Source organism: Anopheles funestus, chromosome 2RL (assembly GCF_943734845.2).
Source record: "Anopheles funestus chromosome 2RL, idAnoFuneDA-416_04, whole genome shotgun sequence".
Taxonomy (NCBI): domain Eukaryota; kingdom Metazoa; phylum Arthropoda; class Insecta; order Diptera; family Culicidae; genus Anopheles; species Anopheles funestus.
In genome coordinates, this window is record NC_064598.1 from 92,681,140 (window position 1) to 93,230,059 (window position 548,920).

A 548,920-nucleotide genomic window follows, 5' to 3' on the forward strand; every position below is an offset into this window, starting at 1 on the left:
TCGAATAACTTCTGGCACAGACATCTGAGGGCATGGCCGTCCAAGAAGAAAATGTAGCCATTGGTGCCATCTATCGACCACAGGTTAAAGATTGGCGATTCGTTGGATACCGACCGAGTTATAGGCAAAAGTTGGTGCAAAAATGAGGAAAATTTTCATTTTTTTTGGATTTTTTTGATTTTTTTTATTATTTTTCACTTTTTTTTTATTTCAAGCATTATTTGAGTGAAAAGAAACTCATTGCAACCTATTGGCATTAAAATAAAACAATTTAAATTTTTTTGCAAAATTTCCCAAAAAAAATGGTAGGGGGTAAGCCTTATGAAATTTTCGAGTTGAAAATTTTTTAAAATTTTTTTTCTGATTTTTTATTCTTTTTTGTGTTTAAAGTATTATTTGAGTGAAAAGAAACTTATAGCAACAAATTCCCATCAAAATATATCACATTTAAAATTTTTGCTACATTGCTGAAAAATGAGGAAAATTTTACATTTTCTCAAACAGGGTAAGGAACTTGGTTCCTCGAATAACTTCTGCCACAGACATCTGAGGGCATGGCTGTCCAAGAAGAAAATGTAGCCATTGGTGCCATCTATCGACCACAGGTTAAAGATTGGCGATCCGTTGGATACCGACCGAGTTATAGGCAAAAGTTGGTGCAAAAATGAGGAAAATTTTCATTGTTTTTGGAATTTTTTGATTTTTTTATTATTTTTCACTCTTTTTTTTATTTCAAGCATTATTTGAGTGAAAAGAAACTCATTGCAACCTATTGGCATTAAAATAAAACAATTTAAATTTTTTTGCAAAATTTCCCAAAAAAATCGTAAGGGGTAAGCCTTATGAAATTTTCGAGTTGAAAATTTTTTAAATTTTTTTTTTTTGATTTTTTATTCTTTTTTGTGTTTAAAGCATTATTTGAGTGAAAAGAAACTTATTGCAACAAATTCCCATCAAAATATATCACATTTAAAATTTTTGCTACATTGCTCAAAAATGAGGAAAATTTTACATTTTCTCAAACAGGGTAAGGAACTGGGTTCCTCGAATAACTTCTGGCACAGACATCTGAGAGCATGGCCGTCCAAGAAGAAAATGTAGCCATTGGTGCCATCTATCGACCACAGGTTAAAGATTGGCGATCCGTTGGATACCGACCGAGTTATAGGCAAAAGTTGGTGCAAAAATGAGGAAAATTTTACATTTTCTCAAACAGGGTAAGGAACTTGGTTCCTCGAATAACTTCTGGCACAGACATCTGAGGGCATGGCCGTCCAAGAAGAAAATGTAGCCATTGGTGCCATCTATCGACCACAGGTTAAAGATTGGCGATCCGTTGGATACCGACCGAGTTATAGGCAAAATTTGGTGCAAAAATAAGGAAAATTTTACATTTTCTCAAACAGGGTAAGGAACTTGGTTCCCCGAATAACTTCTGGCACAGACATCTGCGGGCATGGCTGTCCAAGAAGAAAATATAGCCAAGAGTGCCATCTATTGACCACAGATTAAAGATTGGAGATCTGTTGGATACCGACCGAGTTATAGGCAAAATTTGGTGCAAAAATGAGAAAATTTTTACATTTTCTCAAACAGGGTAAGGAACTTGGTTCACCAAATAGCTTCTGGCACAGACATCTGAGGGCATGCCTGTCCAAGAAGAAAATGTAGCCATTGGTGCCATCTATCGACCACAGGTTAAAGATTGGTGATCCGTTGGATACCGACCGAGTTATAGGCAAAATTTGGTGCAAAAATGAGAAAATTTTTACATTTTCTCAAACAGGGTAAGGAACTTGGTTCCCCGAATAACTTCTGGCACAGACATCTGAGGGCATGGCTGTCCAAGAAGAAAATGTAGCCATTGGTGCCATCTATCGACCACAGGTTAAAGATTGGTGATCCGTTGGATACCGACCGAGTTATAGGCAAAAGTTGGTGCAAAAATGAGGAAAATTTTACATTTTCTCAAACAGGGTAAGGAACTTGGTTCCTCGAATAACTTCTGGCACAGACATCTGAGGGCATGGCCGTCCAAGAAGAAAATGTAGCCATTGGTGCCATCTATCGACCACAGGTTAAAGATTGGCGATCCGTTGGATACCGACCGAGTTATAGGCAAAAGTTGGTGCAAAAATGAGGAAAATTTTCATTTTTTTTTTATTTTTTTGATTTTTTTATTATTTTTCACTCTTTTTTTTATTTCAAGCATTATTTGAGTGAAAAGAAACTCATTGCAACCTATTGGCATTAAAATAAAACAATTTAAATTTTTTTGCAAAATTTCCCAAAAAAATCGTAAGGGGTAAGCCTTATGAAATTTTCGAGTTGAAATTTTTTAAAAAAATTTTTCTGATTTTTTATTCTTTTTTGTGTTTAAAGCATTATTTGAGTGAAAAGAAACTTATTGCAACAAATTCCCATCAAAATATATCACATTTAAAATTTTTGCTACATTGCTGAAAAATGAGGAAAATTTTACATTTTCTCAAACAGGGTAAGGAACTTGGTTCCTCGAATAACTTCTGGCACAGACATCTGAGGGCATGGCTGTCCAAGAAGAAAATGTAGCCATTGGTGCCATCTATCGACCACAGGTTACAGATTGGCGATCCGTTGGATACCGACCGAGTTATAGGCAAAAGTTGGTGCAAAAATGAGGAAAATTTTACATTTTCTCAAACAGGGTAAGGAACTTGGTTCCTCGAATAACTTCTGGCACAGACATCTGAGGGCATGGCAGTCCAAGAAGAAAATGTAGCCATTGGTGCCATCTATCGACCACAGGTTAAAGATGGGCGATCCGTTGGATACCGACCGAGTTATAGGCAAAAGTTGGTGCAAAAATGAGGAAAATTTTACATTTTCTCAAACAGGGTAAGGAACTTGGTTCCTCGAATAACTTCTGGCACAGACATCTGAGGGCATGGCCGTCCAAGAAGAAAATGTAGCCATTGGTGCCATCTATCGACCACAGGTTAAAGATTGGCGATCCGTTGGATACCGACCGAGTTATAGGCAAAAGTTGGTGCAAAAATGAGGAAAATTTTCATTTTTTTTGGATTTTTTTGATTTTTTTATTATTTTTCACTCTTTTTTTTATTTCAAGCATTATTTGAGTGAAAAGAAACTCATTGCAACCTATTGGCATTAAAATAAAACAATTTAATTTTTTTTGCAAAATTTCCCAAAAAAATCGTAAGGGGTAAGCCTTATGAAATTTTCGAGTTGAAAATTTTTTTAAAATTTTTTTCTGATTTTTTATTCTTTTTTGTGTTTAAAGCATTATTTGAGTGAAAAGAAACTTATTGCAACAAATTCCCATCAAAATATATCACATTTAAAATTTTTGCTACATTGCTGAAAAATGAGGAAAATTTTACATTTTCTCAAACAGGGTAAGGAACTTGGTTCCTCGAATAACTTCTGGCACAGACATCTGAGGGCATGGCTGTCCAAGAAGAAAATGTAGCCAAGAGTGCCATCTATTGACCACAGATTAAAGATTGGAGATCTGTTGGATACCGACCGAGTTATAGGCAAAATTTGGTGCAAAAATGAGAAAATTTTTACATTTTCTCAAACAGGGTAAGGAACTTGGTTCACCAAATAGCTTCTGGCACAGACATCTGAGGGCATGCCTGTCCAAGAAGAAAATGTAGCCATTGGTGCCATCTATCGACCACAGGTTAAAGATTGGTGATCCGTTGGATACCGACCGAGTTATAGGCAAAATTTGGTGCAAAAATGAGAAAATTTTTACATTTTCTCAAACAGGGTAAGGAACTTGGTTCCCCGAATAACTTCTGGCACAGACATCTGAGGGCATGGCTGTCCAAGAAGAAAATGTAGCCATTGGTGCCATCTATCGACCACAGGTTAAAGATTGGCGATCCGTTGGATACCGACCGAGTTATAGGCAAAAGTTGGTGCAAAAATGAGGAAAATTTTACATTTTCTCAAACAGGGTAAGGAACTTGGTTCCTCGAATAACTTCTGGCACAGACATCTGAGGGCATGGCCGTCCAAGAAGAAAATGTAGCCATTGGTGCCATCTATCGACCACAGGTTAAAGATTGGCGATCCGTTGGATACCGACCGAGTTATAGGCAAAAGTTGGTGCAAAAATGAGGAAAATTTTACATTTTCTCAAACAGGGTAAGGAACTTGGTTCCTCGAATAACTTCTGGCACAGACATCTGAGGGCATGGCCGTCCAAGAAGAAAATGTAGCCATTGGTGCCATCTATCGACCACAGGTTAAAGATTGGCGATTCGTTGGATACCGACCGAGTTATAGGCAAAAGTTGGTGCAAAAATGAGGAAAATTTTCATTTTTTTTGGATTTTTTTGATTTTTTTTATTATTTTTCACTTTTTTTTTATTTCAAGCATTATTTGAGTGAAAAGAAACTCATTGCAACCTATTGGCATTAAAATAAAACAATTTAAATTTTTTTGCAAAATTTCCCAAAAAAAATGGTAGGGGGTAAGCCTTATGAAATTTTCGAGTTGAAAATTTTTTAAAATTTTTTTTCTGATTTTTTATTCTTTTTTGTGTTTAAAGTATTATTTGAGTGAAAAGAAACTTATAGCAACAAATTCCCATCAAAATATATCACATTTAAAATTTTTGCTACATTGCTGAAAAATGAGGAAAATTTTACATTTTCTCAAACAGGGTAAGGAACTTGGTTCCTCGAATAACTTCTGCCACAGACATCTGAGGGCATGGCTGTCCAAGAAGAAAATGTAGCCATTGGTGCCATCTATCGACCACAGGTTAAAGATTGGCGATCCGTTGGATACCGACCGAGTTATAGGCAAAAGTTGGTGCAAAAATGAGGAAAATTTTCATTGTTTTTGGAATTTTTTGATTTTTTTATTATTTTTCACTCTTTTTTTTATTTCAAGCATTATTTGAGTGAAAAGAAACTCATTGCAACCTATTGGCATTAAAATAAAACAATTTAAATTTTTTTGCAAAATTTCCCAAAAAAATCGTAAGGGGTAAGCCTTATGAAATTTTCGAGTTGAAAATTTTTTAAATTTTTTTTTTTTGATTTTTTATTCTTTTTTGTGTTTAAAGCATTATTTGAGTGAAAAGAAACTTATTGCAACAAATTCCCATCAAAATATATCACATTTAAAATTTTTGCTACATTGCTCAAAAATGAGGAAAATTTTACATTTTCTCAAACAGGGTAAGGAACTGGGTTCCTCGAATAACTTCTGGCACAGACATCTGAGAGCATGGCCGTCCAAGAAGAAAATGTAGCCATTGGTGCCATCTATCGACCACAGGTTAAAGATTGGCGATCCGTTGGATACCGACCGAGTTATAGGCAAAAGTTGGTGCAAAAATGAGGAAAATTTTACATTTTCTCAAACAGGGTAAGGAACTTGGTTCCTCGAATAACTTCTGGCACAGACATCTGAGGGCATGGCCGTCCAAGAAGAAAATGTAGCCATTGGTGCCATCTATCGACCACAGGTTAAAGATTGGCGATCCGTTGGATACCGACCGAGTTATAGGCAAAATTTGGTGCAAAAATAAGGAAAATTTTACATTTTCTCAAACAGGGTAAGGAACTTGGTTCCCCGAATAACTTCTGGCACAGACATCTGCGGGCATGGCTGTCCAAGAAGAAAATATAGCCAAGAGTGCCATCTATTGACCACAGATTAAAGATTGGAGATCTGTTGGATACCGACCGAGTTATAGGCAAAATTTGGTGCAAAAATGAGAAAATTTTTACATTTTCTCAAACAGGGTAAGGAACTTGGTTCACCAAATAGCTTCTGGCACAGACATCTGAGGGCATGCCTGTCCAAGAAGAAAATGTAGCCATTGGTGCCATCTATCGACCACAGGTTAAAGATTGGTGATCCGTTGGATACCGACCGAGTTATAGGCAAAATTTGGTGCAAAAATGAGAAAATTTTTACATTTTCTCAAACAGGGTAAGGAACTTGGTTCCCCGAATAACTTCTGGCACAGACATCTGAGGGCATGGCTGTCCAAGAAGAAAATGTAGCCATTGGTGCCATCTATCGACCACAGGTTAAAGATTGGTGATCCGTTGGATACCGACCGAGTTATAGGCAAAAGTTGGTGCAAAAATGAGGAAAATTTTACATTTTCTCAAACAGGGTAAGGAACTTGGTTCCTCGAATAACTTCTGGCACAGACATCTGAGGGCATGGCCGTCCAAGAAGAAAATGTAGCCATTGGTGCCATCTATCGACCACAGGTTAAAGATTGGCGATCCGTTGGATACCGACCGAGTTATAGGCAAAAGTTGGTGCAAAAATGAGGAAAATTTTCATTTTTTTTTTATTTTTTTGATTTTTTTATTATTTTTCACTCTTTTTTTTATTTCAAGCATTATTTGAGTGAAAAGAAACTCATTGCAACCTATTGGCATTAAAATAAAACAATTTAAATTTTTTTGCAAAATTTCCCAAAAAAATCGTAAGGGGTAAGCCTTATGAAATTTTCGAGTTGAAATTTTTTAAAAAAATTTTTCTGATTTTTTATTCTTTTTTGTGTTTAAAGCATTATTTGAGTGAAAAGAAACTTATTGCAACAAATTCCCATCAAAATATATCACATTTAAAATTTTTGCTACATTGCTGAAAAATGAGGAAAATTTTACATTTTCTCAAACAGGGTAAGGAACTTGGTTCCTCGAATAACTTCTGGCACAGACATCTGAGGGCATGGCTGTCCAAGAAGAAAATGTAGCCATTGGTGCCATCTATCGACCACAGGTTACAGATTGGCGATCCGTTGGATACCGACCGAGTTATAGGCAAAAGTTGGTGCAAAAATGAGGAAAATTTTACATTTTCTCAAACAGGGTAAGGAACTTGGTTCCTCGAATAACTTCTGGCACAGACATCTGAGGGCATGGCAGTCCAAGAAGAAAATGTAGCCATTGGTGCCATCTATCGACCACAGGTTAAAGATGGGCGATCCGTTGGATACCGACCGAGTTATAGGCAAAAGTTGGTGCAAAAATGAGGAAAATTTTACATTTTCTCAAACAGGGTAAGGAACTTGGTTCCTCGAATAACTTCTGGCACAGACATCTGAGGGCATGGCCGTCCAAGAAGAAAATGTAGCCATTGGTGCCATCTATCGACCACAGGTTAAAGATTGGCGATCCGTTGGATACCGACCGAGTTATAGGCAAAAGTTGGTGCAAAAATGAGGAAAATTTTCATTTTTTTTGGATTTTTTTGATTTTTTTATTATTTTTCACTCTTTTTTTTATTTCAAGCATTATTTGAGTGAAAAGAAACTCATTGCAACCTATTGGCATTAAAATAAAACAATTTAATTTTTTTTGCAAAATTTCCCAAAAAAATCGTAAGGGGTAAGCCTTATGAAATTTTCGAGTTGAAAATTTTTTTAAAATTTTTTTCTGATTTTTTATTCTTTTTTGTGTTTAAAGCATTATTTGAGTGAAAAGAAACTTATTGCAACAAATTCCCATCAAAATATATCACATTTAAAATTTTTGCTACATTGCTGAAAAATGAGGAAAATTTTACATTTTCTCAAACAGGGTAAGGAACTTGGTTCCTCGAATAACTTCTGGCACAGACATCTGAGGGCATGGCTGTCCAAGAAGAAAATGTAGCCATTGGTGCCATCTATCGACCATAAGTTAAAGATTGGCGATCCGTTGGATACCGACCGAGTTATAGGCAAAATTTGGTGCAAAAATAAGGAAAATTTTACATTTTCTCGAACAGGGTAAGGAACTTGGTTCCCCGAATAACTTCTGGCACAGACATCTGCGGGCATGGCTGTCCAAGAAGAAAATATAGCCAAGAGTGCCATCTATTGACCACAGATTAAAGATTGGAGATCTGTTGGATACCGACCGAGTTATAGGCAAAATTTGGTGCAAAAATGAGAAAATTTTTACATTTTCTCAAACAGGGTAAGGAACTTGGTTCCCCGAATAACTTCTGGCACAGACATCTGAGGGCATGCCTGTCCAAGAAGAAAATGTAGCCATTGGTGCCATCTATCGACCACAGGTTAAAGATTGGTGATCCGTTGGATACCGACCGAGTTATAGGCAAAATTTGGTGCAAAAATGAGAAAATTTTTACATTTTCTCAAACAGGGTAAGGAACTTGGTTCCCCGAATAACTTCTGGCACAGACATCTGAGGGCATGCCTGTCCAAGAAGAAAATGTAGCCATTGGTGCCATCTATCGACCACAGGTTAAAGATTGGCGATCCGTTGGATACCGACCGAGTTATAGGCAAAAGTTGGTGCAAAAATGAGGAAAATTTTACATTTTCTCAAACAGGGTAAGGAACTTGGTTCCTCGAATAACTTCTGGCACAGACATCTGAGGGCATGGCTGTCCAAGAAGAAAATGTAGCCATTGGTGCCATCTATCGACCACAGGTTACAGATTGGCGATCCGTTGGATACCGACCGAGTTATAGGCAAAAGTTGGTGCAAAAATGAGGAAAATTTTACATTTTCTCAAACAGGGTAAGGAACTTGGTTCCTCGAATAACTTCTGGCACAGACATCTGAGGGCATGGCAGTCCAAGAAGAAAATGTAGCCATTGGTGCCATCTATCGACCACAGGTTAAAGATGGGCGATCCGTTGGATACCGACCGAGTTATAGGCAAAAGTTGGTGCAAAAATGAGGAAAATTTTACATTTTCTCAAACAGGGTAAGGAACTTGGTTCCTCGAATAACTTCTGGCACAGACATCTGAGGGCATGGCCGTCCAAGAAGAAAATGTAGCCATTGGTGCCATCTATCGACCACAGGTTAAAGATTGGCGATCCGTTGGATACCGACCGAGTTATAGGCAAAAGTTGGTGCAAAAATGAGGAAAATTTTCATTTTTTTTGGATTTTTTTGATTTTTTTATTATTTTTCACTCTTTTTTTTATTTCAAGCATTATTTGAGTGAAAAGAAACTCATTGCAACCTATTGGCATTAAAATAAAACAATTTAATTTTTTTTGCAAAATTTCCCAAAAAAATCGTAAGGGGTAAGCCTTATGAAATTTTCGAGTTGAAAATTTTTTTAAAATTTTTTTCTGATTTTTTATTCTTTTTTGTGTTTAAAGCATTATTTGAGTGAAAAGAAACTTATTGCAACAAATTCCCATCAAAATATATCACATTTAAAATTTTTGCTACATTGCTGAAAAATGAGGAAAATTTTACATTTTCTCAAACAGGGTAAGGAACTTGGTTCCTCGAATAACTTCTGGCACAGACATCTGAGGGCATGGCTGTCCAAGAAGAAAATGTAGCCATTGGTGCCATCTATCGACCATAAGTTAAAGATTGGCGATCCGTTGGATACCGACCGAGTTATAGGCAAAATTTGGTGCAAAAATAAGGAAAATTTTACATTTTCTCGAACAGGGTAAGGAACTTGGTTCCCCGAATAACTTCTGGCACAGACATCTGCGGGCATGGCTGTCCAAGAAGAAAATATAGCCAAGAGTGCCATCTATTGACCACAGATTAAAGATTGGAGATCTGTTGGATACCGACCGAGTTATAGGCAAAATTTGGTGCAAAAATGAGAAAATTTTTACATTTTCTCAAACAGGGTAAGGAACTTGGTTCCCCGAATAACTTCTGGCACAGACATCTGAGGGCATGCCTGTCCAAGAAGAAAATGTAGCCATTGGTGCCATCTATCGACCACAGGTTAAAGATTGGTGATCCGTTGGATACCGACCGAGTTATAGGCAAAATTTGGTGCAAAAATGAGAAAATTTTTACATTTTCTCAAACAGGGTAAGGAACTTGGTTCCCCGAATAACTTCTGGCACAGACATCTGAGGGCATGCCTGTCCAAGAAGAAAATGTAGCCATTGGTGCCATCTATCGACCACAGGTTAAAGATTGGCGATCCGTTGGATACCGACCGAGTTATAGGCAAAAGTTGGTGCAAAAATGAGGAAAATTTTCATTTTTTTTGGATTTTTTTGATTTTTTTATTATTTTTCACTCTTTTTTTTATTTCAAGCATTATTTGAGTGAAAAGAAACTCATTGCAACCTATTGGCATTAAAATAAAACAATTTAAATTTTTTTGCAAAATTTCCCAAAAAAATCGTAAGGGGTAAGCCTTATGAAATTTTCGAGTTGAAATTTTTTTAAAAATTTTTTCTGATTTTTTATTCTTTTTTGTGTTTAAAGCATTATTTGAGTGAAAAGAAACTTATTGCAACAAATTCCCATCAAAATATATCACATTTAAAATTTTTGCTACATTGCTGAAAAATGAGGAAAATTTTACATTTTCTCAAACAGGGTAAGGAACTTGGTTCCTCCAATAACTTCTGGCACAGACATCTGAGGGCATGGCTGTCCAAGAAGAAAATGTAGCCATTGGTGCCATCTATCGACCACAGGTTAAAGATTGGCGATCCGTTGGATACCGACCGAGTTATAGGCAAAAGTTGGTGCAAAAATGAGGAAAATTTTACATTTTCTCAAACAGGGTAAGGAACTTGGTTCCTCGAATAACTTCTGGCACAGACATCTGAGGGCATGGCCGTCCAAGAAGAAAATGTAGCCATTGGTGCCATCTATCGACCACAGGTTAAAGATTGGCGATCCGTTGGATACCGACCGAGTTATAGGCAAAAGTTGGTGCAAAAATGAGGAAAATTTTCATTTTTTTTTGGATTTTTTTGATTTTTTTATTATTTTTCACTCTTTTTTTTATTTCAAGCATTATTTGAGTGAAAAGAAACTCATTGCAACCTATTGGCATTAAAATAAAACAATTTAATTTTTTTTGCAAAATTTCCCAAAAAAATCGTAAGGGGTAAGCCTTATGAAATTTTCGAGTTGAAAATTTTTTTAAAATTTTTTTCTGATTTTTTATTCTTTTTTGTGTTTAAAGCATTATTTGAGTGAAAAGAAACTTATTGCAACAAATTCCCATCAAAATATATCACATTTAAAATTTTTGCTACATTGCTGAAAAATGAGGAAAATTTTACATTTTCTCAAACAGGGTAAGGAACTTGGTTCCTCGAATAACTTCTGGCACAGACATCTGAGGGCATGGCTGTCCAAGAAGAAAATGTAGCCATTGGTGCCATCTATCGACCATAAGTTAAAGATTGGCGATCCGTTGGATACCGACCGAGCTATAGGCAAAATTTGGTGCAAAAATATGGAAAATTTTACATTTTCTCAAACAGGGTAAGGAACTTGGTTCCCCGAATAACTTCTGGCACAGACATCTGCGGGCATGGCTGTCCAAGAAGAAAATATAGCCAAGAGTGCCATCTATTGACCACAGATTAAAGATTGGAGATCTGTTGGATACCGACCGAGTTATAGGCAAAATTTGGTGCAAAAATGAGAAAATTTTTACATTTTCTCAAACAGGGTAAGGAACTTGGTTCCCCGAATAACTTCTGGCACAGACATCTGAGGGCATGCCTGTCCAAGAAGAAAATGTAGCCATTGGTGCCATCTATCGACCACAGGTTAAAGATTGGTGATCCGTTGGATACCGATCGAGTTATAGGCAAACCTTTCTGCAAAAATGAGCCTTGTGAAATTTTCAAATTTTTAGATTTTTTTTTTGATTATTTTTTATTCTTTTTTTATTTAAAGCATTTTTTGAGGAAAAAGAAACTTATTTCAACAAATTCGCATTAAAATAAATCTATTTAAAAAATTTTGCTCAATTTCCCAAAAAAAGCCCCTTAGGAAATTTTCAAATTTATAGAATTGTTTTTTTGGGAAAAGTCCACGAAATGAGATTGTTTTTCGAATTAACAACCATTCTTCTGTTTTAAAAATAGACATTCACAATAATTATATACAATACGTACGTACTTTAAAAAATAATAAGGCAATCGGTTTTTTTAAACTTTGCAATATTTAATGACACTCAACCGATCTAATTTTTGAATTTGTATTAGCAAAAAAATTCTGAATTGCGTTCGCAAACGCGACAATTGCTAGTGACCAGTTTAGTGACGGGGTTACATGAGAGTTATTACAAAAGTTCATCAATCCAATTGATTAGTCTACGGCTGAGAAACATTCATTAAGACATTGGTATTTAAAATAGCAGCCAACGGAACAGTAGAGACATCGCATTGGAAGAAAAAATTGAAAGTGCAAGTGAATCGATTGCATTGAAACACGTGAGCTTTGCGTTTGACTTTCTTGCGCTATTGCTTGCGTTGAATTGCGCTTTCACGATTCGGGGTGGGGGGGAGAAAACCAACGTGAAAATACAACGTACCTCAGCGGGATTGCAATAGGTAGAAAAAAAACCAGTGAAACCAGTGGGTGGGAAATCACGAATGCGGCCAAAGCTCGCCAGCGTCACTAGCAAGCTTGGAACCGAACTCGAATAGTACTCGGAACGGTGGACACGCTTTTGGCATGCCGGGTTTGCTGTTGTCCTTCAGGCAGGTGGGAACCTTCTCGGCCTACTCGGGACTCTCAGGACACGTTCCCAGTACTACCCAGACCGAGGGCATCGAAATTTGTTAGTAAAAGAATCAACCGTTCGAACGGGAACGCAGCAATTTAGGAGGAACCGGCCAATAGGGCTGCATACGATCGACCAGGCGCTACAGAGCTGATGCGGTATGAACATGCTCGGTAGGAGGTTCGTTTGCAGTGGGGCAATGTTCAAGCACCCTTACATGACTCGTGCAATTGTCATTTTACTCAACGGTTTGTGGTTTAAAGGTTGACAATTGTGTTGAGTTCTAAAAAAGCATTACAAAAGTGATAATTATACTTTTGTTGTTTCATTGTAAGCTAGCCAAAAATATTTCACCCCATTTGGAAATCTTTAAACGCAGTCATAGCTTCTTTATACCTTAAAATAGCGCCTTCGATTACAATACTATGCATCCCCCACATTGGAAAACATTCACCCCGCGTAAAGTTCAACGACCCCAAACCAGGCCGGGTGTGTTGTGCCGCCGAGGGCGAGATTTCTCAGCTGGTCCCAACGCCGACGACAAACTTTTGTTATTATAAACGAGGGTCAGGTACGGGCCGCAATATTATACCAGGCTGGCAGGACTGGTGCCCATGCCGAGACGGGTATCGGTTAGATCGCACTCCCTACTTCATCCCCACTCCACACCCTTTGCGTGGACAGTCTGTGATCGAGACGAGCCCCCAGAAAGAAGCGCACTTTGGAGCTGCTGATGATTGGTTCAGTGTACATAGGGAGGCACGGAGCGAACCACAGTAGGGTGCTGATTTTACCGTGATGTGGAAGATGTTTGTTCAGTTTAAATATCAAGCATATTTTTGGGGGAGTGTAGCAATAATTTAAAGAGGTTAAAAAACAGAAGAAAAAAGTCTTAATACTACGTGTATGTTACGTTCCATCCTTGAATTACTATCGCTTGTACGAATTGTACAAGGTGTAGGCAAAATATGAACTGCTCTGTATGTACCCAGCAATTAGATTTTAATCAAATGCAGCTCGTAACACCCCAGTGAGTAAGAAAGAGACCGCAGATCAGTGTTTTTTGCTGCTGGAAAGAAACAAGGCGTCATGGTTGGGTTTTCATCTATTGCCGGAATGAAACACATGGGTGGAAGATGTGAGCATGAGGTGAAGTACAAACGCGCATAAATGTACTAGCCACCATGAGAGGTAGTCAGCGCGGTGCTGCGTGGTCTCCTGTACTCCTGGTCGATGTAACGTTTTGTTGACGGTACAGCTATAAATCACACGCGAATATGAATGTGCTAATATGACCAGAAGCTGCTATAAGGGTCGCTATGTTACGTTCGAGAGCGCGGTAAAAAAAATAACGAATCTATAATCGAACCAAAAAAACATACAAAGCTACACGCGTACGAAACATGTTTTTCTATTCCCAGTAGCACGTGGTTGCGAACAAACAAACAAACCGCTGATAGCCACAATCGCAGGGCTACTACGATTGCAATCGGTGTGCACTACACACGTTTGTTGTCGCGAAGCGTCACTAAATCGTCGAAAGAAGAGAGAAAAGTGTCCCCAAAGATAACAGGCGTCTAGGGCCGGTGGAGCACGACTCGAGTGACAATCCGGACGACAAAAATTGTTAAGTGAAAGCGAACCTCCCCTTTCTCTCCCCCGCTGCTCCCATTCAGCCCGTGCCCTACATCTTTGTAGGCACACGAACATCTCCAACGAACAGTGTTGAAAAGCGCTTTTGCGCTGCTGCTCTTTCACGTGGGGGTTGACATCGTTTGGGGATGCCGCCTTGGCGCAATTGTTGGGCTGTGCGTCATGTGGCCCCAAAAGCAACACAACACTCTTTCTTCATCTTTTAACCAGCATCGCATCAGCATCAGCACCGAAAACCGTGACGTGAACGTGCGCCATGTAGTCGACGAAAAAGAGGTTTCATTTTTTAATCCATCCATCGCTACCCAGCGCTCATATTTGTGGCCAATGTGAGGAAGATTCCCCATCGGTGTCGTTGGGGAAAACGGTTTACTACTACAGCAACCCCTCCGGTTTTTTGTTTTGCTCCGTACTCGGGTGGGTTTACGATTAGAACGAATCGAAGCAAGCGGTGTGTAGCAGCCACAGATCTCCCCTCCCCAAGATAGGTTGGTTTTTTGTTGGGAAGGAAAAACGATGGCGTGATTCTTAGTGCTTTTCCCCGTTTTCGCGAGTAAAGCGCGGCTTGTGTAATTGTTAAATAGTAAGCGCCGTTACGACCAGGGTCGCATCGTTGCCGGAGGTGAACGCGTTTGTTTCGATTGTGTACGCGTCGCTATGCTCCCACTAGTGGAGGGGTGAGTTGGTGCAATGTTGGGTTGTTGTAAAAGCGAGTGGGGTGAAATATTTTGCGCATACTGGAATTAAATATTTTTTTCAAAAACGACAGAAAGTTAACTGAAATGAAAGGTGCATCACAGGAGGGGAACAATGCTTCTTCAAAAAAATTTTTGAAACGCTCCAATTCAATTCGTAAGCAACGTTTCGTGCAACCCAATCGTTATGTTCCACCTCCAACTGGTGTGTTGGGGTTGTTGAACCAATCGAATTCCTCACCACAGCGCAGATAGAAATGTTCATCGACAACGAAACATGCGCTCTTTCTACACCTTCATGCAATTACAGATGGTACTGGCCCGGTACACTTGCAGCAGAGATTTGGATCTGTTTAATGCAGATTTCGTTATAAAGTTTGCGTTCCAACTGTTGGCATTAATATTGCTTTTTGCCTAATATAATTCTTTACACAGTTTCTTCCTCCTCTAGCTGTGCTATACATTCGCGTAATATATTTTTGCTAAAATAGATAAATTTATTGTAACTAAGTAACAAGAAAAACTCGAATAGTGAGGAACCCAAACAATCGTCTCAACAACAACAATAGTTCCAACCGTGTTGTGAGATGGATTATTCCCCTCTTGCTTTCCTTCTCCATCTCATCAGCCACTCCCATTGAGCGAGTTTTTCCGTCCTCTGTTTTCAACGTCCACAGCAATGGCCGTACCGTACATAGAAGGTAACGGAACATTGGGGGATGGTTTTCTATTCCACCATCCCCCCCAAGCACCAAAGAGTTTTTCCATCCGGTGTGAGATCTTTCGATTCGTGTGTGAACGTGTTGGCAGCCTCCTGTAAACATAGCAACCTGGGAAAAGTTTTATCTCATTCACTGGACCGAGATGCTGGTTCTCACGCATCCAATGCAACATTTCCACAGCATCTCCATGCGTTACGGTATCGCAGAAAAATCTTGTTCTATTATCATCGTTTCACAATTACTATTGCTACTACACTACCATCACGCAACAGTTCCACCAACACACACACACAAACTCCGAAAAGACGCGGTGAAAACATGGATCGATTGGGGATGGGGAGGTTATTCGTTCTTCGCGCGCGCATTCCCTTCCCCATCGTTACCCCTTTTTCGGGGTTGGTTTTTTGTTCCACCAGTGGGGCAAACATTAAGGGGAGCGCACAACCGATACCGCAGTGGGGTCGTTTTCTATTCGTTTCTATCTTTCATACTCACCTTCTTGCTAAATCCATTGCCAGGCACTCATGCAAACGAGCGGGCCGTGTAGTTTGCTTAGAAGGTGATTAGAAAAGCGCGCGCACACTGGCCCTCTGCTTCGTGGATGGTGTATGGCTTCGTTCCACGTTGGTAGATGTTGGGCAAATGTGCGCGTGTTCGTGCAGCGCAGTAGGGGGGTTTTTCTTTACCGTCTATCGATCGGTTTTGCATCGGAGTGTCTCCTTCAGCGATAGAAAACACAGCGCCTAGACGCTGCCAACCCATACACACGCACAAGAGAGTGACGCAATGTGGTGGATTCAAGCGTTAGCACGGTTATGTTGATGATGCGCACTAAGCGGTATACCTCCACAGGAACCTTCGACGCTAGTTGCTGCATTAGAAGGTCGGATCGTCCGAACGTGTGATGGTCGTCGGATTGCTCGACTCCGGCAAGCGGATTTGGTCTTTATAGCAGCCGCTTAGAGCGACGGGATGTACCATCGCGGGGGGGGGCGATTAGTCGGATATTGGACGGATTTGTCTCGTACGCTTCCCGGCTTTTTGTGTGCCGAATAACGGGCTGCTAACGAGTGACAGCCGAGCGGCTAAGGGAACTAACACGCCCGGATAACCGAAGCCGGTTTCAACTGAACTTAATCGGAATCTACCCGGCTGACAGACATTTGCAGTAGGCGCACAGCTGCTGGGTTAGAAATGATTGTCACGCCTTCTCCTAGAGCAGGGCCAATAATTCTTCTTTCTTGGATGCTTCATATTATGGACGCGCTTGCTTTGGTCACAGGTCTAGTGAGGAATAAATAATGTTCAGTTTTGAGCATCAAAAGTACGCAATGTTTCATTCTATCAAATATGAAATGCTTTGAAATTTAAAAAATGTTATTAAACTATTTTAATTTGGCAAGTTTTAGAAATTAAACTCCATTTGTTATGTTTGTAAATTGTCAAATAATCAGAATCACTTAACCGATCGACCATTTCGATTATATTTCGTAGCGAGTTTCAAAGCGAAATTGATATTTATTATTATTATCTTATCTTTCGGTAAAATTGCAAGAAATTATCAAAGATAATTAATGGATAAAATTTTCTGAATTTTGCTATATTTTCCTCTGTAACACTTTTTTATTTTTTACTTTCCACCTACAGTTCCCCCTAAAACGCACGGTGAACAGTTCATGCAAGCTTATTTATCGTTCCCGTTGGTTCAATAGTTCGCATCTTTCCCTTTCGTAATCCGTAATGTGCCTTACATGATGGTTTTTCCGACAGCAGGACAACAACAACAACAATAAAAGAAATTGAGAGAGAGAGTTAGTAACACCGTACCACCAGGGCCGCAGGAGCGATGCTGGCAAGCCCTGCGTATATCGCAGCATGTGTTGAGATCTCCTCTAATCGGTGTTGCCCCCTTTTTTTTCGTTGCTATGGGTTACCGCCGTGCGTCCTGCTTGTAACACGCAACGAAAAGCACACCAGCAGCGTCGATTCACTAACACACGCACACCACCGTACAATCGGTCGGGTGCGACGATTTCATCTCCGCATCTATGCTTGCACTGGTCGTGCACGTGGTCGGGTGGTTTTGTTTTTCATCCACAGGGTGGTACGTTGTTTTATGCTGGAAGGTAGGAAAATTGCATCCAATACACACGCTTATTTTCATCATAAAATTATTATTTTTAGAAAATCAAAAACTTATAACAAGTTAATAAAATTTATTGGTAACGTTTGTTCTTTTCTAAAAATGTTTATTAGGTAAGGGAATAGATTTTGCTACATTTTTTTAGTTTGATTGCAACATTTAGCTACAAACACTGTGCTACCGTGCGCAGCAGTGTGAATCTATCTTCCTGGAACTCATCCTGGTCGATTGACCACATCATTGCCCCACCGAGACCTTCGCTGTTGATATATTCACACTTCAGCCGAATACTTTGCGGGTCATCGTAGCTAACCCATTGATCGCCCGATACCGCGTACGGCACACACTGTTCACTGTCCCATATGCGCCCGGAACTAAACGCGTCCTTCACTTCGTAGTATGCGAGGGTTCCGGCCTCTCCTGTGAATGGTCCCTTACGTCCAGCACCTGTTGCGACTACCCGAGTTCCGCAGCTACCGCTATTGCGCAGTGTAAACGTACGCCCATAGGCAGCTAATCCGACGATCAGCTTCGAACGTGGGGCACCGCCACTTACCCAGTAGCTAACACTTTCCTTCACGTTCAGCTTTTTCTGGTAGTCCGATTCTACCCGTCCCCAAGATAGTGGCGCATTGTGGCCCGTATAGCTGTCCCACGAACCATTATAATCGTACGTCATAAGAAGGATGTAGTCCACGTGGCGGGCGATACCGGCCACGTCATACTCTCGATTCACACCGACGGAAGTGGTTAGGATCAGTCTACCGTGCATCTTGGACGCTAGTGCGGCCAGCAGCTGTACAAAGTTGCCCCGATCGGATGCAGTCGCAGGAAACTCCCAATCGATGTCGACACCATTGAAACCATAGGTATCGCAAAAGTTGACCACATTTCGGGCAAAAGTTTCCCTTAGTTGTGGTCTAGCGGCCACAGTGGAAAACGCATAACCACCATTATTCGCACCACCGACGGATATGAGCGTCTTCAGGCCCGAATTTCGATCGCGCAAACTGTTGAAACGATGCATCGCATCTCCGTCTTCATCCGTACACTCAATTGATCCGCTATGGTCCACTTGGGCAAACGCGTAAAGAGCATGGGTGCAGAGTTGTGGATTAATGTCATCCACATCGCATCTACCCTTGCCATTCCGAAAACGTGCCCACGAACCGTAAAAACCAAAGATGGGTTCTGGGGAAGAAATTTTTCGTAAAAACACCACGTGAACAAACGATAATGGACAGGGGAGATGGTATTTCGTATCACAGTTTCCAAGAAAATGCTTGATTGCGATGACTCACTGTTTCGCATGGTAGCACGTAGTTTAGTAAACGAACAAAGTTGACGTTAAAAAGTACACTACCGAACACCTGAGTTCTTCAGGTGAGACTGTGCCTCAAGACGAGGGGGTGCTGTATATATACGTGCTACGGTTTTGTAAATTTTGTATGAAATAAAATTTATTATCATAAAAGATAATGATAAGACTTTTGTGATGTCATTGTTAAAGATAGAGATCATACTAGCAAAGTGAGTGAAAAACTGACGAAAACACCGGCCAAACCCGTGCAAAAACAAGGATCCTCTGATTGTATATGAGTAGGCTGACAGTGGTTGTGGCGATCTCAAATTCTTGCTCTTGCTCCAGTGGTAAGTGCTCCAGCGCGAGGCTCATAAGGAACTATCGTTGAGCTCTTTTGTTGCGAGTTCATCTTGGACAGAATTACGGTGTTATTTAGCTTTTATCCAATCCCAGCCCAGTCAGGTGCCAGGGTCGATGACCACGTTTTGTTCAAAACCCTTTTCCTTCGAAGTTAGCTAGTTGTTGCGCGTAATTATTTGCCTTCGCGATAAGGTCTTCTAGCTGTGTTATGAGTACGCCAACTGCATCGTTTTTGGGTAGTGTCCCCAATAGATGCTAGCTGACGACTTTGGCTAGTTCTTGCTGGCATGCTCTTCTATCTATTCTATTAATTTTTTCCTCGGCGGACTTTCTGCGGAGGAAATCTGCTTATGGTTTGCAAGCATCAACTCACATTTCGGACATGTGAATTCTTCTAGAGTTTAATTTCAGACACTCCTTGTCACAGCGAGATGTAACAGCTTATCAGTTTTCCGAACATTATATTTTGTTAGTTCATAGCCAACAGTTTTCCATTAGGGTTGGCTTTATATTTGTGTTCCATGATTCACCGTTCGATATGTTGTTATCCGCCTTTCTGTCCTCGTTGCGAGAAGTTGATGCGTTTCACTATAACTCGCCTTTTTTTGGGGGTGTTACTTATCACACGCTGGGCATTCTTTGGAATGACCAGCATGATTTTTATTCACCTTCCAAGAAATACTTCTTCTCTGGAGCCACCAAAAATTAGCTTAACACGTTGACCTCACCCATTTCGTGGGTGATACAAACAATTCCCGGGGGGCCACATCACCCAACTTTTGGGTGATGATAAAAGCGCACAACGTACCGGGTACGAAAGACACTAATACCATGCAGAGCTTGTGAAAGGCGCTAAAGTAACGGATCGTTTCTGAGAAAATAACGATAATGACATAAAATGAGAAGTTTCTTCCCGAACACAATAGGTTTGTCTTCCTTAGAACCATATTGCTGTAAATTTGCGATGCGCTGCGCACCAACACATACGAGTGAGCCGCGGGCGGTTCGCGTGGCCTCACGAAAAATTTCGCTCAAAATTGCTTGGCAGTCAACGTGTTAATCCGAATCTTGGAGAGATTTGTAATTAATCTGCTAAGATATGAACGTAACCTTTTCAAAGATTTCGGTTGCTACATTTCAGGAGAAATGGATTTGTAGCGGAATAGATAAAAGAAAGGGGGATGTGATGTAGCGGAATAGATCCGCATGTATAAACTGACGTGGCAAGTACGAGGAAACTGCCGAAGTAGGAAATAAAATTCACTAGTTCTTTACGAGCCAACACGGTCGGACGTATACCTTATCGCAAAAGTGCAACATCCGAACCAAAGTGAAAGATTCCCCAAAGATTACATTTTCTGAACATTGATAAGCACAATGATAATTAATAATATCATGTGTTTTAACCACCTATTCCACGGAATACAAAAGAAACACGTACATCGGTCAGTTATTCGAATACAGTTTATTGGGGGGGGTTTGAAACACATTTCTATAACAAAACACCAAAAACACAAATGTACATACTAAAAAACACACACACACGCGCGCAAAACTTTACTTGTATTGCATCTTCGCTAGAGAAACTACTTACTTCCCAAAAATAGGACGTCGTTTAACTATGGGCTATTGGTAATAATATCACTACTGATAAGCAGCTATTTCCGGTCAGATCTTAACATAATAGCGTAATGGTACCATTGTCACCACCGACGAGCATCATCCGGTTGAGTGGCAACAGGGCAAAACTCGTCAACACTCCGCGGAATGTTTCGGAGCGGAGTTTGGTGTACGAGTAGGGTGAGTCCGGCTCGATTGCACTGTACACGCCGATCCGGTTTGTCGGTGTGCCTACGATCAATTCCGGTCCATTGTTTACCATGCAGTGGGCCGGTTCGGGACGATTTCTGTAACGAATTCGTAAGCGAGTTATGAAGTAAAACTTGGGATGTTATCTATTCTTTTCGTTCTTGTTCAGGTACATCGGTTAGCCTTACCTCATATGGAACTGCAGATGTCCCGTGTTGGGACTCCACACACCTATCATCTGGTCAAGGCTTGAACTGACAAGCTGACCATCGTTCGGTGCTAATAATTGTAGCAGATCGTTATCGTTCGTCCGCCAAGACGATATGATACCACCCGTTCGCGCATCCAGCACGCCAATGTGGCCGGAGGTAAGTCCAACCGCCACCCAATTTGCGCTTGGTGCGACGGCGATCGTGCGGACTGTGCCGGCGGGCGTTAATGCTACCTTCCACTCGTGACAGTAACTGAAGGTGCGTGCATCAATCAGCTTGACGGTGCTGTCAGCCGTTCCAGCCAACACAAGACAGTTGGGCGAGGGAAAGGTCTTTACCACCGAAACTGGCGAATGTTTCGGCACGTCTAGTTGACCAATTTGGGCACCCACGAATGGATCCCACAGATGTACACCGGAATCACACGAAATCGTTAACCTGTGGGGTGAAAAAAGGGAAAACCGGCACTGATCAGTATCTTGCGGGGAAATCTCCAAACCAACAAAAAGCGAATGCTTACCTAAGCGCTTCAAGGAACGCTAACGAGTGTACCGATTTGCGATGATTCGCGTACGTAAACTGGCAAGAGGATACCTTCGAACCGTCACCTTCACTGCGTAGCGACCAAAGCTTCACCGTTTTGTCCTTCGACGCCGAAATGAAGCTGTTCTCATTGTCCAACGCTAGCACTGCTTTGATCGAGTTCGAATGGCCGGTGTACGTTTGCAGCTTGATCTGCTTCAAATTGAACCGAGTGTCCTTTTCCGATCGTCCAATCTCGTGTTCCCAATAGGCCAGCCAGTTACCGCGCAGATTGCGCGAACTGTTAACATTATCGAGCCGGTACGTAACCAAGCCGAGCAGATCTTTATGCTCTATTCTTCCCGATCCGGTACCGGTGGACGATTCAATACGATTTCCGACGATGTTCGAACCGAAACTGTTGGAGCAGTTCAGTGAATCCATTTGCTCTTCGTCCGTTGCGGTTGTACCCGGGTGCAACGAACCATGATCGCCGGAGGTGTTGCCTCCCGATCGTCCATAATCCATCTGTTCGTGCTCGTGGCAGAGATTCAGAATAAGCGGCAAGTTGGTTACGCAGCGACTCATATCCTGTTGGCCAAGATAATTCAGGAACGGTATGAAGGTAAAATATGCCAGATTTGGCGTAAACACATCCCGTATCTCTTCCATCGCTTTGGCACGGGAATTACCCTGACCGTGGACGTGATCGGTGACACTCCCCAGTACACCCGGCGGTGTAAAGCTTCCAAACGGTGGATCTACTTGCGTCGTTTCCGCGATGATCGAAGAAAAGTGTTCCTGCTGCCGTGCGTACGCTTTGTCAAAGATGAGGAAAAACCGTTGCAATCCCGGTACGCATATGTGTTCGCGCGTCATTTCACGCCCGATGCGCACCGAAATAACGTAAAGAGCATCGATGAGCTTGCGAGAAAGCACGGATCGTGCCAGAAAACCGCTCGGCATGGTATACTTGGAGGATTCGAGCAAACGCACGGCCGGATGCAAAATCTGGCGTAAAAACACCTCCGGTAGTTGCTCCATCACGGTCGAATCGTTGAGGTATGGTATTAGACATTTGAGCAGCTGCAGCGCACTGATAAGTCCTCCTTCTAGCGTTGGTGTAATCCGCTTCCGGCAAAGTGCGATCACCTCGCTAATGTGTGGTAGATATTGCACCAAAATGAAATGTTCCCCAAACAGGGCCGATATTGAGGTTAGACAGTCGATAACGCGTAGGGCTGCTTCATCGCCTACAACACACCCTTCCGTGATGGAAAAATGGTTCAGTCCCGTCGGACCACCGCTGGCTGTCGGCGATGAACGATTCGAATGGGTACCATCGGCACTGGGGAAAAGATTCTCCGCACCGATGTAACAGAGTGTGAGCATCTTCAACAGATTCCGGGAAAGGTAGCGAGCGGTCAGAACCGGACCTAGTCGGTGCGATAACCAGATAATGCTCTCGGAACTCATTTCCGAGATGCGATTCGAACGCGTCTTGTTAGAGTCGGTAGATTTCGAACGGTTCAACAAACTTGTTCCGGCCAAAGATTCACGGCGACCTTCGTTAGCCGTTGAAGCTCCAGCGGTGGCAGGTGTTCCTTCTTTACCTCCCGGCGTAATGTCTGGCGTCTTCGAAAGGAACTCCCCTGAATCGATGCTCTTTTTGCTACCGATTTCACACCCTATCGAGTGGAACTCAATACTTCGCCGGAAGGAAGGTGTCGGAGGTATGGGAATGGTGGGAGACTTTAGCTCACTGCTTTGTCCTGCTGCTATCACATCTTCAAATGCTTCCTCTGCCTGCGAGTGATTCAGTTTCAATTCGAGCTCTTCGTCATCTATGATACGGCGCATTGCATGCTCCACCGCATCGTCATCCTCGAGTGTGATGGTCGATCGTCTCTTTGCCTGTGGATCTTCATCGAACGCAAACATCTGTTCGTTGTCGCGCATTTTCGCCGCACTAGTCGGTGTGTCGACCGACAGCAGTTCCTCCTCGTCTAGCGGATTGTATCCGGGTCGACCAGCGACCGTTGGTGAAATTGTTCGATCGGAACAATTGGGTGATACGAGCGTGTTGGACAAGGATGCAGGATCGGCTTCGTTAGCACCATCTTCAACGGTGGTGGTATTGTGAAGCTTAAAGCTCCGATACGAACGTGACTTGCGGAACTCCCCGCCAAAGGGCCAGACGGGTTCGTGTACGTGATACGATTGGTTAAAGTCACCGTCCCGATAACCACCGACCGCTTCGATAAGGGGCACGACAAAGTGTTCCAGAAAGCAGCGCAACCCAAAGCGTACGATCAACTTGAGCAGGAAACTGTGATGGTACAGCTTGACCGACTTTTTCGACTTGAACGAAGTGTTTCGAGGTGTAAACTTCAGGTACGAGGAGGGTTCTCCTTCGCCGGGAGCCATCATCATCATCATCCCATTGGCACCGAACGCAGCTCCGTCCTTACCTCCACCCGTGCCACCCTGCGGCCTCGATGACCCGACAGCCGTATCCATCTCATCGGAATCGTACAGTGCAAGTATCGGCTGTAGCAAAGATGTCTGCGTCCGCCGAACACCCAGTGTGGTGGCTATTGCATCAAACAAGTTCCAAGCGGCCGGAATCGAGGTGTCATCGTGTAGAATCAACTCAACGATATGGGGCAGAAGTAATTCTACTGCGGAGAACTGTTCCCTGTGTCCGCTAGGTTGTAGCAGTGGATCGGCGAGAGCGACGCAGGCATTTACCTTACATTCGGCGATTAATCGTCGGTACTCGATGCGAGTTCGATCGAGCGCGGCATATCGTGAGCAGCTTTTACCATCACACTCGAAGAATGTTTGCAACTCCAGCAACTGTAGACACTCGTCAAAGGCCCGTAAGGCACGCACCGTCTGATAGAGACGGTGATAGTGCGCTGGAAATGGGATGAGCAGATTTGCAAGCAGTGGTTGCAAGTACTGATGGGGTGTAGGAGGCGGCAGGCCCCGATTGGTCACTCCCGAGAGTTCCGGGTTTTCCTCCAGTCCGAGTAGTTGGCGCACGATCGGAAGCAAACAGGATGGAAGTGCTCTCGGTTCATCGGTAACCAGTCTCGTACAAGCATCCAGCCGCTCGTCGAATTCCTGCCGCAGACAGCTACCCAAAGGTAATAGCTTCGGGGCAAGGAATAATTCCACCACTAGACACCCGACCACTTTGAGATCTTTCGTACGCTGCTGTAGCAACAATTGCTTGAGATTCTGACGGGCGGCGATCGCTTGCTGCTGTAGCGATGGGAATGATTGCCTGGGCATTGCTCCAGGCCGCTCTTTACCTATCGTTCGTTCGTACGTTTCGCTAAAAATTCTGTTCACAAATGCATTGCCGCCGAGCAAGGTTGGTCGTGCGTCCATCCGCGAGCACCAGAGATCATACTCGTCTGGCTGTTTACCCGTTTCGCCACCAATACCCGAGTGGAACACCTTTCGACGAAACGTGCCCAGACTTTCTACAGCCGTCAGTTGAGCGATCGGGTTATAGCTCTTTGGTAGAATAATTGTACCTGGCGATTTGGGCTGCAGGTGGTTAATGTGGTAGCTCGATTCGGACGATTTGAGGACGTGATACTGCTGCTGAAGGTTCTGCGTAGAATGTCGATAGGAAGCCGGCCCGGGACCGGTAGCTGGTGAACGATCGCGTTGCATAGTGGATACGGTAGACGCGCCATCGTTCAACTGGGGATATCTCGTGAGGTCTTCGGTGCTGCGCGTTAGGCGGCGATTTGTTTCATGCTGCAGATGCTGCAATCGGGGAGGTGTTTTACCATTCCAAGCTGTCGGGAACTGCCTTAATGGATGAGGACAGGCGAACAATTGAACTACGCCCCGGTGGCAGAGGTTTTGATGTTTATCAACCAGTGAGAGGCAAACATTCTTGGAACGTATAGCAGCCGTACCGGTCAGTTTGTAACCGAACGTAAGATCTATCCAGTGATGAAGCCGCTCAGACACGTACTGGCTTTCCAGTAGCTCACGATGCTTTAGCACGAAATCTTCCGGGCAACTGGACCAGCTCGGAATTTCCAGATCGGGTAAATCTTCGTGGATGCTTTTAAACACGGACGGATCCGTGAAGAATTCAGGAATGCATTCATCCGGCGTCCACTCGAACAGGCGCTGAATTGTGGCCGGATATTCGGCCGGCACCCAGATCGGGCGGACATGTTTGCAAAGTATAGCTTTTGGCGTTCGGCGTGCCATGTACACGTAGTACGTAATCTCCGACAGTACATCGGACACATGGTGAGGAATAGCGGCCGATGACATGCCTGTGCGGTCGTGCACACCAGACCCGGCCAGCGTTGCTGCAGCTTGAAATGTGAGATCGAGCTGTGCGTCACCTTTGTTGAGGCGAAACTTTGATTTCTTCAAATCGCGCCATGCTTGCCCAGAGCGGGATGAAAAATCGGTCACCCACGGCATGATGTGGTGGTATTCAGCACAACCCACCCGTCGACCGGTCATATTGTTGAGGATGGTAAGGTAGTCGAAGTTTGACAGCTGCCCGTGGCACCACATTTCGCAATACTCCTTCAGCGAGTAGCTCATGGTGAGTTCCTTGGTCATGCTGATGCGCATCAGTCCCGTCGCAGGTACGATATTCGTGATGCTAAGCTCACCGATCTGACGCATCAGCTCTTCGTCGTATTCGAGGAGATTCACTTCCAGGTTTGGCATCACTCGTATCCACAGATTCTCGGTCGTGTAGATGTCCTTCAGACTAACGTCACCCAAATTTAGACCACAATCGTGGAAACTTTTCATCAACTGCAGCAGCTGGTACACGATGAACAAGGGCTTATTGAACGATCGTTCCACGATCGCTGGACTGTAGGTTACACAATCGAGCAAGTTGTTTGCCAGATAGAGATCGTATATAACGTAAAACGCGCCTCCAGTTTCAATGGTCGCGAGCACCGGAAATAGATTCGCATTGCTCAACTGACCGTCCGCACCCGGTGGTATCGAAGGGGTCTGTGGTCCCGCATATTCTTCTTTGCCTGTAATGTTTTGCAACACCGGACAACCAAATGCCCGTGCCAGCACTTCCCGAAAGACGGCATCGTGTGGCAAGGCTGCTGCCTGGCTTGCCGGTGTTCCCGGGGCTGATGCTGTCGATGCCGCTGATGATATGTGATTTCCAGTAGTCCCAGCAATATCACTGGCATTTGGTACTTTTTTGCCATTTGTACTGTGGTTGATAACGGAATGTAGATCGCGCTGTTCGCTGAATGCACTGCTGACGGAATTGCTGGAGTTTGCTCCGGCAGGAATGTTACCGGGTCGAGAGGCGCCATATTTACGGTACGCTGCTTTCCACAGGTTTTTATGATTAGTGTTAGAAACGTACTGTAGCAACTGTGAATAGTGCAGTGGATCTTCGCCATCCCCGGGGCTACCTAAGGGCGAGAGCAGTAGATCGTTCGATCCGGAACCAGTCGTCCCATGCAAATGCTTATTTTTCGGCAGTGGTATCACATTGCAGTTTTGTTTTTTATAAACCTAAAATAAAAAGAAGGAAAAATACAACTGTACCACAAAGCAAACAAAACTCTCATATTTGGGGCATGCTGTCCGTTGTACAATGTTTATGATCGAAAACCGGCATTCACATGTTGCGATTGCGTATGTATGCGTGCGTTGTGATACGCAGTCGCTTCAGTTTGTCGATAAGCGTGGGGGAGGAAAGGAAAGTAGATAAAAGCTTTGTTTTGATACAGCCGCGCGAAACGCACAAAATTGAACCCACGCAAAAGAGGAAAACGGTGTTACGAAACCGTACGGAGTTGAAGTCATAATCGCGCCTAACGGTACAATGGATTTACAGCAAGGAAAATTGCCCAATACGGAAGCAGCTATGGGAGCTCAAGCGTATGAGATTCAGTAGTTTTTTTTTCTACCATTGGTGTATTGGTACTTACGGCTGCATAAATTCTGCTCCATGGTCCCGTTTCGTTTTCCGTTGGCCATTCGAGTGCATCGGCCAGGCCATAGGTGGGAAACTCTTTGGGCACCTTACCTTGGCTGAGGGCATGCAGCCAGGATTTGTGCACCAGCAGCACGAACCGATTCGGGCACTCGGTTTCCCGGATTTGATGCTTCGGAATGGAGAACTCCTGAATGAATACTTCCATGGTGGCCGGAAGGGACCTGAATCTCGAACGGAATGTTTACGACGCGAGGGAAAATCTTGCACTGAGACTAGACATCTTTTTCCGCCTGTTTCGTTGCTGTTCGTTTGTTATTTATCACACCAGCGATATCGTCCACTGCCGCGAAACTACGTCATGTTGGTAAATGAAAGCGCATTTGATATGATGCTTCACACGCGAAACTTTGCACTGGAATGTTTTAAAACGTGAATGTAAGCGCTTTTATTACAACAATACGCCACATTTATGATGCGTGCTTATCTCGGACGATACGAAAAAACAATCATCGATTTTTGTTGGAGGTACATTTTGACGTTTCGCACAGCTGATCGCTGTCAAACGAGCGATTCCGATTTGAAGCGTTTCGTGTTTGAAGCGTTTCAGTGTACCAGACGTCAAGCGTTTGTTTATTCGCAAATCAAATAAACAAAATCAGCTGTTTTCCTGTACAACAACAGATTTGTTTTATTTGGTGGTTTTTATTACTGAAATTGTTAGAATAATCGTTAAAATACTTTAAAATAGTTAAGTGTAAAATGCTACAGAAATATAACTTGAGTTGTGGAAGTTTCACGACGAAATGTCCTTCGAATTAGGTAAGTAAAAAAGATATCAAACAAATTCCCGTACTAACTTATCCTAATTCTTGTGCAGTTTTCCTATATGATTCAAACCGGGAAAATTGTTCGTTTTCCGTTACGGTGCATGAACGTCATGAAAAACACAGGACGTGAAATGGAATGGTTACGGTAAGTTAAGAAATATTTAACAAAAGCAATATGAACATAAACATTTTCTAAGTTAAGAACATATCAAAACAAAGTGTGTATGAAAACAAGAAGGAGGCTGTCCATGACACGAGGGGAAAACCAAATAGCAAGTGGCACGCGCTCCTTATTCTACAGTCTGAGCGGGTTTAATGTGTGGCGTTTGTTCAAACGATACATAAATCATTGTAACGATAAAATGTCTGTTGATTGTAACAAAAATGTGACTTCATAGCCTTGCACGAATCGTTAAACAAGCGTATAACTATCATCCTCAAATCCATCGATCGACACGATCGAAAATAACACGTTCCCATGTCCGTGTTCTGCACGCGTTTCTGTGTATGTATGTCACGGTGTTGATCCTCGTTAGGAGGCAGCCTCTACGATGACAAAACAATCTTTACTCTTCTTATTAATAGCCCATCTTTTCATCCGCTTAATCATTTCCGTAATGTGTTGCGTATAGCCCCATCATGTGTTTTTGTCACTATCCCGTAAGAACTTTCTCTGTGTTATCTGCCAGGCTTCGAAACGAGGCCATAGAGCACGTACAAAGTATGGCGATGGAGGTCGATTCGGTTCAGAATTGTCAAACGGTGTATTCAGGCTAGCCGGATGAGAGAAAGCTAACTCAACCGAGTGATCTCAGTGCGTTATCAGTTAATCGTAGAGTCAATTTTAAGCCCACCAGGCTTACCAATTGTGGTCGGTGGTTCAGAACTGGACTCGAAGCAAACGGCTATTTTAAGACGAGTAAACGGCAGCGTCCGTTTAGCAGTATCGCTACACTTTACCATCCAGGTCGGTCGTCGTAATGTGGCGTGCTAGTTAGGTGTGTTCTCCTTTCTTCCGGTGTCGAAACGAGTGAAAATGTTTAACTATAGCCCGGCCGGACCGTCAGGGGAAAGAGAACCGTTACTGAGTGGCAAACAGCTGTGGCCATCTTTGGGATTGGAAGGAACGAAATTGGATGCTGCATTCAAGGACATTCCGTTGCCACAGGAGCCAGAAGCACCATACCGCAATCCGTGCCTGCAATGGTTATCTCGAGGTAAATTTATATTGAACCACCCCAAACCCTGTAGCAAGGGGAACTCTATTAAGGAGAATGGAATATTCAACACAAAGCGTTAAAGTAAAATGCGAATGAAGACTAACTTTGAGTGGTCCCACCTATTGACAATGATAGTGATAAGCGTTATACAAATAAGAGCCATGTTGAAACAAGTTGACAATGTAATACAACACGGCGTAAAATGTATTTGTGTGCTCTAAAACGCTCGTGTTAAAAAAACGCTTTTTGATAATATATTTATATCAAACATGTTCGATGATCTTCTAATGATCGTACAACAAACCGCTCGACACCACTCTTTCTAAATCTTCCTAAATGTCCACTAGAAGGACGTTTTCTTACTTGTGAATCTGTAGAACACCATGAACGTGACATGCCGTTACTGGCCCAACTGGTTACTGGCGTGTTTATGTGTGTAGCTGCATCTGGTAGAGGATCGTTTCCTCGCACTTTTTTAACATAGTGTTGCACTGCATCATATATCGGGTGTTTAACTGATTAGTATTAAAAAAATGAGACAAGCGCCACATGTTCTGTAGCGGCGGAAGACTCATTTGCATTTGTCGCAATTGACCACGTTCGGCGGCAGCGGTTGAGGAACTAGTTGCAACATTGATCTGTGCTGTTGACCTAGTCGCGAAAGGTAGTGGTGGTATCAACGAACCTGAAATGTGTTTAGAATAATAACATCCACAGTAAATGGTTCGTTACCACTACCGGAGAACGAGATACGTCCACGGTGTGCATTAATATTTTGTTGCGACAAAACAATTCCAGCAAACGGCTCGCTGTGGTAGAGAGAAAAGACAAAAACTTTAAGGGTTTGGCTTGTTACTGCCATTCGGGCGGGTTTTCCTTTCTTTCTGTGCTGCATTTTCACTTCTAACTTTACTTTCCTCCCTACTTGTAGCATTGTAGTAATGGTTGTCCTATTCACCCAAGTGGGTGAATCTCTGGAGAGCTCTTCAAACGAAACCGTAACCTCCGGTGGTAGATTCACCAGTTCCGGCACAGCCCGTTTTGCCGAATGATACCAAGGGTCCTTGGGTGGAAGAACTGCCGCGAAACATCCTTCCTGCAGCCTCTGTGGCACATTTGTGGGTTTGTTACAAACTCACCTAGTAAATAGCCGGTGCATCCTCCCGGGTGCCGTGCGATCCTGGTACGTGGCCGAACGCGTTCATCTTTGAAGTGAAAATATCAAAGGAACCCGGCATTACCCGAGTGTGCCTTTGAAGTGCGTAGTATCTTCTTGTTGGGGCAAATTAATTTCATTCCATTTTCATTAACATCAAACGGTTTTCGGTTTGGTTTCGCTGGTGCTCGGTACGGCAGGGACAGATTTGTTCTTGCTTTTCCGAGAACAACAACGCAGGGAAATGGGACACAGTGCGATGGAAGGACACGGTGCGAACATTGCACGGCTGTCCTATTGTTTGAAGCGCACTGGTCGGGGTTGCGGGTTGAGGGTTGTGCAGAGACAAATGTGGGGTAAATTGTTTTACTGAATAGGACGGCACGAAACAATGTTGGTAACTTGTTGAAACGGGCAGACAAGACAAATATAACAACCGTTTGAAGTGGGATTTTGATGCGGGAAGTTTTAAGGTACACCGAGGTGTAGGAAGAGTACTGTAGAGTACTTATAAAGTAATATCATAAAAATTTTATACCGCTTCTATGGTTCATTTTTTTCTTTTCAAAAGTTTTCTAATTTCGAATGGTTTGTAACGAGGGAAATTTAGATATTTTTATCTAAATGTGTAACAAACAGTAGTATCTCGTATAGTAGAGATACTTCCATCTTCCGTTAACCTTAATACGTTGCAACAGTACCCGATGAATACCAATTACTATCGGAAATAGCCATTGCACTTATGTTCGTTTGCTAAACGAAGGTTACGATTTGACTGCACAATGTTTTAATGTCCGTTTGTGGTGGCGTCGATTGAAATGTTAAAAATAGCATTTATCGGAAGCTTTCGTAACCTTGAACCCGGGCTATGGCAGTACGTACTTATTCACGCAAGTTTTGTTGAGGAATCTGCAATGAGTTCACAAGGATCTGCTGAATAATAAAATGAGTAGAATGAGCTGTAAAAGCTATACACAGATAAGGTTAAGAAAGGAGGAAAGCATCTACAGCTGCCGTTCACATATTCCACTTCATCTTGAAAAGTATCGAGAAAATGTGTAAAGCTTTTCCAGTTCTTATATGGCGCCTTATTTCATTGTTTGAAACTAAAACACTCCATACAGTCGGGAGGTTTTCCGCCACTATAGTAGGAATGTTTTTTATCCGTTGATGGGTTAAAGCTGCCGATATCAGGACATTGATTGATCGTTGCAACGGGGTCCCACTGTGGACTTCCGTTTGAGTCGCAAACACCTTGTGCTACAGGCTAAAGCAACGAAACCAATGCCAATGGATGCCACCCACTCGTCTATGTTTTTGGCGGCAAGATATTGCCACACGAATAGACAATCACAAGACTCGATTCATAGCCTTATCACAGCAAGGAGCCAAAAAGTGTCCCGCATAAATGGACGGTCACTGTGCGATCTACGATAACAAGGAGCGACTCCCGTTTTAGGTGACTAGGCTGCTGATTTGTTGTTCGACATTGAGGAGACGAACAGCTCAAGTTCGACGCGATAACTGACCGAATCTTCTCATCTTGTTCGGAGCAACCATCTTGATTGGTGTTATCGTGATATTTTTTCTTTTTATTTTGTTTTCTTCTGACTTTGCCATTTATTGATTCATACTGCTGAAATGATACCGCAGGAGTTTGTCTTCTCATTTTTACTAGAGATGTCTTACTTGACTCTTAGGCACACATGATAACCGTATCATACTTTCGTGTCGTTTATAATCCATTCACATACCCGGCATTGTTTTGTCACTTTAAAGAGCATTGTTAATTTTTTCTATTTAGAAATCATTTAATTTAATTTAATTTTTTTTTTAAATATTGACTTTTTGTCGCATAATTTTGTAAGAAAAATATTACAATATTACAACAGTGAATGAAACTAGTTTGATACAGTTTTTTCTCCAACACATGCCCACATATTTGCACCATCTGGCCCATCTAGGGAGATGTTTTGAAGGATGCCATACAACAAATTATCATATCAACCCCAACATATGACGAAAGCGTTGTGCGCGCTTGAATGATGCCGTTTTTTTTCGTTGTTTAGTTTTATTATAAAAAAGGCCCATTTTTCTCATGCTTAACTGAAGCTCGTGCGCGGAAGACAAGCTCCCGTATCAATGATGTTGGTCTAATTATGGGTTTTTATCATCGGCACACGGAGTAGGCCACTAGGGAGCATCCATAGGTTCCACGTGTTAGGTAAGGGCGAATGTGGCACAATCTGCGAGATGGCAATGAACTGCACTTTTTTTTTCATTTTCGTCACAAGGAAGCTTTACTACGTGGAGATATAGATAAGAACGTGTGAAGTGGATAGAAAAAGGAAGTCTTTTTTGTGTCGAGTTAGGGGAATGTTTGATGTAAAAATATAAATAATTCTTTATGATAATTTGTGACAAATAAAATGAAGACCTCAGCATCTATCAGCTGCGAAAGGTGTGATCTACATTTGTTACATTCGGCAATGGAATAGTTCATTGTAATTAATAAAGGTAAATTGAACTACATTATCTACCCTGTACGGTATAAATGCTTGGCATACAATTTATTTAGATCAAACAACTCAATATCCCCAACCGGCTGATATCCGATAGTACCAACCAATGTCAACTGTTGACCGATTATTAAACATTATCAATCCTAACCTCGTGGTTACCCTGTAAAGCAAAAAATCAGTCACCCAGAACTGCATCCCATCTCGCGTCCCAATCTGCCCATCATCATTCATCGGGGACACGATGCGCCACAGCACAATGATTGATTTATTGGGATTAAAATCCCGCAAGATTGCAGGAGCGATCGAGTGTGCCCCGTTTTACGACACTATATCGCAAACAGCAACAACCAAACACAAAGACATTGGTGATTTATCAATGACGGAATTGCCACCATAAACCATCAAGTACAGGTTGGGAAGAAGCTAGTTGATTTACGAGTGAGTCTGATCAACTTTTAATTTTTTAACAATTTTCGCTTTCTTTGAGGCGTGTGCGCAAATACAGGGGGGCAGGACGGCACACGGGGCAAAGGGGGGTTTTTCCTGCTGGAGTGTTAAGGAATCTGAATGGGGAATAAGTAGGGGGAGATAAGTGTTAAAGCGCGTCAAAAGGCTTAGAGGACAAGTTAATTAAGCACCTGAATGTTTACAGTCTTCAGGGCCACTCCAGAAGTCAGTGTTCTCGATCGGTTGGTTGTTAGGCTGGCATCTCAAGTGATCACACGGGATTACTCAGCGTGTGATTTTCCGGCATGGGGTTTACTAAAGTTTTCTAATAATTTAAAGTTTTACAACAAAACGCGATTACTGTTGTCCCCTTCAGGCGAGATATTCTGTTTCACACAAAGGCGTTTATTTGTCACAAACAGTCGAACACGAATTTGTTTGCGTACCCGTTTAGACCATTCGATTAACTTAAATGATAGAAAAACAAGCGAGTAATTAAGTTCATTAGAATGTTTTGTAACTGTAGAAGCTTTACCGGTCGATCGCTATCGACCGTTAAACTCTTTCGGTCGGATGGAACCGAAACATTTGTACCGGGTGGCCAATACCACTGGTCGGAATGCCAATACTCGTAGTAGCAGTTCGATAAGCGCTCCCCACTCCATTAGGGGAAAACATACACATGAGAGGCGAACTACGACGACTGTGACTACTGTTGTGTTTACACCTGCGCGAACACACCCCATACAGGCTTTACCATACACGCACACTCGTTTCGATAAGCCAATCCACCTACACCCCCCTTCGATCACACCGTTTCCCCCATCACACTCGCCGTTTACCACCCTGCCCCTATGATGTTACGCACACCAACCCCGCCAACCGGTGATACCGGTGGTCGGTCGGGCCGATACAGAATCGGGTGGTTGCTCAGGTGCCCGGACAATTATTTATGAGCGTTCCGTTCGTGGTTGGCGGTTCAATCGGTTCGCGAACGTCCCCAGTCTAACAGCGGAACCACGAGCTCTTGCGTTCGACTAAACCTTTTTTTTCGGGGGGGAAATAGCAATTTTTTGTGCGAACAACTTTGCACCGTGAGCCGCGTGGTGATCTTCGATCGGGAGTTTTTTTTTGTTCGGGAAAAGGTTGTACCAAAATGTGAATGATCAAAAACGCCGATTAGTGTACTGATTAAGAGAGGCTTTTAAGGGCCAGTGTTGTAAAAAAAAAAGTTCCCAAAGTTTATTCAGTGCTTCAGTGCTGTGATTTACCAACGAAGCTAAGGTGCCGGGCTTCAAAAAAAAAGGGCGAAAGTTTTTGCTCATACTTTACCACACACGTGCATATACCCCTCAAGAGCTCACAAATTCTTGGAGGGCAAAAAACATAGAAGAAAGGAGGTTTAAAGCCAAAGGGCTAATTGAAAAGAGAGAGAGAGAGAGAGAGAGAGAACAGTTTGTGGGTTTTGTTTTTGGCGAAAGTTGGGCGCACTCCGCGTGTACGGGTGCGACACAGTGTGATTTTCTTTACGTCTTTACGGCAAAGGAAAAGCGGTCACCATGTATAGTTCCGGCTGGCAGCAACGGTTATCCCGATGTGAGTAAGCGTATACATATTTTGCTATTTTGTTTAGGTAGAAATTGCAATGAAGTGTGACAGTGGAAGAAACTAATGTCGTTGTGTTTTGTAAAGTGAAACGATTACGGCTTTAAGTAGGTAATTAAAAATTAAACTTCAACTCTATCAGCTTTTCCTTTCCTTTTTTTTTGGATGAAGCTCGAAAAAAAACGAGTAGTTATTGTACAACTTTTGGGCGGTGTTTTGTGTGCCAAAAAGCACTTAGCAGTTAGAAAATGGTGGTGTTAAATATTGCATTAACTCGTTGCCCCTGGACATTCAATCAACCAGCTATTCCCAGTTCGATATATCTTCCTTCCATCGCTTATCTCTCGTCGCATCTTGTGTCCGAACGGTGAGAAGCCACGGATTGTGAAGCATTGCGGTTTACTGGTGCGCTCAATGTCACCATGGTGCCAATGCAATGCAACGAGCATAAAAATGATGTCGTCAGTGATGAACCGCGCGGGCGGTCTGGCTTTTGATGATGATCGCAAATAAATAAATAAATATATATACCCGATCGTCTAACCTCGATCGGTATGCGATCGTTTACGGCACACTTCTAATGCGAAACGATTGCATTGAAGATTAATGAAGGAATTGCACTAATTGAAGTGATGTTTAGTTAATTCCAAAGATGATAATTCAAAAAATCATCCAAACAAGATCGATCGATGACGATCGATCAGAGTGTTGTTGAGTTGATGAGTTGGGTACTACACGTGGGCGTTGAGCTGTAGAAAAATTTGTTTCACACGTGATAAAACCGTAAAATATTTGCCTATTGGTCATGCTCATTCGGTAGCAGCTAATGGGTTACACGTTTCAGAACGACAAGATTCACATGCGGAGATAAGGAAAGTGAAACAAATTGATAAAAACTACTGGAACTATTTTTACTTTTAAACATTTTTTTCAACTTTTTTGTAATTCAATGCTATTCAATGAATTTGCGATTAGGGTATAGTTCTACAATAGAACCATATCTGGTATAAAAAGCTGTCTGCTGTTTATACAATTGTGAGTCTCAAATAGGATTTAAAAAAAAAGACAAAAAACTGCTATAAAGCACAACCAGCAACACACGCAACGAACGCTTGAACTGTTTGCATATCTGATAATTCAAGAACCGAGCCAAAAAAAAAGCCACATTTTCTGCTGTTGGTGTCACCATCGATCGGACGATTGAAACTTTAGCCGCCCGTCGATCAAACGTATGCCGATGGGCACAGAGTGTGTGGGATGGTCCGAAAACTTGTATCATGCGACAAGCGCATTGTTGTCGCGCTGTGAAGATCACGTGCGCGTGTGTACATTTGTGTGTGTGTTTATGTTGCGGTTTTTTTCTTTTTCTTCTCTTTAATGTGCCATTAATCCGCGGGTGTGTGTGTTCGTTTTTTTTTAAATGATTGTATACAATGGAATGCCAAAACGGTGCCGTCATACCGGTCAGTGCCTTTGTGATAAAACTGTCACCGGCACACCAGGAAGCGTTTCGAGAGGAATTTCATGCCACTTAAAAAGCCAATTCCTATTTGATGTGGAATCGCACAAACTTGATTTGATGGGATGCTGTAAAATGTTGTCGGAATTTAACGCAGTTTTTGTTTAAAAAAACAACAACAGAAGATCAAAATGTATCTCAGTGTTAAACGCGGAAAATAATTCATAAATGCTGTTACAACACAACGGGAAGTGAAGGTGGTGTGTTTGATTAAGTATCCCCCGCCGTTTGTCCGCTATCGACCATAATTAACCGGAGATGAGAACCATTGATGCAATGTTACCGATTTGCATGTGAATGCAACTCGATCAATACATAACCGACTGATCGAGTGAGCCTTACTATGCGTTAGACTATCTACATGGTTGCGTTTCCGTGCATTGAATGAATTAAACTCAGCAAAACTCAGTTCGAGTTTTGCGCATAAATGTGGAGCAGTGTGTAATTAAATATTCGCAGAAAATAAACCACCAGTCCCTCAGCGGCAAACGATTGTTTCCAGCAAAGCATTATATCTTTTTCTTCACGCGATGGTACTCTTGCAAATATGGCTACAACACACACCGGAAGACGTTTCACTTTCGTTTTTTTTCCCAGAGTTTCTCCCTTCCAGCTGCAACAATGGCATTGGTAAAATTGAAAACAAAAACGCACGCACGATCCACTGACACAGTGTGGACAGCGTATGGTGGCCGCTGGAATGCATCTACGCCACCGATAGACAGCCGATGAGACCAAGTTCAGGGTCTAGACGAAGGTGATGTGTTTTTCTATTTTGGCAGTACGGTTTGTTGTCTTTTTGCGACTTTTGAAGGTACAACACATATAGGCTTGAAGATATGAAATTGGAAATTTTGCAACAACAAAACAAAATGATTGGAAAATTGTCAACAAGACAAGATCGTCTGTTGCGTGAAACGCCGTATAATAACTAAGGCAAAATTGCCTACCATTAGAAAATTGCTTTGCAAGCAGCAACATTAGATAGACCGCAAATTGTTTTGCTAGCGAATAGATTTTGCTTCAACCAACGGAACAATTCAACTTTATTGTCCAATGGAAATAAATTGTTGGACGGGTTTTTGCGGCGGAAAAGGCAATTTTGCGAAGAGGTAAATAATGTTGTCACTAGGTTCTCTCTAAACTTTAATAAAAATCTACAAAGAAAACACTATTATTTGAAAGTACAAATAGTGTCATTAAATTTTTCATTTAAGACATAATAAAAATACTATAAAAACAGAATGATTATGTTAACAAATCGACTAGCGGAAGAATTTTTAGGTACAATTTTCATTAATAAACATAGTTTTATGTATGTACCGTATGAGCAAATAGAAACAGCTCCCTCAGGTGGGCTTTCCCAGGTAGGATTTGCCTCGAATACCACTGAAGTGAGCTGTAAGTAAATAATGTTAGTGCTAAAGGTCCATAGTTACAGTGAAATCTAGGACAGGGATAACACAATTCAAGTACCACGAGCAAAGTCGATTATCACCAAACAACTCCTTCTTCTGTCGCATAATGTTTGCTTGCGTTCGATCTTATCGCCATAATAAACGAGCAAACACAAGTGGAATTGACACTTGACACTGGGCTAATATTTTGTGTGCGATTTTTTTTCTACTTCCTCTGGCATTTCGCATAAGTGGTCCGTCTGGCCCGTCCACTGGGGATATCTGCATTATTCTTAATGTTCTGGTAAAACCCCCGCATAGAAATCCTATTTGCCGAAGTTCCTCTTGTGTCTCGTGTGACTTATTAAGGTGCCTCACCGTTAATACTTTCGCCACAAGGCCGGGGAGAAGGTAAAATGATCGGTAGATAATATTTGCATGGACAGTTTGTAAACTGTGAGATGTTTATTACTTGTCAAGGGGAAATTCCCAAAAAAAAGACACCCAAAACATCTCACTTTGGTTTATTGATATTTGCATGTTTGTGCTTACGATGGCGTTGAAAGCGGTTCGACGATGGTTGACATTGAACAACAATGGTCATTACGCACGTAATCGCTTTGTTGGCGTTTTTACTTTGTTTTGTTTTCCAGAGATAAATCTCAATCGTAAACTGGAAGTATGCCAATCGTTTGTTAAATTTTGTTTAGCGTGTCCTTTAGATGCTGTTCAGCACTGTCACTCTTTCTCGCTCTCACCTTGGTGAGGTTTATCGCGGTAATTGAATGGTGCATTTCGGCCAGATAGCCGTCTGCCTGATTGACCAACAGTAGCTGGTGAAACATCCGATATAGGATACCCTCGACTCGAGTGACTTCAAAATCTTATCTCAGATTAGAGCAAAGTTGTGATAAGCTATTAAGCACATTAAGGCAGACAGCTGATAGGAACGAGTTATTATGATAGGGTTACTGCCGAGGGTTACCAATTGTGGTAGAATCCATTGATTGATGGTCATATCATCATCCCTCTAGCTACCTGAGGGTGTAATTCAATTTCGTACATACACAATGAGTACCATCCCGAGTGTGGGGCACTGATCGATCGGTAGGCGCTTACACTAGTTGATGAATTTACGACCGCACGCCACGAGAATCGGCAGTGATTATTTGCTGGGGACTGGGAGCGATAAACTACAGCACGCGCTGATTCGTCCCAAACTGTGAGCATTGTGCTTGTGGGAAGCTTGTGTCTGACGGGGGTGGAAAGATCCTACTGTGTACCGTTACACACCTGGACGATGCTGTCTGGGAAGTGATGCATGCTGTTGAGGCGGAAAAAGATGAGAATCAAAATGCGATAATATCCACCAGTGAGTGTGATTAGGAGTGAACAAAGGGTTTCCCCCGTTTTCGATCGCTGATTTGATCGCAATATGGATGGGACTAGGGCACGGTATTTGTTTTGTCCACACTATTCTCATGATTCGAAGTTTTCGCAAAACAAAAGGTATCGCAGCTGACGGTTATTTTCCACTTGGCTGTGAATAAAGCTAAACGATTTAATCAATCACATTCGATGCTAAAGATATTCAGAGTAGAAGAGCATTTCATCTTACTGGTGTGGACAATTAATGTCTTGTAAACGGTTTTCCATTGAGGGTTTATACCTCTTTTTAGGACATCAGTAGTAGAATTGAATTGCAGCCTATTGGCACAACTCTGCGATTTAATAGAACTACACTTCCTGTGTCTAGTCAAATTTAATCCCATTTTGATCTTGGTTGCCAGTTGACATATCATTTTGATAATTGAAGCGGCCTGTAGTGCCACAAAGGGCTCAGTTATGTATCGTCATGTTTGAGACACTAGAAGTCTATCTTCAAGTGATCAGTGATCTTCAAACAGTAACTTCTTGAGAATAAATTGCCGCTTGATGAACTTCGACTAAATGTTCACATGGCCCTTCCAACAAAAAAGGACATCGTTGCTGAAGAATTGAAAAGAAAACCCTTTTAAATAACTACTCCTGAGATTCTACAATGATAACATAGTTAAACATGCGGAGAACAGAAAAAAAAACATCGCTTACAACCTTGTCTGGAAATAAAATGTTTTCAGTTGGTAAAACAAAACTAACATTCAACTCACCTCGAACACCGCTTGTAGCATCAAACTCCTCCTCTCTTAGACCGTGAAGGTTGTGCAGTTTTAGACTTGTACTGAACCTATTTTTCACACATGGTAAAACACATGAACATGTGTTTGATTTCGTCGATATTTGTAAGCAACACGGTATGAATGAATACTCTTTATCAACTCTGACTAAATTATTTGATTTACTGATTATTAATAGTGGCTACAAATGTTCATAATGAATTGGTTCTTGACTTGATTTAATTTGACTTGAAAATTTAATTTTTATGAAAATTTCTTGCCTAATTCTATTTCTTCCACAGTCTTTATCATCCCGCAGCGGGTGATATTGGCGATCATGGGCTTTTTGGCCATCATGAATGCGTACACGATGCGCATCTCCCTATCGATCGCCATCACGGAGATGGTGAACAAGACGGGCGGTTCGACCGAGGACGAGGCTGGCGTCTGTCCAATCGATGACAGTGCCAACCCGGATGATTTCACCGGCGGTGAGTTCGACTGGGACGAAGAGCTGCAGGGTATTATCCTGTCCTCGTTCTACTGGGGTTACGTCATCACACACATCCCCGGTGGCATGCTGGCGGAAAAGTTCGGTGGAAAATGGACGCTCAGTTTGGGCATTTTGTCGACGGCTTTCTTTACGCTCATCACACCGTGGGCAGTAGAACTCGGTGGCTCGACTGCTCTTATCGTGATCCGCGTTATGATGGGACTGGGCGAAGGTACTACATTCCCGGCACTGAGCGCACTGATGGCTACGTGGATCCCGGCAAAGGAGCGCAGTAAGTTAGGCTCGCTGGTGTTCGGTGGTGGACAAGTCGGTACGATTCTTGGCAACTTGCTGTCGGGAGTGCTCCTACACAACATCGATGGCTGGTCGTCGGTGTTTTACTTCTTCGGCGGTATGGGTGTTTTATGGTTTGTGATCTTCGTGAGTATCGTCATAGTTTCGGGATGATCGTTTCGTTTTCGTAATGAGTCTTGATTGTTTCCTTTTTTCCTCCTTATCTTCAGACACTGCTCTGCTACAGCGATCCTGAATCACATCCGTTTATTAGTGAGAAGGAAAAGGCCTATCTGAAACAGGAGTTGGGAACGTTGGAGCGTGATCGTACACTTCCTCCGACACCTTGGCGCTATATCCTCACGAGCGTCCCAATGATGGCGTTGGTTTGTGCCCAGATTGGACACGATTGGGGCTTCTTCATTATGGTTACCGATCTACCGAAGTACATGAGCGATGTGTTGCGGTTCTCCATCAAGGACAATGGGCTGTACTCCTCTCTGCCATATTTGGTCATGTGGATTGTCTCACTATCGACCGGCGTTCTGAGCGATTGGCTTATTACGACTGGACGCATGACTCTCACCTTCGGACGTAAACTGTTCACTACTATTGGTAAGTATTAATCGAACGGAGGAAGTATTTTCAATCAAGATACAATTTTCCCTAGCATTTGTTTTGCATTTCGTAACTCTTGGTATTAGTTTCCTAACAAACTGTTTTGTCTCCATCTTTTCTAGCCTCCATTGGACCGGCCTGTTTCATCGTTGGTGCATCGTACGCTGGCTGCGAGAAGGCAGTGGTCGTTATGCTGTTTACCTTCGCCATGGGTCTCATGGGTACGTTCTACCCCGGCATGAAGGTTAACCCGCTCGATCTGAGTCCAAACTACGCCGGTACGCTGATGGCCATCACGAACGGTATCGGTGCCATTACCGGTATCATCGCTCCGTACGTCGTCGGTGTGATGACACCCAATGTAAGTTACCGTGACCGGATGTCAAGTGTGGTGGTGATGCACGGTCCGAGGTAGAGTACTTTTGAGTTCGGATTTGGTGCGGTCGTTAAATTGTTTCCGTTGGGTGGTAGTTTTGTTGTTGTGTTGTGACTCACCGACCAGTACAGGTGAAAATGTGCTATTCATTAGAGGGATATGACCGTAATATGTTTGTTGCTATTTTGCTGGCTATTTTTAAAGCTAAACAATTTTGCCTTTTTTTCGGCAATCATAATGATGGCTAAAATTATGCCTTCAAATTATAAAACGCTTTAAAATAACTTTGCGAATTGAAGCGAACCGTTTTGAATGACCTTCGAAAATAGTTTTCTTTTCTATCTGTATAATGTTTGTACCTGATTAGCCAACGTAAATTTAGTGTGTGTCGTTAGGCACTTAATGATTTGCGATAATTTACATTTTTTCCGTCCTTATGCTCATAACAAATAGGTGCGTGTTGTTGGTAATGAGCAACGAGACATGAATGTGCGTGCAAACAATTTAAATATTTGCTCTCATTAACAGTTCCAAATTGAACTCAAAACGTATCTATCTGCCAATCATATCTCCTTTGCCCGTGCTATTTGTTTACGCCCCTTACTCATCGGACCATTTCCACTGTTTTTTTTGTAGCACACCCTGGATGAATGGCGAATTGTGTTCTGGATCTCGTTTGCCGTCTTCAACGTCACCAATCTGGTATACGTCATCTGGGCGTCGGGTGAGGTGCAGCCCTGGAACACACCCCATCTGATGAACAAATCGGTCGAGGCGGGCGAGTCCAATGACGATCCGGCCATGGCAAAGAAAAGCGTACAATCTCAAGATGCCATAAAGCAGTAAAGCAGGAAAACTGGAACCCTCATCTATTTCACCCCGAAAACCGAGTGAGGGAAATTCGAGACGTGATGCGTTGCGAAGAACAAAACTGCTTATCGGTTGCGGAAGCAGTCGAGTGAAGCTACCAGGCGATGCCGTAGAAGAATTAAGGCGTATTGTTTTTAAATCTTTTATAAGAAGCGCACAATGCTATTGTGCATGTTGTACGGATTAATAGTTAATCCGACCGTAGGCCACGCGACTGCTCTACTGAAACGTGTAGGTTAATCTGCCTTGATGCCCGGTGCGATAAGATACTGTTCTGTTGAGTTTATTTATACCACTTATCAGCTAGGATACGCGTTAGAATTTACGATTTAGGAGCGTGCATGCAACTGTAACGGGTACGACGAGTACAACGATGGATCATTATGTACAAGGCAGCAAATGCTGGATATCGGGTGCGCAAAGAATCGACACGATGGAGAATGTGCTCCGAGTTTGTACATGAGATGTGTGATTAATAAACATCAATAGCGATTAATGTTCAAAAGGCGCATTTTAGTTTACCACAGCAAACGTGATCGTAGCAACCATCTTATTTTCCTCTTGGTGACGGTTGCTTTTGAAAACCCGAAGACTCGCTTCGAAGTAACCATCGTTCATTAGTTTATCTTTCACAGTTACACAGGCAAGACAGCGAACTTCTTCGGGCCAACATGCTGGAGCTATTGAATGCCTGCATGGCAGGGCGTAAGTAAACCGTTTTCCACTATATCTTCCCATTACCAGAATGGCCGTGGTTTATCCCACCCGGGTTTTTCTTTCTTCAATATGTAGTCTGCTTTTGCCAGAAGCAGCACATCCTGGTCATGATGACGTTCTTCGCCATCTTCAACCAGTATACGATGCGCATCTGTCTGCATCTGGCCATTACCGTGATGACGGGTGATCGGAACGACACGGTGTCGGGTGTCACGATTGCGGACGAGGATCACTACGATTGGGACGAATACGAACAGGGCATAATACTGTCCGCATTCTACTGGGGCTACACGTTGTCCCATTTTGTGAGCGCCTTTGTGGCTGATCGTTATTCGAAGCACCTGCTAGGGCTGAGCGTACTGGTTACAGCGGTACTTACCATTCTGACTCCGCTCGCGATCGATATCGGCGGATCCTGGTTGCTGATTGTGGTGCGTGTCCTCGAGGGCATTGGCGAGGGTGCTACCTTTCCGGTGCTGAGCGCACTCGTCGCCCACTGGATTCCGGCATCGCAGCGTGGTTTCTACGGTTCCTTCATCTTTAGCGGCTGTCAGATCGGAGCACTGGTCGGTGGTATCGGTACCGGGTACTTTATCGAAGCGCACAACACCTGGCGAACAACCTTCTACATATGGGGCACATTTGCAATCATATGGTACATATTCTGGCTGTTTATCGGATTCGAAAGTCCCGAAACGCATCCGTACATTAGCGAAGAGGAACGTTCCGAGCTGGTCGCACAGTTGGCGGAAAGTCGCAAAAGCATGCACTCGTACCCGATTCCGTGGGCTAGAATTCTTACGTCCTGTCCGCTTTGGGGATTGATAGCGGGTCAAATAGGGCACGATTGGGGCACGTATCTAATCATCACCGATCTGCCGAAGTATATGAAAAGCATCCTACACATCTCGGTGAGCGATAATGGGCTCGTCACGTACACGCCCTTCTTCAGCATGTGGCTGTTTTCCATCCTCGGCGGATGGTTGTGCGATGTGCAGATCAAGAAGCAGTGCATGTCACGCACGAATGCACGCAAGCTCTGGACGACAATCGGTTCGATGCTGCCGGCCTTTTTCATGATGGCTGCCTCGTACACGGGCGAGGATAAGGTAATGGTCGTCACGTACTTTGCACTGTGCGTTACCTTTCTCGGTGGTTTCTATCCTGGCGTGAAGGTAAACACGAACGATCTTAGTCCGAACTTTGCTGGTGTGCTAATGGGCATGGTGAACGGAATTGGTGCCATTACGGGTGGGTAGAAGGTTTGTCGTCTTGTGATTTGATTTTATTCGTTCCATTTTCTGTTTCCAGGCATCATTACTCCTTATTTGGCTGGTCTGTTAACTCCAAATGTAAGTACATTTTAACTGTTTAGGAAAGGCAGTAGTTTGTTTTCGTAAATTATCAATTGAAATTGATAAAAGAAAATTTTGTGCTCGACGATGTTCGCTACACTTTGCGCCTTGCGACGTATGCTATCCGCATACTCCAAAGCTTGTGTATCTATGTTTTTCTTTGTAAGCGCCGGAGTTGAATATGTTTTTACTGATGTATTTTTTCCCTCTTTTCAAACTATTTAGCAAACGTTAGAAGAATGGCGTGTTGTATTTTGGATAGCTTTTGCCGTACTCAATATTACCAACGTTATCTTCATTCTGTTCGCATCGGGTGAAATTCAGCCATGGAATTATCCCCGACAGCAGCAACAGTCGTCGTGAATGTCGTGAGGACGCGAACAGAAAACATGAAAGGGACACGAAGAATTCGTCCTGCATCGAAATTCAAAAAAATAACATGGACTGTGTCATGCACTCCTGCTAAAATGTTGAATTAAATTTTCTCTCAACCTTAAACCGTGAGTAAAAATAACTTTTCTTTTCGACGCTGGCGCTGTGTGTGATGCGTTTCAGCGGACAGAGTTGTAGCCTCCATAAAAACAGGGGTATACTGCTAAGGTCGGGTACCAGGCGCACGCTGCAGGGGGCAGGTCGATACAGCACCCCGTATACAGCAATAAAGCGAAAACGAACGGGTGACAACAGCTGCTGCACGGGCAATACACAATACAAAGCCGTCATGCGGTTGCGTCACGCAGAGCCGCCGTCACATGGAGACGCTCATGTGACTCTTATACCAGGGCAGCATGCATCGTAGCAGGCACGCACCAACCCGTAATGGAAGAATGGTAACTCGCAGTTCGCTTTTTTTACCCCCGAATGCTCGCTGCACACAGAAAAGAACGATCGATTTACGATGATGCGATAACAGGGTCCGAAGAAAACGGTGCACGATTAATGATGCTCAATTATCCCGGCGCTGTAGCCAGAACGACAGTCATCATCGTTAGCGTCAGCTGTGCCGGAAGGAGGGCGATTTAATAGGCGACCATCTCTTCGCAGTGTGGACGCACCCGTTCTGCATGGGGCCGTTTGGTTTTGTTTCGCGCCCGTCTTGGACGGGCGTTGATGGCATTGCGATTATCGGTTGCGAGGTTTGACGACAACGACGTTGATGGCTTTGTGGCCGCGTGAAGATTGATGGGTGCCAAGCGTTACGTCAGTCAAAATGACGCATGGTGTATTTCTAACAGGAAACCAGCAGCACGCAATGGTTACTTTCAGACTGACTGACTACGACGACAACAATAGAGATAGAAGGCGCAAGTGTGTGCGCCCGAGTAAGACAGATGGATTCAAACGAAAGAGGAGCGAATGCGATGGTTTGATCGGAATGGGAAAAAGGGGAAAAAGGTTTGTTTTACCGTTTTTCCGCCCTTTACTAGCCCTTTTATGCTGTGGCGTACTTTTTGGATTATTTACATTGTAAGTCATCTGTTCTGTGTCTTTCGTTGGCTTTAATTCCCCGTTTTTTGTTTTGTTAGCTTTAGAAAACGTCGGGGTGTTGTTTTGGGCCGGAAAAGCGGGTGGTTTTCTTTTCATTCAAAAATTTTCTGCAACGGATTTTCTCGAGTGTTGGAAAATTTGGAGTGTCGACGTCGATTTTTTTTATTTTAATATTAAAAAAAAAATTGCAACTAACTTTTATTTTGTATAACAAAGCATAAATGAGGTACTTTGTAGAAAAATGATTTTAAAATAATTTATATAATAGAGCTCTCTGAGATTCCATTTTATCGCTGCTTGCTCACTACTGCTCAAGATTCAAGATACGAAGCACGTGGGAAAATGTGTCTTACAAGCTGTCCACCATCAAACGGTTCGGTTCGTCCTTCGGGTTTTGTCTGTGTGCAGGATTTTGGTTGGTCTTTGCGCAGCGAAGTCTTTGTGTATCGATCTGCCCCGACCCTTGACATCTAAGACGATGCCCGTCCCGTGCATTCGTGCCTTGGAATAAGAACCACCAAAGAAAGCTTCGTGCGCTGAACGGAAACTGCCCATTCGTGGCACATCCCACGCGACAAGATGGAACGGACAAGTGTGAGAAGGGCGACAGGCCGGGGGGATGTGTCACGTGTGGGATGTTGGAGGAAATTGGTTCGAAATACACAGAGGAAAATGAAGATAAATTTTGGTCATCGTCACAAGCCACCTCCAACCATCCTCCAAACCGAAGAGTCCTTGCTGGTCAAAGGATGGTTCGAGGGCAGTGGTGGAAGGAGTGGAAGGGAATGATTGTGTTTTTTCTCGGTTTGTGCTTCTCGATTTTCCCTCGATATTGCGCACCTTTCATCGGCCATGCTAGCCTAGTAGACCGCACTACAATTGGTGTACCACGGTGAAGGCCACAACCGACCGAGATGGAGTGAAATTGAAGCAGCAGGCATATTGGAATTGGCTTCCGCGATAGTACGCGAGCTTTTTTTTCTTCCATGATGAGATTCACCAACGGAAAGGCAATAATAATTTAACAAACTAAAGTTTATTGGTACCGTACCTTAACATTGATGGTGGAAAATAGCAGATTACAACAAACAACCAACACCATCTATCGGTACGTTGATATAACATTAAAACTGAGGATGTAATAAAACGAAGGTTTCGCCGGAAAAGCTGGCTTTAAACCTCGCTCGCTTTCCGGAAAGCCGTTAAAAAAACTCGTAAAAAGACATTTCAGTTTATAGTAGCGCGCTCATGTAATAATCGTAAAAAAAGTTCATACTTTAAATAATGTGCCACAGATCTCTCTCTCTCTCTCTCTCTCTCCCTCTATCGTCCTTTTCTTGTTGTAGCATTGTATTTCCATTTCCAGGGCTGGTGGAAAATGGATCTGAGCGAGTGGGACGGGAGATGATATTGTGGTTGGTACAGTACTGGTAAGCAGTATGTCCCTACAGTGTGCGAAAGGCGTCGGATAAAAACAGATGCTACCACACGCGCATGTCCTGGGGTTGTGCTCTAGCAAAACGGTACTTGTAACGAATGAAGGGCCCTACGGAGGCACCCTCGCGCATACGTTCGCGTGGTGTCAATTTCGTGACCATGCGCATTAGGGTATGGATGGGAAAGCAACAAAATCGTATTCCTCCTCCCGGGGGTTTGCCTGATACTCGGCAACTGTGTCCGTGGTTCTATTCGTTGCTCTAAAAATAACCAACCCCTCCTGTTTGCGGCGCGACACCGAAACCTAAGGATGGAAAACACTTGTTGATCCTTGCCACCGGTCGTCATAGGGGTGGAAAATCAGATCTTGCTCCTGGCCAGTCTGCTCGGTTGGTACCATTTAACGGAAAGCTATTGACTGATGGAAAACTCGCGATTTTCCGCGAATGCAAACAGTCCGGCACGGTCACATTTTCCCGACGCTTGTCACAGAGGGATTGGGAAATTGTTGCGTTAGTACACCCGCATGTACTTTGTGTAATTGTGTTTTCCGCACACGGAAAATCAACCCACTGTCGGACGTTGGTTTTCCACGGATGTTTAGAGAGAGAATTTTCCACCGATTCCTTTATGCCGCGGCGCACATGCGGTCGTGTGGGTTGTATTACCATCCGAGGACACCTGTGAAAAAATCACGATTTTCCACCGATTGCGCGCCAAATGTGGAAGGAAACTCGTGGTGACATGCGCACGGGTACGGGTACGGGTACGGGTGCAATACTTTTCCTCTCTGCTTCGTTGTGATCCGCATCGGAACGGTAAACAACGGTAACGTACACGCTACTTTGTTACAAGGGGAGATTTGTGTTGTAACATACAGATACGAAGAAACAAAAAAAATAAGCATCTGTTTGCGTACGCCTGGTAGGGAAACATCTGGTCTGTTGCTAAGCAAAAGGTTTATCAATCTTAAACTTTTCCAACATTCGAACCCCGTACTCACTATGCTGCTGCACGTGAGAATAGGCAAGGAAAGGCCTTTCGAGATTGTAGAGCCACAAAAGAAGCAGCCGAGAAGGCAGAGTTATAAAAAAATATTTCTATCAAAGTACAAAAAATTATTTAAACCACTGCTTTTGCGGCTCTCACACTCCGGGGGGATTAGATCATTGTACGCCACCTTCAAATCAAAGCAAACAAAGAAAAACGAAAACAACGACGTATCTGGCTGGCGGCAACGGCAGCGGTCTGCGTTTGATTGCTTGCTGTTGCGTTTACCGCTGCGGTTGTCTGTGCTCCTGTTACTCGAGGAAGCAAAGTGGGACTGCCTCAATTCGGACGCTTTACCTTTCGATACACGCCCACATATTAAGGGGGCCGTGGCCAGATGTTTCGCCGCGCGTATCAGGCGGATACACGCGGGATGGATAAGGGAGGAAAACTCAGCCCCTCAGCGTTGGGTTGGTAATTCAACTCCAATGCCAATTGCCCGTTCGGAGCGCCCTGTAGAAGGTTGATGACCATTCGCTTCGGCACCCGGGAGATTGTACTTTGTGCAGGATTTGCTGTTGGAAATGTAAATCCGGAACATACTGGAACAGGCGGTGTGTTTGTAAGCAAAAAAAAACACCCCCCGGGGCAGGGTGGAAAACAGCCACAACCCTTAATGTGATTGTGCGTTGCCGTTTGTTATCGCTCGGTTCTTGCGAATTGGCTTTTGAGCTGCCGGCAGATTCCGGCAATCACATGCACACACACCAAAACGGGTACGCCCCGTGCGAGCGTCGAAGAAGTTTTTGGGTTTGTCGGGTATTGAAAACAGTTTTGACCCGTTCTAATTGAGCTATGCGGTCGAAGCGATAATTTAAAGGGCCGAATTTTTTTTAAATGCATTGATAATGGTCTGCTCGTTATTGACCTAGTCACGTAAAAGTGCCAACCGCATCTTTCCGGTTTTGCGTTACGAAACCTGTCGTTGGCATGGGATTAATTTGTATAGTCGCAATAAAAAAGTCCGCTTCATTCATTGCCATGTCCAAAGTCGTACTTTTTTATGTTGTTTTGCCAATAAAATTTTACTACAGCCGAACGGATTAGCCTGCCCGTTTCGAAGGTGTGGTGTGGTTGGTTGTCACGGTAAAACAGCAGAAACCAGACATGAGAAAGAAGACGAAAGCGCTGGGGCAATCGAGTTGTGTCTCGCCTGCTGCGATGGGAAATATAAACGGGAGGAAACATAATGATAATGATGATGATTGCAGCCAGCCTACTATTCCGCAGGGGGTGAAAAAATACGAAACATGCCCTTGTGTGCGCGCACGAGACAGGTAGCGGGCGAAGCGAACCGAGATGAGCGAGATGTAGCTAACTGTACCGCCTTCCACTTGAAAGTTGCTCTGCCGTGGAATGGCGCGTACGATTAAACCCTTGGACGAGCCGAATGATATTTTGGAGTATTTTCTATTTTGTGTAAGTCTTTTTTTTTAAATAAACAACTTGTGACACGAATGTTCAATAAAAGTACGTTTTTTTGGGTGAAAGAAATAAATATTTAAAATTAAATTATATTTATTTATGAAAGAATCACTTCATTCAGAGACCACCTTTATTCGCTTTCTTGAGGGTTTACGTCGTACACTGGGGCTGGTCTCGTTCGGTAGGTATACCTGCAACGGATGCTGCGATCCTGGCCCGGGCGGCGTGGTCAACTAAAGATAGACAACTTCGGCAAACCCGCTGAGCGTTCCCGGGGCGTGGTGGACCGACACCGTCTTGCGATTCGATGCGTGTTCTTCCGTGGTGACTCTTCCCACAACCCCTGTACTTATAGGAAAAAAAAGAACGTAGCTTAACCTCTTTCTCTCTAACGTGCCACAATTTTCCTGTTTTCATCCGAATTTTCCATTGTACGTAATTACTAACTTTACAAAGGAAAAGTGCCGACAGCCAAAAGCGCACATCCCCAAATCTATTGCCGATGGCGGTTAAATCGTCTACGGCCGTTAGTATGGGATGATACACAAAAAATGCGTTTAAACTACGCGTATGGGATCCGATGCGCAACACCCCAAAAGAGAAGAGCAAATTTCGGGGCCGGGTTGGCAAACTGGCATTCTGTGGGTGTGTATGCCGTTGGAAAAATGGTTCCTCTTTCGTTTTGAATTTCGGAGGGTGCCATTGCCGAAGCATGTTTGGTTGGGTAACGACGGCACGAGCAGGATACGTTTCAATTAGGCAGTAGGCAGTGTTTGATGAGATGGTTGGTTAACCAACTTTGCGAGAGGGTTGGTCTACGCAGTAGGCCGAAAACTGCAACATGAAGCAGCCGATTTGTGGATGACTAGATTGCAAATTGTGACACTGAGCAGGGTGGGAATGGGTACTACATAGTATACAACATACAGTGCTTAACTGTAATTAATATACTTTCATTTATAAAACCCCTTTTTAAAGTATTTTAACGTTTTCAAAATTGTTAAAGGAAAACACTTTAAAAGTTCGATAATTTTGAAATATTTTAAAATACTTTAACGCACTATTCTACATGTCAGGTGCGCTGCCTGATAGCTTTTTGTGTCGAAAGCACCAAACAAACAGCCGGCATAAAAGCGAACAGTTAGGCGGAGCTTGAGCGGCATTACTTTACCGGCATAAATTGCTCCGGCCGGTATTGATTTGATTTGTCCGACACGCAAACACGCTCGGCGCCTTTTGCTCGGTGGCTCGATTATCAAGTTACGTTTGGGAAACGCCTTCCCACTGTTGCAGATACGAGGCGTAGTAAAAGTACATCAAATGATGAAGAACTGAATTTCGCTTCATACTTTAGGCTTCTGGCATTTTATTTAGCGTGTGTTTAATGTGCCTCACACTCGATACAGGGTGCTAAGTACACAGACATCTGATTACTTCTCATGTAAACAGAAAACCCTTGACCTTGACTTACGGCTTCTGTGACACATGTACAAATCAATAAAAATCGTTTCGATATGAAGGAACATACAATTTTATATCTTACCAATTCTGTGTTTACCAACAGTAAGACCCGAGGCCGCGGTAAGGCAAAAAAGACGTTAAAATGTCTCACGAAATGTCAAATTTGTTTGCACGTTTGCTTCCGTCCGTTAATTGCCGAGGTATTCGGCAACAGAGAAGATTACTATTTTCCCCTACTTTGTATCAAAAATGTTTACCCCCAAAAAACAGGGGGAGATTGCACGAACCAATCGAGGGAAATACTTTAAACCATCCTCGCGCACAAACAGCTTCGGTGAAGCGAAAGCTACGCATGGTCGGGAGAAGACGTTAAACATTTGCCAAAAATTGCGACCAAAGCTAAACAGACGCTTTCCGACGTCGGGTAGCCTACGCGCTGTGCTGCCACCGTGGTAACATTTCGCCTTGATCAACCTGTATTCATTCGCACACGGACACGGCCCACACCGATGACCGAGACGGATCGAGGTGGTTTTTTGATAGGGAAATTCGTGCAGATCATGCACGCGGATAAAAAGTAGATACGCAGCACACCACCGCGACGCCCTACGACGCCCTTTCTAGGTGGTGTAGGGAGGTTCTTTCGACGGACAACCACAGCCCAGCGTGGAAATGTGTAAACACGTAACGCACCCCGCCCGAAACGTTTGGCAGAATGAGAGCTACACCGTCGAGTAGTTTTTGTCTGCTGGGGGTTTTGTGTGTTTGCTGTGTGCTGTAGCACGTGTTTTTAAGCTTGTAGGTGTGGCCATCGGGCACGTGCGTCGTCCTCTACCGGCATGCTGGCGCCCTGATGAATTGGGGTACAAATTTCGACACACACAAAAGTACGATTGCGCTGTTCGATAGTAGCGTTTTTGCGAATGGTGGTTGTCTTGGAAACGGCGTCGTGCGAAAGATGATAGCTTTGATGTTGTATTGTGTGTGTCTTCCATTTCTTTGCTTCGATGAAGAAAAAACTGAAAACTTTTTTACCTGGCTGCAGGTAGGAAAAGAACCACGAAAGGGCCTTTCTGTTGCTTGCCCAGTGGAAAGGCGTATGGAAAGGCGAAAGAAGAAGGAAAGATCGAAAGTGTAAACCTCGATGAAGAACCATGAAAAAACACAGGCGCGCGTCGTGCTTGTGGATGCTGCGACCCTGGTGCAAATGTCAAAAAACATTGAACGGGTTACGGAAGATCGTGTGTAGCCTTCGATTGCGACACCATCCACAAATCAACAACAAAGGGGAATTTTTTTGCACACACCACGATTGCTTTGATTGAATCAGGAAATTGGGGAAAATTGCAACCAACCCCCGGGGCTGTAGTGTCAATCAACTCCCATATTTACCTTTCGTCGTGCTACGAAATCTGGGGGTGTTCGGCTTTTCCCACCGCTATGCACACACACACACACCAGAAGAAGGGGTTTTTTCACGTTCCTCCCTCCATGGGGAGTGTATCATCTTCGAAACAGCGGGATGTCTCCACTGGGGGAGCTACAACGGTGCGCTCTGATTGGCTAAGATGATCCAATTTGCCCAAACGGTGCCGTTTAACCCTTTTGTTTTGGGCTCACTATGGGGCCAGGATCGAAGGCTTTCCAGCAGGTAGCTGCGTTTCTGTGTGCCGTTCGGTTCGGTAGGTTCGGTGTGTGTGGGCGCCACCTGCCAGCAGACGTTGTTGCGAGTGGAAAAGCAGAAAGGGAACCTTCGCCTAACGAGCAGAAAAACCCGAACGAAGGCTTCGAACGAAAAACACAGCAGCCTACGCTAAAATGAACTGTCCAACAGTCAGTCGAAGCTGCTGATTCCGCTGAAGGCCTAGTAGGGGAAGGCTTTTGATCTCGTGGTTTGCTGACGTTGTGGTTTGCTCTGAATAATCCGTAATGGGCTTCAAAAAAGCCCAAAGCCCATGTTTCATGGGCATAATTGATAAGTTACTGGAGGGAAGTTTCATAAATTGTAATATCGAGTTGGGGAATTCGCACTGCCGTTTCCTTATACACACTCGGAACCCAAACATAGAAAAATGTTTTGAAAACAGATAAAGATTGTTAATATTTTGTCTAAAAAATAACGAAAAATCAAGAGAAAACAAAATGTATTTCTTTTATCGCTTTGTCGTCTTTAAAGAAACTTATCAATCCATCCCCAGCCTACGACGTTGGAAGCCTACGAATGAAAGCTTCACTGGTAGGTGTATCGGGCTTTACCTTGTTTATACCAACCAGGTATGCGCAGGTACACGAACAGGCTCCAGTGCCGTTTGCTTGCCAGGGGATGGAACCACCACCACCAGGTGTCTAATTGTTTTCGACCTCCTGACGAGCCTCCGAGCCTGGCACTATGGTGGAGCGGAGTTTACCTGATTTGTACAAAATCGGACAGGTGCAAAAAGCCGAACCAAATCTGTTTTTTTCCCGATTCCATCGAACCGAGGTCGGCATTTCCCGTTATGCTTGTCTTCAGTCTCATTCGTGGAAGGGGAGACACAGCACACCGACCGGGGGAACTCCTCCTTTCCGATCGAAACAACGGCACGTCATGAGAGACACGACGTGCTATGCGCACACACTGGTTTTGATGAAGCTCCCCACTAAAAACATGGCAACATCCCCTAATACCAACCCCCCACCCCGATACAAAGCGCACATTGCACACCCTCTGGTACGTTCAAATTCAATTGAAGAAACAAAAGTGGCAAAGTGGGAAAAAACGGTAACCCCCCCGTACGTATGGTATCCGCGTCGGATCGACTTTCATACGCAGCTGCATTGAGTCATTGCGCGCGCGAGCTCATTGCGTGTGTGGTACAGCGACAGAACACCCCTTTTCCCCCTCGCAACAACCAGCAGTGTGTGGTAATACCGACAGGTGCTGGGGATCGGAATGGCCACAATATGGCAACGTTTTCGACCGAGCTACTAAGAAGTTGCAGCCCCACAACGACAAAAGCATTTAAAGACCTCGGCAAGTGGAATTTAAGAGGTCTCGCTAATGGGATAGCAGCTTACGCAGGAGGATGACGCTACACGCCGGTCGGCGTTTTTCACACACGCGCCGTTTGCCGCGTCACGCTCGACCGTCGTGTATCTGTTTGCGGTTGTGTGGGTGCGATCGGACCATAGCGCGGAGCGTTGTTTTTGGGCGCGAAATGTATACGCGCTCGCGCCACACGTGGTACCGCCACAGTGAGCAGAGCGCTGCGTGCTTGATACTTTTGAATCAGCAATTGGGAACAAGAAACAAAAGCCATTTAAACCGTAGACACATCGCGTGCGGACAAGTTAAATTTGATGCTGTTTGAAATATATTTTCGAAAAAAATTGTAAAAAAAAACGAATTCAAGAAAATTGAGAAATAAGTCTAAAAAATAATATTAATAATAATAAAATATTGCAGTTAAATTTTTAATTCTAAATATAAATTAAAATGTTGAATGACGACGAGTTTTCATTCTACGTAATAACAGTACGTATACGCCCATTTAAATATTCGCATCTCCGTTTCACCATAGCAACCGAGAGCACAGCACAGAGGCAAGATGAGTGAAAACACGGCCAAACAAATGTGAGACGAAATGAAACGTCGAACAAAAAAAAACCATCGTAAAGACGGTCCCCTAGCAACGGCAGATAAGTAACAGGACGGAGTGGTAAGATAATGTTGATCTCACTATATTCAAGCGCATAACAAAACGGGCTGGTACCCTGGTAGTAAGTTCACTTTGGGATGCTGTTTGGCTTCATCTCGTGTTCCACTGAACCAGATTCACAGTGGCACAGCATCCCACGAGCCGCTCGAATCGGAGGCTGGGTGTGAGCGAATTGCTGTGTTTCGTTCGTGCCGCCCGTGAAAGGGGAAGTGAGTTGCATCGTCGTGCTGCCGGCATTCTAAGACGGTGAGCGAGTGAGTGAAACGGCTGGTGAATCGAGTCGAAAGTCGAATCCCATTTTCTTTCACGGGGCATTTTCTCCTTCTACCGGGCGCGCTGGCATAAATTCGAAGGGAGGGAAACAACGGCGTGTTTTACGTAGTAAACACGACACCGTACTTTAAGCGCTAACCGGTGCAACCGAACCTGCCTTCAACTTCATCTTCTTTGCAACCAGGTTCGGGTTTGTGAGTTGCAGCAGACCAGGAACGCATCTACCATGGGTTGCATCGTACGATCGCGAAACCGCCTCTTTGTCGTTACTCTCGCAAAACTACATACATTCCACCTTCTATTTTCCCACCTTTTCGGTGGCAGTAAGCGTTGCAGCACGCGGTGCAGTACGTTCCGTGCGCATGCAGTTCTGGTACTCGATGTAAAGCGGAGGGTACAGTTACTTTAACTGCCCAGACGACATTAACCACCCCATGGGTCAGTGGCATGAGAGTTGTAATGCATCCTCTCCTTTGCTGTTTGTAGGTGGTTTAGTTCGGTTGGTGTTACATTACCTGCTGGGTTTGGTTTAAACGTCTTGATTTCGATAAAGAAAGAGCGAGAGAGAAAGCGATCGAGTACGATCATTTTCCTGCAAAGTGCATTGTGATGCAGTTGCGCAGCAATGCAGCCGCATGTTGGATGTTAGTTGTGTATAGATGGCGCGAAATCGCTTCATTTTGTGATGATCAGAGGTTTTTTTTATTATTAGCTTAGGGATGGTCAGGCCGTATATTTTCTGATCAGAGGTTTGATAATTTTGAAACAATGCTCATTAACTTTCGTTGTTTATGAATTCTGTCTTTGGGGAGCACAAAAATAGTGACTTATCCTTTACACTATGTGGAATTTGTTCAATATGGATTTGATTCTATACGAAGATTTCCCAATTGATTACACAGTCTGTCATGTTCAACAGCTTTCCACAGAATCGATTTCATCTTGCAAGAGCTCGAGGAAAGGTGTCAACATTGCTTATCTACCGCTACATGTTGCACTTCAACCTGAAAAGAATCGAGAAATGATGAAAACATAACCTAATGAACTAGAAACCACTGTAATAAGATTGACTCAGTATTAATCCTCCTTAATTTTTTTAAATTTAATTTGATTTATCTTTTAAGTAAAAAAAACAAATTCTTCCTTTAGCGTTGATTTTCAGCACTGTATATTTACTGCCATTTTTTTCGTTGTAATGTCCTACACATAAAAAAGAATACAATCATCCTGTTGCCCTACCAAGAGCATGCGCCATTGATAGCAAAAATTTTTGTTCACGCTTGCATACTTAAAAAAAACGGAAGAGCGACAACCAAAATAACACGGTAGCTGGATGATTTTTTCCCCTACAAAAATGTGCTTGTTTCATGCCTGAAAGCGATAACGCTTGATAACCGTTATACTGGCGACCCGATGACGGGGGTGGATAAAAAAGAAAGGAAAAATGCCATGATAAACCCACGCGGCTTCTGTTTGTTGTGGTGGTTTAGTAAGGGGGGTGGATGGGGGAGGGGGGTTTGCTTTTTTTGTTATTACGTTCTATCCTGTGCGTGTGTATGCTTCTGCTCCTTTTTTTCTGCCCTAACGTGGGAACATTATTTTTCGCATGCGGTCTTGGTAGGACACGTGTAGCGTTCGTAAAAGAATTGGACAAAAATTGCACTCCTCTGCGCGTGTTCTTTCTTCTGTTCTGTGTCTGGCGTGTCCAGAGGGTGCCCTCGGGTGGAGGTTAAAGGGTAATTTCACTCATATTCGTCCGCATCGGGTATAGGTAAAGTGGAAAATCTACCCACCAGATTATAGCGTGGAAGTGAAAGTGAAATAAAAAAAATGGTCAAAGACTCACGCGCCAAAGCAGCAATATTTGGAAGATGAGATAAACACGTGAGAAAATGCAGAAAAAACACCTCGAATGATGTAAACGATAAGGAAAACAACATTCAAAAAGCACACGCAGCAAAAACGGCTATGGTACAGCAAGCATTGGAAAAACGCGAGAACAAATAAATGGAGAAATGAAAAGAAATCCTCAACAAGCGAAGGGCTCTGTATCAACCAGGGCTGGGGACGGGATGGAGCTCGAACGAAGACTAACATACACGTAAAAGATGATCGCCGATTGCCGTTTTTGGTCTTCCGTGTATGCAGGTTTCTCACAGGATCGCAGCATAAGGCAGAGGGATCCAAGAAGGCGCAGTCTCTTCTCTCTTTCGGTGTGTACCATCCGGTTGCTTTGGAAACCTCTTCCAGTGCTTTTGTGGGCTGGAGCATATTGCTTCTTTTCTTTCCCATCAGCATCCAAGTATGAAGCAATCGTGAGGTTGCTATATGAGATTGGGCCACCTCTCTTGGTGGGCTTCTTTTTTTTTCCTTTCCATCTACCAAACCAGCTCATTTTATCTCTCTTTCCTTTTCTCGCTCTCTCTCTCTTTCTTTCCAAGCTAATTTTTCTTTCTGTTTTCCCCTCGAGTCGTACTGGAAGGGAATGGGATGATTTTCCCTCCCAATCCTCGCCGAACCGTCGGTGCACGCTGATGCGCATCTTCATATCCCTTCCCAGTTCTCACTACCGAGCGACTGCCGAGCCATACAGGGGAATCTGTAATTTATTTTGAATATTTTGAAATGTACTTTCGATGAAGAAGCCATGCACATGGAGAGGCAGACCTGAGAGATCTGCTTCGGTGGTGTTTTTTTTCTTAGTTTTTTAATTCGCATCTTGTTCCCTCTCGGTCGGAAGATCAGAAAAAAACGGAAGAGTGCAATTGCATGCGGTTCACCACATGTGTAGCACGACACATGAGTTTGTGGCGGGAAAACGTTTCAAATAAAGGGCGCGCATTTTGTACGCGCTCCACACACAAATGTGCCGTCTTGGTGCACGTGGTGCATGTACGTGGGAAGATCGATTTTGCTCGGTTCGTTTCACTGTAGTTGTGGGCTTTGATGCCCGCGGTCGAAACGAACGTCACGAATGGAATAGTGTCGCATGCATCGGGAAGTGCAACACACACGGCGTGGTCTTCGTCTTACAATTCAATTCACTCGCCGCCCGCTCAAGGATACTCGCGCCAAACCAGCGCCTACTTTTGCCTGCAAAAGAGGGTGTTGTTCAGGAGGCACGGCCTCCTTTCTTACATCTCTGCGCTGACGTTTCTTTTCGGGCGGATCGGAGACATTTTACGCTTGTGTGAAAGCGAAGCATCTTTCAAACGAAATGTTCGTTCCTGTCGGGAAGCCCTTTTCCGGGCGAAGGGCCCTTTGTTGTTTCGATACGCCCGAAATAGGGCGTGTTTCAAAAGTGTATCATACGAACAGGATCGCAGCCACCGTGGAAGGTAGCATTTGGAAGGGCTTCTTTTTTGGGTTGGGTGCGCGCGTGTAAATCAATCCTCCCGTACCCGATCCTTTCCCAACCCTGCACAAACCGGTGCCCGGGATACGTTTCACAGCTTCAGAAACCCAAAAACGGTTTTCTGGTTTTGTTTGCGTTTTTCACTGTCGTTTTCAATGTTGTGTTGTGCTTCCCTGTATCCCATGCACGAGAAGGCTCCAGAGGTTTGCAATAATAGGATGTGGAAGAGGCTCAGAAAACAACCGGTTTTATCGGTGGTGGTTGTCCTTAAACGGTTTTTTTTCTGTATCGTGTATTTTTCTTTCTTTCTTTGTTTGGGCTTTTGCTTTGAGACTGCAACCAGTTGCATGTTGCATGCTGCAACCAAACACAAGAAAAATGCAAAAGTAAAGGAATCAAAAAGGGATGATTTTTTTTAATGTTTGCATAAAACATCTTACATTATTGTCTACTATTTACTCTCTCACCATCGATGAAAATATGAAGTTGTAACGTAGGTATATTTTTGTCAACTTATTACGACAATGCCTCACCCTTTAATGCCAAACAGTTTCGCCTCATACTTTCGCTCGCACCCTGGAAACACCCTCGAAAAAATCAACAAACGCCCCCCTTACAAACAAGCAGGTTGGGCAATACCTTTGCCCCGGTATGTTATGTCCGCAGTTCCGATTGCACGTCGAATATGGGGTGGAACTATGTATGCGCTACCGATACATGCGGTACGGATTGTCGATGGGTATGGAATGTCAGGATGCGCAGTGGAATGCTTTTGAATCGATGAGCCTTAACAACGCCAACGTAAGGTGAAAATTTTCTTTCTCCCAAGCTTGTTTGAGATCGCACTTTACGTTCGGCAGTTTGCAGTGTGTGTGTTTGTGCGATTGTTTGTCAATTAGTTCCGTAACGAAATCAGCCACTGCACACGATGTGTATCGGACGGGAGACAGTTTTACTGCGCGCAGGAGTTGAATGTAACGCATTCGACTGTGAATCAGTATTAATTTGTGGTGCTTTTGCGGTACAACCAAACGGGAACTAGTGGTTTAGAGAGAAATGTTTTAAATTAAGTAAAAGCGTGCGATATAACTGTACATTAAACATTCGTGAGTTCATACACAACAAGTGCAACAGTTAGCCAACATCGATCGAGATTCATTATTTAGCTAAAATAATTGTGAGAAAAATACTTCATACTTGATTTTGGTGCTGCTGAATAAAATGTAAATGTACTGTGCAATATGTCCGGTAAAGGTGACGATGAGTCAACAGGAAATAGTGACAAAGATTGGGAAATATTTGACGTACTGTGCGGCGAAGAGGTAATGCATGTTTTATTAGCGACAGATGCAAAAATGTTGCTTAGGAAGATGTTGTTTTTTTGTAATGTGTGATGAATGTGAACCAAAGGGAACAACGGACTGAGTTATTATAAATCTTTTAAAAACTGTAATGAATAAATGAAACAAATGTGACTTTAAGAAAGTTGTAATTAGTCTATTGTCTTGCAAGCAATTTAATGTTAATAACCCTGTATGTGTTTATAGGGGTTTTCGAGTTAAAGAATTAAAGTTAGAGCTATTTTTGGATGTTTTTCTAGTTGAAGTGGAATAGGTCGAGGAAGATGTGGAAAATAAAGTGTGTCATGTCCAGTGAGGATGAGAAAAAGTTGGGACTTTTCATTTTCGGCAGGATTACCTAACGAAAAAAGTGAAAAGGATACAATTTTCGCATACAATGGTAAAACACTTAAATTCTAGGAGCTAATGTCACGCAGCTTTTCCCTGAACAACTCATTAAAAAGCCCAAAAATTAATTAATTAGCGATTAGCTGAGCCAAAAGCACGAGAAAGGAGGAACGATCTTCCTCTACATGTAATTCACTTCTACTTGAAAGTAATCTAGAAATGGTTAACATTTTTACCAAGTCTTCCCAAAAACCCTGTCTTTCAACATTTGAGGTACGAAATCCAAACAACAAACAACTGATGGAGACAGTACGGTATATGCATGTTACCATGGAAATGGCAGCTTGTTAGGTTACTTTTCGCCACACCTGCAACACCAGCACGCGGTAATCGATCGCGGAATGGAATGCAAAAAAAGGGGTTGTTTGCGGGTCGAAAGCAGGAAACCACCCATTCCGACACACGATATCACATCGTTTCGGGAACACAACAAACCTTCCCTTAATGCTCCCGTGTGGCAAGCAGCGCGAGAACAATGCCTTTCGGGACGCAAGTAAAAATCCGATAATATGAATCAAACTTTACTCCCGGGGCTACCGCCGTTCCTTCATGGCTTCAAATTGGCGCAATCTAGAACGCGAGTTTCTGGAACCAAACACGGTGGCGGTGGTTTGACGGGTGGAAGGAAAAACACCTCCTCTCGCCCCGCATCCACGTTCTACCTCTTTATTGAGGATTCGTTTTTGTGGAAAATTGAGGATTCGTTTTTCTTCAACATCGGAACGTCGTGCGAATGGTACGTGCACTTTGGTCCGGAGTCCCATTTCATTGGGGACGTGCGAAGCAATTGCTGCACTAGTCAATTTTCCACGTTGGTTGGTGCAGTGTGGCTAACGGTTATCGGGCCGTCATCTTGTTACGGAAGTGTTCAAAAGTGCATCGGACTTTTGTGCAAACACCCCCTGTTGTTTGGGTAGTAAAAATTGTGTCACTAGAAAAAAAGAAGCCAGAGAACCCAAAAATTCTAACACAAGGTGTTCTTGATAAGAATGAGCAGTTTCCAGCTTGAATGTGTTTGTGTGGCGTGGCAAACGAAATGAATGCATCGGAAGGACGACCCGGAATAAAAGCGGAAGTCGATTCGAGTTCGAAAGCGAAAGTGACACTGGACGTGGAATGTGGTGCATGTGTTGTTACGGTTAAGAAATTGTGATAGAATCGTTTGTTTTGGTTTTTTTTTGGTGGCCAAGTTACAGTAAGTGAAAATTGAAACGTTTCTTTACTAGCGTGTGATCTTTTTAAGGACGCGGAAAGGAAAGTCGTTTTTCCGTGAAGTGTCTCTTAAAATGCGAGCTAAGTAAATTAGTTCTGATTGCGTGATGAAGCCGTACATCTTAATGGAATTGCTTGAAAAAGCATGTTTTATAGTTTCTGAAATAGATTTAGTATAATTGAATATAAAGGCCTCTCGATAAATCCATGAAAACGTCAACTAAAATGATTATTAAATCGAAAGCAATGATTCAGTTGAATACAGAACAGAATCAAGCATTAATAGGCAACCCCAAAAACAATCATTTCTCACTAACGAATTCTATTGCTCTGATCGACGTATTTATTGTCATTGAAGCGGGGGAGTTAGTAGAATTCGCCAGACAGACACAGGCCTCCAAAAAGTCGGTCATTTGCTAAGCAAAAAAAAAAGGAAACAACCATCCCTAAGCCGATAACAACGAAAACGACACGGCTGTGTTGAAGCGTCGGGTAGGACACGTAAGAAGAGGTGCCAAAAATGAGGTCAAACGTAGGAAAACGCGAGTGCTCCACAACCAACCACGAGCAAATGATAAACAAATAAAAATTCGTTACGTCCTGATTCTGCTAGCACGATGACTAGGACTCCTTTTTCTACGCAGCCCTTCCAATGTCAGCAGCAGGTTCACTTCCGGTAGTTGTTTAATGTGGAAGTGGAAACCGAACCATGCATTTGTGGTGGGTAAGGATCTCTGTATGCCGTCGGTTACGAGGTCTAGAACGAAGCGAAATGTGTTGTTCGTATGCTTATTAATGCTTGTGGCTTGAACTTGTCCGTAAAGAAATTGAGGTCGTATATGTTTTACTGATGCAACTTCTCTGTATCTCCCCTATTCCTTTGGTTGAATCATCCAGAACATGCCAAAACATCACACTTCACACTCTCCGGTGCATCACCATCATCACGTGAGTAGGGTGACTTATTGTGAGTGAGAAAAGAACTGTATCTAATGACGAATTCTTCCAATATTAGCCACCTCCATCTTGCAATGATCACTTGGCGCATTCGATCGATCTGGCCACGACGCTCCGGAGTGAGCTGGCCGCATCGACGTACAAGCGCGATCGGCTTATGGCCGAACTGTCGGACGTGAAGAGTTCGCTGTGTGCTAAGGAAGGTGAATGCGAATCGCTTCGTGCCCAAAGTGCCCGCCAAACGTCACTGATCGGTTCGCTGCAGCAACGACTTGCAGCGGCCGAACAGCGTGAGAAGACACTGCACAGCCGCAGTGAAACGGTTGTACACACGCTGCACCGTGACAAGGGACACCTGGAGGATAAGATAAAGGAGCTGAGCGGCAAGCTACACCGACTGCAGTGTGAGCTAACGAAGGAGGAAGGACTACGCGATCAGGCACGCTGTCAGTTGCAAGATTTGGTCCGTCGGTTGTGTTTGGTGCTTGGGGTGGACGTGTGCGATGGAGCACACCTGACGCCGGAATGTGTACTCGCGAAGACGGGCGAAACGGTGACGGAAGTACAGAGACTTCGGGCAAAGTTGGCCGGTACCTGTGAGAACCTTTCGTCGACGGAATCCGAACTGCTGAGCACGAAAGCTGCCGCATCGGCAGAGAAGACACGTCTACACAGCCAAATCGAGGCACTCCAGTCACTGTCCCAAGGGTTGGAAGGTCGTTGTCGGCAGGCGGAACGTGATCTACAGGTGACGCGCGATCGGTTGGCTGAATGTGAAGTAAATGGTGATAAGCTGAGAGGTAAAGCGTGAAAAGAAATAACTTCCCATCGCGTTGGAGTAGCTTATTGTCACATTTTGTACTTTCCACAGAGGAGTTGCGAGGATTTGAGTCACGTTGCTGTCGATTGCAAAACAGCTACGATCGATTGCAAACCGAGCGACTGCAGTTCCTGCGTACGATCGCCACGATCGTGGGAGTGAGTGAACCGTGCGAGAATAATTTGCGCGATAAAATCCGGGACCTGACCAACCACAACCAGGCGCTACACGACGTAAGGATGTGGTGAAGGAGGCGTGTGATTGGAGGTGTTTGCATTGGATTAACGTTGTTCCGTGTTGTACCGTTTGCAGCAAGTGTCGCAGCTACGTGACCAACATCATCAGGAGGCTGCTAAGCATCGTGAGCACCAGGAGTCCAGTGCCTGTCGGTTGAAGAGCGAGGAGCAACACCGGATGAATTTGGAGGAGAGACTGGAAAAAGCTTGCCATGAGCTGCAACATTTCCGTTCGGAGCACACGACGGTAAGCAAGATGACATTTCTGGATGCAAGATGTCTTGTTGAAACTATAATTGGTTTGCCGTTTCAGTTGAGTGAATATTTGTTGCGTCTAGCGAGGGCACTCTGTTGGAGTGAATGCACGGAACCACCGGCTCCTGGTAGTGACACGACGATCCTCAGCGAAACATTGCTCGAGCGTGCTGAACGTCTCGCAAATCATCATGAGAATCATGTTCATGGGACGTGTGATAAGGTAAGAGGTTGATCAACCTAAGACACCTTCAAGCGCTAGGGTCAATCACCATGCTGGCTCAACTATTGTTACAGAACTGTTGGGAGGCTATCAACCATCACCATCATCATCATCACACTTCGCATTCCCATTCGGCGACAAAGTTACGCCGAGAACGTTCCTGCACCGATCTACCCCTGAAGGAAGTATGTCTTACGGAGCGTTTGTTGTCCATTTTGTGTTCGCAATGCATCTCTCATTGTTCATCTCATTTGTAGAGCTCCACACTGTACCATATGCAACGGAAGGTGCGCGTACTGAAGGAACAGATTCAGCGACGCGATCTTCATCTCGAGCTGCTTAGGCGCAAGATCGCACTGCTGGAGGATAATGCCAGGGGGAAAGCCACACTACAAGTACGCACCCAGTTCAGCACACAGACATTCATTTGCAAAATCGAACGCAAGCACATGCTTTTATTTCTTAGATGGTTGGCACTTTCGTATGGGGAGAGATGTACAGTTCCTGTTTGTTGTTGTCTTTCATTTTTGCAGACCGAGCGTGATGAGGCAATGCATAAGGCGAGAAAGAACTCGAAGCAAGCCGAACGAACCACCCAGCAGCTGGCGGAAGTAAAGGCACAGCTGGCGGAAGTTAAGATGCAGCTGACGGAAGCTTCCGAGTATAAGATTACGGCGCTCGAGCGAGGTCGGAAGTGTGATGAACTGCAATCGCGGCTGTGCGATTTGGAGACGGAGCGGGAACGATTGGTAGGACACCTGGCGGCGTACAAATCGCGTGCCAGGTCAGCAGTAGAATCGTCACACGATCGGCGTGTACGAGATGAGCATGCGCTGTCGGTAGGTTGTTTGCTGCTGAAAATAATTTCCTTGCTGCTTGAGGTGAATTTGCCTTCTTTCCCTTTTTGCAGCATCTGCGAGAGGAGCTGTCTCGTGTGAAATCGCAGCTGGCCGACACGAACCATCGATTATCGCAGCTGCAGGTCTTCCGGACGTCGGTTGCCAAGCTGCTGCACGTGTCGGACTGTGCGGATTCGGACATACTGCAGAAATTGCAATCGGTGTGCAGCAGCCACGGTCATCATCATCAGCATCATCGGCACCATAGTGCATCGAATCTGTCGCGCCGGTATGATTCCTCATCGCCGACTGGGGATACGGCGCACATCTCACGCTATGACGACATGCTGGCGGGTGGCGGCAGTGGAGGTGTTGGCGTCGGGTCACAGTCCATCGGTTGCCGACCGCTCAGCTCCAGCCCGGTACACAACCGGCGATACATTGATTCCGGCTTCAACGATCACGATCATCATTTCGATGATGATTTCGATTTTCATAAGAAATATTAGCACACAGGGAAAAATCCCACCCTAGCCACCGGAACGTGTGTTCGACGACGAGACGATGTTGCGGTTTCACCACTGCCAGCAAAAAAAAGACGTTCGGAAAATGTGTTTGAATGTATGCAACAGGAAATAAAGCAAAGTTATATTGTTTGGCACACGTGTGCGTTTTTCATGGAAAAGGAAGAAGGGAACGACAGTGGCGGATTCAAGCGGACTAAGCGGCCGAGAAGGGGCCCCGTGCTCGCCATGGTCTATCAGAACTATTTTTTCAACACAAGCATTTCAAAGGTTCCCCGTAAAGGGCACCGCGTGTTCGCTAAGGGCCGCCACTGCATACATGCATGTGTGTGTGTAAGACGAGCATTTTTCAATTCACAGATAGGTAGCGCTGACGGCTCCTTTGAAATATTTCACGATTGATGTTTCGCTTGTTTCGTGGCGAATGAAATATTTCATTCCAATCGCCGTTTTTCCAACAACAATGAAAAATTTAAAATTCTTGAAGAAATTTGAATTTTTCGTGTCATGGCCGTTGGCGGGAACGCACTATGCGCGTGTGTGGACATTTTGTAGGTATCGAAATTGTCCTGGAACCCTTTTTTGAAGATATTATCATACTGGAACGAATGTAAAAACCCCTTCGAAGCGTAAATAGACGGTTCAAATTATTCTAAAGTAATGTAAACATATGCACTAATCATCCCTTTATCGTATTCACTACTACCTTCGAATGTGCTTACACATTTTCAAATACAAAGTCTTCTTCGTGTTGCAACATCCATCATTGCCAAAAATGCAACACGACCGCTACAAAAAAACTGCACTCCAAAAGGAACACACACGAGAATGCTTTCGTCAAAAACCTGTTCTGTTTGCTTTTTTCTCTCACCACCACCTTCCAAGCAGCCAGAAGAAAGAATGACACACGTGTTGGGATAGTTTTTCTCGTGTAAAGGAAGAACTCCAGCACAAAAAAAGCTCTTCATCACCACCAGCAAACACGGCGTTCCGGGCGATCAGTTTGAGGGAAAAATGATACGACCACCGATACGTTGCTACGGCCAGCCAGAAAGATAACCGAAACTCTTCCCTCGGGCCATGCAGTGCAGCAATCGCCCAATCGAGGGCAAAAAGCACAGCCTTTCCAAAACAACACAACGGGGAATGCATTTCTCGCCGTTGCAGGTGGCCCCGAACAAATCGGCGGTCATGTTCAGGGTGATTCAGGTTTCGCACGGTGCAGTGAGCGATGCACGCTATGAAGAAAACGCATGACGTGCTGGGCTCTGGAGGCCATTGTCCTCGAATCGAATTGGCATGGTCACGTGGTTGGTTCTGATATGTGCCGACACGAGATCTCAACAAATTTGACAACAAATGCTTTTTCAAACACTGCTACGGGGTTTTGAGATGTGATTTAATCTCGCAAACCCGCGTCGTGTCGTTCAACCGATAGCTCAAACCAAACATCGAACTAACGGAAGAAGCAGAAGAAGAGGAAAAAACAAAAGTTCCAAAATATGGCAAAAAACTTACTGCACCATCACCGCACAATGCAAAAGAAACGACATAAAAACTCACTTCAGCATATTAAACCCGATGAAGCGAACGGTTTCCTTCGATAGTCTGGATCGGTAATGGAAACGGTTTTTTTTTTTTGCTCGTCTTGATGCTGCCACTCCAACCGTGGAGTGGAGGGATGGTAAAGCCCGGTACCCGGACGAACCTGTCGATAGCAACATTTGTGCCATGTGCCTCGGCAAAACAATCGCCATACGATGACGCCTTTGCCACCCGCTTAACTTCGATCACAACAACAACATTCGCGTCGTAGCATTTTTCATAAGAAAGTTTTATCTCAGCCCTAAACGTGGTGGTTGGGGGTTCGGTTTTGTGGTACCACCCGCAGCAGCAGCAGCAACAGCACAACTTGCCTTCACGTGACTGCCCGGCACCAGAATGACAGTGTTGAGCAATTCAGCATCTTTTGTGGCTTTTAAAACTGATCGATTCGGAAGGGTGCGGATGATCGAAACGGGAAAACAGTTGTGGTTCATTTTTTTGACCTCAGTTTTCCTGTTTTTTTTTTTGAGAATACTCTCTGTTGTCGATATTGTTTTGCAACTAAAATGAAAAGAAAACAAACCGATATAAAATAGTTTTTATTTTAGCTGTCTTCGGGATTTTTTCTCTCTTCTTCAAAGTATTTTTACTACCAGCTGTACGAAAAACGGAACGACACACTGTACCAGGAGGGGTTGTGCATCGTTTCGTCTAGCCTGGTAACCGGTTCCATGACACTTTCATTCAAGGGGCATACACACGCTCTTCTATCATCAGGTTCAGCTCTCCCCATCTGTCGGAGGTGGTTTATTGACCGTAGTGTGTTCCAACTTGCGGGATAGGTTTCTTACTTTTTACATATGATTTCATACAGCAGCTTTTTGTTGTGTTGAATTTTTGCATTGTATGCATTTCTGATTCCGAACCGTTATATCGTTTAAAAAAAGTACAAAATAAAACGCGGAAAGATCACAATAATTACAAAATGGTACCTCGGATGCAATAAAGAAATTTGTTTTGTTCGTATGATGTCAGAATCCTGCAATAGAAGGAATTGCTTCTTCTTTTCTTGAAGGATTTTTCCTTTCTTCGAGGGGTTTTTCTTTAGTTTTCAAAAAATATAGTTTAATATTTTCTTCTTCCCTAAGTTTTCCCAATGTTTTCATTTTCCATTGGAATTCCATAAGTTTTTTATTGAGATTGTCCTCAGTGTTTAGCAATTTTGTTGTATTTTCTTGGAACATTTTGAAGTTTTTCCTGTTATTCCCGCTTTCCCTGTGTGTTTTCACCTGTATTCCCGTTTTTTGTGCGTATTCAAGCAAAGTTCTTTGAAAATCAAAAATAAAACTGCCTCGTACCCATTGAAAGAAACAGAGCAAACTTTATCAAAATCTAAATTAAATCATTCGGCTCCATAATATTACTCACCATCGTTTAAATTCTGCAGCAGATCACATTCCACACATTCCTGCAAAAGTTTCCTCTTGCAATGCGATAAAATCACATTCCATATGGCTCGTGTTACACGCTATCTGGCAGCAACAAAAAGAAAAAAAATGTTTGCCATTTGATTAATTCCAACTCTCGGCCATTTCCACAAACAAACTGCACAGTGCCACTTGAAGCGCAGCACTAGCTCACTGATTGAAACATAATACGATAGTGGCTTAGGCTGCAAAATCATTTCACACCCTTGCGCCACCCAAAATGCATAGAAGAAAAACACGCGTGACGGCTAATAACATCTAGTTGAATCAAGATCACAACCGCTAAATCCTTTCTCGCGTCATGTTGTGGTCCCAGCGGCAAGAAGCTGATGCAGGTAGAGGATCAATACACCGCCCGGCGAAAGAAATTGAAAGTGAATTTAATAAGAAAATAATAAAACCATGCCCACCGTCACCCAAGTGTGTTTCGCTTACGTAAGCACTTTCTCGCTCTCGATCGAAGCTGACGACGCATGTCCACCATGTTGGGTTCGCTTATCGCATCGCGTTTTTCCGAGTGGATAGAGAAACGAGTTCGGGTGGAAACGCGGTCAGAGCGGTGAAGGTAAAGGGATTGTCCTGGCTTGATCGTTCGATTGATTTTGCTCGATAGATAAGGATGCTTGCGAATTCGAACGCTGGTGAATGTAAATGAGCCACCACATACTACCACGAAACTCGGGTACGGTTTTTACACCTTGGCCCGGGCTATGATTTCGGTTTTGTTTTTTATTCGGTCGAGTTTGTTTGAAGCTGGCATTTGTTATTGTTTTTGATTAATTGAATGACAGTTCGTTCGAGTGCGTTCACTTTCTCCACTCTCGCGCATCGCTCGCATTTCGCGTCGTAGTAGCACACGCTTGATTTTTCGTACCCACACATACTCATGCGCAGCCTCCTTTTCCCAACCCGCGGGTACTGATGCTTGAAATGATTGACGTTCGGTGTTTAAGCTTTTTTTTATTTTATCATCATCACATTTCCAGTACAAGTGCCTAATAAATCTGAAGCGTACGATAATGAACGGGCCCATGCGAGGAACAACAATTGGAGTCGGAACCAAAACAACAATCCGGCTTAGAAGGAAAGAAATGAAGAAAGCAGCGTATGCTAATGATGCCTCATCTGCGAGCAAGCGCATGTGTTCGGGACGTTCGTGTACACAATGTTGTACACATTGCGCTCTACAAGTCTGGCGTCCGGATGCGTCAACTCGCCCGCGTTGCGCTGGATCTAGGATAATGAGGCTAACTAATGCTTATTGCGGTTTGCGTTTTGTTGCTCAGCTTAGAGCATTGCGCAATGGCAAGCTTTCGGGGGCCCACTATCGCGATTGACTCACGGCTAATGAGACGTGGAAGAGCCACTGAATTTTTTTCCTGTCTAAAGTTTTCGTCCGCGATGCCAATCGGAATAATGGCACAGAGAAGCCAGGTGACAGGTGCTGAATTCGTAACAAGAGCAGATCGCTGTTGTTGTTTGTGGACAAAAAAAAAGCCAGATAAGTATAGAGCTAGACATGAAGCACATAAACTTCGTAACGCGTAATGTCACATGTGATTGATAATCTGGAATTGTGGCGTGTGTCGGGTTGTGGTTGTGTGCTTTTGTATGGTTTCGGTTGCTGCTTCCATGGCCACGGTGGATGTTGTAATAGTTTCGTGGAAGCAAAAGAAAGGATGTGGGAAGAGATGCTTTTCGGATGGATTGAATTCGAATTTCGATTCCTATTTTGTGTGGCAAAAGATGCTTCTGTCTATTTGCTGGTAACACAATACGCAATGTACTGAATAAAATCTTTCAATATCCTTTTAAGAGACCATATACAGATATTAAGAATGGTTGGTAAAAAACTCAAATAAATTCACCGACAAAGAACGAAGGACTCCAACGGTTTTTGTCGAAACAAATCACCACAAATTCAACCTTTTTCACAGCGTCTTATACTCTTAACTGTGAAACTCTCTAGTGTTTTCATCAAAAGTATTAAAAAAAACTTCAAAGATTGGAGCTGTGTATCTTCATACCCTCAGTGACTTGAGTTACTCTGAAAAGCTGGATTTCAATGAGTGAAATTCTTCGGTCTCCTCGAGATTTGAACCTAGGTCGAGGTCCTATGGAATACTGATGTCAACAGTTAGTCGGCTCAGAAGAACTTCATATTGAAGGATATGTATGTAAAAAGCCGAATTGTCATAATGCGTAATAAATGTCACAAATCTTAATATTACAAAATGTAATTCAAATGTAATCATACAAACCTTGTCGAAAAATGTCCCATAAATGAAGCATGCTAATAAGAAAAGGGAAAACATCTGCAGAAACACATTCCTCTTTTGTCATTCGTGTGATTCTTCCGGGAAGAGGATGTGAAAATAAGATCGTAACAGAAGTGTCTACAAAAAAGAACATCTATAAAGAAGCATGAAACTTTACTTTTCTACGCACTGAATGCAGGAAGAAGCCATTTTTTCCACCGATTTTATCAACACCACGCATAAGAAATATTCCTCATCAAACAGCGACAACCTCAAGCCGAGAATGTTGAACGTTTCGAAATTTATCACCAGAGCCGACAATAGTCCTCGACAATGACGTTGCCTTCCTTTCCTGGGTTGAGTGGCTGTTTGGCCGAAAGACACTACGGTGGAACAGTAAAACAACCAGCACCAAAAGGGCAAAGAAGAGCATCAAAAATTACAGACACTTAATTCTCTCCCATGCCTTTCTGCGACCGGTTACAGGTTGCTGCGGAATATGTTCGGTGAAAGATTGGACTCCATCGTTGTACACCGTCCACTTTTTCTTGCCTTGCCAACGGTTGCAAAACACTGGGAACAGCCAGTTGCAGCACCTTTCGCACATGCAATCCTCCCTTCAACAAAGGGACTCCCGGAAGAAAAGGAATCGTTTTGGGATTGCTAGGGCGTCCGGCAAGCTGTAGCAGGACCCAACAGGATGGAAATGCGAGTGTTACATTGACCGTTCCGATGATGGTGCAGCAAAATTTCTCCTCATTTTTTATACTTTCTGGGCTTTTTCACTGCTGTAAAATGGGAGGACGGGGAATTTGCGGCAGACAGCCAAAAGGACCGGAGAGTGTGGTCTTTTGTTAACAATTATCAACCATCAAACTGTAACCGGATCGTTGGGGCCGGTGCCTACGCAGCCAACGACGCACGTCGAGTGTCGTCGTCTGGGACTGCCAAATGAGCTGTGGATGAAGAAAGGGATTGCATGTGCGCTATCTATAGTGCTGCTATCAAAGTGGTTCACAGTTCAACACCGCGGATTTGGTGGAAAAATGGTTGTGGGTAAATTAAAAATTTAAATTACTTTCCCATGTTTCAGGACAACGCGAGTTCGGATCCGAATTTGCAGATGAAGTTCAAGGAACGTTTACTTCAAGTGAATTGATTTTGCTACAAAAAGTTCAACGGTCCAAAAAATCATTACATAATTAAAATATTTATGAAGTTTATTTAATTATTAGGTTATTTAATGAAGATTTTTATGAGAAACTAGCTTACCCGGCAAACCTAGTTTTGCCCTTAAACATGCGTTTTGTAATTAAAGCAAACATTTTGAGCGTTCAATCTTGATTCGTGTGGTATTATTAGACTGGCGATTACAGAATATCGTTGATCAATTGAAAATTCTTAGATTATTGCCATTCTTAATCCAAATGATAGTCCCAATTAAAGCAATTTTTCTTCTTTTGTGGCTCTTCTTCTTCTTTTCTGCTATTTCAGGAGGCATTTCTGGCTTTCCTTGACAAATGGGATTTAATACCAGGTCCTTCCGTGTAAGGCGCCGATTCCACATATACCATTGAGCCTCAAATCACTACACATCATTTTTTAATTATTCACACACTCGTTTTTACTTATTTATGCTTTACTCACTTTATGCTTTAATGAATTAAATTGCACAAATAAATCGTCATGTGTACCTACTTTGATTGATTTATTCGTTAGAACTTTTTTATTTCAGTAGTGTTCAACATTATTCGTGTTGAAAAAATGGCTATGCCTACTTGATAACTCCCGTATGAAAATCAGAAAAGAACTCATAATATTGGCCAGAGGCCACCTAGCCAAACGAACTATAGCGCTAAACCTATTCTCATACCTAACGAACGTTCAGCGAAAATTTCATACAAATCGGTTCAGCCGTTTAAGAGGAGTTTGCACACTAACACCGCGACACGAGAATTTTATATATATAGCAGATAATGTAATGAAATGGAAATGGTTATATTTTTATACAAAAGACTCAATAATTCAACGTAATTATAGTTTTCATCACGATCTTGCTGATGATAATAAGGATATAATTGTTTCCATAAATACTATTAAAAAAAAAAACAAAATGAGACAACATAGTTTAAGACACTCGTACGAAGAAGAAGATACTCAAGAGATAAAAATAATATTGATCATTACTTTTATTATTATATTTAATTTAACATCATGGTAAATATCGGTTACCATACTGACCGAGTTAGTCATACGGCCTGGCCGTCCTAAGTGAAATAAAAAAAATATATATTGACCGAGTTGTAACAAAAACAAAACCCTTCTGCATAAATTATTATGAACTTCATTTACTAACTTTACCAAAGTATACCAGCTGTGCAAACATGTCGCTCTTCTGCTACATGAACATGATTTCTACTGTTCTGCACTTCACTTCGTAGTTGCTTTTCTAAAATTGAAATGCAAAAACCACTCTCCCACACCCGTTTTCTGGCCTTCTGGTCGACCGACTGGCGGTAGTCCAGTGCAATATGGTGGATAAAAATGTTTATAGATTTTTGCATTATTTTTCCACCTCGTTGCAACGCGAGGTTTCATTAGGTTTGACGTTTGCAAAGAAACAGAAAATGGTTGGTTACATTGTGAATTTAAAATATTCAACGGACTCGGCGCGTCAAAGGGCTAAGGACTAGCTCTTACGGCCACAGCTGCAAACACAAACCCTTCCCCTCGGTGTTGACTTCAATTAGAAATTGATTCAAAATGCAGAACCTGACTGCCACGAAACAGAAGATTGCATCGGATTTCTGCCGCTATTTGCATGCATATTCAATATCTGCATCAGCGCTGTGTAACAACGCTGTCAATATTTGTCCACAGTCTACATTTCTGCCAGCTACGATGTTCTTTTATTATTTTCTTCTCACTGTGTTACAAACATCCCAGTCCCCAGTATCGGGCAGAGAAAAGAAAGAAATCACACTTCTCCTTTTTTTGATTCCACTCACAACAACAACTGGTGAAAGGATCAGATGAAACAATGAGGAATGCATTCTCTTGCTAGCTGTCGCAAAGGAAATAAGTTGATCCTTTCACCATCGCCATCCATCCACGAGGAGACGAAGTGGCGCAAAAGGTCCTTAAAAATGAACAAGCATAATCCCTTCCCGAAGACGGGGTTTGCCTTAATGATCGGTTTCACTGAGGATAACCGCAAGTATTGGTCACGTCAAGCAGCGTAATCTCAACATCCTCCCCCCGGTGGGACGGGTACCATCGATCGGAAAGCTGTAGGGAAAATGGAAAATAATATCACCCATCGCCTTGAAGGACATACATGCTTCGTTGGCTGAAGAGTTCCGGATTCGCTATTTTGCTGTTTACCCGGGGAAATGTTTCGCTTAGCGTACGAATACGGATTGCATTCCTGGTTGCTAGTTCGGTTTTGCAATCACGGAGAATGTTTCATAACCTGCATCGAGCAAACAGAAGGATTGTGCGGAATTTGCATTTTTCATTATCGATAGCATCGCTTCCGTAAAGATTCGCATGAGAAAATGTAGAACACCCAAACCCATGTGTGTAGACTAGGATAAAGCAATCCGGTAAGAAGACGTTTTGGTTTGTTGTTAGACGACTTTCTTACAGAACCCATCATGTGAACGTATCTCCAAATTCAAGATGCACTTGACATGGGAATACATGGGAATGCATGTGCAACACACGTGACGTGTTGTGAGAGAAACGGTAAGCTATCCTTGCCCGGTTAGTTTGATTGTGTTTGCCTTTTTCCTCATACGTTGCACGAAACATCAGGATGTGTTGCTTCTTTTTATGATCCGATTAGACGAGCAGAGTTTCGGGGAGGTTCGTAATACAAAACAAAGAATTCGTCTACATTCGCTCGCTGATCCAGGAAATCTTGGCGTAATTGGAACTGGCAGCATAACAGCAATTTGGGAACATTTTCCAATTATTTTGCTGGAATGGTGGAAAGAATGGTTTGTACCGAGAGAAAAAAAACGCACAATAAAACCGATGGATGCATCTTGGAACGGAAATGAAAACGTTTGGTAAAGAATGGAAAGATGTGGGGCAAAGAGTTTGATGAGATTTTTATTTTCTCGCTGTATAAAAAAGTAAAAACAGTTTTATCAACTGAATATCTTCCATCGTCCAAAAACGATGTGCTTTCTCTTCCCTTTAACTGTTTAACTTAGCTGCATTTACTATTTATCTGTTGCGTTCTCACATGGCGAACCTACTTTAATGGTCCGCTGGGACTTGCTGGAGCGATAAATTGTTTTAAAATGTTAACAAAGGGATGGAAAATAGACTTCCCTTTCGAATAAGGTAAGGTGCAGAAAAGAGATGCAATTGTTAATTGTTTAATTAAGGCCGGAAAATTCGGTCAATGCAAAAGTAAATTTTTAATTGAAATGGTAGTGTTTCAAACGATCTTCGTTTAAAAATTAATAAAGGTACATTGTTCAAGAATTGCTAAGCCTAACGTCGATAAGAAAATGCTACCAACAACTAGAGCAATATTACGCCTTCCTTCATGCTGCAAACCCATTCAGCTTGATGCAATCGATAATACCGGTTCTTCCCGTGCTGCAAGGTAAATTATACGAGACAGAAATTAATCACTTTAAGCGTGACTGTCTCGGGGATCGCCAGACGATCTAGCCAGTTCTTCACCCAGTTGGATGCTGTAATGCAATTTCGTACAACGTGACGCTGAACCGCTGTAGTGGTTGGATGCCTGGTGATGGATTACCCTAATGGTTTGATACGATAATTTAACAACCTGTTTGTGATCCATCAGCTGAAGCGGTAGATTAAATTGACAGCTTACAGGGATATAATCTCGATATTGAAATAATGCAGAAAGAAAATTGTGACTTTGCCCGGGCAGCTCATCTTTAAAGTGGAAATGTTATTAAATTAAGTAAGATGCTGTTCAAAGATAGATCAAACGTACAGAGAGTACATTGCATGTGCAAAACATTGTTGCCTGTTGTGTGATAGATAGATTTATCATTCTTTGGCATTTTAGTTTGATGTATTGGTGTTGTAGATAAGAAAGACACAGTTTCTTCTATCATTATCTCTATCAAACTCAATCTACAAATAATTCTTTAGAGCTATAAAACATTTCTCTTATAAAGATTCGCTTTGTTCTGCTCTTCATTAATATGGCATTTAACCTATTAGCTTACATACATATTGATTATTTACGTTTTATTGTCGCACACACTTTCTTAAGCACAGTTCACGCATAAATATTAAACAATTTTAATCATTCTTCAGGAAAATCCCCACTTCCTTCTGATACGCTTATTGATAGCAGCAGCATCCAACCTCAACAACGGTGGTGGTAAGTAAGCACTTTTTGCACCAATTTCCATAGGATATAAAATTCGATTAGCATAATGTTATAATAATCATAAACCATGAATATTAATGTGGTGCGTTTTTGGCACGGTTTGGACGTGGAAGAACCGTTCCCGAAGCTGTTTAGGCGCTGCGCGGATAATCTCCGTTCGAGCTGTTGAACTTCGGAGGAAGATTTTGATTTAGTAACAACAGTTTGACTACTTTTTGGCCGAAGGGAAACTAGACCGGGAAGTCCGAAACATTCCTCCCTGTGTGCTAATATCATCCATGGATGATTCTGTACGTATGCAATTGCAACGATGTCGATGTTTTGCTGAAGGGCGGACTGTACGAAATCAACATGTTAGCTGATAGCTGATAAGGATTGCTTGCGTATTTATGCAAATGGCAGTGAGCTGCTTTCCGACTGGATGGTTTAATTAAAGCTAAACATTCTCGTTACTATCGGTGGTTCAATGCCTAGCGGCAGTAGCGGCACGTGGTTTTGACATCCTTTTCGGTTGGAAGATGTTGACTTGCGAGAGAATATCACGTGAATACTGAATTCATCGAAGCATCTACAAACCAATGAATCTGTGGTTTTAAAAACACTTGCTTTTGATTGTTTAAATGTGATTCTGTTTAAGTTACCTCATGCCATTTAATGTCCAACTCACATAAATCAAACATTTAACAATACATAATCGTACAAACCGCTCCAAAGAACCTCCATGAGCTACTTCCCCTGAGCTAGGCGCCACTGATCGTTTTTCAATCGACAAAAGTGATCTGCAAATGCCATCACAGTTAACACACGGTCGCGAGATGAAAACTGATTTCAATTGCCGACCGACTCCGGACTGGCCAGTCGTCAAATTAAAGCAAACGGCAATTTGTGCGTTTGACCCCGGTTGCGATACGAGTGATATGATGGAATTAATAAAAACTGAAGACCTTCATTATTCCAGACCCCCGTTGTCGGAGACCACTCGGTGCTCTTGAACCGCCCTCGTTTGGGGAACACTTCCCGCTGCGCTGTCTGTCTTTCGCACGGCAATATTACAAGTACCGACAGACCGCGTGTTATTAAATGTTACTGAAAATGATGATGGGTAAGTTGCACTGAGGAGGGAACCAGACGTGATCCATGGTTCGTTATCGTTCGCTTCACGACAGAACTCATTGTCAATCTGTTTGCATCTCATGACGATCCACGCGACAAGCGATGCAGCAAACGGAGCATTCCCCGGTTACAGTGTCTAATCCAGCGGTTTTGCTGATTATTATGAGCTGACAAGGGGATCCTCAGTACAAACGGCAAGTCTTTTCCTTCCCATCTCATTCCTCAATTTAAGTTGAAAATCGTCACCGAGAAGGACGAACCGGTTGCGGAGAAGATCTATGGTTCTTATCCCAACGCATCTTGAAAGTTAATTTCGTGCAGCACCGCACACACGATATCGAGGGGTTTTTGTTTTGGTACTTCCCTTTGGCCAAAGGAGGGAATGTTCGGAGGACAAGAAATGGAAGAAACAGCTTCCCGTACAACATCATGACGTGCCACTTGGGGAGGTAATTTTGAGGCTGTGTTGCGGGTTTATTTGCCGCCCCTTCGTTCCCGTTGAATGTGGGGGGGTTTTGTTGGTTAGTAATTTTAGGATGTATCAGCGAGCATATCGTTCGCCTGACGGTATGTGAAGCAAATTAATGCGCAGCCATGAACCTTGTTAATAGCAGGTTGCGGGTTTTAACGGAATTTGTGCTGCGTGTGGAATTGTCCTTAGGATGCTCATTAAAAATTGCCAGTTTTCTGCATACGGGGGGTAATTATTTCAGTGTTTTTAAAAAGAAGGATTCTTTTTTTCACACGAAAATTGAAATTCCATAGCTTTCCATTGTTGTGATGTGCAGCTGAGTGAAATTATTAAATAAAAAAAACGTGGCATAGCAATGCGTTTAAGAATTTATAACACAAACGCATCTGATGTTGGAAAACAAATTCTGTTGCAAAATAAATATTAGTTATTTATGCAAAACAAAAAGCCATTGACGAAACATATTTTTTACGAAAACATTAACTGATTTCAATTAAATAAAAAATTAGAATAAATGAGAAACATATTTTAAAGGTATGTTTTAATTAGAATAGTATTTTTAAATTGTTGATTTTAGGTAATTTGGTTTAATTTTTTAACGTACCTTTTTGTTTACTTTACTTCGCACAAAGACTAAGCGCAGGAGAGACCGTAAAGTTTCACTGCGGGGAGTAAAATGCAATCAGAGAAATGGAAGAGAACCGCTGCTTTTATGCACTCTCTTTTTCTCTGTTTATTAGAGCGCGGGAAGCAAATACAATTTTATTTTTTTTTTTACATATTTTTTATAATGAAAAATGTTGCCAAAAATTAAATACTATTCATTTCACTTAAATATTATAAGTATTAAATAATTTAAAAAAATTTCCTTCAAGTAACGTTTTATAAACATACGGCTCAACATATGCTCATTTTATGTACAGCCTAGTAAGCTCTCGCTCACGGTTTATGTTCCAAACTCACTCACGCTCACTGTTATTTTTCGCTCTCACTCATTATCTTTCGCTCTCGCTCGCTTTATGCGCTCCCCAGCAAACAACAACATTGCAGCTTCCAGACGCTCCAAAACATGCACCGGAAAAGAAGCATCCCCATCACTCTTGGTGCGGACGCCCAGTACTTCGGACGCGTTACCTTTTGCTGGCTTGTGTGTACGAGTTCGTGCTTGGCTTTAGCATTTCTTCGACACTTCGTTTGAGTGTTCGGTTTTCGTTGTTGTGCAAAAACAACTTTTTGAAATAGTTCATCATTACCATCAAACCCAAGAGTAATTTGTGAGAAGTTTAAAGATCGACGAAGATAGAAGTGTGTGTGTGTACGAAAACGTGACTCGAGTGGGGGAAATAATTTAATCGTATAAGTAGTGATCTTATCGGCATAAAAAGCCTATTTTTGTGAGTGATTGAATAAAATATTTTCCGGTGGTTTTATTCGTGCCAAAGCTTTTATAAAGTGTAAACAACCCGTTAGTGGTAACGATTAAATGAAAAAAGAAGCTGATAAAAAGTGTTCGAATACAAAACATCCACATCAAGGCTTCATTTTAATCGAGTGTTTTTGTGACGGCCTCAAATAAAAAAACAACGCAAGAAGGCAACATTATTTGGTGTCCCGTGCCGCGTTTTGTGATGTGAAGATCGAATATAAAACAAAACCCCCAAAAAACGGCTACCGGCACGTATCCAAGCTTCCCGGTACGAAAGATTTTCCGCAGTTAGGTGGCCGTTGGCTTTTTTTTTGCTGTGACACGTGAAATATTATTGATTTCTTTTGTGCGAGTACGCAACCCATAAAAAAGAAAGATTCCATCACAGTTTGAAATGAATAAATAGCGTAAATAAATTGGCCTACCGACGCTCCCAGTAGTACCATAAATTTGACCCGCCCAAGCCATTTCCGACACTGGGTAAGAGATAAGAGAATACGGTCCCCCCGGTTAAGGACCTTCAGCGGTTGAACGGTGAGGGAAAGAATTTTCCGAAAGCGTGTGGCTATGTGTGAATAAAATTGATTCCGTTCAAAAGATATTGTGTGCATTGTGAGGAGCTTTTTTTAAGTGGTGAAAATATTGCACTTTTTGACGTAATCTCCGTGAGGCTGATGGGTGCATGTAAACAATAGAGTCCTGGTTGGAAGTTGAAACAACGAATTAAAAGAAAGGGAAAATCCTTTAAAAGGTAAATATGCTCGAATAAATTGAATACAATTTCCCATTTGATTGAAAACTTGTTGGAAAACTTAGCATGATTGCATTCGGCGACGTCAAAGTGGACATAACACTGGATGTAGTTAGATTTCAAAGTTCCTGCTTTATGTCCAATGTTTCTAATCCAAAATTTATTGCTCGTAAATGTTGGCAAAACTCCTCAATACTCCTAATACTCGTATCGCGCCACATTATAGCACCGAAATGGGAAGCTACCTACCGCACCTAGAACTATCATTAACTCAAACATATTGGACGTTTGAGTGATTTACAACGATACTATGGTTCTTTTGCGCGCAAAACTTCCCAACCTTTGCGTTAGAAAGAATCGTGTAGAAAGATCTGAGAATGAAGGAGGAACCTTCCCGCCCGCGTATCGTATTGTGTAGCGCTAGAACCTGGGCTCGGTCCGTAAGGCTTTGGGTCGTAAAATCTGTGGTAAAAGTTTTAAGGTTTGCGGTTGTCGAGTCTCGTCGGATGCTTCTGGCGGATCTGGTGTCGCTTTGCGTGCGCCAGCATTGCAGGAGGATTAAAACGGTACATTGCGCGCCTGACGCCATTAAGAAGTATGGGGCGACATATTGGAGAGGTTAAATCATCTATCTTCGCGGAAACATCGTGCACGAGCTGCTTCTCAGGACGTGTGTAGTGTTGTTGGTGGCTGCTGGAAGAGCGGTTGTAAAACTTTATTTGCTTTCGAAATGGCGTCAGTGAAAAACATTCATCCGCGTGCACGTGCGCTCTACGGTTTTGAAGGGAAGCGCGAGAGAGAGAACAAGAAGTGAAGGCCGGTTGACGGCGGTTAATTTATTTATTGACCGATTCCTGATCCGGTCGCGACTCCGCTCGTCGTAATTGAGTTTCAATCTCAGCTTTTTACATCACTCAAACGACCGAACTTATGGATGACTCAGTGCCTGATGGTGCTTTACGTGTGCTCGTAAAAGGGCCAACACACGAGCTGGTAGCAGCAACAAGCAAGGAGAAGGCAAAAAAGGGTGTTGCTATTTACTGCGTTTTTTTGGGCCATTCGAGCAGATGAATTGCCAAATCGTGCTGCAAAGGTTGTTCAAAAATCGATCCACGAAAAGAATCGAACGCGGTAACAAAAATCGATTGACCGATTGAAGTGCACTATTTGAGCGTTTCATTTCCGCCGGCCGTAGCCGTTAGAAGTTTACCCTCCAGCTTTACTGCGCGGTTTAATGATCGCGATCGCGATCGACACCGCAGCGCACGTGGTGAACCGAAATGGAATATATTATCTGACAAAACAACAACACCCGACCAATACCGCCTGGAGGTTATGAACGTTGAAGCACTGTCGACGACCACGTCGAAGGTTGACATTGAGCAGGTTCCAACGGTGGTAGCCGTGGCAAGTGCCTACCCAAGGGAAGGGCTTTTAAAAATAATAATAAAAAATATAATAACGATGAAGGGGAAACGGGTAAACAGCGTAAACACATGTGAAACTCCTGAGAACGCTCGGTCTCACGTGACTGTGTGCTGATGTCAGCGAAATGTACGTAGATTGTACATTATTCTCGGGTGCACGCTAATGTCCGGTAAAGGGTAGTGCTATGTCTCCTACTCCCTTATGCCTAGTGCTCCATTGCTCCAACGGGAAACTGTTCCGTTAGATTCCCGTTCACATTAGCATCTTCAAAGATCTGGAAAAGATCTACACGTTGGTTTGCGGTGACTAAGAGACAATGAAGCAAAAGGGCAAGCAATCAACGGTTCATCTTTCATACCGTGCTGGGGCGAGCTTGTCAGACATTTTAATTGACCGGTTCCAAGCAAACCGGTGGTTTCGGGTACTTCCCGCTTTCCATCCGTTGTCGGCGACTTCAGTGTTCTGGCAACGAACGTCCCTACGGGTACGTAGGGCTCCCACAATCCTATTAATTGGCTTTAATTTAATCCGAATTCGTAGCCCTCGTGTGCAATGCTTAACTCGCGCGTCATTTCAGGCTCCCAACGAAGCATTATTCTACGGTGTGATCACCATGCTCACATCACGCTAAACACATCGTCTGCAAGAAGGGAAAAAAATAATCCCTCCACAATGGTGACCCACAAACATTATGCTGCAAGCTTAGCTTGCCGTGCCATCGCTTGTGTGTGTTTCGAGTCGATCGATTTGGCAAGTTGCACGAAGCTCCACGATCGCTTCAGTGTTGGAGATGATTCTTGCCGCGTGACAGATGACAGCTACCGAAGGTCTACCGTAGTAATAGCGAGATATGAAAAAAATATACAAGCTGCGGTGCCAAAAAAGGTTAATTTAATAAGGGATGATTCAACGATTACGTAACGCTGAAATTGTGAATTTTTTACACTCTCCATCGCTATCGTAACAAAACGTAACGCTGGAGATATCATCCCTGAATTATTTATGTTATAGTTTGGAGGACTCACCTTCCCCAACAGAATTTATAAAAAATTTGTTTAAATTTCTAGATCATAGAAGTCATGTGTTCCATAGCTGACATTGTTCACGGAATTATTAAAAATCCAGAATTATTTTGAAACGCTTCTCCCGTCTCTGTAACAAATCGTAACGGTGACACCCCTACCAGCGTTACGTAATAGTGGAATGGTCCCTAACGTAGATCATGGTCTGGCTACCGTCAACCGGCCTCACAGGAATCAATAGACGGGCGAGTTTGCTCAACAACTGTGCTGACCTCAGATCACCGATTTGACGATCGCACACACAGCATCATTTCAGAAGTTGTTCATCATTAACGATTTCCGATACGGTGTCGATTGTTGGAAGAGAAGGATGGAATTTGATGGAGTTTCGATTACATCGTAGATTCTATACGGTGGTTTGTCAAGGTGGTTTTTAGGTTGAAGATGTCCGAATGGTGCAATAGGATGACCGTGATGTCCTCACGAACTCCATCGTGGTAAGAGTCCCATAGACCTCTTGAGTTGCTTAGCGACAAAGTGTTTGCATGAGCTCATATATCGTTTTTTTTGTTGGACGAGTGGCGTTGAGCAGTCATCGAGCCTGGGAAAGGAATCTGCTTCGTGGCGGTTCGAAAGTAAGCGTTCCCATTCGATAGTTTCGTAGTTTGCCGTAGTTACCAATCGCTATTAGAGTCGTCAGGTGATGGTCTTGTTGTTAGCAAATGCAAGAACGCGAATGCTTCAAACAATTCGCGCATGTAGCAAACAAATCAATTTTCACTTTCATTCGAACATACTCACCGATAGCAAATTCGATGGTGTATGGGGGGATAGATGAATGATAGATTGGCCCTCCGGGCATATTGGTGGATGTTTTTGTTTTTTCGCTGCTGATGTGCGATTTTCCATTTATGAGTTTTCGTGTATCTTCCACTCACCACCGGAGGGTGGATGGAATTCAGCAAAGTAAAAGTTTAACTCTGTCGCACACGGTTTCCTGCCAAAAACGGTAAGGTACTGCTGCCTGTACCCGCCGCTCGTATGATTTTGAAGGGCATCTAATTGATTGATTGCCAGTCGCTGGAGGCCATTTTGGGAACGGGGGTGGTTTTTGGGTGATGGTGGGCGATTTCAATGCGCAAAAATGTTTAACGAAGAAAACACAAACTGTTTACAATTTGTTACTCTGTATCGATTGATTGCAATGTCAGTGAAACAGCTTAAATTCGCACGAAGTGGAAAGAAATTTAACTTGAAAATGTTTGGAAAGTAATCAACAAAATTTTTCCCCACAATAATGACTCACGTTGATTGGTATTGGTTGTCATCAAAACATTTTTCGATTGCCAATTATTTGAACCCAAATGTCAATAACGCGCGTAGGCGTTAGGTGTTTTGTTTCTCACGAATCGTTCGTGACGTGCACGTAAACTCATTTGCACTGTTTGTGGTAAACACTAGGACCAAAACATAACATTGCTCTCGCTTATTAGATTTTGCGTCTGAAAAGCACAAACAGGTCCCCCTTTGTGAAATGTGTTTAATTAATTCATTCTAAATTTACGCTCCGCACCACATATTGGTATTTGTTCGCCGTTTGGTGCGAAAAAGGGAGTTCAGTAAACAATGGCAATATTCTGGAACCCTTTAACAAAGGGCAACGTGTGTGTGTGTGTTGCATTTTGGCAGCTAGAACGAATACGATCCTTTCGCATCTTTCAGCCATGGCCATACGTAATAAATAACGCGCACCTAATGATGATAAACATTCGAAGTATTTTCATGTACACATAATTTATCACAATTAGTGTTGTTGGATCAGGTAGCAAAGGATCGGGCTGATGAACGGTGAAGATGCTGCTTGAAAATGTTATCCCGATAAGGAGAGTAAAGTAAGTGCTCGAATAAAACCCTACAATACCCCAACAGTGCAGTGGTGCCCTTTACGTTGGTTCGGAAGTCCCTTTTTGATAGATGGTCCGTGTGGATGGTTATGGGAAAATGTTAAAACCCTGAATCCTGTCATCCATTTTGCACGATTGATGGTCCTGTTAAACACTCCGAAGCATGAAGAAGCGATGAATTACACTGGTCTTTACGAGCTTTGGTTACGCTTCGATATTCATCTCTCTCTCTCTCGTTTAATATTAATAGTCGTGGTTTAAGAGCAGAGATAGAAACTGTAAGATAATCGTTGATATAATATTTATGAAATGTAGGCGAAATAATGATGGATCTATAAACTTGTGCAACGTTTTGAAAAGCCGATACGTACCTATTGTCATTAAGAAAGTTGTCGAAAAGCTCTAGCAGGCGTTCGTTAATGTAAAAATCCATGACCCCGCATATCCCGGGGCTAATCTCCACACCTGAATATGGGCACAGACATCAGCTTGGACACCGCACAAATTCCAAACTCCCTCGGTGAAGTTAGCAAAACAAAACGAATCGAGCCAAAATAAAAAAAAGGATCACGCTGTTGACCCGCTGGCACCGTTCCGAGGTTTGCAGTGTGGTCGGGTGTGGCGTGACCTCTCTTCGATCGCGATCACGAGCTTTTATTACCGTCCCTCCAGCGCGCAAATTGCGTCCCCGTACGTTCACGCCGCAGGGAAAACGGAAACAATAACAATCAAAACACTCTGTCGGTTGTTGTTTTTCTTTGCGTGTTTTCGATTTCTTTCCACTATTCGAAGTGCACACAAGTGCGCCAGCATTTGGAAATGTACAATTGCTTTGCTAAACGGCACACCTGAAATGGATCCGATAAAGGTTTTAATTCGTTGCTCTGTGGTTGTTGGTTGCATTGTGCCGCAAAATTGGGACTGTTTCACGCACCTTTTTCGCTTATTAGACAATCCACATTTCAAACTGCCTATTTAAGAGGTGAGAACTGAAACGATCATAACCTGCGTGGTGATCACATGAACATGGTGCGTGGAGCTAAAGACGGGGTCGGTTTCAGAGGTTTATTTTCCTTTTTTTACGGTCACCGGCACACAATTGGTCAACCTTGAGGTTCGAAGGGCAAACATTCTCGCACTCGTACGGACGGTTCCTTCACGCCGCTCGGTCGGAATGTACAACCCTCAGCAAATTTTGTGAAGAAAGGTGAACGAAACCGAGGACAGACAAAAGCCACCTCCGTAACTAGAGGGTCGAAGCGTAACATGTAACGCATTATTTTTTTCTTTCTACTCCCAAAACCTTACATGTTGTTGTTTTTTTCCGCTTCACGTGTCTACCTTCGCAGGTCCCCGTCTAATGGTATGTTCGTAGACCCAGCACACGGACACTACAATTATTATCAACGTAACCCAACTTCGCGATGATGATGTCATGCGATGGAAAGTGGAAGATGGGACAGGGACAACAAGCATCTTTCGAACAAGTCACGGCATTTATACAAAAAAGCCTCATCCGATCAAAACCTCTAAGGTCAACAATAATCCGTACGAGAACCTGGCTATGGATGCTGAAGCAGCAAAGCTTTGGAAGTTGATTTTGTTGATTGAAGCAGGATTATTTGAGACCTTTTAAAAATACAATCCACCAGTATGAGTCATCTGTAATGCTCTTTGAGATACAAAGCTTCTTTTAAAAAACTGAATTATTTATGAATGTGAGATGTGCTTCAGCCAACAAGAAATTTGAAAAATAAGAATGTTAAATTGAAAAATAATAACTTTGATGTCACTACGTCGTGTGTTGCACTAATTGGAATGGCAAAACTTCATTTGAATAAAAGTCTGCGCAGATATCTTTTTCAAACTTCAAATAACTCCATATCGTACAAACGGCAAAGAAACGGCTCACACACGTTCGCACGTGCTTGTTAGTGAGATTTGACACTTTTCTTTTGGCGCCTGCTTTTGCTGCCTCACTATTCCACACTAACGAGCTACAACCATTGCTTTTGCGACATGTCACAGTTCGATCTTTATCCATGTCACCAGCACGTCCTGGCGGTGATGATGTCAATCGATTTCCTTTCATCGATTTTTATTTCAAATCTTGCTTCAGGCAAACCGAAAGTCCTGATATGAAATATCACCACAAAGTGAGTTTCACCCCCTATAGGCAAAGAAAATAAAAACCACATAGAAAGTGTGTCCCTAATGAATGCTGTACAAATCGAAAAAAGGGTTTCATTATATTTTTTCCCGCAAAAGATTTTAAATGATATTTCAATCAAAATTGCATATTTGTACGATCGTTCGTACTCTTTGCTTGTATGCGTTCTTGTTGCACAACGTGTGTTGCGCGTCGCAATTCGTGAGTGCCATTTCTTCACGCAACGTCAAACGCAGGATAAACCATGACGGGGTGAACGTGAGTGGAATGCATTATTTAAAAAAATGCATTCAAGAACGAATGTCTGGGCAGCATTTTTTTTGTTTCGTCTCACAGTTTGGGAATCGTCATCTGTTGCATTTGCTCGGTAAACGACCGACAAATTTCAAAGGACACAGGAATGTTTGGCTTTTTTGGGGGAAAAAAGTTTTTTTTGCAGATCGCATATTTTTATCTCGATTTTTAACGTGTTTTTGTACGTTTCATTCGCTATCGTCATTGCGCACAGTGTCTGGTGCCCGATAGCGTACTGTAGCCGTTCGATCGGGGCAAGGTTTTTAATTCTGTTAGTGCTATCTTGCGTCTGGCATCATGGTTACATTTCCGATACGCATCCACGATACGCAACTGTGCAAGGGATCATTCCGCCGTGTACCAACCCCGAGCCGAGATGCATCGTCCCGGGCGAGATGCATATTTTGTTCGCGTTTTACTACTTTTGCCGCGCGTCCGTTCATTAACTGGCGGCAAAATAATTGAATACTGCTGGTACTGGTGGCTGGACTCGTGACAATTGAGGCTGTTTTTCTTTCCATGTGCCACTTCACCACTGAATAGCCACAAAGTTGATGATTCATTCCTCTGTTCGGGTTGGGAAGCTTTACTGTGCTGCCTATTTGTTATACCACCAGCTCTCGATTATGCACACAGTTTTTTTTTACTTAATTTTTTCTATGTATCACAGTGACGCACAGACACTGGGTATGCGAAAAGTTCAAAGGGAACGATATAAATCATTCGCTCGCTCGCAGCCAGTCGTCAACAAAACCGCGCTGCATCCTGGAATGTCATTACGGGCCGCACAGGACGTGAGGCGGCTCAGGATCGGGCAGGCTTTATGCCAACATCAGGAGTATCGTCACGTGCTGGCGTCTGGTTCCCGTGAAGTTTACTTGCAGAAAGGTTAGACGATTCGGTTCCAAGGATGGTGGTGGATCATGACGCTGACAATGGGTTTCGATGATGGTGATACACGATGCCGCCGCTGAAAGTACCTCCTCTTAGGGCGATTGTTTTCGTGTTGGATACGTCGGTCACGTTGCGGCTGCAAAATCGTTTGTCGAGTAATTGCGTAACATTCGCGTGTGTGGGTTTTATTTTGTAGACGCATTCGAAGTTTGGAGTAGGTTTTGTTTCAAACCACAAAGATTCACGTCTATTTGCATAATTGCTTACTATGGTACGGAGACTAATTGAAGAGATATTTAGAAAATATTTCTTACTTGTTTGGAATATTTCATTCAAAATTTGAGAGACCTCAAATTCTTCCTTCTTCTTCATATTTTTCGTTTTGACACTAAAACCTCAGAAATCCTTGGTATACTAATATTTCTAGCCTTCCCGGACTCAATTTACCGGTAGATGGGATTTTGAGATTTTGTTCCTATCCTGTCGTGTGAAAGATCAATGCTGATACCACTCAACCATCGAGCAGTTCCACTCATACGAATGCAAAAATCAAATAAAGCTCTTGTAAACAGTAATATGCCTCATAAAGACGCATCGAGAGACATAAGCTTCACCGGTAAGGAGAAACTGGACCCAACAATAGACTAAACATGCACGCATAACAAATGACTTCCACCAACGTACGATCCCTTCTCCATGTCTGCGACTGATTGATTGCTCACGTTCATCCACCGGGAGACTTCACAAACATTCTCCTTCGCTGGAACGTGCCACTTTCCTTATCATTCAACCATTTTTCCTTCATGTTTTTTTGGTCCGTACAGTATCGCACAAAGAGTTGCATTGGATCGAACGTCTCTTTCTTTCCCCTCTTCAAGTTCTGCGGTTGCATAAATCGGTTATGCACCAACATTCACCTTGCCTTCTAGCTGGTAACATTTCTTTCCCATTTAATTTTTCCACCCTGTTATTGGTAAGTGACTGAAGGCAGGAAATAATTGAACACGAACATGGAGTTGCATTTCGCTTGGTGGAAGCTTGAATTAGGAATTGAGTGTTACTTACGGAAACGCGATCAATCGATAGTACTCAGAACCAAAGCTGAGGTTGCTCAGAGACTTCACCACATTGTCTGGAACTGCTGAAAGTAGCTCACTTGACCACTTCGCCAAAAAACCGTGCCCTACCCTGCGGGCAAAATAGCTCGGTTTTAGCATGTTGCCTCTGTTACTCCTACACGAAAAAATTTTGTATTCGTGTAGGAGTAACAGAGGCAGCATGCTAAAACTGAGCTATTTTGGCCGCAGGGTATCACCGGTGTAGTCACAATGAATCTCAAGTGTACTTCCAGCACACAAGCAGATGCAAGTACGTCCGCTAATGGGAAATGTTCTGGAATGATTCTTGGCCGTTTTTTCTGCTTCTTATTGAAGAAGATTGCAAGAACTATTTTTCAACAGGACATCTTGAAAGCATCAGTGAACCGTGATGCTTCACTGAAACTCGAGTGTACGAAAAGAGAAAGCGAGCTTTTTGTCCGATAAGGCATAAATGAAGGATGAGAAGGATTTATGGGTTGGTTGACAAGGTTTTTTTCACCTTTCTCTTGAAAGCTTTTTTCCCCGCTCCGTCAAGGGTTCGCCTATTGCGACGATGTCCTTGTCGTCCACTTGGATCGTTGATGGGACAACTCGGCAAACCTAACAAGACGCAGTGAACACTCGTTAGTGGACCAGCTCTGGGCCATTACGATGCTGTTAATAGTGTATCGTGATGCATACCAAATAATGATATCAGAATATTTGCAATGCGATGATCCAAATCATCGAAAATGCATCGAAACGAAGCACTTACAGTGATCGTCTTTTTGCAAATTGTGTTGCACGGCGAGACACTTCAATAATTTAAAAAAAACATGACTCAGTGATGTTTACCAAGCAAATATAGCAAAGACAAATACGTTTGGGTGTGTATTTTGATAATATTAACACTTATTTTCTTCACCACGAAACATACCACTCAGTGCAAATACTGAGTTTTGGAGCAAATACCTTAAATTTATGACTCAGTTCTTTTTACTTTAACATTCATGCTCATGGAAGCAGAAACTCTTCTTCGCTACAGTTTCAAATGAACGAAGCGTTAATGATGAGTTACAGCAACAAACACACAGAAAAAAGCAAAACTGTGTGAATATTAATTTTCATAATACATACCGGTTTTGCGTTGGCTTCTGGCAAACTTTGAAACCGAAACAACAGAAGAAAGGAAAGGAAAAAAGCTCCCTTTTAAGGCACTTCTTTTTTTTTGCATAAAAAAAACATCTCAATAGCGGCAAGCTGTTCGACGTAATTGCTTCACCTTGCCGAAGGTGAACAGTGCCACATTTGAAGAAGCTACCGAGCGCGCGGTAAAGCACGTGTTGATGAGTGTTTCCCTGCGATGATGTCAATTCAGCTGTTGGACGCCCTGGGATGGAAAGACAAACACTTTACTCACGCTGGTGCTGGGCGCTCCTATACATCGGTCTCAAATATTTGTCAGCAGTGTTCCATCTTAAAAGAATGGTTAGGCCGGTATGTCGTTTTCAAAATTTGCTGTGTAAAAGATCGCAAAATAACAGTTGTAACTGAGTTGTTTGCGTTGTTTCATTTTTGTAAGGCGTAGCTAATCAAATACGGGCTTGAAATAGCTTTAAAATGGGGTTCTTTACGCTAAATTTACTTGACAATATTGTGGAACCTTTTTCACTGACATCTTCATGCAGCTAGGTTTCTACTGAACCTCCACAGAAAAAAAAGGTTTCTTACTTTTAAGCCGTTTGTTGGACATTTTTACAACAATGGTAATGTCGCTTCCTTTCCTTCTGTACAATCCACGACGGTTCGGTAGCATTCTTCGATAATCCTGCCTTTAGGTCAGTCGGCTTATTTATTCGGCAATCCTTTTACGAGGCAAAGGTTTCCCCCTATCCCTACGAATGTTTGGTACGTGCCATGTTTTAGTATGACATTTATTTGCGTCGCAAGGACAATCAAGTTCCACGAGTTTCCCGGAGCCCAAAAGCTGAGGTAATAATGATAGTCGAAAGGGAAATGTGATCTGGAAATAAATCGTTGCGATGTTTCGCTGGGTTTTCTCTCGGTTCCGTACAATGCCAAATAGAATATGGGTATTATTTAAGCATTTATTTCACGAAGGATTGCAATAAACTCGACTGAACATGGGAGGTCCGAAAAGCCGAACTCTGAACCCTCTTATTCAACGCATTAGTAAATTCGTACTCCTCTGTTTCAATCCACTTCCACCACACAAAAAAAACACCAAAAACTTAGCCAGAACAAGCGGGGGAAGCAAACGAATGAACGACAAAAAAAAATCTTCTTGACAGCTTCTGGACCCACAATTTGTCGATAATCCATTCCGTTTCCGACCGTGCACGAAACAATCGGCTTAATGAAGTAAAACTTTTCCATACCTGCACCGTTCCACTGCGTTTGTGCGCCCACCGTGCCATTTGCCTTAACCTTATTAACGGTACCAAGTCGCGTGCTGTGTGGAGCTGTTGTGTGTTTTCCTTTGTTTTCCCGGCTTTTTTACCATCTACCTACCTCGCTTCCAGCGCGGTTAGGAGACCACCCCTAACGGTTTGCCAATATCCGGATATTGCCAATTACTTCATTTTTCACCCGAAACCCAATAAAACTCTCGATCGATTTGCCAGTGCGGCGGGTGGGTAAGCTTGCAGGCAGGAAAATGGTAGACGACCACCATTCGGTGAGCTGCCGCATACACGTTCACGACCTTCAACCACCAATCCACCCGGTCGGTGGCAGTAACGGTGTTTTTCCACCACGATAATGTGGTGCGCGGTCGATGAAAATTGGTTTCGATTTGTCATGTTAATAATCCTCCTGCCGTTGGGGTTTTGGTGGACAGCAAAACAGAAGGTAGGAAAAAGGCTGAAAGAGGAGGGTGTGTTGAGAAAAAAAAAACGAGTTGGCTTTGGCGGGAAAATTTCGTTCCCAATCGTACCGGTCGCGATGATATACGAGCTGGTGTGCAGCTGCACGTTTTTGCAATCGATTTGATTGTATTAGATACGAGCAAAATGGAGAGAGCGAGATAAGATTTATCTCGTCGCCAAGAGGCGTAGGGATGGGAAAATAATGGGATCTTATCGAACGACAAAGAGCTAAAGGGCAAATAAACCGTAATGGTGTATCGAAGTGATCACGGAAGCGATCAAGTTTAAGCGAAACATTTCATTACGAATTCGTACGAATGAAAGATACATTATTTGATAAGTTTTGAAATTAGGAATTCTAGGAGCTTTTTGCTCAAGCTTCAACAATTAATAGCAGCTCGTATTGTAGGCTTATCAATGTGCCGTGAAGGGTTAATGTAGTTACTATCCAAAACTCCATTATCACCAACTCCACTACAACCTTCATACATCCCCGAAAAGCCCATGCAAAACAATTGATAAATGTTCCCCATGTTTTAATAGCTTTCTGAAGTGAAACAATTCGATGGCCTTAGGATCTAACCATCGATCGGTAAAATGGATGCACTGTAAGCGTTCGCAACTTCGCTAAATTCTGTTTTGCTTGTTCGAAAAGAGCTACGGAAAGGGAACCGTGGAACGGGGAGAAAAGGAGCGAGGTAAAACAAACAAATAAATCCATTCAACAATCTCCGCTGGAAACGACGATTGCAAGGATTTGTGCTTGCGGGGATACAAAATATGTCAACGGCAGTCAGCGCCCTCTGGGGAAGATTTTTGGCAAAACGGTTCTTATGGGGTAGTCTTTTCCGGGGACGCTTCGGGCGGAGTTAGTGCGAGTGAGTGTTACTGATGCCGGTGCTCATTCGGTGGCCTTGGTTCACTTGCCAAAGGCTATAAATTTGGTGTTGCGTCAACTTGCTAGATTCTTCCCAGCGTAACACACCCTAAATGTGTTCTTAACTTGGTGGTCGAGGTTGGAACAATCCCCAATCGGGAGGTGGAAGAATGTTTGTTTATTACACCTCCCATGGGGAAAACCGACCCAATTCGAAGGACCCAACAGGCGCTGTCTTTGACGCAAAGTACGGCACAAGCACACCGGCTGTTCATTTACGTTTCTTCTGCAAGGGTTTTTGGAAAACTGAAGCCTAAAGAATAGGACATGCTTTACGCACCGATAGTAGCTGTTATTTGCACACCCCGACACGAAGGCACCGCTACTTATCGGGCAGATTTTCCGGCAGAAAGATAATTAAATTTCCACACTAAAGCTGTTGCTGTGCTTGTCGAAAAGCATTTTGCGCCAATCGCGTAAACTAAATCAACTTGAAGCATGGCAACGGTGCCCCATTCATTCGCCGAACGCGTCCCCTGGAAACGATCAGATCGTTCGGGAAGCGTCTGTCCCGAATTTCCGAACAGCAGACCCATCCCCGGTGGGGTGTAAGATGCTATCGTCCATTTGCTTTTGACAGCTCACGGCGATGAAAACTCACCGAAACACGATTGACATTTTCACGTCCCCAACAGTGTGAAGTGTTAAAAAGGGACCGCGTGGACCGATCGTACCGAACGAACCGGAATCGAATCAAACCAATTCCATTTTAGTTGATGTTACACGGATTGCTATAATAGCTAGGGGGAAGCAAGTTTGCAAAATATATTAAATAGATAAGAAACATTTTCGACTCCATTAAAGCGTAGCAAAACGTGAGGAAAATTCATGGCTAAAATGTTTGCACAAGCATTGCGAAATGTTTTCACGCCAGTTTTACACAAAAGCCACAAACACAAGCTTCCTGAAAGCTCACTCGATACAAACTCACTGCTATCGCTTTCCCACAGTGTAATGGAGATTTTATTTTTCTACATGGCGTGGTGTCCCTTGATCATCGATCGGGGTGGATGTGTGACAGTGAGTGGAAAATAAATTGAAATTTATATTGGAAAAATAAATCCTCCCGGTTTCGTCAAGTGCAGTGCCGCATGCCGTCACTTGTCTCTTCCATTGCGATGGGAAGCGTGCTTGTTAAAATTGCTTCGGGTACATCTTTTTAGCAAAAAGATAGTCCATCATTTTCTACCATTTCCTTCAATCGAACACCGCCGTGATGGGACAGATATTTTCTTTCTGGTTTTTTGCAAAGGAAAACAACCCAAGGCAAGTGGATTGCATGTCGGTGTAGTTTCAAAAATAACATATTTATTTCAGCTCAATTTCGATCCTTATGGTAGCTGAACGTGAAGTGGCGGCACTTGGACATAAATAAGGACAGCCTGGTGGGTGGAACTGGAAAATGGGACGAGCTAAGCGGAATTACGGAAATGGAATTTTCGGGAGAGAAATGTAAGAGCGCGTGTACCGGCAATCGACTAATCTGATAAAGATAAACAGACAAAAGCGGATCAAAACCTGGAGTAAGTTGGTGGCTGGAGGTGAGAGGATGAGGAGGGGTTTAAACAGTCTGTGGAAGAATCAATTAGTGATTATGGACTTATGTTACGAAATGCTAAAGGAAATCAGTGTTGAAAAACAAGGCGATTTTCGAACGTCGAAAGTAATTTTCCACAACCAAAAAAAAAGCACATTTCAATCAACTCGCGCTCCAACGGAAACGCCCAATAGGCATAAATAAACGAACCAGCCATTCCCGACGATCCGGCGATGGCCTTCGTCAGCCACGTCCTGCTGTTCGCGGCCGTAATCTTCTCACAACCGTGCTTTGCAACATGCCGCACGAATGCCGACGATTGAAATTAATTGGATAAATTTTGCACATAATTAGTAAATTTATCTTACCACGCGTGGCTACTTCACTTTCCCCGGCTTCACTTCGCTGTCGCTTTCAGTGTCGTCCTTTTTTGTTGGGATTGGGGCTACGAAACGGTCCTTCTACGCAATCTGCGGCCCCCAAACCATTGAACGATAAACACAAAAAAAGCTTTTTTTTCAATTCATAATCCTACTTCAGCCCTGGCAACTTTGTTGTATCGTTGGTTTTTTTTGGGTATTTTTGTTGATTATTTTCTTTTGGCCATCTGAAATCGAAGTTCGATTAAGGTTGCTAGAATGGGGTACGGTAATCGCAAACACGGACGAAAGAAGTAAGTACGGAAATTAATTAAATTCGCGAAACAATTTTATCGTGCTACAAAATTTGGCGAAATTGCAACAAGATTGGATATTCCTGGCTGCATTTTGTTTTCGATCACAATCACGAAAACTTTCACATCTTTATCCTGCTTGCCGTTTTACATAATGTGTGTGATTTTAAAAATTAATAACATATCATAAAACAATAAATTTAACCAACATGCAAATAAAACAAAGCGGGGAATTTCTCTTCAGTGATGCGGGAGGCACGAAACGATGCACAAAAGCATTTGCTTACATTCCAGCCAGCATGAATGATGTTTCGCTGCTATACGTTGGCAATAATCATACACACTCGAGTCGTTCATTAAACGATCCCACAAATCTTGTACGGTTCGGTTTATATGCTATGGGAGATCCTTCGGAAACGGCCCTTTTCCGAAGCGCAGTGAAAGAAGTGCCTTACAATAAAAAGGGGAAAGTTTCATTAACCCTCGCCACATTGCCTTACGTAATTGAGCGTTCGTGCAGGAAAGCCTCCACTACAAAGGAGCAGCCGTTTCATACAGTAGAAACGCTTTATAGTCGCGTAAATCCCACCCAACGACTCTATCAGCGTGAGTGGTCTTCGGTGTAAAGCCACCAAAAGGCAGAGGCGTTTCGATGCACAAAACAGGCTTAGGCAGAAGCAGCTCTAGCAGCACCAGACGGATCAAACACAAACAAAACCTCAATTCATTAGCGCTCCCATGCGTGCGTGCGTCAAGCGTTGTTTTAAAAACCAACATTAACTTTAACGCGTACAGTTTCAATCCACACTGTGGCACGCATCGGACCATGAACCTTGATCGTGAACCTCGAACTTTGAAGTTCGAGCCAGAGACAAACGATGCACTCGCTGCTAAATTCCTTCGGCCCGTGATACGTTGGTGTGATTAGTCACGGCGAAACCATCGAGCCGGTTTCCTTGCCGCTTGACCAGACGAGACCATAATCTTCTTACACCGTTTCGATGTTCAGTGGTTTCGCGCGCGTATGGCTGCGCATTGCATTGCAAAACCCCGGCCGGCACACAGAACGCTTCCCTTGCTCACGGTCATCTTCGACCGAGGAGGGGCCCCAATCTTATCTGACTTCTGGACTGTTTTGCTTGCGAACTAACTCCCAAGCACACTCGCAGGGTGCGACTGCATCCAACCGGACGAACCTGGAAACTATAAATTTTAACTGTTATTTCCATGATATTCTTTGCAGTGTGTGGAGCTTCGTTTTTCTCTTTTTCCGCTTTACATCACACGCGGAGTTGTGTTTTTTTTAGCTTTTGCACCATACTCTTATACGTCCTCTTTTAATTTAGAGCCATTTGGAACGGTTTGACCATGTGTCGGGATCGTCGTGGTAATCCTGACAGTGGCAGTGGCAAGAGAAACCCACGGTGCAACTCGTGAAAGATTTATAAGGTCTTAAAAGTTTCATAATTTATGACTAACGTCGACAGCTTGTGAGCACTGGGGAACACACACATACATGGCTAAAAACGGGAGATGGAGTATGTTAGTGGGAAGAGCATTATTTCGCCGACTGATCCTTAAGGCTCACATAATTAGTTTTACAATAGAGAGCTAAAGAACCCGGAGAAATGAATTAGTAATGAGAAAAAAATGCTGTATATGGGATTAGCAGCGAGAGAATTTAATTTGAATTCTGAATGCATTTTAGACGCATCCATTTCTGATGATAGTTTCCAATAAAAAGTTAAGTATAACACAGTATAACAGTAAAGAAAATGATTACTGAGAACTTCAATGGTTAAATCTCATCCCACTTTTGTTGACTTCAATGGAAGTTCTTTATTCGATGACTAAAGTACAAGTGTTGAGTTTCTTTTGGTAGTTCTTGTTCCACACAAAAACATCTTCCAAAACAGTCTCTACTTAGTGCAGAACAAGGATAAGGATCAACTGCAAGTGTTGCACTCGTTATACGAGTCTTTTCAAGCTCGATTAAAACCACACAAAAGAACTACGAAGAAAGAATTGAGGAGTAATACACAGAAAAAAAGAGAACTTCTTCCTGTAAAACGAACTTCACTTCCAGGCCGGAAGCTGTTGAAACTTTCCGTCGAAAGAGCTTCCTTTTATGCACCGTAAAAGGAGTGAAACTATCGCTAGGAGTGAAATCCCCCCAAAAAACAAGTCAGGAAGACAACCGGCAGAGGAACGGAAAGGTGTCAAAAACTCTGCACACTCCGGTTTGCACAGTTTTCGATTTCCGCATCGGAAACACTTTCGATGAAAGTGGTGACGAAGTGGCAAAGTGTTTTCATCGCTACATTTCTGGACATGGTGTAGCGGTTCCCCCAAAAAACACCTTGCGAACATTGGGGATCACATGTTAAGGGCATGTTAAGACGGCACACAAACACAGGGGATGGGGCCGAATCCGGTCGGACATAACGCTTGTTCACTTTCACTGCCCATTGCCCATTGCCGGGTGGCGATTGGATTACGTTTGGATTACGGTTTGGATGACGCGTTGGCAAAAAAACCTGTAAGTTCTGCAAATGTTTGTAAGACATAAAAGGATTGCCTTTGCGACTACGATAAGCAAGGTGTTTCCATTCCCGTAACGAAAAGAAATCGAACCAAACATTCACACTTTGCATCTTCGAACGTCAACCACAGCTCAGGACATGATGCTGCTGCAACATAATTTCCATACAATGGTTCAGAGTTGCCTTTACTTCGCCACCTATGGTTTGCCAGTTTACCATACATGATGGCCTGTCCCTTAGCTTCTCCTTTCTTTCGCTGCTCTCCATCCCCTTCTTGGTGCGGAATTACATTTATCGGACATTGAACTCAACACCCGGGGAAATGCCTTTCTGCAAGCGCACTGCTGTTAAAATATTCGTCGTCCTGGCCATAAAACCAATTACTTCATTTTTCTTTTGCACCACACCAAGCGCCAGCCACGAATGGTGCACAGGTAATGGAGCCGGCGGAATGGACGGGCTCTCAGAATTCCTTTCCCGGTTGGCTGGATGTTCAGTGGAGTCATGTTGAAATTCTTGTTGCCCAACAGCCCTGCATTATACGGCCGTTAATTGCATTCCTGTCCGTCCCGAATGGCAGGTATGTCCATCGCGGTACGTCAAACACAGCCAAAGAGATCTTCGTGTGTGAAGGGCAACGTTTTTTTTTGTTTTGGTATCATTTTCTATTTTTTTTAGAACAAAAGTCGAAATTGTACAACCAAAAAGCATAACAAAACTGGTGTAAATCTTTTGTTGATACAGTAAAGGGACTATTTTTTGGGATAGGTTGAAATAGCATGACTCTCTCTTATCACATAGACTACTGAACTCACAACAAAGAGAAGTAGGATTGGTTGTGTTGGGTTTGGTTTGGCTGACATGTTTCTGTTTTATATTTTACGAGCAAATTTATTACCGAACATAAATTCCATCGCCATGCCAATGTCCTACTCTTTGTCTAGTGGAGCTTTTGTTTGTCTACTTCAATGTACACAAACATTCAAATGAGCGCTGATGTCATGGGAGGATGCTTTTATGCTACTTTGTATTTGAATTATTATTTAGACATTGCAATTTAATAAATTGGTAAAAAAATATCTTCATAGCTACAGTAACTCTAGTTACAGTATGAAAGGAGATAATTGTACAATTGTCACGTGGGATGAAGCAAGATTTACATAACAATCATAAATATTCCGTTCAGTTTTGGGTCCTATTTTAACACCAACGCCAAGAATAAGTTCTTTGAGTGATGAGTATTCTTTCTTTGGAAAAAGAAGAAACAAATCCCAACAATCAAGCAAATCGTAAAAAGCTTTTTCCTTTCCATGGCCTAACAAAACAGTAGCACCATGACAAGGCTGGCATTCATTATCTTGTCGAAGAAGCAGCTTGATGGCAGAAAATTACACACGGCCACGCACCGTGAAGCTCTGTCCCATGATCTCCAATACGGGCACGGTTCGCCGGTACAGCGCTGTCCCGAAAAGTTAAACCGATTGTTGCTCTCTCGTTCCGTGGTGCCATTCCGAAATCATTTCTTGATGGTTGTGCCTTGGTTTTTGGGTCTCGGAATTCCAAAACCCCAAACGAATAGCCAGCGATTCTCAACGTGATGACCCGGTGTGCGAAAGGTAAGAATTTTTTCGAACACAGCTGAGCCCAAAAGCACCAGTTTGACCAGTTTTGCTTTGTGCTCCCATCCTTCACGATGCCAACGATGGTTTGCCAATTTCTTAACACTCCTTTTGCTTTGTTTGTTGTCGGCGAATGCTGTTCGTTTTTTTTTTCATTGCCAATTCTTCCTTTATCTCAGTAACATATTCTGCACATAATCAACCAACAAAAAAACAAGAAGCTTCAGTGAAGAATTTTTGTAAAAACCGGATCAACTGGTTCGGTAAAAAGAAGTGCACAAAGTCGCTTTTGAAGAATCACGCATGAATCGAGAAAATCTTTTCCCGGGAATTCAACTTCGAAAAGTCGGAATATCTCAAGAGCCTCATGCTCGGCAATAAAGAAAGGAACTTTTGTGAAAAAGGATGCATTTCAAAGGTAAAGAAAGGTTTACTGATAGTTTGTATCTCTTCAGTCCAAAAAAAGAGTTACTCCATCGCACGGAATATAAGGATATTTTTACGATGGAAAGTTGATACTCCCTCGGAACTAGCATCTGCTCAATCGTGCGTATCATTTTTCGTTTCCAACGTATGGAATAGCTACAGGGAGCTCCAGCTGGTGATAGTACCATTTGGCAAATTTTCGTTACAAATATGCTCATCATGATAAGTCTTCGCCGAAATGGTTTTGGTTTCAAATGTTCTGAGTGTGTTTCGAGCAGCGAATGTAGTCCTTTCAATGGGAAGACATGTGTTGCGTATTGGTTGGATACCATTTAGGTACGATTGTCATGAATTTTCAAATGAAATGGCTCCTAATGGAAGATGGAGGATGGGTAGAAACTTCATTGAAAGTTTGCGTACATTTCGGAAAAGGAAGAACCTGAGTTCTTTAGTAATTTCTGAAGGTATTTTGAAGTTCTTCTTTCACCAAAAACCAAATTATTTATTTTCTTATTTTATTTCAACCTGATTTTAAACTTCTTACTTAAATTACATAAACACTTATGCTTTGTTTGTTACTTTCTGTTTTGTAACATTCACAACACCAAACACCAAACCGTTATCATAAATAAATCCTTCCCAGCACTATCGTGGGTAAGATTATCGGAGGCCTAAGATAGTCGAACGTCTTTCTTTATTCAAATGAACTTCCCCAGCTGCAGATGAAGACGAACCCGCTGCGTTCCGCTTGGGTTCAAGAGGGCAAAAGAAATCATTGACCCGGAGCAGGTTCTTGGACGATCTCGTCCACCATCGCAATTTGCAGTTCTTTCTGTCTTTTTGCATAACGTTTCCACATTCCCTTCAGCAAGAACCCTTCACCGCCGCTACCGTCGTTTGATCATTTTGCTGTCTGTTTTGCCTTTCCATCTTTTATGAATTCGAAATCGTTGTTGCGAGAATGGCACCAATGGGTTCTTCATTCCCTGGCGGGCGTTGAGGCGACAAATCCACCCGGAGGTTCGATTTTTCACACTTGCTCCAGCAGCCCGGTGAAAGAGGGTGCAACCGCTTTTTGTGTGTGAGTGTTGCCTTTCTTCCATTTTCCTCTCTTGTTTGCTGATAGCAATCTCGCTATCCGGGTGCAAACTTTGGAGGCTTTTGTGTACAGCAAAACTGTTGGTTGAGACTTCCTCCCGGAAAATGGAGGCGCCTTTTTTGCGGCCCGAGAGACCGGGCTGGTGTTAATATTTTATGTTTTTGCTCCGTCCGCTTTTGTCTTGCGTATCGATGCTTGTGGCAGCTGGTTGGAGGTTGTTGGCAGCTTCGCACGCATAAATATGGCCAGCACAAACACAGTGAACGGCGAGGAAGCGTCTGCTTCTGTGTTGTGTGCGTTCGTGAATGTATTTATTTACAGTTTAAAGAGGAACTTTTTATCGTTACCACGAGAGTTTTGAGAACAACAATAATTATTATCACAATTTAAACATAAAATAAAAATAAAATAAAAATACTATATTACTTTTTATATAATTTTTAGTTATCCTTAATTTTCTAAAATAATCTTTACTAAACACATTTCTTTTCTTCTTCATTTGTTCTAGGTTTTATAAACGAATCGAAACACCGCCACACTCCTGAATAGTCAAAGGTACTAATAATTGTTTTTAATGCGTTTAATGTTAGCTGTGTTCAACAATTCCTCTTCAACACACCCGCCGCTGAGCGCATTCCAGAGTGTGCGTCTGTCGACAGCTTCGAATTAGCAAAGCATCGCATCGGAATCGATTGACCGAACACAGTATTAACCCTACCACATTATCGTGTGTCCATGGAACCACACACGTTCGCTTTCCGATGCACGATGATGAACCCACTCAGCCGAGCTAATTTAAATGATAAATAACGATCATCAATTGATTTACATACCGCAACATAGCGTTGCGTCGGTTTTGGTTGATTACACGGCAACAAAATTACACCGTAAGTCAATTGGAAGTAATTGAAACACTCACTTTAGACTACCCATTAAGATAGACACAAACATGAGCGCAACATCGCAATGCATTACGAGGATCATCCACCGTCAGGTGATCCCCGACACCGACGACTAGTGTGGGCGAACGGGGCGCGCGTATGGACAATGGAAAAACGGCAATGTGCTAAAATGTTGATTTTTCCGCGGTTGGTCAAACAAAACAGACAGCAGTGAGCGAGATGGGAAGAAGAAAATGGCCGAACACGAACAGCACATATCGTATTAATTATGCTAATGGAATTGCATCCTTCCCGAGCGCTCTTGCATATAGCGCGATAGGCTATAAATACATTGATTATTGTTGCGCTGAAATGTTGTTTGCATAAATTGTACCGATTCCATTCTTCCCCCTGGTAAACGTGTGAGCTCCTGGTTCGCTCGAGCATACACTTAATTGAAATCGAATCGTCATATTGAAGAATCCTTCCGGTTTCCGTTCGGAGTGGCCGTACCGTACGGTGGTGTTATGTGGTCTGCTTTTAATGTGATTGAAACGCCTCCCGACGGGAGTCCAACTCTTGTGGTGTCAGGTGTCGCAAAATTGAACGCACATTTAATGATTGAAATCACAACGAGTAAATAACAAAAAGCAAGTTCATATAAATGGCTGCAATGCAGCTTCGATCAATGCGTTTCTTTCGACTGCTGACAGCAGTGTACATTGCTTTGCGATTGCTAAACCATAACCACGAACGGCATTGGAGTCCAGTTTTTTTTTTGTCAACTTTGATGTGTCCCTCATGTGGTGTCATATAATTAATGTCAAATTTACTCATTCATGTTTCGGGTTAAATCAGTGGCAGAAAAAGAAGGTCTCCTTTAAGAAAAAAAACGACGCTACGCGTGACTGACCTTAAGACAAACATTTGCCATTGAAATTTCAAAGTTTTTAAAAAAAAAAAGCAACCTTCACACATAAGTTGACTCTTTTTTTGGAGACAAAGACCCACTTACGAAATATAATTGTTGCAATTAAATGTTTGTTTTACCAAACTCCATATTTGTGTCCTATTGTCACATGGAAGAAACATCCGGTTGTCTTCCACCGGGAAAGGTGATGATGACGTCCAGGATGTTTCATTTTCCACGAGTGTCGAAAGGTAACATTTCGGTTACGCACGAGGTATCTCCTCCGGTTGCTTGCACTGTTTGCCGTTCCAAAAACAGTAAACACATCTCAACACGCTCGTAACACTGCGCATATCAACCCACCATCGAGGCGTTAACCGGAGCCTCATCACGTGTGCAGTTTGTTGTTCACTGACTTGCGACTTCGTGTTTCTCCGTCATGAGCTGTTGCTAATTTGCAGCATTTAACCGGGAGTCATATTATCTCTGGCACACTTTTTCGTTTCCCTTTTTTTGTTGTTGTTGTTGATCTCAAACGCTAAAATGAGGCATGAAGTGTGATAACTGAACGATGAAGAGATCAACCGTCTACAGTAAAAGCGGATGGGCAAACATGCAATGCACGTCACATTGTTGCGCGTCCAACGGAAAATGCTTCATGAAGTGGAAATGTAAATGAAAGTGTCACATGATTTCACAAATATGTCACTTTTCTCCAGTCGCATGCAAATTAAATAAAATTGTTTAATAGACTTAATAACTTCTTCGTGTACGGCAGCAATAAAACTTAACCAGGAATTGGAAATTTTGCCCATATTGATTACATTCAAAACGAATTTCAAATTGTACGTTGGAAAATTGTCTCCTCCTTTCACAATCGTTGAAGGTGTAGTAAATCATTTGCCTGACGCAGCTGGCAACCGGATTGCGGCGGCTGCAGTTGCACCGAAAACGACCGTCCAGACGTTCATGAACTATTGGCCGGTATCTTTAACACGTATGCTTCATTCTTCAATTCAACGCTTTCTACAAACCGATGTACACCGGAGATGACACCGCTGCTTATATTGCCACCGGCGACAGATGTTGGAGCCTCGAGAGGCATCGTTTCCCGCCCGAAGATTGATGGACACGGTGGGCATTTATCACCATTTTCCCATTTCGTACGGTGGCCATGGAACAACATATGCCTTGCAAAAAAAAGTTAGGCTCCGAAAGAAACCACTATATTGGGGTTTGTCTTTACACCGTATACATCCAGGTCAGACAGAAGACAATGCCATAAAACATAACGATATCTTCGCCGAGCTATAAAAAGGGGACGGGTGGAATTTATGATCGGTAAAGATTCGAAGAGTTTTCAATGCTTTTCCGATTTGCATTCTCTTCATTTGTTGATGCACGTTTCCCTGGGGCGGATACGTGTCGGTTTGTTGCGGAAAATGAGCACATATGGAAATTATGCTATAATGCATAACGATGAACATTATTGTGTATTTGTTCTCCGGCTGTGTGACCGTTTGAAGACTGACGCTACATCATGGTGGGAATGATTCAAGACGAACGCGCCTCTAGACAATAGTTAGCATGCAAGCAAGAAGAATGAAGATTCATAGAAGAATTCGTGTTCTCTTTACGGTTGTCATAGCTTCCTCGAAATCCCGAGAAAATGATCAAAAAAGGCATAAAAATTAATCAACCAAATGAACGAACGCGTAACGTTAATCCAACTGCTTTCTGTCAAGTTTTCCTTCCTCTTTATATTATTTTCAGTTTGCCAAATCCCGTTGGGGAGGAGAATTTTTTATTTCTTCGCTGTCAAGAACGAAACAATAAATGCTGATTGATCCCCATCGATTGATTGCAGTTTTTCCGCTGCGCAAAACAAACAAAACGCAGATTCGATACGAGATCAATGAAATGTTTACGCTAGCGTTCCGGCGTGTCCAGTTCATGTAAACATGCAAAAAGAAAACAAAGCTTTGCTGTTCTCTGGGTGTGTGCTTTTTTAAACATTATGTAAAACAAAAAGCAAAATCCCTTTGTAACCAAGTGTAGCGTTTCATGCGCTTCTTCGCTGACATTGATGAATGTATTATTTTTTTTCGGCTACCGCGGTTAAATGCAGGGTGTAATCCGATCGAGTAAAAATATTTATTCAATAATCATTCGGTAGAAGAAAACAAAAACTCCCCTGAAATGTATCCAACAGGAGCGAGTTTAATTAAATCAAGCGAAAACTCGAACACGGCCGACGGAAACTCGGTTTCACATTAAGCGTGATTCATTTCAATAAGCACCACTTTAAGTACGAGCTGATAAAATTACACGAGAATATGATAAAAAAAAAAACAATTCACACTCATTGTACATAAACAGATTAAAATTATTGGCCTGGAAAGAATAACCCCTTCTGCTGGTTTTGCGCGCCACAATTCCAAAACGGGACGGGAATATCCGAATGGCGTAATTAATGTCACGTTTGCCACGAAGGTACAGCGGGATGTGTCTTATGTTATAATGGCACACCAGCGAATGGCACGTTTTTATGATCATTTTATTAACGATCGTACCATTTCCTACTTAATGTGAGTGTGAGTGTGTGTTAATAATGTTTCAATGAGCATAGCGAGCGATTTTAATTTTAAGCTATCGTTCGTTATGGTGTGAGATAATTCGTATAAATGTTACTTTTGGCCAGTGGAAATGATTAAACATTTTTGTAAAGGAATATAGTATTTGCCAAGTAGTTAAGTTCCAAGATTAATATAAAAAAATGTATAATTTAGCTACTGTTTTCTATGACATAGTTTTAAGCCTCTTTCAACAACACATAAAACAGTCTACTTCAAAAAATTGTTTTTCGGTAATTGTAACCTTCCAACACGCAACAAACAAATCTGAGCTGCCTGAATACGGCACAGGAAGCTTACAAAAAGATGCAACGTTAAAAAAACAATGATGCTGTATGACAATAAAACCATTTTGAAGGGAAATTTCGAAACAAAAAACTTAAAACATACTGGAGGTTGATGGCCGAATGCATGTTTTCGATGTACCATTGCTCGGGACAAAAATTGAGTGTCATGTTTTAGCACCATGTAAAGCATAATTCCACTCACCTACCCTCACTCTCCCGATTGCACTCTGTGGCAGATCGTTCAAATCGATTGAATGCACCCCGATGCAGACGATGTACAGCGCGATACAGCGATGAGAGAAAATGGTATCGTTTCATCATCATCAATGCCATATGATACAATGAACCCTTCCAAACATGTACCCTCGTAAAGGGGATCACGGTTCGTCTCCTATCCACCCTGAGGCTGTATCCGGGTCAGAGGGCCACACACCGCCACACACACACGCACGTGTGTAGGTGAGTTGTGATTAATGCTCACTAATGCAGCATAATTCGCACATTTGCAGTGTCTGTGCTACTGTTGCATGATGGTCTAAAAGCTTAACAAGAATAAAGGCACATGGCGCATAAAGATAGTTGCGTCGTGTGAAAACACGTGGAAAACCTAATGGCGAACAAAGCAGGGATGGAGGGCGAGAGAAGACAGACCCATATGCAGAAGTAATGACGTGTGCTAAATTTGCAAAAAAAGCAGAAAATAAAACTTTGCGAAGAAATTAAAACCGTAACAGCTGCTGGCTGCTGGGTTTTCTTTTGTTTTTGTTTTCGTTTCAAACTTGCATCTGCTTTGCATAGTTGCGGTGTTTTATTTCTATTCCTCGGTTTCTTCCAGCGAGATGTAATTGCGATCCAATTTTTGCTTCCCCTTGAGCTCATTTACGCGTTGATTCGCAAGTTCTAATATTTCACTTTTTTTATCACAACCAAGCTTAATGAAGCAACGGGAATGAGTTTTTAAACACACTGGTGTGCTTTGCTTTATCTTCTTTCTTACATGCGAAGAATAACTCGTCTGATTATTCTCACGGTGCAATGTGTGCTATTTCTGTATTTTACTAGAACCTGGTATACGGGCTAATGTTACTGCTTACAGCTGCTCAGTTTAGCTGTGATGCAGTAATGCTTACAATCATCAAAGGGAAGAAACACATACTGCAGCGCCATACGGAGCAAATGGTAACATAACCATCGCATATTCCACCATCCAATTCCAGCACATCCGCGTACTTGGTGCGTTTTTTCTCTTCTTTTTCCACTTATATTGATACTTCAGCAAGAGGTTAGATACACTTTTATCGCTGCAATAGTGCAGCAGCGCGTAGTAAACGATTTTAAACTCTTCATACAGCGAGAAACGAGAGGCGCAAGACGCAAAAAAACAGCGCCAATCATAAATTGCACACATTGAAACAATGGGAAAATGCTTACGTTTTCGAGCGACTACGTGTCAAACGGCTGGCGGGACGAGTTTTGTCCGGGGTGTGCAGGTGAAAAATGAACCGCAACAATGGGTAAAACCTTCGCACACGGTGCAGCTGCACCGGTGGTGCATTATGTTCGCTTCCCAATCCGTCAAGTGGCACTTGCATAAAATCCATTACCACACGCTGGGTGCGTTTGGCCACATTGCTGTCTGCAGCGACCGAAGGATGTTCTGCCATTTTTTTTTGTTCAATTGCCGCGCGGGCAGCGATCCGTATGCGGGTTTTTGTTAGTAGTAATTGCTAACGCGTTACATTGCATCATCACAGTCGGGTCGCGCCAACTACTACTGCATATCGAACATCATAAGTTTCACCAAAAGTTTTAACCTCCCCCCAAACGGAAGCTTTTCGAATTCCAGCCAGAGTGTAGCAAAAACCGAACCACGGATGGTACGCGTTGAAAAGTGGTTAAGCAGCAGCAGCAAAGTACACGAGCAAACTACAAGAAAAAAGAACAAAAATGGAGCAATGATGGAGCATAGAACAAAATATACACAAACACAACTTACCCTAGACGATGTTCTGTACGACGGGGTAACCTCGTCTTGTTTGGTGCTTGCTGTCGATTGGAAACTGCTCACAGGCACTTTCGACACATCGTTGTGTACGATGGTCGTAAAAAACGGTTGGCCATTGATGATGGCAAGCATTCTAGTGAAGTTATATTGGCAACATGTTGATATCGATTGGATTCGAGGTCTAGCGGTCGTGTACGGTTGAAGGTAAGAAGAACAGAATGGAAACTTTTAACGTCCATAGTGTAAGCATGTTGAGTTAAAAGTGTTCCAACATTTTATTTCTTATATGAGACTTGGCTTTAATCACATTTGCCGGCAAAGTGGGGTATTATGCACAGTAATTAAACCATCCCAAAAATGACCCCGTCCCAAAGTCATGCTGCAACGAGCGTAAAGTTTCGCTTTTTTTGGAAACGCTTCTACAATAAAACCATAACCGGAACAAAAGTGCTTCTGCTTCCTCTTCCTCTTAATGGTTGTGTTTCAATCGATGCAGCCATTCAATTTATGGTCTCTGGCCGGTTTTAGTTTTCACGCGCCTGCCAATTTCGATCCACCGACAAACCTTTTATGGATCATTCTATCTAATTAGGTAGCACCGTTCAGTACCGGTGCGTCATTAGAAGCGGTGGTTGTCGGTGGCAGTGGTTCGTCGTTCAAGGCCAGCACCTAAAAATAGTTCACATCTTCTTCATAGCATCAGTATGGATCAGGCCCGATCATGGAACGAACGAAAGTCGGCTTAGAACTGGTCGGAAAAACTTCCCTTAACGTGTGTTGCATTGGGAACTTTTTCCCTCCATTTCCCGAAAATGGGAAGGAGAGCAAAATAACATCACAATCTGACCACCTGTTTTCTAATGCTGGTGCAGTGATGCTATTGCCGGTAATGCGTAGAAAAAGCCACAACTAATTAATTACCTCTCCTCTAATTACACGAGATTTTAGTTGGTCAGCGGACGAGCAGGCCAGTCGACTAACCAAGCGAGAAAAACCCAATAAAAAACACCCAACATAACAAAAGGTTTGGTCCCGTCCTAAGGGCACGGGAATAAACATGGGAATTAAAACTAACGCTTACCTTTTCTTTATGGCGAATGTTGCTCGTAGCACCGAAGTTCGTCCCCCGGTTCTGGTAATGATTTTTCTCCGCATTATTTTACTTACCACAACAACAGCCGCCGGGTTAAGGCATCTTCTGTTTGGGGTGAAACTAAAATGGTACGGAATATATAAAAAAACCAACAACGGATGGATTAAAAGAAAATTTTTCACGGCAAGGAATTATGCGCTTATTCGGTAAAAATGGGATTTTTCTGGTAAGAACGCACACGCACAGGATATTAGACGGAGCTTTTCGGTAAGGTTAGCAACCATCGCAAGCTTTTACTGTTCTTAGAGATGCAGATAGGGGATTAGACGAACAAGAGAAGTAAACACGGATTGCGGATTGTAGTGCTGTTTAGGTAATTAAATTTTTCGCAGCAGAAATTCAGAGCGAAGCCGCGCTCTATAATCATTGCAAAAGTGTTTGATGAAATAAAAGTTTTGCTGCATAAAAAGTATCTTCAAAATAACACACTTTGAGAGAGAATAATGGGATTTTTTTCTTAAATAAACGGTATGAAAACATCGACTGGAAAACACGGAAGTTCTTCCGTTTAGCATAAAAACATTAAAAAAATGATTGAAGAAGACTTTTCTTTAGTCGAAAGCAACTACAAACCGGCAGACATACTGGCCTAGAATCGAGAGTACCTTCAATTCTTCAGCTCAAAAAAATCCACTAAATTCAATTTTGACGTTTTCCCTTCCAATCTCCATCCCAGTGCGAGTGCAATCAAACGGATTTATTTTGTCTCCATCAACGAAATTCCAATTTTCCGACTATTAACAAATCCCAAACCGCCACACCTGACCTGGGCAGAAACCGCTCACCACGGATCGGTTAACGGGTGGTTAAGCGTGGAAATTGGTACGCGGGAAGAAAAATTATTACTTTTCGGCCTGAACCGGATGGGGGAAAGTGTTTCAAGCTGTTTGTAGGAATGTTTCTCCCCGCCCAAAAAGGGGATGAAGAAAATTCACCGCGTCCAGAGCTTCTAGACATGGGAAACAATGTTAATTTGTGGTGCTTGATCCAGTTAACAACATTCCCGTGGTGGTGACCCTTCACCGTTTGTGCAGAAAAATAACTAGAATTCGCCAGATTCCTTCTCGTTGGTAAGCCATTGATTAAATTTCGCAACGATGCCGAGAAAGTTTATTTCATCTGCCGGATGGACATCGGTTGTGGAATGCAAGGAAAGTATTGCGACCACAAAACTGGGCATTCAGGTGCGTTCAAGAAATGGTCAACCAAACTCTCTTTCTTTCCCTTTTCCTAGGGCTTATTTCGTCGGTCCCCACTGGATCTTTGATTGGAGGCAATAAAATCTATCGAAAGATTTGTTAGCACATCGTTTGGTAAATTCGTCCTACGCCTTCAATGCCCAAGAGGGTTGTACCATTCAACCCCTAAAAAAACGGTTGAATGGTTTCCGACAAAAAATTCACCGCTTGACACTGCTAGTGACCCTATCGGCCGATTACTCAATCATCCTTTTCCGTATCGATTTCCAGCATCATCGTTTCCCATCGGGTTAAAATGGTCGTACGTGACCATTTCTTAGCTTCCTGTGCGGTATAGACACGCGAGAGAACTGCTCAATTTTAACAAGAAATGTTGGAAAACAAAACCAAAAAAAAACCAGCCCTTTGGGATCCACGCCGTGGAAAACGACCTTAGGTAATAACTTTGTGACCACCAAAAAGCTCTATCGAAAACACTTCCGAAACATTCTTCCATTACTGACCTGTTCGTGAGACGGTGGCCGCACGCCACCGAACCACATATTCACTTGTTACGTCAAACGTCGTCTAATGGTGAACCTTTCGCTTTCGCTTCAAAGTTGAGGCCTCTCGCAACATAATCGGTTTCGGTTGCATTACCATTTCCGATCCGTCGCTATCGATAAGAAAGTGTGTGAAACAGAGCTAACGGTTGTAGCCATCCTTTGTGTTATGTTGTCTATCAGGGTCTTTTCTTTTTTCTTCTCTGCTGATAAATAATTTTGTAATCATCCTAAATACCACAACAAAGCTTTATGCCGTTGTGAGGATGAAATCGATCGGCGATGGAATTGATTGAGAAGAGCGAGATTGTGGAGAAAAAAAACTTCGTCTGCATAAAACCTATTTTTCCCCTCCATCTCTTGCGGAAGCTTCCAATCGGAATCGGAACCGGGAAGCATCAGCATAAAGCGCTGGGATTATTCAATTTTCACACCCAACTCTCCCGGTTGGGTCCCGGTGGGAGAAAACAGGTTTTTGGGGAATTGTATCTGCCTTGCCGAAAACTGTGTCTGCCGTTGGTTACGATTCAAATATTTAACAGCCCCAAAAAACATCGATCGAAACCCGTTGACGGTGATGATGTAAGCTGTGGATATGTGTGCTTTCCGGACATAGATTATAGGTTTACGTAAAAACGAATTGCTTGCCTCCGTATGGTTCCAACTCGGTTTGAAATGTGCGTAATGCATGTTAGTACAATTTGTTCAACGAAATAAATACTATTTTACTCGATCACACTATTTATAGCACCAGGAAAGCATGTTTAGTGGTGCAGCAGCGTTAAGCTGACAACTCGTTCCAAAAATAAGTTACTTTCCGCTAGAATAGTAACATTTTCCAGGACACTGGTTACGTTTTACGACGATGCACAGTGGAGGAACTGAACTTTCGAAACTATTTTTAGCACATATAGAACACAGGGTTTTTGAGTTTAATTGGTAAATTTTGGAGCTAGTTTCGGATTCTTTTCAAGTGTAAAAGGAGTGAGTTGGAGTAGTTGAGGAATGCTTTTCACTTTCTGAAACTTATTCAAAACGATATTGATTCTGCGTAAAGTTTTCTCTACTGACACATCAGTCATGTCGGAAAACTTTTCAATTGTAAGATACGTGATATCTTTCTTTACAGGGACATCTTTATCTGAGAAAATCAGATCCATTTCTGAATTCTGTCAAAATTCTCCAAGAATCTGGAGAAATATCTGGAATTCTACACACCTTCTGAATATCGCTCTAGTAGAAATCTTAATTCAAAATCAACTTTTTATGAGCAAGATCCAGGAATAACTACCCACTAAAATCGAAAACCATCTTTAACCTCCTATCCAAAAATATCACCAATTTTACTTTTTCAATTTGAAACCCCTGTTTATACAAGTTTGGAGAAAAAAAAAACTGTACAATTTGTTAACTCGTAGGATGGAAAATAGAACATGAGCTAAAATTCCCTACAGGATAGACAATCAATTAGAAACAACCGGTTGAAATGGCCCGCATTAAATTATTCACCAAAAACCCGAATCGAATGTTTTACCAAGCGTCGAACGCTTCACACAAATATTAGCATACGCAGTGAATGTCGCATACGTGTAGAACACTTGCGCAAACAAGGTGACGTTCTTATCGGTCGACCCAATCACGTCCCACTGCCGGTGCCACACAGTTACTGCTGCGGACAATTACTTGTACTACGTTCTGGCCACATCCTGTGTACGGTACGTCCCAGGAGTTCATTAATGGACCGAAGTCATAATCTCTAACCGACCTCCCCGGCACTGATTCCGGTGTTATCCAATTGGTGCATTAATTTACGATATTTACCTAAGGACCTTTGCCTTCTATTTGTTTGCCGGGATGGACCTAGAGAAATGCTGTTGGACATTCCAGTTCTTGTGGAGTTCCGAGAAGCCGTACCACGGTGTGTGGACACATCTTGCTAACGTTCTGCTGGTCATTTGCAGTACACCGTCGCACTGTCGACCGTACGATAGGCAAAACACCAGGAACCATTACGCTTTCATGTAGCACTCATTACCTCATGGAGGTAGGGGCTTGCACCGCATAGATAGTCATGGTGCATACTTCCGTTTAATATCTTGTGGCACAGTGTTTCCACTCCACTGCCCTTTTACAGTCGCCGGTTCCGAAATGGTTCGGTCAGTGGATTTTCGGTAAAGCTCGCTCGACCGAACCTTCGACCACATTCCTTCTTCGCTTCCATTTCGGTGCTATAAGATTCAAAGATTCAACGTGCTGTCGGAAGGACTCCTACCCCGTATCGTTCCGTTTTGCCGTTTCACGGAACCAACTTTTATCATTAGCCAAGACAAACAAGCGTGTCATTGCTGCCAACCGAGGTGCCCTTTAGCTTCAGGTTGAGGTTAAGCTAGTCTTTGCATAGCTTCTCAGGTCGGAGAACCGGAAGTAACACCAAGAAAGTAACGATACTTTCACGGTGAATAGGAGCTGACTTTACTGCCGATTAAGATGACAGCTGACAGTGTAATTGCATTAGAATGTGCTACGGGATGAGCTACATGAAAACCAATCTGCTTTTAGTATCTCAATAATGTTTTGACAAAAAAAAGGAAACAAACTTCATCTTTTTGTATTTTTAAGCACAATTTCCAGCAAAAACTTATGGAAAATAAATCAACATCAAGATGTACTTTGCTGTGCCATATGAACAAATAGTGCCCCTTCGCTTCTGGGAGCAGCAAAAAAACCCAATAAACCACACCCTAAACCACCAGGACTCTCACATACATTACCGCACACATAAGGCTAATAATGATAATAAACGTAAATCCTGCCAGCGGCATACAACGTTCATTTTCCTGCCGAAATGTTTCCCCATAAACATTTCCGACAGGTCTTACACTTCGATGCTTCCGGTTCACGTCCGGTAGAGAGGCCTTCACTTTTGCCATCCTCTGACTGAGCCCAATCCGTCCTGGGGGTTGGTTGACATTTTCCTGACCTCCCAACTTCCCCTATTCACCTCCATTTTCTGAACGGAAAAAGGGTAATAGCCATAAAAATACTGACATGAAAAAAATCAAACAGTCTTCTAACCCTCACCCACCACTGAGGGTGACTGACACTGGCTCGAGTGCAGCCAAATGCACCGTATGTATGTTTGTGTGTCGGCATTGTATGCCACAGAGAGAAAGAGAGAGAGAGCAGAGCAACACACTTCATAAAGCAAACAAAACCAAGCCCCATCAGTGCCGACCGTTCTGGGCCGGGAGGTTCTTTTTAGGTGAAATTATTCATGAGCATAAATTTCCATGATATGTGATAACTGCATGGAGAGGCGAAGCACTAACTAACCTTCCCTGTGCTTTGCATAACCCGGTCATGCGGTGGAAAATGCTTGGTTAGGACAAACGCACACCTCGCACATTTGTATTCTTGCCACCCTTTTCCCCTTTTTGGGTTGGAAACGCTTCCACAATAAAGCAAAATAGAACCACCTCATCGGGAAACACATCGGTTCCCGGCTTGGTGAATGGCGTGAGGGAAAAGTATACTTTCTTTCCTGGCCATTTAAACATCACACACACACACACATGCGGTAAACCACACCTTATCTGACACACGGGACCGATGAGTCTGGAAAAAGGGATGGCAAACGCTTGACCTGCTTCCGGGTACCGATCGTCCAAGGGCAACATTCACGCACCGCACGCAGAACCGGCAAACGCATAATAACCACCGAGGGAATCTGGTTGTGGCCGCCCGGCAAAATGCTTTATTATATGCTAATTTATCGGAACTCCCATGGAAACTTCCGAAAGGTGGTAAAAAAAAACGGAACCGAGAGTCCGAGCTTTATATAACACACCGGGTGCTAGAAGTCGGTCAGGTCAACTTCCCGGCAAGATCTGAGCTTGCACACAAAGCTACCACCCGCCGAGTGAGTACTAAGTCGCATAAGAAAAGTGCAACCCTTTTGTAGCGGGAAGCTGACTGTATCGGACGGTTGCAACTCCCCGAGACAAGGTTGCAAGCGCAACTAACGCCTGTTGGTCTGGAAGAGGTACGGTTGCATTGTTTGCTATTTATTACCCACTGTGCCCCCTTCAGGGAAACACTGGGAACTGTGTCATTGTGGCACCGTTTTGCCTTTTTGCGGTCAAATAAAATGAGGGTGGTAGTCTGGTATAGGGTTGCCGCCCTCTCGGTTCTACGCTTGGCAAAATATAGAACACGTACCAAAAACTCACCCATCTCCGGAAATTGGGTAAATTAGAACCGTGCGTTCGAATGTCAACTCACAAAACATGCCAGTGTGGCTTGGGAGGTTTTGAAGTCGAAATGAAACCTATGCTCGAGCGAGTGGTACGAAAATAGAGACAAACTTGCCGCACCGGTATCGTGTGCATTGTTCCGATAAGAAGATGGACATGGTCGGCCAGCCTTGACATGATTTATGCTTTTTTGTGCTTCTCTTTTTTGAGACGGGGGGAGACATGATTTCAGCCTCAAACGCACCAACGTCATTCAGTGTTCAGAGCAAGTCATGGTCCAGCATAACCAGTGTAGCTGCGAATGGACACGGTAGGAAAAGCGGATGGCATATCAATCAATGCTAATGTGGTACAAGAATTATTCACGAACGAAGTATCTTTTCCATTAGCGTCCATTATCGGAACGTTGGCTGAATGGTTTAGCGCATGATATCGAGTGTTCCAAAACCCAATATACTGTGCCGGACAGTGCCGGTTGAAGCATATTTCGATCGTTTTATTGCCATGACGATGATAAGCGATTAGCAGCTAGCCACACGAATCGATACCATCCGGCGAAATGAGTAGCTGCAGGTCATCTAAAGTAAAAATAGAAACTAACCTAAAATTAGACATAAATGTGGCTTAGCAGTTCTATACAAAATCTACGCTTAATGGTAAATAGTAGGATATTAATTAATATCGTAACGTTATACAGATCAATTTCACACGAGAAATGCATTCCTTTGCAGTGCGTCGTCTTGAGGAATTCATGTTGAACACTACAGCGACCTATCAGTCATTTTGTCTAGGTGCTGGGCAACGAGCGCTGACAAAAAGGTGAAAAATTTGTCAAAACGGAGCTTTTGTCACTTTTTTGAGCTTTTGACAAAATTTTATTTTGTGAAAAATCCACGAAAAATGTTGACAAGAATGGTGACAAAAAGTTGACAAAATTTTGACGTTCGCTCAAAACGTAAACAAGCGCGCTTTAAAGAATTGCAGACCACTGCGGTGTTCTCTTTTGTTAAATTAACTGTATTTCATCCCTGTAAGGACACAGACCATCTTAATCAATTAATTTGTAGCCAAAATCACTGTAAAACTGCTTCCATCGCGTTGAATTTTCGTGTACGTTGAAGATGATGAAGATTTTGTCTATCATGGGTTGCTATGTTTTGTCAAAGTGTACAAATGTATGCACGGCCACGAGAAAAACTATTTTTCGCAGTTGACAAGCTGATTTTGTCACTTGAAAAATTTGTCACCTTTTTGTCAGCGCTCGTTGCCCAGCACCTTCTGATTTGACATTTTGTAAATAAAAGTAATGCGAACAAAGGTTGGCAGTAATAATTATAGATCTTTAAAATGAATATTAAAAGTATGATTTCTTAGAATCGGAAAAAAATATATTTTGCCACTTTGCTCGAATCAAGTTTAAGAGCCGAGTTTTTCGAAATTCACTCTTCCTTTTTTCTGATTCACATAATTTGATGAGTTTTCACACGATGAACACTTCATTTCCTCAGTTGTTGAAATAAGCTTTCGCCGAAATGAAAGAAATAAATTAACTTTTTAAAATGAGCTTTAAACCCTGTAAAGATATTTACCTATAGAATTGCAACTTTTTCATATTACTTTTAAGGCGTCAAATAGTTTAAAAAATATTGTAAACTTTGAGAATAAAAAAAAATGGTGGTGCGGAAAATGAAATATTCGCCGTCAAACATTAAAAGCGTAATTTTAATTGGACCGACTGAAGTTGCACATTTGCTAACGCTGGTCGTTCTAGTGTTAAATGCATCTTTCACACCACGTGCGCGTAGTTTTATATTCGCCATCAACCGAAATGGTTGTTGTTTGCCAATTCGCAAACATGTCCTTATCCTTTGTGCTTCCCTTTGGAAATCTGTGCAAAGAGAACTTTTTTTCCCCCACCGAATAGCCAACAAGTCATTTCGTGAATCAACGAAACTGTACCCAACTCTATGTCCTTTGTGTCTTCTTAGTGAGATGAAGTTAACAGCTCGGTTCATTCCGGTTTTTGGTTCGCGCTCAGTGAAGCGTTAGAGTACAAAATGCGCGTCGCAGTGTAGGATAAAGTGTGCTAATTACATTTCAGTACACCAACCGTGATATTCGCCTTATCGAAGGTGTCCTACTGCGCACGGGAGCTGTTACTTTCGTACCTTTTTCCCCATTTCTTTCGTAGCTACTTCGGTGGCGGTGGTTTGGTGGAAGCCGCTGAAATTAACTGCATTAAACTTCAACTACGCTGGAGCGCATAAATTTAATTACACTTCTATTACAGTTTGTTTGCGTGGCGGGCAGTAGGGAGCAAGCAGAGACAACCCCTGCGAGCTGTTTTGCAGTGTTTTAATCCTCCCTCGACCGTCGACCGTACAAACCGTGTGCCGCAGCAGCGCTCTATCGATGTTCGATCTTATCCTGAAGTTTCACGCTGGTTCACGGCGATAAGACTTCGCACCCGTTGGCTCAAAAACAGCAGGAATGGAGGATGATGGTTCTTCGCGTTGGTGGTAGTTTTCCACCGGTTTTTTTGTATCTTTCGCAAGGTGTTTCTCTACAGAAACAAGACGAGAGAAAGAAAAACGTGACAGCATGCACGATGCTGCAACGACATCACAACTTGCTCCAACCAGCCCTGGGAGGGAGGCTGGGGCAAACGCTGACTGCCTTATTGCGGTGACATGAAAGTGGGCAACGTAATTTTGTTGCCACAGGTTTCCCCTTGGTTACCATATTTTATCGTTATTAATTTTGCGTCCCGAAAAACCTTCGCCTGTGCCATGGAGGGGTTTTTGTAGCCCTCGGGCGCGCGTATCGACGCGTTGTCAGTTCGTTGCGTGTAGTTTTGTTTCCTCTATTTCTCTGTCGCTTTGTGGTTGTAAAATTAAATCGATGTCTTGTGAACATGTTGTTTTTTCTTCACGCGCGTTTCACACATATGGTTGAGTTTTGGGGCGTTGGTGTATTTTTCTTTTCTTCTTTCGCAAAAGCATTGCTTTAGCATTTCAATTTGAATGGATTCGCTTCGATGCAAAAGCGAACGGGTGGTATAGCATTTACAGTACACACACACATCGCACGTATAAATGTGTTCAAACATCAATCACTGGGCGAAATTCGCCACGAACAATCGTGTACTAAATGTCACGAGATAAAACGAAAAAAAAACACAACTTCAAAAAAACCCACCAAGGAGTGCCATTTTGGCGCAAGAAATGATGATTTGCAAGTCTTCCCTGTCAGGGCAAAAAAAAAGTTCCACCACTTGCTCGAAGGGAAAGTGCCCTTTGGGTCCCTTGACAGTTTTGCTGTTCGCCCAATGTTGCCGGTTTCCGTACCCGGGGCTTCCCGATGGTGAAGTTGCCCTTTCCAAGCCAATCTTCAAAAGCTTCCAGCTTTTAGTTCGTGAAATGGTTTTCGATTTACGTAACGCTGGGAAGAAGCTACATGAGTTTGCACTCGAGGTGTGACTTAAGTTTTTCAAACAACCAAAAACCCGGTGCCAAAAACTTTTGCTCCATGTCGTTACCTCTCTAGCAAAACACCATCGTTACACTCTTCGTGGTACGACACGTACAGCTAGATTTGTTAATGAATGCTTTTGAAGTGTTTGTAAATTTGTACCACGGGGTGGACTATCTCGTCCGGAAAATGATTTTAATTTGTAGGTGATTTCTTTTTTTTCACTCTCTCGCGTGCGTCATAGCTACGCGCATTGCATCTTAATAAAGCTATTTGAGGGCCGTGAAATTTGAACCGCCACGTACCCGCTGGTATCATTCCCCTGGGAATAGGTCTTGTATTGGATGAAATCTCTCCTCCAAGTTCCATCGTGTCACGCTAGGGAAAAGAAAATGACAACAGAACAGTGAATAGAACGTTAGCGTACGTGACTAATAGACGACACTTCAAAAATTGCAAAACCACTTCCTTTCGAGGATCCGTGGTACAACGTGCCGTATACGGGCGGCGCATCAGCTAACCATCACGATAAGGCAAAATTTGTCCGTATATGCATGCCGGGAATGCATGTGCAGTTTGGCAGAGCGGCGTGTACAGAAGTGTCACTTGCCGTTGCCTGAGGGCTGAAGTGCGCACTACTGAGCAGGCAACTAAATGCAATCGATCGGATGAAGTAGTGCACGTGAAAAAATAAAATATGCTGTCAGCGGTTCTCGAAACAGCGACAGACAGGAGCAGAATAAAACCCCATGCCCCTCCCGAACTGCAGCTTATAATCCGGCGCTGTCATCGGTTTATGGTGTGATTTTTGCTATCCGTAATATGGTTGCAGAATTAAAATATTTCCAAAACACCGGTTGATGGATTGGTTGCAATCGTTCGGACAGACGTGATGGATATCCATCATGCGGAATTTCGTCGTGGGATTTTATATTATCGTTTTAAAATCGGAAACCTTGCAGGGTTTTCGATTATATAATTGGCATGTCTATCGTGATATTGTTTTGTTTTTTTCGGGCATATAATTAACAACTTTTTGTGACACAAGTTGTGGTTGGCAACACTGCTGAAGAGAAAAATGTATTGCATCTATCGAAACCATAGCAACAGTGTTGCCAGCAACAACATTTGTCTGACGCTTAATTGTTCCTTTTAAAAAGTAATCGTCATCTTCTGTACAACTTAAAAACTTGTTGAAAATGTCAATTATATGCTCGAATAAAACAACTTGACGATCATGTCCATTATACCCTGGAAAACCCTGTATTTTTTTAACACTTAATCCAACAATCCTATTAAATGTGTGTGCGGTTTTCATAAATGTTCACCGGAATAAGGCTTTACTTTCCCGTTTTTTTTATATCCATACCCAATTAGGCGTCGGGATTGGATAAAACTGGACATTTTTTACGAAATATGTGCTGCCAAACTAATTGGCTCATGCATGAAAGGCTCATGCAAAAAAAAAGAAATTCGCTCAATTGATTGAAATATGTATAAAATAAACGTGATTTAATGGTTGTGATTATATTTTAATTAAAAAAATGTATTTTATTAGCAAAGATTGATTAAATAGCTGCATTAATAGGCTACTAACCACCACCACTTAATGAATTGATAAAATCAAACAAACTGTTTCCATTTAACTGTGTGCAAAACGAATTTAAAATTTAAATTTCGTCACTAAAATAAAAACGATAACATTATCAGTTGATTGGACAACTTCTCTTCTCTTTTTTTTGTTTGTTGGCTGATGTTATCTATTATAGAACGTATAACGCACGAATGTGCACGATCGAATGAAAAGTGCATCCGATGAAATACTACCGCCCGGGCAAGGAAACTGGCAAAGAACACACCTTTTACGGTACACTGGCTGTCATCGGTTTGTGTCACACATCTGAATGCCACATTCTGTCGTCTGCCCGGTGCCGGTAATTGAATTGCATTTTCACTTTGAACTGAAGCGTAGACAAACAGACTAGACTAGACCGGACAGCGTGATGCAGACTGCAGCACGGTTGGTTCGCTTCCGTTCGCCAGCTTCCGGTTGCTTGCACACGCGGCGTTGACAGTCGATCGGAAGGCGAACCTAATGAAAAAAAAAACGTCAGCATCCAGTCTAGAGCATTGCCGAGATCGACTTGAGTGGCTTCCACGTGCGTAGGACGTGCTGGTAGGAAAATGTGCCTTTACTTTCCTTGCCTCTGTTTCGCACCGGGAGTTGGGTTGTTTGAATTTTGTGTTGCTCTTTTTTTGCTTGTTTGAAAACAGTTTGCCGGCGAAGTTGCTTCTTGAGCACTGGGTGATTTGGTTTTGCTGGATTACGACGACCCGGAATAATCTCACCTTATAGAACGGGAAGGGGGCTGCTGCCGAGACATTGATTTAATTAACTTATCCGACACTTTCATTCTGCCGCTTGCGTTCAAACACCTTCTGCTAGATTACATAGCGTTTGTGCTTGGTTAACTTCTATCTTCCCTTTCTGCTTCCATGCACCGCGTTTGACCTCACGGAGCTTTCGTCGAACAATCGTCGTACGTGGATTTTTGGCCTAACAGTCGGGGAACCATTCCATTGGGTCACGTTTGCAATCAATTCGGAAGTAAATTAGCGTCAACTTGCATCCAGAGCTGATCGAACTTTATCAAACTCCATAGTCGTGCCGGGTCGTATCTGGCCGTATACAAATGAACGGTGAAATGCACCACCAACCATAGTCGAAACTGTTTGTTGGCACGTAGGAAGGCTTTTTGGAATGGAAATCCCTGCCGGCAGGGATCTTGTGAAAGATCCCATTCTCACGCCAACTGTGTGACCATTTGGAAGCATTGTGGCCACCTACGAAGATGCTGCAGACGATTGGCAATTGAATTAGTCTAATCTGGAACGCCATGCAATGCGTCGCGACAAGTACGGCAGACGGTTTGCAACATTGAATGTTCGCGTATGGTACTTTGGATTGATCACACTCCTTCAAGGAGCTATTAACATTATCAACTGGTTTTCCCCATGTTGCGAGTCGAGAAGGGTGAAGTTAAACTTACTCCCATGAAGAGTGACATATCCTCCCTGTGGGTGGGTTGCGTAGGTTCAACAAATGATCTTCCTGCAAAGGGAATATCGTTGCCAATCGCTCTGCTGCCATACTGATGCAGACCACCCTTAGGAGTGGGGTTGGAATTCAATTTTCCTTATGATGGAATACGCATAAATGTATCGTCGGGAAGTGAATGGAGTCGCTCCATTAGTCGAGCGAAAGAGAGAGAGATGCATGCATGGAATGGAGAAGATTTGAGGCAATTAAAAATAAAAAAAACCTTCCTTCTGTACCGGCATAAGGGGCTATGCAGTTCATGAAAACAAATTAACATGTCCCACCATTAATTAATGTAAATGAACGTTTGCTTTACCGTGAACCGTATGTGTGGTACGAGTGCAAGGCAGAGAACTAATGGCATTAATGTTAACTTTTAATTAATTTAAAGGCGGAAAAATGGGCTGCTCATGGAAAAGAATTTAATTTTTAGGAATTTTTATTAGAACAAAAAATTCACTTAAAATGAAAGAAAATTTATTTAAAAAAAAATTTATACAAGCAAGTCACGTTGGCACACATTTCTCAATCATTCCAGTTTTTTTTCTTTTCCCAAAAAGAATGATCATCAGCACCATAACTCACGGTTTCTGCAAAAAAATTGTCGTTCAAATTAAAAAGTATTTGGGAATGTATATGTATGTGTGTGTGTGTGTGTGCGTTGATTATAAACCGTCCAAACTGTTCGCCTTTGTTTAAAGGGCCATGAGAAAATGGGGACCGGAAAACTGCTGTTTCTACCGTTCCTGCAATCGGTGGTACCGAGTTGATGGATGAAAATCGTTCATCATGTGAAAGCAATTCCGCTTTACCAAGGACCCGGAAGCATAAGGGCATGCTGCTGAAGAAAGTGGAGCAGAGAGCACAAAGCATCAACTGCACACGAAGCGCTGAGCTTTAAAATAGCTTCTGTGGTTGTGTGTGTGTGTGTATGTACCGGTGGTTTGGTAAACAAAAAAAACGAAAAAAAAGCCATACACAAGACGCAAGGTTTCAACATCATGAACTCAAATGATGATGTAAAAGCGCCAAGAAAAGGAACAGGATGTTTCCTTCCAAGAAATGATCCACCCGCCGTACAGAGCGCGGTTTCATTCTAAACTCCTTTTTTCGCCTGGAAGCAGTGGAAACTTCAATGCGCTGAAGGAGAACAAATTTGCGGTTGATGGTTTAAAGGTGGCTGCGCTGCACACTTTAGCCACCGGTTGGTTGAGCACGGGTCGAAAGTATGCAATGCGACGACCGAAGGTGGCAGATGAGTTGTTCACTTTTGTTACTGTTGTTGCGTTTCCTTTGCATCCAGAAACTCGAACCCTATCAAAACCGCACTATTTGTCCACGAGTCCACGATGGGTTTGTCCTAGTTTCAGTTGATTAATCATTTTATTTCTTCCCTGGCCCTCGCTACAAACCGATTGGACGATCAACAACATACGCTTCGGCATTCGTGGAGCACCGGTGCTTCAGTGCTTCCAGCAAAAGGATAACAGACACTGTTGTCGTTTCTGTTTGGCAGGGAATGGAGTTTTTATGTTGATCCTCTCCATTTCAGTGAAATGATGCAAAACGAATGTTTTTCTTTCTGATTCACTGGACGCTGGTCCTGTCGTTGGGTAAACTCAGGGTAAAATCGTAACAGTCACATTGTTTTGCTTATCGTTACAAAGCTTCCACTGAACGTTTCACCTTTAATACGAACTTTAATACGTTGGATCTCTATTTCATACGATAAAACAAGAAATTTAAAGGGAAAAATAATTCTACCTTCCATTTGTCTGGAAGGAAAATTTCATCTTTATGATAAAAAATAAACAACGATTAAGGCAGGTGGAAAACCCTTAACCAAGGCTGAATTGCAAATGCCTGCAATCCAGTCGATGAAAACCTTTTCTTCGCCCAGGTGACAAGGCCATTGACAAGGGTCCGCTTCGCTCGGTTCATAAAGGTATCCACAATGGGTGTGGGTGGAGAAACTTTATCTAATCAGTATGATAGAACTTAACTCCGGTAAAACGTTCCCCAACCTCCAAACAGTCTTTCTTCCAAACATAAACAATCCGATGACGCTTTACGCTGTGATGGAACAAGCGTATTCTCGATGGCGTTTGGGGCTATTGCTTCTTATCAGTTACCCAGCAGACAGGGGTAAAGTTAGCGTCTATCGCTGTTCTTTTTTTATAGAAATCAACTTTAATGCTTTGTTCAATTTGTATTAATGTGATTTTTTTCTTGAAGACAATATTTTAGACAATATTGATCGTTTCATTTAGGGAGTAATAAAACTTAATGTTGTGTAATATATAGATGATGTCTATATATGATGATGTAGGCAATCACACTACGATTTGGTTAGATATTATTCGAACCTACACAATATAACCTTGCAGTTTATCAAGTTTGCACACGAAAAATGCTAGCACGGAAGTACTCGTCACTCAAGCATTTCAGTCGAATTTCGCACTAACACGCGTGTAATTGCGCTGCAATGTTGAGTCTTATCGGCGGTCTATCGCTATCACAAATACGCCCTTAAAGCGACAGTATTTACCGGTGTTCATTCGTTTCGGGGTTATACATCGATAGCTGTTGTAGTTCCCTGGTGAGCTTGTCTAACGGTGCACGTATTTCTTGAAGTTACCAATCGTCCGTCGATGTGATCTCGCTGATTCGAACGCTGCCAACGCTAGGAGGAATAAACATGAGAAAACTATTGCCAAAACCACCGCATGTAATGAGATGCGATGAAGGCATCGTGCAAAAAAAAGAAATTCCCTCGACACTAACTAATGCTTTTTCTTGTCTTTTCTTCCCCACAGATGACACACCTCCAGCGGCACCGGTTGGAGTCAGTGAGTGACCACAGCGGTCCGTCCAGCTCGTCGAGCAAGTCGGACAGTTCGGACGGTTCCGCCTCGGAGATATGCGAGGTAATGCAGGAATGGTCCCTGGACGGTAGTGATCCCCAGTCACATCCGATGCAGCTGCACCATCCGAACAACCATCAGCACCTACTCCATCATCAGCATCACCATCATCACCATCATCATCACAACCATCATCGCCATCAGCCACACCAACGTACGCTTCTTACGACTCACGAACATCTTCAACATCAGCAGCCACAGCAGCAACAGCAGCATCTCGGTGGACTCATCTCGCCGAACTCGAGCTACACCCAGGAGGACGTTGACGAGCAGGATGACGATCTCGAGTACAGCAAGCACGACCTCATCAGTCTGGACAACGGCATCATCACCGACTACGAGCGGGCACAGGTCGAGAGCTTCTTCAGCGGACTCGGTACCGAGGTGAGTACAGCACGTCGATAAATCAATTGAGTGGCCGAAGTGTGATGATGATGATGTCAGCGGCATCGACCGTACCGAGGCGATAATTGGAACATGTGCATGTCCGCTTGACAGTGTGCCGATTGCACGGAAAAGGGCAGAAATTAATGTCATGTGCATTCGAGCAGCCGCCGATTGATAGTTGGTTTAATGGACTCATCGTCGTAAACTAGCCAGCTCGCCCAGTCCGTTCAAGTTGATGGGACATTGTAGTTGCTTGGAGTTATGTGTGGCGTAAAATTTAATGTAAAATTTGCTCAAAAAAAGGAAAGTTGGTTCTTTAGCTCCTTTTAATTACTGACGAGGACACAATGAGCGACTATCAACACCAAAAAATATTTGTAATTGACTATTTATATTATCTTATCAATTACTATCTAGCGAAAAGAATTATGATCCATAAAGTTGTCCTACTTAAATGCATAAATTCTGCAAATAGTAGTGCGTCACGCTGTGTTTTCTAACAAAGCACAGTCGGAAGAACGTTTGCAAAAGTATGCTTATCGATGTTGGCCGGAAGCAACGGGGGTCGAGAGGAATACTTACTCAAGTCAAGCAGAAGGTGTCAACAAACAATTATCCCTTCCCGTTTTGAAGACTGTCACACAATAAGCAACAGTGAGTCATTAGTGTACCGTGCACCCTACTGCCCGCAAAATAAACACGCAAGACTTTATGGCCCCATATGGAAGCGTTCGAATTTTCTTAACCGGCGGCAAAATTAGTGACAATTATTATTGCCACATCGTGAGTCAAAGCCGTTTCTCGTTGTACTGAAACACTGAATCCGGGTCACGTGTTACCAGTGGGAATGAACGGAATCGATGAACCTTCCGCGGAAGAACTATTCGTTGCTGTCACGTACAACAAAAGCAAACCCATCAGTTCGCTCGTTCGCATTGAATCCTTTGGTAATATGGTTCGAGTGTCCAAAGTTGAGTGTCACGAATCTGCACATCTCTTCCCGATGGCCGTTTGACATGCCGCAGGGAAACGAAAAGCTTCATGCGAATAATCACGATCGAATGACAGCAAAACGAGCATCGGGAAGAATGCTATATGCGGCGAGGGTTTGTGAGAACAAAAACTAATATACACAAACCCTCGAATATCTGTGACGCACGCAACGTCATGGGCAACGTGATTTTCCGAAAAAAGTACCCATCATCATCCGGAAAGGGAAGGTGATGAACTACGTGCACGCTACGGTGGATACACGATCCCGGCTTCAAGCGTCAAGCGGAGCGTTATACGCGTAGCTCGTACAAGAGCTGGAGAAACTCAGTAAAAGTCAGCAAAAAGTTCGACTACTTTGATATTCTCACTGATGCTGCTGCTGCTGCGGTATGTCATCGTCGGGACGTCACAGTGATTGGGTCGTTGTTGTTTTTTTTTTCTCTTCCCATTCGCAACGGTTTGTTATTGTTGTGTGATGCCCTTTTTGCTGAGTATAGTTCGAATTCCCTCCCTAGGGGAGGATTTACTTAAATGCGAAATATGTTTATACGCTTTTTTTTATTATGACACTTACGTTCTCCAACAGCCTTTGCTGAAGAAGTAGCGTCGAAAGGCAGCGCCTGACAAACAGAGCTGGTCTCGCGCTTTCTTTCGCCAAAAGAGGATTCTGCCAGGAAAGCACATTAAGAAAAACATTCGACGCAGACGGAGCACAAACAACGATGCCTCCCGAGATCGGCAAACAGTCTGCGCAACAGACACTTCCATCCATGCACAGTAAAACCCCCTGAGGGCAACAAAGAAAAGGTGATTTTGCATCTTAAATCGAAAAGTTATCATCTGTTAATGATGATTTGTGGCTTCGAAACGTCTTTACTGCCAGATGGCGTTGTTGAGAGTTTTTTTTTTGTTGCAAACTCCTTCGCCATTCCGTGGCCTTTTCGGGCCAATAATGATCGATACAGTTTGGAGGTGCATGGAGAATATGCTTCAGGCATTGCATAGAGACAAAAAAACGGCATACACCTCGTGCGACTAACAAAGAACGTCCACAGCAGGGCACGACGGTTCGCTGATAGTCTGAAGATGATCGCTGATTGCGTTTTTTTGGGGAAGATGAAGAAATTTTTTGCCAGCACAAAGACAACAGCTTCGAACGGAAAATGATGGAGAACTGTGGAAAGGGACACTGATTTTATACAACCCCATAGGGAACCAATCAAGCGATTGAATGTTTGCCGAATCATCTTGCGTTACTTTTGTATTGCTGAAGAAAAGATGACATACAAACATGCTAACAACATCCATGTATTTACTGCAGATAAATTCGGATTTAACTTGATTTGCAAAGTTCTTAAATTTTAATCCATGTAACGCCTATAAAATGATCTTTAGGGCAAATAAATTTTGTCGTTTATTAGGACACAAACTGGACGATCCAACAGAATGCTCACTAAGAGAAATTAAGTTCACATCTTTACAATGCGCTCTATTTAATTGATCACCATTAAGCGAAACGGACGACTTAATGAATTGGTTACTGCTTTTAGTCAACACTGTCGTAAAACCACTTCCATTACGATGAATGAATGGTGGGACAAGAAAAAAATGATGCGACCTAACTGAAGTAAAGCATCATAACAATTTTGCTCGTTTCTCTTCATACTCTCGCGAGCTTCGTCTTTTTTCGCCTGGTCCAAACAACCACCATAACGACCATCCCAGTGGAGTCATCCAGTAAGGTTATGCGGCATGTTTTTGGAAAATGAAACCAGCAGCATCAACCCACTACCCTACCCCTACTAATCAGCACGCGTAATTCATTTGCACTTGCCGTGCTTTGCTTCATTATAAAGTCTTCAAATTGGTGAACAAACAAAACTCCTCAAAAGATAGCATTACTTTTCTCGGTGGTCCTTTTTTTTGCTCCACCCCATGGAAACAAAATGTGCCATTATTAGCATTTGAAAATGGTGCAAAAATGTACATACGAGCCGGCGTGGAAGGTGCACTCCCGTGGGGTAGAGCATGTTTTACACCGTAAAAGCATCCGGAGAACGTCCTAAATCTGCGGCAGCAATCGTTCACGGCCACAGTGTGTGGTTTGTGGTATGTTGGTCGGTTGGCAGGAAACACGCCTGCTACAAATAAAGTACCATAAAAAAGGTCAAAATGGCTAAACTTTATCAAACACATTTAGCATAAACTTTTCGCCCGTGGCTGCTGTTCTGACTTTTACCTTATGGTGTAACACATCCTTCGCGGTGGTTTGCCTGGTTGGCTGTAAAAAGGAACACACTGGGATACCACTCCATCATGCCTGAACAGTTCCAATCATTCAGGGTTGAAGTTTTGCAGGACAAAATGAAGCAAAAAGAAGCAGTCAAATGCTAGCAAAAAAGATGCAAAAAACACGTACCAAGTTGGTGGAATTTACTGACGGAAGAGTTCCTAGTACTAGGACTACCAACGAGTTCCAAGAAGAACTAGGCTCCCGTCCACTATTAACATATGCTGTACGAGAAGGCAACTCTTCGTCGATCTAAATTGCAAATAAAATCCTCAATACGATTTGCAACGTCTCCTGTGCCATACGCTTCCGGTTGAATGGTGCTTCTATTATGAAAAATGAGGAACTATAACATCCCAACGCCCCAAAAGAAGACTCATCGTTTCGTTCACTCTAACCCGACCATGCATGAATAATAATTTGCAAACATTTTACCATGCCATTTTTCTTTTTCGTTTCACGTGTTTTTCCTTCAACGTGCGAAGGTGTACGTTAGCTCTTCGTTGGCCAATCTGTACGAGCGCGTCGGTAAGGAGGACTGGCGTTTAGTGTTTACTGGCATTCCGGTGCTGCTACACGACAAAGGCAGCACACGGTCCCGCTGCACACCGAGGGTGTCGTTCGTGCTGGCCGAGCGTGGTACGTGCTTCGCCCTCTGGAAGGATACCATCGACAACCTGTCCGACTACAAGGTAGCAGCGGCCGCCTTCCATACGATGTGTCTATCAGCAGGTAACGCGTCTCTTTGCCCCCCTTTTCGCCCTGATGCACGCTGACGGCTAATTTGTGTCTTTATCATTCGCAGATCATCGAAAAGTGATCGGTTTCAGCTTCGATTCGAACCAGGCGGCCCGTGAAATGTGGGTCCGGGTAGAGGAGCTGACGAGCAATCCGGAAAACATTGCCCTGTCGGCACCGGGCAGAAAGCGCAAGACACAGAAGCGTCCGAAGCCGATCGTGCTCCCGCCGAAGTCACAAATTTCGCAACCGTGCCAGTTCAACCACGTTACCAGCGTTACGACCGGTGACACGCAGCGTTACTTCAGCCTGCAGGCGTTCGTTTCGGCACCGATGAAACACCGCAGCCCTTAGGAAGGTTAATCAGGCGGGATGCAATCGGAACAAATACCGAACGATCTTTTGAGACAATCTCAAAAAACAAACGCATGCAAAATCTTGCTTCTCACGTTTATCCATGACACGAATAGTGATGTGTCCGGAAGTAGGAGTTTATTTTCAAACTCGCATACATTTCGTAGCTAATCGTTTGCGTCCTCAACGGTTTTTTTTTTCTACGCGTGATTAACCTCTAAGGACGGTGTGCAATCAAAGGGGTATGGATTTTAGTTAAGCCTAGAGAAAGGAGTTAAAATGCTGCTAAGTAATGTAACGATTGTATAACATTCAACTACATCGCAATGGCGAACGTGCGTACGAGAAAGATAGAGTGTAAGATTTGTGGAAGAAGAGAAGAAATATTTTAGAATCAGAACTACAGCAATTCTTCCCTCAAAGAGAATTCAGGTTATTCAACTCAATTATGATCAATGGTTTTATCTATACTAGACTTAAGATTCACATCTCTTCATGTAACACAGGAACAAAACAAAACATATACCCCCTTTTCAGCAGCAAACGATTGCATCCGTACCATACGAATCGATCTTGCGCTAATGCTGAAAACTAGACTGCAGTGCCACATTTTGTAGATGCTTAAGTGATTAGTTTTAAGGGATGTAGCACTAACCAGAAACAGGAAACTTTGCTGGAAGGAATGGGTACCATCGGTTAACCATATTTAAATACCACCACCATCCGCGGCCGGGTATCTGATTGGAAGAAATGGTCAGTTTGAATTAAATGTATGTCTGTGATAAACGAAAATAAGACACATGAGACATCATCATACGATGTGAACGCTGGTCGACCAGCGACCAGCAGAAATTGGTATGGGAAACGTGTAACGAGGAAAATAATCCACAAACTGTTTGTTGTTAGCACATAGATGATGATTCTTATTTCACATTTTCAATACATATAAACTCTACTTAAACACATCCCACATTTGGCTTGCACTTGCGCCCCTTGCCAAAGCATTGATTACAGTACATTCCTGTACGATGTGGTTTTGTATTTGATTAAACTGTCACGCATATTAATCAATGCAAGCATTCTAAACTGTTGTAATGTCTATTAACGATCATGCTATCCAACGTGTACAGAACAGAAGCCCATTGAATGTAGACAGCATTCAGCACATCACAATGAATGAGCCTCACGATGAGTCGAATCGTTTGCGATGCGAGTTTATATTGATAAATGTATTTCGGTAGGATGCTGAGCAACAGTTCCAACGTGCTGTAAATATTTGCAATCAACCTTATGTGTAGTTTGGAAAATAAATTTCAATTTTATCAAACGATTAGATTGCTGTTGTACATAATTCTTTATTCTTTGCGAAGGTGCAGTACCAGAAAATATCACACTGCTGCCCCAAGAAACCGTTCACGACATTCAAATTTTGATTTGAAATGTTTCAATGGCTGAAATATTTCAACACACTTTGCCCAGACGACAAAATGGCATGCAAGTGTGTCTCAGGAATGTCTCAAGAGACGTGGCTCGTTAAGAGCTGTTTTCTGGGCGTATTCAGAAGTACTGTCTCGTCAAGTTTATTTATATTTCACCTTTTTCTAGTTTTTTCACCTCAAGCAATAAAAGATATGAAACAAAACAGTAGTATTAAGTTGCTGCTTATTTCCTGTGAGATACATCAAATCATTAGTTTTTAATCTATCCGGGGACATGGTGGAACAAAAGTCTAGGAAGCTAGTACACCAAGAAGATCGATTTGTTGGTCGAATGGTTATAAAAAGGATTTCAAATCAATTCGATCTCCTCAAAAACAGATCTTATAATAAGAAATCATAGAACGCATTATCAGTCCGCCTGGAAGAAAAAAGGGAAATATCACACGATCCAACAACTCACACGAGTATGACATTTGCGTGCCACATTCCGATCCATCACCTATCCCATCCGCAGCTGTAAAAAGAAGTGCACCGTCGCCATTAGAAGCAGTGGATGAAGGTGGACAACGACAAAGGAACGAGATTCGGTAGGAGATCAATCGAACGCAACAAGCCACCAGGTGCAACTTTCAGTTTTTATGTCCCATCCCCTTGTCCGTTCCGCCGTATCTGTGATCGTTTTATTCGTGCGGAATGGTGAGAGAATGAAAGCGAAATTTTCACGCCACGTTCCCTTTAAGAGAGTGACATCACTGCCTTATCGGTACGGTCTATTCATCAATCTGTCATCGATCGATCGGAGCAGGTCCTAGTCACCGGTTACAAACCACGAACGATGATGGACAACTGGCAATGTCCCATAGCGCACCGGCAGTTACAAGCCAGGGTGGAACAATCCAGAAAAAAAGGAAATGAAAAAAAGGTGCACACGGGACACTGCCACAGTTATCACCGGCAAACCTGGTGACAGTCCGTACATGGTGATGCCGGTTAACTTCGCGCTTAGATCATGCGTCTTATATCGGTATCGGTGTACTACTCATCTGAGGGATGGACGATTTTACGTAAGGCATCCCGGGGGGCCAGTGGTATTGGGCGGGAAAACACCCACTTTTCCAAATTCCAAGAACTGTATCGATGGGTATGTACAGCCCACGAAACCGGGAGTCGGTCAGCCGCCTCCATAATGGGTTGCTGCATCCAACTAACACCACAACACCCGGTTTTGGTCTGGTTTTCGCCCGTATGATATGATGTGACACTGTGCGCATCAGGCACAGCAATCATCATCACATAAAACACGCGGGTTTTTACGTTGGTGGCGGAGCAGCATTCGGTCAATAACATCTACGAGGCCTCGCGTGCACATGCGACCGTTTGTTGAAAGTTTAGCAAAATATAGCCCTTAATAGGGTGTCTCCTATGTGTGCAATTAATTTACACAACAAACCAGACTGGGGCCATATTGCCGCATGGACAACAAAACAGAGGAAGGATCCTTATTGCGAACACTGTCAATTTTTTGCGTAAAACCGTTTGTTGTATTGTGTCTAAACGATTTAATATATTCAAGATTTGCCCAGGATCAGTTTAAATGTCACAATCAAATGTTAGTATGTAGATTGCGTAATTTTTAATTTGTACCCTTCCAGAAAATGATTTTAATTTCAAACCCGCTCTTTTCTACATACAATCCGATCGGTCGCATTGAAAGTTTCGTCGGTAACTTAACACCAGCAGCGGCGTGAATCACCGATCCGATCTGTTGCTAAAACAAATCCCAAAACAGACCCCCGGGATCGTCTTTTGCTTTCATAGTCAAGCAAAATGATTCGGCATACGTTGGTGGCCAATGATAAGACGATGTACTCCTTGTCAGCCGAACAGTGTTCGACGCTATCCGCAAGCTGGAAATGTGACGCGTCTATTAAATTAAGTCTTAAATTTAGACCATCTTCAATTGACTCAGACGAACTGCGTACACGTGATGTTACCCCGGTCCATGGCGGGAAGAGCGGGCCGGAATTGTCGTTCCAATTATATACTACCGATACGAACGACACGAGCTCCAGTGGAGAAGAATACACACCCGTGGGAGTCATTTTGCGCGGAGTATCAGAAATAGCTCCAGATTCTGTAACCCTTTCCGTCCTTCCCGGGTGTACACACATACCCCGGCCATCAATTCTGGAGTTCAATCGATGTTCACAGAAGTGGACGCATCGCACCGCCAATCGGAAGCGGTTTGATGCGGTCAAAAGCGGCTTTAACCCGGTCCGAGTTGGGGATATGGCGGACAGACGAACTCATACATTCATTCATGGGCAGCAAGCGAAGAGGAAGCGATTGCAAAAAAAGCGATCGGCGCCTGACCTTTTTTTTTCGGACAACCCGTAGTGACTCCATCGCGCTCGTCAGGGTCTTCTCGGGATTGTGCATTAGTATGGAGCGTGCCCCCTTTTTGAATGTGCTGTGACTGTGTTGTTGGGCAGAGCGCCTTTCCGGAATTTGCATGATCCTCGACAGAATGGTAGGATTATTTGCGTGCGCAAAATTATCTTGATGGGGTTGGCATTTCTATGGAGCACGAATTTATTATGCACTGGGGAGGTGTGGTTCTGAAAAATTGGTGTGGGGAGGTGTGGTTCTGTATCTTTATCTAAATCTTTAATCAAACCATATACCCTCAAGGAATTTAGATTAAATTAAAAAAAACAGAATCATTAAGCAACATAAAAAGATGTTTAAAGGATTCTACTACTGAATATTGATTTGCAAGTATCAAGCAGCTTCCATTCCTATCAATGATTCAAAGAGATGTTGATCAATCGTTCGATGACTCTGCGAGAATTGGGAGCCGTACCCGAAATAGAATCGTGTGCAGAATTGACATGATTAAAATTGGTGATTCTACCCAAACGAAAGGGCCCAATGCCTCAGCGTAGCATCACGAATAAGTTGCTAAACGGTTTGCATACGTTTTATTGATCGGACGCCACTCTGACTTTTGGCAATGATGGCGACCGATTTTCTTGACCATCATCATCATATTCCTGCACATCCGCGTGAGCGCATGAGTAAGCGCGTTCCATGCGCTGTTATCCACTTGGAGAAATTCAGTACTTTGGTGTGTATTCCGGTAAATCAGCAATCTGGCAGCGGAGGTTTGTTCAACGGCAATAATCGCCCCCAGTGTGGACGAAGGCACGTGAGGAGCAGCGTGAGAGCGATGCGCATATTGGCCACATTCATGTGCGAGTTGTGAGCGATGAAAGTGAAGAAATAACTACGCTTGACACTAATGGCAAATGACAAGGGCCCTTCTCATCGGTTCCGTACCGGCGGCCACCAGACAAGTACCGTAACGTGCAATATGCGCAACACGCATCAACACTGTCACTATAAGCTTACGTGCCGCAATCGGTCTATCAGGGAATACGCATGCGCTTCCGGAACTGATCGCCGGGAAGGTATATTAAAGTTCTTCGAGGACGTGCTGGTAATGCATAAGCGAATACCATCGTTGCCCCAAACGCTAGAAACGTGAAAGAGAAAGTGCTGCTGTAGAAGGAGTTTGTGTCGGGTTTTAAATTAACATTCCATTACGCAATGGTTGGATGGTCTTGCCCGTTAGACAGGACGAGGTAGTGAAATCTAGAAGAACTGGCCAAGAGAAAGGGAAATTTCATTCCAGATCGGTAACGTTTCCGGTATTCCATTTCAAATGCATACCGTTATAGATTGAAAGTTGGGGACATTGGATTGCTTAATGTCGCTCCATGTGCAAGATGCCCATGGAAGTGAAGTCATCACCGGAAGTCATCGCACCAAGTTTGAAGTAGTGTGTCAATCTCGTAACACTGTCAGAAACAGTCTGGAAAAATCGTTCAACGGAACTGTCCAGAACTTCAGAACTCCAAGCGCCAGAACATTCGAACGATTAATTTCCAAGTCTAAATACAAGTATAAAATAAATCTCATTTAGAAATGCAGATGTTTCCATGTGCATTGCCTGAAGAGAACAGCATGAATAATCATGCCAAGAAACAAACAGCTTGCTCAACTATATGCATCGCCACTGCCTCAATGCCTAATGAACTTCCCAAGGACGCTCCGATGTCTGATGGATCGTCGTATTTCGCGAGTATCGCAACCACCACAGCAGGATCGCGGGTTTTTGCCTACCAAATGGGTCAAACAGAGTGGAGCAAGAGTAGTAGGGACCATGTTACACTCTTGGTCCGTGCGTTATAATTGCGCCCTTTTGCTCCACCTCCCACCTTTGCAGCGAGTTGTTATCAAATGCCCGGTTTGCTCTAAAGACTGTTGTTTGTAATTCTTTCATCCGCCTTTTTTTCGTTGTACTTCCTGCAGCATCGACACCTTCGGCCCACTGTTCCGGTTGTGTCAGATGTGATGCCACGTTTCAGTGATAATGGGTCGAGCATCTATTTTCCAGGAATTTACTACCAATCCTACCACCTACCGTACCATTCATGGTCAACGTACCCAAAAACGTTATTATCAGTCCACTGATAACAGATATCACTTGAGGTGAGGTGTGCGAATGATGGTAGTGAATTGGTGGTCCATCGTTTCCGGTGGCTAAAAAGCACTGGGGAAATTCAAACGTAGACTAGTAGCCAGCTATTCGTCCAAAGTTCCTTTACCTTCTGCTCAGCATTCTGACATGTGTATCGATTCGACAGCAGACCCAGCTGGGGTTGAAATTATGATTAATGATGATGCCACTAACCAGCCTCTTCTCAGTAAATGGCGCGAATAGCTTCATTGCAAGCTATTCATTCAAAATGAGAGTTCGCTGTCGCTCTATCTCTCCGTATTGATCCTTCCATCTCTCGGCGGAACGTTATCAGTGGCCGTGCGCGTGAGTTTTCATCCCTTGTCAGCGCTGCGCTGTGTAAGTAGGTTCATTGCCAAGAGCACCACAAACTGGAGCATCAACCACTGTCCGCTGTTTCGGTGGGTGTCCACATCCAGTGTGAGAAATCTATCAATTATTTCCTACCCGGATTTTCATCTCACGCTTCTCTCTGGCTCCATGCTGTTCTGCAAGAATTGTTAATCATTGAGAGATCATTCAGTGACGGCAGCATTACGGATCTTCTTGAAGTCACCCAGCTTCAGGATGTACGGTTCCCCTGCACACTAAACTAGGGTCATTTTGCTCTCGCTCTGGCCAGAGCACGCATCTCAGAACGCGGAGCGTTCCGGCTCTCGCACCAAACGGTCCAGGCATCCCTTGGACCACTACTAGTGGAGCCGCGATCGCAATGATCATCATTCATATATGCACCGTCCGCACCGTTGGAGCACTGCCCACTGTACCCGCTTGCTGATGGATTCCCGTCGCTCAGCCCGCAACGGGTGAGATGGTGTCCAGCGCACCCGGCAGTACACTTACACCAGCGCAAGCCGTATAAATTCTGATCAACCGACATCTCGCAATTTAGTTGCAGTCCGATATTTCGTACGAACGATTGAAGACGATTTGCTACGAGCACGGTCTTGTCTTGATTGTTCTGCTTGTCTTGCATCAGGTGGCTGTGCTGTGGGTGAAACACTGTGTGTCAAAGATTGTGCGCCCGTATCAAGGTCCGTGTGACGTGCCCAATTCATTGCACAGCGTCCTGGGATCAGTGAACCGACTCCCTACAGCAAAACTAAGTTCCCGTATCGCGATACCGTGTGCGTGTGTGTTTTGTGGCTGTGTCATTCTGGTGTGTTTTGTCAGAACGGATGTTCGCTTTCGCGTGGGTCTACTGTGTCCGAGTAAGATCCCCGTGCTCCAGGTGATCGTGTGTGCGAGTAACAGTCGACCGGAAGCGGCCACGACAAAACCCAAACCAGCTCCAGTGATACAGTGAACAGTTCCGTCTGTCCGACTGGTTACCAGCGCACTGCAAGTGATCCCCAGATACGCCCATCGTTCCCATTATGCACAGGCTGATAGTGCTGCTACTGCTGCTGGCACTGCAAATAGCGCGCCATCGTGCGGCCGGAAATGGTACGGTTCTACTCTCGCTTTGCTCGTTTTTAGTTCACGCTTACGTTTCACGCTTACGCGGGTTCACTCAAAAGTGGGTGTGTTCGAGAATGTTTGTAGTCGCAGCGCCGAATCTCGTACCCGTGTGGTGCCTCGGACGTCACGACTCGTTCGTACGGCCCGGAGAGTCGTCCCGGTCGTTTGTTAGACGGTACAGTTCAGGAAATGCAACAGAGCGCAGGCATCCATTTATCCAATTGCGCATTGCCTCCGGTTGTGGACGGTGGCATGATGCTGAGCAATTTCACTGCAACACCCACCAGTTGCAGCGCCATTCGTTTCGAGCCGTATGTACCCGGGGTACGATCGGCAAGATGCGTCGTGCCCGCACCGCAACCTCTTGTGTGCTGGTTGAATCCACACTAGAACTTAGAACTCGACCCGTCAAGATCAATCAGTACACGTGCGTGCCTTAAGTAAAGCATCATCATTTACCGTAAACATTCTCTGTCCGTTCGGGGAATCCAACGCTGCGCCGGACTCCCCTTCCAGGACGTCCTTGCTAGGCACATACTAGACACAACAGAAGAACAGAAATCTCATCGTGGCAAACGCTGGTTTGTTCGCACCACGTTCCCGAAACAGCTGGTTGCTAAGTGAGAGCGTGAGTGTGCGCTGCGCTTGCGATGATTTGTCGGACGGAACAGGCTAACGGCGCGAAATAATCAAATAACAGCGACCGCGCCACTGCGTCTCCGGCTATTCGTGCTACCGTTCTCTCGTTCCGAACAGGGCAGTGACGAAATCGGTGACGATGAAGCTGCCGCAAGCGCTCGAATGGCGGTGGGCCAACTTCCCGTACCGATCGCCTGCCAAGCGACAAAGTATCGCACACCTTTCGCTACACGGGTTTTTGTGTAGCTGTGTGAGAACCTCTTACACCGGCAGCATCCAGTCATCCGGACAGCGTTGCCGTTCCGGACGACGACGACGACGGTGTTGGCGATGACCAGAAGCAACCACGCTAAGGTCAAATGAAAAACAATTTATGTAAAATCGCAATTGAAATGTTTAAACATAACAAAGAAAAGAAAAGTGTTGCACATAGCGGCCCGATGATAGGGGTATGTGTGATGGACAAGCGATGAATGGTGTACGTGATAGCGGGGGCAAACCATGCCTTCAATTAGTGGCCATTTTTTTTATAAAGTGATCTCCTACACGTACGAGCGCCATCCACCAGAACTCGGAGGGGGATTGTGAAATACTAAAGCATGAGTGTACACGATCAAACAATTTCTCATATGGGACATCCTGAGCAACTTTATCCACTGCAACAAAGTAATCCACACATCAGCATTTACTGTACATCGTTTGCTGTACATCGTGACTTGCGAAAGTACACCAATGATGGATCTTCTTGGTGTACATTTCTTGAAGCTTCGTTTTGTCTACACGAAATCAAAAATCGCTTGTGATAACATCTTGACGCAAGCGCCTATTGGGCATGCGAAGGTTGAAAAAAACTGTAGCTGTTACTCAAGCAGCTTACTTACCTTTTTGCTGACACTCAACCAAGCGGTATTTACACGCCTGCTGACCTTCGATCCGAGTGCGATCTGCAATCAGCGTATCAAATATGTTTTGCTTTACCACAAATGCTACCCATCAGTGGGACTGGACTGTAAACAGGGCACACGTTTTCCCTCGGGTTTTTTTTCATCTGTTTGCTCCAAGTTGGACTTTTCCATCCAGTTTGCTCAGTAAAACCAAGCAAACTATATTTCCATAAAATTTTAAAAAAGTCCAACAATTTGGATAATTCTTTCTTTCCTTGAATACGTTCTCGCGTGATCGTTGAACGCAGGCAATCTTTTAAAGCGCAATATCAGTTCTATTCCGACAATTTCTCATTACAGCGGTTGAACGTAACTGCATCGTACCGCTGAAGCCAGACTGGTCCTACTCATCACCGCTGATATTCACAAAGAACGGTGTACTGATCTCGCCCGAAAATGACAGCCAGGACACGGATGAGATAATGCTAGCCACCGGTGATGAGGTGGTACTTTCCTGCTCACCCAACTATTTCCGCGAATTCTCCTCCGAAAAGGTACTGTGGGCTCGATGCAAGAAGGATAAAACGTTTGGTAAGTAGCTAAGTTTCCTCAGGAATAGCAACAGTCTACTAAACCGGGAGCGTTCCTTTTCTCCATTCACCCGTACAGTGGTCAACGAGATGGACAAGAACTTTGTGTCGGCTTTGGCGTGTAAGGAGCGTCCGATCGAGGAAATCATTGTGGCGGTGCGTGGCTGTCCGGCAACTTTGCGCTCGATCGAGTACGGCTTTACCAATCCGGTCACCAACAAATCGTACATCCTGGGCGAGGCATGCTATGACGTCAAGATCGGACGGACTCATTTCATCCACACGAAAGTAAAGTCCGGCACTAACAGCATCGAACAGCTGGCACTCAAAGTAAAGGACAACGCGACTTACTTCCACGGTTACCATCCGACGCAACGGTACAAGGTGGATCTCAGCAAAGCGCTCAACATAAACGATCAGGCCGAACGTTTCCGGCCCGTGTTTGGGGTGAAAAATGCACCCAAAATCGAGTCCCGCCGATACATCAACGAAGCGCTGCTTACCCACCGACAGTATCTTTCAGTATTAAAGATGGCCTGGAACTACCAGATCGTGAAGGATCGCGATCTGTTGCTGAACCTCGACCGGTTACTGCAGGACATTCGCGCACTTGAGGTGTCCGAGGTAGAGATTTACACCGGGGCACACGGCGTCATGACGCTGCATGACAAGCACAACCAGAGTGCGGAGGTGTACTTGGTGCGCGAGAACCGTTTCCCGGTACCGAAGTTACACTGGACGGTGGTACGCTCCCAGGAGCGAGCCGTTGCATTTGCCATCTATGGCAAATCGCCACAGACCGAGCAGGAGCGCGAGAGGCGAACCTTCTGTACGAGCCTGTGCGAGCAGATCTCATGGCTGAAGAAGCTTCACGAAAACGATGCGTGGCAGGATGCTCGTGCCGGGTACGTACTTTGCTGTGAGTTGGAGGATTTCCGACGTACGGTGAAGGAGATACCGCCGATCAGTGGCGTCAAGGCGATGCTCGTTTAACGTCCTCACAACTCACTGTTTTTGGGGTTTGGTAACCAACCCGACAACCACCAAGAATAAGGCAGCTTAGTTCAAAACGACTCGCACCGTCGTCTCGCCCGAGGATCACGCTCACGTAAAGATCGTAGCCGCATAACATCGGAACGGAAGCGGTGAGCTTTGGCCGGAACGATAGACGAGCTTTTGGGTATGCTCGGAACTGCTACAACTATCGCACTATCGGCTGCTGCTAGTACTTCCACAGCTACCACAACTACTACTACTTCTTCTGAAGTCTCTCCGACACTGCTCGAAGCTGGGGTCGGCATTGTGATTTTAATTCTTTTTTTTGTGTGTAATGTTTTAAATTAAAACTTTAGCTGTTAGAATGTAGTATTTTTATTAAAACAAAAAAACCCCACAACACATGAACAAAACAACTGATTGCGCAAATAAAAAGTACAATTCGTTTAATGTACTTGAAATGTAAATAATTCGTATCGAAATTATTTAAGTGAGACCTATCGACCGGTAAGTACACTTATATACATAAATTTGATAAAAATAAACGTTTTAAGACCAAGTTAAGTATTTTGATCGGAAAAGGTTGTCCTCAAAATTTTCAAAATGTTCTAGTTTGTCGAAGTACTGGAAGTTTTTGAACTCTTAAACTCAATAGTTTATACTGATAGCTCATAGTAGAGGATTTTTTGTTGTTCCCACCAAATGCATTTCATAACCGTTTGGAGTTCTCCAACATGCTAAATATCACAGCGTATTTGATGCTATTACGTTTGAACCGTGTCAAGAGAATCGTGAAAATGCACATGATTACATAAATTTACGTCAAAAAAAAAACCCCCGGGAATTCTCATTGGATTTACTTTTATAAATGTGGGAGTCCATGCATGTGACTCCCCTTCTGAACTGATTTCATGACCTAATCTACTTCCGTTGCCAACCAGCAAAATCTTGATGCAACTCTATCCAAATGGCATCACGTGTGACATTCTCGATAGAGATTACTCGGCCATCTCGATCGGCTAAAAAATTTCCAAAACTAGTCAAAGCACTAAATGAAAGCGTGTTTTGGCACCCGATATGAAGCGTATACCTACACATAATATCATCCAACCGGGCTAATAATCTATTTTGGCCAACCGTGGGTAGAAAGCGATCCTCGTTGGTTTTGTTCGTCTTGTCACTTTTTCACTTCATTACGTGATCGGCATTCTACACCGGTTTTGATGAAGGTGCCGGTGAGATATGCAAATGTCACCGGTCCGGCAAACGGTCGACGATCGCATTTAGCAGTAACCGTTTCACCACCAATACGTCGGCACATGTGCTGCATAATGTCTTTCCCCGCCAATACGGTTGTTGCGGATGGGATGCATCGAATTGGGTGAGTTTATTGAATATTTTGCAGCAGGACGCTTCTTCGTGTTGAGCTTCCCGGTCGATGACCAAAAGGCCAAAGAAAGTGATCGCTGGAAACTATTTCACCTACCACCCAACCACAAAACGGTCACCAGTGTTTGAACTTTCATAGATTTATGCAAAAATGTTCCTCCACGCTGTCTCTCTGCAAATCGCTGAAGGTGTTTTTTAGCTTGTGCGTGTTGTGTCCCAGAAAGGACTATTGCATTTTTTTTTCAACCCACAAAGAGAAGATGGTGCATTGTTTCACGTACCGATTTTCCCTTTCTACAAAGGTTCCAACATGTGACCAATCAAATAACAACCCTCGGCTGTCAGTGATTCGTCAGTAAAATTATAGTGACAAGCTTTCATTTCATTGCGACAAACGATTGGCTCGCTTGGGTAAAGTGTTTCTTGAGCGCACCGGTGTATTCCTTTTGCCATCAACCGGACATACATAAGAAGTATTGTAAAATTTGCATACTAAGCACGTAATAAACGCTCTTGACACGTCAGGTGAATCCGAGCGATAGTGCATGGGAGCATAACGTTATACAAGCTCGTTTCGTAAGCTTGTGCGTTGTAAGATGTTTGCACATCAATTCCGGATCATCATAAAGTGCAAGAGACGGGCGAGTAAGCATATCTGACACGATACAATTTGCAGCCAATGTAGATATTCATCAAAAGATGCATTGAGTTGCTATTGACGATTCTTTTTCTTTCCCAAAATAGTCAGGCACTGTTCAGACAAAGCTCCAACAGCGGGAAGAAGTATCATCGCTCAATGTTCAAACAGGTGTATACATAAATTCATACCACATTAGCTAGCTGCAGTCACTATTCGTGTGAATGAATGATGGGAAAATCCATCATAATGAGGTAACTGAGCCACAATTGGTCTTTTTTACTATGCACATTTAACCCCAAACCAAATGTTGATTGATAAGTAAAAGTGTAAAGTGAGCAGTTGGTTTAGTTTAAAGTTGTCACAATTAAATTATTTTTTAACAAAATATTGAAGTTTTTGATCTCTTTTCGGTAGAATGAGGATATAAAAATTTTATGTCAAATGTACACTCGCTGTCACCGATGCCTCACTTCCGACCTGATCGTGACAGTGTTTTCAAGCACTTCAGGTTACCGGGGCTTCAGGTAAAGGTTAACTAGCGCGATTGAACTCCGATCGGTCCATTTTCGGCATTTCGTTCAAGATCCGTTCCGTCGGGGTTATGGCCCACAACGGAACATGAAGAAAACACAGCAAGGGTACTACGTGCCATGTGGTGTAGTATGTGTTTATATCTACAACCCTTGAAGATGATTGGTAAACGCTGGGAACCATCTCTTTCGCCTCAAGGTGTTTGGGAAGGCTCGATAAACGATCACGCGTGATCGTTCATCACCCACACACCCACCACACTGTCTCACGCATGTTATAGGCTAAAAAAGCATAGCAAAAAAAAATCAAGAGGCGCAAGTCGTCAACAATTCGCGAGCAAAAGCGATTTCTGCGCGGGCTGGGCGTTTTCGTGCCCGTCATGACCCGATCGTGAGTCGATCGGTTTGAAGATGATGCAGACACGCACCGACACGCGGGGGTTTGGCTGTTTTTTTATGTAGCCTTACTGCGCAAACGCACCATGGTTGGTGGGTTAGAAAATGCGAATAATACACTTGTGGCACAGACACCAAGGGTGACGGGTGCGACGAGATCGCGAACAGTGCGAAACAATCGCGCACAAAACAACGATCGGCAGTAAACCGATTACTCTATAAACACGGCCACGAGATGGGGGCCGCGGATAGCAGATAGAAACGTCAAACTCGGCTGCGACAACGACAAAAGAGCCGGGCCACAAGCCGGGCGAAAACGGCCATAAAAGAAACACAAAAAACCCCCATTCCGATCCAAACCCTTTACTGTCCTAGGTCCACCGCCCTGTCGCCCTGTCAGCTGCGACATTCAGCGAGAATCGCGAACGAGAGCGAAACACGCGCGGCTCAAGACAAATGGAAGATGACAGCAATAGCTGCGGCGGCGACAAAAGACACCAACGAAAGAGAGTGAAGGAAAGCGACTGTGAACGCGCGAAACGCAAACACAGAGAAAGCCTGCGAAAGATGTGATTGATAAGTTGATAGAAAGCCGTAATTAGAAGCACATAAAAACGGGAATATTATCTAGGGAAATATGCCAAATATCCTGTTAACTGTTATTGCTTACATATCAAAATTAAATAACGTAAGGAGCACACACAGAAGTAAAAAGATCAGTTTCATGATTTTTAAAGAAAACCAATATCAATTACCTCAGTCATCGGAGACCTCAAAAATGGTCTTTTCCCATTTAGAAAAAGGATTGTTCCTCAGTTACGCTCAAATTTGCCAGTAGGCAAAGAGAAATTACACGAAAGAGACAAGAGAAAGATGATCGTTTCAGTAGACAAACTGAACCCACTGACGCTTCTTAAAAAATCATACTGAAATCAACACAAAAAATGCTTATAAAATTTAACAACATTTACACTTATTGCTTAACAAAGATACCTGCTTGGTAAAGCAAAAACACACCACGTGTTCGAAACACATTAGAAACCATTCAGACCTTTTCCACAAACTGATCATGCCGCGAGAGCGCGAAAGAAAATGAAAACGGTGTGGGCATCCCCACACGCCACCGTAATGCTGTCTCCCCGCCAAATGGGAAACGGGGCCCGTTTAAGCACACTCCGGGCAGTGGGAATGAGACGGAAAGCTGCACCACACGCAATGCCGGTGTTGGCCTAACCTGGGGAAGGGGTAAACACAACCACCAACCACCAGCGCTCAGCAGCAAAAACGGCGACGGCAGCCGATGATGATCATGATTTAAAATTTAATTCATTTTCAAATCAAGCGATCATTCGATCTGCAACAGCATAACAATACGCAAGCAGACACTTTTCCTGTCGATCGGCCGAAAAGGGGGCAAGAAAAGGAAGCAAGAAAGGATAAAACGACGCGCTAAGGACGGGTGTGCGAATATTCGCGTGCGTGCGTTTTTTTGTACGTTTTTCCTCGAGTGTCCTGTGGATATTGATGTGTGATGGTTTAAGTTGTTTTTCCATTTTGCAAGTGCTAGGTTTTGGCAGCTAAAAAACGAAAAGAAAATAGGTTAGTTTTATTGAATCGTGCCCATATCAAGATGATGAAATTGACGTGCATTATTTGTTTTATGGCTTTTCGGAGTGTTTATTTATGATGTTTTGATAAAATGAAACGAAAACGGAGTGGTGTGCATTTGAGTGCTGGAAGGGAGATGATTTTTCCTACCTTGGGAAATTGCTTTCGTGTATCTAGAGCCAGTTGAAACTCAAACTTGGTGACTTTATTGTGACTGTAAAAAAACTTTTAATTGTGATTTGTGGATGGAACGAACTGTTCAGTGGAAGGAAAATGTAATTAATTAATAAAAGACAATTCCGATTGTTGTGTCTGATAAAATGTTTTTCCTTTTTGTGTGTTGTGCTAAGTTTGTACTTCGAAAATATTACGTCTTTTGGTTGCTAATTTCACAAAAGTAATGCAACTAAATTCAGGGAAAAATAAACTATTTGTTTGTACGAAACTGTCTACTGCAGATAAATTAAACTGACGGTGTCCTATGTGATCTATAAGTTAACATCAATCGTACGCCTATCCCTGATCCAGTGCAAAACACAAGTAAAAGTGAAAACAAAAAAACCAAACGAAACAATTGTGTTCTTCGCGGGTCCAGCATAAGACGAAGCAAAAACTAAATTGAAAAAAAATACAGATCGACACGGCACATAAAAACGTTTCATGTCATGTTTCACGTGGAGGAGAAAAAAAATCGTCATCCACGTACCGCCGAAAAAAAACGCCAAACCGGCCCAGCCTATAAGGCACCGCTAGGTGATTTTTCTTGCCAACCGTTCGATTCCGGTTTGCAAGCCGTTAAAGGTTTGCTTTTGCAGATCGAACCTTCAAAAATCATTCCGGGAACTTCTTGGTTGTGCAAAAAAAAAAACAGGAGCTCAATAAAACTGGTAAAAAGGGGCCAAAAAAACAGCAAAGGGTTGTCAACGTGTAGCAGCGGATGGTTATTGATGTATTAATTACAATTCACTGATTGAGCGCGGTAATGTTGGTGTAGGCATAGTGAATGAATAATGTTGCGCCAAGCGATGCATCCCCCAGGCAGGGAATTGTGTGAAGAAGTTCATCAGTAGAGCAGTAGAAGATAAAAAAAAAATTGTGTAAAAATGAGAATCTGTAGCAGTAACCTTTGAGCTAGCAAAGACACATAAGAGTACTAAAACATAAATGAAATACGAAAGTGAACACAAATCTGAACAAATGTCAAAAATATTGGACGATCGCAGGGAGCATGACAATTATCTCTCAGTACAGTACGAAAACAATACGAAAACTCCTACAAACAATCGTGTGCATCGTTCATAATCGATCGTGTTTTCCTTCAGGACAAGCAACACGTGTTTATGGTCGAGACTTTCCTCTACCATCGGTCTGTGTGCCTGCCTGATGCGTGTGTGATGTGTGAACGGATTTTTTTTTTGTTTTGGAGTTTGTTCTTTTTATGTTTCATTCGCCCAACACTACTCACGAACCATGTGCCAACAAATGATCTACAATTCGGAAACGATCGTTAAGCGCCCTCGCTTTACTTGAGGAAAAATAACAAACAAAACAACAAAAAACAACCCTTCGAACCCGCTGTCGTTGACGAAAGTGGTCTTGAGAAAATATTGATTTCGGTCAAGTTCAAAGTGACTTTTAATGAAGTGATTGTTTTTTTTTCACCAGTTCTCTCTCTCTCTCTCGTTTTTCTTTTCTCGCCCTTTCATCTCACTTTCATTTGTCGCCATTCATTCTCGCTCTTTTGCACTTCCCGCCTGCAGTTAATCTTTTTTTTCCAGCCGAATGCATATGATCCCTAAATAGGGTTTAACATGAGCTCCACTTTTTCCTTACATCCTCCGCAATGCGTGATCGACTGTTTACTTATTTTCCTTTTTGCTTTTGTTACTTCTTTTCCACCGCGTCTCGCCACACCTCGCCCCAATCGACCTCGTGATGGTTTATTTGTCCACGGATTTCGTGACTTCCTTACTCGGCCAGTGTGTCACCCGTAGTTGAGGAACGGCTTTGAACGTTATGCGTTACCGTCAGCGAAAACTGGATACATTAGCCGAGCGAAGTGAATTCCCATAAGGTGCACCCGTGCAGCCGTTACAGTAACGCAGCAGTTAGCAGCTAATTATTTTTAAGGTGAGTTAAAATTAAATCGTTAAGTGTTTTAAATGTGTACTTTACAGGGGTTTTAAATATGATTATAAAAACAATCATATTAAATTTTATTGTATTTAATATTTCAAAAATATTTCTTCTGATCGAAAACATTCTTAGAGGGGTTTAGAGTTCAAGTGGCAATTTGTGATACTTTAATACTTTATCTCAAAAATTCTGCATTACATTAGGATACATCGGATGTTTGTCATTTGCGTAATATTTACTAGACAAAAACAAACCATTCGCTCTTCAATGTGGAAAACAACGAAGATGGAAAACTGTACAAAACCATCTCGTAACTAACGTAACCAACTCATTAGACATCAACCTTCCCATCTCATCCGGTCTGCCGTGGTGGAAAACCTGATAACCGTCCATTTTAGCACGCCCAGCCAACGTTCGGTAATCGAACGATCCTCGTCTCCGCTCATATTACAGCTAATTTAGGGCTCTTTAGTGTTTACCCCATTGCAGTCGGTTAGAGGCCAGCATCATGTAGTCACTTTTCTCCGCTAGGGAAAAGAAGAAAAACAACAAGTGTTTGCAAGTTTGTTGCCTTCCGCACACAAAACCCCCTCTTTCGTATCGAACTCTATTAATCATCTCTTTGACCCGGCAAAGAGGCTTCCGGCATCAGTGTACGGGTCGCCCATTTGGGCGAGGAAAACTCTTCCCTCGTATCGGTTGCCTCATCCGAACGTGAAAGAAAGCCTGCCGACCGATTAACTCTAATCAGCTTGGAACGAATTTACACCACAGGTGATTTGATTATCCGATATGTTTTGATCCATTATTGGCCCACCCTCACACACAAACACCCTAGGTAGCTAAGGGAGGTAAAAACACCTACCCCTAGCCAGTGATTTGCGCGTGCGAAATGAAAACTTTTACTTTCATTCAATTACGAGTCGATAGAGAACAAAAAAAAAAGCTAAAACATTCAAACACACACTCTACCGGTGTTGGAGGGTGGTTAAGTAGATGGCGCTTTGTTGTTGTTGTTTGAAGGGTTTTTAACACTACTTTTGTTGGGTGTGAATAATTTAACCATCTGCATCGAAGATCAGCCCTTTTACGTAATATTGATTAATGTTCGGTGTTGGTGTGTTTAAAGTGTTTCATTTTTATTTTTCCGCCATATTCACCCGAACTGCACTGACCATTAAGTGGGTTTGCTGTAAGGAAATGCAAATCGATTGATCGTCGAGAGCTTTGCACAACACCTTTTGGATGCTGCCAAGGAGCTATTTAAACATCGTTTGCTATTAGAAAATTAAGCACAGGGCGCTTTTGTAATCGAAATGTACAACCGCAGGTGGTAAACATTGTGCAACAAAGTGCGGGACAGTGCACGATAATCGATCATAAGCACGAAAAAGCTCATCCAGCTGAAAAACACTCCAAATCGCAAACGATGAGTGATAAAGCGACTGCAGCGCTTGAAATGAGAAACCAACGAAAGTGTTTTGAACATAAATTGAGGCCACCAATTGATACGATAGCTTCGATCGCAATCGGATTGCTTACTCCATTAAGTCTAATATGTTTATTTTCTACACTCTTCTGTGCATAGATTAACACAATAAGCGCCGTAAATCACAACTGCGATGCGCCGCAACCGAGTGTGGCCGTGTGCTGTGTTGCTGATTGTTGTCTGCGCGGAAGCGACCGATGCTCACGGGCATGGTAGCGTGGAAACGTTGCTAGCGCATGACATTACATCGAACGAAGCACCGAGGGATGATTTCAATAACGGTAAGTAAAACAAACTTTATTGTTTTTTTTTTCCTCTCAAGTGAGCGATAGATTAAGAGACACTTTTGTACTAATAAAACAACTTTCTTGTGATGGAGTGCTGATGGCTTGACAGCGCTTGAAAATATAGTAGAACCATAATAATAACAACATAGGTATTAATTGCATTGAAAAGTTGTTGCATTTATGAAGTTTTAGGTATCAGAAATATATAATAACGAAGTTACGGCCCAACCAATCAACGAATTTCCAAGCAAAAATTTTTGAAGTTCAAACACATTTTTCTGCAAATCGGTTCCCATGATTTGCCGAAGACTCGTGTTTAACTTAACATTTTTTATCAGATGTTCTTTACATAATTCAATAACGGTACTTTTATTTTTTATTCAACTACTTTTAAAACATCACAAAAAAGACTCTATTTTCTGACTTGGTTTAAATAATTGCTAGAAAAAATAATCTAGTGAGACGGGGAATAGAAAATTTGGCTTGTTTAATACGAATAAAATCCTTTTTAAACATCCATTTAATCGCACAACACAATGCTCCATACAACCTGCGGCAGAAAGTAACAGTTTAATCGATCTATTTTTATGGCAAAAGCTCAAACGGTCTCACTCAAAACCCCGTGCCTAATCCGCACATGGGCAGATCAGGGTGGGCTTCACGATCATCGGAAACCAACCTACCAGGCTCGAGCATACAATGTTGCTCGGCTACAGGGACAGCCGATATCGGTTAAAACCTCTCGGCAAAGACCATTTTGTACAGCTGAAGGCAACATTTCGGCCCGTGTGCTGCTCAACTGATAAAGAAAATAGAGGCGCCCTCGGTCCGTCCGGTCAGCCGAGAGATTCGTTTCGCACATTCACTGCCATGGCCAGGGCCACGGTCACCGCGGACCGTGGCACGGTTCGGGGCAAGTACCCGGGCTAGGCCCATTTTGGGAGAGTTGAACTCACCGTTCGGGTCTTAAGGTCTTGGCATACGTACGCTGAGCGCTCGGCACGGGATCTGGTTCCCAGGCTGGATTGCGATTGGACTGTACAGCGCTGGCACAGCCCATTCTGTGCGGCAGCGGCTGGGTGTCGTGATAATCAACTAAAATATTTTATTGATTTCATTAGTGAAACTACCCCAGCCAGCAAATGGCGACACTATCGACGGACGGTGTCGTTCGTTTTCCCAGCGCTGAGCGATTGCTTTAGATGGCGAGCTTTCGGGATTCGCAAACCCACGGGTACAGACTTGTTTATGCTACTTAACCATTTATGTGCTTTCTGTTTGTACTTCATTCACACCGTACAGTCGAGCAGATCGACTACGGACGGGCGGTGATTGCGACATGTGGACATGATCTGCTGCATGTCTCAATGGTTGATAGCCACGGGCCATCGTGTGTATCATACGTGCGCTTCCCAATGTTGTACATGAATGGGCCGATAACCGCCCATTGCTGCATGACCACGGCTGAAACGATCGAACCAAGCGTTCTTCATTGCGCTGCGTATAATGCAGGCCAAAAAGGGACGGGCAAAAGTTGAATGAAGTCGAGTAGTAAACATGGATCATAAGAAAAACAGAAGAAAAACAAGAATTTTCCTTCATTAGACTGTGAATGTTTCGCCGAGTGAGCACCACAAAACAAAAGACAGCAACAGTTGAACAAGCGACGAACCCTTCATATTAAATGCACATCGAACATAATTTTTTTTCATGTTTTCTACATTACATAGAATTTATTTTTGCATGAAGAAACTTAAATTGAGAACGTTTTAATAAGTTATTGCTCCAATATTAAAGATATTTTGGTACTTAAGGTTTTAATTCGCTGAGGAAAACATATAAACTGCACCACAAAACAAAAGACATCAACAGTTGAACAAGCGACGAACCCTTCATCTATTTCACAAAAAAGAATCCAAAACCTTCATTTAACAATTTCTTTAAGGTAGGAAATAAAACATTAAAGAAAATAAACGTATATTCCCATGAAAATGCTCATACACATAAATCACATTATGTGGCCACTATTTTCCTAAGAGTGAGCTGGCTAATAGAGAGCAGCAAAGCTTCACCATTCATCACGTTCCTTAAGATGGGTTGCTTTTTTGCCAACTTATCACTCCGGGATAAATGTCTACATTACCGGTTGTGTTTCGACAGACCACAAGCTTTCCGCGTACGATAAACCACCAGGCACCAAAAACCATTGGAACACCCAGCCATGCTCATAGCTGATTGTCACTTTCTATCTGCAGCATCCTTCTTGCATCACCTCCACCACCTTGCCCTTGACGCGGAACCAACTGTTCGGTCGGGAAGATTTATCATTCAACTATCATTTAACAGTGGCCATAATTCGCTCATTACGTGCCGCCCGTGTACCAATGGCACTGATCAATTGTGTTCCGTTTGTCTTCTGCGGCAAACGGCCACGGCCACGATGGTTGATACTTGCGGAAGTACATCGCATTCACAGAGTGCGCGAAGGAGAAAAACAAGCGTTCCGCGCAGTAAGAAGCTTGCGAGGCAACCAGGGAAGCATCCAGCAGAAGCACTGGATGCAATAAAATGGAGAAGAAACGACCAATTAGGTAACACTGCCAACCGACAAGGCGATCGGTTTTTCCTTGCTTTTCTTGCTGGGCCTCTTTCGTCCACAACAAAGAGAAACGTCCCGACAAAGGGAGAAGACACTTTTAAAAATAAACATCCTCTGCTCCATGCCGCTTCCAAACCAACTGGTGATGATGGGAATAATGCATTTCCCAAACATCCAGCAGCAGAATGGCACACACGGCGGCAGGACGGTAACTTCCCAAGACTGAAGACACAAGCGTGTGCCTCAATGAAAGGGCGACGTGATTGACTGCAAGAAAAGTGATCGCCCATTCGTGGAGCACCTGGGGAGTGAATGACTGAGTTGCGAAAGGGAAACGGTTGGAGCATGGTAATTGAACATACTTCACTGGTGGCGGATCCCCAAACATTCAACATGACCACGAACCAGTAGCCACGAAAAGGCGGTAAAGTTCAATGGTTCATACCGCACCCTAGCCATGACCTAGGGTGGTTGTATGAAGGGCGAGCAAGAAGTTGAAAGTGGAAATCTATCCATTCGAGGGCCCAACAGGGTCCGCACAGTGCGTTTTAAACATTATAACATTAAGTACGGTTCACTTAAAACATATTCAAATTATTATCATTATCGTCTTACGAATATCTTCATATACCTTCTCAAAAGCTTCATTTTTTCCCTAATATTTTGACAAATTTTCTCGCAACACTTACTCAAACAGCTGCTCAAATTGCTGCTCACTGTAGTGTGTTGCAGACGAGTTCAACAGCCTTTGCCGTGGCTTATGGCGATGGTGGCACACTTCCGAAGGTTAGGATCATGAAGTACTCAAGATCGCTTACCAACCGGCTCCCAAACAGGTGCAGTTGCGCAGTTCACCATCTGCGGTGCAATACGAACTGGCGTGAGGATCGTGTTGTGTGTGTGTGTGTGTTTTTATTGGCCATTGTTGTCTCCCAGCGTGTCAAACCCCTGTGCCTACCACCGAACGGCTTCCATAAACGAGACTTTCCATCGCAAGTACTTGATGTATGATCACATCGTTAGAGAAAAAAAAGGTGGCGAGTTTGTCGTTGCTTATACATTTTCCGTTGCTTCTTCATCATTTCTTCTGATCGAATGTTTAAAATTTTCATCAAGAGACCACACTCAATCGGGTTCGGGTTTTCACATCTATTGCTCGCAAGAAGAGCAGCATCTTTGAAAAACTTTTTGGTTTAAAATCCGACGTGGAATGTTCCATTTCGTACATACCTAAAAATCTGTATTGAAACGCCATTGACAGCGATATTAAAGAGGAGATTAAAAGCATTTTTATCATTCAATTCAAACAAGAAAACTCCACGATTCAGGGGAGCATGAAAACAAATAAAAGATTCTCAAGTACCGAGGTACCCTAAACGTTAAGTCTCAAGGTCTTTTCGTCCAGACAGATCATCCAGTGAACTTATTTTAAGCACACGTTAAAGTTTAGTCGTACGCTTTCACTTCCATTCTTCATCGCATCCTAATAAAACCAATGACAATGGAAGTTCGGAATAGGGAGCAGTAACGACTGATGGTCTTAATTAGGTGCAGGAACCGTTTAATTGGTGCGTAATGAATTCGTGCAAATCGGGCAGGTAATGAAGAAGTATGATTATTATAGAGACAAAACAAAGCCTCGTATTGAAGCCACAGCATGATAGTGACACCTGAACGCATTGTACTGAGCATTGTGTCTAATGAATTTAAGACTTATTGTTTGCAACGTTAGTTATCGTGACGTTTTCGATCAAATGTAAATGTTTAATTACCTATTCGCTGTTGCCAAATGCATCTGTTGCAAGGCACAAATGAGTTCTATCGTAACTAACCACCACATATCTTATCGACTTCCAACAGATTTAGCTCGAAACTTTCACTCGCCACGGTTGGAATACAACGAATGGTTGCCGGTAGGACGAGGTGATCCACTGAAGAATGATCCAACGTACGACTACAGTCCACCGGTGTTGGACCGAGTGCGCTACTGGTCAGACGGCGCAAAGGATAAAACATCCGGCAACGACATCCTGCTGTTGGGCGTGCCGTCAAAAAAGACGATCGGCGTCACCAAGGAATGGAACAGTTTGCCCGTGCGCCGTAATTACTACTCGGCGGCACATCAACATCATGCGGTTGCAGGTCCGAATCAATTGCCCCATACCGTACTGATGCCACCACCGCTTAACAACTATCCTGCCGGGATAGAAGGGGCTGGATTCTGGGGTGGTAGTACTTCCGCCTCTCAACGAGTCGATACACAACCGGGAGATGGTTTCAAATACCGTCCTGCAAGCTCCTATCAAGGACAATTCGCTGGTAAGATGTGGCACTGCGATTCCTTTACATTTTCCACCATATAAATACTTTTCGTTTTCTTCACCTTTTCCACAGCTGGCAAGCCACATCCGGAGCCACCCATTTCTCAACCCATTACGGCACAATTTCATCATCATCATCAACCACAGCTGCAGGGTGGTAGTGGGTTCAACCGCCAACAACAACCGTACGTCACGACGATTCGTCTAACAACCCCGGCCGGTGACACTGTAAAGCGACCGCTACTGAAGACAATTCTACAAAATGAGCATTCCTATCCGTTCACTAAAACCGCTATGAGCAGTACGGTGACCGAGTACACTTCCGGTGGGTTCTACGATGCACAAAATATCAACGCCATGGCCCAAACGATCTTTCATCCTCCGCAAACCACTGAGTACCTTCAATCGCAACCGCTGCAGCAAAGCATTAATACGGCCCCGAAATTAAATAAAGATATTCGTACCCAACATGTCACGCATGCCGGTCCGTTTGTAACACCAGTAAGTACTCACCTGCCAACTATGATGTCGACAACGACCACGCGAAGCCCGACAATGACGGTACCGAGCACATCCAGCACAACACACACTATGGTAACGACACAGCCTACTCCACCAGCCATGACGACCGATTCGATTTTTTCACACTACAAACAACCAGCGACTCCGGAACGTTGGTCACCGTACCTTATCATCGAGGGCCACTCCAAGGTTAAAACCTATGGTTTAAACACAAACGATACACTAATGCAACTGCCGCGTATGGTTCCGGTTGCTAGCACGAAAGATCCGATCGTACGTCATGTGGTTAACCGGGATCCGGAAACCGGAGCCGAACTGCGCGTAACGCACATCGCTACTAAACGCCCTCCAGTGTACGAGGTGCACACGGAAGCGGGTCCTCGACCTGTGAAAAACAATGACTTAGTAAAGCTGCAACAAGATGGTGGGCCAATCAACACACTACTCACACTGCTCGATGAAGCTTCCTATGACGATATGCTGAAGGTGGAAGGAACCGCAGAAAACGCACTGGATGGTAGTGCGGCCACTTCCGCCAGTAAGGATAGCAAAACGCGTCGAAATGTTCGCGTCACGAGACAAATTTACCGGCTCGAACGGCCATGATGCGCCGGTACGACGCGATAGATACAAAGCTATCCTTTTGCACCCCTTTTCCCCAAATGCGACACAAGCAGCACAATCTCAATGGCCATATACTTACTGCAAAGATAGAACTACTTTCACTATTACTGCACATGAAATAAATCGAACAAAACAAAACCATAGTTTAGAAAACCGACGCCACCGACCGCGGTGATAACAGAGAGATCAACACAAACTAAACGTCATCGTCTCGTTACTGCGCTTAGTATGCGCTTGATTAGCCAGTTACGAGTTTTATCTGCACAAAGATCATCTGTAAATAGTATGCGTAATGTTAGGTTATATTTTTTTTTACTGACAAGTAGATAAGTCGATTTGTGAATAATGTACGTATTAAACGTGAAACAATAGAAATAGAAACACCATAAACACATTTTGAAGGCATTTACAGCTGAATATTTATTTTCTCTCATTCAAAACCGGGACCGGGACTTGAACGCGGAGAAGATGTTGCCTTTTGTACCGATATCCGAACTCTAAGCTTAACTTTCCTCTGTATGATAATGAAGAGCCTAATGTCTAAAATTTACTTTCTATTTTGTTTAAGAGTATCCGTTCTTTTTCTGCTTTAAAGAACGTGGGATGCCTTCTAGAAAAAAAAACCCATTTCATTATCAGATCGGACACGATGGAAGCGGGTTTAATGTTTTAGTTTTCCTTTTCAATAAAATAAAAGCCTTAAATCGATCTACACAATTTGCAATCTTGTCTCTGTGCCCTACTCGAGGCCTAAGTAATCTAGAGCGCTAATACGAACGCACGCCGTAGGTGTCCCATAGCGGAACGGGGCGTAAAATGTAGAACACGGATATTGTATAAAGTGAGCGCCTTCCGCGAACAATCCCTGACGAGTAACTGTATGAATTGCAAAATGCTTCTCGCCAATTATTTGGGATGTGTTCGCCGGGCGCCTGTCAATGATTGTTAGGATTTTTTCTCGGCTGCCGTCAGCAGCGGTGGCGGTGGTCCAGGTGCCGACGCGGCTGCTCCGGTTCCAGCGGACGGTGCCGCCGCTCATAACTTTCGCAGATCCAGCACAAACACACTGCCGTCACTGGCACTGGCGCCAACTTTGCTACCGCGCGAGTTCCAACACACCTCAAATATACCGCCGGTACCCTTGTAGCTGTGTACCAGCTGTCCGCTCTGGGTGCTCCAGATGTGGACACACTTGTCAAAACTACCCGACGCAAGGAATTTGCCGTCCGGGCTGAATGCGACCGAGTACACCGGTTCCGTGTGTTTCGTGAGCGTGTGAATGCAAACGCCACGCTCAACGTCCCAAAGACGAACAGTCGAATCGAAGGAAGCACTAGCGAGAATGAGGTTCATGTTCGGATTCTGCGTACCCGTACCCGTCGGTGACCATTTGATGGTGTATATCTCTTTCGAATGAGCCTAAAAGGAGGAAAAGAGCAGTGATGCATTAAACGCATATGGGTCTGCCGAAACGAATCCTATCCTATCCTACCTGTAGATCATGCACGCAAGTGTCTTGCTTCATCGACCAAATCTTCAGCGTCATGTCGTCGGAACAGGAAGCCAACAGCTGTCCTTGAGGATCCCATTTGATAGCATTTACCTCATTCTGTAACAGAGAGTTTCAATTAGTATTACTGACGATCGTTCTCACATGCGAACGGCCATTATTACCGTGTGTCCCTGGAACGATTTGATGGGTTTGTCTACGCCCAGCTTGCACACGTGAATGCATTGATCTGTGCTGCAACTGGCAAACGATTGATTCGACTGCCAGTCTACATCCAGTGCGGGTGCTGAGTGGAAGCTAAACTGCTGCGTGCACTGACCGGTGGCGGCATCCCAGATGATGGTTGTTTTGTCCACACCAGCGGAAAGAATGTAGTTACCCCGCTTGTTCCACTTCAGGGCAAATATGGGCCCTTTATGCTGACCGAGTGTGCTTGCCAGCAGCCCATCTGTGCGCCAAATACGAGCATATCCGTCATATGAACCCGTTGCCAGCAGCGTACCGTCACAGTTCCAATCGAGTGACGTTACGTCCTTATTGCTCGGTACCTCCGTACCGCCCTTCTGGATGCAGTGACGCAATACGAGTTGATTCGGATTGGCCGGATTATCGGACATATCCCAAATGCGCGCTGTGCTATCGCCTGACCCACTGGCCAGCAAATCTGTGCTGGGGTTCCAAGCACAGATGAACACTTCACTCTCGTGTCCGCGAAGAACCGTCGCCTTCGAGGCGGGTATCTCGATGCTTTGGTCCACTTCCATCGTTTCGACTGGTGCTGGTGTTGTGGACGCGGTAGTGGTCGTAGTCGGCGGTGGAGCAGCAGGTTCCTCAGTCGTACCGTTTGTTTCCGGTGGTTCGGTTTTCGTTGCTTGCTTTTGCTGGTTTTGCATATTCTGCCGGTTTGCAACGACCTCCGGCATGACGGCATCGATGAGACTCAAACTTTCGCCCAATCGCTGCTCGGTGCCATCCTCACCTATGCTGATTTCGGCCTCCGTGTATTGCAAACCTTTCTGCAGAATACTTAGCAGGGCCGCCGGTGGCACAAGCGCACCATTGATGTTGCTTTGTGAGATGTGCGATTCGATTCCGAACGTGTACGCGGAATGAGAAAATCCTGCAAGAGAGTGAAACAGAATTGAAAAACTGCACGCATGATCGTACATCATTTTGTTTATGTTGCGTGCCACCTACCAGACTCCTGCAAATAGCGGTAAACCAGGAAGTTCACCTCATCGCTCGAGAAACTCATCTTGCGCTAGATGTGTTTTGCTTGATCGGATGTATAAATCCACCCGAACACAACTGCTTTTGGTGTTGTATATTATGCGCTACGTATAGCTGGAGCGTTTGGAGCCGTATTCACAACACAAATTCACAATAATCTACGCTGGAATGCGATTTGTTTTTACTTGCAATAGTTGTTTTTTTTTTTTAACTCCCATTGACAGCCGACCCAAGCTATCGTAGCGTCTAGCAGGGACACACACCTTTGGACAGAATCATAAAATTGAACTTATTGGATCAACATTTTTATGTAAAAATGTGCTGAAAAATAGAAGCAATAATCAGTTATGACGTTAATAATAAAAATTTCACAATAAATGAGCGTTTTAATAGAAAATACCCGTACGACAATGGAAAACTCTTGGGAGTTTGCTTGCATAGCTGTCAGAATGACAAGAAAAACAAATTCTTGTAGTGATGGGCAAGAAAAAAGTTGTAATTATAAAATGTGAATTTGTCGCTTCGGGGGAGTGTTATGAGCAAATGAGAATAGTTTTTACGATTAATGTTTCGCTGAAAATATGTAATAATACCTACATTTATTCATTAAAATTACGAAAAATTTAAATGCACAAAAACAAGAAAATATCTTGCTGAAAGCATGCTCGTTAATACTTTCTTAGCGCGCTGTCAAAAGCTGAAGTGTGCTTGGCTAGCGGAACCTGTCCCGTAAACTTCCTCTTTTGTGAATTGTCGTGAAACTGTGCAGTGTTCTCCTCCGAGCTAAGGTCAATTTTTGACGACTTGCACGGTTTTATTGAAAAGAAACCCCTTAAATAATGGCTCTTAACAAAGCTGAACTAGCCTGTGTTTACTCGGCACTGATTCTGGTCGACGATGATGTTGCCGTAACGGTAAGTTACCGGGTTTTCAACATTCCTCGCTCACCGATGTGTGGTGCGTGTGTGCGTGTGTGAATATCATAGCTAAATTACAATCAAAATTAGTATTTTTATTCACCGAATTGTGTCGAAATAGTGAAAAAATGAATCAATGAATGCAGAGATACTGCGTACATAGTACTCAATGGTACAGCGGGGTTTCGTTTGCCACATAGCACATTACGGTTCGGGCTGTTTTCTAGGTTATGGTTTCGATAGAATGTTTACATCGTGTGTTTCTTGTTTTCTCTTTGTAAACTTACAGGACGAGAAGATTGCGACTATCCTGAAGGCCGCCAACGTTGAAATCGAGCCGTACTGGCCTGGTCTGTTCGCCAAGGCTCTGGAAGGCATCGATGTCAAGAGCCTGATCACTAGCATCGGCTCCGGTGTCGGCTCTGGTGGTGGTGCCCCGGCTGCTGCCGGTGCCGGAGGTGCTGCTGCCCCGGCTGCCGCTGAAAAGAAGGAGGAGAAGAAGGAAGAGGAGCCAGAGGAATCCGATGATGACATGGGATTCGGTAAGCGAAACAAATGTGGTCTGTGTTCACGCGAACCCGTCCTAACCCGGCATTGTTTCTGTTTTCACAGGTCTCTTCGGTTAGATCTTTCTCGCCGTGCTGGAACGTACAATGCAAAAGAGAGTTCCATCTCTTTTTACTGTACCGGTATTTGTACAACTATTCTGTACACATATGAATAAAACATTGATATAAATACCTAAAATGACGACCCCGGTCTCGTGTTGGCTCAATGAAGAGTATTCGAAAAGAACCCCGCATTTGATTCCGCGATCGCCAATAACGATGTTTCTCAGTTGTATAAACATTCAACATAAACGTGTCAAACGAAGTACTTACGATTACACTCGTTCATGTTTACTGGACGGACACATTTTATTACTCCTATATATTTGCAACATGCTCCAAACATCGGTCACGGAAATACTCAGCGCGCTTTCTGTTTTCGTTTTTAGATGCCGAAAAATATTTAGACAATTTCTCGCTTCCATATGAAGCCTTTTGACTACTCTTGGTGTCTTCTTCATCCTCAAATTCCATGTCGTAGGCTTTCTTTTCCAGCGCGTTGCTCGCAGTAGACCAGCTAAATCGAACCAGCCGTGGAAACCCAAACACAAGATCAATTTCACCCAGAAACTGCTTCGTTATCGGATCGCCTGGATATCCGCTACCGAATGAGTTTTCTTTCTCGTTCGGTCGTTCGCGGAACTTCCACACTTTCAACGCGTGATCACGCGTAACTTTCGCCGCAATACTTGCCGCCGATACGATCGGATAGGTACTATCGGCTTTCTTAGCGACAGTTATTTTAAACTTGGGAAAGATGGCCTTCAGCTTGGCTTGATATTTCTCCGGCGGACCAACCGTGTCCACGTAAACCTCTGCAATGTTTACCCCTGCTTCAATCGCGGCGTTAATCAACCCAATAGCAGAATCCATAGATACTTCGTTAAGCGAATGTTTCGTCCTTCTCAGCATACTCATCGAGATCACGTTGGGTGATATAGCTTCAACGGCCCATCCAAGTGCTTCCACAGCGTAATCCTTCCTGTTCATCTCGTCGAATATTTGATCTCTTTTTTCCTCAGTCAGCTGCTTGGAATCGGCAAATCCCAGTTGCTTTAGGATGTCCTTTTTCGACAGAGGACAAAACGCAATACCATACACCATGGGACCTACGAAAAAGGCACACATTATTGCGCATACTAATTTAATATAACTCTAACTCTTTCATCTTACCAAGAACTGGTCCACGGCCGGCTTCATCCACCCCCAGCATACAAGGCTCGTCCTTGCAGAGCTGTGGGATGTCTGAAACGTATACGAAGTTTTTGGCATTATCCTGTTCTAAAATATACGGTCCCAGCGTGTCCAAACTATTTATGCCGAGCGGTTTCGTTTCAGTTTCGCTTTCAATTTCTTGTTTCACTTTGGTATCCATTTTAAGGGCTAAAACGGCGGAGCTTTTGCTGTGAACTACGAACCGAACTCGCAACGATTTGCCGCGCAAAGTCTGAAAACAGCGTTGGAAGTGTTGCCAGTTGTTGCATATACAACAGCTGTTTCGAACACAAACAATTTGAATGCATTCCAAAATAACACAAATCGTCCCTATACTGTATATAATTGTTGATAAATGTGTAACAGTTTTCTACATATCGTGTAGATATGTTGTGAAGTGAATATTTGAACATAAATTCAAAGTTTTTACATTTTGTTCATGTAACGGATTTGGCAGCAGGGCGTTTGTTGTGACATCGTCTGACAACGCAGTCTCAAAACAGTTTGACGTTGACGTGGAACAAATATTTCGGTGGTTTCTTTTCTATCCTTCGGATTACGTGTGGAAAATCAAATCTGCTCAAAACTATCTTCCCATCATCAACATATTCAGTGCATTAGCCAGCGTCTGCTCATCTTTGTAGCCCTCTGCCATGGCCGATTGGGATGAAATCAAACGTTTGGCGGCCGACTTCCAAAAGGCCCAACTTTCCACTAGTCTACAAAGGTGAACCAGCGTTTTGATGTGGCAGAACAGTTGGAAACATTCCTTTCACCACAGTTTTTTCTACTTTACGCTTCTTCTTATTGCAGACTGTCGGAAAGAAATTGCATCGAGATTGTAAAATTACTGATCGACAAAGGGCTCATCGATGTGATCTACACCAACGATGGCAAAGAGTACCTTACGCAAGATCATCTACAGCAGGAAGTGAAGGATGAGCTGTACGTTCGTGGCGGTCGTGTTAATTTGATCGAGCTGGCCAAGGTTTTGAATGTAGATTTTGTAAAGATTGAGTACATTGCAAAGCGGCTATCAGATCGTAATCCTGAGCTGCATCTGCTGCTTGGTCAACTAATCGATGCGTCCTACATACAGCGTGTGGCATCAGAAATCAACCAGAAGCTGGTCCAGTACGGTGAAATTAATATAGGACAGCTGACTATCACGTACGATCTGCCGACCGATTTCATCCTGAACCAGATAGTGTTGGAAAACTTGCACAAAATCATTTTCGCCAAACAGGATCCAACAAATGCGCACATCTTCTTCACGCAATCGTACATCATGCGCAACAAGGCCAAAATTCGTGGTGCGCTTGCCGCGATTACAAAACCTACACCAGTTTCCGTCATTCTTAATCTTACGGATGTACCCGCGCGCATACTTTACATGTCACTGAAAGAATTGTCCTCGCTCGGTTCGCTCACCGTTCAATCACCGGCCGGGCAATACATACCGCACGTATACGAACGTATGCAGGCCGAGTACGTGAAGGATTATTTCCAGCAAAACGGATACATAACGAACGACGCCGTTACGAAGTTGGGAGTGTCGGATGTTCGATCATTTGTCCGGTCCCGATTGCCGGAAGAGAAGCTGTTTTATATGAAGAACTGCATTGTCAGTAACCGGCTAATCGAACGTGTCACGTACGCTATGGATGCTTGCATAAGCACCAATTCGTATCTGGACATGTCGACCATTCTGCCTCCGGCGTTAAGCAACGATAATATGGAAGAAATTCTTACGCACGTACTGACGCCCGCGATACGCAAACAGACGTACGTTTTCGGGACGGTAGTACTGACGATAAACTTTATGGATGAGTGCGTCAAAGGTTGCCAGGAGTTGGTGAATGAGCATGCGAAACGTGCTGTGGAGAGTGGCAACTATCAGAAGTACATGGCGGAGAAAATGATGCAACATCAGGATGTGGATCAATTTGCGACGGATGAAGGAAAGGTGGACAAACGTGAAGAACGGCGCAAAAAGGCCGCCACTGGAAAGGGTGGTGGTGGTGCGCAGGGACGTGAGACGAAAACAAAATCTACCAAGAAACATGCCCGTGGCAACAAGGGCAATGCGATGGATTCGGATGATGATGCAGATATGCAGTCCGGTGCAGGAGGAAAGAAGGGTGGAAAGGAACCGCACATTGAACTGATAAGCGTGAAGGAGATTGCCAAGGTGGTGGAAAAAGCCCTCGAACCCGAAGGTCTGGAGATGCTCGACAAGGACCTGGCACATCATTATTACCCGTAAGTGAGCTTGTTTGCGCGTTGTAAGAAATAAATTCTACAAGAATCTCATTTGAAATTTTGTGTATCTTCACAGAATCCTTAGCAAACAGGCACTGGCAAAGGCGCATGAGTTGTATGAGCAGTCGCTCCAGAAGAACAATCAAAATCGCCGCCAAACGCATGCCAGCATCCAGGAGAAGCTGAACACGCTCTACAACGATATCCGGCTGTACGAGAAAGGTTTGAAGCTGTTCCCATCCGATGTACAGGGCCAGCTGTTGAAGTATCTGCTTAAAACGTACGGCACGGACGTTTGCAACGAAATATGCCTATACGTGGCGGCCGAATGTAATCTGAACACCAACTTTAATGCTCCACTAACGGCCGAACAGCGCACAAAGATTGCGAACGACAGCAGTGCGGAGTATCGGGCCCCGCTGCAGACGCTCTGCAAATCGCTCACTACGAGCGAAACCGTGGAAGACTTCCTGGAGAAAACGGACAAAGCGATGCAGGCGTGCAGCATGATGTTGAAAAAGATTGACAAGAAAAAGGATAGGTATGTGCCTTGCGTACGACGGGGTATCCGTTGATTACGGTCAATTAAGTAGATAACGAATTTTAATTTACCACACTCGCGTCGATCCGATGGGATGTTTCGATATCGATCGTGCGGCGTTCCATAGCGTTTATGTTGCTAAATTGAACATTAATTAAGTTAAATTAGTCGCTGGGAGCGTAACATGATTGATGCGCCTTAGCAGTGCAGCGTGGCATCACATTGGATCGTTTTCTGTGTAGAGTTTAAAAAATGTGTTTCGTTGTTTTTTATTGATTTATGATTGTTTCGCAACCACTTTCCGCCCGATTGCTCTAGAAATTTGATTCTCTGCCACAAACATGGACTACTGGAGCAGCTTACGAACTGTACCGATCCGGCATTGGTACTTCATTTGGCCGTACTGATTATCTTCACCATCTCTACACAAACGATGCTTCACGCTTCAGGGCGTCATGTGTCCGCCATTTTAAGCTTCCTGCAGACGGTGCTGACGGCGGAAGATTCGAAAACGTTCACTAACTACCATGGTACGTAGAAACATTGTAAATGTTTTTTTGAATACAAACAATACATTAATATATCCTCCAATTGATCTCTAGATCTTGTACTGAAGCTGCTAAGTACGGAGAGTGCTACCTCGGAGGAAAGCAAGTCAAATGCGGAAGATATTACCAAGCAGCTGAGCGAGCTGATACCGGCTGTGAAGAACATTGCCAGCAGCTTCAAGAAAGCGGGAGTAACCGCAGTAGAATAGGCGACACGCTCGGGTATGATTTGTGGTGAGGGAGGAAAAAAAGATAAACCGGAGTCATTAATTAATTCGATTGGGTCTCGCTTTGGCAGTATTCGCCTCTTTCCGGTTCAATAAAGCTACGCTTGTTAATTGTTTCACTTAATTAATTAACGAGATCTGATACAGTTGCGTAAATCATACAATGGAGGTATGAATGAGAAACACTCCTTACGTTTGAAAGTTGCCACACCGCTCATTCGTGAGTCGCAGTAACGAACTAAAGCGCGAATGCATGTATTATTATTGAACGTTTCTATCAAATGGTAAATAATTACAGTATTTACAATGATATGAGAATGCAGTAACCAGAGGCATGCATCGTGCCGATCGGGTAATATCGATGCAACGTGACACAAACCGGACATTTGTCTGCAAAATGTTTGCGTTCTAATCTCGTACGTCTTACAAACAGCGAACTAAAAAGTTTTATCGACGAATTGCGGTCACGTCTCTCACTCTCTCTCTCCTCCATTACCACAACACCCGTGTGGTCAAAGCGCCTTGCGCTCTATGCTTTTGTAAGCAAATTAACGCGTACGAATTGATTCACAAGTCGTTGTGTACTATTATGCCGCTAAATGGTGGTTCAATGGATCTAGAGCAAGAGTGGGTGAAACTGTAGCCTAGAAGAGCACCACCCCAAAAAAAACCCAGATGGGCAAAATTGACGACAGTATCGCATCATGTACCGTTTGGATCGGAACTAACCGTATGTATGTCCGGCGTAAGGGTGAATCCAGTGTGTTCCGTCTTTCGGGTGTTGGTGTGCAATGGCTTCTGGTTTTTTTTTCTTTGCTGCTTGTTGCGCTCTAGACACTTTCTTAAAAGTGTGAAAACTGATACCGCTTCACCTAATTGAGACACTCAGGCACAATCTTCGCCATTTGCCATCACGTGGAAGAACGTTCCTTAATTCATGCCAGGGAACGGGAAAGAGATGGAAGTCGATCCTCACCGCTATTCGTACCGTCCATGTTTGCCGGCTGATTCAATCGGAAGCAAATGTTACATCAGTTTTCTGTTAGAAGCACACACCGAGGAGCGCAGGGTCAAATGTGAATCCCCCTGGCAGGGGTGTCTGAAAGCCGAACCGGCATGGCCGGTATGGCATTTTAATACTGTTGCCTAGTGTTAGTGGATGTACTATGGTATCTTGACGGAGTGTTTCGCTTTTTCGTGTGCAAAGCTTTGTATATTGTTGTACCCCTTTTTTACGGTTGCCAAGGAAATTCAACGCAGCAACCCAACAATCCGGTCGTTGCGAACTGCATTGTGTGTGTTTGTGAGTAGTTTGAACAGCAGGTATGAATGTCAAGAATTGGTTCGCATTCGTTTATCAGATCCCTGCACGTGGACCACGCGTCCCGTCGACACGATTGCACTCTGTATACGTAACGAAATTCCCAAACTCGAAACGAACACCGTCCATGAGTGGACCCACCCGGTTATTCAAGCGCATTTTTGTCGGTACTGTTGTTGTTACTGTTATTTGGTTGGTGATAAGATTTTCCGACGATAAGATTAGTGGTCGTGGCTCCACTAGGATTTCCCATTAATGAAGGTGCGTAATGAGAATCAAAGAGGGCCGATACTATACACCGTTTTTGGGTTGATAAAACCGATCCGGTCCGGTGCTCCGGTGTATATTCATTCAGTGCCGTATTGGAACGATGATGGTCGTTATCGTGTGTGCTGTTTTCTTTGCCGGTTTTCCCACACACACACACACACACACACAGTGTACGTCTCGGCGTAGCTAGCGTACTGAAATCGGTTGATTCAGTTTTCACGGTCACTTGCATGTAGGCGCCAGGAGGGGCCACTACACGTGATTTTGGAATTAAAAATAGAAGCTTCCCGGTTTTGCGCAACCGAACACGCCAACGCATCGATTTACCACTGAACGTGTGTGTGTGTAAAATAAGAGTGAACGGTTAGTATGAGTGAAGCGAATTTTACAGGCTTCTGAAAACACTCGAGCACGAACCAACTTTCAGCAAACATTTATCCCTAGTGTCCTGCACCCTGCATGCGGTACGAAAGTCAAGACCGCGTGTTCTGTGTGTATCGTGTTGCGCGCCCAGTTCAATCGATAATAATAGCACGCGACCAGTAGTGTCAATGAAAACTCCCATACATATGCCACGCTGCTCGCGACAGTAGTGAATCAAAATCGTGCGTAGTACGTCAGCGGCGCCGGCCACTTGCATAATATCGAATCCGTACCGGGTCCTGTATGTGTGCGGTGTTTGGTAATAACCGATAAGCATAGTGTAGTACGCGGCATTTTTCTGTTGCTCGGTGTGTGTGTGTGAGAACGTAAACAAAAGGGTGACGTTAACGTTCAGATTCAAATCGCTGACGTGCGTACCAACGTGCTCGGGTTGCTTGGATATATCGTCGATCTCTAGATCTTTTTTCTACCGTTTTCCAGGTGCAACTAGATGTGAAATCAAGAATTCGCCAGTTTCGTGTGTCTGTTTTAGAACAAAAAATTAGTCACTAGAGATCGTACGTTGATCGATGCAGGTCGACTGATAGATCCTTCTGTAGCTTCACGTGTGTTCATCACGTTGTAAGTTTCTCTCATCACATGTCAGATATCTAATGTACGTGATTAGGATAACCGGGGCAATATTTGAAGACCGTCTCTTGTGGTCGTCCAAATGATTTATGCGTTACGATAAGCGTAAGTTAAAACAAATGCATGACTGTCTTAAGAAATTATTGTGCAAGAATTCAAGATTATTGTGCAAGAAAACCGCCAAAGAGTTCGCTTGTAGAAAAATAGGTTAAAATTCATATCATACCGCAGTTTCAACAAATGTTTGTTTTGCTATTGCGAGGTAAATATTTCATATTTCAAGAAGTTTACTTTTTAGTGAATTTGCAGAAGAACTGTTGTTGTTTGGTATATTCCATAGATGATAAACATGGGTTTGATAACATACTTCAAATAAGGAAATCTTTTAAAAACATTAAAAAAATCCCACCCCTAAACCAACAGTAATTCATTTTTGAAATTGGAATTATCACGAAGTTTGTTCATTTGTTGATTTGCTGTCAGCCTTATGGTCACACCCCCTATTAGAACGGGAAGGAAATGTGATCCCTTGCACTTTTATCAACCTCTTCTTCTTGTACGTTTGTGGGTTAAAAATACATTTCTTAAATATTCACTCCATTTGCTACCGTTTTGCGTCCACAACGACCACTATACTGGCAAACACGGTAAAGAAACGTAAACAAAAAAAAAACATAACAAAAAAACATTATGACCTCAGCGAAACATGACTCGCCCAAGGTATCTGCTGCGGGTGGTGGCGGTTGTTTTCGAGAGATGTCGGTTTACGCACGTGTTTCTTTGGTTTTCGCGCCATTACTACGAACGGTTCTTGGTGTGTAGGAAACAACAAACAGACAAGGCAATCGAGCGGGGGACATTCCTTCCTGTGCAAATTTAAACTCGAAGGGAACGGAAAACCGTGCCTCCCAGTTGATGTCCGCTCTCGTTAGCTGCGAAAGTAATTCACGTGGAAGCACAACAAAACTAAAACGATCCGGAGCACTCTCGCGATGAAAGAGATAGTACAGGGATGGATAAGTGTCGAGTAGAATTCCGATCATGTACGAGCAGATGTGTTCCATCGGTTTACTAAAAGAGAATTGCGACTTATTAAAAAAAAATATCATTAGTTTTTAATTTCGGATTTGAACAAGTTTTTTTTTTATTCCAATAAGGACGGCCAGGCCGTATGACTTGATTTGAACAAGTTTAATTTAAAAACTTCTTGCAAATAAGATAATAATTCGTATGACATCACAGGTTATGTATGGGAAAATGGCTAATTATATTTTATCTGTATTTGCCATAGAAATTAATATTATCTTATCCTTTTTCATTAATTAATGATACTCAGGGCTTTACTGTTTGTCTGTTAAAATATTACGATATCTTGGTTCGTTATCATCTATTACATAAATACATCATTTCCTTCCGTCTTCCGTACACTTATCATCCCGATTGTGGACCGGAACTCATGTCTGCCCAGTAGTGCTTCGGCAAAACGAACGCACCCGATCGACCGCGTGTGCTGCGTTCGCGCGCGCTTCTATTCGTATAGTAGTAACTCAACGCTAACCGCACACACATGGCCGATACTCGATGCGACGACGACCGCACGCGTACCGCTGATGGTATGCGAGCAACCGGCTGAGATTCTACTTTCTTCTACTTCTATTTAAAGCTGCTGCCGGGACATGCTCCGATCGCATAACGGCACCATCGCTTCACTTGCGCTCTGGTCGTTGTCGTCGTCGTCGTCGTCGTTAACGGCAGAAGCGGACTACACTCGGTACGACGGTGGACCACCGGTAGACTACCGACAACTGCACACGCTACATCCCACATCAACTCCAACGCTTGACCTGTCCGGCAGCAACGACGAGACACGGGTACCGATCGGCGGTGGTGCTAAAGCCTGTCACTGTGTGACAATGTCCTACAACCGGACGGTACACTGCATAGTGTCGTCGAGTGCGTGATCACCGTGGTCAGTGAGAGTGAATTTCCCAGGCTGTTGATAACTGGCCCTTTGCGCGGGTCAAGTGAAACTATCGATCAAGCATAGACGTGTGTGATTACGATCAAGGCGATCAGTACCTTATCAGTGTCAGTTGGGATTGAGGTGGTGCTAAAGTGAGGGATAAGCACGTTTTTGGAGTACCCGGACACGCGCCACGGAACTGACCCGATATGACCGAGAACTCGAGAATCGTTAAAGATAGTGTGGCGCCAGTGATCGTCAAGGGTGCAGCAGCGAACGGACACCATGCACAGCTGAACGGTGGCCATGCTGCACTCGGGAAGGATGGCAAAAAGGTAGCAGTGCCACTGCTGGAAGCGGATGGCCACGCAGTCCATGAACCACCGGACGGTGGTACCCGGGCATGGCTCGTAATGATCGGTGCCTTCCTCTGCAATGGTGTCCTGTTCGGTGTGATCAACACGTACAGCGTCGTGTACCTGAGCCTTCAGAAGCAACTTCAGGAGATCGGTGATAATGAAGCGTCCAGCAAAGCAGGTAAGTCTGTACGCACCGTGCCACGTGTTTCGAACGCAAATCGATGGAGACGGATGGTGATTCATGTGGTGAAGTAATTTTTCCCGTTATCGGTTTGTGCAGTTTTTTTTTTGCGGTACTGGGCCACAGGTATTTTGTTTGTAAAATGACGCACCGCACAAATACGGGAGTACCGTGGGTAATGGGTGGCGCGTATCGAAAATAACCACCGCCCGTCACACCGTGCCAGCATGGGCATTGGCGTCTCGAACCGTTGTTTGGTTGCTGATGGTTGGAAAGTTGGCAAGGGCAAGGTTGGCTGGCTTGTTTCTCTTTATACCTTCTTCCCACCTTCTGCTGCTTGTTATGGTGTTATTGGGGCGCTTTAGACGACACGATCTGATGCAATTATTTGGTCGACTTTCATCAAATCAGCTTTCATTATTTTGGGCTGATTAACGTTAGCTAATTTGGTTGCGATTCCCGTTTTTCGTCTTTCGGCAAATGATTTGACCTGTGTCTCGTCTGCATCCATGTCTAGACCGGGAATGGACCATTACGGAGGGAAGATTCCCAAAGCGAACCCAAATAAACAAAAACATATCACGCATCGCTATGGTCTTTGTCTTGGCTGGTGGGTGATAAGCGCAAACCGATCGTTTGGACGACCGGTCCAAGCGCTTATTGTGAGGTAAACCTTCAAACTGATTATGCTACACAGACATTACACAATGGTTCCTTGCCGATAGGAGGAAGTGCCGCTGGTAGGAAAGATTGAACGAACAGTGCAGGTCGTTGTAACACTTTCACAAATGTGATGCTGCACCAAGTTGAACGACCGGAATAGTTAAGTTTTTGGGAGCGTTAAAAATCACCAAATAATAATTACATCTTCACGAGCGTAACTAATCGGTTGGCAAAACAAGCACTATTTACCTCGCCCCTTGGTGACAAACAAGCGAATTAAGGGATGGATTGTATTTATTGTCACTCACTTCTCGAAGGTACTCAACTACTCAGTGGGAGTAGTATTTATGGCACACTTAGAAGGTATTAAAAGCGGGCTTTAAACGATCCCGGTCTCCCGAGCTCACTCCCGACCTTATCAACTCATCCTCCACCTGGATTGTTATTGCTGTGGTGCGCGAAATTATATGCAAATATAATTCGCATCACATTAAAACACACCTGATAGCAGAAGGCACACCTCCACCCGGGGTTCGGTCCTTGGAACCTTGAAGCGTTTGATGTAAACAACTCGCTGTCTGGGGGGGGCGGGAGATCCCACCAAACTGGACGCCTGTTGCTATGGAAAGGTACACCTCTTCATGACGATTATTGCACTAATGCAGCCCTCTCCGGCCCGATCACTATCTGATAGGACAGCCTGAAGAATGTGCTACGATATGAGCTTGGCAAGCTTTGTTTGTGTGGCTTGGTCGAGTAGGTTAGAGACACGCGGCCACTTTGAATACTCGAGACTCGAGACTTGACGGCAAAATGTTTGTTGGATGGATGGTAATCGAAACGCCATCATCGCGATCATCGTGTCGCGTCGATTGACAGTCGATCGATCATCATCCATATTTGCAGTTTGCAGTTCGCCGGTCAGCACAATTGTATCGCGCACAATTGCATTCAAGCTCCTTTTGGGGCTTATTGGAAACAAATATACGTTCGGCTAGAACTGATATAAAAGCAAATGCAAAAGAAAACAACTTTTTGCTTTACTTGCCCCCATCTCAGCAACTTCGTCCATCTTTATTATCATCGTCCAACCGGTAGCTGGTGGTGGGGAGAAAAATAAAGAAAAACACCAACCCGATTGCGTGAAGCGAGCGAGCCCCCGAAAAAATTGTTTGTTTCGCGCATCAAAACACACGGCGGATGAGGTGGTTTGCGCACGCAGTGAACATGCGACAAGATGAATGTTTGTCTCGGGTAAAGAAGAAAGGATACTGTGTTTTTCCTATGATGTTTCCACCCCGAATGTATTACACAAACACACACACACACGCATACAAGCGACAACATAAGCGCAAAAAACATTGCAAACCGATCATTAAAAATAGATTCCTCACGATTTTGCGTCTCAAAACACTTTTGCGAGAGGGTGACGGGGGTGGGCAATGAGACCGGAATAGTGTGAAGAAAAGTAAGCTCAACACTTCAATCACAATCATTACTACATGGTTGTCAATTTTTAGCTTCCACTTTTGTCACACTTTTTACTTTGAGTTTGGCTTATCAGACGCTTGAAACAATGAATCTTTGCCCGCGTGACGCGCACTGGCGGTTTCGAAGGGGTTTTTTCATGCTTTGTGACCACTTCAGGATAAGCCGATGACGCTCAGGACACGAAATCAGCTAGGCGCAGATCCGCTCGCACACTCAATTGCTAAATAACGCACTGAAAGGCAAAAAATACAGGCTTCTTGACACGTGCCAATCATTCTCCTGGTGATTTCGATTTGACCGTCAATGCGGTCATGGGCCATTGACGCTCATCAGGTGTGTCTCCGTAGAACTCGCCTTTTTTGGTTATTAAGCAATACTTTAATTTTGGACAAAATAAAAATGTGTCTCTCAATACAGTTGGAAGCTTGTCGCATGCTGGTTGGCCGGAGGGCGAAACAAAATTCTTCCCTCTTGTGTCGCTAATAAAAAGCATCCGTAACGCGACGTATCAATTGGTGGCGGTTTTGTCTTGAGAACCTTGGGACGAACGATCTCCCCTTTGTTGCCGATTCATCGATACGATAGCATCCGCCATCCCGCGAGCGTACATGGGACAGTTCAATTGATAGATTATTCGTTTGACCGATTCCTACTACTATCGGTCAATGTGGAGTAAATTTAGCTCACGGCAGCTTGTCGTTGGGACAATTGTGTCTGATCACTTCCAAATTTAGTGATCACACACAGCTTCGTTAGCGGGGCATAAATGTTTAGACGCAAAACTGGGGAACAATTTCGTAAGGTTCGTAGGTTAAGCCTCGCACAGCATAACTTGCAAACAAACCATTTTGGACAAGACAATTTAACATAAAACAAACGCCGGCAGACAAGAACTATGGTCACGTTCTAACAAGTAACGCTTTGTGAAAAATGTGTTTTTCCCCAAACAAATGTGTCACACCCTCTCTTTGACCGTCTGAGCACGCACCACACAGTCAGGCCAGAGTTACTGAGCTAGCCGTTAAAGTAAGTTGCAACCTTGTAAATTTGCAAAGAATGCATATGCGTTGCTGTTGCTTTTGCTATTTGCTTAAGCCTGGTGACGATTTGCTTTGGTAGCTGGGAGCCTAAACATGTTTGATCTTTTAAATAATTCATTGCGCTGTACGCAAGGTGCGCAGAGGAGGGCAGCTCATTTGCAGTGTCGTTTACTGCGTACTTAGTCACGTATTTTTTTTTAGCTTGAAACAACTCATTTCGCTCATTTGCTCACTTCCTACATGCCTGTAAAGGTGCCGGTCAGGTTGGTATTTAAAGTAAACAAACGATGCTGGAATGCCGCTGCAAGTAGCGGGGCACATTCTTGGGCGCTTGTGTTTTAGTGGGAGACATTATCAGCTGTTGAGGGATTGTGGTGAGGTTGAACGGATTGAACGGTTATGTGGGATTTTACGATTAACTGGCAGCATTGAATGACTAAGTTACGGTGGTTTTGAAGAACGTTCATTGTTAGACAGGACAAACTCAACAAAAAAACAGGCGTTAAGAATAGATCCTTTTGGAAATTCGAGGATCTCTTGAGTCTGCTGGAAAAGTATATCTTGGGGACTTCGTCTTTTGTTGCAGTACAATCTCAAGAGTTTTGGCCTGCTATTACTGGCGTTCCTAGGCATTATCCGTAGCAGAATCGTCAATCTTGCATACTGGAGTTTGGTCATGATGGCCATCTCCACATTCGAGACACCTTATCTACCCATCAGTATCTTGGGGAAGATCTCTAATATTTATGTAGATTTTTATCCTCTTGGTTCGAAATCCTCAATGATTTGCTACATCCTTATCCATCGTGGATCTTTCGTCATTAGCTCGATCGTGATAGCTGTTATATATGGGATACATATATGCAAAGTTGTTTCTTACAAACACAAAGAAGTTTATCCATCTTTATACATAGATCACGGTTGTACAAGAACTTTTGAAGCTTGTACCATTAAAGTCCTCAGTATTAGAATAATTCTTCCTACAAAATAGTATTCATTCATGATTACGTACCTTCATACTACGCATTCTCGCTTATCACAGCATTTCAGCAATTGCGAAAGACATGTGACGCGACATTCACTCTTAGCAACGTAAGCAAATACGCGTTGAATGGGTTTTGTTTGTTGAAAGAAAATTTTGTCACCACTTCCGTTTCGTTACGCAGTTTTTGTAACGACCGAGTGTCGTCAACATTCGTTATCCATCGACCATCACCACCGATGTGGACATGGTCTTACAAGTTGACCATATTTATAGCTAACCGTTTCTGACGTACTACACCTTTCTACCTACGGTAGCATTTTTCCACCCTCCGATGTATGGCTTCTAGCAGAAAGTGTTGGAGAACTTGATGGTTCTCAGTAACAACCTCAAAAACCGCAACTCCTAATGGCAAAACTTGCTCACTGCAACCGTGGCAGTCATGGCACTCAGTCATTCGCAAAGCACGGGAAGCTTTAGCACGCAGTCGCTCAACAAGATAATCGTTTTGTTGAAAGAATACATATTACACACAGCTCATTTTACACCTTTTATGACTGGAGTCAGTGCAGTCAGTCAGTCGATGTGAAGAAGAGATAGCAGTCAATGGTTAAGCCGATCGAATAGCTCCCGGGGGTTTGGTTGGTTGGTTCGATGGATTATGTTTCATTTCCGTCTAGCCGGTGGGAAACGGTAGAAGTAATTCTATCATTCACATATTTGCCACTAACTCGAACAATGCGGCGATACCCTCCGGGTGGCATATGTTTGGATGAAAAATAGGAAAAGACAAACATACTGTAGGGAGAGGAATCCTTACATACTTTACGGTCGCTGTGTTTAGCCGCTAGGTGTAGCGGACTCCCCGTCCCCGGTACGGTTTAGTTGATTTCAAATCCAATTACGTTACCAATAAATCATAACATAATTTCGTATCGTGCTTCGGTGACAGGGAACGAGTTGAGCACGAAAAACATTGACGTTAACACGTTTCCTTTAACATGTTTGTCGAGGAACACGTGTTCAAACTAAACGTTCCCATTAAGCCGTGAAGATCAAATAAATGGAATCGTTTAAGACAAGTCAACGAACTTTGTACGCTTTTAATTTGTAAGTTAAATTTGTAAAAGGAACCTTTTATTTTTTCTGATTATAGTTTGATTTAAAAAGTCGTTATTTAAAAAGAAATAGTAAAACTTAACGAAACTTAACGAAAGTAGTATATGGAAACGATGGTTTAGTAAATTAATGCTACATGATCGAACATTGTACTACGTAGCATTGTAACAAAAGGAAAGTATAATCAAGTGATAATAATGTAGCACATGAACCTTTGCCACAGAGCCATTGTTATTGAGAGCAATTAAATAGTTATGCGCGATTAGCCTGCGATACGGGGATCTGTACCCGAAGATCAACGTTAGAATGCTTGCCGATGTTTGCATTGAGTGGTGTTCTACTTCAACAAACAAACCACTTTTCCGGCTTTGGTTTCGTTTTGTTGCTTTGATGTAATATAAACCGGCTGTAAACAAAGCGTATATATGGGACACTCAGTAAAGGGGTGTCGGAAGCTAACGGTAGCGCTTTCTTCCTTTCGTTAATTAAATATTTTATTTTCACTTTTCTTTTTTCTCTAGCACTCGTCGGTTCGTTAACGATTGGTACGACTTTTCTCCTATCGCCGGTATCCGGCATCCTGACCGACAAGATTGGACTGCGGCGTACTACCTTCATTGGCGGTTTGCTAACATGCAGCGGTATGTTCGTGTCGTCCTTCTTTACGGACAATGTTACCGCGCTGTGCTTCACGTACGGTATCATGTTCGGACTGGGTGCCGCATTAGCCTACACACCTTCGCTTGCCATCCTTGGCCATTATTTCAAACGCTACCTCGGGCTGGTCAATGGTGTTGTAACGGCTGGTTCGAGTGTTTTCACCGCCATCATGCCCGTCTGCCTAAATTATCTGGTGGAACATATGGGACTTAAAACGTCGTTCCGGATTCTAGCGATCATCTCGAGCTTTGTCATCTTTTGTGCGCTACTGTACAAACCACTGCAACCGCCACCACCGCCACCGAAGGTGAAACCGGGCCGCTCTGCTGTCAATACCTTTCTGCGCTCGTTCATCAACTTTGACAACTGGAAGAAGCGAAAGTACATCATCTGGGCGGTATCGATCCCTATCGCACTGTTCGGATACTTTGTCCCGTACGTCCATATGGGCAAGTTCGTGCGAGATAATTTCCCGGACAAGGGTGAAAATTTGCCCGTCATGTGCATCGGCATTACGTCGGGATTGGGGCGACTCCTCTTTGGCTTTATTGCCGATATGCCACGTGTCAACCGGGTGCTGCTGCAGCAGATGTCGTTTGTGATGATCGGTACATTGACGATGTGTTTACCGGCGACCGATTCGTTCCCGCTTTTGCTAGCCATCACACTCGCCATGGGTTTGTTCGACGGGTGTTTCATCTCGCTGCTCGGACCGATTGCGTACGATATCTGTGGACCACGCGGTGCTACGCAAGCGATCGGTTTTCTGCTCGGCATGTGCTCGCTGCCACTGACGCTCGGACCGCCCGTTGCCGGTATGCTGTACGATCAGACGGGATCGTACCGGTTGCCATTCATACTGGCCGGCATTCCACCACTGTTCGGTGCTAGCACGATGTTCCTTATCCGATGCGTCAAGGATGAAGATCCCAAACAGCAAACGATGGTGACGGAACCGAAGCTGGAACCGTTGGCCCATGCGGCCTGGGACAGTGGTAAGTCGAGATGGTATATTAAATATGTTTACATACTAAATTTCCCACACCTTTTCAGAAAACCCAACCGACGGCAAACCAATGAACGGACAGCTGCATCACGAGCGCCGAGCAACGCTTGCCAGTTCAGGTATTAATGCAAAATCTCCACTACTCACTCATGCTTCTGTGTCGTCCCTGATACTGGAAGCCTACATTGCCGACAATCCGGTGTTTCGGCTGTACACCGAACGCAAATATTGCTACAGTATCCTTTAGTTCGCCTTTTAGACCGGCTTCCAGTGTACAGAACGTCTTCATATTCGTGTGCTAACCAAACAAACAAAAAAAACACGAAACACACGCATACAGCGTGACTAGATTAGTAGCATTCATCGTTTCGTAGCGCTTTCATCAATGTCCGCACTTGGCTAATCTTTTCGCTCTAATGATTTGCCTTTGTTGCTTTTTTTTTTTGCACATCACTTAGACCCAATCTGTTTAGCTGCTTTTTTGCGGAACCGTTTTTTGGCCAATAGTTGTGTTGTCTACCGTTTTTAATTGGTACTTTAATAGTTTTTGCTTTGTCGCCCTGGTGATTAGAGCGTTATCGGTTAGTTGTGTTTTTGGTCAGAATGTTTCCGGTACGAACGATCGTTTAATGAACAGTTTGGGTTTCCGAATGCATCGTGATCTTCTCGTGATCGTCGCCAATCTCCAGCATTCACAATGGGTGCCTGCAGCGATAAGACCATTCGCCTGATTTTGTGCGAACGTGTCAGTATTATGTATGATCTTTCAAGCTATGCAAGCTGAGCAAAAAAAAAAATGATGCCAGATGCATCCTTAAACGCCTACCAATGTAGATAACCGTATGCAGATACGAGAATGCGGCCAACCAGACGACCATGAGCAATAATTGTGGCGGTTGCAAAGTGAAATAGTAGGAAGCACCGAAGCAAACGGTGTTTTTTTTTGCACACATAGTAGATTCCTGTAAATAAACCATGCACCAGTAATAATGGCTATAATTCTTCCCTGCGGACCTTCCCTAACATAATCTCCCGCCACTGTTTAATGCTTTATCTGTTTACTCTGCTTTCTATCTCCGCTTTTGTGTGTGTGCTTTTAGATTTTGGGATTTTTCTTTTCTAATTGGTGTTGTGTGTTTCTTTTTTTCAATGTTTTTGTTTTGCTTTACATTTTCGGTGCGGTATCTCGCATCGCGCTTTTGCTGTACTTATTTTTTTGTTTTTCTGTTGTTTGTTATTGTTGTTTTGTTTGCAAACATTCTCAACCAGTTGATAACCTTATTTTAATCACCTTCACTTTTCGGATGAATTTTATTCCAGAATCACTTACAGCGGAAAAGAATGAAACGGGTTAGGCCCGGGGTAGGTGTTTGTTTGTAAGTGCGTTCACGATCAGGCAACATCTGGTCCGATTCCGCGTGAAAGCAAGGACTACCGCATACAAAAATGAAACACGGTCGGACTCACATAGACAAGCAGTTTTGTAAGTGGTATAGACCAGGATCGCTCCTTACTTTAGGGAAGAATCAACTAGTACGTGTTTCATCGTTGTTTTTTAATTTCGTGTAGATAGTTTACGACTAGATAGCGAAAGCCAGACAAAAACAAAACCAAAAAAACACGGTAAAGATCAATGCGGTCACAATCGGGCGTGTTGGCTAGAAACTGCCGGCGAAAGTAAAATTCATACACAAACACACATACACACCACCTACGTACATACGTACATAGTCTCAAACAGCCAATGTTGGTTGGGGACGGCATAGCCGGACAAACTGTATCGCAAAGCAGCATTTCGTGAAGAATACACACTGTCCAGGTACAGAGTTACGCTTTTGTACAATATTTATGTTTTAGTAAATAGGATGTTATTCTTTAACAGGAAGAGAGTTTTTTTTTGTTGTTTTAGGAAATAGAGGAACAAAATTCGATGCAATGAATGCAGCACGAAGAGTGCCGGGAGAGATGAAAATAAAAATCGAATCTTAAGCTATTGTACGATGCGTCTCCATTGTTGGAATGTAATTATTTTACCAATCCGAAACAATTAACTCTAGAACTACCAAGTGCCAGAACTACCAACTCTAGAACTACCAAATTAAATTTAGCTTATGATTGCTTAAATATTTTTAGAAAACATCACTAAACCATAAACAGTTGAGAAGAATTTTTTAAATTCTTCAACCGTTATCGAAAACGCTTCGCGAAGGGTTGAAACGCTTCGAAGTGAAAGGTTCCAAAGTTTTGCAATAGATGGCGCCACCGTCAATGGCTTGAATCACGTATCCACAGTTCCGTAGGTGCATCATATCAGAAAAATATAAAGCAAATATCTAAAAAAAAGGGAAACATTTTGTGTTTTCTTTCAGTAACATGATGTAAGCAAGTGGAAACAGAGTTTGAATGTTAAATAAAAGTTTCTATAATTCAATGTAGTGCAACATTCAGCAAAAAAACAATCACAAATCACAAACCATTTGCAAACTGTGTTTTCCAAATGTGTTCAACGTAATCATCTGCGGTTATTACGGACAGCAAACTTACACCCAGTGTGTGAGATTTCCATCCGCAAGCCTGACGGACTTGGTAACGGGAAACGACATGAAGGGTTTGTAAATAAGTTGTAAATGACAAGTAAAATTAACTCTCTGCGTACCATCGGCACGACATTTGGTTCAACCAATGACCGTTTGAATGTCTTTTATTTTGTTTTGTAAGTTCTTTCGTTTTGTCAGCTTTGTTTGGCATGTTTTCTTTCCCGCTAACTCCCAGCCGAACTAGCAAAGGGTCGAAAACTGGTCCAGTGGAAATCTTCCTTTCTACGCTCTAGTTGAAGTCTCTCCCATCCATGGCCATGTTGCATGCGTTACGCTTCACCTTGCGTTGTATACTAACTTTTGGGTTTTTGATTCTTCTGTTTCATGTTTCATGTTCCGCATGCCGACATTCTCATGTTTCATTATAGTTGCCTAAGTATCCTGTAATACTCCGGCCCGTTTTGGGGGTTGCTGCTTCAAAAGTGTGTGTGTGTTTATGGGTGTTTTAATTTGTATATGTTTTTCTTGCCCTTCCTAAGCGAACAATGTGTGTATTGTGTGCGGTGTGGAGTGTGTTTTGGTTGTTTTGCAAATATTGAAAACGCTTGTGTTTCTCTCTTTATCCCTCCGTTGTAACGTTTTCCTTTAGACAACTCTAATATGTTTACAGCTTGTTTGTTTGTTGTTGTTTTTTTCTCTGTTTTGTTTGTGTTGCATTTAATCATTTATTTTTAAACCACTTGTTACCAATATAAAGATTCATTTACTACGATAGTATATACTATGGTGAAATGGTTTCTTCCACGTCGATAAATATGCAGTTCGCGATTGTTGATAGTGTGCTATACTTTTTGCCTCTTGTTTGTTTCACCGTAACGTTTAGCTGGTAGTCATATATAAGTGTATAATTTGTATGATTAAAGGGTTTTTTTTCTTACGATGCCTAAAAATTATTTACCTCTGAGCCAGTTTCTTGTCATGTTATCATGTGAGCGCGGTTTGTGCGAACCGCGCCATTTTTTTTTAATTTTAATTAGATGGAGCAGTTTTGGATGCTTACGATCAATACACTTAACGTTCAATTAGCCTCTATATTAGAATACACTTACGACCAGTGTAATGTAATGTCGCTGCGATTAGCGGTTGGTTGTACATTTATGCGCTTTGTTTGTGCTGTGTAAGTATATATGTATACCGTAATATATTAATGGATTAAACATTCTCTTCATCATCATCATTATCATCAATGTGTCTGTGCCTCATTTCACAGTATGTGATGTATAGTAGTGTTTATATAGATATGAGTCTACAACGAGCAATACAATGGATGTCTTCTGCAATGGTAGCCATTCAACGTTTAGTAAGTGAGTAGTAGAGCAAATACGATATATGTAATAATCGCTTCCTTAGCAGGTTAAGCAAGAAATGGTTTCCCCTTTAACCCTGCTGGTGTGGTACTGATGAAACGAATATATCCACCGAATGTCACGACAGTAACGAATGTCCAAGCGGACGAACCTTCCAATGAGCGTCATACATGATGCACAGAGATGCACCTTAATATACGGCCCAATGCAATATGCAGCTGGTCTCTCCATTAGCCCAAAACAGCGGTGCGGTGCAACTTAGAGAAGCGATGAAACGTAATGCAGATGTCACTGTCGTGCCATACGCATATGGGAACGGAATGGTTGTAGTAGATAAAATAGCGCTTTACGATGTGCCTCATCAAGATGATTTTTCTGCTCTCTCTAAACATCTTTTGCTTGCATGTGAATGGAATGCTTAGTTGCGTTTACAATAATGCGGTACAGTACAATAATAATTAACACGTGGTACATTGATTGGTAGTAGTTTCCGGTATCTCGTGAGCCTTTGGTATGTGTTCGACGGGTTGGTCCTGGTTTCAAAAAATGTTTGCGAAGTGCTTTTATCCGTGGCCGGTGCTTCAAGCGGCCGCCTGAATCGTTCCTCCTTGCTGGTGGCCTGTGTTCGATGGTGTTGCCTGTGGCACGCTACGCTTTTTCTTCGACACCATGAAGCGTTTCTGCGGCATGTATCCTTTTAGAATGTGAAGGGGTTTAAAAGAAAAAAAAACATTTGTTAGAACAATTGTCTTCATAATTGGATTTAAATTTAACTATGAAATAATGAAATTCAATTCTTCACTTTAAAGAAGTAATTCTGATATTTCTCATGAAGTAAAGGCTTTTTCTTTCTTCTATGTATACTCACCATTCATTGAGCCAATGTTTTTGCCATCGTTAAGCGCACCCAGAGCGTCCAGATCAGCCATCGGAATACCCATATAGTCGACCGAAGGTTCCGTCCAGCCGTTCATCCACTCACCGGCATCATCGTACGCGTAACCATCCGCTGGCAGTGTTCCACCGTGTGCACCGAGCAGTTGCTCCAGGGCGAGCGGTAGTGCAACATCCGGATACATACCGTTCGGGGCATAAGCCAGCACATCGTTCGTTTGCTCGTCCGGAATGTAGTCGGACAATGGTCGGTAGGGATCGCGCGCATCCATCAGGGCAAGCAGTGAAAACACTTCGGCCGGTGACAACTTACCCGAGCTACGCTTCAGGCTGTAGGACATATGGGAACAAAAAAGCAGAAAAGAATGCAATCGTCTCCGTAGTGACGCTCGTTATTAAGTTTGGAAATGCGTGCGAACCAATTTCGTACACAGTTTATAATTAATTATTAATCCCTCTCTCTCCATCCCCAAAGGATCAAAAGAATCTTTTGGGCCGGGGGCTGGAATTTTCAGCCAGGATATGTGCGAATGTTAAATAGCATCACGTCACGAACAGACCCCCCAAAACAAAACGTTGCAAGAATTAAGTTTTAAGTGTTTAAGTGTAAGTGTTCATTTTGTGTATTTATTCCATTCAAGTTCGACATAATCAATATTATATGCCAGTGGAAATTAATTACCTGCATTGTAATGTAATCATCAGCAAGCAGATTGATTCACACAGAATGAAAAGGTCTCTTCTGTAACCTTTGAGGGAAAAATCTATTTAAAAAAATTCATACCATATGGAAAAATCTCCAACAACCTTAACCACCGTCACCGATTCATCGATTTACTCCACACAGGTAAGCTTCGTTCTTCTTATCCACGCGCAAAAAAAACCTATTTTCAATGGACTTTCGGTTCGATTGAAAATCTCCGATAAAAATGTCATCCTTTGTCGAGGGAAAAACGGGAAGCAAGACACACCATTCCTAGCGTGCGGCTAAAAATCCAATAGCCTTTTTCCGAAATGAACATTTAATTCGATTGCCGTTGTTGGAGTGTGTTTCAATAATGGAATCCTGAAGCGTTATCATGGCGTGTTACGGTGGCTACCGAGCTAGGACACGAAATGTGTACCATAATTCAATTCCAAGATTCCCGCTTGGAAGCACCCAGAGTGGTCAGAAAGGCGGCGGGTGGTATGGGATCATTCGTCTTCGAGCAAGTAACAAGAAGCTGCGTGTCGGCTTTTCGTACCGTGTCCCCCCAAAACATAAGGTAGCTTGTATGAGCACCTGTTTGATTAGTCGATACGATCATTTGATTCGTTAGTGGCAAACTAATGGTTCGAATCTGTTCGCTCAAGTGTGCTTAAAGCTGGAAGTTGATTCCAGTCTTAATTAGGAGCAGTTGTACAGTGTTCGTAAACAGGCAAAGATCAGGGTGTGAGATGCACGTTCTCACCTTCTTGACACCTTCTTGGTGTGTGATATAATTGATGCAGCAACACCTTGGCAACCAGAAGGTTGTCCGTGTTAACACGGACAATCTTAGCAAATCGCACTAAAAAAGGGGTTTGGGTTTGCAGCGTGTCGAAAAGGAAAACGACCTCTTTGCACTAACAAACTTCTTCTACCAAACAACCCTTTCCGTTACGATAACATGTCTTTTATGATATCTAATTACTACGGTAGAAGTGGGTGGAATGATTTCTTTTTGTTTTCAGATAAACAAACATTCTTCTTATTGCTAGTGTGGGAGACAATATTCGAGAAAAGTAAGTACCATCCCATGGTGTCCGATGGTTGCTGTTCATTAGTGTGATGACAAGTGTGATTCTTCCGGAACGCACAGAAGACACCGTTGGTCGTAAGCTAGCTGGCCGTCTAGTCGGCAAAGGTCGTAGTTTTCGGGTAGCAAATTCATGTTTCTCTATTTGCTTTATCAGAAGCACTAATTAAGGAAAGGTAGCCGAACCGTATCGGTTGCGACAGTAGGATAACAATCCGACAATCCGGAATAACAGATAGATGTGTGTTGCTTACGGGACACAATTTGACCTCAAAAAAAAGGTGAGGAAAGAAAGTTAAATTTTAATTATGTGTTGTTTTACAGGTACGATTTACTGGACGGTATTGTTGAGTAAGAATTTTGCGTTATAATGAATTGGAATATAGTGTCAGCACTATCAGGAATTCCGAAATTTTTTACCAATACAAGGAAAAATATTGAAATTGAAAGAAGGAATTCTTGAAAGGAAATAACACCCTTTTTTCATGTACTCTTGAATTTGTATACGTTCATATAAAAATACTGTATGTCTAAAAAACTAAGCAATTAATCTTCTAAAAAATCGTCTGAGTTTGTATCTTTCGTCAGAAGCATAATTATTAAATTTTCGGTTATTCGAAATATTTGCCCATTAAGATACATCCAAAACAGAAAATCAGCGAAGAGTGTAATTTAATTGATAAATATTTCGGTAACAAAAACAAAATAATTCCTTTAATAATGTAATTATGTTCTAAATCTGCAAAGCTAGCCCAACATATGGCACCACTTCCGAAAGTATCTGACATGCATTCAAGAGTAATTGCACTGTAAACCCCTTGCGGGTATGCAATCACACCGATCCGGCCATCATCAGGACAATCGCTTACACAAAAACCACACCATCGGTCTGGCCAACCATCCGACGAGTGTCCCATTAACGGCTTCACTTATCAACAGATTGATGAAACCCAATTACCCGAACGTGCGATATCAACCAGTCGCATCAAGAGTGGAAATCCTTGCTCGTCCTTGTGGGCCGTGTACGACGTCAAAGCACTGTTTTATGGTCCCGTGGGACACTATGCTTTCTCTCCTTCATCGGAGGTACGTTTCGAATATGCATACAAGATGTGCGGTGTTGGAGGAATTGGTTGTTATTCAATTAAAAAATCACTTCCCAAGCGCCACCATATTCCAGCAGAATTGCTGCTGCCGAGCCTATGTGCATCGACCCAGGCTGACACAATATGAATACAGAAAAGGCAAATTCACATTCTTACGAATAATTTAACACTATGGTATGGCTTTCCCGATGGTATGCTTTCCGATTTGTCGGTTGAGGCAACAGATAGGGCCAACTTTTTTTTTGGGTGTCCCAACCCTCAAAAACACACCTTCTGCTGTGAGGTTAATTTTTTCTCTGGCAGATTTTTGTTTACCTTCGCTTGGTTTTTGAGGTATTGCCTTAGTGCCGTTTGCGAAATACCGTTGAACGCATACGAAAACGAGTCGGCCATGAAATTTGGAAAGTTTACAGCGACACAAGAAAAACGATCCGACGAAAGGCGTCTTTTTTGCTGGAAAAACTTGCTCGGAAAACAAAAGAGAAATTGAAAACGTAAAAAGGAAAATTCCCCCGAAAAAAAAAACAAAAACCTCCAACTAACGAACGTTGCACTAAGCAAAAAACAAAACTCAACCAATTCCGTTAACATTTATCACCACTTCGCTAATCCGGTAATGTTAAGAAAGTGCGTCACAGAACACGATAAAAAAGATGGTTCATTTTGCTGCTTATGCACCAGAGGTGAATCGATTTTCTTCCCAAGCTGGTTGTGCTCTCGACACGGTTTTGTGATAAATATAAACCGCGTGATGCTGAATTAAGCGTCCATTTGCTTAAGCACAACCGATGAATTAATTTTAGTAACAAATGTTTAATTGCCTAGGAGAAAAGAAAGTGTAAGGATGCAAAATTAAATTGAAAGATATGTCTTTTATTTTTAATAAAACATTACTAATAATTTAATTATTTAAAACAATCGCACAAAGAGCAAATATTTTAGCTTTTCTCTTCTACAATAGATGCTGCAAAGTGATTACTTTTTCATGTTTTAAAATATAAAACAATTCTCACCGTACATCTTCTTGGCTGTTATTCATATTACTCCCAACAGTATACAGTTCGAAGGAGAAAGAAAAATATGAAAATCCACCTTTAATCTTTAATTTACCATACACAAACAACACACGCCCAAAATCGCGATGAACCGTTGAAGCCCGAAATTAGACTCCAGGATTTGCTATTTTCACAACAACTTTTACGGCAAGCGAAAGCAAAAACCCCACCGATAGGGAGCAAAAACTAAGATGTACAACATTTTATCAAAGTGGCTACTAATTGAATTCTTCCATAGCGACCTTCAGTGCGCAAACTAAACGCCTTTCACGCCGGGGTTAGTAGCAAAATCGGGTTTTTGGAGTTTTGTTGTGCATGAAATGTTTAAGTTTCAAGCAACATTAAGCAATTCCTTACCTTTACCTAATCTAGGTTATCGTTAGAGCAACAGGAACCTGTTTTTGGAAACGGTTTAACTTGTGTAAAGGGACCAAGTTTTGCCAATCGCTTTCAAGGTTAGTTCCCTGTTCCGCAATGAAAATGGTGACGCAAAATTGAACGAAGGTTGTCGTTTAGTTTTTTTCCCCTTTCTTCACCTGTCACATCACGTACGGGGGAAGAGCTTTCGCCGTGTGCCTTTCTGTCACTACTTCCCCCGGCAAACCTGTTGCTTCTAATTACATAATTTACGCGCTCACTACCGTCGTAATCGAGTTGGTGCGCTAGTTCGAGCGCTAATGGCCCTAGCCTAGCTGCCTCCGGTAGTACGAATTACCATTCCATCATTATCATTTCCATCCCTTGTCATCAGCACGATCATCATCGGAGGAGTTTTCCTTCTGCCGACACTGAATTCCTGAATGCAGCAACGGGACGAAAGCGCTTGGAGTCCATTCGCACGGGAAACGGCATCGACCAGGCAAATAGATAATTAACTAACTCGCTAATTAGAAATGATATATTTCCCAGGTGGATGAATAATTAGGCCTTCCCGTTCTTCGAAGCGAAGAAGAACTCACAGTCCTATTTGGTGCGTTCGGAGTTACGTGTGTGTTTGACGAACGATTTGCTCGGAAAGCAAGGAAGTAGAAAGGGTTTCCGCTTAGTGTTAAGATGCGCTTTTCTCTTCGTAAATTATTCGCTTCGTAATCCCAAAAGCAAACCAAACGACCGAAGAAAACCGGCAAACGATCGAGTGCCCTCGAATTGAACTGTTGGGCGTTGATGGGTATCATAATTTACGATCGATTCGAGCTGAATGGTGGTAAACGATGGATGTAAATATTTGTGTGCCACTTGACTGTGTGAGCTTTTGCTGCTCCGGGGAACTTTCCTTCCGACCCGGGGGAAGCAAACGATGGACAGTGGACTAATCCTATTTGTGAGTGAACTTACACTTTGTCTGCTCTGTGGGTCGTTTGGTTGCATAGCGAAAGAAGAAGCGTATGGTACAATGAAATCGGGTGGCAATTACCTTACTGGAAAATGGGAACCGCTTTAGAAGATTAAAACCCTGCAGCTCGGGGAGGGTAAGTTTTGCTTCTGCAATTATTTAGATGAATAAATTTAAATAAAGTAATTTTAAATTTGCTTAAATTTATTCTAACAGTTGAAGATATGGAAAAAAATCATTAAAGAGCTTTAAATAAACATCCCATCTACTCGGTTGGTCGACACCAGCTGGATGGTTTAACGTATCCGGTAGCATAAAAGTGTGCAACCAGACGGCCAGCCTGCCAACACTTCCCGTCACAGGCGGTATACATTATGTGACATCATAAAAGCATAATGCATAACACTGCACCCCAAAAGACACCCGAGAGTGTGGAGCATTGGTTTGACACCGTACTCAAGCTAGCGACAGCAGCCGTAGGACGGTATGGAAAAGGAATTGTTGTGCAGGAAAATAACCCCCGGCCGGATGGTAAGAGGAAAAATGCATTTACTTTTTTACTTTACTCCACTGTGAACGACTTATGACGTGAGAAGGAAAGGGTGGAAAAAACGAAAAAACGGAGTGCCTTTCTCCTTAGTTTGTTACGTTCCTTGGTACGGTGAGCTATTCGAACCAGCGTACCAAGGGTGCTGACCGGTAGGGAAAAACGGGAAACCGGGCATCTACTCGTAGCTTGTGGTTGGTTGCTTTGTTGATTTCCCCAGAGCACAAGGGAAGGATGTTGGTGTGTGCCCGTCGCCAAATAAAAGCTCTCACTGTCACTGTTGCGATTTGAATTTTTGGGGTGGCAAAGAAAGAAAAAAGTGCAACAGAAGTAACGGGTTTCGACTGCTGAAATGGGGTTAGCGTGACAGGAAGGATGCAGGTGCGGATAAGCAAACGTAATCTACGCCAAACAACGGTGTCTAATTTTGTCCAAATTCCAACAAACGAGCTACACGATTATGAAACATGAAGAAAAGAAAAAAACTATTATCATTGCTACTAAAAAAACATTTTCTATACTTCAAACAGAAACTGTAAAACAGCATCCAGAAAGAAGGATAATTTGCAGGTAAAAAAGGTAAAACAAAGACATAAAAACCGGGTCGTACATGTCTCGCAAAATGATAACTCCGAGCAAGGAAATGGATAATAATACGAGAGTATGTCGTAAAACAATGAAAAGCAACCAGCTGGAAGATATGTAAATGTATTTCATTGTTAAACGAACGAAAACGTGTTTGAACCATTTGATTCAATCGGAAATAATTGTCTCCTTTTCTTCCGGGAACATTCAATCCTCATTCAAACATAGCTTTGCTTGTTCGCTGCAGATCCATCCATGTATGTGGAATAAAAATGGATGAATGCGTACTATTAATATTTCCAATCAATTACACACTCACACAACTATAAAAAAACTAATGTCAGGTGAACGATCGCTTTCTTTTTACACGGCTACATAAGTGCGTCAATAAAGCGTATTGTTCGATGGAGACGCACGGTTGTTTGTAAAACTTCCCCCAAACCATGATGGAGGCGCCCAGTGTTTCTGCTCACTACTATTAGAATTTTGCCGATAATTGTACTTTCTTTGCCGCCGTTTTTTCTGTGTGCAGACATCCGGGAATATTTTGCATATCTTTAACGGACGCCAGCGAAGTAACTAATGGAACAGTTCCCATCCGCCTGTCGTTCGCAGCAGACTAGTTTGTTTGTTAATTTGTACCGTCTGCTTCGGACTGCGTGTTTTCGTAACTTGCTTTTGTCTAATGAATTCAAATGTAGTTTGTAATTATCACCCGTTTAGTGTGGGCTTGAGGGGTTTTGTTTTGTGCGAAACGTACCATTGTTTGACGTTCGTTTGTGCTTCAAATTTAGCTTTAAGCGTGTTTTGTTTTCTTAGCCGCTGGAAAAATAAGTTTTTCCACGTGAATATTTCTGTGTGGAACAGAATGGAATGGATGTAAAAATCAGTCATCCGTATCTTAATGGGGTAATATAAACGAGCAAGAGACGCTGGAAATTGATTTCCCAAACAACGATTGCGCTGACGACGGTAGAGACCCTGATGACGACGATCGTCATTCAATGTGTACTCTTACGATATCGGCATACTGTCGGCGATCCTAACATACTGACTGATGCTAAAAATGTCTGGTATTCGTGTTGTGTACACGGAGAAAACCTTCGCACCGGTAAAATTCTCCTAAAACCTTCATCCCTTGCAGGGATATCAGGAATCGAATTTTTGTATTGGTTTTTATGTAAACCGCAACATGCGGTTGACGGTGTGCTGCTTTGTAGGGGCGAAATTCTCACTAAAATCTTTGCCATATAAGCTGCACCCGTAGTCATGCTTAGTTCGATGTATAAAACCACCATGGCTAACAACTTCGTGTGGGATAAAACGATAGCGACTTCAATAATAAAAAAACAACGAGCAAAATCGGACGATTTTGGGATCGATTCGACCCGCAGTCTTTAAATTCTTTCACTGCCAGCTGTTGCTGTGAGTGTTGCTACCATCGAAAAGGCCACTGCCACTGTGGAATGCAAAAGCGTACGTCATCTCATGGAAACTGTTGCTGTGCCCTTGCTTTTAAACACACGTGCCGAGAAGCAGTTCCTTGTGCAAACGATTCTTCCCGAAGCAAATGGTAGAAGCTGGGGAACAAAACATTCGCTTACGCCACTCAAACCGCTCGTAGTTTGCAAAGGATCTGTAAAACCCCCGAAACAGAACGACGATAAAGCCGCATTACGGTATTCTGCATGCAGCCACATCTCGGATGTGTGTCTTTGAGTGGAGAGGGAGCAAAAAAAGAACAACGAAAACAAATGGAAACGGCTGCAAGCGAATGGAGCGAAGACAAGAATTTGATTTTATGGAACCTCCGTTACACAATTCGTTTGCATTTGGGAGCAATATTTAAAAAGCGTCACGCATTTGCAAGCGACACTCTCGGTCCGGGGCTAGGCATGACGGTAGTCGGCTCGTACGGCGCTGATGCCGATTCTTCTGCACGGTAACTACAGCCACAGTGTGGAAGGTTAAACACGAATGGAACACAGAAAATGGTGCAGCGCACAACTTTCGAGTGGCAGTTATCGTTGATTTCGGGCGGTTAGACCATTCGCACGATGGATTAGAAATCCGGTGACGAGAGGATAAAAAGTTTTAAATCTTCAGTGTGGAACCGTTTCGTACGCATACACTCGTACGTGTTGTTTTGGAAGCGTTTTTTTAGCTTTTTATTTTGAATTTGTACGAAACGCTAAGCCTAATCTGTTTGCTAGGAAAAAAATTGTACAGTGGGTAGGAAATTAGTACAAATGTTGGGATACAATTTTTATTATCAGGGATTAAAAGTTTTTATTAACTGTAACCAAACATAGTGATAGTAGAATTCAATAAAATGATTCCAATTGAAGTTAGTACTCTTTTTGGATTCATTAGGAGAACTGAGATGCTGGGAAAGTGAGGGCAAATAAGAGCTATCAGCGAAAATGAAACAACATGAGGAAAATTAGACTCATTTTTGTGTTTTATCTTTTAAAGCAGCTTGAAAATAAAGTGCTTTATGGACAGATTAATAGAGAGCGTTCATGAAAATCTCATGAATCCTTTGAGTTTACAAGTCAAAATTCTCGAACTTTTCAAAGCATATTCTCAACTATCACTTTTGTAAAATCTGTAGCAGATGCAGCACTTTTTTAGTTCCCAAACAGCAAATTTGTCAAATTGGAAATGTCTTACAAAACATTAAGAATATTTTTTTAAAAATAAATTCCAATGGAGACGCCTGGTACCGCATGATAAAATCGTATTTAAAAAAAATATAGTTTGTTTGTATAAGTAAGTTTGTAAAATCTGTAGCAGATTTCAGCACTTTTTTAGTTTCCTAACACCAAATTTGTCAAATTTGAAATGTCTTATAAAACATTAAGAATATTTTTTTTAAATAAATTCCAATGGAGACGCCTGGTACCGCATGATAAAATCATATTTAAAAAAAAACATTTGTATAAACTGATAGTTCATATGTTACATTATATTGTAATACAAGTAAGACGATCCCGCTTATCTTTAGAAAGTTTAATTTTGAAAATATATTTAAAAATGTATAAAAAATTTCTTATCTAATCTTATCTAAACTGCTCACCTTTGTAGCGAATGGTAATAAAAATTGTTTTTTTAAACATTGAAGAATAATAAAAACACGAACCATAGTCCAGGTAATTACCTTGACTTAAATGTGCCCAAAGGAAACTTATTCTTCAATTGTCTTACTTAAAAAATTGTAGCTTTAAGTTGCCACTTCACGCCATCATGGTTAATGTGTTATAAGATCAACAACACCAACAGGCGTTAATTGTAGCAATAAAAAAATTTTACTACATGGTTACAGTGCCATCGGAAGCAAACGACGTAATCTAAATATCGTTTGCATTGATTGATTCTAAACAATTGCGCATAAAAGTCGGCACTTCAAACTGTTGCAGACGCCGATTATTTGCATCAATTTGCATCACTTATCCGCTGTTCGGTTGTGTACGGAACTGGCGTCGTAATGATGCTTCAACGTGATCCAAACTCGTGCTCGTTTGGTTGTTTTCATGCCCACGAATAGAAAAATTGGTTTCGTGGCACACCACAGGACAAGATTGTGAACTTTACAGTATCTTTTCTTTCCTTTTTTTTGGAGTACCGTTTCCTCGCATCAGTAAACATAGTGTTTCCATTGCACGTCCCGAAGCGGACGACATGTTGCGGGAAGGTCGAATGTCGGCACACTTCATCTCCAACTGAGAGCTTGGCCGGAAGATTATTAATATTAATGTGATCCGTCTCCGAACCCCACGGTGGACCTGTTCGGCGGCGGTTCTGCATATCATTGGAAGTATTGGACACGGGATGATAATATGTTTTGCTTCCTTCAAATGCAGCATAAATCAGACTTTTCTGGCGAATTTGTTCAATGGGGCATATAAAATATTTTAAAAAAGAAAAAAACATTCGACAGCTAGCAAACAGTGTCCCCTGCTGTTAACAGGGGCGGTCAAGAGCAGTGTGCAAAATGTTACGTTCGGTTGGATTTGTCCGTAGGACATTTGACACATTTTGCTTCGTCAAAAAAAAATGAATCTCTCTGGAATGATTGACGTCAGCTCAACGTATAATGACACACATCCGTAGCAGGGCGAGGATGGTCGTTGCTGGAAAATGATAATTTTTAGTCCCATTTTCAACCTTCGACGAACTAAAGCATCATCGTAACCTTGTTTTTCGACGACTGAACCCTGACTGTGTAAATGGACCATTAGAAATGTATGCATTTTTGTGGTACTTCTTCATATAAATGCAATCGCATCGCAATCCTCTGCATTTCAGACACAAAAGCTTTAAATTGCTTTATCGTTAAACCTCCATCATCGGACAGCATCAAATTATTATCGATGCCTAAGCTTGAGCCGTGTTCGAAATCAATTCACAGTAGGCACGAGAAAAACAGAGAAAAAAACTCAAAAACCCATCGGGAAATGGAAAATCATCATTCTTCCTGCTATTCCGAAAAGCTTCTTGGCTGAGTGTGGATTTAAGGGCTTTTAATGAAATCGAAAGGTACGATGACGCTTGGGAATTATGTTTGACGATTGTTGGACCCGTTTCGTTGTATTTGTTACCGATTGTGTTTCTTTCTTTTCGTCCTCTCCCCCCCCCACCATGCGGAGCAAACACAAGACGTTTTGTTGACAAATGGTACACCGTATCAAGAGGGCGTCTGTATTATTTGTTCCTGCTGGGTGACGTTAGCCACAGCAGTTTCGTGGTCTCTACCGATGGATGTGGTTGGACCACGGAAAACAGGACCAAAACCCAAACAGGGCTGGTTGATTGTATAAACATCTATTACTGGTTTGTCGTTCACTTAAGGTAAATCTATCGATTTTGTTTCAAATCAATGTTCAAACAGCTAAACGATATTGGAAACCGCTCATTGGTTGGATATTTTTATCGCGGGTAGTTTGTTTTATTATGGTTTATTGCGTACTTCAGGTGACTTCTTGTTGAATTATTATTGCATTCTACTCGCATTCCACTACATTTATTTGATGGAATTGCGAGGAAAATCTTTATACCTCAATGTTTCAGAAAAAAGTCTGCAGATGTAACTAGTTTTTTGTCCGTAAAAGACAACTGTTAGTATTGTCGATTTAATCCATTTAGTAAGGAATTAAACAAGAATAAGAATAGCACATAATTTTCGAAGGAAATACTCCATTAGGAATAAACAAACTAAAGCTTACAGGTTATCCGAAAGAGTCCACAGGGGAATAATTAATTTTGTAAAGCTAATATCGTGCAATAAAATAAACTCCACTTCCGAATGGTATTCAACTAATTGGAAGCAATCCATCTTTTGCGCCGACTGCAACTTTGGCGCGGTAACCCAACGCCTGTCTAACTATTGTTGGAAATTCGTTTAAAACTTTCCTTCCGTAAGATAAATACTCGCACACCCCCTGGAACTTACCGCATTAGGCGGGAGTGAGATTTTCCGTTCACCGCCGTTGCCAAAGTGCGCTTCTTTCGTTCACCGTAGCCACCGTTGCCAGATGCTCCACCGTGCATACGTACCGGATACCCACCGGACACGGTTCTACCGACAAACAGGGGATTGTACGAGAGTGGCCGATTCAGCAGGCTCTGCAGCACATCATACGTCCGCTGCTGTTGCTGCTGCTGTGAGCCGTACCGATCGAGAGGGCCTGGCTCAATGGGTGCATCGAACAGTTCCATCGGATACGGCATGCCCGGCAACGGTACACCTACATCCTCCCAGACACCATTCTGTGGGATCGAGTTACCGGAAAAGTCGTTCCGAAGTTCGGTCTCCCGGTAGAGCAGCGGGTTCACTGTGAAGTAGAGGGAAAGTAGGGAATTGAGGGCGAGTTTCATTCTAAAGGAAATGATGCGATGCAGAATGAGGTTGAATTGCATGGCTTGAAGTTTTCGGTGCTAACTGTCCTTCCAATCTTGTACGTACCTCCACGTTTCTGAGGGTTCGATGGACCCGACCGGTCGTCACCGTACGACGCATCATCCGTGGTCAGCTGATTTTGCCCCGGGGAAGCCGTCACATCACGATGGCCTGTGAATGAATCGATGCAAGGTACATGGAAGAGATATGATTTAGTTTGCTTTATCAAGAAGTAACAGTTTTCTTGTCAATCACAATAGGTAAAGAATTTATGTAAAAAATGATATGAAAATAAACCCTTAATAATTACTTATTAAAGTTTTAATTAGGTCGCTATATACTGATAACAGTCGTATTATTTTACGTAGAACAAAACAACCAAACCAATACCGTGACTTTTGCTGGTTCATTCAGACAACGAAATGCTCAGATTTATATTAAGATTGGCTGCATCCAGAGAGAAAATTCTGTTGCCTTCTGTTTCTGCTGCAGGCCCAATGAATATTTAATGTAATATTTTATCGTAGGGCCTAGAGGGAGGAGCAGAGCCCAAGAGCAGTGAGCTCGTGGCTGCTGAGGCAGCAGGGCAACAAAGGTGTTTGCACGGTAAGCGTCCATTATTTTATACAAACACCAAGGCAACACTGTACCGTGATGGAAGTTGTTTTTGAGCAGGTTATATTGTCTTCGTGATCTTATCTTAAAGGATTAAATTTAGGACACAATAAAATTAAATTCATTACACAATTATGCTACGATAAAATGTAAATCTGCGGAAGATAAGAGTTGATAAGCACACTAGATAACAGGCAGCTGGTACGGTGGTCTTTGAGTAAATTATTTTGACAACATTGGACTGAGATTTTAATCTGATTGGTATATTTGTTGGTAAGTGTAATTATTGATAACAATTTGAAACAAATCAAACAACAAAAAATGTTATCGGATCGACAATAAAATTATAAGAATGTTTTATTTTTGTAGTAAAAATTGTGTTTTTAATTAACATTTAAAAGTTTATTGATCTCTAAAACAGCCATATTAGAATGTTACAATTTTATTTCCAAAGTAAAAAAATTCTCAAACCCCAAATTTACGTTCGCATTTTTAAATCATTTCCTTTTCAAATTTCTATTGCGTGTGGATTTTAATGCTCTGGTTCCGGTACTGGTTCCGGATCCGGTTCCGGTTCGTTCTGCTCCGGAGTAGGAGGAACGGGTGTGGTAGCGTCTGGAACAGGAATCTGTTTGGCATTACACACCATCTCCAACTGCATCTGAGCCAACTGCAGGGCGGACATGAGCAGCTGTTCACCCATCGTCATGCAGCTGACATAGTTCATGCGAACACTGTCAAGCGAGACGGTGAAGCCGGCAATAGCGTCCAGCAACTCGCTACCGATGTGTGTGGGATAATCTTCCAGCCGGAACATGCGGTTCTCGAGCTTCGCGATAATGCTTTGCGGGTCGAAGAAAATGTTTTCATCACGGAACTCCTCAAACAGACCGACACCGACGTAAGCCGCCTCATCCATATCGAGCCGCTCGTAGAAAGCCTTTACGGTGGACACGAGCGTATCGCCGGCAGTCGTAATGCAGGTACTGTAGGACACACCGGCCAGGTTCATGTTCACATCGGCACTTTGGCGCACAAAGCTCAAGCACTGCTGATCGACCGAGAGCGGTTGACCGTTGATCTGGGTCAGCAAGGCTTCCTCCTGCCGAATGGACGTCCCAAGGAAGGTACTCTTAATCATGATGATGTCCCGGTGGAAGTCGTAGATCTTCGCCGAGCTCGATAGACGAGCTTCCGAGATCGTGTTGATCACATAGTCCTGGATCTGCCTGTACAGTGGATGCACTTGGTACAGCTTATCAATCACCGCCACCGTTTGGGGACGCTGAGCCAGGGCAACCTGTAATGTGAAGAATGTTGGAAGAATTGTCTCAACATTCCTTCAATGCGCCCTAAAGACACGACTACTTACGCCAGCCAGAAGTAGCACCAAAATGAGCTTCATATCGATATCAAAATCTTGTCGTGACTTGGTACAACGACGAATGGACCACTCCGAATAACTTCCACACCGTACCTACACTGGCCCTTTATACGGTGGCACCAGGTTCCGGGTTTTCGGTACGCTAAATCAGCGATCATAACTTTATCACACCCTTCCCTATACCGAATGCTATGCTTATCGAGTTTGATTTAATCTTTGCATTTTCAGATTTTTATTGTCGTCTCCGATAAAACATTACAAACGTCTCAATCGATGCGTCGGCCCTAGTGGGTCACTTTTGGGGTCGCACTGTCGCAACGTCTGTTGTAGCTTGCGCGTATCACGCACGTAGATTATTTGCAATTGCACAAGGTCATGCTGGTCCGGGTAGTGATTGTCCCCGAATGTCTGCTAATCCTTCAACCACGCAGGAAGTTCCGGATTATGGTTGTTGCAAGTGAGAGTAAATGGCGCGTGTTGCAAAAAACACACAATTTCTGATATTCTGAGGGTAATATTGTGACACTTTATGGTAGCACGTTCATCCCCGTGTTACCGTGGGTGCTTTCAACTGTCGAACTGTCCCTGCTTATTTTGCAACATTCTATACGAAAGAACAATAACTTACAACCGGGAGGACACATTGGGACATGAAGGAAATGTTCGAAATTCAATTTCTCACCTGTTTTTAAAAGTGTATTTCGTGTTCCCCAGCAAAACCACAACTCACGCCCATGAGTATAAACCAATCAATCACACTTTGTGTATTGTGGGGAACTAGTCCACCATTCCATTCGCTTTTTTTCCTATGAACCATATGTGTCAGTACGTCCGACCATCTATATCTCCTTTACAAACTTTACGGAGTGAAAGGTGTAAAAAAAATAACAGACAGACACACAGGTATGTTTCGGTTTTTTTTGTGCACATACATGAGTTTAAACCCTGAGTGGCTCTAAGACCGGTGGGAATCATATCCTTGAAACCAGTGAAAAGTTTTCCGTTTGCCCAAAAACCCCATTCAACAAGCAACAGCTGGTAGCATTAACGGTGGATAAAATAGATCAAATGGAACTCTTTAAACTTTGTTCTCTTTCTCAGGTGGGGAGTTTTGTGAAGGTTTTTCAAGAAGTTTTTGTTCCCCCTTTGCTTGGTTAGCATCTTTCTTTGCTTGCGTGTTACCATTAGCTAAAAGCATTGCTTATTGTGGGAGGCTTCAAAGAATTGTCGTGCCGATTTTATTTATGATATGATCAAATTGTTCGTTAACATAATATTTAACGTAAAATGGTTATTGACAGAATAAATCCATTTCTGGCACATTACGCGAAGCACTCCTGACGAACGCCAAAAAGGTTTACACAGCGAGAGTTGTGGAGGGATTCAGCTCTTCCAACTGTCCTTGGCACACTTGGACGACCTGAATACGCGCTATTTCGAGTGCGTTTCGAAGCAGTTCCGTTCCACTTTCCAAACATCCATCGTAGCCAGTTTTCACCTGCTTCAGTTCCTGCTCGAACTTTACTGTCAGATCGAAAAGTTCCGTTGCAATGAAGGTTGGATTTTCGCGCAGTTGTTCCAGCTTTTCATTCAGCTTCTGCATTAGACTTTCCGGTGCGTGGAAGATGTTCTCGCCACGGAATGCGCCAAACAGATCACTACCGGTGTACTGTGTTTCATCCTGCTGAATTGTCTGGTAAAACTCTTGCACAACGTCAGCCAATGAGTCGTCCACACGTACGATGCAGTTGGTGTACGAAACGCCAACCAGGTTCACGTTCATGTCGACACTGTTGCGCACGAATCCAAGACAGGTCCTGTCGACCGATTCTGCCTGAAGGTCCAGAATCGTAAGTACACCCTGTTCCTCCTGGATCGTATTGCGAACGTACTGATCCTTCGAGCTGATGATGTCGGTATGGAAGTTGAAGATCACCTCGGAACTGTTCAACCGTGCCTCCGTTAGCTGGTTAATGACGAAATCTTGAATTTCTCGGTAGCGTGGCTGCAGCTCCTTCAGCACGTTCATCACCTCGATCGAGGGATCACGCTGACCGAGTGCCAAACCGAACGAGGCAAGTAACAGAACAAACACTACTTTCGCAGCCATTTTGAGAGTGGAAAACTCGTGTGTTGCAAGTGGAAAGCACTAGGATGTACGAAGGCTTCTGATGTCCAGTTGGATTGTAACTTACTGCAACGTCTACTGCTCATTTTATAGTCAAATATTGTTCGTCTCCAGCGATTCATGTGAATTATCATGATTTCCCATGGGAGCATTGAATTGCATTTCTTTGTGCAATGTTTAATCAATCAGCTCCTGAGGGACGTTGCATCTGAATGAGACATCCCGGCTGGAGGGCATCAGTTATCAGTTCATTAGACAGATCGCGACAGGTGGGTGCTCTTTTCTGGGTCAGCTTGTGCTTCCGTATCGGTCTAATGTGAGTGATTTGCATTGACAGGTGACGCTCTGTTGAGAAAGGTCCAGGTGATGATGGCCCGCGTTGATTCACACGCTCGCGTATAGTTCAACAAACACTCGTCCGTGTGCTGCAATTAGCGCGGACCTCTCGTGGGCATTGTTTTCGAAACGTCAAGCTAATCGATCATTTACGATTGCCGGGATATTGGAGCGAGTTCGTAATAGGAGAACCTTCATCGACACCTTTCAATCTTCACACCACTCCGCATGTCCGCAGCTTCGCTCTGTCCATTACGAGTGGCGGCGATAATGATAAGGCACCAGCTGTGAATCACCGGAACTAGGTTTAAGCTGTCGTGATTCGCAATCGTGGTCGTTAAAGCCTGCGGTCGCTACTTTCGCGGTACGATTAAAGGATCAAAGCGGTTTCAGTGGCCTTATCGGTTTACAATAAACCGTGCATATCAGTTTGAAGAATTCCTAAAACGCACTTTACATAGTTACGTGACTATAATTAGACCACATCCACAGACGGTTCTATTTTTAAGTTTGTTTTTTCCCCCAATTTATTTGTTTGTCGTCTGAGATTACATTACTTGCAGAAATTCTTTCCACATCTGAACATCTGGACAGTATTTATAATAGAGTAGACAAAAACGAGCGATTTCTCTCAAACTATGAAACTTGCATTCCTCAAGATAATCCCCATGATCATGTTCTCGGTGTGCATAGTTTATCGGAGTCGCGGACTTTTAAATTCTGGGTCAGTGAAAATTACTTTCTCGTCTGTACTTTGTCAAACGTTTCAACAGCTTCCTGCCCAACTCCTTGCACTCACAGCGTGTAAACCAGAGGCACACGAATCCTTCCCAGTATCGGCACCACAGCAAACGGTGTGGCTGGTAAGCACATTACTTTTGAAATTGGGAAAGTTTGTACCGTGAACCAAAATTCTTACAATGACAAATAAAAAAAAGCGAAAACCCGCAGAAACCAACAAGCCGGAGAAAAGGAAATACTAAATAAAAAGTGATCCAAACTCAAACGGCATGTCACGCAGTGTCCTTTACTCGCGATTCTTCGTCAGTCGCTTGAGTCAACGTTATACAAGAGTCCGGTGGGAGAATTGTCCACCAAGGAAGAGGTAAAGAAAATTTGTGGTTTTGTGGGATGGTGAATTGTTGATTGTTTTTTCTGGTTTGTGTTTGTTTGCTGTTAGGAAAGGCGATTAGAATTGGTACTGAGTATGAGGCTTGCGAAAATTACCATAAGAAAGCTTCATCCGATTAAGAACCGTGAGTGAAACTATTGGATGTATAAGTCATAAAATTCTTCTACAAAATAAATGTCTCTAAGCTAGTTGTGATTTTCAAACAACATACAACAAAACGCATAAAAAGATTCTTCAAGGACGTTTGTAATTTAAGATTGTTTGTGAGATTATTTCGACAAATGTAAATCCTACTCTTCAACTACACATCCCATTGCGAAGATACACGCACCAGTAGTGTCGTCCACTTCAAAACTTCACATGCGTCAACAGACTGTTGACTGTTGACGAACAAAGCTAAAACATCACCGTCGCTAAAACTTTCTCCATAACAATCGATCGAGCAAACACACGATAAAAATGCCGCGCACTTCACCGAACGCGATTGTCCCCAGTTGTTAGGATTTCGATTCCGCGAATCCGATTGTGCGATACTTTGGCAATGAATGAAAACGGATCTAGGTACGTGCAACTTGACGGCACGTTTTGGCTCGCGCAAGTCCCTGGTACTGATGGCTTTGTAACGTGATGGACATACATTCCTTGTCCAGTTGTTCGAGTGGAGTTCGAGGGATTCTGAACGAAAAAGCACCGATTAACGATGATGACGAAGGATGATGTCTTGAACCGCTTGAAGCGGTGGCGCTCTCTGAACCAGTGTACTGTATATCCCCATCGACAGGGTGTTTAGAAGGAAGATGACCCCATACGTCCCCGACGAGTACCATAAAGCGGTGTAAATCACCGAACTATTGATAGGCCGTGATCTAATCTGATGGGGTTTTGGGTTTGAGTGTTTGCATGTGTGTGATCGGTTGTTATCATGACGATGCAGGGACAGGCACTGTCACCGGTTACGATGCTATCGATTTTAGACCATATGCTCGCACCCGGGCCAGGCATCAATCATGCTTCACTTAACTTCTAATTATGCAAACGTGCAATTTATGAGAATGGTTGCGTAAAAACCACCCTCTCCTCCGTTATCATCTAGCACCGGTGGGTAATACGATAACGGCATGTCAGTAAAGATCGGTAGAAAAACTTCTCTCCGTCTGCAACCTGTGGCATTTCGATGATTTCAATCGTGCTATGGTTTGATTAGAAATTGGTATGCTGGTGTGAGAGTTACCCAGGGTAAGTAATAATGCTTGCCATACCACCACCAACCGGAACGAAGGTGTCCAACGCGCGTGGACAGCACTCGAGGGCTAACTCGTCGAAACGAGCGCGCGATAGTAGAGGATGATGAAGTACTTGAAAACTAATTCCAACTTGGTATAAAAACTTCTGACCTTCCCGATGCCAACAGACAGTTCCATCCCTACGGTAGATACTAACGGCTCGGCCATCCGGACGAAGTAGAATAAAACATAGGAGAAAAATCGTCTTTCAACAAATTCTTCAAAATGAAAACGTTTTCCCTGACGGTTGCCCTGTTCCTGGGAGTTCTGAGCGTAAGTTATTCTTCCGGCACGTCTGGAACGCTGGCACCGGTGAGCTAACCTTACTTGTGGTTTATCTTTTGGTGCAGGTCACGCTAGCACAACGCGAAACTTCGCTGCGGGTCATTGATGCGCTGCGTGAACTACATCCCGCCTACAGGGAACTGCGCGACGTGGTTGTAAATGCAGTGGCCGGTGCAAAGCTCAACAGCTCCGAGGTGGTGTACAAGTTCAACGTGGACATTGCATCACGCAAGGAATCGTTCATGCAGACGGCCATTAAGGCGGAAGCGAACGTGTTGCGGCAGGTGAACGGACAAAGCATCAGCGTCGATACGAGCTGTCTTGGCTTTCTGCGCCAAAGTGTGGACGTTAACATGAATCTGGCCGGTGTTTCTTTCACCAACTGTCTCAACAACGTCGATGCTTCACTTTCGACGGAAATCACCCGCGTGTACAATGAGCTGCAGGTGAACGAAACGTCCTTCGTGAATCTGAGCGTGTACGATGTGTTCCGCGGCCAGAACGTGTTCGTCAATCCGCAAACGATCGTTGATCGATTGGTGGAAAAGCTTTCCTCACTGCAGCAAGCTCCCGCTGAACTGACCGAACAGCTCTCCCAGCTGGTCGATGCGTTCGAAGGACGTCTGGGAGATGTACGAGCGGCGTACACTAGCTGTCTGACCATGAACGATCAGCTACTACAGACCACACTTAACACGGTACTGCAGCAGTTGCAGCAGATCTGTTTAGGAGCGTTGCTACCAGCTGCGTCCACTGCCGAACCGACTGAAGCGACGGAAGAACCGGCACCAACTGAACCGGCCACAGAACCGGAGGTTGAGACAGAATCGGAAACTGCACCAACGGAAGGGGAAGAAACGGAAGTTCCGACTGAGGTTCAACCGGAACCTTCTACACCAGGAGCGGTTTATGCCAATGTGTTGTAAGACATGATCAGTGCATCGAAAGTTTGACTTGCTAATAAAGATGGTCTTATTTTGTAAATCAATGCTCAGTATGGCTTTTATTTATTATTGGTGTAAATTTAAAGTTGTTTTATTTTTACAACAGGTTGAACTAATAGTTGATAGCTACATAGGATTGTCGTCCTGATGGTTATGAGGTAACGCATAAAGACCATTTCTTTCAAGGCAGTACTGACTGTCCATATCCGGGTAAATAAATGGCAAAAATAGCCAGAATAGCCTGTATTGACAAACTGAGATCTTATAAATTCTTAAGACCTGAAAGAAGAAGGAAGCTAGACATGTTGGAGCGAATGTTATTGGAGCTAACCTTTGATATTTTCAATTATTTGCAAAATTTCAAACGCTTGAAGTTGTTCATTGTCAATGTGAAAGTTTCAAAACAAGTAATCCTTATTTTTCCTACTCCATACTTGTTTTACTTGTCTATAAGACTAAAAGTAATCAATTCAATAAGTCAGTACTCCTAAAAACAAGTGATAAAATTTTCAAGCTAATCGACTCACAAGTGTTTCAGAAATTGAGGGTTTTACAACTCGTTGTCTTGAGAAAAATCAGGAAATTTTTGCATTGTAACTGGTCTTTGCATTGTAACTTTGTTATTTCTTGATATTTAAATTTTTAGTTTTGACCAGAAATGATTTTTTTAACTTCGAAGATAATATTTCTTCTAATCTGTATACATCCTATTGATTTAATTTACTCAGCTCGTCCTGGCTTCAATTTATCCTCTAACCTCTTGAAATTTTAAGCCTTTAAAGCCAACCCACTGCTGCTCAATGCGAATGCCTAATTTATCATGCAAACATTATTTGCTCATGACATCATGCATTCCAACCAAAAGTGCAGTTTAATGATGTTTTTTTCTGCTATGCATTGTAAATATAACACTTCACTAGCAGATAGCCCAAAATCTTCAACACCTCCACCGAAAATGAGCGATGCATTCCAACGTATGATTGAACGTTGTCTTCCGCTTTATCGATCAACTTTGCATACGATTCGTTTGTTTGCCATTGTCACGCTTGCTGTTGCAAACACTTGACCGTCCTTAGGTAGTAGTAGGTACAAAAAATACCCTTCTTCAAGTACACACATTTATCCCCTTTTTGGCCGAAAAGGTGAACTTCCGATCCATTACTACTTCACCCGGGGATCGGGTACGCTGCTTATCGTGACGGTGCTTTCTTAATGCTGGCCACACGATAGCATCAGCTTGATAAGAGTTGGTGAGCATGCATCACTTGAACCTGAACCGTTTTGAGATAGTGAAAAAGTAGCCCCCGATGGGAGTGGATGCGGCTGAGGAAACAATATAAAACGTTCGGACGTAGTCGGGCGCTGGTTCATTCGCTAACTGCGCTCCCTGGGGAAGGTAGAAGTCACCACAACTTGGGAAAGGTTTATCACCATCAGCTGGCAAACAAAATGAAGGCACTGCTCCTGCTAGCACTGCTGTCCGTGACTATTTCGGTGAGTTGAGTTGCTTTTTTTTTTGTTTGTTTGGAGTACGTGAAAGTGGATTCGTTTGACGATCCATTGTCCTTATCGCAGGCTATCGTAGCTGATCGTGACGAGGCGCTCAGTGTGTTCACACAGCTAAAACGCGTCAAGAAGGGCCGTTTGTTCGGTGCGCAAGATGATTTCGTTTCGCTCGTACAGTCCGAGCTGCTGCTGGCCGAGGAGGAGTACGTGCGTTCTTCCATCACGGGAGAATCATCCATCCTGCAGGAGTTGGCTACCGCCGAAGCTCAAGCAAGTGGTCCAAACTGTGTAGACTTTATCCGTCAGAAGACGGCACTCATGCTGAATCTGGCCGGTGTATCGTACACTTCCTGTCTGCACCAAGTGGACGATGCACTGTACGCGAAGCTGTCGAAGGCTACGGATGGAGCGGTATCGCGCGACCAGTACGACCAGGCCAACGTGTTGAATGCGTTCCGGGGTGAGAATATCTTCGTCGATCCGGCGCGCATTCGCAGCAAGCTGCAGGAGCGTATGCGCGCCACACTTAAGCTACCGTCGATGAGTGCGGAATCGGTGAGGGAGATCCGTGAGGAGCTGGGCGAAGTGAAGGAACAGTTTGTTGTGTGCATGAAAGAGGCACGGGCTGGATTGGATACGTCACTGGAAGGTACCTCGAAGCAGTATCAGATTGTGTGTGCGAAAAAGCATGAATAAGATACGGAAGATGATCTAATAAACAGTACGCGCTTTTGTTTGTTGATTGAATATAATAAATTATTGACCAAAAGTGTCTGATTTTCATAATAACAATGCGTTCCATTGATCCAGAGATCAAAATAATTTTTATGGAAATTTTTTCGCGATAATTTACGTCGCGAATTTGCACGTGATCTCATTGCTCCTGTAGTTAAATGTGACCGTAATACCATTGTCGTGTACATTGAGAAATCCAATCTTATCTGGAGAAAACATGTTGTAAACACCAGGAAAATACGAAACAAACAACATATGGCAAGGGTTGTTCAATGAATAAATTCCCATTCATAAGTGAAGCTTATATTTGGAAAACATTTAAAAAAAAGGTTAACAGCGATAAGTTCATGTGGTGTCCTTCCGGTTATGTAATTTATACTTCTTTCCTAGTAAATGACACCAAAATGGATACCGAATTCTCGGAAATTTAATACACATTATTCAGTCCGCAAGTGGTTTAGCTAACAAGTTGGTAACAATGCTTCATGGCGAATAAATCAAAACCCCCAAACCAAATACCGGAAGATGCAAGAAAACAGATAAACCTTTACATGGGAATTGTGGTTTGTTCTTGTGCAGAAAGGCAAAATAAAAAGATAATGAATGTTAGTTTAAGACGAATAAATTATAAATAAACTTATACAAACAGTGTACCACACGGTGTTATGGGGTATAAAAGATGTTTTCTTGTTGCCCGAAATATCCAGTTTGTTGATCATCGTAGAAACCCCTGGTTAACACCATGAAGAGCTTCATCGTTCTACTGGCCATCGGCATCGTTGCCGCTGGTCGTCCAGAAACGGAGGACGTCATCATAACCTTCAAGAAGCTTCTGCCACTTTATAACTCCAGTTTAGACGAAGCCCAAACGGTCATCAATACCGTCAAGAGTGACGTCATGCATCAGTTGGCCCAAGTACATCTAGGGATTATTGACAAAAAGGAGGCATTTGTGCAGATTGTGATCGAGCGTGAGGAAACCATACATCAGGTGATCGGTGCTCAGAGGACGGCCGACAATCTGTGTCTAAGCTTTGTGAACGCTAGCAGTGAGATGAACGTGAACTTGGCGGGTGTATCCTTTACCAACTGCATCAATAAAGCGGATGAAGCGATAAATGGCAACCTTGCGTCGTACTACGGCTATATAAATACTATGGAGCAGCAGGTTTCGTGGATACGCCTGCTTGACGTATTCCAGGGCCACAATGTGTTTCACAGTCCGCAACCTATCATCGATAAATTGCATGCCAAGATGAACCTGTTGATGAACAACAATGGAACAGCATCGAGACTAGAGAATGTAACCGAACAAGTGTATAATGATCTGAGTTTCATCCAGAATAACTATAATGCTTGCATGCAAGAGGCTTTCAATCTGTTTGAACAAGGCGTCAACATGTGTCAGATGCAAATGCAGTTGATTTGTGGAGCCGACTTGAGTGTACAGAACTAACAGGATATTCCCAACAGGACAGTTACATAAAATCACGACTAAAATGGGTGTATCCTCAATTTCTGCAATCGATGCAGTATTCAGGATATGTATTATTCAGATAATAATAAACATGAATTCATCAACCATGGAGTTTACATCATAATTTTACGCTTGTTCTCCTTACTAAGCAACATTCTTTCTTTACTTCCAAACAATTCTTTACTAGCCAGTAAATCCCTCGACCAAATCCCATATAAATTGATCGATGGGATCTCTGTTTAAGGTCTCAATTGTTCATGACGAAATAAAGTCTTGGTGTTTAATAAAACAAAAAAGCAAAGTGATCATTCTTTATCAACAAAACAAAGGACAATAAATTCTACATCATATGATTTAATTTTTTTTAGTACATCAAAGCTGGGAGATTCTTCAATTTCTGCTTTCGATGCAGTAGCCACAATGTGCAGTAATTTTTATTCATAAAGAACGGCCTGGCCGTATTGCTAAGGTGCAGTAATTAGTAGTGAATAAAAAATGAAATCAAAATCTGTGGAATTTACTGTATCTTTGGGATCTTTCCTTGGGTTCTAGATTGTACATAACAAATTCCTGTCTTGGGAAAATTCGGTACCAAAAAGGCAAAGGTATGCCTCGTCATTGGCAAGTAAAAGGTCACAAACAATATCTAGAAAATATATTTTTGTATTAAAAACAAAACTATATCAGAGAGTAAATTTTCAAAAAGTTTTTTAAACACATTTGAACGAATTCTCATTGTTTTCCATTTCGGCAAAAGTAAAGCAAACAATGCAAATTTTGCCTTCCAAGCATACTGTACTTGTTGACATGATCGTCTTAATCCGCACATCCGTCAGTGAGATAAATCCTTCTTTCCGGCTTATGCTAATCTTATCTGAGCTCGTCTCGCCGGGATGGAAATGATGCGTTGAACCGTTGCTATCATACATATTTGGCAGTATTTGAGGTACCAAGTGCCAGTGATCGTTTGACCGTTAAGTTGTCTAAGTGTGTGGACAACAGAACTTCCAAAAGTATAGAGATGAAGTTACTTATTCTGGCAGTGCTAGCAGTGATCGGTGCAAGCCATGCAGCTCGCCCCGGTGCCAATGAGGTGATCGATACGTTCAGGTCAATCGTTCCACGGTACATCGATACGATTGCTGAAGATCAGCAGCAAATATTCGCGCTGGAACACGAAGAAACGCAAGCGTTAACCCAATTCCACTCCGATATTGTACGCACAAAGGAAACGTTCGTCAAATCCGTCACACTGCAGGAAGATCAGCTGAACGGTTTGATGAGGGGTCAGAACACATCCGTTGCCGATGGGCAGTGCATGCAATTCGTCCAGAGAGCTACTAACGAAACAGTCAACGTGATCGGTGTGGCATATACTACGTGCATTAACGAGGCCGATGAATCATTGGGTAATGTCACTGCGTCGTACTACGGCAGTATCGGAGCACTGGAACAAGCGTCCACCAATCTACGACTGCTGGATGTATTCCGGGGCGACAATGTGTTTTACACACCGTACAATATTGTGAATAAACTGCACCAGAAGGAAGCGGATTTGTTACAGAACAGACCACCATTAGCAGCTGAGCTGGAGACACAAAAACAGGGCTTCGAGGCAGATTTGATGGAGATCCTTAACAGATACATTGTGTGCATGACCACTGCAGAAATGTCCTTTCGAACCTACATCGATCTGGCTCGCCAGCAGTTGAGCTACATTTGCGGTGCAAACCTCAACATTGTCGAGAACTAAAGAGGTATCCGAAACAGAAGAATGATTATAATAATTTGAAGCATATTTTAATAAACACAAATCCTTGAGAGGTATGTTTCTCGCACATTCCTCAAATCGAGGGTCGGTCGATGTACTTTAACCGTTTTCTAAAGAGGTTTCATGTTCCAGTGTTAGACCGAAGGTGAAACGCATTTATCTGCAATTAAATTTGTGTTCCTGATACGAGCGACCCTCCCGTGTGTTGGGTGGTTTCATCCTAAGCAAACAACCGACGTGCCCGGGAGAGCCACGTTTTAAAGGGTGTCGGGATGCAGGTCAAATGGCAAACCGCTCCGAAACAAGACGACTAGATGGGCGGCCATCTTCTACTGTGTCCTACTATTTGCTCGTACAGTCACCCCCTATCATTGTGCAAACTGTTCGCATACGCGTTTGTTGCGTGAGATTACGCCATGAGAAAGATAAAACGCGAACTGAATTTATGCTAGTTTCGACCGAAACAGGGCTAGATCAAAAGATCACAAGTTTCTAAAGAAACATGGCGGAGATGTTGCGGTACGATTAGTTCCATCCATGCTGGTGAAAAGTGCGGCATGGACAGTTAAAATGGAGAGAAGTTGATTAGAACAGAGCGGGCACTATTAGCTTTAAAAGAGATGTATTAATGTTTTATTAGAGTCTTCAAGATATACAAGTAACATCTATGTTTAACCTTCAAATGTTATTTGAGCAGAATAATAAGAAACTTTTATCTAAACATATCCGAAACGTGTGTTCACATCGTTTCTACACTTTTTAGTCATGTTTTTCATTCTCAGAATGACCAGCTTCATGCTACACCGGCTAAACTGATGGTCCTATATGAACACTTCCAGTTCTGGGTAAAGGAGCGAAAAAAAAGTTATTAGGTCCGAGATTTGACGGTTAACTGCTCAACATCCGGCCGCAGATAAGTTTGCCACCGGGTTCCCGGGAGTGAAGGATGGAAACAATCTGATGTCCATTAACGGAACGGACCGAAGTAGTATCGTAAATTAAATTTTATTATTTCATTACCTTTTCGCTTCTACTCCACACAACTTCATGCAGCCGATTCAACGAGATATCAAGGGTGTGCTGTTAGCTTATCATGCTGCTAGCAACCTGTTGTTAAGGATCTGTCTCTCTTTTTGCCAGTATCGACCCTCTTCTCGCACCGTATCGTAAAGTGACCGGATTGAGCGCATCCCACACGATTGGGGACAGGATTCTCCATGTTTATAGATTCTGTGCGGTGAATCATTACGGTTCAACGGTGCTATACACGCAGCACGGGACACCCTCGGCAGGAACGGTCAACGTCATAAACCACGAACGGTTTCGTCCATCGTTCAACCTCAAGCTAATATGTTTCCTGTTCCGTCCGAGTAGCAAAAAAAAAACCACTGCAGGCATGCACTTTGCGTTACGGAATTCCCTCATAATCTGTCCAATCTTTCCAGCACTGATGACGGGAAAGCAACGCGATTCACTGCTGAAATGGTTCAAAAAGTGACCAGGGCAAAAAAAATATTGCACACACACACACCACTCGGTACACGAGTGGCCTACGGCAAATGGAAGTTACAGGGACCCGGTGTGAACCGTAATTGAGTTTACCAAACCGCGATGAAATTTTGGGGCTGATTGTAATTTCCTTTACCCTATGTACAATTTTGGTGCCGCATTCCATGTGGCAATTGTGGTGATGAATTTCAATTTCTGACTTCTTTTGCGTAAGTGAAGAGAGTTTTGTTAGCTGGAGTAACAAGCAAAAATACACAAATACACAAGGCCAGATGTATGTGTTTTTTTTCTCGGTAAAAATACCTCGATTGGACACTATTCTAGCCGTGTTGTAATCAAATGCAGGTCAACATCGTTCCTTTATGCTTCAAAATCATCACTCACCTAGAAGGCCAGTAATGTTTCCCATATGCTGTATCTGGAACATCTGTCTCAACTCAAACCATTGCAGCTCGAGTCAGGTAACGTGACAGGTTACTCACCGTCGCTCCGACGACTAATGAAAGCTGAGTCAAAGTGTCACGAACCGACCGGACAACCGGTTTTGGGGGAGGGAAAACGGTTACACGGCAAAATGTGATACTGTTTCCGTTGCTTTACAACGTCTCAAGATTTCACACGTGGTCAAGTGGGAATGGACATACATAGGCCGAACGAAACAAAGGTGTCTGGAACAGGCTTTCAGTGTGCGTAATGGCAAAGCCTGGTGTAACAAGTGTCCTCTATCAAACTACCTCTAGTTACTACCTCAAGACGTCACCAGATCACCATGCCATCCACATGGGACGGGAGCCACAACGTGTGCAAAATGCAATTTTCTTGTAGTGGATTGTTGCGAAAATATGCTCTCGTTGTTTCAGGGGGACATTTTGCTGTTTTCTTATCATCTCGTGCACCGGAAGCGATCCGACGAGTATCTCCGTCGTCGCCTTTGGAAGGCAAATATTATTCCAGTGTCATTTGCCGTCGCTTTCAATTATTGCATTATAGGAGAAAATCATAATTCATCTGCGGACAGCTGTCCGCGTGACCACTTACCGTTGGCTTCCTTCGAGCCCGCCAACACGGAGGACGGAACGGCACTGACCGTGGCCAGCGACACCAGGATTGCTAGTGCCGCCGCCCGGCCGATGGCCAGGTTTGCTTTGGCGATCGGTCGCATCAGTTCAAACGAAAAACCGGTAAAACCTTTTGCACAGCACTGACACTTTTACGTTTCACCCTGAAGAAAATACAATCAGAATTACAAAAAAAAAAAAAATACTCACGTAAAATCATAAACTAACAGTAACATATCTAAAATTGAACTACAAAAACGCTAAACTAGAAAGAAAACTACAGAACGGGTGCGTTAAATCACTTTTAAAAAAACGGCTCACATGTAAAATTCACTTTATCCTTTTCTTCACCCACGGGATTAGAACAGCGTGGAAACAATTGCTGACTGAGTTGCCTGACTGGTAGCAGCACTGGATCTAGTGTGACGGAGTCACACACGGTGTCTCCGACGGTATTCGAAGTCAACTGGTGGAAAAACACCGTTCAACTGATTTTTCCCGGCACATTTTCTTTTGATATATACTTTTCCGGACGCACTCACACAGGCGCGCGCAATACGCACATGCTATCGGAACACATGACAACGGGAAGCTTGGCCGCGCGCGTATGTGAAGGATATTTTTAGCAGAAAAGCTCCAGAAAGCGAAACATATGTGCAGCTTTCACGAAAGCTGTGTTTGGTGGGTGGTTTCTGTGAAACTGTGCAAATTAATGTGGGGAAAAACGGCGTTAAAAACCAAAACAATCCAACATGATCATAAAAATATATTTAAAACACAATAACTTTCGGAACAAAAAGAGAAGATGTTGGATCAGCAGCGCTGGCTCGACCACAGTGCGATGAGTGCGGCAGTCAAACCCTGCATGTCAAACTACGATTTGACACTGTCAATATCAACAACAATCAACACTCCCAGTTCATTTGTGCGATTGTGTAGAAGAAAATCAAGGATGTGCGGTCGACAGAAAAGCGTGGTTTTTTGGATTGGTTTCGCTTTGTTTTTTGGCACAATTGGCTTAAGTCTAAGCGCTTCCAACGATCCCTACACAATTCTAGATGTACATAAACGAGCATCAGTGCAGGAGATACGCCGTGCATACAAACAATTGGCCAAAGAATGGTGAGTGCTGTCCATGGAAAAATCGATTCTTTGGTGGGCTTCATATTTTATCTCCTGAAATTACTGGCCTTTTTTTCTTACAGGCATCCCGATAAATCGAACCATCCTGAAGCGGAAACGAAATTTGTGGAAATCAAACAAGCCTACGAATTGTTATCCGACTCGGATCGTAGACTTGCCTACGACCAGTACGGAATAACGAATGAGGATGCAGTGCTGGAACGAAATCGGCCAGACTATAGCAATTATGGTCGCTTTCAGGATCCTTTCGAGCAGTTTTACGGTGCACATAGCTTCAACTTTCATGATCAAGATATAGGCTTGTATCATCGACTTTCCATCACTACCAAATATTACGAAACGAACATTTTGCCGAAAAGTCGCACGACTCCGCATATATTGATGTTTTACGCTGATTGGTGCTTTGCATGCATGAAAGCGGCAAACTCTTTTAAAAAGCTAATCGACACGCTCGAGCCGTACGGAGTGGTTTTTGCCACTGTGAATGCTGGTCACGAAGAGCAACTTGTACGGAAAGTCGGGGTACACTCGCTACCATGCGTCATTATGGTATTAGATGGTCATAATTACGTTTACAAGGACAGCGTTTTTAATGCACAGCATGTGGTAGATTTCATACGGCAAAAGCTGCCATACAAACTGTTAACGCCAGTAACAGACAGTACGCTTGATACCTTTTTGGGCGGTTGGGCAGATAACCGTGTTCGTGCTCTTATTCTAGAACCGAGAGCACAGCCCCGATTGCGTTATCTTATAATTGCATATTACTTTCGTGAACGTGTTGCATTTGGTTTCGTGCAACTAAACTTCAACAACACCGCAAACATTCAGGCAAAGTTTAAAGCTCATTCCGCTCTTGATACCTTGCTGCTGTTCAATGAATATCCATCACAACCGATCGCCTCAATTACCATGTCGGATATACCAACCACGACGCTGAACAATATTATATCGCACAACAAATTTCTTGTGTTTCCACGTCTATCTTCGCAAGACATGCTGGATAGCGTTTGTCCGGCGGAATGGAACCGACCCCGGAAGAGACTGTGCGTTGTACTAGTAACTGAAAATACGAACCTGCATGATGGAGCTCGCACCGTTATGCGTAAAGTAGCGCTTGAATCGCTATTTAGTCGTGAGAGAGTACGATTTGCATACATATATCAAGAAAAACAAAACGATTTTATCGGCGCGCTTTCTAAGCACAATCAGCCGAAAGATACTCTTTTGCAAATTGTCATCTTCTGGCGTCGAGATACGAAACAAGTTCGGTACGAATGGATACATGAGATTGTTCTGCCTGTCGATAAAACACTGGAGAATGATACACAAGAGCAATACTTCAATCAAACGAAGCAAAAGATGGATACTATCATTCATCGATTGCTACGCTCGTCGGAAGCATTGACCTATGAAACCGAAGTGAAGGTAATTTACTGAATTAACTGCGAATATTTCAACTGTACACTCATTTAACGTTGTCTTTACAGGCGCTTTTAGATGAACATGCCGAACATGCGGTGATGCGAATGTTAAACCGTATATTGCTGGCCTTAGAATATATGGTGGACAATTTAGGACAGGAGCACATTCTACCAGCAATATCTGTTATCGGAACAGTAGCATTTATTCTTATCATTGGATATGTAATGTCTTACCTACTACATTTGGAAGAGGAAGACATACAACTGAAGAGCAAACATGTGAACAATTCTAACGGTAAGCAACTTTATGAAAATTTATTCGTCAATTATTATAAAAAATATGGCAAATAATCGTTCAATGTTATCTGCTTTAAATGTTTGATTTTTTCAGGAAAACCTGTGGGGTATGTGCCGGAGCTTCGATTACATGAACTGCGAGCAGAAAAATATAATGGATTGGTTAGACTTCTTAAGCCCGGTTGCCGTACCATAGTATTACTTACAGATTTGCAATCAAGATCGAAATTGATTCCTGCATTTCATAAAGCTGTATGGCCGTATCGGAAGTATGGTTTCTTCTGATTGGCTTTTTTGTCAAACTATATTAACGCTATTTTGGCTATTTTGCAGGAACAAAACACTAATGTTTGCCCACATGCAGATTGAAAAGGGCATTGCTTGGTATGCAGAATTATTACGTTTGTCGCTGTCAGAATCACGCGAGATGGATATCAATCCACGAAATTGTATTGGTACAGTCATTGCTTTAAATGGACATCGTAAATATTTCTGCATGTATCATGCCAAGCATCCAGAGTCGAATCGTGGAGCAAAGGTAATGTAGACGAAACATATCTATAACAATTGTTTCTATAACAGTTTTCATTCTATTTCTAGCGCATGATAAAAATAACTCGTCATCTTAGTTCGATACCGTCTGATCCCGAAGCGGGAGCATTCCTCGGTATGGATAGCTCCGATTCCGAAGCCTCCATGCCAGACATATACGAACCAAAGATTCTTCTTGAGGAAAATCTGCTGGACGGTTTGCCAAACTGGCTTGATCGTTTGTTCGAAGGGACTACACATCGATATTTCATCAACTATTGGCCAGATTTTACTTCGAAATGAGTGCAATCGAAATAACTAGTTGCGAATGTTTGGTATGTCCCCAGTTGGATTGTTAGTTTGGTTAAAGATGTAATCGTATTACAGCTTTGCACACTGTAACGGTCAGTTTTTAGCGGGGAAACAAACAATTCGCAAGGCTAAAAGACGATATCCATGATCTAATGCTCCGTTCATCGTTGTTTATCGTTTGGCAGTTTGTTATTTATGTTGTAACATTGTTTTTCTAGAAAAAAGAGCACCCAAAGCAACGATGCTAATGGGTTTGACCTAACAAATCACAAACTGTAGGATAAAATAATATGCAGATTGATCTATGTTGGTAGAAAATTATCATCTTTCACTTGTTCATCCATTCAGCAGGAATTTTCATCATCTTAAAAAGGCTTTGGATTTATTAAGAAAAAAAAGTCCTTAAGAATAGGACTTGAACATCATGGCAGTTTATCGGATCTATCGGAGTAGCATTAGCTCTAAACATAGCTAAACTATCGATATTCCAACTGTAAGGTTAAGCTCTCAATAGCTCTAAACATAGCTAAACTATCGATATTCCAACTGTAAGGTTAAGCTCTCAATCATACGTTAGGGCTAGACTACAGTCAGAGCTTGCTGATCTAGTCAATATTTTGTTTTAGATATGTGGTAAAAGAGACATGCGTGAAGCAAACAGCAAAACCATCTACCAAATATCCCAGCTAACAATTTTCTGATAAACAAATGCTTTTAAGACCGAAAATACATGGGGCTTATCAGCCTTACGCAATTCGTTTCCCAATCTTTAAAATTGTACCGTAATTTCAATAAACAAAATAAACGAAAAACTTTTAAAAATGATCCCTCTTGAAGAGGATAGAATTTTTGCTGATTTTATAAACGCATCTTGGCCACGTACGCCCAACTGTCAAAATGAAATCCAAGATGTCCATGTCAACATTGGCTATTACGAGGCGAATTGCTTCAAGAAACCTTGGGTTGGCACTTATTTTGCTGAACAGAAAGTGAAGTCAATTAGAACCGAATCGGTGCAAACAACAACTGCTTTCGAATAGTTCCGTATCTCTGCAAAAAGAATAGTTAGTTGATTTGTTTATAGTATTGGTTTGCAATGACGGCAATATTTCCACGTCGCGTTGCTTGAGAAACGGACGGTGGAGAATACCTGGTCGGAACAACAACACACATTTTGTTACCGTGAAAGCTGCCACCGTGTATTGCTCAAAGCCATTGCCATAGCACGGCAGGATGGAGGACGGCTTGTGGTAAGTGAGCGACGTCCCGGTACATTGAAGACGGGTTCGTGCCGTGGCACTGAACCGCTCGATGTGATAAGCGGGTATGATAAGCGAACCCCTTGCTGTTGACTCACTAGCCAACTCGCTGTCTTGTGGTGTCCGCATTCTTGTGACACCTTTCCGATCGCGCGTGTGCACACATATGTGTGGGTGTGTGTTTGCTTTCGTCATCTTTTTTTTCTGCTCTCCCCATGGACAGGTTGATTGAGCTCGAATCGGCGCTACAGGATGATTGCACGGTGGACGACATTTACGCAATATGCCACGGCAAGGCACTGCCGGAAGCTTTGCGACTCGACGTGTGGCAAGTGTGCCTGGGAGTGCGCAACAAAACGGACCAGCTGGCACAGTTCAACGAGATCTACGATTTGCCCTTCCAGGCACAGTTGCGTTCGGATTGCGAAGATTTTGTCAACAAGCTTGGCAATGAGGACGAGGACAAAGTGTCGGTCGTTTGCGATCTCGAATCGATACTCACGTTTTACTGCAAAAACCGCAACCTTGTGTACGAGGCAAACAATGGCTGGGTGGAATTGATGCTGCCGCTGCTCTCGCTGAAGCTGATCCGTTCGGATACGTACAACCTGTTCGAAGCGATCCGTGATACGTACATTCCCAAGGGCTGCACCAAGAACGGTACGGTGTTCAATGTGTTTCGGTTGCTGCTGTTGTACCACGATCCGGAGCTGTGCACCATCCTGGACACGAAGCGCATTACCCCGGACTGTTATGCGATGGGATGGTTCCAGACGCTGTTTGCGTCCACCTGCACGCTACCGGTCGTACTGTCCATGTGGGATCTGTACTTCCAGCAGTCAGATCCATTCCTGGTGTTCTTCCTCAGTTTGATCGTGCTGATCAATCAGCGCGATCAAATACTTGCGATGAAATCATCCACTAAGGAGGATCTCATCAGCTTTCTAGTCAACATGCCCTGCAATATCGAGGCGGACGATGTGCTCGATTTCTGTTCGCTCGCCCAGTATTACTCCGTGAAAACGCCTGCCTCCTTCAAGCGGGATCTGCTGCAGGTGCTGTTCGGTGCACAGCGAGGAAACAGCAAGCCGGAGGGTTCGGTCGTTTCGCAAGCCCTCTGCCTGCCAGTATCGGTTAACGAGCTCATCGAGAACGCTTCGATACAGAACCCCCATCCGGAAGCGGTACGGTTCTTTCTGGTCGATTGCCGTCCAGCGGAACAGTACAATTCCGGTCACCTTTCCACAGCGTTCCATCTCGATAGCAATCTGATGCTACAGGAACCGGAAGCATTCCAAACGGCTGTGCAAGGATTACTTCGCTCACAGCGCAATGCCATCGATGCCAATTCCAATGCAGGTGGAGAGCACCTGTGCTTTCTCGGGTCCGGCCGGCTAGAGGAGGATCAGTACACACACATGGTGGTGGCTTCCTTTTTGCAGAAAAATACCAAATACGTTTCGCTGCTGACTGGTGGGTACGAAGCGATACACGAATATTTTGGCGAAAGCATGGTTGATTGTCTGGAGGATCACGATCCGCTAAAGTGCTTGCTGTGCAACAAGGACCAGCTAAGGTACGGAGGTAAGGGAGGCGCAAATAACAACAACCAGAAAGCGCTAAACAGTGGTGCCAACAGTGCTAGCAGCAGTGCAACGAACAGTCTCAAACGAGGCAATCAACGATCTGGTCACTCGACCAACAATAATGGCACCGCTGGTGATCGGAAGTCAACGATCGATCTGTTCAGCAAATTGTCGCTGGCGATGAAAACCAAATCTGCCGAGGTGAAGGAAAAGCTTATTGACTACATTTCCAACCCGAATGCAACCGAGCCAGGATCTAGCCGCACCGGTAACGGTAGTGAGAAGCACGTTTCACGGAACGATCGTAACGGTAAGCGATACCGAAACGTTCCGCCAGTGTTTAGCATCGGCGAAGATCATGAAGAGGACGACGAGCTAAACTCAGCCGCTAGCGAATCATCGTCGGTGGCGCGGGGCGCTAAAACGAACTCGCAGCAGCAATCCGATCCGGCGGAGGAGATCGTTTCGATACAGAGCTTCCTGAAGGGTCCGGATGTGATACGGCACTTCAAGTGCCAGGAGGTTCATTTGAACGGCTATATGTACGACAGCTACCTGCTGGTAACGGCGACCCATATGATCGTGCTACGCGAGCTGGAAACACGTCGCGATCGGGCACGCATAATTGTACGACGGTTGCTGCAGAGCATCGTAAAAATTACCGCCAAAAAACGACATCGGGATCTGATCACGTTCAAGTACGGCTACCCAGAGGAAGAGAATCTTGTCATCACGGATATGGATCGGTTTCTGATACCGAACGCAAGCGAAGTGACCGATCTAATATCGCGCCACATTATTAAGCAGACGTGAACCTAAACTGGCAGCGAGGGCTGCTGGTCCGTCCCTATCGACAACAGTGTGTCCTCTTCGGATAGATTTAGCGTTTTGTTACCGCCCACTCCCACATTAGCCATCATCATCTCAGTGCTGTAGGCAAGAAGTCATCCAACCTGTCGTATGATTATCGTTGTTAAATTCGTTGATTTTTTTTTTATTTGTTTTATTTTTAATCGGGTTTTGCTCCTTAAACACACACTGTTAGTGATGCTTATTTTATACTACTTACGCATTCTAAGTCCGTCGTCATATATGCACCAATGTCCGTTACTTACCATGTGTAGAAGACACGATCGTGCTGTTTGTAGCGTTTTGTATAGATGCACTTGTATGGAATAGCTTGGCGAAGTTTTAATCTTGGTTTCCTTACAATTTCCTTCGAGGAGTATTATTTATAAGAAAAGTGTGAACTGAATCCGAGATTTCCAATGATTCCCGTAGTAGTGAGATGTGACAACAAAAGAGCGCAAAAGCTGGTGTATAGAAATAAACCGTAAACCAAAAGTTTTCCTCCCCCGTCGTGCAGGTAGCCAAGCAAGTGGGTGTTGTTACTTAAATTTTAAAACCAAAGAATTGTGTACTGATTTTTTACTGAAATGATACGCATCCGAACAAGTCAGAACATCAATGAAATGTGTATAATGGCATTGAATGTACCGGTTTTAGTTTATCATTTGAATACGTGGATTTATTTCAAAAGTGCTAGGTGCACTGGTCCTTCTAATATGACCTATGTGAAGATGCGCTATCATTTTGTTGGTTCCGTTTTGGACTCAAAGAATTTTTCATGTAATAAAATGTTTTTAAAAATTGTTCATAGAGAAAATACGAAAAAACTGTAAATTTAATTGAAAATCGATTAAATTTACAAGCGATGGCCGTTGGGCCAACCACTGTGATACCGAGCGACTTGTCAAAATCAGTTGAAAAACAAAAAGTCGTGGGAAATCTTTGTTTTTTTCTGCTTGTTCGCTTGCTTTCGGGTAAAGGCTGATTTTCCTACCAAAAACTAGAACAATTTCATTGAAAATATACATTCGTTTGTAACAATTGTCGTGGGATGTTTGTGAAACTGGTAATGAAAGAGTGCAAACAAAGTTTAAAGTAAGGTGCCGTAGGAAAAACCGTTGAGAGAAATTTTTCTCAGTGAAAGTGGCGCGTGTGTTCGTCGTCGCTTGTAGGAAGTGGAGCATTCGCTGGTGAACTATTTATGTTTTCTGCTAGATTTCCCTGGTGCATCTTCCCTCGTCGGATGCATGTATCGAAGGTGCCGCTTAACGCATATGGGTCTGTGAAAAATCAATAACACAATCACACCTCCAGTTCTCCCACTGCGGTGCATTGGTTGAAGCCTGACGAAGGAATTAAGCAAAGTAAAAAAAGAAACAGTTTGTTTTCATCTGAGGAGGTGATAATTTTGATAACAAACATCCAGTCCATCACATCCCTCACTCCGAGACGCTCGACTCCCTATCCGCTGTGGAACACAGGTGAGCCTTTTTATCTTGTTGCTACGCTTAATTTCGCTCTGTTATTTTTCTGCACGACCATTATTTTTTTCACCCTTCGCTTCGCTTTTAAGTGGCCAATGTTGTTGCTATCAATGGATGGAACGAAATAATATGCCCCAACTTCACACTCCCAAAAACAGGCGACAACAGCGGTAGCTATTGCAGGGTCACGATTTCAACAGTTTAGCTGTGTCAGTCTATTTGAACGGTGATTATTTGCCGACCCAGCAGCTGTGCCGGCAGCGGTTAGTATGGTAAAGTTGTCACTCGACCAGCCGAGGAGAAAAATTTGCACAAAAAGGAAGCAACGTTGTTAGCAGCAGAGGTCCCTTAACGGACGGATAGTTAGTGCAAATTAGAAGGTATATTTTTAGTGTTTCCACCTTGTATGTTTTGAAGCTGATATTTCTGGGCTGTTTAGTTGGTAATAGATAATTTATGCGTTGGTTATCTGGAACATCTATACAAAGCCACAGCCAGCAAGACTATTTTCAGTGCCGATGGATGCACTTTGAGCGGAGTAAAAATAAGCCAGACGGTTTATCTATTCGCACGTGTGAGCATCATTGGCTTCTAATCTTTCCATGTAAAGCTTTTTGATGCCTGCTTTACAGTGGACACGTTTTGTAGATCTTCCCGCAGTGACCGATAACGCGTTTGTCTGTGAAGCGTATCGCACAACACGACAAGCTCGCGTGGAATCTGTTGCAAAAGTGGGCAGATATATTCTATCGCTTGCTCGCTAAAGTTAAAAGGAAACGTTTTAATATACTTTAACCTCTTTCTTCGGGTTGTATCATTAAAACAACAATCTGCCACCTTGGGTATGTAGAGTCGTCTCTCCGAAGGTGGAAGTGTACCTTGTGTGTCTGAACACTTGCTTTTACCTGATTTGAATAGTTCACCGTTCCTGACATCCGATTCCATGCCGATCGTAAGGGAAATGATATGCGTGCGTGTTGATTTACCCTTGGCGTTGGCCCTTAGTCCAACCGGGAACTGGGGAGGATTTCTTTTGTCCCGGGTCAGCAGAAAGAAGCATTACACTACACCCCATACGTTGATAGCTAATTAACCGCTTTGAATAGTCATGATGCTGCTCGCTTTACATCGCTTTATTCTAACTAATGAAACTTTTTCTGTTGTTTCAGGTCAGCGTTATCCAAACGGACGGATTATCATTCAGGAAGACGAACCATTTCTTTCCTTCGCAAAGTGCGTAAAGACACACACACACAATGAAGCCGTACGACAATGGCACATTCGCACCACGACATTTTGTTTCCGAATGGGAGGACAACGTAGTGTTTGATGCGGACGATCCTGACTTTTCCGTCGGAGGTGCCGGTGCGACGAACGTATTAATGCGTTCAACAACCGGATCGCAGCAGCTGGCCCGGCAACTTGTATCCACAAACCTGACACGATCGGTTACTACCTACTACGGGCTTAACTCTGCCTCGGTTGTGTCGAATTTGAACCAACTAATGAAAGGTAAGTGAACGAAGAAATGCAAAACCAAATTTGACCTAGATTTATCGTTTAAAATGAATTTAATTCGACCCGTGCAACCATTGTTAACAAAAGCTAAAACTAGGATATTAGGTTGATCGCGGTGTTAATTTGAAAGTTTTTGTTTATTTAGATCGCTTACTGTTTATCTCGCAGTACTATTTTAAGCTCAGTCGAACGGTATTAGAATCATGCTGGTTGGTGTGAAATGTCGTAGCTTGATGGTGAAGGAAATATTGATGTAATAATTTAGCAAACTCTTTATCGATGATCGCTAATCTATGCATTTTGGTACATAATCAAACGTACATCCAGTACAGTCGATTGGGAGGTTTTGCAAAGATCCGTATCAGAGAGTAAATAAATATTGTGATAAACAGCGCCCTTCGCTAGCGCTTCGAAATGTAGTGACGTCCTTTCCACACTAATTGTTCACTGGCCCAGTTCCTGTTTATGGACTGTGGCATGCAAAACATTGACAAACTATTAGTTCGTCCAGCCGGCCATCCCCACAATAACATAAAACTGGAGCAAACAAGTCTGTTTTTTTTCCAACTGTTTGTTGGTGATGCGGCTAACGTCCTTCCTTGAACGGCATCTGTACGCGTACTTGGCTGCATGCATGAGTGCGTGTGGGTTGTTGTCTTTCTTGTGCACCATTTCTTTTCTTGACCGATTATGGTATGCTTTATCTGACCGGTGACACTTGGTAGCGCTCGGTTGAGCTGTGGACCTGTTGATCGTATTCATTCGGCACCGGTTCCTAATCGGGATCGTCAACAGAAATAAGGAACTTGTTTTTGAAGATTTGCAGCTTCGCTGTTACTTTGCTCGGTAAACACAGTGGAACATACATATAATAATCCGTATTACAAACACAATCGTACGATCGATCGTTGCTGAATGTCTTGGGTTCGTATTTTTTTAGTAACTTGAATTTTTTTTATTTTGTTCTGCTGGTAGTTTTAATTTAGTTACACAAATTTTAAAATATTTAACAAAAAATAACATGTTCATATTGGTTTTTTGAAGCGTTTGTGAAGTGATTTCACTCCCGTACACAACTTTTCTTGTAAAAAATAAGGCACGGCTCGTGTGTAAACCGCATGCGGCTGTTGTTTGTTTGCTTATCCCCGGCTTGTTACTTACCACCGTGCTGTGGGCTTTAGGGAGTGAAGAGGTGGGCGGGCATGATGCAAACATAATCTAATCGACAGGACGAAGGTTCGAGGCCGCATCGAGATGGCCCCTTCGGGCAGATGAAAAGAGGTGATGAACACGGCACTGATGTGTTTATTCGCATATGCCCTCCCCAATATGATGGGGTCCACCGGGTATTGCCGTCGAGCAATTGATTGCTCTCGGTAACGGCTATGGTACGAGCCTCCTTCCTGATTATGATGATGGCACATATTGCGGTATGTGTGCCGGGGGGCATATTTTCCACCCCGTCCCTTTGATACCCAAAGTTTAATCCGACAGCGTGCTTTGCGATGTGATGTTTTCTTTTTCGTTGTGCGGAAGAGGTCAGTAAAGGTTCCGCAGCCTCGTAAACAAGCAGGTATCTCGTGTTGTCATTTTTATTATTACCATCCCATATCGGACCACCCCCAATCGACAATTAGCTCTTTTGCATGTGTGAGTAGTTTTTAGTTTTCCTTCTTCATCTTATCTGTTTAACTGTTATTCATTCTCCTCATCGTCACCGGTTGATGAAGCTGGGCTCGCGACTTTGCACACGCGGTGACGTCTTTCGTGATATGATCTGTTTACGAATCGTACATAACCTACGCAAACAGCTTCCCCCAGCTAGTGGTAGAGTACTAGAGCACTTTGCGGCACATTCGTCCATATGATTCGTTGCAATTCACTTTCAAAGATGAACCGATTGACAAGAATAGGTATTGAAAGGGTCTATTTTTTTGCTTCCATCCGTTCGAAGATAAGATTTCGATCGATATTCCACCATCGTGTGATATGAATGACTCAGGATGACGCAATTTCTCTGTCCCGGTGGCGTCTCCATCGCGTAGGTAGGTTAAGGGGTTAGATGATGAATTAAGTTTATCATTCTCTTATTGTCAGCAGTATGGGTGTGTTTTATCACGTTTTGATTAAATTTTCAACTCTAATCAGAAAGAATTTATGGCACGTCCATATTGTACAAATAAGTGCGTTTTTCACACTTGAAACCAACTACGCACCAATGTGTTTGGCTAAACAGATGTGTATGTTAAAGAATAACATGTTTTTGCTAGCTTGTTTTCCCCAATTTGCGCATTGTTTAATGATTCACAGTTTCGGGGCATATTTTTTTAAAAGTGTTTATTGGAAAGACAATAAAAAACGAAAATTTCAATTCAATTGAAACAAGAAAACAATCGTTGGGGAAATCATATTGAAGGAATTCAGAACTTCAGAGCAATGAAACTATGAAACTCAAACCAAATTTGTGTTCCAGTGTGTCTACAGTTTCGGGGCGTGATACGTTTATTTTTCTTTGTTCAATAATATGATTCAAAAACAAACCATCATTAGTCATCAATAAAGTTACAGATGCTCTTACCCAGAGCAATAAGTTTCGTGTTAAAAAAATTAAGCAATAAATCACGCCTAACATGAAGTTATTTTTCGATGGTACATTTGACATCAATCAACATAGTGCGATAATTAAGGGATTCCTTTAACGATTAATTCTACCCCACTAACCATCCTACTAACAAACGCCCAATGGAACGGAAAATCACGTTCCATTAGCATAGCCGTTGCGACAAAAAACCCGTCGATCGTTGAATTGATCATGAACTCCCTCGGCGCAAGCTTTCGATAAATTCACGTTCAATAGTCGTTGCTAGAAATTAACATATTATGGGTTTTTTGTTGGTAGTTTCATCACGCCGGATTCATCATCCAAAACCCGTTTCGGCGACGTTTCGAATTCTTGGTTCACGAATCATTGGTCCAACTGAAAGGGATGGGTTGCAAAATTCCCCCCTCGTATGAAAACAAACATCACGTGACCGTTTCGAGCTGGCGGTGAAATTTTATCCCACCTCCCAATCGGTATGTTCCCCCGGGACGTGCGAAACACGTGGAACAGGTTTTTGAACAATTGATATTCTACGGTTGATATCTACGGGTACCTTTACGGGAATTGGTAGGTGACCGTGACTGGTATTGGGCCGCAATGCGGAAGGAACACATACGTGGAAGAAATGCAATTTACGGTGGGTTGGGAAATGTGGCCTTGCCTGAGTGCCTGTCTGTTGGTCTGAATGTCCCATAAGTGGCGTTTGATGTCTTGTCGTGTCGATCAAGACGCGGTGATGCCGCCGGATGTTTGTGGTCGGGAAATTCCTCTCTCCCACCCATCCACTGCAGATCACCTTATCACGATTACCCGTGTCGGTTCTATGCGTCCCGGGAAAGACCTTCCGGCCTGTGTCCACGGTTTGCCCACTGTAAACAAAAGCGATGTTGCACAGACGTTCGCCTGGTTGATGCGGCATTAACCGGTTCCGACCAGTTTGATGACCGGATCGGGTTTGCTTACCCACTGTTTCGCCGCATAACAATGTTGTTCTGCACGCATTCATATCACAAGATGAGACGTTCGTAATGAAAGTTAATCTGTATTTATGTTTACTTCGCTGCTAGTCGCCGGGCGTTGGGGTTGGATTTCCCGGTCAAAATAAAATTCGGGCTTCATCCTTTGCATTGACGCAAGTGACGTCAATTTACATCCAAAAATTGCGTTGTTGATTAGTTTCGTTAGTTAAGGGGCGAGGGGAGACGATCAACCTTCGTCCGGGTCAATCTACATATGACGTCGCACGCGTAAACATGCGTCCCCACTCACGCACAGTGGACACTCAGCTCACGGGTAGGTGTTTGCAGTTTGTCTCCCCCTCTCTCTCTCTCACATCGGATTATCCACCGCTTATTGTCTTTGTGGGATCCGTTTTTGGGCGAGTGATATTGCAATGGCGCGAAGGTTGGTCTGAGGTGCGCATTGACAATGTGTTTCAATTGATAATGTCCAGCTTATGCTAAATTGGGGGTCACAGCGATAGCTAGGTATCAACCTTGGCCGTATGGCCGGTCAGTAAGGGTGTCTTTCTGCAATCGCCGTCAGGGTTGTGGACACTTGCCGGGGGATTCCCATCCTGCAGGAGGTGGTTGCGATCTTCGACATTCGGGCGCGCGTGCACAACATTTTGAAACAAACAAATCGATGTGATAATATCTACAACAGTTGATTTTGATTTTGACTTGTACTAATAAGTGGGCCGGCTCTTGTCTGGTCTCGTGCTGTTGTTTACTTTTGTTAGAAGTGGTACAGGAATTTCCGCTTGGTGCGAGACCATTCTTAGCCATCAGAAATTGTTGTGTCAGGGGACTTTTTGTTGTTTGTTGTTCTAAACGACGCAATCATAATGCATTATCAGGCCAAGATGTAGCTCGTTACGGTAACAGAATTTAGTCACACGCAAAACACGTTTGAAGGATTTTTACGTCAAAACCTTCGCTAGTTCGTTCATCCGTGTCCCCGTTTGCTAAATGAACGACAGCGAGCATGATTCATAAAACTAACGATTTGTGAGATAAATCCAACCTATCATTGTGTACACATCGGTGACCAATCTCAGTGCCGGGTGGTGATATCCGTCCGTGCCGTGTAATGTCGCCACGAGGAATTAGCACCATGTAAATGGTTTCTTCATGATGGGTGCTGTTCTTAGAAAGATGAGCTACAGTGCTTTAGTAAATAGTAGTAATATTCAATTCGAATATCTTCGATTGATTGTTTTTAGACGAAGTACATTCATGTCTGTTTTACTACTTTTGCCAGTGATTATCAGTATATTCAGCGTTACGATAGTTTACATGCATGTTCATGTTTATTAAATAGAAGAAATTTCTATTTTGTTTCCAATTCGCAAATAATGCAAAACAACTTGTGCGCGAGGGTTTGGGAAATAAAAAATTGTTTGCAAACAATTCAACCTTTCGATCGATCGGTCGGACCATTCTTCGCAACCAAACGCCTGGCATGTAGCGTGCCACGAGACGAAACACGCTATCGGGTGAACCGATTGCATCAGCAAGTGTACTCACTTGCACCGGCTGTTTTGCGGCGTTCGCGTGCGTTGATGCCAGGATGCCAATCTCCACCGTGCGCGATCCCTCTCCGCTCCGGGATGAACTATCCGGGCACCAGTGTACTTAGCGATAGAGATGAATCTCTTGTCCACAGGCGGACAGTGAAGGAATGCAAAGGAAGGCAAACAAACAAGGAACGGAACAGCATGAAATGCTGGCGTGTAATGTTCGTGATGCACACCAAGTGTGCAAGTGTCGGTGGAAAAGTACGGAACAGCAGGTCTGTGTCAAGCATAATCTGCTGGCATTGGGCGGTGACGGATGGTCAATTATCTGCCAATCGCATCGCTCGACCGTACTGCAGCAACAGGTGTCAACTACGGCCACGCGGATGATCATCAGCCCGGTGCGATCTAGTCCGTACAGGTTTTGTTGGAAAAACGCTCCTGTTTAACTGAGCTGCACTGAGCTGTGAGCTTAAGGAATCTTTTGAAAACAATCATTCATATGAATCTTCAGTGAGAAGTCAGGAGTCGAATCCTCAAAGAGGAGATCCTCATAGACTTATGAATCTATGAAGATTCTTGAATCTTCAAGTCATTCCTTCAGCTCCAAGGTTAATTCAGATTCGTGAATATGAAACAGATTCTCCCAACACTACTTTGGAGAAATGATCCTCACATCGTATAAGTATTACATTGTGTAAAATTATTTTTAAAATACAATATATAGCTTCACTTTCTGTCGATCGCCAGTTGTTGTAGTTTTTCTGTTTTAGTGCGACAAGCTGCCCGATGTCCCCAACCGAGAATCATGGTGGTGCTGTGTGAAAAATAAATGCCAAACAAATGCCTGACCGAGGTGTGAAGTCTCGAATTGGGCGGGGATGATATACATTTAACGATCCAACAGTACGGTGCCTCTGTGTATGGCGTAGCGTGACAGCCGGACGCGCGGGCCATTGTGATAAATGATTTTTCGTGTGCCTAGCAACGGTGTGATTTGGTAACATGCAATGGGTGGTTTTTTTATGTTTTGTTTGTTTCACTTTTAGGGTGTATCGGTTCTACAAATCCCCTAGTACCAACACACACACTAGAGACGAAACACATTCCTCTGTAATGCGTGTGGGAAGCGAATGTCAGCCGCCACATACCAGGCACCTTATCAGCCGTTGAAGAAGCTGCACGCGTTAACGCCTATGTATTTAAACAAAACATTTTAAATCAGATGCATTAACAGCATTTCCTGCTGGTATGTGTGATGGGGCTGGGCCACGGTTTGCTCTATATTATCAGTTACTCTGTAGGGTGGCTGGTGATTTCTTAGTATATTATCTTACCCCAAAGGCTAGCTTTTATATTTATCTGCTCGATATAGCGGCAGTTACCAAAAGGTTTTCTCTTCCCTTTCACACCCTTCCGTCCTCGTGGCGTGTGTTGGTTGCATTTTACAGCTGATTACTATTAATCCGCCTCGACACGAATGTTGGGTTTTGTGTGCCATTTTTTTTGCTACCTTTGACAGTTCTCATCCAACGGGCTCATCGGTGTTGTGCGAAGTCCGAAGGATGATTTTTTCTCCCTTTTTGCTATGGCCTATTGCAGTTGAACGTTGTTGCCAGTTCGCGATAGCGTAGCTTTAACGTGATTTTTTTTCACAGGATAAGAAAAAAAGTTGATTATACTGTTCGATTTTTTTGTTGTTTTTGTTGCCAACCATCATTTTGGCCGCGTGGGTGAGTTTGCATTTGCCGGTGTCATCCATCGTGAGATTATATTTTTTTTGAGGGAATTTATTTTCTCTTTTCAAGTCTTAAACTTCCGCTGGCCAATTTCTTTTCCTTCAAACTGCAACTGGTAATGATATTTTTTAAGGGCAAAAGGTTATCGGGCTTGAGAAGGTTCGATTTTAGATATCAGTTAAGGTTACAAGAAAGAGCCATGACTCGATTTTTTATTTGTTTGTAATCTTCTTTTGTGAGGATCATCTGTTTTGCTTTTACTACTTTATTTTTATTTTGTTTTCAAATAATTTTGTTTATGTCTTGTAAACTTCGTATGCCATTTGCCAACATCGTAAAATTACCGTAAAGTTATCGTGTAATGTTATCCGTAATCCTCTTAATGAATAGCGATCCGATCATGCGATCGTGTCGATTTCATGATGTATTTTTTTGTATTGAAACATCACAATGAACTCCCCATCCAGGCACCATTCCCTTGAATGTGTCCCCAGGGCTCAATTATCGGTCACGTGTGAAAGAAATCGTTACAAACGGGCAATTGATGGTAAAAACATGCTACCTTCAGCATGTTGTTTTCAGTATAGGTGCTGTGGTGTCTTAAAGTGAACAAAAAAGTAAAAGGTTTAGATGGAATGGAGAAGGTTTGAATTTTTTCCCCCTTTCAGTTTGCATGTGCAGTATTCGTGTTTGAAGCTTTTTTTAAAGGTTTTGGCACCTTCAATGGCACCGGGGAATCTGTGGGTGGCTGTGAAAAGGCAAGATAAATTTCGACCTCCATTACGCTACGGAACAACCGCATGTCATCGTTAGAATAATGGAAAAAGTTAACGAAAAAGTTGCAATGCAATTACTATCCTAATTACTATACTATTACTAATTACCCCCCTGAAGGTTGTTTTAATGAATCTTATGCGATCCTGGTTATATAATTTCGTAAAATTACACCAATGACCGCTTGAATCTGACTCCTGCTCGAGGCCAATTGTATGCAAATCGTTAGGCGCAAATCTTCCCGTACATCTTCCCGAGCGGTTTGGAAGCGATGTGATCGACGTGACACGATAAAACATCACCTTGATATGACAGTTTTTCTTTTCCTTCGTTACTCCCACAAATCCACCCGCAATCGAGATCCGGGCGCCCAAGTGGAAAAGCAGGTTGGACAGCAAAACCAATCCAAGCCGGTGCACACCGATGAGGCTGCACGCGATTTGCATAATCCTCACGTTGGTCGTCACATGCGCGAAAAGGGTTTTCTTTATGTTTGCCGCTTTCCACGTGCGCACCCCCTCGGTACAAGATTTCATATTTTCACTCGCCACACACCACCACACATTCCTCCTCCTACTATTGTTCTGTCACAAAGAGTTACACGCAAAACTGCGCACACACCGTTTTGATGATCGTCTGTTAAGTTGTTTTTTTTGTTGTATTCCACTTCCACACTTCACCATCGATTTCGATCACGCCGAACAGTGGATCACGATTGATTCGCAATAAAAATGAATGATTAAGAAACACATTCAACTGCAAGTCTTCCTCCCAGCCACAGGATCGCTCGGCGAAGCGGGGAACCGCATCTGTTTGGAACCGCTTAAAGTCTTTAGCTCTTTCTTTTGCGCGTGACCGGCAAGAAATAAACTCTAAACAGTCACCTTTGTTTGAACAGTTTTGTAGCCGCATTTTGCTGGTCTTTTAGCGCACACTTTCTGTATGTTGTTTATTGATTTTGTACCGAAAACCTGCGGTCACACACGATTTGCGTCATCGTACGAACCGGTGGTCGAACCATCGCGACTGAACTGGAAGTTGTCACAGCTACGTATGGATTATTTAATTGCTTTTCAGAATGAGTTAGTAGATTAATGAAAAAGGTGTAAAGTGTGTGCGCCGAAGCAGTGTCGCAAACTCTAGACTTCAAACCGTTGGTAAAATCTGAACGTAAAAAAATCTACGTACGATAAGACGAAATTTAACGTAGATTAAGGAAAAAATATAGATACTGTTCTAGTACCAACAGTGCAGGTTTCCGCCGATTTACTAAGCAGAGCATCCTGGAGATCAAGTAACGATTCTATCAAGAACAAGTAAAGATCTTTAATTTCATAGAGTTTTGAATTTTGGATCTAATATGGAGGAGAAATTTTACTTACGCATTTCTGGCAACGCAATTAAATTTGGTTTGCGTTCGAATTTCCTTCCCTCTCAGTCGTTACAGCAAATTTCCGGAATCAATTAAAACACGGTATTATGGTTACCGTTCTGAAATCCGGACACAACAACATCCGAATTCGTCGAATACTAACCATCTCGGTTCCAGATGTTTGTGCTGTTTGCAGAATTCGGTCATCGGTAATATTAATTTCCCAATGTATTTTGCGCTTCCCTCCGCAGAGGAATGACTGAGCATCTTGTGGAAAAATTTAATTCCCGCTAAATGCTTACTTCGAGACGAAAAACGGCGACAGTACGACGCTCACTTTTCTCAAACAAATCTTACCTCGCCGGAACATGGTCAGCGATGGTACCGTCACGGGATGGCATATGGCATTTGCCACCTACACAAGGCATACAATGGCACTACACATAAATCGTGGGCAGTAGTAGAATGTGTGTTTGTGTTGGTTGTACTATCAACAATTGATTCAAGCACACGCGCCGAACGTTCGTCTAATCACTTTGGGTGTCAGTGGGAATCATGCAATTGAAGGCATCCGGACGACACGCAGCGAGAGGACGGAAGTACGTGTGCGAGATTCCCCAAGCTCCGAAAGGCATGGCGAATGGAAGCACGAGGATGTGCAACTGGTTACTATAAATATAGACCAATTCGATGTGGTGGCAAGTCCAAAAGGCAGTTTACGCGTTCAGAGATTAACTGATTCACCTTATCATCCAATGCGGATGAATGCATTTGTCGCGATAGTAATATGTGAGTGCACACGTTTTATTCTAATCTCAACGGATGGAGTTTTGTGTTTTGAATAATTTCCACCGTGAAGCAAGAAGTTTAGATCTTATCCAAATACCAGTGTACTCAATGGAATCGTTATGTTTTATATTTAGAATACTAGCATTTAAGAACGTATCTTGTAGATGGACTTCATGACTTTTTTTCCATCTGGTGAACTTGATTTTGAAATTGGACTTCCTGTTTATTTCTCTTGCTATATACATCCCGGATCAGCTGGCATTTTAGACAACAAAGTAAGAGAAAGCACGCAACAATAACATTAAAAAAGGCTAAACTTTGGCAGTTTGGCCGCGAATTCGTCACGGTCACATGACAGTGTAGTGTGTGGCTGTAGTCCATCTTGGTACACACATCTCCGCATTCATGACGCACAGGAGCTCGCTACATCACATCGCACATCATCTGACACTGTCCGAACGATGGTCCCGACTGAGGTGACGGCTACCAGCTCCGTAATGATGCTGAGTATTTTTAAACTTATCGGTTCGTAGCGCAACTACCCCTATCCGCCTGTCTGTGCTATTTTTGTACCCTCGTGGAAGGATAAACACAGAGTATGGGAAGGCAAGATGACGGACAGTCAGTAGTACGGAGTACTATATACCGTCCTATGTCCGTCAACCAAGGGCATAATTTGTGAGACGCTTCTACCCCTTTTTTGCTAGTTGTATTGGCACAGACAACCGTAATGGTACAATGAAGAATGCGTCGTTCTTAATGAGTTACAACAGAGCGAAACAATACCCTTGTCCATCATTCGGCATATTAAGCACACGGCGGAGAAAGTGTCTGAAATTTGTTTCAGACGTGCGACTTATGATAGCTTATGGGAATAATCCCAGTGTCTCAGTAGCCGCCAATGTCAGACGGTGATAAATGTCCAGACTAGATACTCTACAAAGGGGGCGCCTTTGGCGGAAATGCGAAAATTATGCCATTCGAATTCAATACGCTAGCCGACAGGTGATGTGTGAATCGGTTAGTGAAGGTATTCTCTAAGCAGACGACTACAAAAAAAAACAACGCACTGCACATTGACGCCTGCTGGCATGTTGCATTCTGTGCTATTATTAGCGGCGGCACTGAGCTATTACTGACGGCAATGTCCATCCATCGTAATAACGCGCCATAACGCGTGGTAACGATCGGGGTGTGACAAGGAGCGCCATTCCAGCTTCCTCCGAGCTCAGGTGGATAGAATGATCATTGAGAGGCAACAGTTTGCAGTACTCAGTTCAGAAATTCTAAAAATGCATTTTGATGCGAATTGTTGTATATGGCTATTCTACGCAACGAGCTCATGTTGACGCAATGGTTAGAAGTTATTTCTTTACGTCTTTTCCAAAGGCTTTTAGTATTACGTAAAAATAACTGAGTCTACCTATTTAAATGTACACCAAACACCATTTTGCAGTACACGTCTCCATCTTAATCTTCTGCTTAATGTAAAACCATTCGTACGACATCTATTCCCGGAAAAGGTGAATCGAGCGCGTCGAAAGACATTCCCTCCCGGTTCGATTTGGTGCGACGCCGAAGCTATTGGTGATTGATTGACATTTAATGTTGTGTCGCGCCAAGCTCCGGAGGCGTCGGGGACACTAAATCGCCATGTCCCAGCTGTGTGCGTTCGAGCTGATTTGAAAGTGTACCATTTACCATTAGACGACCGAGCTTACTGCGGCTAGCGACTCGCTACTTGTCGCCACGGCGCGCCAGATTGTGCTTTAAGCATCCTCATTCCGACGAGGTGGTGGAACCGATGCAAGATTTATGGAACTCAGGTGCACGGGAAGGTTTAATTTGCACTCGACCGTTTGCTTTTCTGTCGGTGCGCGCCAGATGCAAAGAAAGTGTCCTAGTATCTACCTACACGCGCCATACGTGTGTGCCGCCGGTGCGTGTGTATCCCTCTTATGCGAATAGTGTTTTACAGGAATCGGTTGTAGCTACACATTTGCCTTCCTACAGCGGTTGATGCATTTTACATCATCTCATCTGCAGCGCAGCGGAGTTTCCTTATTGACCGTTCACTACGATTACCCTCGTGGCCGGGGTGTGTAGGAAGACACGAACCTAGCGAGTGAAGTACCGATACTTACGTTCACCCTTCCAAAACAAATGCCGAAGCCACAAAGCTGTGTTCCAGAGCATAGCAATCATTCAGCGTTCGATTCCCCGTTGCTCCCCGTGTTTTATGGGGATTTTAGCGACCCGAGATTAACACAACTGCGCTACTTTGTATGAAGTAGTAGCCCACATCGGTTGGGTAACGGTTCGGGTTTATCCACGGTGAGTTGTGCAACCCAGTTGCATAAGTGAGAAGGCTTAAGTCGTTTCTGTTTAATAATTGCTAAATATGTTTATATTTGAATGCAGTTTGTTAGTACCATATTTTTATTGGTGCTTCATGTCTAAACATAGCATGATCAGTGTACATATGTCATAAAAGGTTAGTAATCTTACGTCTAACCTGTAAAGACGCTTGATCTCTAAAACGATCGACAGCATTTAGGGTACTTCCTTTCGCGTTCCGCTCCTCCAACGCTCACCTGAATGTAAGACGGCGATAAGACATTAACACACGTCGACATTGGTCAATTAAAACATTCAATACCGAAGCGACACTCACGTGCCACGCTTCAACTAACTCAGCCACATATCTCGTTGGGGCAAGTGCAACGATCCTCACGCTTACCGATTGCTCTGAGCTTCCATCAAACACAAGTGCGGCTGTATTCCAGGCCTGGTAGGAATGTTGCAGATACTCATTATACGGATGTAACAACTCCGCGAGAGTTGATCACGTTCCCAGGGGATGATGATCTTCCGTTCCGCCCTTGAGTGGGATTATGGAATTTTTTGGGATTCACAACCTATATGTGTCTGTTGACAGTGAACTACTGATTGAAGGTTGTGCGAGTTCTCGCCGAGCAGTTCTAATTAATAGCCTAGTAATAGCGTGTACTGTCTGGTGTTGTAGTTACATCACCGACAGCTTAACAATAGGTGTCATCGAATGTACTGGGAAAGAAGGTAGCATTTATCTAACCGTTGTCGAGAATGTGTTCGAAGTATTGATTTGCTGATAACTTAGCACGATGAACTTTAAGAATGTAAATTTCCAAATGAATACAATTTATTGAGGAATTTTCAAATTGTTGAGTAATCGGAAATCTTCTTCCTGCAACGACAGAAAACGAGAGCTACGAATGGGAAATTTTTCAATGCTTAATGAATTCCAAAGTAACTTCCAGCCGTACCGAGCGAAGAAGAAGCACATCCTCCGGTTTCGGGGGAGATAACCACTATGAGGTAACTTCGTGAGGAAATACACTATCGAACGCTGATGCAAGAAGCTTTGTGGAAGTTCGTTACACACCAGCGAATAAATGTTTAATTCGAAATCTACAGCAGCCGCAGCAGTAGCAGCAAGAAAACACACGACAATACGAGAGTAGAGTTCGTTATGTGTGTTACTTTTTCCGGTGGGTTGACGCCTTCCGAAATTATAATGGCCACGAGGAAGGAAGCCCACGTTCCTGCGTGCGGAAAGCGATTGAAAGTGGTATGAAAGTGACAGTGTGATGCTTCAACGGAGAAGCAGCCACCACACTAGTTCGGTGCTCAATTGACCGTTTGCTATACACATGCCGGTCGCTGTAAAGGATATCGGGCACGTTATTGCGTTTATGAGATGTTGAACTGTCTTACAAAACGAAATGCCACGGCAAATTGTGGGCCCTCACACTCACCTGTCGATAGTGACGGTTTTGCTTGTATATTTGTTCGTTTTTCTACTTGCGCTTTTCGTAACAAAATCCCAACTATTGCGCAGATGCCGTGCAACAATTAGTTCGTACGCTCGCTGAAGTATTGAAATTCTCGTGCTCTTGGCGAAATACTTTTCTTGGGCCAAACAATTAATCGACAAAAGCTAACTAGTTCGAGCATCGTTTTATTTGGCAAGTCTCATCCAAAGGAGGGTTAATTTGTGAGGAGATTAAAAATGGAACCCCGTACCGTAATCGTGCTCGTCTCAATTTCATTCACCGAAACGAACCCTCTTGGCGTCAGTTTGGGTACGTTACGAGATAGTAACGGCGACAAATCGCGTGACGGCGCCGGCCGGGAACTAACAGCTGCCAATACACATTGGCGACACGGTGCTGTATGACGCCCCCCTTTTTAAATGTGGTTAAGAATCACAATTTGCTCGGACATGGTGAATTCCGACAGAATAGAAGCGTCAATCTGATTGCCTTATAATGAGCTAGGAAGCGGTTAGACACAGTGATCATCATCTCGCGGTGAAAGTGATCATGATGACCGCAGCGAATATTGCGCGTAACTTTAATGCGCGTCCACGCGCGATCATGATCGTCGCGTGGCTTACTCGCTCTCAGGGTCACTTATTGTAATTGTTGCTGTAGGTCTAGTCGTAGCTAGGAAGAGGATCGTATCGTGTCTGGTGTTTTGTTCTTCCAGGAACGGTACATCCAGACGGTAGCAAGTATGTAATCCGATACGAGCAAGCAAGAATACCACGCGTGGAGACATTGCTCCAGTACCTCGAAACTCTTAACCAGGCCACGAGAATTGTTTTCCGCTGCATCGTTCTGCCGCAAGAAAGAGAGGAAGCTACATCCCCAATCTCAGTACCAACTTTGCCCAGAAAAATCCAGTCAAAACAAATCGGAATTTGATAACTAGCGAAGCATCAGCAACAACTCCCCTCATGGTTGGACGGTGTGAAATCATTCGCCGTACCGCGTGCAAGGGTCGTGTCTCGCTCTCTATCACAACCGTTGGTCAACTGCACACTGAAGCGAATGTGTACTGCCCATAACTGCCGGATGATCAAGTGACAGAGGCATTGGTTGTCTCGATCATGTTCTGCGCGGTACATGTAGTTTTGTGTAGTGGCGTTCAGGGGCGTTGAATCATTTCATGCTGCGTGGCCTCGTTTCATTTTCCAGGCGCACACTTACCCTCTCGGATTGCGGTACTATGCATGGTCAGAGATCATGAACCTGAGGGAGGGGGGCAGCGGGTTTGGGTAATCACAAGCAGAGGGAAGGTGAACTCTGATTACGCGTGATGATACTGACTCTTAATGTGACATTTGTCCTTTAGCGATGATTTTCATTTGCTGGCGGGAATGTTACAGTTTATTTTTAGCGTTTTGTTTTTTTTTTTTTTATTTTGGTTTAGTGTGGCTTACACTATTTGTTTCCAAGCGGTCCGAATGGGACAGCCCTGTGCTGTATGTGTTAAACGGCGCCGGTTCCACACGACAAGAATGGGTCTCAAATCCCATCCGAGCCGTCCCACTGTAGCAAGGACTGACTAACCGGCTAATTGGCTAAGGTGACCTCTTAGGTCGTAAGGCTAAGTGGAGGAGAGTCCGAATAAGATTTGATACCTGTTCCTATCGTGTGGAAACATCGTCGCTATCACATGCACCATCTCTGGGGCCCTCCCTGGGCCGGTAATTAATTTGTTGCAGTTGAAATGGATCATCTGTTTTAATTTTCATTTCAAATGGGCCATACTTTCCCCGGTTGGGGCAAACAACCTGTACTGACACATGATAGCAATCGAATAAAAAAAAAAGAAGAAAGACTTCTTAAAATAATCTGGGCCACAAAAATTTAATAATGCGACATTGCAACAGCTGCCATCGATGGGATTAAATATCTTGTGTTGCTGACATATATAAAATTGGTTAAACAAAATGCACACGTGCTATCCAACAAACCAGCTTCTAGTACGCTGCAACCGAGTGTTTTTGTTACACGATATATATTTTTTCTTTACACATTCGCACTCGAAAAACTAACAAACCACCTTCGAACAGAGTGTTCGTGAGCGGTTCATTCTTCGGGTCCTCGAAAGGTAACCGCACGATCACCTTCTCACCGGTATAATGTGTTGTGCAGTATCCGTGGCGTATTTATTTACCAGGATGAAAATGGAAGGTCGACGTTGTACACGTGCCGCACCGGCCCATCAAAACTGCCCGATGCGTGTATGGTGATGCATTCGTGTGGATGGTGCTTTTTTCTTGCAGTTTGTTTTTCGCCAGTTCGCTCAATCGGTGTGGAAAATTAATTTCTCCATCCAACTTCAGCAAACTTACCGAGTTGCCGAGTTGGTCGGGTTCGGGCGAACACCGATAATCAGCGCGACTGCTTTCTAGCTGTTGGAAACTTCTTCCGCAGTGCGCTTTCGCCAGCAACGGGGATCGTTCGTTCAACTTCGACAACGACGCAAAACGATTCATTCGTTGGCTGCAAATTGGTTAGCCAAAAGGTTAAACACCGCTCACCAAAACCATTTCCAAGGGATGAAATTACCCCTTCGGTGAGGGAATATTGTTTGCGTGCAACAAGCATTTGACATTTGTGCGATTTTTTGGACGAACTTTGTTTCCTGTTTTGGATGTTGTTGGAATTGTGCTACTTGAAATGGCCGGGCTTAGCGATTCTGTAGAGCATTCCGTATTCTTAATCCACGAACAATGCGTTTACTGATATTAGCTTCTAAAGGCAAAATTTCCACAATCAATAGACGTCAAGTGCTTAGTTGAGGCGAATATCCCAGGAATTTATTGCAACTTTGTCGATCACACAACAATGTGTGACGGTGGTTGAAGACTTAACAATGTTGTGTTTATTTAACGGAGTGGAGATACTTTTCAAATGTATTTACTCCCTTTTGGAACAAAATAATGTTGTTGATATTTCCACTGAAAGCGCTTTAATGATCTCAACCATTATGTGTGTATAAAATTCGCTTATTGTACACACAAAGCAACCACCCTGATCGATCGTACGATCGGTTACTTCATACTCTTTTGATGCTTTGATAGCACAATGTGTCGTATGTTGCGATCGATCGAGCGATCGTCTGTTTGATCGTCTCTCATACGCGCTGCGCATTTTACACGCGTCAACAGATCTATGTTCCGGCGGTAGGACGGCTGTCTCGCCTTCAACGGAACTGACGATCTGTCAGTCGTACCGAATCCGAATCGGTTTGCATCCCAAAACAAACATTGACCCGCTTCGATGCAGAAAAGGGCCGCTTCCCGTTCCAATTTCCCTTTGGGAGATGTGCCCTCTTGTGTAAGTGTGAGTGACTATGACACCACCCATTGAGATTGCGAGCCGGATGAAGAAGCATTCGCAAAATTGCACCTTGCGACGATGGTGGTGACTCGTGATGTGATGTGTGTTGGCACTCGAGCTGCGTCATCAATTGCTTGGCCAGAGAGGATACACTCTGACGCGCGCCCTTGTCACTTGGGCAACCAATTTCTTTTAACATGCAGGCACAACCATTTCCATTCATTCCATACATCTTTCAACCATTATCAGCATAAGATAGAATAGTACGGTTGTTTGGATGGTATCGATTTTTGGGGAATCTGTACCAGATATGATGCTCGATAAGAATCATACACTTTAATTAAAAATTATCAATGAAATATTAGAGAACTTTCAATGCGCACTCAAATGGTGAAATTGAAGCCATTTATGGATAATTTTCAAGATGAATTTCGCAGTTTCGAGACAGATGTGGAATCCTTCTCAATATCTTGATTTACTGCACGAAGATTTCCCTGAGTGAGTTTATTCAATTTGGTCACAGAATCGATTTCAATTTGGGAAAGCTCGAAAAAGGCAGAAAGTACCTAATCGTAACTCTATTCTTTTTTACTTATTCCAGTTCATCTTGAAATGTATCCAGAATTGGCTCAAACTTTACTATTTCAACTTGTTTGTTTAAATTCTTCAATATTTTGCTTTGCATCCGGAATACTTTTCACTGCTTTAATACTTCATTATTCTAATTGCAACTGGCTTTTAGTTTTATTTCCTATCTATCCTTCATGTTGTATAAAATCATTTATAATTAAATTTATAATTACTTTATGACGCGCGTTTTAGAAGAACAAAACACAATTGCAGACACCTACGCAGTGGGCGAGAAACCGAAAAATCAGACGATCACGATCTATGTCCTTATTTATCGCCTAATGCTTACTTTCTATCGAAAACACGCTTTCCAGTCCGCTCGTACCATCATCCACTTCCCCTGCATGCACGACATCATGGCCCGAGAGGGTGAATCCGAGTGTTTTTCACAACCCCGCGGGTTTCCCAAAAGTCAACCCCCTTTTTGCCAACGGGAGGCCACTAGAGCGTACTCGCGTATTTACTTCAACACAAACACAGACACAGGTTTACGCGGGTGTTCTCTCGCATTCACCCTCGACATGTTCCCTTCGCCAGAAACCTCCTTCACATCACAAAAGGGGGGGTGAGTTGTGGTCTCTCTCGTTCAGTGTCTATCGCTCAAACGTTTCTTTATGCGTTTGGTTTTTTTTTCTTCTTTACCTTCTCAAGCGCCAAGCCTCCCTCTATCTCGTCGGTTTGTGTGATTGGGGTGGTGGTGTTGCCTGAGGGGTTGCGAAGAAGCGGGCGCCTGTGGTGGGCCCCATTCGCACGCGATATTATGGCGCGCTGATGTGGTGTTTGTGTGCTTGCGCGCATTCGAGTTCGTCGCTAGTTTATAAATACGATGCTTCGGTAGGAGCCGATCGTCAGTCGTTGTTCGTTTGTACAACCGTACGGAGCAAAGTTACAATTCACCGCATTCTAAGCGTAGTAACCTTTGAGTTTCTTCAAACTCCCTTTGGAAATACAACTACCCCGGTCTAGTGTAACCAGCCTATGCGTAAAAAGCGTTCAAGTTAAAGAACACCCGCCTGTGTGTCACTGTGATTATTGTTTCGTGCCTTTAAACGCGTGAAGAAAGTGGTGGCCTTTGAAGCAAAACGCCCAGCAAACAGTCCAAAAACTCAGTGCCTATTCGTTGCTCGGAACATCAGCTGATTTCGAATGTGCTACAGTTGACTCTCGTGGTGCAACAAGTGCAGAAACGCAGTGTGAAACCGTGACAGATTTATTGTTGGCAAGAGTGTAAAGTAAACTTCACAACCACAAAGTGGTGAATGAGTTGGTGAAAAAAAGAAATATAACATAAACATTCTGTCGAGCGACCAGTACGAAAGCTAACGTCAGCATCATTCATCCGTCGCCCGTCGTCGTCGAGCGGAATTTTGTTTTGAAATGTAAGTTGAGCAAGATGCACACACGGCACACCACAGATGAAAGCCTCATAAAGCTTTGGGCGGGGGAAAGTGAAGCAATTGACGCAAATGGATGTAGGCATGCGGTTCTGCAGTTTGTTTTAAGGGTGAACGGTAGCGAAACTACCGATGAGAAGAATTGGGGAAAGTTGTGACGGACGGACGGTTCCTATTGGGAGGGGACGATTTGTGCTGCACTTGCAGCGATAGGTCAATGCCGCCGAATGTGGACGGAGTCATTGGAAACATTTGTTAAAACAGTACACGGCGCGTACTTGTGCGGTCAACAGTATTGGAAACAAGTACTAGAAAACCCACGGTTAAATGATGTACTTGAGAGCAACAATTAGCACCCACAAGGAGACGGAAAAAGGGGCCTGTTCATTGCTCCTATTCGTGACACGAATTCCTTGAGTGTGCGTTCTCGCGCAAGAGGACAGAACGAATAATTCCTACCTTAATAGTTGATCGATCTTGATCGCAGCATTGATCACCGTATGGAGCACGAACGAGAACCAACTGTGGAGAACCATTTGTTGAAGGTGGAAATACAAAATATCGTATTCAAACCACAAAAGCGTACAAACCTCAATTCCATCTCCAGTTGGACGTTTTTTTTCCAATATCCGGTGCCCCGTCGCACTCAATTTCCCGCCCAAATCCGGTGGCCAACCGACCGTATCCGATCGATGGCGGATCATACCGATGCAATCTTGCCCGATCGAGACGCGCTGGAAACATTTCAATCAGTGGCAATTTAGCGACACTGTCCCACTCTTTTGGCCGTTCCCAACGTCGACGATGCTTCGATTGGCGCCATCCCGCGATTTGGTGCTGGTGGAACCATGTTTTCCGTTTTGCGTGCAACTCGCTGCACGCGGTTGGAGGTGTTTGTTGAGTTTATTGCGGGATAATTGAGTTTCAACCAGTTGACACTGGCCCGCACCGGGAACCCATTTGATTGACGAACTAATTTAATGCGCCAGGAACTAGGTTGATCTTTTACACAAACGGTCGGGAAAATATGACGTCGAGTGGCGTCGACTAGGGAAGTCAGCGGGCATTACGCTTCCCAGGATCTCTGGCAGTTGGTGAACACCTCAAAGGTCCTGGGTCCTTCATTCCATCCTTGACACTATTATTGGGGTGGTGTTTTTGATTTTGGGGTTTGTCATTGTTGAATCAAGTCGTAAAAAGAGGAACCAAGGACAATATTTACTGACGTACAAAGCTTGCTGCCGTCAGCGGTGGTACGGTCGCCAACAAAGTAGAAGGCAAATGTCTCCAATCGAACAAACTTTGACTGGAACTTTGAACCCGATGAAACAAAGGGAAAACACTAGAAGTAATAGATGTGTGGAGGTCATGATTTTTGTTTCTTATGCAAAGCAAACTTTTTCATTCGTTATCTTCACGATATCTTCTGGTAACTTCTAACCAGTAAATTAGTTTATAATTATATGAGGCAGACTACCATCTCACTCCTTTTTCTCTTAGCATTCAACTGATGTAAGAATGCAGCTGAAATGGTTTCTTTTTCTATTTGCAAATGTTTCTCTGCGGGTGAAGTTTTGTTTATTTTTTTTTTCGTGGCACCAAACCGTTGCGCTTTCCATCGTGGCGATCGGTAAAAATAGCTACCATCTATACTTTCACCGTTAAGAGCTAAATCACAGCGACCAAAGAGGCAACGGCGGGGAGAAAGAAGTGAACATTAGCACGGGATGAAATTTGTTTTGTTGCACAAAGTTGGTTGGTGCACAAAAAACCATACACACATAGAAACATGAAAAGGGAGAGTGCAAAAATTGGTCTACCATTAGGAGGGTGCCTTTCGTGATCATTTCTTCGCAAAAAAGGGGGTGTAATCGATGGAGAGATTGTCCGAGGGAAGATGCATTTATGTAACACGAATTGCTTTCAAATGCTTTTTTTTATTTTTGCCTTGGCTAACATAACATGGGGGTTCGGCCTCTTCAATTTGGCGTAAATTGAAATACAATTCTGTAGAAAATTGAATTAATCCATCATCCCTTCAAAGCGCATTTGCAAAACGGATGCAACATTTGCCCCCGATCGGATCGCTTGTGTCACGAAAGTAGGTCAGACAGAGTGATTTAGAAAGATCATCGTCACCGCGTCATGATCGTCCTCCTTTGCAGCTAGGTAAAAAGACATCCCATCCTACTGTCCTCCATCCTAGATCGGAAAAAATGCTTTCGCTCTGCGTCAGAAATGGATGTTATTGCGATGCGATCCATAGTCAATAGCTGCTGAAATGAAGCCATATGTGCAACAAGGCCACGGCGTCATAAGATCGGTCACCACAATGTACCATGTACCGGGGGGCGTGCGGAGAAATCGACGTACAATATTCGAAGTGACATCCACCGGTGGCCTGCACAAAAGGTCGGTTGGATAAAGCGATTTTCCACTACTAATTTTCCATCATCACCGGTACGGTCAGCTAAACAGGACACGGTCGCACACGCCGAATGAGCTATTATAAAGTCCACGGAATGGTGTCGTTGCCGTTTCTTACGTTGCACTTCATTTTGTGGATGTTTTATTAAAGGAAATGGATGTATATATTCGCTGCGAGGGCGATGGAAAACCAAACATCGACAGCGGTTGCGGAATACCATGTGTCTGTGTTGTGTACGCGGTACGCAACGAGGAAATGGCCGCGAACAATCCACCACTCCATCAACCAACCATCGCTACTAGTAGCACCAGCAGCCTGTTGTGGTTAAAAAGGTGTTAGATGGACTGCTCCGTCTGCGAAGCCTAACTGCCCTTGAACCATCGGTGCGACCCACTTTCCGCTTGGTGGTGGTATGGCATGTGCTGGTTACAGCAACCGAACACCACCACCCAAGGTGTGAGCATCGCGATGTGTAAATCCATTTGGCTTCGATTAAGATATGGGTTCGACGAGAGCCAGAGTAAGAGAAGAACGGTTCGAAGTACGATCAGTTCGACAAAAGGGCTTAATAAAGGCTTAGACAGGGGGAGAAGCTAAAAGCAGGGAGAAGTACACACTAATATCCGGGAAGATTTCTTGAGTGGATAGAAAGCGAGCTGGAATAAGCATATCAGCATGTGACGTAACGAAGGTCATCGTGCCATTGGCTCGCTCGGTTAGTGCAGGAACCATTGCGTAATATTGCGACCGTCAGCTAATCAACTTCTGGAAAGAACGATCGTTCAAGCGTGCAGCGCACCACCGTTCAATGAAGGAGAGAGACGCGTAGTTGTAGTGCGCCGTGACAATTGTTCCTCGGACCGGTGCGTCGCTGAGCGAACCAGAACACGACCAGTAGGGCTTGTATTACAGACTGCAATTGCCACTAAACTCACTGCTGCATCGTTAGCGTGTGTATGGTTGTGTGTGCTAGAAGCAACTCTACTTGCACATGCCACTAGCTCAGATAAGTGATGATGACAAATATTTAACGCGGAACTACCGTGTGCACCTTAATCGAATTCAATCACGACCATTCTCGGACTCGCACTCGGTATGATTTCCCTCCTCACCGGGTCTTCACGTGCTATGGTGGTGATCTCGATTGAGAGCGCTTCTGAGATTGGGCTGTGGTGGAGTCGATCTAGAAGAAGCGGTTGATAAGAACGCTTCCGAAAATTGGATGATGTAATAGAGCAAGAATAGCGATCAGGAGCGATCACCCGCGCTGTAGAGAATCCTTGGAGTTTGTGGCGAAGAACAAAATCACGCATCAGCTGACGGGAGGCATATATGCTTTATCTCTCACAAGTGTTTACAGCAATTCCGTTGTTTTACCCTAGTGGCCCAAAGACGAATGGAAGACACTCGCGTGTATGGTGGTGGTAATTCACGACATTCGCGATTACAGGGTCAAATGATTATAAGAAGCGCGAAGCTAAGTAGAGCTTTCAAGAGATTATACATCCGCATTCGGTAAACGTTTCCTTCCCTTAGCATCGTTATTGAGTGGGTGCAAGAGTGTTAGTCATGTAAACTTTGAGAAAATCAATATACGGCGTCTCCAAGAAGGCACGCGCGTTAAAAGATACAGCAAGGCGGGGTGAAAATCGTGCGAACAAGTTAGTCAATAAGATACTATCCTATGACCGACTAACACCAATATCGGGTATCCGGCTATTTTCCTGGGAAGCCTTTGAAGGTAGGCGCAGGGTTGTTTGACTGACCGGATGTGGATACAGAGGAAGGATGGAAGCAATGACAGGAATGTCACGCTGCAGTTTGATGATAGCATTCAGCGTGACTAATCCCAGTGACATCAGCATACGTCTAGACGGCACCTTCTACGAATAAGGTTATCTGTCTCTTGCCACGCTACCAGGGAGATTTACGCAGGAGTTTTACAAATCTTTCCTAAAGCAGAAAACTTTAGTAATTGGAAACCCCGTATGATAAACCGTTTGATCGGATTGAATCCATTATTAATAGTTTGTTTTTCGTGTTCCGTTTCTTTTTCATCACAGTATCTTCGAGTGCAAAGCTATCAGCAATCAGTAACAGCAGCAGTATGTCGGTGGCCAGCGTACAAGCACCTCATCTAGCGGATTTGTGCAGCTCACTGAGGTAAGTTCAGGGATAGGGAACAAAGACCTCGGATTTTGTATGGGTTTTTCCCCACGAAATATGTTGTTAAATCCACTTGAAAGGTTCATTTTTTTTTTACGTGCAACCATCAAAACGTTAATGGTTTGGTGTATGGAGCACTTTTTTTTTGCTTCACTTACATTCCATCACGTCTGTAGCTTCTGCTGCGGGTAGGCGCTGGAAGATTGGACAGGTTTATGGAGGATATTACCGTCAAAGTGGTTTATTTTTAGCAAAATGCTCATCTCTTAAACCATGCTGTTAATCTCGGTTAACACCAGCTGGTGGCAACAAGTGGCAATTTAAAGTAGGAACGGTAGACCGTGTTTCGTTAGAAATTGAGTTTAATTTTAGTTGCCAATTCTTTGTTGTGAAGGCTTCTTCATTCATAAATCCTTTTCTAAAACAAACACAAGAAACAAAATTTTAATCTCACATGTAAACCTTTAATTTAATCACATCTTAAAATAGAAGATTGGTGACGTCTACCGATATCGTCGCGTAAATATATAAACTCCTTACGATCTACGATCGATTTGTCCACAAACTTCTCACCCCCAAACATATGACGTAGTTGTTTGAATGGATGGGGGTTATGTTTGTCGTTTGTCGTGTTCATTCAAAGAAGAGGAGGTTTGTTTTGTAGCTCTTGGTTGTTGTGATGCGTCGTAGAGGAATACAAGTTCGCGCGTAGTAGGACGATTTGAATCGTCAAATCATTTCTTCCGACGTCATGTGATGTGGCGTTTACGCAAGTTTCCAAGTGGTCATTGAATGAACGTTTCTTTTTTTCTTTCTTCCTTTTTTTCTACAGTCGTACCAGTTTGAGCATGTCGTCGTCACTGTCGGATCTAGTCGGCAGCCCATCGCTTGGTGCCGTGTTCGACTTCCACTCGTCGGATGCAGTGCTAACGATCGAGGAACTGCGCGAGCAGCTTGGCTCATGCTATACCTGCGGTGTGTCCTGGACCGAGGATCAGGTATCGCTCGATTGCAGTGAATGCGGTGGCTACAGCCTAGAGCGACCGTGCCTTATCTGCGAAGGCATCTGCGGTCAGCTGTGGAAGCGTGATTTCACCATGGTAGGTGTTACTATTTCGCCACCCTCGTCACACCATACAGTCCCCGTCTGAACCTGTGCTAACACGTGTGTTTTCGTTTATTTTTCTCTCTCTACAGAGCCACGCCTGCGGTAAATCACGCTGGCAGGGTGTGTGCACCAAGTTCCCGGCACAGATGATTCAGCTGCAGTCATCCGCACCGCTCAGCAGTTGTGCCAGTTTCGGTAGCCATCATCAGCTTACCGGTTGTGCTGCGGCTGCCAACAATGGTGCCAGCACCGCCAGCCAGCAACATTTCCTACAGCAAGAACTATGCGCCCGGCTCGAGAAGCTTTCCGCGAATGCGCATTCGTAAAGTGTTGGGGTCCGGTCCTTTCCGGTATACGGTTCCGGATTGCACAATTTGCAGGCTTCTTAGGTGTTAAAGCAGGAAGAAGATATACCCCCCGACGGAGGCATCCGTTAGATGGTAGTAACCTCTTCAGTTTAGCGTAGCATTATTTTCCTCGAATAGTGAATGTTGGAATGTTCCGCTTTCAAGACTTCACCAACGTGCATATGAGTTCCTACTGATATTGATTATCAACTGGCATTGTAACACACAGCGGAAGAGTAAGAGAGACAGAGGAATATAGGGAAAACGCATGCTTAACATAGTCAAAATGGTTTGAAATCGCATTTGATGTATAATACTGTATCCTGCTTTTGATTGATTTCCTCAGACCGTTCGGACGTACAAGATTTCATCACTAAGGCACCTTTTTTCGAACGTTTTAATGTGCAGCCAATATCAGATAGCTTCATCCAAAATTATTAGTCAAACATCATTGCACCCCTTCTAAACCATGTGATAGAATTCGCTCAAACAATGATTAAAATCAGTGGTGAACCAAAAGTCGAAACAAGAGGAAACTTCTATCCATACCAGCATGTATCGTACGTTATTAGCTTAAATGAGAGGAATGTTTTTCTGTGAAAAACATTAAATTTATTATATCGCTAGGATAAGGGAAACACCATAGTGTAATTGAATAGGATGTGCGCGGCTCGACGCATCAGACACTGAGGCACTAATTGAATGTAAACATTCTAAGAATTAGAGTTTATCCGTGGCAGCGGGCAATGATTCTCTTTGAAATTGCTCGACACTACCAAATTGGCGCTGGAAAGCAGATATCTCGGAAACGTAGCGAAAGTAGGGAAGTAAAGTTTGATATTAAACGAGTTATCCAACCGGTCGGGTTTCCGTGGTAACGGGCCACCGTTTACACAGCCCCAAGGAGCAGAGTTCTTATTTGGTAGTTTAACGTCTATTTACATCAGTTGTTGCACTATCCTGCAACAAACCTAGCAGCTTAACTAGACTTAAGGTGTTCTTATTAAGAGAGGAACCATACACGGTCGAATGTTATAATGTTTTGTGTTTATTTGTGGTTTGATGAGATGGAAAAGTAACGGAATCGGAAAATCGCAAACAATAAAACAAACTATACTAAAATGTGCGTTTGTCCTCTGTATAAATGAGCGGTTGGTGTTAGATTGAATGATGATATTGATTACTTTTAATCGATTCTATTCCAACTCGTGTTGGGTGAAATTGCTTCTTGGCAATTTGATCGTTGAGATCATTGGGGTGAAATTGGATGTTTTAATTATTAACCGATCATATGTTGGGCAACAAGAATGTTGTAAATTCCTTTCGAGTCCTGCACAACGAACCATTTTTGGGAAGAAAAGCAATACAGCCAGTCCAGCCAGTACGAATAAATTGCATTTCGTTCAAATATCGGTTTAGCAAAGATTTTGCAGGTGTGCAGTTTGAGACCTAGATGGCGCTAGCATCACACGCTCCCATCATACTTTTGCTGCATGGACGCTCAACGCTTCAGTATTTGATTTGACGGTTATTAGGCAAAAAAATAACAATTTGGATTTTATCAATTTTGTTTAGTTTAACTGGGCAAACTGAGTCGATAACTTAATAGTGATTATTTTCCCTTTAGAGGGTTAAAGGGAGGGAGTTAAATAAAATTGAATCCTTTTGACTGTTTTATGATAATTTCTATCACGTTTATTTTGTTTTGTTTATGTTCGTGTTTGTATTCGATCTATTTTAAGTACGAAATCGTCATTTATCACATTTTCTTACGTTCGCTTAAACACTATCAGCTCTCCCATTTCCCGATGGTTCTTCGCTTTCTGTAGAAGACAACAGTGACTTGCCACGCGTTTCTGGTAGAAACAGTGTAATTACAATGGCTCCAACAAAACAAACCATCGCGATTCCTCCCATAGTACCCGCCAGTCCAACCGTGTCAAGCAAAACAGGGAATAGCTTAAAGACAGTGAAGAAAAAGGTATGAAAGTTAAAATGGTAGAGTTCATTTTGAGGCAATTGTCTAACGTACCTTCAGTATTATGAACGCGGACAGAGCAACGCTCGTCATGCAGATTGTGCTGCCAATGTTTCTTATCTGCAGTCGCATTCAAGCATGAAATGGAGAGTTGGAAACAAAAGTAAACAAATAAGAATGCATAAGCAAACGTGTCCGATGATGGTATGAAATAGAAGCGGGAAGCTGTGCACGCTACGGTGCATGCAAGCGGTCGCGCACCCGTGTCGAATAAATCGTCGTGAGAATGAAAGCGCAGCGAAGACATTCATCCATGCGAAATGACATCCAGACGATATAATAATACAAATGGAGAGGCAAAAACTGCACCAACAAACAAACAAAATAAACACATACACAGAAAGCAGAAATAATAAACATGCACCAGGGATACCGAACGGGCGCGGACGACAAACTGCGACATAACCTAACCGCAGCGTCCACCACATCGCAATCGTTCATCCCATCTTCCAGCGAAACGAAGAATGTCGATGAACGATGCGCGATAGCCGAATGCCAATGTCAAGGTTAAGGCTATTTAGATAAACCAACACGCGTGTGAGAACGACACGAACGACAGACACAAGCACAAGCGTACAGGGCAAGATGCGAACTTCCATGCAAGAATCCGCCAAGTCACTGTGCGGGCGATCGTCGATCATATGAAGAGCTACGGAGGATGGTTTTTGGTGGTGTTTTTTGGTTAGTTGGTTGATAGAAAAATTGATCCGACCTTCGACGGTAACACCTCGGCCATCACGACGAACGGCACGGTAAGCAATCCGATGGAAGCTAGCAGGATGCTAACCGAAAGGCTACAGATGGGCAGGAACTGACTAACAGCTGTTGGTATACCCTCCTGAGGGGATGAGATGGATGGCAGGAAAAACTGCACATAACCTGCTAGTGTAAGGTATCCGACGGCCACACCAAGGCTAGACACGATCAACAGGATCTTGCGTCCTATCCGATCGACAAGTACCAGTGAGAGGATCGTTCCGAGCAGCTGTACCGTGGCAAGGACAATGGAGGATAGCGAAGCAGGAAGGATAGCGTGTTGTCCAGTGGCTGATGGTGAGCCGGCCAGCTCAAAGATACTGCTGGCATAGGTAATAAGGGCTAGTGTGCCACTGCATTGAGTAAGTAGCATAAGAAGCATCCCCATCGCTAGACCCCGGCGGGCTGGTTTCGTGACTGCAAGAGACGAAAAAGGACATATGAATATTAGAAACTGCGCTTGTTTTTTTTTGCGTGAAAGTGGGATATCGTGGTCATGTCAGGAGAGTACCACCGTACAACCAAGCAATTAGAAGTAAAAAATTAAAATTATTTTGTCTTTGAAAGCAAACTTTTGAAACATCTTCTGCCTTAAGTAGGTAAATGTTAGTTCTACAAAGGATACAAATTATTGAAACTTAAACCTACAGTTACACAGTTCTCTCCATTGCGGTCAATTTTACTGCGTCCCTATCGTTATGTAACGTCAGGAATTCAAGACGTAGAAAAAAAATGACACAAACCCGATAGGTGAAGAAATGGTTCGATATGACGAATGGGAGATGCCACGTTCCGATTCGCTTCACGCTGCAACAACCAAACTTCGCACCGTCCGATATGTAATCAATCTACATTCTACCTATTTTTTTTGTCTTCACCCCGAGGTGTTCCGATAACGGAACACTTCCAAAACGCATCACTATCGCATCACCGTTGGAAGCGGGTTGAATGTGCATTATGTGTGGTGCATGCTATACTCTTCGCTGTGCCGCAAGTTACGACCGCAAGGTGTGTTACGGTGATGATGCAATTTGGCACTCGTATCAAACCCCGGTAATCGGGTGTGATTGGTGTAAAGATTGAACCTGACTGAAACGCACAAAAGTAAGAGAAGAATTATCATTTTTTTCTGCAGTCTTGAGTTGGACGAATCGATTGCATTCCGCACCATCTAGAGTAACTGCGTGTAGTGTAGGTGAAATTTGCAACACCTGCACACCGGTACCGCTATCGGACAGTGAAGGGATCACGCTAGCTGTGCGGCATATAGAGACGTAACATAACGAAAAAAAAAAAACAACAGTTGAGAGTGATTTGTTTGTGTCCGACACGGCAGTTTGTTATCTCTCAAGGTCAGGTTTGTTGTATTTCTGAGTAGGTGTCCCTATCAAACACGAACGTACCCGAGGTACAGGATAACGATAACAAACATGCAGCATGTTGTGTGGGAGTGGGGAAGACCTCCACGATGTAATCGATTCAGTGATTTAATTGATTCTTTGCTTGAAATAGCATTTGTTTGCCTTTGAAGCTTCCAATAAACACGCACCAAATGGTGTAACACGTGTAACTCATCCCGTTGTACACATTGTACGTGGAATTATTACGATATTCCTTACACATTTTCGGGCCGTCAATTAGTATGCCTAACGCGATACAGAACTCATCTTATCTACAGCCTTAATTGGTGCAAATATTTGTCCTATAAACTTATGCGTGTCACGTTGAAGTTAAAGTATGTCCAGACTCACCGAAATCTTTCCACGATAGAGCAGCATCCGGAGCCGTCCTTTCGCGCTCTATCACATCCTTTAGCTGCTGGAACTCGTTCCGAAAGGAGTCAGACTTGTCAAAGTGTCCTCGCACCCCACGGTAAAACATGAGCGATCGTTCTGCCCTCTCGTTCCGGTGGGCACGCAGTAAACAGGCCGGTGTTTCTGGTAGAAATATTACAGCAAGTGTGAAGAGTACCGGCAGTGTTAGCACTACCAGCGGAAACGTGCCAAACGGTACGAGTGTGCCGAGTATAAATGCCAGGACGGTACCAAGATTAAAGCAGACGGGAAGCAGTGATCCAAGCATGCCACGAATGCGCGAATCCGCAATATCCGCTACAAAGAGTGGTACGATTCGTATGATGCCACCACCGGCTACACCGGCTAAAACGCGTCCAATGCACAACTGTACAACATCCCTTCCGAAGATCACAAACAGCCAGAAAGCCTGCGAAGAAGCGAGACATCGAACAGTCCGTTATTATTGGTAGATGAAGAATTATGTTTGAGGATCAGCTCACATACCACATGCGGGATCGCAATACACTGCAATGCCTTACGTTTGCCTATCCGGTCAGCAAGTGAGCCGTACAGTGCCACTCCAATCATTCCACCGATGCAGAGTGATGAACCCAACCAGGAAGTCTCTTCAACCGTCATCGGTCCTCCGGTAAGATGCGTATCGTTTGATCGTAAATATTCCAGCGATGGTGACACCCACCCCAGTGTGAAGCCATGAGCAAGTGCGATGAGATTAGCTATGAATGAAACAAAAAAAAACATTCTCGTTTAGAAAAACAGTGTTTGTAGCGTCTAGAAAGAGCTTGTTAACAAACTTACCGACGAACGTTCCCAGAAACTGATTGCCTATCGACAACAAGGATAGTGGAGTCTGCATTCCGTCGGTGTCCTAAGCTGCTACACCTCTGCATCGACATAGATCACAGTAGGCAATGCTGTACGTTACCAGCTTACCTACTACGATGCGGTGGCGGTAACGCTCGCTAGACGAAACTGCCATAAACTGGCATCGCCTATCAAAACCAAACAACTGAATCCCATCTGCCGTTTGCCAGAGATGCCGGATGGGTTAGATGGGTTGATGCTTATCTACCATGGCAAAAGCATTCTCTCAAACAACGGCACGTGTCCGTGGTTAAATTGCAAAGGATTCCCTGGTGTAAACAGGAACGAGAAAGTACGCGGACGGCCAAGAAAGGTTGTTTAGTAGTAGTGTGTGGCTCATTCAACAAAAAGGTGTCCAAATTTAACACTCCCATGGAAAAGTACGCAACTGTATATCTGATGATAAGATGGATAACTCACTGTAGAATGAGAATTAACTTCTCACTGCTCATCCAAAGGGCCTGGTATACAGAGAAGTGAGTTTGTCTTGAAAGATAAGATAGGTTTTCCATAAGATATTCCTGTTTAAGATGTCTAACCACCTTGGTTAAAATGAATACCACATTAACGCCTGAGTCTCTGTATGCCCTGGTAGGAATACTTGCATTGTCCGCAATCCAGATGTCTAACCCTACTAGAACGAATCAGGGATTCCCTGGGAAAGTATCTTCAAACTTCAAACTCCCTTCAGGCATTCGATTTGTCTAAATCGTTAGTGTGATTTTGGTCGTGTTTAGTGATCGTTTTCGAAAAGGTAACTGAAATCACTAGAACCTCACCAGAATAATAAGACGAAGCTTTATTAAGTTACTCATTTACCACACCAAAAGTTTAGTTTATTTTCTCCTTATTTCATGAGATCCTTAAATTATAATAATAAGTTTCTATCAGGAAGAATCCCACAAAGATTCGTCACCATTACACACTTTGTGAGGAAATGAGATTTTTCCCTTTTGTTTCTGGTACGATCAGTGCGATAACTGCAACGCCAGCAAAAGATATGCCTGCGTACAGTCCCAACATACCGTACAGATTGATCAGTTCCACCATGATGGGAAATATCTGAAGACGAAGAGCAATATGAATGGTTATTTGGTTGGAGAGATAACATTACATTGCGTTACCTTTAGACTGATGAATGAAAATATCGTAATCGAAACCATGCTTAAGGTGTTGCCAGCATTGCATATCTGTTGATAAAAAGTTTCGCAAACTAAGTATTTTTCAGTGACACTTTTAATGCAATTTCCTTCCTTACCTTTGGTGGTAACAATTCCGGTAGCACGAAGAAAGGAATACTACACAGCCCTATGGAGAAGAGGTACACCGTTGCCGATAGGCTTACGATGGGGAACCAGCTGTACTGCAGCAGCCAGCTTGAACCATCGATCGTAAGCCAGTTAAACAAAGCCAGCAAGAAAAGCCCTAACCCGGTACCGAAGGTGGAAATAATAAGCAAAACTTTCCGTCCGGCTAGATCAACAAACACGAACGATGACAGTGTGCCAACGATCTGGATCGCACCCATAATAATGGCGGACGTGTTTGGGCTTAAAGTCGATCCGACACTAGCAAAGATGGAGGCTGCGTACGTAAGGATCGCGAAGATGCCACAGAACTGATTGATGAACATTAGAAACACGCCGATAAAGATGCCCAGTTTCGCTTCGCGTGATTCTGTGAATGAAGATCGCATTGTAAGACATTCGAATGGGGAGAAATCAAACAAAGGAAGCTTACGAAAGTCGGCCAAAGTAACGCGAGAGTTCTGTCCGGCGTTGTGTTCGATGAATTTCTCCATATTGTCAAACTCCTGTCGAAAAGCAGTGGTCTTTTCTGCCGCTGTTTGAATGCCCCGGTAGAACATGAAGCACCGTTCGGCTTCGGAAGCTTTTCCCATCTTCAGACAAGTTTGAGGGGTATCAGGAACGAAACACATCAGCACAGTGAAGAGCAAGGGAAGCGTCAGCATGGTGAGGGCCACTGTATGATACGACAACACATTGCCGATAACGTACATCAGCAAGATCCCTCCGTTGCCGGTAAGTGCCAAGAAGGAGCCTAGAATACCTCGAATTCTACAAGAAGAATGTGTATCTTTTTAATACCCGCATGTTCTGAGGATTCTCTCGTACTAACTTCTTATCGGATATGTCCGCAATAAATAGTGGAAAAACAACAATAATTCCACCACCAGAAAGACCCGCGAGGAGTCGGGCAAGGTACAGCTGATGAACGGAAGTAGCTACGTACGTAATGATCCAAAATGCCTGTCCGCAAAAAAAGACAAAAGGAAAAAGGTGACGATCATTTTACTGCGAAGATTCTAACACACCGGATACTTACAGAGTGAGGTATTACAAGTGCCTGTAGAGTTCGTTTGATGCCAATCTTTTCCACCAAGTACCCGTACAGGAATGCACCAAAGAGTGCACCGAGGCAAAGAATCGATCCAATCCATGATCCTTGTTCAACCGTAACGGGGCCACTCTCGAGAAGGTTTTGCTCCGTGGACATCAGCACGGGCAAATATGGGGATACCCATCCTAATGCAGCTCCATGCGAGAGGTTGATCAAGTTCACTAGAAAACGCAAGTTGCCATCATGGCGGTACACTTTCAATAGGCGCACTAGGTGCAACAGTACTCACTAACACCGGTGGCAAATATTTGGTTTCGAACACCCTTGCTAGAAGTCATTGTGGTCTGATCGATTCTTGTCGAAAGAGAAACCTACATTTGGCCAACGCCTACGACAACGGATGATGGGCAGCTTGCAAATCTGACTGTGCCTTGTCCGGTCTTGTTCACAATGCCTTAACTTATTTTCCATTGCAAACGCCCAGCTCTTCCCTTTCCGGGAGCATCACTCTGCCGGGAGATGGCATTGTTTGATAAGCGTAAATCAATCCACATTAAGCTGTGGGCGGCATCTGGCCGATTCGCCATGCCCGCTGTATAGTAAACAATGTCACACCAGTCGCGTGTTGATCTGCGAATGTCTGCCGGCTGGTTTGGTAGTTGCTGAGCAGCTGTACCAAAATAGATAACCTGTGACGTCGCCAGTGACGTTGACCCAAACTGGACAATACCGGTTGCTGGAGTGTAATGAGCATGAGTAGACGAGATGAGCTTCAGTAAGCTCCATTCATTGTCATACTGATCATCTGCTCAGCGGGTGGGAAATGAAGTTATAATCGTAACTGGTGATAAGACAGGAAGTGATTAGCGCGTATTGTGAAACTCGCAACCATTGTGAAGGTTAAGGCAAAACGTTTCAATCATGCACGTGTGAATGACATACTGTAGTTCTTTTACGGCATTCAATGACGTTCAATATTATCCAAGAGAAAAAGTGATAGATCAATCTTTACAATGAATAGTACTAGAAATTAATTTTATTAGGAATAAAATTTACAATCTCAACAGAAAGAAAATATAGAACGCATTATTTGTACTGTGCTTGAATGACATAAAAATTAAGAATCATCGTTTGGTTTCGCTTTGTATGTTTAAGTTTTTCCCCTTTGTTTCGGGTATAAGGAAGATGATCACGAACACACCGACTGCACAAACAGCCGAAGATATCCAAACCGTACCATGGATGTGGATGGTCTCCATCAGAATGGGGTACAGCTTGACGCAAACGAACGCAAACATGCACAGCAATGTGGCGCTAATGGTGCTTCCGATACTGCGCAGCTAAAAATGTATGAAGAAATAAACGTAAACGATCGCTCAAAAAAACCATTGTCCACTGATCGGATCTTACTTTCGCTGGCATCACTTCCGGTACGATAAAGAAAGGAACATTAGTAATACCGATAGCGGCTAGGAAGAGTGTTAATGACAGTGCCAACACTGGCAACCATTCGACACCCTGCAGATCATAGCCGTTGACGAGGAGATACGAGTGAACCCCAAGTACGGCTAGTGCCAACCCGACGCCTGATGCAGATAGAAGCAGCAATATCTTCCGGCCCACACGATCGATGACGGTAAAGGAGGTGATATTGCCACAAATATTAATCACAGCAACAAGAACTAGTGCCACGTTCGGGTCTATCCCCGTACCGGACATCTGGAAGATTGTGCCGGCATACGTGAGGATGGCGAAGATGCCACTGAATTGATTCAGTGCCATCACAAACACACCTATGAAGAGGCCTCGTTTCGCTTCCGGTGTAGCTGTAACGGTAGAAGAAACGAAAGAAATTGAACGCAAAAAAGCGTGAAAGACAAGTTGTTGTGAGTTCTTACTGAAATCAGCCCAACAGATTCGGGACTGTGTGCTTTCCGTTAGGATAAAGCTTCGCATTTCGTCAAACTCCGTTGTGAACTCAACCGTACGGTGACGTTCGTCGGGTATGTTCCGATAGAACATGAGGGACTGTTCCGCCTCTAGTAGCCGACCCTTGCGCAACAAGCAATATGGCGTTTCTGGTAGAAAGCTCACGAGAATTAGGTACCCTACCGGTGCTACAAGCATGATCTTCGGTATGACATAGTACGGCAGATAGTTCCCTGCTGCGTAGATGAACACAAGCCCAATATTGATGAAAATTATCGTCAGCGATCCTAACGTTCCACGAATCCTGGAAGAAAAGAGTAAGGATCGGTCAAGGCAGGGATGTGTTGGACTAAGTGCCAAAAAGCTTACTTCTTATCCGCAATGTCAGCAATGTACAGTGGTATAACACTGACCACACCACCTCCAGTAAGACCACTGCAGAAGCGTGCCCCATAGATATACCACACATTGTCACCGATAAGAATTAAAGTCCACAGGACGATGTGTGGCACGGGTATAAGCAGTAAAGCCACCTTCTTGCCGAAGTACGTATGGATGAGGGCAAACAATATCGTGCCGATCGTACCACCGATGCAGAGAGTGGCCCCAATCCAGGACGCTTCCTCCACTGTCACTGGTCCACTTGGCAGCGGTGTATCCGGAGATCGCAACAACGGAATGATCGGTGCAGGCCATCCAACCGTCACTCCATAGCTGGCCGTGATGATGTGAACTGTCGAGAGAGAGAGAGAGACAAAAGAACCAATCACACCGTATCGTATTGGGACGAAAATTGAAACATCCTTCCGAAGGTTTACAACCATACTTCTAAGCACTGCCAGCAGCTGGTTAACATTTTCACGGGCCCAAAAACTTGTCCGCCGTGGCACAATTTGTTGCTCCTCCACCATGGTCAGTAAGGACTTTGCATTGTTTACGGTTCGCGATCACAATCAAAACAAAAACCCCACCGTCTCGGGTGTTTCGGGGTTAGAAACTTTGACAATTATCTAACCGATTCTAATATTAAACGCGCGCCGCATGCGACTAACCGATTGGCGCATGCGCTCCATGGTATGCCTATGTCCAATTCACGTCCCGACCGCGCTGTCAAACGGTTTATTGACGGACTTTTAATCGGGTGTTCCATTTGTTTGAATTTGTTTGAATTAAAAGAAAAGGGAAGCTGTGTGGAACGTCGTTTTTTGACGTCTTCCAATGGAGAAGTTCACGATTGGGCAAACGATCGAGTCTGGCTGTCTGTGATCGTACCATTCGCGGGTAACTTTGATCGCAAAACATCACAACTTAACATACACGGACGTACAGTGTACGTTACAACAATTGGCCAGCGAACCGTTTCTATCTGCATGACAAGTGTGAGCTGAGTTTCCATGTCTCGGATGAATAATGCACTCGTCCATCCGAATTATGCATCGTGTCCTCGCTGGAGTATATAGACGACTGACACTGAACGATGTAAATCGTGTCCTCATTGAATGGAAAAGCTTGAATTTGTGTAAAATTTTGCGACTGGCCATTACCATTTCAGATTCGGTTATTGCGCTTTCTTTCCACTGGTGACATTGTTGCCGGTGCCAGACCGAGGTTTAGCTAATTATCTACCGCACAACTGGGAGATTCAACGCTTCACGAGTCGGGGAAGAAGATGCTCTTGGAGTTGTGTAAATAAAGCACACAACCCCGGGCACTCGGGATACACGGGTTGCGAGTGTCTAATGAACAGATCACACAGACCGGGGAAACGATTCTAAATGGCGGAACAGAACGTGAAGTGAAATGAACGCAAGGGAAGAAACGAAAAGGGGAAAAAAAAGATGGAGAAGCAAATTGAATGATAAAGCGTAAGCAAAGTTCGAAACCGAACCGTGGTCTCTTCCGGTTGAGTTAGAAGAGCTTTTTCTAATGCAAATGATTGTTTGTGCGACGGTGGACACTGCGACAGACTGGACCGGGTTCGTCGCGCTCGTTCGACGTCATTCGCATGCAGCTTATCACCCGCGTGTCCCGGCCCTGTCGGCCGAGTGTTCTAGCGGGGCAGCGGGTCTATTTGTCCATTTATTATAAACTGTTTGCCAAAGCGCGTTCACTTTGGTACTTGTGCTTAATACACACGCACACACTGTCTCTTTCGTTTTCTCTCTCTCTCTCGATCGCGTATTTGCATTCTTTGTCGCGCAAGAATGGCTCAGCTAGAACGAACGATCGTGGCTGACTGATCTGGACACCCGGGAGTCCCGGGTGGCAAAGACAGGTTCGCACCTTGCCGATTGGCTTAGAGTTCATTTTGTCGTTTCCTTTTTTTCTCTCTTTCTCCTTTCATTGGTTCTACGATGGATTCTACCGCCGCCTCCGTCATCCGTGCAGGTGCCCTGGTATATTGGTTCTAAGCGGCGGCCAGCCTCTGACTAACTCACCACCCAACACCATGGAACGGGGAAGGGAAGAGACAGTTCAATGAACCGCGTGTGACTGCGACCGCAAAACCTACCACCCCCATCACCACCCTCCATTGTAGTGGGTGGAGTGCGTCATCACTCCAACGTATACGACGAATCCGATATTGTCGCGACTGCCCGATCGCTTACTTACCGGCCGCGATGGCAGCGAACTGTTTCCAGTATCGGCGTGATAGAAATTCCAAAAACATGCTGCAATTATGATGAGGCGCGGATGGGTTCGGACCCAAACACGACGGACACACGGAGAACTTGCGCTTGGGGCACGCACCGTTGCGATACTGACCCACACCTGGACGGATGGGTTACGCTTCCGGCACGCTTCCAACACAAGGGTGTCAACGGGCGGGGTAGCATCAGGCCACTTGGGATGGATGAGGATTTTATCTTTATTGTATCATCTTGCGCCCGAATCGGGCCACCGGCCGTGATTTACGATCGACAAGATTTGTTCTTACCGACTGGATGTCCCAGATAAGCACGGTTAGTGTTTATAACGCCAGTAAGAATTGTACAGGAAAGCTTCAGTTCGTGTCTTGCCAGGTGAAAAAAAGCGAAACTAAAAACAAGAGTCTGCCTTTAGCTTTTAATTGCAAAACAAGAATTCATTAAAAAATAGATTAAAGACAAGAAGGGAATTGGATACCAGGCTCAAATCAGGGATCAAATGTGTCAAAGACTGTTTTCAGAGGTGAATTTATCAATTACTAGTTGTGCTTCTTTCGTACTTCTTTCCTAGTTTTGTTCAAACAGAAAACGTCACATAGGATCAAAGTAAATTTACGTGGTGAGATATTCTACAATCGGAAGAAGGGCCTGAGATTAAAACAGTAGTCTTGTTTCTGGCATTCAGTCACCATGAAAATGTATGAAAAATGAACTCTTCGTTCCCGGTTGTATGATCAAGCAGTTGACCCAATGTAGAAGTACCAGAACAAGATTAACATCGCCCAAAGAGCCCATAAAGGGCGACTGAAGATTATTGAAAAATATCCTTCCAATTGGTAAAGAATAACATATTACCAAAGATCTCTATTACTTTCCAATGTCACTGTTCTGCCAACTATTTATTACGTAAAAACAAGGGATTGGTCTAAATTTTTATTAAGATGAATTTGATTTTTTTTTACATAATTGCTTTAATTTTTGTTTATCTCGCTTCACATTCGTTGAAATCTTTTTCAGCTCGGGTTCCAAACCTTCCAAAAAATCGTCATTTCAAGCATCAAGAGCTGGCTCTCTAGTAGAGATGAGAATAACAACTCTTTTTAGTGAGTCAACTCAGAGTGAATGAGTCGTTATTAGAAGTCAGTTCATTTAACGACTCATTTCGGAGAATACTTTACTTATTATCTTTCGTCGGTTGTGGGGCCCCATCAACAAATTTATAATTAATAATTACGGCTTCGGCTAAAAATTTGAAAATTTCCTAAGGCTATAGCCTTAGATTTTTTTTTGGGAAATTAAGCAAAATTTAAAAAAGTGATATATTTTAATGCTACAATAAGTTTCTTTTCATTTAAATAATGCTTTAAATTAGAAAAATAATAAAAAATCAGAAAAAAAATTTAAAAAAAATTTCAACTCGAAAATTTCATAAGGCTTACCCCTTACGTTTTTTTTTTGGGAAATTTTGCAAAAAAAATAAAATTGATTTATTTTAATGCCAATTGGTTGCAATGTGTTTCTTTTCACTCAAGTAATGCTTTAAATAAAAAAAAGGGTGAAAAATAATAAAAAAATCAAAAAATTCAAAAAAATTAAAATTTACTAAGGCTTATTTTAGCAGCAAGTTTTGCCTATAACTCGGTCGGTATCCAACGGATCGCCAATCTTTAACCTGTGATCGATAGATGGCATCAATGGCTACATTTTCTTCTTGGACAGCCATGCTCCCAGGTGTCCGTGCCGGAAGTTATTCGAGGAAACAAGTTCCATACCCTGTTTGAGAAAATGTAAAATTTTTCTCATTTTTGCACCAAGTTTTGCCTATAACTCGGTCGGTATCCAACGGATCGCCAATCTTTAACCTGTGGTCGATAGATGGCACCAATGGCTACATTTTCTTCTTGGACGGCCATGCTCTCAGGTGTCCATGCCGGAAGTTATTCGAGGAACCAAGTTCCTTACCCTGTTGGAGAAAATGTAAAATTTTCCTCATTTTTGCAGCAATGTAGCAAAAATTTTAAATGTGATATATTTTGATGGGAATTTGTTGCAATGTGTTTCTTTTCACTCAAATAATGCTTTAAATTACAAAAATATTAAAAAATCAGAAAAAAATTTTAAAAAAATTTTCAACTCGAAAATTTCATAAGTCTTACCCCTTACGTTTTTTTTAGGAATTTTGCAAAAAAATTGAAATTGATTTATTTTAATGCCAATTGGTTGCAATGTGTTTCTTTTCACTCAAGTAATGCTTTAAATAAAAAAAGAGTGAAAAATAATAAAAAAATCAAAAAATTCAAAAACGTGAAAATTTGCTAAGGCTCATTTTTGCACTAAGTTTTGCCTGTAATTCGGTCGGTATCCAACGGATCGCCAATCTTTAAACTGTGGTCGATAGATGACACCAATGGCTACATTTTCTTCTTGGACAGCCATGCTCTCAGGTGTCCGTGCCGGAAGTTATTCGAGGAACCAAGTTCCTTACCCTGTTTGAGAAAATGTAAAATTTTCCTCATTTTTGCAGCAAGTTTTGCCTATAACTCGGTCGGTATCCAACGGATCGTCAATCTTTAACCTGTGGTCGATAGATGGCACCAATGACTACATTTTCTTCTTGGACAGCCATGCTCTCAGGTGTCCGTGCCGGAAGTTATTCGAGGAACCAAGTTCCTTACCCTGTTTGAGAAAATGTAAAATTTTCCTCATTTTTGAGCAATTCAGCAAAATTTAAAAAAATGATTTATTTTAATGCGAATTTGTTGCAAAGTGTTTCTTTTCACTCAAATAATGTTTTAAATTAGAAAAATAATAAAAAATCAGAAAAAAATTTAAAAAAAAATTTCAACTCGAAAATTCATAAGGCTTACCCCTTACGTTTTTTTTGGGAAATTTTGCAAAAAAAATTAAATTGATTTATTTTAATGCCAATTAGTTGCAATGAGTTTCTTTTCACTCAAGTAATGCTTTAAATAAAAAAAGAGTGAAAAATAATAAAAAAAATCAAAAAAATCTATAAATTTGAAAATTTCCTAAGGCTATAGCATTAGCTTTTTTAAGCAATTTAGCAAAATTTAAAAAAGTGATATATTTTAATGCGAATTTGTTGAAATACGTGTCTGCTTACTCAAAAAATGCTTTAAATTAAAAACAGAATAAAAATATTAAAAAAAAATAGTCGTCCAAATAGAAGTCGAAAAATCTGAAAATTTCCTTAGGATATAGCGTTAGCTTTTTTTGGGCAATTTAATAATTTTGAGTAATTCAATGAAGGAAAAGATAAAAAACCTTCTTTCACTATCGATCAATTCGTGACGCTCTTCAATAGATTTATTCAGCTAAAACACATCGAGCGTTAATTACTTACCTTAAAATTGTTACCATTCACCGACCGATTTCTTTCACGCTAAACACCCTTCAAGCATGACGAACCATCTTACAACGCCATTGTTCTATTTTAGTTTATTGGTGTATAACTTTATTTCTTGCCCGCAATGTACACAGGCACAGGTTAACAAATAGTCTTTATTAAAGCTTAGTAAAAAGGTTTTGCAAAATGCTGCTCCTACCTGTCTACCTTTCCTATCTTTTCCGCCCTACAGTATATGTATCCCCGGCTTATCTTTCCCCCAATTCTCAAACGCACGTTCCCTACCAAAGGGCTAGTGATTTGTTTATTTTTTATTTGTTTGTTCCAATTGTGTTCACTTTCAATCTCCTAAATGCTTCGCTAGCTACTACTTAATTATTGTACCGTATCGTATCATATAGTTTTGATTCTAGAATATGTGTGTGTTTTTTTTCTTCTTCTTCTTTCTTGTGGTTGCCAACAGAACATCAACAACGCATACTTTTAGCGCTTAGGACTCGTTATGCGACATCCGCATGAGTGAGTTTTTGTGTGTGTGTGTTTTTTTTATATTCATATGTTGGTTTTGCTGGTTTACACACACGACTTCGGTTCAGATATAAAGAAAAGTATGCTTATGTCATGAAAAAGTGTATAATACAATTCAAGATGCTTCAGGAGGTAATGCATAAAAGGGTATAAAACATAACGAAAACAAACGCTTCTTGTAAAAAAAAAAACACATACGCAAACGCGTACGGAAGCATTCACACGTGCGCGTGCATTCGGTCGCACGTTAGGCCGTGTGTCAGACGGGCGTCGGGGCGACATCCTTGTGGCCTGCCTTCTTGCCACCGTTCAGAGATTCGGAGATCTGCTCGAAGCTCTTGCCCTTCGTTTCCGGCATGCAGGTAAGGACGAAGGTGGCGGAAGCGACGCAGCAGCAGGAGAAGAACCACATGCACGCGTACATCCCGAGCTGCTCGACCGCGATCGGGAAGTACTTGACGACTAGGTACGCGACGCCGGAAAACTCCAGCAGGCAGAAGGTGACGACCGAGCCGCGGATCTTCGGGTCCAGGATCTCGGTCATGATGATGAATGGCACAATACCGATACCGATGGCATTGATGAAGACTAGCGCGGACATGCTGGCGACCGGTACCCACCGGAACCAGTCCACCTCGACGTGCATCTCCTGGAGGAAGGTGTACGTACCCATCGTGATGGTACAGACGGCACAGCCGAGCGTTGACACAACCAGCAGCACCCGGCGGCCCGCCTTCTCGACCGTCATCGTTGAGACGTACGAACCGATCAGCTGCAACGTAGCGACCACGATGGATGACATCGCCGGACTGAGGTTCGACTGGGACTCCTGGAAGATGGTGGCCGTGTACGTGATGAGCGGTATCGAACCGGAACCGGCCGGGAACATGATCACTATTACGCAGATCAGGATCGGCTTCCAGCGCGATCGCGTCACTAGAGAAAAGCGCCCGTGAAAGGATGGGAAAAGAAAAGCAGACAAAGCAAAAGAAGAAACAACCAATAAATCTGTGCTCGTACTCGGCAATAGACCTGGATAGTCTGAGCTTGACAGCGGGTATGATCGGGACGGACTTACGGAAATCTTTGATGTGTATCTGATTGGAGTCCTTCTTCTTGAGCGGACCAACATTATGGATGTCCTTAAAGCGTGCCACTTCAGCGGTAAATTGTGATGTTTCACTTTCCGGTTCCTCTCCGCGATAGAACCGCAGCGCCTTTATCGCTTTCTGGAAAGAGTAGAACAAAATGGACACCGTAAAGAATTAGGCGAGGGGAAAAAACAGACAGCGGAAATGGGAGGTTATATGTTTTTGTTGTTGTCGCTCCAGACGTCCATTAAATAGTGTTTGCAGGGCTTATACACTAACCTATATAAAGATTAGTTACATTATCTTAGGTTGCGGCACTGTTTGACTTGTACCATTTTTTCCTTATTACTATTGATAAGAAGTAACAGTAATCTTTTTCGTCCTACAATGGATGAGATTGGTAACGAATCGTTGAAGAATGTTGCGAACGAACGGGCGTCGTTAACCTTTCCGACCTGACCACGCCAAGACGTATTCTAATGAGACATATTCGGGCATCTCTATCTCATGCAAGTTGTCGTTAATTTTTTTTTTCTTACTTCAAACGGATCTACCAAAAACTTTTTTTGGGGTTTATTCATGCAAAAGATTATATAATGTTCCGTTCCACTATCAGCCCTCGAGATGAGTCTTTTCGTGGAGGAACAGTAAATATTTATTTCGTAGGTCAGTGGCCCGCAAATGTGACATAACGAAGGGATGACCACCCTTTGGTTTTTTGCTCTGCTAGGCGGTACTATAAAAGCACACTCAACTCGTGTTGATTCGATTGATTCACTATGGGTTAGTAACAAGCAATAAATTTTCAGGAGGAAGTGAAACGACCGGTTATAAATTTTTGAGGAAAAAACTATTACAAGATTATGTGGCAGGAAGTATTAAACAAAACAAATGTTGTTAAAACCCACAGTTCCTTTATTCTTTACATTATGAACAAACTGTCACTGTGTAGTCAGTCAGATAAGGAATTACTGTCAATCGGATTTCTTAAAGAAATTTTGAAGATCATTATATGATAAATAATCGTATTTAAAAAAGCGAAAATTTCACCACAAAATGGAAAAATATTTCGCATTACGAAAAGAAGAGCCCAGCTACAGTGAACACAGGTCACTTCATCTCAACTGTTTTATTTTCCTTCTATCCCCAGATTAGCTTATCGCGTCACCACTTACCTCCTTCTTCTTCTTGACAAACAGATACTGTGGAGATTCTGGCAAGAAGCAGCAACCGAGCGAGTAAACCACGCACAGTAGCAGCGCCAGGTACGTCACGGCCCAGCAATTAACGTAGTGAGATATGATGAAACCGAGCAGGATTCCAAAATTGCATGAGATGGCGAGCATCGTACCAAGTGTTCCTCGTATTCTGTGATTTAAAATTTTATAAAAAAGAGATGATTTAAATCTACATGATCAAGTGTGCTTGATCATTGCAAATCCCTTACCTATCTTCCGATATTTCCGACACGAACAATGGCACTATGGACAACGTTCCACCGCCGGCAAATCCACCGAAAATGCGGGACGCATAGATGACGGACAGTTTGGTAGCGAATGGCATGACGGCCCAGCTGATCAGCTGTGTAACACCGATCAGCATCAGTGCCGACTTTCGGCCAGCAATTTCCGCTACCCAGCCACACACCAACGGTGCCAACATGCAGCCGATCGTACCGATCGAACCGACCGTGCCCTGTTCCTCGCTGCTGATCTTACCCGTCACCAGTGGCGTCTCGTCCGAGGACATCAGGATTAGGTTGGGCGAGAGCCATCCTATCGACAGACCGTAGATAAGTGTGGCGAGATTCGCTGTGAAAGAGATGCAGGAAGGAATCTATTAGTGATTAGTGTTCTAACGGCGGGATCGCAAGACCCCCAACAAGAAAGACGATCACAATTGTTTTGAATATGAAATCAAGGCGAGTGTGTTAACAGGTTTGGACTTTTTTTTCAATTCGTATCCTTCAAATTCGAGGTCACCTGTTCCCTTTTTTTAGCTGTGTGAATGGAAAAGGTTGTACATCGCTAGTTGTTAGCCCTATTTAGCGTTATGGGGGCGCGTGTTTTTTTTTCACTTCTCTCGCTCCCCTTAGGCAGGTTTTGTCGGGACGGATTGATAACGCGCTATCATTTTGCCCTTGAGTCGCAAGTACGCGGGTGTGAGAAACTGGGCAAACGGCTTTCAAGGGTTTACCCCTTAGCCTTTTGCGTGTGCATGTGGTGGTTAGCATTCCTGGCTGGCTATTCCAAGAAATACGCAACTATCTCGCACGTTTGTACACGGTTGGCAAGGCTGTTGACGCAATTCGGGCTGATTAATATTGATTCTTTGACGGTTTCCGCGGTATGTGCGTGTACCTTGGTGTGGTTTTAATGGTACCGTATCCACAGCTCCGGAAGACGATGTTAATGTTCTACATAGCAAAAGCCCTGCTCGAATCATCTTCGTTTCGAATCAATGCCTATCACACTGATTAGTGCCTTTACCGCGATGACCCCGGTTCAACGCCAATCGCGCTATCACCAGGCACCGAAGTGTGAATTCATCCATTTCGCCTCCAATTCCACGTAAGAGTTGCGCCTTCCGTCGGTGCGCATTCTTGGAAAGGAAAAACGTTTGAGGATAATTGAGTTATGTGTCGGTGGGACTGTCATAAGTGGACCCAAAAGCGAGAACATTCAATCGGTTGCATACCGGCCTCGGGTGCATTCAAATGCACTCCGCATTAAAGGAGATCACTCCGTTTTACTGCGCAGTATTGCGCGCTCTAGAAAGGTCTGGCCAGGGGTTTCACTTTTAGGCCGGTGCAAGTTGATTTAACGAGACGCTAAGCCGGGTGTTGTTGGCATCTTGGTCGTTCATCCGCAGCAAGCGTGACTTGATAAGGCGAATAAACATATAAAAATGATCGACAAACATACAGTCGGGCACGCACTGGAAGAAAGGGTCGGTGGGTTTCGGGTGTCCTTTCCAAGTTAGTGTGAAATGTGCAGCGGCTGTGTTTCGGGGGGCAAATATTTTTTTTTTCTCTTCCCCGCACCATGTTTACCGAGCAGTGTACGCTAATCAAAATGCAAACAATCAGCGTGGCAAACGTTGATCGACCATATCACGGCTGGATGATGGTACCGTTTTGCTAAGGTAGCGCTGATAGTGAAGGCCCAAACCAGGCCATCGTGTCTGTCTGGATATTGTTTTGTAAATTCTGTCTGAAAGAAAACAGACACCCTGGGCCTGGAGATACGTCGGATCGATAGCATAGCGTAGTCGACCGATTGAACTTTCATTTACGTGCTATTGTTTTGCAAAACGACCATAACGTAGGGCGAAATGGAAAGAAAGGCAATGTCCTCTGATTCATGCAGCTGCCATCCAAAATCCTCTCAAGTACCGGACTGGAATTTCCAGCAGCCACTTAGTGGCTGACTCATAAACCCGTCCCGTTTCGATAGTGATCGCATAAAATTGAAACATTCCAACCAAGGTAAACAAACGATTACGGTACATCTTCCCAGAGGAGGTGAGAATAAAAATCTCTTGCACTTATGGTAACGCATCGAAACAACGAGCAAAACCAGTTGTGCTCAGTAGATGCAAATAATCCTTTTTCAAAAGAGAAATGTAAATAATGATGTAGCAGTTTTTACGCCGGCCGGAGATCATTTTTGGAGCGATCCAACATTTGACAGTTGCGCATTTGCGCAAGTGGAGCTTGTTTGGCGCGCGGTTTGCGCATTACGCACCTCGCGCAAACACTCAACCGGGGCACTCGCGAGTTTTCTTATCTAGTAGGTGAGCTAAACGTTAGTAAGAAGAGACCGGCGAGAGATATAGAGAGAAGTGGAAATTGAGAGCAAAAAAGAAAGAGAGAGAGAGAGAGGGTGAGAGAGATAAAATAGGGGTTGTGTTGGTGTTTGAAGAAATTAATGATGTGAATGATTTTGAGATGAATCGATGAAGAGCTGTGGTGTTTTCATTTCATCGAGGAATGTAAAGACACAGGGTAGCTCAGCTGTCCACAGTGGAGGAGCAGTTTAGAAGTAAAGAGTATAATCACTAAGGGAGTATAGACTAATGTGTCTATGGGGAGGATGGTTCAATCGTGCATATGTGAGCCGAAGGACAGAGAGGTATCCACTTGAGGTTTTGGTTTTGTTACCACCAACAACCACTTAACCGTACCAACCCTGGCTGACCTCAACACCACGCTGTGTCACTCTGCCCACCGTTTTGTGGTCGTGTGTACGCCGCGTTATCTTTGTGATGGTAGTGATGAGTTCGTCAGAACTAGGCCATCGGTAACGTTCGATCAGAGCAGCTGTTTGTGGGAAGAGGTGGATATTGCAAGGGGTGATCGGAGGCAGAAAACAAGGGACCCACCGCAAGGTGCGTCGTCGATGAGGTCGATTTTTTGGATGTGTTACTGCCTGGCATTTTTTTTTGTCGTAAGTGTGTCTGGTAGGGAGTCAAAAATACTACCAAAACGTAACAAAAAACCATATATGACGAATGGCAAACAAAAGACCTCCTCACTGTTGGGTTCGTCTCGGCGTCGAACTCGTCATACATGTCACTTCGATTTTTTGTTGTTGTGTGGTTCAGTATGTTGTAAAGTAAAATATACCACCCACACCCTTACCATGAAAAGAAGAAAAAAAATCACACATAGAAGGAAACACAAAATATTTGGCCGACATTTTGGGTTTATCAGCAATAATTTAACAACACCACAGAAATAGAACAAAACCAACCCCCACCCCCTGGTCGGGTACGTAGACCCGAAAACGTAGTGGGTAGTGGGTATTTGTTTGACAGGGTGCGTCTGATCGGTGTGTTTCCCCGATTACTCCTCGCGTGGGGTTACGTCTTGCATTGCCTGCCTGCACAAAGATGTTTACGCGCCTCCGAACAACGACGTCAGCCATGTGCTCGGACGGAATTTCGTACGGAATGCAACATGCAACAGGAATACGCAAAGTACGGTGGCAAACACGCAAAACCGGGAGGAAAACAAAGCAAAAGGGAAACCGTACGCGTACGGTCAGGACGGGTCTGGTTTAGTACGGGTTTTGTGCGCAGAAACCGATTTGCGTTAGCAGCTGTGTGCGGCATCACTTATTTGCTTGGACTGGCGAATTTTCTACCAAATTGAATAACAACGGTTCGGCGACTTGAAAACTATTGTACCCGTTTTGCGTACTTGGCTCCCGATTCGTCTACGACTACGGGTTCGCACCATATCTAGGAAGATCTGAAGAGTTGCCGGTTCCATCAAACGCACCGTTTAATACCCGGTGTGGGCAATTGTTAGGCGTCGAAACCGATCGATTGAACCAATCAAAGGCAAGCGTTTTGAGCGTGCGGGCTAACAATCTGTGCTGGGGAGAACAATTGGCAAGTGTCAAGTGTGCTTGATGGGTTGGTTCCATTTAGTTTTTTTTTTCGGTGGCTTTTGCGTGAATAAAACGAACCCTAAAACCGTACGAATAACTGGAGAAATAGCAGATGAAAGTGAAACGGTAACGAGACGCACTTCAGTACGCCGCTGTGGGTTGAACAAGAGGCTTGTAAGTTGCCGGGTGTTTAGCAGGCTAGCATAAACAGAGAAGGAGAGCGCGTTGAAGATCGAGTGGGAAGCATAATTTAAATATGTCACGGGCATAGGTGAGAAGCGAAGGCCGCTGGACCTAGTTTCGCGCTAATGAGTCAGCCGCAGGGCTACATGGAGTCACCTTTGCTGAATGCGTTTCTCGAGTGTGCAGCCAGCAAGCAAACGGTCCAATGGCAGATGAATGACGAAGCTGAAGCTACAATGTAGTGAGGTTGGTAACGTTAACGACATCTTAAGGGGGACTTCTTTACCCGCGTGTCATCGATCGTACGATGAGGATTAATGCAAGTTTGATTAACTTGCGCACCCGTGGGTGATCGCCTGATGATTGACGTTGTAAACATATTAATTGTAGTCGTTTAGGCACAGGACTTTCGACATGATGGTTTCACACTTCTACGCATATGCCAGAGGGTAAAAGTGCTTGACTTGTTTTATTAGTTGCACTCAACTTGAGAGACCCAGCAGAAGGTTTTGTACCTTGAACGTACTGGTATATTAGACAGATCGCTAAATCTTCCAGCATCAGCTAAACTCAATGGGCACGTGACTTAATGAGAATTATTACCGATGCGAACCGGTTGGGATCCGAAATTGGGAAAGAGTCGAGATAAAATGTTGTCTGACTATGAAAGGAAACTTGGTGATATTTTTTTTTTTGTGTGTTTGTGAATGTGATTTCAAAAAGAGCTGCAAAAAGCCGCTTATAAGAGACATCCGTTCGGTATGGCAAGTAGACATCGGAGACAGATCGTAGACAGGAGGGGTTTTAACATGTAAATCCAAACCGTCTGCGGAGAAATCTGCAAACGAAGTGAAGGGGAGAACCGGAAACCTGGAGCAGCTACCATCGTCACCACCGTTTACTACTACCCGTTCGTCAACGACCTGATCGACGTGTGAAGCGCGGGGAGGAAGGTGAAACGATGAAGGTGTGCAGAGAAATCGAACACAGCGCACGATCGTATGGTCACGAGACTCGACGTTATTCATAATTCTCTGGGCCTTCGAATGATTGGTAGTACTGTCACACCACTACCACTGGCGACTGCTCGCTACTACTACCTGTAGCGGCCTGACAAGTCAGAAGTCGTTCGCCAGAGTGGTTGCGCCTACATGATCACGAGTTTGAAGTCGATCAGTCGAAAAGCCGGCGGGCCGTAGACTGCCATTCGGGAGTTGGGAGGCCCACACTCGTGAACCAGTTTGCAATTTAGTAATAATAATTTCACTTTTGTTCCACTGCCACGCCGCGGCATGGGAAGAAAGTTTTGCGATTGCTCAAGTTGTGTTCAAGATTTGCTTAGCAAAACACAGCAAAGTCTTACAGGGCTGCGCTAGGTTAAATGGGAAGCCGGACAGCTTGCACAAACAGTGCTAGCTATCGGAATTTCGTTTCCAAACCGATCGTATGTACAGTTAGGATTCGAAGTGACGGTGGCTGTGATTTGGTTGGCTGCGCGGTCAGTGTCCATCCTGTGGAAAATGCAAATTTAAGCTTCAAGCTCTACAGATAAACGCATACGGACTTCCAAATGAGGAACAGTACCATAAGACCCGCTGCGAGGAGGAGGAGGAGGCACCCGAGACCGGTGCTGTAGTTTGTTGAAACGGTGACAATTTATGCGTGGCAAGTCAACACATACGCCGGCGCACTCGCGCTTGTGACTGTCAAACTATGCTGTCCGTTGATCATCCGGTGTGCCATCCCAGCACGGACGATGCAGACGTTGATCCGATGCCGGCAAGACGCGGTTTGTCAGAATGTGTACCTTCGCGCGTAGTGGTGATCTTCATGCTTTTTCGGTGAAGATGTCACGATAGCTGACGGACCCATTTGCCACAGGAGAACGGTGTTGTCATGAAGCGGGGAGTTGGTTCGCGTTTTTATTTCGCCCTCAAGTGTCTAAGTTGTAAAACAAACTTGTTGTGCATCGCGTACTTGCAAATAAGAGATAAGAGCGGCAATGTGACTGAAAAAGGGTGAAGGTTGCAAAAAACAAACCGCACCGTGTGGGACATAGGGTGTGCTACCAATGGACATAATGGTTTTACGGGTTTTGTGTTTATGGTGAGCGAAATTTGCATTTTACGGCTTATCTATAACAGCTAAAGTGCTTTTTTTGGGAACGCTTCACAAGATCAGGTGTATTGTGTTTGGAGGGATCAAATGGAGTTAGCTGTTTCGTCTCAGAACTTAACTCAAATTTATTTCTGACTACGGGCAGTGCAAGATGACAAAGCAAACAACGTACAGAGCAAAGGAGGAACATTTTTGTCCAATTAATTGACATCCATTAGCTGGGTGTGAAAAGGAGAGATGCGAATACCAAAAAAAAACCACAACTCGACTGCTTGCAGCGAATCGTGCACGTTAACCACAAAACGGTAGTCTGGAATTTGCCCAACGTGACCCAAAGTGAAGATGCAAAGCGTGCATAGGCACAGCAAGCGAAGAGATGAGAGCAACGGTCTCTTGCCGTGATCTCTGGAAGGCTCGTTAGCTTGCTACGAACTGTACTCTAGAATCGCAGGCCAGCATGTGATACGAGCTGTTTGTTTAATGGCACAAAATGGACGTTGATTTTAGGAAATGTGCGGTGCACTGACCACATTAGGGAATGTCGGACGGTTTGTTGGATGCTAATTGATTATTACCGATCGACCCGAAATGCACCGACAGGCTCTAGCAAAGATGCAAACCATTGTCAAGAGCATTGGTTGCAAATTATCTTGGGGAGTTTTCTTGGGAACGGGGACGACACTCGGCGAATTCGATCGCAATTGACTCGTCTTCACAAAAACCGCAGCAACCGTGTCTCGTGGAAGAGTTTAATGATAAGCAATTTCAACACCGTACTCCCGTACTCCACACAAACCACGAATGGAAGGATTGATTGTTATAATTAGTTATAAAATGTCTTCCTTCTACATTGCTGAAAAGTAGCTCTCGGGTGAGGGATGATAGGTTGTGAAGGGAGTACGGAGCAACCAGACACTTTGTCTTTTTTTTTTTGTTTAAAGAAGATCGTGCCGCCGTATACGATCAAGTCAAGCGGCCGAACAGCGCCACAAGATGTATCTCTCTCTCTGCTTAGGTTTCTTGCCCGGTTTCAACCTGTCCATCGGCGAGATCACCTTGAGGAATTGGGGGGGAGATCGAGAAGGCGTTTGTAATTCCTTTTTATTTTGTGTGTGGCATTATATTTTTTTTTTGTTTCGATGTTCGTTCTTTGCTAGCGTTTTGCTCGTACAGCAGTACGCTTCGTTTGATATGTGTGTGCCTCATAAATGAGCCCACAGGAACAACGGGGTAATTCGTGCACGGTCTCGAACATCCATCCATGTATATTTTTTTGTTCTCCTCCTTTTCTGTGGCCGTTGCGTGTACTTCGGTCTTCGGTTCGGCCACAAATCGAGCATCCTTTTATCCTGCCATGAGTGATTATGGGAATGGGACGGGAGTTGCTGGCGGGTGAAGTAGATTGGGAGGGAAAGATGTATTCTGTCGGCAGGAGCGCATATTTTCGCAAGTTCAATGAAATATACGCACCGACCGGTGTGCGAAGGTCAACCTGAAGGTGAAATTACTCCTGCAGGTTAGCAATACAGGCGGGAGAGGCACAATGAAAAAAAAAAACATAACCGAAACAAAACGGAGCATTATTTTGGACAAGAAGATTCAACCAACGGGGATGTGATCCCCCCAACAAGAGGAGGTGGCCCGAAACAAAAAACCAAACAAAAAAAAGACACGCAGAAGATGGCAATTTTGTTAGGCGGGAGGTTGTTTTATATTCCAATGTTCTCCCGAACGTGCCAGGACAAGTTGTGTAAAGGATTGTTGTGTGTGTGTGTTTTTTTTTATTTTCACGCTCTGTATCTTTCTCTCCTTTGTACATTAATAAACCGGGTAGAACGGAAACACGAGATCACACCGCAAATAACGACAAATCGCGAAATCGCACAGCGGTTGGTTTCGTTTTCGGCGTAAATATTTGCGTTGTTTCGTTGTACCGGCTTCATGTAATGGAGTTGCCGCAGAGTGGTGGAGTTGGTAACTGAGAAACAGCACAAAAATGGCATCTGAGCTAATACGTATACGACACGCCGTACGAAGTGATCGAGGACGACGGGTTACGATCGTGTCGCGACAACCCCCCCACTACACATGCACATACAGAGACAGGATCTCCTGAGACACCCTGAGAAGGATGAATGGTGCCATCTTTGGCATTTTTCATTAACGCCTTCACAGTACGCGTGCGACATCGATTCCGTGCATGGTTGGCCCCGTTTCGAGTGGTCTTAAAAATCGATTCCGTCGCGTACGGGCTATTGGCCGGCAAGCACCTGAATCCTGCGGGCTTTTTTTTTGGTGGGTCCCTCCCAATGTGTAGCTCTGTTGTGGTACGAAGCGTTACCTTGGCAACTTTGGCTTGGTACCCACGGGTTTAATGACCACCGAAAATGTAACTTCAAGTTGGGTGTGAACACTGGTTGCTACTAAAGCCATTAATACATCAACCACAGACGGTGAAACAAACGCGTTGTTTGTCTGGCAGCGGAAGCTTTATGCGTGAATAATTTATTTCCAGGTTAACTGTTTGTGGGTTAAAGGGGTCGAATAAACGTATAGGGAACCAAATTCAATGAAACCGTTTGCTCAGGTTTTTTCCATTTCATTTAAGAGCCGTTCTGTCTGTTTAGCTGGCGCATTACATCATTTTGGTGAGATCTTGACCGCTTTTTTTCGAAAATTAAAAGAGAAAAAAATTGCGGCGAAAAAAATGGAAGCTTTGCTTGAAGCTTCCATACCTCCTCATGGCTGCGAAGCTTGACAGCTGCAACGAATTGCAGTGTGTCTCGCTATGGCGCATCTTCATCGTGAAGGTCTACCGGTATTCATCTTGTCTGGCCACAGGACAAAAGTCGTCGTTGCCATCGAACATTCATAACCGGATACTCTTCTTTGTGTTTTAACATTTCTGATACACCACTGCATAAATGGAACCCGAGGCCCACGGCGGTACGGGGGCAGACGAGTCGCGAATAAATGCGTGTTCACGTAGCGCCGGCGCGGACCGGAACCAAATCCGACAAATTTTATACACCAAAAAAAAAACACCCCACAACCACACACGTACGTCAGACAGCGCTACGAAGCTGCGTTTAATTTTCGTTGCCTGAATGTTGATATTTTTTTTGGTTTGTTTTGTTTTTGGATAAATTTATTTTGGCAGACTTGAATTTTAATCAGCACACCTGATTTAATTTCCAATCAGCATGCCGAGCAGGAACGGTGTGTGTGTGCGTCGGACAATGTTTGGAAACTTTCAACCCGAAAGCGTTGAAGCTCACTACACCAAAAAACGTGGATGGAGACATGTGCGTATGCAGCATTATGTACACATGTGCGATGTGACGATGAGCCGTATTTTGGTGGAGTAGTTCTGGTGGGGAGGGGAAGGAGAGAGGGCGCAGGGTAATGGAAAGCGTAAGGAGGGAAAGCTCCCAATATGGTGGCGAAGAAACCAGCCTCTCCTGCTGGTTGGTTTTATATTTTGATTTAAAGTTTTCGCGCACAGCCGCCACACCACACCAGCGAAACGAAACCGAAAGGAGAATATTTATGAGACAAAGTGTGGTGTGGGGGTAATAGTGGAGGAAGGGAAGCGAAGGAGGAGACAGTGAAAAATTTATGGAGCTCATCGGTAGCCCGGTCTGTTCGAGGTTGGGGGCTTCTTGTATAATTCTTGTATTAAAACGCAATCAGCCGATGTCCGATTTATATGCCGTTTCGGTTTTTTTAGATTTGTTTTATTATTCGTGCTTTATTACCATTATTTATTATATCGCCCGGTGCGGTTGGTTAACACCAGTGTACGCGGGCTGCAATATAAATGCCGGTGGTTCCCTGGTTTGCTCAGAGGTTGGCAATAATATACGTAAGTTCCTAACGTACTGTAGTGTGATACAGACCGATCGCTACTGATTGCCCAATCAGTAGCCTAATAATTCATGTTCACAGCGTGCGTGATGTATGAATAATTGCATTATATTACCACGAAAGGTTATTTTTGGGTGTACAGCAGCAGGACATTAGACTTGCACAAACGTAGGAGGTTGATCCTCGATGTCGTCGGTTGATCGCATTCCAGCGCGATGGGAGAAAACCAGCGTGCACCGGTTTCGCACAGAACCTTAGCCCACATTCGGTGGTAAGCTAAAAGGAAAAGTTTTGTTGCACATTCGGGTCGAGCCGAGCCGACACGGTACAAACACCCTTTACGTACGTTCCTTTTCATTTGGGGAGGTTCCGGTGCAGTGCAGGAGAACCTTTCCCGGTCGAAATAGTAGGTCGCGTGCGGGGTGGAAAAAAAAACGGGTTCCCCGTACGTATCCGTTCGTGGGTTTTCGCTGTTGCAAATCGAGCATGTGGCGAAAAATGGTCGTCGCGGCTAGTTTGACCCAGCAGCCACCGATCTACAGCCCGATTTCACAAATCTTAAACCCAACTCCTTCCCTGCTAGTGTCTGCCTTGTGCCTGTGACTTGCAGTTGCAAACGTTCGCTTTCTTACCGACCAATGCCGGGGTTTCGCGCACTGAAAGTACTAACTTTGACCCAATAAAGTGCAGTTCTGTGTTCGGTCGGTTTTTTTTTTGAATCAGATCGAAGTCGCGATCCGTGAAGGAGACGTCGAAAAACGAGATCTACTGGGGTTTGGTCAGGTATATGTCGTTGGCGTGCAGTGGATAGGGAGAATATTGGAGATTCCTTGGTGGACTTTGGACAAGAAGTCTGATGCCCCGCTGGACACACTGACAGATCGATTGTATGGTAAATAGTGCCGGGCTGTGGATATGTAGACGGTTACACCAAACTGCTCCAAATCGTACTTGGAGATAGATGGTGGAGTGATATCGCAGAAAGTAGTAGATATGTACAGAAAAGAGAAGAATTAGGAGGGCATTCAAACTAAAACTCACCGCTTTTGCCAAAGGGGATTGCAAGTCACTTAGACGCGCCAATACACGTGCAATGGAGATACAGTGCAATATATTAACTTTCGGTTAATTGAGCCTCCAACGATTTCAACGGCTCCAATGTATGGAGGCCAGCTGTCTGGTGTAGGTAGACTGCCCCGTTCGCAATCTTTATGTCGCCTTTGGCAGTGCGGTGAGTGTGTGTGGCCTTAGGAAGCCGGTGCTGATGGTCGTCAGGTGGTAGGTTTCGGAAATCTGGAGACATCTACCAACTTCAGGTGGCATAAACGCAAGCCCCGCAGATTGGATCATGCCGCACCGATTGGTGTGGATGTCGAAATTACCGGTTTTCTGTTTGTTTGCTTGCGTTTTGCCATGATCTGATCGTTGGAACCAGTCTACGGCTGGCTGGATATCTGCACCTCACCCTCACCCACAAAAATCCTCAACCTCGCGCTTCTCACTCCCCCTCCCCACCACCGAAGTGATGGTCGAGAAGATTGTTTATTTGGAATCCCTCTAGATCTCACCCGGCTTAAGAAACTGGTTGCGATCGTGTCGGTGTGTTGTGCGAGACAGAAACAAGTTTTGCCTTTTGGCGAAATTTGTGTATCCATCATTGAAGGTAATCGTTAGGATCTTGGTGTGTTAGCACCAGGCTGATATTGCTGTAGAATTTGTACGAGTGCCTTGCAGTTGGTGCTCCAAAACCTCCAAATTTGTCTATCACCACGTGACCTTTCCGGTTTGCCGTAGTACCTGAAGCCCGTGAGCGGAAGGTAGGAACGAATGGGGCGATGGGTCTTCACCGCTCATCAATTGGTACCGCCGAACGGAAGCAATTCCACCGCGGCTAAACGAAATAATTAAACCCATCCGCGAGTATTTGCTTCCTCACTCGAATGGCCATCAAAAACCATGTGGATAGAGATAGAGCAGCCATACGAAGGTGGTGTAAAGACGGACAGGTTACACACAACAACAAAAAACAGAATAGATGACGATTGCTGATCAAATGATGATTGTTTCGATCTTATGACTTCCATATCCTCTAGCTGCTTTCGATTTCCTTCTCCACATGGATCCGTAGCGTAAGGGGTAAGGTAGCCGGAAGGGAGGGTGGGAGGGTTGACCGCCTGCTATCCATTCAACACTTCCTACCTTGGTCGTCTTCCTTCTTAACGATTTCATATACATTTATGCGTATGAGCACATACTCCTTTTGATTTCCTTCTTGCACCGTTCGTCCACCACTTCCTGCTTCGCCCCCGTTCCCCAACCACGAATCTCTTTTATACGCATCTCGCTTTTTCTACTGCTCTCATCTGTGTGTTAAGTGCCGTCCTCTTCCGTCCTCCCTTGGCGCACCGTGTTTCCTTTCGCTATCCGCGAGTCACGGTGTTTTGCTTTTGCTTTCGTCAGTCGCTGTTTGTTTCGTTTTGCTTGCCCCTTCTTTCTACCCCGTTCGTGCGTATCTTTATTTGTTATGCTTTTTTTTCCTCCCTCTTCTCGCATCTTCTCTTATTTCTCGTCTTTTAAATTGTACTTTTTTTCCTCTCTCCTATCCTCCCGCTGCGCTCGACCTTCCCGTGCGCTTCGTGTGATGCTGTGAGGCGCACACACTTTGCGCAAAAGGGCTCGGTCGACGACGGTCCACGGTGGATGACGGAGGAGTCGGCGATGATCATGACGCGCGATGATCGCGATGATGATCGTTCGCTTTCCACGATCGCTCTTTGCATGCCGTCCGACCGGCCGGGTTCGCTTTTCTCTAGTTCGCTTTTCCTTTCTATTTCGCTTCCTTCACTTTCTGACCTTCAAATCCAGGTGGTGGGATCAACCGTGCCATGACCCAAAGGCAATTTAGCCTATTTCTAGGGGATTTATCTGTTATTTATTTGTCGTTTCTTCCGCACACCGTCCCGGCGATCTATGTTGCTGTTTGCGTTGTTGTTATCTCGCTTCTTCTGCTCCCTCATTGCTGGTGTAGCTTGTTGTGGTTTTTTTTTTGTTTTGTTTTTCTGTTATACACGTGTGGCAATTACCACCATTGGTAACATCTTGTGTATGTGTGAACCTTTTTACTTTTTTAGTTTGCTTGCTCATATTGCTTCCACACTTGGCTATTACATTCGAATGATTGATTTTTTGGTTGTTTTTATTTACCACCATTTGAGCAAGTGTAATAGTCTAGTCTTCTATTTTACTTGACTCTCTCTCTTCCTTCTTTTTATTCGTTAACTTGCACTCGTTGAAGACTTTCGTTTTCTTGCTGTATTACCGTCACGAAGGTAAACTGTGTATAAATCGTAATTTTAACATCATTTGCATTCCTTCGACTGTCTTTCTTATCGATGTATTGTTCGCGGTTTTCTTCTTCCTACGCTGCCCAAAAACATTCCAAAACAATTGCGTACCAAAATGTGTTCGATTATTACGTGATCGGTTGTAAAAACGGCTACCGAATGTTGTTTACATTGATTTAAAGAAACAAAAAAAAAATGCTCCAAAAAAATTGTTCAATTCGCCAACAGGAACACAAAATTAGCTTCACCTTCACCGTCGTTAGTATGCATAGTGCGGTTAGTGGTTGGTGTGTAAGTAGGGGTGTGTGTTTGTGGGGGGTAAAAAATGTTTTCCAAAATTTACCCCCTCTAGGGTGTAACTTAATGCACCTGCAGTATGAAAGTGTGTGTGTGTGTGTGTGTGTGTCTGTAAAGCATTATTTGAGACATGCCACCTTCCAGTATGACAGAGCAGCAAGAAGAAAAAAAAGGTACACATTACCCAAAGTACAGGGTGCACATTTTCTTCGTTGAATGTGCATCCCTACTCCTATCGCATCCCTTCCATCCAATATCCAAACCCCACCAAACGGTACGATCGAGTGCGGCAATTGCTTGCGGCATGCGCGTTGCACCCGAAAGTGTATTTGGTGATATGACAGAAAATTGATACCCGTTCACCCGGCCGTAGTCGGTTCGTTACGGGAATGTCTCCCCCGTTAACCAGCCCGCTTCTCCTCTCCCTCGTCCCACCGTGCCTTCTTAAAAAAGCGTTTTCGATCGTGTAATTTTTTTCTTGCGTTATTTGAAGCGCCGTGGCGCAATTACGCATCATTGCTGCATGTCCAGTAGGTGCGCTTCCTGGAAAAGTGGTAAGAAACCCGGGCTGGGATTCGCAGTTTTTGTTTACCCAGAATATGGTCCGTTCGATCCCTCTTGGCTTCGATTGGTCGAGGTAATTTTCTTTCTCCCTTTTTTTTTTTTGGTTTGAACTTGCATTTTAGTTTGAATGGCAACGGTACAGCGCCATTTGGCGCTTTTTGGATATCGGGTCTCTGCCGAAGGGTTCGAGGCTGTGCCCTTGTGTAAGCTGACACCTTAGTTTCAAGGGAATCGGAAATGCAACGGGAGCTGATCGTTGCTGATTTGTGGACATTGTGAATGGGTGCATAATGCAACGTTCCGTACGAGGAAAATTGACAGCAAGCGTTCAAGATTGTCGATCCGTACATGACAAAATGTTGAAATTTGATCTGTTTGCTTTTTAATCAAAATGTTTACTATTTATAATTTGATCTTCGATATTTAATCGCATTTATATCGGTAAGGATCTAACAAATGAACGATCAACAAGCTTTTGTATATTAGAATGTAGAATTTCTTGAAGAATTGCTAACTGATAGACTTTGATTATTATTTAACTATTTTTTTACACCGTTTGTCAGTATTTGACAAGATTCTTCCATATCTTCTTTCATAAGATTTTCAAATGTTGGGTCTTGGATGATATTTAACAAATTACCATTGGGTACTGCAAACATGTTTTTTTCCAAATTCTTCCAGAAAAGGAATACAGGCATAAAAATTTCGATGTATGTTCAACATATTTTTCCAAATAGTCTTGAATGTGTAGACTTTATCGTAAAAATATACTCAAAGAAATAAGAAGAGTAATAATCGTTTTAAAAATATCAAAAATTGCCTTCTTTATAGCTTATTAGTGCATATCTCTTCTTAATTGTTTAGCGTTCCAACAAGGACGAGATCTGTGTATAATTTGAGATATAAGACACATACACCAACATCGGTACCATAGCAAGTTATACCTTCGAAATCCTTCTCCTGACACCGTCCCATAACACAGTCCCACACTTCCAGTTCTGGCTCACATATGTGCTCGTACGATTTTATTTATATCTTCATATATATTCCACTGACGATCCGGGTGCGCAAGGGTGCTCATGTAGGTGAGTTTCTGTAAAACCTGTTTCAATTTTATTTGTCGCTTTTCAATCTTAACGTCCCCGGCCTACCAAGCGTGTCTGGTGTTGTTGGTTTTAAGAACTTGTGTCTTGTTTGCAGCGCATTAGGGGTTTTGCTATAAAGACGACGCACCTTCGCGTATGCATTTCGTGTGCGAGATCGTTCGATCGAGATGCTCTAAATGACCGTAAACCGATCTGCTCCCTATCGATTGTTACAAAATTATTCTTGTAGAATATTGGTCTCAAAAATAATAGTTAGAACAAATTAAAAAAAAATTGGGACATAAATTTAAGCACCAGTAGGATGTGAAGCAATGGTTGACATTCTCGCCCCGGAACGTCTGCCTTACGCACGCACAAATTAATGACAGTTTTACTGGTTTGTTCAAGTGTGCGTGCGATGTGGTTTTTGGTAGCTTAAATTAAGTGAATTATTGACCGTTCTCGCACTTCCAGCCGTACGTTGGCAATGTATGTTCTTCATCAATTTTCGTGTTAAGCTACTATAACAACCGCCTATCCTTCAGCGGAGTACTTCATTAACCGAGTGCCATTAGCTGTTAGCCGTTGTGGACTGTTTCTTCCTCTCTCTTCTTTTTCAGACTCTTCGGTCGTTGATATCAATAAGCGCGGAGTGCGTTAAGTGCGTGCGCATGTTACAGTGAGCGATTGTGGTGACAAATGTTGTCCCACTCCACAACAAATAGAACTCTACGTAACTGATCACGATCATGCTAGTTTGGCCGTACCCATTCATGCGTTTGACACTGCTTGTCAACGAAGCAATCGTCATGCGGCGTTGATCAATTTCAATGATCGAAGCAATCGAACCATCGATTCGAACGCATTTCAATATCGATGGAAAGCTTCATTGAACTATCGCCTAAATAGAAGCATGAAACGAGTATGGGCCATTTGAGGGTGATGGACAAGAGGGAGGAAGGGTGAGTGTGTTGGCTTCATCGCTAGGCGACCTATTTCGTTGCGATCGACGATGATGCAAAAACGCAAAAAAGGGAGAGTTGCCAGATGAATGAAAGTGCGAGTGAAAACCGAAAGTGGTTCCAATCTAGAACATTAGACTGGCGTAACTTAATGCGCACGCATTCTGGTTTGTTTTGCCTGAGGGCAGAGCACAACTATTTGTACGATAATTTGAGGCTGAGACTAACTTTGAAGTCATCTAATTTAACATTTAATAATTTAAACATTTTAAAGTCCATATTAATTTATTTTAATTGAAAATGTATTAAAAAAAAACAAATATTAGAAACTTACCACAGTACGTTGCTAGATACTGATTTCGGACACCTTTCGCGACCATTTTTGTGCCGTTTTTTTTGACGTCGGTTTCGATGAAAGTAGAGTTACACGATCGTGCGTTAGGCTTCTATTTTTTACACTCCCGTCCGGTCACCTTCCGGCACTTCAATTCCTAATTTTTGTTAAACACCAAGCAAAAGGAACGTTTCCACTCAACATTCCTACCGAATACACTCTCACTGCACAACTCGGTCCTTCTGCTAAATGCAACGAACGCAACAGCAACAAGAAAATGCAGTACTGGCTTAGACGCAATCACCCAAAAAAAAAAACCCCGAATGGGCGGGGGGGAAATTATTTTCGGAGGTTTTTTCCAAACTTCACTTGGTGAAGTTTGAAGCTTCCCACAATAAAACTCACTTTCACTATCGAACACACTCTCACACAACCGCGCGCGCGCGGGCCACAGGTTGACACCAATTCGCGGCTTTTTTTTTGGGGCTATTTTTGCGTGGCCGCAACACACAAAAAAAAAGCCGATGCACCGATCCGACACGATGATGGAACAATCTCCCACCAGCAGGGCTCCCCACTTACCCACCCAGGTGGCCCTTTTGCTTTGGTTTTATTTTTATTTATTTTTTTAATTTGAGGGTGGAAAACCAGAAACGAGAGCGAGGTTGTGTTTTGCCCGATGGCAAAGCAAAGTCGAACTTATGCAACGTCTGTCCGTGCACGCACATGCACAAAAAGGGGGTTTGCAACCCTCAACGCTGGTTGCACTCACGCACGTGGAGCAATGTAAACGTTTTACCGGCCCAAGAACGCGTGCAGTTTGGTTGCGGTTTTTGTTCTGAAGACACAACTAACTTCTTTCCTTTGGAGTAAAATTTCACTTTCACTTTCACTTCACTAGCGTGCAATTAGTAAGTTGTTGGTGGCGGAATAGTTTTAAAGAATTGATAAGTTTTTTTAATTATCACACTTCTCAGCATCCGTACGATGAATTGTGCCTTCTGTGCGTTTTCGGGACGCGAGCGCCAAACGAACGTTCGCCGCCTTGGTCGCCGAGTCTGAAAACGAGACTGAGGACGGTAAGTCTTGGTCGCCAATGAAGGCGACGCACTGGTACACGACCCACGGAATTGCGTCGGCCGCGGTCGGTCGGTCGGTCTGCGCTGTAATGCTCACCGCGAAGCCCAATGTGAGCTGGCTGGCTGGTGAGAGGGCCAGTGAGAGAGCCAAATCGTTTGACAGCTCACAACGATCGTCCGGTTTTGTTTCCCGCCCGCTCGGTAAGGACGATATTTTTTTGTTGCGTTTTATATACCGTCACGCACGGATGCACGCACGGAGTTTGCAGTTTGTACACCACCCGTCACGAGCACCAACCGGCCATTAACGTTTTGCTGAGGACACAAACGGAAATGGGTAAATAATCTCGATTCACTCACTCGCCGGTCACTCGCGTTTTGCCGCTCGCGATCGCTTACAGCCTGAGTGTTTTGCTGCCGGCTTGTAACACACTCTCGCTTGTACAGTCACGTTCACGACAACACTGCGTTTTGATTGCGTGTATGTTTTAATTGTTACTTTTATTTGTTTTTTCCCCTTTATCCTTGTGTTTTTCACTTGCGTGTACGCAACACCATACGTACCCGATGGATGTATTGTGCTGAATGTCTAAGGAAAAAATGAACTTCTACACACGCCACCAGCAAACGGTGCTGTTCGTTTACGATTCCTTTCGGTTTTCGCGATCGTGGCCGCTCGAAGGACGGATGCCGACTGCGATCGTACGCGACCGTGCAGGGACAAATGTAGGCCCACAGGCCCACCGTTTCCTTCGCCGGTTCCTTTGCTCCCGGCACCGAATTACCCGCGGTAACTCCCGCGTTTGCGTCTCTGCCTGGATGCTTCAGTTGATACGGCCCGAGACTGCTGCTATTGCTGATAATCTTGCCCGCTGCTGCGGCTAATGAAGATGATGTGTGGTGTGCTTTTTTTGCTCCTCTCGCTGATGTTTTGTTGTAACATTATTTACCACCTCCGTCATCTTCCCGTATCACTTGCACGTGTGTGTGTTTGTGTGTGTGAGAGTGTTTGGAAGGTTGTTTTTTGTTTACGTTTTACGCCACACTATCTGGCGGGCAGCTTACAGCTGCGGGATGATCAAGTCGCGGCCCGAATGCAACGCGATTATTTTTCGTGTCTGTTCTGTGCTAAGCAAAACGTGTAAAGCAACACTGACACGGCATGACGATCATAAACACCAAAAACCCAGCGTAAGGAACCCACCCCGGGGGCGAATGTATTTTTTCCGTTGTTCGTGTGCGTTGCGTTTACTACATTAGTTTGTTTTATTTCTCTCATCCGAACTCGAACTAAACCTCCCACCCTCGCTTACGGTGGTTGATTGGTTGAGCACATTGTTGCTGTTTAGTGCGGTTTCGTCGATCACTTCTCGATCGTGGCAGATCGACAGTTGGTTTTTTATTTCTTTGTTGGGAGAAACGTACACAACACCACACGTTTCCTGCACCACTGCTACTGATCGATTTTCCTTCTGTTCGAACTTGCACTTTTCTTTTGGTTTCACTCTCTTTCGGGGATTACGCGACGCACAACGTCCCAAAAACGTAACCGCGACGACGACCAGCTCTATATCCGCACCGTTTCTCTATCGCTCGTGGACTGAAGCAAGCAGGAAAAAAATTGTGCCAACCCACGAATGCGATATGGACCGGGTTCGGTTGCGCAGCTCAGCGGCACTTTGTGTATTTCTTCTCCAAGTACACACACGCGGCCTTACACGGGCGCGCGCGCGCGCGCCGCCGCTTACACGGACAATTGCGCGGTTTCTCTCGCGTTTCCGTTCACGGCTCTCGCGTGCTCATACGCAACATACACGCACGTTTTTTTGTGTGTGGCTGGAGCGTGCGATAGTGACGGGCGTGAAGAGAGCTCGACGCTGCGAGAGCGACGAGAATCGTGGAGAATCGTACCGTGTGGATGATGATGGCGATGATGGAGTCGCTCCGGTTGTGTTGCCGCACAGTAGACAAAGTAACTCACGGCGGGCATTTTACTGCACAGTACGAGGGGTGGGTTCCGGGGGGGTAGTTTTGTTGTGGGGGAGGCGGTGGATACTAGATCGAGCAGAAGTGCGGCCGGGTGGGTTTTTGGGGAGAAACTTTGTTCGCTCTAGCCAGCATCTATCATGATGAAAAGTGAACGTGGAGAAGTCACAGCGACGCGTGAAGTGTTGTGGTATTACTGCTGTGACGTCATCGGCAATGCGTTCTTCCACCACCCATCGTGATGGGGTGGGCGATCTGTAACAAGGGAGGTGAATGAAGAACTAGGGTAATAATTCAGTCACTGTAAATGGTGATAACAGAGTGATATGTGATAGGGTGCGTATGATATGGAGGATGGTCGTACTTTCCCTTTCATACGCATTGGTACCAGTTACACATTGGAATTTAAAAAAAAATTTTGGACACCATTTTGCTAAACATTGTTTTGAGAAAATGCCTGCGAACTTTCTTCCTAATTTTTTTAATGATTTATTTAACTGAAATTAATTGTTTTTGTTTTGTTATTTTGTAGTTGTTTATTTTGCCTGTTGGTAAGCTCCCTTCCATCTTAGCTTCCAGTTTATAATTTCCCAAAAAATCAGAGAAACCCCCATTTAGCTGTTGCGCACCGGAAGCCGATTGTGGTCTAAATCTTCATTGCTTTCCACAATCAAAGCGGTACCGCTTTACAACATCGCCATACGATTTTTTTTGTCTATTTCACTAATAATCTTCAAAATATTTACCGCAAAACGTAGTTCGTTTTGCAATATGTATGAATGATCATTGAAAGAATCCATTAATCGAACTCAGTGTGTTTGTTTTCGTCAAACTTATCAACACAAAATGACAACATTTACAAAAACGAGCAAAGTGAAATAAAGCACGGGTGCGGTTTTTCCCTTTTTTAAAGTTCTTAAGTTCGTTTTGATACAATGCCGTACATTGTGTATTCCGAACAAGAATTCCCCAATCCAACCATAATCAGGGTGTTCGTCGTATTGGTTTTTGGTTGTTTTTCATGTCGACCGGAACCGATAATGGTAAAGACGGTTGGTGGATTAATTGAGAATATTTAATCTACAGCCGAAATGCAACTACGCCCAGGTTGTGCGATCGTTCCAGTTGATCAACCGTTGAGTAGAAATAATGAGCTAAAATAAAAAAAAAAACAACCATCTAATTAAATTGCTCATGTCTTCTGATTGTCTTCAGTGTGTACTGTTTTTATTTCTTTCTAGTGCATTTAGTAAAAAAACGATCATTTATAGCTTGCAATTGTTATGCTAGATGGTTTAAGAAACAAATAAATCACTGTCATTCAATATTTGATTAGGAACAGTGATGAAAGAGGAAAGGGAAATTAATTAATTGTATGATAGCATTCTGCACCTTAATGAGATGGGTTTAAAAGATGATTGCTCTATGCTTTTTAATTCAATCATTTTTCAGAGTTTTTTTTTTAAATAATTTTCTTTCTCAACAAATTATTTGTGTTTTTGTCTAAAGCAGATTCTAAGCTATTACACAACGTAACCTAATCGACATTGCCCTTTTCGCACATTCAAATCTTCCGACCGTTCAATCACAGTTTTAAATTTAACGCTGTCACCCGTCTGGAGGGACAATTTGTGGCTTATCAATTCAATCACCGGCAATTAGAATATCGTTAGAAAAACGAAACCAAATCGTCTGCTGTCCCTCAGGTCTCAAGAATTGTCTCCGTCTCTAATGTTCGATCATCAAAACGGGTTGAATTCGTTCATTGTGCCGTTCCGATAATTCTGATGATCGATGCACACACGCACGGGGGCATCTACACATACCATCGACGATAGTTGCATCGTTGCAGCCACGGTCTGGTGAAATCACGTATCGAAAACATAAAAATGTTTGCCTCGCAACAAAACCTGGAAACACGGGTGTGGTCTATTCGGGTACGAGCCATTGCCATCCGAATGCACAGTGTCTGTGAGGCATCAGTTCAGTTCAGTCAATCGAAAATAGAATGCACTTGCAGCTGGTCGTATTGCAGCAGACGGGCGTCACTGGTGAGTTCCCCTAGGGGGGGAAGGGTAGTAGTAGGGGAACGATATGGTAGACGACCTAATGTCAGCGAATGGTTTCCAATAAAAGACCCATCGTCGGGGTGTCATATGTTTGCAACATTTTAACTCAACCCCAACCAATTGCCAGACCAATCGGGTCGGAATCGGTGGAACTGACAAAACTAATAATCATCAATACAAATTTGCATACTTTTGTCTTCCTTCGTACACCTTCTCGTGGTACCGATGTGATAACATTAGACGATGAATAGAGGATTGTGTAATGGTAAGAAATAAATTGGTAGCAATGTTTAAAACAGATGACAAATATTTCTTATCTCATAACAAAAACATTAACAAAAGCAGAAAAGCTTCCACCAAACCACCGCACAAGCTTTGTTTGGTGATGTATTTTTCTTTTGTTGTTTTGTCTGTAATTTATGACGTCTGGAAGCAACTGTTGGCATGCAGCCAAAACTAGGACACGGAATTCATTACCCATCCTTGCGTGCACTTACCTTCAAGATGCGTTGCTCTATATTACATCTTGCTGTCTCACTCTGTACGCACACACCATCGAACATGGTTTACTGTATGTAGCAAAGAGCATTTTTAACGCTTTTCTCTAACGCACTACACTGTTTTTTCGTTAATTCTGTGCGCCTTTAGGCGGACAAACTGTTTTGCAATTGTTTTGGGCCATCGATTGCATTGTTTACAGCATCCCGAAAACTATAACAGAACTTTCACTAACAGATAATGCAGACGAATGTTTACGTTTGTCTGGTGTGGATTGTTTTTGGTTGGAAGTACAGGACTTGTAAACGATTTTCTTTCACATTTGACAGTTCGTGAGTGGCACCGTACGTGAAATGTGTTTGCGAGTGTACACGTTTAAATAAACCACTAAGGGAGTGTTCGATTGTGTCCGACGATGAAAATGTTAAAACATGTTTTTCCTGTTTGAAGGTAAAGTTGGCATATTACCAATATAAAAAAGAAGTTATGATAAAATAAAATTAAAAGACTTATTTTATTACACACAAATAAACCATTTTCAAATTAATAAACGAAAGTGAACGAGGTAATGAGTTACTTGCAGAAAAAACGCATGCGCATTTCCATTCGCATCTCTCGCACGTAACTCGCACATTTTGTTTGGACGCTCATCCCTCGTGCATGGGGAAGATCATGATAGAGAAAGAACAAAAAGCATTTTCTCCGTTTTGAACGGTGCCCGGGGTTTTACCCTTAAAGTCACCCTTTCCTAATGTGCTTCGAAAATGTGCGCCAAAGTGACCCGCTTGTGATTTTTGCTTGCTGCGGTCGTCAACATCAGCCGGTCATCGTCGGTTGGCCTCGTTTTTGGTCCCATTTTGCTTTCGTCCGTTCGTTGAACGTAGGGCAAAACACAATATGACACACATGTGTACGTACGGTGAGCAGGCAGAAAGTAACGTAACAAAAGTTACCCTACCATCGTATATTCCGTCGTCTTCTAGCGATTCGATTTGACTAAAATATGAAGAATTTGTAAGTGGTTTACTTTTTTTTTCTTTCGTTCGGTTGTCACCGGCAACGTGACGTTCGCCGATAAAGCTACAGTTGCAAGCGAAGAAAATGATCTCCATGATGCGCAAGACTAAAAGGCAGACACGGTAATTGCTCTTTTGCTGAAAAGAAGAAAAGGAATAATAAAGTAAAAACAATTTCTTTGGTTGTAATTTTTTTTCTCAAAAATACTTCGGCTCAACCTTGGGTCGATGGAGGCGGATGGTCGTTCATTGCCAGCTGCTGGTCGAAAGTGCGAAATTATTCCAACGAGAAAATGAAAGCTCAATTGCCAACAGTATCACGTATTTATCACTACAATCTGTTGCCCTTAAGCCCCTGTCAATGTTTGGACCTTGTCTTCGCAGTATAAGGCGTGCCGAATGACGCCGGGCAGTACTTAATGGAAAGCATTACAAAGCTCACTACTGCTACATTGTTAGCTATGGCCAGTGGAGAACCTTTTTACTTTATTGCTTGAATATTGTTTAGCTACAAATCATTACAATATAAAAAGTTTAGTTTACTTTCAATTTATCTTGTAACATTGTACCGAATGAGCAATTTTACCTGCTCGCTGATAGAGGAAGTAAACTACAATTGAAATACGACACCCATTGTGCTACACTACGCAAGCCTTTCCGTCGTGCGAATCACCATTCGTATCACGTGTCCCAAGCGGTCGTGGGCTTTAAGCGAATTAAGTACTCATTACCGGACAATGAATTTGTTGTAAGACGGTGTACGGGCGCTGGTAAAATAATGCCCATTTTTTCTCACTTGCCCTCCAGGCGATGAAACAGCAGAAACGCATCAAATGGTAATTAACGAAATGTTGAAACGTGTTACGGCGAACCATCCGTGTGGTGGACAAAGTGCATAAAGTCTTTGCTGAAATTGTTTCTTTTATGTGAGCTCTTTAAAGCTAAAAATCTATTACACGAAATGTTTATGTTTTCATTCACTTTTACGAGTTTGTTTAGTGTTACGGCGGTAAATATTACGAATTATATTTACAACTTTTGTGGTTTTTTGTCGCACCGGTTTTTGTTTGTCTATTTTTCCATCATGTATTGAATTTCTTGAAAGGTTTTTCCTTTTGTTTCCGGCATACAAAGCAACACGAACAGCGTACCGATGAGGGAGCTAATGGCAAAAAACATCAATATGCCGTACATGCCTAATAGAATGCTCAATGTAGAGAAGTACTGTAAAAGGAGAAAAAAATAATTAAGTAATGTATTAATTTTTAAGCAAGAATAGCTTATCTTCACCTTTAACGCGATGAACGCAAATGTCCAGTTGATCGCCATGCAAAAGGTCGTAGCGAAACCTTTGATCTGGAAGGTAATCAATTCGTGTGAAAATACAAACGAAATTCAATGAACAATTGCGAGGCAACGCCATCCCCTATACATCATACCTGCTGTGGCATGATTTCTGCCAGCACGACAAACGGCATCGTACCGAGACCGACCGTGCCAATAAAAACGATAACGGAAAAGCATACCAACGGCAACCAACCGAACGCCGTCAGATCGTAGCCCATCTGCTGACCGTAACAATAGGCAGCAAAGACACTCTGTCCGAGCGTTAAACCGACGGACGAGATAAGTAGCAGTATCTGGCAGGGGTTTTTGGGGATCGGTTGAGAATGAAACAAAAATACTAGAAATTGCTTTTGGGACTAGCATCATCATTTCTTCCCAGGATAAGGAACGAACATGACTCGCCCCCTTCAGGAAGATGGGACACATTGGATCTACATACCTTTCGCCCAATACGGTCAACTAGCAGTGTGCAGACGTAGCATCCGATGAGCTGAATCAAACCGACCACAATCACGGATAGGCTGGCCGGCACACTAAGCACCGAACCGGACTCGGCAAACACCGACTGTGCATAGTTCATCATGTAGAAGCAACCGCAAAACTGATTTAGCGCCATCAGTGTCACGCAGATCAGCATAGCGCGTCGGGCATGTCTGCTCACTAAAATGGGGGAATGCAAGTTTTGAGCAAGAAAAACGGAAACCTAGTTTTAATATCCGGTTGAGGCAGTATAAGCATAAAAAAGAGAAAGCAAGAGAGAACGAGAAGGAAAAAAGCACAGAAATAGGATATTGGGAATTTTAACTGAAATCGCTCCATGATAGCACGCCGGTAGGATCCTTTGCCAAGGTTTGGCCAGAATGCATGCGTTGCAGCAGTTGAAGTTCACGGATGTATTCGTCCTCCCCGGCCGTATCCTTTTCCGACCGGATGCCACGAAAGAAGCGTAACGACTGTTCGGCAGCCTGAAGAGATAGCAACGGAGATGAGAAAGATGGATGAATCACCCGGCTACGGCGGAAGTGAGTTAATAAGCTTACCTCAAGCTTTTGCATCCTGGCAAGGTGTGAAGGTGTTTCGGGCAGGAAACAAAAGCTTCCGAGAAAGAAGAGCGGAATACCGACGGAAACCCATGGGATGGTGTGATAATGCAGGAAAGCACCAGCGAGATATGCTAACTCCACACCGACACAACAGGCCAGAATTAGCAAGGAGGATAGAGTGCCTCGATGGCTGTAGGGAGAGAAGAAACAGGAGAAAAAAAATGCAGAAAGTTATGATTTAATTCCCCCCGATAAGACGAACATATTTATCCAATTTCCCTTCAACGGGAATATAATTTCCAATCCCCTACCTTGTGCACGCTATCTCCGATACGTAGAGTGGCGTTACGACAAACTCTATGCCACCCGCAAGACCGCCGAGAAAACGAGCGCCCATCAGATAGCTCGGATGATCGGCTACGATGACCAGCATCCAGCACACCACCAACGGTATGCCAGCTACCCAGGCCGTCCACTTTCGCCCGATCTGTGCCACCATCGTACCGCCAACGAGCGTGCCAACGATACCGCCGAGACAGAGTGCTCCACCGATCCAGGACGCTTGGTACTGCGTGATGGCGCCATACTCGAGCAGACTTTCGGTAGGCGCCTGGAGTGTGGGCAGTGCAGCTGAAGACCATCCACTGATCATACCATAGCTAACACCGAGTAGATTCACTGCGACGAGAAGGTAAAGAGGACACGATAAGTTCTTTAAACACGGCAGCTATAAAGGAGAAGATGCTCGGGTAGAGAGTCAACAAACAATGGCGTAGACAACAACTTATCAAGCATTAATTTACTGTTTGTGACCGTGTCTCTCACTCAATGTCATGTTACCTAGCAACGGACGAGAGGCGAAAGCTTCCACTACCAAACATATGCACACTTTGCGGATGAACAATCATTTGTACGAAGAAGATCCACTGTGTGTGTTGCCTGGTTTTGAGTACTCCTCCAAAAAAATGGACATATCTTCCAATTGCCAAGGCTTCCAAGGGAGCGTTCAGGATAAATAATTAAAATGCAAATCAATCCCTGGACTTGAAGCCAAACAGCTTCAATCAAATGCATCTCGTGCTCGGCAAAAGCTGCCAGTAGCAATCACACACACATACACACATTCAGGGTCGATCCGTAAGCACGGGCAGAGGAAATGTTTTCCACTTTTGTGTACGTAGTGCATGATGCTTTCCGGCATTACTATTAGTCCAGGCGGATGGCAAACTGCAACTTGCACTTGCCGTGTATGTGCTTTATGAAACTTTTATCCGGGTTTTGCTACGGAGATCGGGTACCACTGATATTAAACGATGCATAAGTAAGCAAATTGGTTTATTTATACCCTCTTTGCTGCAGGGATGCAGCGAGGTGTTTTTTTCTGTCCGTGCTTAAGAGGCTGATGCAAAACAAGGCAGCTCGTTAAAAGGAGGTATCTTTAATGAAATCTTTCTCTATCGTATGAATAATGTAGATTGGTTTTAAAGGAAGGGTTTTATCTACGCTTTCTGGTTTGTGTTTACTAGTATTAAATAGTAAAAATGTACTATTTTGTAGCGTTGGGAATATCTTATTCAGATGCATGGACCTTGACCAGGACCTTTACAATTAACTTTCATGAATATCTAAAAAATTCATAACGATTAACCAAAATGGGGAGATCTTTGAACATTTGTGAACTAGTAACACAAAATTCGTGTTTTTGAAAATGTGTTACAAGACGTTTAGTTAAATTGCTCTATATTGATGTAATCTAGAAGTACTTCAGATTTTTCAAAGATTCACTAATGTTTTCATGAGTCAATTCATGATTCAAATGACTGTTTATCACAGAAGACTCGTATCACAGAACTAGTGTATTATTTTTAAGGCTAAATTTGCACAGCTATTTTACACCACTCGCCCTAAATAGCACCATTTGCCACGACGACTTTTGACGGCTGTGCAAAATTTATAGCACTCTCCATGTGCACTTTCAAAATAGCGCACTGGCTTCAAAATGCACCGATTTCAATTCATACCGGTTCCCGAAACATGAGTCGTATATGGCACATTACACAGCCCATTAAATCACAAATTGTTCCTGTCATATCCTGGAACCGGGATGGGGTGCCCGATATACTTGCTTTCAGTTGCTAACTACCTAAAACGGTGGCCATATATTGCCGCAGCACACCCACACGCCCCATCGCACGGATTGTCACACGGTAATGAGCTCGGCCTGCTCGGCTATCCTGACGCGCGCTCGCGGGCTACACACTGTCACTGAACGCTGTGGACGATGCTGTCCCATCTTCTTTTGGGTGCTCTCCGGGTTTATCTGGTTGTGTTTGCTCTGATAAACAGCTGCCGGCCGGAGGGCTCGGGTTCACAACCACGCGCGGTTCGTGCGTCCAGTTTACACTGTCTTTGGGTTTTGATTTATTCGCCTGGGAGCCGGACACGACATCAGCCATCCGTCAGACGATGGCCGGCGGTGGTGAGTGTTAAACAATTTCGGTAGAGTGTCATCATACGTTTCATGGGCTGGATTCATCCGGGTGCATCATGCACAGAAAGTTTACGGAGTGTCTTTCGGCTATAATGAGGCGAGGATTTCGTTTAAATCCGGTAGACAACAGAAAGCTCTACCTCGCCTTGGTATCTGTGTATTATTTTACATGAAAAGTGAAATATACCGCTTTTAGTGTAGGTGGATAGACCATGAGCGGTGTATTAGACATTTGTAAAATGTTTTCAGCGGATTAGCACGAAAATTACTGGTTGAGGAATATTAAGAGTCTTCGTTTGTTGTATTCTAACTATTCCTTCATCAAACTGGATGTGTTGTGGATTACATTTTGTTTAACTGTAATATTATAAAATTTAAAATTTCATTTTTACTACAAAACTTTTGCTTTACTACATCAATTATTATAATTCAAATATTAAACCCAATTGAGTCGCCCTGTAGTCGTACCTTCGCTAGCGCGTAATAGCGTCCTCTAGCGGCGAATAGCGAATGTTCGTAATATTTGGGTTTTCACTTGTTGACTACGCGTATTTAAATTATTTTGTGTATTTGTCAATATAGGTGCGAAATAAAAGTTCAATAAATTGGATTTACTTCAGTTAAAATTAATTTATTCAAGAAATATATCCTGAGAAAAACTTGTGCAAAAAAAAAACATGATAAAAGTGTTTCACTGACCTAGTTTAAACCTAAACAATAGCCATATTCACCATTTAACAATAATGTATGGAAATGGATTCCACGAAATAGTTAATTACTGCAGTTCAGCTTACGGTCACTAGTGTCCCACGTTAGCTGCTACTACCGATGTGGTCAAATTTGCCGTCTCCAATCAATTCCGGCATCGGAAGGCAACCTTCCGACTCCATGCATGACCGCTTGCTATCAGCAATAACACTAAAACATAATTAATTATGCTAGCGAGAAAGGCGCGTTAAGGGCTAATTTTTATGATGCTTTTTCGATGTTCGTGTCTTCATACGGCGGGTTAAAGGGGAGACAGCTTCCACCCGCTGGTGCCCCGGTCGGTGATCCCGTTTTCCGGCTTCGAAACACTTGGAGATGGTTTCTATAGCTGGCGTTCGGGTCATACGAAACTCTTATCATCACGGAAGTGTGCTGTTTGCAAGGATGATTTATGAGTACGTTAGTATCCGTGTACATGTGTTTTAGTGTGCTCGGGTTGGGCGTATTAACTCGACATCGGTGAAAGAACGGTTAGAACGTGTGATGTTTTTTTCTTCTTCTCTACCGTATGAAGATTTGATTAGCTTAGAATGGCACGAGTTAACGCGAGGGATTATGAATGAATTCTTTTTTGTTGCTTAAGAGTAGTAGCGATTATGTAGAGATCATACAAAAATGTTTTTATTAACAAATATCACTTTAATGTGTATGTTGAAAATTATTGCGATGAGTCAGTACAGTAAGAACGGTCACTGACACTGAATGGATAGAGTATTTTTAAGTGATTTCTATGATTTATTTCGATATAAATTAAAAGCCTTAAAACGTGACAAGTAAAAGCATAGAAAATTTCTTCAAAACATTCCACATAAATTGATGTCGTGTAAAACACTGGGCGCCTCCTTTTCGGTTGTCACTAACCACCGCTTGGACGCGTGCCTTCCCTGCACGGTTGTTTGTCCAGTACGCGTGTACCAGTGTGGTAGCGCTCTCGAGCATATCAATAGCCTCCCGGGCGACGACAAAGATGAAAGCCAAAACCGTACACAGGTCAAACGTTTATCATCGAGATTAAATCCACCACAATGTTCATTGGTTTTGTGGTGCTCGTTGCGCATTCCGGTGGATGCGTTCCCTTCTTATCCATCGCCATGCGGTGGTACTGGTATTTTCTAAGCGCACAACAAATAGTTTGTACGATACAAATAAACGGATCGCAGTTGCAAAAGCGTAAGGAATACCGCCCATCCGAAGGTTTGCATGGATTATGAATTCCGATTCCGGCTGGTGCTTTGATCCTTGGCATCGTTTATCACGATGACATCGTGGTGTTGGTGGGGCGGTGGAAAAGAAGAGGCCCGTTGTTTTAGCTCCGGTAATGGTGATGGGATGAAACATCTCCACCGTCCAATTTCTACGAAAGCTTCTGCAATGTAGTTGAACTGTTGGCCGCTGGTTGTTCCGCCTTCCACTTTGCTCCATTCTGTGCAATATCGAATTGTATCAATATCAGCAGGTACGTTGCAAGCGAACCAACGATCTGTGCCGGGCGGGGCGTCACAAATAGAAACAATTACCGATGGTAAATATATTTTACCTACCAAACCCTGGGTACAACATAGCGAAGGAACGAAGGTTCTCTGGAGGATGTAATACTCACATTAAACATTAGCCCATGATCGATGGTGAATAGGCCACCGGCGGTAAATTCGATACGCTGCTGTTGCAACTGCAGCGAAAGTATACGCACCTGTTGTAATGGTAAACAGCACACGTGCGTACACACGTGCGTATAGTTAGCAAAAACGGTTCTCTCGGTTCGATTAGTGTTGCGAAACGCTCCGTGCGTGCTCGTTATTAGTTTTAATGCAAGCGATTATAAATTATGATGCTTTACATTCTATTTAGTGGTAATATGATCCGATTACCGGTCCGGGAAGGAGATAGATTGAGTGACAAAAATGTTTAATTAAAAAACAAAATTACGTTCGTTCAGCTTCCACGAAAAATATTTGTTTCTCGTTAATGTTGTGTTCAACTCCGTCTTTTAGAGAATCATTTTGTCACTACTTGTTTCTTGAATAATTTTTTTGCTTGCAATCGAAATACTTTTACTAGACCTAATCAGCCACCTCATCATGAATCCATCACCTAATTAATAAATCTTTTAAAAAGAACAATTTATCCACTCTCAAAATATTCAGGAGTTTTCATAGACTCACGAATCCTCAATGATTCATGAATCTCTCAGAAATTTTGATTTTATGCATTTTTTTAAGTGTTTAACTTCATAAAAATTAATATTCTTATACAGATTGGATGATGAAGGAAAACTTTATTTTAAAAACAATTAAAGGAACCTCGTAAAAGGCTGCTAATTTTAAACGTTTACCACACTGCAAGTTCTATGTTTGTTGTCCTCGTCCATTAATGTAAGTTACACAGAAAACTACTCCAAAATAAGCTGTTAACAAAGTGCTGCCCCATAATTGGTGGTCCGTTTCCGCATGAGCTACATGCATCCGTTTCGCTACGTATGTCGTTGGCAGTGAAAAAACTATAAACGTTTCATTCCAGTACCCTGAACCACCCACCCACCCAAGTCTAAGAAATAAACGATTGCATGCCATCGGAGAGGAGCAGGGAAATTATGACCATTCATTAGCCAAAGCTAAAGCGAGGCAGCGTAAACTACTCTTCCGAGCCAAGCCGACATCCGGTGAACCGGCAACCGTTTGCACAAATGGTCGGCCTAGCGGGCAGTCCCAATATTGACCACAAATCATCGCCATCCCGTGTGAAACAATTCATTCCAACCCACCCGGGGTTCTTGGAGGGAGTGGGGGCGACCACGGTGGGAAGTTCCGGTACGCCGTGTACGCAACACCCAGCACCAGCGTACGCCCAAACAAAAAGACGGATATCGAATCAATTTACCGGAAAGTTGCAACAATGGGGCGTTACATAATTCATAACACATTCGTGCGTGCGTACATTCTAATGCAAATTGCGTACCGCGACCGCACACCGAATGCATCGTAGCAATGTGCATCGTAGCAAACACTCAAAACACTGGCGCATGGAAGGTGCAGCTGAATCGGTTAGATCGGGTTGAGTGCGTACAGCGATTCTAACCGGACGAACCGTACGATACGGACCCAAAATATGCCCCCAAACACCGAACGGATACATGAACATGTGTGCGTGTGTGAGTGGTGGTGTGAGGATGAAGCAGAAACGGAAAACTCCCTTCTGGTGCCCTTTCCCTTTTCCCAACAACCCAACCTGACCAGTTTTCGGGCCGGGTTTTCCATATCCGGGTCAGCTGGAATAGCATATTAAAAGCATAACTTTTCCTCCTGAGTGACAATTGCACTGCATGGGGTAAGGTTTGGGGGTTGAGCATGGAGAAAGGGAGTCGATGCAATGCACCATTAACAAAATCACAAAACTAACAAAAAAAACCACCCATTCCACTAGAAGCGAACGAATTTCTACGCACCAACTCAAGCTTACCATCGATTTCGTGTCAGGACAATTTGTTTTCCAGCCCAGTCCATGTATGAGGCTACCTATTTTTTGTGACTATGACATACAGAGGGAGGGAGAAAAAGAGAGAAACAAAAGAGAGAGAAGAACGGTAATGAAACGAACGACAATAAACCTTCAAAAGCTGTACAAGGATCACAGGCAAAAAAATGGTTCCATTTTTTCCAGGGTGATACATTCGAGGTAAAAGATTTTATGTGCTGCAATTTCAGTTACCAAAAACTACTAAACCTTTAAATGTATACAGTATACAAAGCAAGCAAAACACAAAAAAAAACAAACCAAACAACAACGCGATTTGTGACCGCGGGAAATGATCGTGTGATCAATAAAGAAGAGCAGAAATAAGTTAAATAAAACAACTTATTCTACAAATAAATGCACACACCAAAAAAAATCACATTTTATATCAATAACCCTTTTTTCTACTTTCGGATGCTTTTCCATCCCTGAACTATCTGATGGAAGCAGCAAAAAAAAAAGAAGCGGGGAGAGCAGTGTGGAACTACTTAATTTGTCATTGAAATGCAAACGAAATTCACAATCACCTTTGTTGTGCACGGTGCAAACAACAATCTGCTCTGCTGATTTATTATTCACGTACTTATTCATTATAATAATAATAATAAAAAAGTGTTATCATTATTATTACTGCTATTGGGTCAAGCATAAATCGGGACGATCATTATCGGAACGAATGCATTCATTCTGACGGTAAAAAGTGATGCTGAACATAACAGGAAAGTGTAAATATGGCATCAAGGTTGTAGCACGAAAAGTTCTCGTATCGCTTTAATATGCAACTGTTTGGTGACTGATGTTTTTGGAAGAGTGATTTGAGGAAAAACAAATTTTTCGCACCGTGACTGAAATGTAAGCCTGAAAAGCTTAGTTAAAATAGTTTACAGTATTTAGCAACCCATCCGAACGTGCTTAGATTTTCTTTTATGCAACACATTTTCATCCAGTAGCTACTAGAGTGGCGTTTGTTCCATGGTGTGCAAAAGTGTCAAATTGTGCTCTGGGCATTCTGTTTTACAAATCTAATAGACTTCCATGGTAGGATGTTTGGTGTTTTACGGCTCGATCGAGAACTGTGTGTGCGTCTGTTTGCAAGCTTAGAACATGCAGCTGTGCCCGAAATCGAAAGCGAACATTGAATGTGTGCAACCATTTGTACCGGGTGTCACTTAATTAGCATATCTTTTGCAAAGCATCGTAACAACGTTCTGTCGGGTGTGTAGAATATAGTAGCATTTAGTCCCCGAAAGATGAGAGCTTGCCAGTGTGGTTGCAGTGATTTGTACATTCGTGTGCATTTGAGTACGGTATCGTGCTGTTTTTTTGTTGTTTGTTTTTTTTTTTAAAATGCTAGATCATAGTGAAAAATGCATCACACTGGTTGCTGGTACGAATGCTGCCTCTACTAACCATCCATCATTGGGTTGGAGGAAGGGCACAAGGATTAGAACCAAAATTCCAAAAATAAAAACATAACCGAAACCAAGGTGGATCTGTGTTGAATGTTTTTCCTCAATTACCTCGTTTTTTGCCGAATTACACACGTTGCAGATGCGCAGGATGCGAAATGTCGATATGAATGCCCACGAGAGTGTGCTCAAAACTGCCCAGAAGGTTAGCATCAGTTCGCTCACCGTTGCCCACCGACCCATCCAGAGCATTCTGCAAAAGGGTGCGTTCGAGAGAGAGAGATAGAGAGAGAGAGAAAGAGAGAAAGAAAGGAAAGGTTTTAAGTTTCACGCAGTTCGGTGGTCAGTTTTCACGCGCTTCGAAACACGTATGGGAGCTTTTGTTTGTGGCTGTTATTTCGGTGGTAAAAGGGATGCCCGAAAAACGGTTGCAAATGGGTAGGCGCTGCGCATGAGAGAATGTTACGCATACCGCATACGATTCGAGTGTAAACGAGTAGAAGCAAATGAAAATGGTAAATAAAAATGTAAATACAGGGAATACAATCAATTGCCGGGTATGAATGTGAGCTGATTGAATGCACGGAAAAGATATGGATTTTATTGTAACAGAGAACATTTAAAAAAAACAACGATTTAGTGCCGAACCGTTTAGTAACAAATGTTTCAAATGTTGGAAACAATTTTACATAAAGTTTTAAAAATTGGTAAATTTAAAATTCCACTTGTCAATTGAATGAAGCATTTTATTTCCTTTTTTCCATAAATTGTAGCTTCTTTTCAAATATGAAGGTCGTATATAAGTAAGGATAATCTTAAGGTCAACTTAAAATGGGGAGCTTAACCATGTTGTTAAATTCCTAACGGAGGATAAATGTCCTTTTTTCTAGTTAATACGAATTGTTTACAAAAAAAATTACTTCACTTCTGTTGAGAACGACCGCACCTCGACCCGACGATCTAAACGAGATGCGTAGGAGGAATGTGCGTGCGCTGATCGAGATCCGGTTAAGGGAAAAAGTATACGTCGACGATTCTACTCAACAATAAAAAGCTAATTACCCTCACATCAGCAAGTACTGTGAGATAGTTTGATTCAAGTGAACTTGTTCCATCCACCTGCAAAGTGTTCGTGCGTAAATAATCCTAGCAATGGATCAGAAAACGGTTACCAACGAAGAGGCTGTATCATCCCGGGACGCGGTGCCTACGACGCAACGTGAATCCGTCAGTAAAAGAGAGGTCAGCGACGTTGAGGATGCTGTGGTACGAACGAGAGCAGTAGCAGCGAGAGTGGAGAAGTTCGAGAAAGGCGAACTGGCGGAAGCGACGCACACAGCTAAGCAACGGAATGCACGTGGTGCGAGCCAGCCGAAACCTATTCGCCAGGAGAGCGACTGCAAAAAGCAGTCAAGTAAAGACAAAGGCATCAAGGCGCTTGAGGCAAAGCATGCAACTGAGATGCTAGAAAAGGAGAATGAGATCGAGAGCTTGCGCTTAGAGCTCGAGAGAATGAAGCAGCATGAGATCGGCGCTACTAACGATCGTTACCAGCGTTCATCGAGAGCAGCCGCGTGGTTACTCGATGACACTAGTAGTACCGCGAGTGAACATTTGTCGTGTAGAAATCGCATGCTTTTAGATAGTGATAGTGAAACGGAGCCAGAAGAGAAGCCCCTCACTCGTCGCCAGGTATCCGCTCGCAAATTACTGCAAAAACCGTTACCCGTGTTTAGTGGTGTCCCCGAGGACTGGCCGATGTTCATCAGATGCTTTGAGGATACGACGAAAGCGTGTGGGTTTTCTAACCTCGAAAATCTGCAACGTTTGCGGGATAGCCTTCGCGGAGATGCACTGGAAGCAGTAAGAGGAAGATTAGCGCTGGCCGATTCCGTGCCGGACATCATCGAAGAGTTGCGAAATCTTTTTGGCAGACCGCGGCGAATTTTAAAATCATTGCTGCGTAAAGTGCGTGCGGTACCTACTCCTGATGCTGATCGTTTGGAGTCGTTTATAAGCTTCGGCATTGCTGTGAAGCAATTAGTAAGCCATATAGTGGGAGCTGAATTGAAGGAGCATCTGGATAATCCAATGCTGGTCGAGGAACTGGAGGACAAGCTGCCGGGAAGCTACCAGCTGGAATGGGTGCGTTTTAGAAGGCACAGACGTGGAAAGGCGCTGAAGGTGTTTGCGGATTACCTAAGTGAGCTGATTGTAGACATCACGGAAGTTAAAGACTTTGGCGCCAGCAAGCTGCATAGAGGAGTCGTTCGGTCGGAAAAGCGAACGAGTATGCACCATCACTCCGTAGAGGTCCCAGAAGTAAAAGCATGCTACGTTTGCCAAAGTACATCGCACAAGGTAAGAACGTGTAACGTATTTAAAAACCTTTCAGTGGCGACACGGCTTGAATACGTGGAGAAAAACAACTTGTGCATCAATTGCCTGAACAACCACGGGGAAACAGTGTGCCGATTTAAGCGTGCTTGTGGCGTTGACAATTGTCGAGAAAACCATCACCCTTTGCTGCATCGGGTACCGACGCGTGCGGAAGCAGAGTGTAACGCCCAACGCAGCAAAAATGATGCGACGATTTTTAGGACCATTCCGGTTACATTGTCAGTAGGCGACCGAGAGTACAAGACGCTCGCCTTTCTTGACGAAGGAGCTTCGGCTACGTTCATCGAAGAAGTAGTGGCGGATGAACTTAACGTAAAGGGAGTGACCGAACCGCTTGTAATAACTTGGTGTGCAGATGTTGAACGAGGCGAAGAAAAGTCAAGGAAGGTGGATATCGTTCTTTCAACGAATGGCTCGGGAAAGAAGTTTCTACTGAAGGGGGCACGAACCGTGACAAAATTAGTGCTACCTTCACAAAACGGATCCTATCGAGAGTTGCAGCACCGCTATCCACACCTAAAGGATGTACCAGTGGAAGATGCGGAAAATTTGCCAGTGAGGATCCTACTTGGCTTGGATAATATCGACCTTTTCGCGCCGCTTAAATCTAAAATTGGGCAGCCAGGAGAACCAATCGCGGTGAAGAGCAAGATCGGCTGGACCATCTATGGGCCAAAAAACTTGGTAAGCGATGAAACGAGAGAACTCATTAATTACCACACTATCCTTTCAGTCACCAACGAAGAGCTGCACGACGTCCTGCGAGCGCAATACACACTCGATGACGTTGGTACAAATGGTCAACTGCCAGTATCAACGGCTGATCGCAGAGCAGATGAAATAATGCAAGCTACTACGGTACGAATTGGTGACAGATTTGAGACAGGATTGCTGTGGAAATCTCACGTCAGGAAATTCCCACCAAGTTTTGAAATGGCAAAAAGACGACTAGATGGCTTGAAACGTAAGATGGCTAAGGATAAGGAAGTCGCCAAAGCGGTCCAGAAAATGATTCTTGATTACGAAGAAAAAGGGTACGCGCACAAGTTGACTCAACAGGAACTAGATGAGACCGATCCTGCCGCGGTATGGTACCTTCCACTAAATGTGGTAAAGAATCCCAACAAACCTGGGAAGTTAAGGTTAGTTTGGGACGCAGCTGCAACGGTTAAAGGTGTGTCCTTAAACTCGGAGCTATTGAAAGGACCAGATATGCTTTGTTCGTTACCATCTGTACTCTGTCCTTTTCGAGAAGGCCGCATTGGGTTTGGTGGAGACATAAAGGAAATGTATCACCAAATAGTCATACGAAAAGAAGATAGGCAAGCACAACGATTCCTGTTCCCTGATCCAACGACTGGTGACCCTCTGATGTACGTAATGGATGTTGCTACATTCGGATCGACATGCTCCCCGTGCTCGGCACAGTTCGTCAAAAACAAAAACGCCGACGAGCTCTCCAGCGTATTCCCCGAAGCTTGCGAAGCAATTAAGCATCGACACTACGTCGATGATTATTACGACAGTACAGATACGGTGGAAGAAGCGGTGCATTTAGCAAAACAAGTGTCGTATGTGCATTCGAAGGGAGGTTTCCACATGAGAAATTGGGTCAGTAACGGAGAGCGTTTTAGTGAGGAAATGGGAGAAAAAAGCCCAGCTGATGCGATCAGTTTCAAACAGAAGTTGGCAGAAGGTACGGCAACGTTTGATCGAGTATTGGGAATAAGGTGGAATGTAAAGGACGACACATTTCAGTTCACGCCTCCTACTAAGGCCCTTGAGTATGATCATCCTACGAAGCGAATGGTAGTAAGTTGCGTTATGTCGCTATTCGACCCGATGGGATATCTCTCCCCATTTCTGGTGCTAGGAAAGATACTGGTTCAGATGTTGTGGAGAACTGGCTGCGATTGGGATGAAAAAATCGATCATGCGAGTTTAAGTAAATGGGAAGGCTGGAGGCAACAAATGCAAAAGATCGAAGCTGTAAAAATTCCTCGTGCATATTTTGGAGCTGCGTCATCAAAACAGATACTAGAGCTTCAACTACATATCTTCACTGATGCCAGTGAGACAGCATATGGCTGTGTAGCATACTTTAGGGCAGTGTTTGCAGACAAAGTTAAATGTGCCCTGGTGATGAGTCGCTCGAAGGTTGCCCCTATTAAACAAAGAACAATTCCACAGTTGGAACTATGTGCTGCTGTGCTTGGAGCTAGGTTGGCGAGAACAGTAAGAAGCATGCATAGGCTTACCATTGACAAGCAAGTGATCTGGTGCGATTCACGGACAGTATTATCGTGGTAACGTTCTGACCAACGTCGATACAAACCTTATGTTGCATTCCGAATAGGTGAAATTTTAGAAATTTCAAATGTGATGGATTGGCGGTGGATTCCCTCAGGCCAAAATGTAGCGGATTCACTAACCAAACAAAGTAAGGAATGGTGTTTTAAACCAGATTCAGCATGGTTAAAAGGACCAGCGTTTTTGTACGATAGTGAGAAAGAATGGTCAGAGCAGCCGACTATTGACATGAACACAGCAGAAGAATTAAGGGCATCGTTTATGTAGTACGAAATAGTAATACCGACGCCTCTAATAGACCTGACTAGGATATCCAGACGGACAGTGCTTGTGCGTACAATTGCTTGCGTGTTGCGGGTTATTTCTAATTGCAAAAAGAAGCGAGATAAGAACGAAATAGAGACTGTGACAGCAACTAACGCACAACAGAAAAATACTGGCGATTTAGAACAATGTAGTGAAAGTGCCGTTAAGAAGAGACGAATATTATATATCTAAATGTGCATTAATAAGGTTAATAAGAATAAGAGGTTAACGGGCAACATGTAATTTAGCGGTCGTAGGGATTTAGTAACACTAGGTGGTAAAACCACACCAGGATTACGAGTGGGGGTGTTGAGAACGACCGCACCTCGACCCGACGATCTAAACGAGATGCGTAGGAGGAATGTGCGTGCGCTGATCGAGATCCGGTTAAGGGAAAAAGTGTGCGTAGAAACGGATCCGGTCTTGTCAGTAGCTAAGCAATCGTTGGTGAGGAAGATACTAGCTTAAAAAAAAACAAACTTAAGCACAAAAATAAAGTTGATTTATTTAAAAAAAGTATACGTCGACGATTCTACTCAACAACTTCCGTTAAATGATAAGAGTATTTCAATTCCAAAGCAATTAATTTCTAGTTTACTACTTTTTTGTATGCTTCAGTATTTCATAGCACTTATTCATTAGCATTTCGTCGAACGTGAAAAAAAAGTAATACTTTACTCTGGTTCCTTAATCCTTAAAAAATGAACCTTAATTAAATATGTTAAACAATTTTATTTCCTTCAAATAGAGAAGAAATAAAGGCAAGCAATTTATTAGCGTTTGTTCGAGAAAGCAAACAATCAATTGAGCAATAAAGCATGAAGGAATGCGGATAAATAATCACATTCGGGTCTGTATGTGTGTTAAATGGCTCATACCACGTATTCGTAATTCTCAGCAAAGAATTCGCCCACAAAAGAGGACCATTTTGTTTTTGGTTTGTTTTTCGTGCATCACTTTTACACACGAGCCGGGTTGGAGTTTTAATCGCCGAACTATTATGCACGGTTTTAATGATCAACAGTCAGCGGGATGCAACTCGTTTTCCAGTAAAAGCTAGTGCAAATGAAGCCAAGCGATACAAAAAAAAAAACGAAAACAAATGTATAAAAGAACAAAACCATTACGTACCGAAAAAGTTTCATCGTGCAGTAGTAGAGCAGCGTCGTGAGCGTTACGAACAGCGTCATCAGGATGAAAATCAACTGCGCCCCGTACGCTTTATTAATATGCAGCGATAATAAATGCAAATGTGTGTATAAATTTTTTATGTCATTAATTATTTTCATGCTGATGTGTTCGCACGCTTTCGATTGTGAATTCATCAGGCTGGCAACGAGCAGCGGAAATTGGCCCGACAGTGTACCAGCGGGCGCCGGCACCGTGCCGGGGGCTTTTGCCAACCGTGATGGAGGCGCCTGGTTGACCGTAATTATTTTATGCTGCTGCTGTTTGATTTTATGCCATCGCCGATCGGCCCGGGGGATCGATGGTACGTTTGGAACATTCGCAACGGATGGTGGCGTTTGGCGTCGTTCGGTGTAGGGATTTGTGTTGATACCCGAATCGGTTAGCGATTGATGGGCCCGTGGGTATGATGAAGTGATTTCGGCCAGAAACTCCACGGAGTGGCCGGTCGCGGTTGTTTTCCCATTGCGTCCGGTGCACTTCTCAAGCCGAAAACGGTCGTAATGGGTTTGCTCTTCTTCGCTGGTGTACGTGCTCAGCTCGACCAGCAGCTCGTTCATCAGCTGGAGACGATTTTTAATCAACTGCACAAAGGCCACGTACTGAATTTCGACCGCCGAGCTCGTCAGCATGGTGATGAAGCACTGGAAGATGCAGTACTCGGACGCTGGTATAAAGTCGCTCATGTACATGATGCAGTTGTGGTACTCGGACACACCGATGGCGAGAAAGATGAATGCCGCCTGTAGGCAGATAAATCTATCGACAGGAAGTGTGGCTCATTGTTTTATTACAGTACAATAGAAAGGCCAATGAGTGCGAATCGCACGGCGGAATGTTTAGTGCATTATTGGATTAAATCATTCTATGAACTGTTTTTTTTTTTGTACAGCACCAAACAACTTACCTGCACCATTGGGCGTGATTCGGCACCAGTGACAACCGTTGGACAATCTGTTCGTCAACCAGCAGCACGCCGGTAACGATGGCGGCCAGTGAGCGTTGGGTCGCAAGGGCAACCGTATGCAGCAACCAGAACAATACCAACCCCGAATACCGGTTGTAGATGTCGATTACTATCGAAACAAAATTTGCTTCCACCTGTTGCTGGGTGGCTGATGTGGGTCGATTCTCGTCCGGTTCCTCGCTCGCCGTAATGCCGTAAGCATCCGTATAGTTAATGTACAGATGAAACGCACTGTACCCCGTAACGATGGCGAACACGTACAGTACACTCCATCGCGTAAACACCGAACCACCGTTGACCGGCACGGCAAACGGCCACAAGGCGAACGTGCAGGAAAGGATGTGAAGCGGTCGAAAGCAGCGTAGAAATTGTTGCCGTGAGCTGTGTGGTGAAGCCGCTGTCAAGGAATTCCCGTTGCTTCGAATCGCATCCGTATCCATCGGGATAGTGGCTAAGGAAGATCCTTCAAGACACTTTTGCAATGGTAAGATATTTTGATAAATTTTATTGACACACTAAACAGAGCGCACACTCAACACACGCGGAATCACGCGTAAGATTCACAACAGTTGGATGGAAAATATTTTTCTCACCCCGTTAGCAGTAGCTAAAACCCATTTTCTACCAGTACCAAATATGATTAATGCTCTCGGTTGATGGTTGGCAATTATCCTCAAAGTGAAGTGTTCATAATTGAGTATAGCTAACGTGTTGCTCAGACAGTTGGAATGAATTACGCTTTCGGGGTGGTTTATTAATGCATGTTAAGTGTTAATTTGATTCTGTTGTACCACCACTGAGCACACTGATTGTAGTAGGAAAAGCTATTATTGTCTTATTACTTTATTTAATTCTTCTCCTTAATAATATGAGCTTTCATTCCATTCAATGTAACTGGAAGCAAACATTCAAACACTCGGAACAATCTTAAGTGATAGCAGTAAAGCATGTGAAGCCTTTGCACCTATCTTTAGCACACGATTGGTCACATAATGATGTTTCCCGAGGCGTTTATTGAACGCATTCCCATTCATGAGCGGCATGGCCTTCTTATAGGTGGTTTCGTGCGTGATGATTATAATCATGAATTGCATAAATTTCCCATTCACTGATCACTTCACAACGGTGGCCGTACTTCTCGGCCGGCCAGAGCAGCATATGCATTTAAATCGAGTAATTAAAGGGCAATGGGAATGTGCAATGGGATCTTTTTCTTTTGTTTAACTCGGTTGTCTGTGTCTGTGAGAGGATCTGCCGTAATAACTGTCGCTTAATCACCGTTAAACGATTGATCGAACTGAATCAGTATGATTAGATAGGTTGTGGTGGCACCAATAATCTGTGAGCAGAATAGATATATAAAGTGGGAAACGTTATCTAAGCATAGTTTGTAGTACATAAAAGGCGTGAAAGTACCGCATGGAGCAGTGTCAGATCTACGGTGAACAGTCCTCCACAGGAGATGGACGTTTTGAGATTCAAAAACACTATCTGTTGTTGAGAAATCTGCAAAGAAAAAATTCTAACCGATGAAATGGTCAAGGGATGCGACTGTAATTTACCAGCCGAAAGTGGTTCCTTTGGTTCATCCCATAAGCGATAGGCGGTCGAAGCAGATGAACAGTCGCGCGTGCCTGTGATGGGACAGTGATAACGAAAGTAAACGAAGTAGGAACATTCGATCACTTCACCCAGTAAGAAAATATGAAGGATTTTATCTTTAAGCATCGCTTAAATCGAAGTTCCTTAGCGGTATAATTTCAGTAATTATACAGCGCAGCTTAACAGAATTTAGATTCTCTTATACGGCGATGTTTAGAGCCAAGTGTCATGCTAAAAGAGCGCTACTTAAGCGCTGTTTAAGCAGAAAGTAGAATTGGAGAAAAAAAAGTTTATTTCTTCTTTTTCCCTCTCCTCTCTCTAATCTCTCTTCTCTCTTTTTCTTTGATAAATCAGCTCTCTTCATATCAATTATGACTAACTGCGCCTTATCTCTTCATTTCAGTATTATACTTTGAGAGACTAACAGATTTACACTATTGGAGGCTATCGAGAATTGAACTCTGTCTATCTAATCCAAATGTTAAACTCTAGATGGTCTAACGGTATGAGCTATTAAACTATGATGGAAGACCTTTGCTAAAGGACCAATAAGTGAAATGGACGGCTAGTTCAATCTGTTGATTGCTATTAGCTAGAACTCCAAGTATAACACAAGCTTAAAGGCGCTAACGGGATGCTCTGCAGTAGCACACTAGCAACTGGATGCTGTTAGGTAGAACTCAAAGTATAACACAAGCTTTCAGATGCTAGAGCTAGAATCGGAGGAGAAGTTTTAGAGTGGGTAAGCTTGTATTCTGCTCGGATGAGGTATTTTAGAGACAATAAGCCGCTGTTTCACCAGAAAAGCTGATTTTTTCTTACTGGGCACCTACCTCCTCCACCGTGGTATGACTGAAGTAACAGAGCGCAAACATTTCCATCACAAACCAAACGATCCAGTACACCGTTTCGAGAAAGTCCTCCGTGCTATCGCCTTGTTCAACGTTTGCTTCCGCATACCTAATCCCGAAGCAACAAACATAAGCATGAACCAATTGCATTGATAACCTTTTTTTTGCAACATACCGTACAGACACCATGCATGTATTGTACCCCAGCTCAACCAGTGTGATAAACTGGAAAAGCAGTAGAATTGTGTTTTGTACCCCGAAGCATTGATTGAGCAACCCGACAGCGCTCAGCAGTTGCTGGTGGATGTCTACGAGATGACGGATGGATTCGAAAGCTGATTCACTGCCGCGTGCTAGATGTGGGTGCAGCTGCAGCAGCCAACCGTTTAGCAGCCTTAAGCGGTCTCTGATTAGCAGCGCATATGCTACAAACTGTAGCTCGCTGATGACGCATAGTGTTTGCGGTATGATGCAGAGCAGCAAGCAGTTGGACGAAAAGGGTGAGCCACTGTCCTGTATGTACATGAGACAGTTGCTGATCTCCAATGTTGCCTTTACACCAACACTTAGGATGAGCATTAGGAGAACATTCCTGCATAGTAAAAGTACCGGTTAGTTGATAAGGTGTTGTGGCGTCTATTATGAATTCTACCCACCGCAACCAAACAGCATTGGTGATCGCAGGTCGTTTCAAGCCTAATTGCTCCACAGCTTGTATCATCACCGGTATATGGTGATCAATCTGCACCAGCAGTTGAATCAATCGATTCAGTGCTGGCTGTCGGAATAACGACACGGTTACGAGACTCAGCACCAAGATGCAGCCAATGTATTGATTCTTCAAGTCGATCGCCACACGCACCAAGTTCGAATCGGTCAGCTTGCTTGATTGGCTTAGTGACGATAGGATATGATAGGAAACGTAACCCAGACAGCAGCCAACCGCATGCAGCAGACCAACGATGGAGAACTCTAACGTCTTTACATTTGCTCGCTTAAAAAGCCAATCGCCGGATAGGTTGCTAACGCTCTTTCGCACGGTAACGCAACCAAAGCACTGTTTCAGCGGTACATAGGTGAAAGCATTTAAGCAGCACACTTTCGAGACGAGATAGAGCGGTATAATGGCGGTTTGTAAATTTATATTCCATGCACAAGCTTTACGATTGGCCATTACTGTGACGGATTTATGCATCAGCAACAGTGATTTCTAATGCTTTCGGGTTGGTGTTACATAGGTGTTGGAATAAGTCGTTTCTCCCTAATAGTCATAATTACCGAATATCATTTATATGACAAGAAATCACTTGTCACTTCATTTGAATAATATTAATCGTTTTTTACTTTATCGTTCATTAAAGCATTTTCGAAATAGCTGCATGGAAGTGAAATTTCCTGTTCCGGGAATAGTCTGTATAGTAAGTCCTGAGGAACGGTCTAGTTGAGAATCGTTCCAATGTTGGATAACGCTTGGCACAACACATATGATTCATTCACATTCTTATCTCGCGTATGGTAGTCGGTTCAGGGCAGCTGTTTCGGAGGTCTTAAGGTATCGTTTCTCCGTTCTGATGTAGCAAACACAGTTCTGATTGGGCAGTGTTCGGGTGTGGTTCTGTGGTTGTGCTTCATCATGAAAGCAAAGTGTGTTGTTTGCTTAGTCTTACTGTAAGTAGACTTTTGTGTGGAAAGTGCAGTTTACTTGGTCTGAAACTCAAACATTTCCATTACTCAGGTGGCTGATGGCTAGCGCTTTGGCGTATGAGAAAATTCATTACTACTGTGAAGAAAAGGATCATTACAGTAGCGAAGCGATTTTTTCCAGTGTAATTATTAGTGGCGGAACAATCCCTGAGTTTTCATGTGACTCTTATTATCAGCATATAACACAAGCAACATTTAATATGTCCAATATGGAAGAACTACCCAAACAGCTGTTTGACACATTCACTTACATAAAAATTGCAAACTTCACTCGCAGCGGCATCAAACATGTGAGTCGTTACAGTCTTGAACGGGCCAGTTCTTTGCAAACTCTGGATCTATCTCGAAATGCATTGTACGAGTTAACGGCGTATTGCTTTTCCGGAGCGGTAAACCTTATCGAAATCTTGTTGCCGTACAACAATATTAGCTCGATTGATAATACGGCCTTCAATTCGTTGGATAATTTGGCGGTTCTTGAGTTAACTGATAATAAACTCCACTCATTGGACAGCAAAGTTTTCGGCTCGCTTGCATCGTTACAAACCATTTATCTGGACTACAACGAGCTACAGGTAATAGAACGCGGCCTCTTCTCCAGCAATGTGAAGCTGCAAAATATTCTTCTGCAAAACAATCGCATCAGCGTGGTCGAAGAAGGGGCACTTGCAACTCACTCACCTTCACTTTTAAGTATTCTTTCACTAAGTAACAATAACCTCACAAAACTGAATCTGAAAGGAGTAAATGTAAGAAAGCTTAATCTGGCCAACAATAGGCTCGAGGAAATTTATCTTTCACAATGGATGGAATCAGTTTTCGCACAGCACAATAACATCTCGAGCATTTTCATGGACAACTCGTCGAGCATGAGCCTCAAGACGCTCAATTTGGAAAATAACTCTATAACGTCCTTGGAATCGATTCAACATTTAGATTCGCTCGTAAATCTCTATCTATCCAACAATCGGATTGGCCCATTGAACCTCACGAGTCTTACGAAGTTTACCAAGCTCGAACATCTTGGACTGGAGCGAACGTTCATTTCGAACTTACAACATGGTACCTTCGCACAGCAGCAATCGCTTAAATGGTTAGATTTGAGTGACAACAATTTGGATCATTTCGATTTCGACATTCTAACTTCCTCCACCACACTGCAGACAATCTATCTCGATGGTAACCGGCTGAAGTCGCTGAATTTTGAACATCTCAAGAAAACATTCCCATCACTTGTGGAGATTGGTGTCTCCGATAATAACTGGAACTGTTCATATTTGACTCAGCTTGTACGTTACTGCAACGAGCATTCAATTGCAGTCTTCAAGTACAAATCGTCAGTGTTGAATCAGACGAATGTGAAGGGTATCTATTGCTACGACGATAAGAACCCTCTTGCCAACTGGAATACCACAATGCAGCAGATGCAAAAACTGCATCCACATCTTCACAACTCATCGGAGGACAGCGCATTGCAGACGTTGCTCCAAAGTGTCCTGGAGGATGTGCGTCATTTCAGCGATCGCCATGAAGAAGTTACGAATCAAACCACCAAACTTGATGGGGCCGTGTTTGATCTTACCAAGAATCAGTTCAATCTGCAGAAGGATCTCAACAGCTTGCGGCAGTCACTGTACGACATCCAGTTATCATTGCTGTCGAACCGGACGAACGGTAGTGCCGGTGTTAATAACGATGAGCTTCGACGCATGATCGAGACGGCGAACAATTTAACGCTCGACAAACAAGAACTGAGTGCTAAAACGCTCGAGTTTAAGATCTACGAGCAGACGTTCAAAGTGGATAAGGCGTTGGAGCTTGCGAAGGAAAACACTGATAAAATCGCGCTCCTAGCGAAACGAGACTGGATCAGCAACTCTGGTTCTGGCGGTGTTGGCTTACTGGCGCAAGATAGACAGCAACAGCAACAGCTTGTACAACAAAGTAATGCACATGGCAGCGGAGGAAGCGGTGACCATGGCCTGATCCTTGCATTAGTGATTATGGTGGTTATAATGTGCCTCATGATGGGTGTGATTGTGTTTGGCTTTTTCAAATTTAATCGCCGTTCGTTTAACATCGAACGCCATCGTTATACGAACAGAGACAGTAATCTTGTGACAATCATTAATGACGATATGTGATTTGTTTATTCTAAAAACCCGTCGAAAGAGGATAACGATTTGGATCAAATGCTTTAATAATATCAATAAATGTATAAGGTCAACGAAGCCTAGTTAATCTTAAGGTGTTTGATCAAAATAAATAAGTAAACATGAATCTAGCAACAAATATTCTCGTAAAAACATACTTTTTTGAGTAAACGTCATCTTTTTGTTTAGCGACTTATGATAGTGTTGGGTCTACGGTATAGCGGATGGGCGCTACTGATGACAAACTTTCGAAAAGTGCTGGAGTCTTCTGGATTGCAGAACTCCTCTACCACATTGAGATCGCCACCGTCAACTGATACCCTACTTACGAGTCGCGATCTATCACAGTGCCTCCGGCAAACAGGTACTTGATCTTCGCCGCATTGATTCTCAATCCAAGGCTATCGGCCTCGTGTTTCAGTCGGATGTACGCGTCGCATATCGCCGCAGATGCCCGTCTGATGAAGTCGGTGTCATCCGCGAAGCAGAAAAATTGGAGAGAACGGGTAAAAATCGTGTCCTGGATGTCGAAGCACGCGCTCCGCGCAACACCTTCCAGAGCGATGTTATACAGCAAACAGGAGAGTCCGTTTCCTTGCCTCAGACTCCGGTGCCATTCGAACGATTCCTACAGCATGTTCGACACTATTACTTTGTACTGCTCCCCATCCACTGTGGCCTTCAACAGCCGTACGAGCCTGCCTCTAATAAATCCAGCTTCGTGGATTTCGACGATATCTGTGCAAGGTTCTGTGGTTTACTAACCACCCTTTTGAATGTAATTGCACCCGTCGATAAAGCTCGTGACGTACTAAACGAAACTAGAAATAATTTATCGACATTTTTATCTCGCACATGCAGCCCGGTTCAGGGCAGCCGGTTCTAAAGCCATAGTGAACCGAATATTCGCCTCTGATGTAGCAAACACAGTTCTAATTGGGCGGTGTTCGTGCTTGGTCCTGTGGTTGTGTTTCATTATGAAAACAAATTGTGCTATTTGCTTTGCATTACTGTAAGTAAAAATTGTGTGGAAAGTGCAATTTACTTGGGCTGGAACATATACACTTTCTTTTTTACTCAGGTGGCATGTGGTTGCTGCAGTACAGTATCAGACGGTACAATATCGTTGTTCGAATGAGAGTTTCAATTCAAAAGCTGTATTTTCTGATATAAGTATTAATGGCTCGATAATACCCCAGTTTTCATGTGATAGTGGAGACGATATAGAGGAAATATCGTTTGAAAACTGCTCCGTGGAAGAAATGCCTAAGCAACTATTTGACACATTCACTGATCTACAGAGCGCAAATCTCGATCATTGCTTTATCCATTATGTAAAACGTTACAGTCTCGAAAATGCCATTTCACTTAAATTTCTGGATCTATCACGGAACGCATTGATCGAGTTAACGGCGAATTGCTTTTCCGGAGCGGTAAACCTTATCGAACTCTTATTGTCGCACAACAACATAAGGGCGATTGATAATACGGCCTTCAATTCGTTGGATAATTTGGCGGTTCTTCAGTTAACTGATAATAAACTCCACTCATTGGGCAGCAAAGTTTTCGGCTCGCTTGCATCATTACAAACCATTTATCTGGACTTCAACGAGCTACAGGTAATAGAACGCGGCCTCTTCTCCAACAATGTTCAGCTGCAAACTATCGTTCTGCGAAACAATCACAACAGCGTGGTCGAAGAAGGGGTCTTTAATGCCGAAACGTGTGAAGCACCCAAATTGCATATGTTATACTTAAACGAAAATAACCTCACAAATCTGAATCTGAAAGGAGTAAATGTAAGAAAGCTTAATCTGGCTAACAATAGGCTCGAGAAAATTTTTCTTTCACCATGGATGGAGTACGTTTACGCGGCGCACAACAGAATATCTAATATTTTAATGGACAACTCGTCGAACATTAATCTCACGACTCTTGTCTTGAGAAATAATTCTATCACGTCTTTGGAATCGCTTCAACATTTAGATTCGCTCGTAAATCTCTATCTATCCAACAATCGGATTGGCCCATTGAACCTCACGAGCCTTGCAAAGTTCACCAAGCTCGAACATCTTGGACTGGAGCGGACGTTCATTTCGAACTTACAACATGGTACCTTCGCACAGCAGCAATCGCTTAAATGGTTAGATTTGAGTGACAACAATTTGGATCGCTTCGATTTCGACATTCTAACTTCCTCTACCGAACTGCAGAAAATCTATCTCGATGGTAACCGGCTGCAGTCGCTGAATTTTGAACACCTCAAGAAAACATTCCCATCACTTGTGGAGATTGGTTTCTCCGATAACAACTGGAACTGTTCATATTTGACTCAGCTTGTACGTTACTGCACCGAGCATTCAATTGCAGTCTTCAAGTACAAATCGTCAGTGTTGAATCAGACGAATGTGAAGGGTATCTATTGCTACGACGATAAGAACCCTCTTGCCAACTGGAATACCACAATGCAGCAGATGCAAAAACTGCATCCCCATCTTCACAACTCATCGGAGGACAGCGCATTGCAGACGTTGCTCCAAAGTGTCCTGGAGGATGTGCGTCGTTTCAGCGATCGCCATGAAGAAGTTACGAATCAAACCACCAAACTTGATGGAGCCGTGTTTGATCTTACCAAGAATCAGTTCAATCTGCAGAAGGATCTCAACAGCTTACGGCAATCACTGTACGACATCCAGTTATCATTGCTGTCGAACCGGACGAATGGTAGTGCACGAATCGTTGCACATATACGCGGAGGCAGCTGTGATCATGGGTTGATCGTTACATTGGTGGTAATGACGTGTATGATTATTGGAGTGACTGTGTTAGGTTGTTTAAAATTAAATTACCGTTTGTTTAACATCGAACGAAATCGTTATGCGGTCAGAGACAGTCGTCTGGTAGCTTTCATCAATGGCAATATTTGACCTCTTTATCGGTCTAATAAGGAATATAAAACTAGGAGGCCTTATATAGATAGCTAAATGATTGAAAATTCAATGGTTATTGATTTTTTCTTAGTTATTCCATGATGTGTTAAATATATTTAGGAAAACGCTTGTTCTTAACAGTGTTCATGGGTTATTCTTTATTGGAGCTGAGAAAGAATCAAAATAAATTGGTTTGATTGGATAGCATCATTCAGCTAAAGTTGTGCCAATGGATCAGATTCTATATATTCTGTTACGTTGTAGAAATGTCCAGTAAGCGAGAAGCGAGAAGAGCCATTATTGTTACTGACGGGAACAAATCGGACTACGGTCCGCCGTACTGAGTTGACTACGCGAAGAATAGTCAACTTGAAACTTCTTGCGCAAGTTTCTATTACCTTCCTGGTTACAGCGGGATCGACGTTAGGCTTTCTTCCTGGATTAACCAGGATTAGTGTCTAACGTAAGATCGGGTGGATTGTAACCTTTTCCGTAAATGGCCTTAGATCGGTTCCGACAAATAGGCTTTGTATTGAATTAATCAATATAAGTATCTATCCGTAGAGAACCGTTCAACTGCCAAACAGAAAGACTCGTTGGTTTGAAAGTTAGATAACAAGTGAAAGTTTATTGAAAATATTCCAGCTTATATATTAACAATGTGTAGTGGTATTAGTTCTCATTCTACACGCCGTAAGTGTGTGTTAATTTCAAGAACGTAAGGGTAAATTCCTAGTTTTACCTCCTAGTGTCAGTTTAGGATTCTTTAACGCGATCCGATTCGGCCTTTTTTGGTTAATTGCACCGAGCGCATAGACGTATGTTTTTCTTGTCTATTGTCAAACTATTTCGGGTAATCGATTGTTAAAGATATCAAGGCTCGAACAAGCCGTCCTTTGTAACGTGTTTATTACTTGCTCGCCTATCGCAAATGTGTTGGTGTTAGATCGCGTTGATCTTTTCCTATTTTCTTCTGTTTTTATCCTAAATAAACACATGGCTAGGGTTCTGTTTTGGTACCCTATCCTAAACCTTTTTAGTTTGTTGCATCCAAGTAATTGAATGCCGATACTATTGAAAGCAAGTCATTGTGCTGCACATGCATTCCTTTCCCTGGGGTTGAACGCACTTGAGTCGGTTATTCTTATTTTACATTTTAGAGCTCCTTCGCATGACCTACGCAACGCGTGATTTAATTATTGTAGAACAGACCTTTCTATTGTTCTTTGTTTAATTTGGTCTAACCCACAACCACATATGCCATTTTTTGATGGCTTATGCCAGCTGTGCATTAATCTTGTACGCCTCATGCCTTGTGAAATTGAATCGTTCTCTTTCTTAGGATAGATCGAATTTTCTTACGCGTACGCTGCGAACTTTGTCGCGTCCGTAACAATTATCGTTTGTTGAAATTATATGCTTGTTTTTTGTTCTTTATTCCGTTGTTGTGATTTACGTAAACAATGGGAAACATTATGTAAACAAGAACGATCACTACAAAGGCGAAGTTGTATGCAAAATCGAATAATCATCGGATTTTGAGGGGCGATAATTTGAAACAACTTACTCTACCGACTGGAATGTAATTGCAATCTTTGCTAAAAGTTGCGACATAATAAACGAAAGCGGAAATAATTTAACCCGGTTCAGGGCAGCTGCTTCTAAAGTCGTAGTGAACCAGTTCTTCGCTTTGATGCAGTGAACACAGTTTTCGTTGAGCAGTGTTCGGGTGTGGTTCTGTGGTTGTGTTTCATCATGAAAGCAAAGTGTGTTGTTTGCTTAGTCTTACTGTAAGTAGACTTTTGTGTGGAAAGTGCAATTAAATTGGTCTGAAGCTTATAAATTTCCATTGCTCAGGTGTTGGACGGTTGGCGCATTAGGATATTCGTCGATACGCTGTCAAAGTGAGGGCTATTACAGTTCAAAAGCGACTTTTTCCGGTGTAATTATTAAAGGTGCAGAAACTCCGCAGTTTTCATGTAACAATGGCTACACAATACATCAAATATCGTTTGAAAACTCCTCCGTGGAAGAACTACCCAAACAGCTGTTTGATACATTTAATTACATACAAATTGCAAACCTCACTCGCAGCGGCATCAAACATGTGAGTCGTTACAGTCTTGAACGGGCCAGTTCTTTGCAAACTCTGGATCTATCGCGAAACGAATTGAACGAGTTAACGGCGAATTGCTTTTCCGGAGCCAGAGCGCTTACCAAACTCATTTTATCACACAACAATATAAGCTCGATTGATAGTATGGCCTTCAATTCGCTAATTAATTTAGCAGCCCTTCTGTTGACTGGAAATAAGCTTCACTCATTGGACAGCAAAGTTTTCGGCTCGCTTGCATCATTACAAACCATTTATCTGGACTTCAACGAGCTACAGGTAATAGAACGCGGCCTCTTCTCCAGCAATGTAAAGCTGCAAAATATTCTTCTGCAAAACAATCGCATCAGCGTGGTCGAAGAAGGGGCACTTGAAACGCACTCACCATCAGTTTTAAGTATTCTTTCACTAAGTAACAATAACCTCACAAAACTGAATCTGAAAGGGGTAAATGCGAAGAAACTGTATCTGGCCAATAATAAGCTTGAGGAAATTTATCTTTCACAATGGATGGAATCAGTTTACGCGCAGCACAATAACATCTCGAGCATTTTCATTGACAACTCGTCGAGCATGAGCCTCAAGACGCTCGATTTGGAAAATAACTCTATCACGTCATTTGAATCGATTCAACATTTAGATTCGCTCGTAAATCTCTATCTATCCAACAATCGGATTGGTCCATTGAACCTCACGAGTCTTACGAAGTTTACCAAGCTCGAACATCTTGGACTGGAGCGAACGTTCATTTCGAACTTACAACATGGTACATTCGCACAGCAGCAATCGCTTAAATGGTTAGATTTGACCTACAATAACCTGGATCGCTTCGATTTCGACATTCTAACTTCCTCTACCGAACTGCAGAAAATCTATCTCGATGGTAACCGGCTTAAGTCGCTGAATTTTGAACACCTCAAGAAAACATTCCCATCACTTGTAGAGATTGGTTTCTCCGATAACAACTGGAACTGTTCATATTTGGTTCAGCTTGTACGTTACTGCACCGATCATTCAATCGCGCTGTTCAAGTATCAGGTGACCGTACATAATCAAACGAATGTGAAGGGTATCTATTGCTACGACGATAAAAACCCTCTTGCCAACTGGAATACCACAATGCAGCAGTTGGAAATACTGCATCCCCATCTTCACAACTCATCGGAGGACAGCGCATTGCAGACGTTGCTCCAAAGTGTCCTGGAGGATGTGCGTCGTTTCAGCGATCGCCATGAAGAAGTTACGAATCAAACCACCAAACTTGATGGGGCCGTGTTTGATCTTACCAAGAATCAGTTCAATCTGCAGAAGGATCTCAACAGCTTGCGGCAATCACTGTACGACATCCAGTTATCATTGCTGTCGAACCGGACGAACGGTAGTGCCGGTGTAAATAACGATGAGCTTCGACGCATGATCGAGACGGCGAACAATTTAACGCTCGACAAACAAGAACTGAGTGCTAAAACGCTCGAGTTTAAGATCTACGAGCAGACGTTCAAAGTGGATAAGGCGCTGGAGCTTGCAAAGGAAAACACTGATAAAATCACGCTGCTTGGGAAGCGAGTCGAGCAGTGGATCAGCAACACCGTTGGCTCTGGTGGTGTTAGTTTACTGGCGCAAGATAGACAGCAACAGCAACAGCTTGTACAACAGGGCGCTGTGCATGCAACCGGAGGTGGCGGTGACCACGGACTGATGATTGCAATGTTGGTTATGATGTGCCTCATGGTGGGTGTGATTATGTTTGGCTTTTTCAAATTCAACCGCCTTGCGATAAACGTCGAACGAAATCGTTATGCGAACAGAGAGAGTCTGGCAGCGATGATCAACAACGATATTTGACTTGTTCTTCTTTGTACTGTGTAAGAGGAATAAGATTTTAACATTAATTTTTAATTATTATAATAAATGACCACATACCTAAGCAATTTTAAACGAGTGTTAGTTGTTTGACCTTAAAACCTATTAAATTCTTTCTCTTCAAACACACTGTCCAATAGACTCTCTAGTTGTCATTCCGAAAAGTAAAGCTAGATATCAGGAAATTTATCGTATAGATAGTATCGTGCATGAAATGTTCCGATAAAAGTTTTTAGGATATATGGGAAGTAACATTTCGAAATGATATAAATTGTTCCAAACTGATCAGGAACCGTCCACTTATTGCCGTCTGTTAGGCAGTACAACGTACTATAAATGCCACAGTCGACTTTTAAATTACACTGCCAAGTGCCAAGGCTAGAGACCGTTAGCAAAAACGACTCGCTTCTCTTGCCTGAAACTTTCACACATTTTGTCGGTTTTAATCAATTTATACCTGCCGGTGGTGGTACTTTCCGTAAACTGTCGCGTACACTGGTGCACAACGTCATAATCTAATTATGCGGTAATGTTATCGGAAGATTTTAGGTGATAAAGTTTCACCTCGCTGCAAAATTGGTAACGTGTGGCGTGTGCGAAGACGCTGGTTTCCTTCCTTGTTTTAATTATTTCATGAGGTTTGGTGTGGTTCGCTTTGAGAACGCTCTTAGATGCAACCGTGCGAAGCAGGAAGGATGTTAATAATTGACTTTTCAATTTATGAAGATACTTCTGACTTGCATTATGATATATTTCGGTTGTGTGTCTAGTTTGTAATGGATACGTATTAAAACAATCCTGGACGAAGTGAAAATAATTTTTCTCTATATCATTAAAAGGTGCTCGAATTTTTAACGTTTTTTTTTATTTTTACTCCCTTACACACATATTTACATTTAATTTTGCATCGTTGTTACCAAAAATGTAGTTTTTTTGCACAAAAATACATACCTCATACGTCATCGTTACGGTGCGTGGAATCCGTACCACAGTGCATATAGTGCGCCGCTATGAGAGAAGTTTATAGGATGCCCTTTTTACTTGACCATAAATTATGCTCACAGTTACTTAGTGCTAAGTGCTTGGCTGTTTTTGTGTACCGCATGGGTGCAGCGTAAAGGTGCTCTAAGGTTAGGACACGAAAATAGTAACATTTTCCTTATTTGAAAAGTTTCCAAAAAAGTGCATTTGGTTTCTGTTATACTACTATAAGGTGACCATTTCAACGGTTGTTGATGTTTAGGTTTAACGAAAATTTAAATATTAAATTCATGCCATATAAAATACTTGTCCGGATAGTCAGTCCTTGCTACATGGGAACGAGTCCAGATGGGATTTGATTCCCGGTCCTGCCGTGTGGACTGGCGCCGTTTATCACATACACCACCGGGCGCTTAAAAACAAATAAAACATAAACCCTTGAAATTGAAACAATATTCATTCCAAACAATTGCTATTAATACGATACGCTGGAAGTACTGGCCAAAGTGGGTCAATAGTACACCAATATGAGCATAGAAGTGGTGAGTGTTATTTCAAGTCATGCCCTTTCGAATATAGCCATTCAACTAACCGTTCCCTGCTTAGCAGAAGGATCTTTTCAAGCTGATTCCCCGTTACAAACAGAAAAACACGTTTCGTATCGGAAAATCAAGGTAATGCTGCTTTTGCTCCCAACGGTATCGGAAATAGTAAGCACATCGAAAGAAATTGAAGCTCGTTCATAATGGATTTATAAAGTGTACGATCCCATCCTTTTGCGTTGCTTCTTGCGAGAGTTTCCATTCCGGTGGCGAACCATACGGCCCCCGGTATGGTTGTAGCCCGTGCGTGATTCGGTGCGGAAAAAGAGATGTCAGTCTAGCAAGTTCCGCTACACGGCAGAAAGATTTGGCAAGCGTGGTATCGTGGTGGTATTGTTACAATAAATAGTACAACGATGCAGAAGATATCGATGAGATGGATCGAAAACCCAGAACTGCCGGTGGCCGCTACTTGAATCGTTCGTGTGCGATTGATTCGGCATGCAACGTTGCACACGGAGCGGTACGTAATCATTCACGCGGAACTGTGCAACTGTGTGATGCAGCCAAAGGGATTTCCCATACGTATACCGGTATCGATTTCGTGGAGTGCATTTTTATCGACTTGATACGCATATGGCGGATGTTGTAGAATTGCAAACCATGGAAGAGTTCTAGGTATGGGGCTCAAAATTGAATATTATGGTAATATGTGCACGTAACAGGTAGAGAACATGGCAAAAGTTGTAACTTTCTGTTGGGTCTACAGGACTTGGGTGGTGTGTCAGGTTTACATCGAATGGTAAAATCAATCCTCTGCACGGGACAGTTTAAGATGACAAGTTTACAGTATAAGACATTGTATTTCAATCAGGCACGTCTGAGAAAACAAGACAACACAATATTATTCCCCAGTATATGATATACCCATGATTCTTTCTAATATTTACAACAATCATCTATTTCTTCCTATATATCCCAGCAGCAACAAGGTTCTATACCTCAAAATTCATGTATTTTTATATCCTTTATCTTTACATACTTTGTTATTGGTAGACAAGTTGACACTATTTAAATTGTTTTCGGAGCCATTTAGTATAAATTCCTGGAATGCGAAGATACGCTGTGTCAAATTTATTGATTTGTCTGGAGTACCACAAGGAAGTTATTATATTTTTAAATCCTTGTACCGATGGTCTACCATCGGATGGACAATACGGCAAAAGCCGTAATCATGTAATAAAAAAAATACCGATGGTCTACCAATTGGACATTTGCTTTATGCAGACGATATCAAACTGTTACTTCCCATATCTTCGACAATTGATAAATGTACACTTCAAGCTTACCAGGACTCTTTCTCCTCGTGATGTGTGCCCCTTAATAGAAATGCTACTCAATATCCTTTGGACGCCCGATTGTATGCAAACTTATGCCAAAATACTCTTTATTAAACTCCCCTATTGAGATAGTATCTATAATAGAGGACCACTTCAGTTAATAGTTTTAGTTATAAGTAATTTTGAAGAAAACATCTGTTATGCCTAGGTGTGGAAATTTTTAAATTGTCACAGCTTCGAAGCAAAAAATTTGTTTGCGTAACATATGTCCACCATATATCAATTCACAGTATCGTTCTTCTAACAGCGGAACACATTTTTATTGGTTGTGTGTTTTGTTTTTGCTTTAAGTCTAGACAAGAAATTACCCAATTTCCGACCCATTTCCGGTAGCCTCTTTTTCGGAGAGTCACATTTTCGTGTCCCTGTAAATTGCATTTTGCTCCAACCCCCCTCTTCACTTTAATCAAAATGAAGTAGAGGAAAAAAGAGAATCACCGCCCTTCAATGGGGAAGGAAATCATCCATATGTTTTGATTGGGAACGATTGTTCCGCAACAAGCTGTTCGGGAAAGTAGCGTAAACAACAACGAAAAAAGTGAAACACTAAACGCGTAACAGCAGAACATGCTCCTTAGGCTGTCCCTTACAACTTGCACGTGTTACGGTTGCCTGCTTATACCAGTACGCCTAAGGGAATATGTATATTGTTCTTAATATTTGGCTTGTTCATCGTCCTTAATCCCCAACCAAACCAACCATGGTTGAAGGTGTAGGAGCCAAAACCTTCCCAAAATAAAGCCCAGTCACGAAGGGATGATGTGCAAGTGTCCCGGAGGTTTTTTTTTTACCATCGTTACATCCAATGTTCTTTGCACTCACCTCCTAATCGACCAGACCGACACAAAGCGAACCATCATCCGAAGGTACTGCGACTATCGATTGTAGCTTCAATGTTCAATCTAGATATTGGCAATCGAGCGAGAGTGTCTATCCGGCGGCTTTTGGAACGGGATGAATCTCACCTTTTGTTTAATTTAGAAATGGTAATTTCAACCCTCCGGCCAGTGGCACAAGGTACGGATGGAAGTGAAAACAAAACAGCGAAAGCCGTCGTGTGCGGGGAATATTAAAGCTGTGATCAAAAGCCGAACGTATGTTTATGCAAGCGGATACACCTATCGGTATTCGCTAGTGTGAGTCGGCTAGACCTAGACACTGAACCAATTTCCGCCCAATTTGACCCGTAAGCACACTTCAGACCGCCACGGATTATCTTTCGGCCATAATCATCGAATCTAATTAATTCGGGTTATTCATTTATCCCGCCGGAGTTGGCTGGTAGTTCCGGTAATGGTCTCTTAAAACCTCTCCAGCCACAATACGTTAAGCCACCGCAGCAGCGCCAATCGCTTAAAGTACCTTTAAACTTCTCGCTACAAGCGTATGTGAAACAAAAAACAGATGAGAGGATTTTACGAAGCAAGAAGGTAGTTTTAGTTCATTCAAGTATTCAACTTGGTTACGAGGATGAAACGTTGCCAGAGTTACTTAAAATTGATTTTCTCCTCTCCACACCACAGCATATGTGGTGCGAGTGAAGCAGCCGTTAAGTTTTGGGTCATAAAAATGAGGATTTCGAAAGCCACCAACCATATCTGGCTGAATTAGATGGCGAGACTGCTGGATGCAGCTGCTTTCGTGTGTTAGGATTAGGCAATGCTCTTGTGTTAAGTTCGGTCCGGTTACGGTACATCATTGTTCCGCAGTCTGTCGTCGTCCGGCAAACAAAAGCGCACTCTCCCCCAAACAGTGTGATATGGCATAAGGCACGAACGTACCGAAAAATCCCTTTTCTTTCAGCTATTATAATTTATCATAATCAGGTTTTACGACTGTTTGTGGAAAAAGGTACCTTGCATCCTTTTGTTCTGCAACTCCGCTGAGAGATACGCTGGACGCTACCACATTCTCATTACTCACAGCAAGCGGAATGGAGATGTATGGTCTGTTGGAGTTTTGGTATTTTTGGGGTGAGTGTCTGAACCACTGGAGCACATTACACTGGACGCACTTTTCTGACGAGCTCGTTAACTACATCAACACTCTTATAAATGGAGAAACATTTTTGATTGGTGCGATTTGCGTGAATGGAATAAAGGATTTTCCATGCACGACTGATCGGATGTAACATGTCCCAATCAGACGTTCGGCAACATACGGCACATCAGTGGTAGTTCACACCTGAACGACATCAAATGCTGTCCAGACGTGGCCTCATAACAGCGATTTGATGCAGCACAGATTGATCATCACTTACGTTCAAAGTCAATGATTTATATCACTCGAAAATTATTAACGAAATATTCCAAAAATCGATAAATTTTAGTGGTTAACAAATAAAAAACTATCTCACCTATCTGCGTCCATTGTAAAATCAATCAAAAATGTCATTTTATTTTCAATTACCAAGCTGGGATATTCGAAAAATAACACAGACACACAAAAAAAAAACCAGATACTTTCCGAACGACCGGCATGCAATCAACATTAATCACGTTTATTGAATTGCATCTGCAACGTGCAAAGATTATCATCGCAAAACCTCATCTCCTCCGAGCGAGACTGGTTCGAATGGTAACCAAAATAAAACAAAACAAAACAAAAAGCGGGAGAAGAAAACTGCTACAAACGAATACAATTTTCAATTTCCGGTCGATTATCTGCGATGCGATGGCATTTGATTCGGTACGGCTTTTTACCATTCATAGGTGAAGCGGAATCGAAGCAGATAAAATAATATCACAAATTGAAAGATTATCAACCGCAATGAAAAAAAAAGAAGTGGTGTTTCGGGACGGATCGGAGCAACAGCAGCGTGGAGGCTGTGAGTAAAAGCCGATACGATTGTTGGCTGATAATAAAATAAGGTCACACTAGACGCGCGAGTGTGTGCGAAATCCAGTTTGAAAATGTTCCTCTTTGCTATTGGATGCAACAAAAGGGTAGAGAAAAAATTAAATATAATAGCAATAATTCCCTGCACAATTCATATTCAATATGGTGTTCACGATCATTTATTTGATCGTGGAAATTTCGACATTTGATGTTACGATAAATTTTCATGATCTTGATAAACGGACGATTGAATAACTCGAAAGGCTTTTTTATTGTAACTTTAAACATAGCTACTTTAAATACAGAAACCTTAACGACACAAAAATCACCTGAAAAAGAGTTTCTAAGCAACATTCCCATCGGCTAATGGTCGATGTGGAGGTGAAAAATTGCTTTTTGGCACTTTGACTATCTACCTCTTACGGCATTGAACCCATCGAACACCTATCCTGATCTTGGTAATGTTCGAAAGGAAAACTCTTTCCTTCGCTCTTCCCAACAAAAAAGAAAAGATGCCCAACGTTTCAGTATCACTTTAAATCTGTCCCATCCAGAGCATTGTAAGTGCCAACGCTATTTAAGCACCGCAAAAGCTGATTAAAACTAGAATTTCGGCTCGTGTGTATGTGTGTGTGATATTTTTTCTCCCCTATTTTTATGTTGCATTTGCTGTATGCTTCTTATGTCGCTTTCGTGTGAATTATGCCTCATTCAAAAGAGCAGCTATGCGAAGTGAAAGACGGGCGGAAAATTAGCGGCAGTGTCAACAAAAGGTACAAAATATGTTTTCACCAGCACCATTCGCTGGTGCTGCTGAAAAGCTTACCGAAAAAGGTGAAGGCATCTGGTACGCAAGCAGTGACTCTCCGGGTGTGAGTATGTGCTACGAAAAATAGTTCGTAGAATATATCACTTGCCAAGAAAAAAAATAACCTCCAGCAAACATAAGACTTCATCCAAACCGTTGCACTGCGTACAGTGGAGAGAATAGTGGAGGAAAAGTTTGGAAGAAAATTCATCAGTACGGCCCAAGCCCTGGATGTGAGTTGTTCTATTTGCAGGTTGAGTCAGCTAAGTTTGAAAAGAGGTTGGAAAAAATAAAGCTCTTGCCTCTGCAGGTGAAATTAAACCAGCCATTCCTTTTTTTCCCACGATCCGGAGTCCACACAAACCGGAGTCCGACAACCGTGCACGGCTGAAGTACGGCAGCTGAATCCTACCTTCTTTGCTGAAGATGGGTATGTCTGCAGGAAGTGCGCGATGACTTTCCAAGATGAATTTATGGCCAGACATGCGAGACAGTTATCAAACACTGTGAGCGAATAATGGCCGAAAGCGTTTTTTGTATTTTTTTTTTTTTGGGGAAAGTGGCTGAAAAGCAAAATGGAACCAGTTGTGTTTGAAAGTGGAACTGATGCTTAGGCTTTACCGGATGGAACGGGTTGGAAAATCGATAACGATGAAATATTATAAAAAACTGTCTAATATTATTAAACGATGTTTTGGTTGTTGAACAGAAGTAGGTTACCTTTACATTAAGAATAGCTTTTTGAAGAAACAAATAAAATATTATTTTTAAATATTGAACTTATTTAAATTAACCAATTTCCTGACGTTCAAAAATGTAATTCGTCGAAAGTAAAAAATCATAAATATTATTTTTACGATTTTTCATTTTCTTATTAACTGCACATTTAATATCACCAATTTCCTGACGTTCAAAGATGTAATTCGTCGAAAGCTATTTTCCATTTTCTTATTAACTGCATATCGATTGCGTACGGTACCAATCTTCAAAGCAAATCTCTTTTTGTTTTTGCAGAACTATCACTTTCAAACCACTTAAAGCTTGAACGGATCGAATGAAAGATACGGTGAAACAACCTCAAAGCCAACCGGCCGGAATGACATCACGCTTCGGACAAAACTACATTCCAATGCGATCCATGCCCGGCAGCAAAAAGGTTCTGTGCCCGGGTATCCGTCCGTGGAATAGTGCGCAACTTTTCAACCGACAAAAAGAAACACATTTTCATTATGATGTCAACCCACCGTACGCCACCATGAATAGCAAACAAGGGTGCGGACAGCAGCAGCAGCTGGCATGTTGATGACACGGACTTGCAAGGGTCCTTGGGAAAATACGGCCCGACCAGACAACAAAGTGAGAATATTTCAATCAACCGGGTTGCGTAAAAGATGAAAAATTCTTCCACGAAACTGGTTAAAGTATGGCAAGCTGCAAGGAATGCTACTAATACAATTGGCTGGCATGCGGAAATGATAGTTCGTAGTCTAACAGATACAAATGAATATTGGTAAACAAAAACAAAAAAAAACAACACTAAGTCCGGATGCATCAAGCACGAACCAGTGACCATTGCAGTGGAAAATGAAGAATTTAAGTTGAATTGAGAACAGAGTAAAAACAAAACATAAAATTGTACAGGATAGGCTACAGTTCGTAATATAACTATAAGATCATTCGATTTTCTTTTTGATAATATAAAAAAAACTGGAAGGAGATCCCAAGGCAGTTGGAATTAATCAGCGTTAATCTCGACCATACGGCATTACCGTAATAAAAATAAGTAAAATAATAAATGAGTTGTCCTTTCACGGTTCATCCGTAGGCAACAGAGAAAGTGAAAGAATTTGTTAGGTTTATTTTGTACAATAACAACTTGTCTTATAACCGAGTATTCCCGGGATAAGGTAAAATACAAGGAGGAAATGTCTTGTGAAAAATGTACTTCTTCAACTTCAGAGGCTGACAATACAGCCGAAGCCATAATAATTAATTGTAAATAAATATATAAATAAATAAACAACTTGTCTTATAGCTACGTCTAGCGCTGTACTACTTGAAACTACTACCGAAGCGATTGCCGTTCACAAATGAGAAAGAATTGGAAAAGGAAATCACAACAGTGATGAAGTAACAAAGGAGTTATTTGTTTACTTTAATAATTTCCGCAATCTCTTTTTTTTCTTTCAGGCATATTTTGCATGTTTGGTTGTACACGAGGCTTGCAAAAATAAACACATTAAATAAAAATTTTATTCGCTTATCCGTCCATCTTTCCAAAGCTGAACCGCTTTCCGCATTTGCTTTCCTTTGGCGGCAGTGTGTAGCGCAATGAAGCAAGAATGAGCCCATGAATAAACATAATCACGAGTTTATCTTGCCTATATTTGGGCGTGATAAAATTATCATTTCCCCCTTTTTCATCGCAATGCCCTGTGGGACTGAGAGAAACAAGCGGAATGTTTGTTTGTTTGCTGTGTCGCAGGACGTTTTTCAGCGTCTACAACCCTGTCCCGGGCTTTCCAAGGTTCGAGGTGAGAGGCCCTGGTGAAGCAACCATAACCGAAATTGATTATTAGTGTTCGAAACGCTTGCACGTCCTGAAAGACACCCGAGCGTAAGAATCAAAAGAACCCGCCCAACTGTAAAACTAAACCATCTTAAAACAACAACACAATCGCGTGATAAAAGCTGATGGGAACATATCTTGTCGTGCGGAAATCCGCAAACATTCTTTAGATGCGGAAGCATCAAAAATAGCACATGCTGTACACCGCTGGGGAACGCTTGATAGTCCCCATTTGGCGACGGCAACTGGGGTCGAATGACGATCAATGTTTGTGAAACGTATCAATGAAGGTTTGGCCAACACGACTGTGACACTTTACAGCAGCAGTTGTATGAAGTAATATTTAGTGATACGAAATGTGTCCCCTAAACCCCTTTCTTCCCTTGGTCGATTGCTGTGACACTTTTGGGACGGTCCCGCATTGGGAAAAACCGGGAAAATGGGTTCGAAAAATTTCGGAGTGAAGATGTTGACTTTTCATCTTAACTATCATAGTGGAGTGGAACATTGAGTGAAAGATTCCCGGGTTCTTTTCAGGCCTTTTTGTTTGCGGAAATTCTCATGCGAGTGTCACGGTTATGAAATGATACTTTAGATGTTTACAAAGCACACAGCAATACCTGAAGCAGAACAAAATGCTTCAAATAGGAATTTTACACTGTTCGACATTAGGATCCCTCACACAAGGCACTTTTTGTTCGAACAAATACGACCTTCACAAACCATAACTGGTGTGATTAGAAAATGTTAATGGGAACTATTGATCGTTTTTGGGATGGTGGAATGGGAATACTTTTGGAAGTAAATTAGAGAAGAGTATAATCACTCTTTTCAATTGAGAGTTGAAAAAGAGCGAAAGAGGGATTATTTGAATTGAATCTTTTGTTCACTCTTTTTATAATAAACTTTGTGTTTCAACTCAATCACTGTCTCAAGATCTAAAGAGTAATGAAATCATACATTAACCTACTTCGTATTCCGTTGAAACAATACGTTTACATTCACTCGTATAGTGTGACCACATCTCTAAGGCAAATAATTTTATTAATCATCTCATTAACGATATACTATTAAATATTATAGTTTCCTCTAATTATCCCATAGAGCAAAGCACGCATTTCTCAGACCAAATTGTTAAAAAGGGCGCATTTGAATGCCATCCTTCACCATGTGGACCACTATCGGTCCACCGGATCGTTTAAATTGGAACAATTGAAGAAATCCCGTAGCCCAATACTTCAACCGCACCTATAACATCGTGCGTCAAAACTGTTCCAAAAAACGAAGTGATACTTTACAGCAAAAAAAAGTTCACCAACCTCATTACTAGGTAACGATAGTTGTGGGAACTTTTAATTGAATCCATAAATTTTCTTCCCAACCTTACCAGCATTCAACACTTTGCGAATGAGCCCGGGACCATATTTCGACCGATGGAACTGATGAAATGTTTCACCCGAACGATGCAGATGGATTTCACCGTGGATGGAAGTTGTTGTAGTGGAAGACTACATTTGCTACAGTCTGCTAAAGACGACGGCACCGTACAGGCTGCTGATGAGTGTAGTGTTCCGTTCCCAAAACGTGATAAAATCGGTTTAGTTTCCTTCAGCAGTATGGACATCTTAAGCAACTTTACTAAATCTAGCAATTGAATAAAATTTCACTGTAATAAGAGCTCTTTCGTAATACAGTTGTTTGTTTGTTTTTGTGGAGGACAACACGGATATTATTCTGATTAAAATAAATTACTTTTATGTGCCCTGCTTTTAACCAAACTTAGCTTGCGTTACTATTTGAAGTGGAGAGTTTCCATTAAATTCTATTTACATCTGAGATTCAAATGCATCTTTACCTCTGGGAGTTTAAACACAAACTTCCCGTACACACAGGTAGAGAGAGATCATGCCCCAAGGAATATCGCTCGTTGCCAGTTCTCCAAATTCTAACTTCTCGCCCGTGTTGCATTTCCGTGCCGTACTTTTATTTCACCCAAAAAAAAGGGGTGATAAACTTTTTTCCCACATTTTACACCCAGCGATGGAACGGTGAAAATTATTCTACGCAAAATGAAAACTAAAACCAACCCGACCAAATCGCTTGCCCGGGAATGGAAGTTTAGTAGTGTATTCTGGTGCTAGTGCATAAATAACTGCACCTGACTTCATTTTGGTAATGGTAAAATAAAATGGGAAGATGGCCTAGGGGACCTTAGTGTCCTACGGCAGCCACCAGCACGTGTAAATGGTTATGCAAAACAGTGCGAAGGTTAGTATTGATTGTGAGGTTACTGACGGTAGTACAGCAAGCGAACGAAACATGTTTGCAAAGTGTAACAAAAAGTATACTTTCGTTACAATAAATGAAAATCCCCAGTGACAGTGACAGTGAATACGGCAGCTGTTATTTTGTTTCTCGCTCGCTTTCGACTTTGTTCTACAACAGTAGAAACATAAAAATCCGCCCGATAAATCATTGACAATCACATTTTTTTGGATAGTAAGAACAATTATTAAACCGTTTGAATTTTTTCTCTTATCAATGTTCCTTCGCCCCCCGGCAGCATGGACTGACTATCCTGCTACGTGGTAAAATAAGTCTTGATACGGCCAGGCCGTTCTAACCGAGCAAAAAAAAAGTTCCTTCTGAACTTGATTTCCGATTTTTTTTTGTCATGACTCGAACAAAACGCCATCTTAAACAAAACGATCAGCCCCGTGCCAGATTGGCATCAATCGAATGTTTTGTTTGAACTTAATTAAACTTCAGCTTAACCTTCATCACAGCTGCGACAGAGTGATTGTAAAAGGCTTTAAAGAGCAAAAAAAAACTTTCTCAAAAGCTTCTGCAACCAATGTTGGTTGATTTTCTAACCATTGCCCCAAACGCATAAATGTGCAAAACAAAGCGAAAGATGAAGAGTTTTTTTTTCTTACTCCTCCACCAAACAATTCACAAATGTTAGGAATTAATTAAAAATTTCAAAGAAAACTCATTTATCAATTAACACCAGACGAAAGTTTCATCGGCTTTTGCCTGAAAGAAACGGCTAGGCAAAGCTCGTTGATTTTATAGACAAAAAAGCGGGTTTACTGTTTGTCGTGGCACATGCACGATTTGCGCTAATTAAATGTAAAACTTCAAACACAGTTTTTCTTAAATTACAATAACTTGGAAAGGACATACGTAAATGGAAAAAAAGATTACCTAATGTTTCCTTTATAAATCACTTGTTTATTAATCCTCATAATAGCTCTTTCTCTTTATACAATGCATCAAACTAACGCATTAGTGTCGCTCTTTTGATATTCTTAAGAAACTATTACTGCGCATAAGCTTTAGAAAACCATCCGAGAAAGCACTATTGTGTGAGCTACAAGGGCATGGAAAATTGTGCGACTCATTCCATCGTCTATCTGGAAAGGTTTTGCTTCCTTCCTTGCAACTAATAGATTAATAAACGGTTTGACCCTGATTTGATCAAGAAATTATGTTATGATGCCTGCTGCGGAACTGTACACCCGCAAACTATCAATCATCATCTATCCGCCTGCCGGAAGTGTGTCTGTTTTGTTTCGCGACACGCGGCCCAACCCGTAACAACGTTCGAAGGAGTCAATTTTTCATCCATCCACCTCACACCCAAATGGTTGGCCTTTAGATTTCGTTACGTATTGAAATGAAAATTCAATTAGTGTAAGACGGTTGGCGAGAACCAAACTCACATCGAGAAAGGGCAATTGTGCACATAAAGTCTTAAAATTCGACCCCGGATTCGATCGGTCGATCGGAACCGCACACTGTCGAGCAGCACAGTGCGAACGACACCGCGAAAGTTGTCACGTCATGCGAAATTTTAGAAGCTGTGTGGCTAATCTTCAATGGCCTACAGTGCCGTAAGGAAGTGGCAGATTCGTGCAGTGAACGGAACTCACAAATTACCTCACCACAGCTTCGAACTGTTTTGTGTGCCACGCAGGACGTCCGAGGGTGGGCTAAAATTAACATCCATTATCGAGAGTTTCGGGCACTACGATGATGCAGCTCGTTTCATTATCGGATTCCGAGGAAAAATTACTTAATTTGTCTTACTTGGAGAACTTTTCATAAATCATCTTTCGTGATAAATCATAGCATCCGTGTGCGTTGGTTTCAAGCTACGAGCCCGTCACCACAGAAGCTAATGAAATATTGATTTTCTACGAATTTACAGATTCCTATCAATGTATGAATATTGTTTCTGTTGAAATGTAAAGAGAAATAAAACATGTTAAAAAAATGAACATAAAATATCGTAAAATATATGAAGTTAATTATTGCTTTTATAAACTTCGAAACCGAAATAGAATAAACACTTCCTAGCAAAAAACGAAAACTAGACTAGAATTCTTCGGAGTTTTTCTCTCATCAGAACAGCGACAGTACAGTGCTTAAGTTCGTTGACTGATGGTCTATCCCACCCATCGTCGATGACGATGCCCATGATGGGGACATTTATTTTCATCCACTGTTTGCTCAGCAGACGTTTTGCACGTGGGACTGCACACAAACGCACAATCTCGGCATGATTTAATGCGGCCGCCATATCTCATTTTACAATGATTGAGCTGTTGCCTGTTTATTGATAAATCAAACAGCTTCCCAAACCGACTCAAATAACATCATCGCCTGGTGACAAGCGTGCTAGATTTTGGCTTTTGTTAAAGGTCTTAATCAGTGCAGGTTCAATAAAAGTTGAATGTTGTTTTTTTTTTAAATCTTTTACTTAAGCTCTTGTAAAGCAGTTGAGCGAAAGCTTTTTTTAATAATAGGATAGACTTTCCAAAAAACAAAAATAATAATCTCAAATGCATAAATACATTTATTCCATCAATCTTGGCTTGAGATTCAACAAGCCAACATTGAACGCCTTACGATTGCCAAAAACGGTCAACGCGGAAACAAACTGGACAGAATCGAACGCAGCACGAAAAGGCCCCCAAATATGGCTAGCACAACATGAAGCTAATAAGAAAACTTTTCCGATCGATTTTACGCGTCGTATATCATTTAAGGGCTTACTGGCTAAGGAAAGCAAACAACGCAAACAAAGTTTTCTTGTTTCTTTTTTCTTTATGTGTTCCTACATTCGAACAAATTAATCAAACATGCTAAGGTTGAAGGAACCAACCAGAGAATGTAATAAAAAAAGGCAACTACATTATGAGACCTTATAGCAAATAACTTCCGTTAAATTTCGTTCGAATAGCTGTTGCTGCAAGCAAATGAAAGAAAGAAAAAAACATATTTAATCTCTGGCCACTCGTTCGCATCTATTAGGGAAACTGGTTCGTGGGATTGATTAAACAATACGGTGAATAAAACTCGCAAAACGTCGTTACAATGTGATGAATTTATAGATCCAATCTGGTCTTTACCGCTTTGGAGCAACAGTAATTGCAAATGGTGGACATACGGTTTAAAATATGCGAATATCATTTGCACAGCTAATGATGATGGATCGCTATTGATAATTGGAATCGTTAGCTAATTTTTAATTTATGTATATACGTTTTTGCCTGACATGTGCGTTTTCCCTTATTTTTTTTTTTGAAAATGGTTTTTCATTGTTGTGCTTATTGTCTATAATGAGTCAACAAACGATGATAGGTAACGCTTAATTTTAATTAAAACAAGCAACAAATCAATTGAAGTGGAATATTGTCACAATGCAAAAATTATCCATCATTCAAGAGCGGGGAATTGAATGATTTGTAGTATTTTTTTTTTTTGGTGCACATGAATGCTTTTGCGTCTGATGGGCGAATTTTTTTTTAATAACACACCGTCTGGTATTTAAATTATACAGAAAAGCTATAAAGCAACAAAAAAGGACATGTTTTTACGCATCGAAAAAAAAAATATTCAAACCAGCACAAGTCGTTACACCGGTTTAAATGCTACTTAAGAAACAATTTGTTGCTACGGTTGAAAAACTTTCGTTTTAAAATTACCTCACAAAGACCATGGGTAATGAAAGTCTCATGTGTTCAAATTTTCTTACGCACAAAATACGCCCAAAAGCACGTTTTTCTTGCGTCGTCGAATTGCTTTACCGTACACATGCTCACATACGCTTCACCCGGTAGGTTTGCAGGCGTTTAGCTTTATAATTGTGCAAACAAAAAGCAGGTATTCTATGCTAAAACTTTGGCCATCCAGTTTCCATGTACGTATGGAAACGACACAACCGGTGAGCCACCGGCATGGTGCCTGGTATTGCTTGGTTGGAATGTTTCTGGCTGGCAAACATTTCCGCTCAAGGCACATTCGCAGAATATTCGATATCCTTCGGCACGCATATGCGTACGTGGCTGTATGCGAATGGACACATTTTGGACGCATCCATATGCAGACACCGGGGGAATAGCAGTCGACGATTTACGCACTCAGCAAGATGGTTGTCTTCCATTAACATAAATACGATTCCTTTTTTTCTCATTCCTTTTGCGTAAAGCATTTCCTTTCGAAGCGCGTTTCGTAGATCGTTTGTTTTGGTGAATGCTTTTGTCAACATTAAATGAGTCAGACTGTTTCTGACAGGTTGCTTTCATCTTGAAAATGTTTCCTTTTTCATTAAAGTTTCTATTTAATTTTAGGGATCATTCTATCAGGATCTATTAGGTACCACTGGAAGGCGCGAAGAGGTGTTATCGCCAACGTTACGATTTGTTACGATGGAAGGGGGTCAAAAGCTCCCAATTTTTCATAAAGTAATAGTTAAATCATTCCTTAAGTATCTTTTAATGCTCGATGTTCAATAATGCAAACTTTTAATGATGTGTTGCTTTTCGTCAAAATAATGTTTATCGTCACCTTAAACGTGAACACTGTACTTTGTCCTAAGCAAACTATGAAACCATAAACTCATCTTCATCATATAGTGCAGATCATTACTGGCCAATATTCTAACGGACGATGATGGCTCTGAAGATGCATACGTCGGTAAGGATGTGTTCTGGCGTTTATTAATTAACCTTTCAGGTGCGTGCTTACAACACCGTTCATACAACCTTGCAATTTCTATGCTACGGTTTTAATCAAAAACCCACATCTCCACGTACCGTACTGCGTATTTCCTTTCGTAAAAAAGGTTTAGCATCCGGAAATAACTAGAACGGATGATAATGAAATGTGGCTCATTCGTCGTTACAACCCTTGCCGCTATAACTTCACAACAGTGCGTTTTGAAAGCTACCGTTGCGTTTCGTGTCCGGAAATCGATGGAATATAGCACAGATTATGCCCGATATGGACCAAACCAGTCGTCCATTGTTGAGCGAACTTGGAATAGGTTCTGGTCGCGTTGACATGTTGCAAGAAAATCCTTTTTCCATCCCTTCCGGCATCCTCTTGATTTTGGTCCCTGATTCCTAGTGCCCAAAACCTTGGGCAATGCGGTGCGTAACGTGACACAGTCGCAAGGTAAGATTTATCACCACCAGCAGTAGTCCTTTTCACCTGCTTACGGGATGCGGGTTAAGCGTAGGGATCGGTTTAATTTGTCGTGCAACAAATTTCACCGAAGGGATCTGGATCGTGGTATCCTCTACTCGCCTATCGTCCGTGGCTCAGGTGACATTCATTCGTCAGCAATGATAAATCCTTCCGGGGCTGGAAAAGGACAACAATGGCTTTGTGTTTTGTATTGGATGAAACCGCAACGGGACTGTATGTGTGTACGTTGTTGTGATTTCTACCAAGAAGATATAGGACCCAAAAAATGTTAGAAAGGTAATTGAGAGTCAAAATAAAACATGGGACAATACATAGTTTCCAAACGAAAGAAGAAAATATCTTATAAATTTTTAATATAATCTAAAGAATAAGAAGTTTTAAATTTCATAACGTTTCTTGATCATAAAGGATCACAAAACGTCTGACAGGTATAAGGTTTGATGGTGAAATTGATGAGGATTAAGCTTTAATGGAATATCTTCTCGAAACTTTGTTTCCAAGAAGAATCACCATCAGAAGCAGCAGCAGAATCACCAGCAATATTTTCCGGAAATCCCATTGCATTCGTTCCCGGAACATGTTCATTGTGCGTCTGAATGATGTCTATACTTACCATTCATGATGTGCAAACTCATCAAACTCATAATGTACATTCATTCGAATTGCTTCCCTTTCCAGGAATAATCACTAATCAGCTAATATCATTGCTTCTAGCCGATTCGCAGTGTGTTTGAAGAATCCTAAATTATCACAATACACGGAATTGCGCATTCGCTATTTTCCCCCGCCTTGATTTTACATCCATGACCTGACAAGTGTTTTGACCGGTCACTTTTCACTTCACACAGGTTGCCACTGTGGCTCAGGTCGTACTGGATCACATTCGACTCCTCATCAAAAACCGAATCGATGATGCTTGACGAAAGGTCAGGTACTTCTGTGGTGAATTGATACAGCGAGTTTGTTCGTATGTTGTTCGTAGCAAGGCGAATGGTTTAATCCCGAGAGACACACATGACCCCAACCCCCAAACAGAAGAATGTATTTATTCGTCGAAATATATTCCATCAGGCGGGCAGATTTGAGATTGACTGTTGATGTTTGCAAGCCATTATCGGAAATCAATCGAACATGTGTCGTTCGAGGGTTTTTTTCTTGCGAAATAGCAGGGACTGAATTCTAACGTACATGGGTCATGGTTAACGGATCTACACGATGCGTGACCCAATAGCACTTTTGTAATGAAGTCTCGCCCACGTTGCACCTTTTTGACCTTTGATGGAACAAGACAGATGTCGAAAAACGGACACGTCTAAACGGTGAACAGGGAGGGGATAAGTTTTCACTTAAAGAACACACGTAATGCATATGATATTAGGGAGCTGCAATCAAGGAATAGGAATCCTTACACCTTACAGTAAGGGTAAGCGGTTTTGGTAACTTTTCAAAAACTCCATCGAAAAGCCCTTCAATATCCGATTGGTAGAAACTACACAAACGAGCAGGAAATGTTTAAACAAAACCAATTACAAATAAAATTAAAGTTTCACACAGCACATCGGCAGCAGTTTGATCCGGCATCAACGATCGTATCGAAGCCACAAAGCAATAGAGCGTCAATTCTCTCACTCATTTCTCGTCGATTCACTTTCCAGTTTTTGTAGTTACCACAAGTTACCAGCTTTCCAACTATTTGCTATGGTTCCATCGTTCGTCCTTTCATCTCAATCTGCGGCTGGTGTTCTTTGATTGGCTTTTCATGACCACCTTTTGTGCATTGGCTGCTGCAGACCGCAGTTGTGTCTGTTCCGGTCCATCTCGCTTCCTTCTTTCATTGATATGGGGTCTATTGAAAGGATTTCCTGTCAACCTTCATCGAAACGGTAGCGAATTGATGTGTCTATTTTTTTTAACTTTACCTTCCCAAAAACACGTAACACGTTTTGATGACATCTGGCCGATACCACGAACCGACGACACAACACATTTTTAGGTGAGAACGTGTGGCTTTTTATTGCCGTTGCGCTTGGGAAAGCAGACAAGAAGTAAGCGAAGAATCGTGAACAGTCTGCAGTTTTTTGTTTCGCTTACGAACATCACCCAACACCATTACTATCATAATCAACTTCATCGTTATCATCATCATTTAGCGTCTCAATTGTGGATGTCAATCGAAGTCCTCGAGAAAAAAAAAACGATTCGTCGACAAGAACGGTTCCTCAGCGAGGTTTGAGCAGCAAGATTTATTGCTTCAATCAAAGAATGTTTTGAGAAATATTGGTTCTGAAAGGTGTGAAATATAATTATTGTTTTATGTTTTGTTGACTTAATTTCAATCATCATATGGATTGTAAAAGTCAGTTTCCGACTTGAGTTTCTCGATGAAAACACACACATCAGACTTCAATTTTTCGCACATTCGCAAAACCAAATGGAATATATTTTCAATGGTGAGATCGTCCAGACAAGTGGGAAATTGGAGCATAATGGATTTATGGCACGAAACCCCGCTGCTTTCGTTTGGCTGCTTCAGATGTCGTGCAGAATGGTACATTCTTCTGGAACAGTCAGATCGATAGCCTTCACATCGATCGACCGTGGCGAAAAGGTACAAATTTCTGGGAAAATCTCGACTCATTCATCACATACGCATCGCACAAACGTGTTCAGGGAAAACCTTGAAAATGGAGACCGATGCCGATCGATGATTGAGATTCGTGCGATGATACAGCATTTGGTAGGATTCGTTTGCGTGCATGGTCGTACGGTCACAGCATGAGCCGTAGATGATTGAAGCAAAACGAATCATATTGAGATGAATTTAGGGGTACAATTGTCCAACGTAGCCCCACCACCCCCCCCCCCCCCCCTGGTCGGCTGGGATTCGTTTAATGGTAATACGAGAGTAACACGACAGGGCCATGTTTGGTTTTATCAACCTACACGACAGTCTGTGGAATTGGACGTAAATATTGTGATTGAAAAAGACGTGTAACAGGAAAGGTGAAACGTTCGAAATGCTCTGACGGGATTCGCAATATTGTTGAGAGGAAATATTCCAGCAACTTATTTTCCAGATATTGAGTAACGAAACAAGTTGATTGCTTAAGTGAAAACCTTCCACTCATGCAGTTGAGTCGCCTTTGTGTGTATTGTGCCGAATAGCGATTAAAGTGTGTGGAAAGAATTATACAGAAATGAAGAAATAGGACTCCGAACGAATGCGTTGATTTTTTGTACAGGAAGAAACAAATCAAATATATCACCCGAAACCCTCACACGCAACTTCCGCTCTACAACAACTGTGTGAGGTTTGGCCAGGAAACTAATCGTTATCGTTCTGCCGTCTACACTAATCCTGCTTATTTTCGGTTGACAATAAACTCGAATCCCATTGCACCAGCAATCCGAAACCGGCTTGAAGATGGCAAAACATCTTTACCTTCACATGTTTGCACAAGTGGGCAGTATACTGTCTTCTGTTTGTTTTTGTCCTACGAAGAAGCACCCTCCTTCTACCATTCGCATTGCGTCCTGCTTTTATTGACAGGAAAGCGTAATCATTCCCGCTAGAGAGGAACACTCTACCCCACCACAGCTGGGTCTCATAATCAGAGTGCCGAATCTTCCCTTTATTGATGCTATCAAAAATATCCAGCCTCAACAAACAACCACTTGAGCCATCGTAGTAGTGTCCTCACTTCGTTTTTCCGTACCCTTACCGGACCGAATAAATAGTGTCAAGCTCCGGGAAAAGGAAAGAATGCCCCAGTGCACGGGAAAATGGCGCAATTTATTTCAATAACAGCATTGCTTCCGGTAGCTTTCGGTCCGGGATGGGGTGGTGATTGTACTGTTGTGAGGACCGTGTCTTATGGGAGGTAGCAAACTAGGGAGTAGAAATGAGGCTGCTGGTTTATTTGCCATCTTGTTTCTATCTACGGTACTACAGCCTATACCCATTGACTACGCTAACGGCGCACATAAAAGCCACCCAACACAAAAGCAAACATGATAACGAACGGAATTCGTGTTTCCAATTGTTAAAATATTAACTTTTCAACATTATGGCCATGAAACGGTTCGACCCGGAAGTAGTGTGTGAGTGTGTGCCATTGAAGCAAAAGGTACCGAATGAAACCTTTCGCTCGATTGTATCGAACGATCGTTCGATATAGGGGAAGGGAGAAGAAGATAGCGTCTAATGATGGGACAAGACTTTAAAGGTACTTTCCGTTGTAGACGACGAAGAACTTTCTTGAAGTTTTCAAGTACTTTCAATTTGCAATGAGCCGAAAGGTATGTGGATTTATTTAACCTTAGAAAAGTCGCACCATAAGAAGCGGGAAAAAAGTTTTCGAACGTTCAAATAGTAAAAGTAAAACTCCAAGAAACTAGAGATGAGAATAACAACTCTGTTTAGTGCATCAACTCATAGTGAATGAGTCGTTATAAGGAGTCAGCTCGTTCAACGACTCATTTCGGAGTCATAAACCCGGCCTAAACATCTAAGTTCAGAGACGTGTGTACAAAAATTTATAAATTGAAGTTTTTTAATGCGAATTGGTTTAAATAAGTTTCTTTTCACTCAAGAAATGTTATAATTTGAAAAAAGAATACAAAATCAGAAAATTTTTTTAAAAAAATTCAACTCGAAAATTTCATAAGGCTTACCCCTTACGATTTTTTTGGGAAATTTTGCAAAATAAATAAAATTGATTTATTTTAATGCCAATTGGTTGCAATGTGTTTCTTTTCACTCAAGTAATGATTTTAATAAAAAAAAGAGTGAAAAATAATAAAAAAATCAAAAAATTCAAAAAAATGAAAATTTACTAAGGCTCATTTTTGCACCAAGTTCTGCCTATAACTCGGTCGGTATCCAACGGATTGCCAATCTTTATCCTGTGGTCGATAGATGGCAACCTTGGCTACATTTTCTTCTTGGACAGCCATGCTCTCAGGTGTCCGTGCCGGAAGTTATTCGAGGAACCAAGTTCCTTACCCTGTTTGAGAAAATGTAAAATTTTCCTCAATTTTGCACCAAGTTTTGCCTATAACTCGGTCAGTATTCAACGGATCGCCAATCTTCAACATGTGGTCGATAGGTGGCATCAATGGCTACATTTTCTTCTTGGACGGCCATGGTCTCAGGTGTCCGTGTCGGAAGTTATTCGAGGAACCAAGTTCCTTACCCTGTTTGAGAAAATGTAAAATTTTCCTCATTTTTGAGCAATTCAGCAAAACTTTTAAATGTGATATATTTTAATGCAAATTGGTTTAAATAAGTTTCTTTTCACTCAAATAATGCTTTAAATTAGAAAAATAATACAAAATCAGAAAAAAAATTTAAAAAAATTTTCAACTCGAAAATTTCATAAGGCTTACCCCTTACGTTTTTTTTTTGGGAAATTTTGAAAAAAAATAAAATTGATTTATTTTAATGCCAATTGGTTGCAATGTGTTTCTTTTCACTCAAGTAATGCTTTTAATAAAAAAAAGAGTGAAAAATAATAAAAAAATCAAAAAATTCAAGAAAATGAAAATTTACTAAGGCTCATTTTTGCACCAAGTTTTGCCTATAACTCGGTCAGTATCCAACGGATCGCCAATCTTTATCCTGTGGTCGATAGATGGCACCAATGGCTACATTTTCTTCTTGGACAGCCATGCTCTCAGGTGTCCGTGCCGGAAGTTATTCGAGGAACCAAGTTCCTTACCCTGTTTGAAAAAATGTAAAATTTTCCTCATTTTTGAGCAATTTAGCAAAATTTATAAATGTGATATATTTTAATGCGAATTTGTTGCAATGTGTTTCTTTTCACTCAAATAATGCTTTAAATTAGAAAAATAATAAAAAATCAGAAAAAAATTTTAAAAAAATTTTCAACTCGAAAATTTCATAAGGCTTACCCCTTACGATTTTTTTGGGAAATTTTGCAAAAAAAATAAAATTGATTTATTTTAATGCCAATTGGTTGCAATGTGTTTCTTTTCACTCAAGTAATGATTTTAATAAAAAAAGGGTGAAAAATAATAAAAAAATCAAAAAATTCAAAAAAATGAAAATTTACTAAGGCTCATTTTTGCACCAAGTTTTGCCTATAACTCGGTTGATATCCAACGAATCGCCAATCTTTATCCTGTGGTCGATAGATGACATCCCTGGCTACATTTTCTTCTTGGACAGCCATGCCCGCAGATGTCTGTGCCAGAAGTTATTCGAGGAACCAAGTTCCTTACCCTGTTTGAGAAAATGTAAAATTTTCTTCATTTTTGAACAATGTAGCAAAATTTTTAAATGTGATATATTTTAATGCGAATTTGTTGCAATGTGTTTCTTTTCACTCAAATAATGCTTTAAGTAAAAAAAATAAAAAAATAATAAAAACTGCTATAAAATGGCCAATCCCTTAGCAGAGGCGGATCCCGTTTCATGTCCTTGCCGATCCGACTAGCCCGCTTGTTCGCTTTTACATGTTTGATAGTTAGGCAGAGCGAGAAGTATATTCATTTGGCTAGTTTTGGGTATTGTACACATGTATTCCGTTTCAACTCATGTGTATCAAACTCATCATTTTTGCTTCAACTCACTTGCACATTTTCGTTTCAACTCACGTATTTATTCTTTTTGCAACTCGGCTCACCACGGCTACATGCTCACACTCATGAGTGAGTAAGTGAAAAAAGAGTTGCTAAAACTCCTCGTGGCGAGTGAACGAAACTCATTCAATACAACGTTTCAACTCACTATCTCACTCTTACTCACTTTGCACACCTCTACAAGAAACGATGACCCTGGGATATTTATAATGTTTGTTTGGTTCGTTGAATGAAATTTGTTTATTTATCTGTCGAACAAACTACACAAACAATTTTTTCCTTTTGGTTTTCCATTTTGTGTATCGCTTGTAAACGGATATTGGATACAAGGAGAAGGAATTCATATTGATTTAACGTCTCATTCTCATTCATTAAAAAGGGTTGTTATTGCTTGCATTTACAAGGGGATTACTACTGTAAAAGGTAATCTACTTACAACGGGTTTTATCCATTCCTGTGCTTCAGTCGATGCACGAAAAACTTGTCCTGTTTCTTTTTTCTTTGTGTAAAATGTATATAAAAAAATAAAATATTACGTTCGTCGCCGGAATAAATTGTATTTTGTCTGATATAAGTCACACACTTGTCACTGCCAATGCAAATTTCGTAATAGAACTTTCATTAAAAATAAAGCTGCCATTATCAAATGCTATCAATGCCTTTGGAATGTCTTCGGATCATTAGAATTAGAATTTTTAGTTTGTATTGCAAATTCCATTGCTTTCTTCCTTGGACATCGGCTTACTGTAACTCCATTAGTTTCGCCCAATCCCAATCTTTAATCCCAAAACTACTGGGCAGCATTAGGAGTTCATTAACAGTTTATTATCTGGTGACATTGGTATGAAAGACTTCTGCAAATTTGATACAAGCACACAGCTTAATCCATATCCCAGGAACTCAAAGGCTTCAATAGCATGATTTTGTTCCACGAAACGCTTATGATTATAACATTTCAAAGTACTCGTTATGTGGAAAATATGCTTAAAAGGGTATTCATTAGAGAATTGAGTTTATCAATATATAAAGTACGTTACTTGGAGTTAGTTTGTTGAAAATAATTTAGAAGACTAATTTTTTTCTTCATACCGAAATTAATATGCTAAACATTGTTTCGACATTATTATTATTTAAACTGTATCATCGACATATCATACATCATAGGATTAGTTATGACATTGTTATCGTGTCAAAACTGTCCGTTTTGCGTGTTCTAACCCCATCTTATATCGATCGATTCGGAAATGAATTCTAGGAAGGAATAATACAAACACGATCCCAACCGGTATATATCCCAGCACAGCTTTGTTACGCCCAGTGCTATGCTTTGTTTGAAGTAACGAACCTTTTCCGCAAGCTATTTAATTTTCCTGTTTACCTAAAACGTCCCCCGGTAACTGGTTAGAGAAAAAAACGAACCGTATCAATGGTCATTTGTGGTTGGCCTTAAACGGAACGCAAATAGTATGCGTACACCCGCACCCGAAACCTTTCTACGGCAGTGGACGAAATTCAATCGACCGATGGGTACCTTTTTTCGATCAACCATGACAACCTTTTCTGCCATCGAACGGAGACGAATGGTCCGGTATGTGTATCCGTTGTGCGTAATCCTTTAGTTTACTTAGTACGAATTTCAATACGCCTGAGGCAAAGCGTGATACGAGTCTTACAGATTGTTCAAAGTAAATGGCACCAACGTTCCTTTGCGAGAATAGTTAATTAGCAAAGAGACATTTTAATCCCAATCGATAATATTTTAAATAAGAATGAATATTTGTCTTAATATCTTCGACCTATAAACAAACTCTTTCAATATCCACTTTCAAACCCAAACTTTTGATCGGTCGCATCCAAGACGAACAAAACTAATTTTGCAAAGTTTTTTGAACTCACCTCGGCGTCATTCGGGCGTCGCTTCACAAGTAACAATCGATACCCTTTCACGTGTGAGTGTGTCCTTTCTCCCATCACTCTGTCCTTAATGACGTATGGCGTTCCGTTCGTAATCGAAAAATCATTGATCGTGCCAATCTCCGTGCGATGGCGATTCAAATGCTTGTGAGCGCAAACGAAAGCACAGACTAGCAAAAAAAAAAAGTACGTCAACAGTACGACAGGGTTTCGTCTCGGATGGCACGACCAAAAGCAACACCAACAAACGTCCAATATATGGGGAACGTTCTTTGTTACAAGTTTTCAACTTTCCCTTCCAAGCACGATGTTTCAGGGTGGTAAAGAAACGATGTAAAACCATTCATCGCAAACGCCTTTGCCATCCATGATCAATGAGCTTGAGCGTGCTTCGCAATCGACATCGGCCAACAGCATCCTTCCGACGACTGGTGACGGAATCGATCGGAGCGCATTAAATATGCAAAAGGCAAAGGCAGCGTTTAACCTTGCGTTGAGCTTTCATTTTGTAAACCCCGGGTGGTGAGGGGAGGGGAAGGTGGAATCGATTCTAAGGGGTGAGTTGGAAACTGGTGAAGTACTCCTACTCGGGGCAATTCCGGTGCCTCGTTTCGTTCGACAAGCCGCACGACAAGTGTTTTCGGATTAGCGCTCCGGCGCTCCGGAGAACCACTCGTTTAACCTTGGGGCAGAATAAATATGGTAGCGTCTTATGCCTTTTGCCGGATTTCAAGTATCAAGCAAAGAGGCAGCGCACACACACACACCGACGAAGAAAAAAAAACCCCCGACGCAAAACAGATCGCATCCTTCCATCGTATGAAGTTCGCTTTAGATTGCAGGAGTTTAGAGCTAACGAGTGGAACGGAGCTTTCAGTTAGTCCAAAGCGAGAGCACTCACAACCGATTAAGACGGCACCAAGTGGCGTACCCGATCTTGTGAAGCATTAAAGACCATTGAGCAATACGAGGAAGAAGACAACCAAAAAAAAAGATAGCAAGAAAGATAATAGCAAATTACAATAGAAACATCAATGCGCTACCGTAATATTCGCTTTTTTGTGTGTGTAACAAATTTCCTCCATAAAGACGATTTATGCCACTAGCATGGATGCCAGGCTACTGCTTTCAGCACAAACTAATCATTCTGTGGGAGAGTGCGGGGTTACTTTTTTTCGGCACGAATAAAACGATGTACGTAATTAGCTTTGGTCGACAAGAATCAATGCAGTTTACCAGATAAGTGGCCATTCTTTATGGAGGGTTGTATTTATTAGTGATTTAGATTAACTTGGTATCTTACAGTATGGGCGCTGAAACTGAAAACTTTTTTCATATGGAACCTTATGTACAGGGTGTACCACATAGTGAGATCCAAAATTTCTTTGTAGAATAACTTGATAACTAAAGGATTTTGTGGATTTATATTTTATTGAACCACGACAAAATTGGACTAATTTTTTGTTGTTCCTAAGTGTCTTGTTAATTGGCATAAACCTTTAGTTTAAGGCATGTCTACAGAGAAAAGCGCGTCGGAAGTCAGTGGAACAGCTTCGCAAATCGATAACTTGATAACCTCAGCTGACTGAATCTATCCCTCTGTTTATTCTGCCGCCTTACTAACGTAAACATCTGGTCGAAATCCGCAAGATAGAACAATACTGTATTTAAGTTTAAGACGCTTTTGTACAGCTATGAAGATATTAGATGAGTATAAATAATCAAATGCATCCAATTATGATGAAAGCATTAGCGAAAAAAACTGCATTTACCGACACATACGGAAACATGAGAAATAAATAGACAGCCTAATAAAAGATTCTCTATTTCTGTCACTTTTTATGAAGGTGTTGCCAGTCCCGAAAACCTCAACAATACCGTCATAAATTAAAATAAGCATAGAATATGCAATAACTCTAAACATAGCCCGCGCCAGGTACGTACCATCGTAGATGCTTTTCTGACCCGCTCTCTGCCACTGGTAGAAAATAAAACGTCACAACCCCAGTCACACTGTCATAAAATGGTTGTCCCAACATCAAATTAATTTTCACGAAAGCTTGCACTTTGCGTCCGCACGACTGATTCATTGACATTTTTGTTTTGCTGTGTTTGTTTGCCCTTTCTTACGGGCTGACTATACTCCGTACATTTGCGAATGCGAAACGTGAAATGAACCGGGCAATTTAATTTCTCTCCCCATTCGTCGGCCCGCACCGCGAAGCCCGTGTCCGTGATTTTTGTTGTTGCCATTGCTCGCGAACCACTCAACCGTCTCTGTGTGGGCTGTGCCTGCCGTGGTGAAATTTGTTCCCCTAACATATATTCTTGCCACCATTACTAACATATATTCTTGCCACCATTTCTAACACATTTAATTAAGCGTACCCGAAACGGAGCACCCGGGCCAGTCCCGTGCCAGTTTCGATGGCATAAAACCACCATTTATGAGCGCGAATCATTCTGTCCGCTTCGGTGGCAATTTTGTTTTGTTTTCTGCCCCAGTTGGTGTGACGCAATCAAAATGGCTAGCGGTGTCACTGAGCAGTGAAACAACTACGGCCAACCCACGGTCGAGCCTGTTGAGATTTGTATCCCAAGAAAAGTGCGATTTGAAGGGAGAAACGGAAAACCGGGGAAACCATCGTGAGCTGCTTTATGGAAATCTGCCGGCGACGTTTTGTGCTGTGACTTTCACACGGGTTCTTCATTTTTTATTTATTATTTATACTCTCGCTCCTGGAACGACACTCGTAGGCGCAATCGTTACAGCGCCAAAGGTAGCACACCTTCCGTCCATGGAGTTTGTGGTTTCGTTCGTACGAAGACCCAGGTTTTTGCGTTTTATGTTTCCTGGTACCGTGAGAAGAATGTGAAGCCTGCAAATAAATTGTTTAAAGCTAGCATTAGTTAAGAGTAACAGCAACATTCGCGCTGACTTCGGTGCGAACATGTTTGCATTCGTGGAAACAAACTTTCCGAAACGTGTGGTTTGGAACATTAACTCAATGTCCATGAGCCTACCTATTATTCCATCGCTAGATGGCTTTGAACCGGTTGATAAGGTCTTCCTGCGAATGAAAAGAATCTGAACCTGTATAATGGCTTGATTCCGAAAAATTGCTCGGTTCAGCTAATATGTAGCACTGTGTAAAGCTTGAAGAGTGAAGTGTTTCTGATGAATTGCCCTGCGCTTACTGGTGCCATTTGAACCATCAGTAAATTTCATCCGATGAGTGTTCTCAGTAAAGCAATTGGATTGCTTTTTTTTTTGGGTAAACGATCAACATTAAGCGCATGTTAACGTGTTTTCATTTCTGGCTAAATTATTATTTCCATAAAGACTATTGCTTCTTTCTAAAAGGGCAATAATGTTAATTATTTCGCCTTAAAGCTTTTCACAATTCCCGCGTGTCGGTTATTTTTCAAATCAGATTCAAAGTTCAGCACATGATGTTTCATTTCTAATTCAAACGATTTGTTTTTTATGCTTCAAACCGGACTATACCAACGAGTGTCCAGGTGCCAATCAGGGGAATTTCCTCCTGAATGGATATCGCATCATTCACATATTCCATACACAACTGACTAGCAATCATACGCGCGCAACCATCAGACTAAACAAATCTCTCAGTCAATTGAACCGGAGACCTTCGTTTCGGTGGGTAATTGGAGAATCCAATGCCTGCCCTACGGTAACACTGCTACTGGCAGACGCCTAAACTTTATCGCTTGCTTAGCAAAAGCCGGTTCAGAATCAAACTGGAAAGCTCATAGAGGAGCATCAGCGTGAACGGACGGTACTAATCAATGAACGAAAAGGAGTGTGAGCGAGAGATAGAGAGGGACAGGAAGCGAACCAAGCATCGTCCGGGAAGTTAGAACTTGTTGAAGCTATCCTCTTTGAGTACGAAGTTTCCATTTCTGCCAGCAGCTTCGAACTGACGCGTCTAATCCAATTGGATATGCCGGGAGTACATTACGAGCCTGGCGCAAAAATTGGCCTTCCCCCCGCTTTTTTTTTTTTTGACTAGGTTTGCTGCAAAAGCAGAAGATCCTGGTACCCATTTTTAGCCCCCGTCAGCATTATTGAGCATCGGCCGTAATAGCAATAGTAGTAGTAGTTCCGCGATTCGATAGGGCCTTCCGTGTCCGAAAATTAGGCCACGCGGTGACTGCTGACATGACGTGCGCATTCGATAGCGAGTACCAACTGTCCATCTGTCGCCTTTCGCCGTAGCAGGCACATCGTCTTTGGTTTCCGGTCGGCAGATCCCGGAGCCACTTTCTACCGATGTCAGCTGAACGGTTGACTCCAGTCGAGCGAAACTATACCCGGGTACCCGGGTGGAATGAGACTCGGCAAGGGGATTACACATTTGAGCACGTTTTTCTTTTTGTGTCGTTGTTGTTGCTCCGTTTTTCTTTTCTCCACTTTTTGGGGGTGCTGATGTTTCCTGCCCAGAACACAAACCACACAGGCCACACGGACGAACGGGAGAGTGCCGAGAACAATGCGATCCGTTGCCTGGTGCTGTCGAAATGAAATGCGAAATATTGCTCAGTGAGGCGGAAACCGTCAAACAGTGATTTATTTCACGAGCTACGTCTGTGTGGCGCTTGGGCCCGGTTTTGGGCTGTTTGGCCCATATTTTCATGCTTACTGCCGAAGTGTTTGTTGACCATCGTTATGAATTGTAAGTGTCGATCTCGGGATGGGGATTTCTTTCCTTTTTTTTTTGCTTTCACTTTTTTTCGTTCTACCATCTCGCCTCCGGGAATGACGATGTGGTTTCACCCAAACAATTTCGTTAAATTGGACTCACGTGGGAAATATGGTAACGGTTGAGCCGCACAGGCAACAGCATCCTTGTAGCTGTATGTTATGATGAACAACTGTGTGATAAGTTTATTACAAGATCACACTTGCTGTAAAACTTTATACAATACCTGTTTTTTACTATTACACGCTCTTGATATTATTATTATTATCAGTTTTATTTGATCATGTTGGAAATGTGCTTTTGTTTTTTATAGATTTTATTGATTTTGATGGATTTATTGAAATGCAAATAAATCGGCATTTCAAGCCACATCGACTTCACTGCACGTATTAACCTCATGTTATCAAACTTATAATAACATGAACACTGACATTGAATAGGAAAATGATGTATTTCTATGGTCGCGTTGATGTCATACATAGCTTCTATTGAATAGAAGCAACCCAACAATAATTGTCATAGGATTATTACATATATTTATTCAAGCTATACAAGCTTTTCACGATACCCAGTTCTAGATAAAGGCAATAAACCCATAAAGTTTAAAAAAAATTAATAAACCTAATAAACTTGATCAGATGGAGGCACCTAGTACTTTTAATATTCATTTCTTCAATTTTTAATGTTTTTAAAGTTTCAAGAACTAGAATTGGTGCGCACTCATAAAATGGTTTTCATTTCTTCCGAAACAAATTCAAAACAGAACAAATGTTCGTACAGACGATCAAATGGAGACGCCTAGTACTTTTAATATAATTTTTTTTTCTTTTTATTGCTTTTTATTCAAATACGAATGAGCAGGTCGAGTCAAAAATATTGAATGTTTAAATTTTTTTCCTTCATTATGTTTATGTAACCTTAAAGTTTCTCAATTCCATTCAAAACAGGATAGAACAACACACTAGTTCTGAAACACTAGATCAGATGGAGGCGCCTAGTACTTTTAATATTTATTTCTCCTGTGATTAATGTTTTTAATATTTTAATAATTTTAATTTTTATGTCCCATAAAGTTTTCCATTCCTTTCAGAACAGACTGTGACTTGATGCAAATGTTTGAAATAAACAAAACTAATAGCTTCTATTTGCTTCAACCCTACTGGCAAGACTAACACGTGCTACAGTGCACTCGCACACGAACCATTTCCATCAGCTGACGCTCACTCACATATTTAGTACAACGGTTCCGAGCACGCATTCGTGTCACTCTCCGTTCCTTCCTTCGTGTATTCGGGAAATTTCAGCTGTTTATCACAGAACTCTTTTAGTACAATATCGGCACTCAGCGGCAATTTCCACTCGAGCACTAGAGCACACATTTAGAAAAATGCGCGGGACTTGTCCTGAGTTCCACGATGAGTTCCCCATGCATGTCTGGACTGGTACCTCGGCAATACTGCTTTAGCGCAGTCAACATCAGTGCAAATCGAGCGGTTTCTGTCGATGTTTGCAAATTCGGCTTCCACGTGGAACGTTCGTTTCGGATACCTTTCACAGTAAACGGACGGTTGTTTTTTTTGCTTTTCCCTCGTCTCGGTTATCGGTTGCGGAAAGCGGTTACCATTCGAGTTACATCAAACCAGAAAGGAGTGTCGTGCGCGAATTTTGACTAGTGCTTGTGTAACACGTTGTACCGTTGTGCGGCGAAAGTGATCAGGTGCTCTTCTTTGATTGATGTTGGATTACCGCATTTTGCGTAATATCGTGGTGAAAGTGGATCCCAAAAGCAGTTCGATTGATGGAAACAAATTGTGGAAATACTTTAAGCCGATAAGCAATTGTTAGCGGCAGTGTGTGCTCGTCATTGGTTCCACGTACGATTGAAGGATTTATTGAAGGAATAAACATGTGTGATTGTGATAGTGTGGTAAACGGCAATACAATCAACAATATCTATATTTAAAAATCACATGAAAAGGGTGAAATTTTTGTGGAAATCTTAACAGAGTATTATAAATTATTATAAAAGAATTAGTTCCATCAAAAGATGCGCTAACGAGTTGTTGATTACTAATCAATGGTTGTGCTGAGTAAATAAATTTGTACGCGACAAGACCGTTCAGCTTTTATTGATTGCTTTCAACAGCAGTATTGTTATGTTAATGATCAGCCGACGAAAGTGTGTACATCAAACGGAGTTAAAAGCAAAGAAGTAAAGCATCTCAAAAACCTTCCAAGGTAAATCAGTTTAGTAACTTTCCATTTGTGTAAATGTATTTAAACCCTCATTCCAAGAAAGGCCCTCCAATGGACATTAAATTCCAAACTTGATCTGTTATTGAACCTTATGTATTTCGTTTAAATTAGCATATTTTCGACGAATTTTACGCCCCTATTTACGCTTTCCCTATCCACCTTAAATATCATTCGATCTTGTCGGATCGGAAAACTACAAGTTGGTTGGAAAGAGCAAATTGATTATGTTATGTTAATGTGGTCACGTACTCAATAAGAGTTTCTATTGATGATTCTCCCTCGGCAAAAGGACAATTCGTACGATCGGTTTGCGTGAGTATGTGTGTTCCAGTTTCAAACCTACTTGATACTAGGTGTCGCCAGTTTGGCGCTCTTTACACCTAGAAAAGGGACGCACGTAGGTGTTATGATTGAATTCCAAATGGTTGTTGTACGAATGAGTATGAAGTTATGGAAATGGTGTAAATAGAATTTGCATAAATTATCCAACGATAAAGCGCAGCCTGATAAGCTGATTTTATTGATAAATATTTGGTGGTTTATATTTATTAACCACTTATCGATTGAATTAACTAGTTGTAAATTGTATTTTTGTAAAATTTAAAAACAATAAACAAAACAATTTATCTATTAAATAATCCAAAAGATCTTCGTTTCAACCGTGTGCAGGTCTTCATGCAAACCGTTCTTTAAGATTAAATATTCCCGAACCAAAACCCATCTACGAGTAATCGATACTCTCAATCGATAAGTTCGAAATCCTTTACCACTCTTACGCGTTTGTCTATCACATTCCATTTAAATGAACTTGCCATGTGTTTGTTTTCGATCCACTTCCCAATGCGTATAGCACGAGCACAGATTGTACAGCTCGTGTGTGCGTATATGGCTGTCTGTATGCGGATGTTTTCCCGCTCGAATTACGTGTGTAGCGACGTATGAGCACCAGCTGACTGTTTCCACTGTTTCCCATCGGAAAGCACGAATCAATGTGGGCATGTCTCCCCAGCAGGCGTCCTTGATGATGCGTACAAGATGAATGTGGGATAAAAAGCAACTTCTGCAACAACAGCATAACAGCATCGAAAAATCGCCGGCAGTCTACATTGCAGTCATATGCAAATTGGGTACGATGAGAACCGTGTACGGACGAAATCCTGCACACAATCCGGTGTACAATGTGGTCGCATGTGGATCGTAGCATCTCGCCTTAGTAACGGACGCGGCGCTCGGATTACAGACCACTAGCGAACCGCACCGCAGGTATGACAGTTGTTGCCTGCTGCGTCGCTGAAACGGATGTTGTTTAATCATTTCGCTCGTACGTTCTAATCTTTAATTCATCGAGTCGAGTTGAGTAAGTGGATGAAAAATGCGACAGAACGGTGCTGTGCGGGGGGGTTTTTTTAACATCACTCCGTTAATCAAATTGTAACGAGTCATTTTCATCAAAGGTTTTTCCATAGAAGTGATTCTACTTCTACTCTATTCCAAAACTCACACGGTTACTTAGATAATAGGATACGAGAAAACGATTATTACAATAATAAGCTTTAGCATTAGAATACAAGGAAATGGCTTAACCAAATCGAAGCACAAGGATGTCGTAATTTTTGCGCCATTTTACTATAAAAACAGCATCAGTAAAATCGAGTATACATGCGATCAGAGTTGAAGTTTGACACCCATAAAAGACGATTTCTTGAATTTTGAATTTTTCATAAAGTAAATGGTATTTAATTACATAAAACTTATAAACAGTTGTTCGGTTGTCACAGTTGCTTGTGTTTTCCAATCATCTTTAAGGAAAACAAATTGATAACTTCACTCCATCCCTTAAGGTAAAGTGAAAAGTTCACTCAACGCAACTACTAACATGGCTTAAAGATTAAATCTAAAGCCAACTCGATGGTATTAGTGTATCAATCCCGTTACGTTTGCTGTTAAACACAAACAGCTTCAGTCTTGTATCTGTCACTGAAACAGGAAGTCGAAAACGGTACTTTACACGTTCGCAAAACCAACTTCCCAAAAGTTTGAAAACTCCTTTTTTCTATCTCTCTCCCCTAAGCATACTTTAAATCTTTCCCACGGTAAGAAAAAACCTTGTTTGTGTCCAAACACCGCACTGCTCGAAGGGAAAAAACATAACTCCAGGGTTTAAAAGTTGAAGCAAACGGTTATTCTACAGACAAATAAATGCGCCAACCGGAGCTGATTCGTGCGATAAAATCAACAACTTATTTCGATTATTGCTTTCCCACTGAATCCGCATGTATGCATGGGGTTGGGGTGTATTGCTCTTGGCAGTGATAACATTTCAAAGTTTTTTTTCCCTTAAAAAACAAAAATCAAACACACCGACCCGCCTCCGAGCAATGCGTTTTACAACAATAACGACGATGGGAGAAAGTTTACTATAAAAAGTACTAATTTAGAGCTAACGCTTATCGGGCACTGTTGTCATAAGGTGCAAATGGTACTCTCGGGGGAAATGAAGATACGACCGCACCCTCTGTAAAGTCAAAGGTCAGGCTTAGCGAACGCCTTAGCAAATGCGAACTTTCCATCGCGGCATGCCGAGTACCATCTCAAGCGGATATTTATACGAATTTTTGTGATGTTTGGTTCTGCATTTTTCTTCGAGTGGCAAAAAAGGGGCAACAAACAAAAAAAACCTTCCCAAGAAAGTTGTGCGAAAACAAAGCCATTGAAATTTGCGACATAGTGCCCTTGACGGTAGTGCCATTTGCTTCCGACTTTCGGTTAATGTTTATGCTGAAAAGTTGTCTAATTGTATAAGACGAGCTGTATCCTTCTTTCACGGATCCTCGTATGATCAAGACCGTTACACGAGGGGAAGAAAAAAAATCAGTCTTAGCAACCAATAATCCAACCTCGCAAAAAGCAGGCAAAGTCAACTGAACCGGCGAGCGCCACGATGCCAAAACTTCATAAACAAAATTAAACCAAACTTGTTTTCATCGATGCTTTCGCGCACGAAGATGAGAAGCGAACAGCTTATCGCGTTTATATCCATTTCTGCCAAAGCTCTGATTAATTCAGCGCCGCAGAAACTTTGGTTCTGTGATTGCTTGTTTTGGTGCAGAGATTTCCACCACGGTTTGCCTTTCGTACTTCTCGGTAAATGTTGTGCCTGGAGTGCTTTCCAGCTGAACGCTTTCACCTTCATGGTTTCACTGTAGATTTGTACTTTATAATTTATTCAAGGACTTTTTTTCGTTTGCTTCTACTAACTCGTTTCTGTTCTTGTTCTTGGATTGTAATGATTAATTCTGCATCTTGCTACCTGTGAAGACTCGTTTGATGGGAGATGGAACCGTTTCAAAAACAACTTGTTTACAAATTCTAGCTCAAAATAGATGTTTTCCACTCCTTTTTTCATCTACTTTATAAATTAGTTTTTTAAATAATGAAACATTGATGATAGACAATATTCCATTTACAAATGATTTATTTCCCTTTTTCTAATTTCAGAAACAGTCGACCAAAGGTGTTTCGTGCTTAAATTTCAACCACATCAATGGATTAAAATTACACACCATCCGGAATTGTAATGTTTGTGGTAAATAGTGCAATCTGCGATGCTGGTAAAATTATTCCATTCAGTGGTTACATTTACCGGTGATAAAGTCCACAGTGCGACAGGTCGATAACGTGCTATTTGTGAGCTTCATTTAGTGGTTTTTTTGGAGTTGGTAAAATGAATGACCGTACAGTGCCGAATCGAAGATAAAAATGCAGAATATCATCATAGGTGGATTATTCGTACTGGCAAATCTGCATTTTAACCATCACAACGCAATGGGTAAGTGACAACAAGCCAACCCAAAGTAAGCAGAACCTTTCAAATATCATCGATAATTCAAACTGGCCGGGTGTTTCATTTCCATAAATTGATCATTCAAAGAGCATACTTTTCAACTGCGGCTTATCAATGTTCATCCAGTTTTCTATACAACTTCAGGGCACGATGGGTCATCAACCACATTTCCAATGAAGGCTCGGTCGCTTTATTATCACCAATGATAGGATCTAAAATCCATTAGCCAGTAACAAAACGACGTTAATGTGAATTCGATTGAATTTGGAAGGGGATTTCAAATGTAAATTGAAGGATGTTATCTCATCCACTAGTGTCAGATGTTTTTCAACATTTCAATAATGAACATAATTATAAAGTCGACATGTTTTTTTTCGTGAAATAGGATAAAGATACAACCGGATTGTTTGTGAGTTTATGGAATTGCGTGTATATGCACATTATTAAATTTTGAATGTACATAACAGTCAAGTATAAAACATAAGCTTTTTCATATTTGGATAATCATTTTTAAAAGTTTTTCTTGGTTAAATGATGTTTCTAAATGGCTACTTAATACTTGATTAAAGTATGTCTAAGAAGAAAGAAATGTTCAGCATGACCTCGTTAAGCCAAGAAGAGAGAGCGAGAGTGGAAATCTACCAACAGTTGCTAAAAAAGCAAAAACGTTACCCCCTAAATTCTAATGTCTTCATACACCACTTCGGACCAACTGTTACCATTGGACATTTCCTTCATTTTACTCACCTCATCAATGTGCAAATTGAGCGTTGCAATTGACCATCGGACCATGGAACGATTTGATCTGTTTTCGTACAGCAAATAGTTAACTATAACAACCGGAGTTTATTTTACTATGTAAAATTAAAAATCTTACCACATCATCTGTCTGTAAACGCAAAAAATAGCATTTGCCGGATGTGAATCAGTATAAAATAAATAAATAAAACTCTACACTACAGACGCAAATATAAATAAATGCACCGACGAAGTTTCACGCTCCCGAGTTTACACTGCATCATAAATTCCATCCGTGTCTCGTTTCCGGATGGACTGAATTTCCTGCTACCATCATGTCAGTTGGCGAGTACTCTTCAAGCGTCAAGTGTTATTTTACCAGCAACAGCAGCAGTAGCAAAGCCAAACAATCCGCCTGCAAGGGGACTTCCCAATGCTGGGTGCGAACGAATGCCAAGAAGCAAGTGGCTCAAAGCTCAAAAGTACATCCTTCACCTTCACGAGGAGTGCATTTCATTCAAGCCCATCGAGCCCGACAGGCTAAGCTCGGTAGTGCCGAGTTTGCTGCATCGTCTGCGACCGTGGTAAATGGGTTTCGTCTGCTGCGTCAAATGCTGTGCCCTTACCCGAAATGAGGGCTAAATGGCACACCAAACGTCAGCGAGTGGTAAGAAGTTGCCTTTCTGAGAGGAAGCAACGGTTAAACCCTTTTGCGGCAGGTCCTGTACCTTCCCGTACCATCCCTTTGGTGGATTTATTGCAGCAGAATACGGAGCGGAGACTACGAGAGCCATCCGTCACGGGACATTAACATGCTTCGTCTCAAGCATCGTCTGACGAGGATTTTGCATATCAGTGCTGCAAGATGAGCAAATGCCGAGGCAGACTTTACAAGACTTTACTTTTTTGTTTAGCCTTAAATACACGCAATGACATGAAACTGTTGGTGACACATGCTGTGAATGGCTCGTAAGCTGGGAGATGCAATAACAAAAAAAAATCTTTCCAAAATTACTTCCTAGTGGAATGGTTTCGTTGGGTAGATTGATCCATAGGCTTCCTGTATTTTACATAATCGACAGAAGCAACAAAAAAAAACACAATCACTCGTTGAGGTTTTAAGGGTTGCTATTTTTCCGTAAAATCATAACAGAAAACTATTTTTAAAAAGCTCTCAGGCAGGGCTAACTTCATTTTGAATATCCAATCAGCTAAAAGCAATCAGGAGCTCAGCGAAGCATTATAATGCGCGATGCTCATGCAGACATCAACTGCAGGACATTTCATTATAGTATGGGTCTACCACAAATCGATATTACAAACAGATAACGAAGTAAAATGATTTTGCTCCGTATAAGGAGAAAGAAAAACTGAGCAATAGAAACGATAAAATTTCCTAAAATGGTCAAATATGTGGTAGTTTCCTCAGCCAACCTCTTCAAAAACATGGAGCGAAGACAATTAGTTGTTATCAATCTTCATCGCGATGGGCAACCATGGGCATCATGATTGGTGCTGCTGTACGCAATGGCTTGGAAAATTAATCAATTAATTTTATCAATCAATCTAATCTTGTTGCTTCGAGATATTTGCTTACAAAAACAAACCGTTTTTTTTTGCTAGGATCGTTCAGATGTAGATTTTTGGGACGAATATCAATTGCTGTTGATAATCATCAATCAACAAGCAATTATCGATTGACTGAACGAAATTAAAGCTTATTGAAGCTTAATTGAGAAGCTTTTGATGGAATTTTTTGCTATCAGTAAAATTTCCAGTCATTGGTTATCTGTGGGCTATCAGTAAATCACTGGAAAGAGCGTTATTTTCCTGGTGGTGATTGCAAAACATAAATTTAATCAACTTGAATTACGTCTGCCAGCCAAAAAAAGGGAAAATCTTTCAAACATACGCCCGGTGCGGTTCAAGTCAAGTTGTCGAGTTACAAAAAATGGCATGTGATAAAACACACTGCCCAATCAAGCATGTAAAAATAGAAGAAATAGCAGAAATGTCCATAATTCCACTCGATGAAATGCAGAAGCAGGTCCTAAATTGTTCTTCTTCCCTAACCTGGGCATGCGGACAATGTACGATACTACCATTTCATGTTTGCCTATTAAGTGGTTTATGACCTACAAGAAATAAAATTCCACAGCACGAAACATAACTTACAGTCTGTCTGCATAGAAAGTGAAGCCCGAGGAAAATATTAGACGAACAAAAGAGCAAGTTTGTGCGGAATGTGTGCGTCTCAATAAAGTCTGATATTGGGTGTAATCAAACCAAAGGGTGTAAGGAGACCATTAAATGGGCGTTTTTGTTTGTTTGTTTTTATTTACCATGGAAGAAGGGATGAAATTTTTGCTGGGAAAATATAAAAACACTGCACAAATGGTATCTTGATAACGAAGGTAAATAAATATTATAAAGAACAGCTATCGAATGTCAAGTTTTTTTGTAAAAAATGTTTAGGTTTCAACATTTTTTCTTTAAATGATGTATACAAGCTTATAACAGCAACCATTATGACTACAGTCGATCAATAAATGTGGTCCTTAGAAGAATGTTCTACACGCTCAATTTTCTCAGAACTAATGAGGAGTTTGAGTAACTTACACCAAGTTCATCAACCAATAAAATCGTTTGCTGACCTTGTTTAACATCCACAAACAAACACTTTTCGCACAAGATTTACTAGTCACATCTGGGCAAAGTTTCAAACCAAGTACGAATAAGACGGTAAAGCTGAGTGCTGGAAACCATTTGCCCTCCGTCCGACGGTTGTGGTGGACATTTATCCGGATATGGAAGATGCTCACGGGCATTAACAGCAAGAAGCGACGTGGGAGCGTTGAATATGGGTTCGGAAATAATAAACTTTTCCGTACGCAAGCATCAAGCCAAGGGTCTAATTTGGCCCCCTAGTTAAGCTCAAACATGAGCAAAATAAATTGCTCTCCAACGATGCTCCCCCTGAGGGAGGGATGGACACCGTTTGGCAGTGTTCCAGAGCGTTCCGGCAAAGCAAGGATAATTAAATTTGTGAGTACACTTTGCGTTGGGCAAGATGCAGCGTCGGTTTTTTTGTTGTTGTTGGTCGGGCCGGATCGAACAGACAGGCGGCGTGTTAGTTTGATTAATATGATTGCAAAAGGACGCATAATCACATTGTTGAAATGGCAACATAGTCACACATGGAGCATGGGTTTGTAATTGTTTAAAAAAAAGTAAATTAAATGGATCATCCAACAGGCAAGGAAAATATTAATGTAAAACAGGCTCACCAAGTGCGAAGACCTTTTTCCTTTTCTTCTTTTTTTTGCTCAAACTTTATTAAAACCAATTTCGTTTAACGATTTCTCGGTACAAATAAACCGTAATCAACACGTGTTGTTTCAAGCTGTGTGTCATGTCAAGATGTCAATGGCAAACCTACCCAAAGTTGAACCCTGTTAGGGTGGGACACAATCATACGATTATATTGTTATTTTTTTCTCCTTTTTTCCATACGAGATTTCGGGATGAGAAATCATTTCGCTTTACCCATGGAAGGCTTTGCAAAGCATCAATTCCCCTTATAATAGAATCCATTTTGCAATCATTCGTGGCACACGTACGTTCCACTTGTCATTCGCAGAAAACATTATTGGTACCCTCACGCCCACTCAAACACACACATATACTCCCACGAACCTACCTATAATCCAATTGCTCGAAGCCTCCAAATCCTAACGAGTCCTATCACGCCACTCGAGGGATCGTTTTTTTTTAATGACCTTTTGTCAAAAGTCACTGTTTTTTTTTCGTTGGTGCGTATCTCATTTTCATCTCTCTTTTCGCAGGTGTAGCTAATCATCTGCCGGCACCGCAGGAAAACAGAATCATCAAAAAATTTTCCCCCCATCCGTACTTTGACTTCGATGTGCCTCGGAACATAACGACCCGCGTCGGCCAGACGGCTTTCATCAACTGTCGGGTCGAGCAAATGGGTGACAAATCGGTGAGTATGGGGTTTTGCATCTTGCGAGTTTTTGGGTGGGAAGCGAGGGCGACAGATGTATCAAATGTGTGGGTTTTACGGGTGAAATTAATTTCATTTCCAAGTGTTAGGAATTATGACATGAAAAGTAGGGCCAGCAATACGTTATGGATGAAGAACAGCAATAATATTTGCGTGACATGTTAATTACAAAAACTTTCACTGGAAGGTTGTTTACTAAATGACTCAAAAGCTTTTTAAAGCTTATAGCTTAAAGCTCAAAAGATACATTGAGTTGCGGTATTACATTAACGCAAATGATACTTCAAACAAAAACTCATCTCTGGCACGTGTATCATGTCAAGTGCAACGCTACTTTCCAAAATCAAAAAAGGGCCTCCACACGTGCCAGCTCTAGATTGTAATTAATCATATGCATGAATCTCATTCACTGCTATCACCATAGCGCCACGGCTGGTTGTGAAGCGAATTTACAATTCAAATTCTTTACCAAAATTATCCACCAAAAAGGAACCGTAAATAAACGACTTTGCCTACCGCTATTTTCCACTTGAATCACTTCCTTATTCCCCAGTGATTGGTTTGGGCTAAGGCGGCGGGGGAAATTTATCAACTCTTATAAACACATCAATCATCACGCGGCACGTATTTATCTGTCAGAACAGGGTGTAGGCGGCCCAGTGCCAAAAAAGAAAAACGCACACCTCCATCTTGTTTCGCTTTAAGAAACAACTCACAACATACAGGACAGTAGTACTCACACCATCACTCCAGGGCTGGTGATTTGCATTCGGTTCTATTCGCGCACGACTGTGCAAATAAAATTCAATAAACGGTTTTGGGCCCCTGATTTACCTAGCCACCGTCCCGCGGGTCTTGTTTGTCGATGCGAGTTGTTTGTTTCGCCCTTTTGGGGATGCTTTGTGTATGTTTCTATTCCTCTCTAGCTTCACGTTCAATTTGTTCCCATTTTGTTCTCGGTCACCCTTGATTTTCACATTCGCTTTGAAACTCTGAATGGCATTGAAATAACAAATACAAAATAAAAACACGTTTCCGGGCCAACAGGTCTCCTGGATCAGGAAACGAGATCTACACATCCTCTCAGCAGGGACCGCCGTCTACACATCGGATGAGCGATTTCAGGTGAGTGTGGGTAACGCAGTCGCATTATGTTTAATTTTACGGTGGTTGTTTATCTGAATTTTCCATCAGATGTTTATTGTGAAGAATCGTGCAACAAAGTTACTGAGCTGAAAAAAATCTGTTAGAAGTGAGATGGAAAAGATGAAGAACTAAACGAGGAATTGCGCTTATTTCAAATCCGACTCTAATTTTAACAAATTTTTAAACTAAAATAGTAACGTCCAACAATAGTAAGGAAAACCAATTAGTTCCACTTGTATAACGTACACCGTATTGAACATCATCTCGAAGTGTCCACCTACGAATAAGTTAATTAAGATTTTTGTTAAACGCCTTTGGCTTTTCCAGATGAATGTTTTTTTTTATTGATGTTCCAAGAAGAACATTTGTATTGACCAAAACTAGAAAGTCCAAAGACGCTGAATATTTTAAGAAGTCAAAAACAACAATTCCATTTAACCAATTATCTTTTAGTACAAAACTTAGTTCCAACCATGATTTCTGACTGCAAATATACATTCCTTTCGCTTCAACTATCGTTATCCTACTATCTTAGGTGATACGTTCCGATAAGGCGGAAAATTGGACGCTGCAAATAAAGTTCGCCCAGCAGCGAGATTCCGGCATATACGAGTGTCAGGTAAACACCGAACCAAAGATGTCAATGGCATTTCGACTGAACGTTGTGGGTAAGGAATCGATTTTTATTGAAAACTCTCTCTCCCGCACGTGATTGAATAATAATTTCCTCTGAACGCTTTTACCCATTTCCAGAGGCTAAAGCGATTATCCTCGGACCAACGGACCTATACGTAAAAATGGGCAGCATTGTGACGCTTACATGCATCATTAGCCAGGGACCACATGATCTAGGGACAATATACTGGTACAGAGGTAAGATAGGTCATGATCTTCAGTGATCTTATTATTGCGCAACATCTCATTCACCGATTCAATTCGCCGTGAAAACCCAATAAAAGTTTCCACTCTACCGTATGCTAATTAATTTCAATTCCCATTCTTTCACCCATGGCAGGGTCAAATCTTGTGCAACCCATCGAGTTGCATCCCAACGATCCTTCATTAGCATATCCACATCGAATATCGGTTGAGCTGAAGTGGACCGAGGCACTCACGTCACGGTAAGCATCCTCACCTACTGGCGTTGGGTCGCGGGGATCAAAAACCCTTTTTCCGAATAATATGTTTCCCCATTTTGCTGTCATCTGCTTCTCCCACAATCAATCATGCCACCGGCAATTGTTCGTCGACCATAATCTCGTTCGCTGTATAGCCGACTCAACCACACTTACATACTTAAATTGCCGCATTAAAATGGGGTTTATTTGTGTATGTTTCAGGCTGAAAATTCTCGATGCCAAGCTGTCCGATTCGGGGAATTACACGTGTCTGCCAACGTCAGCGGATGGAACCAGCGTGATGGTGCATGTGATAAATGGTAAGCTTAATTACAAAGCTGTCTTATTTGCTTACTACCGATAGCAATGTTTCCAAACCCCAAATTTTACATATTAACATTCTTCAGTAAAAGTTTTTTTTCTGTCTCTCAATGAGAGAAGTATGTGTTGTATTTTAACACGATTATAGTGCGTCAATTAAATTTGATCGAAATAAAAACCATTTTGTTTATCGAGCAAATGACAGTAAATTACGCAAAGGGTGCAAATGAAAATGCAATTGAACTGTTCGTTATGTACAGAACGTTTTCGGTTGGCAAATTGGGGAAAACCAACCCAGTGTGGAATGCTGAGCATCGATGCAGTAATTGAGTGATGTTGATATTCGGTAAATTAAATACTTAATTCCAAATGCCAAATGCGAACTGCGGTTTTTGTCCAACGCACCAATTGGCTTTTTGGGAATGAATTTCAGTCACGTTTAAATTACAATCGTGAAGGAATGCAAGTGGCTTTGGACAAAACGTTTCGTTAACAATTTCCGAGTAGTGCCACATTTGTTCAAATAAAATTAGTTAATTTCAATTTACAAATTGGTTTGCTAAAGGGTTTTTGTTTCCGGGAATGAAAGTGTAAATGTTTTATTGACGAAATACGAGCAAAACTTGAAACCTGTCTCTATTTTGCTTTTTAAAATATCATTTCTTGTCTTGTTTAAAACACATAAATAAACGTAAAAACTGACAGTGTTTGTTTCTCAAAACAAACGTGAAATGGTTCTCTAAAGACAATGAGTAGAGTATTAAAACAGAAAAGAATTATTTTGATGATCCATCATTCTGAGATGAAAGCTACAAAGTGTGCACTTCTCGTTCACCTCCCCAAAATGCCAGCTGCTAAGACCATGAAGATGGGTTTTTGTTCACGGTTGTCTTCGGTCGACCCCCGGCCCAACGGTACGGAACCGGTCTGAAAAGATGATAATATCTTTTGTAGTTAATACAGCGAAGTGGAAAGGTGAACTTGCACCGAAAAGGATCGTTCCAACTTCCTAATAAAAGTGGTCGGGTGAGGTCGCGAAACGTTGAGGCACCGGTGGCAAGGCTTTATTATGATGATGTGCTGTTAAGCAGCATCCCGTGTTAGTCCGCGCTGATGCAACACGGGAAGGAACGAATTCTGCACCGACGAGTTGGGTGGCTTACACAAGTAGTGCGCAAGAAAAAGAAACATAATTGTTATCTCTCTGTTCAGTGAAGAACACATGCCGACTGCCGAGTGCAAGACGAAGAAAAATGCCACGAAAACTAGCTGCTGAACCAGAAATGTTCATTTTCGTGTAGCGTTGAGCATGGTCTTTAACATGGGTTTTTGTATTTTTTGTTTTATTCTTTTTGCTTTATCTCAACACTCTTTAGCAAGCGAGAGGCGCAAGTCTTAACGCACTCGCAACACTAAATGATTTTCGTTTATGGAAATGGTGCTTCCATACGGTGAGGTTTGTTACTCGAAGAGAGAAAGCTGTATAAGCCGAAACAGCATGGTATGAAAATCCTTCGCAACTAAAATCCGTGCTACAGCGTGTTTGTGCTAATGTAGTCGGGTGGACAATGTAATCGTACCGGGTGTAATGCAGCAGGTCGCAGATGCAACATTAATGCGAAAGGATATGACAACGTCATAAAAATGTGGCCATTTCCACAGCAGCGTTTTTGGTGGAGCAAAAATAGCATTATGAGGCAAACATTTACATTTGCTACAACAATATTCTTTTTTGTTACATTTTGGGAGAGGTTGAAATGGAAAAAAATTCAATTTCTCATAATGCTAATTTTCAACAACTGGAAACGTCTTCGAAAATATTTTACAGTGGACGCAGCTTAATAAATACTGCGGAAAAATACAATGAAATCAAACAGTTTCGTTTGAAACGGAAAAAGTGCCAATCGAACTTCTTTTCCAACTTTTGTTATTAGCCATTTTTATTGCTTTTTCAGTTTACATAGTCTGCTCAACTACTGATATTCCTTGTCTAAATAAAACATTAGTTTTCAACGTCTTTTGAGTGTACTTTGACAATCGATATCAACGCTTGTTGTCGTGGTTTACTGTAAACTGAGCGAAATCATTCAAAACCATCATTCGTTTCGCTTGCAAACACACGAAACAGTCAGCCTTTGTTCTCATGCAGATTGATGATCGTCTTATACAGCTCGATTCCATCGATGCAACGAACTGAGGGAAAGTTATCAGTGTAAACCTACACAGCATTCCATGGACGGATATTTTCCTTCCAAAATACGACACAAAAAGCGTTTTATCTTACTCGTTGTGCAAATGAAAATTTGTTTTCGATTATGTTTTTTTCCCTCAACCTCAAATCCAGGAAAAATGTTTGTCCCACGGCATACAGAACGGGCACTGCTTTCATCACATCTTCACTATCTTTGTGTTTTTTTCGTTCCCTTCCCCAGGCGAGCATCCGGCGGCGATGCAACGTGGCTGTGCTACGACCGCAAACAAAGATCAACACCGGAGCGTACAGCTGCTAACGGCGACGATGCTGATGGTGGTATTGCTAACGCTCGTTTGGCATCGAACCGATCTCAACACCTTCGTCAAACCGCGGGCGATAGATTTTCAACACCCATCGCGACCCATCCCGTGCACGTTGGCCGTGTGTAAGATGATAACGGACCGTCCCGTCGGCACACCAGCATCTTCGTCCAGCGCGTAATGCAAGCGTGCCGGAGTGTGTCCGGACGGGTGCGAGACCGAAAAGAGACCGAAGGGTGCATTTTGCAATTGCAACGGAAAACCCAGGTGCTACACATTATTCACGGTAATGCTGCAATCACGGTACGGTGGTAAAACCGCAGACAACCCGCCACACAATGATTGCTTCACAGCGAGCCAAGAAAGAAAAAAAATGCTTGTACACCGTACAAACTGTTGTTAACGATCGATGAATGCGTTTAAAAAGTGATGATACTTCCATACAATTGACAGTAAGACACTCCCTTCGGGGTATGGAACAAAGTAAAAAAACAAACACACCGAAGACATTCACCGATAAAAAGAAATCAATTCAGCAACTAAAACCCGAACACCGAACGCAGTATACAAAGCAAAGTAACACTTGGGTCCTCCGGCTGAACAATGTTTCAAAAAGGCAAAGGTAAAAGAGAAAAAAAGGGAAACGTTCGTTTTTCCGGATGGACCCAGGTGTGGGTGCAACACGAATAGAACAAGTAAGTGTAACATTCAAACGAAAGCAAACCAACAAACCTTTCTCCCAGTCCTTTCTTCCCACATTGTCTTAGCGAGTGCACCGGAGTGGGTTATACAGTACCGTACACACGTTTTGCGAACCTTTGTGCAAGAGTTAGTTTTTAATAAAAACCACAACCATAGCATCGCCCTCGAAAGGTTCCAAGTGGTAGGCGCCAAGTTAAGGGCCCGATCGCGTTCGGTTTGGAATGTTTTAATGTGTTAAAAGTGACTGAAAAAACATGGCAAGCAATGGAGTGAAACACAAAGATTGTGCTTAAATCTGAAAAGGAATAGAGGAAAGCTTCAAGGAAGTTTTTACTTTATGTAAGGTGAGCGATCGAGTTGATTTTATCAGAAAGGTGTATGTTGTGAAAGGGAAAATAATGTGTATGATTAATGTGAATAATATTTCCATCAACGACTTTACGTTACATTCTACTAGATCAATGAGATGGAAAAGAAGATGAAAAATAAAAAGTGAGTGAAATATCCCGTTCGATTCATTAGAACCTAGTTCATCTAAAAAAACACATCATTTGAATGCATAAGAGACGCCGGATCGGTCGGTTTGGGTTGAGAACAGTTAAAAACATGATGGCATAAGTGTAGATACAAAACAAAAAATCGTTAGATAGCAGAAGGAAACTCTGCGTCATGAAGAAGGGTACAATTAAGAGATAAAAACAAAAGAAAACAACAATTTACAGAAAGAATGTAATTTTATTTCATCGAATCAACCGTCTCACTATTAACTTCATCCAGATAGGGGTAGAAAATGAGTGAAATTATTTAAGAGAAAACATACAAAAACCATCGACCGCACGGCTTCGACATTAGAAGAAACGACATTCAAGCGTGTACAATTCGAAACTTCATTAGGATTGATAACGGACCTTTGAAGGGGCAAGCGTCAGTAGGCGCTCTTCCTTCCTCTTGCACCCCGTACACCTTACTTCCCTCCTCTTTCCCCCCACAGACTCCCAGAAACCCTACCGTATAGAGAAATTTTTGTGAAGAACATCAGATCCAGAGATCTTACTTTAGGACGAGTTGCGTGGAATGCGATGGGCGGTAGCAGCATTAAAGCTATTTATTTGGGAAAATAAACTTTGAGATTATCTCAAAAACCAGACAAACACAGAAGATGAATGCTAATGCCAACATACTGATGATGATGGTGGTGGTTTTGTTGACTTTTATATTTTCCCTGCTTTTTGCATATCACCAGGTAAATGCTTCGCGAAAGAAACTCTTATCCCATCCCATTGGTATTTATTGTACTGCAGGTTTTGGCGACTTGTTTTTTTCTTCAGTTGTTGGGGTTATCTTCACTTTGTTCTTTTATTACCACAGAAACCTTTTGTTGATTCCAATGATAAACTGATTTGTACTCTTGGACTCACTTTTCGGAAAACTCGACCAAAGTTCCCACGGGCATAACGATGACCTTACGCGATAGCAAATAGATGAAGGTTTTGTGTGTTTGGCGAGGTGCGATAAGTCCCGCAGATTTGTCTGGGAACGCACAGTTGCTTGAGTTTCAATTATCAAAAAAAAAACTTTGCTGAAATTGTCTTTTTTTTGCGAGAAAACATGTTTTAAGATTAAGGCTGCCTGAACAAAAAAACCAAAACCAAAGGCTCCGTTTTCTTTTAAGGATTTCTTCCAAGTTTTGTATCTCAAACAATCACTCACGGTGGACATAGTGTTTCTCTTTTCGTCAGCAGCAATTGTCAGCAAAAATTGTTGCAACATTATTTGAGACTTTTATCAAAGAGCCAGATTTTCCCTTATAACGCAAATCACTCAAAATTACTCTTGATTGGCTAAGGTTTTGAGTTCCGAAAAAGTGCTCAACCGTCGTGGCCGCGTGCAGCTCAACGTGATTGTAATCTTATATTAATTAGGAATGAAGATTTTTCGTCACGTTATAGTCCATTAAAAACTATTTTAAATTAAGTATTTTTATCTTGAAGGACTTTGTTTCTGTTTTGTCCTTTCATATAGGAAAAACAAGACAACAAATTTGCTATTTGACCTAAATTAATGTCACCTTTTATGGCTGCTTTTGAATACGAATGTGTGTGCGATGCATTCGTTTCTCGATTGCCAAAACTCAGACTAGCCCCATTATGACGTAATTTTGATGATTATTCTTCTCCAACCTGCCTGGATATGCGGTAAATGTTGAAGCGACTTCGTTATTTTAAGCAGGCCTACTGAATAACGCTTGGCTAGTTGGCTGATTGTCCTAATAACCTTCCACTGCAACATTCGCTACATCCGTACGGGCACAGAACCGTGCCAAAACAACATCCATACAATAACGCTTACAGCATCCAACGCATGGTGGGCAACGCTCACCATTTGTACGCTTCCAAAGCAGGCAAGATAAATCTTACCCGACGAATGACACGGGAACGAACAATGACCACTTTGTTCCCCTTTTTGAAAGCGATCAGGAAAAGGTTGCTTGTGGAAGTGTGTCTTGGTTTTTTTCTTCTTCCCCTTTTCTCCTGTTTGCACAAAACATCCCAACGATGGACAGCAGCGAGTGAACGGAGGTCACGAAATAACCTAGAAATAACTATAACTGCTCACCTTAATTGCTTGCTGTAGTGCGACAGACCATCCTTCGTCCCGTTCTGCATTGTACGCTACCATACAAAACCTTCGGAATGGGATGTTTTTGAAGTATAATGTTATTGTTCGGGTGCAAACGAATGATCTTTGATCTGAGCCATGGTCACAGACATGGGCCGGAAAATGGGAACAATGTTTGCTTGCGCCCGGAGCAACCCGCGTCCGGGAACGGTACCAACCCAATAAGCAACGAGCTTTTTCCTTTTTCAAACGAGCTTCTACACACTAAAGAGCCGCTTCCTACGGGGTTTTGAAACGTGACCACGAAGAATGCAACGCTGCGCTTGATTGCGAACGTTACGTTTGTTGCTTTGATCGTGCGGTACCAGGCGTCTCCATTTTAGGGGAGTTAATTTCAAGCACTGAAAAAACACAGCAAACCACCTCTCTCTTTCGTACGTTGTGAAAAAAAGATGCATTTCCCATCATTGCTTTATAGTTTTGACCTTGAAAGGAAAAGAAGTTTTCATTGTTTTAAGCATAATTATGTGGAAACACACACATGCGAATAATTAAAATAATTACAATGTTATGGTTTTCTATGCATTGTACTTAACTCAGATAGATAATGTACTTCTTTACACGCACTCAAGAAGACTGAAATATTTAAATGTTTTACCCTGTGTCTGTTTGATTTAGCCCTTTCTTTTCGGAATTGAATTTTTCATCATATTTCGGTCAGTGCCTATTTGGTCCTTTCATTTCTATTTTAAACCTTGACACGGTACGATGACATGTCTGTATAGACTGCTCTGTCCAATCTTGACACAAATCCTACCACATTTAGGTTCCGCTGTGTACTCGCGTTGGCACACTGCCTAATGGCTAGTAGAAGGGCCAGTTTCGTCGGTTGATAAAGTCCAATGACCCGTTTGCTTTTGTTACGTTCGTTTAATTTTGTTGGCACAATTTAATTCATCAAAGCATAAAAAGGATATTTTTTTTTGTAAAATATACTGAATTAAAAATATTACCTAATTTAAAATAATATTTTAAAAGCCATTCGACTATTGTAAAAGCTTTATGCTGCTCTTTGCTGACCAAAAACCTACACGCACAAAAAAGGCACTCTCTTTTCATTATCGTAAGAGCGTATCGGAGCGATAAAAATAAACCACGTTTTTTCACAATCTGATCCATCCATCTCGGCTTCCATTAGTATATCCGTACGCTTTCATCAATTGAGTTAACTGTGAGCTCGGTTCCTGGTCATCAAACATGCCGGGAGGAGATAATTTTTTAGTGTAAAAACGCTAGAGAAATTTTGTTTCAAAAATGTTTGATTTTTAGTTTTTCCTTTACCGAAGCATATTTTCAACTAGCTCAGCTAATCGGAAAGAAATTGATGCCAAAAAGGATACTCATATTGCATGCACTTGTTTACGATCGTCAACATGTTTGTTCCATTCCTTTGTGAAATGTTTGTCTTACACGTGCAATGTCTAACCGGAAATCGAAATAAACTGAAACAGAAACCAATGACTTCCCGACACAAAACACTTCACCCAGCGCAAGAATGAAAACAAAGCTCCCAACAGTATGTAAGTATCCAACCGGGCAAGTATACATGGCACCTACTATTTGTCAACTTGGCACACACCAACACTCGACTCTCACTCCTTTTTGCTGGAAAGTTATAGCCTTTGCATATTTGATGATACGAGATCGCTACGGATACGGCTCAGGAGCCCGTATCGAGATTGATTGGGACATCGGTAGAAGATAGCCATGAGCAACACATTGACGGTACGCCCTGATACGCCCTGGTACGAATCTGATTTTAACACAACCCAAATATCTTCCTGGATTATGTACCATTCGGGCTTAAAATTCCTATCACCAACTATGCCAGCATCACCGGCAGATTCAATCAGCATTCCCTTGTGCTGATTCAAGGAATGAGACGTTCCGTTGTGGAAAGACCCATATGGCTTAAGAAGCATGGAAATATCTTGAACAAACCGTGAAACACCACACAACCGTACACATACACACGGTCCATATTCTATGCACTAGTAATGAAAGGTCATAAATCATTCCCAAAAAAGGGGTTAAATCGATATTTTGCCTCATCGTTTCTGGGACCCGTATGTCCGAACGCGTACGGAGTAAAAAGGGAGAAAATATTGATTCTACCGTTACCATCCATACGATACTTCATCAAATCCGAATTCGGTAGCAAGTTTTTAGGGGTAAAAGTTCGCAACAAGCATTGGGCAAAACTTAGCCCTTTTTGCTAAAATTCTGCTGACGAAATCATGCTGGTGAAGAAACACAAAAGATTACTTCAAAATGGAGTATTGATTTTGCCAATCAGTGATTTGTTTCGCCACACGATTGGAACTCTGTAGTTACAGCATCCTTTTTCCTTTTTGCTCCTCTGAATTACCTTCAGCAGCAAGCAAGCAAATTTTAAAGAATTGTTCAAACAAAACATAAGAAAATCGAAACAGTTGGACGAAACCTGGACGGGGGAAAAGAATCTTGAACAAGAATTTCTACCTGTGCGCAAACTTTGCGCCGGGTCAAAGTTAGCATCGGGTTGGAAAAGTTTGGAACGTCTCTTACATGCATCGTTCCCACCGACGTTACACCACCGATAAGAAACTATGCGGTTCGAGTTTTTCGGTTCGTATTCGAAAAGCAGACATTTTAAACGTTTTAAAAAATGTGCACGTGTCTGCAATCGGCAGTTTTACGATGGTTTCGTGAATTTCGTGAACCATAAACTATCCACAGTAACATTAATGCATGATCGATTCCCTTTTTACTTGTAGCTCTTACTTCCCGGACGGACGGAATGAAAAATGGTGCAGACGGCGTGGTTAGTGTAGAAAAGCTGCAACGAAATGTTGCACTACAATAAATCAGTTGTTCATTTTAACTGCGCTGATGAATGGATATGGGCGCGTGGAAGAGGAGTTTGTTTTATTTGTGTGTGTTTTAAGTTTCAAAGCAATGTTGAACTGCATGTATGTGAAATTTGTTTGTGACTTATGGCGATGATCCCCCTCTGAACCTTACAATGGTTCGATGATCGATATGATCTCGCGACATTCAATTTTTAATCATTTAAATCTCACGAATAGATGTTTAAAGCAAGAAAATAATGAGTATTTCGTATAGCAAACAATGTCGACGGGTATTCCATCAATCACAGCACATATTTGTTTTTTTCTATGCTTAATTTCAGGTGTTTCTAAAAGAGATAGGAATAAAAACTCCTTTTAGTGAGTCAACTCAGAGTGAATGAGTCGTTATTAGGAGTCAGCTCGTTTAACGATTCATTTTGGAGTCATAAAAAACCCGGCATAGACGTAGAAGTAAAGGTTCGGTCATTTTCGGTTAAATAAAAAAACGAGTAAAAATTTATAAAAAAAAGAAAAAATATAAAAATTTGATAATTTCATAAGGCTCAGTTTTGCACCAAGTTTTGCCTATAACTCGGTCGGTATTCAACGGATCGCCAATCTTTATCATGTGGTCGATAGATGCCACCCTTGGCTACATTTTCTTCTTGGACGGACATGCCCTCAGATATTTGTAGCAGAAGTGATTCCAGGAACCAAGTTCCTTACGCTGATTGAGAAAATGTAAAATTTTCCTCATTTTTGCATCTTGTTTTGCCTATAACTCGGTCGGTATCCAACGGATCGCCAATCGTTTAACTGTGGTCGATAGATGGTACCAATGGCTATATTTTCTTCTTGGACCGCCATGCTCTCAGCTGTCCGTGCCAGAAGTTATTCGAGGAACCAAGTTCCTTACCCTGTTTGAGAAAATGTAAAATTTTCCTCATTTTTGCACCAAGTTTTGCCTATAACTCGGTCGGTATCCAACGGATCGCCAATCTTTAACCTGTGGTCGATAGATGGCACCAATGGCTACATTTTCTTCTTGGACGGCCATGCCCTCAGATGTCTGTGCCAGAAATTATTCGAGGAACCAAGTTCCTTATCCTGTTTGAAAAAATGTAAAATTTTCTTCATTTTTGAGCAATTTAGCAAAATTTTTAAATGTGATAAATTTTCATGCAAATTTGTTGCAACGTGTTTCTTTTCACTCAAATAATGCTTTAAATTAAAAAAATAATAAAAAATCAGAAAAAAATTTAAAAAAAATTTCAGCTCGAAAATTTCGTAAGGCTTACCCCTTACGATTTTTTTGGGAAATTTTGCAAAAAAAATGAAATTGATTTATTTTAATGCCAATTGGTTGCAATGTGTTTCTTTTCACTCCAGTAATGCTTCAAATAAAAAAAGAGTGAAAAATAATAAAATAAATCAAAAGATTAAAAAAAATAAAACTAAGGCTCATTTTTGCACCAAGTTTTGCCTATAACTCGGTCGGTATCCAACGGATCGCCAATCTTTAACCTGTGGTCGATAGATGGCACCAATGGCTACATTTTCTTCTTGGACGGCCATGCCCTCAGATGTCTGTGGCAGAAGTTATTCGAGGAACCAAGTTCCTTACCCTGTTTGAGAAAATGTTAAATTTTCCTCATTTTTGCATCAAGTTTTGCCTATAACTCGGTCGATATCCAACGAATCGCCAATCTTTAACCTGTGGTCGATAGATGGCACCAATGGCTACATTTTCTTCTTGGACGGCCATGCCCTCAGAAGTCTGTGGCAGAAGTTATTCGAGGAACCAAGTTCCTTACCCTGTTTGAAAAAATGTAAAATTTTCCTCATTTTTGAGCAATTTAGTAAAATTTTTAAATGTCATATATGTTCATGCAAATTTGTTGCAATGTGTTTCTTTTCACTCAAATAATGCTTTAAATTAAAAAAATAATAAAAAATCAGAAAAAAATTTTAAAAAAATTTTCAGCTCGAAAATTTCATAAGGCTTACCCCTTACGATTTTTTTTGGGAAATTTTGCAAAAAAAATGAAATTGATTTATTTTAATGCCAATTGGTTGCAATGTGTTTCTTTTCACTCCAGTAATGCTTCAAATAAAAAAAAGAGTGAAAAATAATAAAAAAATCAAAAGATTAAAAAAATAAAACTAAGGCTCATTTTTGCACCAAGTTTTGCATATAACTCGGTCGGTATCCAACGGATCGCCGATCTTTAACCTGTGGTCGATAGATGGCACCAATGGCTACATTTTCTTCTTGGACGGCCATGCCCTCAGATGTCTGTGGCAGAAGTTATTCGAGGAACCAAGTTCCTTACCCTGTTTGAGAAAATGTAAAATTTTCCTCATTTTTGCAGCAAGTTTTGCCTATAACTCGGTTGATATCCAACAAATCGCCAATCTTTAACCTGTGGTCGATAGATGGCACCAATGGCTACATTTTCTTCTTGGACGGATATGCCCTCAGATGTCTGTGGCAGAAGTTATTCGAGGAACCAAGTTCCTTACCCTGTTTGAGAAAATGTAAAATTTTCCTCATTTTTGCATCAAGTTTTGCCTATAACTCGGTCGGTATCCAACGAATCGCCAATCTTTAACCTGTGGTCGATAGATGGCACCAATGGCTACATTTTCTTCTTGGACGGCCATGCCCTCAGATGTCTGTGCCAGAAGTTATTCGAGGAACCAAGTTCCTTACCCTGTTTGAAAAAATGTAAAATTTTCCTCATTTTTGCATCAAGTTTTGCCTATAACTCGGTCGGTATCCAACGGATCGCCAATCTTTAACCTGTGGTCAATAGATGGCACCAATGGCTACATTTTCTTCTTGGACGGCCATGCCCTCAGATGTCTGTGGCAGAAGTTATTCGAGGAACCAAGTTCCTTACCCTGTTTGAAAAAATGTAAAATTTTCCTCATTTTTGCATCAAGTTTTGCCTATAACTCGGTCGGTATCCAACGGATCGCCAATCTTTAACCTGTGGTCGATAGATGGCACCAATGGCTACATTTTCTTCTTGGACGGATATGCCCTCAGATGTCTGTGGCAGAAGTTATTCGAGGAACCAAGTTCCTTACCCTGTTTGAAAAAATGTAAAATTTTCCTCATTTTTGAGCAATTTAGCAAAATTTTTAAATGTCATATATTTTGATGCAAATTTGTTGCAATGTGTTTCTTTTCACTCAAATAATGCTATAAATTAAAAAAATAATAAAAAATCAGAAAAAAATTTTAAAATAAATTTTCAGCTCGAAAATTTCATAAGGCTTACCCCTTACGATTTTTTTGGGAAATTTTGCAAAAAAAATGAAATTGATTTATTTTAATGCCAATTGGTTGCAATGTGTTTCTTTTCACTCCAGTAATGCTTCAAATAAAAAAAATAGTGAAAAATAATAACAAAATCAAAAGATAAAAAAAATAAAACTAAGGCTCATTTTTGCATCAAGTTTTGCCTATAACTCGGTCGGTATCCAACGGATCGCCAATCTTTAACCTGTGGTCGATAGATGGCACCAATGGCTACATTTACTTCTTGGACGGATATGCCCTCAGATGTCTGTGGCAGAAGTTATTCGAGGAACCAAGTTCCTTACCCTGTTTGAGAAAATGTAAAATTTTCCTCATTTTTGCATCAAGTTTTGCCTATAACTCGGTCGGTATCCAACGAATCGCCAATCTTTAACCTGTGGTCGATAGATGGCACCAATGGCTACATTTTCTTCTTGGACGGCCATGCCCTCAGATGTCTGTGCCAGAAGTTATTCGAGGAACCAAGTTCCTTACCCTGTTTGAAAAAATGTAAAATTTTCCTCATTTTTGCATCAAGTTTTGCCTATAACTCGGTCGGTATCCAACGGATCGCCAATCTTTAACCTGTGGTCGATAGATGGTACCAATGGCTATATTTTCTTCTTGGACAGCCATGCTCTCAGCTGTCCGTGCCAGAAGTTATTCGAGGAACCAAGTTCCTTACCCTATTTGAGAAAATGTAAAATTTTCCTCATTTTTGCACCAAGTTTTGCCTATAACTCGGTCGGTATCCAACGGATCGCCAATCTTTAACCTGTGGTCGATAGATGGCACCAATGGCTACATTTTCTTCTTGGACGGCCATGCCCTCAGATGTCTGTGGCAGAAGTTATTCGAGGAACCAAGTTCCTTACCCTGTTTGAAAAAATGTAAAATTTTCCTCATTTTTGAGCAATTTAGCAAAATTTTTAAATGTCATATATTTTCATGCAAATTTGTTGCAATGTGTTTCTTTTCACTCAAATAATGCTTTAAATTAAAAAAATAATAAAAAATCAGAAAAAAATTTTAAAAAAAATTTTCAGCTCGAAAATTTCATAAGGCTTACCCCTTACGATTTTTTTGGGAAATTTTGCAAAAAAAATGAAATTGATTTATTTTAATGCCAATTGGTTGCAATGTGTTTCTTTTCACTCTAGTAATGCTTCAAATAAAAAAAATAGTGAAAAATAATAAAAAAATCAAAAGATTAAAAAAAATAAAACTAAGGCTCATTTTTGCACCAAGTTTTGCCTATAACTCGGTCGGTATCCAACGAATCGCCAATCTTTAACCTGTGGTCGATAGATGGCACCAATGGCTACATTTTCTTCTTGGACGGCCATGCCCTCAGATGTCTGTGGCAGAAGTTATTCGAGGAACCAAGTTCCTTACCCTGTTTGAAAAAATGTAAAATTTTCCTCATTTTTGAGCAATTTAGCAAAATTTTTAAATGTCATATATTTTCATGCAAATTTGTTGCAATGTGTTTCTTTTCACTCAAATAATGCTTTAAATTAAAAAAATAATAAAAAATCAGAAAAAAAATTTAAAAAAAATTTCAGCTCGAAAATTTCATAAGGCTTACCCCTTACGATTTTTTTGGGAAATTTTGCAAAAAAAATGAAATTGATTTATTTTAATGCCAATTGGTTGCAATGTGTTTCTTTTCACTCCAGTAATGCTTCAAATAAAAAAAATAGTGAAAAATAATAAAAAAATCAAAAGATAAAAAAAATAAAACTAAGGCTCATTTTTGCATCAAGTTTTGCCTATAACTCGGTCGGTATCCAACGGATCGCCAATCTTTAACCTGTGGTCGATAGATGGCACCAATGGCTACATTTACTTCTTGGACGGATATGCCCTCAGATGTCTGTGGCAGAAGTTATTCGAGGAACCAAGTTCCTTACCCTGTTTGAGAAAATGTAAAATTTTCCTCATTTTTGCATCAAGTTTTGCCTATAACTCGGTCGGTATCCAACGAATCGCCAATCTTTAACCTGTGGTCGATAGATGGCACCAATGGCTACATTTTCTTCTTGGACAGCCATGCCCTCAGATGTCTGTGGCAGAAGTTATTCGAGGAACCAAGTTCCTTACCCTGTTTGAAAAAATGTAAAATTTTCCTCATTTTTGCATCAAGTTTTGCCTATAACTCGGTCGGTATCCAACGGATCGCCAATCTTTAACCTGTGGTCGATAGATGGCACCAATGGCTACATTTTCTTCTTGGACGGCCATGCCCTCAGATGTCTGTGGCAGAAGTTATTCGAGGAACCAAGTTCCTTACCCTGTTTGAAAAAATGTAAAATTTTCCTCATTTTTGAGCAATTCAGCAAAATTTTTAAATGTCATATATTTTCATGCGAATTTGTTGCAACGTGTTTCTTTTCACTCAAATAATGCTTTAAATTAAAAAAATAATAAAAAATCAGAAAAAAAATTTAAAAAAATTTTCAGCTCGAAAATTTCATAAGGCTTACCCCTTACGATTTTTTTTGGGAAATTTTGCAAAAAAAATGAAATTGATTTATTTTAATGCCAATTGGTTGCAATGTGTTTCTTTTCACTCAAATAATGCTATAAATTAAAAAAATAATAAAAAATCAGAAAAAAATTTTAAAAAAATTTTCAGCTCGAAAATTTCATAAGGCTTACCCCTTACGATTTTTTTTGGGAAATTTTGCAAAAAAAATGAAATTGATTTATTTTAATGCCAATTGGTTGCAATGTGTTTCTTTTCACTCCAGTAATGCTTCAAATAAAAAAAAGAGTGAAAAATAATAAAAAAATCAAAAGATTAAAAAAATAAAACTAAGGCTCATTTTTGCACCAAGTTTTGCATATATCTCGGTCGGTATCCAACGGATCGCCGATCTTTAACCTGTGGTCGATAGATGGCACCAATGGCTACATTTTCTTCTTGGACGGCCATGCCCTCAGATGTCTGTGGCAGAAGTTATTCGAGGAACCAAGTTCCTTACCCTGTTTGAGAAAATGTAAAATTTTCCTCATTTTTGCAGCAAGTTTTGCCTATAACTCGGTTGATATCCAACAAATCGCCAATCTTTAACCTGTGGTCGATAGATGGCACCAATGGCTACATTTTCTTCTTGGACGGCCATGCCCTCAGATGTCTGTGGCAGAAGTTATTCGAGGAACCAAGTTCCTTACCCTGTTTGAGAAAATGTAAAATTTTCCTCATTTTTGCACCAAGTTTTGCCTATATCTCGGTCGGTATCCAACGGATCGCCGATCTTTAACCTGTGGTCGATAGATGGCACCAATGGCTACATTTTCTTCTTGGACGGCCATGCCCTCAGATGTCTGTGGCAGAAGTTATTCGAGGAACCAAGTTCCTTACCCTGTTTGAGAAAATGTAAAATTTTCCTCATTTTTGCAGCAAGTTTTGCCTATAACTCGGTTGATATCCAACGAATCGCCAATCTTCACCCTGTGGTCGATAGATGACACCAATGGCTACATTTTCTTCTTGGACGGATATGCCCTCAGATGTCTGTGGCAGAAGTTATTCGAGGAACCAAGTTCCTTACCCTGTTTGAGAAAATGTAAAATTTTCCTCATTTTTGCACCAAGTTTTGCCTATAACTCGGTTGATATCCAACGAATCGCCAATCTTTAACCTGTGGTCGATAGATGGCACCAATGGCTACATTTTCTTCTTGGACGGCCATGTCCTCAGATGTCTGTGGCAGAAGTTATTCGAGGAACCAAGTTCCTTACCCTGTTTGAAAAAATGTAAAATTTTCCTCATTTTTGAGCAATTTAGCAAAATTTTTAAATGTCATATATTTTCATGCAAATTTGTTGCAATGTGTTTCTTTTCACTCAAATAATGCTTTGAATTAAAAAAATAATAAAAAATCAGAAAAAAATTTAAAAATAATTTCAGCTCGAAAATTTCATAAGGCTTACCCCTTACGATTTTTTTGGGAAATTTTGCAAAAAAAAATGAAATTGATTTATTTTAATGCCAATTGGTTGCAATGTGTTTCTTTTCACTCCAGTAATGCTTCAAATAAAAAAAATTGTGAAAAATAATAAAAAAATCAAAAGATTAAAAGAAATAAAACTAAGGCTCATTTTTGCACCAAGTTTTGCCTATATCTCGGTCGGTATCCAACGGATCGCCAATCTTTAACCTGTGGTCGATAGATGGCACCAATGGCTACATTTTCTTATTGGACGGATATGCCCTCAGATGTCTGTGGCAGAAGTTATTCGAGGAACCAAGTTCCTTACCCTGTTTGAGAAAATGTAAAATTTTCCTCATTTTTGCATCATGTTTTGCCTATAACTCGGTCGGTATCCAACGGATCGCCAATCTTTAACCTGTGGTAGATAGATGGCACCAATGGCTACATTTTCTTCTTGGACGGATATGCCCTCAGGTGTCCGTGCCGGAAGTTATTCGAGGAACCAAGTTCCTTACCCTGTTTGAAAAAATGTAAAATTTTCCTCATTTTTGCACCAAGTTTTGCCTATAACTCGGTCGGTATCCAACAGATCGCCAATCTTTAACCTCTGGTCGATAGATGGCACCAATGGCTACATTTTCTTCTTGGACGGCCATGCCCTCAGATGTCTGTGGCAGAAGTTATTCGAGGAACCAAGTTCCTTACCCTGTTTGAAAAAATGTAAAATTTTCCTCATTTTTGAGCAATTTAGCAAAATTTTTAAATGTCATATATTTTGATGCAAATTTGTTGCAATGTGTTTCTTTTCACTCAAATAATGCTTTAAATTAAAATAATAATAAAAAATCAGAAAAAAAATTTAAAAAAATTTTCAGCTCGAAAATTTCATAAGGCTTACCCCTTACGATTTTTTTGGGAAATTTTGCAAAAAAAAATGAAATTGATTTATTTTAATGCCAATTGGTTGCAATGTGTTTCTTTTCACTCCAGTAATGCTTCAAATAAAAAAAATTGTGAAAAATAATAAAAAAATCAAAAGATTAAAAAAAATAAAACTAAGGCTCATTTTTGCACCAAGTTTTGCCTATATCTCGGTCGGTATCCAACGGATCGCCGATCTTTAACCTGTGGTCGATAGATGGCACCAATGGCTACATTTTCTTCTTGGACAGCCATGCTCTCAGGTGTTCGTGCCGGAAGTTATTCGAGGAACCAAGTTCCTTACCCTGTTTGAGAAAATGTAAAATTTTCCTCATTTTTGCACCAAGTTTTGCCTATAACTCGGTTGATATCCAACGAATCGCCAATCTTCACCCTGTGGTCGATAGATGACACCAATGGCTACATTTTCTTCTTGGACGGATATGCCCTCAGATGTCTGTGGCAGAAGTTATTCGAGGAACCAAGTTCCTTACCCTGTTTGAGAAAATGTAAAATTTTCCTCATTTTTGCAGCAAGTTTTGCCTATAACTCGGTTGATATCCAACGAATCGCCAATCTTTAACCTGTGGTCGATAGATGGCACCAATGGCTACATTTTCTTCTTGGACGGATATGCCCTCAGATGTCTGTGACAGAAGTTATTCGAGGAACCAAGTTCCTTACCCTGTTTGAGAAAATGTAAAATTTTCCTCATTTTTGCACCAAGTTTTGCCTATATCTCGGTCGGTATCCAACGGATCGCCGATTTTTAACCTGTGGTCGATAGATGGCACCAATGGCTACATTTTCTTCTTGGACGGCCATGCCCTCAGATGTCTGTGGCAGAAGTTATTCGAGGAACCAAGTTCCTTACCCTGTTTGAGAAAATGTAAAATTTTCCTCATTTTTGCAGCAAGTTTTGCCTATAACTCGGTTGATATCCATCGAATCGCCAATCTTTAACCTGTGGTCGATAGATGGCACCAATGGCTACATTTTCTTCTTGGACGGATATGCCCTCAGATGTCTGTGGCAGAAGTTATTCGAGGAACCAAGTTCCTTACCCTGTTTGAGAAAATGTAAAATTTTCCTCATTTTTGCAGCAAGTTTTGCCTATAACTCGGTTGATATCCAACGAATCGCCAATCTTCAACCTGTGGTCGATAGATGGCACCAATGGCTACATTTTCTTCTTGGACGGATATGCCCTCAGATGTCTGTGGCAGAAGTTATTCGAGGAACCAAGTTCCTTACCCTGTTTGAAAAAATGTAAAATTTTCCTCATTTTTGAGCAATTTAGCAAAATTTTTAAATGTCATATATTTTCATGCAAATTTGTTGCAATGTGTTTCTTTTCACTCAAATAATGCTTTGAATTAAAAAAATAATAAAAAATCAGAAAAAAATTTAAAAATAATTTCAGCTCGAAAATTTCATAAGGCTTACCCCTTACGATTTTTTTGGGAAATTTTGCAAAAAAAATGAAATTGATTTATTTTAATGCCAATTGGTTGCAATGTGTTTCTTTTCACTCCAGTAATGCTTCAAATAAAAAAAATTGTGAAAAATAATAAAAAAATCAAAAGATTAAAAGAAATAAAACTAAGGCTCATTTTTGCACCAAGTTTTGCCTATATCTCGGTCGGTATCCAACGGATCGCCGATCTTTAACCTGTGGTCGATAGATGGCACCAATGGCTACATTTTCTTCTTGGACAGCCATGCTCTCAGGTGTTCGTGCCGGAAGTTATTCGAGGAACCAAGTTCCTTACCCTGTTTGAGAAAATGTAAAATTTTCCTCATTTTTGCAGCAAGTTTTGCCTATAACTCGGTTGATATCCAACGAATCGCCAATCTTCACCCTGTGGTCGATAGATGACACCAATGGCTACATTTTCTTCTTGGACGGATATGCCCTCAGATGTCTGTGGCAGAAATTATTCGAGGAACCAAGTTCCTTACCCTGTTTGAAAAAATGTAAAATTTTCCTCATTTTTGCAGCAAGTTTTGCCTATATCTCGGTTGATATCCAACGAATCGCCAATCTTCAACATGTGGTCGATAGATGGCACCAATGGCTACATTTTCTTCTTGGACGGATATGCCCTCAGATGTCTGTGGCAGAAGTTATTCGAGGAACCAAGTTCCTTACCCTGTTTGAAAAAATGTAAAATTTTCCTCATTTTTGAGCAATTTAGCAAAATTTTTAAATGTCATATATTTTCATGCAAATTTGTTGCAATGTGTTTCTTTTCACTCAAATAATGCTTTAAATTAAAAAAATAATAAAAAATCAGAAAAAAATTTTAAAAAAAATTTTCAGCTCGAAAATTTCATAAGGCTTACCCCTTACGATTTTTTTGGGAAATTTTGCAAAAAAAATGAAATTGATTTATTTTAATGCCAATTGGTTGCAATGTGTTTCTTTTCACTCTAGTAATGCTTCAAATAAAAAAAATAGTGAAAAATAATAAAAAAATCAAAAGATTAAAAAAAATAAAACTAAGGCTCATTTTTGCACCAAGTTTTGCCTATAACTCGGTCGGTATCCAACGGATCGCCAATCTTTAACCTGTGGTCGATAGATGGCACCAATGGCTACATTTTCTTATTGGACGGCCATGCCCTCAGATGTCTGTGGCAGAAGTTATTCGAGGAACCAAGATCCTTACCCTGTTTGAGAAAATGTAAAATTTTCCTCATTTTTGCATCAAGTTTTGCCTATAACTCGGTCGGTATCCAACGAATCGCCAATCTTTAACCTGTGGTCGATAGATGGCACCAATGGCTACATTTTCTTCTTGGACGGCCATGCCCTCAGATGTCTGTGGCAGAAGTTATTCGAGGAACCAAGTTCCTTACCCTGTTTGAAAAAATGTAAAATTTTCCTCATTTTTGAGCAATTTAGCAAAATTTTTAAATGTCATATATTTTGATGCAAATTTGTTGCAATGTGTTTCTTTTCACTCAAATAATGCTTTGAATTAAAAAAATAATAAAAAATCAGAAAAAAAATTTAAAAAAAATTTCAGCTCGAAAATTTCATAAGGCTTACCCCTTACGATTTTTTTGGGAAATTTTGCAAAAAAAATGAAATTGATTTATTTAAATGCCAATCGGTTGCAATGTGTTTCTTTTCACTCCAGTAATGCTTCAAATAAAAAAAATAGTGAAAAATAATAAAAAAATCAAAAGATTAAAAAAAATAAAACTAAGGCTCATTTTTGCATCAAGTTTTGCCTATAACTCGGTCGGTATCCAACGGATCGCCGATCTTTAACCTGTGGTCGATAGATGGCACCAATGGCTACATTTTCTTCTTGGACGGCCATGTCCTCAGATGTCTGTGGCAGAAGTTATTCGAGGAACCAAGTTCCTTACCCTGTTTGAGAAAATGTAAAATTTTCCTCATTTTTGCATCATGTTTTGCCTATAACTCGGTCGGTATCCAACGGATCGCCAATCTTTAACCTGTGGTCGATAGATGGCACCAATGGCTACATTTTCTTATTGGACGGATATGCCCTCAGGTGTCCGTGCCGGAAGTTATTCGAGGAATCAAGTTCCTTACCCTGTTTGAAAAAATGTAAAATTTACCTCATTTTTGCAGCAAGTTTTGCCTATAACTCGGTCGGTATCCAACAGATCGCCAATCTTTAACCTGTGGTCGATAGATGGCACCAATGGCTACATTTTCTTCTTGGACGGCCATGCCCTCAGATATCTGTGGCAGAAGTTATTCGAGGAACCAAGTTCCTTACCCTGTTTGAGAAAATGTAAAATTTTCCTCATTTTTGCACCAAGTTTTGCCTATAACTCGGTTGATATCCAACGAATCGCCAATCTTCAACCTGTGGTCGATAGATGGCACCAATGGCTACATTTTCTTCTTGGACGGCCATGCCCTCAGATGTCTGTGGCAGAAGTTATTCGAGGAACCAAGTTCCTTACCCTGTTTGAGAAAATGTAAAATTTTCCTCATTTTTGCACCAAGTTTTGCCTATAACTCGGTTGATATCCAACGAATCGCCAATCTTCAACCTGTGGTCGATAGATGGCACTAATGGCTACATTTTCTTCTTGGACGGATATGCCCTCAGATGTCTGTGGCAGAAGTTATTCGAGGAACCAAGTTCCTTACCCTGTTTGAAAAAATGTAAAATTTTCCTCATTTTTGAGCAATTTAGCAAAATTTATAAATGTCATATATTTTGATGCAAATTTGTTGCAATGTGTTTCTTTTCACTCAAATAATGCTTTGAATTAAAAAAATAATAAAAAATCAGAAAAAAATTTAAAAATAATTTCAGCTCGAAAATTTCATAAGGCTTACCCCTTACGATTTTTTTGGGAAATTTTGCAAAAAAAAATGAAATTGATTTATTTTAATGCCAATTGGTTGCAATGTGTTTCTTTTCACTCCAGTAATGCTTCAAATAAAAAAAATTGTGAAAAATAATAAAAAAATCAAAAGATTAAAAGAAATAAAACTAAGGCTCATTTTTGCACCAAGTTTTGCCTATATCTCGGTCGGTATCCAACGGATCGCCGATCTTTAACCTGTGGTCGATAGATGGCACCAATGGCTACATTTTCTTCTTGGACAGCCATGCTCTCAGGTGTTCGTGCCGGAAGTTATTCGAGGAACCAAGTTCCTTACCCTGTTTGAGAAAATGTAAAATTTTCCTCATTTTTGCAGCAAGTTTTGCCTATAACTCGGTTGATATCCAACGAATCGCCAATCTTCACCCTGTGGTCGATAGATGACACCAATGGCTACATTTTCTTATTGGACGGATATGCCCTCAGATGTCTGTGGCAGAAATTATTCGAGGAACCAAGTTCCTTACCCTGTTTGAGAAAATGTAAAATTTTCCTCATTTTTGCAGCAAGTTTTGCCTATAACTCGGTCGGTATCCAACGAATCGCCAATCTTTAACCTGTGGTCGATAGATGGCACCAATGGCTACATTTTCTTCTTGGACGGCCATGCCCTCAGATGTCTGTGGCAGAAGTTATTCGAGGAACCAAGTTCCTTACCCTGTTTGAAAAAATGTAAAATTTTCCTCATTTTTGAGCAATTTAGCAAAATTTTTAAATGTCATATATTTTCATGCAAATTTGTTGCAATGTGTTTCTTTTCACTCAAATAATGCTTTAAATTAAAATAATAATAAAAAATCAGAAAAAAAATTTAAAAAAATTTTCAGCTCGAAAATTTCATAAGGCTTACCCCTTACGATTTTTTTGGGAAATTTTGCAAAAAAAATGAAATTGATTTATTTAAATGCCAATCGGTTGCAATGTGTTTCTTTTCACTCCAGTAATGCTTCAAATAAAAAAAATTGTGAAAAATAATAAAAAAATCAAAAGATTAAAAAAATAAAACTAAGGCTCATTTTTGCATCAAGTTTTGCCTATAACTCGGTCGGTATCCAACGGATCGCCAATCTTTAATCTGTGGTCGATAGATGACACCAATGGCTACATTTTCTTTTTGGAAGGCCATGCCCTCAGATGTCTGTGGCAGAAGTTATTCGAGGAACCAAGTTCCTTACCCTGTTTGAAAAAATGTAAAATTTTCCTCATTTTTGCACCAAGTTTTGCCTATAACTCGGTCGGTATCCAACGGATCGCCAATCTTTAACCTGTGGTCGATAGATGGCACCAATGGCTACATTTTCTTCTTGGACGGCCATGCCCTCAGATGTCTGTGGCAGAAGTTATTCGAGGAACCAAGTTCCTTACCCTGTTTGAAAAAATGTAAAATTTTTCTCATTTTTGAGCAATTCAGCAAAATTTTTAAATGTCATATATTTTCATGCAAATTTGTTGCAATGTGTTTCTTTTCACTCAAATAATGCTTTAAATTAAAAAAATAATAAAAAATCAGAAAAAAAATTTAAAAAAATTTTCAGCTCAAAAATTTCATAAGGCTTACCCCTTACGATTTTTTTGGGAAATTTTGCTAAAAAAATGAAATTGATTTATTTTAATGCCAATTGGTTGCAATGTGTTTCTTTTCACTCTAGTAATGCTTCAAATAAAAAAAGAGTGAAAAATAATAAAAAAATCAAAAGATTAAAAAAATAAAACTAAGGCTCATTTTTGCACCAAGTTTTGCCTATATCTCGGTCGGTATCCAACGGATCGCCGATCTTTAACCTGTGGTCGATAGATGGCACCAATGGCTACATTTTCTTCTTGGACCGCCATGCCCTCAGATGTCTGTGGCAGAAGTTATTCGAGGAACCAAGTTCCTTACCCTGTTTGAGAAAATGTAAAATTTTCCTCATTTTTGCAGCAAGTTTTGCCTATAACTCGGTTGATATCCAACGAATCGCCAATCTTCAACCTGTGGTCGATAGATGGCACCAATGGCTACATTTTCTTCTTGGACGGCCATGCCCTCAGATGTCTGTGGCAGAAGTTATTCGAGGAACCAAGTTCCTTACCCTGTTTGAAAAAATGTAAAATTTTCCTCATTTTTGAGCAATTTAGCAAAATTTTTAAATGTCATATATTTTCATGCAAATTTGTTGCAATGTGTTTCTTTTCACTCAAATAATGCTTTAAATTAAAATAATAATAAAAAATCAGAAAAAAAATTTAAAAAAATTTTCAGCTCGAAAATTTCATAAGGCTTACCCCTTACGATTTTTTTGGGAAATTTTGCAAAAAAAATGAAATTGATTTATTTAAATGCCAATCGGTTGCAATGTGTTTCTTTTCACTCCAGTAATGCTTCAAATAAAAAAAATTGTGAAAAATAATAAAAAAATCAAAAGATTAAAAAAATAAAACTAAGGCTCATTTTTGCATCAAGTTTTGCCTATAACTCGGTCGGTATCCAACGGATCGCCAATCTTTAATCTGTGGTCGATAGATGACACCAATGGCTACATTTTCTTCTTGGACCGCCATGCCCTCAGATGTCTGTGGCAGAAGTTATTCGAGGAACCAAGTTCCTTACCCTGTTTGAGAAAATGTAAAATTTTCCTCATTTTTGCAGCAAGTTTTGCCTATAACTCGGTTGATATCCAACGAATCGCCAATCTTCAACCTGTGGTCGATAGATGGCACCAATGGCTACATTTTCTTCTTGGACGGCCATGCCCTCAAATGTCTGTGGCAGAAGTTATTCGAGGAACCAAGTTCCTTACCCTGTTTGAAAAAATGTAAAATTTTCCTCATTTTTGAGCAATTCAGCAAAATTTTTAAATGTCATATATTTTCATGCAAATTTGTTGCAATGTGTTTCTTTTCACTCAAATAATGCTTTAAATTAAAAAAATAATAAAAAATCAGAAAAAAAATTTAAAAAAATTTTCAGCTCAAAAATTTCATAAGGCTTATTTCATAGGCCTTACGATTTTTTTGGGAAATTTTGCTAAAAAAATGAAATTGATTTATTTTAATGCCAATTGGTTGCAATGTGTTTCTTTTCACTCTAGTAATGCTTCAAATAAAAAAAGAGTGAAAAATAATAAAAAAATCAAAAGATTAAAAAAATAAAACTAAGGCTCATTTTTGCACCAAGTTTTGCCTATATCTCGGTCGGTATCCAACGGATCGCCGATCTTTAACCTGTGGTCGATAGATGGCACCAATGGCTACATTTTCTTCTTGGACCGCCATGCCCTCAGATGTCTGTGGCAGAAGTTATTCGAGGAACCAAGTTCCTTACCCTGTTTGAGAAAATGTAAAATTTTCCTCATTTTTGCAACAAGTTTTGCCTATAACTCGGTTGATATCCAACGAATCGCCAATCTTCAACCTGTGGTCGATAGATGGCACCAATGGCTACATTTTCTTCTTGGACGGATATGCCCTCAGATGTCTGTGGCAGAAGTTATTCGAGGAACCAAGTTCCTTACCCTGTTTGAAAAAATGTAAAATTTTCCTCATTTTTGAGCAATTTAGCAAAATTTTTAAATGTCATATATTTTCATGCAAATTTGTTGCAATGTGTTTCTTTTCACTCAAATATTGCTTTAAATTAAAAAAATAATAAAAAATCAGAAAAAAATTTAAAAAAAATTTTAGCTCGAAAATTTCATGAGGCTTACCCCTTACGATTTTTTTGGGAAATTTTGCAAAAAAAATGAAATTGATTTATTTTAATGCCAATTGGTTGCAATGTGTTTCTTTTCACTCCAGTAATGCTTCAAATAAAAAAAATTGTGAAAAATAATAAAAAAATCAAAAGATTAAAAGAAATAAAACTAAGGCTCATTTTTGCACCAAGTTTTGCCTATATCTCGGTCGGTATCCAACGGATCGCCGATCTTTAACCTGTGGTCGATAGATGGCACCAATGGCTACATTTTCTTCTTGGACGGCCATGCTCTCAGGTGTTCGTGCCGGAAGTTATTCGAGGAACCAAGTTCCTTACCCTGTTTGAGAAAATGTAAAATTTTCCTCATTTTTGCACCAAGTTTTGCCTATAACTCGGTTGATATCCAACGAATCGCCAATCTTCACCCTGTGGTCGATAGATGACACCAATGGCTACATTTTCTTCTTGGACGGCCATGCCCTCAGATGTCTGTGGCAGAAGTTATTCGAGGAACCAAGTTCCTTACCCTGTTTGAAAAAATGTAAAATTTTCCTCATTTTTGAGCAATTTAGCAAAATTTTTAAATGTCATATATTTTCATGCAAATTTGTTGCAATGTGTTTCTTTTCACTCAAATAATGCTTTAAATTAAAAAAATAATAAAAAATCAGAAAAAAATTTTCAGCTCAAAAATTTCATAAGGCTTACCCCTTACGATTATTTGGGAAATTTTGCAAAAAAAAATGAAATTGATTTATTTTAATGCCAATTGGTTGCAATGTGTTTCTTTTCACTCCAGTAATGCTTCAAATAAAAAAAAAGAGTGAAAAATAATAAAAAAATCAAAAGATTAAAAAAATAAAACTAAGACTCATTTTTGCATCAAGTTTTGCCTATAACTCGGTCGGTATCCAACGGATCGCCAATCTTTAACCTGTGGTCGATAGATGGCACCCTTGGCTACATTTTCTTCTTGGACATCCATGCTCTCAGGTGTCTGTGCCGGAAGTTACTCGAGGAACCTAGCTCCTTACCCTGTTTGAGAAAATGTAAAATTTTCCTCATTTTTGAACAATTTAGCAAAATTTATAAATTGATGTATTTTAATGCGAATTTGTTGCAATAAGTTTCTTTTCACTCAAATAATGCTTTAAATAAGAAAGGATAAGAAGATAAGAAGAGAAAGAATAAAAGGATAAGAAAGGATTAAAAAAAAATTAAAAAAAATGTATATTTGCCAATCTCCTAAGACTTTGGCCTTAGTTTTTTTTTGGGAAATTTAACAAAGTTTTAAAAATTGATTTAGTATAATGCAAGTTTGTTGAAATAAGTTTTTTCACTTAAGTTATACTTTAAACAAGAAAAGAATTAAAAATAATAAAAAAAATCTGTAAAATTGGCAATCGCCTATGGCTTAACCCATGTGTAGCAAACATTTCGTTTCAACTCATTTTTGTTTCAACTCACTCCCACATTTTCGTTTCAATTTACGTAATTACTCTTTTTGCAACTCGACTTGCCACGGCTACATGCTTACACTCATGAGTGAGTAAATGAAAAAGAGTCGATAAAACTCCTCGTGATGAGTGAACGAAACTCGTTCAATACAACGTTTCAACTCACTATCTCACTCTTACTCACTCTGCACATCTCTAGTTTCTACTTTCACCAGGAAATAATAGATTCCAGATGATCCAACTAAAATCAAATTTATTTGGTCAAATTTTAAATCGCTTATCATGAACTTATTTCTGTTAAAATTCGAACAGAAGCGTTTCAGATTACTGCTGCCAATAAATTAACTAGCTCGATAGAGCTTCCATTTGTTTGTTTGCGGTCCAATTGAAGTCAATTAGTTGAAAAGCTTTAAAACGTTCAAAAATGCATAAATCACAACAGATCATTTAAAATAATTTAATAACATTAACCAAGCAAAAAATTTTGACATTTCCTTTCTGCGTTACATTTACATTAAACTTCCCACGCCCAGAAAGGTTTGGTCGAATTAAACCCTAAAAAAATAAAATAGCACCACTACGGGTTTGCTAGCTAAGGATCACAAGGGTTTCATTCGATTGTCTTCTAAAAGATGTAGATTGTGAAATTAAAAAGCCTCGCAATTGCAAGCCTGTTGACTGTCATTAGGTTTAACGAGAAAGATTATAATTATTTATTCAACTTCTTCAAGCCCACAATGCCTAAATGGAGCGAAGCAAACCGCCATTGGTTTGATAACTGTTGCTGTGATAGTCATTCTAAATGCGTCCCTTGCTTCTAATTACTGAAAAGCTCTTGAAGTATGGATTAAAAATTTAACAATTACTTTCAGCAATGACCGCGAAAGAAAATAGCTTCCATTTTGTGCGTAAAATATTCTATTTACAAACCCTTTCGGTTTTGATAATAGTTTGTAATAGAAATTATTTTAAATTAAAACAACTAACTTAACGGCCCGATATCAAGCCGTGCCTTCGTGTCGGTGGTATATTATATCAGTTTTTTTTGCATCAAGCAACTTGATTGAAATTCGTTGCATTCTACAGTCATCATTCGGATCGACTTGCATCTACTGCAGTAGTTAACAGAGCGAACAAAATAACAACCCGTCGTCCTATATACATTTTCAATTAAGAGTTCTCCCCATGAAAGGTTGTGTAATTTAGTAGAAACTTTAACAATTTCGTCAATTTCCACACTTCAACACTGTCTACACTCGATCCTTTCGGTGTAATAGTAATTCGGTGCTGTATTCGCAACATACTAGAAATCACGTACGAATAACAATGGTGCAAGTTGCTGATGGAAGTCGTGGAAAGTAGCTCGTTTAGAGTTGCAGTACAGCGAAGCTTTGAAAAACCTTACACAAAATACGGAAACGGTAAGAAACATTTAATCTACACGAAACTAAGCGGTACGTTATTCAAACATTATTTGTTGATACAAACTAATTAAAATATTTTAATCTAATAAGTGTGATAGTGTAACCAAACTCGTCAAGTCTTTCTTGTCCAATAAGCTTCCTTTTTAAATGAACTAAGATCTTATATTAGTTCCTGCCTTACAACACCTAGTACACAGTATCATAAATTCTTTCGTTTATTTTGATATCTTCTCAAATCAAAGTAACGTCAACGATTCACTACAAACCCGCTTGGAGAAGCATCAGTTGGGGGTCTATTTTTTTTGCTCCACTTTTGCATTTCAACAACTCCACAGACATCAACGTACGACGTGAGTGTGATTTGTAGTTACAATCCAAACAAAGGCTAACGATAGTTTAACACTGCACCAGACTCACTTTCGCCAGCAACTCGTTTTGCATGTCCTTGCATAATCCCACTCACTTCACCGGTTTTGCAAATTCACCGAACTCGACAGATAGCAGACGGTGGCTGTACGATAGCGCCCGAAAACACTTTCGCTCCATTCGCTGGTGATCGAATTCTTGCTTCATACATATACCAGGAGCGATCATACAATCCCGGGGTGGCTTCCACCACTACTGCGCTGGAAGTATTGATTTTGTCCGCTTGTCAGTATATCGTCACACTTTCCACCTCACTCTGTTTTCTGTCAGAATGCCGTTTCATCGATCGCTTTCCCTTAGGCGAGTTGTGATTGTGAAAGTTTTGCCGAACGGATTGTACGGTACGTGTGAAACCGGAGGTGCTCTAGAGAAGGTTATATTCGAGTGAAATCGCTCACTATCGAAAAACTCTGAAAAACCCCCACACGAAATCCCGATAGCAGAGCTGTGCAATTGTGGCACAGTTGGAACCGGTATTTCCCTGGATGAAAATTAAGCCCACAACTGATCTCGGTACTGATACGGTTTCACCGATTCCATTCCGATGAAACGTTTTCTATTGATTTCGCGATACATTTTCTTCGTCACTAAGCTTACCAACACCACACACACACACACACACACACACACCGTAGAGAGATTGGGTAGCCATTTTCCGACAAATTGTATAAAAAGTTAAACGATTTCAATTCACGTACACTTACCTTCCATTTTGCTTAACGCTTCCCAATCATTAACAATTTCGGTCAATTGCCGGATCGACAATAGCTTTTGAATTTGTGCATGCCGTTCGATACTTCGGGCACGATTTGAGCATAAACTATTGTTTTCTTAACCATCAGCGAGATCGATGTTGTTTTTGCTTTTTGTTTTCCTTTTAAGATATTTCTCAATAAAAGCCTTCATCAAACGTTGCCCGTTAAACGGTTTCTGTCTTTTTGTTTTTCCTTCCCGTAAGCGTAAGCGAGAAGTGAATGGTATAAATTCCTTCCTAACAATCTAGCAAAATCTCCGTACTTGCTACTTAATTTTAATTTACTCGTTAAAAGCATCGTCTCACGATGGACAATAAATCACCAGGATTTGCAAAGGATTTGTTTCGGGGCCTTTCGCTTTACGCCGAAACGCATGAGCCTGTTTACGGTGAAGAATTGTTTTTACGGGGGTGGGAAAGCAAAAACCTAAATTCTTCACAGTTCGAACCTTTTTGGTCGTGATAAATTGGAAGCTGGTTTTCTGGGGTTTATTTCTGATAGGTTCGCATTGCATAAGCAGAAAAGAAAATTTATCAATAAAACCAAAAGCACAAAGGATTGATTTAATTTTGTTTTAAAAATTCATTGAGCTAAGCGAATGTTCCGAATTTCTAACAAGTTGAAATGGAATTTCAATTACCTTGCCAACAGAAAAAAGGAATAGCAAAACCAACCACCGTATAAAGTAAAATCTTATCAACGCAACGATACACCCTAATGACTATAATTTCATAAGCCATCGACATTTTGATGGCGTCTGGTGCGGACGGACGATAAGGGGAAAAATTGATGCTAACAAATATGTGTAACGTCCCACTTCGGCGTATTATGGTTCAAGTGTTGTGTATGAAATCGTATCACAACATACCGATTGTTGTCATTTTGCCTTTTGATTCTATGCTCTCTCTCTCGAAGAGCGTCTTATCATCACGGCCCCAAAAAGAACTCGATGACACTGCAGCCATATTCACTGCATGCGTACAATACTGGAACCACAAAACAGGCACACAAGTTGTGCACTACCTCTTCTCTTGCTTTTTCATCCCTTTTTTCTGTCCCTCCTTTCCATTTCCGCAGCTCTTTTGTGCGGTGGTTACGATGTGCAACAGCAGCTCACAGCATCAAATTGCCCTTTCGGGCGGGAGGCAACCATCTTCCCATCAATGGCACGTTGAAGCCATCTTTTGTCAGCAGTTTTTGCAGCTGCACTGTAAAAAAAGGGCTTCACAAATGAAGAGCGTCTGGAACAGTAGCCTCGGTAGCTGCACGTCACGTGGATTTTATCATGTCATTTTGTAAAAGGAGGGAAAACCCAACGGGGCTATTTAGCGCTCATTTTATAACCACGCTTCTTCCAAACGTTTCATCACAGTCACAATACCCGTGGAGTGTTGAGTACTTTTGCCTTTTTTGTTGTTTTGGGGACAAACTTTACTATGGAAATGCATGATGAGAGGAGTTATTATAATAACGCATAAAAAATATCGTGTACTATATTTTATCGATCCATTGCACATATCGAGTCTGACGGAGCTACATCGAAATTGATTTTCTACTCAAACTCACAGTCATCTGCTTTGTTACACCGGTGAGGTTTCCAATGCATAATAATTCACCACATATGCAGCCAACAATGCAAATGCAATTCATGCAATGAGTTCAATGCTAGGAAGAAAAATATTTCACTAGAGAAGTATTTTCATAATTCTCAGTTGAGCTCCCACTGGGAAACTGATTGGAAAAGTATTCTACGTTTTGTGCTGATAAATGAGAAAATTCTATTCAGTTAACACTTTTAAACTGGTCTTCATAACAATTGTGATATCTTTAACGTTGGAACGTGTCCCGTATAGCATCAAAATTATATTATTGCCTCGTGTTTTAAGGCAAATAAAAACGATTGACATTACAACTATTTCTAGAAATTTTAAAACAATCTTTTGAAATATTTCCAACTCCCTGAAGGAGTTAAATTCTCCCTTAAAGCAACAAACATTCCTTTGGAGCTTTGATTGGCACGCTTCAAACTATTCTGTGCTGTGGTTGAATTTCCGGTCGACAAATGGAAAAGTTGAAACGGCTCAAAAATACAAACCGATCTTTACACCACTGTCCGTCAAGCGTGAGAGCAGCAACCACGAGTGTGTGGTCATTCTCAAACACCGACCGCCTGTTTCCGGTGAGGGTTTTTCGGATTGGTTTGGCTATACTTTCAAATTGCGTACATGTGTCAGGAATGTCGAGAAACAAGCAAACATCATGAATGAGCGTTACATTCGTTACGGTAAACGTTTCCTTCCAAACCTGTCGCTTGTCGAAATTATAAAATGAAAGATTCAATGGGCACAAGCTTACGCTTGCCTTAAAGCTTAATTATTCGTGAACACCGGTTTGCTCCATCACCTTTTTAAATGTGAATGGATATTTAAAACATGGATTTAATTTTATCCCATCGCGTAAGCTGACTTTGAACGCACTACTATTTCCTTTCCCCGGCATCCATAAGGAAAGTCCTTTCTATTCGCGCTTAGCATAATTTCGTCTTCCCGTGAGGTTTTTGCGCGAATTGTAAGCCTTCATCAACGTCAAACTGACCCGTCTGATCTGCCATATTTTACCCGCCAGTTAGTGTTAGTGCTATTCCTAGCGGGAAACCCTTTCAACTAGGTGCAAATAAAACAGTTAGTGTAAAAAGATTTTCCCCGGGGCGGGGAAGAATCGGTAAGGATGGGACGAAGCGAAGAATATCCTCAGGTTGATTACGGTTAGATGTTCATCGCGCGGAATTTAATGAGATTATATTAACGCTAAAGGATTTAATCTCTTTGATTTTTGCCGGTGAAATCCCTGTAGACTAGACAGACAGAATCGGTTCGCTTTTTTTTTGTTTAGTTTGCCTCATTGGGAAAATGATTTTACTTTTTTTGTTTTTCTTATCTTCTTTTGGTGATTCTTGACATAAAATCGACCGAACTTTTACCTGTTCAACAGGGTAGCCTAATATTGGTGCCTCTTGTGGTACCATAAAAAAGGATAGTATTTTTTTGCGATCCAATGGATCGATATGTTTTTGAAAAGCACCTATTTTTTCATGAATTCATAAGAGGGTTTCAGCAATGATGGAGGGAACAAAATAAAAACTCAGCACAATTTGTGATAAAATCTGATTTTTTTTAGGAAATATACAAAAAATCTTTCAAATAATATGCTACGTAGGTGACGTTGACCAACAAGGCGCTAATCGATAAACACAATGAAAACGGAACCAATCAAGAACAGGAATATAAAATAAGTAAACTTTAATCAACGTGGCACGGTTGATCGCCATAACTTACTGCAAGCGTTTAATCTGCAAACGTTAAATATTGCCCTAATGATGTTGATAATTATAGCCATAACCTTTAACGTGCACTGAACTTACTTCCTAGGCAATTTAAACTTACTCAAAACGTTTGCCCACGCGCTTACACACAAACCCTCCGTACTCGATCGTGTAGCAACGTCAAACGGAAAACTTCATTAATCATTTCGTGTGCGCTAGCTTGCTGCCACGCTCACCCGAGCATAGATATTAACATCAATAATTTCCGGACAAATTGCGCTTTGCAAACTCTTCACCCTTCTGTCGACAGCTTCCCACCAGCCTGGCTGGTTTGCCCAGTTATTCAATGATTCGCAACGCTAGAAAGGTCAGCTGGTTGTTAGTGCATTAATCATAAGCTTTTAATTTTGTGAAGCTAAATTAACAATCATACGAAATACCCGCGGTACGTACTTTTCTCATTACAGTGTCTTCCAATATTGTGTTGTAAAAATTTATAAAAAAATAACAGCTAAATTAGCTGTTACTTTTAACATCTCAGTTACTATTTTGTTAATGAACTAACATTTTTTTAAACGAAAGCAGTATGAACATTAAACGATAAGTGCCTCATTGTGACCTAATGCACTCCGTATTGCCATTTTGCTTTAATTAACCCTCTTTGTCGACACTCCAAAACATGATGGATTTCAATTTACTCGGGTTCTGCATCAAACGCCCACACACTTTCATCTTATCCTCGCAAACCGCACAGTCTGAAACCGTAATCAACCGCGCGAACCCCTTTCACGGTGCACTCGGAGAAATCACCTTTCTGCCAAGCCTTCCGTACGGTTAGCGATACCGGGATCCATTAAGCTCCCGTTACAACACTTACCGCCTGACACCTGCCAGAGGTTTTGAGCGTGAAATTTTTCCACGGTAAACCACACAGTATCGAACCAGCCTTCCGATTCTCGTAGCGTTTGTGTTTGAGTGCGCCCTACCCTTTACAGCGTGGAAGTTGAAAGTTAAATCCGATTGTGTTCAATTAACCTCAATATGTTGGCGTAACACTCGATGTCGAGTTAACGTCTTTCGGAAATGCTTTAAACTTTAAGAGGACAATCAATAACAAAAAAAGTTTAATAAAGGTACACTTCTGTGACTTGTATTATTTGAACTCACTTAACCTGAAGGAAAACTACGTTGAAGTTTTAATTTTTATTTTTCAAACATTCTTCTCTTTTATACTGTTTTTTTTCTTCTTATTGGAGTAAGAAACTCCCAGGATCCGTTTGTATCCCGAGAGACTCATCGAAATAACGGACAGCCTTCCACGAAGTCTCCACGCTTAAAGGGAAAATAAAGATACAGTGGTCTCTTAAAAACGCATCTTCCCAAAACTCGACGGCTCAGCGATAGAGCGAACGACCGAAAAAACAAAACAAAAAACACGCGTACCAATGTACGCGCCTCACCGACCGAAGCTCATGAAAAGGGCATAAAATAACAGTAGCAATAACGGGTGGATAATAAAAACCCCAACATAAAACACCGAGCAACTGCTACGCATTAAAGGGTTACGCTTTTTGCTGACGCACCGAAGTACCGGTTCCATTCCCAGTTTTTCTCTTAGTACAGCGAGGATTATGCTTTCTTGAAGCAAAGCGAACGGTGGGAGTGGAAGAGAAGACTTCACTGTCTTACACACTTTCGTTCTCTCCACCACCAACCAGCACGAAGCTTCTTTGTCTTGTGGGATAATTTCTTGCAACGCCTTTCTCTCCGCTAAGTACTGCCGTCGTTGCTCTGGGACACGGAATTTATGTATCGGCGTAGTGGTCTGATAGAAGATGCTAAGGTACGGCTAAGCACTAACTGACTGTTGGTTTGGTGCCGTTTCAATGCCCGTCTCGATGACTTAAAGGGGTTTCCGCAAAGGCTGAAAGCTGTCATTTAATGGCCATATCACAGCCAAAGTCTGCTGGCATTGGCAAATGTGGTGTGTTTTTGTGTGCGTTTTTTTCTCTCCTCCCCGTGACATGGTGGCAAAGCCTAACCTCTGTTTCAATTTCGGATGTCAAGGGCAACGAACTGGATCTGTAAGTGCAGCGTAGTCTGACAGAGGAAATAATGAACGCACAGGAACAATGAACCACCAAACGAACTGGTTTTTGTCTGTTTCGGAATGGAAGCGTATACTGACGAGTGGAAATATTTGGCATGAGAAGAAAAAAAAACAAAGGTATTCTCGGTACTTGTGTTGTGCTGTATTGAATATGATTGTGCACCATATTATACCATTCTTTGTAAATTTTACATTCAATGCTCATTTATGCTTCGTGTTTCTATTCAATGCGATGTACATAAATTTCTGTTTTTGCTTCTTTTGCTGAGCCTGAATTGTTTTGCCTGGAAAATCAGACGAAACCATCATTATGGAGGAAAAAAATTCTTCAAAATTACCAACAATTTTTCGATTGCCCAAGTTTACAAAGGAAAATTTCTTTTACAAATGAAAAAGGGATAATTCACTGTCTGATGACTATTAGGTAACGCAAAAATACGAATTTATGACTCCCTTCATCCGTATCGTAGCAAAACGTAACGCTGGAAGCATCTCTCCTCTAGTATTTACGCAATAGTTTGACGATTTGGCCGGAGAATTGATTCCCACATCCATCATATGGATATTGATTTACCTTTAGAAGATTTAAAATTATGCAATCTGTCAATAGGTATGAGGTATGACTAGACATAGGCACAAAAGTAGATATTCATTTTGAAGTATCATTCGGCCACATTCAACCCACCAATTCAACTGCTATAAATTGCAAATGAAAGATAAAGTTTAGACAACTTTGCATCCTTTTTTCCCCCTATGTCGGCAAAATTTACAAACAAACCCGTAGTAACCATTCGTACGGGGCTCATAACATTCATGAACGAACATCAAATATTGAAAATTATTTTTTTCCATCTCATTTAACATTTTGCGAACATATGCCTCAACCTCAATGTGCCGCTTGTTTACACACACTCACTATCAAACCCATCGAGCACAAAATCGTGCAAAAATCAACAAGTCACACCAATCGTACATTCCAATAGGCGCATCCAAATCCATACAGAGCCTTTACTGCTTTTGTTGTAAAGTCTTCTCCCCTTTTGCCTAATAAGGGCAAAACCTCCCACCTTTAGCCATAAAGATACGTGGCGTTTGTTTGTTGTATTTCTTTCCTTGCCCTTGAGCGTTCCATGGAAATCATTTTCCGAACCTTTCATGCGAAAGGAAATTACTTTTAAAGCTGATCTTTGTTTTTTTGGCGCACACAAGAATACGACACCCTTGGCAAACATCCGATAAAGAAAGAATACCAAATTTATCTATCGGAGCACCTTTATGTCAAGAGTTTCTTTCGCTGAGCTTTTGTTTTTTTCTTGGGATTGTTTTTTTATTATTGTGAGTAAAATGTCATAAATTTTCGAGTCAACAGGTATGTAAATCAAACCTCCAGCGAATATACAGCATGTTTTTGATTTCTTTTTCAAGTTTTCGCGAAGATCTATTGTTAAACGTATTTTACAAGGGAATTCCTTTCTTTTTTCAGAATCAATTCAGAGGAAATTTACAAGAACACATGTAATTTGAGAAACTTGGCATTTAACTATAATCATCAACTTTGCAAATGGATTTCCCTGTAAAAAATACAATTTTAGCTATTTTAAGTTGAATTTAAGTTGAATATCTACTCGTCTAATCTCCCAGGCTTTACTTAAACGTGCAATTCAATTGATTAGAAGCGAATTCGCTGAACTCTCTCTGTGTGGAAAACCGAAACGGACTGATTCGTCCAGATGCTGCATCTTGTCGCAACCGGTCAGCAAATGACGTTCGCTTATAAGCAGCTGTTACCACTCATTGCAGTGCTTTTGCAACTGGCAGACTAATTAGCAGCACCACAGAGCATGTACACAATTTACCGGATGAAAAGCAATCATTAAATTTGCATCAACCGGCCCAAGCAACATGAAGGCATGCACACGCTGATTTAAAACATAGTCGCTAATGCATCTACATTGATGTCTATCGAGGACACCGTCTAGGGTGTATGTACAGTGTGCTTAGCACGTGTGCTTCGAAACGACGACAATGGCCGTGAAAGGACGTTTCATTACGAGATACAATGTATCCGATGGGTTATTAATTTGAATTGATTATGTTAGTAGGTTTTTTTTGGTTGAACCATCAATTTATCAATAGAATAGGGCTGATATAGAACTAATCATAATTTTAAAAACAAAAACAAGAAAAACCATCCCATGATGGCTAAACATAGCTCAACGAACGATCGTTGCTTACGTATGCTTCGTGTCGTATGTTATCACATCCCAACACACACACAATCACTTTTTTACTTTACTTTGTAGAACTTTCCCTACAAAACAAAAACGATTTCAATTCTACCGGTTGTCGGTATCAAACAAAAAGGTTCGAGCAAGAAGGAAAGTGTTCAATTTATTCCTACCCGGAGAGCTTTCAATTCAAAACGTGCAGATAGTGCCCGGTTGCATGCGTTTTGTTGGCTGTTTGACAACAGCTTGTGCTTGTGTCGCTTTCGATGCCTCATTTCTCCTCAATTACCAAACCCACTCGAGGTGCTCGGCAAAAGGTGCACAAGAATGGAAAGCGTTGCTTTTTTTTCTCCCCACATTACTAAGTTTACCAATTGAACGAACCCTCACGTTCAATTGCCTGAGAATGGCATTCCGTTTTGCAGAAGAAGGGATAATAATCATCGAAACAGGACTTGCGTGTAAGATTTCTGCTCACAGCGCTTCGACACTACCGTTTTTGTGACACCGTATTAAAGGCGAAGGTGAAAAGTTTGCTACAGCCTGCATGTTGTCACGTACGGTATGTGAGAGAAGGAAAAAAAGGATATTCTAAATAAAATCGAGTTTCGAAACTTTGCTCTAACCCTTTTGCCGTACGTGAACAGTACCTTGAGTAGCGACTAAATGTGTATTTTGGGGGAAAAATAATTAAAACGCCCCTCAAATTAATAAATGAGACTTTGTTGGTTTGGGGCAATAGGTGTATTTACTTACGAGCGAAGAAAAAGCTTCTTATTTATATGAGAAACACGTCGGAAAACCTACGCAGTATGACACCATGCAGGACATCAAGAGTTGTTGATGTTATTACTAAACTTTTCGATATATTAATTCCTGTTCCAACTGCCCATATTGTCCACAAGAAAAAAAAAACAAATGAAATTTTACTAAAAAATGTTTATTTAATTCAACGTTTAGCATTTTATTAGCATAAAAGAGCATATTTTCAATATATTCCACTTCACCTCACCTTTGAACGGTGAGAAATTTTGCACCTTATAGAGGAATAAATTTTCCTCTTGAAGAAATTACGATAACGCGTCGGCAACAAATCCTTCTCGGTGAAAAATGATTACACCGAAGAAATCGTATTTACCCGGCACTAAAGCAGAAGGCCTGGTCAGAGCGTCTTTCGCAACACTTTTGCTTACTGCAAGGAAAGCCTAGCGCAAAACCAAACGAATGAGTCTTATTTATGCTAATGGTTAGCCATGCAAGGTCAAACAAACGTCTTAACATAACGCACAGTACGTCCATCTATCAGGGCTGCCTGTCGCTTCCGGATTTGAAGCAGAACGTACCATTCCCAGTTGCATTCCACTTCCACACACACACAAAACAGGTCGGGTTCGTCCCGGTATATGGGGTGCTTTACGCATGTTTTATCCTACCGTAGTTCCGGAACCTTTCCCCGGGAAGGGGTGCCGGTGCGTCAAAAATGAGCATCCATCTTGTCGGTCGTCGAGTTCCAGCGAACCGTGTCCAAACTTGCCCAAGGGTACTTTCTTTATCCTCTGGGCGTATGCCTTTGCCAGTGGTCGCTATTACTTTCTTACCATGCATTAAACCATGGCGCTAGGGTTGGAATTTAAACAGAGAAATAGAAACACAGTGCAAGTAACATAACGTACCCGGGAAGTGTGTGGAAGCTTTCGGCAAGAAACACAAACCAAATGAAGATAAACTAGCATTGGTTGCGCTGACCAAAACAACGGAGAAATTACTAACCACACACAAACACACGGTAAGAGTTGGCAAACGGTTGGGGAGTGGATTTATCTCTATGCTGCTTCTTCCGGAATGAGTCACAGAGTGACTCGCAATTATTCCACAAAACTCATTTCATGGTAACGTGCACGAGGTTTTTTGGAGGCTTTTTCCTGGTCTTTCTGGGACACTAGAATATTTTTTCTTTCGATGTAAGTTTCATATCAGTACTCTGGCAATAGTAGAAATATTATTCTTGGTGTTGAACATCAAACAAAAAAATCTTATCAAGAAATTCCTTTTCCCTTTTGCGAATGACGTATTGTAAAACAAAAGCGTTCTTTTTTAGGGCTTCGTAAATTTTTCATATTAAACTTATCGAAAAGCAGCATGATGTGCAATCAAGTTACAGTTCCTACAAACAATGTGATGAATTTAATCGAAAGCAGAATCAAAAGAGTTCCTACAAAACTTCCCAAGAAGTATGTACGAATCAATTGACAGCGTGCGTTTTGCAAATAGTTTTACAGCATCACATGCAAAAATGCCAGCTGCTTCATGCTGCCTTTAACAGATTCTCAAGAAAAACTTTACCACGGTCGGATGCATATGTGGAACGCCATCCATATGGGGCTTCACGCGACAGAGTAGTTTTGATGAAAAGTTGTGTGTTGGGTGCTTTTGTTGGGAACCATTTATATGAATGCTTTCATGTGAAACTCAATACATTGAACAAACAATTCCTGTAATTTTGTTCAATTATTGTTAATCGAATTGCTTTGTAATATAATAATATTAATTTTATAATTATTAATTCTACAGATTCTACGACCCTTGTGTGATAAAAAATATCGTAATAAAAATCTCATTAAACTCAGCTATTTAGTATGAAAAGCTGTATCAGTCCTTTCTTGAAAATACAACAATTATTTTAGGCTCGTTGCGGCTCGTTCGAAAAACAAACTGATTAATAATGCAATCATTTCGACCCTATCCCCTGCTCAATGATACTCCTCCAATGAAGGGAAGCCCAAACTTTACCAAAAACTTGCAACATAATAGTACTCGGCCCCTCTGGTTCGTCCATAAATCGGTCTCGCATCGGGAAATAAATTTGTAGTTCAATCAAAACTTTCCACCGAACTATCGTTACCTCGTAATGAGGTCCGGAAACTTTGAGCTGATGAAATATCACCACCAAACAAAGCTGGCCAACCCGAACAGAGCGTAGAACCGCCATGTCGATGTCGTGTAAGAAATGAACGGCAAGCTGATGAAATGTGCCCTCGTTCCCCCAAAAGTCTTGGGAAACATGATGTACGAGCATTTCATTTATAGTTTAACCTGCCATGTGGCAACAAAGGAAGAGTTCTTGGGCGGTGTGGTTTTTCTCCCCCACCCCTTTTTTCCGAGCTGACATTATGCATACCAAGATGGCTAACTTATCCCGCAAATGTTACTTTCGAGAGACATTCAAACTGCAGCTGCTTGTTAACTTTAGCTTGTTGATGGTGCCATTATGCAGCCGTGAAGCGAACGGAAAGATTGTCTTCATGATTGATTATTCAAGAGCATCCTTAAGGGTCATTTATTCACCAACCTATCATTATGGGTTGGAAGATTTCATTCCAAGACAGCATTTAAAATAGCTAAACAAATGGTCAAAATCTTGTAAAATTGATTGAAATCAAAATTGTTATAAAATTTGCTCACCAAAATGGAAGATTTTCTCATTGCTTTCCAATCGTTGACACAGTTTTTCCGCAATCAATTCATGGTTCCACCAAAAACGCATAAAATGTATCGAAATGCTTTAAGGTTCCTTCCTGCCGGAATACGCTTTTCGGCTACCTTCCGTTATTATCAAAACCAACCTTAAAATACACCTGGACAATGTGGTAAGGAAAAAATGTTTCAATTCACCTTTTTTCCGGAGCCCCAAAAATCCAAAAGCCACCAACCATAATCCGTCGCTGAAAAGTGGAGGTCAAACGTTAAACTTGTCCCCTCTAGACGATGTGGTGCGAACTTCAATAAAAACACACAGGAAAAGCTCAAGTTTTACGTTTCCATTTTTGGCGTGTGGTTGCCACCGCATCTGAAAGCCGCTATCATCGAGAGGGCCATTTATGACATCCGACCAAGCCCTGCCCGAAGATGCACGGTCGCTTCTTGAACCGTGGGGAGACCCATCTTCCGCTGGGTACCAAACGCCACATCCGTTACGGGCAGTGTGCCGGGACACACTTCATAAGCCGTTTATGATCCGGTGAGTCCCATCGGCTCCATTTCAATGCGTGCATTCGTGTTCGCATTGTGTACCATATAGGTAGCACCTTAAGGGACCGCCATTGCCCCAAAAACCAGAACAGCCAGCCAAGAAACTCTCTTCTTTGGTAGCTAATATATTGCGGTGGATGCGCGTGTGGATGGGTGTTGGAACTTTTTATCGGATGCTAAAGGCAAAGGACCGTCGAACCGTCGAACAGTTTGCCCGAAGGATCCAGAATAAAAAAAAACCCACGGACAGTTCGTTTGTTACTGTGTTGCTTTATGTTTGTGGGGAAACGATTCACTCAGCACAACTTGCCGCTAAAATGCATAAAAAAACATCCACGAAAGTCTCGCTTTCGTCGAATGGCCACATATATTTTTTTAACGTTTGCCAGAATGACATTTTTCCGAATCTTACATTCCTTTCAATGTTCTGCACGCTCGTTCGTTACTGGCGCTGTTTACTGCCCAACTGCACAACAGTTCTCTGTCAGCACACCCGACCGTAAAGATGCCGGGTTGATATTTTGACCAAACCAAACCAAAATCCATAGGAAACCCAAAAGAAAAAACAAACAGAGTTATCCTGATTTTCCCCTTTTTTCCCCCAAAAAAGGACACTGCCAAAAACGGTGCCTAGTCTATCGGAAATAAGACCAGATTGGGAATAAATAATGGCTTTCTTCAGGTCAATTATTCGTCGCCGGGAGAAAAAAAACCCCCGTCCCGGGTAGATATGGTGACGACGGGGAACCCGTTCCTTTCGCTCGTAAACATCACTATCAAATAGCCCATAACACTTGGCTGGCGGAAGTGTTGTTGCTGTTTGCTGGACGATAGGAAAACTTTGTCCCATTTGGTTACACTGCACTGCACAATTTGCCGCAAAAAAAGGGGTAAGACATTATCTTTTTTACACACACACACTGTAACGCCACTAACCACTAGGTCAAGGTTCAATATATTTTGCTGATGCCAAATCCAACTGAGGTTGTCCGCGCTGAGAACGAACGGATGAGCTTTAAGGTAAGGGCTACCCTATTCCTTGATTCTATCGGATCGGTTAGGTGCTCCATCAAAATGGTTATGTTTTTCCGTTCGAAACTCACTAAACCTTTCTCCCCCGGCTCAATCCACTTGTCACCATAAACTGTGTAAACAAAAAGCATACATACGCAGGTGAGACGCTTCAAACAAACACCTTTGTTGATTTTATACGCTTTCGGGTTTTCCGTCCTGATGTTGTCCGACGAACCGAGGTATTAACTTCACCGTACGGCTTACTGGTGCAAACAAGAACTGACAGTTTTATCACGGGGAAACCATAGAACCGTGCCGAAGGTGTCATAAGCATCTTGTAGGATGTTTATTTTTGTTATTTCCCGCGCCGGGGATCTGGAACAGGCTACCATACAAGCTGTCGTTTGATTTATATTAATACCTCTTGGTCACATTGTAAGAAATATTATTATTTTTTTTTAAATTAATAGTTTTGTAACGTTTTGTATATATGATTTATGCTTTATCAAAGTAAAAAAAACAACCAAAAATATTTTAAATAATAGCTAAATGAAATTACTTACTAATTACAACTTAAAACAAACAAAAGCCTGACAACAACTTGTTCAAACATTTTTTTGTCTTTGTGCTAGAAAGTATTCAAAACTTTCTCTTTCATTCCGCATAGATAGAAAGCTTCTTGCGAGAAAGCACAGCAAATTAAAGCACTCAACCACTTGTGCCCTTCAAGTTCATTTATTTGTCCTTAGTAAAACCACATCTTCTTCGCCCGTTTGATGCATCTTTCGCGACCGTACTGTACACAGTTCCGTACCGTAATGTAACAATGCAACAACATGGTAAAAGTTGGGTTTGAAAATTCCTCGTTTACTTGTTGTGCCTTTTTGTTTTTTGCCTTGTGAAGCAATGTCATACTCAAAATGCTTTCACCGAGCGCACCGGCTCAACCGGGGGGAGGCTCTCGTTCAATAAAAAGCCGGCTGCACATCGATCTCGGCACTGGCAGAAGGAAGAGTGGAAAAGTTTTTACGTAAAACAAGGTAAAACCGTCAACGTCGTTACCGAAACACATTGTCTTTCCCTTAAGGTGCGTTAATTCGGTTGGATAACGTTGTTTTGTACGATGGAAACCACTTTCGCCCAAAAACGATGGTTTGGTAATTCGTTAAAGCCCGCTTATACTGCTGCACGAAAGGCGTTTCCATAAAGTTTTGCACCGAGGTAAGTAGAATTTATTTAGTCATATTAAATAATTTACCATCACTCTTTGGGATTTGTCTCTTACAATTTTTTTGTAAGATCTACTAGACAAGAAATAGTTATTTATTGCAAAAAACAGATGTAATTGATCATCGGATTTCAAATAGATTAATCAACTCTACAGAGGGTTAAATTACTGTATGAAAAAAAAACTACAACATTCCGATAAGATAAAAAAAACAGACTCAGATTAAACTATCAGCAACAAAACGAAGGAAAAGAGTAAACAATCCCAAATGACCGTACCAAAATGTGTCTGCCCCGTAAAGATCAGATTTCAATCGACATTCCCTTTGGAATAACCCACACACACACACGCCCTGATAAAGAAATTCTCATGTTTTTGTGTGTTTGCTCCCGAAATCGACACTGTTTGGTTGCCGGGTGAAATGGTGGACATATTCCCTTGTCGGTCAATAATGGCCAATTACGAGATAACCAACATCAAGCAACTTCTACTCATGGAAACATGGGGGGAAAAACACGTACTCCGTTGTGGCATGATGCAGGGTTTTCGATTGCAAATGGCAGTTTAAGTATTTGCTGGATTATTTACTATTTGAACTGAACTATTTAGAGATTCCTGTCAGAAGAATCATTAGACTCTTTGTTCAGAATGAATTTTGTATTGAACAACATATTCAATAAATGGAAAAATTGCGTTAATTTAAACGCATTCAAGTTCAACTTTAAAACTTAAACTCGAAAACCCTGTGAGATTCTCAAATAATATAGTGGAATGTTTATTCTAGAGTGGGAAGTACAACTTCTTCATTATCAGGATGCTTTCGTTAGTTTTACATTTGCCTGGGCTTTCCACGAGGTAAAATTACAACCAAACAAATTTACAATTAAATTACATTACAAACAATGATTTGATAAATTATTTCATAGCGATTTGATTAGAAACGAATTTACTAAAAATAACATCATTTCATAAGAATTCTTTGAAACCAAAGTAACATCATTATCATGGTCTGAATCAAAGTATCGATACAGTTTCCACCTCATTGCGTACAACATTCTGCCTCCTCGTATAAAATGCACCTGCTATATTAAGAATATTAAAAGGTTAACAAAACAAAGTACAAACAAACAAACCGCATCACAAAGCATCGTGCTTCGACTGTAATGGAACCCGGTATCGTTTAACCAAACGAAATGTATCCACTCGTACATTCGTACATTAGGTTAAGCTTTCTCCATTACACCCGGCCGGGTTTTCAATTTTCAGCATCACAAACGAACGAACAGCCGATGCGACAATAAAAAGCAAGCAGCTTCATTTTCTAACGTAAACGCCCGGCCGAATCCTTGCAGCACGATGATGATGATGATGATGATGGTAGCATTAGAAGGCAATCGTTTATGAACAGCAAAGCAGTGGGGCAACAGCGCTAAATCCCTCAACGCTCGCTGTGCATTTGATCATTCGCTTAACGAGCTGAGCAGTGTCTCGAAAGCGCGATTCTTGACGCCCTCGGATGACCCGATACCCTTACTTGAGCCTCACCAAAGTGGACACACTTTGACACGGGAGAGCATAAGAGAGAGGATGAAGAAGGGCAACGAGGAGGGAGGGGGAGGGGGAGATGCGAAGGGACAGAGTGAAACACCCATCAAGGGAAGAGCGCCATCATCAAATGCGACCCTTCCCCACATCCCCCACACAAAGAAAACAACCCAGAAGGGATAAAGGGAACAAAACTCCAATTGTTTGTGTTGTGTTGGAAGGGGCGGGAGGGGGTGGAAGTTTTCCAGTTTTTCCACCCCACAAACCCTTGAGCAATGTTACCACACCAGCACAGCGGATCTCCCCTTGCGATCCCCTTGGAGTTGGACCGAAAAAACCGTCCAAAAACAGTTGGTGTGACGAACGTAATTGAAATTTTCTTCCGAATGAAAATGGACGCCAAATTTGGTGGACAAACTTGTGCGCGCAGTGAGCAAAACGGAAGCAAAACCAAACAAACTACGCAATCTAACCTCCCTTGATGGAGCAAGTTTTCGTACTGACGACTGTTGCGACGAATGAGAAATGGTTTTGCGAGTAGAAGAAAAAAAATTACGATTTGCAATTACCACTGTGAGTATCGTCATATGTTTGAAGAAAAATCTCTGCTTCGTGTAGTTGAAGAGTGGAAATTATGGAAGTTGTTTTCAAATTGCTTCAATTCCTCAACTTATATTAGAATCGTCGAAACTAGTTTTTAATTTTTTCCCCGATTTACATTTACATTTACTTTATATTTCAGATTCTTTTTCATAAGCGAACAAATTGTTTGGAACGAAAAAAAATCCCCAACCTTGCATTTATAATGCAAGGATCATAACTTTAAATGATCATACCATTCTCGGCACCATAATGATCTTTATAAATCCCTTTTCAACGTTACCATCGTTACTAACCATTCTCTTCGCGCTCTCAAAACAAACAAAAAAAACAACAACCAACTCTCCGATTACTCATGAAACAATCTTATCACTGGACTTGTTAGCGACACTGGCATAGTTTTCATTTCACAGCTTCACTTTTTAAAAGCCGCTTTTTATAGCCTCCCGCAACATCCGGGATGGTTTTGCCCAGTTTGCTCCAATTTCGAGCAAAATGTGCTTCCCCCGGCATTATCAAAAGCCAAACACTCGGTTTCTCTTGCTCGGAACAAATAACAAAACAGTTAAAAAACAAAACAAAAAATCCGCTAAAGTAGAATCAACGACAACCGAACCGTCGCTAAGAAGTGTAAAAATGACAACTCCTTGCCGAACGCTTGACAGACGCTTTAAATTGGCTGTAAGGAAAAGGCCCCAAAAAGGAAAATGGTTTGTTCGGCAAAGGGTCCTGGATTTGACACAGCACGAGAAAAACAAGACACTTAAAAGGAACTAACGGGAGTGGCGTAGAGAACAAAAAACAAGTTCTAAGCCCGTTCTGGTTCACACCATCCAGAAACTTACTTGTCTTACCGTGGTTTGGGTGAGCAAAAACAGACTAATAACGGAAATTCTCCGCAGCATCATAAATGTTTATTAACGTAGCGCCACACTTACGTGTGAGCCTATCGTTCTGTTTAATAAATTTTTAGCTGATCGCTCGTATCGCGCACATTTCACGGTAGGATACTAAGTGGGCGGAAGGGCTTGTCCTGTTTGTTTGTTTTTTTTTCACAGTATATGAGATGTGTCATGTTTTTTTTGTTCACAACCATAACAACGGGTGGTTGGAAGAGGTTTAGAACCAATAATTGAACACGAGTGTACACGTGCCCACAACCTGCTTCCTTTCGTTTGGTGAAATCGAAAGCTAAGAATTCAATAAACATAATACCGTAACATTCCGTAACACCTTCATAGTTCAATCACCCTAACGAGGGTGCAGTTGAAAGTGTCGCTGGCACGTCCTGAAGAAGGAAGAAAGAGTCGCCTACCAAATGGTGCACGCATACGAACGTACGTAATTTCGTCGCCTGGCGGCATGCTGATTCGTGTGTACAAATTTTGTTGAATAAAATAAAATATAACACACTTACAATGTCTACCCTGTGAAGTGGTAGCAAAATAGTTTCGTTCTTTTTGATTTTGTCTCACATTTTAAAGGCAGGATAACGTCAGGCACGTCTATATAACGAGAGAGAGAGAGAGAAAGAGACGTCTCGAACTAGAACTCTTTTGAAGCGTTCCATTCACTGATGAGAATTTGCAACATCCGAAGTCGAAGGATTCCTGTGTGTTTTTTCCCTCTTCTTAATTTACATAAGCCAGAAAGGATATCCGCCATGACGAAGGAAAATGTGATTCTTAACACATGCAAACTTCTTTTGCATACCAAATTGTACTCATTCGGATGACAATAACATTCCCCCTGGTGAGGAATATGTGTTCTGAATTAACTTTTCCTACTATAATATCGATTAACCAATGCACATGGCAAAAGAGACCATCAGCTGCAAACACAATAGTTTGAATAGATACGTTTCATACATATTTAAATGGAAGCAATCCGTTAGTGACAAAATGCATGTCAATCCGTGTCAGCCATTTACCTTGAAACAACAGTTTAAAAATGAAACGATAACTGACGGAGGAACTGCCATGGGAACGAACCATTAGCTCAGCTTAATTATTCACACGATTTTCTGCTTTAAATGACGTGCAGGTAAAGGATTTTGAGAGTATTCCACGAAGAAAGTTTAGTAGTTTCAATTCACTTGAAACCCTCAATTATGAGCTAATCGTTTATTCTGTCTAGTTGAATACTCTCAGAATTAATTCATTGGAGACATCTTTTTTAAGCTTACTACGTTTAATGTAAATGGCCATTTGATTTCATTCCACAGCAATTTGTAATCTCCATAGTTATCCGCGTTAAAAAAGCCGCGGAATGTGAAATGATTGAATTGCTGTGCGATGATGCAAATTCCTGTCGCGTCGGATAGCTGACCTTCCCGCACGTGATGGCATTACCGAAGTTATATCTGTCGTTCTGTTATATCAACGGTCCTCCAAGAAAGCTCGTCGCCGGATGCTGCTGACTCGGAACTACGATTCCGACATAGCTTCCGAAACAGGTCGCACACATGTATGTAGTGGGCTACGTTTATCCAGCAAGATGGCCAAACGCCTTATTAAGCTAAGGCTATAGCCTTAGGAAATTTTAAAATTGATACAATTTTTTTATTTTTTTTATTCTTTTTTATTATTTTTTATTATGTAAAGCATTATCTAAGTGAAAACACGCTTTTTTGAGCAAATTCGCATTAATAAAAAGCATATTATAAAATTTTGCTAAATTACTCATAAAAAAGCTAAGCTAGCCTAAAGATATTTCAAATTTATAGAATTTTGTAAAAATAAATATTTTTTTTTACTCTTTCTTTTATTTAAAACATTATTTGAGTGAAAAGAAACTAATTTCAACAAATTCGCGTTAAAAAAATTCAATTTAAATTTTTTTGCAAAATTACTCAAAAAAAACGTAAGGGGTAAGCCTTATGAAATTTTCGAGTTGAAAATTTTTTTAAATTTTTTTCTGATTTTTTATTCTTTTTTTAATTAAAAGCAATATTTGAGTGAAAAGAAACACATTGCAACAATTTCGCATTAAAACAAATCACATTTAAAAATTTTGCTACATTGTTCAAAAAAGAGGAAAATTTTACATTTTGTCAAACAGGGTAAGGAACTTGGTTCCTCGAATAACTTCTGCCACAGACATCTGAGGGCATGGCCGTCCAAGAAGAAAATGTAGCCATTGGTGCCATCTATCGACCACAAGTTAAAGATTGGCGTTGGATACCGACCGTGATACCGAAAGTGGCGATCCGTTGGATACCGACCGAGTTATAGGCAAAACTTGGTGCAAAAATGAGCCTTAGTCAATTTTCATTTTTTTGATTTTTTTGATTTTTTATTATTTTTCACTCTTTTTTTTATTTAAAGCATTACTTGAGTGAAAAGAAACACATTGCAACCAATTGGCATTAAAATAAATCAATTTCATTTTTTTTGCAAAATTTTCCAAAAAAAACGTAAGGGGTAAGCCTTATGAAATTTTCGAGTTGAAAATTCTTTAAAATTTTTTTCTGATTTTTTATTCTTTTTTTAGTTTAATCTTTCTATAACCATTAATTCATCTATAACCGTTAATTTAATCTAGTTAACGGCAGTACAGACAAAACAAAATGGTTTTCGTCTACCTTTAATCGAGATGTCACTCCATAGCAACCGCCCTTAAAAACAACGACACTCAGTTGCTTGCGTGGGAAAATTGTTTTTCACGGCCATGGGCTGAAGAAAAATGGATGTGTCCCAGTAAAAAAACGTTTGGCATGTTGCGGCAGCACGAAGCACTCGCACAGAACGAATGCAATTCGAGTGTGTACGCTGAGTTACTGAGGCACTCAACCGTCAAGGGCGACGAGTGTTGTACTAAAACCGAATGCGATTCACTCAAAGGGTGTTGCTGAGAGGATCGTTCTATTAAAGATTAAATAATGTCATCTGCATCTATCATCTGTCACACATTGTTCGTTTTCTGGTTATAGCTTGCATCAAACAAACATAACTTCATGGTAAAAATAACCTTAATGCTGGGTTTAAATAAAAAAAAAAAACATGAAAAGCCGGTTTTGTTTTCCATTTACTCGATCTTGTGTTACGAACAAATTGGGTACACAGGCTAACGATAATTGAAGTACTACGTGAGATTGATTGAGGTTTTAATGAGAATTCTTTGACAGGTGCGTAACAAGATTGGTTGCATAGTTGCGTGCAATATTAACATGTTTTAAAATTCCTTTTTCGGGTATTTCAATTCGTGTGAAACCCCAATGGAAATAATACACCAAACCTGGGACAGGCTGTCCAATTAAAACAAATCAATTAAATGCATTCACGAAAATTGGTTCAATTACAACTGACAGTTATTTAACCATGTAAAATTCATCTATTGGTATATTTTTTGCACCAGTACAATCAATTATAACACAAAACGATCCAAAAGCCCTCTCCACGAACACAAACACACTAACAAACGCATTAATGACATAATTCCGAATGCTCAGTTATTACACTTAAATACAAAATTTACTATTTCCACATTCTCGTTCACGCCTTGTCCTGCTTAAGATTTTGTTTATGCTCCACACCAAAAATCCTCATCATCGCCCCGATGCTAACGACAGGATAGAATTTCGTAATGTTTCCTGAAAGCTTCCCACGACCGGGATGGTTCATTTGCCCTTCGCATCGTAGACACTGGTAGGTTTCTCGTGCTAAGAAACTCGCCACTTTATCTACCACTTTCTGGACCATAATCCTCCAAGCTCTAATTACGGGTTCGTTTAGGGAGCAATAACCGAAGGATTATCTCGGGCGACAAACGACAACCCATCGATTCGAATGTAGTTGACATTGAAACGAGGAATGAAGCCACTGCGTGGGTTCATTAAAACTCCAAAGAAAGTAGGAAGCGAGTGAAAGGGAAAACCGAGCGAATGCAATAAAGTAAACGGCACAGTGCTTGCTGGAGGCAATCGAACGGAAGCAAACACCACTACATATCTAAAGGGAACATATTTAAATTTGGACTCGTTTCATTTTGGGGAGAACCGAATGATGGTAGGGCGCCTAATTTTGAAGCTCAAACGCGCTGGGGATGAGGATGTATCGCATCATTGACTCGGAGACAATCTTGTTGACCTTTCACAATACAATTGTCCCAAATTTATTGAGGTAAAATGAAAAGCTACACACACTACTTTCTAGCATCAATTCGAGCTTTTCATAATCGATTATTCAACTGAAATATTAACCTGTTTCTCTGCCTCATAAAAAATTTTCCCCATTACAATATCCTCGCTGTGTTTGATGAGAACCATTCCAATAAATTACTTCCCCGATTGTGTCTTTCATCAGTAAACTAAATTCCATTCTAGAAAACTCTGTTCACAAAATACCAATTTAACTATATTTTCTGTACTGAGCAAACAACGCGACCGGTTCGGATCTGCAACAAATAAAAGAAAACAAAAGCAAGAAAAAAATACCCCACGTAGATGGCAGCACAAAAATCATAAAAATTGTCACGCAGAATCCTTGCCACGTGGCCCGGTTGGGCGAACAGTAATAACAGCAACACAAGCCAGCCTGGAAACCGATGTGGAAGTAACTGTCGAAGAGAAATGTTTGTCGCATTCCGACAGCCATTACAATTAATCTTCGACCGCGGTACGTCCTGTCCCGTTTTTTGGGCACAGCTGGTGCGTCAGTTGGGAAGAGTGTGAATAAACCGAAACGGCAAAAGCGTGTTCCCGAATTCGGTTCGGAACTTCTCTGTTTGGAATCAACACGGGCACCACGGTTTACTAACGGTGGGTGACAGTGGCCGACAGTGGGCGCTTTCTACTTTCTTTTTTTTTTGTTTTAGGGTGTTCTGGTTTTTAGAAGTGATTCGGTTTTGCTTTCCATTTGTTGGTGGGTTTTTCTTTTCTTCTTGGACAAACAACTTATTATTGCCATTGGTGACGCCTATTCCTTCTATCGCTCGTAAAGGTAAGAGTTTACGCTTAGGTGTCGAATGAGTGAACTATATTTATTGAATCTCACCATATAGCAAATACTAAACCATGCTTAGTAGCATCATTTTCGAAACCAATACATTAACAAACTATTTGCCAAAAAGAAAAAAAGATCATTCCGACTTCCATCAGACAGGCACTTACTACTCGGTGGCGCCTACCATTTTTAATGACTTCTCGGTAGTTCAAATCTATCCTCCGTTTGTGCTGAGGTATGTTTTCCTTTGTAGTTTTTGGCGAACCGTATCCATTTCCTACGAACGTCTAGACAGTTTGGTCAACCGAAAATCTAAGAAAACATTATCCTTTCTATCCCCGTGAGATGAAAGCTTTACCTGGTTGTGTGCAACCTGATAACTTGAAAAGGAATACTTCGCTCTAACTGAAACAAAATACCGAAAAAATGAAAAAAAATCGGTGGCATGTGATCCTAAACCCCCACTTCAATTTCCCATTCCTCAAAACAATACAGCCAAAAAGCGAAGAACCGGTACCTTCTCGCACTCGCCCTCGCAAAACATAAAAAAAACAGCTACTGCCCAAATGAGATTCCAAAAATGGCCAATCCGCTTAAGCCGAAATGCCGCCCAGTTTCGTTTGTGGCAACTTCGGCCCCCGTACTTTGTGCACGTTTCGTTTTGTTTCGTTAAGCGTAATTTATGACAACCCGGAGGACATTGTCCTGACATCCATCGTGGAAATACGGTGGGTTGGGAAAGTAAGCGCCATACAAAACAAAACAAAAAAGCAGGTTGCATATACGCAGGGACAAGAAGAACGGGAGAGGGGTTCATACACCGAAAATGCTGCTTGCGAGTGGTAACCGGACTCGGTTTGCGGCTCACTAAAGGTTGCCCAAACTAAATCAGAACCCGGCACCGCCTGGGGGCTGGAGAGCGAAACAGAGGAATGGGAGTATCGTTTTCGAAGGGGAGGGTTAAAAAACAAAACCACCAGAGCTGCTTAAACAAACGGACAGTTAAAGGAAGCACACCCAACCACCGGGGGATTTCAAGTGCGAAAGGCACACAGACCTAACAAAAAAATGACGACAAACGAAAGGGCTATGCAGGTTGGGAGGAACAAGAAAACAAAAAAAAGCAAACCAGCCCGCCAGCGAGCATGATATGGCAAATAGAAAACCTTTTTTCCCGGTGTGCCACTTGTTTCCCCCTTTTACCGTACCGCGACTTGCCGTTTTAGGCTTGTGTGAGGTCGTAGGGAAAAACGAAGAGAGAACGCCCGCCCGGTGTGTTCGGCTTCACGTAAATCTGAAACCATTTTTCAAACCCATGGCCCCGTTGCTCCATTAATGGTTTTCAGCACTTAGGCGTGCCGTGCCCGTGCCTTTGTCCCGTGTTAGCGTCACTAGCGTCAGCGGCCATACCCCAGAAACCACCAAAGCGCAAGTATAAACGCATATAAACGACCACACTGTGAAGGCGGCTAAGGTAATCAGCAGGACGTAGAAAAAGGGGATTAAGGACGAAACGGTTGAATGTGGCCATAACCAACCGAGGGACGACATACACACACACCGTGCGGGTAAAATCAAGAGGATTGTGTTTTCCTTCTTCAGCTACCCCTTTTTTCTCCACTGGCTAGAAGTTACTCCCTCTATCCCTTACACCTTCGAATAACTAATGCAACCGCAATGCTAAACAAACCCCAAGTAGACATTCCCCCTTTCCAAACGCAAGCAAAAGGGAAAGGAATCGAACCGAAAGACGTATTTTTCGCCAAGGAAGCCAAACTCGGCTAGTTTCGACTTGACTACACGCAGCATGTACCGCATCTCACAACAACAACAACGAAATAACCAGGCTATCCGCTTATCCGGCATCGAATGTTTACCTTCTCAACCCCCGGCTTTGTGGAAAATGCGAAACGAGAAAACGAAATGCACGGGACAGTGAATAACCCACAACCGAACAGACACACACACCTTTCACTTTGTTGAATGGACCGTTAAAAGGCTGCTCGATGCCTTTCCACGTAAGACATTAGCTGGGCTGGTAAGAAGACCTTTCCTTTCGTACGCTTAGCTACCTGTTCTATTCTTGACGCCGTTTCGCACGTAGTCAACCGCAAAAACGGCAACCGGGGCGTATGGAATGGGGTGGATGGTGTTTCTGTTATCAAGCGGAACCGGAGAACAAAATGCGTTAACCTCATTTACATTTCCACTGCTTCGTGTTATTGTTGCACAGCGTTTAAAAAGCATATTGATTTCTGAGGTGCGTTTGTCTCTTCTTAATAAGTGTTTCTTGTTTACTTTTGAATATAAATGCTTATTTACAAGCGTATAAAGAGGGAGGGTTTTAATTAATCTTTAATTATTTGATTAGCTTAAATATTAATTTAACCACACAGGATTAACTTCGTATTACATATACATATTAAACACATTTGGGCCACTTCAAGCAGGAGCGAATCATACCACGCCTTACCGGATTTCATCTTTTCTTGAAAACAATCATATCAACACGAGCACACAAATTTCTGGTGAATCTGGCTGTCCTAACAGAATTTTACACATAAAGGTATATTAGACAATACATAATACAGATTGTAGATCAAACAACTTGTAATGAGTGTGAAACGATCAACGGTGATTTGTAAGTTTCTCACCTGCCTCACACCGCTGCTGTTCACAAAAGTTAAAAGGTAATTTTTAGTCAATAAAATAAAACAGTCAATAGATGTAGTTGTAGTGTTGAATTTAGTAGCTCTTATAAAAGAGCTGAGTGAGTCAGAAATGTGAGTGATGAGCACGAGGTAGATCAAAGTTCAAACAAATGTGACGAACGTTTGGAATCTGTTCTGATCTCTGATGTCTGATCTAAATTATATTTAACAAAATCAAAGTTAGAAAGGTTCCCAACGGTAGGCATTATATAGAGTGAACAAGAAATGAACGCATGAACAAGAAATAAGACAAAATCTGAACTTTTCCGAAACCAAAATAAGCATGTATCACTGTACCCAAACATTGATTATATTCGATTTATGTAAAACCAGCGCATTATGTGAACATTTATTTTGCCGTTAAGCTCATCGAACACAACCCCGTATTGCATAAGCATGCGTAACATTTTGCCTTCAAAGCAGCTAAACACAACGTACGCCTTAATTGCTCCACTCGAGAACACAATAGCAAACGAAAGATGTACGAAAATTAGCTTTTAATGAACATCCTACGTGTTGTCGATGAGACGGGCTACCAAGAATTTCATTACGGTGCTTCGGGCGAAATGTTAAACAATCTATTGATTGTACCACACTTTGCCGCGTCAAAGCATTACACCCAACCCCCATCGATTCTGGGACGCACCAATATGGTTATATCGTGTGTATGTCTTTTGTGTCTTACGAAGTTTAATTATCTGTTAAAAATGGCACCACCGTTCATCTGGTGGTACAATCGCGTTAAGATGTTTAAGATACCCGGCGGCGTTAAGGTCGCATCGAGAAGTGCACGGAACTAATGAAGACATTTAATAGAATTTTCAACGGAATTATGTTTTCCCGATTCTTGTTGCGCCGTTTTTGATGAACGAAGATTACGATTCTACGGCTCTGAAATAAAACCAAAACCCACTTATTGATTGTGTGAGCATTCCCCAAAGAAAGAAAAAGAACACACACGATATCATGCTAAAGGGTGATTGGGAATTGTGCATCTGCCGCTTCTTTGGTTTGTAGCTTATTTAAGCTTCATATCATTAGGTGAATATCTATACCGATCTAATCTTCCAATCATCCCCTAAAACAAGCGAAGAAAGGAACTAACTTTAATAGATGGAAATCATCTCACAAAACGAAACGTGGATTTTCTTCACTATTGAATAATTCATTTTGAATCCATATAGCAAAACTAACCCAAAAATCTCGCGCCACAGCGAGAGTGCGTGAAACAAATGACCCTTTTAGGTTGAATCGGAGCAGACGGATATTTTATCGAAAAATCGAATCCTTTTTAGAGGGCCTAAGGTACATTATTCTTACAAAAAAAAACAAACCACTTTAAGTATACAAATATTCGGCAAAGATTTGAATAGGAAACAAAAATATAAATATGCATTCGCTTCCTAAAAGACTTTTTCCTTTGGGATTTGAATATTCACATCAGCCTTAAAAAACGGAATTACTTAAACTATTTTTTTAAATTCATTTTTTAAAGGTAGCTTGTTAAACATTAAATAAGGTAAAGAATGATTTTTCCCTTTCCATTTCCAGCCAAACAAACAAACATTTAAGCTCTGCTTTTCACCTTGCCAACCACAATGAATTGTTTAAAGCGCAGTCAAACTATAAAACAATTTTTAACGTACAAAAAGTATTTAAAAAACTACAACCCTTTACCACCGTTTCACCGTTTAAAGCTACAGTTGACACGAAGCACCAAAAACTCATCAACTGACAATCGTGTTTTATATGACATCATGAAACTGACAGTTTTCTCGTGAGAACGAACTAACGAAAAAACGAAAACAAAAAACACGCACAAATCCTTTCACGCCCACTAAATGAAAATAAGTTTCCACAAAGCGTCACGGGAGTTGAAAAGTTTTGCGTGTGAAAAAAAACCTCCCGTTTTGATGGCGGTGAAAAATAAAACTTCACCATGGGCATGGGTTGTTTCTTTGCTCGTGCGAAAAATTAAAACAAAGTTCAACACGGGCTACGCTTTAGTAATACCTGAAGGCAAGGGTTTACACTTCCATCCTTTGGAACCATCGAGGGTGAAAATTTTGCTGCGTTAAACTTTCTTGCACCATATTTCCCTTCGGGTTGCTTTTATGTGTCTTCAGACGTGTGGCGCATGCAAAAACACGTTACGATAGTTTGTTTTTAAATGAAAAACAAGTTTTGTAAAGTTTCTAGCTAGCAAAAGTTTGATTATTTTAATGCTACAACAAATCTTACAGAACTCCCATCCATAAACAAATCTATTCGCCCCATCAAAACTTCTTATCAATTGACACATTTATTCGCGCGTGCCCAACTTCTACGTACAGCCGCCATTCACATACAGACATCAGCGGCCAGACATCAAACACCGTACGATGGACATGACTGCCGCTCATTATCTTCGACAAAGTGATCAACAGTAATTAACCTCTCCCGTTCGCTCACTTTCAGCAAACTTATTTGTTTGTGCGTCAAAAAGTTTGCGCTTCAAACCTGTTGATAGTTGCTAGCGAATGGGTGTGTGGGCAAAGTTAAACACAAGTTTTGCAATTATCTGCGCAAAGCTTTTCTTCCAAGTAGGCGTGAAATCAATTAACGTCCATTGTAATTGATTTGTGCAACGTGTTTTCTCCTACGCCCTGTATGCTTTTGAAGAAAGTTTTGAGATATTTTCCTAATCTACACGCTTACAGCGAACGTTCAGTTTAAACCGATTCGGAATCTTCTTTATTAAAGTAAGCTCCAACCATGTACGATCAGTGAAGATTTTCAGTGCCTATTTTTAACCACCCATGGTTCCATTTTCACCACCGTACTCCACTGCCCAGCAAGAGTGACCAAAAACGCATTCAATCATCTCCACCCGACTGTTCCGTCGGATCTGACGAGGGACGTAGTTAATTTCCCTTTTTGAATTCCATTTCCTTTACTGTGAACTGCCGGTCGAACCGAACGAAATGAAGCCTGATTAGAATGGGCAGTTGAATGAAAGAGAAGTGTTGTGGGTTTCGTGTTCGTTAGCTGAGTGGTTGAATGATTTGTTGTCTACTTCATGTTCCTTTTGCTGGGGAGATTTAATCAAGCCACTGTGTCACAGCCAATATCAATAGAATTCTGATTCCAAAAAACGTATTGAATTTAATTCTTACAATTTTACAGGATATTCTGAGAGGAAATCTTTCACGAACTAGTTTTATTATGCATGATGTTAACAAGCATCTTCAGCTAGTGCTCCCAAAAATTCCCAGCTGGAGAAATTAACTTTTGAAACAAATCATCTTCAAAGTAAGCACCATGCTTCATACCCATCTCGAGCTGCAAATGACGTTATCTTAACCATTTAACTGACAGCTAAATTGCACTATTCTTGCTATCATTTGCTGTCCCCATTATCTCCGTGCACAGGTGCTGCAATTGAATGCAACTGTCAGTAAAGCGTTTTACTTCGTCAAAACCCAAAGAGTATGTTCCAGTTTTTGTTTGTTTGTTTTTTTCTTTGCGAACCCAACCGAGAAAAGATGCTTCAGCACAGTACATCTCCCTCGACGGATCAATTATAAAGATTAAACTGATTGAATTCGACGATAAATGCTGACGGAACAGCCGGGTAAGGCGAAGAAAAGGCATTAAAAATCAATTCCCATTGCTGGTGCAGCCAGCTGGATACCGGCTGTAGATGATTACTTTGAAGCTTTGAAGATTGTTTTCAGATTTTATCTTTACCATTCTAGCTGTACGGTTCATTTGGCATGGTACTGACAGGTTTGCTTGTTGAGGCGTTCTGCTAAATGTAAAATGTAGATATATTTACCACCCCCCCCCCCCCCCCCCCTCCCCCTTCATACCGACGGACCTTTGTAAACCATTATCAAAGGGATAACTTGAGGTATTATTTTCAATTTAAACTCGATCCAACTACCTACTACCAGAGTAAAATTATTTCTCCGTTGTTTTCCGCTCTTTTTTCATCCATTTGACAACCGTTTAGAGTATGATTGTGTAATAACAAATCCAGTTCAATGCGATGCACCTTTTCACCATACGAAACGTTTCGACCGGAACCATTTTGCAGTACCAGCAAAACAATCATTCTGCGTTCCACTGTGCCGATAACTTTGCCGTTAATTTCTCGTGTAACATACATTCCACTTTCCGTTTGCAATATAACAGCGACACAGTTTTAGAGCTCAGCTCTTCACACAACATGAAATCCGTTCGAATCCGCTACCTCCGTTCGCTCAGCCGTGTACAGAATTTTGATGACTTTTTGGGCCAATTTTTCGCTGCTAAAATGTCGCTAACTCTACGCTCATCAATTGTGCATAGGGCAGTTAAAAAGTGCAATCACTTCGGTAGCAAACAAAACACCACTCACTCGCGTCCACAGCCGTGTTGGAGGAAATTTTCAAAAAAAAAGAAGGTAACACGGTATGTATTTTCCACCTCCAGTTTCGTCCTCTAGAAACACACACACACATACACCCTTAAACCATCCAACCATGGTGACCCATTTCGTATTTTGTCAGATGGTGGATTAATGGAAATGGTTTCCTTCGGTCGTACGGTGCAAAGGATGACGCTAAAATGCCTTTCTCTACCATAGCCCATAACCGATGGTGCGAAATGTTTGTGGCATGCAATGTGCCACACGGGTGCCTATTTTTTTCGTGGTGGGTCGTCCGGACCGCTGTAACGAATTCGTTACGAGCCGTACCGCAGTTCGGCTAACAATTCACTATGGGTGTGGGGTAGGTTTTTTTTCGTTGCTATCAAATCCTTTCAAGCTCTTGCCCAAAAAAAACGAAAACTCCCCTTTTGGTCAGGTATGTTAGTGTCACAGTAAACGCACAGTATGCAGCTGCATCGACCGAACATGAAGGCGAGTAAAAGTGCACCAAATCCATAAAGATTTTTTCATCAAATTTTAACCACCCCTAAAATCCGCCCAATTGCTTGATCAGACACATCACTTGCAGACACAAAAAAAAGCAATACCGAGCATCACTGAGTTATGAAGAATTTTAAATAATTTGTTTGAATTTTGTATAATACATTTCATGTAAAAACTAACAATAGTCTGAACATTGCATCAAAACTCTTTACAATTGCATCAAAAAGATACAAAAAGAATGGTTTCAACGGAATACATACTAAAATGTGGAGCAATAATGTAGGTTTGCTTCAATAAACACAAATCCATAATTCTTCCAATCCATTACCCTTTATATTTATTACAACGTCAACAAGCTGATCATATTTATGATACTTTCATATGTAGCTTAAAAATAAACGCACAAAATCGCAAACCAATATCAGAAACAAAACGCAATTAGCAAACTATGTACTGATTGTCAAACAAATGTTTCCCCTTTCACAAACAAAACCCCCTTTTCAACAATGCACCCTTTCACATTTCTGAACACAATGCTTTACTAACTTGCACTAAATTTTAGAAGTAATGCGCTTCGGAATAAGCAAAATTTATGTGGCTGATTTCTGCTTACTGCGAAACGTGTAACGAATAAAAGTTATATATTTGTGTTTTATACATTTCCGCTCTTTGCCCGTTTCAAGCAATACAACCAAACCGCAACTTATGATGAAAAGTGAAATGTGAATTTATATAATTTCTGCTATTTACCTGGGAAAAATGTTTTCCGCGGAGCAAAAATTTTTATACTTTTACAGGAAAATATAGAAAAAAATTAACTTTTTTGACAAAAAATTCTATAAAAATTCGAAATATACAAATTGCTCAGAAATCGAATTGTAATGGAGACGCCTGGTGCTTCACAAATGAAATAATTATTGTAGCAGTCACAGTAATTCCTTTGTTTGACAGTAAAAAATAATCAAACGTTGATTCTTAATTATATTCAAATTTAAACACTTGTGTACCTAAAATTAGTAATAATTTGACAAAAACATGATAATAATGAACAACTTGTAACATAATTCTCACAAAATTGTCTGTGAATGGAGGCGCCTGGTGCGTCATAAATGTAACAATTGCTAATGTTTGGATTTTTCCTATATATTTTAAATTAAGATGCGTAAGTCTTAAATCAATATCTGTTAAATATTTGAGCACATTCCAGTGATGAATTGGTATCAGGTAATGCTAAAGGATCTGCTCGAAACTATTGATCAGCTGTTGATGTTGAACGATCGTAAACGAGAAATTTCCTGAAAACTATCTTAAAACTTGCTATAAATTTATATTAACAATTGTCGAGCAGCTGAATGAAACTTTCGTAGGGGAAACAATTCAATACAAAATACACAGACTATTCAATGAACAAAAAACTAATGATATATAATGCTGGACAAATGAATATTAACACGTCTATAATTTTGTTGTTTTATTTAAACAATTCCTTTGCATGACAAATCGACCCTAGCGCTTAATCTTGCCACCTAGCATTTAAGCATAAAATCTACCCTTGTCATGGTTATTTCATATGAAACTAAAAAATGGTGTGTCCCATGAACCACATGACACCCGGAACCATCCTCGTAAAATGTAAGAAAAAAAACGACCAACTTCGAATCGAATCATGCGTTATGGCACCGATCGCATGATTAGCGATATCTTGGGTACAACCCATATTTTTTTTTGCTATTGTTGACAGTTCAAACGTGGCAGTGGTTTTTCTCCGGTACAATTCCAACGCTCCACTGGTTTCGTGATGATGAAATATGCTAATGGTATTTTCGACCCAAAAAAGCCAAACCCCAACACTTACCCATCGACGGGAACGTCTCGATACGGGGCGTATCCTTTACAGCCGACACCGCAAAACATTCGGGCATCTTTTTTTTATTTCTTTTTATTTTCGAACCCACTGCAAACCAGCAGCTGGTGGTTCCTGGTTTTCCGATCGATTGCCGACAGTGCAAGCATTATTCAAATTCAAACGCACCAAACGGCACCCAAAACGATCGTACACCGATTCAGTCCCGCTGACCACACCACAAACAGACACACACACAGCCAAACTGTCTGAGCGCCCATTCATTCAGCCCTGGCAGAATGGAATGTGGCCTGAAATTGATTTCGTACCGATCGATGGTGTACCGGCCGGGAAGCGGCAGTAGCAGGTGCTAATGCGTTCTCTTTTTTGTTATCACACCCCATTCCGTAATGTCGTTTTGGAAAGTTGCAGATGTAAGGTGTAAAATCGTCGAGATGAAACTCGAAATGCGGTAATCCGATTAAAAGTTGATCTTCCTTGCTTTTATGCCTTTTGGAAGTGAATGGTCGCCGGCTGCTGGCGAACAAGATGTGAAGGAAGTGAGTAACGAATCTTCGTACAGGTGAAAGTTGATTATGGCAGAATGAGAGCTAAATGAAGCAATCAAATGCTTTCGGTGCGAAACGCTTTGCAGAATTATAACACCTTTTGTAGTACGTGGATAATACACATTCATACATCATGTGGAAGATATTTTTTTATTAGTAAACGCTTAACACTTAACGCTCCTTTCTCTTATTTAAAACAGTTGTAAAAATCGAAGATTATAATTCTCGTATAATACCTCCTGCGCAACCATTTACCGCAAATAGGGTAAAACTTTTTTTTACAACACCAAGCAAAACTTTAAATCTTCCCTTTTACTGTTCTCCACAGTTGCTCCAACCTCACGCACGTATGAAGCAAACTTTTTACGATAGTTCATCTGTAACCCTATTTACACCTTCGACATATTGGAAGGTGGCTAATAATGGTGCAAAAAGTAGAATCAGACTGAAGCAGTGATGCTTGCACACAAACAAAAAAATACGATCAACATATGCTTTCTGCTAAACATGTTTTCCAAGCCACTTACTTGTTTTCCCACGGGATTGCTAATCATCGCATCTCGGGAAAGTTTCGTCCAGTCCAGAAGGGTTTAGATACCGAACGAAGCATAAAATCCCATCCAATCCATGTACCGGAAAGTTAAGCCATCTCTCCACAGTCATCCTTTCTATAGATACTAGACTAACTCAAAATAGAGAAAAAAACAACAAACATGTCCTCATCATCCTTTTCACTCCTCCGAACTACTGTGTGACTTTGAGTGGGTGATTTTTTACACCGTTTTTTCTTTCTCACAGCAAAATATTATACCATCACCTTTCAACTTCAACCGAACGAATCGACACACGAAAGCGGACACGACGTTTTGCTAAAGTTAATGCTGTAATTGAAAGTGGATAATGGATTGAACTTTTGCTGCTGTCCAAAACCCGTCCGTTTTAGACCGCAAAACCCAAACCCCATTCGTGGAATGTTCCATCGTTCTTCGGTCACGTCAAGCAATTCAGTTTTGTTTGTATTGCACCGTTCACCAACCTATTAATGGTGTTGTTGTTGAGACCGTGAGAATCGGTGTTTTATGAACGAACTCACGCCTTTGGACACTCCCATCTCATGCGTCATTGGCTAGTGTCGGGTGGTCTGCAAAACCCGCAAACGAAAACATATTTAATTACGCTTAAGCAAGGTGTTTCTTTTTTTCTGCTGATATCCTTGTAAAAGTTGCAAAACTGTACTTCAACTCAGCGAAGAAGAAAGTGCTTCGTTTTGCTTCGTTTTTTGCCTGCAAATGGGAAACTTTAGGTTCGAAGAAACGGAGGCCAAAACATTCGAACACTCGAGCTGTTTGGTTTACGTCGTTTTTTGTGTTTTGTAACCTGTACAAGAAAACATCTCAGACATGAAGATGAAAATCCTGCAATAATTGAACTGCAGTAATTTTTCCCGTATCCTAAACATGTTGTAAGGGATGATTCATCAATTACGTAACGCCTTCCTCACTGTCGTAAATAAATAATAAAATTAATAAATTATAAATTACTAATATTAAAGGTTCCAAAAATTGATTGAGAAGATAAAACATAAAGATAATTGAATTTTAAAATAAAATATTGCCCTCTTTATATTACTGTTAATTTATTACTAAAAGCTTTAAGCAGCTTCCCAGGAGTCTCGTATAGTAGAAATAAACTTAAATAATCATCATTGCCCTACACACGAACGAAAAAAACAGCCCCCAAAATGGCGACCTTAATGTGAAGCCTCAGTCAGTAGTTCAACCTCCACGTGGACCACAATCGAAAGGCAACTGCCCCCACACTAGCACGTGCAACGAGATGAACGATTTCGGGGCGGTTTCCCTGTTTACGATTCATTTGCATTTAAATTGCCCATGTTTCTTAGCCCAAACCATCTTCCCCAACCCCCTTCCAAAAACCCGGTCTCACGAAGTCATCTATTCATCCATCCATCGTTTGGTGAAGCGTCTTCGTTGGGCCGTGGTGTGAATTATTGCCGTACCGCAACGATTACCACCGCCATAGGAAACCATCCATGCCGTCAAGTGGCGCTTGGTTTGGGAAATTCTGCAGATAGCAATCATCGCCACAATCGCCCATTAGCTCGAGCAAACAAACCAGCGGCACTAAATAATTTCAGATAAATGAGAAAGATGTCTCGCGCTTGGTTTGGTGCTCGCTACTGTCCGGTGCCGATTGTGGCTCTTGCTGGAATACTGAACCATGTTTCTTAATGTAATTTCCCCAATGGTTGATGGTCGGGCCGAAATGATGCACACCCGAAAGCTGAGGAATACTGCTTGCCTATCGGCGATGAATTGACTTCTCATCTATCTGCCCATTCATTCCGCCGCCGGCATGTGGCTGTAAGCTGCAAAAAGGCTCATCGTGTATCACTGACCTCATCATCATTATGACGAGCAACACTGACAGGCTCCCGTCGGATGAGTGGGAAGTCTTGTCGATGGCATCGCTACATGTGTTCACGGTAGTCTGCTTATGACCCGACGTACAGGAGTGGATGCCCGTTAGCGAATTCGTCATGGTTGTACGCCGAAATCATTAAAGTTGTTTGGTGCTTCTTTATCTTTCTTTTTTGTGAAAGTTTGTTGCCCGACAATCTTCAGTAAACAAATCATTAATATATGCTAATTAACTTTTCGTAAGGCGTCTGTAATAAACATATTTTTATATTGATAAAACAAACAGTGTTTAATGTATTTTTCAATTTTAGATAAAAATAAATCAAGTAATGAATAATGTTTGCCTCAAAGGCAGACTTTTAAACACACTTTTTGTTAGCTTTTGATCTTCGGTAGATCGTTAAAAGGAGTTCCAGAGTTCGTTTTCCATAATGACCATGGCCCCCATCTCCCTGTGACTTTTGGCCTTTAACGGACAAGATCAAATGCAATGCGAGTTTCCACTGCACTTCCATGGGATTTCCCTAGCGCATTTTCTTTTACCATGCGACCCAGAAATGGCCCAAAACTCACAGGATACAGGCACGAGCTTAAGGTAACGTAACTCCCGTACCAATCAGACCACTGCTCAAATTGCAATTCCCTACAGTCGCAACAGTCGTCATTCGTTTGCCGTCGTTCGTCATCTGTACAACCCCTGCGCTCAACGAGATACAACGACTGGACGACCTTAAAATGCAATTACAATTTGTGAGCTGAATGACGTTGGAAAAACGTTTAGCAAATGTGATGTATTTAATTCCAGCTGTTTGGAAAATGCGAATTTTATTGAATATAATGCAAACATCTTGCAAAGCATGTCTCTTACGTTTGGAATGTGAAAAAACCCAAAGTGATACATCCGATTTGAAGTAGCCTCTTCTGTAACACCTTCTTTTAATGCTCTGATAGCAATGGATAATCAAACTTACCTGGTCTAGCTCTACCATGGGGCTGCATAGCAGCTTAATTAATTTCAATACATTAATCGCAACGTAAAACCACTCGAGTACAACAACCCTCGTCAAAATTCCTTCAAACTGTTGCTGTGTACAATTTTTCCGGTGGTCTGAAAAGGGAAAAACGGTGTTAATGAAACTGTTCTTATGCTTTGCCGCTTCTGGTTTCTGCATGGCCGCTCGAACCCGTAACTGATTTTGGTGCTGCTGATGAATGGAAAACTTTTTTTTTGCTCGATTCCTTTCCTTCCATGCATAATACATTTGACACCCGCAATTTCATTATTTGAGCTTTTCGGTTAAACTTTTGCCTTTCAATATCTTTTTTCCTTCATCCGTTTATTGCTAGAGAATGTGGTGTAGAACCCAACAAAAAGAAAAGAAAATAGGCTAAACTATTCGCGAAAAACAAACACAGCCTGTTTCAGCACGATTTTCATCCCTGCCATTTCCATTAAGTGTTGTACATTTGCGGTTTTCCATCGCACCATTGGGGTTGGGGTGTAGCAATTCGCTAAAATTTCTATGAAACTAGCCGCCATTTAGCGAAGATGAATGCTCCCACAGTGAAACCATAGTGAACCGGTATCCAAGGGATTCCGTACACGGTAAGCTGCGCCGAGACTGCGCCTTCCCATTACACAGTCCAGTTGAGTCCATTCTTCCATGCTGATCGGGCTAAACATTGTCGTCCCATTTTGCTACCGCAGCTGAGCGGAATGTGAATGAATCAAGTGAATAATTTATGTCCGTTGACGTTCGACTCGACACTTACCAACCATCGCCATAATCCGGCTGGAACGGGGAACACAAACCATCAAGCGCGAATGCATATTTACACGCACACGCATACGCTGGCCCAAATTGTTTTCGTATTCTTCATCAGTGGAGACCATTTTTGCGTGAAGGAAATACTAGTGTACGGTGGTGACCCACGTAAACAACCGACCGCACATACACACACAAAACAACATCGCGTGACGCTTGGACCTCCGAAAGAAGAACAAAAAAACAACCACTTGAAAATGAAATTAAGGATCCGGCAAATAATTTGGATAAATTATGGGCGATATAAATTAAATTGAATGTCGAAGAAAGCTGTCGTTTCACAAATTAAAAACCTTTTCTAACAACCGTTCCCTTTTGCACGATGAACGCAGAATGAAGTGCCGTGCGTGAACCTAAACCAAACAGCGGGAAAAAAATAAACACCCAAAAAAAAACCCCCAAAAAATGCACACACCACATTTATCAGCCAGCACAACGGCACGTCTTGCTAAAGTTGAAGGGATTTTTTTGTTGGTTTGCTCCCCTTTACCCAACATCCCCCGATGATGGGTGCCGGAACGGACTGCGGAAAATCAGTAAATCAAAAACAAATCGTACCAGCAAGGATGCAACGAAGCGGGACGATCGTCATTGGCTGGCGATAGCCGGTTGGATTTACGCTTCATCGGCAGCGAGTTTAAAAATGGTTGGCAGCACTAGATATTCATACCATCGTCCAGAAATCATCATTAAATATAAATGAATGACAGCAAATTATCCATCCAACCGTCGGTTGTCGAATATTAGGAACGGGGAGCGGGGATACCAACAACATTTTGCCTACGGTTAGAAGCATAATTTAGCTCAAGTTTAATTAATTGCCACAACGGCTATACATTACGGGGATGCGCCAAAAACGGCGACCAACGAATGGCTCCATCGATCTAACGGTTGGTGCTTAAATTAACTAAAAGTGTTTTAATGAGATACGGTTTATGTAGAACAGAGCTAAGCAATTTAAAAAAAAATATATCCGTAATATCTTTCACCTAATTAAAGTAACTCATAATCAAACATTTAGATGCTGCTACACATGGAAACTATACTTTCACTTGATTTTTTACCAAAAATTTAATTTCTACGTTACACAACCCAGGGCAGCTTTATACAAACCTCAAAGCAACAGTTTCCTTCCGGTATTGCGCCTTTTCTCGTCTAAAATGCTTAACACCGTGTCATGTAATGCGCACCAGTGTTTCAAACAAATCCATCCAACAGGCTTACTCGTACCATTAAATCAGACGAAAATGTGTGATTTGTTTAACTTTCTCCAACGCCGAACGATCCTAACCAAACCGGGAAAGGTTACGTTTCTGCAAAATCTTCTGCTCGTAGTAGAAAACTTTCTACAACAACCAAGCTTCACATGGGCGGATTGTCACCGAGCGACTCTCGTACCGTTCGTCCCTTTCTCGTCCCAGCTAATCGAGACCTGGTAAGTTAAATAATAATCTTTGCTCGAAGTTTAACTTACAGCCGACTTTAGTTTACCTTACCCAAAATAAACGTTCCTGTCTTTCGCTCTCCCTCTGGCTGATGTGAAACGGTCGTATCCTTTTTAGGGGTGAACGATTGTACCGAAGGCTTATTACAAACTCTCCTACTCGTAGTACGCCCGGTGAGCTCTTATGTTCTATAGCTTTTGCATTTCCGGTTCTTTCGAAACACATACACACACACACGTACACTGAAAAATAAAAAGAAAGCAAAAAAGCGTAAAAGAAAACCCAAACACGATGAGACGATCCAGAAAGTTAAATTTTGTACCATCCCCCTCCGGTGCAGTAATAAGAAGGCCCGGTACAAGAAGAGCAAACTTTTCGCTTCTCGACAACAAAGTTGGCCACCGAAATTTGCCAACATTCTACCACACACCCGGGGAAAAGCATAAATTGGCTTTCCCTCTCCTGCTACGGGTAACTCGCAGTGCTGCAGTGATTTCGTAAGGCCGCAGCACTGCAGCCTCGTCCGTGCCCGTAGCCGGACTTTCACGGTTTCACTTCCGGTATGGCTGGTAAATTAAATTTTCAGCCCTGTTTGCATACACTCTGCAGACGTGTAGTGTGTACGCTGGCTGCCGTGATGTGCTCGGATGTTTATGATAAAGCGTCGTCCGTCGCTTCCACCGACTCTATTTGGTTTTGGAGCAGGGGGTGGACGAGGCGCATTTATAATACCTGCCTCGGGGCGACCCGGGACTGCTGTCGACAGGACCTGCCGTCAATTTGACGCCAACTTTAGCAACATTCAATTTTCAAGCGCCAACCAGCTTTGCAATCAGCCCGCGTGTGTTTGCACGCTTCGCTGCTGTATTAATTAACGGTAGCAGCCGGCACTGTTGCGTGCCGTTGTTCGTTTATTAAAACCAATTTATTGGACAACGATAGGTTTATCGTGTGCTGCTGCAGGAAATTGAATATCTAAAAATTAATTGATTATGATGCAGTCGCTGTCACCTACAAATTCGTTGATTTATACGTTAAGATATTGGCATAAATGTCATCATCAACACGTGTTTGGTATATGTCGTTGCTACCTTTTTCTATACTTCACGTAACTTCATTTCAAAAACTTCTTTATTATCGAACTGTTCTGATCTATTATACTAGGTTTTTATCGGAAAGCAATGTTTCATTTTTCTAAAGTTTCTTACTGCAAGAAGCAAAAAGCTGCGACAAAAGATGAATGGAATCACTCCTCAACCACCGAACCTGCAAATTCCAGCTCCACTACGAGCCAAACCATTTTTGCCGAATCCGGTGGATCAGCTCAATGTCATTTCGTCTGGACAGCGACAAGATAAGAAAATTCAATTCTTTCTCCCATTCTTCTTCCCGCCGAAATACGCTTGTTTCAGCCCATTGGAAGAGGGATTCTACAGTGCGGCTAAAAAAGCATCCAAAACGACAACGAAAGTGGCGACATTGAATAGAAACAAGACAAGCCCAAGCGAACGACTTGATTGAATTAAAGAGTTGAGCATGATTTTATCGGACTTCAAAAGAAATTACACTTTTCCAATATCAACAATTTAATCAACGAAGAAACTTGCCCCGGTTGCTAAAGCTCGACGCCGAACACGCACTACAGCGCTACAGCGGCCACCCCCTTTTGTTGCTATTCTTCGTCGAACCATGGAAGGCTAACTTTCGCACAAAACTCGACGACTCTATTCGGGGAAAAGCCCTTGCGGGCGTTCTACCCGGAAATGGTCGAATAAAATCACCCCGTGCACGAGCGCGAACACACAAAGCAAAATGCAAAGGGTAAGAGAGAGTGAGAGAGAGAGAGAGAGTAATGAGTGTAATTATCCACTAAAGAAAGCTTATCTTGAGAAACACTAATGATAGCACCGCTAAAGTGGCGGAAGTGAGTCAGAATCGCTAAGAAGCTTCTTCTCAGAAAGTTTCCAAAGTTTCAATGTGGCTCCCTTTTTGTGTTTTCCACTCTAAAGTGGTTGCTTTTCTTTGGCCAATTCACATCGCCACTTACAAGTTTATTTTGTGGTGCCGAAACTCACTTTCCACCGTACCTGTTACAAGCTTTTCGATCGATGAATTTCTGGCTGAAATATGTTTTCACATTGTTTTACTACAGACGGAACGGGCTCAAATACTCCAAACCTTTCCCGGTCGTTGAAACTGAAATTACAAAAACCACCCGCATTCCCGCAACGAATACAAACAAAAGCTTCCCTGCGCTAAAGAGCTGAAAAAGAAACGAAATGATTTCGCATATAAATCACACTCCTTTATCGAAAATCGTAATTTGTCCAGCGGGATCAACGACTCAGCTTACCGCTTCTTTGTTGTCCTCCACCTTATGATCAAACACTGAGTGGCAGATACCCTGTACCAGCTCATCCCCTCTACCAACTCCAGCCGTGACGCCATTTTTCGAGGATGGAAAAACAAACGCTCGTTTATTTTAAATTTTTGCTGCCTTACAATGTCGACTGTGTTGACTGTAGCCGGGTCGTTTCCCGATAGTGCTGACACCAATCTCCCGCCATGCCATGAAACCGGGAATCGATTCGAATTTTCAAGTAGATATCAGCCGATTCCAACCGCCCTGAGCGCCACCAGGCGTCTCCATCGGAGCGTCACTATTATGATTAATAGTTGCTATCTGTCCTTTGCCTTCGGTTTGTTTGTGCGCAGTGTGTGCAGAAGCGTAAAAACAGTCAAAGCGGTGGTTGCAACAAAAAGAAGGGGGAAAAATGGACTACCAAACGTTAATCCGGGCACACCAATTCGTCGTTACAAATTCGAGGTCGACAGACTATTCCCGGAGCGTCCCTCCAGGACAGAAAAGAGGAAAATAATCTGTACCTTGACATCGACCGATACCATTCACGGTGCTGCTAAAAGTCAATCCTGACATAGATGATGATGGTCATGATGATGACGATGATGATGATGATGATGACGATAACTCTCGATGCTCAAAGAAACCGACCAACTATTACGGTTTTCTTGGTATTTGCTGCATCGAACAGCGACTAGCTTAACTTTGCCCCCTTCTTCTTCATTCGCACACAAAATTGAGTGCCTCTAGGGCAACGAGTTCATAGTCTGTTTCCTTTCTAGCTCACTACCTTTCCCCCCATAACTTCATACCGCGCGCATTACGCCAATACAACCGAAACTTATGGTTTCATTCACCAACGGGGAACACATTTCGATCGTCTCGGTGAAGTAAAATCGGCGACAGAATCTGGTGAAAATCGGCTGCAAACCTATTGTGGTGACATGTTCCAGTACCCGCCACGTACATCCACTCCCCTCTCCTCCACCTTCTCCCCTTTCCCATCAACTAAACTTGACCGAGATTCCAAGCTTCGTACGTATCGCTTTGCTCCCGTGGTACACCATTTCGCTGCAAGCAGCTGGTAATGGCGAAGAAGATGCGGGCGATCATAAAAAGCCAATCAAAAGAATGTTGAAGATTTGTTGCAAACGTATAAGAAGCTTGTTTCGAACGAGTCATCGGTGCGAAAGTGAACGGCAAATGGTCAGGATTTTCTTTTTTCTTTTTTTGCTGCTTCTTCAGATGAAAAGGTATCAATTCAAGAGAGGGCTGTGTAGCCGAACCAGTTTTTTGCTCCACTGCTTGACCACTTCAAAGCAGTTGTTTCGAATGGAGTTGATAGAGAGCGGTACTGATACAGCCCTTGCTGCGGTGGAAAAGCTCATATATGTTTTATTACATTTTGATTTGATTAGTGCCATCAGCAGCAAACGGGTTTCATAAAAGCTCAACGAAGAAGCGTTTTCTTACTCAAAACCTAATATAATTTCAAAGCTTCAAGAAAGAAGACAGCCCGTTTGATTGTACCCGGAGTTAATTCATTCATTACATTAAGGCGGTAGTACACGTTGCAAGTATCAATACATATTTTTACTGAAGACATTGTTTGGAATTCATAGAAATTTCTACCTACCCTGTTCCTGAGTTAAAGGGCGGAAAAGTGAAGCCGTTTAGCAGCGTAACGAGCGAGGAATCACAACTTATTTATTCCCATAGACACCATGTTTTTCTAACAATCGAAATGGTGAAATAGATAATTCAATAACAAATCATTTAATTTTTTTTCAGGTTTAAGCTTTAAAATTTCATGATTTTTTGCCAGCTCCAAAAATCACAACTACTTTCCACCAGAGTGCACCATTCCTTTTAAAATAACTTGAGAATCTCTTAAGATGTTTTAGTTATACTATTCATGAATTGTTTTCTAAAATACATTAGGAAACATAACTTTATTTATTCATGTCATTCCCATCAATACCACAAAAATCTATTTTTAGTATATTTTCTCCCTGCAACAATTCTATTCATTCCACGAAAGAATGGCGGAAATGTCAATCATTCTCGATCATCGCTTATTCGCGCAGACAATTATACTCTCAATTAAGTATGGATTAACAACAATCGGTGAGGGGGGGGGGGGGGGTTTCTTTCCATTCTAAATCTCCATTTCAGCTTCACTTCACAACAGTGGAACGAAACGTGAATGCTTCTTTGCATACTTTTCTCGTAACCGACCAAAGGAGGGAGAAGTAGCTAAACACCATATTTCACCACAAAAGCTCAAATTTCGAAAGAAAACCATCAATGCAGTGAAATGCGGAACCGACACAGAGCACCATATTCCTGGAAGAGGATAATAGAAATTTCACCCCAAAAGCGAACCCCAAGACGCGTAATGGGATTGAATCTCAATCAACCGCTCACGCGATGCGACAAGAAACCATGAAATCCCTACGACCCAGCCCAGATACGAGCGTTTTGGACGACAACGGTTCCACTTTCACTGGCGTGGTTTTTTTTCTCCCTTTCTGAAGACGCCTTCAAACCCATCCGCTTTTCGCTCGGTGAACTATGAAAAATGGCAAAACATCGAATTCTACTTACGAGTGTACCCGATCGGTACGGAAGGAACCTTCAACATTCCGTGTGCCGTTGACATGTAACCCGAACCGCGTCCCAACTGTCCAACTGCCTGCCTTGTCGTGATTTGGCCAACCGTGAATGGTATGCGCTGGACATTCGGCTGATTGCGATCGGATTACCGTAATGGCAAAATGCAATGAACGGGAATGGGAGAAAAATTAAGCCCTGTGTTTCCCCGCGACCGAAACCCCGTGGACGGATTACATCGGCTTACAGTAGCCGGCAATGTCCTCAACTAGCCGCCCGAAAGCCGCATCGGCGTTCGGCGAACCGGTCCGGAACACGCGCGTGCTTTTACCACAAGGTTTATCGTGTTTGACGACAGCAAATTCATCTTGCTCTCACCCATCCTGACCGATTCCGCTTGATTTTGGATGGTGAAAAATGAATGAATCACTACTTCTCCAGATCGATGGGAAATGATGGTTGCGTTAGAATTGTTTCCCGACTTCTGGGTGAACCTACTTTCAAGGCGGATGCATCACCACTAGCACACCACATTTAAAGTGGCTACCAATGCCAAATGGAAATGGAAAAGACTTGTAGCCATGAATCTTTGCTTGCGAATATGTTGCGGAAGCTTCCACCATCAAGTTCACCCGTTCACCAGCAGCTACCCAATTCACACCTAAATCAGTCGGACATTAGCGACCATTTCCCCGAAGGAAACAACTCCCTTCACGTACCATTGTGCGTACCCTAATCAATGTCCAGGTTCGGGTTTGACCCGGTTTGCTGGTATATTTCACGCCTTTCAAACTTCCCAAAGTTCACACTCACGTTCACCATCATGAAACAGCATCCGAGCATCCTTGTAAAAGCTCTGTCTAATGAATATTTTTCTCCCATCGCCTAGCAAACAAAAAATAGACAGAAAACAAATCGGCAGCTAATAAATGGGGGAAAAATTTTCGCTACCAAATTAGGGTACCATTTGCCCATTAGGTGGAGTTTTAATGAGATTGAGGTGGGTGTAAATGGTTTTAATCTTTGGTGAATTCGGACTAAATGATCCCGACCATCGATGGAGAGAAGGTAGAAAATGTAGCCACCAAATAGACAACCGGAAACAGAGCGTATTTCTTTCCGCTTCATTTGTTTCCTTTTTTTTGCTCGTGGGTAAAGTTAGTTGGATGTACAAAATTTATTTGCTTTCGAATGCAACGCATCCAGTTAAGAAAGTGAAGTTAATTTTAAATAATAAAAAAAATCCCTTGAAAAAAACATTACGTAACAATTTAAAGTCATTTTCTTTCGGACATTTTAATGGGTTCTCTCAACTGCTCTTCTGATGTGGGAAAGCGCTATACAACCTATAAAGCTTCGAATGTAAAATATAAAACTAGACCCAAAGACCAACACATGTTTGAGTTAATGGATTTCTGCCTGGTACAAAAGTGAAAAAAAACAAACTTTCCATTATACCACGGGGGATTCAAGTTCTAATCACAAGTGCTAATTTTATTTCTACTTTTATCCACCCTTCGACTCATCCAGAAGAAGATCACCATAATAAGGCCAAATGTGAGCCACTCGTACACTAGCGCAAAACCCTGCACTGTCAAGAGCCGAAATAAAACTGTCCATTTTAAATCCCTCTATTAAAACCTGACATGCTTCGTCCTCGTTCACCCTCGTTGGTAGCTTCTGCCGGTCGGTGTCGGTCCCGGGGTCATGCTCCCGGTGCAACTCTCCTACATAAACATCAAGCTTTAAGCATTGTATCAGCTGGCTCCCACCCGTTTGCTTTACAATTCGCCACCGTGTCCAGATGCATCCGAACGACCGGTGTGGGGAACGACGCTTACTAGCCCGTAATGTAAAGCACATTTTTTGTCCATTTTTATGGGCAATACTGCTCACCGACAGTTCGCAAGCAAAGTCTACTTTCGGCATGAAATTGTGCCACAACGTCACGGGTGTGGTATTCTCCGGCGAAAGAGATTTAATGGCCAATGAGCTGTGTAGTCAATGTAGTCGAGGTGGCTTTACGCTGTAGATGTACCGATTTTCTGCTTCTCTGATTTTTCTCCCAGAAGCTTTAAACACTTGTCAATATGCGCTATGGTGACGGTGGTGCAGTGACGTTTATTGAGTTTTTTTTACGTTTCTTTACACTAAAGCATGTCTCACGCATCGTTTCTGTTGACAATACGTGATGATATTGTACCAACGGCACTAACACCGAGCAAAAAGGATATGCTTCATTAAACCCTCATTTTTACGTTACATGCACTTCATGCTGTGGATAACCGCGTGCTTGAGCGTAAATTAATTTCGGTCACAGTTTGTATTGTGATCCCTGCACCGACCCATATAATGGATGTGGGTGCATTCCACTCTAAAATAATTGCAACAGAATGGAATGGTTACAGTGCATTGTATGACAATAAGCGTATTGTTAAGATAAATTAAGATTAAATACAACGATAATTTAAACAACAGTGTAAGAGAAGAAGCTGCGCTAAGGAGATGGCAAAAACGTGGCAAAAACCAAATTGTTAATGGCATCACTAGCGATCTTGCTATGAAATACTGACCTACGCAGGGGTGACGTACAGTTTTGAAGTCGTCTAAAAATTTAACAATCTTCTGTCAAAGATCACCACCGTCAACAAGGTTAATGTTGAGATACGCGCTAGGATGCTAGGCATCTAACCATTCTTTCTACAGTCTAAGGAACTCAAAACAGCTGATCGTAGCTGGGATTATACCACATTACAAGGACTCTGTCCAAAACTTTTTGAGAGGAAGATACTCAGAAGGATTTTTGACAAAATATGTGTGGAAGGACAATGCAGAATTCGAATCGCATTCGAATAGCACCGGACGACCCAGTCCATAAAGTTCTTTTAGGTCGGTTCTCGTGAACAGAGGAATTCCAGTTCCACAGGACAAAGCCGAGATTCAAATCCTATCTGGACCGAAAATATTTGAACCATTCCTTTTTCATTTTCCCAGATTTTTGTAATCGACATCGTTTTTATCGATCTATTCTTTCTTCTATTTTCCATACTCAAAACCAAGTGGCCATATAGTTATGTTACGCACTGTATTTGAACTGTTTACATTCGCTCTAAACTACTAAAAGGAATGCAAATAAAATATGTGCTCTAAATACGAATTGTTTGTGATTTATTTTACCTATCAGCGATATCAAATGAATCAGTTTCGTGGAATTAGAAAGAATCACTGTGTGTATCTACAAACAGTCAATTTCCAACTCGCAATTGCGTAAATAAGCAATTCTATTATCTAAATTATTCACTCAACCGATAATGGTATTTCAAAATCAGTCTACAAATACATCCATTCGGCAGTCGATACCTTTCCACATCATTGTTCACCTGCCAAAACCAACCTATTACATTTTATACAACTCGTAAACCTTTTGCTAAACATGCTCCCGTCAATAATAAATTTCCTTGTCATGTCAAAACGAAAACGATCATATTAAATTGCCACAGAATGTCACCGGGCTGGCCGGTAGAATCGGCAATCGAGCAAATCTAAATCATTTATCGAGCAAGACGATCCCATTTATCACTCACCGGTGCGGGATCTACGTTTCGAAGGGAACTTACGGATTCCATTGTGAGATCGTGCGGCTAGTTTTGCCGATTTGGGGACCACTTCATGCTTGGGTAACATTTTGGGGCCAAAAAAAAGGAAACCACAGAGCAAGCTGTTGATTTTCTGATAACGATTCGTTCATAAATGTCACGCCAAACGGATCGATGAATGTGACAAACCGCACGAAATATCCGTCCGTCTTTTAATGGTGAAGCCCTGCATGCTTCTGTAAACAACTGTAACACAAAGTTTCGTCCTAATCCAACATTTGTAATAAAATCTTTCCCACCTGCTAGAGCGATTAGTGGCCTAATCGATTGCCACCAACGGTGCTAATTCTGTGCTGCGAACGAATGTTTGGGTTGTAAAAAATAAAATGAACTAAAATCGCTCAAGGCTCCCGGAAGGGCCGGCCGGGTATTGAAATTAATAGGCGACATAAAGCTCATGGAATGCAAACATTTTGCTACAAAATCCCACATCTTGCTACTTTCCACCAACTGTAAACACGCAATGCTACTCGTCCGATTTACTCATAAAATGTTGCTCCCAGCACCACACAAACTGGTAGAACTTTGGTGCTAGAAAGAGCAAGGAACAAAACACGCAAAGTGAATTGTTATTTTCACAACTTTTTTATTCTGGGCAACACGCAGCATGTGGGTTTTTCGCTCCTCACACACATCGGATGGTTCGCCATTAATCATTGGGCCAAGCAATCCCACAGGGATGATGCTTTGCTGTTTTCATTCATCCGATTTTTGCATCTTTTTTCTCTTTCTCTCTCTCTCTCTCTGTGTTCGCTTCTTTTAAACAAGACATGTTTACATAAAGAATGTCTTAAGAAATTATTCACTTTCATACACGCACAGACGACTTCACAATGGTCGCAAAAAAATAGCCAAGGTTCGGCTTCTCCACACTCCACACTGGATCGGTAAGGTGACTCCACTCATGATGGAAATCACGACTCAACCAAATCCCCCAGGAATGGTACCCATGGCCGCGAAGGTCAACTCGTATGAGGCACATTAATCATGAGCTTTTGCCTCCACTCGGAAACAGATAATTCTCAACCATCCCATCCACTTAGCATATTACAAGCGCACGGTTATGAAGCCGTGGCCCTAAGTGATACTTTGGCGAGGATGTAATATATATCCCGCACATCCTTCAACCAGCCGTGGGTAGATGAAGCGTTGAAAGATCACTGCGAATGTAAGGGCATATGTGAGGTAGCCAAAAAAAAAGAACGGAAACGAGAATCTTCTCCCCTTAATACATCCATTTATTCATTTATTTATTCGCTGACACAGCTCTTCGGTTTTCTCGCAAGTTTTGTTGATTTAAAAACGGTCCTCCAGGTGCTGTTGGAACTGCTGGAAAACATTGGCTACCTTAACATCTCCTGACAGTCATTTTTCTTCGCTCAACGTGTGCGCTCGTTACGCTCTCTCTTTCATGCTCAAGCGCTTCTCCAAATAAACACCTTTAAGATTCTATGGGGAACCGCTATAAGCTGACGGGGACAACAACAAATATAAATGATCACGGTGGAAACTTTCAGCAAGATTTGAAATGTACCATATGCTTGGCCGTATATTTTAACCATTAGCGTTAAGCTTACTAAATAATCATAGATTGGAAACATTCGTATGACGCTTTTCGTTCCTTTCAGTTATTACTATCAAACGGCTCACACTTCAGTGCGCATTTGAAATCATTTCTTTGAGAAATTTCCACCTTCAAAAATATAATTTTTCAAAAGACAATGCCAGACAACAGTACCAGTTCCGGTAGGAAACCTTTCCAGTAGCACAAATCACAAAACGCAAGTATCGTCTAAAGCTTGTTTTCGTTGTTCAAATGATCGTTTGAAGAATACAAGCAAAACGGGAAAAGCCGCTTCCCGAAAAGCTACCGAAATAATGTCCCTCGCCCTCTGTAAGGGACGGGCATGATTTATGAACTGCAGCACAAACATTTCCCTTGTGTGGAAAAGAGCAACCGCATTCGTTGAGCGATCCGTGCAACAATGTAACGTTGCCTTTGAGGTTTTTTTGCGGGGGGAGAAATGAAGATTCATTACCTGCCATGTACCGCGTCATCATTCCAGGACCATCGCCTGTGTTGCAACTTGCACACATTCCCTGTCACTGCTCACATCATTCACATCACAATACGAATGTTCCGAAAGCCAAGTCAATGTCGGTGTGTTGTGTGCTGAATGCAAAAAAAGACAGCCCTCACCCCCACCACCTCACCCCCAAATCCCCACGTGTGATGATGCATTGTCAGGCGCCGCCATTATTAATAGTAAGCCTTGACATTTACTGCCCCGACGTTGCGGTTAGGATTAGCAGCACAAACCCGAGCTCCTTGCCACAAAACCCGGCTACGGATATTCGATACCTTCGTCTGCCAGTAGCAAACGGGATGCACTTGTACGCTAGTTTGCACAGCACCACAACAAAGCCACCAAACCATTTCATTCCGTCACTCTGTTTAAGGGCAGCATTGCCAAGAGCTTTCACAAACCGATGACTGAATTCTGTAGCAACCTTACACCCCGAAGTAATGTGATGTAGTTGGCTGCTTCAACATGTCAGGGAAATATTACCAAACACACCGAAACCTTTCTGCACCCGATCTGCATGTAAGCGGCATTTTCAACAACTTAATCATGAAATCAAACCCTCCATCGTAAGTATTACCAAATATAACCATCCATCATCCAGTGGCTCCCATCGCGAAAACAGCTCCAAATGCATGTACTGTGACTTTCCATCATTTTCTAACATCTCCCACACCCCGTGACAAATGGTGCACTTTCTGCCACAAGGGCACCCGTCTGGTGGGAAATGAATCGTGTGCCAGTGTTAGTGTGAAACGGTTCATGCACTTTTCACACTTACCCTACGATATGGTTGCACGCGATGTTAAAGATGTCGTTTTTCTTAGTACTTTTTTTTGTTTTCTCTTTGTTTCATCTTGCATTGCATCGTTGTAAATAGTGAATGTGAAAAAATACATAAAATTTTGCTAAATTACACAAAAAACAAAAAGCTAAGACTATAGCCTTAGGAAATTTTCAAATTTGTAAAAATTTTTGATTACTTTTTATTCTTATTTTTTTATTTAAAGCATTATTTGAGTGAAAAGAAACTTAGTTCAACCAATTGGCATTAAAATATATCAATTTTATTTTTTTTCAAAATTACTCAAAAAAATCGTAAGGGGTAAGCCTTATGAAATTTTCGAGTTGAAAATTTTTTTAAATTTTTTTTCTGATTTTTTATTATTTTTCTAATTTAAAGCATTATTTGAGTGAAAAGAAACTTATTGCAACAAATTCGCATTAAAATATATCACATTTAAAAATTTTGCTACATTGTTCAAAAAATAAGGAAAATTTTACATTTTCTCAAACAGGGTAAGGAACTTGGTTCCTCGAATAACTTCTGGCACAGACATCTGAGGGCATGGCCGTCCAAGAAGAAAATGTAGCCATTGGTGCCATCTATCGACCACAGGATAAAGATTGGTGATCCGTTGGATATCAACCGAGTTATAGGCAAAACTTGCAACAAAAATGAGGAAAATTTTACATTTTGTCAAACAGGGTAAGGAACTTGGTTCCTCGAATAACTTTTGCCACAGACATCTGAGGGCATGGCCGTCAAAGAAGAAAATGTAGCCATTGGTGCCATCTATCGACCACAGGATAAAGATTGGCAATCCGTTGGATACAGACCGAGTTATAGGCAAAACTTGCTGCAAAAATGAGCCTTAGTAAATTTTCATTTTGTTGAATTTTTTGATTTTTTTATTATTTTTCACTCTTTTTTTTATTAAAAGCATTACTTTAGTGAAAAGAAACACATTGCAACCAATTGGCATTAAAATAAATCAATTTGATTTTTTTGCAAAATTTCCCAAAAAAAACGTAAGGGGTAAGCCTTATGAAATTTTCGAGTTGAAAATTTTTTTAATTTTTTTTCTGATTTTTTATAATTTTTATAATTTAAAGCATTATTTGAGTGAAAAAAAACTTATTGCAACAAATTCGCATTCAAACAAATCACATTTAAAAATTTTGCTACATTGTTCAAAAATGAGGAAAATTTTACATTTTGTCAAACAGGGTAAAGAACTTGGTTCCTCGAATAACTTCTGGCACAGACATCAGAGGACATGGCCGCCAAAGAAGAAAATGTAGCCATTGGTGCCATCTATCGACCACAGGATAAAGATTGGTGATCCGTTGGATACTGACTGAGTTATAGGCAAAATTTGCTGCAAAAATGAGGAAAATTTTATATTTTGTCAAACAGGGTAAGGAACTTGGTTCCTCGAATAACTTCTGGCACAGACATCTGAGGACATGGCCGTACAAAAAGAAAATGTAGCCATTGGTGCCATCTATCGACCACAAGTTAAAGATTGGCAATCCGTTGGATACCGACCGAGTTATAGGCAAAACTTGGTGCAAAAACGAGCCTTAGTAAATTTTCATTTTGTTGAATTTTTTGATTTTTTTATTATTTTTCACTCTTTTTTTTATTAAAAGCATTACTTTAGTGAAAAGAAACACATTGCAACCAATTGGCATTAAAATAAATCAATTTAATTTTTTTTGCAAATTTTCCCAAAAAAAACGTAAGGGGTAAGCCTTATGAAATTTTCGAGTTGAAAATTTTTTTAAATTTTTTTTCTGATTTTTTATTATTTTTCTAATTTAAAGCATTATTTGAGTGAAAAGAAACTTATTGCAACAAATTCGCATTAAAATATATCACATTTAAGAATTTTGCTACATTGTTCAAAAATGAGGAAAATTTTACATTTTGTCAAACAGGGTAAGGAACTTGGTTCCTCGAATAACTTCTGGCACAGACATCAGAGGACATGGCCGTCCAAGAAGAAAATGTAGCCATTGGTGCCATCTATCGACCACAGGATAAAGATTGGTGATCCGTTGGATACCGACCGAGTTATAGGCAAAACTTGCAACAAAAATGAGGAAAATTTTACATGTTGTCAAACAGGGTAAGGAACTTGGTTCCTCGAATAACTTTTGCCACAGACATCTGAGGGCATGGCCGTCAAAGAAGAAAATGTAGCCATTGGTGCCATCTATCGACCACAGGATAAAGATTGGCAATCCGTTGGATACAGACCGAGTTATAGGCAAAATTTGCTGCAAAAATGAGCCTTAGTAAATTTTCATTTTGTTGAATTTTTTGATTTTTTTATTGTTTTTCACTCTTTTTTTTATTTAAAGCATTACTTTAGTGAAAAGAAACACATTGCAACCAATTGGCATTAAAATAAATCAATTTGATTTTTTTGCAAAATTTCCCAAAAAAAAACGTAAGGGGTAAGCCTTATGAAATTTTCGAGTTGAAAATTTTTTTAAATTTTTTTTCTGATTTTTCATTATTTTTATAATTTAAAGCATTATTTGAGTGAAAAAAAACTTATTGCAACAAATTCGCATTAAAACAAATCACATATAAAAATTTTGCTACATTGTTCAAAAAAGAGGAAAATTTTACATTTTGTCAAACAGGGTAAGGAACTTGGTTCCTCGAATAACTTCTGGCACAGACATCTGAGGACATGGCCGTCCAAGAAGAAAATGTAGCCATTGGTGCCATCTATCGACCACAGAATAAAGATTGGTGATCCGTTGGATACCGACCGAGTTATAGGTAAAACTTGGTGCAAAAATGAGGAAAATTTTACATTTTCTCAAACAGGGTAAGGAACTTGGTTCCTAGAATAACATCCGGCACGGACACTTGAGAGCATGGCTGTCCAAGAACAAAATGTAGCCATTGGTGCCATCTATCGACCACAGGTTGAAGATTGGCGATTCGTTGGATATCAACCGAGTTATAGGCAAAACTTGGTGCAAAAATGAGGAAAATTTTACATTTTCTCAAACAGGGTAAGGAACATGGTTCCTAGAATAACATCCGGCACGGACACTTGAGAGCATGGCTGTCCAAGAACAAAATGTAGCCATTGGTGCCATCTATCGAGCACAGGTTAAAGATTGGCGATCCGTTGGATACCGACCGAGGTATAGGCAAAACTTGGTGCAAAAATGAGCCTTAGTAAATTTTAATTTTTTTTATTTTGTTGATTTTTTTATTATTTTTCACTCTTTTTTTATTTAAAGCATTACTTGAGTGAAAAGAAACACATTGCAACCAATTGGCATTAAAATAAATCAGTTTTTTTTTTTCAAAATTACTAAAAAAACGTAAGGGGTAAGGCTTATGAAATTTTCGAGTTGAATTTTGTTTTTAAATTTTTTTTTCTGATTTTTTATTCTTTTTTTAATTTAAATCATTTTTTGAGTGAAAAGAAACTTATTTCAACAAATTCGCATTCAAATAAATCAATTTACAAAATTTTGCTAAATTTCCCAAAAAAAAATGCTAAGCTAAGGCGCAGTCCTTGCTTGTCCTTGGGACTTTTAACACATTTCTATTCAATACATGAAACATCCTTCTAAGAGGTTGCGAGTGTGTTAAAATCCAATAAAACGCTTTCTATTTTCTATCACCCGAGCGCATCAGTTCCACAAGCAACAGGCTCATGCGACGTGCCAACCCACAATAAATCGTAGATTGTCATCGTTCGCCTCTGCATGCGAGCGAACCGACTTTAATGTCACGATCACATCGTACCCGTTTCCCGGTTTTCCAGTGTAATGGATGTGTGCCGAGGTTTGGCCACAGAAAGCTCAAGCAACAATAACAACAACAAGTTGCAAGATCGAAGAAATGAAACCACACTAATAAACCATCAACCAAAACCGTTGCTACTACGGGCGGTTTAAAAGGCAAGGAAAACCAAAAAAACCCGTACCCACCGAACATACCGGTTTACCGCCGAGATAAAGTTCCACCCGGCCCGGTAGGCTGCCACCGTCCGGTTGGATCATGTGTTTATTTATGTTACGCTGCGGGAACATTATAAGCCCCGGGGCAAATGCATTTATTTATGAAATATTGCCCGTCCACCATACACACACACACACTACACTGGGCTGGGTTGTGAATGCGGGGGAAAGTGAAAGGATTCACGTCGGGTTTTTGCAAAACAGTACCGTGCAGTGCCCAATTCGCACTGGGTATTATGATGTCTGATTTTTTTTTTTGCTGTTTGGCCCCAAAACGCATGCCGAGTGCAACTTGCGTCGCCCTCCATTTCCGGTCTGCGTTTTTGTCCACATTAACAACAAAAATGTTAAAAACGAACCCTCACACCCGGGCGTAGTGCGATCTCTTTCGCTCTGCGAAACTGCAGGAACTCGAAAATAAAAAGATATATTACAAAATACGAAAACACCATAAATTACGCCACACTCAGCAGTTCCCATTTTTTGTTGTTGCTCGTGTTTTATTTTAGTTGGAACGACATTTTTCTGCAGCACGAGATACTAACTGCTTCCGTGCGGCATCTTGTGATCGGAGCTTTGCGCCAGCATATACATAAAACGATACCATGCGAGACTAGCAACACATGCACATGTAGTTCCTTCGAGATGCCCGACCGGCCACCCAACAAGGGACGACCCACGTTTCGCCTTGAGGAATGCACGTGGATCGCACACTCCTACCGTGCCTTCCAATTCCCAAAGTTCGTGGCGATGGCTTTCCGAAATTTGCACCATGCCGAATGGGATGAGTACGGCAAGCTGCACATACGACCGGTGGCTTCCCACAAAAAAGGGGCGTAAATTGTAGCTCATTGCGATGCATTGAAAGTGACGATGAAGCCATTTGCGTCGAACCGGTCGGTACGTGTGAATCGCGCAAGGAATGTTACGGCAGCCCGCGTTCCGTAGTCAAATTTATTCAGCGCTCATCGTACTTTGCCCACCGGCAAAAATGTTTACCAGTATTTAAATGAACTGCCGTACTTTACTCCAACCGGTATGCAGTCGGAGCTGCACGTTGGAAGCTTCGTGGAGAAGCGCGCTTTGTTTCGGTTTCTTTATTCTGCTGACTAACAACAAGAAGCTGCGAGGAATGCAGAATGTGTTAAAACAATACTAGTCAACACACGATGATGTGCAATGTGTACACAGAAAAGCTATAATGTTTTCGGAGATGTTTTCTCGGTCTTACGTGAATAGTTTTAGCGGGATGTCAGTAAACCCGGAAGTGTTATAATGTTGTTCTTTTGGTATTAAAATAAATTTAATTTGGATTTTATTTTTTAAAGTTAAAAGTTTTTATCTGCACATCAAATTCAACAGCACAAAATTTAAACAAAGTACAATAAAAAACATTCTATTGAAGTATGTGTAATAAATATTACAAGCAGACAAGCGTGACACACTTTTGCAGTCAATGGGTTTTATTTTTTTGTATCTCTACGCATAAAACACTACGCCTGTTTTGCTTTTCAAACATCCTGGTCGCAATATTAATATCCGTGCAACTGAGTGTCATGCAGTTTTCAAATGTTGCACTTTACAACTGTTCGTGAAGAGTGACATTCAAACATAGTTCAAAGCTAAAGCTTAAGCTATGCAATCCCTAGCCCTATGCAATCGTTCCACCAATTTGGAGATCAAAGCAACTGTTAAACCTCGCATCCAATATGTTTCACATAACTTCACTAGAAATGGTCCAAAATAATTCTCGAATACGACACGAAATATGAACTGCATCTGCAAGTATTTTGTGTTACCCCTGTTGGACATGAGATAACCCATTGTGCAACGCAGACGAACTAATGTAATATCATTCTTCTAACTACTTCCGATCTAGTGTGTTGCATAATCTAGACGTGTGTTAATAAACCGAGTTGTGTGACGAGTAGAATAGTGCTCTCTGCGTGCTGATTCTTTAACGAAAATTCTAACAGGTTATGGGCCTGCGCACACCGCTTTATCTACTGTAAATCCTTTTGCTGTCGAAAATGGAGGGAAGCCGATTCAACATAACAAAGCTGAATAACAGCAATTACAACAGTTGGCGTTTTAAGGTGGAGTTGTTACTCGTCCGTGAGGAGCTTTGGCGCTTCGTAGAACCGGGTGTCAAACCGGATAGCGAATTGCAGGCTACATGGGACGCTGGTGTTCTAAAATCCAGGGCGACAATCGGTTTGCTGATAGAGGACAACCAACACGGGTTAATTCGTGCTTCGAGGACGGCACGTGAGGCTTGGTTGTCGCTACAGAACCATCATCGCAAAACAACTCTAACCTCAAAAGTTTCACTTCTAAAAAGGATTTGTGATAAGCGATACTCGGATGGCGAAGATATGGTCGAACACATATTCAAAATGGAAGATTTGTTCGAGCAGCTGCGAAATGCTGGACAGGAGTTGCCAGAAAACCTCAGGGTCGCGATGATTCTGCGGAGTCTGCCAAATTCCTTCGCCACACTCTCCACCGCATTGGAGGCTCGCGGAGACGACGATCTCACAATGGAGCTCGTGAAGAGTAAGCTGATCGATGAGGCCGATAAGCAACGCGAGGTAACAACGGATTCCGTGCTGGAGGTTGGCATCGGACGACATAGCAAGCCGAGGAAGCCGATCGTGTGTTACCATTGCAACAAGACGGGCCACAAGAAGCCGAATTGTCCACAATTGGTTCGAGCGTCTGACAGAAGCAGCAGCCGTGGCAAACCACAGAAGAAGGACCACAGTGTATCATTCGCGTTTGCAGGGGTAAGTGAAACGGATGATAAAAGCAAAATTTGGGTTGTAGATTCTGGTGCATCCAGCCACACCGTTGCAGACCGGGATTGTTTCAGAGAATTAAGAAGCAGTGATGTAAAATCGGTGAGGCTGGCAGATGGAAAACAGGCTCCAGTACTAGGCAAGGGTACCGCGATGGTAACACTACTGAACGAGAATGGAGAGCCCAGGGAGGTTACATTAAGCGACGCTTTATACACACCAAGTTTAACTCTCAACCTGCTTTCGGTGTCGCAAATTATCCAGAGAGGTGCTACAGTGACATTCGACGATCGAATAGGATGTCGAATCACGGTAGGAAAAGAGACCGTTGCCTGTGCATATCCAGTTAATGGCCTATATGTTCTGAAGCAACCCTGTAGGGCCGTGTTGGCGACTCAAAGCCACCACAACATGGACTGTGAGCACGTATGGCACAAAAGATTCGGGCACCGTGAGATGAGAGCAATTGACCGTCTGGCCAGAGAAAACCTTGTCACCGGATACAAAATGGTACACTGCGGCGTTGATGAACCCTGTGAATGCTGCATGAAATGTAAAAGCGTGCGTACTCCTTTTCCGAAGGAATCTCTATCATCGACGAAGGCTCCGATGGATCTAGTACACACAGATGTCTGTGGGCCTGTCGAAACACCTTCCGTAACCGGATATCGATACTTTATGACTGTGATCGACGATTATTCTCGGTATTGTGTTCTTTATTTCTTAAAACACAAATCAGACGTTGCTGGTAAAATCGAGGAGTACGTATCGATGGTAAAGAATATTTTCGGTCGTAACCCGAAAATTATCAGATCGGATCAAGGAGGAGAATACCGTGGGCACAAACTGAAAGAATTTTATAAACGTCACGGCATACAGGCGCAGTATACCGCAGGATACAGTCCTCAGCAAAATGGAGTGGCAGAACGGAAGAACCGTTATCTCGTCGAAATGGTGAGATGTTTACTTGCTGATGCTAATATGCACCAATGGTACTGGGCGGAGGCTCTAAACACCGCAGTCTACCTCCAAAATATTTTACCTACAAAAGCAGTAAAGCGGTCACCATTCGAGTTGTGGCATGGAATTAAGCCAAATGTCAAGCACCTCAAGGTATTCGGTTGCAGCGCCTGGGTACATATACCGAAAGAAAAGCGCAACAAACTCTCCTCTACCGCAAAACGACTCACGTTTGTGGGGTACTCACCGGATCATAAAGCATACAGATTTGTTGACCAGGAAACGCGACAGATTATTGTTAGCCGGGATGTTCGTTTTGTCGAAAATTCTCATTTTAGCGCTAACAGAATCAGACCAACGTCTTCAATGAAAGCCATCGAGGAGGAGATCGAATACGAATCCACGTTGAAGCAACCTTCATGTCATCTAGAAGAAAACAGCGACGACGAGGATGAAACGTTCGATTCGGCGAACAGTGAAAACGATGAAGACTCAGCATCCTGTAGCAACGACAACGTGGACACTGAAATTGGTCCCAGAAGATCTGGTCGAATAACGAAAGGAGTCCCACCGGAGCGGTATATCGAGGTATCGGGATTGACAAAGCATGACGCAAGCGAGCCCCGAAGTTACTCGGAAGCAATGCAGCATGCAGAAAAGGATGCTTGGAAGTCAGCCATGGAAGATGAAATAAATTCGTTAAATGAAAACCAGATGTGGGAGTTAGTACCGCTACCCGCGGGAAAGAAAGTAGTCGGCTGTAAATGGACCTACAAGCGAAAGGAAAACGAAAATGGTCAAGTGGTACGGTACAAGGCGAGATTGGTCGCACAAGGATTCTCCCAACAGTTCGGCACAGATTATGATGAAGTTTTTGCCCCCGTGGCGAAACAAACCACTTTTCGGACTTTGCTGTCGATAGCATCTCGGAAGGGTATGGTGGTTAAACATCTGGACATAAAGAGTGCGTACTTGTATGGAGATCTGGACGAAGAAGTATATATGAAGCAGCCTCCAGGGTTCCAGTCGGATGAAAATCTAGTGTGCCGACTTAAACGGAGCCTGTACGGTTTAAAACAATCTGCACGGGTCTGGAATAAAAAGATCGACGGAGTGTTCAAGAAGATGGGGTTCCAACCTGGCCTGGCAGATTCGTGTTTATACGTAAAGGACGAGGAAGGCGAAAGGAGCTTCATATTGATCTACGTGGACGACATGGTGGTGTTTTGCAAATCCGAAATAGAATTCAATAACATTAGCACCGTGTTAAAAGAACAGTTTAAGCTGTCCAACCTGGGAGATTTGCGGCAATTTCTAGGCATCCACATAGAGAAAGTAGACGGACACTACGTACTTAACCAGAAGAGTTATATCGAAAAGATAGTTGGCAGATTCGGACACGAGGATGCAAACCCATCAAAGATTCCGCTCGATCCCTGCTACCTAAAGCAAAAGGAGGAGAAAGTTATGGAAACCAATACATCGTATCGGTCATTGGTAGGAAGTTTGCTTTACGTATCGGTGAACACGCGACCGGACATCAGTGTTAGTACATCCATACTGTGTAGAAAGGTGTCTATGCCAACAAACCGTGACTGGACGGAAGCTAAACGAGTGCTACGGTATCTGAAAGGTACTAAAGATCTTCGTCTGCACCTGGGCAGCGGAGCAGGAAAGCTAGAATGTTTTGCGGATGCTGATTGGGCAGGCAACGAAATCGACAGAAAGTCCAACTCTGGATTTCTGATCAAATACGGCGGAGGTTTGATTTCATGGGCTACTAGAAAGCAGACCTGCGTGTCTTTATCATCAACAGAAGCAGAATTCGTGGCCCTATCGACGTGCTGCCAGGAGCTGATGTGGATCAGAAGATTGTTGCATGACTTGGGAGAAGCAGATCCAGGAACCGTCGTCATCTGGGAAGACAACCAGTCTTGCATTAAGATGGTTGAGTCTGATCACATCGACAATCGATCGAAGCATATTGACACCAAGCATGCATACACTAAAGATCTGCGAAAAAGGGGTATAATTGATCTCCTTTATTTGCCAACAGATGAAATGCAAGCCGATATGATGACCAAGCCGTTGGAGCGCATCAAACTCGAGAAACATCGCGAAGCTATCGGCGTCAGGAAGTAAACTCGTCTTCGTTGAGGAGGAGTGTTGGACATGAGATAACCCATTGTGCAACGCAGACGAACTAATGTAATATCATTCTTCTAACTACTTCCGATCTAGTGTGTTGCATAATCTAGACGTGTGTTAATAAACCGAGTTGTGTGACGAGTAGAATAGTGCTCTCTGCGTGCTGATTCTTTAACGAAAATTCTAACAACCCCGTGATAATAATATTGCAACTTTTTGTAATTGAGTTTACTTGACAAGAGTCGCTATGAGTTGACATGTTATTATATTTGACCATAAGGGTTGGATGTTTTCGGTTTATCTGTTACGAAATTAAATTAGTTCTCAATTTGAGTTCTTCTGGAGTTCTTCTCAATGTAATACTCTTCCGAGTTTATGCGCTTTTGTGAGAAATTTTGATCCTCAACAATACTTGAGCATTCCAATTTGAATAATTTCTGTCTTCTGCATCTTTGAGAAACGTCTGCATCTAAGAAAAATTAATTGAAGGGATTTGTTAAGATTTTAGTTGTTGATCTGTTCTTAAATGAGTTAGTGTTTAATTAATGTTGAGCTAGTTTTAATTTTTACCATTTTTTTTGCTATTTCCAGATTATAATCACCTAGTTTTGTAGCTCTGAATTACATTCTTTGGTGAAGAGAGAACTGTGAATTAATACTTCATATACTGGCAATAACAACGCGAATATGCGACACCGTACAAAACAGTGCATAATATTAAAGTACTTTCACTACCAAACTAAAAGCATGGCTTAAGATTGTGTTTCAGTCTGTAAATAATCCGACAAACACGATAAAACCTCTAGCCCGATGTACTTTGGCAGCTAAAATCCAAACTGCCCACGCATCGACCATTAAGTGGCTCTCGACCACAGTATTTAAATCGCTTCGGGGCCAGCAAGCAGAGTAGAAAAACATGGCAAAAACCTTTCCATACACAGTTTTCTTTTCACCATTTTTAACGACATTTATTGGCCGTAGGTTCCTTTTCGAGAATATGATCCCTACCCCCATACGCAAAAAAATGCCCCAGGATCAAGCTTTTCACCGAAATTGATTATTGAGAACTGTGTTCGATACTTTCGCTTGGCATCGAGTTCGGTGTCGTGGAAAATTTCAACCCGCATCTCGACCCTCTTCTTAGTACATAACTTAAGTCCCGAACGGAACGCTCGTTGCAGATTGGTTCGATCGTATTCGGGTGTAGCGAAATAGATAAGTCTAGCCTTTCTGTACAATCACGTTGACGAGGTTGCCTACTTGCTGCTTCACAATGATGACGAATTCCATCTGCATAATCTTGGCTTATGCATAATGATAACCATCGCCAAATGCCATCGAATCGAATGAAGAGACAGAGAGAGCGAGAGAAGATAAAAAAAAATCCGATATAAACAGCAGTAGATCAGGGAACGAACACACACAAAAAATACCCGGTACACCCGAGGCTACCCGTGAGCGTTTGTTCGAGATTTGGAAATATACAGTGAAATTATTCCCAGCTCAGCCTATGGCGCTCGATACCAACGGAAAATCCCCCGCGCCAAAAAAAAATACATTTACCAACGTTGTAAAATACCAGAACTACGTTAGAGATCATATTGCAACCGCGGATAAGCTATCAATTATTCATGCTATTTTCCATCTGATTTATGCATCGCATTTAAAGAAACATGAAATTTCCCATCCAAAACCCGTTTCGGTCCCCTTTTGTCGAAACGCATCGTGCGCTTTTTGGGAATCATTTGAATGTCGTATTGTTTTTTTTTCTGTTTTGTTCCACAACACAACAAAAAACGAACCGAGCTGTTGTTTCTGCTTTCAACGAAATTATTCGAATGTTAACTAGTGCCGTGAGTTATGCGCCGTGCGGCGCATCGTAGCGAAAAAAAATGCGATTTTACTTCACCACACGGTCTATTTCATTCCGGCATGATTTGTCGAGCCTGGATAAATTATAATCACTATGATAAATTTGCTATAAATTTTCATCAACATCCAATGCTTTTTGTACATGTGTGGGTATGCGAGTGAGACAGTTTTTATGAAAATTTGGATGAGAATTTAAATACTAAACCGAATGAAAAATCTTCTTAGAAAAGTGGTCCTGTTTGTGGGACTACAAGATGTTTAGCGATAGCATACCTTCAGGCGTATTACTTAGTAAATAAGTGGAAAGTATATTTCCATTCAAAATATCGCAATATAATCATGGTTGCGCTCGTGCCGTATGTAATACAACTTGCTAAACTTCCATCGTAGCAAAGCAAATAAAGCTTAGCCTCTTCCCAAGCGGCTCTCAAATGGCTCAGTAAGAAAACCCGTTTTTAGCGCCAAAACCACGTTCTCATCTCATCCATTATCTTTCGCTGCACCATCGATGAAAGCAAACGGGCGATACACACCGGCACGTGATTTGCGGTTGCAGGATGTGTAATTTAAATATTTTATCCCCCTGCTGCTCTTTATTAAATTGTTTGAAATGTAATACATCAGCGAAAATTATGCTTCACCAAGACAAATGTGGGCAGTTATGAATATTTATGGCAGTGGCTCCGACTTCCAGTTTCTCCCCCTGCTCCGTGAGCGTTCACCCTAAGCTCTGAAAGGTCTGCTGGTGATGGTGCGGTCTGCGGAATGCTGCGGATGAGATGTACAACAAAAGAAGAAATACAACAAAAAAAACGGCGGAACCACAAGTAAGTTCCTCCCCTTAAAACACAGACCACCGAGCCACCGCATAAGCAGCATAACCATTCGACATCAATTCAACTATGGGCAAAGTGTCGTAAAGCAGTACGGTATACGCATCGTGCCATCAGAACCACTGTTGCCGAAATCAACCAAAAGCATCCATTTGCTTCCACGCTGCTCGAAACAACTTTGCAATCCGTTCGTGCTCGGAATTTTTCCGCACATAAGTGTCGTTAAGTGAAGTGAGCCGAAAGCTTACGCGCACACGTTTCACGGTGCAGAATCCTCCCACATTCTACCCTTCGTACCATTTTGTTTTTCGATTTTTTTTTGTTTGCCCCTTTACCATCGAATTGATTCCAAATTCACTCAATAAATACAATTCATCGTGCAAAGAAGGATCGGAGTGTTGTTTCGCAGGTTGTTTTCCCCCTTATTTCTCTTTCTTTTAGGTGTGGAGGTAAATATTGATGATGTTTCGTAATTTTCATTCAATCGGTTCGTTATCGTGCATTAACCATCCATGAGTGGCAACGTACCGAAACATGATTGATAAAGACTATCCTCATTGCATCAAATTTTGGTCATCTTTTGTTATCCATTCTTGTGTGATTGCAATAAATATTTTTTAAAGAATTATATTCTTTGTTACATAAAGATATTAAATCAGATCGGACTTAAGAGGAGGAAGACACTCAGAAGCTTGTACAAATGCTTTAGACTATAAAAAATCTCATGTATAACATACAGGGTGTGTATGCAGTTCCCTAAGGAAGAAGAAAATATTTATTTACTTAAATAAAAAAATGGAACAAGAAGAAGAGCAATTTTTCTTCCTTTCCCTCTTGACGCCACAGCCTTAAGACTTGTCATTTTTAGCATTCCTTTAGTTTGAAATATCCGCGAGATAGTCATCAGTCCTGTGTAAGGAGGTATACACGATCCGAATGAGATTTGATACGAGGTTCTGTCGTGTAGAGAATATCTTAATGCTACTGATCGCTCGCAACGGTACATATAGCTCAACAAGTTCCTTCTAGCTTTCCACTGTTTTACCAATGAAATAAAGCGAAACGTTGTAATGAATTAAATCAACAATGTCTGCTAAAAATTTCCAATAAATCTTTGTCAGAGGTCTGTGAAGCTTAGAATAAAATGTTTTCATAATAACTTTCTGGGCAAACAACCACACAAAGCGTAACAAATCTGTTATTACTGGGAGTTCTACGATTGCAAACACAAGAATGAAAGTTTTCTTCCGATGAACCACACTCAATTTATTGCTCTCCGCACTTGCTTTCCACACAAAACAATAAGTATTATTGCAGGAGCGTTCGTATCCCGGTCGTTAAACGGCTTCAACGCTTTCTGCTGCAGTCCTGGCGACGGGTCGTTACTTATGCCACTTCTTGGTAGTGCCATTGAACACGATGCTTAAATGGAGCAAACGCAAGTACTATACACACGTTACACATTCGCTTACACCCGTGCTCTACACCAACAGCAACAAGCTATCGGTAAATGTTGATAATTGATTTCTCATCCCAACGGGCTGCAATAAGGCAAAATGGATGCAATTTTATCTACTACCAATCCGCTACCGTGGGTTGGGAACTACACCGGCAATTTGTGGCACTATTTCCACTCCGAATCCTGCCAGCCTAGGTAGGTGTGCTTATCTCTAGGTAACGATCGTACCACACTTCCAGTTTCTGCTGCATTCTGCGTACCAAACAGCACTTTTCCTATAGAGAGCTTAAGTTTCCGCATACTACCGATAGTGTGTCCGTGTTAAGCCTTTCACTAGCAAACGGTTCTTTATTTTGTGCGAGAAATACTAAGCAATTTTCTAATGGCAGTCTCTATCACCGGCCAGCAGAAGCGGTCGCCGTGCACACTTCTATCTACAAAACCAAAGCCCTGTTTGCAAGAAGGCTAGGCAAAAGGCAATAATTATGCTGAACAATTTCCCTGCTTCTGCTCGGCCTCTGGAAACGAAACTTTCCCATTCCAGCCCCCACTTCACATCGGTGTGAAGCGAACGCAAAGAAAAGGTGATATTATTCTAGCCTTTCCCTCCCACCGGTTCGTCTGCTTTCTTCTAGCACAGCCCAGGTTTAACCTGCACTTAACTTGATTACACCCAAAACGCCACCACCTCTAGTGTACCATGTTCTACATAAGAGGTAAAGAACGGACAAAAAGAGAACAGAAAAAAGGGGATCGCTTTTCACTCAAGTGTGGCCAAGAGCGCATTTAAAAAACTATTACCAAAGCGACACGACGTGGGCCAAGGCCGTGGCTGAGAAAAAGATAAATGGCACTATGCCACGCACTTAAGTGTCGTAGTGAAAGTGGAATGCAAACGGGTACGGACGATTGTACGAAACGAGACGGACCCATTCACGGGCCCGTTTCGCATTCTTTGCTGCGCATTTGTTGCGCTGCTTGCATCCAGCTCGGTGCCAAGCAGTCCAGACGGTGTTGAAGTAGACATTTCCGGGTTTAAAAACACATGTAAGTTGTTTCTTATTTAATTTCTGTAACGGTGTTGTAAGAGTGGCGTGAATGATCTAAGGTTTGCAACCATCCTTGTTGAATACATTCGCCAGCTGAAACGTTTTGTTGATGTGTATAAACGTATATGTTCGTATCATCATGATGGCAAACAAAAATCCCGATCTTTATTGACCCATTTGCCGATGCCTAAACCTATTATCCCAGAACGCATCCATCACAGGCAAACACACCTCCATAACCTATCCCGGTGCGTTCTAATCTCTATAAAATAATTTCCCCATATCCACTCATGTTCATCGACAACACCCTCTGCAAATCCTGATTGTACCACGCTTTGCGATGGTACAGTTCATTCAATTATCCCTTTTCTACTGCTTTTCCGTTCACCACCAGTAAAGCGTACCGCCGTGATTACGCTCTCGGGAAATTTGTCTGCGTGTTGTCATCACCTTCAGTAGCGCACTAGAGACTCCGGACGAACACTCGGGGAGCACATCCTTAACCAACTTTGTCGCTTGCTGGAAAATGTTTACCGACGGAATAATGACACTCGGGCTGCTACCCACTCACCATCTGCGTGTGTTCCCAGGGTGTATTAATATTCGTCGTTTGTTATCCTTGTCGACGCGTCGACTCATCCCGTCGTTCATCTTCGTCCGGTCGTGTGAATGCACAAAATGGGGTGGAGTGTGTAGTGTTAAATTTGCCCTTTTTTGCTTGACACCTTAGCTTTCTCGATGATTTTTGGAGAAAGTTCCTTTGTTTTTTGATATCACCATCTATCTCTTTCGCTAGTGGTAGCTCGATATAGCGTGCATAGTAGTTGACAGCTATTACGATTACAAAAGACCAGGCGTCTCCATTGTTCTGTTATACGGTGGAACGCCGATTTTTGGGGATGGTTTTTAACCGGGTTTTGGGTTTGTTCGTGTAGCTCAAAAATTACAGTAAAATTAAATCAACAAAAAAGGTGATTTGAAAATTTTTCAAAGAAAAATTAATGAATAATACGATGTTGTTGGAACAAAAATTAGAGATTTATTAACAAAAGCAGATCATCATTTGACTATGATTATAGTATTTTATTTTTAGTTTGACAGCGTCTATCTTATTGTCTATGTCAGAAATCTGATTAAATTGCTTTATATCGTTTGATTTGGCTCGTGTAAAAATATCTTCTAAAAGCCATTATCTAATATTTTGATAAAGCTAAACCTTCATCTCACAATTGTTCTACGAATCCTTCAAACAAACGAGCGATTTTGCTTCAATTAAACAACCATCAACAACTCAAAACAAAAGCCACCCATCTGCTGTTCTATTATTATTTTTCAATCCTAAAGCTACCACCATTTTCTCACCTGTCCAAACCATCTCTCCCGTGCAGGTGGTACATACGACGAAAGAAGGCTAAATTGAAAACGAGCGAATCCCTTTGTAAGCAGCTTAGGCAATGTAGGGATTTCGATGATACTAGTTTACGGCAATGAACACCTTTTTACCATGGCCATGTGGGTTATGAAGAAACCTTCAGCCGACCGGTATGAAATCGGTCTTCGCCTAACGGGAGGACGCAGGATGTAGATAAACCGACAAAACCATCCCTGCACGAGTGGAAGCGTTTGTTTGCAAAGCTTTCGGGAAAAAGCTCGATCAAAGAAGGGAAACATATACGGCCAGGAAGCTCTTTTCGCCTCCGGACATTGCGTGGTGAGCATTTCTCGGTAAAAAAACCTACTGATAAGCAACCGTATTGGGAAGTTAGTATTGGTTATGTTTGTGAAGTTTTTTGCAGCAGGCTAAAATATGTCATAAAATACAAAACCTGTCCGTTAGAATTCTTTTTTCATTTCATTGATTCATTGTCCGAAAAAATACTCACATTACGTCATTCACGTGGCTACTGACGCGCGTCACCAATGTGGGCTCGATCCTATTAACGCCAATAAAACGAACCATCCATACGAACAACAGCACCCGGAATAAAAGAAAATTCTTTTCGGTTACGAAAACCAAAAATAACCTACCTGTTTCCACATGCGGAACTAAAATTGCCTTCCGGGCAATGACCCGCTTTCTAAGGATGTGTCCCCATTGTATGGACGCGTGGCAAGAATTGCACCCCAAACCATTACCGATGCCACCAAACCGCAACATTGTTTGCACAAATTAATGGCCCTTTCATCAGGGTCCCTCGGAGCCCGAAGCACCGGTAGGCCTTCGCCTGACATCCATCCAGCCAACCCATCAAGATCCAGCAGCAAAACCGGGGCGCAATTGCAGTGCGATGCTGCCCCTGCGGCTAATCCAACCGAGATGTGGCTTTTGGTTGAGAATCGACAAGAAGCAAGATCCACTCTAGAAACGATGGCACGATTCCTTTCGTTCCGCTCAAGCTGGACGTGACAAGAGAATGCAATTGCGATCTTCCTGTCCGCCACGTGCCGTTCCACGTGTTCCACTGCGGGCGCTGTGTTCCGGGCCCCGTCCATCATCCGTTTCGTACGTCCGTTTGTGGTCCGGCTGCCGGAAGGCGCTGGATGCAATCAGTGTCGCACATGCTAGCAGCTAGTATGCATGCGAACACGCCCGGTTTTGGTATTCACATCCCGACCCTGTCGGACCCGCACGGTGGAGACGACGACGACGATGATGATGATGATGATGACGTCGATTGCAAGAAAAACCCTAAAACCTTCCGTCCTACTCAAGGAGAAGCTTTATTGCTTGCCCCGGGGGTAGTGTGCCGCTTGAACAGAAGCAACCAACTAAAACATTGCATGTTAGATGAATGTGCAGCCTTCTGCACCCATACATCGTACTGTATTTCTTATGCAATAGCATGATGTAGGAAAAATGATTTTAAGACAGAATAAAAAAAAACATTTCACCATTTCCAAACACCTTCAAATAACACTGCAAACCCCTGTCCATCGTTTTAAAAGAGCTAATTTATCGTTCAACTTAGAGTGTCACAAAAGGTACCGAAAAATAAGCAAAGTAATCAGAAAAAAATTAACCATCGCTTCCCACATTCTTATCAACGCATCAATAGCCTTCACTTTATCACATTCAGCTATTTTAACGATACAAACACCTGATGAGCTGTAAAAGGATCATCATCCTCATCCAATATTTCTCTGCCACGATAAAAACAACAGCCCTTAACGGTTTGATGAGATTTATTGTCTACCGTGCACGGGGTTTCCGACCAGGAAACGTGCCCGCTTCCATCCGAACCTGTCCTGTCCAAATCGCTAGTTCATCAAATTTTTGATAGACCGGTTTGAGCTAACCACCGATGAACGAAAAAACAAACACGAAACCCCCGAAAGAAAAACATCGGATGAATCTTTTCATAAATCAACCGACAACCTACCATTCCGCTAGCGAAACATCAGCTGCCACCAACAACGATTGGCCATTCCATTGCACGGTGGCACATAAAAATTAATCCCGTCAGATAATCCGCAAGAAAATACTACCGGATAAATCATGCTCCCTGCTTGCCCGATTTGCCGGTTTTGTATCCGATGACCCGAAATACCTTTCGAAATCGGAAGTCACTGCCTGACTGCCTGCAATAATCAGCTAAATTTCCCTTTTTTCACGACCGATCATAAATCATCAGCAAACTTCAACGGCCGAACCAGCGAAACAGGTGCGTTACGGGTGGACATAACAATGTGCAAAAAAAACATCCCCAACACACCATTGCACAAAGCAACGGACGACAGATCGGTGACACCCGGGCCAAAAAGTCACCACCAGTCGATGCAAAATTCCGCGAGTTTCTGCAACATCAAGAAGCTATTTGAAGCTAAAAACCCAGTAACGGATTTCTCGCGTAAAAATCCGCTTACCGGAGCGATTCTTGGGAATCTTCTGCTCTGCCTCCTATTTGTCCCGAGGCACATTTGTTTCATCCTTTACATCTCGTTGCGTGATCTGTGCCGGAGAGGATTACACATTTTGGAGGGTTTTTTTTCCTGTTGTTATATGCCAAAAATTATCCATTTGACCTGCATAATTAATCTTTATGCTGCCGGCATTTATCAGGCAACCTTTTTTTGTTTTTTTTTTGTGTCCCCTTTTTTCCATCCCATTCTTTTCAACCGGACATGCCATTCAAAGCGCCATAAAAGTTGCCGAAAGATGTGGTAAGACAACGTAATGAGTGTGTTAAAATTTATAAAACGTGTCTTGTTTCCCTTCTTTTTTTCTGCTTCTTCTTCGATGGGACGCGTCATGAAAACGGAAAATACTCCTGCCTCAGCAGTGAATTCTGCTGACTGCATGATAACAAGAGGGATGTGAGCAGGTTTCAGAAGATTTTTTTTTTCGTGCCAGTTATCGCATACGTCACTGAGCCATCATTCTCCGTTCCGAGAGGTTTCCACATCCCAAATCCGAGGTCTGTTGCACCACTAATGGATCAAACGGTCCCGTACACTGGTCCATTCCGAACCTGTCACTATATGGAACCCTCGTTTACGTGCGAGTTATTTGCCCTTCGCTCAATAAAAGCTGTCACAGCTGCAAACACCATCGCTGATTAATCCACTGTGCTTTCGATAAACTTTCCGGTCAGCTGTCTTGGTGTGTACTCACACCAGGAAACGAAGAAAAAAACACTAAACGGAACGGGTAACACAACTCACTCCAGAAATTCTTGAAACCGTCCCGAAAAGAAGCCGGGCGGTTCCGATACTGTGAAGTAAGCGAACACATCGTTCAGCAGCAACGATAAAATGCGTTGTTAGATGCGGGTAACGTTTGGCCGATTCATTCGAACTTCGGATCACGTCCAGTGGAAGGTTTGTTATGGAGTTTCTACACGATTATTGCGATGTTTTCATTGTGTCAAGAATGGCACAACCGTGGCAAAGTTTTGCCCTATAGATGTCACAGTTTTAAGAACAAATTTTTAAAACGATCGCTCAAATTATAAAGGTAGTAAATTGCTAGTTAAATCTGAAGTGATTTAAATTTGTATTGGAAGATACTTTAAATTTCAATTTAATTAAGTCCTCATTTACACAAATCTTCATTTATCCACGAATTTACATATCTTGAGTATTTTCATTAAAATCTAAAAACAAAACGCGCATATTCATACACCAAACTGAGCGCGTTTCCAACGGACGTAAAATGTTACGATCCTGTGCAGTATTATCATTTCTATCCTCAGCTGCATATCATTCGGGATCACCTACAAGTACCAGCACTCTTCGCCACATTTCAGCATTCACTGTTACCATTTCATTTGCTTTTCACCGTGATGAGTTTGCCTTTCGGCATTCGGCTCAAATCAACATTATCCAAACCAAACAGAACCACTCGAATTGCAAAGTAGCGCAGTGATCCTTTGGTACGTATTTCCCACCGGACCACAGCTTAAGACTGCCCTCCGGACTAGCTTTTTCAGCCTCCCTCCCGAAGCAGGAGGTTACATTTTGTACCATTTTCCGATACGGAATTCGATCCGAATGCCACCAGGCATTAGTCGAGCAAATGTTCGAGCTTCGACAGTGATGTCTGCTGAGCGTTATTCATGCAGATTGCCACAAGCAATCAAGGTTTCTACACACTACGCTAAGCCAACGAATCTTCATGTCCAGCTCGATTTGGTCCTGAGGTTTGGTTGTTTTTTTTCGTACTTCTTCCAAATAAAGATCCCAGTTCTAGTGTGCAATCACAGACTGAACGGGCATTGCTGCTAACAAGGAGGGAGACGATAATTGAACCGGACATTAAGCAAGCGCCGCTGTACGGGAGGTGCAAATTTCGGGCATGGGATAATCCTTTCTCAGAGTATCAACACTCCTGAGAATGAGCCACTGATTCGAGAAATGAGCAGTCGGGTTTTTGGTGCTGTCCATCCCTCGCAGCAATTCTTGTGCATAGTAAGCAGTCAATAAGGTAGCAGAAGAAGGGTCTCTTAGTAACGCACGTAACGACTCGTGGGTTCAGACGAATCCTTTTTGTACGGCACGTTTTCGGGGGTGTGTGGAGCGAAGTCGAAAGCCCTGTCACAAAACTGCCTGTTGCTGTACGAGTTGACCTGCTGTTTTTATTAAGCGCTTGAGACGATTCGAACCGCTACCATCCTTCTCCACATACACGTGATGGTTGGCTTTGGTTCCATAATCACCGTACCATCGAGCCGGCGTTTTGCTGTTCGGGACAAACGCAGCTAGAACTGGCTCCAGGGGAAAACACGACCAAAACCCCGCTCGTCAACTCACACCCGTTTTGCGTTCAAATGGCAGCAATGGGCAGCAATCGTGTATCGTTTAGTCGGCTCCCACTAGAATTGAAAGGGATTAGTTGTGCGAAACAAATATACATTCAGTGATTTGAAGATGGAGCTGGGTGCAAATGGGGTCCACCATTGAGTGGTTTTGGGAAGGCAGTACAGTTTTGCTAATTGGATTATTTCCGGTTTTACGCAGGTTGAGCTAGGGGCTGTTTACATACCCTTAAGTCGCTGTACTTGCTGTGAATCAGAAAGTTGCTATGCAGAAGAATTCGTTGGGTTTGTTTGTTGGACGATTATTTGTTATCTTAAAATTGCTACCAGAGATCTTCATTTATCAGTATACAGTACAAGCAAATATTTCCTGATAAATTTCTGAGGTAAAAATATTTCTTTAAAATAGTTATACAAATACTTCTTCTTCCTCCATTCAACGCGATTCATTATAACATTTAACTATAAATGACTTGTTCTTTGATCGGTGCGATATCCACAAACATCGGTTCAAAATAACCATTTCCCAAGCCATATGAATCTCGTTTTTCCGCATAAACTCAAACTTCATTAGCCGTGATGTGTAACTTTGCATACGTGTAGCTCGATGCCGCTCCCACGTGGCGAGACCTCATTAGTACAAATATTATGTACAGATTACATTTCCGTTCCGGCCGGCTGAACCATCAAAACAGGCGGAACTGATTACTGCGTAACACCGCACAAAAGGTAGCTTCACGCTGCTAAACAGCAAAACGGATGATCTACGCAAAATTGAGACAGTGCACACAGGTCCGCGTCCTGATTCGAGTAATTAGTTTCCTAACATTAGAAATGATTTTGATGTGCTAAACGAACGTCACACTAATCAAACCAATGGATAACTATCACATATTTTACTGTGCCACTGTATTACTGCAGACAAATCATTAGAATGTCTTTATGGACACATCTAATGGAACTATCTCCCGGGTTGTTCTAATTAGATTCAAACTCCTAATGAACGCATCGTAATGCATGACATGAGAAATAATTTAATCCATATGCTTTCCATTTTATCCTCACCAAAGGAAATTCAATAAGGATAATGAACAATTCCCTTTCCCGGAGTAGAGTACTCGCGTTCTGAGCAATAATGTAAGACAGTGGTTTTGAACCTCACAAAGCGAAACCATTGTTAGTCTTTTCATTCCCAAATCACTGTAAATGAACATTCATCAATCTACTGTATGATCAGTCAATTGTCACCGTATTGAACACCTCCACCACAACCGCTCACCGCTGTCGGTTGGAGGAAATGTTTTCACATCGAACCGCATCAAAGCGTCCTGGACTAAGTACAGGCACAACCCTTCATGGAGCTTCGCACATATCACATCATACAAGGTTTCGGCTTAGCAGCTGATTAGCTTTATAGATTCCATTCACTTTACGCGGTATTTGAATGCAAGTGTCCCGTTTGTTCCACATGCTGCGGTGATGTCGTAATGATCTGTTGAACGGTGATTGCAAACCTGCGACCCTCGGAATAAACGACCCCCATAGTAGAGAGAGTACATTCTACCATCCTACAATATTGACAACGAATACAAAACGTACGCCAAACCAATCAGGTAGAGATGGGAATAATAACTCATTAAAGTGAGTTAACTCCGAGTGAGTGACTCACATTAATGAGTTAATTCTTTCACGACTTTGATTAAAAATTTATGAACATAAATTTGATTTGATCTGAGAGAAATGTTAGTTTAAAATATTAATATTTAAAAATGCATTAAATGACTAGCTCATGAGTGAATCAAAGATCGCCACAAAGATGCATGACTCTTTCATGAGTTAAATGACACTTCCATGAGTTGTTTAACTTATCCGACATTTAAATCTCTTTATGTGAGTTACATTTGCAAACAAATTATATCAGTTCTTTGTAGCGATTCGAATTAACTCACTCATAAGAAAAATGTAATTCACTCATTGCCCTGTTCGCACATCACTACCAACGGGTTAGCTGCAACGCCACTCTGTCAACAGGTACCAGTGAAGTTGCAAACTACCCTAATGCAATGTAGCATCATCGCATGCACGTTTAGCTGTTTGCTCAAGCTAATGATTTGAGTGTTGAAGCAGATTAATATTCAAACAACGTCCACGTTATTCTGCACGGTACCGTTTGACCTGCACTTTCCACCATAAGATGATGCGAGTGTGTTAGTAAATGGAGTTCAAACCAAGAGTTTGTTAGCTTCCATCAAATTTGATCCGATCGGTACTTCCATCAACTTTTACTGTGTGTAAATAGCTCATATGGAAAGCATTACATTCATGGCATAAAAATAATGAGCATACAAACGAGATGGATAACACGTGCATTTATATATATGTATTATTCAGCTGTGGAAAAATACATTTTACAACCAAAAATACATTTCGAAAAACATCGCGCAACAACAGTGAAACACATTGTGTTGTTTCAAATAAATCAACAAACGAAAACGGAAAAGTTGAGTGAAAATATTTCCATTAGCCATTTCAAATTTTGCCACTGATGGTGCGCCATTTTTACCACCACCGAAAAGTAAATACACTCGGCTGTTTCATGTCGTTCTATTTATTTTCAATGTCCCTTTTTCCTGCACGGTAGGTAATCAAAATGAACCGAATATTTAACGTGGGCAACATTCTTGCCACTTCGCTTTGTCAATTGATGGATAAACACTGACAAGCGCACATAAATCTCTTTTTGAAAAACTGGCGCGGGATGTATAACAAAAAAAAGTGTGTGAAATATTCACCTTCATCCTTTGGTAGGAAATGAAATTATTTAAAACTCAATTTCCAACGCAAAACAAAGACCAACATTATTTTTTAACATTTTCATTCGCTCCCTGTATTGGTTGGGCTGAATCACGCAAAAAAAAAAACAATATTCCTTTTAGCTCACATCCTTTCGTTATCCTTTCACACTTGCCTGCCGTTTGATGGCGGTTGATGCGTTGGTGTGCAACAATAAAAAAAACCCCACAAACACACGACTGAAACCCTGATGTGACGTGACCGTGATGGTTATATGTATGCCACTGTCAAACGGTTGTCGGTTTCGCTGGTGTTTGGTGTCTCCACCATCTCACCCCCAAAAAAGAGAGAGATAATAAGAAAAAAACAAATGATAGCACTGAATTATTCATAACTGTCCCAGCCAGAAACGGAACGCATAAGGTGATACCGGCCATGTCATCCATGGGATTCGAAACATAAATGGATGTGTTTCGAAAACCATTCCCGTGATAGGAGATAAGGCTAAAGATTGGCCTCAAATTTCTTCGTCCCCCACACCGCTTGTCACTCTTTTCCCTTTGTTTCTGGTAAATCATGTTTCCATTTCTCAATCAACATGTGCCCTTACTTCGGGATTTGGTTTCCGTCGTTTTTTTTCTTATTTTATCATTTTTGTTTACATTTTTCGCGCTCCTTCACGGAAGGGAAAATGCGTGTGCAAAGGATCAGTACTAATGGCGGAAGACATGGGCACAATATAATGTTTATTTTGCACTCGATCCTTCCGGAGGGTTTCCGTCCGAAGCGGTTGTGTATGGGAGGGGGGGGTGGGGGCTGTTTGCTGAAGGGATGTTTTCATGTTTATACCCCTGTGTCTGTCCGGTTCGTTACTTATTTAAGTGTTCTTTGCTGCTTTTATGCATTCCTCAAGCACCGTATGGTGGTTGCATGGTCGTTCATCTACCGTGGCGGTTTTACTTACTGTGGTTAGCAACATGATTTTCTTTACAAAATGTGCTCCGTTGTTACCGCCTGTTCATGTGGTTTGTGGCCGTTCTTTTTATCGTTACATACTACGTAGAAGCACATGTTTACCCACTGTCTGGTAACCACTACTAGCCGTGATCAACTACTTACTCCAAACCATTCAATTTGATGCAACAGAGAATGATCATGTGAAGGTTTTTCTATGTATAACCAAGTTGTACGATTTAGAAGCAGTATTTATGTGAAGTGTTGTTCCTTTTTTAATGCTTTTTTAATAACTTTTACTACTTCTATAGCTTACTTCCATTACAGTAGTTATTGTTTTTATCATTTATGTTTCGGGTATTGCGTTCTTTTATTTGCTATTGTTATTTATGTATGGCTTGTGTTTGTTGTGTATTTACGTATATAATTCCACTTGTTTTCATCTGTCCACATTTTTCATTTACTTAGCTCCCATTTGAAAGTGTGTTGAAATGCGTTTCTTTGCATTTCTAATTTTTTCTCCATGTTTTTCTATGTGTTCTGTTGATATTTCCTCGATGCTTTGGTAAATAATTACTTTCTACCCTTTCTTGAAGCATTTCTTTACTTGATATGAAAGTATTGATTAAAAAATAAGCCTCAATAATCCATCCCAGTGGAAAACCATCTTTAAACCTTTCTAGCCACACCATATTCGATGATTGTTATTCGTTAATTTGTACTCTAACTGCAACAACTTGTTACAACAATCTCGAACACTCACCCTCCAATAAATGTCTAAAAATGGTACACAAGAACAGCTTAGCGAAACAGGATCAAACGCACCGAACAAAAGTATCCCCAAAAAGAGCCACTCCGTCGGGAAAGTTTTGCAATCGATCATTTAACGCCGATACACACACAACTTAATAAAATTTTAATAAATAAGCTAATATCTCAGCGGGAAAATTCGGGTAAACTGCCGGTCAGTTGAAACAATAAAACTTACCCATTCGGTTACTGCGCCCGAAGCGATACGGATTGCCCCTTTAGAATCGGTAGCTAGTAACAAGCGTACAAGAATCATCATCACCATTGAACGATCCTTTTCCACCCAAAATAGTCCCTTCGTTGAACGATTCCAGTGGAATACTTTCAGCGTTGGTATTTCGCTGGCAAATTGCCAAACATTCGGTTTCGTCATTTGCTGTACACGAGCGGCATGGGCCACCAAAATGTAAAGCATAAATGGTGCAACTTTTGCACAAATCGGCTCTCCCGTAACTGACTTTTGTTTGAATTCGTGAAGATAGATGGTGCACCACCCGTAGGGATGGGTTTTAGGTTTGGCACGGTCGGTTCCAAAATAATGAACATTCCACAAACATCCCATTATTGGTTCGGTTGGGGATTCGCGCTACCGTTTCATGCTACTTTCGCTTTACCCTTCCATCTGTAGCACGATTGGGGGCCAACAAAAAGGGTAATGTTTAAAATTTATAGAATCACTCATACACTTCCCTTCACACCCATTCACGGTGTAATGGAGCAAGTGGCCAAGTCTTTCCAACAATAGTGTCACCGCTCGAATATGGTACGGAACATAACATAACCACCCGAATACGGCAAGTGGAAAATTGTATCGTTCTCCATTGCTCCACTGCCCAGCGGGTGTACTGGTTTTTAATTTCTTCTACCCAACAGAGCTTCAAAAAGTGGTCTCCAAACTAGCCCGGTGCTCCGTGGTTGATGGTCAGGCCACAGGAAGAAAACTTTACCCAACCAACTCGCTCGTTCCGGGTGGCGAAAAAGGGGAAATCAATTCCAACCAATTATCGCACCATCCCGTGCCTTGCCATGGGACTTTCACTGTACAGGGATGCCCACTGCATTATTACCGACGCTTGACGTTTTGGGGTGATGGTGGTTTTTGGGTGTCGTCGTCAAACGACGTTTGCAGCTGCTACCGTGCTGCTACCATGTAAACACCCTTGTACAATGCGAATCGGACATTTACAATCCATGTTTTCCGTTATGGTGTACCAGCGCTTCACATGTACCGACGACCGCCTTCGTGTCTCCGGTGTAGGTCACCCTGACTACCATTATGGTCACAGCGGGTAATGCTGTTGTGTTTTTTTTTTTTTGTTTTGTTTCTGGCATTGCCTGGGCGCCGCTAATAGCAATTAGCTAAACGTGCTGCAAAAATTGCTCCAATTATAAAGGGATGAAAAGCGAGACATCGTTCCACGCACGGGCGTACGGGTTGGGTTGGGGTTGGTTCTTAATTGAACTGTAATTTGATGAGTTAGGAGCCAAACGTGTTCGTTGAATAGTTGAGAGTGCTTTCAATGATGACAAAGTGTAAAATTAACCAAATACAATTTTAAGCACGAAACAATAACTCGAACATGGTGGAAAGTGTTGTCATATTCGGTTATTTTAGTATGACATGGTAATTATGAAGATGGGCTGGGAATGGTTTTTAATTTTTTTTTTCTCAAATTTTACTATAATACAATCAGGTACATTTAATTTAATACTTAAACTAGAAGTTATTTTACCGTGTTTTTGGGGTCAAGTTAAAAATTTCAAATGCATTGCTGGGTACATTTCAAATTGAAGTGGAAAGCATTCCATTTTCTTTTTAAAGGTGAAATTGATTCAAAACTTACTTAACTCTCTCATTTGTAAAAGCTTTACGGCTTGATGATAAACTTACAAAAGTTCCAGGAATTGGGAAGGATTCCAGCTCTACCTGGACACTTTGCAGATTAAGTTGAATGGAATCTTGTACATCCTTCAGCTATGTTCGAACATTTAATTTCTTTACATAAAAACATTTTTTTTATATTTTCATTAGAATTACCCTACATATTCTACGTTTCTCATTACTGTCAATTGCACGACCCCGTCTAAAAAATGTCTCCTTATCCTGTCTCCAATTCAATCAAAACCATGACCCGATTCTGTTGTCGTGCATTAGCACCGACACAAATGAGAACAAATCGTCTCGTCACCGTCATCAACAGCCGGCAACATACATACAAACACCTGGAACATCTCCAACATCTCAACCGTCTACAACTCTTCCCCAGAAGAACGTTCCCACGAATCCGTTGCGCAAAGTGTGTTTAAGCGCGTAAAATTTTAATTAAACTCTTCGCGGCCATAAAACCCAGCCCATGAAGCCGTTTGACACGAATGCATGTTTTTCGGCGACAAAAGCCTATGTCTGAGTTCCGTTTTATTGCCTGACAATTTTGGCAAATACCTCTACCTTCTAACCGCAAATAAAGCACTACCCGGTTCCGTTAATTCTAATGGCAAAAGTTGGGTTGCACCGACAGACTATAGCAGCTCGTGCGCGATTTGTTTGCGACTCGGAACAGGTTGACTGCCAGAACCTGGCCATAACGATCGGAACGAAACGAAAAAGCACCAAGCTTACATGCCATTTGAGAAACATCTTCCCGCTGACTGATTGTTCGCCGAACTGTACCCTCGTAATCGTTCGAAAGCGGACACATTTGCAGTGTGGCCATGTTTCAGCGAAAGTTATGAACATTCTTACGTGCCTTTAAAAACTTCATCTCGACAAACGGTTTCAACACTTTTCAAACAAATCACGTCAGAACATAACTTTTCTACTCAACCTTCTCATTCGCTCACTGTACTAACAGCTGTGACTGAAAGGATGGAAAACCGCTAAAGTACTTACGAAACTGCTTTCTTCAATAGCTGTCAACAGTCGCGTACCCATCTGATTATGGTCTCACGAATGCACTGCTCGATTTAATGTGCTGTAAAAGGGAAAACGATGTGGGTTCTTGAAAGAACGCTTTCTTGGAACTCGCTATAGTGAATTCGCTGAATTGTCTTAAAACAATATTACGACTATAGTGTATACATGAAATCTAACTATTAATATATACATCTGCCTGTCATCATGCCTTGGGACGATCTTCTAAAATCGAGATCAATTGTCAGCCATATCATCCATAGCCACGTTGCTCCGGTCTGTTATAATCCTCTACACCGTCGGTTGAAAGGATCGCTAGAAAGCATCTTCTTGAAAACATGAGACTGTCATCCTCAACATCGTCAGGATGTGTCCTCCGCCGAATAGCTCAGCTAGCTCTCGATTTATTCTCCTTCTTCTATTCTCTTCTGCTCTGAAAATGACAAGTCGTCCGCCAGCTATGTTCAAGACTCGTAGCCATAGAGGATTCCCGGACGTATCAAGGTGCGGCATGGTGTAATATTCTGGATCATAGGAATTTGTTAAGCCCTTAACAGGTCCTCCATAAGCATGTGCCTTTGAATCCGAAGTTACCATCGTACCAAGGTACCTAAACTCTTCAATTACCTCCAGATCGTCGTCGTCGACTTATAAATACTCTGCTCCTCAAAATTTAATATTTAGTATAGGCATTGATATATTTTACCAAATACTGATGAGATATGATCCCATTTCTCGATGTTCAAAACCAAACATTGTAGCAAAGTACCATAAGTAGGGTAATTCCAACACGAATTTAATATCCCATGAAGCTATTATCTGCTTCATAAATTGAATGAAATGAAGTAAATATTTACATTTCTTCTCCATCAATATGCTCATCTACGCTTCATTTATTAGATTGCACTGTAATATCACCCAACCGCAGTTCATGTTCGCGCTCGTCAAATAAAATCACTCTCATGTTTCCGTTTGTAATTACTTAGCTAGAATTAGCACCATTTCATCGTGTTGCTCCATACTGAATAACTTCGGATAAGCGATACACAAAAGCAAATACCATCGAGTGAAACAATCCCAAACGGTTATTTGTGCAACGAACCCAGAAAACGTGTATTACGTCCTGTTGTTCATTATGCATAATACCACCAACAAGTACCATCAGTTTTTGGGTCTGAAATAAAACCTAACCTCGCTCACCATTCACCGAAAGCCGCATTAGTGTTATTATCACAAACACACACACACATATGTTGAGATGTGTTTTCTTTTATTTATTTTTTTTGAGCTCTAAAGCTCTCACAACGAAAGTTTGCTTCCAGTCATTTGGCTTTAGTCCGTTCGAGTGGTAGCGTTTCACTTTTTAACACCATTAGTGTTCAGGGAAGCGGATCATACTTCCGGCAGTGTGTAGTACCCGTAACCATGGAAAGCCTACCGGCATCGGTACGGAAAACATTATCCTACCGCACATCGTACCCATAATCGTGTCCTCTCCAGTGGCGCAACGGAGATGGCATCATTTCGTGTGCGTGTACACAGCTGCTAACAAAGTGTCGCTTACTTACATCAAAGTGACACGTATCCGTTGTAGCTAGTGAAAGCGTTTTAAAGGATATTTGGCAGGATTCAGTAACATTCTGTCAAATTAACTCATTCCCATTCGGTGGCTGTTTGTCCCACTTTTGGGACCTGTACCTGTTATAGACTCCTTCACATTGGGACGAGGAGAGTGTATTTTCTGGCAGTATTTCTAGCATATTTGAAAACTTCACCACTCCCGTGTTCCAGCACCAAACGAAACCAGGAACACCAGGAGTACATCGAGAATATTCCACGTCGATGATGGAACAGTAATGGCTTGATATGGAACAGTTACGGCAGGACGATTCCCGGCACCAAACCGACCGTGGAATAAATATCTTCAGCCAACCAAATGATGATACTGAAAGTGCTGATTTATCCCATACACACACACACCAGAGTAGCGTTCGTCTACTACTACCCCGTTGCAGTCATTACCGGGTTACTCGAGTCTCCCAGGGTACTCCCGTGTGGAACGAGCAGGAACGCAAAATGAATGAGTCTTATTTATGCTAATGGAAAGCAAATGCCGGCCGCTGAGAACCACACGCTCGAAAATGACTAAAGCATCTATCTGCGTGCCACGGACGCGTTCGGAAGGAAAACGATACCCGTTGGTGGGGCTCGTTCGCACAAAACGTCCACCTCTTTCTAGCTTCTCGAGCACGCGTCCCGTGTACACAACACGCGTCATCGTAACTTCTTACCATGGGAGCATCAAACGTGAGCATTCCACATTCGTTTGTCGCGCTTTCGCTCGACCACCCAAGCGAATCCTGTGACCATTTTTGGTCTGTTCCTTTTGCCAAGGTACCACTAGTGCCTTGCTCCGGGATTCGTGCTGTTCTTTCGCTTCCGTGAAAAAAAGGATACTACCCAAAAACTGAACCAGCAGCCCGGGAAAGAGGAAAAACTTTCGCTGGAATCTTACCAAAAAACCGAACCACTAGAACCGGTGGCATTGAACCAAACAACGAATGGGCCTACGTTGGTTTCTTTATGGTGAGGAAGGAGAGCAAAAAAAAAAAACAAACACAGGGTGTAACAAAAAGCGAACCCAAGCAGAGCAAATTTAGTGGAACAGGCTCCGGAACTCATTATATTTTATGTGAAGTAACAAATTTTCTGGAACCTGCACACGTTTGCTACACGACGAAAAACGGTTTGACGTAAAGTAGTACTTCTTTTTTTTGTATTCCACTCTTCCTATGTGATATGTGCGTTTTATTTTACTTGAATTGAAACTTTAGAATGATTTCTCTTTTTTTTGTACAGTTTCTTGTTCTAAATTGTCGCTTACCACCTGGAACGGCCCAACGGAAAAGAAAGTTTGTCGCTTTCTCATACTTCTGTTCGATGATACATAACCATCATAAATTAGGCAAACAATTCAATACACCCGCAAAACGCCTTTTGTGGAAACACTCGTTTTCCTCCCCAGCCCCTAAAAAACACCGTCAAAACTATGCAAATGAACATTTCTTATCAGCCCACCAGGCACTACGGTTTCAGCATTCATTTCAGATGTGTTGAAATTCAACAACCACGCGAAAGCAAAACGTAGCAAAATAGAACTGCAAAGTGAATCAAAATCGTCCCTTCCAGCATTGTGCAGCTATTTGCAAGTTGAGAATGGGAAAAACGGGATTGAGGAGAAGAAAAACATTATCCCCGCAGGACAAATTCATTTATAAAGCGATTAAACTAATATATTTTCCTGTTCTCATCCTCACACATGCACACAAAAGCTTTCCAACAGTGCTGTTCGGTAATGTACCAACAGTCTTTCGAAAGTTTTCTTTCCTATCTGTTTCTTCCATTTGTTTTTCCATTTGCTTTTACTTGTGTTTTTCGCGTTCGCGATAGTGGAGAATTCATCGGATTATTCTAATGAATGAATGGTAAAGTGAAAAGAAGTTTATGAAACCATGTTTTAATCCAGTTATGGGGTTTGCGGACAAGTTTGATTGTTTTGGTTGGTTATTAAAGAAATAGTTTTTATCGCTGTTTAATTGTTTTTGAATCAGCAGAATGAATTGTTCCTTTGCAATTACTACACATTATTTGAGATAAAAAGCATCTATCCTTGCTAATTTCAATCATTGCATTTTCATTAATATTAATTTAATGATACAAGAGATTAATGACTAAGAGTCTTGATATTTACTAAAACGTTTGTAAAATATTATTTGATTGAATTAGAAGGATAGACATACTTGCTAAACTTTGAGTTCATTTTTAAAATCCACATATATATAGAGCTAGCTTGTATCTCGAAGATTACCAGTATGTAGTGATGGCTCGATTTCAGTAATGTTTTTAATTTTTAATTAGCTTTGCATTGTATATGTGCCATACATAGCAATAATTACTGTACCATAAATGTGTGCAACAAACAAAATTAAGGCATGAAAACATATTTTCATTTATGTTCATCCACGATTTTACTATTATACAACCAACATTCGGTTCCACGTTCCATCCTAGCAGAAACATGGTTTCCTTATTCTATTGCGTTCTGGCAAGTAAATTTTACTAATTAGAGCATAATATAATTAATTTTGCCCCTTTTCTATTGCACTAGAACGTAACGGAGTACTACTTAGATTCCACAAAAAAATGGACCGATGCACACAGGTGCTCGATTCTGTTCAGTCCTTTCAGTGCCAGCGCTCGTTACAACTCGATGCCATGAGCGTCCCCTTGATGGTTGTTTAAAAGCATCATAATTCAAATGATGTACTTCTGTCGCTGTTGCTCTGTTCGCGACCAGCGAGTCCCGCATATGCACCGCTGGGTCCGGTGTATCATAACAACGTATCTTTATGCCGTTAGTACCGACACCGACACATTCCCCGCTGGTCGGCGGCACATCAACGAGCCCTTTGCACACATTTCCGGTGGGTTGATCCTTAGCCTACAAATTGCACATTTCACATGAGCGGATCTTTTATGTTTCGTTCCCTAGCGTTTCGTGTGGGTCTTGCCCCGTGAGGAAAGATCAAACCGCCAGCAGCTGCTAGCGGGTGGCACACTGATGGAAGACGATTTTGCGAAAGATGACTTACAAGTCCCGCCAAGACGCTTTCTTTCATGGCCTATAATTACGGGTAAGTGGAGTAAGTAAGTCACTGCGCTGTTCCTTTATGGCCGGTGTCCTTTCCACTACGTGAAACGCGACACATCACTCGGTTGGTTGTTCCATCCCCTAACCCAGTCCGTAAAGAGAAATCCATCCCTCAAACTGTGTGCATTGTGTTGCTTCTGCCAAGCGAAACGCCACTTCTACGCGCAAGCGGTTGCACGATGCAAACTTATGCACGACCCGTTTCTTAACGATTATAATTTTCTTCCTGCTCATCTACAACGCACTTGGTTCCTTACCAAGCCACCAAGTCGTCCACTTTTCTCACCCCACAATGGAAGAACCGACCGGTAGAACCACAGGTCGATCCGCTACAACTTCTTATTGCTTCTCCAATCTTCACCCCTTCCCCCGTTTCTTGTGCGAGTTAAAATGTCTTCCTGGTGGCAACATGATCCTCACCGTTTGGAGAATATTCACAATTTTGTGCACTTTGCCACCGCCACCGTACGGTTTTACTTTAATTACGAGAAATTGTTATTCATACGACATTCACCGAGCAGAGCGTCGGAACAGGCCTCGAAACAAACTCGACCGGATCCGTAGCATCTGAGCCCAGTGAACTCCGGACGACCGGGACCTGGGGAGAGGTTCTTTCTTCTGCTGGTTAACCCCAAAAACCCACCGGGAGAAAGCTACCGAAGGCAACCACGATGAATGGGCCAAACCGGAGGTCTCCTTGCCAGCTGTTACAAAGCAACATATCGCACCGTCTCCTAACCCAGTGTACGAAACAAATAAAACCCCTTTTTCCCCGGTGCGGTGTGATCGTGTGTGAGGCGCAAGTGGCACAAAGAACAGGAAGAAATACAGTAGATATAACCCTTTTGTCCAAGTTCCAGCGAAAAGGAAATCCAGTTAAAAGCAAAAAAGGGCCACACAGCACAGATGAACTTACGAGCCATGCTCGGCCGTACCAAATGCCGATAGCACTAGGTTGGTGTACAGTGTGCGTCTCAGGAGTGGCATTTTGTGCAATAAACATTGCCACGGCTGAAGAACATGCAGGCAATCTAGACGAGAAAGTTAGGAGGCGAACTAGTCCGACCGATGGTTACGGCTACGAAATTTCTACCCTTAGCCAATGAATATGAGCTGTTTGCCTGCATTCGTGTGCAATCGGAACCCGGCGTGATCTCTTTTGGAAGATGATCTCTGAAAATTACCATCGGGTAATTCAACTTTACCCGATGCCAAAGCTCCCGGGATGTGCTACGATACATGCACTAAAGATAGGTCGTGCAGTTAATTGGAGTTCTACTGCAGAAATAAATTCTGTACACGATTCGATTCTAAAAGACCAGAGCACACTGGTGACTATTGGTGTCAATAGAATGGAATGTATTATTCTAAATGTATAAAGTTTATTTAAACTCCTAGATGTGTAAATTGATTATATTCATTAAATAACTCAATGTCCAACATTTGAGGTCTTATTGCTTATTTAACAGACAATTCCCAACTTTTTTGTCATTAAGGAACCAAACATATTTCAAGAAGATCATATAGAAAACCTAATGAGAATTGAATTCTTCATTCACAGTACTACAGTGCTCCATCGCTCTTTTTTTTTCAACACTTTGTGTCCCTAAAACCAAGCTCTAAATTCCAATGTCAAGAACAATGTTGTCAGAGCGAGAATACCGCATGCCTAACTTATCCTTATTCCCCAGAGCTCATTCCCAAAAAACAGTGTCGAGAAACAAAAGATCTTCTGAAGTATAGCAAGTATCCTTCCCTCTGTCTACGGGTAGAACATATCCTTCCGGATTCCATCACGAATCTTCTAACTGTAGTCAAGTTCATACCTCATACTCTCCACATACATTGCACAGGCCTTCACCTTTTTACCATGCAATTTCGTTTCTGTGAAACTGCAAAGAAATCTCACCCGTACAAAGAATATTTTTTACCCCCATCCGGTTAAAATTCGTGTGACCAGCATGGTGGAACGATTGTCGAGTACACTTTTCCGGCACCAAGTTGCAAAGTTTTCAACTTACCGTGGCGCAATGTTTGACGAATCTTGCACTGCATTCGCCTTCCTGGCGGATGCATTCCTTTTTTTTCTGTTGCAGATCTTCCTTTTTTTTGGTTCGTTGTTTTCTGTTGAACTAAGAAAAGTTTAGCTACTCGAGTGAGTTTGATCAAATTGGCCCAACGGTAACTGTTTTTACCTGTTTCTTTTACCGGTCGCCAATATTTACTATGTAGCGCACGTACATTCCGCACAATTGAAAGATAAAATCTTGTCCTTTTCTTTTGGATTTTTGCGACTTGTTTTTACTTCCGGGAAGTTTTTTGTTTTCCTCGATTGCTACCGCAGTGCCAATGGTCAACAATCAAGACATGCTGTGGAGGAAACGTGGAGAAAACATTTTACAATATTTGCCTTCTTGTCGACTTAATGTCTAAGAATAAAATTTAAACTGGACATGTGAAATCTCAAGAGTTGAGATCAAGCGATCTGCAAACAACACCTAAACGCTTTATGCTCATTGCGTTCCATCTTACTCTTTGTTCACCATCAGCAAGATCGTTAATTTGCATGTAATTAAACACTACAGTCCACTCTACATACACATCATGGACGGTGTCAAGAAGCCGACTGCATGAACCCGAAGGATTCCAAGCTACCTTTTCTTCGTGCACTTCAGCCAGCCAGCCAGCCAGCCACCTTTACCCATAACCGATGTAATTACCGATTTGCACAACAGAACCAATTAGCAAAGTTATTCAACGGTAACTAGGTCACCGACATCGTGTTTTTTCGTGTTTCGTACAACATGCAGCACCCCTACCCACAAGGGACACATTGTCAAGGTGGTGCTTCTTTTCCCATTCACCGAAAACAAACCAGTGTGCCGAGAAAGTAGGCGACGCACTGAGATGCAAAAATTGCGGTGCAAATCCTGATGCTTGCCAAAGAAAATTCCCCACGGGGTTGTGAAACTCTGAATGGAAGCTTTTTCCCCGCACACACACACGCGCGGTGCTTGCTTTAGCTTTATTTGCATATTAAGGCCTCTCTACCCATAAGTGTGGATCGACAACTGGGGGAAGGTACGGGTTAACTTCAATTTCCTGCTCATCCATCGGGCATGGGAAGCTAAAAATAGCGCCACTCATGTTACGGACATTAAGTCTATTTCTAATGCAAAGTGCGAATCGTTTTGCACTATTCGTCGCTTCTGTCTGGGAAAGTTTGTGCAATCAAATGGAAACTGTACGATCAATGGACTGCCGTACCATACCCCGAGGTGTTTGTACGCTTTTTCGCAGCGTGAAAGCGTCAATATGGCGGAAGACCTCGTGGAAATTGTGCTGTTGGTACTTCTCTCTACGGAAATACGGTTGCAAAATTTACATTTCAATTGAGCATTTCAAATGGAGGACGGTTTTTTTTAACACATTACATAATTATTCCCGGGGTTTCCAATTCATCTTACGAATGTCTAAAAATATTGCAGAAATTAAGCTCATTGAAACAACAGCAAAAATGTAACAAGTTGTTTTAAGGGTAAATTCCGACAACATATCCCTTGAGATGTCATATTTTAAAATGAATCACATGCTTGTGTGTCGGAAATCTCCGTTCATGGAAATATATCTGATACGACTCAACTCAAATTGATGGTTTACCGTTCTGTTGAAACGCCTCGAAACCTTTTCGATGCTGATTGAAATGCATACATTTTGTCTGGGATCACCTTAAAGGCTTCACCGTACAAAAATGGACACCCCCTGGCAAATACTGCATTTTACATTCCGGTTCTGAACACATTTGCAGCTCATGTTCGATTGAAACCATTCCATCGATTTCTATCCTGTGGTCTTGAATTGCATTTATTTGTTATCTCTTTAACATACCTAAAATGACAAGGTTTCACTGTTAGGCAAGTTGAACAAAATGGTACAAAATAACCTTCACTTTTTTCACAAGGCCAAAGGCAACCAGAACAAATAACGAATGCGAATAACGGAATTGACTGTCTGTGGGGTTTCTTTGCATTATTTTACACGATCATTTCAAATGAAAACGATGCTCCAATCTATAAGATGGACTGTATTCGTGTTTGGGATAATTTTGTTTTTGGATTTTATGAAAAATTATATCTAAGAAAAACTTACCATTTCCATTAAAGCTATCGTGCTTTCTTGCACTCCGTTGAAACGCGATCATAACAATAAACTACATAATGAAAACAATGCTAAATTATTCATTCAAAAAACAACAAGAATACACTACCCAAAAAAGCATCCAAAAAAGGATTAACGTCACACAAAATCCCACAAAATAAGGGTCGCAAAATTAATTAAATAATTAGTTAAAACATCCATTAATTGTGGCTTCCGATTATTTACGCTAATTAAAATGAATGCAACATAAACTCATAATTTAATGTTAGATTGCCGGCCATTGTTCAAGTGGACTACAAAATTATATGATAAACGTTGCACAGAAAACTCACTCATTAAAATGAATTGTTCTCATTAAATGAATCGTTGCCGGATGACGGTTGGCGGTTAAAAACTGTCACCCATCGTAACCGCATACCACCCATCAACCGTTTGCGTAAGCGTTTGGCGCAACAGCACCAATATTACAGGCGAAAAACAAGCACCACGAGCGAAGTTCGGATTAATTAAAACAAAAACCCACCGGCAAGTTCACGCGACAACTGTATTGAACTGCGTGTGTACTGCGTGAGGAGCAAAAAATAAGTTGTGCGCTCATCAAAATAGTAAAACATTGATATATATATGTATTTCATTTGTAAGTATATAATATATAGTATGTTCAATAAATTCCACCTGCTTATTATTTACACTTTACGCCACTAGAACGCCAATGAAGGGAGATAAATTTGTGCGCATAACAGGCACCTAATGTATTTGTTGGCTTACGAACGATGAGGCGATACAAAACGATTACTCTGCTGAAAAAGTGGGCCCCCTTCCTGTGACAATAGTAACAACAAAAAACACACTCACACCCACCAAAACCGAACGGCCAGGCAGCACTGTTCCACTTACATACAGGATATTTTGCTGTCCACTAACCCGAGTGCACTAGAAAAAAAAGGAACCTCAACTCATCCCTTGATGAAAGCAATTATATACCGTGAACTCATTTTGCATCCGCTCGTTTGACGAATGTTCACTGACAGGGTGGTGGATTATCGAAGATATGATACAAACAAACCAACGAAAAAAAAAGAAAAGCTTAATCAACAAGGATTCACGCGCTTGCAATAACAAACAACGAGCTCAACCATGTTGATATTACATTTGCGATTAAGTTGTGCATAAATTAGCACACTCACGGGCGATTACCGATACGTTTGAATTTTGTTATGCTGCGTGTCGATAAATCTGCATTTTTTGTTTCAACATAAGGCAACAAAAAAAAATCAACATTATTCCGATATCAATCAATTGATCATGCAATTTTGCTGGTTATTATTTATTCACCAGTCATAAACCACTGACCGGTACAAGTACGCATCACTTGTGTGAAGCGTGTTGAAACCGACGTGTTTGACACCCACTGTTTCCAACCCGAAATGAAATTCCCGGTTCATCGATACAATTAAATGTGCGTCAAGCATAAAACCACTGCGAACTGGGTCGGTCGGTTCACAAACAAAAGGATTCCCCCAACGTCAAAATGATCGGTGCGTGCAATCCATCAAAACAGACAACAACCAAGTATCAGAGCATCATCAGTATCAACAGTGACAACAGTAAGAATGCGTTGAAACACAAACAAAAGCAATTCAGTTGTTGCAAGCATTAACAGGACACACGGCACTAACGAAACGTTCCCAGTGAGGATATCTCAAAGTTATTTGCTTTCTTCCCTTTCTGTGGATTACGATCTCTCTATGGTCTTTTTTTTCCACATCCATCGCATTAAGATACTAGTAATGGTCAACCTGTACCAATCAAACATTAACCATTTCTTCCATACAACAATCAAAGCCCTGATTCCGATAGCATTTATGTAATATTTACACTAATTTTCATTTATGTTCACCAAGTGCAAAGACGTAATCCAATGTGAAAATATGTGAAATAATATTTGAGACAAAAATTAATAGTTTCACATATTTATCATATCATTTTAAATAATATAATCGCTGACAAATTGTATTAAAACATCAATTTCTAAATCAGTTGGAAAGCCATTCAAACAATTCAAATTTGAACGTTGATCGCAAACAACAGCAGTTTTGGAAATTAAGTTTTTGAAGCGTTATGCTGTTGAAAATGGTAAGATAAATATTTAAAATATTATATTTGTGCTAAATGTTACACAAGTCATTTACTTTCAAAAACAATTGCTAGCGAATACTTGAATCCTTGAAACAATGGTTATTAACAATTAAAAACCGAATGAAACAATTTAAACTTTCAAGTTTTTACAATTGATTATGTCCTTGCAATTGCTGAAAATGAATGAAAATTAGAGTATTTAGTATAAATATCCATACGTGTACATCTGGTCGTTTAACTTTACGAGTATGTTGAATCTGCTTCTCTTTCTACTTGCCCCCGTTTGTGTCCTTTTTAGTGAAGGGAAAGCAAACAAGAAGAACATTTTTGTGAACAAATTCGGGTCGCGTTTTTGAACCTTCTTCCTTTAGCACTGCTCTTAGCGCGATATGTACTACCCTTCGTACTACGGGCTGTGGGAAAAAGGAGTTATTAACTGCTGATTAATCGCCATACCCTGCTGAGCTTAAGCTACGTGAGTTGCTTAATATTTGTGTATGCGTATGTGTCCGTATGTGTGGGATGTTGTTGTTGATTAGCTTGCCCAATTAACTTGCATTATGATTATGTATGCATTGCTATGCGTTTTGTTATTGTTATTGTTTTGTTTGCTTAAATCTTATTACTATTATTAAGTAGCTGCACCTCCCACCCCTCCCCTCTTCCATCTCACTTCCATTCTTCCCTTGTACGCTTGTAACGATCTTCTGGTTTTGTAGCGGCTACGGCTTATGCTGAAACAATTCCTTAAAACTGCTCTCGATGATTGCTGGTTTATTGCTATTGCCATTGCGTTTTTTTTTTCTTAGCTTTCACTTTGTTCAGCTGAGTTCTCTACCTCTCCGGAAACCGATTTCCAACAGGGTTCGTGTCTTCGTGGCAGTACCGTCATCGGCGGCGGCAGCAGCAGCATCAGACAGTACCACCGCTAGTAGGTGGGTCGTTTGTACGCTCCTTACGGCGAAATGGTTCGAAACCGTCTAGTTGTCCCGCTTGAACACTCCCTTGGCGTCCGTACGCACATTTACTGCGTCCGGATTCACGCACGTCGGAATGGCATTCGACCATTTGCCGTTCTTGAGACACTTTAGCATCTTGGCACCGCGCAACTCCAGCCCGGCGTCACAAGTGAACGTGATGCTTTCACCGATCGAGTAGTAGAACTTTACCGATGACATCCGACCACTGATGGCGGTGCCGGGATACGAGCAAGCCTGTACACCTATTACAATACAAATAACGCATAAAACAAAATTCAAAAGTTGTTTTAAGCTGCTAACAACAAAGGATTGTGCGAGACAATAATTCTCTCTAGAAGAGAGAAAAAACATTGTGGATTAGACCTAAAACACTCACATTTTGGTAAACCTCCCGACCAGCGTCCATTATCCTGGCAAGCGATGATCGGTTGTCCCTGCATCATGTACTCCGGATTACAGTTGAACTGTACCACATCACCCGCCCTGTACGGTGGCGTTCCCTGAGCGTAGCCGTTTTGTGGTGCCCCCGGATGGAAACATTGCACCTCTTTGGAAGATTAAAGCACACGTCGTTCATCGATATTTTTGAGCGTCACACTCTTCTTTCCCAATCTCCAAATTTGCCAAGACTCTTTTAATTGAAATGGTAAAGTTGAAACTATTGCTGGACTTTTTCATATTGAAGTGGAATGTTCAACGAATGGAAATTCGAATGCATTCTGTCGAAAACTTTGAACCGAATCAAATCAAATTTTAGACTATATCCAGAACTAGATCCATAGACCCAGCTATCTAAACTCCAGAGATCCAGCTACCTCAACTCAATCCACTTCAACTTGAAAAGAATCCACAAATGGCTATAACCCTGTATCATTTACTTTCGAACTTACCGACACATGACGGGAAAGGACCACCCCATTCACCCGTTGGCAAACAGATGGCCTCACTCGGTCCCCTTAAACCATACCCCGGTGGACAGGAGAATGCTGCCCTTCCTCCCACCTCCCGGGACAGAATGGCGACCCGCGGTGCTGATCCATTGCTGCTCGGCTGTATCGGAACCTCACCACACTCAACACTCTCGCAGACGGGTAACGGTGCACTCCAGTTGCCACTCGGCAGACAGCTAATCTCCGGTGTACCGATCAGTGCATTACCATTCGTGCAGGAGAACAGTACCCGTGTCCCCATCATCGTTTCACCGGTGCTAGCCGAAAGTCCTCGACGTACCTGGATTTCATTGCAATGGACTGCCTGCAAGAAGATACATAAAAAGACGAAATTCGTAATGGAAGATCTCCTTCTTAGGACGAATCTTCCACCATGCAGGGACATACCTTTACGATCACCTCGACCGTATGTGTGTGGCGAGCTGGTGTAACACAGGTGAAGCTACCGGAGTCATCTTTCACCGCGTGCATAATACTAATACGAAACTCCAACTGTGGATCACGACCCTCGTCCGAGCTCCATCCTTCGGGATACTTGCTGCCAATAAAAGCAAAAGGATCTTCTCGTATTCTAGCCTCCGGAAGCCTACAGAGATCCGGTCACCTACCGATAATCATGGCTAACGTTCCATCGTGGATTTCCAAATCGGCGCATCCAGAGACACTCGAGATGGACGGTAGTACCTGGGTACACGATCAACTTCCCATCGTTGCTCTGCGCAATAGGACCATTCTGGTGGCGTATCAGTATCGTCGGTGGTTTTTCCACTGCAAACATTCAACCAGATTGTCGTGACAATGTGAAGTATTTACGATGATCAGTATGAAATACTTACTAGCGTAATCATTTTCCTGATTCAACCCAAAGCAGGATGGCTTTTGGCCACTCCACTCCGAACGAACGCATGTACGTACACTGGTACCAATCATGGCATACTTTCCAATATCAACACATCTATCAAGAAAGTTATTGAAACATTTTTTATAATTACTAACATGGTAAATTATTGTATCCTTTGGAAAATCCTGTTATTAAATGAGTGTCTATTTATATTACTTCTAAGAGCAAACTCAATTTGAAACGCAAAAACCCGATACGGAAACATAACATTTAAATTAAGCCAATTTTTCAATTCCATTTCAGCCAAAGGTTCAATTTGCGAATAGTAAACCAATTTCTTCGAGCTGAAAATAGTTGATTAGTTCTAAAATAAATACTATGGCCAGGAAAAGGCTCGCCACCGGATACGCTTTCGAATGGTAAATACACTGATTTCCTAGAAAATTCTTTACAAACAATCAACGTTGACTCTAATTTCAATCGAAAACATAGCAAATCTACGCAAAACAAAACACGAAAACACTCTACAGGCTGCTAGTGGCCACCAGCATAAACAGTTACAGGCTCTGGTTGCTGGTGCCAAATTTCCAGTTTTAAATTTCCTCCTCCAACAAGGCCGCGTACGTTGGCATCAGCGAAAATGCTTTTAATTGGAAAATTGACAAATCGTCGCTCTGGCCGAGGAAAACAACAACAGCACAGCGGCGCAATAGAAAGACGAACTGAATGATTCGGTTTTCAATTCAATCATGCAATATGATACCTTTTACGCTGCCTTCCGGGGACCGCACGGTGGAATGAGTTCCGCACGTTAGGTTTTTGGGTCCATCAAATTAAATCGCATTCATTTCCCCGTTTCATCAACGGACAAGGGCGTGTAGGCGTTCAATCAGTACAGTCCATCGAAGCAAAAAAAAATAGTCAAACACCTTTTCCATTCTGCCAATCGTTTCCAATCCTGCTTCGTACCGGAAAGTTGAAAAGTTTCATTGCGCCACTCGCTATCGGGCAGGGGATTGTTAAAAACGCCCCTCTCACCGGAAAAAAGGTTGGTATTTCATTCATCCGAAATCAGTTACCGGCTTCAAGCTCAACCGTCACGCAAACCGTCACGGCATCTTGACTTCTTAATCAGATAAACTTTCCCGGCGAATTGCGATACGTACGGCCAGTGCGTAAAGGGCGCCGTTTTCCAGCAGCCCGTACGTCAGTCAAATGCCATTTTTATGTCGATTAGCAATCGAAGTGTGATGTTTATTCAATCTCGGACACAAAAGTTAACGAACCGTCCGGTGCCCTTTCAGCTCTGTTCGCTGTAAAAGGAGCTTCCTTTACCATTTCGGGGGATTCTCTTTTTTTAATAAATGATTTTTTCCCAATAAGGAAAACGCCTGAACGGATGTGTGCAAAAATGGAGCTACACCCATTGAAAGGATGCGAACCAAAGAGAAGATGAAAGCTACTCACATAAGCGCTCATAACAAAAAAAACGTCCATCGATTTGATCCATCATGAAACGAATGACGAAAGTAAAATGGATCCCAATTTTACAACACAGTTTCCGCTACGTACTTCACGTGCTGAAAACTTAAGTTATTTTATTTCCGACAAATTTCACTTTTCCACGAAACGGACGCTAACAAGTGGAAAAAAAAGTATTCGCGAAGAGAAATAAATAGTCACATCATTACAGTGAGCTGCCGGGTGCTGGAAATCTGAAAAGCTCTCGGCGAGAAAAGCTCTTACGAACAGCATGGCCGATGCAGAAGGCGAATCACTTTATTCGATAATGGTAATGGGATGGGTGGTGAAAAACAACAACACAACAACTCCCGAGACTGGGTTCGGCACCGGAAATGCGTGCCCCCAAGTGCCACGTCACGAATGATCACAATTGCGTCTGAATGCGTCTGCTGAGCTACTGATAAGAAATGGAGAAGGGAGGAGTGAAACACCAGCTGCAAACGTTTGATCCTGTTTCAAACCGCACACCGGTACGCAGCCGTGCCGTTGGTTGGTCAGAGTGTTTAAAATTGATTCCGAAAATAAAAAATTCTCCACCAAACAAATGCGCGTTGTGGGAAGTGTACGCAAATGAACGCACTAACGAACTGTACGCGTGGACACAGGTGGGTAACATCAAATAAATGACATCTTTTGCGGAAGCTAATGGTTTCCTGTTTTTTTTTTTCTCGGAAACTCTGTGATAAAGTTGTTTCATCTCTTTTTTGTTTAGTTTCAACAGTCATAAGCGAACGTTAGGAGAATGTTTGCTGCGGGTATCATATTGGACGAAAGTTAATTAAATCATACACTTGGGCAATCGTATATTTCGCGGTAAAGAGAGTAGCTTTCAAATGTAAGCATACTTCAATAACTAATTTTGATATTGCCTCTTGTTTTAGAATTCATCGTAGCGATATAATGTAATTATATATTTGTAGGGCAACGTTACGAATTTTGTATCGTTTTTTTTTTTAATGTACGATACATATTAATAATGTCCAAAACTGTTGTTAAAAAGCACCCACAGTGCTTGGCCAAGCTGCTCTATTCAAAAATTCAATTGCCTTTCCGGGTGTTATCCCTTTTTTCCGTAGCTCCATCCTACAGAGCCCAGTGCTCAGAAAGCATCCCCAGCATCAGTGCAGCCGTTTTGCCAGTATCAATCCATACGGCACAACTAACGCGTCCAAAACACGTCCGGTGGCTTTCCAATTTTTCCAAAAACAAGTGGTCCTCACAACATCCGAACACTGGAAAATCATCACTTCAATAGAGAATTTCGTATCGAGTACAGCCGGAAACAAATGGTGGGAACCCAGGCGTACGTCCAAACGCTACTGTTACCAGATTGTTCGTAACTTCACCCATTCCATCGACGGCCAGTGCTCAATTAGTGTACGAAAAATTAATCCAATCCAACCAGCTGGTTTCGGGTGTGTGAGAGAAAGTGAACGAAAATCGGCCACCGGGCGTACAACAAACCGCGCGTTTCAACGTACAAAACGAAGGAAAATCTGGTGAAAAAAAAATTTGCACCGAAAATCACTCCCGATTCGGTGGGCGAAGGTTGTTTTGGCCGTACACGGGGTGAATTCGTATTGAAGTGGTGATTCCAGCAAGCGGAATGAGTGAAGGACCCTGCCTGTAACAACAATGAAACAAGTGAAGTGATTTCTCAGTGTGGAATTAATACGATTTTTCCCGCAGAGCGAGAGAAAGCAGCCACCGCCCGCATAGCGCAAAAAAGCGGTGGAGAAGCAAAACAAAAAGCACCCAAAGCACATACACTAGCGGCCAAATTCGTTATACTGACTAAAATAGTCAAAGTGTTTTTTTTTGCGCCACCAAATTTGCTACCCACCATGGATGAAGTGCACGAAAAGATGAAGAATTTTTTAATTAATTCCGACACGAGTGGCATCGAGTTGGGCGAATTTCTAGTGAACCGGTTCCCCACACCGGTTGCACCGTATCTGGCCCTGTTTCCACCGGGCACCAACCATTGGATGCGGCAACGTTTGGTCAACCCTTGGAAAACGGTACCGCTGGTGTTTCTGTTCCTGTCCCTGCTGCTCGTGGCGCTTCTGTATCCCGTGGGCAACCACCAGTCGGCAATCGGAGGACGGCGGTGGTCACTGCTGGCAACGTTGTTTGCAAATGAAGATGTAAATGAGAAATGGAATTAATTTCGCGTAATGAACGCTTCCCGCGAGTTTACATATTTTCGTCGACCCGCTTTTTTTACCGTTTGAAGTGCATCTTCGAACTTCAACGGTTTCTTTTCTAACCCTACGGCGGATGTCCTTCAGCAGAACATCAAAAACGGTTCCCTTATTTCATTTCTATTCTTTTCTCTTTCTCTGTTGCAGTGCATTCTTACGATACCAGCAGAGTTGCAAAAAGCATTTCGACCACCGGAGAGCTGTGGCTTCTGCCGGGCTGTTCATGGTTCCGTACCACGACTTTCCAACGTAAACCCGGCAGAATTTGCCCGTGACTATGCGTACCGTGGTGGACCGGTTATTGTGACGGATGCCACCACTAACTGGACTGCAATGGAACGCTTTGACTATTGGTTCTTCAAGCGAGTGTACGAAACGCACGGAAGTGGACCGAAAGCGGAACGTTGCCAGTTTTTCCCCTACCAAACGGGGTTGCGAGACATACGGGAGGCGTTATCATTGCCGGAGTCGCGCGTTCGTTACGATCCAGGCACGGAACCGTGGTACTTCGGGTGGAGCAATTGTGATCCGGCAATAGTGCGGGTACTGAGGCAGCATTATCAGCGTCCCTATTTCTTACCAAAAGACTCGGAAAACAATGCCATCGATTGGGTGTTTATGGGTGGACCTGGTCTTGGAGCACACATGCATGTAAGTAGCTCAAGAAGTAGAGTTCTTAGAAGTTAACTATTCTTCAAAACGATTTTCCCAGGTCGACAATGTCCGTCTTCCATCGTGGCAATCACAGCTGAAAGGAGCGAAGGAATGGATTCTTGCACCACCACCGGAATGTTTCTATCAGTGTGAATTCCTTTCCGTCGTTGTACAAACCGGAGAGACAAGTATGTAGCTTTACGAATAATTTACAATATTTTTTTAACTCTCGGTGCTCTTCTACCTTTTCCATCTAGTTGTGCTGGACACGAACAAATGGTACCATAAAACGAATGTGCTGCCCGGTCCCATCAGTATTACCGTGGGAGCTGAATACGACTAATCGGTGCTCACTTACCGCGATATGATCGTTGTCCCTGGTGGAAATTCCACAATATCCTCCCGAATTTCCAGATCGTTGTAAAAGCTGACTACGTGCGGTTCATTATTACGGAACATGCACGATCCATTCGCTGACGGTAACCGATGAAACAGTGGATCATCGTCATCTATAAGAAAAAACCATACACAATTATATCGTATTAATGTGCATTGCTGTGTCTGTGTTGTTAAATGTGTAATAAAGTGTATTGTTCATATGCGTACCGCAATTCATAGACCGTCCGATCCATTGTCCATCCTCGCAAATAATTTTCCATGTCGTCTGTTCCCCCGTGATGGATGCGATACAATCGAACGTTATCTCCGTACCAGACGGAAAGCCTTCATCACTGCCCTCATCTATCTGCTCACCGTTCTTGTACACCAGTGAGCCATGGATCTTACCCGGTGGACCACACTCACGACCATCGTTTTCATCCTCGGACGAAGTTACATTGTTGCCATCCAGTACGATAATCGAGCTGCTGTCATCATCACGAGATTTGCGCGATGAAATGTATCCACAGTTGATCGTTTCCGGTGTAAGAGATCCGAGAGCACAATCTGTGGAGCAATAAGAAATTAAGAGTTGAGCAGCTGAGATGTGTGAGAAGTATGATGGCTTACCCATCTGTACTGAGGATGCACTTCCCATGCCACTTTCGCACTGGATCATCACCGAGCTACCATGTGCGATGGTTAGTCCAGCACGATATCCACCCTAAAATTTTTAGACCATCTTTATTTTGGAGTCTTCAACAAACATTCTCCATTTAATGACCAGGATCTCTTAAATCCCAATTACTCAAAATAGCTCCAAATTCCAAATCCTACCTGATACATAGCATGCATAATCGGTGGAAGTACGCAGGGCGCAGGCAAACATTCCGGAAGAGAACTAACTGCCCACTCACCATTCCAACATCGCAGATTTGAAGGACCCTGCGCGTGGAAGAGGTTAACACATTAATCCATCAAACTGAATTCTTCATAAGACAAAACCTCACATACCTGCGTGTTGTATCCGTGATCACATTGGAAGTTAATCATCTTCCCATTCTCGATCATCTCCATCGGTGTGAGCGAAGTGGTCGTAGGTCGTACCGCATCAATAGTCGTCAGATCAACCGACGCATCGTAGTACTTACCGTGTTCGGTTGACGGTACGAAGCAAGGCTCTGCAAAAAGGTTAAATATTCCACGTAAGCGATAACCTTTCTCTTTGGACATAACTTTTCATTCCCCGGCTCGGGTCACTCACTCATGCTGCACGTGGGTTTGGTTGGTTTCCATCGACCCCGCACACACTTTGCCGTTGCGTTCGGGTTGATAATGTTCGACACGTAGCCCTTCGTACAGGTCACCCGTACAATCGTACCCGGACCGAACGTTTCGTTCGGATCCTTGCCGGGGCGTACAATTTCCAGCTGTGTGTACGGTTCACTGGCTAACGGTTCACACGGTCCCTTAAACTTCACCTTCCGCGCCGGATCCATGCTGTCCACGTCCGTCTGATTCAGTGCCTTGCGGTTCGCTTTCTGTCCACGCTTCGTTTCCTCCATCGAGCTGCTAACATCGCGCGTATCACGCTTGCGTCTAATAATCTGTGACTGTAGCTTCTCCATCAATGCGAACGGGTCTTCCTCCACCGTGGGTTCCGTTCGATTACCCGTTCGACCACGGTACTGTGTCGCACGGTACTGATTACCTTCGTTCCGATGGCTAGGTGTCACTTCCGAAGCAAACTGCCAGCTCGTATGATAACGTCCGGTCAGTGGCGGTGGGAAATAGTTACTGTAGATATCGTTCTCATTCAAATGGTCCGCCGTCCGGTTGTTTTCGGCACTCTCGACAAAATCCAACCGATACCGGGACTGTTCGTTTATGTCCGGTACGGTAATCGGTGGCGGTAGTTTCGGTTTTCGCGCCTTACCTTGTTTGCCTTTGTGTGGTCGTGGTCGGCGAGTTGCAGGAGATGGAGCGGGCGTTCCTACGAGCTGTCCCGTTTCCGTCTCACGTCCATTCTGCATACCACGGTTGCGGCTAACAGGGTCCGACTCCGGGTACGAATGCCACCGACCGTCCTGCACGTGGATGTCATCGTGTGCAGCCATCGTTCTTGCCTTGTTGAACCCGAGCAAATTCTGCACATAGTTGCGATACTTGGTCTTTATCCGCTCGTAGTACTTACTGTACGCTTTCTCGGCATCCGAAAGCTCGCGCCGTTCGCGCACCATTGCTGTACGAAATACGCTTCTCAGCATTGCGTTCCGATTCGACTCGATGCTACGCTTCGCACGGAGCCGTTGAAAGTCCTCGAATGTATAGTGACGCTGGGAAGGGATCTGACCCCGATACGGTGCGGCAGCACGCTTCACTAGCTCGTGCTGGTGATAAGCATCATGCTCCTCAAGCTTACGCTGCAGATATCGATAGTGTTGCTTAAGCTGATTCGATCGATGAAAGCGCATACGAAGATCCAGCGACCGACGTCGACGATTCCAACGCAACCGAGGATGTTGCCCGGGCGTACAGATCGGCAACTCCGTTGGGCTCCATTTGCCACCGATACAGGTCGCTCCTGGTGGACCCGTCTCAATCACGTAACCCTTGTCACACTCGTACATTATCTGCTTATTGTTGATTACCTTTCGCACGTACGGTCGATAGTCGTACAGTCCCATATTGCCCACCAGCAATACCTTCCCGTTGGGAATGTAGCCCGGAAATTGACAGTACACCTCCGTACACTGGGGCATCTCACCGGTCCAATTACCGAACGAGCAGATCAACACGTAGTTGTTCGGATCCGGGATTGGTTTACCACCCGGTGCGGTAAGATTGTAGCCATCCTTGCACTTAAACCTTGCCCTCATACCATGCTCCGTCTTCGGTGCCAATACCATACCAAACTTGGGTGGTTTGGGCATGGTCTTACAGCGTGCCGGTGCACACCGTGGTATTACGCTCCAGGTTCCATTGTTGCATGTCGGTGGCGATAAGGACGAGAACGGGAACTCGTAGTGCTCGTCGCAGATTACCTCCAGCACTGTGCCATGTTTCACCTTCGAGCTGCTACCGCTCGTCGGTACCACGGTCGTTGCGTTCACGTCTATGTCGAACTCGATCGGTATCACCTGCCCTTGCGAGATGGACGGTACGACACACGGTGCCAAGCACTGTGGCAACGGATACCGCCAACGGCCATCAATCTGACACACGGAGGATGTGTTACCGACCAGCAACATTTCCGGATGGCAACGGAATATAATGCTCGCCCCAAGTCCTGTGCCACTCTCGATGTTCTCCAGCCAACCGTTGTACAGTGTGCCCGGATGACCACAGTTGATTTCTGACAGGTTATATAGCAAGAACAGATGATAATTCAGCTCAGCGTTAGGAAGGTGACTTCCAGGAACGGTACGTACCCTTGCATGCCGGAAGCGTTCCGGTCCACCGCTTGTCAGCACCACAGCGACGTGAACTTTCGCCCACAAGTGTGTACCCGTAGCGACATTCGTAACTAACCACGGAGTTGTAAGACGTGCTTGTGTAGATTGCCTTACCATTTCTCGGATTTTCCGGCGATGGACACTGTACCGAAGTTACCACTGAAATTGAAAAGTGTTTCGTTTTATAGTGTATTACTTGATCTATAAATAATCCTGATTTTTTTTAATTTCAAATGTGTTATACTTCACCTAAACTTTCTCTCAGTAAATGTTAAACAATCAAGATATAAGTCTGTTCTACAAACTTAAAGGATTATTAAATTTCTTTCAGATTTTCCCCCGTTTTTCTTGTTTTTTTCAAAGCAAAACACCACACGCGATAGTAGCAAACAGAAGAAGAAAAACCTAAACAACCAAACATGCTACTAGTGAATGAAATAGGAGAAGAAGGTGCTTACTCTACAGTTAATACACACGGTGGTGGACATTGTTAGGTAGAGAGAAAGAGAATTAACAGTGCATTCTTCCACCAAACCGTATAATTCGTAACTTGTCCGATCTGATACGTTCCAACCGATTCGTCTAATAGTAGGGCGAGTAACTGTCCTCGATTAATGCGCATTTACTACACCTAATCTTCAAGCCGTTCACCCATTCCGGAAGGGGTGAGAGGAAACCTCAGAAAATGCACCACCGCCAATCGCTAATACTCGTACAAATTGCTTCATTTTGTTTAACACCTTCTTCTACTGTTTCATTGCCTGGTGAAAAATCGCGACATAAAAATAAAAAAAACAACAAAAGGAAAATCCCCATCGATGCTGCTGCTCAGCATTAAGCAAAACCTCCCTTAACAGTAATGAAATAAAGCTTAAACGATACAACAAAAACAACGATACTGATAAGCAACAATGATGCACAAAAAAGGATAAAAACTTCCATCCAGTGTGAATATTGGCGGGAAGTGTACGGAAACGGTTAAGGTAATCAAAAGCTTTCCCTCAGCTACATCCACCATCCATCTCCCTACCCACAGCATTCACCTGCCCATCACTCACATTGGCAATTGTTTGTTGTGTACAAAAGGGGTTAAACAAAATGAAACGAAATGAAACAAGTATTAGAGATTGCGGCAATGAATTTATTCAAGAAATAAACGTCACACTTGAGTACAATTTTAAACGCGTGCCAAGACTTATGTGACAGTTTGATGCGAATCCGTTTTGCTTTCCCTTGCCTCCTTTACTTCCCTGTCCGTCGTCAGCCTCTTCACACCCTTGCGCGTTGGCATCAACATGGTGATTTGCTTTCATGATCCATTAAATCTGCTTTCCATCTTTACTGCCAACCCTACTACTTGAACCACCAAACCCGACACGCACACGCTCACAAGACCAGATTCTAGTAAATTCAAAGTGACACTCTATTCTACTTGTTTTCGCTACGTAAATATTTGCGTTAATATATGTCTCTCTCCTCCCTTCTCTGCTTCCCGCAACTCGCCCAACTTTCCTGTTCCCTCCTCTATTGTTCGCATCGTGATGCGGCGATAAAATCCTAAACCCACACGCCGCAAAAGCAATAGAAGTACGGTGAGAATGTGAAATGATTGTGAGAAGCACATCCACATCCGTGTGGCTTACGTTTGGCTAATTTTAAGAGTGATAAATTTCGGTAGCATGGTAGCTTCGTAACTCTTTAACGCTTCCCGCCGTAACCCTCGTTTCATCTCACCACTGCTGCCAATGTTTATGCCTCTGACGACCCTACAAACTACTGGGTAAGTTATGATACGTTGCTGTGCATGTTTAATGTACTTAAAACAGGCCGCGATAGGACACGCGCTTATCTGATCAACGAGTTAATCGTGCCACGTACGTCCAGTCCGGGCGAGTCATCAAAATCGGTAGGACTTTCGATTCACTACATCAGTGTCAGTGTTTGGCACCTCACCTGCCCTTTGTCATTGGTAAAGTGTGGCGCAAAGCTACACGGTTAGTAATGGCTTAGTATCTCTGTCTAGTATGCGATGGTTTAGGGCCTAGTGTAGTTGGACCCTCTTGTTCCAATGTTTTGTTTAAGTTTTGGCCATTTGGGAAGTATCTAGTCAGCCGCAGGTAGAGCTTAGTAGTTGCAGCATTCAAATGTTCGGGTATTAGTAGAGAAAAAAGTGCACGAAATGTTAGTACATGCGCAAGTTTACATGAAACTCATTACAGGTAGTAGAAGGAGAAACCCAACTTTATGTTACTTTCAACAGTAATTTCGAGATATTTCAAAGAGATTGTAAACTACTTACGAACACAGGTCGGCAGTTCCTTGGGTGTCCACGATCCATCCGCTTGACAGTAGCGTTCAGCTCGGCCGACCAGCTCATATCCTTCACCACAATGGTACGTCACCTTGCCACCGAACGTGTAACTCTCCCCCGCATGCCAACCATGAGCCGGATCCGGTGGCTGTCCACAGGAGCGTGCTGAAAGGAGCATGGCAAACACCCAAAAGGAACACAATTTCAATGCCTTGGGAACTTCCTCACGCCTTCGAAACGTCGACTACTTACGTTCACAGGAAATGTCCGGCCCGTACCAGCTTGCTTGTCCATCGACGGCTAAACATTTGGCACGGGGAAACCCGGCCGTAGCGTATCCCGTATGGCAGTGGTACTGAACTGTTGAGTCAAGATCAAAGGTAGCCTGTTCCGGGAGTGCTGAATGTCTTGCATGCTCGATGGTCGGTGGTTCCAAGCAGTAGACTGGGAAAAGGAAATCAAATATCGCTTACTGTTCCACATCGATTCTTTCCCGGGGCCATTGTACTTACTGTTCTGCTTGCACACTGGTTCACTACCCGCCCAGCTACCATCTGCCTGACAGAGTCGGCTCTGCAGTCCAACCACATGATACCCATGGGGACAGGTGTACGTGGCGCGCGATCCAAAATGCTTCCCGGACAGTGTCACAGAACCTAGGCTGGGCTGTGCCAGATCCGGACACTCTCTGTCCGGTTTGATGCAGGACATACCGCAGGCACCATCGCAGAGACACTTCTTCTTCTTGCTCTTACAGTCCTCATCCGACGAACATTTGCGCAAACACTTTTGACCCTGCGTGGCAGTGGATGGGGTGGAAACAATTACGCCCGAGCATTAAATAGACAAGAGATCTTCGATCTTACCAGCAGCGTTGCCTGTTCCTCGTCCCGTGGACATTCGGTTGAGGGTGAATTCCTGGGATTCTTGTAGACCCGCCCATCATCATCCGCTTCGGACGATTCTTCATCCTCGTCCCATTCGGAATCATTTTCATCGTCCGCCTCGGTAACGGCTGCGGTTGGCACACAGTACACTAGAAGATGCATGGGAAGAAGGGACAGAAGGGAAGGAATGCAAATATTCAATATAAATATTTCCTCTTTAATAAATTAAAACACATCACCATATGCAACAGTGTGTAAGTTCAATGAATCGGAAGGGAAGACGGCTTGCGTACGTCGGTCAGGATCGGGTGTACTGGCCGCGATCCAACGATATGTTGTCATTGTTATTGTCAGGGAAGTTATACCTCGGTGTACTTATTTTAAGTTTTTTTCCGTCCGTTTAAATGAGGCAAGTCCCACAGTCGAAGAGTAGATCGAGTAGCTGAGGTACTGAGCACTGAGGTGAAAATAATAAAATTCCTCAACCATTGGCAACTAAATAGCCAACTTACAAACTGAACCGACTTGTTTACACTACATCCATTCCGACATTCGTACACGTGAAAAACATTCTATTTTTGGAGCGCCCAAAGAGGCTTACTGGTTGGTGTTGTAATCACAGAACACCTCAGAATCGATACGTTACTCACGTTTTCTTATTTACTATCGATCACGATTATGGCAAAACCTAAACATCCCAATTTCCGCATTTGTCGACGGTGGGAAAAGGGAAGAAAAAAGGTCATAAATTCGATTCGAAATCAGTCAGAACGGGCAGATGGTTTCTCGCCTTATCAGTCGCGAAAACGAGACCACGGTGCGTATGAAATGTCACGCCATCTCGTGTCCCAATGGTTGTGACATACCGGGCCGGTTTGCTAAAAAAAGCCATCCACGAGAGAGAAGAAATGTTACTATGTGTGTGTGTGCGTGTGTGTCTGAGTGCGGCCCAGACACGATGTCTGGTGCAGTCGAAACGGAAACTCAACTATGTCGAACGGCCCAGACCGGCCCCAGTAGTACTTCCGTTGGTTTTTATGCACCGGCTAACCGGCAAAACATGCGTTCGTGCGGGGCATAGTGGGAATCACCGATCGTACGATCGTTGTCTAGCGCTTACGACGGCCCGAGACTTGTTGGAGCCATTGCACTGACTGGTGGGCCCGATTGCATTCACCAGCTGCTCCTGCTGCTGCTGCTGAGTTGCCGAGGGGACGACACGAACATGCTGACAAACGTAAGAGTACGTGCACCGAAACATTGGTACCGGGGCGCAAGATTTCGCGACCGCAAATCCCGAAATAACCAACCCCCCGGGTGTGACAGAACGTATGCAGCAGAACGTTGCCAGACTGTGACGAAAGCCTAACGTCCCCGCATCACATCGTGAGGGCGAAGACGCACACACACACACCCAAACACACATTTGAGCAATTTGGCAGACATCGTGGCTAGACGGTGCACGAAAAGACGACCCGGTAGCGTACGTTAGGCAACCAGATCGAGCCAGACAGGGCAGACAGACAGTCAGACAGCACATCTCTCCAACAATCTACCTCGCAACACCGCAACCACGCACAGGACATGTGGAGTTGTTTGATCGTGTCGTCGCCGTTTCGGAGTGCCCGGGGTGAGACACTTTGTTTGGCTGACGGTTCGAATTGCAGCCGACGATTTAGTTGAGCGGTTATGACACAGAAATATCTACTTAAGGTTAGTTAACGGATCCTGCACGGTCGCATATGCAAGGGAGCGGCACGATGACAAATCCGGACCGATTACGTGCACTTGGTTGGAGTGCTGCAGCCCCGTACCCTATTTCGTCATGCTGCTTAAACCCGTGAGGGCTATTTTTGTAGGGCAAACGTGTAGGCAAAGTGCACGAAAACAAAACGCACGCGCTCCCGGTCGATTGGTTTGACCGGAAAGGTCACTAACTCGTTTATTGCCGCCAGGTGAACTGAGCCGCACCGACTGCAGGGAGTAGTGCACCCGAGAAGTTCGGTCCACGATGAGCCGCAAATTGTTTCACTTATATTTGGGGATGTTACTGAATCGGTCGTTTGGATTGTTACATTTACTTATATAATTTCATGTGCCATGTGGTTTGATATTAGGAAGTTGGGAAAATGATTATTTTTCTTTGATTCTGTCCTTAAAGGAATTCATAAGAATATTTTTAAATAAAACAAGATTTAATCTTAGTCTTGTTGGAATATTTTCTAACAAAATTTGATTCTCAGAAAACGAATAAAACTAGGTATTCCATTTCGGAACACCGAATTTAATGTTTTTAAATTTCTTATCCATTTTCCGGGTGGAAAAATTGTAGCCACTTTCGTTCACACATCTGATGAAATGGGCGCGATAAGAAAGATGTAAACATTTCAAAATCAGCTGTCCGTGTCCAGGGTCGGAGGTGAGCAATAGTTACCGCGAGCGAACGATCTACCCTATCCGCCCTATCCGGTCAGGATGTGCCGCACGTGAGAGAACACGTGAGAGCCGTCCGTTCGCTCGCACCCATACATAGGCGCGTGGAGCACCTTACACACACGTAGAGGCACGCACACGCTCTAGCTGCTGGCAAAACAAAATAAATAAAACCCAAAACGACCTTCTGGCCGTGTTCTGGCCGAAGCACTCCCGTAAGGACCGATAACGGGGAGAGCGTTCACACGAACGCTAGCCCCATTTGGCTTCCTTTGTTGGTGTGAAAATGCGTGCAAAAATCCACCCCTCATCCCTCCCCGTTCAGCACGTGGGTGCAGGGAAGGTGGAAACGATGAGAGAGGTAGAATGGAAGAAACGGTCACAGGATATGTCACAGGATATGGTGTGGTGTGCTGTAATCTGGCTTGTTCTGGAATGTCACTTTTTTTATGCTGCGCTTTTCCCACATCGGGTATGTTAAGGTCATGGCCTGGTTTGGAGGACTAGAAAGACCTGTGTACTCTTGACACTACCGTACGTCCCGTACCAGTGAGCTTACAAAACATAAAAACACCAGCAATGGTCACATTTCATTCCGAACTTCTCACGATGGTTCCGCAAAAATCCACTCCAATTGTGCGTAGAAAAGGCTCACCCGTTTTCACCAATATGGCTGACAGGAGCAGCCAGCAGAGAAGGTTTTTCTTTAGCAGCAACATTTTTTTCCTTCGCACCGTTGTAACACTCGTCAAAAATGCGCGTTCGAAACTGGCGTCAGGCGTCAGGCGATGCACAATTTCATAGGGAATGCCAATTTTTGCACTTTGCGACCTTTCGCTTAACCACACATGATACACAAGTAGTAGCTACTAGCTACTAGCGGGATCGATTTTTACACCAAACACAGCTTCCGGAAAACACGAGTGCCGCTGCACTAGTTGGGCTGCAGCTTCCACTTGGCACGGGCTTTTTCTGTTTTTGCTTTCTCCCTTGACTTGATTTGTCGTTCTTCGGTTGGTATCTTTTTGCTTAACTTTCTGCCTTTCTTTCACTTTTGATCTGACTGCTCTGATGCTTGGACGGCGAGCAGCACACTACCGAGAGCAAACGGCACACTTCCACTCGCGAACAGTGTCGGGTCGATTCTCACACGAACGATTTCACAACGCTCGGTTCCCAGTTGTTCTGCCCGTGGCTGATGACGATCCTGGCTGTGTTATGCCCAGCGCTTCCGAACTTCCGCTTTTCAGCGTGCCCCGCGCGTACGGAACCGAACCCGTTGGCGTAGTGGTTTCAATTGAACTGTTTTCATGACTGTTTTTGCAGGCAGTTTCTTTTTTTTGTGTGTATGTCACAGAGCGAATTATTTGGCAAGAGAGCGCTCAGCGTGATATGGTGAAAATCTTTGCTACCGCTCACACAGAGATAGTAGGGTTTTGAAGTCAAATGGGCCAGGGGGAAGTTTCGTTTTCTTTTTTTTCGCGACAACCTTAGTAAACGCTTAGAAAACGCTTTCCCTTGTCAGTTGTATTTACTTTGTGTGTGCGCTTTGATAAACATTTATTAGACGCCTAAATTAAGTAAATTCATTATATTGCAATACAGCTTCCTACATATCCACTCAAAATAGTAATAAATGTTTTGAATTTTCCATTCAACTCAACGTATTGCAAAGCCACGTGGTCGCTGTTTTAGTTGAAGGAGTTTTCAAATATTTAAGCGTTTTCCGCCAGAATGTATGCAATACGCAATACTTCATAAGGAGAAGCGCTTTATTCGATTCACCACTTAGTATATCGTTCCTTTTTACAAATTACATACAGTAATTCGTGATTTTAAAAGGATCTTTTTTATTTCTTCACTCTATTTTTTACACTGCGTAGAGCACTAAACATTTCTTTATTAGAGCACAAAAAATCACCAACAAAATAATTCAACAAACACTTGGTTTTGATCTACATTCGGTTAAGAATTCGCTTCACGCAACCCAGAAACAATCGCGCCGTCGTTCTGTCTGCTGGTACACGTTACGGCGTTGGTGTTATATCGGCCACATTCATCGCTAAAAACAGTGACGCGAGCTCAGACGTTCTGACGACAACGACCCGGGACGCAATGTGCTTGGTACGTCCGTACCGTGAAGCTAGTGATGAATGGCCGGTAACGATACTTCCACCACACGGCACACGGGAGACATTTCTAAAATAGTTCATGTGGGTGATGTGCTCTATTGATGCGGCTACTTTTGCACCGAATTATTCATTTATTTTTCTTTTACATAATGATTATATGAGCGTTTAGTTGTTATCCTTGTATAAAGATTACGCGATGATCATGTGACTTGTGTTTGTTATTCGCATTTATACTTATTATTAATTTTCACCTGTTATAGCCATACGTAAAAAATATAAATTTTCATTCAGAAAGCAATTTTTTAAAACAAATTCATAAATTAATTTTATATTTTTAATATAAATCAAAACATTGCCAAGCTATCAACATAAAAATATTTTGGTCTCACCTACTATTATGACACATATCGCCCTCTCCATCCCAATATTAATGTTTCACTATCACTACATCCCAGTACTTCCTCTCGTATCACCCAACCTTACCACTAGCGGACTGATGATAAATGATTCGCCGTTGACAGGAGCCTTTAAGCGGTGGATTTTAAATTTAGATTTATTGACCATAAAGCATACTGGTATGTACCAGAGACCCATAGAGCAGATGGGTGTGTCCGGTGTGTAGAAAAAAAAATACTCACGCAAGGTGAATTATGTTGGCCAAGGTAATTTTTTATTCGTGATTCGTTGTCGGAACTAAGTAAAGGGAATTTTATTTTCTTTCAAACACGTCCACAAGATCAATTAAAACAAACTCTCCTCATCGGTAGTTTCAATATTCAGTTTTCTTTTTTATCAGTTTATACTGTTTTGCTGCTGTTACAATGTCTCCGTTTTGTTTTCGTGATATATATATATATATATATGTATACGTATAATAGCTTTTTCTGCTTGTTCTCATCTTGAAAATACACACACACATACATGTTTTTATATATAAATCAAAAGTAACAAATATAATATTACTTAAAAGATTTTACATAAAAATTGATAGTACTTCATCGCATATATGTTGTGTTTGTGTTGCTTTTATATTATATCTTCATCCACATTCATCCATTCCTTCCGTTCCGCTTGTGTTAATGTGTTTACTTGATGTACTTGTGCGTTTTACTCATATATGTATGAATCTTTTCCTATTTATTTGTTTGCGCGTCTTTTCGGAGCATTTGTTTTCCAACCAAAAACAAAAAAACATGGTTTTGTTTTGATTTATCTTTTTTCTTGTTGCGTTCTCGATTAATTGTTTCCGGAAAGGAGTTGCGTACTATTTATGTGCGATCATTGTTTTCGCCGATTTCATTTCACACTTTTCGCCATTTTGCATTTGCATACACGCATACGTTTGCATTCATAACTGTCTGGGGAAGGGTTCGACCTTTCCTCTACACTATTCCGCACACTGCTTGCTGGCTACGGTTACGGTAACTAAAACCCTGGAACTATCACACCCACTTATGTAAATACCGTGTCTCCAAACCACCGCTTTGTTGACCTATGGTTACCGGGAAAGCAGCGCTATACACTACACATACATCTAGTATCTGGTTTATGTTTCACAGCTGTTAAAAGAGAGGGTGGTTTCAAGCGTGAATATTGAACTTGTTTCAGAAGCATCGTGTTCAGACCGTGGTTTGGTATTCAGTGCAAGATTTCATTATCAAGGACCAGCCTTAATATCTCATTCCAGATGAGATGTTTTTTTTCTAGATTTATATACTCTTGCTGTTTCAGGTGGCGATCTTTGGAGCATGTGGGTGGGTTTTAGGACTCCGCTTACATCTTTCCTTCGCTTGCGTATGGTTCTATGCTATGGTTTGAATAATTTTTGTATGTTGCACACTCTGTGTGATTGCTAAATTGTATCCAGTTGGCTCTCTCGTTCTCTCGCTAGTGACTATTCGCTTTGTGATGACATCAAACGATTGAATGATATTATTTAAATGGTTTCTTTTGTGTTTTCTTTCTTATGTTTGCATGGTTTGCACGGTACTGCTATAATAGCTACTATTTGTTTCTTCTATTGATATCTTAACTGTTTACAGTTTTACAACTATTGCTCTATGTAGGACTAGCTAGAGGGTGGTGCGTATATGTTGGATATTCTATTAGTCTCCTGTTTTGCTAGACATAACTAAGCACAAAAGGAAGTAAACCATTACAAAATCGGGGTACAAAGCCTTTTGATTTAAAAACGAACTTCTTCGAAACATTCCCTGTATTTGGGTAAAGTGATCTCACGAATTGAAAAGGTTTTGGTTTCTCATTTAATGTCATGTAATGAATAAAACAGCCAAACGAACTCATTAACAGTGCCTCAATTTGCAATACCAATAGGTGCGAATAAATAAAACTTTAAACAACATAATGTACAAAACTAGTTTGCAAACCAGATCCAATTCTTTGTCCATTGTAAGCCAATGGGGGATGTGTGTCTACTGTTAGTATGGCCACAAACATACTTAACCTAACTAAATAATAATTAACGATATTCGATCACAATCAAATAACAGAATAGTGCAAACCTGTTCATCGGCGTTTTGAGTTTAGTAATTTAAAATAAACGGAAAGCGATTCTTTTCAAACTTTTTAAATAATGCTTACAGACTTTAGCAGACTTTTTGAGCGATGACTGTGTGATCTCTGTTGAATGCCGCGAGTTACATTCGCGATCGAGTCAACCGCGGACCAGCGGCTCAAGACAGTTCAGTACCGAACCGCAAAAAAGAACTAATTCACCAAAGAAAATATAGTCACTTTAAGTAGTTATCTGAGCAGTAACCAGTGAGCTAACACTATTTGCTAACAGCTGCACAATCCATCCTACTGTTCGTTCATACCTAGTGTGTCCACATTTACTCTATGAAGGAAGATAATCGAACGAAGGTTGAGTTGTCCTTCACTACACATTGTTTCGCTTCGTGTAACGTTACTGCGCCTGGCAAGGATTGCTAAAAGTGCGTTTTATTTTTAATGCTGTGTTTTTCTTGGTTTATCGAAGCTATTTTACATGCTGCATGCATTCTGCTGTTCTGTGTGAAAGTCTTACACCTATTCATGTATGCTTGTGAGGAAACTTTTGCTTCACGTTACAATGACTCTGTTAACCTTTAGAAGAGATGTGGATGTGCAATGGATGCATTTAATTTGCTTTTGCTGAACGAGAGTGGATTTTTTTTAAATCTTTTATCTATCTGTTACCGAGTTCATTCGAACACTTGACATAAGTGGTGCAGTAGAGAGAATATGCACCCCAGTTGGTGATATTCGTATGCAATTATGAACACAATTCGTTAGCTAACGTTCGCTTGTGTTGGGAGATTCATTCATCTAGTGAAGGAAGCGACTTATCTTACATTCCGCTTAACTGCTTCTACTGCTTCAAATCGAATTGCTTACCATCGTGTTCGGAATTACCGTATACTACCAACGAACGATCCTCCTCGGACCCATCGCTACCAGACCGAAGCTTTAGTGTGATCAGATTGTGACGATTCTCTAGCGCCAGTGCCAGGTACGAGCCACCGCTGAGAATTTCGCACGTCGTGATACGTTCCTCCGGTGTGTACACGGCCAGCAAATTGCCATTATCGAGCTGCCAGAGTCGTATAGACAGGTCGCGCCCTTCCTTATCGCTGGAGAGTAAAATTTTGCCTGTTGGATCTATCTTCAACAAAGTCACCGGAGCGCTGTGTCCGACCAGCGTACTTCGGCAGTTACCTAAAATTATACAACCAAGCAAATTGAACACATTCGATGTATCTTCGAAAGGCAGCTTCATCAAACTTACCAGTCACCAAGTCCCAGATTAAAATTCGCGCATCTTCCAGCCCAGCAATGACGCAGGTGTTGGTCTGCGAGATCGCTAGCGAAACCGTATTGCAGGACGGTTTCCACTTCTTGAACAGTGTGCCACTCTGCAGATCGTACACCACGATGAAGTTGGGACTCGGTTCCGCTAGCTCCTTTGCTACCACGCACACGTACGAACCTTCGTGCGTAATTGCGGACAGCGAGGTGATAAAATCATGGTGAGGTATGCGCAGATCGTACAGTAGCTTCTTCTGCGACAGATGCCACACCAGCAATGGGAAAGGTTTTTGCGTTTCATCACCACATACGAGAATTCTGCCAAAAAAAAAGATGAGTTTAATATCCATCTCTCAACAAAAATAGAAAAAAAAACAGATTAACTTACCTGCCATCACCAGATACGAGGAGTGAGTTCAGGAACCGATCTTCACCCGCCTTGAACGTGGTCACACAATCACCCGATTCGATGTTCATCAGGTTCACATACATACGGTTGCGCGATAGACACACAAGGTGTGACGGATCGTGCAGTCCAAAGTATGGCATCTTCTGGTTCATCACGCCCTTTAGCGTCACCTTAAACTTGCCCTCGTTCAGATCGATAATACGAATCTCTCTGCGACATAGTACCGCTACGCCATAATCACCGACCGGACAGATTTCTGACGGTTGAGGAACTCCCGTGAGTGTACGCACCTTACGACACCTAGCGTTGTTAGAAGATATAAGCTGGATTAATCAAAAGTCTCACAACCATCAGCAACCGTTACTTACTTTGCAACATCCCACACACAGATTTCTTCCCGTTCTGTACTGAGCGATATGACAAAGTATCCCTCAATGCTTAAGTTCATCATCAGATCGAACCCAACATTCGGCTGCTTGTCACCTGTTTGCTTCTCTTTATCATCTGCATCCTCTGCTAGCATCAACCTCTCCAGGAACGGAACGGTACTGTTATCGATCGTCTCTAACCATTGCTGTACGATCGCACTGTTCGCGTACGGTGAACCGGCACGCTGCCGCTCCGCAACCAGAACCGGACGTAGTAACGAGTACAGCTGATGTCCGTCGTAGTTGAGCGCCTTAAAGTGCATCTCGATGAATGACTTGAGCAGCGCCACATGAGTACCAGCACTAGCGGTACCATCCACTAGCCAAATATCGTTTAAAATATGAACACATCCGGTAGCGATCAGTTTGTCTTGCAACCAGGCTAGATCGGTCAGGTACGGAGAGTTGGTAAAAGCGCTCTCGGTCGCTACCGCATCGAGCTTGTACTTGTGATAGGGTAGTTCGACAATCTTCCTATAGTTAAAACTGTAAAAAAGAACCAAAGTATTTAAAAATGATTTTAACAACTCCCAATTTCCAGCAACTAACCATTTCTCTTTGCCCTTCTTGTCGACAAACACGTTCGGCTGCAGCTCGTAGTAATCGTACAGAATTCGATGCGCCTGCTTAATGTCGGCTTCGTACCGCTTTTCCGCCACCTGCCGTAGTGTCCTATCGACGACGATAATGTTTTTATTGTGCAGAAAAAGTGGTCCCATCTTCCAGCAAAAGTGTGTCCACAGTTTTGTTGTTGATCCTGGAACGAAATGCCGTAACAGTGTTGAAGGATGTTTTGCTTCCTGACCACCATTAATAGTACGTACCGGTAACTAAGTTAGAGTTCCTTATAAGTGTAATGATTTCCGTCTCCAGCAGACCCTCCCGGGAGGCCAGCAGCAGTGAAACGATCAACCTAACGATGGCAGCAGTAAACTTCTCCTCCAGTATCTCAAACACCCGTTCGCTGATGTGTGATACGGATGTGTCGGAAAGATTGGTGATGCCAAGCCATCCGAGCCACCAGAGAATCTAAAAGAAGGTGTAAAAAATCCCATTTGCACACTGTCATTACCTTGGGGAAATTGGAAACGTTTGCGAACAACGATCACTACCTTCGCTTGAATTGAAATTTTCTCGCCCGACTTTTTCCAACATTCTGGCAGCTGCAATGCACCGTTAGCAGCGTAAATATCGCCTCCACCGAAGCATAGCACATCTTCCCACTGTTCCTGGGTGAATGGTGTAAGATACAGGAAGCAACTATCGTCACCAATCCGTTCACGCAAGCGCTGGAGTACAACACTTTCCGCATTCGCTAGATCCTGTCCAGTGCCAGCGGAGCTAACCGTCAGTACAAGCTTCACGTTGTCTAGCAGCGTCACAGGTAACCAATCGAGCTCCTCCACATCACGCAACGCATCGATTGAATCGATCAGGATGGTGATCTGTTGCTTCGAGCTTTCCAACAATGACTTCAGCACACCAGCATATGATGGAATGGTCTGTTGAGAGAACATTGGAAAAGAAAAGTCTTAATAGCCTATTCCACTTTATCTACTCTCCTTCCTTTACTCACATGCTGGCAGCGGGTCGGTACTCCTTTAATTAATACTGATATCTGCTCCGTGATCGACCCCAACAGTCCAGTAACGTCAGAACTTTGAATAGTAAGGTTTGCATATCTGTAAAAACCAATAAAATAAGGCATCAAGTACAAGTTCCAATGTTGAACTGCTGCCCGACAACATTACCTCATCACGAGATGAGACTCCGGCAGCCAGGTGTGCAGATTTTGTGACAATTTTGCCATAAAGACACTCTTGCCTGCACCCATCGACCCGTACACAACAAGCGGTTTGCCCCGTGCCGATGTAAGATATTCGCGGACACGTTCGGTCGTACTGAAGTTGGCGCAATTTTCGTTCAACACGCGCGAATGTCGGTTCACCTCTTCGAGCTCACTCAACAGACGTCGATCGACACCGTACGTGCAGTGCGGTATGGAGTACTTGCTCACGTGTTCATCGATGATGGAATCGATCTCATGCGACAAACAGCTGTCCAACATCGTACCAAACTGTTCCTGCTGCTGCTGGGCAATGTTAGCCGGAATCCGAATGATGTGCTTCTCGGAAAGTTGATTCTAAGGTAGGAAATAGGTAGGGAATTCAGTAAGAAATTCGAAGAACTCGTTATGAAGTCACAACACTTGTTTACCTTCAGATCGTTCTGTATGTTGGACAACCTTCGCACCATTTCCGCCTCGACAGAGGATAATCCCTCCGATTTTGGTGCCGCTACTGCACTCTGGACCCAGATGCAACGCTTCGAAAGCTCTTGGCTAATCAGAACGGTATTGTTGATTTCCTGTAAGAATAACATATTAAGTTGTATCAAAACGAACTTCATTCTCGACTAAATGAACTTCAATCTAACTAATGTACACACCTGTTCAACAACGGTGGTTAAGTAAGAGTCACGCAGCTCCTTTGAGAATATATCAATCAACGTCTGCAGCAGTAACGCGAGTTCCTTCTGCGATTCCTCCGTCGCCATTGGCTACAATTAAAGTTCCAAGGTAATATGTAACCCTTTCCATGTTGGCTCATCGACGCTTCTACATACCGGTGTGGCGGTAGCATTCAACCGATAGCACGCAGGTTGCGATTTGTCGTCCAGCACGTACCACTTCTCGAGAATCGCTCGTTCCGATGGATTCCGTTCGGCTATCTGTAGCGCGGCGACAAAGTCCTGGCTTTCGATCGTCAGTGGTAGCAGCGGATCACCCAACGTACCGCCAAGGAACAGCACCGGTATAAGGTACGAGTCACAGGATTGGCGTGCAATCTCCGCCAAACAGTTAGCGGCCAGCTCATGGCCACCCTGTGCCTCGAGCGGTCCACTAAACCATTTGTTTACGTCGAAACTGTTACCTTTCGGCTGCAGCACATGCAGATCGGCCACATGCAGTTCGAACCCGCGGCTTTGACATTTCTGGTTCAATGTCTTAAACACCTCCCGCAGCATTGCCTTCTCCGTTTGGAATCCTGCATTGTGGAAAGTGGGCATACATGTGTACAGATCAGTTGCTTGTAATCGGTCGCGTTCCACGAATCAATTGCCAGCCACTGTAATCCTTATTGCAACACTTTTCCTAACTCGTTTCTGCTTTTAGTTTGTTTTATCATCATGTCGTATCCCTTCCCAACACACACTCACGGAACCGGAAAGGGTCAATTCGATCACCGGAGGATATTACGTCGATTTCACCCGGCCAGGTCACAGAAACGCACCGAACCGTGGCATAAGACGGGGGGTTGGTTTTGCACTAGTGACGACAGACGCTATAGGATGAAAGTAAAAATAAACTAACCAGCGCAAATCGGAACCATAATTGACATAAGGGAATCAAATCCAGTAGGTGAACGAATCGACATCACCGCAAACCGAAGAGTTCATGGAGGGTAGTTGGCTGTAGTGGAAGCAAAACGTGTACCAATTGGGTACGAAAATAGGTCAGACCAGGACATGGTGTTGCAAGCCACATCGAGCACATATTCAATCATTGGTTTACTTTTTTTTAGAGTGTCCTCTTCTAGTCCTAACCGGAGCTGTTTCCCAATTCACAGGGGGAGGATTATATTAATTGAAAAACATATTTAATTACTCGACAAACTCTAGTTAAAAGTACGCGAAGTAGAACATTCTTTTAAAGAAAAATTTATCTCAAAGAATAAACAAAATTTAATAACAATTATAAAATTTATAGACAACGCTTGCATTCATAAACATATACACCACACTGTATCGTACGCTACCCTTGTGTGAAAGGCTTACCATCGTCCGCGGCCAGTATGTAAAGGACGATCTTTTTGTACTTATCCGTTCGCCTATTGGTTGTCGGTTTGCCGTACAGTGGTGTTAGGTTTTGCGGTAAGTTCTGATGCACTAGCGGTATATCACATGGTGGCGACACGGTCATCGGGCTGTTCGTGGTGGAATCTGGCAAAAGCGGGACAACAAATTGTGATTAATAGGTTAGTTGATTGGCGATTGAAAAATTACTATCTTCGACACTAGTTGTCGTGTGTGTTCATTGCAGCAAGTGGCACGTGCTGGGAGCTCTATTTAAACGGTGAGTTTAATTTACAACTTTTCCTTTAATTATTCACTGAAGTCGGTTTTGTATGAAGTTGTGGAGAACGAAATTCATTTACTTATTTTGATCAAAAATATGAATCAAATCACCAAGAGGTGGTACAAATAAAAGATTTCTTTTTACCCAATCTAATAATATCTAATAATAAAGTAGTTATATTAAAACCGTTTGATACAACACACACTTAAGTATTACCATAATTAAAGACCCTTGGCTATTAAATTCCACCCCCAAGCGTACCAGCAACCATTCATTATTCATCTTACCCGACAGCGTCATCGATTGCACGTTCTGGAGTGCTTTTGGTTGTACTCTGGCCCCATCAGCTCCACCAGCGCCCGCCACATTGGACGAGTTGCACCCATTAGTAGCGTTGGAGCTGTTTGAAATTTGGCCCGTACCGGATGCATCCGATGTGACTTCCGGTGCCGCTAACGGTGCCTCCTTTACATCGTTTGCCTTACTCTTTCCCTTATCCGCCAGCTGATAAGAGGGCGATCTGAAATTATACCAACAAAAGAAAAATGGAAAGCAAAGCCACTCATTACAAACTGCGCATAAAAAAATATATTTATATGAAATACTTTCCCCTTCATTGAAAGTTTATTTCTGTTTTGAAAACAAAAAAAAATACATTTCAACTGTCAAATAAACATCAAACCCGTGATTGATGATATGCGTTTAAGCCACGGTTCTGCGAATACTGATCATCCGATACGTGGCCACGCAGATTTAATATTATGTGTTTAGTGAGGGCTGACGTCAAAATTAGCGCACACTCGACGACACCCTTTGCCAAGATAAATAACGCGCAGTTAATGCCAAGTGCCAACGTGTTCGTGCATCAATAATAAATCTACGGCGCACTCAACCATCAATCAGCACCATGCGTCTCCATTAATGGGTAGGAAGGTAAATGAGCCAAAGCAGAGAACTTTGCTTAAGTGTTACGGTATGTTTAACATTTTGCTTTAAATTTTTGAGGGAAGATTTTTATATCAAACGAATGTTTCATTTAAACGGTTTTGTTCAATTTAATAAATATTTTCACCATTTTTTATAAAACACCATGCGCCTCCATTAGGAACGGTCACGTACCGTAATATTTAATTACAAATAAAAAAATGTTAAATCGAATTATTGTTTAATAAAATCTTTTTCTTTTTGTATATAACTTTGTTTGAGCTTAGCTATCTCGCTGTATCAAATAAATTATAAGGTAGCTTTCAGGTAGCTGGGACAGGATTGCCGTGCCCCAGGCATACAACCACATGTTGCAACAGACTGCTTATCGCAAAGCGCTATACCTCAACTTCCGTATCGTCACGTAAATCATCACCCTGCATCAGCAAATATGGTTATTATGAGGCATAAAATTTAATTTTCCCGATAGTGTGTCTCACATCATCAGGGGAACTGGTTTGCCACCGCGGAAAATGGATCGATACTCGATGGGACCGGTCGACGGCCCATATGCACCATGTCAGCACCGATGTGTGAATAATGTTTGCCAACAAAGGCTTCGCTTGCCACTGGGAAAAAGGCACGGTAGGCATACAAAATTAATGTATTCACAACTTACGCTTTTGCTCGGCGGTCTTTTTTCCGAATGCTTCAAACAATGAGTTGGAATTAAATTTCTAGATGCTATAAATTTTGCCAATTGGAAATCTCATTCAAACATTCAATAGTTCGAGGACATTATGAATTGGTCAGTTAAAAATAATTCAAATTATTATTCCCGTTTTTCCCGGTACTTACTCTTCGGATTTTTCCGAAACATTATCCTTATCCTTTTTCGTCTGTCCGGAACTACAGTAGTTGCCCATTTTACACAATGAACCTCACTTTTCACATACACTCACACACACACACGCAGACACCCTCAAAAAGACTTTGCTAAACGGCAACGTCTCTATTGCAGAACACTTTTCACTTTTTGCAATTACTTTTCCTTTCGTGCCGTTGCGACACAACCTTCTTCCGGTTTGGTTTTGTCAGATCATTCGAGCTCTGCTATAAAGGGGATTTTCTTCTCTCTTTGCTACGGTGTGTACCTTTATCGGTAGCATCGCCCCGTTAACAATGCTTTCACCGTCTGCATCGAATGCTTCGGTAGCTTTGCCCTGGTAGACGAGCCCTTAACTGTACCGTTGTTCCACACCGGATGCATTATGTACACAACCAACTCCCCACACACACACACACAAACGAGCAGGATGTTCACTTTAAACTTTTATTTTTATTTAATCACACGGATCACACACATTCATCCAAAAATCATTACGGTACACACGTTGGCGTTCCTGTACAGCTTCCGGTAGGATAGGTTCTATACAACGATGGTTCTTAGACACATGGACGTTGTGATTTTCCTTCCACAGACACACACACACACATGTACACCGCACTTTAACAGCACTTCATCATCAGAGAGACGATCGATTTCGATGACACTCGTCATCGGTTCCCTCACACTACGGTTGCCACTCTGGAGCGAATCCAAACCTTGAACGTGATACCAAGCATTCTGCTAATGCGTTCAACACTTTAACGTCATTTTTCACTTTTTTAATTAACACTCTTTGGCCAGGATCAAACGTGTTTCAATTTGTGTGCCGCTTTTTATTATGTATTTATGTTTCTTTTTTCCCCTCACTGGTGCACACATTCATTAGAAGGAAGGGCCTGTAGAATAAATATGAAAGTGTAGAACATGGGAGGGTTACAATAATTTTTTTTCTATTAATTTAATTAATTTAACATTTGTATGTTAAACCATTTAGATTAATGTTAATAAATTTATTTGAGTTTGTCTTAATCGTATATTTATTCACACTGATTAAACGCAATAAAATGAAGCTTGAAAGAAGCAGTCTTATCGATGCGTTCGCATGCAAGTTTTTGCTTACTAACTTACAACGAACTACCATCAGGCTTATGGTGATTATCACACTCACGAACGAGTCGCGTTCTTTTTACGAGATGGTCGTCGAAATAGAAGGCTTAACTTTTTGCTTACTAAGCAACAGAAAGCAACAATGTACCAATTTCTAACAATTCACTCAATACAAACTAGTGTGCTGCGCGCACCAAACCCCAAGCATCGTGACGCGAGTTGCGGCACAGCAGATCTCAACAGAACGAACACATCCATGCGCTAGCTTTAGGTCATATCTAGCCGCGTCAACAGCGCGTCAGACCATATGGCAGACCGATAACCGTACGGTAGATAAACTTATCCGCAAGTTCTCCACCGCCACCAGGCCACAGAACACTTGCCGAGCGAATGCGAAACTAATCAAATACGAAAAGGCTACGCTAGTGAGTAAGTTTAGCTTCAAAGTGAAGTTGAATCGCCGGATTCAATTATAGCACAACCGTACAACAACAACCGTACAACGCGCCAACCTAACTGACACTTGCCAATGTTCGCGACCCGCTAGGTTGGCTTTACTTTACCGTCGCGATAAGGATGACAACGACAACGGCAAGGGTGAATGGATAAGCAACTGTTTACTTTTCGAAAGCCACTACACACACACACACTCTCGTGGAGAGATATTAGCCAACACAGCTGTTCACGGCGTGTCACTAGCGAGGGGGTTTAAAGAAAAAACCACCCCTTCCCGTGCGCAACTCGTTCGATGCTCGAGATGGATTTGACTATGCGACTCTGCGCGGCGACAAAATGCAACGTACGAACGACGATCGCTTGACGGTGTGTGGCGCGCGCGCGAACCGAACCTGCTCGTGCGGTGAATACTAAATAATTACGGCCCATCCATCCTCAACCGTCGCTCAACCGTGGACTGGAGTGCGCAAGGAAAAGGGCCACACAACTTACTCGACAGCTGCTTTGTCACCAAAAAAAAGGATAAAATAAAGTAGCGTGATAAATACCCACGGCACCACGTTAGGCACGTTAACTTTCGCTCACTGGAAACCGCGTGCAATCCGACTTTTCTTTTTGGACGGAACACACCCGAACAACACGCAAACTACGCGTAACGTTGCGTGTGTATGCAACACGTCGCCAAGAGCGTACGCCGATCGAAGATACGTTCGGACGGGCGCGGGCGCACATATATGCAAGCGTGTGCACCAGCGAACAAGCAAACACACAGTTCGGACACCACAGTCGGGTACGGCACTATCGGGTCAACTAAAACACTGACCTACCGATATCCGCCGGTTCCCGTTCCTCGTCTGGACTGGTTGTCGTTTTGTTGTTGCGCCTCCATCGAACAAACCCGCTCACGAACAAACCCTTGTTTCGTTTTGCACCCCTATTAACGTGAGCGAAAGAGAAAGAGAGAGAGAGAGCATGAAAAAAACCCTACACAAACACACCCGTAAACAGTATCCAAAAATATAAACGTTCCTCTGCACGAAACGGGGCGATTAATCTCTTTGAAGGTATCGTTGTGAACGTGTACTTATGCTGAGCGTGATTCCGTTGTGGTGCCGAGGTTAGAACTCACTATCTAAACCAATTTTGCCATTTGACGACATCTCTATCGCTTCCCTGTACACAGCACAAGGCACTGTGCTCGGCAAATCATAAGCACTTTGCGGTGCAAAGCTGTTGCTCCGGGCAGTGTGCGTCACAAAGTGAGCAAATAACGCGGCGCGATACACGACATCGATGACGACAGGAACGGTTGACGATAATTACTATATCGGCCTGTACACCGATTAGTTCGCGCAGCTGTTTGACGATCGGAGTTGGAAATGGCAAAGTGTGACGTTTTCGGGTTTGTTTTTTTTCTTTCGTTGGTCGCAAGCAAACAAACCATAAATGATCGAATTACAATTGATCACTAATCGACGCCATTGATGGTGACGGCTGTGCTGCAACGTCATACCGTTCACCGTCATATTGTGGTGGAGATGCCACAGCCTCCCGGGAATTTGTTGCTTCTTCTCAAACTACGAAAAGAGACAATTAAACGAAAGTGATATCGATTTTTAGAGGTTGTAGATTTGGATGTGATAAATAATTTAGGACAAACTGGCCTAACTTGACGATCCTCTACTATTTTACAGATCAAGACTCGATCGTTCGCTTGATGTTGATTTTTTTAAATAGAAAATAAAATAACTTTCTGCAATATGTTAAATTCTTCCCTCGATACTAATCAACAGTGTCGAACAATTCGAATGCATTGATCGATAAGCACTGATTTTTTTTACGAAAAACTCACAAATTTCTTCGTCTTGGTTGCTTTTTCCACATCCAAAATAAAACGCTCCATCGAATCTGTGGATGGCCCACCAGAGACAGGTTTGCTTCCTTTCCACCATTCACATCTTTCCATCACCCGGTCAATCGGATTTTCTATCCCTGGATCCTATTCTTACACATGCCGTGCACGACACTTTTCCCGGCTAATAATAGCACCAAAGATAGTTGTTTTGGATTACTTTTTTTTTGCTACTTTTCCTCGAACCGAAACTGGAACTTGGTTTGTATCGTTTTCCTTAGCTCTTTTCTCCCTCTTCCCATTTTCGTTGCATCGAAGCTGGGACATGTTTATGCTCTCTCGTCTCCGTTTGGTCAATGTTATATTCTGACGATAAATGCTCTCATGTTGATTTTTTGTTATTAATTTTGTTGGTCGTATATCATCACGAAAATGTTTTTTTTTTTAACAATTAACTTAATTGAATCTTTATAGATCATGCCGTCATGAGACAGTTCGATTCGACTAATTGAGGATGAGGCCGAATTTCCCATCCAATATCTTTCAAATAAAGTTCTAACCCAAGCTCCAACATGCGGCCAAGAATTGTCGAGATGTGAAATTACTGACTATTTACTGTGATTCAGGCCCATCTTATGACCGTTTTCTATATGTTGCTTGCTTTTATTGCATTTATTGGTGGTTTTATCATCAATCATTCTGTTAAATTCCACACGCGGTTTGAACTTGAAATATACTCTTCAACTCTAGCTCAGTGCACATGTAAATATGTATATTAGCAATGACTCTGAATTTTGGTACCGCGCCAGGTCAGTTATTAAAAATATGTCTTCGACCGAAAAAGGAAAAAATAATACAAACCAACGTATTCACACCCAAGCCATTCCTTTGGCTGGTGTGTAAATTAGTACATCAATTTTCGGAAAAATTAGATTATGCTTAAGGAAGCGTCAGATTTCACCCCCAACTGTCGTGTCTGTAATCTGTACCAACACAACACAACGGAACAGGTTTGGACAAGTACTCACGATCACGATTCCTTAAATATCTTTTTACGTACAATTTTTTAGCTTCGTTTATCACTGCAATGCATTTTTATCAACTTCTCAGCATCATGTTTTTGGGGGGATAATCTAGCAAAAATAAAAAGATCTCTACAGTGTAAACACACGCATACACGGTGGAAGCATCTGGGAATCCACGCACAAACGCACGCACACACACACGTAGACACTGCATTCTAACACTCTCGCATCGGCACCATGCGGGAGCTCGCAGTGAGCGGGAGTGTGAAGCGATAAAGAATGTTGAGAGATTCTGGGTGATAATATGGTGGCCCGGTTCAACATTCTTCCATTTCCATTCCCATGCACCCATCCGGATACCCATAAGGTGGCCGGTCGAGGTCAGAGCAAGATCACGCACGGCGACCTCGGACACGACAGATTGGGAAAGATGCTGTACGGACAAAGGAAGGAATCCCACCAGAAGGGACTATCTACTAACAAGACAATATTGCTAAACTTCACGTAATTCTGATGTTTTATTGTAGTTTTGAAAATGTAACTAACATCGGTGAAAGCAAGCACCAAACAATTCTATTTCCCGCAACTGGAACTGGAACTTAAAACCAGCAGCCAGTTTTCCAGTTCTCGCTTTTTTTTGTGTCTTTACAAATATTTCACCCACGAGCTGCTGTTTTCCACCTGAACAAACAACCGAGTATTATCGAGAAAGTATGGTACCGAACTGAACGCACTTACGGGCCCACGGGATACCGACGTTGAGGATCCGCGCGATAACTAGAAAATGTTGACTACTGGTGAGCTCAGCTCTAGCTGCCCCCGATTCATTCTCTGCGACGGAAAACCATTCCGCATGGGGCTTTTCGCTTAACGTGAGCACCAGAGCTGGACGGGTGAGCGAGCAAACGTGAAAATGTGAGAAAATGTGCACACGTTTCGATGCATACCACGCACACACGCACACTCACACGCCTCTGTTAAAAACCGTTCGAATTTTCCGCACCAACACATTCAAACGTCTTGCGTTCACTTTCTGCTCACTACATCTCATTCATCTCATTCTCATCGAGTTTTCGATCTGCTCACAGCTCATCTCGCACGGATTGGGGAGACTCAAACCGCAATAAGGAACTGACACACACACACACAGAAGGATCCTGCCAATTTTTTTCCTTATATTTTATATCAGCACACATACACACACACATACACAACCCATCCTCACTGTCATGAGGGGGATGGAATGGAATGGATTTGTATTTTCATTTGCTTGTGCAAAAACCCCTCTAGACAAGCCCTCTCACTAGGGAAAACTCTAAATGTGTCCGCTTTTTCGCTTATCACACAAGGTTTTTTTTTCTATTGTCTACACCACAAACAATCTAGATGACAGGCTGTCCACACGGGACACCAAGATTGACTCACTTCACCATTGATGGAGGGGGAGTGGATGGAGACACCAACTATTTCAGCAGGATTTGTATAACGATTTGTGTGAATTTGCCCTCTGAAGGTGCTTTTCCACCCGACAGGACGAAACACATTAATTCTTACTGCACGAATTGCTGGTGCTGCCGATACCGTCTGTGTGCGGAGCAGATTGACCTTCCCGAGATGTGGTAGGTTCGGATATATTACTACTGTGTTTCCTAGCGCTTTTCCTACTGGTGAGGACGCACATCTGTCCCTGTCACTGGTACAACTGCACGCACACATAGCTTGGTGCGAAAGGCAAGTAGAAATTTTCCAGGTTATCACTACGGTTGGACATGCGCAGTGCAGGGATACGCACAGTACACTCTACAGTTGTTGGTGTGGAAAATGTGAGCGGTACGTGTAAAATCGTAACGATACGCCGATATCCACAGCGAAGCTGCTCCCATTAGCGCTCATGGTGAGCGCCCTCTGTCGGAGAATAGCAGAACTAATATAAATCATACATGCAAAAATAGAAACAAATTCCGTTCAAAATAAATTTATTCAAAAGAGGCAAATGAATTTCTCAACTAGTGGAAACGATTTCCAAGAATCTCAGGTCGAATCTTCAAGTAAAAAATTTCAGTTCCCCATTTACTTTTTCGCCTCAAAGTAGCCTATGCTACTTCTATTCAAGTATGCTGTCACACGCATATCATCATGCCTCGGAGTCTGCTGTCTCAACGTTACAACGCTGATTTGTTGGTAGAAAATAAAAAATTTGATGGTGAGTCTTATTCACTTAAAAAAAAAGAAAAACATTTATAATTTGCTCCACAACCGTTCTTCAACAGGCCAATTTTGTCGTTTGTTTTGGAACCCGTTCGCCACCAGCGAACACCAGCCAGCAAAGCCATCGTTCAAACGTAAGCGTACACGGAATAAATTCCAAACTGCAGTAGGCGGCAGACATCGTTGTTCCCTTTGCCCAGATATATTCCGGTGGCCTGCTGAGCTGAAATATCACCTTGCGTACATGCATCGGGGCGAACAGCTAAACGTGTGTCCCGTACCGTCCTGTGGCCTTAACTTCCAGTTCCCGTATCAGTTAACCAACCATCAGCGCGACGCCAGTCACCACAACTGGCACGTGGTTTGCAAGGAGTGTAGCAAACGGTTCGGACAACGGCGGTTTTTAGCGCGCCATACGGTTGCATCGTGCAATCGCTACAAGCTGGAACACGCGAAAGCGAACGAACACAGCGGGTAAGTAAATACGCACACTTTAGTTAGAATTTAATCCACATGCTTTTGTATTTCCCGTATTTCATTCAAATCCGTGCATCATCTAACCAGCTACGAAGACAATGTGGCTACATAAAACACACATACATACATACATACACACACACTAAGAGACTGACAACAATGGTAGCGAGCGCACAGCATACATAAAAACCGGATTTTCCCACTATGGGATACTTTGTTGGGGTTTTGGTGTTTTTTTTTGTATGCACACAGGAAATGGAAACGGAAGTTAATTTAGATACCTCCAGCGCATTGAATTTTTGCTCCATCATACTGCATTGCTTCGAAAACTGATGACCCTAATTCGATACCGCATCGCCTATATGGCACAAATTTCAAACATAACTGCTCCACATGATAATTCCACATTGTTTAACAATAGCGAGGAAAAAAATACATAAATAAATATCATCGACACTACACTACATACAACGGTTTCCCACAACGCATACAAACATTTTGCACTATTAATGAATACCTTTTCGTGTTGCTCTGTTTGGCTCTACAACTCTGTACAACTCTGCACTCTCGGTTACTGTACTGTTGCTAAAGTAGAGGGTGTGATTACAATCAATTTTCACTGTTCTATGCTTCTTGCATTATGTTAAGTAGAAAGTGTATGTGTGAGAGAGATAGCAACATAAATCATGTTGCAAACGTACTAAGCGGTTTCCGCTTACCAATTCGTTTCGTACAGCTACCAGTCCACTAGTGTAACTGTCTGCGAATATACATATGCCTGCCGATCGGTTCTATCGACCTATTCCTTTAGAGCTAATGCGTATCTTTGATACTGCTACATGATATCAGCGCTTAATTTGCTGTGCAAACAGTTTCTTCATTTCTGTGCATTGTTTTGTTTTGTTTTTCTGTTTTTTGGTTTACTTTTTATCAAACGCAGCATTGTCGCTGATGGATACAGCGAATGGAGACGTAAAACGAAAAACCAGTAAAGATTATCTTTATATCTCCTTCACGCCAGATGAAGAGTCTCGTGATTGTAGTGCGGCTGGTGTACGGATGGTTTCTTGGTGCAAATTGGTGTTTTTTTTTTGTTTTGTTCTTCTGCTCTGTTATACTGATGCAATAATAGTAATAACACTTCTCGCAAATGAAGAAGTTTATCGTAAAATTGGAGAACAAAAATTACAATGATAAAAACCCGTTTGAGGAAACTATTCAGACTTTGATTCTTAAAAAACTGCTACATTATGTTTCACATCTGTTCTACCAGGGTTGCATTAGCCAGAGCTGGTGACCGTTGTATGCGATCCCATATATGATTGTTTCTTGTCGCCCACCGTAAAACCTAACCAGTACATTGATCGTAGCGCGACGATCGAACACACGTTTACAGAAAGTTGAAATTGAATGTATCCGTTACATCCACCAAGTTGATCTCCATCGATCGGCCCAGCACGAAACACTTCTGCTTTCTGGCGTGCTTTCGCAAACCTTAATCCTTTGGCTCCTCCCGGTAACCGTCCGAGTACTGCTCCCGTCCGCTCATCTTCAGGATCGCCTTGCTGTCCGCATTACCATCCAGCACCGAACGTGCGCCCGACTTTTCATCCTCCTGCAGAGCGCATACATAACAACAAGAAAAAAAAAATAAAAGAAACATTAGCAAGCAATTAAACGTGTTTCACCATCATTACGCACCGCTTCATCTTCCTTCACCGGTTTATCACCGACGCCCCAAACTTCGACATTTCGGATGTTAAATTTCTTGGTAGCGCTCAGCTGAAAATAGCCTTTGTACGTTGTGCAGGACTCGGAACATTCGCCTAGCCCGTACTCACTGTCCAGCCAGATTCCCCAATAGCTGTGCTGTCCTCCCATACCCTGGATCCCGGAGATGGAAACATAAAAAGTGAAGAAACATACGATAAAAACAGTTTAGAAGTGTTGTCACCCCCACAAAAACCACTTACCATCCCATTTGGCATCGTTTGCTGATGAAGATTCAGATACTGATAGTGGTCGTTATAGCCGGTACTCGGAAAGCATCGCATCTTTGGCCGAAGCGTAAAGAGAAACGAGTTTTCGTTGCCAACGTAGTTGGGACTGAGTGCCCACGAGTCCGTTGCGTACCCACCGAAGATGTAACCATTCGCATCCTCCACAATCACTACCGTCGATCCTTGATCCATAATGCGACCTTTGCAAATGAGACAATTACATGTACCGATCAGTTCAACGAAAGGTCGCACACAGACCTATCGACCAATATCTACCTAGCAGTGTGGAAAAACTTTCCCCATGTATTTGCGACGAAAACAGAAAGCGCCATTTGTTCTGTTGGGTTCCGGGTAGGTTGGAATTGATAAACAGCATCTGCGACAGATCGGTAAAGGCCGGATAGTCCGGTACGTACTGGAGTCCCTCGCAGTATGGCAGCATCGATTGGAGCGCCTCCTGCGGGATGATACTTTTGCGCGCATTGCCATCCGTCTCCGACGTGTTCTTCACGTTGCGATAATGGTACAGGTGGGAAAACACGTGTTCCAGCATCTTCAGGAAGGTTGGGTTTTTATGTAACCTGCCAATTGATAATACATGTTCGTTTCGGTTTCAACTAACGGCCAAGGTTTGCGGGGGTTTTCTTTTCCTGCTATCGCTAGAGCATTTTGGTCTCCTGGGAGCTACGAAGGGACTAACAGGTACGAATACGCAAACAAGCATACCGTGTATTGATTTGCTAATGTGTGTCCCTACCGAAAAAAAACACTGCTTGTTGAGAGATCAAAGCAAAATATCACACACACTAAATATGCAAAATCATTTCCTTTTTATAATTCTTCCCATGATTTTTTTTATTTTACAAAATCTAATAAATTGATAAGCGTATGTTCAAACATAAAAATTAATTCGAATTTCATTTCCAACCACCAAAGAAATCTTTAGTCTACTTAAAAATGCATCACATCTTTCTATCTTTTCCTTCCTTGGCTTCGACAAAAAAAAACATGTCCCAATGCGCAACACGTCCACTGCAACCAATCATATTCCACTTACCATCGTTCCGCATCGGCCCGGGTAACCTTCTGTGTGCCCTGCTGCACCACATCGTACGCTAAGCTTTCGGCCAGCTTCTGTATGCAGTCCTTAACGATGCGGAAACCTCGCGACTCCCACGATTTGTACTGTGGCCCACCTTCGAGGCGAATCGCTCTCATATAGCTGCTGACGACCGCCTCCACGTACTACTCCACGGTACACGTGCATGAAATCATAAAACCACCAATGAATTGAAAGGTTCATTTCCATACACCATGCTGATAGTTGATAACAAAATCGATTCAATTCACCACCAACGGTGCTCGGGCGCTGCTTACCTCTTTGATAAGCGGATAAGCAATTTCGGTCGATTCCGATTCGGGTTGCTGTCCGAGACTGCACAGCAGCACATTGATGCGTTCGTCGATGGTGCCACGAACGCAGTAGACGTACAGTTCCGCAAACCGCTGGAATTCAACCACCGGTGAACGGGCACCGAGCGGACCGAACAGGAAGTTGGTAATATATTGTGCCAACCGCGGATCCATCTGTGAGCCCCAGAATTTCTGCCAAAGGAAACACACAAATAAAAACAAAAAACAGGGTCAGCAAAATGGAACGAAGCCAGTTAATTTAGTAACGCAACGATGACCGGGACAGCGTAAAGGGGGGGTAAAAAGCAAAGCAAAAGCGTACGGAAATATAAAATAAATAAAAGTGCAGCACACTAGAATACGAACCATGAGATCATCTTCCTTGATGCGTTCCGAGTTTTTGCTGACTAGCTTAAAGGAGCTTGCCACCACCGGTACTTCACTCTTGGCCAGCAGGGAACATTTTTCTGCCAGCTTTGTACTTGAGTTGCCCATCTTTCGCTTGTCGCTTTTCCACGGGGTGTGTAATTAAAAAGCGTCACCAGGACGCATTAACGTCGTTGCGGTTGCGGAGTGAACGCGGTTGGAAATGCTGCAGAGCAGAGGGGTTTGGGGTGGGAAATGAGAAAAAAAGATATTAGAAATCTGTACTGCTGGCAAACGATGTGGTACCCTCTTCTCGACCCTCTTTTTCCGGTCAGTTCTTTTTTGCACAAATATTCCATCAAGTATTTCATCTAAGAGCGATAGCTTCCAAACGAACTTCATCATCGAGCAGTTATCTTCCAAAATCAGCACCGTACGACTTCATTCATCGATCAACCGGGCCAAAGGCGGGCCATGAATCAGCTCGCGTTTCATATCAACCATCGGGAAACTCTCTAGACAAGGGTGGTGATACGAGGGTGTTTTTTTTTATCTTTTCCACCCATTGTCACACTCGAAGCGTTTTGCGGACTCTATATCTACCCAGCCCGGCTGAAGTTGGGGTGTCATAAATTGTTTATTGTACGGTACGATCGAGTACCACCATCTCACGCACCGTTTGTTCGTTCGTTATCTGCTTATTTGGGCACAAAAATAAAAAGAGAGCAAAAAAAACCAGCGGGCACATGATGAACAGCACACGCAAGTACACGGTCATGATCCCTTATCAAGTGCTTTTCGGGGTGTTCGTAGATCGTAGGAGGCGAGAGATCGATACGATACTCAGCGAATCAAATCAATTTTGGAACAATAAAACTAGCTTTATTATCGGTGAGATTAAATTGATGGACCAGCTGTATTAAAGTGTGCTGTATTTGATGTCCATGTCCACTTTCCATGCTTTAAATTGTCCTCTATCTAAAGAGGATAAATCACTTTTATTTTCCTACCTTTGAAAAACTTTGGAAGAGTGGTTTTCAGTAAAACAATCTTCTCTCACACTTATATGCAATAGACACACAATTGAATTGCAATAAAATAACCAAATGTGGACCGGAAAACTTATTAAATTTATTAAAAACTCCAGTGAAACTGCACTCGATGTCGATGCTGTCGCACTATTCGCTTCAAGATGTGATCACATGAGCATGCCCCGGCAACATTTTTAAACCACACTCCACGTTCTGGCCCGAACCTCTAGCTAGGACAGAAGGCTATTTGTTTACACAATGCACGTGGAGGGGGATGTGGGATTGCAAATAGTGGACCTTCTTCTCACCCCTTTAACCAGGTGTCACATTCACAGGGCAAGTAAATGTACTATGTTTTCTACTTTCACACATACAGTCATACGTGCTTTAAAACGCCCGATATAGATTATGATCGTTTGCACTGCTACTGCATTTGCTTGCATCCTTGCATGCGTTCTCCTGCATCAACTTCGTTATCGGGCACAATATTTACTTTCCCACTTGCGTATTAATTAGTATCGTCGACGGTAGCCGTACCCGTTTTACACTACTATTGTAAACAAACGAACATTCCCTGACATCACAGATCACTAATTATTGCTGGTTTCGTGAAAAACTCTTGTGTTCTTGTGTGTTTCGCGTACACTTTTTTATTGGTACATTTATTTACTATTCACTTTTGACTAGAGATAAGGTTCTTTTCGTTTTGCGAAAGAGAGCAAAGTGAGCGAATAGAAAGTGTGCCCTAGTGCAGGACGACCAATCGCAGTGGAAGTGTAGTTTCTTTTTAAGACCAACTCCACCAGGACACAAGCACGTATGGGGCACTATCGCGTACCGGGATGAAATAAATGTACGGTGACCATTCGAGCCATCCGTGGAGCAAAGATTTTTTCCACCCCTTTGCGGTCCGAAGAATGAAAACAGTGCAAAATCCAACTGGCTGCAAGGCTACCACATCACGAACAGCATGACAGAGGGTTGGCGTTAACCATTTTGACAGATGAGATTGAAGTCTTTTGTATTTGGTTGCAGGAGAGCAGGTTTTCCTCTAGAAAGACGACTCATTATCATCGATTAAAATGTAGGAACTCCAAACTGGATTTATGGTTGAAGTATTTTTAAATAAAACACATGTTTTACGCATTTGCACCTTCTGCCGTAGATGGCAGAGTTTGTACAGAGCTTCATATAAACAAACCCTTCGTTTGACAACTATCACATATGCTACAGCCGCGCGCAATCTATACAAACAGAACGCAGAAAGGTGCCTGGCGGGACAGTATTTTTCTTTTAATCGTGCCACACTTTTTCACTTGCAAAGCATGAATAATTCGTTCCTGCGAGATGCTTTCCAAGTTCTTACCAACGAAGCCAAAGGTACGTTTAGTGATTCCTCTCAATGGCTCGTCATCATTAACGCTTCCGATTCCTTACCGCCAGATTTGTTCCTGCCTGCCAGCATACCGGAAACATTCGGTATCCCCAGCTCGCTGGAGTTTGTACGTGATAATGTAGCGAAAAATCTTCCCCTGATAATGCGTGAAGCGATAAACGATTGGCCAGCGGTGGAGAAATGGAATTCGAAATACTTTCGGTTAGTAGCATAAACCGTATGTGGCCTTCGGCTGGACGAAGTAGTGTACGCATCGTTTTTTTTTGCGAGTGTATAATGTGGCCGCTGCTTGTGTGATGTTCCCTCGTATGTCATATCTCGATGTTGGCAACCTATATGAGCCGCTGTTGCATTTTTGAACCACGGCCAAATACAGTCATCGCGAGAGGAAAGTTTAATTGGACGATCATCTCACCTTTCATTGACTGGGCAGTACAACCTTCACAGCTGTGCAGCATGAAATTATTACCAGGAACGCCTTCCTGCCTGTGCGCACATTTGCTACCTGTTGGAGGAATGATAAAATTATGATGGCCATGCACCGATGTGCACCTGTTAAAGCACGTAAAAATCATCTTTTGTAATTTGTATAGCTAATACATCACTTTGTCACACTGCACACACAGCAGTATGGATTCACCCTTTAGTGTAGTTCGATGCAAGTGTGAATTGTTTTTCCCGTGAATGGCTTAAAATAACCCAAGATCGAACAATCTCTTACCCTTTGTAAGTTCTGCAGAGAAACGCTTCCCGGCAAGGAGGTAACTGTAGCGATCACACCCAACGGATATGCCGACGGTTTGGCTTTTCACGAGGAGGAAGAATATTTCGTCCTTCCACTAGAGGAGAGCATGTGCATGGAGGAATTCTTGGACGCTCTGGATCATAAAACGTGAGTAAAACGGTTCATACATATTTTTGTGACATTCTTACTTTACATACTTTCCATGCTTAGCCCTGATGCCGTACCTTACATACAGCGCCAGAATTCAAATCTTACCGAAGATTTCGAAGAGCTGTGGATGGACGTTAATGAAGGGAGTCTGGATTTTGCATCCGAAGCATTCAACAAAAAACCGGATGCCATTAATTTCTGGATGGGTGACGAAAGGGCTATCACATCCAGTGAGTATTACCGTCGTGTGCTAATGAAGCCACAGCTCATCTGAACATCTTTGCCTTTGTCCGTGCAGTGCATAAGGATCCGTACGAGAATATTTACTGCGTGATTTCGGGATACAAGGACTTCATTCTGATTCCTCCGATCGATCTGCACAATGTACCTCGGCGTCATTATCCGATGGGCATTTACATGCAAGAAAATGACGACAAAATAGTGATCGAACCTATTCTTGATGGTAAGTTGTAATGGAAAACCTCAATATTGGAAACATGCAAGCCATAACTATTTGGTTTTGTGTACTGCTTATAGAAATAGGTAAACCACGGCTCATCGAGTGGGTTAGCGTTGATCCACTGGTGCCAGATCTGGAACGATTTCCATGTTATGCCGATGCTACCACCTACGAAATTCGGTTGAATGCAGGTGATCTGCTGTATCTGCCAAGCCTGTGGTATCATCACGTACGACAAAGCCACAAATGTATTGCGGTTAATTTTTGGTACGACATGGATTATGATGCGCGTTACTGTTTCTACAAAATGATGGAAAAGCTTTGCAATTATGGTCAATGAAAAATGAACGCGTGTGCGCGTTGTTTGCTGTTATATGTTTTGCTTAAGATGTGTTGATAAATTAAAGAATCTCTTCATACCAAAGATCGACAACTGAGAGATCCATCAACCCAATTCTTCTACTCAAAAACAACTCTGCTTACAGTTTCGTTTATACATTTATTTTCGTTTTTGTATAGTGTTAAAAGATAGGAACGCTACAAAATTGAACGTTATGCTAAAAACATGACAAATACATCTAAAAACAATAAATACAACCCCACACTGGAAACATGCAAACTCGAAAAGGCGGGGTTGGCCGTTGTGTTTCGTCCTGTTTTCCTTCTTTGCCTAAGTAGTACATGCATATCAGGATTCTGAACCCTTCGTTAGCGCACCATCATCCACTCATTGAAATCCGCACGAGGATCGCAAATTTTTCACGATCTGCGCATCGATTCCGCAACTCAGTGCTTTCTCTTCCAGCTCTAAAATGAAATCTTCCAATCTACGTTCCTCCATGTACAGGTGCCGATTTTCCATCCGATCGAACTCCAGACTGATGTTCATCAAGTGTGTGATCAGCTTCTTCTTGTGGCGCGATCGACGCGACGCTTCATTGTTTCTGATGCGATCCTGATTATCGACCTCGTTGGTACACTTCTTGCGCATCCTAGATTTTGCGGGATGAAACGCTACGGAAGGAAGGATACGAAAATCAAGCGTTAAATGGTGGTAAGTTAATGTGCGGGTGCGAAAAACAACGGCTTACTTACTCATTTCTAGTGAGAAGTTGGTCATCTTGGCCTTGGTAAAGATTTCCTTGTTGTATGCTGATATTTCGTTGATTTTTTCCAACTCCATCTGCACGCTTGCAGGTATACTGCTGTCCAAAGCTTCCATCTCTTTGTTCCATCGCTGCAGCACCAAATTCGGTTGCTGGATTTCGTCGAGAATGGACGATACACCCGAATCGGATGGTGAACGTGCTGGTTTGTCTGCAGCTACGACGATCGCACTAGCGCCTTCCTCTGCTATCGGATTGTCTAGAAACCGTTTTTTGCGGTTATCTTCCATGAATGTAGTCACCACGGAGGGAGGTTTCGGAGAGCTGGTGTATTGGTTGTTTTGTGATTTTAGCAGCATAGCAAACCCGTTCATACCCGGGCTAGTGTACAGCATTGAACCGTTGCCTTTGGCCGTTATTTCCTGATGCAATTCCAGCGTCGGAGACAGGATACTTCGGTTATCCCAATTTTCCATTTCCGGCGAAGATGAATCCATTCGCATTTGCATCATGCGGCTGTTTCTCTTCTTCGGCAGCGGTTCCAGGATGGATGGTGGCGAAACGGACAGTCTCATTGGTTCCGATAGCCGATCGAGCAGTTCCTGCTGTTTGTAATTCGCATGAACGGAAGCTATACGTAGCGTTGGCTGTAGAATTCGTTGTTTGGGAGATTCATTTTTTCTTTCTCGTTTCTTTGGTGGAGACGAACATGTCGAGCTGGGTGTGGATGAGGCAGTCGTTTTCAGCAACGTGTGAATATTGTTGTTCTCGTTTTTGTACTGTTGAAAGCCTGAGCTCAGCATTAGCAGCGCAGATGCAGCGTCAAAGTCCGTCATGGCTGGAAATGGAGAACGATAAAACAAAATGTTTCTGGGTCAAAAATAGGTTATGCTACTGGCTTTTAACATTAAATCGCACATTTGACACAGCAAGGGCAACTTTTCTGCAGTAACAGCAGATCATTTTGCAAGCGGAAACACGACGTCTGCGAATGCGGATGTAAAGAACACTTTGCATGCTTCTGATCGTGTACAGATAGGGTAGCTATTCGCCATTGAAATGTGTGTTAATGGCCTCGAAGTGTGTTACTTATCCGTACTACAACCATACATTCTATGGTACGGAAAAGTAGCATGTTCCGAAACGATTCCCAACCTTTCCTGATGGCGTTTGAGTTAAATGATTTGACAATGATCTTTCAATACCGATCATCCTGCATCCAGAACTTCGTTTGCAGATGTCTCCCGTACGTATTCGTACTACTTCATACAAACATCATAGCAGTGCCAAATACGCTCAAGAGACATCCACCAAACACGAAACAAGAACGGTTCACAGTTAATACTATCTAAACCTAACAAACACATTATAATAGTGGAATGTAATGTTGTGCTTACCTTTAGTTGTTTTTAGTTCAGAAGGTGCTTAAGATATATGCAACAAATTAACCACTTTCCACAAGTACAGGACAGGACAGCACCGCTTCGTAATGGACACGTTCCGCAACTCGCACAATCTGGACTACACAGAAAGAAGGATAAACGGTAATTAACGCAATGGAGGATCTGGCCATGATTTATATACACATTTCAACTCACCATTAATTTTACCCAAACGCACACGAATGTCCGTACGTGGACGCACAGGTACTACGAAGATTGTGCGCTCAACAACAACTGGCAACATAAGTGTACCCGTAGTTGTGTCGTAGTCGTTACGCGTTGAAAGGAACTAGAAAACATTCCGTTCCCCCATGCAACCTGACACGTTGCCAATCGATCCCCTCACTAATGTTGACCCGTAAACGAGATAGACATGCTAAATGCTTTGTTTTTCCATATCATCGTAATTATAAATGCTGTTACCATCTGTTAAGGGTAGTGAAATACAATCGAGACGGGTATTAACGGTCAACTGTTGATCTATTTGGCTTGCAAGGAATATGTTGTTTATACTACCCGGTGCTACCTGTACTATTCCACCGAGATCCAGGACTATTGGGTAATGATTTCTGATTCTAATGGGAAAAGAAAGGAGGTGTAGTGAATGCCATTTCAAGGTAATAAAATGTATATTTAGTTCGTTTTAACGGTTTTTTGAGACGTCTAGCATTACCTTCATTTACGCTTTCCTTTTTGTATGAGCTTTGGGCAAAGGATCGAAACGCAACCAAAGCTGTTATTTATTCAACTCGTATCATTTTGCTCCAATCGCTATGATTGATTCAACAGCAAAATAGTAATTTATTTGTAACGGTTTTATTGCTTGATTAAGTATACTTTCTCGCCAATTTAAAAACACACCCCCCTTCTTCTATCTTATCGTTTTTTTTCCTCTTCATCCTGTCAGCTGTACACGCGTTTATATCTACATCGAGTATACTTTGGCTGTCAAATTTGTCTTTTTTCACACTGCTTTGGTTTTGCGGAACTAAGATTTGGTGCTGCGAAAAACAGAACACACCCGACCAAGGTAAAATCCGGATTATTTAACCCGAATGCATTTCATGTGCGCCTATCCCACACCTGAAAATGGTAGAGAACTCGAGTGCTACCAGTTTAGCTGGTCGGCGTGCATGAACATCAAACGAACGGGTGTAGATGGTGCGCTAAAATTACGTAATAAAAACTCGGTATGTTGTTTCTCTTGTTGTAGATGTCTGAAGTCGCTGCTAGAATTCCGAAACCGGTGCTGCGTGGTCTCCACAATGCCACCATCAAGCGCAACCTGATCGTGTCCGGCGTCCTGTGCACCATTGCTGTCGTTGCGATGAAAGTGATGCACAACGACCCCAAGGTTCGCGATTACGCCGAGTTCTACAAGTGAGTGCGCTATGGAAGTAGCCCCAGTTGTAAATTTGGGTAACATTGTTACTTCTTTACACCTTTCAGGACCTACGATGCGAACAAGGCTTTCCAGCGCATGAAGGATGCCGGTCTGCTGCAGTCGGTCAAAAATTAGATATGGCTCCTACGCGAAGCGCTATTTAGTAACAGAGAAGAGGAAGAGAGAGAGAGAGAGATAATGAGAGAGAAAACAATGTATGAGCCACTGGAATCAAGGTGCATGATTGCATTCTAGAAACCAATGGAAATCGTACAGTAAAATAAATTCCGGTTAATCCAAATGTTAGTGAGAAAGGTTTCTGCTCTCCGTGTAAGTAGAGTGATATTCCCTGTTTGATATACAACCAGCTAAATTGTGCTCAAAGCGATCCAATGTCAGAGGTATATGGCTTTATTGGCGCTGTTTTTCATCGTTTCGCGATCTACCATTGCTGGCTGGTTAGTAACAGCTGTTTAACCTTAAGTTGCTCCTGCACCATAGGTTCGATCCCAAGCAACGTACTGCTGCAGGTCGTCCGGTGAAACGCTTGCCTTCACCTTGGTCATTGCTAGGCGGAAATCTTCATAACATATCGCTCGAACTTGATCCTTCGCAATATTTCCCAGCTGTTCGAACGGTATGGATCGGATCGGTCCCATGGAAGCTTCGTGGCACAGCACCTTCATGTCAGCGCCCGAGAACCCTTCCGTAAGATCGCCGATACGTGCAATTTCCTCCACCTCCAAGCTGTTGCGTTCTCGCTCCAGCAATCGGGTCAAAATCTGAATGCGAGCCAGTCGTTCGGGTAGCGGAATGTACAATCTCTTCACCAACCGTCGGCGTGCGGCTTCATCCAGCTCTTGGGGTCGATTTGTTGCACCGACAATTAAAATTCTCTCGTCTTCCGCCGTTGCCGCACCGTCCAACTGAACCAAAAATTCCGTCTTTAAACGACGTGAACTTTCATGTTCCGTGTCGGACCGTTGGCAGAGCAGAGAATCAATCTCGTCTATAAACACAACAGCCGGTTGGTGTACGACTGCTACCGCGAACAGTGCCCGAACCATCTTCTCCCCGTCACCGATCCATTTGGAAGTCAGCGATGAGGCACTGATGCTAAAAAACGTTGATTTCGATTGCGATGCGATGCACTTACCGATCAGCGTTTTGCCGGTACCGGGTGGACCAAACAGCAGTATACCGCGGGGAGGTTTACGCAAACCGGTAAAAATATCGGGTCGCAGAATCGGCCACACGACCGCTTCCTTGATGATGGTTTTCGCGTACTCTAATCCGGCAATGTCGTCCCAGGAAAGAGGTTGAAAGCGGTCCATAATTTCGCTCCGAATCAGTTCCACCATCTTCGGATCAATGTTCTTCAAACGCTCATCGATTTCGTCCTCCTGACTATCGTCGTTGCTACTGTTGTCCTGACCTTCAAACGCGTTGCCTTCTTCGGAACTATTGTGTTGTTTGTTTTTCGATCGATCATCATCACCAGATCGCACAGGACAAACGAACTTACTGCCCAGCGTTCGTCGACCACCGAGTGTTTTACGGCCGTAGGAAAATAGCGGTGTTTTCCCGGAAATATTCGTTGCGCCATACTTCTACGAAATTATTAGGAAAGAGGCAAATTATATGTTGCTTGAAAACATAACTGGTTACAACTCACCTTCAAGTTTTGTATGTGCAGCTCATCTTTTGCCGTGCGAAAAGCACCACTGAAACCTCCATTTTCACCATCACGATGGACAGGAGGTTTGGGCACATTATCTGCAGTCGAAGCTAATGTTGAGCCCAATTTGGAAGATGCTTTGGAAACGGCAATTTTTGGAGTGAACGTTGGGTTAGCGTTTTTAGTAAATGGTGGCCGTGAAATGTCCTCTGAATCGGAAAAAATATTCGGACTTCCATTTGCCGACGATGTTAGCTTGCTGTTCTCTCGATTGTCTGCGGATTGTCGTGGATCTCCACTTCGTTCGCAATTGTTAAGAATTTTTGCAAGTATGGTCGTGGACAACTCGTCCTTCGAACAGTTTTCGTATTGCCCGTGACAATCGTTGTCCTCGCTTGTTAGATAAGAAAGAGGATCATCCAGTGCGATGTCCGTTAGTTCATCGTCATCGTCGAACAGCTCGGGACCTTGGGTGTTGAGAAGTTCGATTACATCGTCACAATAATTGTTGACACCCTCGGGGTCAATGATTAGATCTTGGTACTTGTGTAAGCCTTCCTGCAGCACATGTGCCGAGAGTTTTTCGTCATCTCTGCAAAGAAAAAGATGTTACAACCATCCAACAACAGGCACAGCTCAGCGGAGACTGTTTCCTTATACAAACATTTCGAGCGTTTCTCTGTACAGCAGATAGTTTAAGTTGCGCAATTCGTCCACACCACAGGAGCGACTGTTTTTATTTTGCCTGTCTTCTATTTCGCGCAAGCAAAGATATATTTCCCCCACGTTAGCTGACGAGTCTGCCATTTCACGACTTAAGCCTGTTGTTGATCAACGGATCAAAAACAAACACGCACGCGCCTTTTTCACCATCTTCTTAACGCACTAAGGTTACGGGTTCCTTCACGCACCTAGACATATTGTAAAACTTAATTTGATGAAAATAGCACTGCGTGAACACAAATCGGTATGAATGCAATAAAAACACAAATATTATCATGAAGTATCAATTTTATAAACATGGATTTCCAAGAAAAACTCATTGGTATTCCTTGGGAAATTTGTTGTTTGGGTTATGTTATACGAGAAGGTAATCAGTAGGCACTTTGTTGTCAGCCAGTTGTCAACCATCGCCAGCTGCCATTTCAATTGAAAAATAACGTATCTGTGGCTTCGATTGTGTTGTGGAAAAACAAGCTCCGAAAAAGTCGTATAATATTAAAGATACAAGGTATTACAGATAATGGCAGACAAAGGTAATATAAACATTCTGCTTCAAGCAAGGAAATGTTACTAGCCTTGAGTTGATATCGATTTTAGATCGTATATTCCATCTTTACTCGGATGAATCGATTGGAGGTACTACGAAATACAGCGATCAGGAAAACCGTGGAGTGGAATCGAAAACAAACGCTGTACAACGAAACAAGGAGCGTCAGCAAGGCCAAACGATGAACGTATTCGAAAGGAATTACGAGTACGCACGCATCTATGAGAATAAGCGGTGCGCGCTGAAAGCTGAAAAGGATGCGTATGCGATGAACCAGCGTCACTTTAAAGCATCGCCAATGCCTATCGTTCAACCTCAGCAGGTGATACGCCATGAGGTGCCAAAGTTTACTGTACCGGAAACACCGCAAGTGTTAAAACATAGCAAACGTACGCCTCGGAAGTGAGTTTAGCAAGCTGGGAAAATATTTGCAAGGGGACATGGAGCAGCGATAGCACAAGAGCCCAACTTGTAAGAATGATGTTAATTATAATACAGAAAGGGTAAATTTTAAATGGTAACATGAAAACGGATTTCCAGGAAAATATGTATAAGCCGCAATAAGCAAAAAAGGTCGGTTTTATAATTGGAAACGGCGCCGGTCTTTCGCATACGACCGGTACCAGATCCAGCATGAACCGTTCCCTTATAGATAGGATTAACTATCCGGCTACAGGACAACAATAAGTTTAAGAAGGCATGCACGGTTTACAGCAGTTTGATGTTCCAGAAAGAAGTACATTTATGTAGCACATTTTATTTCAGGTATGCTCGATCAAGTCCGCTACGTGTAGAAGGGCAAGAACAATTTGTTGCCAACAGGAAAACGTCAAAATGACAAGCATTTTTCGCTGCAATCCTGTGACGGAAATTGTTATACGAATCGTAATACAGATTAAAAACCACACAGTTTATGAATATGAATGGATTTATGTTTTTGCTTTAAAGCGTGATTTTTTGTAGATCTATTTGAACTCAAACGATCCTCCAAGGGTAAATGGGAAACGATGGAAATATATTTTCGGAAGTGTTCGAAAATCAAAAAGGGCACAAATTCGCACCCCATTTTTCGCCCTTAATTTCGATTTCGCCCTCGGTGTGTGTTGTGATCTCGCTTGCTCCACCACGCTCCGAGCACTGTTGCACTCTCGCTCTACCCAGTAAAATACAAGAGAAAGAAAATGGGAAAAAATGCAAATGGCGGTCGTTGTTATTGTTCGATTGTAACAAACGTACTGAATTTTCGCTAAATGCAAACTTTCCACGTACAGTGCAGCCCGTAAACTAGTGAACTATGTTTATTTGGCATCTGGCGATCGTGTTTTCGTTATTGTTTGGCGGCAACTGAGCGTGTAAAGTGGATATTTGTCGTCGCAAAAAGTGTGTCACCCTCGGCTTCTCGGCTGAGCAAGGCTCAAATGGGTAAGAAAGTGTGTAGTGTACGACACCGTCGGGGGGCCATCGAAAATGCCTCGGTCGGTTTATGCTGTGGGTTTTCCTTCCATTTGTAGTGGGCACGGAATGTGCGGATTTCTACCTTTAGCATGTTGTTCTGCTGCTTATGTGTAGCGTATATGTGTGTGTGTTTGAAAAACTTCCCCGTCGGTAGAAAAGCGGGACAACTTCCGTCCCCGTTTAGCGTTCAAGGGGGTGTCCACCTTTTTGTTCTTCCGCGAGGGAACCAGTGGGTGATTCCCGATGTAAAGTGTTTCGAAATTCATGTCGTACGTGTAAGGTTCGCTGCTAAAAAGTTTTATTCGATAAACGGTTGTGTTTGAGGTGCTGGTGTCAATGAGGATGATTGTGAACGGTGTGGTAGTGGTGGTGAAGTAGTTGACAGTGAAGAAGAGAAGAAAAAATCGAACGATTCGATGGAAATTTAACCTTCCAGCAATTCATGGTGTGCGCTTGTGGTGGAAAATACCCTTCCCCGCCTGGATCTATGCAAACCCGGATACTACCTCCACTTTCGGTTTGTGGTATTTTCATCAGCGCTAAACCTCGAAAAACGGAAACCGAGAGCGCCCTGGAATTAAAAGCTAGAAGAAGAAGTGCTGGAGTTCTTTTTCGTGTTTCGTGTCGTGACCGTCCCTCTCTCTCTTTCGCTGGTTGTTTCTTCTCTGTCTCACAGTTTGATGAATTGTGCGTGAGTTTGTGCACTGGAGCTCTTCGTTGGTGTGCCCCATCAAGTGTATATCAAGCGTATGCGTGGTGTGTGTGTGTGTGTTTTGTTGATTTGATTTGGCATGTGTGCGTGTAGTTGTAGTTGCCGTCCTCTTCGACGACGATGTTTATAGTACAGCAGAGTGTACGGAGGGTGTATGCGTGCACGTGTGTGTGTGTGTGTTGGTGGCGCGGTGGATCGGTGCGTGGATGCGGTTCTTGCTCAAAGTTACCCACATTGCTATAGAGTCGTGCGTGCTTGCCTTTGCGTGCGTGTCGCGTGAAACGCGAATGGGAAGCAAATCAACGTTGTCAAACAATGCGAAACTGATTCCTGAGCATATCGTTGTGCCAAAATTCCAATTCCTAAGTGCGGTTATGGACGGTGTTGAAGAAAATGCAGTTTCCCGATCAAAGCATTTGTGTACACGACTGTGTGAGCATCATTTCTTGTAACTGAAATGAGTTGATTTCCATTCAACTGTATGTGTGTGTGAGGGTGGGATGTAGTGCGTAAGTAAGCGGGAGGAAACGAGAGACCATTGTTCATCAGGGTTTGCTGCATACACACTCCTACATATTAAGATGAGAAATTGTTGGTTTTGCTGCTACTCAAAACATACGGTATACCTAGTCACATACCGAAGGAAAATTTCGATCCCACACATAAACATCGTGAAGCGAAAATGGGTGAAAATCCAAGTATGATTTACATTTGAGCAAACGACGAAATCAATCTGCGACACAACGCTTTTCTTTACCAAAAAACAGTGTTCATTCAGTGTGTGTGCGTTGTGCGCGTATGGAGCTGGTGTGCGTTGCCGTTTGCATGTGTGTTGTGTAAAAAAAAACCATTTCTGAAAAGGCACAGGAAAATGCGTTTGAGTAGCGTTCCGTGAAGCTTGTGTTTTTCTTCTTCGCATCCACGTACGGTGACGAGAGGCACAGCCAAGCCGAAGAAGAAGAAGCGAAGATAATTTTATATCAAAAGTCCCGTTTCCGGGAAACGCAACAAACCCACGGAATAACTTGAAAAACAGGAAATCTTCCAGCACTGATTATGGAGCGGTTTTGCACCGTTCGTGCATATGTGTTGTGCATGTTGGGGATGTGTGCGTGCGTGTGGGTTAAAGCGTGTAAGGGCAGTATGTGTGTGTGCGTGCGTTGAAATGTAGCGAGAGGGAAAAAGAGATTCGTGCGGTCGAATTGACCTGGCTGGATAGTTGAGTAAAAGAGATGGTTCGAGTACGTACGAGAAAGAGAGAAGGAGCGCAAATTTGTTGGCCTTCAGTTTCACAGCAGGTTGGACTGAGCGCGCGTATGTGTGTAGATGATGTTGTGTGAAAAAATGCGTTCCGTCTCAGTCACTCGTAGATGAAAGGAATACATTTTCCTTTCCTGTCATAGTTTAAAATCAAAATGGCTGCTGCTCACACTTTTAGTCTGGTTTGAGTTTGTTGGATTCTTGTTCAACAGAATGTATGCGTTTAGGGAAAATAGCACTACACGAAACAACACATTTCGAGCGATTGGAAAAGAATAACAAAGCTGTAATGATTTGTAAACATAAAATGTGTAACGATTCATGATTCTAGGTTACATAATTGTGATGCCGAGGTGGGTCGTCAAGTCGAGAAGCAATTTCAGGGCAACACTTTCGGTACCATCATTAAAATGATGAAAAAATCAACCAAACAAACAAAGAACATAGTAATGTTTAATAGAAATAAGCTCTCAATGAGGAATAATTATATTTTCTGCTATAATATACGATGGTTTATCATCGTCCTTATGATATTATACCCTTTTTCCCAAATGATGTGCTTCTCTCTTTCTTGCGCACACATACACGGCTTACAAACACATGTCTAGTTTATTTAATTCTTCCTCTCTCTCTCTCTGCGCCTTTCTCTCTTGTTTTGTTATGCGTACATATGTCGTGTTAGTGCCCCCGACAGGTAACATGACATTGTGCCACCAACACTATTGTATCTATGTTTCATGCTGAGTTAGCCATGGCAAAGGAGCCAAGATATGCGTGATATCGAAGGAGCGCCACCGAGGCAGCAAAGGAGTTTTCTACATTTCTTCTGCTGCCTATGAGAGGTGGTGGACGCGCACACTATACCTGGTGCTCCCCTTGAGACCGGTTTGCGAGAGAAACGTCAAATTTGGTTTACGTAGTGGTGGATTTATTGGAGTTTAAAAAGCATACATAATTTTGCATAGCATTCTTGAAGGCTTAACATATCCTTTTTAAAAGATTTTTCGAAACCCAGCAATGTAATGAACGCGTACTGAAACATGACAACAGTTCCCGCCTTTACAAAAACCAATTGCAAAACACTCGTCTCGTATGTTTCCCTTGACGGCATAGTATGCGCGCACGCCTATCTTTTGATAAGAGAGAAACATAAGCACGTAGAGCAGGAAGGCACGATTGACGAGAGATCAGAGTGAGCGAATAGACTACGGGTGAGCATTTCTAAATCCCGCGTGTAATTGAGTCGCTGATGGTATGACATAAAAAAGTAACACCATAATTACGATTTGTTTACGATCAATGGTATCAATTGTTTTGATGATAATTGTATGTTCATTTTACATTATCAGAAATGTAGGTAAAATTAAGGAGAAGATTGTATATTTATTTAGAAAATTTGAACAAATAATCCAAGCATGTTGCCTATTAGAGCAATCAAACCGCCGGCACTGTTCCGAAGCCGTCCCATTCCACAACCGCCCATATTATTGAACGACACATAGTACTGATACAATCAATGGTGCAACAGGTTGGTGCCGGTTTCGGTTCTTCCGGCCCACCGGCATGATGACGGTTAATTTCGAGCGGATGCTTGTATAATAAAAGTGCGTAAAAAGATTATTTGTCAGTTTTTGTCGTACCGAGCTGACTGATCATCCTTATATAAGCAAGCATCGATTCTAGCATAGGAAGAGATGTTGTAAGCAAATGTGGTGCAGAGTACCTATATCAAAAGTTCAGAAAATGTTAAAGGTCGTAGGGTCAGCAATGAAGTTTCGTGTTTAAATAATCAAGGCAACCGTCTTCTTCGTTCCGGCGTATCGCTTTTCGTGCGATAGCGGTAACAATTCTCATTGACACACACATATACACACGTACTCCATGGACAAACGTAAATGCATGGCTGTAAATATCCTATCACGGGGGGAAATTTATTAAAATTTGCACTACTTGTTACAAAAAATGTACCAAAAACGGATGATGCTTATTTGAAGTTGTGCGTTCTTTTACAATTGCTACAGAATGGCGGCCGATAGTGACGGTGATCAACAGAAACGGACAAACAGTAATAGTAATAGTAGCAGGCGTAGAAATGCCGGAAACGAAGGGTACCGGAACAAAAGCTGCACCAGCGGCAGCAGTAGCAGCAAAAGCATTAGTGGCAGTGAAAATCAAAGCAATAGCAGCACACTAAAGGCGGTTGTTATATGCGAAGGCAACTTGCATGATCCCGACTTTCCGACACGGCTCGAAAGCTTGGTGGAAAGTCTAACGACGCTCGTAGAAGAAAAACAACCAGACGATGATGGAAAAGAAAAACAGGACACCACCGGCAAGCTTACGGTCGATAAGGTAAGTGTTGTTTTGAGAGCGGAGTAGGCCAAGAATCTCGACAAAAGCTAACACGGTTTGTGTTTTTTTTTGGGTGCGTTGCAGGTGGAACCATGGAACAGTGTGCGTGTTACCTTATCAATACCCAAGGAGGCGGCGGTACGGTTGCGACGGCTTGCTGCTGAAGGAAATAGCGCACTGCGGGCCCTTGGCATCCTGTCCGTACAGCTGGAAGGTGAAACGGTACTGTCGTTGCGGTTAGCCGGCCAGCAGGAAATTGTTTTGCGGACAGGTTGGTATTTTTTTTTTGCTTTTCTAAGCAAACTTCACCAAACAGGTCCCTCGTTTGCTAATCATTGTTTCTATTGTTGTAGATAACACTGCGAGCGATGGAGCCGGTAGTAGCAGCAGCGGTAGCAGCGGTGGTTTAGGAGAATTAACACGGGTTCTGTCCCAGCAGCAGCAGCAACAACAGCATCAAGCTGGTTTGCAACACCAAACCCAATCACATCCTGCGGGATTGCACCAGCCTCAAGGGGTTTATGCCCAACCAATACCTCCACCACAACAGCAACAGCATCTTATCCACCTGCAACAACAGCACCATCTACAACTACAACAGCAACAACAGCTGCTGCAACACAATGCAGCGGATGGTAATCCCGGTCCCAGTACCTCCAAGATCGTCCACTCAAGTCTACCGAAAACACTCAGCAATGGTCCACTGCCGGTGGACGCGGTCGGTGCCGGCATCGGTGGTGGCGGAGGAGCAGGAGGAGGCAACGGACCTGCTGCCGTTCTGTTTAAGTCACCAAACACAATCTGCCCGATGGACGGTAAGGTTCCCGCCCATGTGCCAAATGTGGTCGATGCCTGCGAGTATCCCTTCGAAAGTATGACCCAGGCAAGGGTGATACAGCGGCGCGAGAATACGCTCGGATTGGGTGGCAGTGGTGGTGTGCCAGTAACGGCTGTTGCTGGTGTGGGACTAACGGCAAAACCATCGAACGGGCCATTTGTAGCGTCCGGTCCAATACAACCACCGCCACCATATCAATCTGCGGTAGCTGCCGGAAGCGCTGTAGCAAAGGACGGTCTCGTTGCACCACCGGCTGTGGTAGGGTCCGGTACGATACCCGTTCCAGTGGGGACCACAGCGACTGCCGGCAACAATGTGGCCATGTCCAGCCCTTTGCTAGTGAACTTGCTGCAAAATGAGAACAGCAACCCGCAGCAAACCGTTTCACCACAGCAGCAGCAGCAGCAACAACAGCAACTAATGCGCGGAGTAGGGCAACCCATTCTGAAACAGGAATTGCTGATAGCGAGCGGAACTGGAGGTGTTGGTGGTGGTGGTGTTGGTGCGGTGAAAGGTGGAGTCATTCCAAACATGCCGCAACAGGCATTGTTGACGCAGCAAAGTGTTATCGGTGGCAGTTCGGTGTCGAACGTGAGTGACAATGATCCGAGTGTGCACAGTGTTGTAATGGGTGGCGGAAACCTTAAGAGTGGTAGCACTGTGAACCATCAAGTGGCGAGTGTAAATCAGCAGCAGCAGCAGCAACATCTAGTACATCAACCAGTGATTGGCGGAGCGCCGTCGATGGCGGCCACATCCATGGTTTCCGCTAGAGCGACGTCAGTTTCTGCCGTTGCTCAGCAGCATCGGCAGCAGCTGACCTTAGTGAATAGTAATAGTCCATTGCGTGGTACTGCGCCCACAACGGTGTCGGGCACAATGCTCAGTGCTAGTAGTGGTGTGAATAGAATTAATAATATGACTACAATGACAGCAGCAGCGCCAGCTGTAACACCAGCGAACAACAGTAGTGACAGTAACGGTAACAATCAGAGTGCGTTGAATGTGTCGCCTTCTTCTCTAGTAACTCCACCATTGTCAGTGCCTTCAAATAGCAACAGCAGCAGTAGCAGCAACACCACCTCCACCCTGAACACGATAAAGCTGCAACGATACAGTCTCGTGGCGGGTCCATCTACGAGCGGAGTAGCAGGAGGAGGAGGAGGTCTTGCAGTGGGGTTGGGTCAAGTCGTACGGGCACCACACCAGCAGCAGCAACTCACTGGCGGTGTTGTGTTACCCACTAACAATCGAGCACCTGTGATGGGACCGTCGCATAGTCATCCTCAGGGAATGCGACCGCCCCAATCTCCAACACCTGCAGCGTTCCAGCTGCAGGATCAACTGCAAATGCAGCAGCAGCAGCAGCAACCACAACATTCCCAGCAACCGAATCGTTTTCCGATTCAGCAGCAGCAGCAGCAACTGGCACAACAGCAGCAACAGCTGCCGTTTCGACAGCCAAATCCAATGCCTCCAGTTCCACCTCAGCAGCAGCAACTGCTGCAACCGAACCATCAGTCGGTTGGTTATGCACAACGATGGCCAACGCTGCCGATGGATTCGGCTACCAAATCGGGCTACCAGGAGTTTGCACGCTTTCAGATGCAGTACAATCTCACTCAGCAGCAGCTGAACAAGCCTACTGCAGCGCTCGGACAGCAGCAGCCACAAGCGCAATCGCTCGAGGGCGTCGTAGCAACCGCAGCTGCGTCAGCGAATGTTGGTTCCGATCCGCTTGAGCTGGGCAACTGTCTGGTGGATTTGCCCGATCTGGCGAAAAATGACCTAGACTCGTTGCTACCGAGCGATCTCGACAGTAGCGCGTTTCTCGACACGAAGCTGGAAGATCTAGAGGAGCTGGATCTAATGGATGAGCAGCAGCATCCCCATCACCATCATACGCTGCTCGGTGCAGGAGCACTTTCACAGTCAGGCGACATTGCAACGGCCACGGCTGCGGGTACACTGCTTGGCGGTGGTGCAGCTGGCAATAGCACCGTAGTGGCAGGACTGTCCGGCATGCCGATGGGAGGCGCACCTAGTGGAGCGTTGCTGAACGATGTGCAAGCGCGGGAACGACGGTGGAAGGCACAACTTCTAATCAACCCACTAACGGGCGAACTCGAAGAAACGCAGGTAGAAGAAGGCATGGAGGAGGCGGAAAATGGCAGTAAAGCGGGAAGGCAGGGAAAAGTGAACCAAGTGCGTGTAAACGATTTTCCTCCCGAAGTACCGAATTCATTGTATTCGGATGAAGATACAACTGGCAGCGTTGGAGGACTTTCGACGTCACGTTTCTTTTCGGATGCGAGCGATTCGGATCGTCCTTCACCGTTGTCTGGTGTGGTGAGCCTAGAGGGTGGAAGTAGCACCATCGGTACGGCAATCTATGGTACCGTGCCCGGTAACGCACCGTCTACATCGATCGGTAGTAATAGCACTGGCACTATGTCAATGCCACTGGTGGTGGGTGCGAGTACGGGTAAGCCTGGCAAGGTTAAGAAGGAACGTGCGAAACCGGTCAAGGGCAAGGATAAGCTAAAATCACCGCTAGCGTCCAAGGACAAGCCGAAGGAAAAGGCGAAAGCTTCTCTCAAGACGGTCGTAAAGCAAAAGGCAAAAGTGCTTGCAACGTCAGTGCTGCTCGTCGATGGTGCCGGGTCCGGTGATTCGCCGAGCAAAAATGGAACCGAACTGAAGCTTCGTTTGAAGCTAGAAAAACCGGAATCCATCACCTTGAGAGAAAGTAGCAGTATACGTACAAGTGGAATTGGCACATTACCATCGGCATCGGTTGGTTCCACAAGTGCCGGTACGGCTGCCGTGTCCGTAAACGCTACGGTTCCGATGGATAGGTTAACACCTGAAAGTGATGGCGCAGCGTTATTGACATCGTTACAGTTAAATCCCGCCTCCCATGTACAGCAGTCCCTTACGGCCGCAACAGTCAGTTCCGATGCGGGAAGTAGCTCCATCACCAGTGTAAGCAATTTCATCACTACCACTACGTCACTCGTTGCCAGTGCGGGTACTCCTGTGCATTCGACTGGTAACAGCCACAGTGGTAGCGCAAACAGTATCGGCACTACCGGCAGCAGTGTACAGGGCTCGGGTGCTAGTGCGGGGGAGGAGTTGCGAGTGCCACCGCTGCACATAAGCTTGCGGGGGAAGAATTCCGTCGTAATAAAGAATTCCCGCAAGGATCGTAAGAAAAGTCAGAGCGGCGGGGAAGAGGACAGCAGTGACGGCGGTGGTGTTGCGAAACGATCTTCCACCGTTAAGCGTAATCCGATTGAGCTGAACGCTCCACCAACCACCGGTACTGTGACGATTGGTTCAACAGCATCACCACCACCTGCTTATCACAATCACACAGGTGTAGAAGCGGGACCATTAAAAGCCACCGGTACCGAGATGCAGTCGACTAACGAGGGAAGTGAAGCAATGTCCAGCTCTCAGAAGCGTTCGGCGGCGGATGGCACGAGTGAAGGTGGTCCAACTACTACAATTGGTGGTAGCGGCACAACATCAACCGGCCATTGCCCGAACGGATACGTTTGTCCGGAAAAGAAACGAAGGCTCAGTAATGGTGGTAGCAGCGTTAGCTTAACGGCTAGCGGTACACTCGCATCGAGCGCTTGTGTCAACAGTGCGCCAGAAGCGATGACCACTCCGACTACCGTCAATACCAGTGTGCAGGAAATAAACGATATCTACGAATCGATGGTGACGACAAGCGCTAGCGGACCGATTGGTTCGACCAACGTCGGTACGGTACCGACGTCAAATCTGCTCCAGTCGGCAACAAAAAACTCCAAGAGCTCCGGTGCGAATAATGCAAACAGCGGCAGTGGCGGCAATAACATAAACAATAACAATATCAACATAAACAATAATGGTGGCAGTTACGGTAAGAATCAGAAAAATCTCGTCAAAGCATCGATGGAGAGTGCTGTGAGCACGGTAACGGCGGTCGCTGCACAACCAGCAACCGTATCCACGGTGCTGTGTGATGCGGCGGACAGCAGTAGTACGAAAGAGGAACGAGCAGCTGCATCGGCAACGGAGACATCTACAGCAAACGCCATAAGCTACACTACCGACAACAACTCCATCATTACCACCAACACCATCATCACTACAACCTCCATCAATACCACCACACCAACATCTACCTCAAGCGAGAAATCCTCCCTAAACGTGGAAAGCCATCCTTCGGAGCAACAATGCGCAGAGGAGGAGGATTCCCAGCAACAGCAAGAGCTGAACAAAATTAACACCATCCTACATCACGATCATCAGCATCACCACCATCATCATCCGGATCAGTTGCAGGAACACCATAGTAAAAATCGACCACCGGAGCAACTGCTGGCGGACGGGCCATTAGAAGAGGCGGATGGGAAGGGAAACAAAACCGACAGTACTAGTACGGCAGAGGCTTCGGCAGATGCGCAGACAGGGAAGGGTTCTGCCACTGGGTCGCCTCATTCACCAACGATGACAAACGCGGGAATGGTGGGCGGTGGCGGCACAACAGCAGCGGCGAACGCTGCGGCAGGAGTAGCGGTTGGCGTAAATCATCATCTACTCGGACATTCGAATGTTCGGGGTTCACCAGGATCTCAGGCACAGGGTGAGGACAGTGGTATCGAATCGATGGATGCACTGTCGGAGAAAAGTCCCCACCAACTCTCAACGCACAGTCCGCAGAGTTCGCACAATAGTGGGGCGGGCAGTAATGGAGCATCTGGCGGAAGCAGTGTGATCAGTAACAGTAGCAGTAGCTGTATTACGAGCAGTACAAATACTAACACCCTCGAGGGAGGAAAGCAGTCAACCGTCCCGACGGTTGACAGTCTGCCGTGTGACGGCAAGGTGCTGGAAGGCAATCGAGCCGGCGACGTTGAACATACGCGGTCAGGAAAGGATACACCACCCGAAAACCAAAAAGAGCTGGTCAGTACACCGTTGCTGGATGGGAACATGGAGGACTACAATGATATTGAGGCGGCATTAGCAAAGATGGAAGGTTTGAATGATCTTGCGACTGGGATTAAGTGTAGTGGTGCCGATCCAAAGCTGAATGGCGATCATTCCATACTGCTCAAACCGTCAAACATGCTCGATCACAATCATCACGAAACGACGCTGGAGAACATGGACCAGACGACCAATCTGAGAAAGATGTTAGACATAGGCTTGGAAGAGGAACAAAAGCAGCAGAGTATTATCGACACCGGTAAACTTCTCGGTGAAGCTACGCTCGTGAAAACTGAGCCACAAGCCACTCGTCGGTTGTCGGCGGATGATGAACAAGCGGGTGAACAGAAGCAGCATCATAAACAGCAACAGCAGCAGGTGCTTTCGGAGTCTACGGCGGGCAGGAAGAAGACTGGCAATGAAAAGCGCGATTGCATTGGCGGCAAAAATAAGACGTCTGTAAAAACGTCAAGTATCGCTGATAGGGAAATGCAGAAACAACAACATCAGCAGCAGCAGCAGCAGCAACAGTCCAAGCAACATCTTTCTCCCGTATCCGAAACCATCAACCAGCAGGAGAGCAAGTTGACGATCGCTAAGGAACCAGCGGGTAATAACAATCACCCGGAAGATGATCGAAAGATACTGCCGGCCGTTACGTCAGATCTCGATTCGAACGCTTGCGACGGTATTGACGGGAGCATCGCTGCTCCACAGCAACCTGCCGACGAATGTTGCAACCATAGTAAAGATATCCCTAGTGTGAAAAGCGAATGTGATAGTAAGGTAATGATGTTAGTGGACGATAAACAACACTTAGTTAAGTCTGATCCCGACGAGGCTATCGTTAGTAGTGTAAAGAAGAGTTTAAGAAAATCTTCTGACGAACGGCAGTCAGTTACCGTTGTCACCACAGCTAGCACACAAGCTGTTGTTGCTGTTGCTGTTGCTACTGCTTCCGTTGCTGTAAAGCTCGAACCAACACCGACTCCAAATTCAAAGTTGGAGACGTTAGCGGTCCCGGTGGGTGAATTGAAGGTGGAGCCCAAAAGTCCAGATACCGCTGAGCAGCACATCGATCTGAAACCGCGTCACGAACAACCGCCACTGTACAGCTATTCCAGTGAGAAAGCACGCGAAAGGCGTACGGCTGCTGCGGCCAGCGATGGTATACAAGCGGGAAACGGTGTTGCTAGAGGTGATGCAAGATCGCGAAGAAACTCTTCGATCGCATCATCGTCTGCCGACGGGAGTGAAACCAATGCTACGATCGACTCGGAGAACGAATCCTCTTCGGGTGGCAAAAGGACGCTAACGAACTGCGCCACGGATGGGTTAGCCATCGAGCATGAGAGCGCGGGCTGTACTACACGCACTGCGAAGGCAAACGAACAATCGGCAGCATCGGGTAAAAGTGTCGACAGTCATTTGCCTTCCGAACAGCAGCAGGGAAAAGAGATGTTAACTCAACTTTCGATAGAAATTCCATCACACTCCGAAAGTGGCGAGCATCGAATACGGACACGTGCGTCTAGCAAGCTGGAGAGCCCTCTAGAACTGCCACCACGCCAGAGTCCTTCAGCTTCGGCAATTATGGGGCACGAGTTGCATGGTTCCGTACCAACTGGAACAACCAATACCGGCACCAGCATTGCCGGAAGCAATGCAATATCATCAGGATCTAAAAATGGTTCTACGGCGTTGGTTGGCAATGTGAAACAGCACACGTCGGGACCACAATCATCCAATGCTATCGGTGGTGGTAGTGGTTCTGCAACTGGAACAACCACTCTTGGCGGTGGCAATGATCGTCAAAGTCCAAAATCGACTGCAATATCTACGCGACCTGCGGCTAACAAACGGAAACGGCAGGGGTCGGAAAGTTCGAACCAGTCCGGTGTAAGCGATGATGTACCGACACGTGCCAAGAAGTCTCGTAAAGCAACCGCAGCAGCAGCAGCAGCAACCACGACGACGACTTCCGACGCGGGTACGGCCGTTTCAGAGACACCGAAGCCCGCGCTACGAAGATCCGCGGAAAATACGCTCGCCAAGGGTCGTGTATCGAGAAAAACGGCTAATGCGGCGGCAGCGGCAGCTGCTGCTGCAGCAGCTGCGGCCGCCGTCACAGCAGCACCAGCACCAACGACAACAGTCACAATTGTTGCGGACTCCTCCGACAGCGACGAACCTTTGATTGAAATCGCGGGTAAAGCTCGAAATTCTAAACTAACCTCCAAAATCAGCTCTACTTCTACCACTAGCAATGCTATTACTACTTCCTCCACCACCGTACAATCTTTTACCGCTACTTCTTCTATTACTACTTCTACTCTCACCTCTACTACTGCTACCACGACCATCACCAACAACAACACTTCGACTACAAATTCTGCTTCATCTTCCACAACTTCCTCGTGTAAAACCATAGCAACAGCTGCTGCAGGTGATAGAACTGCTGCTCCTCTATCCGTCGTATCGCCCGGTACCAGTGAAAGCTCGTCCTCAACGAACCCGTCTGCGGCAGCGAGTGGTAGTGAGAAAGAAAAAGCACATCGCAATCATCCAAGTAAGAGCGGATCGAGTGGTAAGCAGGCGGCAAACGTGAATGCCGCAACGTCGTCTTCCATAGCAACGGCTGAACAGCAGCAGCTGAGCACGAATTCAGCAACGGTCGCATCTTCCACCACAACTACCGCCAACGTTGCCGGTAGCAACGGTCCCGCAAGCAACAACAATTCCGGTTCCGGTAGTGACACCGCTGGTGGTAGTCAGAAATCCGCACCAAACAGTGCACCGACGACGCCAGTACCTGTTGCATCACACGCAGGTGCGGTTGGGTCGGCTACCACCGATGAGAAAATCAGCACACGCCGTAGTGTACGGATGACATCATCGACGCTCTCCACCGCAGCAATGAACAATAAGGCTAAAGCTGCTGCAAACGCACTGCTGCTTCAGAACGCCACGAGCGCCACAACGAACCACATCGATAGTAACCATCACGGGCATACGACCGTCCACAATAATGCAGCGGTCAGTGATGTTGCTGGCAGTGGTTCACCCGCGGGTGGTGCATCGGTTGGTGTAACCGGCCACGTTGGTGGAAATGGTGGATCCAGTGGTTCTGTTAATGCAGTTACATCCGGTGGACTCATTTCGGGTGGAGCTAATGGCAACCACACAAGTAAAGTGGCAAACCATGTGAATCATCAACACGTTGGTTCGGGATTAAAAGGAGCCGGATCATCAGGTGGTGTGGATGCTAAATCGTCCATCTTAGCGAACGCAACCAGTGGTACGGCGGGACAGTCTGTCGAAAACAGCTCCGCTACAGAACTGCGGCGAAAAACGAGGAGTGCAGGTATGGTAACGTAGTGAGTGAATCTGATTTAGCTAAGGATGAATCCAATCGAATTTTTGAAATTCTTGAACCTTTTGATTTGGCTTTACGCTTTTACAATCATTACAATTGTTATACAAATTAAATAACTCGAGGAATGTTCGGTCGCTAACCATTTAAGTCGTTAACAATGACAAGATTCGCCATAGTTGCTAACAAAAAAAACCTTAACGCGTTAATCTCGGCAGGTTTTTGTATTTGAAGTCTTCCAGTATTTGTATTATTTCATCTATAAAAATTGTCTTATTGCAGAAGCTAAAGCTTGAATTGCATACATTTGAAAGTCGATATATGAATGGCAAAATAATTGCCAAAAGATTCATAAAGCACAAAACTAGTCTGAACTAATTTTGGTTTATTTTCCGTTCTACAGCGGGTCTCGAAGTTACCGTTACTGAGGGACGTCGAAGAAGGATCTCCCGTGACAGCAAGTGACCAACAGCTTGCGCCTCAGCCGTTAGTGACGATGACAAATACTATCGGCGTAGGCCTGAAGGTATCACAAATTCTTCCCACCGCTGTGTGGATGACCATCATCGCAACAGCCCTGTGACGAGTTACGGCTGTACTGTTGCTAGCGAAGACGAACCGGCCACACCGGACGCTATTGCTGTGGAAGGTGTCGATGGCACTGAAAACGGAGAGTACTTTAGCAACCATCAGCAGCACGCAGTGATGACGAGTACCGTGTCTATCGATGATGATGATCGTAACGACAGCGATGGAATCTGGCATGTCAGCGGTAGTGGTAAGAACCTACATGATGTTGTCGACCTAATGCATACAGCTGAGACGCAAATACCATTACGGGAAACGATGTTGAAACGGGGCATGAAACGTCCGGAAAAAAATGCTCAGTGCGCCGGTAACGATGAGTCGCTGAATGGTGGCGGTTCGTCCACGGGGTGCGTTACGGATGCAATGGCGATCGGCGGTGATACAGTTGGTACAGGTGACCAAGTACCACCGACAGCCACGAAGGAACCCGGCGGGAACGAGGATGACGATTCGTATGCTAGTGAAATTATTCTCACCACCAATAGTGACTGCAGTTTGGACGAGTTTGTGTCTTCGGATGACGACAGCAATCTGGAAATATCGGTGGTAACTATTTCGCTGTATTGAGCTGAATTTGGGAGGGCAGGAATGAGGTAGAACTGAAGATGGTTTGTGACCGAGAAAAGAGACAGAACGTTTATTTGCATATACGAGGGTTAAGTTCCGCATTCTTTTCGTCATGTTTCTTATGTAGTGTGATTCCGTACTTTTGGTGTAAATTTTTTTATCAGATTTGCTATTTCTTATCTGATATCATTGGTCTAGTGTTGTGTTGTGCGCTTTTTTTAGATATAAATATATATTTATATTTCTTTTTGTTACGAGAAATTCACAAGTGTCGATGATTTCTCGATGATGTTGCAGTGTGTGGAGCATTGTTCTCCACACCACGACGACAGCAGCTTGTTTTATCCGATTAAAATATTTTTATTTTTATTTCGGAAGCATAATGAACAGAATAATACACAGAGAACAGATGGAGGAAAGTAAAATCTTGAAACAAAATTTAACATACATTTGGCTAGCATAATAATGGCAGCAAAAACATGGCTAAAACATAAGAATGCTGCTGGTTACAAAAAAGTGTCTTATATAAAACAGATAGGGATAAGAATAGAAAGCGAAAAGCGAAAAATGTTTATTGCCAGAAGGTGCATAAAATGTGCATAACCAAGAACCAAGACAAAAGGACGAAAACAAATAGTATCGTGGTGATTCTTTTTTTTATTATTTCTAGTATTTTGTAATGGTCACACGATTGCAATCCAAAACAAACGAATGGGATTATTAAAAGCCAGAGTGGGTCAAATGTTGATGTTACAAAATGAGCTTTCTGTTATTGTTTTATTTTTGCATTACGCTAAAATGGGTTGTTGTATGTGAAAGTTGACATACATAAAACATAATAATGTTTTGATTGTCGGTCATGCTTTTTGTTTTAACAAACCATTTACGTACCTGGTTTATAAAGGGGAAATGTACCTTGGTTAATGTTGGCATGCTTTGGCAAAACTCGTACCACATGCTGGAATCCTCATTGTATTGTTTTTAGAACATTCGTATGCTTTAGGTTAAAATCCTAAGTTTTGATCTCAAGATTTCGATTGGAGTTTTATGAACAACACATAACTAACACATACACACACATATACATAAAAACACATTATATACAGGACAAGTGGAAAAGAAACATTACGGAATCACACCCGATGTGTAAAAAACAAATGAAAACAAAGAAAAAAGGAGTTTCAAAGGGAGTTTAACTGAGAGAGTTTGCACTGTTGCTTTAAAAAAATAATCACTCGAATCGTTCGTCGCAACACGAACTATGTGCAATAAATAGTCCTGGTTTCGGTTCGAAACTCAGGAATTGGACGGAGATGTATTAAATTTTGAACCATCATCTGTGTGTGCGAAGAACGAATCCATGTTGGGTGTTTGCTATTTTGCTGCGAATGCGAACGAATGCGTACCTAAATATGCTGCTTTTCCAGCACAAGCGTCCTGTATGTGTGGTTGGACGAACACACTGTGCAGCGCATTTGCATGGATCATGGTTAGATCTGTAAAACCGCGGTCAGGTAGAGAGTGGCTTAGAAAAAAAGGGGAGGAAAATCGAAAGTGACAAAAAGTGCGAACAGAAAAAGAGATAAAAACATAAATAAGATGTAATAACAAAACCACACATAAGAACACACACACACGTACACCACACAAAACACACAAACAAATATCGCTACTCTCCGGCACACCCGTTAGCAAGACGACACACGAGATTGCTTGTTTAGTGCACTGTAATGAGCGATTTAGAAAAGAGAAAAAAAACACACGATGATAGTTTAAAATAATTTATCCGTATTATGTTTAGTTAAATGCGTGTGCGTTTGGTACCGAGCTAGTTTCGATGTGGCGTGTTGTGGTGTTAAACGGACGCGGATGTAGAATTAGTTGGCGATTTCATCGGTGCATCAGTTAGTCAGTCAGTCAGTGAACTAGCAGAGCAACAGTGAGGTGAGGGAGAGAAAACGAGAATGATCAAGGATCATTCCGATGTACGGTGTATCGCGATGAAAGACAATGGCAGGAGAGGAAGGGGGGGAAGAAGGGGATTATATAGGAGGGCGGGTTATATTGCTAATGAATGCAGGAATGCTGCAGAGCTTAAAAATTGATTGTATATATAGAAATTATTATCAAGTATAGGTGCACAGCAACAACAACAACAACAACACCGTAACATTGAGGAATTCCGTACTAAGGACGGACACCGAACTTTCCACCATCACCCTTCCCATTTCTATGTTTAGTAAAACCCCTCAGTATACAAGACACACACACGAAAATCACAAAGCGCGCGCTTCAATACTACTACTACACGTACTCTACTAAAGAAAACAAAACCATTCGTACACTGAAATATGCCAGGCCGAAGAGAGAATGATGGTGGTGTGAGCGTGGCTTTCTGCATCAACAACATACTACTTAAGTGCACTTATGTGAGTATGTTGCATGTAACGAAGTTCAACAAGTTAGTTCGTCATTCGTTTCAAGTGGCAATTACAACACTACAATCCACCACACACATCTATCCAGATCCAGATAATATATGACATGTGGTAACGTATAGGACGATAAGTAGGTTATTCACTTAGTTAAGAAGTTACAAACAGAACATTTCCTTCCCCCCAGGATCGATCGTACTTTGTTCGAGTCGCTTTTACGTGGCACCATACGTCGTTGGTCCATCGTGCATAAATGATGTGCAAAAGCAACTTTGGACAAATGTCGATAGTTTTCTCATACTTTTGTGACCTTGTGTTACTTGTTGTGTAGATTTTCTCAGCTAGGAAAAAAAGGAGCGAAAACGATCATT

General features: G+C 42.5%; 41 protein-coding genes and 2 long non-coding RNA genes across 92 annotated transcripts; 24 read left to right on the plus strand and 19 right to left on the minus strand.

Moving 5' to 3' along the window:
* Positions 1-17,776: 17,776 nt before the first annotated feature.
* On the minus strand, positions 17,777-19,109 carry LOC125761564 (acidic mammalian chitinase-like). The gene is made up of 2 exons (XM_049422793.1): positions 18,993-19,109; positions 17,777-18,882 (listed from the first exon to the last, which is right to left on the minus strand). Exons 1-2 carry the CDS (start codon positions 19,000-19,002, stop codon positions 17,855-17,857), a joined length of 1,038 nt encoding a protein of 345 aa, XP_049278750.1. The 5' UTR covers positions 19,003-19,109; the 3' UTR covers positions 17,777-17,854.
* A 1,691-nt stretch (positions 19,110-20,800) lies between these two features.
* On the minus strand, positions 20,801-112,195 carry LOC125761547 (WD repeat-containing protein 81). The gene is made up of 5 exons (XM_049422763.1): positions 109,196-112,195; positions 27,864-28,283; positions 21,896-27,444; positions 21,352-21,813; positions 20,801-21,261 (listed from the first exon to the last, which is right to left on the minus strand). Exons 2-5 carry the CDS (start codon positions 28,074-28,076, stop codon positions 21,030-21,032), a joined length of 6,456 nt encoding a protein of 2,151 aa, XP_049278720.1. The 5' UTR covers positions 28,077-28,283; positions 109,196-112,195; the 3' UTR covers positions 20,801-21,029.
* LOC125761556 (putative inorganic phosphate cotransporter) lies at positions 29,009-43,876 on the plus strand. Of its 2 annotated transcripts, none has more exons than XM_049422776.1 (5): positions 29,009-29,915; positions 41,023-41,654; positions 41,738-42,122; positions 42,248-42,486; positions 43,138-43,876. In XM_049422776.1, exons 1-5 carry the CDS (start codon positions 29,735-29,737, stop codon positions 43,345-43,347), a joined length of 1,647 nt encoding a protein of 548 aa, XP_049278733.1. In that variant the 5' UTR covers positions 29,009-29,734; the 3' UTR covers positions 43,348-43,876. The 2 variants fall into 2 exon arrangements, with proteins under 2 accessions (XP_049278733.1, XP_049278734.1); XM_049422777.1 differs by lacking the exon at positions 29,009-29,915 and adding an exon at positions 34,992-35,639.
* Positions 43,922-45,941, plus strand: LOC125761560 (sialin-like). The gene is made up of 4 exons (XM_049422782.1): positions 43,922-44,076; positions 44,164-45,339; positions 45,400-45,440; positions 45,669-45,941. Exons 1-4 carry the CDS (start codon positions 44,043-44,045, stop codon positions 45,804-45,806), a joined length of 1,389 nt encoding a protein of 462 aa, XP_049278739.1. The 5' UTR covers positions 43,922-44,042; the 3' UTR covers positions 45,807-45,941.
* Positions 60,097-66,581, plus strand: LOC125761548 (coiled-coil domain-containing protein 170). Of its 3 annotated transcripts, none has more exons than XM_049422764.1 (10): positions 60,097-60,952; positions 63,488-63,538; positions 63,606-64,347; positions 64,419-64,600; positions 64,680-64,850; positions 64,917-65,081; positions 65,156-65,266; positions 65,339-65,476; positions 65,615-65,920; positions 65,992-66,581. In XM_049422764.1, the coding sequence occupies exons 1-10, from the start codon at positions 60,872-60,874 to the stop codon at positions 66,427-66,429; spliced, it is 2,385 nt and encodes a 794-aa protein (XP_049278721.1). In that variant the 5' UTR covers positions 60,097-60,871; the 3' UTR covers positions 66,430-66,581. The 3 variants fall into 3 exon arrangements, with proteins under 3 accessions (XP_049278721.1, XP_049278723.1, XP_049278722.1); XM_049422765.1 differs by lacking the exon at positions 60,097-60,952 and adding an exon at positions 62,046-62,573; XM_049422766.1 differs by lacking the exons at positions 65,156-65,266; positions 65,339-65,476.
* Positions 79,683-130,851, plus strand: LOC125761563 (uncharacterized). Of its 5 annotated transcripts, XM_049422789.1 has the most exons (5): positions 79,685-80,885; positions 101,907-101,953; positions 124,649-125,140; positions 128,912-129,158; positions 129,232-130,851. In XM_049422789.1, exons 3-5 carry the CDS (start codon positions 124,649-124,651, stop codon positions 129,516-129,518), a joined length of 1,026 nt encoding a protein of 341 aa, XP_049278746.1. In that variant the 5' UTR covers positions 79,685-80,885; positions 101,907-101,953; the 3' UTR covers positions 129,519-130,851. The 5 variants fall into 5 exon arrangements, with proteins under 5 accessions (XP_049278747.1, XP_049278746.1, XP_049278748.1 ...); XM_049422790.1 differs by lacking the exon at positions 101,907-101,953 and having other exon boundaries at positions 79,683-80,885; XM_049422791.1 differs by lacking the exons at positions 79,685-80,885; positions 101,907-101,953 and having other exon boundaries at positions 124,437-124,759; positions 124,949-125,140.
* A 5,413-nt stretch (positions 130,852-136,264) lies between these two features.
* On the plus strand, positions 136,265-140,579 carry LOC125761561 (uncharacterized). Of its 2 annotated transcripts, none has more exons than XM_049422783.1 (3): positions 136,265-136,985; positions 138,857-139,114; positions 139,193-140,579. In XM_049422783.1, the coding sequence occupies exons 1-3, from the start codon at positions 136,916-136,918 to the stop codon at positions 140,104-140,106; spliced, it is 1,242 nt and encodes a 413-aa protein (XP_049278740.1). In that variant the 5' UTR covers positions 136,265-136,915; the 3' UTR covers positions 140,107-140,579. The 2 variants fall into 2 exon arrangements, with proteins under 2 accessions (XP_049278740.1, XP_049278741.1); XM_049422784.1 differs by having other exon boundaries at positions 136,267-136,985; positions 138,884-139,114.
* A 3,482-nt stretch (positions 140,580-144,061) lies between these two features.
* On the plus strand, positions 144,062-154,925 carry LOC125761555 (uncharacterized). Its single transcript, XM_049422775.1, has 5 exons — positions 144,062-144,663; positions 146,653-146,802; positions 148,397-148,578; positions 153,044-153,502; positions 153,578-154,925. Exons 3-5 carry the CDS (start codon positions 148,431-148,433, stop codon positions 154,630-154,632), a joined length of 1,662 nt encoding a protein of 553 aa, XP_049278732.1. The 5' UTR covers positions 144,062-144,663; positions 146,653-146,802; positions 148,397-148,430; the 3' UTR covers positions 154,633-154,925.
* Positions 154,926-155,044: 119 nt separating this feature from the next.
* Positions 155,045-157,788, minus strand: LOC125761558 (F-box-like/WD repeat-containing protein TBL1X). Its single transcript, XM_049422780.1, has 4 exons — positions 157,358-157,788; positions 156,325-157,280; positions 156,143-156,259; positions 155,045-156,069 (listed from the first exon to the last, which is right to left on the minus strand). Exons 1-4 carry the CDS (start codon positions 157,413-157,415, stop codon positions 155,686-155,688), a joined length of 1,515 nt encoding a protein of 504 aa, XP_049278737.1. The 5' UTR covers positions 157,416-157,788; the 3' UTR covers positions 155,045-155,685.
* Positions 157,789-158,108: 320 nt separating this feature from the next.
* LOC125761574 (60S acidic ribosomal protein P1) lies at positions 158,109-159,054 on the plus strand. The gene is made up of 3 exons (XM_049422807.1): positions 158,109-158,304; positions 158,597-158,849; positions 158,920-159,054. Exons 1-3 carry the CDS (start codon positions 158,230-158,232, stop codon positions 158,931-158,933), a joined length of 342 nt encoding a protein of 113 aa, XP_049278764.1. The 5' UTR covers positions 158,109-158,229; the 3' UTR covers positions 158,934-159,054.
* An 83-nt stretch (positions 159,055-159,137) lies between these two features.
* LOC125761566 (ribonuclease H2 subunit A) lies at positions 159,138-160,394 on the minus strand. The gene is made up of 2 exons (XM_049422796.1): positions 160,089-160,394; positions 159,138-160,024 (listed from the first exon to the last, which is right to left on the minus strand). The coding sequence occupies exons 1-2, from the start codon at positions 160,288-160,290 to the stop codon at positions 159,234-159,236; spliced, it is 993 nt and encodes a 330-aa protein (XP_049278753.1). The 5' UTR covers positions 160,291-160,394; the 3' UTR covers positions 159,138-159,233.
* Positions 160,395-160,610: 216 nt separating this feature from the next.
* Positions 160,611-163,836, plus strand: LOC125761550 (E3 UFM1-protein ligase 1 homolog). Its single transcript, XM_049422767.1, has 5 exons — positions 160,611-160,857; positions 160,944-162,392; positions 162,469-162,933; positions 163,252-163,463; positions 163,536-163,836. Exons 1-5 carry the CDS (start codon positions 160,784-160,786, stop codon positions 163,688-163,690), a joined length of 2,355 nt encoding a protein of 784 aa, XP_049278724.1. The 5' UTR covers positions 160,611-160,783; the 3' UTR covers positions 163,691-163,836.
* Positions 163,837-168,485: 4,649 nt separating this feature from the next.
* Positions 168,486-177,775, plus strand: LOC125761557 (monocarboxylate transporter 10). The gene is made up of 4 exons (XM_049422779.1): positions 168,486-168,813; positions 174,633-175,766; positions 175,825-175,896; positions 177,098-177,775. Exons 1-4 carry the CDS (start codon positions 168,486-168,488, stop codon positions 177,130-177,132), a joined length of 1,569 nt encoding a protein of 522 aa, XP_049278736.1. The 3' UTR covers positions 177,133-177,775.
* A 642-nt stretch (positions 177,776-178,417) lies between these two features.
* On the minus strand, positions 178,418-209,574 carry LOC125761562 (uncharacterized). 2 transcript variants are annotated; one of them, XM_049422787.1, is made up of 6 exons: positions 209,397-209,574; positions 209,022-209,205; positions 192,945-193,049; positions 192,432-192,813; positions 180,550-180,905; positions 178,418-180,375 (listed from the first exon to the last, which is right to left on the minus strand). In XM_049422787.1, exons 2-6 carry the CDS (start codon positions 209,143-209,145, stop codon positions 180,263-180,265), a joined length of 1,080 nt encoding a protein of 359 aa, XP_049278744.1. In that variant the 5' UTR covers positions 209,146-209,205; positions 209,397-209,574; the 3' UTR covers positions 178,418-180,262. The 2 variants fall into 2 exon arrangements, with proteins under 2 accessions (XP_049278744.1, XP_049278742.1); XM_049422785.1 differs by having other exon boundaries at positions 209,363-209,573.
* Positions 193,915-194,948, minus strand: LOC125761570 (uncharacterized). Its single transcript, XM_049422801.1, has 2 exons — positions 194,866-194,948; positions 193,915-194,793 (listed from the first exon to the last, which is right to left on the minus strand). The coding sequence occupies exons 1-2, from the start codon at positions 194,896-194,898 to the stop codon at positions 194,026-194,028; spliced, it is 801 nt and encodes a 266-aa protein (XP_049278758.1). The 5' UTR covers positions 194,899-194,948; the 3' UTR covers positions 193,915-194,025.
* LOC125761571 (uncharacterized) lies at positions 195,097-197,542 on the minus strand. Its single transcript, XM_049422802.1, has one exon. It carries the CDS (start codon positions 196,985-196,987, stop codon positions 196,235-196,237), a length of 753 nt encoding a protein of 250 aa, XP_049278759.1. The 5' UTR covers positions 196,988-197,542; the 3' UTR covers positions 195,097-196,234.
* LOC125761567 (uncharacterized) lies at positions 199,857-201,029 on the plus strand. The gene is made up of 2 exons (XM_049422797.1): positions 199,857-200,029; positions 200,107-201,029. The coding sequence occupies exons 1-2, from the start codon at positions 199,982-199,984 to the stop codon at positions 200,965-200,967; spliced, it is 909 nt and encodes a 302-aa protein (XP_049278754.1). The 5' UTR covers positions 199,857-199,981; the 3' UTR covers positions 200,968-201,029.
* Positions 202,287-203,247, plus strand: LOC125761569 (uncharacterized). The gene is made up of 2 exons (XM_049422800.1): positions 202,287-202,479; positions 202,561-203,247. The coding sequence occupies exons 1-2, from the start codon at positions 202,303-202,305 to the stop codon at positions 203,185-203,187; spliced, it is 804 nt and encodes a 267-aa protein (XP_049278757.1). The 5' UTR covers positions 202,287-202,302; the 3' UTR covers positions 203,188-203,247.
* Positions 205,572-206,541, plus strand: LOC125761572 (uncharacterized). Its single transcript, XM_049422804.1, has one exon. The coding sequence runs from the start codon at positions 205,725-205,727 to the stop codon at positions 206,454-206,456; it is 732 nt and encodes a 243-aa protein (XP_049278761.1). The 5' UTR covers positions 205,572-205,724; the 3' UTR covers positions 206,457-206,541.
* Positions 209,575-209,917: 343 nt separating the features above from the next.
* On the plus strand, positions 209,918-213,514 carry LOC125761554 (dnaJ homolog subfamily C member 16-like). Its single transcript, XM_049422774.1, has 7 exons — positions 209,918-210,163; positions 210,247-211,612; positions 211,675-211,903; positions 212,000-212,174; positions 212,239-212,443; positions 212,506-213,246; positions 213,302-213,514. The coding sequence occupies exons 1-6, from the start codon at positions 209,994-209,996 to the stop codon at positions 212,737-212,739; spliced, it is 2,379 nt and encodes a 792-aa protein (XP_049278731.1). The 5' UTR covers positions 209,918-209,993; the 3' UTR covers positions 212,740-213,246; positions 213,302-213,514.
* A 181-nt stretch (positions 213,515-213,695) lies between these two features.
* Positions 213,696-216,967, plus strand: LOC125761551 (TBC1 domain family member 23). The gene is made up of 2 exons (XM_049422768.1): positions 213,696-213,998; positions 214,231-216,967. The coding sequence occupies exons 1-2, from the start codon at positions 213,982-213,984 to the stop codon at positions 216,404-216,406; spliced, it is 2,193 nt and encodes a 730-aa protein (XP_049278725.1). The 5' UTR covers positions 213,696-213,981; the 3' UTR covers positions 216,407-216,967.
* Positions 216,968-217,374: 407 nt separating this feature from the next.
* LOC125761568 (protein pinocchio) lies at positions 217,375-245,608 on the plus strand. 2 transcript variants are annotated; one of them, XM_049422798.1, is made up of 5 exons: positions 217,375-217,923; positions 219,096-219,438; positions 242,929-243,028; positions 243,864-244,131; positions 244,229-245,608. In XM_049422798.1, exons 2-5 carry the CDS (start codon positions 219,183-219,185, stop codon positions 244,463-244,465), a joined length of 861 nt encoding a protein of 286 aa, XP_049278755.1. In that variant the 5' UTR covers positions 217,375-217,923; positions 219,096-219,182; the 3' UTR covers positions 244,466-245,608. The 2 variants fall into 2 exon arrangements, with proteins under 2 accessions (XP_049278755.1, XP_049278756.1); XM_049422799.1 differs by lacking the exon at positions 217,375-217,923 and adding an exon at positions 218,154-218,306.
* A 541-nt stretch (positions 245,609-246,149) lies between these two features.
* On the minus strand, positions 246,150-253,075 carry LOC125774997 (uncharacterized). The gene is made up of 13 exons (XM_049445377.1): positions 252,612-253,075; positions 252,308-252,543; positions 252,101-252,231; positions 251,702-252,039; positions 251,220-251,638; positions 251,086-251,151; positions 250,883-251,023; positions 249,896-249,965; positions 249,581-249,813; positions 249,032-249,503; positions 247,237-247,697; positions 246,519-246,584; positions 246,150-246,445 (listed from the first exon to the last, which is right to left on the minus strand). Exons 1-13 carry the CDS (start codon positions 252,658-252,660, stop codon positions 246,266-246,268), a joined length of 2,862 nt encoding a protein of 953 aa, XP_049301334.1. The 5' UTR covers positions 252,661-253,075; the 3' UTR covers positions 246,150-246,265.
* Positions 253,076-253,329: 254 nt separating this feature from the next.
* LOC125774998 (uncharacterized) lies at positions 253,330-285,994 on the minus strand. The gene is made up of 11 exons (XM_049445378.1): positions 285,667-285,994; positions 280,036-283,355; positions 263,333-263,696; positions 263,061-263,253; positions 261,873-262,023; positions 261,057-261,730; positions 256,865-257,027; positions 254,621-254,984; positions 254,221-254,555; positions 253,733-254,148; positions 253,330-253,662 (listed from the first exon to the last, which is right to left on the minus strand). The coding sequence occupies exons 2-11, from the start codon at positions 280,079-280,081 to the stop codon at positions 253,447-253,449; spliced, it is 2,922 nt and encodes a 973-aa protein (XP_049301335.1). The 5' UTR covers positions 280,082-283,355; positions 285,667-285,994; the 3' UTR covers positions 253,330-253,446.
* Positions 285,995-287,135: 1,141 nt separating this feature from the next.
* LOC125761559 (facilitated trehalose transporter Tret1-like) lies at positions 287,136-291,695 on the minus strand. Its single transcript, XM_049422781.1, has 8 exons — positions 291,217-291,695; positions 289,385-289,751; positions 289,071-289,263; positions 288,836-288,995; positions 288,470-288,690; positions 288,123-288,323; positions 287,974-288,039; positions 287,136-287,907 (listed from the first exon to the last, which is right to left on the minus strand). The coding sequence occupies exons 1-8, from the start codon at positions 291,260-291,262 to the stop codon at positions 287,755-287,757; spliced, it is 1,407 nt and encodes a 468-aa protein (XP_049278738.1). The 5' UTR covers positions 291,263-291,695; the 3' UTR covers positions 287,136-287,754.
* Positions 291,696-293,171: 1,476 nt separating this feature from the next.
* LOC125774999 (putative gustatory receptor 2a) lies at positions 293,172-304,862 on the minus strand. Its single transcript, XM_049445379.1, has 7 exons — positions 304,363-304,862; positions 303,991-304,214; positions 303,399-303,573; positions 297,363-297,504; positions 295,789-295,857; positions 293,933-294,022; positions 293,172-293,812 (listed from the first exon to the last, which is right to left on the minus strand). Exons 1-7 carry the CDS (start codon positions 304,860-304,862, stop codon positions 293,687-293,689), a joined length of 1,326 nt encoding a protein of 441 aa, XP_049301336.1. The 3' UTR covers positions 293,172-293,686.
* On the minus strand, positions 304,693-308,050 carry LOC125761573 (uncharacterized). 2 transcript variants are annotated; one of them, XM_049422806.1, is made up of 3 exons: positions 307,051-308,050; positions 306,858-306,984; positions 304,693-306,056 (listed from the first exon to the last, which is right to left on the minus strand). In XM_049422806.1, exons 1-3 carry the CDS (start codon positions 307,452-307,454, stop codon positions 305,961-305,963), a joined length of 627 nt encoding a protein of 208 aa, XP_049278763.1. In that variant the 5' UTR covers positions 307,455-308,050; the 3' UTR covers positions 304,693-305,960. The 2 variants fall into 2 exon arrangements, with proteins under 2 accessions (XP_049278763.1, XP_049278762.1); XM_049422805.1 differs by having other exon boundaries at positions 306,858-308,050.
* A 53-nt stretch (positions 308,051-308,103) lies between these two features.
* Positions 308,104-315,304, plus strand: LOC125761552 (protein toll-like). 2 transcript variants are annotated; one of them, XM_049422771.1, is made up of 3 exons: positions 308,104-308,543; positions 308,611-309,790; positions 312,994-315,304. In XM_049422771.1, the coding sequence occupies exons 1-3, from the start codon at positions 308,509-308,511 to the stop codon at positions 313,657-313,659; spliced, it is 1,881 nt and encodes a 626-aa protein (XP_049278728.1). In that variant the 5' UTR covers positions 308,104-308,508; the 3' UTR covers positions 313,660-315,304. The 2 variants fall into 2 exon arrangements, with proteins under 2 accessions (XP_049278728.1, XP_049278727.1); XM_049422770.1 differs by lacking the exon at positions 312,994-315,304 and having other exon boundaries at positions 308,128-308,543; positions 308,611-310,871.
* LOC125761553 (insulin-like growth factor-binding protein complex acid labile subunit) lies at positions 311,695-317,713 on the plus strand. Of its 2 annotated transcripts, XM_049422772.1 has the most exons (3): positions 311,695-311,744; positions 311,814-312,768; positions 316,466-317,713. In XM_049422772.1, exons 1-3 carry the CDS (start codon positions 311,710-311,712, stop codon positions 317,618-317,620), a joined length of 2,145 nt encoding a protein of 714 aa, XP_049278729.1. In that variant the 5' UTR covers positions 311,695-311,709; the 3' UTR covers positions 317,621-317,713. The 2 variants fall into 2 exon arrangements, with proteins under 2 accessions (XP_049278729.1, XP_049278730.1); XM_049422773.1 differs by lacking the exons at positions 311,695-311,744; positions 311,814-312,768 and adding an exon at positions 315,326-315,452 and having other exon boundaries at positions 315,520-317,713.
* A 30,797-nt stretch (positions 317,714-348,510) lies between these two features.
* LOC125761565 (zwei Ig domain protein zig-8-like) lies at positions 348,511-365,319 on the plus strand. The gene is made up of 9 exons (XM_049422794.1): positions 348,511-349,752; positions 353,269-353,599; positions 358,198-358,355; positions 359,424-359,501; positions 360,058-360,190; positions 360,276-360,395; positions 360,538-360,643; positions 360,863-360,960; positions 363,394-365,319. Exons 2-9 carry the CDS (start codon positions 353,530-353,532, stop codon positions 363,654-363,656), a joined length of 1,026 nt encoding a protein of 341 aa, XP_049278751.1. The 5' UTR covers positions 348,511-349,752; positions 353,269-353,529; the 3' UTR covers positions 363,657-365,319.
* Positions 365,320-370,530: 5,211 nt separating this feature from the next.
* On the minus strand, positions 370,531-386,214 carry LOC125761575 (uncharacterized). Of its 12 annotated transcripts, none has more exons than XR_007418126.1 (7): positions 382,797-385,198; positions 381,518-381,897; positions 379,011-380,428; positions 374,808-376,071; positions 373,390-373,579; positions 372,301-372,680; positions 370,531-371,211 (listed from the first exon to the last, which is right to left on the minus strand). It is a non-coding gene; the product is annotated as an uncharacterized LOC125761575 (long non-coding RNA). The 12 variants fall into 12 exon arrangements; XR_007418118.1 differs by lacking the exon at positions 370,531-371,211 and adding an exon at positions 385,634-386,214 and having other exon boundaries at positions 372,083-372,680; positions 382,797-384,919; XR_007418121.1 differs by lacking the exon at positions 370,531-371,211 and adding an exon at positions 373,770-374,807 and having other exon boundaries at positions 372,083-372,680; positions 375,882-376,071.
* LOC125761576 (uncharacterized) lies at positions 376,614-378,730 on the minus strand. The gene is made up of 2 exons (XR_007418127.1): positions 378,631-378,730; positions 376,614-377,160 (listed from the first exon to the last, which is right to left on the minus strand). It is a non-coding gene; the product is annotated as an uncharacterized LOC125761576 (long non-coding RNA).
* Positions 386,215-477,464: 91,250 nt separating the features above from the next.
* On the minus strand, positions 477,465-497,163 carry LOC125761786 (uncharacterized). The gene is made up of 18 exons (XM_049423259.1): positions 496,346-497,163; positions 493,237-493,406; positions 492,883-493,165; positions 492,623-492,814; positions 492,359-492,535; positions 490,036-490,218; positions 487,869-489,959; positions 487,619-487,785; positions 487,442-487,549; positions 487,235-487,328; positions 486,833-487,171; positions 486,585-486,735; positions 481,840-481,958; positions 481,612-481,771; positions 481,391-481,541; positions 480,944-481,307; positions 480,430-480,600; positions 477,465-480,295 (listed from the first exon to the last, which is right to left on the minus strand). Exons 1-18 carry the CDS (start codon positions 496,407-496,409, stop codon positions 480,054-480,056), a joined length of 5,226 nt encoding a protein of 1,741 aa, XP_049279216.1. The 5' UTR covers positions 496,410-497,163; the 3' UTR covers positions 477,465-480,053.
* Positions 483,964-486,604, plus strand: LOC125761813 (uncharacterized). 2 transcript variants are annotated; one of them, XM_049423325.1, is made up of 5 exons: positions 483,964-484,545; positions 485,058-485,515; positions 485,720-486,223; positions 486,285-486,414; positions 486,484-486,604. In XM_049423325.1, exons 2-5 carry the CDS (start codon positions 485,213-485,215, stop codon positions 486,567-486,569), a joined length of 1,023 nt encoding a protein of 340 aa, XP_049279282.1. In that variant the 5' UTR covers positions 483,964-484,545; positions 485,058-485,212; the 3' UTR covers positions 486,570-486,604. The 2 variants fall into 2 exon arrangements, with proteins under 2 accessions (XP_049279282.1, XP_049279281.1); XM_049423324.1 differs by having other exon boundaries at positions 483,964-485,515.
* A 1,419-nt stretch (positions 497,164-498,582) lies between the features above and the next one.
* Positions 498,583-514,564, minus strand: LOC125761788 (uncharacterized). Of its 15 annotated transcripts, none has more exons than XM_049423271.1 (16): positions 514,496-514,564; positions 508,387-509,313; positions 506,892-507,124; positions 506,304-506,468; positions 505,092-505,513; positions 504,915-505,025; positions 504,684-504,833; positions 504,218-504,609; positions 504,043-504,148; positions 503,579-503,968; positions 503,291-503,495; positions 503,016-503,223; positions 502,407-502,952; positions 502,018-502,338; positions 501,610-501,947; positions 498,583-501,539 (listed from the first exon to the last, which is right to left on the minus strand). In XM_049423271.1, the coding sequence occupies exons 2-16, from the start codon at positions 508,452-508,454 to the stop codon at positions 501,193-501,195; spliced, it is 4,002 nt and encodes a 1,333-aa protein (XP_049279228.1). In that variant the 5' UTR covers positions 508,455-509,313; positions 514,496-514,564; the 3' UTR covers positions 498,583-501,192. The 15 variants fall into 15 exon arrangements, with proteins under 15 accessions (XP_049279228.1, XP_049279219.1, XP_049279221.1 ...); XM_049423262.1 differs by having other exon boundaries at positions 514,412-514,539; XM_049423264.1 differs by having other exon boundaries at positions 514,439-514,532.
* A 166-nt stretch (positions 514,565-514,730) lies between these two features.
* Positions 514,731-516,000, plus strand: LOC125761823 (zinc finger protein 689-like). Its single transcript, XM_049423340.1, has 3 exons — positions 514,731-515,060; positions 515,128-515,539; positions 515,630-516,000. The coding sequence occupies exons 1-3, from the start codon at positions 514,994-514,996 to the stop codon at positions 515,652-515,654; spliced, it is 504 nt and encodes a 167-aa protein (XP_049279297.1). The 5' UTR covers positions 514,731-514,993; the 3' UTR covers positions 515,655-516,000.
* On the minus strand, positions 515,558-521,388 carry LOC125761809 (MTOR-associated protein MEAK7). Of its 4 annotated transcripts, none has more exons than XM_049423317.1 (8): positions 521,191-521,388; positions 519,322-519,547; positions 518,920-519,147; positions 518,600-518,787; positions 517,819-518,123; positions 517,516-517,742; positions 517,244-517,426; positions 515,558-517,157 (listed from the first exon to the last, which is right to left on the minus strand). In XM_049423317.1, the coding sequence occupies exons 2-8, from the start codon at positions 519,448-519,450 to the stop codon at positions 517,038-517,040; spliced, it is 1,380 nt and encodes a 459-aa protein (XP_049279274.1). In that variant the 5' UTR covers positions 519,451-519,547; positions 521,191-521,388; the 3' UTR covers positions 515,558-517,037. The 4 variants fall into 4 exon arrangements, with proteins under 4 accessions (XP_049279274.1, XP_049279271.1, XP_049279275.1 ...); XM_049423314.1 differs by having other exon boundaries at positions 520,846-521,388; XM_049423318.1 differs by lacking the exon at positions 521,191-521,388 and adding an exon at positions 520,403-520,828.
* Positions 521,389-521,540: 152 nt separating this feature from the next.
* On the plus strand, positions 521,541-523,476 carry LOC125761810 (bifunctional peptidase and (3S)-lysyl hydroxylase Jmjd7). 2 transcript variants are annotated; one of them, XM_049423320.1, is made up of 6 exons: positions 521,541-521,732; positions 521,796-521,949; positions 522,480-522,640; positions 522,704-522,873; positions 522,942-523,106; positions 523,181-523,476. In XM_049423320.1, exons 2-6 carry the CDS (start codon positions 521,929-521,931, stop codon positions 523,441-523,443), a joined length of 780 nt encoding a protein of 259 aa, XP_049279277.1. In that variant the 5' UTR covers positions 521,541-521,732; positions 521,796-521,928; the 3' UTR covers positions 523,444-523,476. The 2 variants fall into 2 exon arrangements, with proteins under 2 accessions (XP_049279277.1, XP_049279276.1); XM_049423319.1 differs by having other exon boundaries at positions 522,488-522,640.
* Positions 523,477-523,582: 106 nt separating this feature from the next.
* On the minus strand, positions 523,583-525,885 carry LOC125761811 (uncharacterized). 2 transcript variants are annotated; one of them, XM_049423321.1, is made up of 4 exons: positions 525,808-525,885; positions 525,607-525,730; positions 524,199-525,047; positions 523,583-524,117 (listed from the first exon to the last, which is right to left on the minus strand). In XM_049423321.1, the coding sequence occupies exons 3-4, from the start codon at positions 525,043-525,045 to the stop codon at positions 523,831-523,833; spliced, it is 1,134 nt and encodes a 377-aa protein (XP_049279278.1). In that variant the 5' UTR covers positions 525,046-525,047; positions 525,607-525,730; positions 525,808-525,885; the 3' UTR covers positions 523,583-523,830. The 2 variants fall into 2 exon arrangements, with proteins under 2 accessions (XP_049279278.1, XP_049279279.1); XM_049423322.1 differs by lacking the exon at positions 525,808-525,885 and having other exon boundaries at positions 525,607-525,740.
* Positions 525,886-526,546: 661 nt separating this feature from the next.
* On the plus strand, positions 526,547-527,341 carry LOC125761826 (cytochrome c oxidase subunit 6C-like). Its single transcript, XM_049423343.1, has 3 exons — positions 526,547-526,681; positions 526,865-527,031; positions 527,101-527,341. Exons 2-3 carry the CDS (start codon positions 526,865-526,867, stop codon positions 527,168-527,170), a joined length of 237 nt encoding a protein of 78 aa, XP_049279300.1. The 5' UTR covers positions 526,547-526,681; the 3' UTR covers positions 527,171-527,341.
* An 87-nt stretch (positions 527,342-527,428) lies between these two features.
* Positions 527,429-529,740, minus strand: LOC125761803 (fidgetin-like protein 1). Its single transcript, XM_049423309.1, has 3 exons — positions 529,378-529,740; positions 528,711-529,305; positions 527,429-528,645 (listed from the first exon to the last, which is right to left on the minus strand). The coding sequence occupies exons 1-3, from the start codon at positions 529,518-529,520 to the stop codon at positions 527,515-527,517; spliced, it is 1,869 nt and encodes a 622-aa protein (XP_049279266.1). The 5' UTR covers positions 529,521-529,740; the 3' UTR covers positions 527,429-527,514.
* Positions 529,741-529,834: 94 nt separating this feature from the next.
* Positions 529,835-530,901, plus strand: LOC125761825 (uncharacterized). Its single transcript, XM_049423342.1, has 2 exons — positions 529,835-529,969; positions 530,034-530,901. The coding sequence occupies exons 1-2, from the start codon at positions 529,957-529,959 to the stop codon at positions 530,387-530,389; spliced, it is 369 nt and encodes a 122-aa protein (XP_049279299.1). The 5' UTR covers positions 529,835-529,956; the 3' UTR covers positions 530,390-530,901.
* A 124-nt stretch (positions 530,902-531,025) lies between these two features.
* On the plus strand, positions 531,026-547,086 carry LOC125761783 (serine-rich adhesin for platelets-like). 6 transcript variants are annotated; one of them, XM_049423252.1, is made up of 6 exons: positions 531,026-531,405; positions 535,432-535,762; positions 535,847-536,033; positions 536,116-543,795; positions 544,018-544,950; positions 545,363-547,086. In XM_049423252.1, exons 2-6 carry the CDS (start codon positions 535,433-535,435, stop codon positions 545,422-545,424), a joined length of 9,192 nt encoding a protein of 3,063 aa, XP_049279209.1. In that variant the 5' UTR covers positions 531,026-531,405; position 535,432; the 3' UTR covers positions 545,425-547,086. The 6 variants fall into 6 exon arrangements, with proteins under 6 accessions (XP_049279209.1, XP_049279203.1, XP_049279205.1 ...); XM_049423246.1 differs by having other exon boundaries at positions 536,116-544,950; XM_049423248.1 differs by lacking the exon at positions 531,026-531,405 and adding an exon at positions 532,068-532,659 and having other exon boundaries at positions 536,116-544,950.
* Positions 547,087-548,920: the final 1,834 nt, after the last annotated feature.

What these genes read in the sequence shown, in the direction of transcription:
- LOC125761811 (XM_049423321.1), bottom strand. Translation starts at nt 525,045, where the DNA reads ATGACGGACTTTGACGCTGCATCTGCGCTGCTAATGCTGAGCTCAGGC. An exon ending in CAACTTCTCACTAGAAATGA is followed by an intron (nt 524,118 to 524,198) that starts GTAAGTAAGCCG and finishes TTCCTTCCGTAG; the next exon opens with CGTTTCATCCCGCAAAATCT.
- LOC125761556 (XM_049422776.1), top strand. Translation starts at nt 29,735, where the DNA reads ATGTTTAACTATAGCCCGGCCGGACCGTCAGGGGAAAGAGAACCGTTA. An exon ending in CCTGCAATGGTTATCTCGAG is followed by an intron (nt 29,916 to 41,022) that starts GTAAATTTATAT and finishes TTTCTTCCACAG; the next exon opens with TCTTTATCATCCCGCAGCGG. An exon ending in TCGGTGTGATGACACCCAAT is followed by an intron (nt 42,487 to 43,137) that starts GTAAGTTACCGT and finishes TTTTTTTTGTAG; the next exon opens with CACACCCTGGATGAATGGCG.
- LOC125774999 (XM_049445379.1), bottom strand. Translation starts at nt 304,862, where the DNA reads ATGGATACGGATGCGATTCGAAGCAACGGGAATTCCTTGACAGCGGCT. An exon ending in CGAGCTGCTGGTCGAGCTGA is followed by an intron (nt 303,574 to 303,990) that starts GCACGTACACCA and finishes CACAATCGAAAG; the next exon opens with CGTGCGAACACATCAGCATG. An exon ending in GTCCTGACACGAAATCGATG is followed by an intron (nt 294,023 to 295,788) that starts GTAAGCTTGAGT and finishes CCATTACAACAG; the next exon opens with GTGCGTATACTTTCGCTGCA.
- LOC125761572 (XM_049422804.1), top strand. Translation starts at nt 205,725, where the DNA reads ATGAAGTTACTTATTCTGGCAGTGCTAGCAGTGATCGGTGCAAGCCAT.
- LOC125761569 (XM_049422800.1), top strand. Translation starts at nt 202,303, where the DNA reads ATGCGGCTGAGGAAACAATATAAAACGTTCGGACGTAGTCGGGCGCTG. An exon ending in TGCTGTCCGTGACTATTTCG is followed by an intron (nt 202,480 to 202,560) that starts GTGAGTTGAGTT and finishes TCCTTATCGCAG; the next exon opens with GCTATCGTAGCTGATCGTGA.
- LOC125761573 (XM_049422805.1), bottom strand. Translation starts at nt 307,454, where the DNA reads ATGCTCATCCTAAGTGTTGGTGTAAAGGCAACATTGGAGATCAGCAAC. An exon ending in GTCATACCACGGTGGAGGAG is followed by an intron (nt 306,057 to 306,857) that starts GTAGGTGCCCAG and finishes GTCCCATCACAG; the next exon opens with GCACGCGCGACTGTTCATCT.
- LOC125761548 (XM_049422764.1), top strand. Translation starts at nt 60,872, where the DNA reads ATGTCCGGTAAAGGTGACGATGAGTCAACAGGAAATAGTGACAAAGAT. An exon ending in TCCGTTCGGAGCACACGACG is followed by an intron (nt 64,851 to 64,916) that starts GTAAGCAAGATG and finishes TTGCCGTTTCAG; the next exon opens with TTGAGTGAATATTTGTTGCG. An exon ending in TTCATGGGACGTGTGATAAG is followed by an intron (nt 65,082 to 65,155) that starts GTAAGAGGTTGA and finishes CTATTGTTACAG; the next exon opens with AACTGTTGGGAGGCTATCAA.
- LOC125761783 (XM_049423246.1), top strand. Translation starts at nt 535,433, where the DNA reads ATGGCGGCCGATAGTGACGGTGATCAACAGAAACGGACAAACAGTAAT. An exon ending in GCAAGCTTACGGTCGATAAG is followed by an intron (nt 535,763 to 535,846) that starts GTAAGTGTTGTT and finishes GGTGCGTTGCAG; the next exon opens with GTGGAACCATGGAACAGTGT. An exon ending in GCGAAAAACGAGGAGTGCAG is followed by an intron (nt 544,951 to 545,362) that starts GTATGGTAACGT and finishes TCCGTTCTACAG; the next exon opens with CGGGTCTCGAAGTTACCGTT.
- LOC125761813 (XM_049423324.1), top strand. Translation starts at nt 485,213, where the DNA reads ATGGATGAAGTGCACGAAAAGATGAAGAATTTTTTAATTAATTCCGAC. An exon ending in CGTTGTTTGCAAATGAAGAT is followed by an intron (nt 485,516 to 485,719) that starts GTAAATGAGAAA and finishes TCTCTGTTGCAG; the next exon opens with TGCATTCTTACGATACCAGC. An exon ending in GTCTTGGAGCACACATGCAT is followed by an intron (nt 486,224 to 486,284) that starts GTAAGTAGCTCA and finishes CGATTTTCCCAG; the next exon opens with GTCGACAATGTCCGTCTTCC.
- LOC125761803 (XM_049423309.1), bottom strand. Translation starts at nt 529,520, where the DNA reads ATGGCAGACTCGTCAGCTAACGTGGGGGAAATATATCTTTGCTTGCGC. An exon ending in TACAGAGAAACGCTCGAAAT is followed by an intron (nt 529,306 to 529,377) that starts GTTTGTATAAGG and finishes TTTTCTTTGCAG; the next exon opens with AGATGACGAAAAACTCTCGG. An exon ending in TGCACATACAAAACTTGAAG is followed by an intron (nt 528,646 to 528,710) that starts GTGAGTTGTAAC and finishes ATAATTTCGTAG; the next exon opens with AAGTATGGCGCAACGAATAT.
- LOC125761786 (XM_049423259.1), bottom strand. Translation starts at nt 496,409, where the DNA reads ATGTTGCTGCTAAAGAAAAACCTTCTCTGCTGGCTGCTCCTGTCAGCC. An exon ending in GCCGGACATTTCCTGTGAAC is followed by an intron (nt 492,536 to 492,622) that starts GTAAGTAGTCGA and finishes TGCTCCTTTCAG; the next exon opens with CACGCTCCTGTGGACAGCCA. An exon ending in AACGTTAGCCATGATTATCG is followed by an intron (nt 481,542 to 481,611) that starts GTAGGTGACCGG and finishes TTTTATTGGCAG; the next exon opens with CAAGTATCCCGAAGGATGGA.
- LOC125761563 (XM_049422788.1), top strand. Translation starts at nt 124,531, where the DNA reads ATGAGAAAACTATTGCCAAAACCACCGCAT. An exon ending in TATTGCCAAAACCACCGCAT is followed by an intron (nt 124,561 to 124,648) that starts GTAATGAGATGC and finishes TCTTCCCCACAG; the next exon opens with ATGACACACCTCCAGCGGCA. An exon ending in TACGATGTGTCTATCAGCAG is followed by an intron (nt 129,159 to 129,231) that starts GTAACGCGTCTC and finishes TATCATTCGCAG; the next exon opens with ATCATCGAAAAGTGATCGGT.
- LOC125761560 (XM_049422782.1), top strand. Translation starts at nt 44,043, where the DNA reads ATGCTGGAGCTATTGAATGCCTGCATGGCAGGGC. An exon ending in GAATGCCTGCATGGCAGGGC is followed by an intron (nt 44,077 to 44,163) that starts GTAAGTAAACCG and finishes TTCAATATGTAG; the next exon opens with TCTGCTTTTGCCAGAAGCAG. An exon ending in CTGGTCTGTTAACTCCAAAT is followed by an intron (nt 45,441 to 45,668) that starts GTAAGTACATTT and finishes CAAACTATTTAG; the next exon opens with CAAACGTTAGAAGAATGGCG.
- LOC125761810 (XM_049423319.1), top strand. Translation starts at nt 521,678, where the DNA reads ATGAATAATTCGTTCCTGCGAGATGCTTTCCAAGTTCTTACCAACGAA. An exon ending in TCTTACCAACGAAGCCAAAG is followed by an intron (nt 521,733 to 521,795) that starts GTACGTTTAGTG and finishes CCTTACCGCCAG; the next exon opens with ATTTGTTCCTGCCTGCCAGC. An exon ending in CGAAAGGGCTATCACATCCA is followed by an intron (nt 522,874 to 522,941) that starts GTGAGTATTACC and finishes TTGTCCGTGCAG; the next exon opens with TGCATAAGGATCCGTACGAG.
- LOC125761567 (XM_049422797.1), top strand. Translation starts at nt 199,982, where the DNA reads ATGAAAACGTTTTCCCTGACGGTTGCCCTGTTCCTGGGAGTTCTGAGC. An exon ending in TGTTCCTGGGAGTTCTGAGC is followed by an intron (nt 200,030 to 200,106) that starts GTAAGTTATTCT and finishes CTTTTGGTGCAG; the next exon opens with GTCACGCTAGCACAACGCGA.
- LOC125761547 (XM_049422763.1), bottom strand. Translation starts at nt 28,076, where the DNA reads ATGGAAGTATTCATTCAGGAGTTCTCCATTCCGAAGCATCAAATCCGG. An exon ending in GCGTTCCTTGAAGCGCTTAG is followed by an intron (nt 21,814 to 21,895) that starts GTAAGCATTCGC and finishes TTCACCCCACAG; the next exon opens with GTTAACGATTTCGTGTGATT. An exon ending in CATCTGCAGTTCCATATGAG is followed by an intron (nt 21,262 to 21,351) that starts GTAAGGCTAACC and finishes AATTCGTTACAG; the next exon opens with AAATCGTCCCGAACCGGCCC.
- LOC125761565 (XM_049422794.1), top strand. Translation starts at nt 353,530, where the DNA reads ATGCAGAATATCATCATAGGTGGATTATTCGTACTGGCAAATCTGCAT. An exon ending in TAACCATCACAACGCAATGG is followed by an intron (nt 353,600 to 358,197) that starts GTAAGTGACAAC and finishes CTCTTTTCGCAG; the next exon opens with GTGTAGCTAATCATCTGCCG. An exon ending in GATGGTGCATGTGATAAATG is followed by an intron (nt 360,961 to 363,393) that starts GTAAGCTTAATT and finishes TCCCTTCCCCAG; the next exon opens with GCGAGCATCCGGCGGCGATG.
- LOC125774997 (XM_049445377.1), bottom strand. Translation starts at nt 252,660, where the DNA reads ATGACTTCTAGCAAGGGTGTTCGAAACCAAATATTTGCCACCGGTGTT. An exon ending in CACTTGTAATACCTCACTCT is followed by an intron (nt 252,232 to 252,307) that starts GTAAGTATCCGG and finishes TTTTGCGGACAG; the next exon opens with GCATTTTGGATCATTACGTA. An exon ending in TCATTTCCTCACAAAGTGTG is followed by an intron (nt 249,966 to 250,882) that starts TAATGGTGACGA and finishes GTAGCAGCTTAG; the next exon opens with GACACCGACGGAATGCAGAC.
- LOC125761568 (XM_049422798.1), top strand. Translation starts at nt 219,183, where the DNA reads ATGAAGCCGTACGACAATGGCACATTCGCACCACGACATTTTGTTTCC. An exon ending in TTTGAACCAACTAATGAAAG is followed by an intron (nt 219,439 to 242,928) that starts GTAAGTGAACGA and finishes TTTTCATCACAG; the next exon opens with TATCTTCGAGTGCAAAGCTA. An exon ending in GATTTGTGCAGCTCACTGAG is followed by an intron (nt 243,029 to 243,863) that starts GTAAGTTCAGGG and finishes TTTTTTCTACAG; the next exon opens with TCGTACCAGTTTGAGCATGT.
- LOC125761574 (XM_049422807.1), top strand. Translation starts at nt 158,230, where the DNA reads ATGGCTCTTAACAAAGCTGAACTAGCCTGTGTTTACTCGGCACTGATT. An exon ending in ACGATGATGTTGCCGTAACG is followed by an intron (nt 158,305 to 158,596) that starts GTAAGTTACCGG and finishes GTAAACTTACAG; the next exon opens with GACGAGAAGATTGCGACTAT.
- LOC125761558 (XM_049422780.1), bottom strand. Translation starts at nt 157,415, where the DNA reads ATGAGTTTCTCGAGCGATGAGGTGAACTTCCTGGTTTACCGCTATTTG. An exon ending in CCGCTATTTGCAGGAGTCTG is followed by an intron (nt 157,281 to 157,357) that starts GTAGGTGGCACG and finishes ACTCTCTTGCAG; the next exon opens with GATTTTCTCATTCCGCGTAC. An exon ending in CTTGCGTGCATGATCTACAG is followed by an intron (nt 156,070 to 156,142) that starts GTAGGATAGGAT and finishes TCCTCCTTTTAG; the next exon opens with GCTCATTCGAAAGAGATATA.
- LOC125761555 (XM_049422775.1), top strand. Translation starts at nt 148,431, where the DNA reads ATGCGCCGCAACCGAGTGTGGCCGTGTGCTGTGTTGCTGATTGTTGTC. An exon ending in GAGGGATGATTTCAATAACG is followed by an intron (nt 148,579 to 153,043) that starts GTAAGTAAAACA and finishes GACTTCCAACAG; the next exon opens with ATTTAGCTCGAAACTTTCAC. An exon ending in CTATCAAGGACAATTCGCTG is followed by an intron (nt 153,503 to 153,577) that starts GTAAGATGTGGC and finishes CCTTTTCCACAG; the next exon opens with CTGGCAAGCCACATCCGGAG.
- LOC125761562 (XM_049422787.1), bottom strand. Translation starts at nt 209,145, where the DNA reads ATGCGACCGATCGCCAAAGCAAACCTGGCCATCGGCCGGGCGGCGGCA. An exon ending in GAACCCTCAGAAACGTGGAG is followed by an intron (nt 192,814 to 192,944) that starts GTACGTACAAGA and finishes TCTACTTCACAG; the next exon opens with TGAACCCGCTGCTCTACCGG. An exon ending in TCTCACTCCCGCCTAATGCG is followed by an intron (nt 180,906 to 192,431) that starts GTAAGTTCCAGG and finishes TATGTCCTACAG; the next exon opens with CCTGAAGCGTAGCTCGGGTA.
- LOC125774998 (XM_049445378.1), bottom strand. Translation starts at nt 280,081, where the DNA reads ATGGTCGCGAAAGGTGTCCGAAATCAGTATCTAGCAACGTACTGTG. An exon ending in TCGGAAATATCGGAAGATAG is followed by an intron (nt 263,254 to 263,332) that starts GTAAGGGATTTG and finishes TTTAAATCACAG; the next exon opens with AATACGAGGAACACTTGGTA. An exon ending in ATGTCGCCCCGACGCCCGTC is followed by an intron (nt 257,028 to 261,056) that starts TGACACACGGCC and finishes TAACCCATCCGT; the next exon opens with CCAGGTGTGGGTCAGTATCG.
- LOC125761557 (XM_049422779.1), top strand. Translation starts at nt 168,486, where the DNA reads ATGACCGAGAACTCGAGAATCGTTAAAGATAGTGTGGCGCCAGTGATC. An exon ending in TGAAGCGTCCAGCAAAGCAG is followed by an intron (nt 168,814 to 174,632) that starts GTAAGTCTGTAC and finishes TTTTTTCTCTAG; the next exon opens with CACTCGTCGGTTCGTTAACG. An exon ending in AGCAACGCTTGCCAGTTCAG is followed by an intron (nt 175,897 to 177,097) that starts GTATTAATGCAA and finishes ATTTTATTCCAG; the next exon opens with AATCACTTACAGCGGAAAAG.
- LOC125761823 (XM_049423340.1), top strand. Translation starts at nt 514,994, where the DNA reads ATGCCTCGGAGTCTGCTGTCTCAACGTTACAACGCTGATTTGTTGGTA. An exon ending in AGAAAATAAAAAATTTGATG is followed by an intron (nt 515,061 to 515,127) that starts GTGAGTCTTATT and finishes GTTCTTCAACAG; the next exon opens with GCCAATTTTGTCGTTTGTTT. An exon ending in AAAGCGAACGAACACAGCGG is followed by an intron (nt 515,540 to 515,629) that starts GTAAGTAAATAC and finishes TCATCTAACCAG; the next exon opens with CTACGAAGACAATGTGGCTA.
- LOC125761550 (XM_049422767.1), top strand. Translation starts at nt 160,784, where the DNA reads ATGGCCGATTGGGATGAAATCAAACGTTTGGCGGCCGACTTCCAAAAG. An exon ending in ATTGACAAGAAAAAGGATAG is followed by an intron (nt 162,934 to 163,251) that starts GTATGTGCCTTG and finishes CGATTGCTCTAG; the next exon opens with AAATTTGATTCTCTGCCACA. An exon ending in AACGTTCACTAACTACCATG is followed by an intron (nt 163,464 to 163,535) that starts GTACGTAGAAAC and finishes ATTGATCTCTAG; the next exon opens with ATCTTGTACTGAAGCTGCTA.
- LOC125761554 (XM_049422774.1), top strand. Translation starts at nt 209,994, where the DNA reads ATGTGCGGTCGACAGAAAAGCGTGGTTTTTTGGATTGGTTTCGCTTTG. An exon ending in AAACAATTGGCCAAAGAATG is followed by an intron (nt 210,164 to 210,246) that starts GTGAGTGCTGTC and finishes TTTTTCTTACAG; the next exon opens with GCATCCCGATAAATCGAACC. An exon ending in ACATGTGAACAATTCTAACG is followed by an intron (nt 211,904 to 211,999) that starts GTAAGCAACTTT and finishes TGATTTTTTCAG; the next exon opens with GAAAACCTGTGGGGTATGTG.
- LOC125761559 (XM_049422781.1), bottom strand. Translation starts at nt 291,262, where the DNA reads ATGGGGCGTGTGGGTGTGCTGCGGCAATATATGGCCACCGTTTTAG. An exon ending in TCGGAGATAGCGTGCACAAG is followed by an intron (nt 289,264 to 289,384) that starts GTAGGGGATTGG and finishes CTCTCCCTACAG; the next exon opens with CCATCGAGGCACTCTATCCT. An exon ending in GCTATCATGGAGCGATTTCA is followed by an intron (nt 288,691 to 288,835) that starts GTTAAAATTCCC and finishes CCCCCATTTTAG; the next exon opens with TGAGCAGACATGCCCGACGC.
- LOC125761788 (XM_049423271.1), bottom strand. Translation starts at nt 508,454, where the DNA reads ATGGGCAACTACTGTAGTTCCGGACAGACGAAAAAGGATAAGGATAAT. An exon ending in GCAATCGATGACGCTGTCGG is followed by an intron (nt 506,469 to 506,891) that starts GTAAGATGAATA and finishes CGCTTTTGCCAG; the next exon opens with ATTCCACCACGAACAGCCCG. An exon ending in GAACTCTAACTTAGTTACCG is followed by an intron (nt 503,224 to 503,290) that starts GTACGTACTATT and finishes ATTTCGTTCCAG; the next exon opens with GATCAACAACAAAACTGTGG.
- LOC125761570 (XM_049422801.1), bottom strand. Translation starts at nt 194,898, where the DNA reads ATGAAGCTCATTTTGGTGCTACTTCTGGCTGGC. An exon ending in TGGTGCTACTTCTGGCTGGC is followed by an intron (nt 194,794 to 194,865) that starts GTAAGTAGTCGT and finishes TTCACATTACAG; the next exon opens with GTTGCCCTGGCTCAGCGTCC.
- LOC125761566 (XM_049422796.1), bottom strand. Translation starts at nt 160,290, where the DNA reads ATGGATACCAAAGTGAAACAAGAAATTGAAAGCGAAACTGAAACGAAA. An exon ending in CGGCCGTGGACCAGTTCTTG is followed by an intron (nt 160,025 to 160,088) that starts GTAAGATGAAAG and finishes CCTTTTTCGTAG; the next exon opens with GTCCCATGGTGTATGGTATT.
- LOC125761553 (XM_049422772.1), top strand. Translation starts at nt 311,710, where the DNA reads ATGAAAACAAATTGTGCTATTTGCTTTGCATTACT. An exon ending in GCTATTTGCTTTGCATTACT is followed by an intron (nt 311,745 to 311,813) that starts GTAAGTAAAAAT and finishes TTTTTTACTCAG; the next exon opens with GTGGCATGTGGTTGCTGCAG. An exon ending in ATCGGATTGGCCCATTGAAC is followed by an intron (nt 312,769 to 316,465) that starts CTCACGAGCCTT and finishes GGTCCATTGAAC; the next exon opens with CTCACGAGTCTTACGAAGTT.
- LOC125761826 (XM_049423343.1), top strand. Translation starts at nt 526,865, where the DNA reads ATGTCTGAAGTCGCTGCTAGAATTCCGAAACCGGTGCTGCGTGGTCTC. An exon ending in GATTACGCCGAGTTCTACAA is followed by an intron (nt 527,032 to 527,100) that starts GTGAGTGCGCTA and finishes TACACCTTTCAG; the next exon opens with GACCTACGATGCGAACAAGG.
- LOC125761561 (XM_049422783.1), top strand. Translation starts at nt 136,916, where the DNA reads ATGCACAGGCTGATAGTGCTGCTACTGCTGCTGGCACTGCAAATAGCG. An exon ending in CCATCGTGCGGCCGGAAATG is followed by an intron (nt 136,986 to 138,856) that starts GTACGGTTCTAC and finishes GCGCAATATCAG; the next exon opens with TTCTATTCCGACAATTTCTC. An exon ending in CAAGAAGGATAAAACGTTTG is followed by an intron (nt 139,115 to 139,192) that starts GTAAGTAGCTAA and finishes TCACCCGTACAG; the next exon opens with TGGTCAACGAGATGGACAAG.
- LOC125761571 (XM_049422802.1), bottom strand. Translation starts at nt 196,987, where the DNA reads ATGGCTGCGAAAGTAGTGTTTGTTCTGTTACTTGCCTCGTTCGGTTTG.
- LOC125761809 (XM_049423317.1), bottom strand. Translation starts at nt 519,450, where the DNA reads ATGGGCAACTCAAGTACAAAGCTGGCAGAAAAATGTTCCCTGCTGGCC. An exon ending in TCAAGGAAGATGATCTCATG is followed by an intron (nt 519,148 to 519,321) that starts GTTCGTATTCTA and finishes TTCCTTTGGCAG; the next exon opens with AAATTCTGGGGCTCACAGAT. An exon ending in AAACGATGCCAAATGGGATG is followed by an intron (nt 517,427 to 517,515) that starts GTAAGTGGTTTT and finishes TCCGGGATCCAG; the next exon opens with GGTATGGGAGGACAGCACAG.
- LOC125761552 (XM_049422770.1), top strand. Translation starts at nt 308,509, where the DNA reads ATGAAAGCAAAGTGTGTTGTTTGCTTAGTCTTACT. An exon ending in GTTGTTTGCTTAGTCTTACT is followed by an intron (nt 308,544 to 308,610) that starts GTAAGTAGACTT and finishes TCCATTACTCAG; the next exon opens with GTGGCTGATGGCTAGCGCTT.